The sequence below is a fragment of the Delphinus delphis genome, chromosome 10 (genome assembly GCF_949987515.2).
Source record: "Delphinus delphis chromosome 10, mDelDel1.2, whole genome shotgun sequence".
In the NCBI taxonomy this organism is placed as follows: Eukaryota; Metazoa; Chordata; class Mammalia; order Artiodactyla; family Delphinidae; genus Delphinus; species Delphinus delphis.
In genome coordinates, this window is record NC_082692.2 from 48,109,848 (window position 1) to 48,686,563 (window position 576,716).

Consider the following 576,716-nt stretch of genomic DNA (forward strand, 5'->3'; position numbering starts at 1 on the left):
GAAATGAAGGAAACGATCGCAGAGATCAATAAAACGAAAAGCTGGTTCTTTGAGAAGGTAAACACAATTGATAAACCATTAGCCAGACTCATCAAGAAAAAAAGGGAGAAGACTCAGTTCAATAGAATTAGAAATGAAAAAGGAGCAGTAACAACTGACACCGCAGAAATACAAAAGATCATGAGAGATTACTACAAGCAACTCTATGTCAATAAAATGGAGAACCTGGAAGAAATATGACAAATTCTTAGAAATGTACAACCTGCCGATACAGAACCAGGAAGAAATAGAAAATATGAACAGACCAATCACAAGCACTGAAATGGAAACTGTGATTAAAAATCTTCCAACAAACAAAAGCCCAGGACCAGATGGCTTCACAGGCGAATTCTATCAAACATTTAGAGAAGAGCTAACACCTATCCTTCTCAAACTCTTCCAAAATATAGCAGAGGGCGGAACACTCCCAAACTCTTTCTATGAGGCCACCATCAGCCTGATACCAAAACCAGACAAGGATGTCACAAAGAAAGAAAACTACAGGCCAATATCACTGATGAATACAGATGCAAAAATCCTCAACAAAATACTAGCAAACAGAATCCAACAGCACATTAAAAGGATCATACACCATGATCAAGTGGGGTTTATTCCAGGAATGCAAGGATTCTTTAATATATGCAAATCTATCAACGTGATACACCATATTAACAAATTGAAGGAGAAAAACCATATGATCATCTCAATAGATGCAGAGAAAGCTTTTGACAAAATTCAACACCCATTTATGATAACAACCCTGCAGAAAGTAGGCATAGAGGGAACTTTCCTTAACATAATAATGGCCATATATGACAAACCCACAGCCAACATCGTCCTCAATGGTGAAAAACTGAAACCATTTCCACTAAGATCAGGAAAAGACAGGTTGCCCACTCTCACCACTCTTATTCAACATAGTTTTGGAAGTTTTAGCCACAGCAATCAGAGAAGAAAAGGAAATAAAAGGAATCCAAATTGGAAAAGAAGAAGTAAAGCTGTCACTGTTTGCAGATGACATGATACTATACATAGAGAACCCTAAAGATGGTACCAGAAAACTGCTAGAGCTAATCAATGAATTTGGTAAAGTAGCAGGATACAAAATTAATGCACAGAAATCTATGGAATTCTTATATACTAATGATGAAAAATCTGAACGTGAAACTAAAAAAACACTCCCATTTACCATTGCAACAAAAAGAATAAAATACCTAGGAACAAACCTACAAAGGAAATTAAAAACCTGTATGCAGAAAATTATAAGACACTGATGAAAGTAGTTAAAGATGATACAAATAGATGGAGATATACACCAAGTTCTTGGATTGGAAGAATCAATATTGTGAAAATGACTCTACTACCCAAATCAATCTACAGATTCAATGCAATGCCTAAGAAATTAACACTGGCATTTTTCACAGAACTAGCACAAAAAATTTCACAATTTGTATGGAAACATAAAAGACCCCAAATAGCCAAAACAATCTTGAGAACAAAAAATGGAGCTGGAGGAATCAGGCTCCCTGACTTCAGACTATACTACAAAGCTACAGTAATCAAGACAGTATGGACTGCCCTAAAAACAGAAATATAGATCAATGGAACAGGATAGAAAGCCCAGAGGTAAACCCATGCACATATGGTCACCTTATCTTTGATAAAGGAGACAAGAATATACAGTGGAGAAAAGACAGCCTCTTCAATAAGTGTTGCTGGGAAAACTGGACAGGTACATATAAAAGTACGAAATTAGAACACTCCCTAACAAAATACAAAAAAATAAACTCAAAATGGAGTAAAGACCTAAATGTAAGGCCAGACACTATAAAACTCTTAGAGGAAAACATAGGCAGAACACTCTATGACATAAATCACAGCAAGATCCTTTTTGACCCACCTCCTAGAGAAATGGAAATAAAAATAAACAAATAGGACCTAATGAAACTTAAAAGCTTTTGCACAGCAAAGAAAACTATAAACAAGACCAAAAGACAACCCTCAGAATGGGAGAAAATATTTGCAAATGAAGCAACTGACAAAGGATTAATCTCCAATATTTACAAGCAGCTCATGCAGCTCAATAACAAAAAATCAAACACCCAATCCAAAAATGGGCAGAAGACTTAAATAGACAACTCTGCAAAGAAGATATACAGATTGCCAACAAACACATGAAAGAATGCTCAACCTCATTAATCATTAGAGAAATGTAAATCAAAACTACAATGAGATATCATCTCACACTGGTCAGAATGGCCATAATCTAAAAATCTAGAAACAATAAATGCTGGAGAGGGTGTGGAGAAAAGGGAACCATCTTGCACTGTTGGTGGGAATGTAAATTGATAAAGCCACTATAGAGAACAGTATGGAGGTTCCTTAAAAAACTCAAAATAGAACTACCATATGACCCAGCAATCCCACTACAGGGCATATACCCTAGAAAACCATAATTCAAAAAGAGTCATGTACCAAAATCTTCATTGCAGCTCTATTTACAATAGCCAGGACATGGAAGCAACCTAAATATCCATCAACAGTTGAATGGATAAAGAAGATTTGGCACATATATACAATGGAATATTACTCAGCCATAAAAAGAAACGAAATTGAATTATTTACAGTGAGGTGGATAGACCTAGAGTCTGTCATACAGAGTGAAGTAAGTCAGAAGGAGAAAAACTAATACCATATGCTAACACATATATATGGATTCTAAGAGAAAAAAAATGTCATGAAGAACCTGGGGTAAGACGGGGATAAAGGCACAGACCTACTAGAGCATGAACTTGAGGATATGGGGAGGGGGAAGGGTAAGCTGTGACAAAGTGAGAAAGTGCCACGGACATATATACACTACCAAATGTAAAACAGATAGCTAGTGGGAAGCAGCCGCATAGCACAGGGAGATCAGCTAGGTGGTTTGTGACCACCTAGAGGGATAGGATAGGGAGGGTGGCAGGGAGGGAGATGCAAGAGGGAAGAGATATGGGAACATATGTATATGTATAACTGATTCTCTTTGTTATAAAGCAGAAACTAACACACCGTCGTAAAGCAATTATACTCCAATAAACATGTTTAACAAAAAAAAAATTGCTTTGGCTATTCAGGGTTTATTGTGTTCCATACAAATTGTGAAATTTTTTGTTCTAGTTCTGCAAAAAATGCCATTGTTAGTTTGACAGGGATTGCATTGAATCTGTAGATTGCTTTGGATAGTACAGTCATTTTCACAATGTTGATTCTTTCAATCCAAAAACATGGTATCTGTTTGTATCATCTTTAATTTCTTTCATCAGCATCTTATAATTTTCTGCATATAGGTCTTTTACCTCCTTAGGTAGGTTTATTCCTAGGTATTTTATTCATTTTGTTGCAGTGGTAAATGGGAGTGTTTCCTTAATTTCTCTTTCAGATTTTTCGTTGTTAGTGTATAGGAATGCAAGAGACTTCTGTGCATTAATTTTGTATCCTGCTACTTTACCAAATTCATTGATTAGCTCTAGTAGTTTTCTAGTAGCATCTTTAGGGTTTTCTATGTATAGTATCATGTCATCTGCAAAGAGTGACAGCTTTACTTCTTCTTTTCCAATTTGGATTCCTTTTATTTCTTTTTCTTCTCTGATTGCTGTGGCTAAAACTTCCAAAACTATGTTGAATAATAGTGGTGAGAGTGGGCAATCTTGTCTTACTCCTCGTCTGAGAGGAAATGCTTTCAGTTTTTCACCATTGGGAACGTTGTTGGCTGTGGGTTTGTCATATATGGCCTTTATTATGTTAAGATAGGTTCCCTCTATGGCTACTTTCTGGAGAGTTTTTATCATAAATGGGTGTTGAATTTTGTCAAAAACCTTTTCTGCATCTATTGATATTATCATATAGTTTTATCATTTACTTTGTTAATATGGTGTATCGTATTGACTGACCTGCATATATTGAAGAATCCTTGCATTCTTGGGATAAAACCCACTTGATCACGGTGTATGATCCATTTAATATGCTGCTGGATTCTGTTTACTAGTATTTTGTTGAGGATTTTTGCATCTATGTTCATCAGTGACATTGGCCTGTAATTTTCTTTTTTTGTGACATCTTTGTCTAGTTTTGGTATCAGGGTGATGGTGGCCTCATAGAATGAGTTTGGGAGTGCTCCTCCCTCTGCTGTACTTTGGAAGAGTGTGAGAAGGATAGGTGTTAGCTCTTCTCTAAATGTTTGATAGAATTCGCCTGTGAAGCCATCTGGTCCTGGGCTTTTGTTTGTTGGAAGATTTTTAATCACACTTTCAGTGCTTGTGATTGGTCTGTTTATATTTTCTATTTCTTCCCGGTTCAGTCTTGGAAGGTTGTGCTTTCCTAAGAATTTGTCCATTTCTTTCAGGTTGTCTATCTTATTGACATATAGTTGCTTGTAGTAATATTTTATTGGCATTTTATTGGCATATAGTTGCTTGTAGTAATATCTCATGATCCTTTGTATTTCTGCAGTGTCAGTTGTAAATTCTCCTTTTTCATTTCTAATTCTATTGATTTGAGTCTTCTCCCTTTTTTTCTTGATGAGTCTGGCTAATGGTTTATCAATTTTGTTTATTCTCTCAAAGAACCAGCTTTTTGTTTTATTCATCTTTGCTACTGTTTCCTTCATTTCTTTTTCATTTATTTCTGATCTGATCTTTATGACTTCTTTCATTCTGCTAACATTGGGGGGGTTTTGTTCTTCTTTCTCTAACTGCTTTAGGTTAGGTTGTTTATTTGAGATTTTCCTTGTTTCTTGATGTAGGATTGTATTGCTATAAACTTCCCTCTTAGAACTACTTTTGCTGCATCCCACAGGTTTTGGGTCATTGTGTTTTCATTGTCATTTGTTTCTAGGTATTTTTTGATTTCCTCTTTGAGTTCTTCAGTTATCTCTTGATTATTTAGTAGCATATTGTTTAGCTTCCATGTGTTTGTATTTTTTACATTTTTTTCCTGTAATTGATATCTAGTCTCATAGCATTGTAGTCAGAACAGATACTTGATGAGATTTCAATTTTCTTAAATTTATCAAGGCTTGATTTGTGATCCAAGATATGATCTGTCCTGGAGAATGTTCCCTGAGCACTTGAGAATAAAGTGTATTCTGTTTTTTTGGATGGAATGTCCTGTAAATATCAATTAAGTCCATCTTGTTTAATGTATCATTTAAATTTTAAATTTATTTATTTATTTTATTTTTGGCTGCACTGGGTCTTTGTTGCTGCATGTGGGCTTTTCTCTAGTTGAGGTGAACAGGGGCTACTCTTCGTTGCAGTGCACGGGCTTCTCATTTTGGTGGCTTCCTTTGTTGCAGATCATGGGCTCTACGCATGTGGGCTCAGTAGTTGTGGCTCGTGGCCTCCAGAGCGCAGGCTTGGTAGTTGAGTGCACGGGCTTAGTCGCTCTGTGGCATGTGCGATCTTCCCAGACTAGAGCTTGAACCCTGCATTGGCAGGCAGACTCTTAACCACTGCACCACCAGGGATGCCCTAATGTATCATTTAAAGCTTGTGTTTCCTTATTTATTTTCATTTGGATGATCTGTCCATTGGTGAAAGTGGGGTGTTAAAGTCCCCTACTATGGTTGTGTTATTGTCAATTTCCCTTTTTATGGCTGTTAGCATTTGCCTTATGTATTGAGGTGCTCCTATGTTGGGTGCATAAATATTTACAATTGTTATATCTTCTTGGATTGATCATTATGTAGTGTCCTTCTTTGTCTGTTGTAATAGTCTTTATTTTAAAGTCTATCTTTTCTGATATGAGAATTGCTACTCCAGCTTTCTTTTGATTTCCATTTGCATGGAATATCTTTTTCCATCCCCTCACTTTCAGTTTGTATGTGTCCCTAGGTCTGAAGTGGGTCTCTTGTAGACAGCATATATATGGGTCTTATTTTTGTATCGATTCAGCCAGTCTATGTCTTTTGGTTGGACCATTTAATCCATTTACATTTAAGGTAATTTTCGATATGTATGTTCCTATTACCATTTTCTTAATTGTTTTGGGTTTGTCATTGTAGGTCTTTTCCTTCTCTTGTGTTTCCTGCCTAGAGAAGTTCCTTTAGCATTTGTTGTAAAGCTGATTTGGTGGTGCTGAATTCTCTTAACTTTTGCTTGTCTGTAAAGGTTTTAATTTCTCTGTCAAATCTGAATGAGATCCTTGCTGGGTAGAGTAATATTGGTTGTAGGTGTTTCCCTTTCATCACTTTAAATATGTCCTGCCACTCCCTTTTGGCTTGCAGAGTTTCTGCTGAAAGATCAGCTGTTAACCTTATGGGGATTCCCTTGTATGTTATTTTTTGCTTTTCCCTTGCTGCTTTTAATATTTTTTCTTTGTATTTAATTTTTGATAGTTTGATTAATATGTGTCTTGGCATGTTTCTCCTTGGATTTATCCTGTATGGGACTCTTTGTGCTTCCTGGACTTGATTGACTATTTCCCTTCCCCTGTTAGGGAAGTTTTCAATTATAATCTCTTCAAATATTTTTTCATATCCTTTCTTTTTCTCTTCTTCTTCTGGCCCTATAATTCGAATGTTGGTACATTTAATGTTGTCCTAGAGGTCTATGAGACTGTCCTCAATTCTTTGCTTTTTTTTTTTTTATTCTGCCCTGCAGTAGCTATTTCCACTATTTTATCTTCCAGGTCACCTATCCATTCTTCTGCCTCAGTTATTCTGCTATTGATTTCCTCTAGAGTATTTTTAATTTCATTTATTGTGTTTTTCATCATTGTTTGTTTGCTCTTTATTTCTTCTAGGTCCTTGTTAAATGTTTCTTGTATTTTCTCCATTCTATTTCCAAGATGTTGGATCATCTTTACTATCATTACTCTGAATTCTTTTTCAGGTAGACTGTCTATTTCCTCTTCATTTGTTTGGTCTGGTAGGTTTTTACCTTGCTTCCTCATGTGCTGTGTATTTCTCTGTCTTCTCATGTTGTTTAACTTACTTTGTTTGGGGTCTCCTTTTCACATGCTGCAGGTTTGTAGTTCCCATTGTTTTTGGTGTCTGCCCCCAGTGAGTGAGGTTGGTTCAGTGGGTTGTGTAGGCTTCCTGGTGGTGGGGACTCATGTCTATGTTCCGGTGGATGAGGCTGGATCTTGTCTTTCTGGTGGGCAAGGCCACATCCAGCAGTGTGTTTTCGTGTGTCTGTGAACTTATTGTGATTTTAGGCAGCCTCTCACCTAATGGGTGGGGTTGTGTTCCTGTCTTGCTAGTTGTTTGGTATGGCACATCCAGCACTGGAGCTTGATGGCCATTGGGTGGAGCAGGGTCTTAGCGTTGAGACAGAGATCTATGGGAGATCTCTCGCCAATTGATATTACGTGGGACCAGGAGGTCTCTGGTGGTCCAGTGTCCTGATCTCAGCTCTTCCACCTCAGAGGCTCAAGCCTGACACCAGGCCAGAGCACCAAGACCCTGTCAGCCACATGGCCAGGTACATGGAGATTTTCTTATCTTTTGGGAAGTCTGTGGTCTTCTGCCAGCGTTCAGTATGTGTTCTGTAGGAGTTGTTCCACACATATATGTATTTTTGATGTATTTGTGGGGTGGAAGGTGATCTCTACGTCTTACTCCTCTGCCATCTTGAAGGTCCCCCTGCAGCAGGAGACTCCACTGAAGATGCCAAGCTCCACAAGAGCTAGAGGTGCAGAGGCATATTTTTCAGAGTGTTTGCGGCTTGCTTTTTTTATGCTTTTCCTTTGTGCTTTGTCTAGTTTTACTTGTTCACAGGGTGCTTCATGCAGTGGCATCACACCCGGCACTTCAGATCAGAGTGCCTAGTGAGAAATTATGAGGTGAGAGCTTGAGATTCAGTGTAGAACCAGACAGATCTGTCCCTCATTTCATGGAGCACACTTTGTCTAAATCAGTCTGCTGGAATTTTCCTCAAACTTCATTTCCTTTGGAGGAAAATGTCCAGGTAATTCATGCAAAAAGTAGCTCTTCTTTTGTGCTTGGTTTGGTTTCACTTGCCTTTAGGGAGCCTGTGCAGAGGCCTTGCACCTTACACGTTCGATTAGGGTTCCCAGCACAGAGCCACTGCGCCTGATGCCTCGGCTTGGTGGGTCTGCATGGATACTGCAATTCAAGATGGCAGCCATGGGTTGTGTGCCTATTTCCTTTCTTTGAATGTAACCATGATGACTGGAGCTACAGTAGCTATCTTGTGACCATGAGGCACAAGCACCAAGACCAAACTAAAAAGAAATTCTGAGACTGAGATGCAGAAGGATGGAAAAGAATTTGGAGCTTTAAAGACATTTTTTAAACTGTTGCCCTAAAACTGGAATCTCTAGATTCCTTGCTATGTGAAATAACTAAATGTCATAGTGCTTAAGCCACTGTTAGTTGAGGAATCTTTTACTTGCAGCTAAAAGCTTTCTAATTGATATAGAGGTCTTGTATTCCACCACAGAGAATAAAACCTCCCAATTTCATTCCTTCCACTTTAACATTTTAATCATGTGACATCTTTGTGTTTGCAGTATATCAAAAATGTGTCTGTTCCTTGTAGAAGTCCTTAATAGGGAAACATATCAAAGGTTAGCTTTTCTTGCCTGGTCAGATTTTTGGAGTAATATCTCTCCTTTGGCCTCTGTGAGACCTCTACAAAAAGTTCCCCAGTCAATATTTCGGTGTTTTCTCCTCTAGCTTTAAATCAAGCAGGAGTTCTCTTGTCCACTAGAATGCAGTTTTCCCATGAGAAAGTGAACACTTGTTTGGTGTTTGTCCATGGATGAGCCAATCAGATCATTCCCTGATGTTTGGGAAAAGACAATAAAGAGGCTGAGGACATAGGCTGATTAGGTGGACAGGCTGAGGTCCATGATGAAAAAAGAAAGATGAGGCTGAGGCTGCCACCAGCAACCTCTGCCAGCCCCATTAGTGCTCCTGGAAAGATCTTGAGTCCCTACTACTCACATATGCCAGCCATAGAATTGTCTGCAAAGGTGGCCAATTCTGCCACTTACACTGACAGACTGCATATAAAAATACCCACCTACATGCTTTTCACAAGCGATATTTCTAGGGAATAAAGACACAGAAAAATTGAAAACGAAAGAATGTAAAGAGATAGACCACACAAATACTAAGCATAAGAAAGTGGAAGTCACTGTAGGAGACAGGATGTTAAATTATAAATTCAGCTGGGGTGCTCAGATATGGTAAGTCTGAGCACTCCAGCTGAATACTCTGTAAGTGTCCAGGAGGTGCCTGCACTTGCTCCAATGACTGGAGCAAAGGGCAGTGTGTGCTCTGGGACGACCCTTCCCCGGCCTTGGCCCTGGAGGAGGTTGACGCTCCATCAGCCAGTTGAGAAGGAAGCAGAGAAGCAGCCATTCTTTCCTCCCTAAAGATAGCTGGCCTGTCTGCTACTGTCCTAGCTGTTGGTTGAGAGGGTGAGGGAACAAGGAAAACTCTTGTTTTTGATGAAAATTGAGAGGAAGTTTAAAGTATTGATTAATACTATAAAATAAAATACAACACAATAACACAAAAATCCACCAGGTCACTATAAATAGACCCCCAAACATTCAATGGTGTCAAATATAAAGTTGCATCACCGGAATGTTAATAATATGGTGAGAGTGAGTCTGCACAGCTAAACTGTTGACAGTTCCGTGGGCTTGTGTCACGCCTGAATTTGTGCTACTGCGTGGTATTCGTTGGGTGTCACGGTTGGGATTCTTTAGAACAGCAGATGCTAAGGTGGAATGTGGGGTACAAGGTATTTATTAGAGTCATGATAAACACATACCAAAAGGAGGGGGAGGAAACAGGATTGGGCAGAGAGAGAGATGGCAAACTGGGAAGCAGGCCTGACGGAGCCTCACCAACCTCCTGGGTCTCTGGCTGTCAGCACTGTCCAGTGTTGGGCTGGGATGCTGAGGCCTGCACAGCCTTGCCTGGAGCAGTCCCTGGGTGCGGTTGGCCCCAGAGGGTGTGACCTCAGTCAGGGCAGCTCTCTGCAGCTGAAGCCTGCCCTAGGCAAATCTGTCAGTGTAAACTCTTCTTGACTGTGTTGTCTGGCCACACTTCTAGCACACTGAAAGCTATATGATAAACAAATGTTGAAGATTCCATCAACAATATATCCAAGAACCAGAATTCTAGAGAATCAATCTGTACATTTAAAACAGCAAATTTTAATTAATTAATTAGTTCATTCAAAGTTTCTGATAAGGAAAACTTCTGTTTAGAGGAGCAAACTAAAACATCTTTATTTTTACAGCAATAAAACAACATCATGAAATTTTGTTTGGATTCTTGCACTTTTGTTGCAACTTTACCCCACTCCACATCTATATGAAATAAAAGTTACCAAATAAGAGTTATAAAAAGAGAAATGCTTATCTGACTCTTTTCTTGTTTCTGAAACAGTATTATTGACAGAATCAGCAACTTAATTAAAAAGTCTGTCAATGCTGGTGTTAATAAACCTGGCATATTTTCAGTTTAGATTGACACTATTCAAACCAATTCTTCTGGGTAATAAGATATGTCACAGAATCTGGGAACATTGGCTATCTAAATTAAGCATGTATTACTTGAAAATATTGGAAGCTATTACAGATGTTCTGTAATCAAATTATATTTTTTCATAAAAAATATCCTCCTTAGGAAGCCAAGATGAATCATGGGTTGTGTGCTATTTACCCTCTGGCTACAGAAAAATACATAATTATCCATGATATTAAAGTTTCAAATAAATAAACAAATTTCCTTTTTTAAGGATGGGTATGTGTACTGTTTGGATTTCAAATTTGAATGATTTATTACTTTCACTCCATTAGCAAGTACTTATTGATTTCCTGTTATGTGCCAGGCACTTCCCTAGGAGCTGAGAAGTATGGAACAAGACAAAGATGCTCTTTTGTTTAGTTTACATCCTAGTGATTTTATTACCAGAATTTAATGTCTTATTAAACAGTAGTGACACAATGGCTTCTTGAAAACTATGATGACCTAAAATTAAAATTTTGATAAAGGTTCAAGTATTTCTAAAGTGCTACATCAGAGGAAACCATAGTGTCTCCTTGTCCCTCCAAAATGAAACCATAATGTCTTCAGCCCTCACCAGTCCCTTTTTTTCAGAAGTCCAAATTAGCATCTAAGTTTTCTAGCGTGGTGTAAGCAGATGATGGCTTATACTCTCAAAACCGGCACAACTTTCAGGCCCCTGGGTTCTGGAAGTTTCTTCTGTTCCACTCATTTCACTACACAGAACTTAGTCCTTTCTTATCTTCCATAACAATCATGCACATCATTTCCTAAAACTCTCCTTGTTTCTCACAGGTCTCAAAGCACACGAGGCTATTTTATATTAAACATGACGAGCTGACTTCTTCCTCAAAGACATTTACACCTGCTGTTCCCTCTGCCTGGAACACTGTCCTTCCAGACTTCATCCTCACTTCATTCAGGAATGAATGTCACCTCCTCCATGCCCCACCTAAAATAACACACTACCTCAATACCCCTGCTTTAATGTTTTTCATAATATTTGAGAGTTTGAGAGTTTGTTGACATGTTGTGCATTTATTAATCTGTTTATTGTCTGTCTACCCAAGTAGAATGTAAGCTCCAAGAGATCATGGACTCAGACATGTTCACTACTGTAACTTCAAAGCCCGGAATATACTGAGAACATAAAAGTTTCTCAATTAAAATTTGTTGAATGAATGGATGAATACATGAACACGTGAAAAACACGAATGAACATGAGTTTAACAGACTTCACTGAAGAGTTTTGGGTGAAGATAAAAGAGGGGCTCAAACTATAGCAATATAAATAATCTTAGGAGGAATCATAAGCATTCACCTCCTCAAGAATGTCCTGTAGCCACTCACATCCCTTTCCCTCTGAGATGAAAACAACGAACTCCTGCTCTTATTTCAGGTAGAGGAACGCCCTTCTTCAGGCATTCTGTATCAACTCACACTCACTCTTGGAGGACTCACATTCTGACCCAGTACTTCCCAATGTATTTTTCCAAAAGCAGTTCTTTCCTTTAGAGAAAATTACTTAGTATATACTTTTCAAAGGTAAAAATTTCTCCACTTCATTAGATCATTAATTAAAAGTGGTATAAAATCAAAATCTTGAATTAGAAAACTTAATTCTTAATTCTTCTATCCCGGATAGATAGAAGCTATTTATTTAGTAACAGATATAAGTCAAAGACTACCCTAACCTCAACAAGTAGGAGCTTCCTTTATTTTTACTGAAGTATAGTTAACTTACAATATTAGTTCCAGGTATACAATATTCGGTATTTTTAGGGATTACACTCCATACAAAGTTATTATAAAATATTGGCTACATTCCCTGTACTGTATTTTATACTTACTAGTTTGTATCTCTTAATTCCCTTCACTTACTTTTCCCCTCCCCTAACCTCTCTCCTTACTGGTAACCGCTAGTTTTTTCTCTGTATCTGTGAGTCTGTTTCTGTTTTATTATATTTGTTTGTTTTATTTTTAGATTTCACATATAAGTGAAAACATATAGTATTTGTCTTTCTCTTTCTGACTTATTTCTTTAAGCCTAATACCCTCCAGCTCCATCCATGTTGTCACAAATGGCAGAATTTCACTCTTTTTTATGGCTGAGTAATATTCCATTGTATATATATGTACTACATCTTCTTTATCCATTCATCTGTTGATGGACACTTAGGTTGTTTCCTTATCTTGGCTATTGTGAATAGTGCTGCTATGAACATTGGGGTGCAATGTTCACCCCAGGGCTGGGGTGCCCAATGTGGGGCTTGAATACCTCACTCCCCAGGGAAGATTCCTGAGCTCATGATATCCCCCTTCCTCTTCTGGGTCACTTGTCAGGAGTGTGGGTCCCAACTAGATGGCTTCTCCCCCACTCCTACCAGACTCCATGTGGTTCTTTCTTAGTAAGAAGAAGAGCCATTGGAAGAGCCATTCTGCTAGTCTTCAGGTCTTTCTCAGAAAGAAAAAGACCAATGTTTTACAGAGAGGTCTCAGCCCACCTTTCTGGGAGTATGATGACTATGACAACGTGGGCTCACAAACATCTTGTGATACTGTGCAATGAAATGGGATGCTTCATTTTTGTTAATTCTAAGTTAGGAAATTGTCACCTGTAAACTAGAAATGCATCAGGAATAAGAGAAAGAAAGAGATTGTGGTAGAAAAGAATTGAAAGAAAGGAGGAAAAAAATCAACCAGTGAATTCAAGTAAGTTCTATAGTTGAGTTCATAGTTGGTACCAATGTCAATTTCCTGGTTTAGACAAATACAGTGTTGATAAGATATTATCTTTGGGTGAAGCAGGGTGAAGGATACATGGGAACTAATTGTACAAATTCTTGTGAGTCTTAAACAATTTCAAAAATATTTAAATATTCTTTTTAAAAAGGCATCAGAAAGCAGAAGAATCGAAAATACAGGGCAGATCCTCACACATACAGATTAATATGATGAAAAAAGCTTTATACACTGCCCTTAGCTGCACATAGGCAGTAGCTTTAAAGCAGATTTTATAGTAATAATAACAACTATTGTCATTTACTGAACTCCTATTATGTGCCAAACACTATGCTAAATGTTTTGTACATATCATCTTGTTTAATCTCCTCCAAGGGGCTGTTATTGTCATCTTTGTTTGACCAGTGAGGAATCCAAGAGTCAGACAAGTTAATTTTCCAAAACCATGAAGCCAATAAGTGATGGGGGTAGGAATTGGAGTCAGTCTCTTTGATTTCAAACTCAATGAGTTTCATGGCACAAATGCCCATGCTTTCTTATACCTGTGCTGTAGCACAGATAAAGTACATTTGGTTTCCATGAGGGGTAGGTAGATTTACTCAGATAGGCACTAGCCAATCTTCATTTCCCCTGACAGGTCTGAGTGAGGGGGAAAGGAATGTCCCCTTTGAAGAAAGTGACACGAGTTGTTCTACTCTCATAGGTTTCTTTTCTTTGCGTTCTATGATCCACTAGCCATAACCTGAATTCATGCTATAACATGGAATACCATCTCTGCTATGAATTTATAGTTGGGTTGATTCTGATATACATCAAACTGGAATCCTAAGCTTGACATGGGGAGTCCAGCTGCCTTTGAGATGCACTGGACTCCACCCAATGGCATTGCTCAATATTAGATGCTGACTAAGTAACCCAACCAAACCTTCCTCTGAAAAATTTTGAAGACAAGATACACAAGGAGAAACAGATATAGTAGAGGAAATCAGCAGTAGAAAAAAGCTAAGTCCTGAGAATAGCAATAGCATAATCTTTAGGCAAGAGACTAGTGGTCACCAGCTGCTAAGGGGAAGTAAAGAGAGCTGGATTTCCAGAGATGCTTTTTTTTTTTTTTGAATCATTAATTGCAATGATTGATATTCCAGGCTCCCAAAGGCTTGATTGTGTCAGTATTTCTAGTGTCCTTTGCTTACTATACAGTCTCATCTATCTTGTTTTTGTAATTAGGGGTTTCTCTACAATTGGAGAATACATATACAGATAAGTTTCTTGCAGGTAAGAAGTATAAACCAAAAGGAGAACAGACTTCTAAGATAGTATTTAAAAAAGATTTTTCATATTCAAAAACAACAATAAATGTCCAAGATCATAGACTCATATTTTTTTATGCAGAGCAAGAGTTGAATTTTTAAAATAATTTCAAACTTAAAAGAAAAATTGCAAGAGTAGTACAACGAGTTCTCATGAACCCTTTATCTAGATTCACCCACTGTTAACACTTTGCCACACTACTCTTATCATTCTTGCTGTAATTGAATATATATGTGTACTATTTTTTCTGAACCATGAGAGTAAGTTACCTACATCATCCCCTATTACTCCTTAGCACCAATTATATATTTATTAAACAATGATATTCTCCTCACATAACCACAGTGCATTACCATATTTGTGAAATTTAACACTGATACAATATGATTGTCTAATCCACAGTCAACACCCAGTTTCAACAGTTGTCCCAATAATGCCCTTACGGTGAATTGTTCTGGTTCAGTACCCAATCCATTTAAATACCACATAGCATTTAAATGTTATGTCTCTTAGGGCTCCTTTGATCTGTAATAGTTCCTCGGCCTTTCTTTTTCCTCCATGACATGGACATTTTTAAGATTACATGCCATTTCTTTTGTAGAATATACTCAATTTTGGCTTGTCTTATTTCTTTCATGATCAGATTCAAGTTATACATTTTGGGTAGGAACACCACATATGTGATGTTTTGTCATTCCTAATGCATTACATAAAGGACACATGATGTGAGTTTGAAAATCATCACTTTTGGAGCTCATCGTAGTAATAACTGACCCAGGCAACAATTATCAACAGAGACTAAGTTAGTGAATAAAAGCTTGATGAGGAACAAAATATTTACATCGTCTTGAAGCATCTCCATATAAATACTGATTAATTTAAAAAGGATAAATAGCAGCTTTACAGTGGAGAAAGCTGGTGAATACCACCTTAATAAAGTGATCAGAATCATGTATTCTTAAAGATAATTGAGTACATAGGGGATTCCTTGAATGTGTTTCTTGTTTTACTTTCTAGAATCTACATAGAAAACTACATACAAAAATGAAAACTAACAAGAAGGGGTAGTGAGACAAAATACAGCAGCAAAGAAATAACACCTTCCTTTCACTTAAATTCTAAGTAAATGGATCTTATAAGGTGAGATATTTCTACCCTCAGTTTCTGGACTAACTAAAAAATCAGTACCCAGAAGCCTGCCTAATAGATTTATCAACAAGAAATAGTATGAATATGACTCCTGAATTATTCACATATAATAATTCTAGCCACAGTGGGGGTGTGGGGGAGAGGGGAAGATAAGATGTGACAGTAAGAAACTATTAGGTTTCTGAGCAAAGGACTTAAGGAGAAAACGAAAAATTGAATTATTATCTGATCCAGCAATTCCACTCCTAGGCATATATCCAGACAAAACCATAATTCAAAAAGATGCATACACCCCTATGTTCATAGCAGCACTATCACAATAGCCAAGACATGGAAACAAACTAAATGTCCATCAACAGATGAGGAAGATGTGGGGCATCTATCTATAGAGTGGAATACCACTCAGTCATAAAAAGGAAGGAAATAATGCCATTTGCAGCAACATGGATGCAACTAGAGATTTTCATACAAATTTTTCAGACAAAGATTTCATACAAAGATTTTCAGACAAATACCATATAATATCACTTATACGTGGAATCTAAAATATGACATGAATGAACATATCTATGAAACAGAAACTGAATCACAGACATAGAGAACAGACTGGTGGTTTCCAAGGGGGAGGGGGTTGGCAAAGGGATGGAGTGAGATGTTGGGGTTAGCAGATGTAAGCTTTTATATATCAGATGGATAAACAGCAAGGTCCTACTGTATAGCACAGGGAGCTATATTCAATATCCTATGATAAGCCATAACGGAAAAGAATTTTTTTTTTTTTTTTTTTTTTTGCGCTACGTGGGCCTCTCACTAGTGTGGCCTCTCCCATTGTGGAGCACAGGCTCCAGACACGCAGGTTCAGCGGCCATGGCTCACGGGCCCAGGCGCTCCGCGGCATGTGAGATCTTCCCGGACCGGGGCACGAACCCGTATCCCCTGCATTGGCAGGCGGAGTCTCAACCACTGCGCCACCAGGGAAGCCCGGAAAAGAATATTTTTTAAAAGAATGTATATATATATATATATATATATATATATATGCATATATATAACTGAATCACTTTGCTGTACAGCAGACATTAACACATTGTAAATCAACTATACTTCAATAAAAAAGTATTAAAACTGAAAACAAGTAGAACAAAAACCTCCAGAAGACCTGTAAGTAAAGGCTACAGCTACAAAACCTAATGACTTGAAAGGAACAGGAGGGCTTCCCTGGTGGCGCAGTGGTTGAGAGGCCGCCTGCCGATGCAGGGGACACGGGTTCGTGCCCCAGTCCGGGAAGATCCCACATGCCGCGGAGCGGCTGGGCCCGTGAGCCATGGCCGCTGAGCCTGCACGTCCGGAGCCTGTGCTCCGCAACGGGAGAGGCCACAACAGTGAGAGGCCCGCGTACCGCAAAAAAAGAAAGGAACATGGAAAGATCTGCTGGTAGTATTCCATTTGTATCCATAAATGCAGAAACAGCATACCACTGTTCATCAAATATTTATTAAGTGCTTTTTATGTGACAGACAATGGGATGGCCTTAGGAATCCAAATATGGGTAAAACATAAACCTGCCTTTTGGATTTTACTCTGCAGTGAGGAGAGTGGACTGTAAGCACTTTTTTTTAAGATAATATTTTATTATAGGCTCTGTAATGAGAAAAAGTAGTGCCCAAGATAACAGAGTATCCAAGAAGTCCTCAGGGAGTTGATTATGGCTCATCTAGCCTATTGGATAAATTGATAGTTTGATGTGGCTAGTGAATTACTCTTCTCATGACTCCCCTTGAGCGACTATTTTGAGCCATTGTCTTGATCAATTAACATGTATTAACACCTATAATTCTCATAGCAACCTAGGTGGCAGATACTATTATTACCACTATTTTGCCAGTGAAAGTGCTAGAGGCAGAAGACAGGATAAAATGAGTATTGTGCATAAAGTTTTTATCAGAAGCCAAATTACAGGAAGATCCATGTTCCATGCTAAGAAGCTGACATTTATCCTGCAGTCTGTGAGGTACTGTAGATTTTTCAGAAGTGTCATGTTGAGAGTTGCGTTTTAGAAGTTTATTCTGGCAGCTATGTGAGTGGCAGAGTGGAGTTGGATAAGACTGGGGAGAGAGGAGGCAATCGGGAGGGAAAGGAGCCAGTGAGGAGACAATACAGCAGGTCTAGCAGGGCAGGGAGAGGACATGGACCATGCAGGAGAGCGCTGGAGAGGGCAGTCTGGTCCAAGTGTGTCAACGGGATTGGTGATTGACTGGGTATGGGTTAGGGTTAGGGTTAGGTGGCAGGCACGATTGCTCCCAGTGTCTGGCTGAATCTAATAGATGGTTTCTAGCTCAGCTGTAGTAGTAGTAGTTGCAGTAGTTGGTACCATTGCAGTAGCTGGTTCAGTGCCCACATGTGGCCATTAGCTTGGATTCCTCTCTGACCACCAACCACATTACTAAACCAGACTTCAATTTCAAGGGGCAATAGGTGAGAATCTAAACCCTTCTAGACAAATCACTGTCTCTGATAGGAAGGAACACTCAAAACACATATTAAAAGAGGGTGTGCACCTAAAACTAACACAACACTGTAAGTCAACTATACTCCAATATAAAATTTCAAAATAAAATAAAAATAAATTAAAGAGTGGTGTGGATTTGTCAGATCAGTCAGATTATCTTATTATAGGGAGTACAGCATATATCAGAAACTTCAAGGAAAGATGAGGAGATGGTTCTCCTTGGGTCACATGTTTCTGCATGCCTTATAAGATTTTCTCCCAGAATATTCTTTCGAAGATGTTTCTATAGTGAAAATCCTTGAAAGATAGAGATAATGCCTCCCTCCAGAGCAAGAGTAGATGTGCTTACAGCCTTGAGGCTAATTTTCCTCAGAGGAAAGGCCTGATCTGTTTATCGGCCACTGTAAAAGATGTGAGTTTCCTAAGTTGAATTAAGTCTGATCTCCTGCAACGCAGTCTCCTGCACCACCCAGGTCCTCCTGTGTTGCCCTGTGGAACTTAGGGACAAGGATAACTGACACACATACATGTGCTCACTCCCTGCTGCTCACTGTGTCGTGTAACAAAGCCTCCATCTCTGACCCAGGAGTCTTCAGCTTTCCACCAGCACCCATGAAATCGTGACAGACTTCTTAGCATATAAGTGGGATAAAATCCCAGACGGTTCTTCACAGTTCTTGACAGAAAGTTATAGAGATTCCTAATTGTGGTGTGCTCAATACAAAAGAATAACCAAATTGAGCAGTTTTGCATTAATTGTAATTTTTTGACCTCCTCTAAGAGTCTCAGCCCAGAATCTTGCCTAAGATTTTTTTAAAATTTTATTTATTTAATTAATTTATTTTTGGCTCTGTTAGGTCTTCATTGCTGTGCGTGGGCCCTCCCCAGTTGCGGCAAGTGGGGGCCACTCTCTGCCGAGGTGCGCAGGCCTCCCGCTGCGGAGCACGGGCTCCAGGAACACAGGCTTCAGTAGTTGTGGTGCGCAGGCTTCAGTAGTTGTGGCGTGCAGGCTCAGTAGTTGTGGCACAAGGGCTCTAGAGTGCAGGCTCAGTAGATTCAGAGCACGGGCTTAGTTGCTCCACGGCACATGAGATCTTACCAGACCAGGGATCGAACCCGTGTCCCCTGCATTGGCAGGCAGATTCCCAACCACTGCACCATCAGGGAAACCCTTGCCTAAGATTTAAATAAACTCACTCTCTTAGTGATTGACTTGCATTTTCATAATTTTTGAAGAGAACTGTTAATGATGAGTGAGTTGGACTTGCTAGAAATCCTCACAGAGGAGAGGAAATGGTGGCAGCGCTCAGATGTCTATTTCAGTACTCACTGGGGGAGACTTTTTCCTTTTCTAAAGGAGTAAACCCGGGGAGGTCTGAGGATGACTTGAAAAGTGCAAAAATAGCTTACTTTGAGATTAAATGTACAGTGGCTGCCATCTGAGATGAAATTCCTCTGAATTTCAGCTAATATAAATAGCTACTGAGCTTAGAGACCCATTCTTGGATTTCTTAACTGTGTTACAGGTGCAACAAGGTGATGGTGACTGAGATGGGCCTTATGAATGTCTGAAACTTTAGTGAGCTGATTCTGTAAAAACTGTTGTTTAGAAGTTTTGTCTTTTATCAGCTAAGGGCTACAATTTATTTTTAAATCCAACTGACCTTTTGTTTGGGGTAAACCACACTGATAGGCTTTTAATTGTACACATGAGAGAAAGATTTCTGAAATCCAGACATTTGAGAAGGGTAGATCTAAGGACCTACACTTTTCTGAGAAATAATGTGAAACCTTACTTTTATAGTGGTCAGAGTATATCTCTGTAGTTTGAATTTTTAAATAATTAATACAATTTATTTTTTAGAGCAGTTTTACGTTCATATAAAAATTGAGGGGCTTCCCTGGTGGCGCAGTGGTTGAGAGTCCGCCTGCCGATGCAGGGGACGTGGGTTCATGCCCCGGTCCGGGAGGATCCCACGTGCCGCGGGGCGGCTGGGCCCGTGGGCCATGGCCGCTGGGCCTGCGCGTCCGGAGCCTGCGTGTCCGGAGCCTGTGCTCTGCAATGAGAGAGGCCGCAGCGGTGAGAGGCCCGCGTACCGCAAAAAAAAAAAAAATTGAGAAGAAAGTACAGAGTTCTCATATAACCCCTCAACCCTCCACACACAGTTTCCCCTATTATTAATATCTCACATTAGTGTGGCACATGTGTTACAATTGATGAGCAAACATTGGTACATTATTAACTAAAGTCCACAGTTTACATTAGGTTCACTCTTCCTGTTGTACATTCTAGGGGTTTTGACAAATATGTAAACATGTTTCTACCATCACAGTGTCATAGAGAGTAGTTTAACTACCCTCAATATCCCCTGTGCCCTATTTGTCCCTCAGTCTTTTCCTTCAAACTCTTGGGAGTTTGATCTGATCTTTTTACCATCTCCATATTTTTGCCTTTTCCAGAATGTCATATAGTTGGTATCATACACTAAGTAGCTTTTTCAGATTAGCTTTTTTCACTCATCAATATGCATTTAAATTTCCTCTGTATCTTTAATTTTTTTCTTAATAACACTTTTTTTATCACTGAATACTACTCCATCGTCTGCATGTTCCATAGTTTGTTTACTCATGCACCTACTGAAGGATGTCTCAGTTACTTCCAAGTTTTGGCAGTTCTGAATAAGGTTACAAGTTTGTGTGTGGTCATAAGTTTTCAACTCATTTGTGTAAATATCAAGGAGCATGATTACTGAAGCATATGGTAAAAGTATGCTTAGTTTTGAAAGAAATTGCTACATTATCTTCCAAGGTGGCTGAACATTTTGCATTCCCACCATATAGATTTTTTTTTCAGGTATTGTCTTGAGTCTGTAGTTTATTGCTTTTCCTTAGTGTGTGTGTGTATGTGTATTCAAACAGTTGTTTCAGAGGATTAGGAGCAGAGACTCTAAGCCAGTTAAAGAGGTATTGTGGTAGGCAGAATAATGCCCCCCCAAAGTGTCTGTGCCAGAATCTGGGAATGGTAAGGAGGAACTAAGGTTGCTAATCAGCTGACTTTAAAATAAGAAGATTATCCTAAATTATCCAGGTGGGCCCAGCATAACCACAGGAGACCTCTAAATGAGGAAGGAGGCAGAAGAGACAGAGTCACCGTGACGTAGTGTGAGAAAGACTGCTGGCTTTGCAAACAGAAGAGGACCAAGAGCAAGGACTGCAGGCAGCTTGTAGAAGCCAGAAAAGGAAACTGCCAACACCTAGAGTTCAGCCCAAGGATCCAATTAGACGTCTGACCTGAGAACTTTAAGATGATAAATTTGTGTTGTTTTAAGCCCAAAGTCTGGTCATTTGCTACAGCAGTTACAGGAAACTACTACAGATGTGTAACTTCACCATCTCAGAGCAGAAGAAAGATTCTGAAAAAGGACAAGGCTGTCTGTGGTCCACATGTAATTCCAAGATTGAATGACCCAGAATTGAAAACATATGTCTATACAAAAACTTGTACATAGACATTCACAGCAGCATCATTCTTGATAGCTGAAGAGTAGAAACAACCTAAATGTCCATTATCTGTTTTGCTTAATGAATAAATAAACAAAATATGGTACATCTATACAATAGAATATTATTCATCCACAAAAAGGAAGTACTGATACCTGGTACAACATGGATGAACCCAAAGACATTATGTTAAAGAGGCCAGCTACAAAAGACCACATAGTGTGGAATCTCATTCATATGAAATGTCCAGAATAGGCAAGTCCGTAGAGACAACTAGAAAGTAGATTAGTTGTTACCAGATGCTGAGGGAAGAGGACAGAAATGGGGAATAACTGCTAATGGGAACAGGATTTCTTTGGAGGAGAGTAAAAATGTTCTAAAATTAGTGACAATAGTTGCACAACTCTGAATATACTAAAACCCACTAAATTATATATGTTAAAAGAGTGAATGTTATGGTATGTGAATTACATCCAAGTCTATCTCAATAAAGCTGTCATTAATAAAAATATGGAATGACCCATATTTTGGGAAATGTACTGATAATCAGTTATTGAGTTTTGATGTGAGTTTTGTAGATATAGTTTTCCCTGGGAGAAATGAACAATGGAATTCCCTTCTTTCAATCATTTGGGAGGCAAGATTTAGACTTTTCCTGGTGAAAGGAAAACTGTCTTCTTTCACTGGCCTTGAGCTTGGTGGGAACTTAGATTCTGGGTGTATCAGTCAAGATTGGTAAAGTTATGATGCTAGGTAAATTTAGGTTTAAAGACCCAAATATAAGACGTGATACTATAAAACCCCTAGAAGAGAACATAGAGCAAAATATTTTCTGCTATTTTATTTTCTACAATAAATTGTAGCAATATTTTCTTAGGTCAGTCTCCCAAGGCAAAAGAAAAAAAGCAAAATTAAACAAATGCGACCTAATCAAACTTAAAAGCTTTTGCACAGCAAAGGAAACCATCAACGAAATGAAAAGACAACTTACAGAATGGGAGAAAATATTTGCAAATGCTGAAACCAACAAGGGGTTAATATCCAAAATACACAAACAGTTCATACAACTCAATATTAAAAAAACAAACAACTCAATCAAAACAATGGGCAGAAGACCTAAATAGACAATTCTCTAAAGAAGACATACAAATGGCCAACAGGTACATGAAAAGATACTTAACATTGTTAATTATTAGAGAAATGAAAATCAAAACCAAAATGAGGTATCACCTCACACAGGTCAGATGGCCATCATCAAAAAGTCTACAAAGAATAAATATTGGAGAGAGTGTGGAGAAAAGAGAACACTCCTACATTTACATTCCATGGTGGGAATGTAAATTGGTGTGGCCACTATGGAAAACAGTATGTAGGTTCCTCAAAAAAACTAAAAATAGAGTTACCATATGATCCTGTAATCCTGTTACCAAAAGTTGGGTCTAGCTGCTCACTGCTCAAAAGCCAACAAAAAGGCAAGGTTTGTGGAAAGGAAAGTTTCCTTTATTATGGAGGCCGGCAACCCAGGTTGAGGGGTGTTGAGGGAGTAGGGCAGACTCCTGTCCAAAGGCCTACTCCCCCGCACTTACAATCAGTGGGAAAGAGCTTTTATAGACGGAGGGAGTGGGCTACATGCAGAAACAGCACACTCAGCTCTGACAGTCATCTTGAAACTGGTCATGCGAGGTCTGATCAGCATCATCTTGATGGTTTTAAGTACAGTTAGTCTTTAGTTCCTGGGTCAGTTTGTTCCCATTTCTTTGAGACCAATTCTCAGAATTGTGGTAGCTTATGTCATGGCTACAGTCTGGTCATCATGTAGTTAACTTCTTCCACCTGGTGAGGGTTTCAGTATCTATAAGACAGCTCACAGGATATGGCTCAGAATATTATCTACAGCCCTTGAGGAGGAACTAAAGTTCCTTGACTATGCATAGTGACTAAACTATTATTATTTAGTCTTGTTGGACTGTTTTTCTTTGCTTCTGCATTTTCTCACTTCTTGATTAAACTTATTCTTTGGACAAAGTTTTTCCACAGACAAAAAGGCAGGCTGAGAACGTGGAGTGGGCATGGGGGGGGACCGTAGGGTCCTGCTCCATTTCAATCTCCCCTTTTCTTTGATACTCTTCAATCTTGAGGAGGGACAGTTACAGAACAAAATAGGGAATAAAGTTTGGGATAGAGAGGTTAATCATAGACTTGGCAGAGGAATTTTTTTTAGTTTACATTTCTGTTCCAATTTTCCCCAACTCTTTGAGGGATTGGGGCGACAACTGCTCTTGGCTACTTCCTGCTAAAGTGGGGTGTAGTCCTGCCTAGTTTGGGGAATGGACAGAGAATTGGAAGTAATCTCAAGTTCCAAGCTTAGCATCAATATTTTGTATTATGAAAACATTATCTCTCTTTTTGATTACTTTGTCATAGTACCTGGACAAACATTTGAAAATTAGTAGATGTATTACAATGAGGATAATAATCAAAATGCAACTTTGTATTATTCTCTAAATGTGTTCTTTTTTTCCTTAATGGGTAAAGTGGATGTACAGTGTATGCTTAATAGGCCACAAACAGGCTGTTTTGGTTAGCTTAAAGATTAAATCATGTATAAGCCAGAATGACTTCCCCATACCTCAATATGTGAAAATTTCTTCCATCATTTTTCAGTTTTAATTGTAAATCTTTCCATAGAAAGCACTTAAAAATCAATATATTTTTCCAACATTGCCAGAGTGGCTCAGTTACCTGCTCTGGGTGCATTCATGTCCCTCAGTGCTAGGCCAACTTTTTGTTTATATATTTGTCTAGTCATCCACATTGGGGGACAACTAATTACACATAACAAACAACTACAGAAAGGTATGTTGATGGGGAAATATTTTATAGGCTATACATCACTTATACCCAATTGTCACACAAGCATTGTACATGTACTTTTAGTGTTAAACTTAAAGCCAGCAATGATACACATAATAAGTAGTTATACTCTGTGTTAACTTCACTAGACAATTTTTTCCATCCTGAACACTAGGGTCAAAAATATGGTTTGAAGCAAAACAATAGCTTTCCATTAGAATTCTTTAAATTTCTTACCCAGTTCAGCAGTATGATCTGAAAGTTATCAAATGTTTTCAATATAATTTAACATACCAAATAACCCTAGTTACTTTAATATTTCTTCTGAGATGCCTAGAGGCCCCTTTGGAATACTCAAAGTTAGCTAGAGAAAGAAACTTACCATCTGTTATCAAAAGCAGCTCAATATTCCATGAAAATTTTGTTCTCTTAACAGGGAGAAAGAAAACCAGATTCCAGCCTTGTACCAGCTTACTATTAATAACAAAATTCATTTATCTAATTAAATTCAATCTAATCTTAATCAATCCTGACAACATACAAAATTGTTTTCTCCAAGTTCCTTTTTCATAAACCTTTTATCACTTTCTGGATCCATATTGTGTCCCTATTTTCCCCATACATAAATAACCAGCTCTAGGACAAAATTATTTTCCTTTTATTCCTCAAGAAAAATATCTCCACTCTTTGTACCTTCTCTCACCGACAACGCATATCTTACTTGGCTTTACATACTGAAATGCTTCCCTTATCATTTTTACATATTAAAATTTTTAACCCTTAAAATTCTTAACAAAACCAAGAAACAAGTAATTGAACAGTTATACCAGCATTTACAGATTGACAAACTTAAGAACATATTCCATAACTTCTAAAAACTTACATTTTTCTCATAGTATAATTTCTCTTTAATGTAGTATAAGATGTGTGTTTAGTAAACCTATCTTTTGAAGTTCTACTAATTAACACAAGGCTGAAGTCTCAGGCAAAGTGGGCTGTTTTTGTATTTCAAGGACATGATAAGAGTTAATTTCAAGCTTTCTCCTAGGCATATTTTTGTTCTCTCAGGGTCGGAATTCTGAAAACAGTATTTTATCAAGCTTTCTCTAACCGCATATGCAAAAAGAACCAGTTTGTGAGTTTCAAAAGAGTTTTATCTTAACCAGGTTTCTCTGGAGTCTGAAGAATGCTGTTGCCATACATTGTTAAAAAAAATTATCTTTCTTTCTCTTTAGTCATAATCTCATAGCTAAAATTTTTCTAATGAATTGAACCTGAATTTCCCATTTTACAAAAGACAACAAAGATACCAATCGCACAAGTGGAATGTACTTTCACACACAAGAAGACAGAACTGTCACAAATCCTCCAAGAAGGACGACCCATATGGAGTGCCAAACAAACACTCCCCAACACAAACAGTCCTCAATGTCAGACACACATCAGAACCAATTGGCAAAATGCCCAAATAGCATTTTGTACTCAAAAGAGAAGTTTGCTGGGTGCACACCGGTGGACTTACTTGGTCTTGGAGCTCATCAGCTCATCCAGAGGTATCTTTCTCTTCTACCAAGGAAAAGCATAATTTGGCAGCCAGTGAAGAGCAGAGGAGAAACAGGGAGGAACCCTGAAACAACTGGTTTCGGCAGCTGCTAGGAATGTCCTCCCAAATCCCCTCTTGGTGGCCAGCAAGCCACAAGCAGTGGACTCCTTGCAGCCAACCCGGCGTGGTGTCATGGAGACTGCTCTGCTTGGGAAAATCCCGGGAGCCAGATATCGCGAGAGGGCAGCCTTATGTTGGGAGCCAAACACTTAACCTAAATTGGGTCCAGCTGCTTCCTGCTCAAAAACAAGTAAAGAAGCAAGGTTGGTTGAAAGGAAATCTTGCTTTATTTCAGAGACCAGAAACCTGGAGGGGTGGGGGTTGGGGGTGGACTCTTGTCCAAAGGCCGACTCCCCCCCACCCCAATCAGTGGGCAAGAGCTTTTATAGACGGAGGGAGGGGGCTACATGCAGAAACAGCACAGTCAGCTCTGGCAGTCATCTTGAAACTGGTCATGTGGGGGTCTGATCAGCATCTTCTTGATTGTTTTAAGTACAGTTAGTCTTCAGTTCCAGTGTCAGTTTGTTCTCATTTATTTGAGGCCAATTCTCAGAATTGTGGCAGCTTATGTCATGGCTACAGTCTGGCTATCATGTAGTTAACTTCTTCCACCTGGTGGGGATTTCAGTATCTATAATATAGATAGTTCACAGGATATGGCTCAGAATATTATCTCTAGCACTTGAGGAGGGACTAAAGGTCCTTGACTTTGCTTAATGACTAAACTATTATTATTTGGTCTCGTTTGACTCTTTTCCTTTGTGTCTGCGTTTTCTCACTTCTCTGATTAAACTTATTGTTTGACTAAAGTTTTTTCACAGACAAAAGGCAGGCTGAGGACATGGGGGTCAAGGACCACAGGGTCCTGCTCCGTTTCACTTATATGTTCGTTAGGTAAAAACTCTTACAGAGTAGAGTTATTTATTGACCTAAAGGTAAATGCCTTTCAGACTGAGTGACCCACAGAAGAAGGATTGAAACTTTCTCTTCTTAACTCTGGAGATACTTTCAGTTACAATATAGGACATTTTACAGTGATACTGTGACACTACAAATTGTAATTGACTTTCAGAGAACAGACTTCAGCTTTTTAATGCCCCCCAGGTATGTGATCTTACACTAATACGCACTTTGTTGACTCTGATTGCTTAATTAGGACCCAGAGGTCTATGATAGATGGAACTTTCTAGATTTTTTCCCTGGCAAAAACTTCATAATACAACATGAGCCAGATAATTTCATGATGAACGGTTCAGAACTGTGAATGTCATTAATGCATTTTTTTATGGTTGCTGTTAACTATAATTAAATACCATGACAGATGCTCATCAAGTAAATTTCCAACAAAGATTGATTGATTGATTGATTGATGCAGCCTCTGAGATTATAGTAGCAAATTCGAGAAGAAAAACATTTGAGAAAACAATGGAATGATCTAATAAAAGTGGTAAAATAAAGTTACACTGAAAAAGAAAAAACCTCTGCATTAATTTTTGTTTTGTGTGTATCTATCTTTTACTGCTTTTGGTGTGAAAGCACCCTATGGGTTTCATTCAGAGAGTCTGATACAGCTTACTAAAATTTCCCAGTAAGCCCTTTTGTGGCGAAAAATGTGAACTTCTATTCCCCTCTTAGCAATTCCCCTCTTAGGATTTCAGAACTGGAATCCTGCTCAAATATTTACATGTAATTGTTAATGGTGTCTCACTTTTATAGGAAAGGGTGGCAGCATGGTCAGCTGGCAAAAGTTTATGCCCCCCTTTAACAACGTAGAATTGTTGCAAGGAAGGGGTTTCTAGCCATTGACAACCATTGCTTAGCATGTCCTGCATCTATATGGGACCTCACGACTGAGTTATGGCCAAAGAAAGGTGCATGGAATTGAGGTGTATCTCTTCCAGACTTGACCCATCCTCCATGCTCTCTTAGCCCTCATCTGCTAACTCAGGACATTTTAGAAGCCGTGGACAGAAGACAGCAGAGCCTCCAGCATCCCAGTCCCTGAATCACTCTATGGAGCAGAGTGTCCTCTCCCTCTTTCTGCATAGTGGACCTTACAGAGGCCAGAAATACATATTTGTTGGCTTAACCCACTGAGATTTGGAGTTTATCATTATAGCAGCAAGTATTCCCTTAAGAAGTACTAAGGTTCACTACTGTGCTTTCAAGTCCGAGAACATCTAGCACAAGGGAGGCCCTGAATGAACAAATAAAAGCACACTCCCTCTAGAAGGGCAAAGAAAAATGCCATGTAAGCACAATTTCTTTGTCTTCTGGGCAAGTCATTGTCAAACACGCCAGGTCAGAAATGGTCTTACATGAAGAGTAGGAAAGACTGTGGAGCAGGTAATGCTACCTGCTTGTCTAATCCCACAGGGGCAGGATTTTCTTATGTGACTTTGGGATCAGGGGAAAATCTGATAGTAATTCCAGGTCATCAAAGGTCCCCATATAAACATGTATATGTACTTTTACTGTCAGAAAAAGCACTATTATTTATGGAGAGCTTATTCTGCCAATATCCATGATGATGACAAAATCCTTGGTGGTAGATTGCAGTGTCCCATTCAGCCTAGCCAAGGATACATTTATTTGATTATGCCAGATAATTTTATACACATTTTCTTATTTAAGCATTTATACATGATTGCCCCCCATCTCATATGTGGGGTGATGGAGGCCCATGGTTTTTGGTGAACTCATTGCCAAGGGCACCCATCTGTCTGCTCCTTGTATCCTGTGTCCCTGGGTCTCATACTCTACTCCAACCGTGGCTCTGAGCACCAACCTTCATATCACCCAGAAGCCACTTGTTTAACACAAAAAACAAACTCTCAGATAATTAATTCAGGAGCACACACCCAGCTATGATGTGGGTTTGGAACCATTTCCTTTGGATACTTGCTTCGCGAGTTCACACAAACCGCCAACAGAGCATTCCCGTTGGTACTGCTGTTTCTCTAGTAATAGACGATTTTCCTTCAGGCTTTTATCTTGACCTTGTGACACTACACCTTTTTATTGGGAGGTTCCCTGCACATTGCCAAAAGTCCATTGTGTAGCTCAAACTGTGTTACCTGGAGAAGTCTTTCCTCTCAATTAGCCAGAACTCAAATCCTTCCTACATCATCCCCTAAAAAAAACCAATCTTTTATACCAGGAGTCCTCAAACATTTTCTGTAAAGGGCAGATAGTAAATAGTTTAGGTGTGTGGGCCACACAGTCTCTGTCACAGCTATTCAACTCTGTCCTTGTAACACAAAAGGGTCATAAACAGTACGTGAATGAATGAGTGTGGCTGGGTTCCAATAAAACATCATTTTCAAAGACAGTCTGTAGGCTGGATTTGGCCCATGGCTGCAGTGCACCAAGACTGATTTTATACATTCATCGTTTTCTATGATTAGGCTGAACTTTTCCCCAAACATTTGTTTATTCTTCAATTTCCCTATTTTAGAGCCCTGATATGGGTATGTAAGGACAATGTAAGGAGTTTATGCATATGCTAAAAAAAATTGGTGTAAGGGAATTTTGGATTTAGGAAATGTTTTCTAAAAGGAAAGGAAAGAAAAAATGATTCTTGACATAGAGTGAAGGATGCACTAATATAAGGAGAAAACAAAGTTAATATTGGCTGATTAATAGGGAATAAAACAAAGAGACTTGCTGCATTCATTCATTCACTGAAAATATTTGTTTTCTCTCTTTGCTGCAGGCCTTGGGATTACAATGTGAAAAAGACAAATGTGGAGAAATACATCTGCACATGGAACAACTTCTACAGAACACTTACTGAACGCTGGCAGAAGACCTCAGACCTCCCAAAAGGCAAGAAACTCCCCACGTACCTGGGTAGGGCAAAAGAAAAAAGAATAAACAGAGACAAAAAATTAGGGACGGGACCTGCACCAGTGGGAGGGAGCTGTGAAGGAGGAAAAGTTTCCACACACTAGGAAGCCCCTTCGCGGGCGGAGACTGTGGGTGGCGGAGGGGGAAGCTTCGGAACCGCGGAGGAGAGCACGGCGGAAGGGGTGCGAAGGGCAAAGCAGAGAGATTCCCACACAGAGGATCGGTGCCAACCGGCACTCACCAGCCCGAGAGGCTTGTCTGCTCACTGGCTGGGGCGGGTGGGGCTGGGAGCTGAGGCTCGGGTTTCGGTCAGTGCACAGGGAGAGGACTGGGGTTGGCGGCGTGAACACAGCCTACAGGGGGTTAGTGCACCACGACTAGCCGGGAGGGAGTCCGGGAGAAGTCTGGACCTGCCGAAGAGGCAAGAGGCTTTTTCTTCCCTCTTTGTTTCCTGGTGTACGAGGAGAGGGGATTAAGAACGCTGCTTAAAGGAGCTCCAGAGACGGGCGCGAGCCGCGGATAACAGCGTGGACCCCAGAGACGGGCATGAGACCCTAAGGCTGCTGCTGCCGCCACCAAGAAGCCTGTGTGCGAGCACAGGTCACTATCCACACCTCCCTTCTGGGGAGCCTGTGCAGCCCGCCACTGCCAGGGTCCCAGGATCCAGGGACAACTTTCCCGGTAGAATGCACAGCGCGCCTCAGGCTGGTGCAACGTCACACCGGCCTCTGCCACCGCAGGCTCGCCCCACATCCGCACCCCTCCCTCCCCCCAGCCTGAGTGGGCCAAGGTCCCCGAAACAGCTGCTGCTTTAACCCCGTCCTGTCTGAGCGAAGAACAGACGCCCTCCGGCGACCTACACGCAGAAGCAGGGCCAAATCCAAAGCTGAGCCCTAGGAGCTGTGCGAACAAGGAAAAGAAAGGGAAGTCTCTCCCAGCAGCCTCAGAAGCAGCGGATTAAAGCTCCACAATCAACTTCATGTACCCTGCATCTGTGGAATACAGGAATAGACAACGAATCATCCCAAATTGAGGAGGTGGACTTTGAGAACAAGATTTATTATTTTTTCCCCTTTTCCTCTTTTTGTGAGTGTGTATGCGTATGCTTCTGTGTGAGATTTTGTCTGTATAGCTTTGCTGTCACCATTTGTCCTAGGGTTCTATCTGTCCGTTTTTTTTTTTTCTTTTTTAAAAAAATTTTTTCTTCATAATTATTTTTTATTTTAATAACTTTATTTTATCTTACTTTATTTTATTTTATCCTCTTTCTTTCTTATCTTCCTTCCTTCCTTCCTTTCTTTCTTTCTAATTTTTCTCCCTTTTATTCTGAGCCATGTGGATGAAAGGCTCTTGGTGCTGCAGCCAGGAGTCAGTGCTGTGCCTCAGGTGGGAGAGCCAACTTCAGGACACTGGTCCACAAGAGACCTCCCAGCTCCACGTAATATCAAATGGTGAAAATCTCCAAGAGATCTCCATCTCAACACCAAGACCCAGCTTAGCTCAACGACCAGCAAGCTACACTGCTGGACATCCTATGCCAAACAACTAGCAAGACAGGAACACAGCCCCATCCATTAGCAGAGAGGCTGCCTAAAATTATAATAAGGCTACAGACACCCCAAAACACACCACCAGATGTGGACCTGCCCATCAGAAACACAAGATCCAGCCTCATCCACCAGAACACAGACACTAGTACCCTCCACCAGGAAACCTACACAACCCACTGAACTAACCTTAGCCACTGGGGACAGACACCAAAAACAACAGGAACTATGACCCGGCAGCCTGCGAAAAGGAGACCCCAAACACAGTAAGGTAAGCAAAATGAAAAGACAGAAAAACACACAGCAGATGAAGGAGCAAGGTAAAAACCCACCAGACCTAAGAAATGAAGAGGAAACAGGCAGTCTACCTGAAAAAGAATTCAGAATAATGATAGTAAAGATGATCCAAAATCTTGGAAATAGAATATAGAATGTGCAAGAAACATTTAACAAGGACCTAGAAGAACTAAAGATGAAAGAAGCAACGATGAACAACACAATAAATGAAATTAAAAATACTCTAGATGGGATCAATAGCAGAATAACTGAGGCAGAAGAACAGATAAGTGACCTTGAAGATAAAATAGTGGAAATAACTACTGCAGAGCAAAATAAAGAAAAAAGAATGAAAAGAACTGAGGACAGTCTCAGAGACTTCTGGGAGAACATTAAATGCCCCAACATTCGAATTATAGGGTTTCCAGAAGAAGAAGAGAAAAAGAAAGAGACTGAGAAAATATTTGAAGAGACTATAGTTGAAAACTACACTAATATGGGAAAGGAAATAGTTAATCAAGTCCAGGAAGAACAGAGAGTCCCATACAGGATAAATCCAAGGAGAAACACGCCAAGACACATATTAATCAAACTGTCAAAAATTAAATACAGGGCTTCCCTGGTGGCGCAGTGGTTGAGAATTCGCCTGCCGATGCGGGAGACAAGGGTTCATGCCCCGGTCCAGGAAGATCCCACATGCTGCGGAGCGGTTGGGCCCGTGAGCCATGGCCGCTGAGCCTGCACGTCCGGAGGCTGTGCTCTGCAGCGGAAGAGGCCACAACAGTGAGAGGCCCGTGTACCGCAAAAAAAAATAATAATAATAATTACCAAGAAAACATATTAAAAGCAGCAAAGGAAAACAACAAATAACACACAAGGGAATCCCCATAAGGTTAAAAGCTGATCTTTCAGCAGAAACTCTGCAAGCCAGAAGGGACGGGCAGGACATATTTAAAGTGATGAAGGAGAAAAACCTACAACCAAGATTACTCAACCCAGCAAGGATCTCATTCAGATTTGATGGAGAAATTAAAAACCTTACAGACAAGCAAAAGTAGAGAGAGTTCAGCACCACCAAACCAGCTTTACAACAAATGCTAAAGGACCTTCTCTAGGCAAGAAACACAAGAGAAGGAAAAGACCTACAATAACAAACCCAAAACAATTAAGAAAAAGGGAGTAGGAACATACATATCAATAATTACCTTAAATGTAAATGGATTAAATGCTCCCACCAAAAGACACAGACTGGCTGAATGGATACAGAAAAAAACCCCATATATATGCTGTCTACAAGAGACCCACTTCAGACCTAGAGACACATACAGACTGAAAGTGAGGAGATGGAAAAAGATATTCCATGCAAATGGAAACCAAAAGAAAGCTGGAGTAGCAATTCTCATATCAGACAAAATAGATTTTAAAATAAGGACTATTAGAAGAGACAAAGAAGGACACTACATAATGACCAAGGGATCAATCCAAGAAGAAGATATAACAATTGTAAATATTTTTGCACCCAACATAGAAGCACCTCAATACATAAGGCAAATACTAACAGCCATAAAAGGGGAAATTGACAGTAACACATTCATAGTAGGGGACTTTAACACCCCACTTTCACCAATGGACAGATCATCCAAAATGAAAATATACAAGGAAACACAAGCTTTAAAACATACATTAAACAAGATGGACTTAATTGATATTTATAGGACACTCCATCCAAAAACAACAGAATACACATTTTTCTCAAGTGCTCATGGAACGTTCTACAGGATAGATCATATCTTGGGCCATAAATCAAGACTTGGTAAGCTTAAGACAATTGAAATTGTATCAAGTATCTTTTCCGACCACAACGCTATGAGACTAGATATCAATTACAGGAAAAGATCAGTAAAAAATGCAAACACATGGAGGCTAAACAATACACTACTTAATAATGAAGTGATCACTGAAGAAATCAAAGAGGAAATCAAAAAATACCTAGAAGCAAGACAACGGAGACATGATGACCCAAAGCCTATGGGATGCAGCAAAAGCAGTTGTAAGAGGGAAGTTTATAGTAATACAATCCTACCTTAAGAAACAGGAAACGTCTCGAATAAAAAACCTAAACTTGCACCTAGAGCAATTAGAGAAAGAGGAACCAAAAAAAACCAAAGTTAGCAGAAGGAAAGAAATCATAAATATCAGATCAGAAATAAATGAAAAAGAAATGAAGGAAATGATAGCAAAGATCAATAAAACTAAAAGCTGGTTCTTTGAGAAGATAAACAAAATTGATAAACCATTAGCCAGACTCATCAAGAAAAAAAGGGAGAACACCCAAATCAATAGAATTAGAAATGAAAAAGGAGAAGTAACAACTGACACTGCATTAATACAAAAGATCATGAGAGATTACTACAAGCAACTCTATGCCAAAAAATGGAGAACCTGGAAGAAATGGACAAATTCTTAGAAAAGCAGAACTTGCCAAGACTGAATCAGGAAGAAATAGAAAATATGAACAGACCAATCACAAGCACTGAAATGGAAACTGTGATTAACAATCTTCCAACAAACAAAAGCCCAGGACCAGATGGCTTCACAGGCGAATTCTATCAAATAGTTAGAGAAGAGCTAACACCTATCCTTCTCAAACTCTTCCAAAATATAGCAGAGGGAGGAACACTCCCAAACTCATTCTACGGGCCATCATCACCCTGATACCAAAACCAGACAAGGATGTCACAAAGAAAGAAAACTACAGGCCAATATCACTGATGAACATAGATGCAAAAATCCTCAACAAATACTAGCAAACAGAATCCAACAGCACATTCAAAGGATCATACACCATGATCAAGTGGGGTTTATTCCAGGAATGCAAGGATTCTTCAATATACGCAAATCAATCAACGTGATACACCACATTAACAAATTAAAGGAGAAACCGATATGATCATCTCAATAGATACAGAGAAAGCTTTCGACAAAATTCAACACCCATTTATGATAAAAACCCTGCAGAAAGTAGGCATAGAGGGAACTTTCCTCAACATAATAAAGGCCATATATGACAAACCCACAGCCAACATCGTCCTCAATGGTGAAAAACTGAAAGCATTTCCACTAAGATCAGGAACAAGACAAGGTTGCCCACTCTCACAACTCTTATTCAACATAGTTTTGGAAGTTTTAGCCACAGCAATTAGAGAAGAAAAGGAAATAAAAGGAATCCAAACCGGAAAAGAAGAAGTAAAACTGTCATTGTTTGCAGATGACATGATACTATACATAGAGAATCCTAAAGATGGTACCAGAAAACTACTAGAGCTAATCAATGAATTTGGTAAAGTAGCAGGATACAAAATTAATGCACAGAAATCTCTGGCATTCCTATACACTTATGATGAAAAATTTGAAAATGAAATCAAGAAAACACTCCCATTTACCACTGCAACAAAAAGAATAAAATATCTAGGAATAAACCTACCTAAGGAGACAAAAGACCTGTATGCAGAAAATTATGACACTGATGAAAGAAATGAAAGATGATACAAATAGATGGAGAGATATACCATGTTCTTGGATTGGAAGAATCAACATTGTGAAAATGACTCTACTATCCAAAGCAATCTACAGATTCAATGTAATCCCTATCAAACTACCACTGGCATTTTTCACAGAACTAGAACAAAAAATTTCACAATTTGTATGGAAACACAAAAGACCCCGAATAGCCAAAGCAATCTTGAGAACAAAAAACGGAGCGGGAGGAATCAGGCTCCCTGACTTCAGACTATAATACAAAGCTACAGTAATCAAGACAGTATGGTACTTGCACAAAATCAGAAATATAGATCAGTGGAACAGGATAGAAAGCCCCTCTGGGCTTTCTATCTGGGCTTAAACCCACGCACATATGGCCACCTTATCTTTGATAAAGGAGGCAAGAATATACAGTGGAGAAAGGACAGCCTCTTCAATGAGTGTTGCTGGGAAAACTGGATAGGTACATGTAAAAGTATGAGATTAGATCACTCCCTAACACCATACACAAAAATAAGCTCAAAATGGATTAAAGAGCTAAATGTAAGGCCAGACACTATAAATCTCTTAGAGGAAAACATAGGCAGAACACTCTATGACATAAATCACAGCAAGATCCTTTTTGACCCACCTCCCAGAGAAATGGAAATAAAAACCAAAATAAACAAATGGGGCCTAATGAAACTTCAAAGCTTTTGCACAACAAAGGAAACCATAAACAAGACCAGAAGACAACCCTCAGAATGGGAGAAAATATTTGCAAATGAAGCAACTGACAAAGGATTAATCTCCAAAATTTACAAGCAGCTCATGCAGCTCAATACAAAAAAATCAAACAACCCAATCCAAAAATGGGCAGAAGACTAAATAGACATTTCTCCAAAGAAGATATACGGACTGCCAACAAACACATGAAAGAATGCTCAACATCATTAATCATTAGAGAAATGCAAATCAAAAGTACAATGAGATATCATCTCACACCAGTCAGAATGGCTATCATCAAAAAATCTAGAAACAATAATTGCTGGAGAGGGTGTGGAGAAAAGGGAACACTCTTGAACTGCTGTTGGGAATGTGAATTGGTACAACCACTATGGAGAACAGTATGCAGGTTCCTTCAGAAACTACAAATAGAAGTACCATATGACCCAGCAATCCCACTACTGGGCATATACCCTGAGAAAACCATAATTCAAAGAGTCATGTACCAGAATGTTCATTGCAGCTCTATTTACAATAGGCTGGAGATGGAAACAACCTAAGTGTCCATCATCGGTTGAATGGTTAAAGAAGATGTTGCACATATATCCAATGGAATATTACTCAGCCATAAAAAGAAACGAAATTGAGCTATTTGTAGTGAGGTGGATATACCTACAGTCTGTCATACAAAGTGAAGTAAGTCAGAAAGAGAAAGACAAATACTGTATGCTAACACATATATATGGAATTTAAGGGAAAAAAATGTCATGAAGAACCTAGGGGTAAGACAGGAATAAAGACACAGACCTACTAGAGAATGGACTTGAGGATATGGGGAGGGGGAAGGGTAAGCTATGACAAAGTGAGAGAGAGGCATGGACATATATACACTACCAAATGTAAAATAGATAGCTAGTGGGAAGCAGCCGCATAGCACAGGGAGATCAGCTTGGTGCTTTGTGACCACCTAGAGGGGTGGGATAGGGAGGCAGGGAAGGAGGGAGATGTAAGAAGGAAGACATATGGGAACATATGTATATGTATAACTGATTCACTTTGTTATAAAGCAGAAACTAGCACACCATTGTAAAGCAATTATACTCCAATAAAGATGTAAAAAAAAAAAAAAGAAAAAGACAAATGTGGTTGCTGCCATACAAAATTCTTGGTTTAGTTGGGGAGATACACATTTAACAAGTAATTTTATCACAAAGGGTGAAGAATGTAGGGACCTGGTGGGTACAGGGTAAAAAACGTGAGCCTGACTAGGAAGAAGGAAACTGGGGGAGTGAAAGGATGTAGGAAAGTGATGTAAGTGGGAGGAAACTGACAAATTGCTTTGGAATCTGGAGAAGACAGTTGAATGCATATGTATATGACTTTGAAAGTCCAATGGCGGACATTGAGGTAGGGAATGACAATCAAAGGATTGGGAGTTTTTTTTAATATTTTAAATGTTTTAATGACCTTTCAGGTTAACTGCACTGGTGTAGTGGTGAGGTGGGGGGTGGGGGTGGAGGGCAGTAAAAGGTGGAAGTTGGCTGTAACTAGGTGGCAATTTTAAATGAGGAGTTTTTTTGTGTTAAGGAAACAATAAGGAATTACCTTGCCTGGGGCACAGAATGTTGGAGAGAGTGGCCAGAGCCAGGGCCAGAAACAAAGCTTGGAGCCAGATGGCGGCAGGCTTTGAATGCCAGGATCAGGGGCAAGATCAACTTAAGCAGACTGTGGGGTCCTGAGCAGCCAGAGCAGGATCTGAACCGACAAGTTTTAGGAAACTAAGGATTAGAGAGGGAAAGCCTGGAGGCAAGGAAAACAGGTAAGAGACTCTAAGAAGAGTCCAGGTAATAAAGGGCAGGAGATGAGATGAATGGGGTTACATTGTTTTGTGAAATTGCTTCCCTTCTCTATAAACTCCTTTGAGTTAAATGCAGCATCTGTTCAGCTGCCTGTGACAGTTTTTTACCAGATGAAAAACAGCACTGTATTCAGGAGCTGCTGACAATGTCTCTCCTTGTGCTCTGCTATGTTTTAATTATGTTTGACATTCATCGCACACTATTATCCAGTGGCAGCAAAATGAAGAAATGCTGCTTCATTGGAAGTCAAACAAAAGTAAGGACACATGTAATTATGTAGTATTAATAATAGATTATTCCTTAAAAGCCAGATTTTTAGGTTTAATATACCGGTGGCTTCCCACCTACCACCCACTCTGCATATCTTGTTTTGATTCAATTGTAAGAAGCCTCAGCCCACAATTTAATTACAGACATCCACCATAAAACAGTAACAGTGTGAAAAGAACAAAGAATCCAAAAACTACATTAGGAATCAGGAGAAGGTGGTACCTTTTTATTTTGGAAATTTTCAAGCATATACCAAAGTAGAGAGACTAGTATAATAAACCCATGAATATATCAGTTTCTACAATTATCAGCACATTGTGTAACTTGTTTCACTTATAGCCCCACCTACTTTAACCCTTCATCCCCAATCTGGATTATTTTAAAGCAAATCTTAAGCATCCTTTTATTTTACCTGTAGATACTTCAAAATGTATTTTTAAAAGAAATTTTTAAAAAATACAGACATATTACCATTATAATGCCTAAAATAGAAACAACAATTATTCTTCAATATAATCAAATATGTAATCATGGCTTAAATTTCTCCAGTTGTCTTATAATTTTTATTTGATATTCTTTCTTTGTTGTTCAAATGAAGATACAACAAGAGACACATGTGGCGTAGGTCCATATATCTCTTAAGTCTCATTTAATTTATAGAATCTCCACTTTTTTTGTTTGCTATTTATTAAAGAAACCAGGTCATTTGTCATGTTCAATTTCCCACTTTCTGGATTTACTGATTAGTCATATGTATCGTTAATCTAGTCCCTGGTTTTTCAATAAACTGATAATTAGACCCAGAGGCTTGATCAGATTTGGTTTTACTTTTTTTGTAAGAATATTTCATGGGTGATCCTGAATTCTTCCATATCAGATCAGAAGGCATTTAATGTATTGTCTCTTCATTTGGTGCTATTAAAAGAAATAAATGGGTTAATGTGTTTTCAACATGATCCAACTATTATAAAGTTCTTTACTAGTTACCCTGAAGCAAAAGTTTTTATGAAATAAAAGTAGAAGAAATACTTGATGTTTTTTAAAAAATGGCCTATTATTAGGAACTCATGGATTTTTTAAAAAAGTTTGATGTGTTTTAATACATTAAAATCATATATTTTGAATGGAAAAATTATTTCACCTTTCCCAAAGTCAGACCCCTCAAGTTGTCTTCTCTTTCCTTTAGTTTCTTTGATAGCTTCCTTGATTTTTGGCAGAAGAGGCTCTTTTTGTACTTACCCGAGTCTGGATTCAGCCATTTCTGCAACAACTCTGTTTCCTTTTAGTGGGAAATGGTATTTAGAAACCACAGTCTGAGCATAAGGGTGCTTATTGCCACAGGGTTGGTCATTGTTTCCAGGCCTTTCAAAAGACAGAACTAGGAACTTTTTTTTTTAAGAAAAAATATTTCATGAGTATGAACTAATATTAGAATAACTTTACAATTTTTATTTAACTTATTTGCTTTTATAGTTGTATCTCCTTTCTCATATGCTGAGAATTTTGGTTTCTAATGATATTCAATTAATATAATTATGTCTTTGCTTGATCCTAACAATATACAATTTCAAAATAATTATTATGAACAATATTATTATTAAACATAGCTTGCTTTCCTTGTACTTCTTTTTGTCTTTGAGGTATATCCCACTAATTCTGCATAATTGTATATATATACATATATATATAATAAAGTTATGTATCTGGTTAAGCCCACAATTATGTTTCATTTTGCTTTTATTTTTTAGGGATTTAAAAATTTGGATGTATTCATCAGGGTTCTCCAGAGAAACAAAGCCATTAAGATATATATAGATACATATAAGAGGAGATTTATTATAGGAATTGGTTCACATGGTTAGGGAGGGTGAGAAGTTCCATGATTTGTCATCTGCAAGCTGGAGACCCTAGGGTGTAGTTCAGTCTGAGTCCAAAGGCCTGAAGGTAGAGAGACAGATGGTGAAAATCCCAATCTGAGTCTGAAGGTCTGTGAACCAGGATCACTGTTTGAGGGCAGAAGAAGATGAATGTCCAGCTCAGACTGAGAGAGCAAATTCACACTTCCTCCACATTTTTGTTCTCTCCAGGCCCTCAGTGCCCACCTGCATGGGGTGGGGCTGCAGGGGGGATCTGGTTTATTCAGGTCACCAATTCAAATGCTAATCTCTTCCACAAACACCCTCACAGACACACCCAGAAATAATGTTTTACTGTCTATCTGGCCATCACTTAGCCCAGACAAATTGACACATAAAATTAGCTATCGTTTTTGGGTTAATTTTTTTTTAAATAAAACATTTACATGGAAACAAAGACAAAACTATGAAACTAATTACATTCAGAGAAGTGTGGCTTCCATTTCTTTCATCTCCACCTTGTGCCTTCCTTCCCTTTATAGATAGCCATTTATATTTATTTTTAGTTTATTGTTCCATTAAAAAAATCACATGGACTTTTATATACCTTCTCTTTTAAAAAGGTAGCATAGTATACACACTATTATAAAGAGGATTGCTTAGAAGGCTATAGAAGAAAGTTCTACAGGTCTTAAGTTACAACTCTTATGAAAATAATTTGTTATGTTTATCATCAAAATTCAGTATATTTGTTATAAAATCACTGTGTCAACATGGACCTAGAAAAAAGATAACATCAAAATGGACAATTGCTAGGCTTGAACTCTGGTAATCTGAAGAGAAACACTTTGTTCAGTTAATGATTATATATTCAGCACTTGTTATGTGCCAAGCACTGTCTTATTTAATCCTCATGACAATGCTATGAGGTAAGTATTATTCTTAACCTCATTTTGGAAATAGAGAAGCTAAGGCAAGAGAGGTTAAGAAACTTTCCTGAAATCTCCAGCTATTAACCAGCAGAACTGGGCTCTGAACTAACATTCTGGCCATCCCACAAGGCCAAACATTTACCTTGTGTCCTTCTGTTTCCTATTATAAGCAACTTTGCAGTGAACATCCTAAAGATTAATTTTAGTTCTCATCAATTAATATTTCCTTACAAGGATCATTTATCTAAATGAATTTGTGAGTTGAGAGGTAAGCATATTTTGAATTAAGTGTTTGGGAATTTTTGATTATCTTTAGCTCAAAAAATTGAGACAGAATCCTTTTGAGTAAACTAACAATGTGTCAACATGAGGTTTTTTTTTTTATTCAACTCTATTGAATTTGAATACAATAAAATGTATCCAATTTAATTGTATGGTTCAATGTTTTGAAAAATGTATACACCCATGTAACCACAACCACAAACCACAGTCAAGAAATAGAACATATCCAGCAACACCAAAAGTTTCCTTGTGCCCACTTGCACATCCCACAAGCTTTGAGAACTGATTCCTTTTACTTGTAGTGCTCTTCTTAGAGAGATAAATAAACTTTTCGGTTATAGGCCATCTCATTCCCAAATGAACTATCTCCAGGCAGAAATTAATTTTTGTACTTCTCTGTTTTCTTTTCTACTAGAATCCATGTCAGAAAGCGTGGACTTGAAGCTACCAATATTAAAACTTCTTTCACTATGTGAGCTGAAAGCAGGCATCCACCTGGCTCTTGACACCAAGCCTAAAATTCCCATGTCCCATGGACCACTCCCACCAGCCAGCCCTGACTTTTTGGATATTTGACTTTCATTTGGATAAAGAAACATTTAAATAGCTATAATGCCTACTTCCCTGAGGGAGTGTTATACATCTGTCCAAAAGATGGGAAATTTCAGTTGCTGAATGATCAGGAAATTTCACTTTTAATCCCAAGTATAAAAGTAAGTTCTATAGACATGACCAACTATACTAGCATGTAATAATGGAATGTTATAATTTTTAAATGGCTATCTATGTACAAGAAAACTAACTGCCAAAAGGGTGAAATGGTTGGTACAAGGTCACACCATTTAAGATACACTTGGGATACTCCTGGGCATATATCTGGGAAAAAAACATAATTCAAAAAGATACATGCACCCCAGTGTTCCTTGCAGCACTATTTACAATAGCCAAGAAGACATGGAAGCAACCTAAATGTCCATCAACAGAGGAATTGATAAAGAAGACGTATATACAATGGAATATTACTCAGCCATAAAAAAGAATGAAATAATGCCATTTGCAGTAACATGGATGGACCTAGAGATTATCATACTAAGTGAAGAAAGTCAGACAAAGAAAGACAAATATCATATGATATCACTCATATGTGAAATCTAATTTTAAAATTATATAAATTAACTTATTTACAAAACAGAAACAGATTCACAGATTTCGAAAACAAACTTATGGTTACCAAAGGGGAAACATTGTGGGGGAGAGATAAATCAGGAGCTTGGGATTCACATACACACACTACTATATATGAGAGAGAGAACCAAAAATGACCTACCGTATAGCATACATATATACTCAATATTCTGTGATAACCTATATGAGAAAAGAATCTGAAAAAGAATGGATATATGTATATGTATAACTGAATCACTTTGCTGTACACTTGAAACTAACACAACATTGTAAATCAACTATACTCCAATAAAATTTTTTTAAAAAAAGATTCAGTTGGGATAAAAAAACTTTTCTAATGGGATAAACCACCTCTTCTTCCCAAATCTCAGCCTGCTAGCTCAATCTCATGTTCTTTTCACAGTATTATGCTGCCATTCCATATTGGTGTCCCTTAGGCATGACTGTTCCCAGACAGAAATAACAGATATTGTATTCACTGCACCATGAGAAAATTCTCATGGCCCTCATTTTGCAGTATCATTCAGATATCACTTGCAAATCAACCTTATTATACCCATCCTCATACTGAGTTGGTGTAACACAGACACAAGATTACCTGGTTACCATCTAGGATCTGCCAATTATCAGTCATGTGACCTTGAGTAAGTTAATATTCCTGTGCCTCAGTTTCCTCATCTCTAACATAGTGATAATTTTAGTGCTTGCTTCCTAGGGTTGTTGCTAGAAGGAAATGGATTAATATATGTATTTAGTAGAGAACTTGACACATTACCATCACAATATCATCATGACTATAAAATACTTTAACCAGTGTAGATTCACTGAATGTCCCTCTTGCTCACTGTCTCTCTCTCCAGTTCCAATCTGCTCTGCAGGGATAACTCACATTAGACACATAGCAAAGACCCTGAACATCCCAGTGATCTCTAAGGATAAATTTATGAGAGCTTTCTGGCTTCCACTAGAGTTAAGAGGATTAAGAGAAGGCAGCACTTTGGGCATTCTGAAGAGGCTTTCTGAATGGAGTGGACCTGGGGAGGGGCAGGAATTGTTGGGCCGGAGCTAAATGGTTTCCCTTATTGTGGAGAAAGTGACTGACTGTGAAACAGCCCTGCTTATTTTGCAAGTTTAGATCAGAAGAAGCAAATGGTCTAGGTGTTGCCCTGGCCAGTCTTGACCAGTGTGGTTGGGTACCACAGTCTTTACATGTTCCGACCATGGCCTGTAAAGTTTACACCTTTACCTGCATGATTAGGGACAGTTAGATCTGACTCCATGTGTCTTCCATTTCAGAGATTTTGTCCTCTGAAACCCACCCTCAAGTATCTTCCATCCTTGTTTCTCACGTCGTGTTGTATTATTTGTCATTCTCCCTGACCATAGGCTAGTTTCCTCCTCATGGCTGGAGACGTCACTACTGACAGCTCACAGCTTCTCAACTTGTGCTTCTCATCACCATTGGAGAAGGAAGACCTCTTTTTTCTTAGTTCAAATTCTAGGCAAAATGGGTCTGCACTGGGTCAGGTGCTAAGGTGAGGGAGGTTGGGATCCTATAAAAACATGACAGCCCTTGCTGGAAGCACATGCTGGGAACGGTGGGAGAGCATTTCCCCAGAGAGGGGGTTGGAGCGGGTGGGGCTGCTGCTCTCGCAGTGATGGTGGGGGTAACCACCTCCACCATGACCCTTTCTTAATTTCCTTCTGCTTTCTGCCTTGCGTCCCCTCACTTTCATTACTCAGCAGCATGCTGTGGGTGTGACTTTTGCTCTTGTGTGCCATTGGTGCCATCTGCTCCTGCCTTGTCTCCTTTGATGTCATGATACAGATGGCAAGGACACAATGGGAAGTGGCACTTAGTTCAATATGGTAGCTCTGGCTACATCCAGCCTGCCCTTGAATCAGTGCTGCTTATAAGTAATTCCAGCTCATATGAAAGTCTAATAACACAATCATTATTACATTATGGTTTAGCCTCTGAAATCCCATTATAAATTATTGAAACTAGATGCACCCTTTCCAAAATATGCATTTTTTACAATAGAGGAGCTAATATCTAGGATTGCTTTAAAGGTAATCTGATCGATTTTTAAAAAATGATGACAACTTGCCATTAACAAGCTACCAAAGTTCAGGAGTATTGTTGCTATTATACACAATGGAAAATATCTTCCAAATATGCTTGTTAATTTGACCATGTAGGTGTCAGAGCTAATCAGTCAACAGCTACAGCTAATGCAGGAAAGAAGAAAAATTAATATTCATTAGACTCTTGTTTACACTTCTGTTGTCAAGGTTAATCAGTTTGCTTTAAGCACAACATTTCACTCTTATTAAAGTCATTAGTACCCTTCAGTACACGGAGAACACTGGGGTTCACAAGTGTTTGATTTATACATCACACACATTGCACAGGGACCCATGCTTAAGCGATATTTTGCTGGAATTTAGACATAAACCTTTATTGAGACCAACCAATTAATCTTCTTCACAGTAGAATGATAGGTAAAAAATGTAACCCAAATTTAGGTGTTTAGTCATATTCTCAATTGCAGAAACTAACAAGTATTCAGCCTTTCAGCTTTAACACAAACATTACATAGACTCATACCAAAACAGTCCCTACTGGGCACTGGCAATGCAAAAAGGAATTTTGGCATTTTGTTTACCTTTGTGTCAAAATTATCATTATAAACAACTGAACTGTGATCAAAAATTTTCTACCGAAGAATAGTTAATGTATCTAGCTAGTCCATGACTGTAATCTTATCAGAGGATTTGCTTTTCCTATTACAAATAGGAAATGACTCTTTTAGTAATTTTTCACCCCCCTCCAAGTGTGGAGCTGGCAATTTGATGGAAATTCCAGCCTGACATTATTCTAGTTTACTCCTCAACAACAGTTTACACAGGGAAGTGAGCCTGGGAACGGTTCTCTCCCCATCACTCTTCATCTCACGAAGAAAGCTGATAGACATCATGTAACGTGGATCTCAGCTTTCACCTGAGTTTCCTTGGTGTTTAGTTCCAGAAACAGGAATTATGATGGGTTACTCAGCAAAGACTCATCCTGACACCCAGTTACTACAACATCTGAAGCCTGCTCCAGACACACCAGTACGAGTCTCAGACTCCACAGAAACAGTCTGTTTCTTCGAGCTGCAATGGAGCTGTGTTGTTTTTCCTTCTTTTCATCCTGTGACCCAATGACCAGGATGCTCTGGATAAATGCCCCTTGGCTATAACAAATAGAACAAACAATATTCCTTCTGTATGCAAGTTACATGTTTTTGTGACAGTGAATATGGAGGGGCCTCAGAGGACAAAGATTTTTTTCAATAACTGCCATAAGAGGACTGAATATTAATTATTCTCAAACTAAAATGTTATTTTTAGCAAATTTCTTCTAAAACTTAATTAACACATAGCTAATACATTCATACAGTAGGAGATTTCATTTGTACTTTGGTGGAGCTATTTGTAATTGATTCTGCTAGTTTTTTTCCTGAAAGCTCTTAAAAATAATTGGACATTCCATTGGAGTACTCTTGACATTTACTGTAGATAGATGACATATAGAACTTTCAGCAAAAAATAATCTCCACAATACCATAAAAATATAGAATATAGTATTTGGGAATTGCATTAATTATTTATGAGTGAGAAAGGACTAAATCTACTGCCATATTGGAAATGGCCGTCTATCTGGCCTGGAGTCTTAGTTTGGCTCCTCAAGTTTTTTACCATGTAAAATTGCACTGTCCAATACAATAGCCACTAGCCACTTGGAGACATTAAAATTTAAATTAATTTAAACTAAACAAAATGAAAAATTCAGTTCCTCAGCCACATTTCAGTATTCAGTATCCACGTGAGCTGGTAATCGCCCTATTGAATGGTGCCAGAAGAGAATATTCCTGGTCATCTCAAAAACTTTTATTGGACAGTGTTAATATAAAATTTATGCAGTCCTCGCCAATCACAAAAATGATCTATTCTTCAATCACTTTCCAGGAGATTTTCATTTCAAGGTTAACCTAATAAAGATGTATTTTGACCTCTTGTCTCCAAAGATCATTCCCATACAATAACAGCAACAAGACACAAAAAACCAAATTCCACTGCCAATGAGACTGGAAGATGTTTAATTCAAATAAAATGTACATACAGAAAATGATGGACAAATCATAAATGATGTAGAAGGTAGAAGGAAGGTCCTATCTAAGCAACTGAGTGTGTGTGTGTGAAGAGTGGCCACAGAAGCAAGCAGATATGTCTACAGAACCTGCAAAAGGCTCAGAAATGGGAGGTCAGTTCTAGAGATGGGGACTTCTACTTCTCACTTCTGTTCTGCACTGTCAGAGTGCTTCTTTTACTCTAGTAAGAAACTACATGTTTTATCCTCTATATTAACCACAGGTTCAGGACTAGGGATACCAGGTACAAGGACAGACAGTAGAAGGGGTGGCGCACTGAAAACAATGTCACCCAGTGAATACCGACACCCTGACTGCTGAGAAACCTTCTGGCTTCTTTCCCCATCCAGTTCCAGAGCACCCATCAGCTGGGTTTTTTATCTTCCTCTGTCATCACCTCACCTTCTAAACAGGAGATTGGAAACTCCTTCTGTGGAGAAAACAAACAGCTCTAGAGGGAAGACACTAGTATTGATAAGAGGGGTCCCTTTAAAAAGCCAGACGGCCTCTCTATTGCCTGCAATGCAGCCACCAGCCCACACCCCCTCCCCTTGCACAAACAGATGTCAGGCAATTTTTTAGTGCCTCACTCTTCAACATAAAAGAACAGCCAATGATAACCATGTATTTGAGGATTATCTCCAACAAGAAATAGAGAGGCTGAAATAAGCAAAGTGGAAAAGCAGAAACAGGAAAAAAAAGGGAAAATGCAAGAAGAGGAAAACGTTGGAGAAAACATTAGAGAGATAAGGGAATATTACACAAATAAAACAAGAACAGCATAGCACTAAAGGAAATGGAAAGGCAATTTAAAATATGTGAGTAAATATATAAACTCTGTGGAAACTTTGGAAGACAAAGGTGAGGAACTCTACCAAAACTGAACAAGGAAAAAGAGATGATGATAGAAGAAGAGAAAATTAAAGTTCCAATATTCTAAGTTCCAGGGGAAAAAGAAGAATAGAGAAAATGATGCAGAAGAAATACAAGAATATTTCCCCAAACTGAATAATATGAGTGCCAGCACAATGCATGAAAAAGAACCTACAGTCTGGCACAGGACTGCGAAATGTCCAAACAATAGGGACAAAACAGACCTTAAGAAAGATGGGTCATATCAAAAAGGATGAGAATTAAAATGACAATGATTTGGGCAACAGTAATTTTGTCTAGTTCTTAGCCAGAATCAAGAGAAAAAGGCTGTATACATTATATTAAAATACTGATGTAAATGTCAGAGGAGACAACAAAAAAAGCTGAAAATGATTTACTCTGGGCCCCGTTGTGAGGAACTGTGAAAGAGGAATCAAGAGACTGGTGGATTTTTGTTCTGCTGAACAAAAAAATCTTTGATAACTAAAATTATTTGTAGGTACTATGGGATAAAAATAAATTTAAAACAAAACAAAACCCTATCCAAGAAAATAATCGCAAATTATTTAACATCCAATTCTTATCAAAATCCTAGTTTAAAGAATAAACAAGCAAACATACAAACAATTAAACTTTTGGATTCAAATCTGGGAAATATCAGATTATAAACTGTATGACGTGAATGAAGTAGTAAATAAGTATATGGGCCCCTTTTTATGTGAGGATTTGAAGACATAAAATACGTAGACATCATAGATACAACACAACAGCACCTTGTTAAAAAAAACTTCTAACCACACTTCTAATCTTACCCTCAGAATTCACAATAAGGATTCCTGAAATCATTAATAAGCACAGAAAATAACCTAACTGACTAAGAATACTTTTTCATGTTCAGTTTGTCAAAAATACTAGTTATCCTAACATCTTGACCACGACATTTATTGTGTCAATGATTATATAAAAATCCTAAGAGCACTCTTTTTCAGGATGACTTTTCTGGAAACTGAAATTTGCTAAGAAGGACTACAAAATCCCAAATACATTATCATGAAACCCTGAAACTCCTGTTTCCCACCATGTCATCCATCGGAGCATTGGTGATGCCTCCAGACTTTAACAGCACAGAAGATGTTATTAATGAGGGCAGATTTAAATAGGAAGTCTGTGAATGTGATTTGATGTGTATTTTACAAACTCCTACATATCAGTGTAGTACAATGGATATCTGTCAATTGCCTGCTTAAGTATCTCTGGTGGCTACCTTCAGCCTAGTATGTAAAACTCCTTAATCTTTTATTCAATAACCTACATCAATTTTCTGTCCTTTCCTCATGCTTCTAAACACTTTCTCAGCTCAAGCCAGATGAATCCGCTTGCTTCTTCCAAGTCTGGGTTTTCTGTCCAGAAAACATATTGTGCCTTGATGCATATTGTCTGTCTGCCTTGAATGTCCTCACTTCCCCTCTACCAAACCTTATTTTTGTCCATCTTAAAGCTTTGGTTCAAAGCTCTGCTCCAAGAGGCCCTTCCTGACTGATACTAACTGTGGTTGTTGCTGTTGTTTGGTTGGTTGCTTACTTGGTTTTTATGACTCTGGGCCCTCATAAGAATTACTAGTAACTTTATCAATATTTCAGTTTTCATCATGGACTTACAGCAAATTACTGACCAACTTGTCACTGTTGACAGTGGGCAAGATTTCTTCTACTTACTGGGACTTCAACTCTACATATCCTATGTCAGATTTCTGTGGATTTCAGTCTCACTTTAAAGTATGGATCCATTGGTCCATAAATCTGCCTCACACACACAGTGTGTGTTTCTATAGTGACTGCACTCCTCAAGTGTCTATGCATTTCGGGCTATGAAGGCTGTTCCCCTGGGGGTTTGGCAACATGCTGGCATTGTGCGGGGTGTAGGTCACATCATGGCTGGTACACTTTCTGGTGAATTTAGGCAGAGGGGAGGGAGGAGCCCCAGAGCACAGCCCTCCAGGCATCACCACTGACCCCAATGGGTCTGGGGCTGTAACCCACTGGTCTGCTGCTTTGGAGCAGGAGAAAATGGTGAGTCCACACTCTGGTTCTGAGTCCATCCACACTTCAGCAATTTTTTGATACCTTGGCATTAGGGCCAAGCCAGCCATCTGGGCTTCTTTTGTGGCTGCTAATCTCAAAATGGCCCTCAGGCTTGCAATGACTCTTCTGAGGCTGTGTGGTGAGAAGTAGGAGCAGTGATGACACACCTCTCCCAAGGCTGAACTGCAGGCCACCCTCCACCTGGTCCCCATTCGCATGTCCTTTCAGTGTCCCGGTTTCCTCCAGGGTTTTTTTGGGGGTGGAGGAGGAAGGAAGGAGAGACCTATGTCAGTCACACATCTTTCAGGAAATGCCCATCACTCTAGACTTTCTTAATCTTTCTGTCCCCTCGAACTTTTGGAAATCTGGTCAAGCCTGTAGACTTCTCAGAATAACACTTCTAAAGGAATAAAATAAAGGCATAAAAAGAAAATATTTATATTAACATACAGTTAACCAAATGTTATTAAAATACAATTTATGGTAGTTATCTATGTTTATTAGCACACAAATAACAAGATCTAGTATCTAATTTAATAACAACTCTAATTTCTAATGCTGTTGAACTTCGCAATTTCCAGGTAGCTGAAACAACTGTGATATAATAAGCAATGGGATTTCCATTGATGATAAAAGTCACAGATACTGTGAATATAGCAATGCATCCGTTTTAAAAATTAATTTTTAAAATTAGCAATACATAAACATGTTAAAAATCTAAACTCTTGTGTGGTAGGATGAAATTCTTCCTCCTTGCCCTGTTCCCCACCCTTTCAGTTTCCCTTTCTAGAAGCACTGTCATCTGTCTGTGTGTCACCTTCCAGAGAAATTCAATGTAAATATATACCAGGAAGGGGGAGAAAGTTATGTATTTTATTTGTTCACTTAAAACATCTTGAAGATTGTTTCATTGCAGCTCACACTTTTTAAGGACAGATAGCCTTCCACTGTGTGAATGTACCATAATTGAGTGAACCTCCACTGACATATTTATACTGCTTTCAATCTGTTCTTATGAATGTCATACACAATTTTGAAAACATGTGGATTATATATGTTGCACAGACTACTAAAAATGAAATTCTCAAAGGCAATTGTCCTCCAAAGAAGTTGCATCAATTTCCACTCCATTCAAGAATACATAAGAGTTGTATCTGGCAAATGTACAGGTCTTCCCTGGAACTTGGCACTATTTGGAAGAGGACTGGAGTGAATTCACTGTACTGTTACCAATACTTTCCTCACCTTTTATTCTCTAATGCCTCGTGCTAAAATTTAGTAGAACTTGGTCATTCTTCCTACTCACTGGCAATTGTTTTCACTTTTGTGGCAATGCCTGATTTTGATTTTATATTCTTGGGGTGGCACAGAGTCCTGGCAGCCTAGATCAAGATGTTAGAGATTGTTTTAATAAATAATGTCCAGCAAATAGTTCATCTGAGTGCCTATCGGAAGGAAGTGGGTGGTGGGTCTTGTGACAAGTCTCTTCAACTATGGCCCATTGGAAACTGAACACCAACTTCAAAGCATGTAACACTTGTCTTTTCTAAGAGGTTTAACTCATAAAATTTGTTAAGATAAATGATGCCAGTAATATTCTAACAATGATGGGCTATCATTTTGTTTCCATAGTTACCTGTGTTTCTATTAGCTTAAGGCTTCAGATGAGTAGTTTCAAACTCTGGTTTCTTCTTCAACTAGGTCAATAGTAACAATTTTTCCTTCTACTGGGGAGGCAAACTAAGTTGTAAATCTCATTAATGAAGAAGACATTTCTACAATGTCCAAATTCTACAGTGCTCAATTAGATTAAATTCAGAACAATAAAACATTTCTGAATATGTTCTCAGAGAAACTCATATCATAGTTTTCCTTATTTGACATCATCTTTACCAGTTAAGAGAACACACTTCAGATAATAGTAACGCTCTTTACAAAGCATAATTTCCTGAATTTCTTCCTGGTTTTAGCTATGACAAGTTCTTTTGGTAACGCTGAACTCTAGACATGCTTATCTCAGACTTGTTTAGAATTTTAGGCTAAAGGGCTTTTCTAATCTTGCAGTGAGTGAGCCAAAATCTAGAATAGGCTCTTCATGGGAGAAGAAGTAGGATAATTAAACAAAAGTCGTTAGAGTTGATTAAAGTGATGATAAAGAGTAAATGGATTCACACTTACAGGTTCCGAAATCCAATGTAAAGAATTGACCCCATAGCTAATCTCAGGGCAATTAGGTACTCATGAAGACCTAGTGAAATTCTTTAAGTTTAGATTTTAAAAAGTAATGTGTTATCAGGGGAAACAGAAAATCCAGACCTTAGAGACTAATTTTGATTCCTATGAAAATAGTAGGAATCAGGATAACATATTAAAGAGAACTCAGTATTGGGAAAAACCTAAAAGGTGTGGCTAGAAATATATCCTTCTATGCTCTCCTCCTGTGAAAGGAGGAAAGACTGAGTGATCAAAGGAAATTGTAACTGCAACAGATCTTGGCTTTACTCCTTCCTTCCTTCTGCTTGGTCACTGGCTCCAACATAGCTCTCAATTCTAACCCGTGTGACATATTCATATGTCATATGTGTTCTGGGCATATCAGCAGTTAAGGGTCCAAAAATAACTGGTTAGACGGAGTGTCATGGTAAATAGTGCATTTTTGACTTACTATATTTTAAACTTATGATGGGTTTATTGGGACATAACCCTATTGTAAGTCAAGGGAGATCTGTATATATAATGGAATATTATTCAGACATAAAAGAGAAGGAAATCTTGCCTTTTGTGACAACATGGATGAACCTTGAGGGCACTGTGCTAAGTGAAAAAAGTCAGAGAAAGACAGATACTAAATATTCTCATTTATATGTGGAAACTGAAAAACTTGGATCATGCAGGGAACTCTACTCAATATTCTGTAATAACCTATATGGGAAAAAAATCTGAAAAAGAGTGGAGATATATATATATATATATAACTGAATCACTTTGCTGTACACCTGAAAGCAATACAACATCGATATAAAATAAAAATGAAATTTAAAAACTCTTTTAAAAAAGCTGAATCATAGAAAAAAAGAGCAGAATGGTGGTTGCCAGGGGTTGAGTGTGGGGGAAATGGGAGATGCTGGTCAAATGGTGTACACTTCCAGCTATAAGATGAATGAGTTTTGGGCACCTAATGTACTGCCTGACGGCTATAGTTCATACTGTATTATATACTTCAAATTTGCTTAGAGCATAATCTTAAATGCTCTCACTTCGAAAAAGAAACAGTAATTATGTGAGGTGATGGAGGTGTTAACAACCCTTATTGCTGTAATCATTTTGCATTATATATGTGTATGAAACCTATACAATGTTATATGTCAACTGTATCTCAATAAAGCTGGAAAAAAAAGAATTCTACATTAGCCCGTGTGTATGTATGAAGGCAAATGATGAAAGGAGATGCTTCTTACACGACTCCTTTTAATTCTCTAAAAGTATTTCCATTATATAGATATTGGAAGGTCAGAGGGAAGTTGCAGAAATAATAAACCTTAACATGAATCAGTATGAGGGTGAGTAGAAGCTTGTGAAATTCCAGCCCATGTTTATGGGCATGTTCCAAATGTGATGGCTGGCGTCTACACTAGTCACATTATGGAGGGACTCTGCCTGCTCCAAGAATTTCAAAGGACAAATAAGGAATTTTTTTTCTTTTTTTGGCTGCGCTGCAGGGCATGTGGGATCTTAGCTCCCCGACCAGGGATTGAACCTGTGCCCCCTGCAGTGGAAGCACAGAGTCTTAACCACTGAACCGCCAGGAAATTCCCAAGAATCTCAAAGGAGAGATACAGTACTGAGAGAACAAATTATGACAGTATGAGGCTGCATAAAGCAGGACCTGAAAATTTTGATTCAGGGAACTGGAGGAGATGATGTTTTTGTTCTGAGTCTATGTGATTGAGTCAGGGTTCTGCACTCTGCCCTCGGGGCAGCCTCAGGATATTCATCTTCCTGTGTGTTTCAAGTCATTTGTGAAATGAGGATATTAACCCTGCCCACTGAATCAGTCAGGGTGAAAGTGGCTTCAGGTGACTGAAGAGCAAGCTAACCTTGGCTCAGTCCATAAAGGCATGAGCAGTTCTCGGGCTGCCCCAGCAGCTTCCTGATGGGAGGCTTGCAGGTCCTCTGTGCCTTCCTTGATTTTCCTACCCCTGTTGAAATGGCAGCAGTGCCTCAGACAGCTCATTCTCACACTTTCAAGTCCAAGTTTCAAGTTGGAAGCAGTGAGAGCGGGCAGGGGAATGAGGAAGAGAAACACCCCCCAAAATGACCCTCTCCCTTCAAGAAAGAGGAAATGTCTTCCCAGGATCCCCTTGGCAGATTTTCCTCTGTGTCTCCTTGACCAAAACAATTCTCTCGTTGCAAGAGAGGTTATGAGAAAGAGCATTTGATTTGCTATCCTCTGCGTCAGGAGGGCAGGCAAGAGAGATGGAGACAGATAGAGCTGGCCACAACCACCTCAGGCCAGAACTGTGAATGTTAAATGGGATAAAACATGTAAAACAATTTGCACAGGCACACGTTGTAAATATTCAACAAGAAGGTAACACTTATTTGCTATTGTTATTTGCCTTGAAGAGAGAATATTTTAATGGAGACTTTGTCATGTGCTTTAAATATTTGAGTGTTGTGATACCTGTGATGAGAATAGAGTTGAAATCATAGTAATTTTCTGTGAGATCTGTTTCAAAATGATATTGGCTCTGATGGTAAGCACACCATCGACACAATTTTCAAGCAGGATTTGAAAGACCCCTGTTATTTAGGTGGACACTTTCATTAAGGGTAAATTTGGGATTCCTTCTAGTGGAAGCTTCTATGATTCTACACTATAATCATCAGAGGCTCAAGACACAAGATCCCTCCCTTAGCTTAAAATGGACTTAATTTGTGTTTGGGGCTAAATTGCGATGTTCTGGCTGGATCCAGAATTTCTAAAATGAGGACATAAAAGACTATTACAGCTCTGCAATTGCAATGAGATATGCAACTCCTTCATGATTAACAGAGAAGAGAATTGTTGCTTAGATACTGACAAGTACAAAATAATAGTAATTTTTTTCCCTGTGTAGAGGTACAGAATTCATTTTAGTTTTAGATATTGAAATTCTAAATACTGATATCTCCTCAAGTTAAAAATGAACATTGGGGTCAGTAACTTACCCACAACTTCCTTATTGGATCATCTATTCTTAAAATGACTGTATATTTCCCATGTTATGACCTTCCCTGTCACATGTGCATTCTCCATCCCTTTGTTAGGATTTTGTGAACATGCTATGAACATGTTAGAATGGTATAAATGATATTTGCTGTGTATGATTTGTTTCCCATCCCCAATCCTGCCAGGGGGAGGGAGGTGTTATATCTCAAGAGACTCTCTTACCAAGTCCAAGTTTTAAATCAATTAAACTTGTACAGACTCCAACATACCATCTTGATATGACCTTGAGCCCTGAAGTACATGGACGAGTGGAATGATCACAGTCAAGTTGGAAAACTGTCTCTGAAAAGAGTAGTTGGTTGACAAACATCAGTAGTGACTCAACCAAGGGAAGGGGTGACTTCCTCAAATTGAAAGGGGCCCTGAAAGTAAGACAAACGCTGAAACCATATTCCCCAAATTCATATTTTCATGCTGCTTTAAGCTATCCAAGGAACTCACAGCAGAGATGCAGAGCTACTTACTGAGAAGCTCAGGTACTCCCTTTTTATACCATCAGCACTTTCTTCTCCTCACACTTTCTCTTCAACCTCTTTCCAACTGTCTTCCACTCCACCAGTCACCAAAACTGTTCTGTTCAGGTCACCAAGGACCCACACTTGGTGATGCCCTACGGCTGTTTTTCATCCTCACCTTCCTTGTCTTCTGAGTATCATTCAACAGTGTGACGACGTCTTCTCCCTGTGTGGCTTTGGTGACGTTACACTCTCCCTGTGCTCTTTCTTCCTGTCCAGCTGTTCCTCCTCAGGACTTTTTCCTGGTTCCTCTTGCTTTACTCCAACTCCTATTATTGGAGGATCACTGACCTTCAGTTGGGTTCCTCCTCTTTTCTGTCTACACTCTGACTAAGGCTTGAAGTTCCAACTTTAGCCAGTGCTGATCTGTCTCCAGTGAGGAGCTTCTCCTCCGAATCCCATTTCAGTGCATGGCTAATAGGTTTCAAACTGGACATGCACAGAAGGAGTCAGGCCTTCCCTTCTCCCACTCACCACCACATGACCTCATTCATCCCCTGCCTTCCCATACCATCGCCCACTCAGTTAATAATGCCTGAAACCTGGGAATCATCCTTGAATACTACTTCTCCAGTGCCTTCACCACCAGCCAACCAGCAATTCCTGTGAATTCATCCTCCAAACGTGTTTCACGCACATCCACCCACTTTCTCCACCTCCACCACCGCACCTGGTCTAACTACCAGCATCCCTCACCTCGTGTGCGGCAGTGGCCTCCTAGCAGGGTTCTCAGCTTCTTTCCTTGGCTCCCCTATGATTCATTCTTGCCCAGTGGTCAAAACTACAATCATACTACAACACCCCCTACTCAAAACTCTTAAAAGGGTTCTTACCACTGCTTAACTAACACCCAGACTCCTTACTGTGGTCTAGAGGTGTTTCACATTCCAACCCCTGGCAATGTTTTTAACATCACAGCCATTCTCGTTCTTTCTGACTGAGCCTCTGTCACACTGACCTAACACACCAGCCTCTTTCTTGCTGCAGGCCCTTTGCACTTGCTGTTTCTTCTCTTAGAATTTTCTTTGCCTGGCTCTTTGCATAGCTCACCCCTCCTGCTTCAGTCTCACCACCTGATCAGTGATGCTGTGCTCACTACATTACCTAAGGTTTTATTTGTTTGTTTGTTTACTTATTTATTTAGACTGGTAGGAAGACAGTTCTTTCCTCTGGGATTTCAGGCACATTTAGAATAAAACATGGACGGAATATGAGAAGGAGAAGCAACACCAGTATTTGGGAGACAAACTAGATTATGATGAGAAGGACCCCATTTGATCACCTCTCCTTGATCTTTTAACTTTCTATCAAGAATGATAAATTCTAAAGCCATTGGGGTCTTGCAGGTCACTGAAATGAATGTGATGGGCTATGAGTAGGGCAGTCAGGAGTGGTACAGCAGTCAGCACACGTCTATGTGAAGGTATTCAAGGGGCAAATTTTAAAATGCTGAACATGAGAAGCTAAGCCTGGCTGAGGGCTGAATTTGGCCTATGAGCCACCAGTTTAAGATCCATACCTAGATGTCTCTCATTTGTTGAGTAAGTCAGATCATTCCTAGTTCTATAAGCATCAACTTTATGTGCTTCTATATGTACATTACTAAAAAAAATAATATATAGTCATAAATAAAACAGTCTAGAACCACATATTCTTTGCTTGCCCTTTAGACATTTTTCTCTTTTTCTATCTATACTTTTGAAGTACTACAAATTATAATGTTATATAAGTATATTTACCTAACTTAGTTTCCAGTCAAAGCACGTGGAGGTGACCCTGAAGGGCACCATGGAAACATGTGAAGCATGGGGGAGGTCATTTTGTGTTTTAGATCAGCACATCTGTGTTTTGCAAAAATCACTCCAGAACAGTGTGGAGTAGGATAAGAAGTAGAGGAAGTAGGGACAGTGGTTAGTAACTATTGCGGTAATTTAGATGAGAACTGATAATGGCAAAGACAGTGAGTTTGGAGAGATGGAGAAGAAATAATCAAACTAGAAAATCCAGGTTAAGAAAAGCTACAGCAGACGTGTATTAAAGTTTTAAGTTTCCTAACGGTCATGGAAAAACAGGAAATGAAAGATGTTATTCCATAATAATCACATAGTAAAATACTGTATACCAGTCACGACCAAAATTTTCTTGAACTCCAAGAGGAACACATCAAGAATACAACCCTGCAAAGAACACTGTGCATGAATATGGCTGTATCTTATCTCAGCCTTTGATGAAAGACAAGGGTAAAATATTAATTCATAATTCAATTTTAGCATCTCTATAAGGAGTTAAAATAATATCACATAGACGTTATTTTCTTATGACCACTACCATGGAGAGAGAACTTTAAAAATCTAGGAGATAAATTGACAGCATGTCTCCCTTTTTTTTTAATATTTTGATTTTATTGGAGTATAGTTGATTTATAGTGTTGTGTTAGTAAAGGTGTACAGCAAAGTGATTCAGTTATATATATACATATATTCATTCTTTTTTAGATTCTTTTCTCATATAGGTCATCACAGAATATTGAGTAGAGTTCCCTGTGCTATATAGCAGGTCCTTGTTGGTTATCTATCTTATATATAGTAGTGTGTGTGTATGTGAATCCCAAGCTCCTGATTTATCCCTCCCCATAACGTTTCCCCTTTGGTAACCATAAGTTTGTTTTTGATATCTGTAAGTCTGCTTCTGTTTGTAAATAAGTTCATTTGTATCTTTTTTTAAATTAGATTCCACATATGAGTGATATCATATATTTGTCTTTCTCTGTCTGCCTTATTTCACTTAAGTATGATAATTTCTAGGTCCATCCATGTTGCTGCAAATGGCATTATTTCATTCTTTTTTATGGCTGAGTAATATTCCGTTGTATATATGTACCACATCGTCATTATCCATTCAACTGTCTATGGACATTTAGGTTGCTTCCATGTCTTGGCTATTGTAAATAGTTAACAGGATGTCTCTTAAACCATGTTTTTCAAACTTCAGATTATGACCTACTAAGGACTGTGAAATCAGTACACTAGGTCAGAAACAGCACTTTTAAAAATGAAACAATAAATTTGAATACAAAATAGGATATTTTTACTTAGCAAGGGCAAGTGCTAGAACACAAAACTTGTGTGCATGTGAGTTTGTGTGTACATGTGGCCCAATACATTCTGTACTGCAGGTCATGGTACAAACAGGTTGGAAAAGCTCTTCTTTACCAAACCTTCCTGTATTGACCCATCTCAGTTGTGATTCTGAGATCACTGTAGGGTGGAGAAGGGAGGAAGATGTCTGGGCTGTTAGACAAAAGCAGAGTTGCAATCAGTCATCCTTTGGTATGTGATAGGAAACTGATGTCCTCCTGATTCTACCTGAAGTTAACCCAGGTAGTGCCAGCCTCTCTTCACAAAATGCTACCAAGGACATAAGGCTGCCAAACCCCCAATCTGTCTGAAGCTGAACCACGCCCTGGTGGAAGCTGCTGCGTTCTGTCCCTTAAAGACTCAATTTGTCTAAGTCACAAAGCTTGAGTTTGAGCAGGCATGCATCTTGGGCAACACACCAGAGGGTAGAGAGCTGTGTGCTGTCTGGTACGGTCAGGACACATCCTCTATTGTTTCTTTCACTATACTCTCAGAACACTCTAATTACAGAATACTTCACTCTGGTCAACAGATGTGTGGGGACCTGGTGAACTGGAGGGTGTGTGACTTTCTAAAGGGGGTTACCCAGACCCAGTTATCTGTGGGAATGGGATCCCAGTGTTTTCAGACCTCCCCAGTTGTCAAGAGATCCAGATTTTTGTGTAAAATGACTTGTCTTTAAATATTGGCAACATGGTTTTAAAAATTTAATGACGGGCCAAAAAACTCCATGGGCAAGATCTGCTCTCATGGCTCCTGGTTTGCCTCTTTCCACCTAGATCAGGCTTTTGTGTTTGTTTTCCATTCTTTTTTGTTTTTTGGTCAAGAAATGGGAAAAGAATTTGAAAAAGAATGGATACATATATGTGTATAACTGAATCACTTTGCTGTACACCTGAAACTAAGACAACATTGTAAATCAACTATACTCCAATATAAAATAAGAATTTAAAAAGAAATCCTTTTCTTTAATTGAATTTTATGTAGAAGTCCAATAAATAAAACCACCACCAATGAAAGTGCTGCTCTTTGAGGGGTGGGCTGGAGCTGTTTCCATTTGCCTCAGTCTTTCTAGCTCTGCTCTCATGAGCCCACGGCTCTAGAAAACAGGGAAACCACAGATCTAAATGCTAAAATATTGTCTTTTTTGAGACAGAATTCTTTTTTCTTTTTACTTAAATTGGGAATTTGCCAGCAGGTGTCATTACTCTTGAGGCCATTCTTATATTGTAATACTAAGATTATATCATTAACATGTGGAAGGATGTTTGTCTTTTTTTAATTTTTATATACGTTGGGGCAGAAGGGAATACATAGATCATTTAAGTGAGCAGGATTAAATTATTTAGGTACAAAAAAAAATTATTTAGGTACAAGCTATAAATGAAGATTTCTAGACACAATCCTGTTTTAAGCCATTTTAAATCAGAGCTGACACTTTCAAAATCCATTCTGATATTGCTGTATAGATTCAGAAAAACATTTAAAATCTGAAAGCTATATCAAAGTCCTATAAGCTGGCCCATAGAGCAACTTGGGATTTCTGTTGGAATAAGGTGAGGTATAAATAAAAGTTCCAGAGATAGCACCTGACTATGCGATCAGAAGCTGTTAATAGAACACTTGATATTGAGAAAAGTAGAATTTTTCATAATTAAGTTCCCATTAAAGTGAAGGGAACAGGATGCTGTGCCCCATAGTTATAGGACACTCTGAAAATATTGTTACTTGGCTGTGAGGTAGGGCTGGAATCCAGCCTTTTCTATTCTGAGGCTGTGTTTTGGATTTTTCCCCTCCACTATGCAAATAACACAAGATTTAAAAGGTATTCATAAAAAACATTTTCTGGTGTCTGATTTAAGATAGCTTTGACAAAAGCAATAAAAAGACCACATATTTTGCTACTAAACAGATTTTGTGTTAAACAGATTTTACATATAACTTTTGTATAAAATCAGTTGACAGCCTTTGATAGAGGCAGACCAGACTGCTGGATATAAGTGTAGTAAAGAAAGCATCCTGAAATGTGGGTTATTTATTTACTAAATTTCAAATGCTTAACCTCCTTACCATCCACTCAGTAGGGTGGCAGGAGTAGAAATCAACATACATAGAAATATTATTTGTGTTCATTCTCCTACTGTATATTACACCCTACTTATTGCAGAACTATCTTTTATCTACCTTCCTGAGCACAAACTCCCTCGAAAAGAAAGCAGCTTTTGAACCAAGGTAATCTATCCATATTTTCTCTTTGTTTTCTTGCCCTCTGCCTCCCATTCCTTTTTTTTCTTTTTGCTAACTTCTATTGAACTCCTGACCTTGGGTAAAGATGCAGCTTTGCATGAATATTTGAAAGCGACTTTTGGTGATTTAGCTGCTAAATGTGTATGATAGAAGTCCAGCTAAACTTGGAGGCTCTGGGGGGTTTTTAACTCACCGGTGCCAGAAAGCAGACCAGTCTGGGGAAATCCAGCTAATGTCTCCCAGCTGTGCAGGGAAAGTGTGAACAGCTCTGTCACAAGCGCTGCCTTTCTCTTCTTTTCCAGACAGTACCTTCTACTCAAACCATCACTTCTCATTTGCCATTTGGACATCGGTGATGGAACTTGCTGCTTTATTGCCCACGGAGAAGCCAAGTGAGGAGTGTGGGGCTGATCTGGAAGTTTCCCTGGTACAAAAGAAGTTTCAGGCTCAGGCCTGGTCCTGGAGCAGACAGACAGAAGGCTGACAGATTTGGCCTAAAGGTGGCTGGTGGACCAATAGATAATACAAGGAGAAATGGCCTTTTCTAGAGTCGTTCTTTCCAGATGAGAAAGTGACATGCCATCTCTCGGCCCTGGGAGCAAGCTAGCATTTCTTGGCCAGTTTCCAAAGCAGGTTTGTCAGAAGGCTGGGGCTGTTGTACAATCAAGAAAGAAGTGACAGAAACACAGGCAGCAAAAGCCTCAGAAACAAATAGTAAATTTTAGCTGTGTGGCAAATATTCCCAACCTTAATATTTTATCAGAAAGCAGGCTGATACTCAGCACAATTTGCAGCAAACACTTGGCTGCCCTCCAGCAGCCATTCCCTCCACCACTTAGAATTACTTAAGAAGATCTTGTCCACCTTTCCTACTTTAAAGACAGGGAAACTGAGACTCTGATGATTCCTGTGAGCCTCAGCTCCTTTGTTAGTATAATAAGGCATTGTGCTGCATGTTTTTCCAAGCTTTATAAGGACTATGATTTAAAAATTTCAGTTTGTTTTCGTGTCACACTTCCTTTAAATGCCAAATCACAGCAGTTTGAGTCTCACTCTGTTTGATCTCAGGAAATCCAGATACTGACTCTATTTCTTTCCCCCAGGAACCTGAGAAGTGCTCAGACCTTCCTAGATCTTCCCTGGTTGTCATTTGCCATTTCAGCCCCCAACTTGCTCTGGACCACAGACCAAGGACTATTCATTGCTGTGCTCTTCTTGCCAATTTTGAGCCAGCTTCTTGCAGGCATCTGTGCTCCCCGGGACCACGGTATTTTTAACAAAGTCAGCATTATAACTTTTAATGAGAATTTTCTAAGGTCTTGAAGATAGTGCAGTGCAAACCCAGTGCAGAATGTCTTCGTGATTCTCTCAGTCCTGTGAGTCCCCAGGTCCAGTCTCTCCCTTGGTGCCTCTTTGTTTAGAAGATTAGCATCTTTGCTTGGCTTTCATGTAGTCATAGTCATGTGACTATGCAAAACGGACCAGTTTAGTTGTCCCAAAGTGAGAACCTGAAACACATTTACCATAACTAATATGTTAGTTTTACTTGTTTCCCACAGCTGCTGTAACAAATTACTACAAACTTCGTGGTGCAGGACAACAGGAATTTATTCCCTCACTTTCTGGAGGCCAGAAGTCCAAAATCAGTATCACTGGGCAGAAATCAAGGCGTCAACGTGGCAGTGCTCCCTCTGGAGGCTCAAGGGGAGAATTGCTTCTGGCGGCTGCCTGCATCCTTGGCTTGTGGCCTCATCCCTCCACTCTCTGCCTCCAAGGTCACATTGACACCTCCTCTTCTGTGTGCGTCAAATCTCCCTCAGCCTCTAAGATTTCCACACCAATTCCAACATGTGTGTTTTTATTCCACACCACCAAGTACCTCTCTAATACCAGGGTGTCCTACAATTCAACTCACCTCTAACACAATCTACCTGGAGGGAGTGTCAGATCCCACAAGTCAAGGGCTCAGTCCTGCAGGACGGCCATCCTTACCCTTCCCCCAACATCAGACACTAAAAGCAAGTCCAGGCCCCGCCCATCCTTGGGTCTGATTAATTTTTCAGAGCAGCTCAGAAAACTCAGAGAAACATCTTACTTACTAGGTCACCCGTTTATTGTGAAAAGATACAACTCAGGAAGAGCCAGATGGAAGAGACACACAGGCAAAGTCTGTGGGAAGGAGCTCGGAGCTTCCCTGCCCTCTGCGAGTGCACCACCCTCCCCAGACCCCCACATGTTCACAAATAGGGAAGCTCTCTTGGTTTTTTATGGAGGCCTCAATACACAGGTACAACTGATTAAATTATTGGCCACAGGTAATGATTCACCCGTGATTAAATCACCTCCAGCTCCTCTCCCCTCCCCAGAGCTCAGGGGGTGGGACTGAAAGCTCCAAACCTCTCATCACTGCGTTGGCTCCACCAGCAACCATCTCCCATCCTTAGGTGGGAGGGCTTTCCAAAAGTCACTCGTTAACATACCAAAGACACCTTTAAAGCTCTCATCACAGGAAATTCCAAGAATTTTATTTAGGAGCTCTGTGCCAGGGAGGGGACTAAAGTGAAATATATATTTCCTTTAATAAATTACAATATCACAACCTCTCTATCTTAAACACCTGTTGTTAATTTTAAGAATTAAAACATAAGGGCTTACCTGGTGGCGCAGTGGTTGAGAGTCCGCCTGCCGATGCAGCGGACACGGGTTCGTGCCCCGGTACGGGAAGATCCCACATGCCGCGGAGCAGCTAGGCCCGTGAGCCATGGCCGCTGAGCCTGCGCGTCCGGAGCCTGTGCTCTGCAACGGGAGAAGCCACAACAGTGAGAGGCCCGCGTACCGCAAAAAAAAAAAAAAAGAGAAATGCAGAAACAAAGGAAAACAGTCCAACAAAACTAAATAATAATAGTTTAGTCATTAAGCAAAGTGAAGGACTTTAGTTCCTTTTCAAGGGCTATAGATAATATTCTGAGCTGTGAGCTCAGATAGAGACTGTGAGCTGTCTTATAGAGACTAAAACCAGGTGGAAGAAGTTAACTACATCATGACCATGACATAAGCTGCCACAATTCCAAAAGCTGGCCTCAAAGAAACGGGAACAAACCAACCCTGGAACTAAAGACTAACTGTACTTAAAGCAATCAAGATGATGGTAGTCTGACCACTGGTGGATGACCAATTTCAAGATGAGCGTCAGAGCTGACTGCTGTTTCTGCATGTAGCCCCCTCCCTCCGCCTATAAAAGCTCTTGCCCACTGATTGTCAGTGGGGGGAGTCGGCCTTTGGACAGGAGTCTGCCCCCCCACCCTCATTTGCCGACCTCCAAAATAAAGCAAACTTTCCTTTCCACCAACCTTGCCTCTTTATTGGCTTTTGAGCAGGAGCAGCTGGATCCACTTTCACTAACAGCTTTTGGCGCCAAAAGTGAGGCTGGGATCTCGCGATATCTGGCTCCCAGGTTTTCCTAAGCAGAGCGGCCGCCATGATGATGTGGCAGGAAGGCGGTGAGGAGTCCTCTGCTCATGGCTCACTGGCCCTGCCCTGAGAGGGGTTAGGTGGGGACGTTCCTAGCAGCTGCTGAAACCATTTGTTTCAGGGTTCCTCCCTGTTTCTCCCCTGCTCGGCACTGGCTGCCAACGTACGCTTTTCCTTGGTGGAACGGAAAGATGCCTCTGGACGAGCTGACGAGCTCCAAGACTGAGTAAGTGCACTGGTGTGCGTCTGGAAAACTTCTCTTTTGAGCATGAGGTGCTATTTGGGCATTTTGCCAATTGGTCTGACGTGTTTCTGATGTTGAGGACCCTTTGCGAGCACTGAGTGTCATTTGGGTGTATTCCTAATTGGTTCTGACTTGTGTCTGACGTCAAGGCCCATTTGTGTTGGGAAGTGTTTGTCTGGGACTCTGTATCAGTCATCCTCTGGAGGGTTTGTGACAGTTCTGTCTTCGGGTGTGTGAGTGTGTATTGCATTTGTGTGACTGGTATTCTTGTTGCCTTTTGTAAAATGGGAAATTCAGGTTCAATTCATTAAGAAAAATTTTAGCTATAAAACTATGACTAAAGAAAAAGATTTTTTTTTTTTTTTTAACCAATGTATGGCAACAGTACTCTTTAGACTCTGGAGAAAATTGGTTAAGATGAAACTCTTTTGAAACTCCAAAACTGGTTCTTTTTGCATATGCAGTTAGAGAAAGCTAGCTTGATAAAATACTGTTTTCAGAATTCTGACCCTGAGAGAACAAAAATATGCCTAGGATAAAGCTTGAAGTTAACTTTTATCGTGTCTTTAAAATACAAACACAGCCCACTTTGCCTGAGACTTCAGCCTTGGGTAAATTAGTAAAACTTCAAGCCAAGAAAAAAGAAAAAAGAGAGAGGAAAGAGGGCTTAGGTTTATTAAACAAACATCTTGTACCATTAAAGAGAAATTGTGCTATGAAAAAAATATATGTTTTTAGAGGCTATGAAATATGTTCTTAAGTTTGCCAATCAAAAAATGCTGGTATAACAGTTCAATTACTTGTTTCTTGGTTTTGTTAAGGTTTTCAAGGTTAAAAACTGTAATATGTAAAAATGGTAAGGGAAGCATTTCAGTATATAAAGCAAGTACGATATGTGTTGTCAGCAAGAGAAGGTATAAAGGTGAGATATTTTTGTTGGGAAAAAAAGGAGAATAATTTTGTCGTAGGGCTGGTGGCTTCTGTATGGGAAAACAAGGGAAAAATTAATATGGATCCAGAAAGTGCTAAAAGGTTTGTGAAAAAGGAACTTTGAAAAAAGAATTTTGTACATTGTCAGGATTGAAATTAGATTGAGTTTAATTAGGTAAATGAATTTTGTTATTAACAGTAAACTGATGCAAGACTGAATTTGGTTTTCTCTCTGTGTTAAGAGAACAAAGTTCTCCTGGAATATTGAGCTGTTTTTGATAACAGATTGTAAGTTTCTTTCTCTAGCTAACTTTGAGTTGTCCAGAGCACCCCTGAGACATCTCAGATAGAAATATTAGTAAAAAGAAAATTTTTTTTAATCTAATGGAAAGCTATTATTTTACTTCTAACCATACTTTTGACTCCAGTGTTCATGATGGAAAAGAATTGTCTAATGAAGTTGTCACAGAGTATAACTACTTACGAGATGTATCACTGCTGGCTTGAAGTACATGTCAGAGCTGACTGTGCTGTTTCTGCATGTAGCCCCCTCTCTCCGTCTATAAAAGCTCTACCCACTGATTGTCAGTCGAGGGAGTTGGCCTTTGGACAGGAGTCTGCCCTCCCCTCCCCCAGTTGCTGGCCTCTGAAATAAAGCAAACTTTCCTTTCCACTAACCCTGCCTCTTTATTGGCTTTTGAGTGGTGAGCAGCCGGACCCACTCTCGGTAACACAAGTGTGTAGTTATTTCTTGGATGTCCTGTCTTAGGTTGCATTACACTCAGTTATGTTACTTGTCAGCTATAATGATGAAAGCTAAAATGATGAAAAAATAACTTTGTTTTTCATATTAACACCAAGTATATTTAGCACAATTTTTAGATTCACCGACTTTTCCAGAAATCTAACTATCATGTAAATCCATGGAAGATTGTCCTTTGTTTTATTCAGAATTTTACAGAGAGATGTTCACTATTTTGAAATATCATGCTCCTAACTGCAGTGTTGGTTCTGGTATTTCAATACCAGACAGTCTGCTTCGTAGCTTTCCAACTGGTGGGGATTCTGATTTAGGTAAACATGTGACTCTTTCATTATACTACTTTCTTTTTCTCTCTCTTTTATTTATAGGTAGGGTTTTTTGGTTGCTTTTTTGGGGGTGGGGGTTGTAGCTTATGAATATCTGGAGGCTGATATTCATCTTTGTGGCACTGAGTCTGGAAGGGTTGTGAACCACACTGTTTAGCACAGTGCAGGTTCTCAGCATAGCAATGAGATCATAAGTATAATGATAGTTACCATTTACTGATTGTTTTCCATGCACCAAAGCAGTGCGATAATCACTTTACAAATATCGTCTCATTTGATTCTCACAATAAATCTTTCAGATAGGCATATTTTTTTATCTCCATCTTTACAAGTGAGACAAGTTTGGCCAATACAGTTAGTACGTGTAGTTGGCACTCCATACCCACGAATGCAGAATCCGGGGGTGCAGGATGCATGGATATGGAGAGCCGACTTCACTAAGCCATTTTATATAAGGGACTTGAGCAGCCCCAGATCTTGGTTTCCGCAGGGGTCCTGGAACCACTCCCCTGTGGGCACAGAGGGAGGACTGTAATAGAGCATCATTTGAATCCAAATCTGCTTGACCTCAGAGCCAGGGTGTTTACCTGCCCAGTTAAACCACCAGTCTAGAAAAGATTGCTGCACCAGCTGAGGAAACAACCAAAAGCAGGCAGGTCGTAACTCTATGTCTGAACCATCATTGCTTCCAGTACAGCAATACCAGTCTCCTAGTTTCAGAACAGGAGGCAAGGCTCAAACGTATCAGGAAAGACAGAAAGAAGAGCTATATAGAGTTAACAAACTTCAAATATATCTGCTACTTCTTCCATTTGAAAAGTGAAAATGCCACAGTAGTCTCCAAGGTCAGAATCTCCTCTTTTCAGTTTTTCTTCGTGAACAACTTCATATGTTCATGCAAAACCTTTGACCTCTAAGAAGCCGGCAGCATTGATAATTATCTCAAAAACAACCCTTTATGTGGTACCCACTCTATAATGGATTCAGAGACATGAATAAAACATTTTAATTTTCAAGTATTTCTTTTTAAATTAATATTTGAAAGAAAAATATCTTGTAAAGAAAGGAGATTTCTGTAAGGCGTGTAGCTCTTGCATAGAGGGATAGAGTTTTCATGGCCTGTCTTGTTAAAACTGTTCTAGTACCCATCTGATGCACACTTATTTATGGATTTTAGACTAAAAGCTCTTTTTTGTCAGTTTTCTTCACAACCACTTATCTCGACATCCTCATTAGGTGATTTTTCTCTTTTCTTTTTGTTGAGGCCTAGCCATGCCCTTGGTACTCTCTTTTGTTCCTTGCTGCAAAAGGAATGGTTTTAAAGCCTCCCTTTCCACCAGTCCCACCTTTTTTTTCTTTGTAATTAGCCTTATTTGAGGACCAGAGAAGCAAAAGATTGGAAGGAAATACAAAAACTGTTGAACAAAAGACGATGTTCTTTACCCCAACCATACGCTGTATAGCTCGTGTGCAACCTGGGTCAGATGACTCGCATATATGCCTTTAAAATGAAAAGAGAATGAAAAAAGAAAGAACAAGAAAAAGCACTGACTTTCACAGCAGCTGCATTGGTATAAACAGGCTGGGAGTAAATGTCACAGCAAAGGAGAATAATACATCTTGCCTTCATTGCAAAAGTAACTCACTTTAAAACCAAAGAACATGATGAAACTGCATACCTGGTCACAATGCTTTTAGATAGTCATTTGAAATACCTTAATATTAATTTTCTTTAATTGGAAGGAGAGAAACACTTTTCTTTTTTAAAACTCTAAGTGTGTTTTCTCATTTGAGCCTCACGAAAATGGAATTGTTCAGCTATTTCCTTTAAAATCAGTTCATTAAAACAGTTTCGATGCAGTGGTGATTAATGAAATGCTTTTTTCTGCCTCTTATTTCATTAGTTAAGAGGACCAATGGATTTATGCTTTCCTTGTCTCTAGAAATAAAACTGTAGCTTTCAAAATATTAAAATTCATGAATACTGACTGGCTGTTGGGCCTGGAATAATGTTGTTTCTTAAAAAAAAAAGTTTTTTGTACCAATACATTTCATGAGAATAACCATCAAAGGCAGTTTTTTGTTTTTTTGTGGGTTTTTTTGCGGTACGCGGGCCTCTCACTGTTGTGGCCTCTCCCGTTGCGGAGCACAGGCTCCAGATGTGCAGGCTCAGCGGCCATGGCTCACGGGCCTAGCCACTCCGCGGCATGTGGGATCTTCCCGGACCGGGGCATGAACCCGTGTCCCCTGCATCGGCAGGCGGACCCTCAACCACTGTGCCACCAGGGAAGCCCCAAAGGCAGTTTTAATGGGGCAAATATTACAAAGTATGAAGACTCAGGTTTCCAAAGATAGAGCTGCCAAAAACCAACTTGTCTTTCTCCCCACTCTACCCCCTGAAATAAACATTTTAAGTTTATCAGAATATAGGCTTTGTTTGCTGTTTTCCATTTTGATTGGGCAAGTATCAATGACCCAACAGGAAATGCAGAGAACACTCCACCTGGCAATTTAAGGAGAGTTCAGTAAACAGACTACAGTTGACCCTCCAACACAGGGGTTGGGGCGCTGACCCACCACACAGTCAAAATCGGAGTATAACTCACTCTTCATGGTTCCTCGGTATCCGTGGTTCCAAATCCTCAGAGTCAACCCACTGCAGACCCCTAACACTGTAGTATTTACTATTGAAAACAATCTATGTTTAAGTGGGCCCATGCAGTTCAAACTATGTTATGTGTTATTCAAGGGTTAACAGTGTTTGTAGAGGTGTGAAAGGGGTTTAGGAAAACCATCAATATGCAGTGTTGGTAGCCCCTGTCATCCACAGGCCTGAAGTGGCAAAAGGAAGGAACCATTATCAAAATCTATGAAACAAACTCTGGTTTCTTGTAGCCAACCCGCAATGACTGGCAATGCAGAAGTTAGAGGAACACACACCCCACCCTGCTCACTTCCTGCCCTTGATTTTTTGTTAGCTAAGCCAGCTGGGAACCAAAGGGCAAAGGAAGCTGTTGGTGCCATCCTGGCACAGAGCAAGGGGACAAGGAAGCAGGAAGGGTACGGGGAATCAATCTGAAGTTTTAGAGACCCAGATAAATACCTCTTTCTCTCCCCACTTTTTGGTACAAGATACAGGCATCTCTTTCCCTTAAGCTTTCTTTTCCCTTTACATAAAATCAGTTTCATGGAACTCTTTTAAGGAAACAATTCTAAACAGCAAAACTTGGTCCTCTTAATTCTGTTAACAGACCTCAAAGAGCTCAAAATACCTGAAGAAAGGTTACTGCCCCCTCTTCACCTGCTACTGGGTGGAAAGTAATTAAAGGATGTGGTCATTTCACTCAGCAAATATTTGAGTACTGAGCAAGTGCACACCAAGGCACCATCTAAGAATCATGGAGGACCCAAGGGTGAGTCAGATGAGGACCTGGTCACCAGCATGTCTCTGGATTCCCAGCATCCATTTCTGATTTCTTCTCCTGCACGTACTCAGGCCTAAGACAGTGCTCACAACCCAGGCCGGTCACTCAACACATTCCTGTCTTCGACCTGGTGTGACAGGCTTACAGTTACCTAAGATAGACCAATAAGAGTCTTGTTTGGGAGGCTTCCCTGGTGGCTCAGTGGTTAAGAATCCGCCTGCCAATGCAGGGGACTTGGGTTCGAGCCCTGATCCGAGAAGATCCCACATGCCGTGGAGCAACTAAGTCCATGTGCCACAATTACTGAGCCTGCGTTCTAGAGCCCGTGAGCCACAACTGCTGAGCCCACGTGCCACAACTACTGAAGCCCATGTGCCTAGATCCCATGCTCCGTCCGCAACAAGAGAAGCCACCGCAAGGAGAAGCATGCACACTGCAACCAAGAGTAGCCCCCACTCGCCGCAACTAGAGAAAGCCCCCGTGCAGCAACAAAGACCCAACGCAGCCAAAAATAAATTAATTAATTAATTTAAAAAAAAAAAGTCCTATTTGGAACTGTTTTGCCAGATTTATGAGCAAAGAGGTGCTCTTTCAAAAGGAATTGTTCAGTGAAAATGATGTGAAAAAAAGCCTGTGAGAAGGATGAGGCCAAGGTGAGAAAAGCAAAGTTCAGGAGGGAGCAAGATGGAGGCTCTGGACCAGCCACGCCTGAAGCCTGTTGGACTCAGTGTCCTGAGTTAATACATTATCTTGTTTTGCTTAAGCTGTGATTTTATCTCTTACAACAGGATGAATCTTGACTCATATATTATCCTCAAGAAGTTTGTGTGTAGCAGGGAAGATCAGTGTGTAAACAAAACACAAAATATAAAGTTAGAAATAGCATTTTTAAAAGATAGATATAAAGACTTCAGGGAGCCTAGGTTTACTTACAGAAGTAATTATCTGAACAATCAAGGAAATTAAGATGCCATTTGAACTGGGCCCTGAGTCACAGATAAAATGTGACGTGTTGATTTTTAGGGGTGAGCACACAGAGAGACAGAGACAGAGACAGACAGATATAAAAGGATATATTCAAATATCCATGGTAATTTCTGGGAATTAGGATTGTAATGGAAAAGGGTTTTTTTTTTAATTGTTGTTTTGTTTAGGCTACAATTTTTATTCTGTTATATTCTTTAAATTTGTTACAACTAGTATGGGTTACTTCTGTAGTTTTCTTAAAAAGAAAAAGTATTCAGAAACCTCCTTTAGTTCAGACCTCCTTTTGTACAGACCTATAAGCAGTTGCAATAAACCACGAGTTGATGATGATCTGCCAAAACAGTGTGTGGAGGAAGGGTGACAGGTAAGCAAAAATAGAACACGGACAGGAATTATAGCAGGACAATGTATTGTAATGACTTTTTAAACAGCTTTAAAATGTGAAGAGATACTTTCATCATTTCTTCCTCCACCGAATGTAATTTGTCCTAGGCCAAATACAGGTGTGATGTTGGTAGTAATTAAAATTTAATTTGTTTTGCCACAAAAAAGATCTACCAGATGGATGTTTCTCTGCTTTTGTTGACTGGGTAGAGACTAGAATGTAATGATGATGATGAAGAAGAGGAGTCGGATGATATAAGCCGTAGTACAGGGGAAGCACATCACATATACAGCAGCCCTATAAATTGTTTACTCCTATAATCTGCACTTTGCAATCGAGGAAACTGACACTTACCCTGGGCCACATAACAAGCATGTGGGGACTGAGATCTGACCTCATGAAGTCCTGGTCCAGGGCTCCTATTATACGGCGTCTCCACAGGAACGATGATGGATGGTCTCTGTGCATATACAAACATCCTTAAAGAATTAGAAGCCCTATCCTTAATACAAATAAGAAAGAGTGATGACAAAGTTTTCACTGTTTCACACGCATCCTCCACTATCATTTGGTGTACAGCTAGCTGAGGTTAAGGGTACATTAATGCCCATAATCTTGATTTCAGCATCTTACTAATTCAGAGGTAGTTGGGGCATCTAACTTGCTTCTGGAACCACATATCTGCTGCCCTGTGCCAAGCAGAATGCGATCTACCAGTATTCTAATGCTGAAATTAGACAGCTCAAACAACAGCTGATTGCACACCATGAGATCCACTAAAATCTGACAGCAGGTGTACTCACCAATTTTGACCATAATGATGGCAATAAGGAGACTTTCTGTTAAAGGGACAAGAGAGCAGATATTTGGCACCAGGCAATGGAAAAAAGCAAGACAGTTTTAAACAAGTACCACATGTGGTGACTCATTAGATGTTGAGAGCTAATAAGAGGCTGAAGATTTTTAGCTTAGCACTGATGCTGTGGGCAGCAGGATCTCCTAACATCTAGAAATTGAGGATGAATCAGGAGGTGGTGATAAATCTGGTGCTGATGCCTGGAGTGTGGAACTGTTATATTTTTAGGATAAAGGCAAAGATGTAAAAGTCTAAGAGAGTGCCAGAGTGAAGCAGATATGTTGAGAGATCTGCATGTTTTTGTATTCATTCATTCACTAAGCAAGTACAATGCCATGGACAACACCCCAGATTTCAGAATACAGAAAATGACCCCTTCTGGGTGGAGCTGATAGTCTAACAGAGAAGAGACAATTAACCAGATAAAGATTATAAAGTGCAATGGCTGTTGGGATAATAGAAATGTAGGATACCATGAGGGCATGGTCTAGAGAAGTGAAGAAATTCCAGTGGAGGTGCAGGCCCAGGACAAGAAGAAGAAATAATGAAAGAGGGAGGAAAGTCCCTCCAGGCGGGATTGTAAGAAGGCCAGAGCTGGCAGGAGCTAGGTGGTTAGCGAGGATGGAGAGGTGGACAGGCCCAGATCCTTATGCTCTATACAAAAGCATCTCTACTCTTACAGACAGGAAAGATATCTTAATAGCTGCCATTCTTTTAAAGGCAGCCAGATAACCAACATGTGTATTTTGAGAAACTGCTACATTCTGTGCAGTGAACAAGATGAAGTCCCCGCCCTGGAGAAGCTTGTCTGTTGGTGGAGGGATTCAGACAATGAATCTGCAGAAGAATACACGTGCTGAGTGCTAGGAAGAAGATGAAAGAGGCTGCGATGGGAGAGAATGAGTGGGGGGCAGGGACATGGAACCCTGGTTGCGCACGGTGACCACTCTTGTGGAGGAAATATTTGAATTGAGGCCTCAACAGTGAGATAGGAGGAGGCCTGTGAGTGTCTGGGGAAAGCATTCCAAGCAGAAGGACAGCCAGCTCCTTGAGACAGAAACAAGCAGTCTTGTGTTCACCACCCAGAAATTGGGCCCGTGCAGCCAAGACGGGGGATGCAGGGAGGTTTAAGGGCCACGAAGTGGGAGAGGTGAGGACAGAACAGGTAGAAACTTGAGGGAAAATGACCAGACGTTCAGGTTGGCCCCAAGTAACCCCAGTTACCACTCTTTAGCCCAATTTAATTATTAATAACGCCCTCCCTCCTTCTCTAAGGCTCATGGAATAGGGCAAGGAGACTAGATTTTGCAGTTCAGGTGAAAGCCATGGGGGACTTTTAAGTAAGGGAACCACGTGATCCTCGGATTCATGCCTTAGAAAAGTTGCTCTGGCTGCAATTGGCAGGCGTTCTGTAAGGGGAAGGACTTCCATTCATTCTGTTTAAGGCCCTGATACCCAAAGAATTTCTTAGGTTTCTCACAGTACTGCAGAATCTTGGAATTTGGAAAGAATCTAGAGCTTACTTTGTTTATAGTCCTACACCATGTAAGAATGCCTCCTACCATAATTGGTGCTTACAACTGGCTTTAATGAAACTCAAATAAAAGACTATGATCAAATAAAGAGGCGAGAGACTTAGAATAAGAACAGAGTCTTTGGAGCAAGACAGAGCCAGATATGAGTCCTTGACCCTGTATGAGCTTTGTGATCTGAGGCAAATTACTTAACCTCTCTAAGCCTTTGATTTGCCACCTGCAAAACAGAAACAATAATAACCACCTGAGTGCCTTTAAAGTATTAAAAATAAGCTATGTAAAGCACTGGCTGGTGCAGGGTATTTCAATATTATAAAAATAAAATAAACAATAAAGATTCTTTAATGTAATTTCAAAAAGCCAATCCTACTTGACAAAGTGATTTTTCAAATTATTGTCGACATCACTTTTTATAGTTTGCTTTGAACCTCTGCTGAAAACAATGCATTCTCTATCCAGAGTAATGCACTTGATATGCACATGAAATTTTGCAAAAACATTTATTGAATGGCAGCTTGGAATAATGTTTGCAAAACTGTTGAAGGGCTCCTTTTAAAACAGAAACTGAGCTGAATCACAGAGTTGTAATTCCATCTACCGCACTCCCCATTCAGTATCCCAGTTTTCCCAACAAGGTGACTAAGTCTTTCCCCTCTGTCACTCACACCCCTTCTCTAACCCTAGTCTAACTGACCTCACTAAACAAACAGGTTATAAGTGACTATCAGACACACAAAGGAAAGGGTTATACGGCTTTACAATACAAAATTATTGAAGAAAATTATTGAAAGTCTCCAGCAATCACTACAGCAATTTTTTTTTTTTTTTTTTTTTTGCGGTATGCGAGCCTCTCACTGTTGTGGCCTCTCCCATTGCGGAGCACAGGCTCCAGACATGCAGGCTCAGTGGCCATGGCTCACAGGCCTAGCCGCTCCGCGGCATGTGGGATCTTCCCGGACTGGGGCACGAACCCGTGTCCCCTGCATCGGCAGGCGGACTCTCAACCACTGCGCCACCAGGGAAGCCCACTACAGCAGTTTTTTCCTGTAGTGATTTTTGTCCTGAAAAATCTGGATAAGTCTGACTAATTCCTGAAATATACATTTACATGGTCTCCTTCATGCCTGCAACTAGGATGAGGTGACCCAAATCTTTGTGATTTACCACTGGTGCTAAGAGACCAGGACCACAAACATTCATTCACATCTAACAGAACAACCTTTCTCAGAAATCTTGAGTAGCAATTACACTCGCTCTTAAAGGAAATCATCGTAAACATTTCACAGTTATTGTATTACTTTTCTAGGCCTGCCATAACAAAGCGCTATAAATAACAGAAGTGTATTGTCTCACAGTTCTGGAGGCTAGAAGTTCAAGATCAAGGTATGGGCAGGTTGGTTCTTTCTGAAGGCTCTGAGGGAGAATTTGCTTCCTGCCTCTCTCCTGGCTCCTGGCAGTTTGCTGGCATTTCTTGGCTTATAGATGCAGGCTTAACTCCTGCATCGTTGTCTTCATGTTTACATGGCCTTCTCGCTGTGTGTGTCTGTCCCTTCACACATATATTCATTTTATAAGGACATTTATTCTTTTTATAAGGTCACCAGTCATACTGGAGTAGGAGCTCACCCATTCATTCCAGAATGACCTCATTTTACCCTACCAAATCACACCTGCAACAGCCCTATTTCCAAATGAGGGTACACTCTGAGGTACTAAGGTTAGGACACCAACATGAATTTGGGGTGGACACAATTCAGTCCATCACAATACTGAAATGAATCCTCTTTATTTCACATTTATTTATGCCTTCCCCACAGAGACATTCCATTTGAACTTTTCTAGTTTAAAAAAATGCAAAAGGATAGCTTCCTCAACTCGATAAAGAATATCTATAAACACTCTATAGCTAATACTTAATCCATAACTATATTTCATGGTGAAAAACTCTTAAGTTTTCCCACTAAGATCTGGTACAAGACAAGGATGTTTCCTCTCACCACTCCTTTTCAACATTATACTAGATGTTCTAACCAATGCAATAAGACAATAAAAGGAAATATATATATATATATATATGTATACACACACACATATAGAGAGAGAAGGAAAAAATAAAACTGTTTGCAGATGATATGATTGTCAGTGTAAAAAATCCAAAAGAATCAACAAAAACCTATTGGAACTAATAAGTGATAATAGCAAGGTTGAAGGATACAAGATTAATATACAAAAGCCAATCACTTTCCTATATACCAGCAATAAACAAGTGGAATTTGAAATTAAAAACACAACACCATTACACTAGCACCCCCCAAAATGAAAAACTTTGGTATAAATCTAACAAAATATGTACATGAGCTATATGAGAAAAACTATAAAACTCTGATGAACAAAATCAAGGAAAAACTAAATAAATGGAGAGATATTCCACTTTTATGGGTAAGAAGATTCAATATTGTCAAGAAGTCACTTCTTTCCAACTTGATCTATACATTCAGTGCAATCCTGGTCAAAATCCCAGCATGTTTTTTTGTGGATATTGACAAATTGGTTCTAAAGTTTATATTGAGAGGCAAAAGATCCAGAATAACCAACATAATATTGAAAGAGAACAAAGTTGGAATATCAAACCCACCCAACTTCAAGTCTTACTTTAAAGCTACAGTGGTAAAAACAGTGTGGTATTGAGCAAAGAGTAGACAACTAGATCAATGGAACAGAGTAGAGAGCCCAGAAATACACCCACATAAATGTAGTCAACTGATGTTTGACAAAGGAGCAAAGGCAATACAATGGAGTAAAGATAGTCTTTCAACAAATGGTGGTGGAACAACAAGACATACAAAAAAAAAAAAAAGGATCTAAACACAGACCTTACACCCTTCACAAAAATTAATTTAAAACTGATTGTAGGCCTAAATGTAAAATCCAAAACTGTAAAACTCTAGAAGATAATACAAGAGAAAACCTAGATGACCTTGGGTATGAAAATGACTTTTTAGATATAACAGCAAAGGTACAATCCAGAAAGAAAGAATTGATAAGTTAGACTTCATTAAAATTAAAAACTTTTGCTCTGTGAAAGATGTTGTCAAGAGAATAAGGAAACAAGCCACAGACTGGGAGAATATATCTGCAAAAGGCACATCAGATAAAGGACTGTTATCCAAAATATACAAACAACCCTTAAACATCAACAATAAGAAACAAACTGATTTTAAAAATGGACCCATAGACCTTAACAGTCCCCTCACCAAAGAAGATATATAGATGACAAATTAGCATATGAGAAGATGCTCCATATCATATGTTATCAGGGAAATGCTAGTTAAAACTATGAGCTACCACTATACAGCTATTAGAATAGCAAAATCCAGACTACTGACAACACCAAATGCTGGTGAAGACGTGGAGCAACAGGAACTCTCATTCACAGCTGGTGGCATGAAAAATGGAACAGCCACTTTAGAAGACACTTGGACAGTTTCTTACAAGAATAAGTATACTCTGAAAGAATTAAGCAATCATGCTTCTTGGTATTTACCCAAAGGAGCTGAAATAAAAACCTGTACGTGGATATTTATAGTAGCTTAATTCATAATTGTTAAAAATGGGAAGCAACCAAGATGTCCTTCAGGAGGTGAATGGATAAATAAACTGTGGTTCATCCATACAATGGAACATCATTCAGGAGTAAAAAGGAATGAGCTACCAAGCCATGAAAAGGCCATAGAGGAACCATAAATGCATATTACTAAGTGAAAGAAATTTGAGAAGGATATATATTATATGATTCCAACTGTATGGCATTGTGGAAAAGGCAAAGCTATGGAAATAGTCAAAAGATCAGTGGTTGCCAGGGGTTAGCTAGGGGTAAGGAGGTGAACAGAGCAGTAAAAATACTCTGTGTACCATAATGATGGATACATCATTGTCCAAACCCATAGAATGTATAACACCAAGAGTGAGTGGTAATGTGAACTATGGACTTGGGGTGACTATGATGTGTCAGTGTAAGTCATCAATTGTGACAAATGTACCACTCGGTGTGGGGGGCTTCTTAATGGGAGAGGCTATGTATGCGTGGGGTCAGAGGTATGTGGGAAATCTCTACCTTCCCCTAAATTTTGCTGTGAACCTTAAACTGCTCTAACAATATCATCTTAATTTTTTAAAAGTGATTCTTTTAAAAAGTTCTTAGAGCTACTTGTCATTCCTGTTTAAAAAGATATTTCCTTTGAAAACGTTATGCCTTGTTAAAAAATATACAGCGTTATAAAAAAGAATTAAAAATGAAAAAGCATCTGATGCGGGCCTCCCCACAGGCCCACCCCTGCCACCACTTGTTCTTGAAGTTGACATCTGAGTCTCAAGGGTAATCAGGAACACAGAATTCATTCCAAAAATCTCTGCGGCTCAGTTGGAACAACTGTTCATGTTTATAAGGCACATGGTTTGATGAAGATTGCATTTATTTTAGATTAGTCTGGGGGCTGGCCCTGTTGTTCTAAAAGTCTAAGGATGAAATTACAAATTTAAACAGTTGGTGTCGGTGGCAAACCCTGCTGTTTGCTGGAGCAGATGCTGTCAGCGCTCCTACCACATTCTGTAGGCACTTTTTTTACTGGAAGCACCTACAGCTCCCTGCCAGAGGGCTTTCTTTAAGCCTCATGGGGCACAGACAGGAGGTGCCGGGTGTAAGTACCCCTGGAGGAAACCCCAGCACAACCTGGTGGGGTAACTCTGAGAAATAGCCACACTGACCCCAGCCTGATGAATTTCACTGACCATTCTTGTAACTTGATCTACAGTGTGCCCTCCCTTCTTTCTCTCACTTCCCTTCTTCCCTGGTGTTTCCTGGTTTCATCTCCTAAATAAACTAGTTACACATTGTTTTAGGATCTGCTTCTGGGGTAACCAAAACTAAGACGCTTCTCTCCCAATACTTATTCCTTTCTTCCTTGTTAACGTGACTTCAATTTTCTTGGAGTTCCCAGCTTCAAGTTCAGGTTCATGGGCTTCCCCCACCCCAGGAAAGAGGTGCTGATTGGTCTAGACCCAGCACAGGGTTCGGGTTCTTCTACATGAGCAGGTGGCTCCGTTATGACCAGTGAAGACACTGGGAGGGCAGAGCCAACATGGAGGAGGCAGAACCATGAGAACGGCAAGAGCAGAGGCAGAGCCCTAATCAGATCACACCCGGAGCTGCTCTGCCTCTGGAATTCTTGTTACATGAGATATTGGCCATTCCTGTTGTTTAAAGCAGTTGAGCCAGGGTTTGTTGTTACTCCAGGCAAAAAGCATCTAATTAATGCATTTTTATGTCTAGAGAAAAAAAACCCCACAATCCTTAGAGTGTCAAGAGACAGTATATGGCCACTAGAGCAGGAATCAAGAGCCAGAAGGGGACAAACAGACGTCAGGACAAGCAAGGGGAAGCGGACAGGGGATGGAATTATGTTCACTGAATAATAATGGCAAAGGAATCCAGAATGTCCAAACCAGAGAAACAGGGCACCAAGAGTGGATAATCAGCTAGCCAACCTTTCTTCTTTCCTTCCTCCCTCTCTCCCTCCCTCTCTCCCTCCCTCCCTCCCTCCCTCCCTCCCTCCCTCTCTCTCTCCCTCCCTCCCTCTCTCCCTCTCTCCCTCTCTCCCTCTCTCCCTCTCTCCCTCTCTCCCTCTCTCCCTCTCTCCCTCTCTCCCTCCCTCCCTCCCTCCCTCCCTCCCTCTCTTCCTTCCTTCTGTCCTTCCTCTGTCATTCATGAGCACACTATTCCAGGCACTTCTAGGAACTGAGCATTCAGTGGTGAGCATGACTGACATGGCCATAGCCTTTGGGAAGCTTGCACCCAAGAGAATCACTAGCAAGTTGAAGCCCAGGAGTGCATTGTAGAGCAAGAAGCAGGAAGGTGGACCCATGTATGGGCCCAGATAAAACTGTGTCGCCGCAGCTGGGTGCTCTTTCTGCTGCTCTCTCCCCCGACAGGTGGACATCTTGACTCTGGGCCTCAGTGGAGCCAGGAATGACTCCTGACATCAGGCAGTGTCAGTAACTAAACTAACCCCAAATAAAGAAAACTCTTCCGAAGACCTCACTGGAACCCTGTGAACTGGGCAATGTTTGGTAAAATGGCCGTCTAGAAGAGAAAAGTCACTTTTATTAAAAAATATATATATATGGCAATGAGATGGAGGCTGCTATTTGGCAAATGAGATTTTTTCTGAAGTAAGAAATGACCTAAGTTGAAGATGTCAGGTAAGCTCAGCCAAAGAGCTACCTGGAAATCTGTATTGATAAGTCCATGCTCAGTAGGGGAAAAAGTACTGTGATGTCTTCCAAGGCACAGAAAGGATGTTAGCCACTCAGATACCCATTTGCTATAGCCAGGAAAACTTGAAAGAAGGGAAGTCTTGATGTCTCGCTATCCCTTTGGAAGAAATTATTTTATAACTAAAAAGAGAACAGAGACAAAATATAAAATTATACTTGTTTCTCTTGGAATTCATGCCATAAAAACTGAATCTTGAAGATGGCAGGTACCCATTTCTGAGTGCCAAGCTATAAATTGACCCAAACATCTCTTAAATATAACGTACAATATTACTTGTACAATTTAAATGTACATTATGCTTTATTATTAACATGTTTTACTGAAAATGTTTATCATTTGTACATTTCGTCTGCTAACACTTTTTTTTTGCACTGACCTGCAGATGTCTGTGTCACCTTCTATTCTGCTTTGTATATATTCTGCTTTGCATATTATTTTCAAACATATCAAAAATATCCACACATACATGTTTATGCTCTCTTTTCAAGCTAATATGGCTGATAATTATGTTATAAAAATGTATGAGTATTGCTAAAAATGTGTGGTTTTGTGCATGTTATGGAAGCTTAAAGGCTATTTTTGATTCATTTATTCATTCATTCAACAAATATTTGTGGAATGCCTGTGACAAGCTAGATGCTAGAATCTTGAGCTAGAAGCTAGATTTGTCGCTATAAGTCTCTGTAGAAACTACTTTTCTACTGTTGCCTTATAGTTAACCGTGAGTTATTAATACCAAGATCCAAATAATGAATCAATATGAGATGGCAAAAAAAAGTCCAAAAACAGAAGAACAGGAGCAAGGTCAGATTCAGATACAAAGATTCATAGAATGGAATATACAAGATAAAAATAATCAAGAGAGAGTGTGAAGACCATGAGAAAACCTGTGAGACTGATACCCACAGAAGTTTACAAATAACAAGGAAAGCACCATCTAGTCAGTGCTTGGTTGGTATCAGCAAGTTCTCATTGACAGAGAGCTGTGGTGAAAGGCTTGAGCCCCATTCTTTGGTCCTAGTTGATCCTCTAGGCCTACAAAGCACTATTTTCAACCATCTGAGTCTTCACCACTTCATCACAGAGAGCCAATCAGTCCCTCTACAATCTCTGCTTTATGTTTCTTTTCCACCAAGTTCCAGTTGCTCTCTAATTCTGAAAGCAGAAGTCCAACATTGTATCATAAGAGGCAAGATTTGGATTCATTCTGGCACATCACCTGTGGTGCACCATCTTTGGTTCATGACAGAGCAGTCACTTATGCCACCTGAATATCCTTCTCTTCTAAGATGCAGAGAACAGAACATCACGTCATCAAAGTCAACAAGTTAGAAAAAAGAGAGACTTAAGACAGCAAGGTACAAACTAAGATAAGCCACCATATGTGTGCAAACCTTCATGGGAGAGGGAGGAAGTTGGCAGGCCAATACTGAGAGCCCTGAGACCTAAAGGGAAAACTCTGATCAGTGGTGTAGATTCAGAAATTCTGCCTCATCATTTTTCTCAGAACAAATCAGGCCCTGTACACTGACTTAAATCAACTATCTATGAGGAGACAAATATATATCAGTAGGTCAATTATTTATGTGTGGTCAAAATCCCTCTAACCTTTCCCAATCTCAAGGGACTTATAAAAGCTATCAGGAATTTTCTTGAAGACCATGGACTAAAAATAACTGAGAACTATACTCAGTATCCTATGATAAACCATAATGGAAAAGAATATTTAAAAAATATGTATATATACACACAAACATATATAACTGAATCACTTTGCTGTACAGCAGAAATTAATACAACATTGTAAATCAACCATACTTCCATTCAAAAAATGAAAAACAATTAACCGAAGTGGAAGAGTCTTGAAAGGTTTTTAATACAGACAGGGGCAAAGCCTGGTCATCTGACTTTATCCCATGTCATCCAAGTGTTCATGCTGGGCAGATGGAGCTGTGGGGTCTGAATAAGATATTTTTTTCCAGGACCTGCAGTTCTGACTCAGAACAAGCACTAGAGTGGATCAGAGCTGGCCCAGAGCCAAGCTGTATGAAGTGAGGAGGGAGATAAGGATGGGAGTTACTCAAGACCCAAAGAGTGGATCACTAGAGTGGATCAGAGCTGGCCCAGAGCCAAGCTGTATGAAGTGAGGAGGGAGATAAGGATGGGAGTTACTCAAGACCCAAAGAGTCAAAAGGAAGTCTGACTTTTGTGACTACATCCACCAAGCTGATGGCTTCTCTCCTGGCTTCCACTTTCGTTCATCCAATGGGAACCACCCTCAGGACAGCAGAAAGTGGAGGAAGGATGGGATTTTGGCAACGGGCCTCAAACATTTTGGTCTTAGGACTCACTGAAACTCTTAAAAGATAAAAATTATATCTATTGATATTAGAAATTAACACAAAAATTGTATCTATTGATTTTACCATATTAGATATTAAAACTGGAAAACTTGTATCTGTTGACATAGGTATATGATAAAATAGATTGATATAGAAAATGATATAGAGAAAAATTACATCTGTTGGAAATTTTTACATTAACTTATTAATGTAGTTGAAAAATAACAATAATTCCATAGTACATTAAAGTAATTAAAATGTTTTATGAAAAATATATTTTTCCAAACAAACAATAATTAGTGATAAAACTGACAGGTTTACATTTTTGCAAATCTCCTTAATATCTGGCTTAATAGAGGGCAGCTGGATTCTCATATCTGCTTCTGCATTCAGTCTGTTGCCATATCACATCATGTAGTCCCTGAAAAATTCTACTGTATACTCAAGAGAAAATTAGGGAAAACAACACAAATATCTCAGTATTTTTATGAAAATACTTTTGAAAATAGCTATGAAAGGGCTTGGGGACACCAAGGAATCCCCACACCACTCTTTGAAAATTGCTGGTTGGACTATATATGCCCCTGCCCTCTCCTTTCTAGGCTACAAGTTGGCAGTGGTTGTGCCCCCTGGTCAGAGCTGCACCCGCTGTTGGGCATCCAGCCCTCTCTGTCCATTGTATTCCCAGCCCCTAGCCCTCCCCTGAGCCTGGGAGTAGTAAAGTCTACCTGGTATTGGTAGCCCTGGAGTGCTTCAGATCCCCTGTTGCCAACTCTTAATCTTGCCCATACCTTTCTTGGTAAATAGACCCTTCATTAAACTCTAATCAATCATCTTTTTTCATGTGTGCGTGCAGTGGGAAGACTCTGAGGTGGCCCCCCACGATCCCCCCTCCTGGTGTTCTTGCCTGTGTGCAATCTTCTCCTCTTGAGAATGTGGCAAAAGTGTTGGGATGTCACTCCTGTGGTTGCATTATGTTGTGTAAGACTCTTCTCGCTAAAACAGGTGCATTCTAGAGCCTCTCCTTGATGAAGGAAGTGGCCACGTAGGAGAAGTGACCATGTGACCAGAACTGCAAGCAGCCTCTAGGTGTGCACACAGCCTCCAGCTAACAACCAGCAAGAGCTAAACCCCAACCCCACAGCCATGGGGAAATGAACTCTGAGCTTCAAAGGGATTCTCACCAGTTGAGTCCCCAAATGAAAACACAGCCCAGTCCACACCTTGATTCCAGCCCTGTGAGACCCTAAGCAGAGGATCTAAGGTTTGGCAAAATTCCTGATCCATAGAAACTGAAATAATACAGGCATGTTATCTTAAGCTGCTAAGTGTTTGGTAACTTGTTACACAGTAATAGGTAACTAAAACAGTGCCATTTTCCTCCCCAAACCCTGACTTATAAACGATCTGCACACTAACTATAAAAAAAAATTTTTTTACCACTGCTGTCCCATTTTTAAATGCCTTCCCTGTATTCATTTCCAAGTCCCATGATAGCTACAAAGGAAGTAACAACTAATACGTGCAGAAGTGTGTCGTGATATTGGGTTTTTGTTGTTTAAAACTCACCAGTTGACTTTTCTCTGGGTTAGAAGGATGCAGTATTAACGTTACGGAAGATGTTACAGAAAAACCCGAACAAACGTTTTGGCTAACCCAATATATAAGGGTTATACATGCAAGACTCTTTTGCTTTTAATTCCATAGAAGTTGATACTAGTACAATGTACAAAAAATATTTGCATGTGGCACACTATACAATATGTGTATAGTTTAAAAAATTATAATATCATGAGGATCTGCCACCCAGCTCAAAAAACTGAATATTACAAAAAACTTTGATGTTAACTCCCTGGGTGTTCATCTAAAAGCCTATTTTCTTGCCTCCCCAACCAGGTAACCAGTATCCAGTATTTTGTGTTGTTCACTCTCTTACCTTTTGTTATCAGTTATCAACTATATCTGTTGATATATATATATATTGTTTAGTTTTTAAGTGCCTTTGCACTTTACTCACATATACTTCATGTATATATGTATGTGTGTATATATATAAATTCATCTGCAACTTGCTTTTGTTTGTCAGTATTATTTTGAGATTCATCAATGTTGCAGATATAGCTGGAATTCATTCATGTTCTATTGTACTTGAACTTGGTTATCCACTCTCCTATCTATGTATATTTAGCTTGTCTTCAGTTTTTGTTATGAGCAACTTGCTGTACACAAGAGCAGGAATTTCTCAACTCCAGGTGTATACCTAGGAGTGAAATTGCTGGACTGTAGGATGTGTTAATTTACACCTTCACCAGATAATGTCTAGTGATTTTCCAAAGTGGCTCTGCCATTCGATGCTCTTAGAAACTGTGTGCAAGTCTTCTGCTCCATGTTTTGCCGATGAGCCTAATGTACCTTTAATTAATTTGAAAGGATGTTGACTTTTACTCTAAGTGATACCAGAGGTTATTGGAAGACGTTGAGCAGAAATGTGACCTGACTCCACATGCATTTTAAGTAGACCACTGTCTTTCAGGTTGCAGATAGACTACAGGAGACCTGAGAAGGGGGTGGAATATTTGGAAATGCAGGCAATAGTTCAGGTAGTAGATGGGTCTGAACTTGGGTAATAGCATAAAGGTAAGGAGATTTCAAGACTGAGCCATAGAGCTTGCTGATGGACTGGCTATGGGCTGGGAGAGTTGCCAAGGATGACTCCAACTTTTTCTGCTTGAGCAATTCTAAAGGTAGAGATGCCTTTAATTGAACTGGGGAAGGATGCATTGGTCAGAGCTGAGTCTTGGAGCTGTTAAGTTTGAGATGTTGGTTAGACATCCCATGGGCATGGGATATATGAATGAAAATGGAGCAGGTCCTCTCCATCAGCACTGTGGATCTCTGAGTCTGGATTACTCTTTGTTGTGGGGCGTCCTGTGCATTGTTAGATGTTTAGCAGCATCCCTGTCCTCTACCCACTGGGTGCAAGTAGCACCCATCCCCCCAGTGGTGACAACCAAAAACGTCTGCAGTCATTGCTAAATATCTTTCAAAGTGGGAGTGGGGGGCATAACCGTCCTGAGGTAAGAACTACTTGAACGGAAACGAGTTATGAAGGCAATCCTGAGCTGATAAATTTGGGAGTCATTAGCATAAAGATGGTATTTGAAGTCATTAAACCAATAAATATCACCAAAGAGTAGATGGAAAAGAGAAGATGTCAAAGGGCTGAGATTAAGGGTGGGGATGCACCAGTATTTTGAGGTCAGAGAGATAAGGAGGAACCAGCAAAGTTTCAGCAAAAGAAACAAGTCAGGTGGGAGGAACCAAGAGAATGTGATGTCCAAGTGGAAAAAAATTTTATCAAAAAAGAGAATATAAAACTGTGTCAAACAAGCCTAGTAAAATAGGATTGAGAATTGATCGTTTGGTTTGCTGTCATGAAAGGTACTGATGACCTTGACTTATCTATCTATAAGTTGCTAAATACAGTATAAACTTAACAGCAAGAGACTGATTTTATGTGTATTACCAGCACCATTACTTTCTCTGTTAAAACAACCAAAACTAAACAAACCAAATACAATGTTACTTATTTTTGTTGATTTTCACAGGTGATCTTTTGAAAATCTATTTTTGGGGCAAAAAAGTTTCTAATTGATTCCAGAAGTAAAGGAAAATAATTATAGACATAGAGTACAAAAATTTTTTTCAATGAGATTTCTGCAAATGGAAAGAGAGGAATCTGGCATCAACTAGAGGGAGAAGGGGATCATGATGGAAAAATGGCAGGGCATGTTTTTATAATTATGCAAAACCATATCCAGCTGAGAGGGAAATTTTGATGATGCAGAGGAGAGAGGAGAAAATTGTTAGAGTGATATCCATGGGTAGGCAAGAGAGGTCTGAGTCATGCTGGGTACATTTCAACATATTTCATAGATGCCAAGAATGTTAAGTTTGAGATCCACACAGCAGGGGCCGTATCCTCTTGGCACTTTCTGTCCGGTAGGTAGGTTCTTACAGCTTCTACCTCAAGCACAGCAGGAGGCCTTTCTCGGACTGGAAGAGAAGGTTTGGCCCCCAAATGTTGGCCTCCCCTCCCCCAAGCAGTCCTCAGCCAACGACAGATGGGAGTGTACGTACCCTGGGGAGAGAGCAGCCCTAAGGAGGTTTCTGTGCCATGCTGAGAGCTCCAGGGGGTGGGTCCCAGTGCCCACAGCAGAAATCTGCTCTTTAGCTCCCCCCCACCCCGCCCCATCCCCAACCCCATACTGGCTGGTTTCCCTTCCCTGCCTCACTTCAGTTCCTGGGATCTCCTCGCAAATAAGCTACTTACACTCAAATCCTTGTCCCAATGTCTGTTCTGGAGAAACCCAACCCAAGACAGTATAAAGTCAAACAACATTAAGCCCTACCTACTAGTCAGCAGTACAGTACTTCTTACAAGTTGTGTAGAAAATTTGTCATTCTGGACTAACTTAAAAACAATGTCTGTATGCCTTAGCAGATTTCAACCCAGAATATACTACAACACAGAGGAATATTTATCTTGACTAAAATGGCCCCGTGTCTGTGCTTGAGTGCCACTCTCTGTCACATCAGTGTGACAGCACTAAGTGTCTAGCTTGAATAAGTGGTCCCTGTCCTTTGATAATACACTGTGGGTCCAGCATTCTGCTCACTACAATTTTCAACTCCATCAGGGGAAGCCTAAGACGTCTCAGAATTCCCAGAGATTTTCAAACTGTGCTTCATTTGTTCTATTATGCACTCAGTCTGTCTTGTCCCTTTGAACTGGATTCACCAGGGACACAATTAGATAGCCACTTTATTTGGGTTTTTTGTTGTTGTTTCATACTCCCTAGCTTGCCATTTCTTTTTCAGTCTGAATTGTGTTGCTTCCTCATCCTCCACCCACCCCAACTCACTCATCTTTCATTTAAAAATCCCACAAAGACAGGTAACTATAATATAGATCCTTATAGATCCATAAGACTTCATTTTGCATAGTTAGGGAATAATTGCTAATATTAATATAGTGCTGCTTATGTGCCCGACACTTATAAATGCTTTACATGAGGTTCTTTTTCTGTCTTCACATCAACTCTGTGTTGCAGATACTAATATTATCTGCATTTTACAAGATTGAATTATTATGAATTTTAATTGGTACATTTTGGATTCCACAGCACTTCAGGGCTAGAAACAGTCTTGAAAGTGCATTTAGCTGATCTCTTCTTGGTAAACAGAGATATTTCCAAGTGTTCTAGGATAATCATAGACCCAAACCTTTGAAGTAGTTTACAGATGCTATGAAGGGAATTGGGTCCCTCCCAGAATTCATATGTTGAAGCCCTAACCCCTGGTGTGATGGTATTTAGAGGTGATTAGGTTTAGGTGAGCTCGTGAGGGTGGGACCCTCATGGTGGGATTAGTGTCACTATAGGAAGAGACCAGAGAGCTTGCTCTTGTTCTCTCTACCACATGAGGACACAGAAAGAAGATAGTCATCTGGGAAAGCCAGGAAGAGGCCTCACCATGAACCAAATAGGGCAGCACCTTGATCTTGACTCCCCACCTCCAGGACTGTGAGAAATAACTGTCTGTGGTTTAAGCCACCTAGTCCATGGCATTTTGTTACAGCAGCCTGAGCTGGCTAAGGTGCCAAGTTTCTGCAGGACCCAGCCTGGCATCTCTTTCCAGGCCAATCTCAGATCAGTGTCCCCCCCTCACTGTGACACTCTGGTCACAGTACTTCATTCTGTTTCTGCAATGAGACAAGCTCCCTATACTTCTGGGTTTTCATAAATGCTGTTCCCTCTGTCTCACACACTCTGGTAGACAAAATAATGGCCCCCAATGATGTCCATGTCATAATCCCCTAAACCTATTGATATGTTACTTGATAGGACAAAGGGGACTTTATAAGTGTAACTAAGTTCAGGATCCTGAACTTAGGATCAGGATGGGAAGATTATCTGGATTATCTAGATGGCCCAATGTGATCACAGGGTCATTATAAGAGGAAGGCAGGAGGTTCTGAGTCAACACCACAAAAGCAGAGCAGTAGAGGGCCAGGAGCCAAGGCACATGGTGGGCACTAGAACCTGGAAAAGGCAATCCTCCCTTAAACAGGTTCTGCCCTGAAGCCTCCAGAAGGAATGAAGCCTTGCTGACCCCATTTTAGAGTTCTGAACCCCAGAACTGTAAGATAATAAATTATGTTCGTGTATGTCACTGTTTGGGGTAATTTGTTACAGCAGCCATAAGAAACTAATACTCTCTTCCCACTTCTCTCTTTATTTTCATTCTTATTGATCCTTCATATTTCCATTCAAATATCACTTCCTCAGGGAAAGGAATGTTATTTGTCTTACCACTTCAACCACTAACTCATCAAAGAAATGCCCCTGTTACATTTTCGCAGCATCCCATGCTTTTCCTTCAAAGCTCTTAAAACTGTTAGATTAAAAAAAAAACAAAAAACAAACAAACAAAACAAACTGTTAGATTATTTGATTAACTTCTGAGTAACCCCCCAGATTCCAGCTTCTATGAGAGCAGAGTCTATGCTGTTTTTTTCTCACCATTATATTCCCAACATCTCATACCAGAATATCATAAACATTCAATAAATAGTTGTTTAATGAATAAATAAATGAATGAAGTAACTAATTCATATAGGATATGAAAATGATTTGATAGCTCTAAAAGAGGCATATAAACATTATTGTTATAATTTAAATTGGTTAGGCCTCCAAATAAAAATTAATGCTATAGGAACTTCCCCGTTGGCGCAGTGGTTAAGAATCCGCCTGCCAATGCCTGGGACACGGGTTTGATCCCTGGTCCCGGAAGACCCCACGTGCTGTGGAGCAACTAAGCCCATGTGCCACAACTGCTGAAACCTGCATGCCTAGTGCCTGTGCTCTGCAACAAGAGAAACCACTGCAATGAGAAGCCCCTGCTCGCTGCAACTAGAGAAAGCCCGTGCGCAGCAATGAAGGCCCAACACAGCCAAATATAAATAAAATAATTTACTAAAAAATAAATAAAAATTCTATTAAAAAATTAATGTTATATATAAAAGGCTTCCTAATAGTCTGTGAGCCTTATTCCCATATTAAAAAGCATCAGAAACAGTTGCTGGTTAATAGGAAACTGGAGGCTCATTTTTATCTCATTTTCATTCTTCTGTTTCTAAGTCATGTCGTTGTCTTGTTTCCACCAGTTCAAATATATGAAAAGTACCTTGAAAAGGAAGTTAGCTTTCAAGTTGATTTTATAACTTTATTAGTCAAGATAATCCTTGCTGTGGTGTCGTAACAAACCCCCAAATCTCAATGGCTTTAGACACATAAAATTTTTTCTTGTTCTTGCAAAGTCTGAAGAGGGTCAGCAGTGTTGTCTTCCATTTATTGATTCAAGAATTCAGGCTGCCTTCATTCTGTGATGCCGCCACTTCAGCCTCTGGCCTCCAGGCTTTGTGCAGGACAGAGAAGTCACAGCCCTTGACTACCTTGGTCCAGAGGTTACACACATCAATTCATAAGCCATTGGTCTAAACTTGTCACATGGGTCTGACCCAGTGGCAAGGGAGGCTGGGAAACGTGAGGAGCATGGGGAATATTTGGTGAGTATTGTCCACAAGGGCTATCAATGTTTTTGGCAGTGATTCATTACTTATATGCTATAAGTAAATTGAAATATTGTTCCCCCAATAATATTTAAATGTACTTAAAAGTTCCAGCTCTTCAAAGAAGCAATACAGTGACTCATTTTTTAAAGAGTCTTTTGTGAGTAATCACTTCAGATATGTCTCTTTCAAATTAAGACAGGCGTGTTTATGTTGACTTTTCCTGAAGTGGTGTCCTCCTTGGCGTGCTGGGCCAGCTCGCCCCTGTATGTCTCTACCCAACTCCCAAGTTCATGTCAGGTAACCTTGCAATGGTAGCTTGAATTTGGCCACAGTGGGATCACCTACACCATAGCATTTAGCAAATCCTACAAATTAGGACTTCTTTTGTCTTCAGAGAAGCAGGTGTTAAACATTTGCTAGCATACTACTGTATACACTGGTGGTTAAAATGATTGTTTGGTCCTAGAAATCAGCTTGTAACATAGTTTTTAAATTAATGAGTTATACAATTTTAAGACCAAATAATCTTTTTGCGCCCAGTGGGTCTGTGCACACGTGGCCACACACGTGCTTGGGGCTGGCAATGCAGTACAGCAAAAAGCTCCAGAAGGGTCAGGAATCCAAAGTCTGTTCTAGGTTCTGCCACTAATCCCTATAAGTCCTTAGCCAGGTCACTCAGTCTCTCTCAGGCACAGTTTGTCAAGTGTAAAATAAGAAAATGGTGCCTGCTGATCCCCCATCCTCTTCTGTCCTGATACTTACAATGCAGATCCCACACTGAATCAAGCCACAGTGCTCATACTTTGCACTAGACTGACAGTACCAAAAACACCTAATTGTTTCAAGGGCAGACATTGGAATTTATTTCTAGATGATTCCGTTAGGGTTTGTGTTTGCTCTGTGAGAAGTCTGTGGTTATACGGATCAGGAGTTCAGGCACATGGGATCAAAAGGGATGCTGGGTGATGTTCAAGGTTGCTAAACATATCTGGAAGCTCCAAGATGGCTTTACTTATGTCCTAGTGCCTTGGCAAGAGCAGCGGGAGGGCTGGGCTCACCTTGGCTCCTCTCTTGCTAACCCAAGGCCGTCATGGCGACTGAGGGTGCCCAGAAACCAAAGCGGAAGCTGCCTGTAGTCCTCTGAAAAGGTTGGTCCAGACGTGGCCGGGTGTCACTAGTGGCAGTCTCTGCTTATGAAAGCAGTCACAGGCCAGTCCACATTCAATGGGAACAGTGTCAGATAATTTGTGGCCACTTGTAATCTTGCATAAAATCAAGAAATATCTTAAATACCACTAGACCCTCTGTAATCCTGCATAAAATCAAGAAATATCTTAAATACCACTAGACCCTCTGTAATCCTGCTCTTCCCCAAATACACCATTGCCACCACCAACAGCAGAGAGATCAAATCTCTCTCTTAAACTCCCATGACATTACACCTTGCCCCTGTATGTAAATCTTGCGACCTTTAGCACAGTCTTGGTATAGAATGGTTATACCGAAATATGTTAATTTTATCAGTATGTTAAAAAAGTCTGTCTACAAAATATATAATTTGTATATGTAAACCTCTTCATTTATTCTCCAAAGAATGAATCTCTTCCCTGATAAATCTTCCAATATTTATATATAAATTATATATATTATATATTATATTTATATATACTGTTGTTATATATATAACATATAAAATTATATATATTAAAATTTTGTTTTATATATTATAATTTTCTGTTTTTTGTGTGTGTGTGTGTGAGTATATATATATATATATATATATATATATATATATATATACACATATATATAAAGAGAGAGAGAGAGAGAGAGGTTAATTACAATATATTGGCTCATGCAATTATGGATGCTGAGAAGCCCCACTATCTGCTATCTGCAAGCTGGAGGCCCAGGAAAGCTGGTGGTGTAGCTCAAAGACTTGAGAGTCAGAGAGCTAATGGTGTAGACTCCAATCCGGGTCTGAAGACCTGGAAACAGGAGCACCAATGGCAAGAGAGATCGATGTTGCAGCCCAAGCAGTCAAGCCCAGTTAATTGAATCTTCTTCCACATTTTTGTGCTATTCAGGCTCATAGTGGATTGGATGATGCCCACCCATATTGGGAAGGGCTTTCTGCTTTACTCAGTTCACCAATTCAACTGCTAATCTCTTCCAAAAACACCCTCACAGACACACCCAGAGATAATGTTTAACCAGCTATCTGGGCATGTCATGGCACAGTCAAGTTCACAAATAAAATTACCCATCAAAGCTAGTAACCCTGATACTTTATTTAAGTGCTAGTAAAGAAAATTTAGAAGAATATGCCCACAACCTTGCCAATAAATTTGACAATATCAAAATTTAAATAAATCTCTTACAAAATACCATGAACAAAGTTCAAAGAGAAGTGACAAATTTGGAAAAAGATATTTGTATCATATGTAAATACAACATGGATCAATATCCAAATTATACAAAGTATTTCTATAAATCAATAAAGTTAAAACACATGAGAGCAAAATAGATAAGAGATATAAACAAGTCATTTACAGAAATAAAAACACAAATGACTAGGAAAAGATGCTAAACCTCACTAATAATCAGGGCATTGCAAATTACAGTCCATTCTTTACCTATCAGATTGATAAAAATTTTAAAACCTGACAATATCAAGTGTTAGTGATAGTGTGAAGGAAGGGGAACTGAAATTGGTACAGACAGTTCTGAGGCCAATTCAGTGGTATTTATTGAAACAAACAAAAATACATACCTCTGTGACCCAGTAATTCCACTTCACACTAACTTCCTTTGTTCCTGTGCAAAAGGAGGCATTTTGATATTGTCAAAATTATTGACAAAGTCACATATTTTACTGCATTTTTTATTATCAGTTAAATAAAATTTATTAGTTAAATAAAATTAAATATTATCAGTTAAATAAAATTATTATCAGTTAAATAAAATTTTACCAGTTAAATAAAATTCTAGTCATAAACTACAAATTTTGGTAGGTGGGTATTGCTTTTAATGCATTAATAAATGTATATGTTTTGTATAATTATGATATAAGGAACTACATTTAACTACATTTTACTCAATTGCTGAGTAAAAAAAAAAACAAGGTAGAACATTACATACAGTGGAAAACTATTTAAGTTAAACACATATACAAAACACTACTATAAATTGTTATGAATTTGTAAATAATGGTATGTAAATGCGAATAAGGTCTGGAAGGACATTTACAAAGCTGCTCACAGTGGTGACCCAGAGAGTGTTGAGGGTGGGACAGAAATCAAAGAAGGGATTCAAAGGAACTTCAGCCCCATCTGTAATATTTTAATTTCTATCAAGACAATATATTATTTGTAAAAAGTAAGAATAATTTTAAAAATTAACCACAAAATTTTTTATTTCAAAATGTTTGAAGAGATAAATTGCTCTTAGTAAGAAGATGAGATATCCACATTATATTTTTAAGTGAACAAACTAAATTTTGAGTCATTCTGTCTAGTACAACTTCACTTAGGTAAAGAGAGAGAAAAAAACAGTTACATAGATACATGAGGTATTTAAGTGGAAATGCATGGAAAGGGAAAGATCTCTGCAGACTGGTGATGACGGTTACTTTGTGGGGAAGGGAGTGAAGGTGGGAGGCAGAGGGCAGGGGAGACTTTTACTTTTTTAGAAAATATGCTTCTGCACAGTTTCATGGTCATAATGAGCCCGTACTAACCTTATGATTGAAAGCCTAATTTAAAAAGTTAATCCAAGGTTGGCCTACATGGTTAGTTATGAAACATCCTGAATTTCACACCTAAACCATGGCCTATTTCCAGTATCACTTTTGTTTAGAAGATGGAAGCCTATTATCTAAGAGATTGGCTTGAAGTTCATGCACTGAGTCAGCAGAGGACAGCCTCCATTCATGAGGAATGAAGGAAATAGGAACACACAATTACTCTTCTCTAAGGGTTAGGGAAAATGCCCCAAAAGGGACACATTACATTTTATTATCATTATTGGTTTGTAACTCTTCAGGCAAAGGGTGTTGAGCTAAATAATCTAGACCAAATCTTAGGCAAGAATTTGTTGATCCAGACCAAATTACATAGCGAGAACAGGAAGAGACTGTACTAATTGTACAATCACTTTTTTATTATTAACATAGGCACAAAGGGATAAGTGTATAAACTGATGCTATTACTGTCCCACTCCTTTGTGCCCAAACAAAAGAAAAAGATTTTACAAACAGTGTCTGTTTGATGGTATCAAACATGGTAGGAAGAGCCTCTTCCTTCAGTCATTTCCTGTTTGTCAGTTTTCTATCTAGGTGTCAGGTTTAAATTTGGAACATGCCAAGAAGCAGTGAATTTATCTCAAGCAAAGGAATAAAAAAGGGAAGAACAAAACCAGATTACCCATCATAAAACAAAATATAAGTTCATATGCAAAGTAGTGTTCCTTCTCCTAGTTATAAAAACTATCGGGGAGGTGATTTGCACAATACCAATGAGAGTTATGAACAAATACTGCTCTAATGGCTTATGAATTGTTAGCCTGTGATTTGAAGACTGATTTAGGAACTACTGACATTGAAAGACATTAAATTAAAGTGATGATGAAAAGTAATGGATTCCAATATCGGTATAAGTCAAAAGTGAAATACCAAGGGCAAAATTAATGCAAGAACCTCCAAAGAGAATGATTCAAAATGAAAGAATATTCTAACAGAAAACAAGAAGTACAATAGCAGTGATTAAATCATAATTGGTATAAGGATTCACTGATACTAAAATTTAGTTCCTTGTCAGCTAATATTTGGAGAAAAGGAAGAAAGGGATGCCCTATTAAACCCTACTAATGACTGACTCAGAGAGCAGTGCAGTGCTAGGAAAATTCTCTCGGTGCATGTGTGTTTACTACATCTGGATCTCCCAGGACAATGCCAATTTACTTAGTTTTAATTGTGATATAATTGACACAGTAAAAATGCACAAACCTTAATTGTATAGCACAATTAATTTCACATATGTATCCAGCCATGTAGCCATCACCCAGACCAAGCTTTGCAATATTCCATCACCTTAGAAGATTTCCTTATGACATTTTCCAGTCAGTTCCTCTTCCCCGAGAGGTAGCCAGCCTCTCCTGCAACTCTTATCATCATAGCTTAATTCATATGTTCTTGAGCTTAATATAAACAGGATCATACAATATGTAGTCTTTTGTGTCTGGCTTCTTTCATTGTTGAATGATATTTGCATTGTTTCAATTTTGAGATCATAATGATTGAAGCTACTGTGAGCATTCTTTAGAAGGGTCCATATATTTTCATCTGTTCATATGTTTTATATGTCATCAAGTTCCTGTTGATCATAAGACCTGTGAATTAAACAGAAATGTTTCTCAACCCGAAATGGTGAGAGATTGGATTACCATAACAGACGGTCTCCTCCAAAAAGAGAAGGAACAGAAGGTACAGAGCAGTCATAGGTCTGTAGCAAATCTGAAATCCACCAGGCTTATGCCACCTCCCCTTGATTGAAGCCCAATTCTCACCCTGCAAGTGCGTTATTCTTGGCTCTTGGCTTTGACCTGTGGGCTCTTGGCTCCTACTTCTGAATCATGATTTCTCTTCCATAAAAAAAGTCTGTGTTTGCAGCAAGGTAGCTTTCTTAGCCTGCTTCCTGCATATAGAAATTAATTTTTTATACTATCTCTGTCCCTTTCATTCCAAGCTGTTTTGATTCCCTTACCAATTTTGTGGTTTTCTTGTATCAATTTATAATATCCTCAATAAACAAAGCCACACCCACATTTCTTTCAGAGACAAGTCCTTCCATATCTGGGCCACATGTATGGATGCTATGGGACAAAACCCTTAAAATTCTTAAAAGCCTCATTGTTACTGAGAGAGTTTATAAAAGTCTGCCCGTAAATCTTTCTGAGATCCTAACAAAGTATCTTACAACTGCATACTTGAGATATTTACCTTAAAGTCATGTTCCAGTGATAGTTCTGGATTTGGTCTTGCCATTTATTATTTTGAAAATCTTTTACTGGGAGACACTGGGGATGGAAAACAGTTTTATTTTCAAGCCCAATGAATCCTGAATATATTGTGATTCCTCTAAATTTGACTGAAAAAGTTAACAGTTCCTTCCTTATTTCATCCCTCTTTCTTCTTGTAAGTTATTATAATCAGTAGAAGAAGCCAGTTGGCACTTTCTGCATTCTGCCTGGAAATCTCCACAGTCAAGCCCATAAGTATTTCAAGTACCCATTCTATTTTCCAAGTCTCCATAGGCAACAAAATTGCCAAACTGTGTGCGGGTTCATGACAAGGATTCCTGCTTCCCCATCTTCAAATAACACTTCCCTCACTGTCATATGAGTCCTCATCAATGGCCTCTTGAGGTGTTTGAATTTACACCCACCCACTGCCCATCCCAAAGCCACTGTCACATGTTTAAGATTTGGGTTATGGAGCACCCTCTTTCCAGGTACCATTTACACCAAAATGTAATGGCTTCAACAATAGCCGTGTATTTATACTCATTATTTTGTGGGTTAGGCATCTGGCAGGGATCTCCAGAGTGATTCTTCTGCTCCCTGTGACACTGACTGAGGTCACTTAGTGGTATTCAGCTGTGGCATGTGGGTTGGTTTGGAGGGTCCAAGACAACCTCGCTGCATGTCTGAAGCACTCTGGTGGGATGGCTGGAAGTCTGGGCTTAACTGCAGTGCCCACACATTGCTTCTCTAGCATGATGGTCTCAGGATATCAAACTCTGAGAAAGCATATCAGCAGTCCCAGAGAGTGTGTTCCATGGGACCAAAGCAGAAGATACTAAGCTTCTTCTGACCTAATCTTGGAAGTCACACAATGTGCCACTTCTACCACATTCTAATAGCTCTGAGTAAGTCACAGGTCATGGGAGGGAGCCAAGAGGTGTGGTTCACTGCAGGATCATCTTTGGAGACTTGATAGCATATATGGAACAAAAGTAGGATGTCACTTGAAGACTAAGAAGAATCATTGTAATGTCACTGTTCCTTATCCAGTTAGCAAATAGCATGCTCTACTTTTTAGCTATTATGAATCTTCTCTGTGTTTGTAGTCTTAAGTACATTATTTAACATTTCTGTATTTTATTTGCCTTATTTGTTATACTTTGTAAATTTGTTGTGATGATTTAATTGAGATCATAAAGTGCTTAGCTGAGGGTCTAGCACATAGTAAATATTAGGCATAATAATATAAATATTTAATATTTTTAGTTCCTATAATAATCCTATTGCAAAGGAATTATTTGTAACAACTAATAAAGAAAAAAACAAACACACAGAAAGTACTATGACCTGTTAATTGAAATGATTTTATTTTATTGTTGAACCTTAGATATCTATAAAACTTATTTCTAAATGCCAAGCAGAAAACTGGAAGGGCATTGACACATGTCAATACTGACATACTCCTAAATCTCTTTGTGACTCTGGTATGTCTCAAGATGATTCTGGAGCATGTCCCCAAAGCCAGGAATGATGAGGAGTTTATTGTCATCCACAAGACCCTCTCTGGCTTAGACTACTCCAAAGAATGGGGGAGGTCACCTGCTTCACGTCCCAGAGAATCATTCTGTTTCAGAACCAACTCTGAATTCAAGAGAAACTTCAGTTATTTTATTTTTTGCCCCAAATTAGAGGGCATATAGACAATAAGGCTGGCCAATGTATGGCTCTAATGAGCACATTTGGAGCTGGTCAAAACATTCAAAATCTTAAACCTTAAGATCTGAGGTTTCCCACATCCCAAACTCCCTTCTCTTTCAACCCACTGTGTTTTCTCTCTGTTAGGTCGGTCTGCAGATGGGCAAAAGCAGTAAGGTTGGAATACGCCCCTGAGGGCATAGCGCTCTCCTTCTTTGGAAGGCATGCCCAATGAAGATGAAGCTTACTATTCTGGAATCTCATTTACAAGAACAAGTCTCCGGCCTTGGTCACATGTCACTTTCTTCTTTTCTACCAATTTTCTCCCAAATGTTACTGTTGGAAGGTTGCCAAATTGTCAGTGATGCTGCCAGGGCTCAGCTTTCTCAGGTGTTGCCTGGTTAACTTAGGCCTTCCAGAAAGTCAGAATAAGTCTGAGAACAAAAGTGTTCTAAATCTAAGTGGGGCCATGGTGATAAATGATGGCCATTCTGATTCACTCAGTGGAAAGTACATTAGTGTAGAGCTGGGACTTTATTAAGGAAGAGGAACTAAATATGAATTGACCATCCCACTTGCAGTGATGCAACATGGTATGATGCTATTCGACTGGTTAGAAATATTGGAATATTATGCTACTTGGTCCAAAACAAACCAATGTTATTTGGTTTTTAACTCATTTTCCTGCTACCCAAAACCCTAATTTAGGTTTGGCATTTCCTTGCTTGCTGTTATAAACAAACCAAGAAAGAAGAAGCAATTTGGAACTGTGTATTTAAGCTGGAGGCACTTAAAGAACAAGGTTGCTGCTCTGAGGTCTGCAGTTTTGTCTGAATGTCCACACAGAACAGGCCTGGGAGCTGGTTTCACCCACACTTTGGAAGAAAGAAGACAGCATATGAGATGGAAGAGACATCTTCTGAATGAGGAAAGTAAATTCGTGTTCATTTTCAGTACTTGGGTTCCAGCCTAAAGAAGGCTATTAGGATATTAATGATCAATTGTACCACTTTAGTGTAGGGCCAAAGCTAATATTGCTTTAGTACTGAGGGAGTATGATCTCTCATAATGGGTTAAAATTTGAACATATATTTACTTCCAAAAAGAAGGGGGCTACAGATAAACTTCTGTCCCTTAGTCCCTCTTCTCAGTCATGATATCTACACATCAAAACTAATGAGTCACAGAGATAGAAAAATCAAGACCCTAAAGAGATGGGGAACCAGACTCTAAATTAACAGATCTCATCATTTGGGTCAGAGAGCAGCGGCAAAATCGACTATTATAATTATAATCATAGTTATTGTTATTGTTTTGAGTTACCAGAGGGCTCAGAAGGCTCAATTTCAGAGGACACGTTTAAACTTTCTAGTTTTGTCTTACTGAAGTTACAACCATTGTTAAATCTGATAAAGAGTTCTGTTCCCTTATCTAATTCCATGAAAGACTAATTCATGTATAAAAAGCCTCTACTTCATTCACTCCGTTGTAAAGGAAGAGATGCATCAATCCACTCAGGAAACAAATCTTGTTACACGTGGGAGATCAGTTGTTTTATGAAATAAAATTAAAAGTGTAAATGCGGTTAACATTTTAAAGATATGGCAATTGAAAGTACACCTTGAACTCATTTGAGTTCATATTTTTTTTCCATTTTTTGAAATCACACCTGTATTGACATGCACTCTCTTCCTCTATCTGGTAAGCACAAGGTGTGGGAACTTGTGCAATAGATAATTAATCTCTATTGCTATCTATAGTTTCATAGTTAACACTGTCTTAGCAGACGTGTGAAAACACATTCACACCTTTGAAAATGGATGATTAACTAATCAAATGACAATATGAATGTTAGACAGAATTACAGAAATGACTGCAAGGCAGAGCTATTTATGATTACAACATTCTATTTCATTTTAAAGGGTAGATTGTTCAGTATAATCTGTGCTCCTCAAACATCTAAGCAGATTCTCAACTTTTTAATTGCATGACACCTCAAAAAAGAAGGAAGAAAATTTCAGATCCTTCCCTAATTAAGCATTTTTCCAGTTTTATGAATAATTGACATACATCACTTCAGACATACAGCAGAATGGTTTGATTTACATATATTGTGATTACCACAATAGGCTCATTTAACATCCATCCATATAGATACAATAAAAGAAAAGAAAGGAAAAAAAATTCTCCTTGTGATGTGAATTGTTAGGATTTACTCTCTAAACAGTTTTCCTATATGTCATACAGCAGTGTAGCTATAGTCATCAAGTTATACATTACATCCCTAGTACTTATTCATCTTATAACTGGAGGTTTGCTCCTTTTGACTACCTTCCTCCAATTCTCTTTCCTCTCACCCTCCACCTATGATAACCACAAGTCTGATTCCTTTTTCTATAATTTTGTTTTCTTGTTTTTTTTTAGATTCCTCATATAAGTGAGATCATACAGTACTTGTCTTTCTCTGAGTTATTTCACTTAGCATGATGCCTTCAAGGTCCATCCATGTTGTTGTGAATGGTAAGATTTCTTCATTTTTTATGGCTGAATAATATTCCATTGCAAACATATGCCACGACTTCTTTTTTTTTGAAGAAAAAAATGTTTATTAAGACCAATGTGCAGCGTGTGGCAAACACAAAGTTGATCCCTATCTACTGTCATTTTACAGCCTAGAGGGGCGGATAAGATACAAAATATGTCTCAGAGATGTTTAAACTTAAGACATATCATTATATAGTTATCAGTGGAGTTTGTATCTTTTTTTTAACATCTTTATTGGAGTATAATTGCTTTACAATGGTGTGTTAGTTTCTGCTTTATAACAAAGTGAATCAGTTATACATATACATATGTTCCCATATCTCTTCCCTCTTGCATCTCCCTCCCTCCCACCCTCCCTATCCCACCCCTCTAGGTGGTCACAAAGCACCAAGCTGATCTCCCTGTGCTATGTGGCTGCTTCCCACTAGCTATCTATTTTACGTTTGGTAGTGTGTATATGTCCATGCCACTCTCTCACTTTGTCACAGCTTACCCTTCCCCCTCCCCATATCCTCAAGTCCATTCTCTAGTAGGTCTGTGTCTTTATTCCCATCTTACCCCTAGGTTCTTCATGACCTTTTTTTTTTTTCTTAGATTCCATATATATGTGTTAGGATATGGTATTTGTTTTTCTCTTTCTGACTTACTTCACTCTGTCTGACAGACTCTAGGTCCATCCACCTCACTACAAATATCTCAATTTCATTTCTTTTTATGGCTGAGTAATATTCCATTGTATGCCACAACTGCTTTATCTATTCATCCATCGATGAATACTTGGGTTGCTTCCATGTCTTGGCTATTGTAAATAATGCTGCTATGAACATGGGGATGCAGATATCTTTTTGAGTTAGTGCTTGCTTTTCTTTTGGTTATATGCCCAAAATGGAATTGCTGGATCATATGGTAGTTCTATTTTTAATTTTTAACAACTAATGGATCAAAGAAGAAATTAAAGGAGAAATTAAAAATTTCTGACATAAATGAAAATGGAAACACAACATACCAGAACTTGTAGGATGCAGCAAAAGCAGTTCTAAGAGGGAAGTTCACAGCAATAAACACTTACATTAAGAAGCAAGAAATATCCCTGACAAACAACCTAACACTATGCCTTAAGGTGCTAAAAAAAGAAGAGTCCAAAGTTACCAGAAGAAAGGAAATGATAAAGATTAGAGCAGAAATAAATGAAATAGAGAACAGAAAAACAATAGAAAAGGTTAACCAAACTAAGAGTTGGTTCTCTGAAAAGATGGACGAAATTGACAAATACTTAGCTAGACTAACCGAGGGAAAAAGAAAAAGAACCCAAATCAATCAAATTATAAAGGACAAAGGAGACATTACAATGGATACCATAGAATTCAAAGGATCATAAGAGGCTATTATGATCAACTGTATGCTAACAAACAAGACAACCTAAAAGAAATGAAAAATTCTTAGAAACATACAACTTAACCAAGACTGAATCTGGAAGAAATAGAAAATCTGAATAGACTAATTACTAGGAGTTGAACTGGTAATCAAAAATCTCCCAACAAAGAAAAGCCCAGGACCAGATGGCTTCACTGGTGAATTTTACCAAACATTTAAAGAAGAATTAATACCAATCCTTCTCAAGGACTGAAAAAATGAAAGAGGAGGAACACTCCGAAACTCATTTTACAAGACTAGCATTATTCTGATACCAAAACTAGAAACAAATACTACTAGAAAAGAAAGCTACAGGACAATGTTCCTGATAAGCAAAGATACAAAAAACTCAGTAAAATGCTAGCAAACAAAATTCAGCAGCACATTAAAAAGGTCATTTACCATAATCAAGTGGGATTTATCCTTGCAATGCATGGATTATTCAACATATACAAATCAATCACTGGGATACATCACATTAACAGAATGAAAGAAAAGAATCCTATAATCATCTCAATAGATGCAGGAAAAGCATTTGACAAAATTCAACATCCATTCAAGATAAAAATGTGTTAAGAAATTAGACATAGAAGGAACATATCTCAACATCATAAAGGCCATATATGACAGGCCCACAGCTAATATCATACTCAGTGGTGACACGTTGAAACCTCTTCCTTTAAAATCAGGAACAAGACAAGGATGCTCACTCTCACCACTCCTATTCAACATAGTAGTAGAAGTCCTAGCTAGAGCAGTCAGGCAAGAAAGAGAAATAAAAGGTATCAGAATTGGAAAGGAAAAAGTGAAGTTGTCTTTATTTGCAGATGACATTATTTTATATATAGAAATTCTAACAACTCAACCAAAAAACTGTTAGATCAATGAATTTAGTAAAGTTGCTGTAAACAAAAAAATTTAGTGAAGTTGCTGTATACAAAAAATGATTTTTAACATGCAAAAATCAGTAACATTTTTATACACTAACAACAAATTTTCTGAAAGCGAAATAATCAATCCCATTTACAACAGCATCAAAAACAATAAAAAACTTAGGAATAAACTCAACCAAGGAAGTGAAAGATCTCTACTCTGAAAACTACAAGACATTGATGAGAGAAATTGAAGACACAAATAAATGGAAAGGTATCCTGTGTTCATGGATTGGAAGAATTAATATTGTTAAAATGTCAACACTACCAAAAGCCATCTATAGATTCAGTCCAATCCCTATCAAGATTGCAAAGGCAATTTTTTAAAGAAGTAGAAAAAACACTCCTAAAATTTATATGGAACCACAAAAGACCCCAAATAGACAAATCCTGAGAAAGAAGAGCAGAGCAGGAGGCATCACACTTCCTGATTTCAAGCTATCCTATGAAGATAATAGTCTTTGAAATAGTATGGTACTGGCATAAAAACAGACAAATAGACCAATGGGACAGAATCGAGAGTTCAGAAATAAACCCAAGCATATACAGTCAACTAGTATTTGACAAGGGACCCAAGAATACTCAATGGAGAAAAGATAATCTTTTCAGTAAATGATACTGGGGATATTTGAAAAAGTCCATGTAAAAGAATAAAACTAGATCCATATCTTACACCACTCACAAAAATTAGCTTGAAATGGATTAAAGACTTGAATGTAAGACCTGAAACCATAAAATTCCTAGAAGAAAACATAAGAATAAAGCCCCTTGACTTAGGTCTTAGCTATGATTTTTGGATATGACACCTAAAGCACAATCAACAAAATCAAAAATAAAGAAGTGCGACTACATCAAAGTAAAAAGCTTCTGTACAGCAAAAGAAACTATCAACAAAGTGAAAAGACAACCTATGGAATGGGAAAAAATGTTTGCAAACCATATATCTGATAAAGGGTTAATATCCAAAATATTTAAAGATGCATACAACTCAATAGCAAAAAAAACAAATGACCCAGTTTAAAATATGGGCAAAGAACCTGAACAGCCATTTCTCCAAAGAAGATACACAGAAGGTCATCAGGTACATGAAAAGATGTTTAACATCACTAGTCATCAGAGAAAAGCAAATTAAAACCATAATGAGATATTACCTCATACCTATAAGAATGGCCATCATCAAAAAGAAAAGTGATAACAAATGCTGATGTGAATGTGGAGAAAACCTAGTGCACTGTTGGTGGGAATGTAAATTGGTACAGCCAATTTGGAAAACAGTATGGAGGAGCCTCAAAAAATTAAAAGTAGAGCTACCATAAGCATTTTTAAATACATGAGGTTAAAAAGGGAAAGAGAGGTATAGTTCAGGACCATAAACTGGGAAGAACCAAGAAAAGAGAATCATATTTGAGTGAATAGTCAGTTATTTTTTTCCTCTGGACTTTGTCATTTCCATTTAAAATGCAGACTAATCTGAATAGGCAATTAAACATCTATCACAGCAAGTTCTTTTTTGATAGATGCATAAAAACCAAATTGAGAGATAAGCTTCATCTTCATTGTTTTGTTAATTTTCTAAGTGTATCTGTGTGTTCTCTTTAAGAAATAATAATTGGGAAAAGGCAGTGATACTTTAGGAGGAATGTAGATCTAATAATTGGAGGTTTAAGACCAGTATTCCATGTTCATTGTAGTAAAGTCTTTAGATAAAAATATTTATCTATATTTATATTTTAAAGCCAAAGTGCATATTTGTGGCACTATCACTTGTTGCCTCATAGTGTGGCATTTGAAAGACGTATTAACCCTCCTGTTAATGCCTTGAAATCCAGCTACATAGCTGATTCATTACCCCATCCCAAATTAGCCCAGTGCTTTATACTAAGTATACATCCTTTTCTACAGAATCAGTGCTAAACAGTAAATGATGAGACAAGCAGGGCTGAATAAGGCAGCCCTCCTGTGCACATACAACCCAGTCCCCATAAGGCCTCACTACTTCTCGAGATCATTATGATCATTAAAAACTTACTTGTAGACATAAGCCTCTTGAGGGCCACAAGCACTGTTTTATTCACCACTGAATCAACACCTATGTCAATGCCCAGTATATTAATGAGAGATTCAACAGTGGACATAGCTATTCAACAGACCTGAGAGAATTTACACAGTCAAATAAATCCTGACCTTTAACAGTGGTTACTTTAGCCAACATAGGCTTATAATACTGTTGCTGAAAACAGGAATGCCTCAACATGAAACATTACACAAACCAGGTTTAATGATCCCAGGTATGCCTGTCAGGAAAGCTGGGTTCTAGACTGGACATTTTTTCCATTGGGCAATCATTTAAGATCTACTGATCCCTCTCCTTGAAGTCCTGTAGCTTCTTCCCATTGCTTTGCTTCAATGAATACAGTGGCCAGACTGATCTGTGGACCATGAACAGAGACTGAGATGCCTCACTTTTACAATGAGGGACTTTAGTGGGCAACATAGTTCTCCATTTGTAAATAATTCAGTGATCTTATTTCTCTTTCCATTTTTTAAAATTTCAATTTGAGTCCTTGACTATGTTATCAAAATGGCAAGAAAAGTTGATACATCTTCATCAATTCTTTTGCTACTAGCTTGGGTAAAAAGTTTGGTGTTTAAGAGAAAGTGGATGGTAAAATGAAATTAAAGCTTTTAGATTACTGTGGATTTCATGAAAATTAGGCTTTGTTATTATTCTCTTTTAAAACAAGTAACTATCAATGTCATCTCTATAAGAAACTTGATTAAATTTGAGGTGAAAAATTGTATCTTGGAATTCTCTGATTTTCATCAGTATGTCACATTAGTATGTTTCTGTGTTTTTTTAAAAATACCCACATGTTCAATAAATGATTAAATTCATTTTTTAAAGCATGTAAATAAGACAATTAAGAATTAAAAGTACAAAAACCTGTTAAAAAAGAGGAGAATAACAGATGTATCAGGGACCTGGGATGAGTTAATTTATGAAACTTAGCAATTAAAATACTGCAAGTTTCCTGGTAGCTAAGACATGATGGGAAACTCACTGGATAACTTAGTTCTGAGTCTAATAAAAGAATACCTACAGATTTGTTCTTTCCTAGACGGACTCTTTTTCCATTCCCATCAAGCCATAGACAACATTTAACACAAACATTACAGAAATTTCACTATATTTTGTATCTTCTGGGTCATTGCCACAGTATTAATTTATAGAGCTTCAGGTAAACTAGAAGTTTGGGTCACAGGACTCATTCTTGTGATCCCTGAGACACTGCCAAAGAAATCAATGCAAGTTTATTTGCTTCTTAATCAACAGATTAAAATTATAATATCCAATCATTAATAGCTGTCAATGAGCAAACATTCACTAGTAGAATGTACCAAAGTGAAAAACATTTTCTAAAGTGACCTGCAGTAAATATGTCGTTTGACCTTTCCCATCTAATAAATCTGGTGATGGTACAGGACTACCTATTATACTTTTTACTTAAAATATTTTATAATAAAAATAAACCTAAAGTGATGAAAATACAAACATTGAAGCCTCTATTTCTTTTTATGATCTTTGTATGAATGAAGAAAAAACTTGGCAAAATTACATGTTCTCAATGTTCAGATTATAAGGGGAGTGTCAAAAGGTGCTTATTGGGGTGACTTCTAGAACACTAGTGCTACTTTGAATTTGTGGAATCAAAGTGGATCTCTAAAGAATGGGTTTGTAATCATAAGGAGGTGTCCTGGACAGAATACAAAGTATCTCAGAAAGGTTTTAGGGCTCTGTTTCACCCTTTCTTTAAAGAGTAACTGCGTTTCTGAAACTTACTATAAATGGAATGAACTGGGGCTCCAGATTGATGGAGATAAGGGGGAAGGAGTGGGATTATAAACTCAAATCAGGCCAGAGGTAGGCCTGGTAATTTGGAAATTAGCCTGTGGAAAATCTGGGGTCATTAAAGGGCTTGCAGGAAACAATGACATGATGAGACAGAAAATGGTTTTACAAGGCATCATGTAGTTGTGCACAGAATGAATGGGAGAGAAGAAAACCTGCAGGTCTGAAGCAGTTGGGAGGCTACAGAAATAGTCTGGCTAGGAAAGGGGTATGGGTCTGCACAGATACACTGACTGTGAGGAAAGAAAGATGCATGGTTTTACAGGAAGTTACACAACATAGTTTGGATTTAGGGAGTGAAATACAGAACTTCCCATTCAAAGATGACTCAGATGTTAAGTACTAGCTGAGCTCTGACAATATTGATTGAAATAGGGATGACAGAAGGTAAGTCTTTCCTAATGTGCCGAGTTTGAGGTTATCAGTAAGACATCAGAACTATTCAGTGGAGAGCTGGGGATGCAAGCCTGTAACTTGAGAAATTAGAACTCAAGTAACATTTGGGAACCCTCCACATAGAATGCAACAGTTGCATCCCTGAGAATGGATCACTTTTCTAAGAGAAAGGCCACAGAGAAGGCCAGAGCTCTCAAAATTGAATGTAATGGGAAAGCCAAAAATTTTTAAATGAAAGAGGGTTAGTCAAAGAACAAAAAAAAGAGCAGAATTCGTGGGAGAAGTAGGTGAGTATAGTATCAATCTTATTGAGATAAAAGGTTTTCTAAAAGGACAGATGGGGGTAGGCAACAGTGTTGGATGTCTCAGAGGAGCTGAGAATGCTTCTGCACCCATTTATGGAAGCAGCACCTTTAATGATTTCCTACTTCTGTCATCCCTTGACAGTAAACGTCCTCTTAGGGAATGTGATTCTATTCTGCATAGTGGAAAATGTACCTCCCCCAAGGAGCAGAGCTACTCCTTCTCTCCTCCAATAGCCTTTCTAGAACACCAGGTGTCTAATTGGGTACTCATGTGTTTCAACAGTCTTCTCAGGACCACTACAAGAGCAACTCACTCTCTTGACCAGAAAATGTGATCACTTATGGCCATTTCTATTTCCTAAGGGTAAGCTCATCGATATGCCTAAGGTATTTCTGGGATTCACAGATTGCATAAGTACTACTATAGGACATCTAACATTTATTGACTACCAATTGCATGTCATACATTGGCTAGCATTTCCAACATTGTTTCTTTATTTAATATTGACAGTACTGCACACTGGACATAATTGGGAATTATTGTTCCCCATTTTTTGGAGTGGCCTCTCAAGGTGGTTTTATTTGCCTTGTAGTGGAAGGGAATATCTCTATACTTTCGAAACTGAGAAAATGGGCCACTCTTGGACCAAGAGATCAAAGAATCAAAATCAGAAAAGCGTCAGCACTAGAGAATAATGCTTATCAGGCCATACATCGCCCATTGTTCTTGTTTGTTACCAATAATAATTTGAAATTACAAATTCTAGGGAATTTCATCTAGTTGTGATAAAATTGAGCTTTTTATATAATACCATAATTTCTGTAAGGATTTTTTGCTGTCAATTTCTTTGTCCCAGTTAAAACTTTTCATTTTAAATTTGACATAGTGGCTTAGCTGTTATCTCTTGTATCTGGTTTAGAGAAGTTGACAGTTTCTTCTTTGTTTTTAACCTATTTAGTTTATGGGAGAAATATACTATCATTTATACTTAAACCCAACCTACAAAGCAAAACCAATCTACAAATTCAGGAAGGTGTTTTTTACCCTGAAAGTAAACAGGGCATGCAATTTTTCATGGTTAATACTTTTTATAATTGGGATACTATATACTTCCAGTATAATTAACTAAGAGTTGGGTTATTCATACCTTCTGAAAATGCAGCTTATGTTGCCCTCTTAATGGTAAATTGAAGAGGCTGTCATTAGCAGTATTTCACAGGTGGCCCCTTTTGCGTTACCTATCCAGAGCTTGAGTCAGTTGAAAAATGAAAAGACTGTGACAGTAACAGCAGTCACAGAAATAGGCAGAGAAATGGACAGGATGAATAGCCTAGAAATAGATCCTAGATAAGATAGAACTGAAAAGGAAAAGAGAGGTTATTCAGTAACTACTTCTGGGAAAATAGTGTTAGGAAAGTGGGTTTGTTATTTGGAAAAAGTGGTCAAGTTAGATATTCAATTCCTACTGTAATAAGAAGAAATAAAGAGGAAGAAAAGAAATAGATGTAAAATAGAAATCTATTATTTAACCAACAGAAAACAGAAGAAACATAGAGGAGAGAATGAGTTATCTCTCGCTAAGAATTAAATAATGGGATAAACAACACAGAAAAATACTCCATATGTAAGTCTGTCAAATTAAGTAAAAGGAAAACAACAATTACAATAAATAAATGCCACAAACAGGACAGAAAAAAGCTTTATATAGAAAGATAATGTATAAATCAGTAAGGAAAATAGTGACAGCCTAATTTTAAATGGGAAATAATATGCACAATTCATAGGAGGACAATAAAAGCATACAAAATATTTATCACTGCTAATGAGACTCAATAAGCTTTAACAACATGCCTGTTTGTATCAATTTAGCCAATATATTTAAATGACTTTACCTATTGTTGACAATTTATCCACAGTAATTGGCACAGTAATTCTACTTCTAGGAATTATCCTTCAGAGATAAACAGAGCTAGAGATGAAAGCTTTATTTTTAGAATATTTATCTCAGTGTTAATTTTAAACGAAAAATGAGAAACAACCTAAAACTTCAACACTAAACAGTGAAATAAAGTGTGGAATGTAGACTCAGGTCACAATAGGAAAAGAGCAGGCAAATAGTGGGCTGGGGACAGTAGTCTGTTCTTTTGTGCCTGGATTTTTATGTATTTCCAATGGCATTTTGCATAGTTAGAATTTGATGGTTGCGGAAAGGGTGACAGACATTCACACGGCAGCAGAGAAGTCAAGAATGTAAACTCTGGGGCTTCCCTGGTGGCGCAGTGGTTGGGAGTCCGCCTGCCGATGCAGGGAACACCGGTTCGCGCCCTGGTCTGGGAGGATCCCGCGTGCCGCGGAGCAGCTGGGCCCCTGAGCCGTGGCCACTGGGCCTGCGCGTCCGGAGCCTGTGCTCCGCAACGGGAGAGGCCACAGCAGTGAGAGGCCCGCGACGCAAAAAAAAAAAAAAAGAATGTAAATTCTGGGTCGGATTTCCACGGGTTCCCATTCAGTTCTGCTGCTTTATGACCTTATTCTGTGGGCAGTGAGGGAACCATTGCAGGTGTTTGTATTTATTAGGACAACCAATTTGAATTAGCTTAAACGAAAAGTGGTAAGCAATCAGCAAGTGCTTTTGTAGCCTAGATCATGTACAAGTGGATTGTCTTGGAGTACAATCCCAGGAGCAGGAGTGAGAGGGAAGAATGAATCAGGGGAGGAGGGAAGGATAATAACGTGGACCCATGTTACAGGTCACTGGGGCTGGATACCACAGGGCCTTCGAGGTGTCGTATAAAGTGTGCTTCAGAACTGTCTGCCCAGGGAATAGAAAGCAGGACATATTTATCCACTGGATCCCACCCACCTTGATCAAGGTGGGCCCCTGGGCACTAACTCCCTCTGCAAGTCGTTGTGTGTATGACAGCTGAGAGAGCCTGTGGATGCTCCACTCCAAGGTGTCAGAGGAGCGAGTGAGACACACGAGGTGCCGCCAGGTTGCACCTGACGATGGTTGAAACCTACAAAGCGCTGGTGGCCACAGCAAGAGCTGGGGCTGAGAGGGTGTACCAGACATGTCCCATACACAAGCCTTTGTGGCTCAAAGAAGAGTGAAGACACAGAAAGGCAGGAATAGAGCTGAACCTCAGTGAAAATAACCAGAGGTTCCAGTTCATCTGGATTTTCTCAGTCTCAAATGTCTGTATCTCTTTGGCTGAAAAGAGGCATCACCTTTTCTTTACATGATAGAAAACTTGTCTCTTAATGGCTTCTACATTTTGCATCTTACAATTTCATCCTCAGGAAATAAACTGATGTAATTAGACCCGTATCTAATATGTCCTGAGGCAAAGCTTCATTGACTTATTTAAGGTCAGGCACCTTAAAGAGAGGTGTCATGTCAGGACATGAGGACACTGGTATTCAAGTATAAGCATTTATATAAAGTCCTTGGTATTCAAATTAATTTCTCCCTCCTCCAGGCTACCACATCACCTTCTCTCATGTTGGGCTGTAATTATTTGTTGATGTGTTTGTCTCTCTCCCTCTAGACTCTGAGTTCCTTGAGGGTAGGGACTTCATCTTACTTCTCTTTGTTTCCCCAGGACTAGCATGGTGCATGGTACATAGTAGGTTCTCCAGTTTGGAGGAGAAATAGATAATGAATTCAGCAAGTTTGTCCTTGTCAGGTTAACAATGCAGAGCTAGTTGGTGTATGTCACTAAAGTTCTCACTGCTTATTCCCTCTAAATAAGCAAAAGAACCTTGAGATGTTTTCAGTGCAGCTAACTAGGATGTCACTGATATTTCAGACTCAGTGTACAACAAAAAGCACTACTGTTGTTTGTCAAGTTTGTCAGCTCCTGTAAAAAAGTTTCCAAAGATCATAGCATCTGCAGGAGACCAACGTAAGAGATATCCAGTGTAAGTCATGTTGTATATTATCATGATCTTTATTATTATAAGAGTCTCTGACCCCAGAGAAAATTGTGGTCTCTCTCATAGGAGGCCACCCCAAAAACGATACACAGTAAAAATAAAACATAAAACACAGAAAGCCTTCTGCAGAGGTGAGAGGTGATTTTTTCACACTTTTCTTTTCTCACCTGATAAGTGATAGGGCACACTGTTAAATCTCCTTTGAAGGGTGCTTCACATAATCTTGATTTAAACATGTTGTTACCTAGATTTCAGTCCTGAAGGCAAAGTAGCTCTGAACTACTCTGTTAAAAAAACAAGAACAAAAACAAAAAAACTGAATATAGTGCAATAATAGTTCAAAAGATCCATTTTCTAAAAGTAAAAGATACTCATCACAGTAACAATAGCTAGAATTCAGGAACAGCCTGCTTTGTGGCAGAAAGCATCAGTAAGATTTGATATAGGTCATCTAACGCTCACATCAGTCATGCAGGGATAGTCTTATTGAGAAAACTGAGGCTCAGGTGGAGAATGACTTATCAAATGGAAATTAGATGTACGAGAGGAGATGGGTAGGTCCATTCAACATGTGAATGAGTCTCTTAGCTTTCAAGTTGAACAAGAGCCAGATATGAAAGACTGCACACTGTATTATTACATTTATTAAAGTTCAAAAGCAGGCAAAACTAATAAATCCTCATAGAAGTCAAGAGAGTAGTTACTTTTGTGGGGTGGGGTTTGGATATGATGGGGTATCAGGGAACCTTCTAGATGATGAGAAATGTTTTATATCTTGACATGGATGGTGGTTCAAAAGTATGGGCATATGTTAAAAACTCAGCTGCACAAATATTTGTGCCCTTTTCTGTATATAAGTTATATCTCAATAAAAAAAGTTAAAAAGAAGGGGAAATGGAATTAGAATTCAGCTCTGTTTAGTTCTAAAGGCCCTCTCCTTCCACTACATACTCTTTCTGCAATGTTTCAAATGTTTATGTTCAACACAGAATCTGACCCATTTTCCTGGGATAGTTCACAGAATAGTCTCACAGATACTTTAATAAACAATTGCAAGTAAGTTTATATAGCAGAAATTGCAGAGTACAGGAATGATTATGAAAGAATGATATAGTAGCTGGGACTAGTTTATAAAGAGTTTTGTGAGCTCGTTAAAGGAAATGGTTTTATTTGCACAGGGAACCACTGAAGGATTTGATATGACAAGTTTTATGATCATATTTGACTTTGAGGGTGAAATGGATTAGAGAGGATGGATGGGTGGGTGGAGGAAAGGCCTGAGGACAGAAAGTGAGGTAGAAAGCTGTTGTCATCATCTCTGCAAATGTGATCTTGGACTAAGAGTGATGACAGTGTGGTTGTAAAAGAAATAAAGGTTGAGTGGAAGTTGTGATCAGTTGGATATAGGCAATGAGGGGCGGACAGGAGCTCTGAAGTGGCTCAGAGGGCTGATCCTGAGTGAAAGGGGTCCTATTTAACCACCAGCGAAACAGGGACAAAGTATATTCCTCTGGGGAGAGGCTAACACTAGGCAGGTTGTCAGGGCTCCAGCCAAGTAATTTGGGATTCAGGGAAGAGCTGTTATGGGCTGAATTGTATCCCCACCAAATTAATATGTTGAATTCCTGAGTCCCAGTACCTCAGAATGTGACTTTATTTGGAGATATGGTCTTTCAAGAGGTAATTAAGTTAAAGGAAGTTCATTAGGGTGGGCCCTAATCCAATACGACTGGTCTCCTGATGAGAAAAGGAAATTTGGACACAGACATAGATTGAGGGAAGACCATGTGAAGACACAGGGAGAAGATAGCATCTACAGCCAGGAAGAGAGGCCTCAGCAGAAGCCAACCCTGCCAGCACCTTGATCTTGGGCTTCTAGCCTCCAACTGTAAGAATATAAATGTCTGTTGTTTAAGCCACCCAGCCTGTGGTACTTTGTAATGGCAGCCCTAGTGAATAGTACAAGTACCAACCTGGACTTCAGGCCATTCAAATCGGAGAGGGCACAGGCTGTGGTGTTCTGGGAGCTAAATCACAGCTCAGAAAGCAGACAGGGCCACCAGCGACCCTCAGATAGAGATCCTCTAACCAAGAACTAGTTCCAAAGTCTGTCTACTGGTAGGAACAGGGCTTCTAATATTCTTCCAAATTTAATTCTCAATGGCTCAAAGATCGGGCAGAGCAGAGCTATAGGTGGATTAAAAAGTATGGTCTTTCATGGAAACAACCTAAATGTCCATCAACAGATTAATGGATAAAGAAGATGTGGTACATATATACAATGGAATACCACTCAGCCATAAAAAAGGAAATAATGCCATTTGCAGCAACATAGATGAAACTAGAGATTGTCATACTAAGTGAAGTAAGTCAGAAAGAGAAAGACAAATACCGTATGATACCACTTATATGTAGGATCTAAAATATGACACAAATGAACCTACGTGCAAAACAGAAACAGAATCACAGACATAGAGAACAGACTGGTGGTTGCCAAGGGGGAGTGTGTTGGGGGAGGGATGGAGTAGGAGTTTGGGGTTAGCAGATGTATGCTACTATATATGGAATGGATAAACAACAAGGTCCTACTGATAGCACAGAGAACTGTATTCAGTATCCTATGATAAACCATAATGGAGAAGAATATTAAAAGAGAATGTATAACTGAATCACTTTGCTGTATAGCAGAAATTAAAACAATGTTGTAAATCAACTGTACTTCAATTAAAAAAAATCACACACACAAAAAGGTATCGTCTTTGATTCAGAAGCTAGGCGGAGTTAGAAGCAAGCCAGGGCTGACTAACCATTTCAATTTCAAAACAATAACTGGATTTCAACTTAGAGCAAAAAGGAATGCTAGGGCTTCCCTGGTGGCGCAGTGGTTGAGAGTCCGCCTGCCGATGCAGGGGATGCGGGTTCGTGCCCAGGTCCGGGAAGACCCCACATGCTACGGAGCGGCTGGGCCCGTGAGCCATGGCCGCTGAGCCTGCGCGTCTGGAGCCTGTGGTCCGCAACGGGAGAGGCCACAACAGTGAGAGGCCCGCGTACCGGGGGAAAAAAAAAAAAAAAAGGAATGCTAGATCCAGTCAGAATTGACTTGATAAACAAGATATTTGTTTGTACTTGCACATTCCTTGGCTATTAGACTAAAAAATAAATATATATGTATACATAAATATATGCACGTACACAGACGTTTAGTCTACACACCTCACATGCTCTGCCATGGTTCAGCTGCTGTCCTCGCTCCCTTGTGTCCTGCATCTTCTCCCTGACTTCCCCTTGGTCTCAGTATTGCTCCCCAGTAATGAGGGTCAAGGGCAGATTGACCCTCAGGAATAAATCACCATGACTTTCTCATTGGTCTGTACACATTTGTCAAGGAATGGAATCACCTGGAAATCCTTCTCGACTCCTTTTCTACTAAGTACAATTAGGAAGTATAGATTCTCCCTTTGCAATTACTCTCACACTCACCCTTTCTTTGTACATTTCACACACCTCAGTTCAGGTTATCATCTGATTCTGCCTCAACGACTGCAATAGGCTCCTTACTGTTCTGCTCAACTCCTAGCTCTCTCCACACCCCTGAAATCTGTCCTACAGAAAAATCTTTGAAAAACATCACTTTGACTACAATGCCATTTTTCTACTTGTTAGCGTTCAGCTGCTTATAACAACACATTCAAATCCTCTGCAACCTAATGTTTAAGGCTTTGGGAATCTGGGTTTTCTAACATTTTCAGTCTTATTTATAACCATCCTCGCTTCCCCATGTTCATCAATATGGTTTCGGGCGTCGCCCACCCCTGAGCCGCAGCGCAGCCTTGAGCTCCCCCTGCGCTCCTGCTCCTGTGTCCTTCTCTCTCTTCCCTCCCTCCTTTTCCACGCCCCTTCAAGAACAGCTCGAACCCCAGACACTTCTGCTCATTCTTCTAGCATGGCAAGCCTTCTTCTCTGCCTACCCTTGCCACCCATCTTTCAAGGCCAACCTTAATTTCTCCTTATCTTTGACGTCTTTTCTAACCGTCCTGGCACTCAATCTTCTGTGACAGCAACTGTGGGGCCGTTAGGGTCTCAATGCCTGAATCCCAGGATTGTGGCTGGATAACAATTGCTGCTCATTCCCAGGACTACGGACCCTCCTCCCTCTTCTGCTCCTATGGCAGTAAGCACCCCCAAATTGTCTATTCATAGTGTGATCCCTTAGGAAATTTCTTCTGTTTTGAATTGCCAATTGCCTTTTTATGATTTAACTTAAAAGAAAATGACTTCTCTTTCCCATGCAGATTGTAAAGACTGCCCCCACACGACCTAGTTTCATATGAGGGAGGAGAGGAATGCGCTATTGTGTACCAGGCAGTGATGTGCTGTTTTTGCCAGTGCTCCTAGTGTGATGGTCTAGCAGTCTGTTGCAGGAAGAGCTTCAAGACCCAAGAAAGGAGTCTGCCTGGAGTCGGCAACAGAGACATCAATGGTTTAATGGATGAGAGAGCTTACGTGTCTGAAGCAAGGTACTGGACCAACATCCCACCGTGTATGGCAGACAGTGGGCAGGACCTGGGGCCTGGGGCAAGTACATAGGAAGGTCAGTCATATGAGTAGGGTGTAGGTGAGGCAGGCACTGGCTGGGCAGGGGATGTACAGAGAGCAAGAGAACAGCCATTCTGAGTGGCCTGACCATACACTGATTTATGGGGCACACACCACCCATGATTTTACAGATATTCTTGCTTAGGATAAGGCTAAAGTAGAGAGTATTCATTTAGGTTTTTTCTTTTTTTAAGTGAGTTGATTTAAATAAAAAAACATTAAATAATAATGGTTCAAGTGATACTCAGTGATGGCAAAAACTGTGGAAGTGGTCCTTGAATGACTGAAAGAGTGTTAATGGTATTACATTTATTTCTCACAACAACCTTGCAAATTAGAAACTAAAGTCAAGAGAAGCGTTGGGACTTAGCCAACCTAGAAAGCTAACGGGTCATGAAGCAGGATTCAGGTGGAGGCATTTAGGTCTCTGATGCTTTCCAAGGATCCGCCTTTACCATGACACCCGTTTGTATAAGGAAGATTTTGTTTAACTACTTAAGTGTGTCTGACTTGTGTTTTTATACCTCACCTCATCTCCTCAAAGAGAGTTACTTTCTACATTAAATTCTTCACCTCCAGAATGAATTTGGTGTGCTTCTAAACACATTTATAAACATACCCAGTTTCCTGCCTGGCTGAGTGAAACATTAATTCTCCAGCTTGGCACCTCATTCTACAGCTGTAATAAGGGCCGTTATGCCCAAATAGGCCCTTAAACGGAAGACCTGCTGAGCAGAGACCCACTTTCCCAGCCCTGCTCCACCTCGTCAGCTTCTCTGCCAACTGACCAGGCGGAAGCAGCAGCAGGGGAGAAGGGCCTGCATGTAGGTGGGGAGGGGATCGTTTTGAAAGCTTTAAATCCCTCACAGGGAAGCAGCTGCTCCTTGTTTTTCTAACATCTGTCCCATCTGTCCCCATCCGCATCTGTCCCCATCCGCACCTCACCCTTCACCTCACCCTTCGGGGGCTGGAGCTAGCTACACCTAGATACGACAAGGGAGCCTTTCTGAAGGCTGGTTGGTGAGTGGGTATGAGCATCATTGCTACTCAGAGTTTCTTCTACTGAGAAGGGGACAGTTGGGGTTCTTGAGGACGATGGCTATCACCTTCCTTCATTTTTTTCTCACAAACATGCAGCTTTAATTGCCAGAGTGGGGATTTGTAGCATCACCCAAGTCGGTCTGTGCGCCCTGAGGGTATCATTTCACGAGACAGAGGTACCCCTAACGCCCACTTCCTAATTGTAACCTCCAGGGGTGGCACAGGCTTCCGATCGGGGGGGGGGGGGGGCGCGGAATCAGGATGCTACACACAGTGCAAGGATGCTGCACCACCTTTAAGTGCCGCTCGCCGCATTTAGCAGCGTGCTGCCCATACCCGGGTTCCCCGCCAACACTGTGCGCCTCGGGACTTAAGGACCTTATTTTTATCCAGTTATTTCCTTCTAGTATTCAGAACCGTGGCTGGAACCTAGCAGGCATGAAATAGACACTTATGAATGAATGAACGTTAACGAAGAAAAAACAAAGGAGCAGTCTGTTTCCTTTGGTTCGAAGGCGGGAGTGCAGGGAGAGGCTTGGACTTGAACCGACTCGCCCCGGGACGCGCATCCCCCGGGCACGCTACTTACAGGATGGGCCAGCAGGCACTCCCTTTGGTCCCCAGCGCGCCTGCGCGGTCCAGGCGGCCCCCCCCCCCCCGACCCCAGGCGCGCAGCGACGCGCGCTCCCCGGCCCTTCCCTCCAACAAGTCCTCTCTCACTCGGGTCGGGGTTGAGCGCGGGGTTAGGAGTGCGCAGGCGCAGTGGGCGGCGGAAGTCGCGACCAGGAAATCAGAGGGGTAGGGGCCGCCCAGTTTTGCGTAGGGCCCCGCGCTCCTCCTCCTGATCCCGCGTGCCGCCCACCGCATCTCACGTGGGGCCCAGCCCCGCCCCACCTGTGCGGGCGGCCACGCGGCTGCCACCTCCCGCGCGCGGACATGGCCCTCGACCCCACAGGTACGGGGCGGGAGGCGGGGGTTACGGATCCTCGGGGGCGTGCGGCGGGCGTGGGGCAGGGGGCGGGCTGGAGGTGGCGCGGCGCAGAGGCCGCCCCGCCCTCCCGCGTCCCCGGCGCCCGGCCCGCCGGCCCTCGGCGGGAGGGTTCGGGGATGGTGGTCCGACTGTGGCTTGCAGACGTTTCCCCTCTAGCGCCTGCTTCCTTGTCATCATGCTCTTTGCACAGTTTGGGGCACAGGCTCCTTTAAATATCTGTGGTCCGACTTGAACACACCGGTCAGGACGAGGGCCCGTTTCTCTGGAAAGTGTCCCCGGACTCCCGGTCCCGTCCCCTTGACTTCGGCGCGCCCTCCTGGTGCTGCGCGGCGTCAGTGCTCGCCTCCGACGCCGTCCTCAGGGGTCTCCTGCGGTATCCGGCGCGAAGGTTGCTCGCAGAGTTGCGGGTCTGGGGGGAGTGCTGATTGGCTTTAGGACATTCCCTTCGTTTTATGGATGTGAAAACTCAAGGCGGTGGGAGGAGGAATGGCTTCCGACCTTTGGAGAGCAAGAAGTGAAACAGCCCCTTTGGTGACTCAGGGACAAGGAAATAGACGTGTAGCTGACGAGTCTTGTGGCTGGGGAAGCCGAGTCCGGGTGGGACTCAGAATCCCACGTCCAGCCCGGGCTGCAGGCCGTGCTGCCGGCCGTGCCGCCGTTTGAGTCCTTATGGAGTAAACAGATACTTGTTGCCACCTCACTGTGTGTCGTGTCATGTTCTAGGCCCTAGGAAACTAGTGTATAGGACAGAAAGTCCCTGCTCTGTCTAGATCTTGTGTTCTAGTGGTGGAAGAAAGAAGGCAGCACCCCTCTCTCCCCGTTACACACTTTTACAGATTGTGGTAAACGTGAAGAAAATAAGCGGTGACAGAGGTAGATGGTAAAGCGAGGACCACTTTAGGTGGAAGGGTCAGTGAAGAGCACTAGGAGGAAGTGTCATGTGAATTGGCATCTGAAGGACCAGAGAAAGCAGTCCTGTAAAGAGGTAAGGAACCAGTATGCTAAGGCGCTCCAAGGTGCAAGTGCTTAAATGATTTGATTGCAGTGAGGGCCAGAGTGTGGAGGAGATCTGTCAGGAAAGATGCTGGGAAGGTAGGCAGAACCTGGATGCTGCAGGGCTTGAGCGGTGATAAGAAAGCATTTGGACTTTTCCTGATGTTATCAAAAACGTGTGGAAGGTTTTAAAGAGGGCAGTGACATAATATGATACTTTATGCCTTTACTACCCTGATAGCAGTGGTAGCATTGTAGAGGGGCCCTGAGAGGAAGGTTAAGATGTTAGCAGCAGTCCAGGCCAGATATGTTGGTATGTATTGGCCTGGGCTGGTATTAGGAAGACATGGAAAGAAAGACAAAGCTTCGGAAGATGTTTTGGAGGAGAAATTGACAGGACTTGCTGTTGAATAGAATAAGAGTGGTGAGCGAAAGGGAGGCATGAAGAGTAATTCCTAGGCTCTTGACTTCAGCTGGGTGGCTGGTGATGGTCCAGTCTAACAACATGATGCTCATTGGAAATTCAGATGAAAGCAGACATGGAAACAAAACTGGAATGGAAAGTAAGAAAGTGGACTCAGCAAGTAGGACGATTTTTTAAATATTTCTTTGTTTAAATATCAGGATACAAATGTATTGAAGTCAGCTTTTTTCTTTTTAAACTTAATTTTTGTTTAGTTCATAGGTTGAAACATAGGTTCATATTTTGATATTCCTCTTGCTTCTTACAGTACACAGTGGTATGTTTCTGAGATGAGTAGATATGCCAAATGAAGCTTATATAGCAAAATCTGTTTTCTCATTGGTTTATGTTAGGTTTTAAAAAATCTTCATACAAGTTTGATTTTCATTTGGCAGCGGCTTTTAACTAACTGCCATTTTAACAAACTGTCCATTTTTCTCAAGAAATTCTGAACCCAACAATGAAATGCAGGTTGCATACTTATATGTAGTTTTATTTAAGCAATTTTCCTTTCTGTGAATGTAGAGGCAATACCAGCACTCTTTGGAAGCTTATCAGCCATAATTACGTTCCCTATTTTCTCTTACTATTTGAGTGCAAAGAAGAAAAGCTGGAGGAGAGTCCAAAACACCCAGGGAAAGTGTGAGGGAGAGAGAAATTTAAAAAAAATACTAGTTGCTGTTTGCACTTGCAGATGTTCAGAATTACTTTGCCCAAGCCTCTGGCGGTTTAAAATAGTCCATGGGCAGTTCTAACATGCAGAGGAGAAACACAGCTCTGAAATCTCCCAGGTTTATTGACTTGATCTTCAGCTTTGTTTTCTTATCAGCCTAATCTCCCTGCTCCTAGGGAAGTTCTCCCTACATCTGTAGCTGTAAACAGGACCTTTGATCACATAGTAATGATTCAAGAAATATACAGTATAGTTCATTCTCCTATAAAAGGACTTAAGCAGTTAGTCTTATTCCAAGTTATAACTTTACCAATTTATAACTCTTTCTGCAAGTATTGTATTTATTTTAAAACTCCAGTCAAGCTTAGGTGATTGAAATTTTAGAGGTTGTTTATTGATCACCTATAGAAAGGGTGTTACAAGTGGTGCTTGTTGAAGCAGAATTTCCAGAAAGGTAGAATGATTACTTATGCTAATACAAAGTGAATATGTGTTGAAGATTTTCTTCAACTCAGTAATTAGTAAGGGAACCAGTAAAATGTAAAAAACACTCCAGAAAGCATTGAGAAGGTAGATGCTAGAATATGTCATAGATTGTTGGCTTAGATAAAAGCTGGTTAATTTAAATAGGACCATAAACTGTCATTTTGGGCATTATCTTTCCCACTGGTCAGATATTATTTCTATCTCTGTTGGATAAAGTTCTAGAATTTAACCTCTGCCCCTAACGAGTTGTAAAATAGCCCAGTCATGGGAAGTCCAGCCCAGTGCTGTCCTGAAAGGACACCCAGTTAAGCCTTTGCTGCTTCCAGAGTCCAGAGAAATCATCTGACATGATTATATTCCCAGATGACAACTCACAGGAACCTGGGCCTGAGAAGTTTGATTTCTTACTTTTTCTAACAACTGGAAGAGATTTCCTTCTCCTCTGTTTTTCTTCTACCTTTTCCTCTTTGAGCAGGGTAGGAAGTTTCCCTGCCCCGTCTATTAGGGTGGATTCACAGTGGGGGCAGCAGGAGAGAATTTCCCTTAAGTGTGTGCGTGTGTCTCCCTTCATGGGTGTTTTCTTCCAGAGGTCTAATAAGGGGAAGAACGTGGGGAAGAATAAGGGGAATCCGTGAGTAAGATGTGTGTATCTTGGGAGGATGGCATTATGGCGGCTCTTGGAATACTTAGGTTGCATGGGTTCTTTTAGTGGTTCCCAAGGAGATGGAGGTAGATGAGCTTTAGGTATACCAGCACACTCAGTCACTGGAAGATTCTGCTTTTCAAGTTAGACATCTAAACGGTTGGGAGAATCTTTTTTTTTTCTTTTTCTGAGCATTGTGTGATTAATATGGAAAAATACTATAATGTAGTTGATTAGAAAATTTTTTATTTTATTGCTTCTGTGTTTTCACAGTATCTGGTTACACACAAATTATATTCAAGTTGAGAGCTAAAAATCTGACTTCCACGTTTTATGTATTGCTAAGCTCAAATCATGTTTGCACTAGAAAATATATTGCTTTTGTCTCATTAGATTAACAACCTGAAACTGTTCTCTGAAATTTATTTATTTCGGCACGTGGGATCTTCGTTGCGGCATGCGGGCTCTTTCATTGCGGCGAGCAGGCTCTAGAGCACATGGGCTCAGTAGTTGTGGCCCACGAGCTTAGTTGCCTGACCAGGGATCTAACCCAAGTCCCCTGCATTGGAAGGCGGATTCTTAACCACTGGACTGCCAGGGAAGTCCTCTGTTCTCCGAAATTTAAAAACGCTGGCATTAGCAGAGAGCACAGGAAAGAGAGAAGCATTGAAGTCAAAGAGGGATGTTTTTGGAGGCCCTGTGGGGTTTGGACTGGGATCATGCAATGTCTCCTAAACCCATTGGTGGAGTTTGAATTTTATCCAAGAATAACAGGAAGACACTGCAAGTGCAAGAGTGACAGGTAGAACTTTCCTTCATTGTGTGTTGATCTGACTTTTTTTCAGAGCCCAAGCGAGATCTCAGCTGAACCATCTGCATTGGGGCATCACACCTGGAGGCATGGGAGGTCCGTCCTTCGTGGGTGGTTGTAATTTTGACCACGCGGCCAAGGTCTTGTCCCATTTCTTTGCTATGTTTTTTCCTCTCTTGTAATTAATAAGTAATTGAGCCTCCATTGATTTTTGCCTGATTCAGTCTTTCCTATGATGGTTACAGAATGATGGTTTTCTACCTCCAGTGCTCTCTCCACGTTTATTAGATGGTTGTTGACATTTTGCTGTAGACAAGAAACTTACAGATTTGTTACTGGTGTGGACTCATGAATTTCTATCTTCTCCATGGTTCATCATTTGTTACCATGTGTAATTATTTTGGTACTCACGTTTTCTCAGATTTGGCCAGTGAGAGTTCGTTCAAACCAGCTTCTGGGTCCTTGGGATGTGCTCCCATCATTTTTTGAGCATTTCCTTTTTTTTTTCTCACACAAGATATCTCTGGCTTCTGTAGGGCCTCCCCTGGCCCAGCCATAGAATTACTCATTTCTCAGACAAGCTGTGGTTCCTTTACTTGGGCACGGTATTGAGGAACGAGATTCGGGCACTTGGGCACCACTTGGGTGTTTAATGTGCAGATCATTTATTCATGGAGTGTTCTTAGGAAAAACCTGCCAGGGAGGGAGGGGAACAGGAGCAGGAGGGGAGGAGGCTGAGTAAGGGTGTGCTGCAGGGCTTGTCCTGCTTTGGAGGCAAGGGAACTGGGCTTTGTGATGCCTGTCAGCCCAGGCCTGCTGCAGGGGTAGGGGGAGGGGACCCCGAGAAGGAAAACTGCCAAGTGCTCCCATGCCCCAGGGCGGTGCTGGGAAGGTTGCAGGTGTGATGCTTCAGGTTCTCTCCTTCAGGAGGCACCTGTGTTCCCCGCCACGGGAGGGACACCAGCTCCATCCTAAAAATAACTTATGTGAGTGTTAGGAACCTTAGTTTGGGTAGTGAGAGCTTGGATCAGGTAGGCAGGTCCGGTAGGAAGGGATACCCTTGCACACATACATAAATACACATAGATGTGTGTACTGCGTCCAGGTGTAAAGTGTCTCGGGGTTGTGGTAAAAAAGTTTAAATATACCTAACATGCCAAATTGTTTTTGTTTTTCATCTAGGCCATTTGACATGCTGTTCCTTCTTTTTGGAATTTTTCCCTTTCTGCCCCACCCCCACACTTATCTAAGTCTTGTTCATTTTTTAAAAAAATTAATTTCAGAGGATGCTTTCCCTGATGGTCACCACCCTCCAGTGTTTTGCAAATTTTTTTTTAATATTTGGAATTTTAAAAACCACCAAAATATCAAATAACCTGGGTATGGAGTTTCTTTCATTCTAATCTAGAGTTTTTTCCTTGAGAAATGGAATGAAACCTATAGACGGGGTATGTCTATATGTATCACATAACTTGAGAGATGAAGAAAAATCTGATGTGAAAATGGGAATATTTCCTTGCGTGGTGACCAGTAAATGTCTTTCATATGGTTCCATACCTTTATATTAGCGAAAGGATGATTAGAAAGGATAGGCCAGTTAATTACACCTAGACTGCAAGACATTCTCCACCAGCCCCAGGAGGCACTGTACTGTTACGCATTTAGCACCGAATTGAATTTGGGAATGAGTAGGACTGACTTGTTTCAGACTTTGCCAGTAACCTCAGGTCCTTTAAGAATTCTGAATGGCATAATCTGAGATTTGAGGATGAGGGGCAGGGAGAGTAAGATGTATCAGAAGTTGAGGCTGCTTCAAGCCTTAAACTTGTATGTTTTTAAATACTTCCAGCTGGTCTCAAGGGGTTCTTGACTCAGCACGGAAAGTTCATGTTTCATTGACTTGATTAGTATGGTTATTTATCTCTAGGGGTGTTAATGCTATATTTTTAGGAAAGTCTAGGTGTATAGATGTCAAAAACGCAAGTACCTTAGACTTGATAGAAGTGGGCCACACAAAATGTGCCCAAATTTGATTCCCAAATTAACCTTCTCCCCCCACCAGCCCCCATTATACTTTTACATTCGTAAGTAAAGAGATTGCGGGAAAACATTTTTAAGAACGTGGTGTTTACTATCCTGCATTGTGATTTTGCTAAAGCACTGTTACTGGGAGGTTTTCCAGATTAAAGGATTTGTTAATTAACTAAATATGATTAATTGAAAGACAGAGTTTTAAATGTTTATGCTGCAGAATAAGGTACATCAGTGTATAAACAGTCCTTAGCATGTTGCTTGGTACATAGTAGGTGCCTGATAAGTGTTTAACAGAATGAATATCAAATGAATGAATATATTTTTTCAACTATTTGTTAGTATAATGATTATCAAATATAGAAAATTTAAATACATGTGTCATTTATTAAATAGTTTTATTGCATGTTTACTATATGCTAGGAGTTGGAGTTATGGAGGTTAATGAGACATGGTCTCTGACCTCATTATACTTAAGTTTCGTGCAATGTTTTTTTTAAATTTTTTTAATGTCTTCCAGTCACTTAGGCTGGACAGCCAGGTGAGGGAAGGGGTCTTGGGCTATGCCCCTTAACCCTTGGGTGTCTGGCATGATACGCCTGTTTTCTTTCTTTTTAAAAATGTATTTATTTTATTTATTTTTAAAATTTTTGGCTGCGTTGGGTCTTCATTGCTGCGCGCGGGCCTTTGCTAGTTGTGGTGAGCGGGGGCTACTCTTTGTTGCGGTGCGGTGGCTTCTAGAGCACGGGCTCTAGGCGCACGGGCTCAGTAGTGGTGGCTCGCAGGCTCTAGAGTGCAGCCTCAGTAGTTGTGGTGCATGGGCTTAGTTGCTCCGTGGCATGTGGGATCTTCCCAGACCAGGGCTCGAACCCACGTCCCCTGAATTGGCAGGTGGATTCCCAACCACTGTGCTACCAGGGAAGTCCCGTGCAGTGGTTCTTAATCTAGAATCTGATATTGGAATTATTTGGGGAGCTTTTAAAAATACCAATGCCTGGGTGTTACCCCAGCATCTCTGTTTTAACTGGTCTAGGGTGGGACCCAGACATCACAATTTTTAAAAGCCCTCTCAGGTGTGGTTGTTAGATGCAGCCAGAATCAAAAACTTCTGGTACCAAACCCTGTCTTAGTCTGCTTGAGCTGCCATAATAACATTCCATAGACTTGGTGGCTTAAACAGTGAACATTTATTTTCTCGCAGTTTGGGAGGCTGGGAGTTCGAAGTCAAGGTGCAGACCGATTTGGCTACTGGTTCTTCCCCTTCTTTACAAGGCCACCTATCAGATTAGGGCTATACCCATATGAGCTCATTTAACTTTAATCACCTCTCCAGCTACAGTCATTTTGGGTTTAGGGCTTCGACATGAAAATGGTGGTGGTGGGGACACAGTTCAGTCTGTAGCAACCATTGATCTAGCAGGAGAAGATTTCGTAGGTAGTGTGCTGTGCTGTGTTCTAAGTCCACGTGTGATTAGAGCCATAGCATTTGTGCATGAAACACCGTGGGGTTAGAGGGTGGAGAATTCGCTTTCAGGTGCTGGGGTCAGGGAGCACTTTGGGTAGAACAAGAGTTGAGTGTGATGTTAAATAAGTAAACTTTGATAAGGAAATAAGAGGTAGGAGATGGAAAATAAAGACAGAAGATTGAGCTTGAGTTTGACTTGACTAGTGATTTGCTGGGTGATGATGCAAGATTGCTTTGAGCTTTGTAAGCCTCAGGTTCATAACGCCTGCTCCTGCCTGTGATGGCGTTTGTAAAATGATCCCTTCTGCCACCACTTTTTCCTTTCTTCTGAAAATATTTATTGTGCTTTTTCTGTGTACTATATAAATCTAAGCTGGCTTTTTTTTTTAAGCTAAGAAGGAGAATATAACCACTGGGGTGGCAGAATAAAGATTTAAACTATACATTTTTTTTTTTTTTTTTTTTTTTTTTGCCGGACGCGGGCCTTTCACTGTTGTGGCCTCTCCCGTTGCTGAGCACAGGATCCGAACGCGCAGGCTCAGCGGCCATGGCTCACGGGCCCAGCCTCTCTGTGGCATGTGGAATCTTCCCGGACTGGGGCACCAACCCGTGTCCCCTGCATCGGCAGGTGGACTCTCAACCACTGCGCCACCAGGGAAGCCCTAAACTATAGAAATTTTAAGTTGAAATTCTGATGCTGGTGGGACTTGGGAATTACTAACAGGTACTTGAAAATGTGGGCCGAGTAGATTTGGAGATGTAGGCAAGCACTGAGAGCACAGCATAAAAAGTACCATTTTTAAGGTGGAGCCTTGTGGGATTGCCGCGGGAGGAGTAGGAGCAGAGCTTACCTAGGGAGTGTTTATACTTTTTTCAGTGTTACCATAGTTCAGAACATTTTTGAGACTCCTTTAGAGTTTGCTTTCAGCCTCTACAGTACACATATCTTAATTATTTATCTTAATATCCTCATTTTGATAAATTTTTGTTCTAAAGGTGAACTTGAATTTCAGCCAAGGTTAGCCAGAGGCAGTCTGGTGAAGGTGGTAGGAAGAAAGTTGTATTGTGGAACTGGTTTTAACTCAGAACTCAGACTGGCTCTGTAGGCTATCCTGAGAAAGATGTGAGTGATTTAAGCAAGGATTGAATCTTTGAAATAAGTAAATAAGGTCTCAATATAAAAATAATTCCCTTGCTGTGTTATCAAAGTGGTCCATGTGTTTTGTTAAATTTTATGAACTATTACAAGGTGGAGGGGAAGAACTGGTAGAGCTAGTGTGGCCAGAGGCATTGAGGAGCATTCGTAAGGATGCAAGTAGCCCACTGTGTTCCAGACGGACACCGGAGGGAAAATAAATCAGGGGTGTGTTGCTGGGAGGCCCAGGCATGCTGTCATTTATTCCTTCTGTTTCCTGTAATAACACGGCTGATTTTCTATTAGGTATCAATGGGAGATTGTGCTTGTAGCAAAAGGCAGTCTTGAAGTTTTACCAAATAAAGTAAATGTGAAGCCTTTTCATTTAAGACATTACGGCCACAATGGAGATGGCAGTGCTTTTCTAAAATTGGCATGTCTTCTTGCATAAGTCGATTTCCTGCTTTGGTATACTTTTAGTCTTGTCCCTTTCTGGCCTCATCTTGGTTAAAGTAATGTGGGTGGAAGAGGAAGTTTTCACACCTAGCAATCTGCAGAATCTGAGGTCCAAGAAATAGGTGCTTTGGGGAAATGGGCACATGTGGTGTGAACGAGGTGGTTACTACCAGTGGAAGCTGATAGGACAGAGGAGTACAAATGTAGCACAATGATTGTGGGAAGTCCGTGGTGTGTGACCCAGAAGCAGAGCAGAAATAGGCACATCTGCTTCATTGATGTGCTTTCTGGGTTTTGTAAGTTTGAGCTTATAAAAAGATTCTGTTGTTACTGACTGACCTGATATTTGATGTTTATTCTCTGTGAAGGTACTTTTCAGCCAACTGACAAATCAGTCCTTTTGCTTTTTTTTAAAAAAAATAATTTTCTCCATGGTCAGAATCATTTAGCTTTACTTTCTGATCAAGAAATGTGAAGTTTTGAATTTTGCTTGTTCAAAACGATGCTTCTGAAACCAACAATCTTCTTGTCCAAGGGTTCTTTCAGGCTTCACCGTGACTTTGGAAGCTCACGGGACCTTGTTTGCTGAAGTCCTCTGAAATAGGCCACTGCCCCAGGTGAGGGGTCGGGTTGTGGAAGAAGATTTGGGGCCTGCCCTTTTATCAGAGGCCTGGGTTATATCCCCTCTGTGAGTCTCCATTTTATGTGCAAAACAGAATCCAGATACTTAACCTGAGGGGCCTTTAAGAAGACTAAAGGGTGTTCCTGGCCTTCATCTTGAGGTTTCATAGCCAGAGGCTGCTGGACTGTTAGGGGGAAAATCTTTCCTGCTATGGATTTTCTTTGTTTTGTCAATTCAAGTGTGGCTTGAAGGGAAGACGGTGGGAAAGGGACACTGATCTTCCCTGTTTTTGTTTTCCCAGTCTCCATACCCCTGCCCACCCACCCCTTTTTCATATTACACTGTCGCTGTAGAAGTGGGTATGACCGAGCTGGCAGACACAGGGAAGTCTGGTTGGGGCATCAGTGTCTTTGAGCACAGAGACCGGAGTCCTCCCGGGCTCCTGGTGTGAAGCACGCAGTGCAAAGCTACCAGTGGAGAGCTCTGGTCCTGCTGTATTGTACACAATGCTATCTGCCTGGGCCCTTCATTTGGAGACTCTTGGTAGCTGGTATAGAAGAGGGACTTAAAGTAGAAACCATTGCTAATAAGAACAGTTTTGCACATTTACTACAAACATTTTTCTTATTTTTCCTCCAGTAAACAGTAGCATGGAAATGTCTGCGGGAACAAGTAAGTGCAGCTAGGAGGTTCCAAAAAAGACAAAAAAAGTGGCATTATCTAAATAACAATTAAATTAATTAAATTAGAACATTTTCAGTGTTGAAAAGGCATTCCTTGCCCTTCCGGTGGTGTCACTTCTTCCCAGTGGAAGATTCTGTGATGCTCTGAGTTGCGTCACTGTTATTTTTGTGGATTCATGACAAGTGCTGCTGTCATTTGCCTTGTAATTGAGGATGTCATGTTGCAGGAACACGTGAGCCCCAGAGCAAAGTCTGAACTAACAATGTCAGCTAGTGAAAAAGGTGAAAATTGACTTTCAGATGATGATAGAATGTTGAGAAGTTAGAGCTTTGGAAATTTTCCCTGGTGGTGTTATCCTGATTCTTCATCTCAGTATAAATTCATGTGACTATAGAGTAGCAAATTCTCAAAATTTGATTTTTTTGTAGGCTTTGGTGCAAATGTATAACATATGCATCATATTGACATTGAGGGAATCACCCTGTAATTTTGTGAATAAAAAGTGCCATATCTATAATATTTGTAGTGTTGAGGGAAACTTTGAAATATGTATAAAATCATAATTAATTAAAAATGGACATTTAATGATAAGTGTGCTACCAAGTGGTATCAGAATTAATTATATATTTTTAAGTCTGTTTTTTTTTGGGGGGGGCGCTGCATGGCATGCAGGATCTTAGTTCTTTGATCAGGGATAGAACCTGTGCCCCCTGCAGTGGAAGCGCAGAGTCCTAACCACTGGACCTCCAGGGAACTCTCAAGTCTGTTATTTCTGATTTAACACCAAGAGTATAGAAAATCTAAAGCAATATTTATATGATTCTAGAATTTTCTTTGTCATATGTTTTAGAAGAATGATCAGAAGGAGTTCTTGCAAGCCATTTAAAAAATGTTTCTGGAGGAATATTATAACCTAGAATTTATAATATAGGTAAATTTAGGTAATCAGTATTATAATTTACTTATGGAAAAAATGGTTCAGTATCACAAAGCTATGTCTTTATTCAGGGAGCTAATTTAAAAAATTAGTGCTTTATCTAAGACCACTGCAAGATGTGTAGAGAAAGAGTGGGTTCATCAGGACACATTATAGGTGAGTTGTATAGATTAAAACTGTATGAGTGAAAGGAAGAGATCACATTCTGAAATTGATTATATACAGTAGATCAGCGTATCACAGTATTTCTTCTAATCTGTTCAGTAATAATACTGTCAATTACTGATGCCTAAATATGGTTTTCACTGTAGACAAGGAGAAAAGAAGTGTGTGGAGACTGCCCCAGTTTTATTGTCTTCCCTCCAAATAGATACCAGCTTTCCACTCACAGGATGTGTCACAGGCTCTTCAAATTCAGCTTGTCTACCCTGAACCACCTGGGGTTTCTTTTGTCTCCCTGTCTCAGTGAGTGGTTACATCATTTCATTTGGAGCCAGAAAACTGGGAAGCTCGCCTTGACTCATCCTGGTTCCTTAGTCCCCTCAGGTCCCACCACTCCTCCAGAGCCTCCCTCTCAATCTGTCCTTTTCTCTCCACCCATACTTGCAGTTCCTTCTGTATGCTAGTGTTCTTTTTCTCATCTTATAGCAGCTCTGGCAAAGCTAAGGAAAAGGAGAAGGCATAAATCAATAATGTAGGCCAGAGTTCAGCAATCTATACCCTGGGCAGAATCTGGTAAGGCCTGTAGGCTGTGAATGGTTAGTAACATTTTCAAAGGGTTGTTAAAAATAAATAAATAAATAAAAGGAGTATACATGACTGAGGTGAGTTGTAGCCTACAAAGCTTGAAGTATTTACACTCTGGTCCTTAACAGAAAAAGTTTGTTGACCCCCTGGCATAGGCAGTGAAAATTGGGATACAGTTATAGGTGTAGTAAAGAGCAAGAAGTCATGTGAACGTCTTCATATCATTATTTTGAAATTTTAGATGAAATGGATAGTTTCCTTGAGAAATACAAACTTACTAAAAACTGCAACTGACTCAAGAATAAATAGAAAGCCCTTAGAAAATTGTATCAGTAGTTAAAACTCTCTTTGCGTCTATCTCCCACACACATACATACTCCCAAACCCTGACTAAACCAGGTACACACACACATGTACACATATACGTGGCAGGATATTGGCTTATGTGATTGACTGTTGGGCAGGTCTGAAATGTGTAGGGCAGGGTGTCAGGAAGGGCAGCTCTGGAACTCTTGGTCATGAGCCAAAGCTATGGTCTGCAGGTGAAATTCTTTAGGAGAATCTCAAGTGCGCTCTGAAGGCTTTTCAACTGATTGAATCAGGCCTACTCAGATTTTCTAGGATGATCTTCCTAAAGTCAACTGATTAAAGATGTTGATCACATCTGCAAAATACCCTCCCAGCAACAGTTTGTGTGAATACCTGGGGACTAGCACCTCACCAAATTGACCCATAAAGCTGACCATCACAGGTGGTTTCTACCAAACTTTCAAAGGACTGGTAATAATCTTGATTTTTATACAAAGGGGTCCAGAGAATACAAAAAGAAGTCCCTAATGTATTGTTTAAATAATGTGACTTTGATACCAAAACAACACAAAGACAGGAGAGTAAAGTCACAGGCAGATCTCAACATGAGGATAACTTCAAAAATTCTAAGCAGAATTTGAGCACTCAAGACAGGTGCTGCTGGTTACTACTCACTGTTCTTCTAAAAGACATAGACAGAATTGAAAAAGAAAGGTACAGAGCTTTCCTGATGATTGTCTATATAGAAATTGGAGGACTTCCCTGGTGGCGCAGTGGTTAAGAATCCGCCTGCCAATGCAGGGGAAACAGGTTTGAGCCCTGGTCCGGGAAGATCCCACATGCTGCAGAGCAACTAAGCCCGTGCACCACAACTACTGAGCCTATGTGCCACAACTGCTGAAGCTTGTGTGCCTAGAAACCACGCACCACAACGAAGAGTAGCCCCTGCTTGCCGCAACTAGATAAAGCCCGTGCGCAGCAATGAAGACCCAACGAAGCCAAAAATAAATAAATATATTTATTTAAAAAAAAAGAAATTGGAAGAGAATCTATTGGCAGAGTATTACAATTAATGAGAATTAAGTAAGGTTGTATTGGTTACAAGGGCAATATAAAAAATTTTGTTGAACCTACCTACCAGCAATAAATAATTACATATTATTTATGAAAAGATACCTTTCCTGATAGAAATAAATCTAATAAAAGATGAATAGTCTCTCGAAGGAGAAAGTTATAAAACTTCTTGTCTACTTAATTATTTAATTTCTGATAGTTAACTTGTTAAAATCACCCACTGTGAGTATAGATTCGTATCATGTTTTAATGTTAACATATTGTCAATTGAAGTAAAATATATATATATATATATACATATATATATATATACACAGTGAAATTTACAGATTGTGAGGTTTTTTTTAAAATTTATTTATGGCTGCTTTGGGTCTTCATTGCTGCATGAGGGCTTTCTCTAATTGCGGTGAGTGGGGCTACTCTTCATTGCGGTGCGCAGGCTTCTCGCTGTGGTGGAGTACGGGCTCTAGGCACGCGGGCTTCAGTAGTTGCGCACGTGGGCTTAGTTGCTGCGCGGCAGGTGGGATCTTCCCGGACCAGGGCTCGAACCCAAGTCCCCTGGGTTAGCAGGCAGATTCTTAACCACTGCGCCACCAGGGAAGCCCAGATTGTGAGTTTTGATAAATGCATATACCCCAAACAGGACATCCCTCAGAGAATATCCGTCTCAATGTCCATGGATAACTACTGTTCTGATTTTTATCATTGTAGATTAGTTTTGCATGTTCTTTTTTTTTTTCCCAACTAACTTTTGGTGTGTTTTTTAAAATTTTTATTTATTTATTTATTTATTTTGCGGTACATGGGCCTCTCACTGTTGTGCCTCTCCCGTTGCGGAGCACAGGCTCCAGACGTGCAGGCTCAGCGGCCATGGCTCACGGGCCCAGCCACTCCACGGCATGTGGGATCCTCCCGGACCGGGGCACGAACCCGTGTCCCCTGCATCGGCAGGCGGACTCCCAACCACTACGCCACCAGGGAAGCCCAGTTTTGCATGTTCTTGAATCCTATGGTATGTACTCTTGTGCCTGGCTTCTTTTTCTCAACATAATTTTTGAGATTCACCCAAGTTGAGTAAACCAGTAGTTCATCCTTTTGTAGTGCTAAATAGTATTCAGTGGACATTTAGGTTGTTTCCAGTTTGGGGCTATCATGAATAATGCTTCTATAAACTGATTTGTACAGGTTGTTTTCTGGACATATATTTTAGTTTATCTTGGGTAAATGAACACCTAGGGAGTGGAAAATAGGCTGGGTGTATATTTAACTTTATAACTTAACAAGCAGGTTTCCAAAGAAGTTTATCATCTCACACTCCCGCCTGCATGTATGAAAGTTCCAGTTGCTCCATGTTTCTTCCTTACATTTGGTGTCATTACTGTTTTTCATTTTAGTCATTCTGGTGGGTGTGAAATGACATCATAGGTTTCATTTGCATTTTCTTAATGACTAATGATTTTGAGCACCTTTTCATGTATATATTTACAGTTTTGTGTATCTTCTTTTTGAAGTGTCCACTATAGCCTTTTGCCTCTTTTTTATTGGGTTGTTTCTATTTTTGTTATTGATAATTAGGAGTTTTTTAATATATTCTAGAGTCAAGTCCTTTGTTAGATACATATATTTTGCCCGTTTCTAATTGGATTGTTTTCTTATGGTCGAGGGTAAGCAAGTCTAAATATTCTGCAAATACATAAAGATCTTCTCCTGTGATTTCTTCTAGCAGTTTTTTTCCCTTAACTTTTTATTTTGAAATAATTACAGACTCACAGAAGTTATAAAAAATACTAATGTGTAGAGTCTCTTGTGCCCTTCACCTTGCTTCCTCCAACAGTGAAATCTTACGTAACTGTAGTACAAATATCAAAAGCAGGAAACTTGACGTTGGTACAATACTGTTAACTAGACAGTAGACCTTTTCGGTTTTCACCAGTTTTTATATACATGCATATGTTTGTGTGTATGGTTCTATGCAGTTTTACTCCATGTTCCTGTTCTTAAAGGGAAAGCATTCAGTCTTTTACCATTAAGTATAATGTTAGCTATAGATTATTTGCAGATTCTTTGTTAGTTTGAAGAAGTTCCTTTCTAGTCCTAGTTTACTGAGTTTTGTTTGTTCATTTTTAATGAATAGCGTTGAATTTTATGTTTTTTTCTGCGTCAATTGATGTGATCTTATGGCTTTCCTTTTTTACACTGTTAATATGATAGATCACATTGGTTGTTTTTCAAATAGTGAACCAACCTTGCATCCTTGGAATAAAGCTCACTTGGTGTGGTGTATTTTTCTTTTTATACATTGCCAGATTTGATTTGCTAATATTTTGTTGAGGATTTTTGCATCTGTATTCATGAAGGATATTAGGGCTTTTTTTAAAAAAAATATTGATTTGCTTTTGGTATCTGAGTAATGCTGTCCTAATAAAATGTGGTGGATTCAACCAACTGCCATTGTGTAATATTGTAGTACCCATGTATTGGAAAAAGTCTGCGTATAAGTGGACCCTCACAGTTCAAACCCGTATTGTTCAAGGGTCAACTGTATTGGTTTGAGACTTTAAATATGAGCATTTATTGCTATAAATTTCCCTGTAAGCACTGCTTCAGCTTTGTCTTACAAATTTTGATATGTTATGCTTTCATTTTTATTCAGGTCAGTGTATTCTTTTACTTCCTCTTTCGACTTATGAATTATTTAGAAGTGTGTCATTTAATTTCCAGGTGTCAGGAGGTTTTCCTGCTATCTTTCTGTTACTACTGTCTGGTTAACTCCATTCCACTTGATTTATCTGTATGGTTTCTGAATTTATTTCTTAGTTTTTTTAAGTGGTTGTTCTAAAGATTACATTATGCATACATAGCTTATCACAGTCTACTAGCATCAACATTTTATCTTTCAAATAAAATGTAGATATCTTACTACCACCGAAGTTGCTTTATCCTCTTTCCTTTATCCGGAAGTCATCTTTAATATTATCTCTATATACATTGAGAATGCTATAATTTTTGCTTCTGTCAAAAATAATTTTTAAAATTCAAGAAAAGAATAGTTTATTACATTTATTCTTTGTGTTGTCCTTTCTTCATTCCTGTTGTTCTGAGTTTCCTTTTGTTAATATTTCCTTCCTGTCTGAATAACTTCCTCTAGCCATTCTTTTACAACAGGTCTGCTGGCAAGAAATTACCTTAGCTTCCTTTCCTCTGAGTTATCTTTATTCTGTCTTCAATCCTGAAAAACATTTTTTCTGGTTATAGAATTTTTGATTGACAGGTCTTTTCTTTTAGTACTCAAAAATACTGTGACACTTCCTTCTGGCCTCTGGTTTCTGAAGAGAAAGCCTTTGTCTTTTGAATTTTTGTTCTGCTATATTTCTCTCTGATGCCTTGAAGATTTTTTTTTTGCATTTTATTTTTTTATACAGCAGTTTCTTATTAGTCATCAATTTTATACACATCAGTGTATAAATGTCAGTCCCAATCGTCCAATTCAGCACACCACCATCCCCTCCCCACCGTGGCTTTCCTCCCTTGGTGTCCATACCTTTGTTCTCTACATCTGTGTCTCAACTTCTGCCCTGCACCTTGAAGATTTTTCTTTCTCATTTTCTGAAGTATGATTATGATTTGTCTGGGTGTGTATTTCTTGAGGTTTTTAACTGTTTTCTTGAATTAATAGGTTTTTGTCTTTTGACTAGTTCGTAAAAGTGTCAGTCATTTCTTCAAATATTTTTTCAGCCCTGCATTCTTTTTACCTCTTTTTCTGAGACTGTGGTAAAATCAATGTTAGATCTTTTCTTCTTGTCTTGCAGGTTCCTGAGCCCCAGTTCATTTTTTAAAAAGCCATTTTCTATTTTATAGATTGGAAGGTTATTATTGAATTATTTTCTAGTCCTCTGACTTTTTATTATGTCATTTCCATTTGATTTTTGTATATTAATCTTGTATCTGGAAGCCTTGCTGAACTCATATACTAGTTCTAGTAACTTTTTGTAGATTCTATTGGATTTTCTATATAGACAATTATATGATCTTTGAGTAACTATGGTTTTATTTTTTCCTTTTCAATCTGGAAGCCTTTTATTTTTCTTGCCTTATTGCACTGGCTAGAACATCCAGTATAATGCTGAATAGAAATGGTAAGAGCAGACTTCTTTATCTTTTGTTCCCTGTTTTAGGAGGAAAACATTCAGTGTTTCACCATTAAATATGATATCAGCAGTGGGTTTTTCTTTAGATGCCGTTTATCCTGTTGAGGAAGTTTCCTTCTGTTCCTACTTTACTGAGGGTTTTAATTAGGAATGGATATTAGGTTTTTGTCAAATGTATTTTCTGTGGCTTGTTGTCATAACCACGTGTCTTACCTTCTTTAGTTTTTTAATATGATGAATTACATTTCTTGACTTTTGAATATTAAGTGAAGCTTGCAATCCTGGGGTAGACCCCACCTAGTCATGAGGTATTATCCTTTTTTGTATTGCTGAATTCAATTTGCTCATCTTTTGTAAAGAGTTTTACATCTGTATTCATGATGGGATATTGGACTGTAGTTTTCTTTTCTTGTAATGTCTTATCAGGTTTTGGTATCAGGGTAATGCTGGCTTCAGAGCAGTTTTCTGAAAGAGTTCGTATGGAATTGATATTATTTCTTTCTTAAATGTTTGGCCACATTCACCAGTGAGGCTCTCTGGGTCTGGAATTTTTTTGTGAGAAAGCTTTTAACTACAGATTCAATTTTCTTAATAGATACAGGGCTCTGCTGGTTATATGTCCTTTTGAGTTAGGTTTGGTTATTTGTGTTTTTCAAGGAATTTGTCCACTTCATCTTCGTTGTCAAATTTATTGACCTACATTTAAAGATCACTTAAATACATTATTATTATATAAAAATGTGTATCATTTCTGATCTTTGTGACCTCCCTTTTTTACTGGCAAGGTGGTTTATCAGTTTTAATAATGTTTTCAAAGAACCAGTTTTGGTTTCATTGCTTTTCTTTATCATTTTGCTTGTTTATTTTGGTTTCTATTTCATTGATTTATGCTTAGGTTTTATTATTTCTTTCCTTTGCTTTGTGTTTCTTTATTCTTTTTCTAATTTCTCAAGGTGGAAGATTAAGTCATTGATTTAAGACTATCCGTTTTTTCCAATGTAAACTTTTAGTGCTATAAATTTTTCTATCAGTACTGTTTTAGCTGCCTTACACAAATTTTGATATATTTTCTTTCATTTCAAAATACTTTCTAATTTCCCTTTTCATTTCTTCCTAGACCCATGGGTTATTTTAAAGTGTGTTATTTAGTGTCCAAATGTTTGAAGATTATCAAGAGATCCTTTTGTTACTGATTTCTACTTTAAATACACCGGTGTCAGGGAACGTACTTTGTATGATTTGAATTCTTTTATACTTATTAAGATTTGTTTCCTAGCCCAGACTATAGTTTATCTTGGTAAATATTCAGCTGTTATTGAGTGGAGTATTCTATAAATGTTAGGTCAAGTTAGTTGATGATGTTGTTCAAGTACTCTACAGTTTTAACATGTAAATTTAAATGTATGTTTTCTAATATGCCTTATATATTTACACTTGTACATCATGGATTCATTTTATTTGATCAGAATACATTCTCTATTACTTCTTGTGGCAGATTTTATTTTACAAAGAAGGTTACAACAGTATCTTCCCTCTCTCAGGCTCTGTGTGATGTGGCCCTCCCTCCACTGGAGTGTAGGCTGAGCCCAGTGACTTGAAATCAACATATAAGGTAGCAGGAACAAGGCTGCATGGCTTCCACAACAGGCTCAGAAAAGGCCACCTACCCACTGTACCCTGTGTAGGTGATTTGGCCTTTCCAGTCCACACATCAGATAAATATGTGAAGAAAGAAGTCTTCTTGGCAGTAAATCCTCCAGCCCCAGCTTTTGTGGCTATTGAAGTCAGGGCCTGTGGCTGGAGTCTTCCCAGATGAGCCCCAGACACAGAAGCAGAGAAGAGTCACTTCTGCTCTACCTGCCTGAACTCCGGCCCATGAGCTCCCTGTGCATACAGAAGGATTCTTGTTTTCCATCACCACATTGGATTAGTGGCTTGGTTTGTCACACTATGATAAAGATCATTTCTTTTTCGGTGGGGTTGAAAGAGAGAAACTTTTCAGTTCTTACATATCTGAAAATATCTTTAATTTCACTCTTAATTGGCTCTGGAATTCTTGGATATAAAGTAATTCTTTCTGAGAACTTTGATGTTATTTCATCATTATCTTCTTGCATCCACATCTTGCCTGTGAAACACGATGTAAATCTGGTCCTGTTCCTCTGTGTGGTGATTTTTTTTTTCCCTTTAGAAGCTTTTAGGATTTTTGAGCTTCAGATATTTCATCAAAGTGCATTTAGGTGACCTATGATTTGTTTCTTTCTGAGAACTCATGTCTTTTTATTTGCTTCAGTATATTATATTTATTTGAAAATCTTATTTTCTTTACTCTTTTCACCCTCTTAGGAGTTGTTTACTTCTTGATTAATTACAGTTGGGTTCTCCTTTTCACTGTGTTGTCCTTCAACAAATTTAGGTGATTCTTGGCTGTTTGGTTGTCGCTGATTTTGTTTACTTTTTGAGATGCCCTCTTACCCTCTCTACAAATACTATATCACTTCATAGCTGCATCCAGAGGATGTTGGGAACCAGGAAAAGTTTAGGGGTTCCTGGTCTTAAGTGTCACTAGATAGATACTGAGAGACTTTCTGATCTTATGGAGATAAGTGCCTGTATTTACTTATTTTACCTGTGGTCTGAAGGCAGCAGAAGAGTGACCTCCTTTGGCTCCTGCTGTGGTATTTCGACCACTAATGCTTTGGTTTCCTCTAGGGATGTCTCCTTCTCCCCGTTTCTGCTGCTTCAGAGCGTGGAGCATGCTTCCTACCTTTTTTTTTTTTTTTTTTCTTTTATGCGTTACGCGGGCCTCTCACTGCTGTGGCCTCTCCTGTTGCGGAGAACAGGCTCCGGACGCGCAGGCTTAGCGGCCATGGCTCACGGGCCCAGCCACTCCGTGGCATGTGGGATCTTCCCGGACCGGGGCACGAACCCGTGTCCCCTGCATCGGCAGGCGGACTCTCAAGCATTGCGCCGTCAGGGAAGCCCGCTTCCTACTTTTGGTATCAGTTTTTTCCTGGGAAAAAACTCTGGGGATAAGATTGCCTCCTTTAATCTGATCTCATCTGCCTTTTGCCTTTCAGAATTCCTGATCATTTGGAGGATACTTACCCCTTTGGATTTCAGGGTTCTCTAGGAATTTGAGGAGCTGGTGGGAGTTTGGGGCAGGTGCTTTGGCTGCTGTGTTAGTCTAACTGAGGTAGTTCTATTTAAAGTGCACAGAAACCTCCTGTAGTTTGTTTTTCTATGCACACGAGTTCCACTTTTTCTTCTTCTGCCAGCTCTTTCTTAAGCTACCCTTGTTACTGGGTGGAGAAACTACTCACATGTCTCTTAATCTTGGATCTCTTCATCTATCCTTGGATCTCAGTACTGTATTGCTAAAAATCCTCTTTTTGTGGATTATATGAATTAAAAAATTATAACACTTTATGACTTTAATTTTGCCAAGACTACATGGAATGTGTTATCAAATAAAAGTGTTGCAACATAGTTTGCAGAATGTTTTAGAAAGATGTTGCCTACACCCTTACATTTTTTCTTTCATATATAAAACAATATTTAGAATGATTTTCAGCGACTAAAGAGTCACAATTTCATGAGGTCATAGAAGAGTCACTTTTTAATATATTTGCCTAGGCTTTTATTTTAAGTAGACCAGAGTGCTTATTTTTCCCCTAAACTGGTGATTTACCTGAGACTTTACTATATTAAAGGAAGATCTTTTTTTTTTTTTTTCAGAGCAGCATCTCAGACATGTCGAAAAAGATGTTTTGATCCCCAAAATAATGAGAGAAAAGGCCCGAGAGAGATGTTCTGAACAAGTTCAAGGTAAGATTCAAATATTCATATGAAGATCAAATACGTTTTTTATAACATGATCTGAATTTAATTCTTAGCCTTGGAATCAAGTAGTCAATGAATTAATATGTATGAATTGCTTCTTACCCTTTCACTCAGATACCAGTATTTCAGCTTTCAGAACTTCCAGGCAGTGTTCAATTCATTTACAATTTAAAAATATTCTCCCAGATTCCTAGTAAAAAGCATTTTTTCCCAGATATACAGTTATATAGAGAGAAAAACTTGTATTCATATTTTGGAGAAACAAGTTATTCTGGTGATTCTGATAGGGAAAGAAGAAACATCAAATGTAATGTGTGCCTGTTTTTCCTCTATCAACATATTCATATAGGAATATAGTCTAAGATGATTTTCTTTGGCGTTGTTGTCTATTATTGAATTGTTAATGGAATCTCAGTAGTACTTACAAGTCTTTTAAAAAACTTTTCTATATTCTACATTTCTGAGCAGAAGATATTTATGTAAATGCATGCACTAGACACCCACATATGCATGTATTCTTTGAAAAATGTTTTAATATAAAATATGCCTGTATTCTATAAATCTAGAGATATGTTGATTAATATGTAATATTATAGTGAAAAATACAAAGGCGTAGAAGATGAAAAATGAGGCCATAAATGGTGGGTAATTAGGAAAGCAGATAGCAGTATTATTGTAGAAATGTTTTTTTAATAAAAATCTTCCTCTTGGGGGCGTCCCTGGTGGCGCAGTGGTTGAGAATCTGCCTGCTAATGCAGGGGACACGGGTTCGAGCCCTGGGCTGGGAAGATCCCACATGCCGCGGAGCAACTAGGCCCGTGAGCCACAACTACTGAGCCTGCTCATCTGGAGCCTGTGCTCCGCAACAAGAGAGGCCGCGATAGTGAGAGGCCCGCGCATCGCGATGAAGAGTGGCCCCCGCTTGCCACAACTAGAGAAAGCCCTCGCACAGAAATGAAGACTCAACACAGCCAAAAATAAATAAGTAAATAAATAAATTAAAAAAAAAATCTTCCTCTTGGAATGTCCATGGCAAAGAAACAGTGGTAAAATTGTGCTGACGTGGACTGTTTTCCCAGCATCCCTTGTAGCCTTTGTTGAGGGACCACAGTAATGCTTAGTGGGGCTGATGGGCTGCAGTGCCCGGCAAGTTTCTCTGCGGGAAGCCAGGCTGTGTCAGCTGTAGTTTGGGGACTGTGTCAATAACATTTGGGTGCTAGGCACATTTCTGTCCCTTAGATGCTATCTCCTTAGAGAATGACCTCTGGGACTGATGGACAAAGGCAATAAAAGAATAGTTCCTCAGAATTGACATTGTGTGATGGTCATTTCTTTTTCTTAAATGATTTATCATGAGCTATTCCCATTTTAAATCCACCTATAAATCAGGTTTGAATTAAATCCATCTGTAAATAAATTTATTAACAAGTTATCAGTAATTTATTAGTATCATTTGATGGTCTTGGTTTCATTATGAATTAGTTGTATAATCAGAGCACCTTCCTTTCCCCCACCCCCAGATGGCAGGAGAAGTTACTCCGTTGGCACCTGCGGGTAGGGTTCAGTGCACACCTGGCGTCAGCGGGTGTCATGCTGATGGTCTCAAGAGGTAACCCTCCACCTGCCTCATAGGACTTTAAAAAAATATACTGATTCAGGTGAGGGAGGATAAAACTTAAAAATGGATAATAAAATTATAGGGTTTTGTAACATGTTACTCTGATACCTAGAATGAAAGAAAGCTAGATAACTCAATTACAGATTTCTTACATGATTCAGATGAAAATGTGAAATGGTCGAGTTTGGGTTTCAGAACTACCTTTGCTTTGCTCTTAGGCAATGAAACTTTGGTCTTTGAAATGAAAGAAATAGAGTATAACTTTAAAATATTTGTGTTACACACCTATTACTTTGTAATGGTACAGAAAAGAAAATGTTTAGTTTTTGCTTCTTTATCAAAACTTAAGTTGCTTAGGATGTTGATCTTTTTTTTTTTTAACCATATTTAAAATCTTCTGAAGACTGAAAGCATCTTAAAATTTGAGATCCATTTGAGTTATTTCAATGCATTTGTCCCTACTAGAACACGTTATAACAAATGATCTTTGAGTATTTGAATTTTTATAGATATCATATATCGATTTTTTGTCAGGCCATATGGTCCAAAACAGTGTTTTAGAATCTAAAATTGATTATTTTATAAAAGAATGATCTTCCTGTTTAACCATGTGAACTAGGAGAGAACATAAACTGGCATTGCTCAAGTGGGAGCAGAACAGCTACGTTTAAACTGAACAATAAGACGGAATTTAGAATAAGAACACTTCCATTGTGGTTTATTTACTGTTTATAGCCTTTGTTTTATTAAATAATTACAGGATTTTACATAAAAGCATTATGCATCCTAATTGTACAGTTCTTGAGTAAAGATATAGGAATTCTAATAAGTGATCTGATTTTCTGTTAAATTCCTGAAACATGATTATGTAGGAAAGCTTTTCTGTTTGATTTTATTTTATTTTTTCATGTCATTTCAACCTGGCTGATCATAAGAATTGGGTCAGGCTGCCAGCAACTTAGGTTTGTGAAGGGAATGGAACAGCTTCTCCAGTGACAAAGAGAAATGAAATCACTTTCAATGAAAAAAAGGATGCCTCATTATAGTCACCAACAGCAGTTATTGACAGCTACACTTCCTATTAACAAGGAGCATTTAACTAAGAGTTTGGCTGTTGGATCTTTGGACTTGATCTAATTTGCTAGCATTAATTAGTTTCTTTTGAGCACAGACACTTGGTGCTCACAGCTATAGATTTGGAGGGCTAATTAGGATAGAAAATTGAACAGAATGGGGTAAGGCATTAACCTTCAGCCATTACCAGCTGGGACACTGATAAAGACCACAGCATCCAAATGCTCCCTATTGATGTGAGAGTACCCTAATGAATATCAATTTCAGCCAGGTTGCTATATTCTTACTAGTTCTCTCTTCATTATAAGTTTTAACCAGCTTCTCTGATCCCTTCATTATCTATATGTACACTATTGGGTTTTTACTCTACACTGATTTAGTCTGCATTGCACATTTCACCTTATGTTTAAACACACTTAAAATTTGTCTTAAGTAGTGGATAATGTTTAGAATGTTTCATTGTTATAGCCCCTGATACTTCTAAAATTTAACTTTTATCTATAATTACAAGATTCTAATTCTACAGTTAATTTTTATGAAGTCATGGTAACCTTGCCATTTCCATATAATGAAAATTATAACCTGAAACAAGAAAGTCTCAGCTTTTGGGTGACAGTTAAGCAGTGTTTGTAGTAAACTGGTGTCAACTTGAGAATCTTTGTCTTTATAAAATAGATTTTTTTTGTTTCCTTTTGAAGAGAAAAAGAATGCTCATCACTTTTTCCTTTATAGCTTAGTTTTGATTTGATGAATAAAGATGGCTTGACTTGGGGATTAGATACAGAATTGAGAATCTGGATCTCACTACTACATAAACTTTCACAAGATTATAAACTCTGTTGGTAAAGCATACATCAAAAGAAAGGCAGTTGAACAATGGATTTAAATAGAAAACTTCATAATGTTCTTTTGCCAGTGGTATTAGTGGCAGTGAGTAGAGCCACTAAAATAAACGACCAAAGTAACACAATGAATGCTGAATACGCTGGGAATGGTACAGAAGAAAAATTCTAGAATGGCCACCACCTCCCAAAAGCCAAAACAGAAGTCCCCTTCCATCAAGTGTGATGGTGGAATCATTGCTTTTTCTTGAATCGGGGACTTACCAATGTGTAGTGTTTTAGGAGGATGGTTTGATGACCTCTGGAGGCTACTTCCCGCTCTGTGACTTTTCCCATGTGTTTGACTCTTCACTAATTTAATGATTTATATTTTCTATGTTAGTAATATTTTAAAAAATATTGTTTGTTCATACATAATGGTAAAGTATGCATTCTAGTGCTATAAATTTTTTTTTCTGGAAATAGAGACTTCATAAGAAAAAGAGTCACCGAATTGCTGTGTTTTGTAAAAATTCATTGTATTTCTTTGCTTTTTTGAAATGCATAATTGGCATTTGATATAACATCTCTATGCTGAGTAAAGAAGTTTGCCTTAAAAATAGTAAGAACCTTTTTTTCTTTTTGTTATGACAGATCAAGACCAGAAAAGTACTTTGACATCAGGGGTGGCCTGGAACTTTCTTTAACCTGGATATATTCTCCAACTCATTCCTTTCATCCCTTGGGCCTTCTTTTATCATATTTCAATGTTTCTTTTGTATCATTGTTTTCTGTGGCAGTCTTTTTGATCTACTGGCCAATAGGTAGGATTGGTTCTAAAGGAATTGTATAAAGTATAAGGAAGCATGGATTGTTTATTTGACACATCATAGAACTGTCGTTAAATAACACAGAAGCTTGATAAAATGCCTGCCGTCTTTATCAGTCACACACAACTGAAATATGTTATATTTTGCTAAATTCCAAAGATGGATGAATTAACACAAAAAGAAATTCAAATTAAGAATGCTTAGGATATTCTTTTTTTTTTTTGCGGTTCGCAGGCCTCTCACTGTTGTGGCTTCTCCCATTGCAGAGCACAGGCTCTGGATGCGCAGGCTCAGCGGCCATGGCTCACGGGCCCAGCCACTCCGCAGCATGTGGAATCTTCCTGGACCAGGGCACGAACCCGTGTCCCCTGCATCGGCAGGCGGACTCTCAACCACTGTGCCACCGGGGAAGCCCCAGGATCTTCTTTAGTATATTTGCAGGCAGAGAACTATCAAGACATCATTAAAACAAATTGGAGGGCTGCAGACTGTAAATGGTCAAAGTAATCAATCTTCTATCCAACTCTGTTACTTGAACCTGCCCAGAGCTTTTCATTTGTTGTTTGAATTGTACGTGTATTATCACATGTATTTTTGCCATTTAACCGGTTCACCAATGTTAAGTTACACTGATGTAGAGATTCAACACATCTTTAGACTGGTTTGGATATGTTAGGAGGATAATATATAAAATCACAAAATATGAGTATCTTTTATGTATAAGAGTATGTTATATATTCTAAGAAATATAAAGAGATTTAAGGCACAAGTCCTCTTCTTTGGACCTACACTGGTCTGTGTCAGGGTCCGCAAGACCACCCCTGAGTTCGGTGATTTCCTACAAAGACTCAGTACTAAGCATATAGTCATACTGATGGCTAAGATTTATTAGAGCAAAACCAGCAAAGGGAAGAGGCACATGGGACGAAGTCCAGGTGCAAGCTTCCTAGAGTTCTCTCCTGGTAGAGCCACTCAGCGTGAGTTTAATTCCACCATGGTTGAATTGTGACAACGTGTGAAATGTCTCCGGGGGAACTTGTTAGAGACTCGGTCCTCAGACTTTTAACTGGGAGTCAGTCAATGTGGCAGCCTCTGCATAATATGTACCAAAATTCCAGACTCCCAGAAGGAAAGCATGTGTTGAACTCAAACCACGTGGTTTACCCAGACAGTTTAGGCGCAGTGAGCAGCTCTCATCAATTAGGGAATGGTGGGAATGCTTCCCAAATCCAGGTTCTGACACCAGCTAAGGGCCAGCCTTGTAAGCAGGCCTGTCTAAGGAGAGCGGTGTCAGGCCTGCCATGGTAACTCTTTTCTGCACATGGACACAGTAAAAGTTATTATGTATTTAATAACTTTATAATACTTAATTAAATAATTGTGTTCAGTCAAAGTTATTATGTATGTCTGTTGGGCTGATGTCATGCCAGTGGCATCACAGACCTCTGTCACAAGTACAGCTGAATGATTTTTAAAACTGAACAAAGTATATGATATGGTCATTGCTCATTGACTTAGTAGTTCTCAGTTACATTTATTAATTCACACTTCTGTTGTAGGACTTAATGATTGTCTTGACTTATTGGTATTGTTTCTGAATAATGGCAATTTTGTAATAAAATTATCTGTAATTGGACATTAGTACTCCTCTTGAATAAAATGGCTAGTTCTTCTTTCACAAAGAAAGGTGCAGTATGTTTTAGTTTTAGAAGTTAAGTTAAATTTTTTTTTGAATTTTATTTATTTTTTTTATACAGCAGGTTCTTATTTGTTATCCATTTTATACATATTAGTGTATATATGTCAATCCCAATTTCCCAGTTCATCACCCACCCACCCCACTTTCAGCTAAATCTTTAATTGACTAAATTAGCAGGGAATATTGTCAGAGCAGATGAATCTAGTGTTTTTAACAACTGATTTATGCAACTCATCTCTGAAGGTATAAGAGTGAAAAGTCTACATTTGAACACAAAACCAAAAAATTACATGGCTTGAAACTTAGAAGTATTTGTTAAAATGAGTAAATATTATTAATAAAAATGTGAGTTATAACTTCTATCAGTATTAACAAGTTTGTATTATTTTCCTAGTTTCCTAGCTATTCGACTTTCAATTATTTTGCTACTGTAATAGACTTAAATCCTTTCATCTTATGAGCAATTAATCCAAAACTAAGTGTCATCTTTAAACAGTACCATGCCCTTGTATGTAAAATCTGAGTACGAGATCACACTTCATTTAAGCTATCTGATGATCCTTGAGTTGTGATTGGGATTCTAATCAGAGTCTGTAACTGGTAAACTTCTTGCAAATACACACAAATAGTTATATTTTTACTAAATACATTCTTAGAGAAATCTTGTATGTCTGCGGAAAATAAAGGGGAAGTTTGGTTTGTACAGAACCCTGGAATGCACTAGATTGGTAGGTTTAGAACTATTTAAAAAATAATCAGTTCTTTTTGGGATGGGGCTAGAATTTGTTTCAAACTGTAATGTCTAAAACAGATAAAAGCAGTATTTTTGTGTGTATTATTACAAGTTACTGATTTTGTTACATTTACAGAGTCAGTATATGAAAACAATTATTTTCAGGAAGCAAATTTGAAATCAGATGTTATAACAGTTGTTGCCTAGTATGTATCTCCCAGTTAATTTTTGTGGTTCAGTTTTTTGAGGGATGCAAAATATAGAGTAAATCCTAAATCACATAAGGAAGTAGTTCTAAATAGTAATGATTTCTTATGATTTACTCAGATTTTCAGAGTATTGTTCAATTAAATAGATATAATAGAAAAATTTCGTTCTGAGGCCCATAAACAAGTTTTTCTGGCATCATATTTTACTATATTGGCTGTCTCCAAAGTGTTAGCATTTGATAATACTATTTGCATATGTTTTAGTGTTGGTCAATTATTACATGACTAAAAATATATTTTTACAAAGCCAAAACGGAATTTTCAGATTCTCTTAGGCACTTGAATGGACCCTTAGGGTTATATGGAATGTGGTCATTCAAAAACATTTACTGAGTATTTCCCACTTAGTAGTCACCATTATATGAACAGTAAATAAAACAGACAAAGACATTTGCCATGATAGCCCTTAGGTTTCAGGGAAGGAGGGAGATAAATATTGTAAGTAAATATAAGTGACCTGCAGAATAATAAAGTTGGGTAAGGCAGTGGGGAGGGTGCTGGTGTTAGAAGGGGCTGCAGTTTTTTGTTTGTTGTTTTTTGTGGTACGCGGGCCTCTCACTGTTGTGGCCTCTCCCGCTGCGGAGCACAGGCTCCGGACGTGTAGGCTCAGCGGCCGTGGCTCACGGGCCCAGCCTCTCCGCGGCATGTGGGATCTTCCCGGACCGGGGCACGAACCTGCGTCCCCTGCATCGGCAGGCGGCCTCTCAACCACTGCACCACCAGGGAATCCCCGGGGCTGCAGTTTTTAGTAGGTGGTCAGCATGGGTCTCACTAAGATGGTGACATTTGAACAGAATTCTTGTAGGAGGTGAAGGAGTGAGATGTGCAGTATCTCTGGGAGGAATGATGTGAACAGGAGTAGCACGTGAAAAGATGCTGAGGCACTGGATGCGGCTGGCATGTTTGAGGAGCACCAGAAAGGTCCCTGTGGTTAGGGTGGGATGAGTGAGGAGGAGAGCGGGAAGTGAGTGTTCAGGAGGGTGACAGTGGATAGAATCAGGGTCTTGTGGGCACTGAGGAGCCAAATGAAAGGTAGTAATGGCTTAGAGCAGTGGAAGGAGACGGGGTCTGATCTGCAATGTGCTAGCATCACTCGCCACTGCGTTAAGAGTAGATGGGATGGGGCAAGGGCAGACCAGGGACGCCAGTTTAGGGATGTTACTGTGATGGTCCACCTGATAGAGGGTGGTGAAGTGGAGGGGTGGTAATGGTGGAGATGGTGAGACTGAGCACACCCAGGGTGTATTTTGAAGACAGAGTTAAGAGAGAAAAAGACGACTCCCTGTTTCTTGTCCTGAGCAAGTAATGGATGGAGTTGTGCTTAACAGAGACGGAGAAGGCTGTGTGTGGAGAAATTTTATTCTTTTATTTTAGTTTTTGGCGATCGATAGATCAGGAGTCTAGTTCTGGACGTGAACTTTGAGGTGTCTGGTAGACGTCTAAGTTTGAAGCCACTGTATTGGACGGTAATAAAAATTTGTCATTGTTTTCAAGGGAAACAAAGGAAGCGAATGTTTATCCAATTGTGGTGGTTCTGGTATTTTTCTAATATTTTTGTGTAAGTGTCAATTCTCTTGGTGTGTGTTTGATGCACGTCGATTTGGACAGTGATAAAGACTGACATTTTTGTTCCTTGGTTTTAAGGTTCTACCTGGACCACTTTCATTCCAGAATTAATTCATGATTACATTGATTTGTTAATTCATCAAACTGTCCTTCAGTACTGCTGGCTGTAGTATCTGGTGCTGGGTACCTGGTCTCACACCACAGTGAAGAGGCTAAATTAGCCATTTGTGTCAAAATGATGTGTGGTCAAAGGCAGCAAATACCATTTCTCTGTGCCGACTCTGATGAGTTGGAAGTGGCTGCCCAGCACACCGGTGCTGTGTCAGACATGAGTGGTGGATTTGGTAGGTGATGATATGCTTTGTCTAGTACTTGTCCTTTTGGCCTACGTGCTAGTTTATTTGTAGTTAACTGCTTTTTAGTTACGGATCTTGTTTGCTGTGTATTATTTATCCCTGCCTTCACCTAGATTAAAAAGTTACTTTCTTCCAATAACTTAAGCAGTTTTTATTATTCACTTCGTTTTCTGGGAACACCTCTAATGCTGTTTTCTGTAACACTCTTTTTGGGGGCTGTAGCCCTAACATATATACACTGTAGACCATTCACTCATTAAAAATGTGGTCATACTCACATAGCATAATAATTTGAGGTACATGTTGAACTTAAATGTTTATTTTTATAATTTACAAAACGACAATGAGGTATCACCTCACACCGGTCGGAATGGCCATTATCAAAAAATCTACAAACAATAAATGCTGGAGAGGGTGTGGAGAGAAGGGAACCCTCTTGCACTGTTGGTGGGAATGTAAATTGATACAGCCACTATGGAGAACAGTATGGAGGTTCCTAGAAAAACTAAAACTAGAATTACCATATAACCCAGCAGTCCCACTACTGGTTACATACCCAGAGAAAACCATAATTCAAAAAGACACATGCACCCCAACGTTCATTGCAGCATTATTTATGATAGCCAGGTCATGGAAGCAACCTAAATGCCCATCGACAGATGAATGGATAAAGATGTGGTACATATATACAATGGAATATTACTCAGCCGTAAAAAGGAATGAAATTGGGTCATGTGTAGAGATGTGGATGGACGTAGAGACTGTCATACAGAGTGAAGTAAGTCAGAGAGAGAAAAACAAATATCGTATATTAACACGTACATGTGGAATCTAGAAAAATGGTACAGATGAACCTGTTTGTGAGGCAGAAGTAGAGAACAAACATATGGACACCAAGTGGGTAAGGGGGGGCAGGATGAATTGGGAGATTGGGATTGACATATATACACTAATATGTATAAAATAGATAACTAATAAGAACCTGCTGTATAACACAGGGAGCTCTACTCAATGCTCTGTGGTAACCTAAATGGGAAGGAAATCTGAAAAAGAGGGGATATATGTATACATACAGCTGATTCACTTCGCTGTACAGTAGAAACTAACACAACATTGTGAAACAACTATACCCCAATTAAAAAAAAAAACAGTACTTTTTGATGTTTAGTTTTTAGTGAAATTGAAAGTCTTCTTGATTTTTATTAACCTTGTTAATCATATGAAAAATACACTCAAAATATTATGTGGTAATTACTAGTTGATTTTATGAAGGATCATTAACAAATCTGAACACGTTCATAATGCTGAGTTTAAAAAAGCATGATATAAAATTGTATACCTAGTATTATACTAATTATAACAAAATGATAGATTCATATAGAAAAAAAATACATTCAAAATTTAATAATAAGGGGCTTCCCTGGTGGCGCAGTGGTTGAGAGTCCTCCTGCTGATGCAGAGGACACGGGATCGTGCCCTGATCCAGGGAGATCCCACATGCTGTGGAGCGGCTGGGCCCGTGAGCCATGGCCGCTGAGCCTGCGCGTCTGGAGCCTGTGCTCTGTGATGGGAGAAACCACAACAGTGAGAGGCCCGCGTACCGCAAAAAAAAAAAAAAAAAAATTAATACTTGGAAATGTGGGAAGGAAAAAGGTGGATCATAGGTTATTTGTTTTCCTACGTGTAGTTTTTTTTCATATTCTCCAAAATGAAAACATTACTTTTTTTTTTTTAAAGGGATATGGGAGGAAGAGTGTGGATTGTGGGTGATTTTTTTTATTTTTATAGATTGTTCTTCATAATGAACATATAAGAATCATGTTATATTTTATACAACAAAACTATAAATATAGAAAAAGTAAATTTTTCTGTATGTTATATTCTATAAACATAATAGAAAGAAAGATCACAAACTAGGAAAATATTTCTAACATGTGACAAAGATTTGATATCCTTAGTATATAAATATTTACTATCTGTAAGGAATCAGTGAATATCCAGTTTAAAAAATGAGCAAAGGACACAAAGTTTCTTCCTGATAAATTACATATTATTAAGTATATTATTAAACATGCTCTCACTTTCAGTGGGTTAATTGCAAACCACACCCAGTATTACTATATGTAACCTGTAAACTTGATATGATTTAAAAATTCATAATGGAGACTTTCTGCTTCTGACCTGGCCTACTAGCTCTTATCACACACATCCTTCTGTAGAAAAATAAATATTAAAGACAACTACCTGAAGGCATTGGAGGGTAAGCAAAAGCAGATGGAAATCAGAGGAGAGTCAAACATTGAAGGAAGGGAGTAGGACTGGGTGACTCTCTGCCCTGTAGGGTGGCTGAGACTCTGACCAAAACAAAAACAAAAACATGTTGGTCTTGATGGTTTGAAGAACCAAGCACAGGGTTTGGTGTAACTGCAGGCCCTGGCAAGTTTGTATTTATACATGGAGGGAAGGGGAAGAGCATAAATCCCAACAAGGATCAAGCCAGAGAAGAGGAGCATCAAATTCTGTGCATAAACCCTGGCTCAGTCCATGTATGTGGCACACGACAGGTAGCTTAGTTAAGGCTAAAAGAACTGAACCAAAATTTGAGCTGCTATCCACTATACATTGCCAGGGAGACAGGCTTCTGCATTTGAGTTCAGCAAAGAAAATTGACTGCCTAAGGGAAAAAGGAAAAAAAATTCTTGAGAAACAACAGAATCCAGACTTTTTACATGATATCATTCACAATATTCATGATCAATGCCAAATTATTCAGTGTACACAGAAACAGGAAAATATGACCCATTCTTAAAATAAAATTATCAGAGGCTAACTTCAAGATTACTAAGATGTTGGAATTAGCAGGCAAGGATTTTATCTCAGACATTGTAATTGTTTAAGAATGTAAAGGAAAATATGATTGCAATGAATACAAAGACAAGAAATCGTAAGAGAATCTGAAACAATAAAAAAGACCCAAATCAAACTTCTAGAACTGAAAATATACAATATCTGGTGTAAAAACTTTAGAATAAAAATGGCAGAAGGAGTCATGAATCTAGAGATAGATCAATAGAAATAGTCAATCTAAAGAACAGAGAAGAAAAGATTGAAAATGAACAGAATTGCAGGGACCTGTAGGAAAATATCATAAAGATAGTAACCTTTACGTAATTGGAATTGCATACCTACCAGAATGGCTACCATGAAAACACTGATAGCATTCACTAAACATACACCTGCCTGCTGACCCGGCAACTCTACCCAGAAGAAATGAAACTGATGTTTCATTTCTGTACAATTAATACTTATAGTAGCTTATTCAAATAGCCAAAAATTAAAAATAACCTAGGTATCTTTCCAAAGGAGAAGGGATAGACTGTGGTATACTCATGCAGTGGATACTAGTCAGCAGTAAAATGGAATAAACTAGTGTTATAGTGTTAATAGCAGAGATGAATCTCAAAACTGTCTCTCTGGGTGGAATGTAAATATGAAAGAAATAGAGTACATACTTATAAAAAATATTATATTTTAGAACAGGCAACATTTACATGGTGCTCTAGAATAGGCTGCACTAATCCAAACGATGGTGGCACTGTTGGGGTGCTAGTGGGACAGGTAGTGATTGGAAAGGGACTTTAAAGGAACTTTCTGGAATGATTTTAATGTTCTGTATTTTGATTTGTGTTGCACAGGTGTATGCTTTTGTTGAGTGCTTATTTAAGATTTGTTTATTTCACTGTATATAAATGTCATCTAATAAGAAAAAGTAAATATAGAACTCTAATCATGTGCATAATAAAGTATTTGTGGGTAAGAAAACGTATATGATGTATAATGTTGATGAGGCTTTGGAGAACCAGGTATTTACACTGCTGGCTTGGAATATAGATGAGCATGATGTCAGGAAAGGGGTTTGTGAGTATTTTAAATAATTAACAAAAATTCATAAATGTGGCTATTGCTTCACCTAGCAACTCTATTGGTAGGAATGTGTCGTAAGGAAATTATCAGAGATGTGACATAGCATTGTATATAATATAAAATATTGTCAAAAACTTAGATGTCAACAGAATCTGGTTTTAAAAATTATGGTACTAGAAATGATGATATACACAAATTTGTGATAATAATGATGCATTACTGATATGAGAGACTAGCATAATGTATCATTTTCACCCAGGGTTGTTGGTCTTCAGTGGTCAAATCCTTCCCTCTGCTTGTCTCTCTTTTATTGGAGCACAGCCATGGCCATTTACCTAGGTGTTGCCTGTGGCTGCTCTCATGCTGCTATAGTAGATGTGAGTAGTTGCAGCAGAGACAACATAGCTCACAAAGCCTAAAATATTCACCATATACCTCTTTACTGAAAAAATTTCCTGATCCCTAGTTTAATTAAATTAAGTTTTTAAAAAACACAGAAGAGCTTACCAAAATTAACTAATTCCATAAATTCTTATGGGCACTTACTGTGTACCTAGCACTGTTCTGTGTACATAAGCATGACTGAAACCAAGTCAGTCTGCATCCTTATGGAGTTTAAGTATGGTAGGGGGAAAGTTACGAAATAAATGTTTAAACCAAAATTATGACTAATAGTATGGAGAGAGAGAGCTATGAAGAAATGTTAACAGAAGTTGTTTCTGAGTGTTGGGTATATTGGTGATTTAAAATATCAAATGTAACAAATATCCATACCTTTGGATATACTACTGTGAAAAATTTGAACTGTTTGTTTTTCTCTTATTTTGGCCTCAACAGACCATATTGTTGAATGTATTAAGGAACTCTCTGTTAGTACCCTGTGATTTTCAGAGTGGGCCTATTTGTCCAGTGCCTCAGTGATAAAGGCTTCATGCGAGTTCTTCTGTGTTATCTTTTCCTTCCATATCTTCCCTGGTCAGATCTATTTAGATGATGAAATTCAACTCATCACATTCTTACAGTGGAGCCTCTGCTCTGCCCTGCTGATTGAAGTGCATTTGATCTTCATCTGTCACATAGGCCAGATCAGTGGTCCTCAACCCCTGCTGTACATCAGAATTATCTGGGAATCTTTTTTAAAATACCAATGCACAGGTTTCTCTCTTCACAGAAAGGTGTTAGTATTTTTTTTTTTTTAAGCTCCCAAGGTGATTTCAATGTGCAGCCAAGGTTGAGAAACAGGGATTAGCCAAAGGCACAGACTTGTCCCTTAAAGCAGCGTATAGTAATTAGCCATATGGGTTTTACTCCATTCTCAGGTCATTTTGAATATACTAAAATTACCTACTTCACTGCCTGGGGTACTCTTTTTCGTATTAACTATATATGTTTTGGTTGTTCTGTTGTTGTAGCTATTCTTAGTTTTTGTGTGTATGTTTTCTATTTCCTGAATCTTTATTTCCCTTACTTCCATCATGGAGGTCGAGCCCCAAATTATGTAGGCCAGCATTCAAATTCTTTTCCAGAGTGCCAAAGATTCTTAGCAAACTCATCTTAGGAAGTGATAAACCCAAGTATACTTTTGCAGTCTTCAACCCCTATCCCCTTTTATCCTGTAAATTACATGGCTACCCCCTTTCCCTCTTTCCTGTTAAGAAAGTCGCTAACCTCATGGCACACAAACTTCACCCTACGTAATGGTCCCTCCTCTGTGTTTCATCAGCATAGTCTTTGGTTTGTCAAATTGCAAATCTAGATTCTAATCTACGTGAGCAGAGATTTGATTTGTGGTTGTCTCAGATCCCTGAATTCATAGGATATCATGTGAGTAATTAGTTTACAACTTCAGTTAAGACACTTATTGTGACTTGGAGATGTGGTCCTTAACCAACCTGTGCCTGTCCTCTGCCCTCCCCACTGTGGTGGTCCTGGCCCTGAGCACAGCAGGTGAGGAGCCCCCAGTGATGCCCTGCTGCCTTGTGTGACGACACATTTACACTCAAAAACGTCTACAGGAGGAGCTTCAAGATGGCGGAGGAGTAAGACGTGGAGATCACCTTCCTCCCCACAGTTACATCAGAAATACATCTACACGTGGAACACCTCCTACAGAACACCTGCTGAACGCTGGCAGAAGACCTCAGACCTCCCAAAAGGCAAGAAACTCCCCACGTACCTGGGTAGGGCAAAAGAAAAAAGAAAAAACAGACAAAAGAATAGGGACGGGACCTGCGCCAGTGGGAGGGAGCTGTGAAGGAGGAAAGTTTCTGCACACTACGAAGCCCCTTCACTGGTGGAGACAGGGTGGTGGTGGGGAAACTTGGGAGCCACGGAGGAGAGCTCAGCAACAGGGGGGCAAAGGGCAAAGCAGAGAGATTCCTGCACAGAGGATCAGTGCCGACCAGCACTCAGCAGCCCGAGAGGCTTGTCTGCTCACCTGCTGGGACGGGTGGGGGCTGGGAGCTGAGGCTCTCGCTTTGGTCAGATCCCAGGGAGAGGACTGGGGTTGGCTGTGTGAACACAGCCTGATGGGGGCTAGTGCGCCACAGGTAGCCGGAAGGGAGTCCGGGTAAAGGTCTGGGACTGCCAAAGAGGCGAGAGACTTCTTCTTGCCTCTTTGTTTCCTGGTGCGCGAGGAGAGGAGATTAAGAGCACTGCTTAAAGGAGCTCCAGACACTGGAGTGAGCCGCGGCTATCAACGTGGACCCCAGGGACGGGCATGAGACGCTAAGGCTGCTGCTGCAGCCACCAAGAAGCCTGTGTGCGAGCACAGGTCACTATCCACACCTCCCCTCCCAGGAGCCTGTGCAGCTTGCCACAGCCAGGGTCCTGTGATCCAGGGACAACTTCCCTGGGAGAACACACGGCATGCCTCAGGCTGGTGCAATGTCATGGTGACCTCTGCTGCCGCAGGCTCGCCCCGCACTCTGTACCCTCCCTCCCCACAGCCTGAGTGAGCCAGAGCCCCCGAAGCAGCTGCTCCTTTCACCCTGTCCTGTGAGCAAAGAACAGACGCCCTCAGGTGACCTAAGTGCAGAGGCAGGGCCAAATCCAAAGCTGAATCCCAGGAGCTGTGCGAACAAAGAAGAGGAAGGGAAATTTCTCCCAGCAGCCTCAGGAGCAGCGGATTAAATCTCCACAGTCAACTTGATGTACCTAGCATCTGTGGAATACCTGAATAGACAACGAATCATCCCAAATTGAGGAGGTGGACTTTGGGAGCAATGATATATGTGTGTGTGTATATATATATATATATATATTTTTTCCCCCTTTTTCTGTTTTTGTGAATGTGTATGCATATGCTTCTGTGTATGATTTTGTCTGTATAACTTTGCTTTCACCATTTGTTCTAGTGTTCTGTCTGTCCTTTTTTTTTTTTCAGTATACTTTTCAGCGCTTGTTACCATTGGTGGATTTGTTTTTTAGTTTGGTTGTTCTTTCTTACTTTGTTTTTTATTAATTACTTAAAAAATTTTTTTAAATAATTATTTTGTGTTTTATTTTAATAACTTATTTTATTTTACCTCTTTTCTTTCTTTCTTTTTCTTCCTTTCTTTGTTTCTTTTCTCTTTCTCTTTCCTTCCTTTCTTTCTCTTTCTTTTCTTTCTTTCTTTCTTCGTTTCTTTCTTCCTTCCTTCCTTTCTTCCTTTCTTCCTTCCTTCCTTTCTTCCTTCCTTCCTTTCTTCCTTCCTTTCTTTTCTTTCTTCCTTCCTTCCTTCCTCTCTTTTTCTTTCTTTCTTTGTTTCTTTGTTCGTTTCTTCCTTCCGTTCTTCCTTCCTTCCTTTCTTTCTTTCTTTCTCCCTCCTTTGTTTGTTTGTTTGTTTTGTTTGTTTGTTTCTTTCTTTCCCTTCCTCCCTCCCTCCCTTCCTTCCTTTCTCTCCTTTGCCGTGTGGATGAAAGGCTCTTGGTGCTCCAGCTAGGCGCCAGGGCTGTGCCTCTGAGGTGGGAGAGCCAAGTTCAGAACATTGGTCCCCCAGAGACCTACCAGCTCCACGTAATATCAAGTGGCGAAAATCTCCCAGAGATCTCCATCCCAACGCCAAAACTCAGCTCCACTCAATGACCAGCAAGCTATACTGCTGGACACCGTATGCCAAACAACTAGCAAGACAGGAACATAACCCCACCCATTAGCAGAGAGTCTGCCTAAAATCATAATAAGGTCACAGACACCCCAAAAATCACCACCAGACATGAACCAGCCCACCAGAGAGACAAGATCCAGCCTCATCCACCAGAACACAGACACTAGTCCCCTACACCAGGAAGCCTACACAACCCACTGAACCAACTTTACCCACTGGGGGCAGACACAAAAAACAACGGGAACTACGAACCTGCAGCCTGTGAAAACAAGACCCCAAACACAGTAAGTTAAGCAAAATGAGAAGACAGAGAAACATACAGCAGATGAAGGAGCAAGGAAAAAACCCACCAGACCTAACAAATGAAGAGGAAATAGGCAGTCTACCTGAAAAAGAATTCAGAATAATGATAGTAAAGATGATCCAATATCTTGGAAATAGAATGGAAAAAATACAAGAAACGTTTTAATAAGGACCTAGAAGAACTAAAGAGAAAACAAACATTCATGAACAGCACAATAACTGAAATCAAAAATTCTCTAGAAGGAATGCATAGCAGAATAGCTGAGGCAGAAGAACGGATAAGTGACCTGGAAGGTAAAATAGTGGAAATAACTACTGCAGAGCAGAATAAAGAAAAAAGAATGAAAAGAATTGAGGACAGTCTCAGAGACCTCTGGGACAATATTCAATGCACCAACATTCGAATTATAGGGGTCCCAGAAGAAGAAGAGAAAAAGAAAGGGACTGAGGAAATATTTGAAGAGATTATAGTTGAAAACTTCCCTAATATGGGAAAGGAAATAGTCAAGTCCAGGAAGTACAGAGAGTCCCATATAGGATAAATCCAAGAAGAAACACGCCAAGACACGTATTAATCAAACTACCAAAAATTAAATACAAAGAAAGCATATTAAAAGCAGCAAGGGAAAAACAACAAATAACATGCAAGGGAATCCCCATAAAGTTAACAGCTGATCTTTCAGCAGAAACTCTGCAAGCCAGGAGGGACGGGCAGGACATATTTAAAGTGATGAAGTAGAAAAACCTGCAACCAAGATAACTCTACCAAGCAAGGATCTCATTCAGATTTGATGGAGAAATTAAAACCTTTACAGACAAGCAAAAGCTGAGAAAATTCAGCACAACCAAACCAGCTTGTATTACAACAAATGCTAAAGGAGCTTCTCTAGGCAGGAAACAAAAGAGAAGGTAAAGACCTAATGTAACAAACCCAAAACAATTAAGAAAATGATAATAGGAACATACATATCAATAATTAGCTTAAATGTAAATGGATTACATGCTCCAACCAAAAGACATAGACTGGCTGAACGGATAGAAAGACAAGACCCATATGTATGGTGTCTTCAAGAGACCAATTTCAGACCCAGGAACATGTACAGACTGAAAGTGAGGGGATGGAAAAAGATATTCTGTGCAAATGAAATCAAAAGAAAGCTGGAGTAGCAATTCTCATTTCAGACAAAATATACTTTAAAACAAAGACTATTACAAGAGACAAAGAAGGACACTACATAATGATCTAGGGATCAGTCCAAGAAGAAAATAAAACAGTTGTAAATATTTATGCACCCAGCATAGGAGCACCTCAGCACATAAGGCAGATTCTAATAGCAATAAAAGCACAATCGACAGTAACACAATAATAGTAGGGGACTTTAACACCCCACTTTCACCAATGGACAGATTATCCAAAATGAAGATAAATAAGGAAACACAAGCTTTACATGATACATTAAACAAGATGGACTTAATTGATATTTATAGGACACACCATCCAAAATCAACAGAATACACTTTATTCTCAAGTGCTCATGGAACATTCTCCAGGGTAGATCATATATTGGGTCACAGATTAAGCCTCGGTAAATTTAAGAAGATTGAAATCATATCAAGGATCTTTTCTGACCACAATGCTATGAGACTAGATAACAATTACAGGAAAAAATCTGTTAAAAATACAAACACATGGATGCTAAACAGTACACTACTTAATAACCAAGAGATCACTGAAAAAATAAAAGAGGAAATCAAAAAATACCTAAACACAAATGACAATGAATACACAATGACCCAAAACCTATGGGATGCAACAAAAGCAGTTCTAAGAGGGAAGTTTATAGCAATACAATCCTACCTTAACAAACAAGAAATGTCTCAAATAAACAACCTAACCTTACACCTAAAGCAATTAGAGAAAGAAGAAAAAAACCCCAAAGTTAGCAGAAGGAAAGAAATCATAAAGATCAGATCAGAAATAAATGAAAAAGAAATGAAGGAAACGACAGCAAGGATCAGTAAAACTAAAAACTGGTTGTTTGAGAAGATAAACAAAATTGATAAACCATTAGCCAGACTCATCAAGAAAAAAAGGGAGAAGACTCAAATCAATAGAATTAGAAATGAAAAATGAGAAGTAACAACTGACACTGCAGAAATACAAAGGATCATGAGAGATTACTACAAGCAACTCTGTGCCAATAAAATGGACAACCTGGAAGAAATGGACAAATTCTTAGAAAAGCACAAACTTCCAAGACTGACTCAGGAAGAAATAGAAAATATGAACAGACCAATCATGACAGATTACTACAAGCAACTCTATGCCAATAAAATGGACAACCTGGACGAAATGGACAAATTCTTAGAAAAGAACAACCTTCCAAGACTGAACCAGGAAGAAATAGAAGATATGAACAGACCAATCACAAGCACTGAAATGGAAACTGTGATTAAAAATCTTCCAACAAACAAAAGCCCAGGACCAGAGGGCTTCACAGGTGAATTCTATCAAACACTTAGAGAAGAGCTAACACCTATCCTTCTCAAACTCTTCCAAAATATCACAGAGGGAGGAATACTCCAAAACTCATTCTTCGAGGCCACCATCACCCTGATACCAAAACCAGACAAAGATGTCACAAAGAAAGAAAACTACAGGTCAATATCACTGATGAACATAGATGCAAAAATCCTCAACAAAATACTAGCAAACAGAATCCAACAGCACATTAAAAGGATCATACAATATGATCAGGTGGGGTTTATCCCAGGAATGCAAGGATTCTTCAATATACACAAATCAATCTATGTGATACACCATACTAACAAATTGAAGGAGAAAAACCATATGATCATCTCAATAGATGCAAAGAAAGCTTTCGAAAAAATTCAGCACCCATTTATGATAAAAGCTCTCCAGAAAGTAGGCATAGAGGGGACTTACCTCAACCTAATGAAGGCCATGTATGCCAAACCCACAGCCAACATCATCCTCAGTGGTGAAAAACTGAAACCATTTCCACTAAGATCAGGAACAAGACAAGGTTGCCCACTCTCACCACTCTTATTCAACACAGTTTTGGAAGATTTAGCCACAGCAATCAGAGAAGAAAAAGAAATAAAAGGAATCCAAATCGGAAAAGAAGTAAAGCTGTCACTGTTTGCAGGTGATATGATAGTATACATAGAGAATCCTAAAGATGCTACCAGAAAACTACTAAAGCTAATCAATGAATTTGGTAAAGTAGCACGATACAAAATTAACGCAGAGAAATCTCTGGCGTTCCTCTACACTAATGATGAAAAGTCTGAAAGTGCAATTAAGAAAACACTCCCATTTACCATTGCAACAAAAAGAATAAAATACCTAGGAATAAACCTACCTAAGGAGACAAAAGACCTGTATGCAGAAAATTATAAGACACTGATGAAAGAAATTAAAGATGATACAAATAGATGGAGAGATATACCATGTTCTTGGATTGGAAGAATCAACATTGTGAAAATGACTGTACTACCCAAAGCAATCTACAGATTCAATACAATCCCTGTCAAACTACCACTGGCATTTTTCACAGAACTAGAACAAAAAATTTCACAATTTGTATGGAAACACAAAAGACCCTGAAAGCCAAAGCCATCTTGCGAAAGAAAAGTGGAGCTGGAGGAATCAGGCTCCCTGCCTTCAGACTAGACTACAAAGCTACAGTAGTCAAGACTGTATGGTACCGGCACAAAAACAGAAATATAGATAAATAGAACAGGATAGAAAGCTCAGAGATAAACCCACGCACATATGGTCACCTTGTCTTTGATAAAGGAGGCAAGAATATACAATGGAGAAAAGACAGCCTCTTCAATAAGTGGTGCTGGGAAAACTGGACAGCTACATGTAAAAGAATGAAAATAGAACAGTCCCTAACACCATATACAAAAATAAACTCAAAATGGATTAAAGACCTAAATGTGAGGCCAGACACTATCAAACTCTTAGAGGAAAACATAGGCAGAACACTCTATTTTTGACCCAACTCCTAGAGAAATGGAAATAAAAACAGAAATAAACAAATGGAACCTAATGAAACTTCAAAGCTTTTGCACAGCAAAGGCAACCGTAAACAAGTCGAAAAGACAACCCTCAGAATGGGAGAAAATATTTGCAAATGAAGCAAGTGACAGAGGATTAATCTCCAAAATTTACAAGCAGCTCATGCAGCTCAATAGCAAAAAAACAAACAACGCAATACAAAAATGGGCAGAAGATTTAAATAGATATTTCTCCAAAGAATATATACAGATTACCAACAAACACATGAAACAATGCTGAACGTCATTAATCATTAGAGAAATGCAAATCAAAACTACAATGCAATATCACCTCACACCTGTTAGTATGGGCATCATCAAAAAATCTAGAAACAATAAATGCTGGAGAGGGTGTGGAAATAAGGGAACCCTTTTGCACTGTTGGTGGGAATGTAAATTGATACAGCCACTATGGAGAACAGTATGGAGGTTCCTTAAAAAACTAAAAGTAGAACTACCATATGACCCAGGAATCCCACTACTGGGCATATACCATGAGCAAAACATAATTCAAAAAGAGTCATGTACCACAGTGTTCATTGCAGCTCTATTTACAATAGCCAGGACATGGAAGCAACCTAAGTGTCCTGGCGACAGATGAATGGTTACAGAAGATGTGGCACATATATACAATGGAATGTTACTTAGCCATAAAAAGAAATGAAACTGAGTTATTTGTAGTGAGGTGGATGGACCTAGAGTCTGTCATACAGAGTGAAGTAAGTCAGAAAGAGAAAAACACATACCATGTGCTAAACACATATATATGGAATCTAAAAACAAAAGGTCATGAAGAACCCACGGGCAAGGCGGGAATAAAGACACAGACCTACTAGAGAGTGGACTTGAGGTTACGGGGAAGGGGAAGGGTAAGCTGGGACAAAGAGAGTGGGAGTGTATATATGGACATATATACAGTACCAAATGTAAAATAGATAGCTAGTGGGAAGCAGTCACATAGCACAGGGAGATCAGCTTGGTGCTTTGTGACCAGATAGAAAGGTGGGATAGGGAGGGTGGGAGGGAGACACAAGATGGAGAGGAGATATGGGGATATATGTATATGTATAACTGATTCACTTTGTTATAAAACAGAAACTAACACACCATTGTGAAGCAATTATACTTCAATAAAAATATTTAAAAAAAACCCTGCAAATTGAGTTAAAATTTTGTTCTAGTTAGTATGTATTATAGAGTATATATACAAGCATGAGAGTTGGTCCTTTAAAAATCTTATTTGTATTAAAAAACACACATATATGACTTATCAAGTTATTACGTTATTATTGTAATCCTGTATATTGTCCAGTGAAACTCTCAGCTCATTCTGTTAACTCTGGTCATATATGTATATTAGACTTGTATATGCCCAGTTTCTGAGTTTCACTAAAACGAGGCTGAGTCCAATATACCGTTGTTGAGTTTTATAGGTTAGTTAGTGTCCATGGTAGGTAATATTCTTTTCACATTGATACAATGACTCTTTCTTTGGCTATGTCAGTATTTTGAGTGGGCCTATTTGAATATAAACACTTCTGCCTCACAATGCAGAGTCAGTTTAGATGGGCAGCTGGCAAACCTCTTCATGTTTTTGACCTTGAAGGAACGCTGGTTTTCCTATACACAGTGGTTTATACTGGGTAATTTATAGGATTAATTGTTATTGAGATTGGATTCTTCACCTTTTTCCCTACACATTTTAACGTGCGATTTTAATGAATGTAAAGTTATGCAAAGCATTCATGTTAAATAGACTTGTTAAGTATGTCTTTCCTATCTGCTATATGGTTCCTACTGAGAGTGTTAATATTCAAATATTCATTTATGATGGGGGTTATTCGGGAATATGCCTAATAAAAATATACCATATTCTTCATCTTCAAATTATCACTGTTAAAGAATACATTCCGTAATGATATTTTTCAGTAGTAGATGGAATATCTCAGTTTTCTTCTATTTCCCTTTCGTTTTAAAGGAAAAGTTCCAAGGTCATGGCATCTATAAACTGGTTAGGAACTGACGTATACTATGGAGTAAAAATTGAAGCTGAGTTGCCCTCTAGGGGTTCAGTTTTAACACAACACATTTTGAAATAAGTAATGAGATCTTTGGGGGAGGGGTCCGTCTGCTGAATGGGGTGTCTATTCATTTTCTGTGTCCTGTGACTAGTCAGAGTAAGCTGACTTCGCTAGTGAAAATGAGAATGTCCCCATTTTGTAACCTACAGGCAGTTTAATCAAACATCCTTTTTGGGATTTTTTGGTTTGCTTTTAAAGTCAGAGCATGTGTGCCAGACTAATCCAGCCATCAACGTACTTTCAAGAATTATTTGGTGATTGATCCACGAATTCTTTTCTGATACTCCTTTGCCTCCTCAGTGTCACCTCTTAAGCACTTTTAGGTCAGCTGCCTTCCCTCTTCTGCCCAGACCCAGTGCAGACCCTAGTGAAGTGGTTTAATTGTGAATCTTAATTCTCTCAGGATGTGATAATGAGATTTGAGTGGCATCTTTGTGGACTGGGTCTCCAGCCTAAATGGTGCCCAGCTTTATATTGCTTGAGGTCCAGTTCTCTTCGGACTCTGTCTCTGGCACAAAGTGCTCTACTGTGTAATTGTAGAGTTAGGCTCTTTACTGTTCAGAAAGAGGGAGCAGTTTTTTTTTCCATTTTTGAAAGTGTTAACTGAACTTGGACTTGAGTAAATGGTAAATATGGAGTTTATTTTGTGTGTAGATATTTAAATGTTCTGTATATTTCAGCACATTTGTATATCAAATATAAAAATTCACATGGTTATTGATATATTTTTAAAACGTTAGTGTGTATTGTGTGTGTGTGTGCATGTATGTTTTAATAATGCTCTTTGATTCCCTTTGGGAAGGGTGCTATAAAACTTTACTTCTTTAAATATATATTTTTCACCTCGTAGTTATATTGAGATTTGCCATTCTTTTTCTCATGGTTATGGAAAAACCTTGATTACTAACTGTCAGAACCTATATTTTATCATTAATTTGTAATTATTTTTAAAGTTCGGGTTTTATCTCTTTATTTAATACCTGAAAACTCATTGGATTTTGATATATATTAAAATATTAAATTGGCTGTGGTGTAGATTTGTGCTGTCCAGTTTAGTAGTCACTAGTCACAGGAGCTACTTCATTTTTCTTAGTGACACTACCCACACTTCACATGCTCACTAGCCACATGTGGACTGTGGCTGCCATACTGTATAATCCAGACACTAATCATCACCACCACTGCAGAAAGTTTTATGGGACAACAGCGGTATAGATATATGAATCATCTTCTTCAGTGTATTTTTTAAAACATCTTAATATTGGTAGTTCCCTGTGTAAAATGAACTGAAACATATAAACATTATATGCCTTTATATTTTCTTCTCTTTAATCAAAAGAATATTTTGGAAATAACTAATTGAAACGGATCACACATGAAATACTTTTACCTTTCTATTTATCTTAAAGATCAGCCTTTATTACAAGCTAAGTGATATCAAATGCTGTAATAAAAATTATGTATTTTTGAAATATGTAAATATATCTACTTTATCTCCATCTTGTGGTAGAAATATATGGAAATCCTGTTCTTAAGAATATAGTTAAACTGTATACATCTTTACACTGACTTACCCTGCTCTTTCTCATTACTGTAAATGAATTAAGTGTTTATTAACAAAGTTTTAGGTCTTATTCAAGGAGCCAGTTAAAAATAATTTTAGATTTTATAATTACTATTAAGGGGGAAATCCAGAACTACAGCTGCTATTCGAATATGTTGGAATATTAAAACAAAGAATACAAACATTTTAGTCATGGTTGAGAGAAAAACAAATACGAGAGCTTTAGCTGCTTATGTGCAGATGTAGTTTTTTTGTTGTTAAAGAGGATTATGGTAAATATGTTTCTGTGATAAATCTGTGAAGTTCCATGAATTGTTTCTTACTGCCACATAGTTTTTTTAAAAATACTTTTGATTTTTAAAGTTTCTAGTTTTTGAATGTACTCAGCGGTTTTGTGGATAATTATCATTGTAAAATTATTTTTGGAAGTAAATTTAAAAATGAGCATTAAAACAATTTGTAAACTATAGCATTCCATATAAATGCATAAAATTATCTTTTTAAATCCTAGTATGAAATATCAAAGGTTTAAGAACATACTTTTTTTTTTGCGGTACGCGGGCCTCTCACTGTTGTGGCCTCTCCCGTTGCGGAGCACAGGCTCCGGACGCGCAGGCTCAGTGGCCATGGCTCACGGGCCCAGCTGCTCCGCGGCATGTGGAATCTTCCCGGACCGGGGCACGAACCTGTGTCCCTGCATCGGCAGGCGGACTCTCAACCACTGTGCCACCAGGGAAGCCCTAGAACATACTTTTAAATCAGATTTATTTGAATCAGATTTATTTAAAATATTTTAAATTAAATAATTAAAAATATTTCTAAAAAAATTTTTTAACATTATATTTAACCTAATATTCTTAATTTTTATATTCTTTTAGCTTAAGTGTTTTTTTTTAGTTAACTAATATAATTTACAAAGCAACATTAATTTAGAGTTAAGTTTTTATATGGGAAAGTATGAATGCTCTAGGAATTCTGAAAGAAAATTTTAGTTAAATTCCAAGAATTTAGGAAGAATCTTATGCAACAAATAGACTTTGAAGCTAGGTTAGATTTAGATAGTTTTTTTTTTTTTTCTTTCTAAACTCCGTTTGTTTATCTTATTAACTATTAGGGAAGAAATAGCCTATAAACGGGTAACATCTAAATAACCTATTTAGAAGGTATCCCGAATAGGAGTTAAAACATGAAAGCTGAATACAATGTAGCATTTTTGGGGACAGTGACCAGAGATTAGCCTAATTATAAGACTAGCTTAGGACTCTGTTTTGGTGCTCCTTGAAAGCCTAGCAAAAAAGTCTAGACCTAATATAATAGAAAACAGGGATTTCCATGTAGCAAAGCTTTTTATTTAGGGAAATTCTGTGATCTTAGAAACTTAGCATTAGATGGAGCTTTTGAGGTTAACTAGTCCCAGTTCAGGAATCTTTCCAACAATATATGAGACTTTCCATTTTCAATAGCTCTGCCCCAATTCAGACTTCTATTATTTACCTCCTCCTGCATCTGATTGTTAGTTTTTTAGAAAACATCATTCTTTTAATAAAAATTATAAATTCTCAATTTATATAATGTAAGGAATATAGAAAGTATGAAACCCCCTCCACAAAATTACCCTAAATGTCAACATTCACAAATACAGGTATCTCTCTGTGAACATATATGGAAGGGATAACATAAAATACATGATTTTTAAAAGTTGAATTTAGCAAAACAAAACTAAACTGAAAGATTTGCTGAAGTTCAGGTAAAATTTTCTGGATTAAAAAATGTATTACTTCCAAATTTGCCTCAGATCTTAAGAAAAGATTATATAAAAACCATTCATAAACTTGAGTCATTGTGTTTTTTAAATTTCATATTCTAATTATGAACAGTATTGAAAATATTATTATACTCCCTCCACATCCTGACTTTTAGGGTCCTGGTTTTTGTAAGTTGTATTTTTACATGGTCTCAATTTATAATACTTCTTTTCTATAACTATGAATTCATTGTTCACCACATCTTCTCCTAGTTGTATTTCTTTGTTTTGATCCATTGCTTGATGGGCTGGATTTCATTGTCACATAGTTTATTTAAGAAGAATCTTTGGGTTCTAGAATCCTTACTATCATGTTTGGAAATGACTACTTGTTGCCTTATACGTGTGTGACATGTAGGGTGGGTGTAAAATTGTCGGGTCATGTTTTTCCCCTCAGAACTTTGCACATGTTGCATTCATGTTTTATGACATTGGATGTTGCTCTGGGAAGTCAGAGGCCAGCCTGACTTTGGTCCCCGCCCCACCTTGCAACCATCTTGCCATGGATGATTTGACTTTTTGTGTTTGGATAGTAGAAAAATTCTTTCTTTACCCCTGAGTTTGGCATCTCGGGTGTTTATTGCTCTGTATCAGTTCTTTCTGGAATATACTGTGTCCTTCTGCTTTGTAGATTCAATTCTTCATGTCAGAGAACTTTTCTTAAATTGTTATTTAAAATATCTTTTTTTCTTTTCCTTTTTTGAATTTTCTGCCTCTAAGATGCCAGTCATCCTTTGACATGAACTTTGACATGGGATTAACACTTGATGTTATTTGCTGCATCACAAATTACACCAAACTCAGTGGCCTCAAACAGCACACATTTATCATCTCTCAGTTTCTGTGGGTCAGGACTCAAACAGGGCGTGGGTGCCAGGAGTCTGGGGTCTTTCCAGGCCACCTTAGAAGCTGCCTACAGTAATTGCCTACCACACCTTGGTTTTCTCTACCTTTACATGACCTTTTTAAATTTTCCTCTGTATTTATGGTGATTATCCTAAGTCATTCTTGTAAAATCTCTCACTTGAATTTTAGCTGTGTCTACTCTATTCCCTATTATTTATTACCACTATTATGGGTTTGTTTTGGTCTTCAGTCTATATTTTTATCTCTTCTTTCATCTCACTCTGTTTTATCAGCCATTCCTTGAAGTCTAGCTTTCTTGAATTTATGTTTTATGAAGTTCCTATGTAGTGTGACATCTGAGATGAATCTTCTTTTCCTTAGGGTGTGTTTGCAGAGTTGCCCTGCTGTTTCTCTGAAAAGTTGTGGGCTAATTCTCTCTAACACTCCTGCCACCTTTTTCTGATGTTTCTCGACCCTAGTGGGAGCCTGGAGGGAGGGGAGAAGGAGCTCGCAGGCCAGTGCAGTGTTTCTGTTAAATAGCCCTTGGGGCTGTGTCCTCTTTTCTATGGGGTTGCCTCTGGGTGCCCATCTCTGTTAACTGGGGAGCCTGGGGAATGGCAGCCCTGGGGGCTCTTCTTCCCCTGCTGGGTCCTCTGAGGGGCTGAAGGCTTTTATTCTAGAAGTTTTGTTTTGTTTTTTTCCTTTTCTCTAGGATTCCCGTTTATGCCCTTAGTCTGCTTCTCTCAAGGATGAGGGGTGCTAGTAGTGTGAATTCTCAGGACTTTCTTAGCTCATTTTCTCTTCCCAGTGTGTTCTGGGGGTAAAGTGGGGGTGGAAGCTGGGCTGAGCCTTGCCAGAATCTTTTCTTTCTTTCTCAACTATTCCCTTTTAAATTATGGTATAAGACCATAGCTATACCTTTTTACTTTATTGTGGAAGCTAGCCAGTGTTTCCTTTTTTAAAACAACTTTTGTTTACTTTTTTTGAGGAAGGGTTTATGAGCTTGAAATATCCTGCAATTTGTAGCCAGAACTATCCCCAGTATCTGTTGCGTGAATTGTTTTCTTAGTGTATAGACTAGATTTCTCTATCTAGAAAATTTCCTTTCCTTCCCCAACTTTACCCTAACTAAGTATTGCTGCTGGGTAGAGCTTGCTGAAGTGTACTGTTTGGTCCATGTCATTCTCCACTGCCTGTAGGGTCCAGTCTAAACTCTTACATTTAAGGTCTTCCAGTATGTTACTTAAGCCTGCTCTACTAGTTACAGTCTTGCTTTTTTTCTTGAGCTTCGGCTCTGGCTAAATTTAAGTATTTCCAGTTTCCCACACCCTGGGTTGGTTTCCAAGACATGGCCAGTCCATAACGTGGCCTGTGTACCCCTGCGGTTTTTAGACCTCCCAGTCTTCTGATCCCTTTCTCTAGGAACATGCTCATTTGTCCAGATCCATCTCAATGTGTGGTCCCCAGAGAAGAGCACAGATAGGCTGTGAGCTGCCACTGCGATTGTGACACTGATTTTAATACGAGTGGTCCAGGTGTCCTGTTGTTTTTCATATCATGGGATCACATTGACTTTATCTGTCATTCTCTTCTAAAATTTGAATGTTGTTTTAAAATGTAAATGCAGGAATTTGTATTTATTCCTGAGAAATTTCACCTTTTTCTTTTACAAGATTTCTGTAACTGTAGATTGATTATTTATTTATTTATTTATTTATTTATTTATTTATTTATTTATTTATGGCTGTGTTGGGTCTTCGTTTCTGTGCGAGGGCTTTCTCTAGTTGCGGTGAGTGGGGCTACTCTTCATTGCGGTGTGCGGGCCTCTCACTATGGCAGCCTCTCTTGTTGTGGAGCACAGGCTCCAGATGCGCAGGCTCAGTAGTTGTGGCTCTCGGGCCTAGTTGCTCCGCGGCTTGTGGGATCTTCCCAGACCAGGGCTCGAACCCGTGTCCCCTGCATTGGCAGGCAGATTCTCAACCACTGTGCCACCAGGGAAGCCCAGAAATTTCACCTTTAATCAGAGGAGACATTAGCAGGAATTGGTGATTGAAGAGGCCCCTGAAGAGAGGTCTGATGACACTTAACGAAAGTTTGGTTTCAGATGATTCTCCAGAAGCAGTGAACTTGGACGCCTTAGGTCTGAGGTAGATGGTTGTGACATATCGAGCAAGATACCCAGCTTTTAGCAGAAATTTGCTTTAGTCTTAGATTTCTAATGTAAGGCATTACAATAAGGTTTTAAACCAAAACATACACCTTTTCAAAGTATTCTTTTTCTTAACTCAAAACCTTGTTTTGAGTCCTGTAAAAAATCTGTGTTCATTTTTTCCCTAAGACCTTTTATATTTTGTACGTATGATTAAATTTGAACTGTGTGGATTTCAACTAAGGGAAGAGAATAATTTTTTTTTAAGAACTCATTTTGATTGGGTAAAATAATTCTACGTATTTATAAGCTGAAATAAAATATTGTCCACATCTTAAAAAAATTGGGTAAAATAAATGTAAAGTTAGTAATTTTTTTTAAAAAAAAAGTCTTTACGGGCTTCCCTGGTGGCGCAGTGGTTGAGAGTCCGCCTGCTGATGCAGGGGACACGGGTTCATGCCCCGGTCCGGGAAGAGCCCACGTGCCGCGGAGCGGCTGGGCCCGTGAGCCATGGCCGCTGAGCCTGCGCGTCCAGAGCCTGTGCTCCGCAAAGGGAGAGGCCACAACAGTGGGAGGCCCACATACCGCAAAAAAAAAAAAGGTCTTTACGATAGTAATGCCCAGTTATGTAGAAAGGGCTGCACCAGGATCTTCTGTTTACCATAGCACGATGTATGCCCATTAGTGATTATGCCAGTGCCGGCTGTGGGGCAATGACAATAAATGAATTCCATCAAAAAAATTATAGATAGAACGAGCATTACAGTTTTGAGAGCCTTACTCGAGTGTTATGATTGCAAAAAGAGACATGCTTGTTTCCCACTGATATACAAAAATTTCTGTAATTGCTTTATTTTCTTACTGAACAGCTTTCTAGTGTTGCACATATGGAGTTATATAGCAAAATTGGGAGAAAGTATTTTCTTTCTTTTTCTTTTTTAGCATTAAAAAAAATATTTGTTTGTTTGTTTGGCCATGCCAGGTTTTAGTTGTGGCATGCGGGATCTTATAGTTGCGGCATGCTGGATCTTTAGTTGTGGCACGCAAACTCTTAGGTGTGGCATGTGGGATCTAGTTCCCTGACCAGGGATCAGGCCCAGGCCCCCTGCATTGGGAGTGCAGAGTCTTAGCCACTGGACCACCAGGGAAGTCCCAGTATTTTCTTTTTCTTATATGAAATAAATTTCTTCCATCTACAATATATGACAAGTAAACTTTTATTAACCATTTCAGATGTCAGATGGATTTAGGAGAGTTTTTCATAGGCTTTTGCAAAGTAAGTAAGATAAAGAACTTGTATGGCTGCATGGACAGTAGTGAATAGCAGAAGTTAACTACTAAACTGCTTGTGTTTCATAAATAAAAAGAAAGAAAACTCTGTATTTACAAGTTAAAAACTCATTTTAACCTGACATCCTTTCATCTTATTTTTCCCATCGTCTCTTCAGGAAATCTGTCTGTGTTCATTGACTTACACAAAATAGAGGACTTAAGTTCTTAGTGGATGCTAGTAGGGTAACGTCTAGATTTATCATTCCAAAACATCAGCCAGTACTCACATTCCCTGTTATTCAGGGCACTAGTTATATTAGAAATCAGGCTTGGGTTAATTAGCCAAACTTATTTCTTCGTTGTTTTGTTACCATGGTAGAAGTTGCAGAGATGTTTACTGTATGTTACTGATTTTTTAGAAAAACAAAGATAAAGAATCTAACTCTGGAAGGCATAGAGAATGCCGTTTTCACACTTTGCTGCCCTAGAAATACTGTTACTGAATGTTTCTTCAATAGATGTGTTTTAATCTGAGCTCAGTTTGCTTTAAGATTTTAAATCAGTTTTTATGTATTTCTTTTGTCTTAAGTCTTTACTTTCATTTTCGTGGCATCTTAAAATTAAGCCCTGCCTGATTTCCACAAGAGCCATGTAGTTGGCATTAGCAGCTATGCCTTCTCTTTGGTGGTTGGTGGAGGGGGCACCTGCCTTGTGTTTAGGAATCCAGTTCTGGAAATTTAGTCTTATCTACAGTTATTCTTTCCTCATGTCCATTTTCCTTATAAATATTTTTTGAGCTCTCATATGTGGAATTAGAAACTACAGTATTTGTATTATGCTATCATTGGGTATACAAATGTTATTGATTGCTTTACTCGCTTTAAGTTTTCCCCCCGAAATTGTCAGAGGGTCCTACTTCAACGATCCTACATAAAATGGATCCTCTCTCTCCTTTTTTTCCCATAACTTTGTCTACATTCTAGCCTGCTGTACAATATTGTATTTCTTGCCTGTCTTGTTCTTTTGAGTAAGCTTCACAAGGACAGAGAGTCTGGTTTGTTTTACTCATTTATTCCAAGTACCTAGAATAGGTACATATAGAAATGGTAAATATTTAACAAAAGAATGAAGTTAGAATATGTTGTCTGAGTTCTTTTTCTACTGTTGTAGAAGATAAGAATTAGCGTGGACTAGGCCAGTAGCTTTCAAAATATTTTTTCACCCGGCTGATGGTAAGAAATACATTTTAAAGTACAACCCAGTGTATACAGACATATGCACTTTTGTGTTTATGTATGTGTTTATATAGATGAAATGCACGGTGTACATTATTTCCTCTTCTCTTTCATTTTTAAAAACAAATATTGTTTGCAATCTGCTAAATTTTCATGATCCACTAAAGGGGTACAGACTTCAGTTTGCGTTAGGCAATAGATAAACCTAAAAAATTTTCATGTAAGTAGAACCTGGTTTTCCCTTTGTCTTACGTGACTGTTTGGAAGTGTTTTTTTTTCATTTCAAATTGGTCCTTAAGAGTATTTTTCATGTTTCTGTATTACTGCTGTTTTGAGAAACTGATTCTTAAAAAACCATGGATAAATTATTTAGTAAAAATGAACTTAATTTGTAATATATGCAGTTCCTCTAAAGTGTGTTTGTTTTTTTACGTTTGGGTTCTTTTCTTTTTGAAGGAGGAAGAGTTCCTTCCCCATAAACGGAGCCAGTAGTTCAGAGACAGAAATGAAACTGCAGTGGGGTGAAAAGCAACGATAGATTCATTTTGAGATCTGAACAGAATCCAGGACCAAGTGGGTTAGGAGCAGACTGTTAGAAATCTAAATTCCTATCTCCCCCAGCTGTCCCAAGACTCAACAGGCCAGGAATAATGCATATATTCAGTTAACTAGAATGTGACAGATATGCCCCATGAAAAATGTAATGGGGAGACTCCTTAAATGGTTGGTCGATTACCATTGTAACCGTGTAATATTTTACACTAAAACCAGAAGACCCAGGAAATAACTCTTTCTATTTGACACTAAAAAATATGATGATTCTCTAGTTTTAAAGTTTGTACATTTTGCCAAAGCTTTTTTTAGCTTAATGTCAGCAAAGCAGCTGCTGTTTGAATTTACTTTGCAAAACACTGAATTATTCATTTCCATAAACAAAACTTCCTTAGTAATTATTTAGCATTAATTTATTTCTCTTTATTTCAATCAACCCTGTTGACATTCTATTTTAAAATTATTCTTTGTGGAATTTAACGAATAAAACTCTGTGACAGCCACTTTCTCTACTTTCTTCTGTTCTTATGACAGAAAATTACCAAATCCTTTATTTTTATACTTTGAATATTTTATGTTTTAATTTAATTTTTACTGTTTATTTTTATTATTTTAATGAAAGTTACTAATAAGATATAGACCAAAAGTAAAAGTCTTATTTAGCAGTATCTTATGTAAAGTAGCTTCTTAAGACCAAGCCCCATGTATTTGACCTGTTAGATTTCACCATAATGCATGAATATAATGAACAGCTATTATATTGGATTCTGACAATGTAAAATTATTAGAAATATTTAAAATAATTATTCATTTCATGATTTGTACTCACAGACTGTTTAATAGACTATTTAGTAGGAGAAGAAAGGTAAAGATTGTAGTTTTGCATTTCTTGGGACTCTTCCATCCATCTTTGCAAACATGGGGACAGCCCTTTAAATTTCCTGCTTCCTCTCTGCAGTCTGGTGACGGCTCCCCCCACCGCCCTTCAGACTGTTACTATAGTCAGTGCACTTGCCCTCCTGGGCGATCACCACTGCCATGTGATGTTTGTTGTATTTTTCCATAATTGCTGTTTAGTTTTACATGTCATTGCTCTGCTGCTCCATTGGAAACTTCTGGAGGACAGCAAACAAACTACTTGTTAGCTTACTAAATGTCTGGTAATATAATAGAGGATGAAAAGAATCCCCATATTTATTTTATAAAGTAGTGTCCATCCAAATGAAGCACCCTTCTTAGCTCAGGTGCTTCTTGGAGCTCACAGTCAGAGAGGTTCAGCAACCCACACGGAATCCCTCCAGCCCAGGCTTGGAGGGAATGTAGACTTTCAGTGAAGGGCCCATTTCGATGCCCTGTTTTTGGTTCCCAAAAGGAATGTTCTCCATCCATCATGGCCTTGCGGGACCGTAGAAAGGCTGAGGTCTGTAGAATAGGAGGTGGGGGAGTTAGTTAATTCCTCTGTTTCTAGGGCTGCGATGCTATTTAGCATTATTAGGAGACTTCTGCTTTAGTGGTTGTTGAATGAGTGATGGTAGGATTTGAGGGGATTACCACGTGTGCGTATTTATTCTGGAGTTGAAGTGTTCATGAGAGTCTTTCAAGCTGGTGACACAGACCATCAGCCTTCACCAGGAGCCACTATGCAGACATACGTGTTTTGTATTTTGTGTTTCCTGTGCATGGTGTCTTAGAAAACAAAGTTAACCGAGCTACTTAAAATTGTGAGATTTTACATAAAACAAAAATTCTAGCTTTAAAAAAACATGAATCCTCAGATCTGGGATTCTGTTGCCATTCCTGCAAGGCAGACAGTATCTGGAATAAAGCAACAGCTGCCCCTTTAAACTTGGGGTATGTACACTGGTTTAGTAGTCTTTGTGCTTGCACTGTGATTTTATATACATATGAATTATTTTATATTATAAATATACTGTTTGATATTATACATATATAATACATTATACGTATATGTTTATATTAGAAAAATATTTCTCTGAAAATATGCTTCAGTTGTAAGAAAATCCAACTGACATGTCTGTGTGGTTCAAGAAAAATAGGACAGAGTCTTTCATGAAAGTCAAGAATATTCTTTTGTGTCTGACATGCAGATGGTCCACCTCCCATGCTGCACAGGCAGCCCCAGCCTCAAATTCTACAAGTCTTTGGAGAGTGTCATATCTTAACAAATTTTGATTTTCATGCCCCTAGTTAGGGTCTATAAGTAACTTGTTTGGCTGTTTCTCATGGGATATGAGTTTTGGAAATATAAATTTCCAGGTTAATTTACATAGTTCTTTGGTTCCTCAAATTCTTTCCTATGACACGGTATCTAAGACACGAGAAAAGGTACACCTAAGGTAAGTAATACCTATGAATTATTTAGTACGTAGTAATGACCTACTTTGTGAGGTTTAAATATAATAGATAATATATACTTCATATATTTTATATAAAATCTTTCTAATATTTTACATATTATATATAACATAATATATATAATGAGCAATGTTTGACATGCCTTAAGTACTCTAAATCATATTGTTTTCAGTTCTAATAAATAGTACAGTTAGCTGTGATTTTGCTTTGTTAAATGTATTGTTTAAAATTTGCAATTTTTCTGTCATTTTCATCTGAATTGTTGAGTTTGCTAACAAACAAAACAATACTTTCTGTTCAGTTAACCCAACAAATGGGCTTTCCTCTTCTCCCGTCTTGGATTTGAAGAGTGTTCAAGAGTGAAAGGGGAGGAGGATCTATCTCATGTTCTCTTTAGTTGTGTAAGTTACAGATGTGCCAGCCTTTTGTCATTTTAGGATTCACTCATTTTTACCCTGCTCAGTACATCCTGCTTTTTCTAGAAAAGTCATAAAAGTAATCTGGTTGTTTTTAGGTGTGTGCATGCTTTTTGGAGGTGGCTGTCATGGAAGGAGGATGACCTGAAAAGAACTGTTTCTTTTCTTTGCCCACCTTGTAAATATCTGTGCCCGAAACAAGACTCCCCTCCGAGAGCAATCAGTCTGTAATAAAAGCACATTCCTAACTATTTGAGATGATAAATAGTGAAGTTTGTTTTAAAGAAGTCAAGTTTACTTTATGTCAATTTTCTATTTGCCCTGTATAAGATATATTTAATTACTTTATTCCATCTCTGTGTTCAAATTAATCAGATTCTGACTACATATTGGTGCTCAAATTAGAATAATTCTTTAATCAACTGTGTCATCCATGCCATGGTAGACTAGAATAGAAAAGCTACTCTTGGCATATTGAAGACGTGCACATTTTATTTCTATTGTAATTTAAAAGTAAAATCAGAAATATTGATTTCTACTTGACTGGAGAGATGATTTAGTTTGAATATCAGTCTGATCTTAATCAGGTGAGAATTAATTGAGTTGGAGGTATTAGATATTCAGTGATGTTAAGCGAACCATGGTCAATCTAGAGAGAAGCTTTCTTTTGTACTGTGTTAGAATTATCAAATAGCTCATGCACTACCATGTTAAATCATCTTTCCATGTTCATCCTCTACTTGCTTGTCTCATTAAATGCACCACTAAATTCATTCTGTACCCAGTCTAATGTTTAAAGTAGCAAGCTAATAAATCACAATTTAATAGAAAATTAAAAGCATAATAATTTTGTCATAAGATGCTATTGTTGTCAGAATTTTCTAATGATATATTTTCTAGTACCTAATTTAAAAATCCAAGTGATAAAACCTCTGCTTTTCAAGTAATACCTGGGACTTAAAAAAAGAAATCTTAGCTTTACTCTTTTTTTTTTTAATATTCAACATTGCAAGAATCAAGTGAGCAATACAGAAAAATTTTAATGTTTATTTCCAGAAATAAAAAGAGTATGTAACATTATATTGGTCTACGACATGGCATGGGCTTTTTATTTATTTTAAGAGTGTGATAGCAATATCATAAGTGTTGTGAAAATATAAATGGTGAGATAACACCTCCATAGGACTCTCCCTTAAGTAGTAAAATTGTAAAGTCTTTAAATAAACTGCAGCCAGAACGGAAAGGATGGATTTGCCTTGTTAAGCAGGGATACTACACTTATTAAATGCCTAATTAAATTTAGCATCACATGTCTTCTATTCTTTTTTTCCTCTTTAAAACTGAGAATTGGGACCGATTTATTAGCAAGGGAGCACGTGTTATCAGTGTCAGATTTCTTCCATTTTGGCGGTTGGTGTGACTGTGTTAAATTAAAATAAAACCAGGAGTGTGACTTTTGATGGTGTCATTTTACCTTGGACGACTGCTTCACTTGGCATTTGTGGGATGGAAATAGTTGGATCTCTGCAGCTCTATATTTTGCAAAAAGGAATGACCACATTTGTATTTGCGAACAGTTAGCATCTAATGAAATTAAGCCATCCAGGTAGAAGTATCCCTCGAGTGTGATGAACGGGGTGTTCTTGGTGAGAGAAAGAGGGGTCCCCACCCTGTTGTCGCTAAGCAGCAATTCCGGGAAAAGGGAAAAGGGTTGTTTAAGAAAAAAAATCAAGAGATGACCTTTCACTCTGCGCATCAAAGTCCAAGCTCCTTTCTCCCCTCTCCTCTACCCAAAGGTATTACTTTCTTCTCTTTCTTTTTTTTAAATTACATTTTGTAAGGTTGACACATGGACAAACTACCAAAATACAGTAGGAACGTGTTTCTGAAGTTCTCCCCACAGGCCCCAGGTTTCCTCCTAAGACCACCACCACCACCAGTCTCATATCCTCCCCCACAACCCACCCAGCCGTTCTGTGTTACACAAGCATCTGTCTGTATAGGTGCACATATGTACACATATGTGTGTGTGTGTGTGTCCTTGCTGTTTTCACTTTGAGTCTTGGACATCATCCCCGATCAGTGCACTTTCTTTAGCAGCCAGATAGTGCTTTGTGGTTTAGTATTTCTACTCTGGCTGTTGGTGTGACTGTTAGATTAAAAGAAAGCTGATAAGTGGCTTTGAGTGGTGCCAAGTGCTATTTTTTACTTATGTGAAGGTATTTTTTGCCTCAGCTAAGAGAACACAGGATGAGGAATGGCTAGTGATATGCCATTCTTTTAATGATTCTCTGCAAATGATTTTTGCTATGTATTTATTTATGTATTTATTTTCATTAAGAAAGACATAGCCTGGTGTGATGAATTGGGAGATTGGGACTGACATATATACACTTATATGTATAAAATGGATAACTAATAAGAATCTGCTGTATAAAAAAATAAAATTCAAAAATTCAAAAAAAAAGGCATAGCCATAGTAATTTTTATATTTTAGTTGTCTCCTGTGTTTGGATATGAAGAACTTACTGTCTTTTCAAATGCTGTGTCTTAAGGGAAATGTCAGGCTGTTTCAAATCCTTTTTTGGAGCAAAGCAAAGGTGTTAGATACATCAGTAAACTTGACAAACCAGCAGACTAGGAAGAGGGTGAGCAGGTTTTGTCAATAGTGTGGAAACTACATCCAACAAGGAGGGAACAGTGTTCACATTGGTTCTGAGCCAGGAAAAGGAAGAGATAGGAATGCTATTGTCTGTAGTATTTGGTAGGAAGGCAGCAGCAGGAGACTTAACTCTAGTTTTCCAGGCTATAAATCCCCCTCTCCATGCACACACACACCCCAATGAAACTGGCTACCTTGTGAGATAAGGAGTTTTCTGTTCCCACAGTGTTTACACAGTGAGATGATTAGAAAGGACTTTCTGAATTGAGGAAGGGTTTATGGTTTCTAAGTCCTTCCTCCTCTGGCCATTTCTACCCCAGAACTCTAGAACAGGGTCCTTTCCTGGACCCTCCATGAGTGGTGGTGAATGGTCCCCATTGACCCATGCTTATCCCCAGAATAGTCTGTAAAGCCATCTCCTAGAATGGGAAGGTACAACAGGCTGGTTTATTGCTTGCATTATTTGTGTTACTTATAGCATTGATACTGCTTCTGTGTAATCCTGCTTCTTATTAGGGGATGGCAAGGAAGCCCGGAAACCTCCATGTTCAGAAAGGGGCTGGCTTCCTTGTTGGTTGCTCTGATGGGTGTGTATTCATGAATAGGTCTTTTAACTTTGGAGGCTGGGGGCAGGCAAAGAGGGAACATGTAGCAAAAATGTGTGGTGTAAACCAGACTCATTCATTTAATTTCTCTTGCTTTGTCACTTTCTAAATCCTCCCCCTCTGTCATTGTCAGTAATATGCATGGATTTTCTTATCAGGGGAGACTGAAAGCCTTTCTCACATGCAGGTTTTTTTAGGAGATGGGGTGATTTGGTGCTTTCCTTGGGCACACTAGGCTGTGCTAACGTCTGCCTTTCCAATTCTGATAGCACTTAGAATCCCAAGCACAGAATTTAGCATTTCATTGTCTACTGTTTGGAGAAGCCACTTTCTAATGTGTAAAATCCTTATTTGAAATATTTAAATATGTTTTATTTTATATATTTAAAAGTTTTATTTTAAATATTTAAAAGTTTTATTTTAAGTATTTACAAGTTTTATTTTAAATATTTAAATATCTTTTATAGGCATTCTGGAAAAGGAGGTGTGGAGCCAGAGGGTGAGGTATCTGGTGTTATTTTATTTTAGGTGATTGCTCAGGAGCAAGAAATCAGAGCCATAAGCTGTATCTTTTTTTTTTCTTTTTTTTTTTCGCGGTACGCGGGCCCCTCACTGTTGTAGCCTCTCCCGTTGCGGAGCACAGGCTCCGGACGTGCAGGCTCAGCGGCCGTGGCTCACGGGCCCAGCCGCTCCGTGGCATGAGGGATCCTCCCGGACCGGGGCACGAACCCGTGTCCCCTGCATCGGTAGGCGGACTCTCAACCACTGCGCCACCAGGGAAGCCCTGTAGCTTTTTTTTTTTTCCCTGTGGTGGTGACTGGAGGGGCTGAGCCATCCCCACTCACTTCCCGGTCCCAGTTGTGACCTCATGTGAGGTGACTGGTGGGGCTTACAGCTCTCCTGTGACCCTGGGGATTTCTGCTGGGTGTGGAGGATTTTCCTGTGTTCTGATTGTGGAAAGGAGTAAGTGGGATTCTATAGTCGTTACAAGTATTTTTCAGGAATTAAAGAGGCCTAGCTCCAGGCCAGTCCTTGCCACACTGTGTGTCTTGGAAATGTGTGACGTCACCTACTCAAAGCTCAGGTTTCCTTGTCTGGTAAATGAAGATAATAATAGTGCTTATCTGTTATTTGTAAAAATTCACGTGAGCTAATAAACATAAAGTACTCGTGTCTGGTGTATAATAAATAGTATATTTCAGTGGCCATTATTATTTTGATTTTATTCCTATTACTATTAACATCTTTAAATACCTTGCAAGAAAAAATCATGAAATCACATAGGAAATGGAAAAACAAAAAAAGGCCACCTGAAATAAGACAGTTTATTCTAATGGAGATATAGACCCGGCTCAGCATTAATGTATTATTGCCCTTTGTTCTCCATAAACAGAGATCATCTCGTTCCAAGTGCTACATACTAAGGGCTCCTGGTCGGAATCACATTTTATTCCCATTGAACTTCCATTCCAGTAAATGGAGATAAAGAATCTGAGCAGCTCATCACCAGCTGCCTGTCTGCGACTCACCTGAAGTACAGGGAACTAAACATGTCCAGGGCTGCCTTGTTCAAAATGGCAGCCACTATGCACATGTCACTTTAACTAACTTAATTAGAAAGAAAAATTCAGTTCCTCAGTTGCATCAGCCACATTTCAAGTGCTCAGTAGTCCCATGTGGCTAGTGGCTACACTATTGGAAAGTGCAGAGAACATTTGCATCATTGCAGGAAGTTTTACTGGACCATAGAAATATAACGTGAACTATATTTATAATTTTAAACTTATAGTAGCCACATTTTTTAAATGTGACATTACTTTTAAAAGGCAAAAGTAATTTAAATATTTTATTTAATCTATATAGTAAATAAATATTATCTACTTAACATGCAATCGATATAAAAACTATGAACAAGGTAGTTTATGTTACTTTTTCCATCCTAAGCTCCCACAATCCAGTATGTCTTTTATACCAACAGAACGCCAAAATTAGGAGTAGGCACATTTCAAACCTTGTTTGGTAGCCACGTGTGCAGGGTTTAGAGGGTTACAAACCCAAGTTTACCCAGTGAAGACACAACTGTTTGGTATTATTGAATTGCTTTGTGTATCTATCACTGTATTATAAACACATTGAAGTTAGGAACCCTATTTTGTAATTAATGAACACTTGATTAAAGAAATAACTGTCCTGGAAGTAAAAGTTGGAAATAAAAGCTATGTTTAATGCATCAGTGATAAGGAGCAATGATTTTTATTTGTTCTAATCCTCTCTCTGACCTTATGTGAATCAAAGATATTTCTGGACAGCAGAATTTCATAAGATGTTAACATAAAAACCAATAGGTGATTTTCACTCCTCATCTTAGCATTCAGCAATAATGACCATGCCTTCTTTTTTTTTTTGCGGTATGCGGGCCTCTCACTGTTGTGGCCTCTCCCGTTGCGGAGCACAGGCTCCGGACGCGCAGGCTCAGCGGCCATGGCTCACGGGCCCAGCCGCTCCGCGGCATGTGGGATCTTCCCAGACCGGGGCACGAACCCGTGTCCCCTGCATTGGCAGGTGGACTCTCAACCACTGCGCCACCAGGGAAGCCTGACCATGCCTTTTTTAACCCAAACTGTCCCAGAAAAGATAGTCATTTGTGGATACATTTTATTTATTTTTATATTTAAAAATCATATTCAAAAAAATTTACGGAAGAACAAAGGGAGAGTGACCTTAGAAATTTTAATAATAATTAAACATAGCAAGTCCCAATTTTTATTCTGTTTCCCTGTTATGCAAGTTTAATACTTGAAATTCATATTCATAAAACTCGAAGTTTTATATACAATGTGTTTGAATGAAACTAATTCATTGTGGACCTGGAACACACCTATCTTGTCAGTATTGTTCCAGATTCCAACACACCTCTAGTCAGTCCCCCTGCACCAGCAATCCTTGTTCTTATACTTGCATCCATAAAATACGTTTTTGAAAACTTTGATTTTTTGGCTACTAATTTTTTTTGACGCGAGGATAGTCATGCTTTTTGCTCCATAATTTCAAATTTTTTTAGTTTTTTGACTTATACATCCCATAAATACTATTTCCTTCTAGTCATCTTTGTTCATAAGCCAGCCTTAGGCATTTGGGTCACATATACTTCAGCATAAAAGATGAGGGAGAACACTGCCGTGTGTCCCTAGCACGTGGGATGTACAGGTTCTTGTTACAGGACGCCATGTGCATGAGATGTCGCTCTTGTCAAATGACTGATGGGGTGAGTATGCCATATTTCCTTTTTGTCCTTCAAAGTATGTTATTTACTCATCAGGTCCTGATTTTGAGAAAGTTCACCTGGGATACTGTCATCTGAAGGTACTAGTCTGTGGTTGTGTTTATAGATCCATTTCACCACCATCATCAGAGTCTGGAGTGCTGCTTTCAGTTCTTCACATTCATCTTCTGATTCATCTAATACGTGGGAATCATCTTTTTGTCAGTTTTCTTTCTTCTACTATAGGCAGTGTATTAGTTTACTATCACTGCTGTAACAAATTAAAAACATTCAGTAACCTAAAACAGCACAGATTTGTCACATTACCGTCTGTAGTTCAGAAGTGTGACACAGGTCTTCCTGGGTTAACATCAAGATGTTGGCAGAGGGACTTCCCTGGTTGTCCAGTGGTGAAGAATCCGCCTTCCAATGCAGGGGACACAGGTTCAATCCCTAGTTGGGGAACTAAGATCCCACGTGCCGCGGTGCAACTAAGCCCGTGCCACACAACTACTGAGCTCGTGCGCCTCAACTAGAGAGCCCATGTGCTGCAAACTACAGAGCTCACGCACCCTGGAGCCTGCCTACCACAACTAGAGAAGAGAAAACCCGCATGCCACAACTAGAGAGAAGCCCGAGTGCCATGACGAAGAGCCCGCACGCTGCAGCTAAGACCCAATGCAGCCAAAAACACAAAAAAAATAGAAAGTAAAATTAATTAAATAAATAAATAATTTAAAAAAAAGATGTTGGCAGAGCTGCATTCCCTTCTGGAGGCTCTATGGGAACATCCATTTCTTTGCCTTTTTCAGTTTCTAGAGGCCTGTCTTAGCAGAGCTGCTCTAACAAAAATAACAAATGGAGGACTCATGAACAACAAAACTTCATTTCTCCCAGCTTTAGAGGCTGGAAGTCCTAGAGTAGAGTGCCAGCACAGTTGGGTTCCTCTTCCGGGCTGCAGACCTTTGTGTCCTCACATGGTGGAGAGCAGAGAGCAAGCCAGCTCTCTCCCTTGACTCTTATCAGGACATTAACCCCATTTATAAGGATACCACCCTCCTGACCGTATCTCATCCTAACTACCTCCCAAAGGCCCCACCTCCTAATATCATCATGTGGCAGGGTAGTGGGGGTGCAGTGGGGTTTCAACATATGGATTTTGTGGGGACACCAACATTCAGTCTGTTACAAGGCACCCAGTTTTTTGACTGGTGTTCCTCTTTTTCCATTGTTACAGCCAGCAGGATAACCTCCCTCTGACCCTGCCTCCATCATCACGTCTCTTCCTCTTCATCTGTGCCTCCCTCTTCAACTTTCCAGGACCCTTGTGATTACTTGGGCCCCACCTGGATAATCCAGGATAATCTCCTTATTTGAAGGTCAGCTGCTTAGTAACCTTAATTCCCCTTTGCCATGTAACCTAACATATTCACCAGTTCCAGGGATTAGGATTTGGACATTTTTGGGGGCTATTCTATCTAACATAATCAGAAAGTGAAAAAAAAAAATCTCAAATCTCAACTGTGTTCAAGGAAAGCAAAAACCAAAAGACTACTTTTATGTATTCATGAGTGATGATGTAATACATCAAGCAGTACAATAAGAAAACTGATAAAATAATGAAGGTTTATTTCACTGTGGCATCATTTTTCTAGGTGATTCCATCATTTTGTTTTCATATTATTTTAGCCTTTTTTAGCATAGTTGGGAATAATTGCTGAGTCATGATGAAATAAGTTCTAGGATAATATAGTAAAATGTTTCATTAAGATCATGATAATATAGTAAAATGTTTCATTAAGATCATTAAGAGTCTATATTGTGTCTTAGCCTTATACAAAGATGCAATGAACCTATATGATAATTGCAAGATAGAAATGAGTTTTATTGTATTGCAAAATATGTTTTCTGTGATTTTATGGAAGGCCTCTAAGAAAAAATGAAAATCATGAAATATCTTTACAATATTGGTTAGAGCTCCTCATGAAAGAAACTCAGAAATTAAAATTGGGTCCAGTGGACCCTGATCTCTATACAGAGGGTCAGTGTCTTGGTTCCTTCGCCTTCTGTGATGCCCCGAGGTCCTTCTGCCTTCCAGTCTCCTCTCTTTCTCTGCTTGACCCTTAAATATGGGCAGCCCAGTGGTTACCCAGGGCCTCTTTACTTTTCATTATTTTTAATAAGTGACTACTGTCAAAACAGTCTCTTCCAACTTGCCTCAGCCCTGTAGAGCTGAGTGCCTTCTGGAGAGTCCACTTGGATATTTCAAAGGTCCCCCAGCTGTTTGTGTCTGAAACTCGTCCTCGTCTGTTCCCCATCTCCCTCCACGGGCTGCAGCCAAAACAGAACAATGTCATATGTGTTTCTTTTCTGGTGTTTTTGAGTCATCAGACTGAGCCGTCTGCTCCCAGTGAAAAGTGCAGGCCAGTGGTCCCCAACCTTTTTTGGCACGAGGGACCGGTTTTGTGGAAGACAATTTTTCCATGGACTGGGGGGCAGTGGGGGGGTGGGGGTGGGGATGTGATGGTTCAGGTGGTGATGCGAGCAATGGGGAGCAGCAGATGAAGCTTTGCTCACCCGCCCGCTGCTCGCCTGCTGCTCACCTCCTGCTGTGAGGCCGGGTTTCTAACAGGCACGGGCCCGGGGGTTGGGGACTCCTGGTGTAGGCATTATCCCTGACTCCTTGTCTGTTACCCCCTGAACTGATGCTTCTACTCCTCTGCCTTTTACCCCCTTGCCATCTCTTGCTCAGATTATTATACTCACATCTTAACCAGTTTCCCTGTTATTCCCACTCCTGCCTCCCTGCCAGCTCTTCTAGTTCTCTGCAGAAGAAAATCTGATGGTGCCATTTCACTGTGTAAAACCCTTCTAAGGATTTCCATTCCCCTCAGGACAAAGCCTAAACATTGAGCACTGCCTGCTGGTCATAGTGGTACATGCCTGTCCTCCTCTACCTCCATCCACCAGCTGACTCAGTGTAGATCATAGCTTACAAGGATGGTAAGCCCCTCTTGGATGGGTTTGGAGTCCCAATTCTGTGCTTCCACAGCACCCTCCCTGCCTTCCCCTGTCTGTGTGGGTACCACACTCGCCCGGTAGCACTTTTTAATTGTCTATCTTCCTCAGGGACTGTTGGTTCCCTCTGTCTTGTTCAGCGTGGAAACCACAGAACCTAGCATAGTGCTGGGCGTGTAGTAAGTACTTGGAAAATGTTTGTTGAATGAATGAATGACTGATATTTTATGAGCCTATGGGATAAGTACTGAAAGAATATTTGAAAAAAATTAAAATTTTAATGTATTGAATCAGTTAATAACTGTGAAAGCCTGAATTAACTCATTGGATAGTGCCTGGGTTGTAATGAGTACGATGTTAGCTATTATTGTTGTTGTTACTATTATAAGGCAGGAATGTAAGTGACTTTTTTCTTTTTCATTCTACTCTGAAAATTTAAGAAAAAAATAAATGATTTGGGATTAACATATATACACTACTATATTTAAGGTAGGTAACCAACAAGGACCTGTATAGCTACTGTACAGCACAGGGAACTCTACTCAGTACTCTGTAATAACCTGTATGGGAAAAGAATCTGAAAAGGAACGAATACATGTATATATATAACTGATTCACTTTGCTGTACACCTGAAACTAACACAACATTGTAAATCAACTATATTCCAATATAAAATAAAAAAGAAAAAAATAAATATTTGCAGTTGGATCTCTTCTTAAACATTAAGGTGATGGCATGATTTGGTGATTTCCCACCTGCAGTATTTTTTTTTTTTTTTTGCGGTACGCGGGCCTCTCCCTGTTGTGGCCTCTCCTGTTGCGGAGCACAGGCTCCGGACGCGCAGGCTCAGCAGCCATGGCTCACAGGCCCAGCCGCTCCGCAGCATGTGGGATCTTCCTGGACCGGGGCACAAACCCATGTCCCCTGCATCAGCAGGCGGACTCTCAACCGCTGTGCCACCAGGGAAGCCCCAGTAGTTTTGATTTACCTTTGGAAACAAACATTTTGAGGTGTGAGTGCAGTGAAGAAACCAGTGTTTCAGTGAATGTGTCTCATAAAAGATGAGGTGGCTTCTGCGTGTTATGTTTTCCATTGAAGGGTTAGTTTTATGGATCTCTTGAAAAATTGTCTATGGAATTTTGTTGTTGTTACAGTGTTTGCTGGCAGATACTCACTAATACACTTCTTGCAACTAAATTGAGCTTGTCCTAAGTAGCTTCTCACCCATTCTAGAATTATTTATAATATTTGGCTTTTTTGTAGGTGGATTGGATTGAATTCTTTCCAGAAGCCATACTATTGGTATCATGGACTCAAAGGTTGTGAAGAGCTCTTACAGTTTCATTACTAAATTTTATAAACAAATGTATTCATAAAGTCAGAGCTGTTTACAAACTATTTCCCATGAGCTTCATGAAATACGTTCATTATATAGATAATGTGCTTTGTGGCCTGTGGCCATGGCTGCCCTCTCTGAGCAGCCATTAGGAGGGAGAGGACACATGCCTTGGTTCAGGTCTTCACCCCTGCATGAGACGCTGGTGAGCTCAGCACCCAGGGCCCTCTGCCTCCACAGCTTGAGGAGGCTCTGCACACAGGTCTTCACTTAGAAGATAGCTTCTCCTGGGAAAATTAGCTTTAGATTTCAATTTCTATTATAAATCTAAAACTCACAGACACCTTTGTCTGAAGTGAAATCTTAAGAAAAGTTGACACCTATCTAGACTGTCCCCAAGTTGTATCATTTAAAAACCTCTTCTGATTCAGTAACTGGTCAACAGATCATTTATACATTGTATCAAGTACATCTCTGTTTTTATTATCTAGCTCACTATAAGGAAGCCGTTTTATGTGTAAGATTTCCAGTTGTAGAGTTGATTATATGTTTTGAATTTAGGGTGATTTAAAAATCTGCCTACTACATTTCTTTAATAAGCAAGACCTCCTAAATGTCTTTCCTTTAGATTAAATTGAAGTTCCAGATTTAAAAGTGAAACCATCAAGATGGTGGTGTAGTCATGGAAATATTACACAGAGCTTATATGTTAAAATTCTAAATTACGTTGGTACCCAAATAGAGCTCTGCTTTTTGTAATGCTGGAAACAAAATAGGTACTCTATAAGTACTTCACTGATTGAGGAAATAAAAGTACTAGAAAGTTAGAAGTAAGTGCTATGTCTAAAGATGCTTGTGTAAAAAATTCATAAGCTCAGGATTTTTTAGAAAATATAAGTTAGTGGAATCATAAAAGGAGTGGTTCTGGTCAGAGATATGAAACATTGGAATTACTTCTTTTAATATTGTATGTTTTTAAATTGTCATTTCTCATTGAATGCTTTAGTTCTACCTGTATGACTGCATTTGCAAAATAATACGTTGCTTGAAACTGACTAAATGAAACGTGTGGAAGGTAAGCGTTTCTGCTCCCACGCACAGCCTTGCCCTTCATCCTTGGCTTAATCAGGAAACCGTATTTTTGGCGGTTATTTAAATATTAAAATACATTCAGAAGTTCCATAAATTAAATGTGTGAAAAGCAATGAATTCCAAACCATTTCTTTCTCTTACTGCTTTTATATGGAGGTTCCCCAAGTTTTTTCTTATATAAACTGGAAATTATATGGACTTCTTGTATTTAATCACAGTATGATTATTTTGCCCATTATCCTAGACTAATAGGAGACTTTATGTCTTTCTGTTTTCCCTAGCTTCACTTGATCCAAATTTTATCATGCCCACAGAATATTTTTACCCATAGTTTATTTGTTAAGTGGTTTCTTTCAGAGAAATGAGTGTTTACAGAAGAAGGATAGAATTTCATGTTCTTGATATTTTGAAGAAAGAAGTCTTGAGTGCTATCTTTAAGCACATTTCTTTAAAGTTTGGAATAACTTTTAATCATCTCTCGCACTGTTTATTGATATTTATTTGCATTACCTTAAGATATACGTAAGTGAATGAAAGTTCATTTTCATAGTCTTTAATGGTGAATAATTTATTTATATACAGGTATACAAGCTCTTTAACACTTAATATTGAGAGACAGAAGAGATTTAAATTGGGCTTGTTTCAGAATACCATCCTAGGAATCTGGCAACATCACTGATATATGAATGTTTGCTAATGTGGTTTGAAAGAAGGATCCTCATTAAAATCTTGTTGCTAAACAAGTGACAGAAACCTTACAAACAGCTTGAGGCTTCAGGCCAGTCACAGTTACTCCTGAAGAGATCTGGACAAGTGTGAAAATACAGAGACTGTGCCTTTATTGTAATCAGAACACATAAATGCTATCTGGAGTCAGGTCCCTACTTGAGGACATTTTTAGTCATATTAGGGAAAACAAATTTTAGCATATTTCAATGCCTAAGCCTTCTGTTGTGAATTTGTCAAGTGTAAAAGTATTGGGTGTGTTAAATTCAGAAAGTGTACTTTTGGTAATAGCCCTTGTATTCATGTTTTCCTGCAAGGGATTGGGGTTTGGTCAACTAGCATATGTTCATGAGGTAAAGTTCATGATGCTCATGACCTTTCTGTAGATGATACTTGAGTGTGCTGGTTGATCCAGGTCTCTGAGTGATGGTGAGGCTGCGAAGAGTCAGCCCACGGTTTGTCACCACCATCTAACAGTCACTTCTGGATTAACTTTACGTTCACATTCCCTTTGAGGGTTGCTCCTGTCTTAATTCTTATTTAGGATCATAACCCTTGCCTCTAGAAAGGCAGGTCTTAACATCAGGCTGTACGAAGAGCAGTTCATATGTAGGGATGCTAATGGCTTTCCAGAGTGGAAGTTAGTGGACTTTTCAATAACCTTGTGGCCCCCCATTCAGGACCTTTGATGAGAACGAGCTGATTGTAAGTCTGCTCTGCCTTTTTGAGTCATAGGGGATCCTCATCAAAGGACACAGGAAGTCCCCTTGCTCTGATTTGGCCCACGTGCCCAGCTCATCAGTGAAGAGATGACAAGAACATGTGTAGTTGAGTGAAAAAGATGCCTGATTCGGTTCAGGACTCAGTAAACAGTGGCAGTTCTGAGACTGGTGAACAGCAAGCTGAAGGAGCCCATGCTCTGAGCTGGAGCATCCCTGCCCCGCTGTGTGTGACCAGACACGCACACCGTTTGAAGTCAGGTCCTCTCCCACATCGGCTGTCCTCACTCCCATCGCCCCTCATCCTGCAGACTGTGCAGTGGACTTGGACGTCCGTGCCATAGGCCTCTTGGTCTGGCATAGCCCCTCGAAGGAGTTTCTTGTGCATTTACAAATCTCAATCATTTTCAGTTTGCTTGTGGTTTAAAATTTCACTTTTGTTACATATTTTGTGTCTTCATGGAGACTCCTGAAATTACCTGCTTGCTTTAAGATGATTATAAATTTTATTTCTTAGTAGCTGAAAGGGTAATTCAGAGCTCAAGAAAAGAGGGGAATCCTGATAATTTTGTACTAAAAGAGTTATAAAAGCTATTCTCCAGCTTCTCTGTGAGGATGATGTCATATTTTAAGGTCTGACATGGACATGGTTGGTTACAGACTGGAGGCGGCTGGGGCTGGGACTAGAGCCCCCAGTGGGTAGGAGAAGGACCAGAAGAGCTCAGGAGAGTTGCTGCCCAAGCAGGGGAACCCCATACACTGTCCTGAGGAAGGACCTGGTCTGACCCAAAGCAGACCCAGTAGAGAAGCAGAGGGCCCCACTGTGGCTGGCCTCTGGCACCTGGGTTTTCTGGGTTGGTGGTCCTGAGAAGGCAGGATGCCAAGGGGCCAGTACAATTTAAAAGGGAAACTACCAGAATGGAAATGTGATAGAAAGCCGTTTGGATTTTCTGGGGCATTTCAGAGTTGACTCAGGAATGGGATGGGAGCCCTATTATCAGAAGTGAAGGACCATGGCAGGTTGTGTGAAAGAAAGAGGGTAAATTGATGCCATCAGAAGACACACAGAAACTGGCCCCCAGAGGCCTGTGTCTGGGCACAACTCCCCTTTTACTCTTCTTATTCATTTCTTCTAGAATATACTCTTTTTTTTTTTTAAATTGAAGTATAGTTGATTTACAATGTGTTAACTTCTGCTGTACAGCAAAGTGATTCAGTTATACATATATATACATTCTTTTTTTAATATTCTTTTCCATTATGGTTTATCACAGGATTTTGAATATAGTTCTCTGTGTTATACAGTAGAACCTTGTTGTTCATCCATAGAATATACTCTTTTTCTCTGTAGGGAGACCTTGGAGATGCTGCAGGTTTGGTTTCAGACCACTACAATACAGTAAATATCATAATAGAGCGAGTCACACGAATTCTTTGGTCTCCTGGTGCATTTAAAAGTTATGTTCACACTATATTAAAGTGTGCCTTATGTCCAAAAAAAGAATGTACATGCCTTAACTAAACAATAGTTTATTGCTAAAAAATGCTAACCATCATTTGAGCCTTCAGCGAGTCGTAATCTTTTTGCTGATGGAGGATCTGGCTTTGATGTTGGTGGCTGCTGACTGATCAGGGTGGGGTTGCTGAAGGTTGGGGTGAATTTCTTAAAATAAGACAACAATGAAGTTTGTTGCATCGAAGGACTCTTCCTTTCATGAATGATTGCTCTGCAGCCTGCAGTGCTGTGTGATAGCATTTTGCCCACAGTAGAACTGCTTTCAAAACTGGAGTTAGTCCCCTCAAACCCTGCTGCTGCCTTATCAACTAAGTTTATATAATATTCTAAGTCCTTTGTTGTCATTTCAACAAGTTTTATAGCATCCTCACCAGGAGTAGATTCCATCTCAAGACCACTGTCTTTGCTCATCCATAAGAAGCGACTTCCCCTCTGTTCAAGTCTTATCAGGAGATGCAGCAATTCAGTCCCATCTTCAGGCTCCACTTCCAATTCCAGTTCTCTCGCTATCTTCTCTGTGTTGGCAGTTACAATAGTAACATCAAAGATCACTGATCACAGGTCACCGTAACAATTATATTAATACTGAAAAAGTTTGAAATATTTCAAGAATTATCAAAATATGACACAGAGACATGAAGTGAGGAAATGCTGTTGGAAAAATGGTGCCGATAGACTTGCTCAAAGGAGTGTTGCCACAAACCTTCAATTTGTAAAAAAAAAATGCAGTGTCTGCACAGTAGTAAAATGCAGTACAATGAAGTATGTCTGAATTAGAAATCCTACTTACTCTCTACATTCTGCCTCTGTGAAGTCCCTTCACTCTTCACCTCAGAGGTCTCCTCTCCCCCTTTCAAATCTACAGAGTAAAGGACTTTTATTCTGCCTTTTATCCATGTACACGTCTTTCATGGAGCATGTCCTGTGAGCCAAGTACAGTCTAGGTAATAGATGTTAAATGAGTGAATATTTTAGAGCTGTTAACAATTACAGTGATGTAATTACAGGTCATTTTTTTCTTCCAAATTTTTTATTTCAGATTTCACTAAATGTTGCAAGGACTCTGGAATCCTTATGGTAGTAAAATGCCGCAAAGAAAATTCTGCATTGAAAGAATGTCTAACTGCTTAGTAAGTAGTTACCTCAGCGTTTGTGCTCCTGTGTATATGTGTGTGTGTAGTCTGTGTAGTAGATAAAAGTATGTTATTTAACTCATTATATGTAATCTCTACTTCTCCCCACCAAATTTGTCATATAGTTGGCTGAGTCTAAAATTTTAATTTGTTAAAGATTCTTCTAAGAAAAACGATACAACATATTTATGAAGGGTCTTTTCAAGTTTTGTGTGTTTGTCAGCATTTTATCTGATTAAAATACAAGATTTTTCATATGATTTAATAAATTCCTTTTCATGAACAGAAAATAGAATATATTATGTTTATCTCTTCTAATGAAAAGGTGCTTTTGCCAGCCTTGGGATCTTTTGGACTAATGTAATTTAACTTCTAGGAGAGTTGCAATAAATCAAATGAAGGCTACAAAGGTAAATTTAGATTTTTGAAGTTAAATTACTTTGAAAAATAATTCTTAAATATCATGTTCACTGATATTCTGTTGTAGTTCCTTGAATCTTAAAGTAAAAATATGCAGAGGCCTTTGAATGCAGCTGCTTTCTGCTCATCTCCCCACATGTTTTATCACCCACATTATTGACAGGCAGTGTTGTGGATACAGTGCTTTAGTGAGTAGGGAGTTGGTAGTTGTCCGTGAGATCTTAGTTTTGGCGAACCCTTACTTCCTTCTGTACTCTGCTCCCCTAGCCTGTGAAGCATCTGTGTCAGGATTGTTTGATACTTCTTAGGCAATTACATAAAATGTGGTGATTATCTGAATCTTAAATTGTTTTCTTTTTTGATAACAAATAATGTACACATGAGTTTATAGACTCTTTTAGAATACTGAACCTCTACATTTATAGATGAGGAAACATACTCCAAGTCCGCATGTCTTTGCTCAAGTCAATAAACAATTCTAATAGCTGCTCTTTTTTATGAGCCCAGACCTGCACTAAGTGTTTAACTGTGGAGAAGTAAGAGTTCTGGTCCCTAGAGCTGCCAAGAGATGTTGAATGAATAGATGAACCTCTTTCACATTTGTGTGACTGAATTTGTTAAATTCCCTTTTGTACATTGATTGAAAGATTTTGACACCTTGGTTTCAGTCATCATATCATAGGGACTCATTATTCTTAGTTGGGACAGGGCAGCACTGGAGCCAGGAGCAGGGACCATGGGGAAGGCAGCGAGCTGGTGTCTCCTGGGTCCCCCGGGGCATAGCTCCCCCTGCAACCCATGCAGGGTCCTCACTGTCAGGTGGGGTGATTCTTCCTCACGTGGAAACACGTCACCCCAGCGCTGGCACATAGGAGATACTATGTACTCAGTAATTGTTAGCTCTTTTTAAAAGTTTGTCTGTGTTATTTGTTAGCTTTTGTTATCTGGATATTAATCATTGGCATATCCTGCCATCTGTCGCCCCCTAGAGATGGAGAAGATAACAGGTCCCAGTCCATCCTGGGGTGCAGGGGGAGGCTGTAACTGCTTAGAAGAGAGGGGAGCAAACCAAGAGGAGTGACTGACATTTGTGGGAAAGAAATGAGAGCTATTAGGAAGAATTCTACTTGACCTCAAGTCTCAACATACTCTAAGAAATACTGCTTTTTTGTCTTTGCTTGAGTGGGGGCTCTGCTTTACTTACTGTCAACATTCCATGGGTGGAGCCACTACCCTCTCTCATCTCTGCCTGGTGACACCCTGAGTCAGTTTTGTGTTCTATTATTTCTCCCCGTCTCTTCTCACTCATCCTTCAGTAAACTGCAGTCTGGCTTCTGCCCTCACGACACTGGAACTGCTCTTCTGGGAGGTTCCATCTTTTCTCTGATACTTGACCCCTCTCTGGAAGCCCCTGGAAGTCCCTTCCATCTGGCTTCCCTCTTTAAGCTCTTTCCTGTCTCCTCGGCATCTCTACCTATTTCTTCTCCACCTTTTCTTCCTTAACCTCTTCCTTAAAGCTGGTTCCCCAGGTTCTCTTCTCCGTTTTAAATCTGAGAAGGCTCAGTTTGCACCTGTGGAATTCAGCTGCTTCCTATGGGTCATGGCATGTCTCCACTTCCCTCTGCTGGTCCGAAACCGAACAGAGCTCCTTTGACTCCTGCCTCGTGTCTTTGTGAATTATAGTTGTCTTGGATCTAGAATCTTCCTGATCTCCTGTTGATTTCATCTCATTCTCCCCCAGATCCACTTCATCCTTTTCATCAGAACTGTGCTTCCTTTGGCTTAGGTCCTCCTCATTTCTTGTCTGGATTATTGTAATAGCTTATTTATTGGACACCCTTGCTGCCCACCTTTAGCCTATCTGCCACATGCTGTCAGACTCATCTAAGGCAGTGGTCCCAACCTTTTTGGCACGAGGGACCAGTTTCGTGGAAGAGTTTTTCCACGGTGGGGGCGGGGAGGGGATGGTTCAGGCGGTAATGCGAGCGATGGGGAGCGGCAGATGAAGCTTTGCTCCTTGCCCGTCGCTTACCTCCTGCTGTGCAGCCCAGTTCCTAACAGGCCGCAGACCAGTACCGGTCCGTGGCCCAGGGGTTGGGGGCCCCCAATCTAAGGCACAGAACTGATCTTACAGTTGCTTTGTGAACAGTGCCCGTTCAGGGTAGATTTGACTTCTCAGTGGGGCATGAATGGATCGCCATGATTTGGCCCTCCCCATTCCAGCATCTCATGCCCTTTCTCCTGCACGTGATCTGCTATGGTGGTACTAATCTACTTGTCCTTCTTCATGCATCACAGTTTTTCCTCATCTGTGGGATTTTCCACATGTGCCTTCTATGTGGGTTTCTGTTGGTCCTTCAAAATGCAACTCAAACGTCTCCCCCTGACAGCTCCCCTTTTTCCACTCTGCCCCATGTTTCGGGCCACAACTGCCGTAGTACTTTGTGTACATAATTGTGATGCAGTCTTGTCTGCTCTCATGGATCCCTGAGGATGGGTGCCCTGACTTCCCATTGTCCTATCCTGGGACATTGGTATTCAAAAAAGAACCATTAGGTCTTTTTTTTCTTTAATTTGGTAGCCTAATGTTTACAATGAATTTATGACCATTACTAAAAACCTGCTTCTAAAGATTGTGCCTGATGAACCGGATGTCTGAATTTATTGTTAAAATAAGCTTATATGCTTACAAAGTGATTCCCTTTAAAAGATTTTCATTTTTTCATAGCTATAATGATCCAGCCTTTTATGAAGAATGCAAAATGGAATACCTGAAGGAAAGGGAAGAATTCAGAAAAACTGGAATTCCTACCAAGAAAAGGCTGCAGAAGCTTCCCACAAGCATGTAGGCAAATATTCAAATGATACTCAGTAACGCCAATGTTCATGGAAATCACAGTCACCTGAAATGATGGACTCAAAGAAGTGTCTGCTTTATCCTTAATTATGGAAATAATTTTATCTGAAATAAAGGTTTTTCTTAAACTTCAAAGTTGAGTTTATTGAATGGGATAGGAGTAAGTGGGGAATTGGCACATGGTTTACCTGGGCATAATGGGTTTATCCTTAATTATGGAAATAATTTTATCTAAAATATATTTTTTTAAACTTCAAAGTTGAGTTTATTGAATGGCATAGGAATAAGCAGGGAAATGGGACATGGTTTGCCTGGGTTGTAATGGGGTTTTTCATATAGAGAACAGCTATAGTTCTCTAACAGTGATACCAGTCTTTAGGTTTCCACATGAATCTTACTCATCAATCTATAGACTAATCATGGGACCAGAAGTAACTAAAGGAAAGCAGGAATGGAAGCCTTCAAAGGAGTTAATAACTTGGCAGTATAGCAGGATGGTCATGAACCTGGCTCCACCACTGAGGATTAACTGAGTAGGGAAATAGAGTATGTACTTGGACATACTTGGAGTCTTGGACATGGTAAATGCGCTTTAATGGTTATTAGTAGAAGTAAAGGCTTATTTGGAAACATAGATGAGGAGATAAGTGCTTGTACATGAATTAGTTTTACTTACATCTTTAATAGAAAATTTCCTAAAATGTAGTGGCATTCCTTGACCTGTTAATTCTGCTACTGAAAATATTTTAATCTTTTAAAAAGTCTTCTTGGGCTTCCCTGGTGGTGCAGTGGTTGGGAGTCCGCCTGCCGATGCAGGGGACGCGTGTTCATGCCCCGGTCCGGGAGGATCCCGCATGCCGCGGAGCGGCTGGGCCCGTGGGCCATGGCCGCTGAGCCTGCGCGTCCGGAGCCTGTGCTCCGCAACGGGAGAGGCCACAGCGGTGAGAGGCCCGCGTACCGCAAAAAAAAAAAAAAAAAAAAAAAAGTCTTCTTTATAAGGATGAATGACCATTTTGTAACATAGTAGTGGTTTCAGGAACTAGTGTAAAAAATTTCTGTCCTGATGTAATAATTTGATCCCAGATTCAGCTTTTATATTAAAAGTTGCTTTTTTTCCTATGAGCTGTTAACTCTTCACCATAGCCATTGCAACTAGTTTCCAGGTAAGTAAAATTTTTATGTATTTACATAGTTTTTATTAAAATCACAAATAGAAATTCCTGCCTACTAGGACAAGATTTAACTGAGGCCATCGAGTTAAAAGTAAATAGGACCCTAAAGAACCATGCGATGTTCAAGTTCCACACTTTGCTCTTGAGTAGACCACTCAAAGGAACTACTTGACTCTTATTTGAAACCCAGAGAGACCACATTTTCCAGGTATACAGATCAAAAGGAGGGAGACAACAGGAGCAGACAAGCAAAGCAGATACAGCCACAGAGACCACATGGCATGGGGGTAAACAAGCCCATGCTCCTCTGGGGGCCTTTTGATTTCCTAGAGCACAGGAATTAGTTTGTTTTCAATGACTTAAGTGAGGAAAGGGCAAAATGGTTACTTTAAAAAGCTACTAAAAATATACAACTTGTGGTTATTTTATAATTATTTTAATTAGAATTAGAGGGGCCAGCTTCATTTTTATGTGGAAAATTCATCTATGTAGATGTTGCTTCCCCACAAGTGCTAGACAGACTAGGTTATAAAGTATAAAAATGTCCACTGCATGCATGGTACTCTGGGGAATCCGTCCCCGTCCACTCGGCTCTTCCTCTGGCTGGCACCCCTGCACCTCTGCTGACCCTCTCCTGTTCAGTTACAGGCCACAGATCTTCTACCCGTATGATCTGCCTTCTCCAGACAGCGTTTCTGCATGAGACCATGACTGTTTTCACAGGATTCAGTCCTTTAGTGCTTGAAGCCTGAACTCTCCCCTCTAGTTTGGTTCTTGTGTTCCACAGAGGTACATCCCTGCTCTAGTTATGAATTAGGTTCCACTTTAGCAGAACCTCAGTTTCCTTTTAGAGAAGATGTAACTTGTATTTTAGCTAATGGGGAGGATTGAGAGGCTTTTGTTGTTGTTATCCGTGTTCTTTTCACTCTGTTGAGTTATGGATGTGCTGAATTGGGTTATCCTTAACGAAAATCTGGAGGTTAAAGAAATTTTCAAGGGAAGTCCTTTGGAGCAAGCTTCAACTAGTATGAAACAAGTCAACAAAATTTTCCATTTTAAATAAGCTACAGATGGGCCATTCTCTCACTTCTCTTTGAATCTTACCAATAACAGAAATGATCATAAAATACATTTAAAAATTTATGACTGGGAAAATTTCTTTTGGTTACCCTTTCCTAAATAGTTTTACATCATTTGTTTAGCACTCTAAACTGTCAAGAACATCTAGCATACCTGTTTGATAGCTACCCTATTGTTTAGATGCAAAAGCATTGTCTCCATTCAGAAGTTGGTTTAACAAGACAAATGTCTGTTACATGAATCAGATTAACAACCTATAATTAGTACATGACCCTGGAATATTTAGGCAAGGACAATATTTCCACTTAAATTTCAAACAAAAATAATTTATTTTAAGTAATGTCTTGGCATTGTTCAAAACATTAATCAAGCCATTATGTCATATGACTTATTTTCTTTACAAAGGAAAATGCTCCATCTTGGTTTTAAAAAAGGCAAACCAGTAAGCTACATTAGAGATTAGATATAATGTACAGCCTATGCAGCCACATGACAAATAGTTTCTGCTGCTTTGTTATTACACAGGTAGTTGCTTCCTTCCGCTAAAGCCTGGGGTCTTGTATTTGTTTTATGCATACTGGGTTTTGTTCTATTACTTGGCAGGAGATTGTACTCCCTCGAGTCAGCTGTGTTCATTGGTCAGAATAAATTCCAGCATCTGACACCAACTCCATTAATCACAGACAAGCTTGAATAAGTGAGTAAGATAATAGAAAGACAAATATCTGGTGAATGGTGAACACTGTTTATATATGTATGCTATTCAGTTAATGTAGAAGAGATTTGAAATATTCTTTTGAGTCCAAGGTGTTTGCAACTGTCTATCAAAAAGGATAAAGGCCTTCTACATGAAACGCTTTATCTCAGGCAAAAGATGTAGGAACGGAGACATATATTACTAATATTCTTAATACCACCACCCTGAAAGAATACAGAGAAATTTCCATATGAAGCTATCCTTGTTACTTGTTTATAAATGATAGGCTCTTAGAATCAAAGCGTTGGGGGACATTTCATGATTATACTATTATCATATATCAATACAGCACAGAATTTGGTTTCTAGGATTCTAATTAATTAAAAACCACTTTCTCAATAAGTAAAATCATTACATTTCAAAACAAAGTTTAACCAGTTAATAAGCTGCTCTACGTAACAAGCAGGTGTAGACCCTTTGAAGAAAACGGCTTTATACAGTTACACACCCATTGGGATTTTCACTATAGCACTGAAGGACAGATTAGACTGAAGCCTTTGTGATACTATTCCTACTTCTAACTGGATAATGTATATGACTGTAATAGTTTATTCACACACCACATAGTTTTTCAACTATTTCATCACTTTTTTTCAATTAAGACTTGAGGGATGTACCAGGACAGAGTTGGCTTCAACGAGCAGATTTCAAGTCTTAAAATCCAAATTGTACTTTAAATTTTATCAACATCGTGATCATAAAATGACTTTAAATCTTATACTTTGAGACACAATACCACATATAGATGCAATAACCCAGATAATATTGTTCCACTGTAATTTCCTTATCCTTACGCATTATAAGGTCAGCAGAAATATAACCTAAGTCACATTGCCATTTCACTCCTTTATGCAACTTAAAGCAACTTAACATGCTTTTTCTCTGATACAATGGTCTCCTTTATTTTTATGAGTTAGGCATTTCACATGCTTTGTAAAACCGTGTCTGAAAACTTTCAATTCCATTCTTCATGTGATGGGCAGAAATGTACAATTATCATCAAAGGTAGAGTTGTCATTGTGAAACACCTTAGGTTTATTAATTAGTAACACATATCTGATTCTTAGCCGGAGGGTGTTCTTTCACACTGAAAAATCAACTACATAATAGGGTACATTATGTGCAAATGTAAATACTGAAGAACTCTGCAAAAGTTTAATCAAAATCTGCTTTCAGTTTGTTAATGATTTCCCAAGAAAACCACTGAGGGAGATACAGCAACCTCGTGAGAACGTCATAAATCTCTTCATAATTAATTTTTATAATGGCAGTTTTGATTATGTTGATCCAAGTAATGCAGTGGTGGCAGGTTGGGTAAAGGCAAAGGTTTATTTTTAGTTTCCCCAAATGTTGTCTCACTTGATTTAGGAGGGCTTGGGAATACCCAAGAATTATCTTCCAGAGAATTTCTGCCATAAGAATTGTGTTCCTGAAAGTTTGTGCCATCGTGAGGAATGGATCGCTCATGATCTGTCCATGACTGGAGAGCTGCTTTCTCTGATAAAACCTTTGCATCTCCTGGTAAAGGGGAAGACGTGGCATGACAAAGAGTTTTGCTGTTTGGTGAGAGAGGGGCCTGTCTTTTGTATGTTGCAGTAAAATTCATCAAGTGCAGCTTTGTGCTGTCTTTCCCAAGGTCTTCCATGCATCCTGCTGGGGCACAAGCTGAAAAGAAAGCACAGGCTAAGCATCAGCTGTCCTGGTATTTATGATCATAAAACAGTAAACAAACACTTTGTTAATTTGGTTGATTCTAGAACTGGAAATGGACATTTCCAAGTTAGTGCGATCACTGTGGCAGTGTGACTTGAAGTTGACAGATGAACTCTGTTCTAATCCTGGATCTGCTATTTACTGACAGGGTGACACTTGACTGCTCCAAGTGTCACTTCTCTCATCTGCAAAATGGACACAGGAATCTTGTCTCGCCCATATCATAGTGAACATGAGGAAATTCCTATTTTAAAAAGCTGGAAACCAATTCACTTAAAATACAAGTAAAGACCCTGTTCCTGGCTCTTAATATGGCTGGAGAAGGCTTGCAGAATGTTTGTGTGTCAGTGGAGACTAAGAAAGCTGTTCTTAAGTTTTAATAATTTTGTTAGATGTAATATTCCTTAGCTTAGTCAAATCTGTTTTCCATAGGTGGTCCAAAAGTAAATTTTTCCAGAAATAACTACATTGTGAATTGGTGAGACCCAACTGAAATTTGATATATATTAAAGGCTTTAATGGATAAAACAATTTAAATTAAAAGCTATAAAATCATCTCATTTCTTGTCAAATATATATAATGGTAAATGTAAGTTCTGCTATGGTCACAATATAGGTCAAAAAAAAGCAAAAAAAATGAGTTTAGTAACATGTAATGGCTTAGAAGACAGACCGCTCTCCAGCTGCTGTTCAGCCACAGACAACACAAAGCAAGGGCGTGCCTCCCTCCCTCTGTACGGATACCAAGTGCCACCAAGGCCTGACTCTAGTTTTAAAGGAGAAAGAAACTGAACCACATTAAAAAATAAGCTCACTGCCCCTTTTCTTGGGAGGAGGTGACAGTGCTCAGCTTCTGGACAGGGTGACATGTGGGTCTAGAGAAAAGGTGACCTGGGCTTATCTCTGTCCACTCCGCAAAGCACTCAATTCTTTGTGGAGAGTGGTGGCCCCAGGCCTGGCACTGTCGTAGGAAACGTGCTAGAAACTTGCGGTTAAAATCCTTCACCAGCTCAGAAACGACACGACAATAAGCGTTTCCAAATGAGTAGAGAGCATTTCTCCTTAATTATTTTTTGGAAGTTCTATTTAGTATATAAGAGGCTCACTGAAAAATTACTCCATGAGTCTCATTTAAGAGAGGTCTTATTTCTACCATCAACTTAAAGTTGTCTCATATGTAACCCTGGCCACTGGAAAACCTGAGGACAAAATGAACCGTAAACTAAGTTGGGGCATGCCAAAGTACCTTATTGTTTTGCCTGGTTCGTAAGTAACTAACCCTAGAAACGGAAAGGCAATTCTGAATTTAGCTTTCTGTCCCAACATGCAACGTCCCCCACCCCACAAGAAACATTTCTGAGGAGAACTATTTATAAAATCTCTCGTGCCCTCTTTAGGGACAATTTGAGGTGCAAATGACAATTTTAAATTAATGATTTTTTAAAAAATAAAAAGTCACATCTCATTCCTTTAAAAATAAAGTTTACAGCATTCAAATTTACATTACACAACTTTACAGGAATACAATCATTACGTAATAAAAGGTACAAATGCACTGATTTTTCTCAGTATAGAAACAGCTTTGGCAAAGTAGCCACTACTAGTTAACACAAAACTCAGGAAAAGGTTTAATCAGCCAAGCAGTTAAATATGCAAAGCAATGAAAATTTTTGTTTGGTTGAAAGGGCTAAGTGAATATAGCATCTAGTCTCTATTCAAAACAATCTGTTCTTTAAGGAAAGAAAAATTAAGTTTACAAAAATGAAAATAACCAAGTAACGAATCAGAGTTCTCTCTTTAAAAACAATTTAAAGAGCTACGTCTTTGGTATATTCTGTAGCACTGGAATGAAAGTAGCTTTTGGTGTCTTTTTTTTTTTTAATATATGAAGTAGTTGTGGTAAAAGGTCAACTAGAGCAAACTTAACACCTCAGCCTTGAACACATAAGCAACACTTGGCTGAGAAAAAAGCCACAAGGGGAAAAGAATACAGTACTGAAGAAACACACATCAGCAACACCTTTATGTGTGAAGTTGACCAGTATGAGGCTGAAGCCAGAGCAGAGAATGGGTGGCTGTGAATAGACTACATATACTTTGGCTTATCAAACTCATTTGATGAGATTTCGATAAGATACGATAACGAGTTGCTCTTTGAGCAGTTTGGCTGGAATCAGTGGTTTCCGGCAAACCCTGACTTGCCTTTCTTGATTGCAGTTGGGGTTTTCAGCTTTCTTAGCAGTTCAGCTTGTACTTGAGTCACCAGATGTAAATTAGACATTTCTCTCTTCAGTTCCCAGTATGCACTTTGCATATTATCACTGAAATACAGGGTTGTTTTTTTTAAAAAAAAAAGTTAACGGTTATTATTCTCTGTGGAGAGAAGGGAATAACTTTAAAATAGAAATGAGCTTATCTTCATTTCTGCTCAAATTGTTGTGAAATAATACAAATTAAACAAAACATCCTCATTAAATAATTAAAATATTTAAATAGAGCATTATAACAAGTGAAAAAATCTTATTCACAATAACACTGACCTAATTTTTATCAATTAACTGAACTATATTAAACAGAAGGGTATTATAAAAAGTATTCTAACCAACGAGTTTAATAGTGCTCTCCTCAGGACTGAGATTTTATGATAGCCTATGATGTGCAGTGGCGTTAATATATTTAATAGTAAGGAATATGGTCTTCACTTGCAAATCTGATCAAGAATAGGGCTTCCCTGGTGGTGCAGTGGTTGAGAGTCCACCTGCCGATGCAGGGGACACGGGTTCGTGCCCCGGTCCAGGAAGATCCCACATGCCGCTGAGCAGCTGGGCCCGTGAGCCATGGCCGCTGAGCCTGCGTGTCCGGAGCCTGTGCTCCGCAGCGGGAGAGGCCACAGCAGTGAGAGGCCCATGTACCGCAAAAAAATAAATAAATAAAGTGACATTCATTCATGGATGGATTTTGAATTTGTATTTATCTTTTGATTATTCTGTTCTGATGTTGTGAATTGAAATGCTGTTATCAATTCTGAATGTACACCGAAGCCCACATTAAAATTTAGGTTTCATGCATTCCAGTCTTTTATGTTTGACTGGGCTGTCTCATATTGTTGGTTCTAAACCAATGTGACATGACAGCACAAGACATGAAGAGCCAGCTGATTTCCTGGTAAGGGAAAAGGAGCTGGAGAGAGGATTATATGAAACAGAAATAAAAACTTCACAAATACCTCTCATTTTACCTCAATTATCTGAAAAGTTATAAATCAGTTATTTTAAACCTAATTTTATTGAGTTTCATCTTCCATTAAGCATTCTTATTTGCATATTCATGATTTTTTTTAGGTTCTTAGTTGCCAACTAAATAAATCAAAATCTTCAACACATACGTAAGAACAACTGATCTCATAGTGTTCAAACAACCCTACTGCCTCTTAAAGATATTATTCAAATTTACATTACACAACTTTACAGGAATACAACAACTGATCTCATAGTGTTCAAACAACCCCTACTGCATCTTAAAGATATTAGTATAATTTTAGTAATAATGAAATCAAATTAAACAAACATGTCACGTCATGCTTCAATTTCTGTCTAGCTATAAACAAAAACCTTTAAACTACAAGGATAACACTCTTCATATCTAAATCTAATATCTTATTCTAATTATGGAAACAACAGATATATTCAAAAACAGTTATTTTGAATTATGACATTCCTTTTTTGTCAAAATATTCCCATTCCACTCAGACTATAATTCTTTCAATAGGAGCAGGAGAATAAACTTTATACTGCTTTTGAGAAAAATCTACTTGTTTTAATCTGTTGTAACGTCATTTGTTAACCAGTTGTCTATTAAAAAACACAGGGATTTTTGCAGGTTTTTGATAGGTGTGAAATAATTACTTCACAAAAATTAGTTAACCACCTCTGCTTCGGCAGTCAACATCTGAGCCGTGCGCTACAATGAGTGTCTCACATAGGAACTGTCTGAAGTGTGAAGAGTCAGTGGTTCCTTGGTGCAATTCTGGGCATTCAGCATGCTTCCCAAAAAGAGTTACTCACATTACGTAGCAGCTAAGTGTAAACACTGTACATGTGCTAATTCATGCAGACAGTCATGATATGAATCATACAGATTAAAAACAGTGGCTTGAGATTGTAAATCAGTACCTGACTTGGAGAAAAGCAAGTACAGTACTCAAGACAGTGTTTGGATACTGGAATATCAAACATTGCATCATTCAAAATAGCTACCCATATAAAATAAGAGAAGATTATAATAGAGGTGTTAATGCAGCACTAATACACATTTTCCAATTCAATTTAATGAAGACTGCTTATAAATTAGGTGACACCAAAAACTAGGTCACCTAGTTTAACATATGTCTAATCTTTTTCTTTGGCCCTTAATGTCACCTGAATAGAAAACTACAGATATAAAAAACTAAAATTATTACTAAGTATAAGCTCTCCCTCTTGTGGATAACAAAGTAATGGCAGTTACTTTACACTTCATTTATATTAAAGTGCTATAGTCTTCAAAGTGTGTTAAAATTTTTTAAATTCTACTTGAACAAATCATTGCTTAAGTAAGACTGGACAATTGTCATCCACAGATCTTTAGCAGAGCTCCAGCTAACCTTTACTTATCCAGGTATTTTTGAGCCTATAAACTGTTCCCCTTCTACCTCCCACCAGCTGGGAATATAAATTAATTTTGCTTTAAATACCATACAAGCAAAATCCTAATGATATATATAGTTGTGTACAAAGAACTCATAAAGCTACTTGAACACTGAGATGCAACACCAAAGCACCCCAAATGAAAACCCTAAGAAATAAGACAGATGAGACAAAAAGTTAACAGTGGTTGAGCATGTACTATGTGCTAGACAGGCACCTCACCCGGTTCTCACACAAACGCGGCAACCTGGGAGCTCACTTCACACACAAGAAAGCAGGTGCCGGAGAACTTCCTGACTCTAACAAGCTGCTGTTCAAAGCTGCCTTTCAGCTATCCAGTCCTGTGACTGACTGCTGCCCTTTGTGGGTAACATTTTTCAAATCATCATAACCTTCAGCTTCATCACATTTGCCAACTACTGACTTCTAACACAACCTTCTTCGTCCCAGTATAAAATTCCACACCTCTAAATTTTAAACGTAATGAAACCTGCTTATCCACATCTCAACAAGGGGGCACGTGTCCAGCTTACATAGTAAAAACTGTGTAAAAGCTCAGTTTTCTTAATTGACACTGTACGTTCAACTCTTTAATACTGAATGTTCCTTGTATAAGAAAAATCTACTTGATTTTGTTTTTTTTACGTCAGCCCTATTTTTCTTTAGCTTTTGAAAATTTATTGAACTATTACATTCCCCAGAGGAATTAAAATGAAAGTATGGGATAGTCTTAGCCAAGAACTAGAGACTTTGAAATGTATATCTTGACAACTGTGATTTCTTCAAACAAGCATCTTTCAAATATTTTTAATTGTAAGGCACAGCAAGCAATCATTTTACACTACAACCCATATTCTGTTATGTTCTATTCTGTTTTCTTATTTTTAAAATGCTTAACTCACAAAATTTCATGATCAACTAAGGCAACACAGCACAGTGTGAAAAACACTAACCTAATCCCTATTTTCTAAACCAAGAATTTGCATCTGAAGAAGTTACCTCATACCTAGATCTGGCTTAAGAACTGAAGGCAACAACATAAAGGTAACCCCAACTAGTACACTGGCAGGACATTGGCCAAGTTTCTGATGGGCAGGGCTGTTATTGTTAAATGATACTGTATACAATGAGGAACATATAAAAGGCCTCCAGTAATTAACATGTTCACTCAGGAAACAATATGGTACCACCTTGTTCCCCTGGCAATATGATGGAGGAAATGCAAAAAAGGAGGTGTTCCAAAAAGGGGAGTTTTCCAAATAACTGGAAAATAATCCTTAAAAATACCTGAACTTTTAGTTAATGGTTTTATGGAAACATTCCTACGTGCTTTTCTAATATAGTAAACTTAATTTATCATCTGAATTGTTCCATTTAGAAGTGGATGACGTAACTTAAAGACTAATAAAACATAGGACTATAAACTGTGAATAGGTATAAATGATAAGGTAAAGGAAAAACAAGATAAAATGCAGTCAGGAATGAGGCTAACATAAAAATGCATGATATAAAGTTTACCAAGGGTAAGCTACAGTTTGGTTATTAGTTTTCTAGTTGCTAACCAGAAGAGGGAGAGCTAATCAGTTCTGCAATCCACACTGCTATGGGTCTGCAAACACAGAAATGTACTTGAGCACTGGGGAGCCATTAGGACCCGCTTTAATTACACAGTTCTTTAACATACAGAAACTCTTAGACTGAACTTAATTCATTCTAAAAGCTTTTTCTCAGTTGATACCCTGAATTGATACTGAGCTTTAGAGAATTCAAAACTGTACTTCAAAGCCACAATTACATAGTTCTCAGCTTCAGAAACCAGACTCATCTCTTGGGGCCTTCCTCCTCCTCCAAATCCTGGCCTAGAGATCCTTCACTGTCTTTTTAGTTATATGATGCCTTCAAACACACATCTTTTTGGTGGGTGGCGGACAACTTTTCAAGTTATTCTCAAAAGAAGTGATCCAAATTATGTAACACTGCCCATGAATGGAAGCAGAAGCCCTGTTCTATACCATGTACTTCTAATAAACTATATAAGCCCTTTTATTTGACCTACTGATTCTAACATGCTTCTTTCCAAAAATGGTTTAAGAAGGCTTATAAAAATGACAAATACAACAAAATTAATAAGGGGAAACCTAGGTTGACAGGAAGAAAGAAGGTAACTGACATAGAAGACACCTTGGAAAAATAATTCACATGGACGCTATACTAGACACATGTTTTAAAAAAAGGAAAAACTTCCTTGCTGTATATTTAGATGAAAGTTGAAGGTATAAGTGAACTACTGTTTGAATGGCAGGGCTGAGAAGCTGCAGTAGAGACTCTGGCCCATGACGCCTATAATACTTACTGCTGGCCCTTCACACAGGAAGAGGGGCTGCACCATGTTTCCTCATACTGTTTTCCCCAACTGAGCATTTCTCTCCATTAGATTTTTAATAGGAAGAATAGGTATGAGATAATTCAGTAAATTTTGGAAGCCAAACGAGCAAACCATGAAGTCAAATGAGTATGTTTCATTGGGTGGAAGCATCCAAGGAGAGAGGGGATGTTAACATAGCAGAACAAAAATTATCAGATAAAACAATGCACTTATGTTACTTAAATAAAAATGATATATATATTTGAGGAAAAAAAGGGCCGAAGTAGCATACATGAACTCTGATAGCTACTTTTATTCTTACCCCAAGAGGACAGTTCTCTTAAAATTCATGTCATTATCAAAGAGTAAGGCTGTCCAAGTTTGCCCTTAAGACAAAGTGATATTGCTGTGTATGAAAATGCATAATTCTTCATGTAAAAATCAGAATTACAGAATACTTCTGCACAACTAGCTCCCTAAAATCCTATCTAAAATATTACTGAATGTTCAAAAATTTTATCTAAGGCATCACAATATGCACCTTTCTACTGCCCAAGTTCAAGCCTGTTGTTAAGGAACAGTTAAATATTTTTTATAAATACATTGTGATCAGAAATTACATGCAGTACCCAAATAGTGTCAACCTGTTTTTAAGGTTAAATCATAACAGAAATCTATGTACCTATACAAAGTGGCCTACAGAATAATAATTATTATTATATAATGTATTATTATTGAATGCTGAAGGATGTTCATACCTTGAAATGCTTAGTCTTTGGAGATCTCTGCTCTTCAGATTGTCTTCCTGAGATGGATACTGTCATTGTTTAAAAAACAGTTTAAAAGTTGTAATTGTTACCTTCTATTTATTCTCAATACTTTATTACCCTACACGTGCTTCAGCTTTTACAGAATACATCTGTAACTGTACAGCATAAAACTAGTATCTTATATTCAATTTTAATGACATAACTCCAAATTTATACAGGTATTTCTAAATCATTTCCAATTATTTAAAGTCATTAATGCTTTAATTTTCTTTAAAAAATACACTTGCTCTCACATAAAAGACCTTGGAGTCTTACAAAATGTATTTCTGATGATACCAATCTGAAATCTATATTCAAAAAAGGGTAACAAATTGATCAAATTACTGTTTCTTCAGGTATAGCTGAGTGAATTCCACCAGAAAATGGAAGTTTATTGGTATTTCACTTTTTGATATTATTACAAAGAAGTACCAAAATTTAACAGGTTGTTTAAAAAGATTAACATAAATTTCTTCTTTCCACAAGAAAATGACAGGGAAAGGACTTCATAAAGTCCTTATATACTTCCAAGTTTTAGTAGTTTAGGTTATAGATGACAAAAAGAACCTATAAAAGATATTTAAAAGTGGACTTAATACATTTAAGATAACTCTGTAACACACTTGTGTGCAATGCATTCAATTCAGGGTCTATAACAAATAAAAATGACTACCACAGGCACTAATTCTATTAGCAGAAATGGCCAGTATAAACTAAGAAAACAAAATTTAACTTTACCATTTCTTATTTATATAATCTAAATGATATTTTTTAAAGTGGAACACTAAAAAGCCACAAAAGGACTTCATAAGTCCTCTGAGTTTGGGAGTGTAAAATATCAAAATGTACTACAGAGGGCTTCCCTGGTGGCGCAGTGGTTGGGAGTCCGCCTGCCGATGCAGGGTACGCGGGTTCGTGCCCCGGTCCAGGAGGATCCCACGTGCGCGCGGAGCGGCTGCGCCCGTGAGCCATGGCCGCTGAGCCTGCGCGCCCGGAGCCTGTGCTCCGCAGCGGGAGGGGCCGCAGCAGTGAGAGGCCGGCGTACCGCAAAAAAAAAAAAAAAAATGTACTACAGAAGTTAAAGTGTCTTTGGATCTGATTGTTCAGAAAATACCAACTAAATACTGTAAATGATTTAGTTGCATCTCAGGGAGCCCTGTGGAGAGGGAAAACAGAACTGGCCCACAAGTCAGAGGAAGTCTGACCACTAACAAAGCACATAACCTTGGACATTTTCCTTTCCTGTTCCTCATAGGAAATGAAGGAATCAGATCAAGTCACTTTTCGTTTCTCTGTATAATTAATTAAAAATACACATTTTAATTAGTGTATACTTATACATATACGCACAATGGAAACCTTCTTTGTTTTTTGTTTTTTTTTGGTGGTACGTGGGCCTCTCACTGTTGCGGCCCCTCCCGCTGCGGAGCACAGGCTCCGGACGCGCAGGCCCAGCGGCCATGGTTCACAGGTCCAGCCGCTCCGCAGCATGAGGGATCCTCCCGGACCGGGGCACGAACCTGCGTCCCCTGCATTGGCAGGCGGACTCTCAACCTCTGTGCCACCAGGGAAGCCCAATCTTACTTGTTTTTAAAGCCAATGATAGTAAACAAAACAAAACAAAAAACCTAACAGTTTTGCTTGGTGAAGTATTTCTCCAGCTACCACCTAACAATTCAGAAAATTTAACGTAAATTAGTAAAAAGCACAAAGGAATTGTCTCTAATACTCAAAGACCCTGTCCCTGGCCAGTCATCAGTTTGCCATGTTCTAAAGGCAGTAATGGATATGTTTCCCAACTTGTGCCATCTGATGTTGGAGTTTCACATAAATGGGCCCATAGCTACAAAATCCTCGGAAACACTGTTCAAGTTAAATAGGTTCCTGTACTTCAGGACTGCTCAGAACCTTTAGTACACACAGCACACTGTGCATCTCCAAAGAGGCTGTCATTGTCTACCTTAGGCATCTACACCAACTCCATTTACTGAGCCAGTGTTTCCTACGCTTCAGTCCTAGTGGTCTGTTTTTCTAAAAGGATCCACTGTTCTGAATATAAGTGGCTGGAAAACTGGAGGATACAGAAAGTAAAGAAGGCCCATAGTGGAAATGACCCTGGAACCTTGACCTCATTTAATACCAAACAATCAACTGAGCTCACTAAGTACTTTAAAAAAAAGCAAAGCCCCCAAAACACCACTATTCTGTCCATGTAGGATGCTATTTCACACTTCAGAAGGTATTATAAAATATGTTTCACAGAAAGTACCATCTTAAAAATATTTGTAAGTATGGCTACAGTAGATATAAGATTATTAATGTGAAAATAAATTTTCTCTCCATAGCTTGCCCTTTGACTCTCATATCCAAGAGGACTCTGACCAGTAACACCTTTGAAACAAGACTGAAATGTACACATCCCACAATACCAAGATTTAAACTTGGAACCCTTGATAAATTGATAAATTTCCACTCCATCTTTCCTTGGTTCATATCTCTATATTAGTTGTGAGCATTTTTGACTTTAAATCTCCCCTCCTCCAGCCAAATAAATTCCTATGAAGAAGGGACCGTGTCTTAAATCCCCTTTTCAAAAAACAAATTCCTCCCTTCCCTCACCTTCAACTCTTAAAGTTTCTTAGTCTCAGCAACAAAGACTCAGCAATAAAGCAACATCATCAGCAATAAAACAAGTGATTTCTAAAGTTTCTTCTACCTTCAAGTCTGTTTCTGTGATTTGTGAAAGATCAATTAAACTAAAAGCAAATTTATCCTCTAGCACCACCTAGTGGAAAACAAATAATAAGAACTGAACTGTATTAACACATATACACATATACACCCCTAAAGCGCTTTTCTGGATTACCCTAATTAAAATTTTTGAAACACATTTACTTATTGAATACCCTATGTACTAGGCACCACGCTGCTTAGATATTTAATGTTTATATATATAATGTTCTATATATATTATTATATATAATATTTATATATATATTATATATAATTATATATATATTATATATAATATATATATAATGTTCTATAAAGTTTATAGAAAAAAGTTCAGTTAAATGAGTTTGCTAATGTCACAATAAGCAACACAATCATGAACCAAGTTTTTATGATTCCATGGTTCTGCTTCTTACTCTATAAGGAGATATCCATTATTTATAAAAGCTATCAAATCATTTCAAGTAGAAAGTATATACTGACAATTGTAATTCAGAGCTTCAAGATGCAGATCTTTTCCTGCAAGCACATCTTTTTAAAAGAAGCCTCTCAAGGGCTACGGGCAACTGGGCTTGCAGGACAGGATGCTGGAAGCTGCTAAAGGAATTGTGCATGTGATCACGGGTGCAAAGCTAGGAAAATCAACTTCAGATGTCAAGTAGGAAAAACAATTTTTTTTTCTCTAATGGGAGGTGATAGTAATTTTTATAGTGGGTGTTTCCCCTTTATCAGGCCTGGGGGCTCCAAATCAAGTTCTCACTGTCCAGTTCAGAGGAGTTCACTGGGTAAAGGCCAAAGTAGGATGCTATATTATTCTTAATGCCTGTCTCATTCTTAACCAGTGGTCACCTTCAGTAAAGACCACATTACAGACGAGAGACCTGTTGGCTCATCTAAGGATACTTGGGACTCAGGGCAGAGTGCTGGCTGGCAGTCAGGAAGCGTGGGCGGAGCTCCTCTTTCAGATGGTGGCTGCTCAGAAGAACCTAGGGTGGGGACATAGCTCCTTAGTAGTGCTGGATAATCTGATGGGCAAAATGTTGACCTGAGAAATAATTATCTACGTGGCTACCTTAGTTTGAAATACATAAGTGTATAGAATGTATATAATGGCTATTGAACTCCAGACTATTAAACTTTTCAATTTCTTGTAATAATTATTTTAAACTTTGTGTTTGGAGCATTGCTCCCACACTGCTCTGCTTCTCTATCATTCCTTCTTTTTATTCTCAGCATTGTCATGACATTGAAAACATTTATCCAAGCTTTTCTGAACCCAATGTAAAGTTGTCCCTCAGTATCCTATCCACGGGACACTGGTTCTAGGATCCGCAGTGGGTACCAAAATCTGCGTATGTTCAAGTCCCACAGTCGTCCCTCTGTATCCTCGGGTCAGCATCCGTGGATTCAACCAACAATGGATAGCGTAGTCTACAACCTGTGGTGGCCTCGATCCACAGATGTGGAACCCATAGATACCAAAGACCGACTGTATACTTACTGAAAACAATCCTTGTATAAGCTTGTATAAGCAGACCTCCACGGGTCACAACCCCATTGTCCAGGGATCACTGTATTAGTAGACAGACTCTGGGTGAGGACCCGAGAGGCAACTTGTGTTTCAGTGGATGACTTCAGGCTAACCACACTTTAGCAGCTCAAGCAGGGTTTTTGTTTTGCTCCCCACCCCCACCCCCCCGCTCCGCCAACCCCAATTCTTGCATTCTCAGCTATTAGCTGAAAATTAAAGTTGCTCCAAAAGTATTAGACTTCTGAGAATTAGTGGATGCTGTAAAGTTTTGTTTTAGTAATTCTAAAAGCAAGTCTCCTGTCATGTCTAAATTAATCAAATTATTACGTTAAATGAAGTGGGAAACTTAAAACCTGAGTTCTCTTTAAACTTTACAGAGAAAAAAATGACTTAAGGAAACTGAAGGAAAGGAAGTCTGAAAGAACAGCTTTAATAAATTAATAAACTAATAAGGTTTTTAAAAATTAGCTTTTAAACAACAAAATCATAATATAATTCTGGGATTATGCTAAAAGTATAGTTATCATATTTTAGCAAAAATGATTAAAGGGGAAGATAAAGGTGAATTTTCAGATAATGTGACTCTCTAAGTAGTTATAATTTATGTCAACTCTATGATTTAACACTTAGTAATAAATCCTACATATGATGCACACATATGCATGCTGAATTTCTCAATTTAATAATTCTGTAATACCGTTTGTTTGGCTTTTTGTAGCTCTATTTTGAGATCTCTACATTCCTTCCTCATCAGTTCCAGTTCTTGTTCCAAACCATGGATCTTCAGGTCACAGCTCAACTTTTCCACCTCCCAGTTGGATGAAGGTGGATTTAAATTTCTTATCACTACAAAAAGGATGGACATTAAAATTGTTATTTCTGACTTCTACATTGGTTGCAATTCGAAAAAGATTATGCCAATAAAATGCAGGTTAAAAGAAAAACCAATATAAATAATGAACAATTACTAAGTTTCTGAAAAACAGTAATTACTTTCACGTATCTATGCTAATAAGAAATCTAGCAATCTTATTTTAGAATGTATTAATTACCCCTATCCCTGATTTTTGGTTTAGGTTAAAGAGCAAATTTGTCAGCCTGAAACTTTAAAATATACAACACATATCAAGCATATGCTGAAATTATATATGGATGAATAATCTATATACGTCAAGGTTGAGAGTGATAAGAATTAAATGAAGTGAGTGAACTGATGCTCACTCAGCTCATCACTCCATCTAGTCCCTTTAGAAAGTATAAAGTTTGACCATCAGGCCTAGAACATAACTTCCGAACAATTTTATTCATAAACATTCCACTGTACAAACTCAATACCACTGGATATGGACTAACCCTTGACTTGGTTCCTTAGGCTCTGTACATAGAAAAAGACCCAATCAGCTGCCATGAGAGATCTCACCTCAACCTCCCATCAAAAGGTCTCTCAGAGGCCTACTCCTCAGCTTGTCTCATCAGAATGAATGTGCATGGGAGCAGGCTAATACCCATATCTCCCACTCTTAACTTTTCAACATAGCATCTCATCTGCACATTGGTAACAACCTTTAGAAATTGGGGCGGGGGGAAGCAACTGTAACTACTCAATGACAGGGCGTCTAGCAGTGGGCAAGAGGCTTTGGAGAGGATGGGGTTCTACTCCTTTCTTCATCTACTTCACTGCAAACTAGCCCTGAATAAAAACCATCAAATTTTCTCTAGGAAAAGTACAATTTATATCCAAGGAAAAGTTAAAAGTTGATACTTTGTAAAAGCAGAGCAATTAATATAAGCCTAAAAATTAAAAAATAAGTCCTTAGGATACAGATATAGCAAACTGATCATGGATATAACACAGGAATGGAAAAAATGTATTAATTGCGTTAGAATAATTATAACACGTTTAAGTGGCCTACCCTGCTGAGTTTCCACCTCTGTCCTCAGCTGGAGGAGTTCTACTTCTTTAGATTGTAGCTGCTCATTCAATACTTTCAAAGATTCAGAGTTGTCTTTATTCTAGTTAAGTAGAGAAAATGCCAAATTACATTCAATAAAATCTATAGGTTGGTATTATATATTAATTTTCAGGTAGATGTTGAAAAAACTGATTCTATCCTTTGAAAAGCAAGGTGGGAAATGAACTCAGTTTTTCACTAATCTTTTTCTAACTTAGGACATATTATTCACTGGCTTTTTAAAAAAAACACAGTGATAAACTCTACTAAGTCATGATTTTTCAAAAGAAGTTAGTGGTGTTAGATGTACTTCAGACCTAAACATCAAAAAAAAAAAAAAAACAAAAGGACCTAAACATCATTACATATTGAGTACATATTTTGTATAGAAATAACTTACAAATATTCCTATCAAAATTTTCTATTTTTGCCTTGACCATGCAAATTTTTTATCTAATAAGTGTAAATATCTCATTTCTAATTTTAACCTCTTGAAGGAGAAAACTCATTTACAACATACAGATACCATCCTTTTCAAACCAACTTACCATTTTATCCAATTTGCTCTTCAAATTATCTCTGTCAATGCAAACCTCTCGATATGCATGGTAGGCCTTATTTACTTGTTCTCGTCCCACAGAACTTGTTTCTTCATCCTTTCGAGCTCCTATAAGCTAATGGTATAAAATTAGAAGACAAGGCTTAAGAGGATGTTCTACATAAGAAAATAAGTCAGTCTTCTATGGCTGCACGACTTACCTTAATTACTCTAATGCAGGGAATAAAGCCTGGACCTTAATTACTCTAATGCAGGAATAAAGCCTGGACTACAATTAAGTGAACATTTCACTTCCACACAATTAAGCTTTACTGATTAAGAAAGTAAAAAGTACAGAACAGATACTTTTAAAACTCTTCTTTCAGGCTTTTACTTAATCAGTATCTTATACTTTGTAGTAACTATTTATAATATTAATTCGTCACACTAAACACAGTACAGCATTCTTTCATAGTGCTTATGTGTTTCCAAGCCAGCACACAGTATTTAATTTCCATCATCAGAAAAATATCAAGTTAGTGTGTACTTGACATTTTAAGGAATAGACGTGTTAGTTCAATTCCTATATTATTCCAGAAGAGAAATTATTAGGATTGTTGGTCACAAAGTACAGAAATATTTCCAATGTTACTTATACCAAATCACATTTTTCTATTGACTTTTAGAATAAACCTAACTACAAGCTCCAAAATGTTACCTTTTGTCACTCTATCCAGTATGTCACAATTTTATTTAATAGTCATTAAGAAAATTCATACGAATACAAAGAAATTGATTATTTTTACAACTGAGTCTTTTCTTACTTCCTCCAAATGAGTGAAACTCTACCAAACCCTGTCCTTAAGTTTTTATAACTAGATCATTTCCTTCCCCCTTTGTGCAAGCTCCTGTCTGTAATGTACCACTACACTGAAGATCTAAGGATCATAAACTATGATCTGAAGAAAAATGAACTAAGTTAAACTTTAAAAATAAATGGATGCGTGAGGAAGATTTCCCAATAAATGGATGCGTGAGGAAGATTTCCCAATAAGCTAAGTAGATCTGATGATTTATAACTGAATCAGCTACCTTGCTTATGTATTCTATAACAGTTTCTGCATTAAAAGGTGTAAACAGAAGACATTACTTCATCAGTTAAATGCATTCTTATTACGTGTGTTCAAGAACCAAGGAGAATGTTGAGGTAAAGATGTCAGTCGTGGTAAAATTTTAGTACTGACGAAAACGTTATTAAACATATCAGAACAATGTTCCAGGAACTTCTTCCTTTGACACTTCATTTCCTTTGTTGGTATATAATTTTTTGCACATATTAAAAAATCCTGAATAAAATACATACAGCTATGAAGGTAAGGCAATCTGATAAAAAGAGGTAAGAAAAATATTTGAACTTTAATCCCTTCATGTTGTTAATCCTATTCTGCAAATATTCACCAAGCACTATGATAAGTGAAACACAGTAGGCTAAGTAAAATGCCCAGGGTTTTGAGATTAGCAGTGAGTTATCCTTAGAAATTTGGTACTCATGGAAGACAGAGCAGAAAAATATTTAAAATTTCAAATGCTTTGAATTATTAAGTCACAAACATAATGAAGGTAAACAGATAAATTACCTTTTCTTCCAAAACTCTTATTCTTTTTTTTAAGAAAGAGTTCTCTTTCTCTGAATCCTTAAGTCGTTTTTTGATGTCTTCATATGCAGTGACAAGGGCAAAATGTGAAGCAACAGATTCATCTCCTGAATATATTGAGACTGGAGTCACTGTATCTCTCCTATGGGCTTTTTCATGATTCAGAATGCAGATATCATCTTCTACCAGTGCATCCATGACAGCTATTTAAAAACATAAAATAGAATGTCTCATTGAATAAATGAGCAGAAAAAAGAGGGTATATTTGGAATAATGTGAATATTGGGGAAATGTTTTAAAACTCCTATTTCTTTTTCATTTTTTTATTGAGATACAGTTGATGTATAATACTATGTAAGTTTCAGGTGTACAACACAGTGATTCACAATTTTAAAGGTTATATTCCATTTATAATTATTATAAAGTATTAGCTATATTCCCTGTGCTATACAATATATCCTTGTAGATTATTTATTTTATACATAGTAGTTTGTACCTCTTAACCTCCTACCCCTATCTTGCCCCTCCCCCATTCCCTCTCCTCACTGGTAACCACTAGTTTGTTCTCTATACCTGTCTCTTTGTTATATTCACTAGTTTATTTTTTAGATTTCACATATAAGTGATACCATACAGTATTTGTCTTTCTCTGTCTGACCTGTTTCACTAAGCATAATACCCTCCAAATCCATCCATGTTGTTGCAAATGGCAAAATTTCATTCTTTTTTATGGCTGAGTAGTATTCATTCCATTGTACATATATACCACATCTTTTTTTCTCCATTCATCTGTCAATGGATACTTAGGTTGCTTCCACATCTTGACTATTGTAAATAGTGCTATGAACACTGGGGTGCATGTATCTTTCTGAATTAGTGTTTTTACTTTTTTTGGATATATACCCAGGAGTGAACTTGCTGGGTCATATGGTAACTCTATTTTTAGTTTTTTTGAGAAACCTTCATACTCTTTTCCATAGTAGCTGCACCAATGGCTTCTTGATGATAGCCATTCTGACAGATGTGAGATGATATCTCATTGTAGTCTGAATTTGCATTTCTCTGACGATTAATGATGCTGAGCATCTTTTCTTGTGTCTGTTGGCCATCTGTATTTGGAAAAATGTCTATTCAGGTCTTCTGTCCATTTTTTAATCAGGTTGTTTGTTTTTTTGATGTTGAGTTGTATGAGGTATTTACATATTTTGGATATTAACCCCTTATCGGTCATAACATTTGGAAATATTTTCTCCCATTCAGTAGGTTGTCTTTTCATTTTGTGGATTATTTCCTTTGCTGTGAAAAAGTTTTTAAGTTTATTTAGGTCCCATTTGTGAATTTCTGCTTTTGTTTCCTTTGCTTTAGGAGATAGATCCAAAAAAAAATACTGCTATGAATTATGTCAAAGAGCGTTCCGGCTGTTCTCTTCTTTATGGTTTCAGGTCTTACATTTAAGTCTTTAATCCATTTTGAGTTTATTTTTGTATATCTTGTTAGAGAATGTTCTAATTTCATTCTTTTACATGAACTGTCCAGTTTTCCCAGCACCAGTTATTGAAGAGACTGTCTTTTCTCCATTGTATATTTTATTTAAAAAAAGTTTGTTTTTTACTTAAGTATAGTTGATTTGCAATGTTCTCTTAGCTTCAGGTATACAGCACAGTGATTCAGTTTATGTATATATAATATGCGCGCGCACACACACACACACGCCTGTTACGTTTGTTTTGCTTTATTTCAGACAACATGAATACTAAGGGAAGGTTTTGTTTGTTGTTTTCAGGGTCTGGTCTTCCATCATTGTCTATTTGCTTTTCTGATTTTATAACTGAAAGCTTCCAATTGCTCTCAACTAAAGTCAGAGTTTGGCATGTCCAGTGATTTGTTTATATCTAGGATTATAGGAAAGTTAGGCAAAAATAAATGTGTTTACTACAAATCTGAGTAGTTGAAACCTATGATTCAGTCATTCTTCACCAACACCAATTTAACAATTTCTAACCATGTAGGACAACTCCTTAAGTTAGATTCTTTGCCAGTTTATCAAGAAAGTTGAAAAATACCCCAATATGCCCCCCAAATGGCAGATCCTCATAACCATAATTAACTCCTGCTGCTTCCAGTACAAAACTGCACTTTCTCCTAATGATGGATAAAGAGTAAAGTTTTCTTCCTCTGAACGGTTTACTTTTTCCTCTCTGGATTCAACTCTGTTCCAAAATAACAGTAAACATCATTCGAATCACATTGCTAGTAGCTGAAATCCTCATATTTCCTTTCCAAAAGGAAAGTATGGGTTATTCCCATACTGCAAACCTCAAGTAGGCATATGTGTCTCTATCTAACACTCTTTCACACACACATTATATCTTAAAAGAGGAACCAGCAGAATAAGAGCACATGGCTAGTTAAGTGATAGGATACAGTCTAGCTTAAGGAGAAGTAAAATTGTGCCTATCTTAGACATCTGACTTAAATCAAAATATCTTACTATCCAACCAAATGGACAGGATTTATTCAACTGGAATCATTCTTTTTTTCCCTAAAGACAGCTGAAAAACAAACTGCTCTACAGAGTTGAAACAGATGGTGTCCCACAGTTTGTGCACTTTGAGGATCCAAGCCTATATGCTTTTGCTTTACGCGAAGTTCTAACTAGGTCAGCAGTGTGACTTCCTACTCATTCATTTTTATCATGAAACAATCATTTACTCAGCAAGGAAAACCCAATGTGGGAGACGGCTGTGCAGTAAAATAATTGTTATGCCATAAAGGGAAGTAATATATTTGAGATAATACAGAATGCTAAAAGGATTGAGGAGTGGGGAGGAGGAGGAGTTTTTAAAGAAGGTACAGGGAAAGATCAAATGACTCTTAACCCTGCATTCTTAGGTGAAGAGCGTGGTTATTTTTATTGTACTTTCTGTACTTAAACGTTAACACTTTGCTAAGTTTCAGCAGGGGTAACAAGTTCAAGGGCCTGAAAGAGTATGCGGAAAAAGAATGAGGAGGGGAATGACAAGAGATGAGATTGGAAAAACAGAATGGAGACCAATGGAGATCGTCCTTTACGATAAAGAGACTATAGGATTTGGTCCCTATTCTGTGGAATTTAAGAAAAACCTGGACATGATTCAAGAATGTGAGGAATACTTATACAGCAACTATAAAATATATTCATAATCAAATGTAGTATTGTGCTAAGTGTTTTACAAATGTTATCCCCATTAACTCTCATGATTACCCTATGAGGTAGGAAAATCTTATTACACCCATTTCACAGACGGAAAAACTGGGACCCATAAAGGTTATGAAGTTTAACCAAGATCAGCACAAAAACTTGGATTTCAGAGCCTGAACTATTAGTACTTTTCCCTCCCCAATGAATCTTTTTTTTTTTTTTTGCGGTACGCGGGGCCTCTTGCTGTTGTGGACTCTCCCGTTGTGGAGCACAGGCTCCGGACGCGCAGGCTCAGTGGCCATGGCTCATGGGCCCAGCCGCTCCGCGGCATGTGGGATCTTCCCAGACTGGGGCACGAACCTGTGTCCCCTGCATCAGCAGGCAGACTCTCAAACACTGCACCACCAGAGAAGCCCACCCAATGAATCTTTTACACACTAAATTCATCAAGAACTACAAAAGTGGGAACCTTTTGGAAGGTTTTTAAGTACCTTATATGGAAGGGAGTATAATGATTTAACGATGTTACATTTTATAAAGTATGATAACTGGTCATTTTTAGGATAAAATGCATAGTCAGATTGCTTATTTTATATACTTATATCTGTTGCCTATTTTATTTATAAATCACCCAAATTTGCATATGGTCTCTCTCTAAATACAAGAAAACATTATTTGCCTAAAAAATCTTTTTTCAAGTTTTATATCATTATTCTATATATTTATTCTATATACTATAAACATGACTTGGAATGCACTGTCCTAAAAAATTGCTTATCTGTCTTAAGAAGTATATGAGAAATAGCCAAGCACACCAAAGAGAAAATCCACTTGCATCACAGATATGCATCAAATTTTGTTTTAATAGTTGTCATTTAAATTTGTTATGAAATGAAAATGAAAAATTTAATTTCTATCCTTGCAAAAATAAATATAAAATCACATAAGTATCAGAAATATTAATGCTTATCATATTACTCCATACACACCCAACTTCTGGAGATTAAAAGCTGCAGGGCCAGGGAAAATGAGATCTCAGAAAGGTACCAAATAATAGAAGGCAGATATCCCATTGTATTTATTACTATACTGAAAGGAAAACTGCTAGCAAAGTAACAAAATAGGCTATGTGTAACCTTTGGCTTTATTGCTTATGCAAGCATCCTTCCTCAACCTTATTTCTACAGAGAAGTAAAGGGAGCTGCAGTAGCCTAACTCACAGTAAAGTAAGATTCAGTTTTATATACTTTGTGATGAAATGCCTCTTCATGGGTATCCAAAGTATCTGGCCCGGAAAATTTGATTTTCTGCATAAATGGTAAAAGCCTAATTGGCAATTATTAGACTTAAACTAGACAAAGCTAGCTTTAACATTCCGAAAATTTATACTGTATCTAACCTTATTTACCATAACTTAAATTATCTTAGAATAACAAACCTGTGTTTACTTTAATCTTTAAAAAGTGAGTACAATGAGCAGATTATTATCAAAGATTAGAATGATCAAAAGATTAGATAGTATTTTAAATAGCCTAGCAGGAATTGATAATATTAATTTTTAAAACTTAACAAATGTCAAAAATATTATCCCAAGACAAGATTAAGTGGGCCTCTCTCTATCATGAAAGTCAATGATAAATGTATCCTACAGGAACATGAAACACAAAAAATGGTCTTTTACAAGAATATTCTAAGAAACTGGAGCTGACCTAGAGCAGTGTTTGCAAAGTGAGGAATGGACAACTGCCTTAGAATCATTTAGAGTTCTCTTCAAAACTACTGACTGCTAGGCTCCAGTGCAGATCTATGCAAATCAGAATGTTGGGGTGAAAATCATCAAACTGAACTGTCAGTAATCAGTCCATGTGACTTTAAGTCCCATTCCAATTTAGGGACCGCTACTGTAGTGGAAACAGAGCTAAGTGGATACTACATGATTTACAGAATCCCGATGATAACTAGTACTCTTAAACATTTGTGGGCATGGTTAGTTCTATGTTATCAGTTGGTAAACATCACCTAACTTTTGTTTTTTTTGAACATCTTTATTGGAGTATAACTGCTTTACAATAGTGTCATCACCTAACTTTTGCATGGAGATTTTGTTCTTATTACAGAAAGTTACTTCATATTCATCATTTCATCTAACCACAATAATATAGGAGGATGAGATATATTTATCTATAGACAAATAAATTTATATATAATTATGAAAACATTTTATATATTTGGCAATTAGATTTTGTTTCTTTTCAGAGGTTTACATAAGAGAAGTACAAATTAAGAGAATTAGAAAGGACTGAGGTGAAAGATGTTGACAATTGCTGAGAACAATGAAATTCCCAAGAACAATGAACAGTTGTTGTGATCACCCAATTCCAGTGTCGGGGAGGAGGCATTTCCACACCATCAGCAAGCAATGATCTGGACACCAGCTGGGTGCCCTACAATTCAACTCAATTCTGACACTATCTACCTAGAGATGGCATGGGATTCCACACGTAAAGGTCTCAGTCCCACAAGACTTCCCTCTACTTCAGAAGCCAAAGGCAAGCCCAAGTTGCTACCTGTACTTCTGAGGGACCAGCTGCAAAATGGAGGTTCCAATGATTCCCTCCAATTCAGGATGCCGATCAGCAAGTCCAGGTTGTTACCTGTACTTCTGATCAACTGGCTGTAAATCTGAGGTTCCCACAACCTTCTTGAATTTGATTAATTTGCTAGAGCAGCTTAGAGAACCAAAGAAACCCATTTACTTACTTGATTACTGTTTATTACGAAGGATATTAAAGGGTATGAATCAACAGCCACATGTAGAGATACACAGGGCCAGGTGCTAACAAAGGAGCTTCTGGCCTCCTGGAGTTTGGGGCCAGCATAGTGGCATGTGGAAATGTTCTGGTTCACCAACCTGGAAGCTCTCTAAACCCTCCCCTCTTTGGGTTTTTATGGAGGCCTCATTACATAGGCATGACTGATTAAATCACTGGCAACTGATTCAACATATCTCACCCCCCCACCCTCCATCCCCCTGGTCAATGGGACTGAAAGTTCTAATTCTCTAATCACCTGGTGAGTTCCCCTGGCAACCAGCCCTCATCCTGCCGTGCTTTCCAAAAGTCACCTCATTAACATAAATCCAGTCAAGGTGGAAAGTCTCTTGTTATAAGTAACAAGATATCCATTTATGTCACCTTGATGGCTCTGAAAAGGTTTCAGAAACTGAGGAAAAGAGACCAAATATTATGGCAAAAGATGCTCCCATGGCTCTTTTCCCTCAGGTAATTCCAAGGGTTTGGGGAGCTGTGATCCAAGGAACCATGGATGAAGACCAAATGTATATGAGAAATATATTTTGGTCAGCTGAGTGACCACATATGTTTTTCTTACAAATCACAATATCACAATATTAATGGAGAAAGATGGGCACAATCTGCCAGATGAGGTGGGTAGAAAAGAGAATAGTAGTTGCTGAAGGCTAGGGAAGAGATGTAAAAAGAAGAAGAAAAAAATTCAAACATTATTAATCAGAATTCATCTTAGGAGACCTTAAATTTCACTCTTTTCTACAATCAACATTGAGAGGACTTCAGCTGAGGTATGCTATACATACTGGGGTGTGAGAGACTAGAAAACATAGAATTATTTTCTGACACCAGATTAGTCTTTTTTCTAGGAAAAAAATGATTATCCTGTCGTATTTAATCATCTTAATATTTCCTATTTATTGCTCACTAACCATATGACAGGTACTAGTGCTTCTGCATAGTAGGGGAGAATTCACCCCCCCCCAAAATATGTCTCTTTGGTTATGTTCTAAGAAACAAGAGAGGTGGGGAAAAACTGTGAAGACCAAGTAGGAGTTACCGTTTTGTAAGAAACATTCATATTTTTAAGGGAAATATCCATTTGTAAGGGTGTTTCCCTCTCTCTTCCAGAAAGCGAGGATGACCAAATGTCTAGAAACTCTTATAACAACCTTATCCTTGTTTACTGTGCTTATTCTAGGAACCTCCCATAACTGACTCTTCCTCACCCTTAACATCCCCTTTTGTCTTTAGCTGAGAATGGTAATATTTAAGACGAGGGCTTTGACCATTTCGGCAAGTTACTCAGTTCTCCTGGGTCTCTCCCATGTATACTTATTAGTAAACTTTTGTTTCATTTTCTCCCGTTAACCTACCCTCATGTCAATTTAATTCTTAGACCAGCCAAAGGAACGTGGAAGGTGATAAGATAAACTTCGTATTTTATGGCAAGACAAGAAAAATTTAAACATAAAAGTTTTCTCTGCCCCTTTGGACCTCCTCCCTCCCCTTTAGTGTGTGTTGTGCATCAGCATTAACCAGACCTCCTTAGGAGATAACTTCCTTCTTAATCTTTAAGGGGCCACGATGACCCCATGACCCACTGCTCACTTTTTGTACTTGGCAGATCTGGATTGTATAAACTGTCAATAACACATCATTTAGAGTATAACCCTTTGTCTCAAAAACATGTAACTGTGCTTTGACCTCTAATGGGTGGAGCAGCCCTCAGAGCATTCTAAAAGACTGTCTCCCAGTACAATCACCAGGTTGGCTCAAATAATATTTCCCATTTCTTTCTTAGATAGACTATTGATTAATCTTTTTGTTGACATCCATGTCTTACCACCAGAGGACACCTGGCGTCTACTGTGAACCAGTGCTCAGTACCAGCATGGGCTCATTAAGCCCCACCAGCTCAGATGTTCTGATGAGTTCTGATATTCAGATCTCATTACTTTTAAGCGATGATCCTACAAATTTTATTCAGGCTGGAGTCTTAAGGGTAACCGGTGCATTTCCCAGGCAGGAGACCTAAGGGGATCTGGGCTGGGCAGGAGGCCCAGGGAAACATAGGTGGCTGGGTTTTTGTTATAGTTAAATTTTAAAAAACAAATTAATATATGGTCTGAACAAAACTTCTGCTAGTGAAATGAGAAACTGAATTAATTCAGGTCTGAAGAACAAGGGACATCTGCTCCTTCCAGCCACAAGGTATTCTCAAGTGACTGAGAACCTAGTGTAAGTATCTGAGGATCAACTCTCGTGATGTTGCAGTCCTACAGGGGAAGGGGAACCCACTACAACCATTAAATACTGCTCTTCCAGAGGTGCACACTAGAAAGACTGATTGTCTTGTGCTCTTGATGCTGAAAACTCAGCTTCTTGTGCACCAGTGCCAAATCGAATCTCGGAGACAGTGTTCTGAGTGAAGTAGAAGAGAATAGCTTTATTGCTTTGCCAGGCAAAGGGGGACAAAGCAGGCTCCTGCCCCAAAAAAACTGTGTGTCCCCACCTGGGAGGATGTGATGAGTTTATAGCAATGGTTCAAGGGTGAGGTTGCTGATAAGATTAGGGTGTGCCTCCTTTCATCTGATCTCAGGTAATCTGCTTAATGAGCTTCTCTGGTTCCTTTAATGTAGTCTCAGGTGGTCTTTCTCTGGTATGAAGAATGCTGACATTTTAAAGAGCTTAAAGACATTGTTATGTGTATCCCTTGAGGGGGAACCAGGACCCTGCCCCAAGGCTGCACAATTGTTTCTTGGCTGCTCCTCCCTCCTCTCTGCATCCCCTCCCTTCCTGCATTAGTAACTGTTTGAATCTGCCCTCTGGAACTCAGGGAGAGTCATGGAGGCCGGAGTTAAGAAACAGGGTACAGGAAGGCTTCTGTGCCCAGGAGCCCCACAGTGTCCTACTCAGTTTCACTCTGAGCACTCTCAGAGGCTTTACTGGGGGAGGGAGAAACCGAGACACGTAGAAGAGTAGAACTAATCCAAGAGTAACTCCTCAGGGAGCGAGAGAGAAGCAGCACACATCCCATCCACCTTTCTATCCTCAGAAAGTTGTTCAGAGCATATCTCATATCTTAATTAGACTACCAAATTCATAATGGGAAACTGTGCCTTAAAAGCCAAACAGCTCCTAGACAGACTGCCACCTATGGGGATGCCAGCTGGGTTTACGTATGCTTGCAAGTGCTTACTTAATTGAGAATTAAAGGATATCCTGCCCTAAAACAGCCAAGATGGGGCTCTTTTTTTGGCTTTCCAAAACTGATTTTTGCATGCACAGTTAAAGAAAGCCAGCAGAAGCTAAGTTCTTATCCTGTCAGTCAGTCTCCTGGAACACTGCCTACAGGGTCTACTGGAAACAAGAGTGGTAAGAGTTTTTCCCATTTCTAAAATTAGATTAGCATGAGAAAATATTTGTAGGGCTAGCTCCTCAGTTCCTTTGAATTAGAAAGACTTGTAAATTTGAAGTTTTAGAGAGCTCTCATCTTAAATTATTTTATCTATTTTAATTGGTATGCAGAAGCCCCAGAAGGCTTCAAAATGCCAAAACAGCTTCATTGAAAGATTTGTTGTAGAAAGCTAATGCAATATTAATGTTATAACAAGTACCTAAAATAAACAAAAAAAATCCTTTAAAGACTGATGATCCCTGGTCGGGAACTAAGATCCCGCATGCTGTGCAGCATGGCCAAAAAAAAAAAAAAAAAAAGACTGACATAACTACTGCTCTCCTCTAACCTCCCTTCAAGTACTCATTCTAGTAATTCTCTGTCTGAATTGCCTTCCACTCTGAAGACACTATTAAGTGGTTACCATTAGAAATGGAATCACCCGAGGCTATAAGTAAGCCTGTTCAGATCAGAGGCCAACTGAGGGCCACAGTTAAAGAATTTCTTAAACCCAGGGAGGATCCTCAAAAGTTTCTGTAAATAGATTACCAAGATGCAAGTCCACTGGTTTGACTAAACTGACCAGAGCTGATATTCAGAGCCTGATAGGAATTTTTTTTTGGCATTCTCCTCTAAGCTCAGTGAGGGAAAGAACATTCCAACATAGGTGGATGGGTAGGTCTTGATATCATTGCTGTGGCAATCCAATTCTTTGAGTAATTAAAAACAGGTGTCTGGGCTTCCCTGGTGGCGCAGTGGTTGAGAGTCCACCTGCTGATGCAGGGGACACGGGTTCGTGCCCTGGTCCGGGAAGATCCCACATGCTGCGGAGCAGCTGGGCCCGTGAGCCGTGGCCGCTGAGCCTGCGCGTCCGGAGCCTCCGCAATGGGAGAGGCCACACAGTGAGAGGCTCGCGTAAAAAACAAAAAACAGGTGTCTTTTTTTTTTAAATTACAAATCCAGTCTTTACAGAACCAGAGGTGTGGCTCCACAAACAATTTAAAGCCCACCAGTCCTTTTACCACTCCCAAAACCTCCCTTTGGTTTTTGGCTAAAACACCACTGGTTTTTAATCTGTGCTTTCGGGATACAAGGAAACCTTTCCCCTCGAGCTAATTATGATTTACAGCAATTTGGTAAACTACACCTTTGTAAGTAGAATTGAAACATTTATCTTTTCTCGCTATCCAACCATTCCCTCCAGAAATTGGAAACTCTTAGGTTCCTAGCACCTTTATCAGGTAAATAAGGAAGGCCACCTCCTGATAGGTACAGGAATCTCAAGGTATTTTGGGGATCTCAAAAAGAGAGAACTTCACCCAAATCTACAGATATTGCAGGCAGAATCTGTGGCAAGCCTTTGGTGTAATTTATCTGGCCTTGAGAGGTCTTTTAAAGGTTTAATCTAAGATTCCTTATGAAAAGTTCCAACACAGCCAATTTATGAGTCTATGTGGTCAATTACAGACTTATTTCGCAAACAAATTAATATGGCTATATTTGGTAGAAATAAGGGTAATTTTAGAGAAAAAGATTATGCTTCAGTGGATATTAAATTCTAGTTTTGCTAAATGAGGCTTTTTTTAAATATTTACCGCCTAAGACTCACTTCTTAGATGGCTCCTTGCTGTTATGCTTTATTACTGTAAAGTTTAATTGAATTACTAAAACAATACTCTAGTTTGTTTCTAAAGCTGATCACAATAATCTATTTTTGGATGAAGATCAGATTCACCATGACCTGCAACCAGGAGATTATGCACACTGGAAAAGACATAAGATAAAAGACCCTGTACAGCCATGTGGGACGGGGCCATATCAGGCTTCCTCTCCTGAATGAACTGTAACTCTTGTCTCTGACACCCGACTTTGACTAACTAGGACCAGCACTACCAGACCAGAACAAGAAGACAATGACATCTGAAGTAGACAGCTGACACAAGATGACCCAGGCCTGCACACTATTACTTTGACAATTGCTCACACTTTTGCTTATGAATCCAATGTATTTCTTCCCTGGGCTCAATCATTTGCAAGTTTCAAAAAATTAATCCAAACAAACCATAGGTTTGTGGACCTAAGTCCAGTACTCCTAGGTTTCCTTGGAGGATTTCTCCTCTCCAAGGCTCTAACTGGATGGCCCTATTTTATTTTAGAAGAAACTCTAGTATTGTGCAAGCTACACATTACCTTCAACATCACTAAGTGGGACCCTCTTACCTGGCCAATTAATGACACCTGTTCTGAACGTGCCCATAAACACTCCTTTTCACGAGATGAAAAGATATTGGGTAGCTCCTAATGGGACCTAATGGACTCATGGAACAAGTTTATGGCCTTGGCTGTCTCCAGGATGGTTAGAAAGATGTGCAACTGGTTTCCCTTGGGCTAAAGGTCACCTATGGGTAGCCTTGGAAACAGCCATTGCCAATTTGCCTTTAATGCTAGTGTGCTGGGTTTCTATCACTTTTCCAATAGTATGACCATTTGGCCGAGATATTTGTTAACTCATAACACATATGAAGAGTCAAATTTCCACTCTGAATACTCCTCTCTCCAGTTTAGAAAAAATACTAGGAAAATGTTATGATTTAGGAGGATCTTGGCTTAAACGTTTACTACTGACACTGTTACTCCTATTGTCAATCCTATATAGCTCTCTATAAATTAATGAACACGCACAACGCACCTGTAAGGTAGAATTGGCATAAGTCCTACTGGACAACTGGAATTGACCATTAGTCCTTGACAGACATCTCACTAGTACCACTCCGTAAAACAAGCTATTAAGACCCAACACCAAAGGACATGATGGACCCAGGGCACATAAGCAACCACCCTGGTGGCATAAGGCAACCAAATATTTGATCACCTAATGCTATCAAAAGATTAAAGATCAAAAGGGGGAACTGATGAGATAAAATTTATATTTTATAGAAAATAAGAAAAATTTAAACATAAAATTTTTCTCTACCCTTTTGGGCCTCCTCCCTCCCTTTGGTGTGTGTTGTACATCTGCATTAACCAGACCTCCTTAGGAGATAACCTCCTTCTTAATCTCGTAAGAGGCCACAATGACCCATGACTCATTACTCACTTTGTACATTTAGATCTGGATTGTGTAAACTGTCAAAAATATGTCACTTGACATATAATCCTTTGTCTCAAAAACTTATATATAACTATGCTTTGACCTCTAAGGGGCAGAACAGTCCTTAGAGCTTTCTTAAAGACTGTCTCCTGATTATAATCCTCAGGTTGGCTCCAATAATATTAAGGTAGAGGAAAATTTCTTCTGGACAGCATGCATTTTCCTACTTCTCAGGTAGGTATTATTTTCCTAATTTATAAACAAATCTTAGAAAAATTAAAATACCTTACCTACACCTACATAAAGAATCAGCAGCAAAGGTGGGAATGTGAACCCAGATAAGCCATCTTCCAAATTTATGCTTTTAATACCACATTCTGAGAGGCAACACAAAATTGATTCTTATTTTCCCAATAAGAATCTGGACAAGGCAGAACTCAGTGGTAGAAAGAACAATGGCCTGAGATTCAGAAACCCAGACTCTAGTCTAAGATCTGCCACCTTTATTATTGATTAGTTTACCTCTCCAGATCTAAGTTTTCCCACTAATAAAATGCCAGGGTTGAACTACATCACTGAGATGCTGCCCTTCCTATATTGTGAAGGCAAACTTTTAATGCAAATACAGTATGGCAACCTAAACAGATAGAAGGGAATTCACTTTTACCAGGAACGGAGTAAAAGATATAGTACACATATTACGCCAACACCAAACTTGACTAGAAAGGTATTGTCACCACAGGTGAGCAAACAGAGGCTCAAAGAAGTGAGGCAAATTTGTCTATACTCACACTGGCAGTATGTGACAGAGCTAGGGTCTGAATCAAGGCCTATTTAGTAGGCTCTTTCCTCGACTTTACATTGCCTCCTGAATTGAATCTTATCTAGAATTTTCATCATCTTTCTACCCCTCAAAAGCCAGACTATCCCTGTGCCCACTTCTATGGAATAAGGATTAAGTCTTACAGAGAGAAACCAACACCTTTCCCTTTTTTTAATGAAATAATTAAGGGCAGGAATGAGCTAACTGGTTTATAAAGAAGGGACTGTCAAGTGCCATTTTTCAAGATACTATGTACCTCAGCAGTCAAATGCCCTATAATTCAGTGAGTGCCCAAAAATGTACTCAGCACCAGATATAGAGTATGAAAAACCCCACTTTCATTTTTATAACCCTCACCGAGTTATCTCACTAACTGCCTACCCACTAACTGCCTCCATCTAAACAACGAAACATAATATTCCGACCCTTTAGCCAACTCTTATTCTGAGTACTAGTCGCAGATCTCCTAACTCTAACATGAATTGGAGGCCAACCCGTAGAACACCCATACATAATTGTAGGCCAATCAGCATCCATCTTATATTTTCTCTTAATCCCTAGTGTTAATACCAGTAACTAGTCTTATCAAAAATAAACTCCTAAAATGAAGAGTCTTTGTAGTATAACAAAATACCCCGGCCTTGAAACCGGAAAAGGAGAAACTCACACCTCCCTAAGACTCAAGGAAGAAGCATTAAACCTCACCACCAGCACCCAAAGCTGAAATTCTACATAAACTATTCCTTGAAAAGGTTTATTGTAGAATAACCACCAGGCTACAGTACTATGTCAGTATTGAAAATAATTTATTTTATAATACTTTTGTTGTGTAAGTCATATACACATGCATGTCCACATATCAATAATAGCGTCTTCCTGTAAATGTATACATATACATGCTATGTATTACTGTGCATTCATTTATTTTCCCCACGAGCAGTTAAAGGTCATATTAAATTTTATTAATTTTACATATTACATAATATTATTGATCGTACATAGGACATGTCATTAACGGTGATCTTTATAAGACATCTGGTTCTTACTTCAGGAACATTTTAACTTAAAATCGCCCACTCGTTCCCCTTAAATAAGACATCTCGATGGGTTAATGACTAATCAGCCCATGCTCACACATAACTGAGATTCCATACATTTGGTATTTTTTATTTTTTTGGGGGGGCCTGCACAGACTCAGCTATGACCTTAAAAGGTCTCGTCACAGTCAAGCAAATTGTAGCTGGACTTGTATGTATTTTTTATTTGACTAGCACAACCAACATGTGCAATTAAATTAATGGTTACAGGACACAGTACTCCATTATTCCCCCCAGGCTCAAAAAACTGTATCTCGTAGTGGATCAAACCCCCCTTACCCCCTACAAAACTAATCTGCTTAGATATTCACCACCCCGCTAGACAGCTTCGTCCCTAGATCTACGAACAATTTTTTTCATAAATCAATACTAAATCTGATACAAGCCCCATAATGAAATTATACGAACATCTTTTACACCCCATGGGTTAATGTAGCTTAAATTTTTTCATAAAGCAAGACACTGAAAATGTCTAGATGGGTGGGCTTCGCCAGCCCCATCAACATAAAGGTTTGGTCCCAGCCTTACTATTAATTCTTAACAGACTTACACATGCAAGCATCCACATCCCGGTGAGAATGCCCTCCAAATCACAAAGATCAAAAGGAGCGGGTATCAAGCACGCTACACTAGCAGCTCACAACACCTTGCTTAGCCACACCCCCACGGGACACAGCAGTGATAAAAAGTAAGCCATGAACTAAAGTTTGACTAAGTCATGTTAACTAGGGTTGGTAAACTTCGTGCCAGCCACCGTGGTCATACGACTGACCCAAATTAATAGAGACACGGCGTAAAGAGTGTTAAGGAATCATACAAAATAAAGTCAAATCCTAATTAAGCTGTAAAAAGCCATAATTAAAACTAAGCTAAACCACGAAAGTGACTTTAGTACAATCTGAGTACACGACAACTAAGACCCAAACTGGGATTAGATACCCCACTATGCTTAGTCGTAAACTAAATAGTCACAAAACAAGACTATTCGCCAGAGTACTACTGGCAACAGCCTAAAACTCAAAGGACTTGGCGGTGCTTCATATCCCTCTAGAGGAGCCTGTTCTGTAACCGATAAACCCCAATTAACCTCACCAACCCTTGCTACTTCAGTCTATATACCGCCATCTTCAGCAAACCCTAAAAGGGAGCGAAAGTAAGCATAACTACCATACATAAAAACGTTAGGTCAAGGTGTAACCTATGGGATGGGAAGAAATGGGCTACATTTTCTATATTAAGAACACCCCTTATATCCACACGAAAGTTTTTATGAAATCTAAAAACTAAAGGAGGATTTAGTAGTAAATTAAGAGCAGAGTGCTTAATTGAATAAGGCCATGAAGCACGCACACACCGCCCGTCACCCTCCTCAAGTATCACAGCAAAGCCCCAGCTCACTAACCCATGCTAAGCAACTATACGAGAGGAGACAAGTTGTAACAAGGTAAGCATACTGGAAAGTGTGCTTGGACAAAACAAGATATAGCTTAAACAAAGCATCTAGTTTACACCTAGAAGATTCCACGATCCGTGTACATCTTGAACCATACCTAGCCCATAGCCCCTCCCACCGCTACTACCATAAACTAATCAAATAAAACATTCACCATACATCTAAAGTATAGTAGATAGAAATTTAATCACCAATGGCGCTATAGAGAAAGTACCGTAAGGGAAAGATGAAAGAAATATTAAAATTAAAAAAAAAGCAAAGCTTACCCTGGTTACGGAATCGTAAGACTCTTTCTGGGTTAGCACAGGTATGAAAGGCAGTCTACTTCTTTTCATTCCTTTCATAAATAATACATCTCAATGCAACTGAGCATCTTCACACACTAAATGTTACTAGTATTAGTGTTATTTATTCTCTAATAGTGATATGACAACTGTATTTTAATCCAAAATATAGGTACCAAAAGAAAGAAAAAAATTAAATGACACTGGTTTCATTACTTCAAGAATTATGAAGTACTTCCATCAAATCACCTTATTTAATAATCATGACAATGCTTTATGCTGGCATGTCAGGCAGTGTGCTTTGACTTTTAGGGGAACTAGCTCATTTGTTCTCCATAACAATTCATTAAATCTGCATAAGACCTACGAGGTGAGCACGAATTTCCTTATATCACAGATGGAGCAATTAAAACAGTGGAAGCGGGCTTCCCAGGTGGCGCAGTGGTTGAGAGTCCGCCTGCCGATTCAGGGGACAGGGGTTCGTGCCCCGGTCCGGGAAGATCCCACATGCCGCGGAGCGGCTGGGCCCGTGAGCCATGGCCGCTGAGCCTGCGCATCCAGAGCCTGTGCTCCGTAACGGGAAAGGCCACAACAGTGAGAGGCCCGCGTAAAGCAAAAAAAAAAAAAAAAAAAAAAAGTGGCAGCCAGTAATGAAAAAATGGCTAGCTGACTCTAGAGCTGCAAACTCTTGGAAACTATGCTTTGATGCCTTGTAGAGAAAGATTATTCCCATTTTAGAGATAGGGAAAATGAATTTTGGTTTCTTAGGCAGCGTCAAGTGAGTGGTAAATTCAGCACTCAGATTCTGAGTTAATGTTCTGACTTAATCCAGTGCATTTCCCATTTCACTACAATGTCTCTTTAACATTAAAACCTTACATTTGTGTACAACTTTCCATCTTAGAAAAACATAGCATTAAAATTTAACAACCCTGTGAAGGATGTACCATTCGTAACTTACAGACGATGTAAGGAGTGATCACAACAGGTTGGTAAATTAGACACGGTAAGTTTAGATAACTGTAATGTAAACCATGTCTTGAGATCTTATTCAGTCAAACTTAAAGCTCTAAAAGTAAGAAAGCAAGCGTCTTCTATGTTTAAGAGGCAAGGATCAATTTCAATCCTAGTAGGTTGTCTTTGATCATCTCAGCACATCTCCAATATATCCTGGAGCAGTTTGTTTTCATCTGTATTACAGTTTCTGTATTTTCTCTCACTTATAAGTATCTGAGTTCCTTGTTTGTAGAGACGAGGGACTCAGCCTACCTGGCATGTAGTAGCCACTCAACAAATGATGGAAAACCATCCTGAAAAAACCTAACATTACTGTTAGCCCTCGGTGATGTACAGGGGTCGATTTACATCACCCCAAGCAGGACCGTCCTAACCATACGCCCCTCTTTGGTATCCGATTTAAATGCAGCCCCAATGAATGAAATAAAACTGCAGGCGCCACGGTAAACCAGAGCACGGTAAGAAAACAAGCACTAGGGAGAACCGAGGACCAAGCGGGGCCCGACCCGGCTCGCGCGAGTAGACGCGGTCGAGGATGCCGGGCGGGCCGCTCCCTGGTCCAAGGTCTGGAGAAATGACGCGTCTCTCCGCACCGGCGACGGCAGCAGAGGGTGGTCCCGGCACCGCCCGCGCCCCCGGGCCGGCCAGAGCGGGTCACTCACCCCGAACACAGGCTCCGTGGGGCCGCCCCCAGGGCCGCCGAGTTTCGATTCCCCAGCGTTTGGAAACGGACCAAAAACAAACCGGGTCGCTAGGGGTCACCGCGGGCTTCCTGTTTCCTCAAAGACAGCGCCGCTTCCCCGGCAAAGGCAGCCGCTCCGGGAACGCCGCGGAGGGACTCCCATTTCTCCCGCCTCGGTGGCGCCAGGGCCGGCGCCGCCGGCCAGTCGGCTACAGCCCGGGAGGCTCTGGAAGGAGGGCCGAGCCAAGGCCGAAGGCCGAGCCACCGCCGGAGAAGGCCGGTTACCCGGCCCCGTCAGCGCCCGCCCTAGCCCCGCGCCGCACAGGGGGAGCGCAGCGACGGGGCTGGCCAGGAGGGCGTCCTACTCACGACCGGAAACGGGGCCTCCAGTAATCCACGGCTCGGAGCCTGGGCCGCGCAAGCAAACCGGAAGTCAGGCCGGAGGAAGATGGGAGGGCGTTCGCCAAGCCAGTGCTGGGGCTGGGTGGGGGAAAAGTGCGCAGAAAAGGAGGGCGCAGCGTACTACGCGCCCCGTGAGCCTCCGCCGCCGGGTGGGCGGGGCCGGGGCGTGCTACGTGTCGTGAGCATACGCAGCAGGGTGGGCGGGGCCGCGGCGTACTACGTGTATAGTGAGCTCCCGCGACTGGACTGGCGCGGCCCCGGCGACGCGGGAGGCGGAGGCGGTGCGCCAGTGTGGTAAGAAGTTATCCGCCTTGGCGGAGGTTGAGTCGCTGGCCTCCTACAGCGCCGTCTTTTTCCCTCAGCGTCCGCTTGGGGGTCCCCGAACGCTGTAGCGCGTGTTGGCTCCGCATAGTAGCGCTCTTGTGGGTTTCTAGTTCTCGCCTAGCTGTGGCCGGGAACTGGGGACCCGTGACGATTCGCGCCTGCGGGGGAGCTGTTAACAGCCCGACTAGTTTCGGGGCGTTGCTCCGGGTCCCCTAGTTATTCCGCACACAGCTCTTGTTAACATTGTGGAAGCTGTTGACTTCGGAGGGTGGTACCGGCTGCGCCAGGTAGAGGATGGACAGGCCTGAGCTGTGGCGTCACGAGTAGTTGAGTTGGGGGCCGTCCTTGGAGGTCGCAGGCAGACGGAACCCCTCCAGCTGTAGGCCTATTTTTGATTAAACGAATAAAGGAGAAAATGGTTAATTATAGGGCATTTATCCTTACTGACTGCCAGTTAGCAACAGTGATACTCCTCCCCAGCCCTTTCGACTAAGGACTTAAATATTGTTGGAGTCAGTGTTATGTTGGAAGATGTTTCTGCATCAATTTTTTTAAAAAATTAATTTTATTTATTTATTTTTGGCTACGTTGGGTCTTCGTTGTTGCATCTGGGCTTTCTCTAGTTGCGGCGAGCGGGGGCAACTCTTCGTTGCGGTGCGCGGGCTTCTTTCTCATTTCGGTGGCTTCTCTTGTTGTGGAGCACGGGCTCTAGGTGCGTGGGCTTCAGTAGTTGTGGCACTCAGGCTCAGTAGCTGTGGCTCTTGGGCTCTAGAGTGCAGGCTCGGTAGTTGTGGTGCCCAGGCTTAGTTGCTCCGCGGCATATGGGATCTTCCCAGACCAGGGCTTGAGCCCGTGTCCCCTGCATTGGCAGGTGGATTCTTAACCACTGTGCCACCAGCGAAGCCCCGCATCGCAGTTCTAATTCATCAACCAACAGTCAGCTCATCAAGAATGGATTCGGCTCTAGGGTTTACTTTAAAATATTTTTCTGTTGTTGTTGAGCCTCTCATTTTGCTTTAGATTTAAGTGAAAATTCACAGCTGTTATGAGCAAAGAGCACAACTTAAAGTTGACATGACATTTAAAAAATACTTTAAAATCTGTATTAATGTAATCATTTAGAAAGATCCATTCACTTCAGTTTATCAGGCTGGGACGTAAGAGCAGTGTTTTTAATATTTTGGACAAGAATCTTTTTTCGATTGGCTTGGTAATGCGCTTTACAGAATAAAAGCAAACCACCAAGAGGTATATTTTGCCTAGTTTTTGAAGAATGCTAACAAAATCGGTTGAGGCACCCCAAAATCATCAAAAGTAAAACGATAATCTGGTTTCTGATTTGTAGATCTAGAAATGTTGAATCTTTACTCACAATTTAGAATAATTTGAGACTTGTTGAAAAAGAAGGAAAATTCATTTTTATCTTTTCTCTCTGAGTAAATAAGATGACTTAGCTCAGTATTTTACTATATGTGATCAGTCTGTTTTCGTTTTAATAATACACACTTCCCTATTATAATAATGAAAAAAAGTGGGTCTTATTAACAATACTATTTGCTTATTCAGAATGCATAAGCCTATCAATTTAGTCAAGTAAAACATCCTAATTTTTTTTTGCCAGGGAATGGGGGCAGGGAGAGTCATACCCACGGTAGGTTATGACAAAATGTAATACAGATATTTGTTAAATTGAGCTGAAATGGTCACTTTCTATCCACTTATGCATCCGCTTTAATTAAGTTTAGCAAATAAATTATTAAAGAAAACTTGCCACACTTATGCTTTGTTATAAGCAGAAGTTGAAGTTTTATTACAATCTTGCTGTAAGGAAAAAGACCTCCGATAAGTCAAATAAAAGATACAGTCTTGGTAGGGACATTTTATGGGAAAAGAAAATGGTTAGATAATTATCATTAAAGTAGATAACAGAAAGAAAGGAATTTGGGGGACATTAGACTCTTAACTAATAGTCAATTGCTTAGGTGAGTGGATGGTTTTCCAGAGCAAATCTTAATTCTATTAAAGTTTATTGGAAGGTTGCTTAGGCTTTTTTTTCAGGAATGTTCATTTCACCGCAAGAGAGGAGTTGTGAATTACAGTCATCCAAAAAAGCATCTGTACCGGCCAGGTTTGGGACAATTTTTTTTAAACCATTATTACATCTTCTATAACTACAAATGAAGTCTGAAATTTTCAAAACGATTCAGGTCTTTATAAACATATACTTGACACAAGGCACTTTTTAAAAGGTCCTGTTTTACAGGTTGTGGTAAACAAAAAAATAGGTAACACAAGATATTCTCCCCCACCCTGTCCCGCCTTCTCCCATCCTCTCACCAAGGTCCTGATATTTTCCATCAGGAGCTGCTCCTGAAGGATAGAGTGAGGACTGGCTTCAGTGAGATTCCCTTTACCCTGGGGTAGGTTGGATTCCAAAACAATATCTGAACAAAGAATATAGGCCCTGGCACAACTCTTGACTGTGGCTCAGCCTCCTTCTGTTTTTAGGCAACTGTGCATCATTAGAGCTGCTTCAAACCTTATTTTTTGTTTAATTAGGCACTATGTTAAAACAATGAAAAAAAGTGCTGTTGTGTTTTGTTTTTTTAGTGGGAGCTATATATTTCTAAGCTGTGACGAATATTTACTGTTAGAGGAAAGAGAATACATCTTTTGAGGAAAATTTGTAAAGCGAATTTTGGGTTAGTGATTTAAATTTTATATTAGTTTAATTTGATTAAATCATACCATCCTAGAGATCATGTTTTCTGTGTCTCTACCCTGTGTTTTGTGAGTACTGTGTACGTGTGGCTCTGCAGTGTCAGCAGGACAGAATTAAGATGTCAAAACCTTTAAGTTGAAATAGCAATGTCACTTTTCATATTAAAATCAGCTTCAATGTCATTTTGTCCATTAATGTCTTAAAAGCATTCTTCCTCTCTTCTCCCCCACCTATCACATGTCCAGGTTAAAAGCCTTAGGGTAAGGGAATGGTTTCAGTGGCAGAGATACAAAACAGATTCAAAAATACTACCAATAATGAAAAATCTGGTATCTGAGCCTACATAGTCTGTTTTCCTTCTTTCCTCCCATACCTGGTTGCTCATACTGCTACCCCCCCCAACCAAAACACATACACACACACACACAGAATGTCGTGAATTGCAGAATCAAAGTTCATGATTTCTGTTACACTGTGTATCTGAATCTGTGAATATGCCTGAAGCAGCAGGCAAACTGGGCGTCATGGATCCCTAACCCTTAACCTTGGAAAGTACATGAAGGCTTTCCAGGGGTTTATGTAAATGATAGTTTAAGGGTATTAATTTTCACGCTGTTTACTTGCATGTTTCTTTCCTAAAATTGATCTGCCTCAGAGTGTGCCTAAACCAGGGCAGCTTTCCCCTTTCCTCTTTTGTAATTGTCTCTCTCCCACTCTACAATTAAAGCAATACATTTAATCTGACCTAAGTCTTGTTAGAAAGTAAATGATTCTAATAACTGGGTAGCTAATTGTTTCACAAGAGTAGTAATTTCCAATGGCTTTTGAAAATGCTTCAGAAAAACTCAATTGAGTTGTCAGCTGATCATTAAAAATAATTTTATGACATACCCCATGTGATTTTTGATACATAATTTAGTAGTTCAGAAGAATGATTATTGATATAACCAGAAATCCTTCTGCTCCCAAATATTTGGAATGGAAGAACACAAAATGTAAGAATAGGATCAGCTTGAACCCTGTTTCTTCCTAACAACAAATAGTATTCATTCTGATACATGACCTAAATGGGGGGAGAAGGTGCTATCCATTTCTGTATGAGATGCATTTCCAATAAAACTGACTTACAATATTTTATAATGATCATAATTTATATTGAGTTTCTCATTTGATCAGTAGTGCTCTAGTAAATTAATGATAACACAATACTGATGACAATTTTTAAAATTTATGTTCTCAGGAATTTTAAAATATACTCTTTTGTGTAGAGAAATATGATCAATTTAAAGTATTTTCAAGTACTAAAATATGTTGCGATAAGCTTGTGTGGGGGAAGTGAGATAATATGAATTCAAGGAGAAAAGGAATAATATCAGTTTCCTAACTGTGGAAGCAGATCTTGTTCATGTGCTTTTCAAATGCATGGGTTGATAGTAGATATCAAATTACTATGGCATTTACATTCCATTTATAAAAGGAATATATCTTACTGTCTCTAGCAGCTAGCCTTATCCTGGACAGGCAATCTGTGCTTCATAATAACTTTGTGACTTGAAATGTTTGCAGTCAGTAGGAATTAGCTTCTGACAGCTTTCATTTTTTAAAAAATAAACATGAATGTCATAACTGTATGCATAGAAACTAAATGCAGTGACTTTCTTTTGGAAACATATGTAGGTGAAGAAAAATTTAATAGTCTTAGAAAGCCTTTGATGTAAGGAGTAGGGAGAAGAAATATGAGAAGAGCTAACAGAAGACCAGCAGCAGAGACCCCAGGATGGTGTTGGAAGATTGTACAGAGAAGGAAAAAAGATCCAGTAAGGGGAATTCTACACTTCTTCCTAAATGAAATAAGAGCAACCCTTCTCTGAGGCTTGATACTTACACTCTTACTATCTGAGATATGAATTAATTAGTTTATTCAATACTTAACAAATATTCATTCAGAACGTACCATGTGTCATTGTTTTAGGCACTGAGATGAAACGGGCAAAATAGCTTTTTAATGTATAAAGAAGTAAAATCTATCACAGAGAAGTCAGTCACATAGACAAGACCTATGTGAAATTTAACATGATGAGAAATTACTTCCCATTAATTTTTTTTCATGACAGTTTCTATATATGCCTATGAAGAAAATAAACTTTTTCCCCTGTTTAAAATGGGAAGAGAGGAAGAAATAATTTTATTTTGTGACTGTCACATATACACTATAAAAACCAAGAAGATAAAGTCAGCTTTTCAGAGGAAAGACATTTTTATAAAGCTACCAAATAAACAACAATGAAAGGATGACATTAAACTTCAGTAAGATGTATAGAAAGAAGTTAAATTAGATTTTTCAAGTAGACTATGTAGCAAAAGAGAGGGAAAATTTCCAAACCCATTTCACAGCTCACATGATATAAAAGTGAAATCATTGACTTTGTAACAGTTGCAAAATTACAGACATAATTTCCAACTGTAGGTTTTTCAGTTGTCTGTGAATAGTTGATTCTTAAAATTCCAAAAACAAAAAGATGTGTGTTTTTCTTTAATTCACTTATATTTTGTTAATCATTTTCTCTTGACAGTCATTTTATGTCATTCCCTTTTGGCTTTAATAACCCCCTCCCTCTCATCCCATAGCCAGTCTGATCACCTGATTTTGTAGATTTTACCGTTTAGCTAATCTTTTGGATCTTTTTCATAGTCTCTACTATGCCACAGTTTCCTATCCAACTATTATAATAGTTTCCTTTAATTAGTTCTAACTTTTTGTTTTTTAGTTTCCAAGTCATTCTTTATATGGATAGCTAAATGGTCTTTTAAAGATGTAAATCTTACCATTACGTTTCTCCTCTTAAACTCCTGGAATGACTCCTTAGCTTGTTTTAAAAGTCTATTCTTAGTCTAGCCTAGCCTGTTTTACCACCAGCTTCTAGAAACACTGCCAGCTCAGACATTGAAATTGGATATCTTTACTCCTTTATAAGTTTTCATTCAGTTAACCCTGATTATGATTTAGAATATTTACTTTCTTAGATTATCATTTGACATCTTTTCTAAATTTAAAAATTCTCAGAGAATTGGGGAACTCCAGAAAAATTTTCAATATTAGTGTGAGAATTATGGCTCTACTTCTTACTTGTCCTAAAATGATATCACATTTAAAAGAGGATCCTATATCTTCAGATAATGGATATCAGCTTCAGAACATATGAAGCAAAACTAGGCAGAACTAGGAGACATGCCCACAATACTGGAAGATTTTAACAGGTTTCCCTCACTAACTCATAGAATAAAAAAAAATACATTAATGAAATAGATGATTGAATAAAATTATTAGCATCACACTCATTAGGATGGCTATTATCAGAAATAAAACCAAAATTGAAAATATTCATCTTAAAATTAATATGGAATCTCAAGGGAACTCAAATAGCCAAAACAATCTTGAGAAAGACGAACAAAGCTGGAGGCTTCCCATTTGCTGACCTCAAAACATATTACAAAGCTGCAGAATCAAAACATTGTACTGGTGTAAAGACATACATATAGACCAATGGAATAGAATGGAGAGCACAAAAAGATCCTCACATATATGATTTTCAACAGATGTGCCAAGACCATCCCATGGGGAAATGTGGTTGGAAAAACTGAATATTGGTATGCAAAACAATGAAGTTTGACCCTTACCTCACACTGGAAAAATTAAATCAAAATGGATCAAAGACCTAAATGTAACAACTAAAACTATGACACACTTAGAAGAAAAATAGGGAGAGGACTTCATGACATTAGATTTGACAATTTCTTGGATGTGACACCAAAAGCATAGGCAACAAAAGAAAAAATAGGTAACTAAAGGTCTCTAAATCAATCACTAATAAAATGTTAAAAAATCATTATCGGGGCTTCCCTGGTGGCGCAGTGGTTGGGAGTCCACCTGCCGATGCAGGGGACACGGGTTTGTGCCCCGGTCCGGGAAGATTCCACATGCCGCAGAGCGGCTGGGCCCATGAGCCATGGCCACTGGGCCTGTGCGTCTGGAGCCTGTGCTCCGCAACGGGAGAGGCCACAACAGTGAGAGGCCCTCGTACCGTATCTGCAGTATTAGTGGAAGAAATTTTACCTTTAAGCAAATCAGCTGTGTGATTTACATGACAATATAGCTTAGATAAAGGTCAATTGAGAATGGGCACATGTAGGGAGAAATAACTAAGCTGCTCTGAAATTAATACTCTCCTTGTTCAACCTACTGATATAATTCTAATCTTTTTATAACAGTATTGCATTTGGTAGCCAGCCTGAAGAACTTAATTATTCTTGTTTGATCTGTTGTTTTATTCTCACAAGTCTTAATATACTGAATAATAGAAAATACTAGGATTCTTGCAGCCATCCAATATAGACATAAAGCATATAAACTGATTACTAAGGTTTAAAGTTGGCATTTAGCACAATTTATCAGATTTCTACTTATTTGTTAACTTTTTCCTGGAAACAATTTAAAGCTGCAAAAGATACCATCCTTTAAATATGCCAGTAAGCTGTTTCTTTCCATTCTATCAATATTTTGATTTCTTATTTTGGATGAAATCCATCAGTTATACTCATTATTAAAACAAAAAAAGAAAAGAAAATATTAAGCATCTTGGAGCATTTATTGAGCTAGAAGCTACCCAGCAGTGTCTGCATAAAGTAGTCCCTGAATGATAAAGATAAATTACAACTTTGCACTGATAATAGGCTCTTAAATTCCTGTTGAATTGTTAAATATAATCTAAGGTTGACATACAGGCACAAATTGGTTAATTAGGTATGAATGAACAGCAAATTTTAAATTTACATTATAGAGAAGATTAAGGATAAATGCATTTTAAGTTTAGAAGCAAACTACCTAATCATTTGTTAAGTTGAGCACTTGAGAAAAATCATGAAGGAAAGACTAAATAGAGTGCTCTCATTCTGCATTGGTTTCTGCATATTTTAATTTTCTTATCTAACTATAAATATAGCTCATTTAAAAGCAGTCTAGAAAGGAAGTCAAACACTTATTATATGTATTTAGTGTAGCAGCACTGAAATGGGTTTTTTCATATGCTTTTTCATTTCATCATTAAAACCATCCTATGAATTATAATATTATTACCATCAACATGAACAGATGATAAAATGATAGATTATTTAACTGATTTGCCTTAATTTTAAAATCGCATAGGAAATGAAGCCAAAATTTAAATCCAGAGCTACGATTGATATTCAACTGATACACAAACAGCCATACTAGTTTTTAAATAATTTGAATATTGTTACTATCTAGGACAGCTTTAACGCTGAAGTTCATATTATTTTCATTATCTCGTAATATAAATATTCACTCAGTGCTTCTCTTTGGCAAGTATTCTTTTAAGTGCTAGGGATACAGTGGTTAACAAGATAGACTGACTTGCCAGTGGATTTTCCTTGTCTTGTAGAGGAACTCATTAAATAAACTACAATACAGTGTGTTGAGTGGCATGGAGAGGGGGTAGAGATTGCTGGGGGCACACGGTAGGGGCATTGACTCTTACTCAGTAATTTTTCAGATTGGCTTAGACATCACCTCTTCTCAGTAGCCTGACACACCCCCTACCTGGAAGTCTCAGGTGTGCCCCATACACTTCCAAATCATTCTGCATTGGTCTCATAATAGCACTTAATGTTATTTGAGGAGAGGAATTTTGTCTTTCCTTTAGCATTATCTGGCTTATAGCAAACCCTCAAGAAGTATTTTAGAACAAAGAAAATAGAATTGAGGTCTGAAACAGCAGCAAGCAAGTGAGAGAACAGTTTTACATAAGCTTTTAGGTATTGAGGTGGGAAATGACAGAGATAATCCTTGTAATGTAGGAGGAAAGTTTATCTTTTGAGACTGAGGAGAATGGTCTGAGATTTAAAAAGGTTTAGAATAATCACTGAAGAATTGCAAGAGGAAAAAGAGAATACATAAAAAGGATAGCCTTAAAGATGTGCTGAGGCCTCATCTGAGGTTGAAGTCTCTGAATTTGTAGTGGTACCAATAGGCGTGACTACATAATATCCTCCAAGAATCAGCAGCTCAGATTCAAGACCTCGACGACCAAGGGTGTATTCCTTTGTTTTTAAATTAAATTAAATTAATTTTTTATATAGCAGGTTCTTATTAGTTATCTGTTTTATACATATTAGCATATATATGTCAATCCCAATCTCCCAATTCACCCCCCCCATCACCAACCCCCTGCTTTCCCACCTTGGTGTCCGTATGTTTGTTCCCTACACCTATGTCTCTATTTCTGCCTTGCATACCGGTTCATCTGTACCATTTTTCTAAATTCCACATATATGTGTTAATATACGATATTTGCTTTAATCTTTCTGACTTACTTCACTCTGTATGACAGTCTCTAGGTCCATCCATGTCTCTACAAATGTCCCAATTTGGTTCCTTTTTTTGGCTGAGTAATATTCCATTCTATATATGTACCACATCTTATTTATCCATTCGTCTGTCAGTGGGCATTTAGGTTGCTTCCATGACCTGGTTATTGTAAATAGTGCTGCAATGAATTGGGGTGCATGTGTGTTTTTTTCTTTTTCTCTTTGTTATCTTTACTTTTTTAAAATATCTTTTTTGGAGTGTAATTGCTTTACAATGTTGTGTTAGTTTCTGCTGAATAACAAACTGAATCAGCTATACATATACATATATCCCCATATCCCCTCCCTCTTGTGTCTCCCTCCCTACTCCCTATCCCACCCCTCCAGGTGGTCACAGAGCACCGAGCTGATCTCCCTGTGCTATGCAGCTGCTTCCCACTAGCTATCTATTTTACATTTGGTAGTGTATATATGTCAGTGCTACTCTTTCACTTTGTCCCAGCTTACCTTTCCCCCTCCCCATGTCCTCAAGTCCATTCTCTATGCCTGCATCTTTATTCCTGCCATACCCCTAGGTTCATCAGAAAAAAGTTTGGTTTTTTTTTTTCAGATTCCATATATATGTGTTAGCATACAGTATTTGTTTTTCTCTTTCTGACTTACTTCACTCGGTATGACAAACTCTAGGTCCATCCACCTCACTACAAATAACTCAGTTTTGTTTCTTTTTATGGCTGAGTAATATTCAATTGTATATATGTGCCAAATCTTCTTTTTCGTTCATCTGCCCATGGACACTTAGGTTGCTTCCATGTCCTGGCTATTATAAACAGTGTTGCAATGAACATTGTGGTACTTGACTACTTTTGAATTATGGTTTTCTCAGGGAATATGCCCAGTAGTGGGATTGCTGGGTTGTATGGTAGTTCTATTTTTAGTTTTTTAAGGAGCCTCCATACTGTTCTCCACAGTGGCTATATCAATTTACATTCCCACCAGTAGTGCAGGAGGGTTCCCTTTTCTCCACATCTTCTCCAGCATTTATTGTTTGTAGATTTTTTGGTGATGGCCATTCTGACTGGTGTGAGGTAATACCTCATTGTGGTTTTGGTTTGCATTTCTCTGATGATTAGTGATGTTGAACATACTTTCATGTGTTTGTTGGCAATCTGTATATCTTCTTTGGAGAAATGTCTCTTTAGGTCTTCTGCCCATTTTTGGATTGGGTTGTTTGTTTTTTTGATATTGAGCTGCATGAGCTGCTTGAATATTTTGACGATTAATCCTTTGTCAGTTGCTTCATTTGCAAATATTTTCTCCCATTCTGAGGGTTGTCTTTTCGTCTTGTTTATGGTTTCCTTGCTGTGCAAAAGCTTTTAAGTTTCATTCGGTTCCATTTGTTTATTTTTGTTTTTATTTCCATTTCTCTAGGAGGTGGGTCAAAAAGGATATTTCTGTGATTTATGTCAAAGAGTGTTCTTCGTATGTTTTCCTCTAAGAGGTTGATAGTGTCTGGCCTTACATTTAGGTTTTCTATCCATTTAGAGTTTATTTTTATGCATGGTGTTAGGGAGTGTTCTAATTTCATTCTTTTACATGTAGCTGTCCAGTTTTCCCAGCACCACTTACTGAATAGGCTGTCTTTTCTCCATTGTATATTCTTGCCTCCTTTATCAAAGATAAGATGACCGTATATGTGTGGGTTTTTCTCTGGACTTTCTATCCTGTTCCATTGATCTCTGTTTCTGTTCTTGTGCCAGTACCATGCTGTCTTGATTATTGTAGCTTTGTAGTATAGTCTGAAGTCAGGAAGCATAATTCCTCCAACTCCGTTTTTCTTTCTCAATATTGCTTTGACTATTCGGGGTCTTTTGTGTTTCCATACAGATTGTGAAATTTTTTTGTTCTAGTTCTGTGAAAAATGCCATTGGTAGTTTACTAGGGATTGCATTGAACCTGTAGATTGCTTTGGGTAGTATAGTCATTTTCACAATGTTGATTCTTCCAATCTAAGAATATGGTATATCTCTCCATCTGTTTGTATCATCTTTAATTTCTTTCATCAGTGTCTTATAGTTTTCTGCATACAGGTCTTTTGTCTCCCTAGGTAGGTTTATTCCTAGGTAGTTTATTCTTTTTGTTGCAGTGGTAAATGGGAGTGTTTCCTTAATTTCTCTTCCAGATTTTTCACCATTAGTGTATAGGAATGTGATAGATTTCTGTGCATTAATTTTGTATCCTGCTACTTTACCAAATTCGTTGATTACCTCTAGTAGTTTTCTGGTAACATCTTTAGGATTTTCTATGTATAGTATCATGGCATCTGCAGACAGTGACAGTTTTACTTCTTCTTTTCCAATTTGGATGCCCTTTATTTCCTTTGCTTCTCTGATTGCTGTGGCTAAAACTTCCAAAACTAGGTTGAATAACAGTGGTGAGAGTGAGCATCCTTGTTTTGTTTCTGATTTTAGAGGAAATGGTTTCAGTTCTTCACCATTGAGAACAGTGTTGGCTGTGGGTTTGTCATATATGGCCCTTATTATGTTGAGGTAAGTTCCCTCTATGCCTACTTTCTGGGGAGTTTTTATCATAAAATAGCTGTTGAATTTTGTCAGAAGCTTTTTCTGCATCTGTTGAGATGATCATATGGTCTTTATCCTTCAGTTTGTTAATATGGTTTATCACATTTATTGATTTGCGAATACTGAAGAATCCTTGCATGTCTGGGGTAAGCCCCACTTGATCATGGTGAATTATCCTTTCAATGTGCTGTTGGATTCTGTTTGCTAGTATTTTGTTAAGTATTTTTGCATCTATGTTCATCAGTGATATTGGCCTATAGTTTTCTTTTTTTGTGACATCTTTGTCTGCTTTTGGTATTAAGGTGTGGTGCCCTTGTAGAATAAAACTAAGAGTGTTCCTCCCTCTGCTATATTTTGGAAGAGTTTGAGAAGTATACGTGTTAGCTCTTCTCTAATGTTTGATAGAATTCACCTGGGAAGCCTTTGGTCCTGGGCTTTTGTTTGTTGGAAGATTTTTAATCACAGTTTCAATTTCAGTGCTTGGAATTGGTCTCTTTATATTTTCTATTTCTTCATGATTCAGTCTTGGAAGATTGTGCTTTTCTAAGAATTTGTCCCTTTCTTCCAGGTTGTCCATTTTATTGGAATATAGTTTCTTGCAGTAATCCCTCATGAATCTTTGTGTTTCTGCAGTGTCAGTTGTTACTTCTCCTTTTTCATTTCTAATTCTGTTGATTTGAGTCTTCTCCCTTTTTTTCTTGATGAGTCTGGCTAGTGGTTTATCAATTTTGTTTATCTTCTCAAAGAACCAGCTTTTATTTTTAGTTTTATTGACTTTGCTATCGTTCCCTTCATTTCTTTTTCATTTATTTCTGATCTGATCTTTATGATTTCTTTCCTTCTGCTAACTTTGGGGTTTTTTTGTTCCTCTCTCTAATTGCTTTAGGTGTAAGGTTAGGTTGTTTATTTGAGATTTCTTTTGTTTCCTGAGGTAGGATTTTATTACTATAAACTTCCCTCTTAGAACTGCTTTTGCTGCATCCCATAGGTTTTGGGTCATTGTGTTTTCACTGTCATTTGTTTCTCTGTATTTTTGATTTCCTCTTTAATTTCTTCAGTGATCTCTTGATTATTTAGTAGCATATTATTTAGCCTCCATGTGTTTGTATATTTTACATTTTTTCCCTGTAATTGATATCTAGTCATATAGCGCTAAGTTCAGAAAAGAAACTTGATACAATTTCAATTTTTTAAAATTTACCAAGGGTTGATTTGTGACTCAAGATACGATCTATCCTGAAGAATATTCCTTGAGCACTTGAGAAAAAAGATTATTCTGTTGTTTTTGGATGGAATGCACTATAAACATCAATTAAATCCATCTTGTTTAATGTATCATTTAAACTTCTGTTTTCTTACTTATTTTCATTTTGGATGATCTGTCCATTGGTGAAAGTGGGGTGTTAAAGTTCCCTACTATTATTGTGTTATTGTCGATTTCCCTTTTTATGGCTATTAGCATTTGCCTTACGTATTGAGGTGCTCCTATGTTGGGTGCATAAATATTTACAATTGTTATATCTTCTTCTTGGATTGATCCCTTGATCATTATTTAGTGTCCTTCTTTGTCTCTTGTAATAGTCTTTATTTTAAAGTCTGTTTTTTCTGATATGAGATTTGCTACTCCAGCTTTCTTTTGATTTCCATTTGCATAGAATATCTTTTTCCATCCCCTCACTTTCAGTCTATATTTGTCCCTAGGTCTGAAGTGGGTCTCTTGTAGACAGCATATATATTGGTCTTGTTTTTATATCCATTTAGCCAGTATTTGTTGGAGCATTTAATCCATTTATGTTTAAGATAATTATCAATATGTCTGTTCCTATTACCATTTTCTTAATTGTTTTGTGTTTGTTTTTGTAGGTCTTTTCCTTCTCTTGTGTTTCCTGCCTAGAGAAGTTCCTTTAGCATTTGTTGTAAAGCTGGTTTGGTGGTGCTGAATCCTCTCAGCTTTTGCTTGTCTGTAAAGGTTTTAATTTCTCCATCGAATCTGAATGAGATCCTTGCTGGGTAGAGTAATCTTGGTTGTAGGTTTTTCCCTTTCATCTCTTTAAATATATCCTTCCACTCCTTTCTGGCTTGCAGAGTTTCTGCTGAGAGATCAGCTGTCAACCTTATGGGGATTCCCTTATATGTTATTTGTTGTTTTTTCCTTGCTGCTTTTAATATTTTTTGTTTATATTTAATTTTTGATAGTTTGATTAATATGTGTCTTGGTGTGTTTCTCCTTGGATTTATCCTGTATGGGGCTCTCTGGACTTCCTGGACTTCCTTTTCCATGTTAGGGAAGTTTTCAACTATAATCTCCTCAAATATTTTCTCAGACCCTTTCTTTTTCTCTTCTTCTTCTGGGACTCTTAATTTGAATGTTGGTGTGTTTAATGTCCCAGAAGTCTCTGAGACTGTCTTCAATTCTTTTCATTTTTTTTCTTTATTCTGCTCTGTGGCAGTTATTTCCACTATTTTATTTTCCAGGTCACTTACCCGTTCTTCTGCCTCAGTTATTCTGCTATTGTTTCCTTTTAGAGAATTTTTAATTTCATTTATTGTGTTCATCATTGTTTGTTTGCTCTTTAGTTCTTTGAGGTCTTTGTTAAACGTTTCTTGTATTTTCTCTATTTGCAAGATTTTATATCATCTTTACTATCATTACTCTGAATTCTTTTTCCAGTAGACTGCCTATTTCCTCTTCATTTGTTTGGTCTGGTGGGTTTTTACCTTGCTCCTTCATCTGCTGCATATTTCTCTGTCTTTCCATTTTGCTTAACTTACTGTGTTTGGGGTCTACTTTTTGCAGCCTGCAGGTTCGTCGTTCCCTTTGTTTTTGGTGTCTGCCCACAGTGGGTACGGTTGGTTCAGTGGGTTGTGTAGGCTTCCTGGCGGAGGGGACTGGTGCCTGTGTTCTAGTAGGTGGGGCTGGATCCTGTCTTTCTGGTGGACAGGGCCGCGTCCAGTGGTGTGTTCCGGGATGTCTGTGAATTTAGTATGATTTTAGGTAGCCTCTCTGCTAATGGGTAGAGTTGTGTTCCTATGTTGCTAGTTGTTTGGCATGGGGTGTACAGCACTGGAGCTTGCTGGTCCTTGTGTGGAACTGGGTCTTAGCGTTGAGATGGAGATCTCTGGCAGAGCTCTCGTTGATTCATATTACATGGGGCTGGGAGGTCTCTGGTGGTCCAATATTCTGAACTAGGCTCTCCCACCTCAGAGGCTCAGGCGCGACAGCAGGCCAGAGAACCAGGACCGTGTCAGTCACACAGCTCAGAAGAAAAGGGAGAAAAAAATTTTTTTAATTAAAAAATATTAAAAAAAATATAGAGCAACCCAACTGATAAACAAATTCACCAGTGACAACAAGCAGTAAAAACTATACTAAGATAAACATAAAAATCAGAAACAAATCAGTCGCAGACAGCAAACCCCACGTCTACCATTGCTCCCCAAATCCACCACCTCAATTTTGGGTTGATTCGTTGTCTATTCTGGTATTCCACAGATGCAGGGTAATTCACGTTTATTGTGGGGATTTAATCTGCTGCTCCTGAGGCTGCACAGAGAAATTGCCCTTTCTCTTCTTTGTTCTCACAGCTCCTGGGGCACAGCTTTGGTTTTGGCTGTGCCTCTGCATATAGGTTGCCCTCAGGCTTCTTTTCCTGCCTGGACAGGACGGGGTTAAAGCAGTGGCTGATTAGGGGCTCTGGGTCACTCCTGCCAGGGCAAAGGGAGGGATACGGTAGTTACAATTGGAATGCCGGGCGAGTCTGTGGTGGCAGAGGCTGGCGTTGACATTGCAACAGCCTGAGGCACCCCGTGCGTTCTCCCAGGGAAGTTGTCCCTGGATCACAGGATCCTGACTGTGGCGTGTTGTACAGGCTCCCAGGGTGGGGCCTGTGGATAGTGACCTGTGCTTGCACACAGGATTCTCTGTGGCTGCAGCAGCAGCATTAGTGTTTCATGCCTGTCTCTGGGGTCTGAGCTGATAGCTACAGCTCACTCCGATCTCTGGAGCTTGTTTAGGCAGTGCTCTGCCTTCTGTGGGCAGACAGGGAAGGAATCCCCTCTCCTCTTGCACCCTGAAACAGTGATCTCTTGCCTTAGGCAGGTCCAAAGTTTTTCCTGGACTCTCTCTCAGCCAGCTGTGGCACACTAGCCCCCTTCAGGCTGTGTTCATGCAGCCCACCCCAGTCCTCTCCCTGGGATCTCACCTCCTCCGCCATCTTGAAGGTCCCCCACATGTGTCTTTTTGAATTATGGTTTTCTCTGGGTATATGCCCAGTAGTAGGATTGCTGGGTCATATGGTAATTCTATTTCTAGTGTTTTAAGGAACCTCCATACTGTTCTCCATAGCAGCTGTATCAATTTACATTCCCACCAACAGTGCAAGAGGGTTCCCTTTTCTCTACACCCTCTCCAGCATTTGTTGTTTTGTAGATTTTCTGATGATGCCCATTCTAACCGGTGTGAGGTGATACCTCACTGTAGTTTTGATTTGCATTTCTCTAATCATTATTGATATTGAGCAGCTTTTCATGTGCCTCTTGGTCATCTGTATGTCTTCTTTGGAGAAATGTCTATTTAGGTCTTCTGCCCATTTTTAGATTGGGTTTTTTGTTTTTTAAATATTGAGCTGCATGAGATGTTTATATATTTTGGAGATTAATCCTTAAGCCTGTATTCTCTAAGAATGCTTCTGGCCTCAACTAATTGGGAAGACAAATAGTGGTTTAAAAGGTAAAGGTTTATTTCCTCACATATCCAGAAGAGCAGGTATATAGAATGAGGGTAAGATTCCTAAAGTTAAAAACTGCAGCAACAACAACAAAAATAGCAGTTCCAGAATGTTTCTATGAGTTCTTTCCTGAATATCAACAATTGGAAATGGGTTTTCTGTTTGTCTGAAATCTTGTTTTGTACAATAAATGCTTTTTATATTAAAATTGATTGTTGAAATAAAAGTTTAGAAGGAAAATATCTCTCTGTTGTTTCCAAAACCTTTTTTTGTTTTACGCTGAATGTTACTGACACAAATAATACTTGAACATCATTAAGGAACCCAGGACATCAAAAGAAATGATAGTATACTTTAAATGGGTGAATTCTGTAGTATGTGAATTATATCTCAAAGCTGTTAAAGCAAAAGAAACGAAGAGAAAAATGGAAACTCCCCCCCCCGCCCCCAAACATAGCAAAACTTTAAGAATAGAAAAATTTGACCATTTGCTGTAAAGAAGATTCTTAGGAAGTAGCTTTCTGGTATTGGGGTAGAGGATAAGGTGAATTGTATTGGATCCTAATCTTCCACCAAAATTATTAGGTAAGTCAAGTTCATTTCTTTATACCAGGCTCCATCTCTCAACCACCTGCTTAATATACATGTCATAACTTGCTCTGATCCCCCAGTGCTTTCAAGCTTTCTCTTCTGTTTACATATCTCTCAGCCCCATTCACAGGAAAGCAAAAACAACTACTCAAAGAGTTACCTAAAATTTCTTCTTCACTTCCTTACTTAATAGTTACAGTTCGGCATGCTCCAATCAGGACTTCATTCCCAGCACTAACCTAACATTGCTCTCAGATCATCAATGACTTCCATGTTTAAATCCAGTGGCAACTTCTCTGTCCTCATGACTGAAATTCTAAACAACATCTAATGCGATCAACCATTCTGTCTTTCTGGAAACATAAATGTCACTAACTTTGATCTAATTACTTAAGCTGAAAACTTAGTAGTCAATCTTGATCCCTGTCTTTCCCTTATTCACTATAGGCAATACAGCAATGAGTCTTACCTGTTCTATCTCTAAAACATGCATGGAATAAGTCCATTTGTCTTCAGAGCCGTATTTCTACCCAGGGCCAAAACATCATCTCCCTACTCAAATATATTCTTTATACTGTCATATATTTTAAAAATATATACTTTGTTGAACTATACCATATATACAAACATTATAGATGAAAAGCTCAAAAATTATTACAAAGTAAATACACTCGTATAACCACATTCAGGTTAAGGATGAATCTCTTCCCCTCACATATTACCTGTCATAGTTGTCTGGACCCTAGAAGAGCATTGCCAGCCCCACAGAAGCTACCTCATGGCCCCTTGACCCAAAGCTAACTGCCATTCTAACTTTTAACACCACGAATGAGCTCCACTTGTTTTAAATATATGTATGTATAGGTGTATATACACATACATGGTATCATGTAGTGTGTATTCTTATATCTGGCTTCTTTTAATCAGTATGTTTCTGAGATTCACTCAAGTTTTGTGTCTCAAGAGTTTGTTCATTCTTCTTGCTATGTAGTATTCCACTGTATGAGTATACCACATTTCATTTTTGTTCTACAGATTATAAATATTTGAATTGTTTACAGGTTTTGGGTATGAATGTTCTTGTACATATCTTGAGATAGATATAGATATTAGATATAGATATTTGGTATGTATGTACTTAGAAGTATGTTCAAATTTAGTAGATAATGAAAAGCAAATTTGCAAATGATCATACTAATTGGCAACTCAATCAACTGTGTATGAGAGTTCCAGTCTGTTTATATCTTTGCCAGCACTTGGCATTGTCAGTCTTTCTAACACTGGCATTGCTGGTGTGTTGTGGTATCTCATTGTAGGTTTAATTTGCATTTCCTTTACAATTCTTAAGTTTGAGGACCTTTTCATATTTGTTGGTCATTTAGATTGCCTCTTTTGTGAAGTACCTGTTCAAGTCTGTTGGCTGTTTTTCTATTTGGTTCTCTGATTTTTTCCTAATTGATAGTAGATCTGGACAGGAAATCTTCCCTGCACTTACTACCTGTCACACTGGCTTCATTTTTGCCCTTCAAGTAGGCCAGAAATTTCCTCTTTTCAAGGCTCTTTATGGGCTGTGTCTTCAATTTTCAAGTCTCGGCCCAAATGTCATACATCCATATAAACCTTCCTTGACCAAACCTCCTGCAACACACACACCTTCCTATCGTATCACCCTATATTTCCCTTTAGTATTTATCAATATCTGACATTATTTATTGGTTTGCTTATATATACTGTCTGTTTCCCCTCTTACTGGAATTTTAACTCATGCCTGCTGTGTCTGTTTTTATTCACTGGTGTTTCCCTAGTACCTAGAACTTTTGTGCAACATGTGAGAGGTACACAGTAATTATCTGTTTAAAAAAATGAATGAGGGGCTTCCCTGGTGGCGCAGTAGTTGAGAGTCCGCCTGCCGATGCAGGGGATGCGGGTTCGTGACCCGGTCCAGGAGGATCCCACTTGCCGCGGAGCGGCTGGGCCCATGAGCCATGGCCGCTGAGCCTGCGCATCCAGAGCCTGTGCTCCACAACGGGAAAGGCCACCACAGTGAGAGGCCCGCATACCGCCAAAAATAAAAAATAAAAAAAAAAAGAATGAGCAAAGGAACAAATTAATATCTAGTTTGAGGTATTGTCCATGTTGTTATATTTAAAGAAAACCAGATTTTTATTCCAAAGGAATATATGTTTTTGTAGGTTAAGGTCAATTTTCTTGAACTAGGAATATTGCTTGACCCTTTTTATATACATTATAATTACATTCCTAGAGACTAAGATTATTGAACCCTTAATTATCTTCATTTTCCAAGGTAACTGTAAAATTAGCCATTATTGGCATATTACCTGATGCAGCTTTACAATTCTAAAATTTACAAGTGTATAAAACATTTTTACAATTTAACTTTTGCAACAAGAAGTTACAATTTATCAGAAACTAAGATTTTGGGTACACAAGTGTTTACAGAGCCAATGGAGATTGAAACCATTTTTATTGAAAATTTATAGTTTGGTGGTTTATTTGGAAACCTGTTTTCATATTTTAAAAGTTCTCTAGAATTTTCAATAACTGATTTTAATTGAAAGTCTGATATATAAGCTGTAATTATGAACAAAATGTATAGAAAAATAATACTAAATCTGATAAATTAATTTTCTGCAGCAAATTTTTCTGCAGGTCGTCACCATTTTCATATATGTAGGTCTAATACTAAATACGTTTTTTCACAATGTTTATTTCGAAGATAGATAATGTTATGTTGCTAAAATATCTTTAGAAATAACTTTTAAATGTTAATTTTGTAATTTTACATTTATATTATTCCTGAATAGACCATGGAATGGACACTTGTTTACAGTATGAGAGCTGAAGCAAGAAGGCAGAGTGTTACCTTGCAAACATGCAGCAAATATTGATATTGGAGGTTACAAATAATTTATAGTGAGTAGGCAAAATTGCAAATATGGAATCTGCAAGTAATGAGGATTGATTGTATAATTATATGAAATAATACAATATTTAAATTTCCATTTAAAAACTTTGGAAGATAGAGGAGAAAACAATTCATAATTTTATCACCATAAGATTTTTATTTTCTATATTTTCTTCTACTTTTTGTCTCTGATATATATATATATTTTCAAATATTGCATAGATACCTACTCTTTTTGTCTTCCTCCCCAATTTACCTCTGGAAAATCTTCCTCCTCCACTGTATTTTGGGTGGGGTGGTCTCTACATCTTTCTCCAGAGATGGATATGTGACCTATGCCTAAAAATTAGCACATGATATTCACCAGCTATAGTCACTGACACTGGGATAGACATATGCCCACTTAGAACCAGTGTGATGCCCTGAGTTTTTTGTGGACTCCTGGAGAAGAGACACTCCTGGAGAAGAGACACTCCTTTCACACTGGACTTGAACTTGCTGCCATCTTCTTTCACATGGAACCTAAGACTGAACCTAATGCAGAAGGAGGCAAAGTAGAGAGACTAAGGGAAACCAAGTCCTGATGAAATCAATCCTGAATTAATCAGTTTATTTTTATAAGAATTGTCTATATTTAAGATGTATAACAAGATGTTTTGATGTACATATACATTATGAAATGGTTACTACAGTCAAGCTTATCAACATATCCATCACCTCTCATAGTTGCCTTTTGTGTGTGTGTGTGTGTCTGTGGTGAGAACACTTAAGATTTACTATATTAAAAGACAAATACTGTATGTTACCACTTATGTGGAATGTGAAGAGTAAAACAAATGAATTAATATAACAAAACAGAAAGAAACTCACAGATACAGAGAACAAATTAGTGGTTACCAGTGGGGAGAAGAATGGGGGAGGGGCAAGATGGGGTAGGTGATTAAGAGGAGCAAACTACTATGTATAAAATAAGTAAGCTATAAGGATATAATGGGACTTCCCTGGCGGTCCAGTGGTTAAGACTCCTCACTCTCAATGCAGGGGGCACGGGTTTGATCCCTGGTCGGGGAACTAAGAGCCCACATGCTGCACAGTGTGGCAAAAAAAAAAAAAAAAAAATTAAGGATATATTGTAGAGCACTGGGAATATAGCCAATATTTTATAATAACTTTAAAAGGAGTATAAGCTATAAAAATACTGAGTCACTATGTTATACATCTGAAACTAATGTAATATTGTAAATCAACTATAATAAAATAAAAATTAAATATAGAAGGATTAAATAGACAAAAATAAAAAGAATTGAATGTAAATTTAAAAAAAATATTTACCTTCTATCTAATATTTGGAGATTGCAAACAATGTTTCTATCGTTGTTTAAAAAACTTTACTCTCAGCAGATTTCAAGTATACAATACAGTATTACCAACTATAGTCAGAGTGTACATTAGGTCTCTAGAACTTAGTCATCCCACATAACTGAAACTTTGTGCCCTTTGACGAAAATATCCCCATTTTCCTCTCCCTACCCCACCTGTGATAACCACCATTCTCTCTGCTTCTATGATTCTGACTTTTTTCAAATTAAGCAAGATCATACAGTATTTTTCTTTCTGCACCTGACTTATTTCATTCAGCACAATGGCTTTCTAGGTTCATCCATGTTGTCACTAATGACAGGATTTCCTTGTTTAAGGCTGAATAATAATTCTTCTTTTTTTAAATAAATTCATTTCTTTCTTTATCTCATTTTGGCAGCATTGGGTCTTCATTGCTGTGCGCGGGCTTTCTCTAGGGGCAAGTGGGAGCTACTCTTTGTTGCGGTGCGCAGGCTTCTCATTGTGGTAGCTTCTCTTGTTGCAGAGTACGGGCTCTAGGCGCACGGGCTTCAGTAGTTGTGGCATGCGGGCTCAGTAGTTGTGTTTCACGGGCTCTAGAGTGCAGGGTCAGTAGTTGCGGTGTACGGGCTTAGTTGCTCCGTGGCATGTGGGATCTCCCGGACCAGGGCTCGAACCCATGTCCCCTGCATTGGCAGGCAGATTCCTAACCACTGGGCCACCAAGGAAGTCCAGTAATTCTTTTATATATATGTCACTATTTCTTTATATATAAATATATATATCAGTATATATATACACTGATATATACAAATATATATCAGTGTATATATATACACATATATATTAGTAAATATATATATTAGTATTTCTTTATCCATTCATCCATCAGTGTTTGTTTCTGTTTCTTGGCTATTGTGATAATGCTGCAGTGGACGTGGGAGTGTAGATACCTCTTTGAGATAAGGCTTTTATTTCCTTTGGATATATATCCAGAAGTGGGATTGTTGGATTATATGGTACTTCTATTTTTAATTTTTGGAGGAACCTTCATATTGTTTTCCATAATGGCTGGACCAATATACATTCCCACCAACAGTGTACAAGGATGTCCTTTTCCTCCACATCCTTGTCAACACTTGTCATCCTTTAACTTTTTGATAATAACCATCCTAACAGGTGTGAAATGATATCTCATTGTGGTTTTGATTTGCATTTCCCTGATGGTTGGTGACACTGAGCATTTTTTCATATACTTGCTGGCCATTTGTATGTCTTCTTTGGAAAAATGTCTGTTCTGGTCCTTTGCCCATTTCTTGATCAGGTTATTTGTTTGCCCATTTCTTGATCAGGTTATTTGTTTCTTTGCTATTGAGCTGTAGAAACTCCTTATATATCTTGGATATTAATCCCTTATCGGATGTATGGTTTGTATATATTTTCTCCCATTCCACAGGTTGCCTTTTCACTTTATTGTTTCCTTTGCTGTGCAAAGTTTTTTAGTTTGATACAGTCCTACTTGTCTATTTTTGCTTTTATTGCCTGTGCTTTTGGTATCATATCTGTGAAATCATTGCCAAGACCAATGTCATAAGCTTTTCCCCTATTGTCTTCTAGAAGTTCTAGTTTCAGGTGTTATGTTTAAGGCTTTAATCCATTTTGAGTTAATTTTTGTCTATGGCGTAAGATAATGGCCCAATGCCATTCTTTTACATGTGCATATTCAGTTTCCCAACCCCACTTATTGGAGGGACTGTCCTTTCCTCATTATCTATTCTTGATGCCCTTGTTGAAGATTAGTTGACCATCTATGTGTGGATTTATCTCTGTTCTGTTCAGTTGATCTGTATATCTTTCTTTGTTCAAGCAGCATAATGTTTTGATTACTGTAGCTTTGTAATGTATTTTTGAAATCAGGAAGTGTGAGGCCTTTAACTTGTTCTTCTTAAGATTGCTTTGGCTATTTGGGGTCTTTTGTAGTTCTCTATGAATTTTAGAATTTTTTTTTCTATTTTTGTAAAAATGTTACAGGGGTTTAATAGTGATTGCATTGAATCTGTAGCTCACTTTGCATAATATGGACAGTTTAACAGTGTTCTTCCAGTCCATGAACACTGAATATCTTTCCATTTATTTGTGTCATCTTCCATTTCTTTCATCAGTGTTTTATAGTTTTCATTTTACAGGTCTTTTACTTACTTGGTTAAATTTATTTCTAAGTATTTTATTATGTTTGATGCAATTGTAAATGAAATCGTTTCCTTGGTTTCCTTTTTGGATAGTTTGTTGTTGGTGTAAAGAAATGCTACTGATTTTTCTGTGTTGATTTAGTCCTGAATTTAGCTCTGCCTCATGTCAGCCATACTTCTCACTTTTGGTATATGAGCCAATAGTTTTTTTTCTTTCCTTTTTAATTTTTAATTTTTTGGCTTAAGCTGTCAGTTGCAACGAAATGAATCCTAGCTGATACAATGTAGTTTCAGTCATAGCATCATATGCATTTATAATCTTGCTTTCGCCCTCATAATATTTTATCTGGATATATAAATATAAGATTGATACTTTTTAATTAACATCTGTTAATAATTTGCAGTTTTTAAAAATATAAATATCAACTTTATACTCTCATTATTATAAATCTCTAGATCCTTTGGAGTCTTGTTGCAATATAAATTGTTTTATAACTTTTCTATTTTGTTTTTGAGAGTTCATTTGCCTATCAGATTGTTCAATGTTTGAAAATGCAAGAAAACTGTCTCAAAAATTTTTTTCTTCAATAATGTATCTAGTCAAACTACAAGTAAATGCTTTTGTTGACATTTTTTGTGCTTTCTTTTATGGAATTCAGCCACTTTTACTTTAGTCATGTCAAGTTAAAAGCTGCAAGCCTTTTTTGTGTGTCACATTTTCTTTTGACTTACCAGAAATAACTTATATTAAAAATATTAGTTCTCAATTGTTGCAGTTCATTATACAGTAGTAGATTATTGTTGCTGTAGACTTTGAAATAACACCTGTCTTGTTTTGTTTTAAGAAAAAGTTATAGTTTTGAACATAGAGACTATTCAATTCTTATAGAACAATATTTAGAATAGTTATAAACTTATATAACACTAATTATGGCCATTAGTAATTATAAGAATGCCAGTTAAATCATATCTAAAATTGTAAAGAGGTATTAAAAATTGCATATTGTATTATTATTTTATATATTAATCTTCCTATTTCTGTTAACTTGCCATATTATGAACATATTAACAGGATACATATTCTAATAATACATTACCTATGATGTTAAGTATTTAAAGTTAAGACTCACAAACATTAAATAGTCACAATACTAGTAAACTTTAGTCTAATTAATTTTTTTATTAATCAAACTATTTTAAAATTTGTATCTTTAATGCCGGGTTCAGATAATTGTATAGTATACATGATAAATATATTTCAAGTATATTCTGCATGTAATAGCAGAAGACTCCCTGATAGCTTGGCATTGTGATGGCATTATACAGAATATTGGAAACTACAGCACAGGAAGTATAATAAAAGGAAGACGAACAGTTCTGTTTTCACCACAAGAGGCTTAAATTTGTATATGTTAGCATTGACCTAGCCTGTGAGCTAAGCTCAAATCTTTGTGTTTGTGTGCTTATGATTGATCCTAGATGAAAACAGTAATTGAATGCATGGAAATATTTCCTATCTGGGGTCATTTGCTAAGGTGGGGAGGCAGAAGAGTGTGTTTTCAAGACAGAAATTGTCTGGGTGAGTGGGAAAGTAAACTTAAAGGGAACTGTGGTAGGATTATGGAGAAGTGTTGAGTATCCTTTTGAGGTTTGTCATCATAGAATTTAAAATCAAATCAGTCTGCCTTGATACCAAAACCAGACATAAAAAGAAAAAATAATAGACCATTATCTTTTATAAATATAGACACAAAAACCCTCCACAAAATACTAGCAAACCGAATCCAGCAGCATATAAAAAACATTATACATAATGACTAAAGAAATTTGTCCTAGGAATTTAAAGTTAAACATCTGAAAATTAATTAATGTAGTATATCAATACAATAAAGAAAACCACATGATCATTTCAATAGATGCAGAAAAAGCATTTGACAAAATCCAACACATTTTCCTGATTTAAAAAGAAATTCAACAAACTAGGAATAGAAGGGAACTTCCTCAGTCTGAAAGGACACCTACACGAAACTCACAGATAATACCATACTTAATGATGAAAGAATGAGAGTGTTTCCCTTAAAATAAGAAACAAAACAAGAATGTCCACTCTTCCCAGTTGTATTCAACATTGTACTGAAGGTTCTAACAAGGGCAGTTAGGCAAGAAAGTGAAATTGAAAGTATTTAGATTGGAAATGGAAAAGTAAAAATATCTCTTGTTTGCAGATGACATGATTTTGTAAATAGAAAATCCTAAGGAATCCAGTAAAAAACTATTAGATGAAGATGAAGCCATACGTTTAATCTTTATTTCCTTATCCTATACATCCCACCAAGTGTCCAGAATGCATTTAGATACTAAACATTCTTCAGCGCCTTGTAATGCCAGAATCCACAACCATGGATTCTGCCCCTTCCTCGCTTTTGAAGCTCTGCTGTGTGCTACTTCTTTGTTAGAAGCAAAACCAAAAACTCTCATGGAGAACCAGCTGCAGAAGACAGTCTCCCTAGATAAGACAGTTGAGGAGGGAGGGCCTGGATGTGCGGTCGGGAATGTCATGGTGTACACGCCACACCTCAGGAATGTTAACTGAGGATGGAATGGCGGCTTTTGGAAGACTATTTCTAGAAGAAAAGATGTTGACTTTTACAAGCCAAAGATGTACTGAAGTATAGAAGGCTGCCGTATTTGCAGAGCTAGGTTCTTCGGTTCTCACTTTAATGACGGTAAATGCTGAAAGGACTTCTAGAGCTACTTGCAGTTCCAGGAGACTCCTTCAGAGCACTTCTGCAATGGGTGAGTGCTACTTGTGAAAAGACAGGAAAAGCTGCCAGCAGGATAGAAAACAAACAAACTAGAGTCACGTGGTAGGTGAAAGGGCATTCCCCAGTCTAGACTCTATCTTGAAGCCAAAGAAAGTGGAAACTGTATTGGAAAGGGATAAAGAAGCCACCAGCTCAGTAAACTGCAGGAAGAACCTCAGTCTCTCGACTCCGATGCCCACAGCCCCACATCAAGCACTTCTCCAGCCCTTCCTTTTCGTGCGGTTACCACTCAAGATGACAGCTCTGATATGGATATGGCTTCTGGTTTTGACAAGACAGCTGTCTTTCCCATTCAATCTCACGTGTGGGAAAAGGCAGAAAATATGTTGTGGATTTATCTCTAAAGGCATTTGGGGGAAGTCCTCCTTAACGCCCATCTGTTTAAGCCTTACTGCAACAATAAGAAAGCAGCATCTGAGAAGCTGGAGGAGCAGGGCCAGAGCCTCCACCCATTTCCACTGAGGGGTGATGACTGAGGCTTATAGAGAAGGGGAACAAAAATCTATTTAAATTTTGGAAAGACAGAAGGGACTGTATTCGTTTTCTAGAGCTGCCATAACAAAGTACTACAGACTAAGTGCCTTAAACAACAGAAACTTATTTTCTCACAGTTCTGGAAGCTAGAAGTCTGAAATCAAGGTGTTGGCAGGGTTGGTTCCTTCTTGAGATCCTGAAGGTCAGGTTCTGTTCCTTGGTTTCTAAGTGTTTGTCTTCTCCCTCTGTCTTCACATTGTCTTCCCTCTGTGCTTGTCTGTGTCCAAATTTCCTCTTGTGATAAGGACAGCATTCCGACTGGATGAAGACCCACCCTAATGACTTCATTTTAATTTAATTACCTCGTTAAAGACCCTGTCTCTAAATACAGTTTTATTCTGAGGTACTGGAGTTTAGGACTTCAACATGTAAATTGGGGGTCGGGGGAGACAATTTAGCCCCTAACAGTTCCAATCCTGTTTTTGATTTGGATATTTGCTATTCTGCCAAAAGACAATTTCTAGGATGGTACTGAATTGGTTCTTTTCTCCATTTCCACAAGCTCTAAAGCCAGTATCGAGTTTACTAAAAGAGAAAAAAGTATACATAATATTTAAGATAATGAGTATTTCATAGGAAGCTGAATGCTGCTATAAAGTGCTCTTAAAAGTCTTTAAATCCGCTTCTAATGAATGAAATTAGGGAAATTTCAGGGGACAGAGATAGGGTTAATTATGTCGTTTTATCTTTCTATATTGAGAAGCAGTGGTTGAGGCATCTTTCAAAGATGATTGTTTTCCCTCATAATAATAAACTTGTAATAATTTCTTAGGCTTGTCACTAGAAGTATTTGTTAACAATTTTGAATTCAGGTTTTGCCAAGGTTCTGATCACTCAGACTTTTACCACTGAAATATTAATCAAGCCACAGTAAGCTTTCTAGTGTAAATACCTTGAATGAGAATGTAATAAATATACAGAGAGGAGACTTGCGTCCTGTGTCACCTCCCTCTGTGTTACTATTTGATAGGGTGTTTAATTTATATGAGACTTCCAAAGCAGGAAGAAGAAAGAGGAGAAGAGAAGAAAGCTCTAAAGAGGAGAAGAAAGCTCCTCTTTTGGGAAAACCCACATCTTTTAAGATAAGGGATCCTGTATGAATAGTACCAAAGCATTATCACCTAGTAGCTAAGAAATTCTATTGAAATGTTACACTATATGAAAAAATAAAATGTGCATGTCTTCAAGATGGCACAAAATACAGGTTACTGCCTCTTGGGGTACATTTCTTAGAGGGCTTACTAAATATGTAATTAGTTGACTTTTGTTAGTATTGTATGACTGATGACTTCACTGAGAACCTGCACAATTCAGGCATAGCTCTGGATTCAGTTGACTTTGTGAAGTATTTACCCATGCAGAGTGGGCATTTGGCTTGTTTTAACCTATTAGGATTTTATTTTCATTTTATATTAAAGAAATTCTATTAGAAGAAAAGAGGTATGTATTAATCCTGAGTGGGCTGGTTTGGGGATGGCTTCTTTTAGTGAGGCTTTCTAAACATTGAGATTAGAAATTAGGTAATTAGTGAATCCTGAAAGTCTAGCTCTTCAATTCTAAAATCTTCATTTAAAGCCTCTCATTTCAGCTTTTCTAAAAGTACAAGGAAAAAAGGTCTCCAGACTTCTTCTGATGAGGGAAGAACATTTTGCCTACCTTATAAAAATGTGACTCAGTGCTTAAATTTAAAACTAGATTTAAAAATTAGTACAAATAACAAGCAGTGAGCCATTTTTATGGGTATACTATAATTTTATAATTATTAATCTAAAATTAAAATTCTATACTTCGTCCTTTTGAAAAAACCTACATACTACAGTACACACAAACTACATGGTGAAGTTGGGTGGGTGCTCCCGTAACCTTGAGATATAATATAGGAATCTTAGCCATTATCTACTCTCTCTTGAGTAATATTTGAGTTTTATTTTGTATATTTTGGCTGGTCTTGGTATTGGTAGAATATACTCTAATGTGGATCATCTCTGTTTCTGTATTTGTTTGTTACTAGACCCAACCACGGTCTTCTTTTCCCCTTTCTACCTCTCTTGACTTGTGGAATGTACTATATATGGTCATACAATTTGTAATCATATATTAGAAATCACAAATCTGTTTTGTGCTTTTTATGTTGTTAGATACTGATACTCAGACTTTTACTAGGATATTAAATGCATTTAGTCTTATTATAAAATTTTAAAAACAATATAAACAGAAAAGCACCCTTGAGGCTTCCCAGTTTTCATGAAGCTCTTCTACCAGGTACATTCACTTCATACTGTATGTATTCTGAATATTAATCCCTATGTCTATGTATTGAAAATATTTCATCCTTGTCTTTTTCTTGCCTTTCAACTTATTTTATGGTTTTAACTTTTTTTTAGTTTTAGTTACACAGAACATTTAATTTCAACATGTTCAAGATTATCAATCTTTTATGACTTTTTTGTATTTTATATACAAATGCATTTTTACTTCAATGCTATATATGTTGTTTGATACTTTTTTACCTTAGTGTTTAGTCAGTCTGGAATTTATTTTTATAAATGGTGCTGGGTGGAGATTGAACTTTATTTTTTGTTGTAAAAATCATGAGTGACTTAAATTTCTCACATGCTTTTGGGATCATCTTAAATATTAAGATGATCATAATGGTTTTCCTTCTCTAATCTGTAATGTGACATGTCATTGCAAACAATGCAAGTGGCCAAGCAGCCCACATATCAGACTTGCTGGAGCAATGTTTACTAGAGAACGCTCACATGGATAGAGTCAGTAACTTAATGGTGAACCTCCATTGCCTCATTCCACTCTGAAGCAGAGCATAGCACAATCTATTCAGGCCATCGGGCAAATGCCATTAGAGGGCCCTTGACCATTCAACTATGGAGCTTTTAATGAATAATTAGAGAAGCACCATGATTTCCCCTGGCATGATCAGGGACCAGACTATAGTAGTAATAAGATGTGGCAGAACTTTGATTCTAGCACTGTCCTGACAGCATGGCATTCAAGGTTGAAGGGAAATCTAAGACTGTTGGTTACAGTTGTAAGATGCTGCAAGTTAGCCGTAGGATTGCCATGCCTAACTCACAGTGGGCCACACCAGTGTATACGACTGGGTTAGCACCATCCCCTTCCCTGGCATGAAGGGGGTTAGGGGTGGCACTGGGGTCCACATACTGTGGTTTACCAGTATTGATTGCCTTAGGCTCTGGGCCATTGCCAGTTTCATGGAGCTTTGAAAGATGCCACATTTTGGGGACGCCAGCTTGGAGGGGACCAGTGTTAGACTAATTAACTCTGACTTCTCATTGTCTGTTTGGCCATGATCCATTTTTCTCTTAATATTCCAGCACATCTGATTTACTTTACAGATCTGATCTGCTTTAGCTAGGATTTTAAAAATCTACTTTCCTAAATGAGATTAAGATAGACTTTTCTTTTATTATACTCCCCCTATCTGACTTTAAAATTTCCTTTTATGTTAAATATGTACAAGGTATCCTCTAGGAACTTTTAAATTTTTCTATAGTTCTACAGTTGTGTTTCTAATATGATTTATTTCTGAATTTTCTCCTTTTAAAGACCCAGCTTTGGTTTTATTGATTGTTATGGAGTGAATGTTTGTGTGCCCCCCAAACTCATATGTTGAAGCCCCAGTCTCCAGTGTGGCTATATTTGGAGATGGGGTCTCTAAGGAAATAGTTAAGGTTAAATGAGGTCATAAAAGTAGGGACCTAATCTGATAGGATTAGTGACTTTATAGAAGAGCCACTAGAAAGCTCTTTCTCTTTCTCTCACTCTCTCTAGTTCTCTGCTCATGCACCAAGGAAAGGCTATGTGAGAGAGAACATAGTGAGAAGATAGCCGGCTACAATCCAGAAAGAGGGCTCTCACCAGGTCAGCCAGAACCTTGATCTTGGACTTCCAACCTCCAAAACCATGAGAAAATAAATTTTTGTTCTGCTCTTTGAGACTGTTGTTTAAGCCACCCAGTTTATCGGTTGTTTGTTTGTTTATTTTAATGGCAGTCCACGATGATCAACTCGATTGCTTATTTATGTGTTAGATTTCCACTTGCTTGTTTCCTAGCTTATTTGTTTCTCTTACACATCATTTTTATTTGTTTATTTATTTATTTTATTTGTGGCTGTGTTGGGTCTTCATTGCTGCCCGCGGGCTTTCTCTAGTTGCGGCAAGCGGGGGCTACTCTTCATTGCGGTGCGCGGGCTTCTCATTGTGGTGGCTTCTCTCATTGCGGAGCATGGGCTCTAGACGCGTGGGCTTCAGTAGTTGTGGGTCTAGAGCGCAGGCTGAGTAGTTGTGGCTTAGTTCTCCGCAGCATGTGGGATCTTCCCAGACCAGGGCTCAAGCCTGTGTCCCTTGCACTGGCATGCGGATTCTTAACTGCTGTGCCACCAGGGAAGTCCCTTACACATCATTTTTAAAGAATGGGCTGCATTCTTTGAAAAACCCTTGGCTCAATCTTATAGTTCATTTATTTTTATTTTGACCATTTTGATAGTGTATCAATTGATTTTTTAAAATTTCAGTGGTCAAAATTTAAATTTCCATGATATTCTGTTGATTCTTTTAAGAAATGAATATCCTTTCATATCTTTCTGAAGTTAGTGGATATTCTAAAATGCCATCCTATTTAATTTATTAAACTTGTGTTTTATAGGTAATGAATTTTTCCTTTTATTAGGTTTGTTTCCTCTCTCTCATTATTGGATTTTGTCTTTGATTATTGTGATTGAGTGCTCACCTGTGTACTTGAGATTGTTTATGAATTCTGTTTGCTTTAGCTTTTCTCCAAATATGGAAGGAAGAGTGGTTAAGACAAAGCTCCTGGATGGGGTGAGCCAGTGGCTTCTTCTGGGTAGTGAGAACTCTCTATTTTTCCTGGGTGTTGCTAGCCTCCTGAAGCTTCTGTTTTACCCCTTCTCCCCAGGATTAGCTATCTCCGCTCTACCTGACGATAGACATGTCTGTTGCTTAAAGCCTGGCCCAAAGAGAGGTGACCCTGTATGCTTTACTTTAGTACTCCAGCCAGTCACTCTCTTAGTTTTCCGAGACCCCTCATGCATTCATTATCTTAGAACAGCCTTGGACCAGCTACCATCTTTGTGGGAGTTTTTTTTCTGTGGGTGTTTGGGGCTGTGGCTTCCTTCTCTTCATTCCCATATATTTTCTTTCATGAAAGGCTTCCTCATAGTTTCTGGAGGCCTGGGGGTACTGCTTGCTTTTTTTTTTTTAATTACATCTTTTAGGATATATACTCTTCTGTAATTTCCTGACACCTGGGGTGGCACGAGAAGACTCTGGCATGTATTCAGTCTTCCATCTTGAACCAGTCTCCAAGATAGCTACATTTTAAAAACCATTTTATTTTTATTTAATTTCAGACTCATAGAAAATTTTCAAGAATATAAGAAAGAATTTCCAGTTGTGTTACACCCAGATTTCCCAAATATTCTCAATGTTAACATTTGAAAATAATGATTTGGGAATATGTATTCAATATATATTTGGAAATATATATTGAATCATTTAAGAGTAAGTTGTGGTGATATTACTGAAAATGGCACTAAAGCAGTGATTAAACTGGAAAAAACTGTTAGAAATAACTTTTTTGGATCTCTGGAATCTAATTTTGGAGTCTGATAAAAACTTGACAACACCCAGAAGAGTGCTTACTAAAGAAAGCAGCTGCTAAATTTCAGTAAGTGAGTTATGTGATGTTTTTACTTTCCCACATGTTAGGGTAATTCTGGAGGAACAGAACCAACAGGATGTGTGTGTGTGTGTACAGAGAGAGAGAGAAAGGAGATTTATTTTAAGGAGCTGGCTCATATGATTGTTGTATCTTAATAAGTCCAAAATCTGATGGGGTAGGCCAGCAGGCTGGAGACTCAGGGGAGAGTTGCATTTCAAGTCCAAAGGCAGTTCTGCTGGCAAAATTCCTTCTTCCTTGGGGGAGGTCAGTTTTTTTCTATTAAGGTCTTTGATTAGATGAGACTCATCCACATTGTGAAGGATAATCTGCTTTACTCAAAGCCCATCAATTTAAATGTTAATCTCATTTAAAAAACACTCCTTAACAGCAACATCCAGAATAATATTTGACCAAATATCTAGGTACCCTGACCCAGCCAAGCTGACACATAAAGCTAACGATGGTTAGTTTTAACACCCAGCTACTATCCCCCGTTCCCAGATCACAGATGCCATAGGAATGGCAGCTTGCATGTGCAGTGTGTTGGTGCCAGAGGGGCTGACCACACACAGCAAAGAATACAATCTTTACAAAGAGTAAGTTGCAGACTCGATCTCTCTCTACCACTTCATACTTCAGTATACCAGTTGATACTTCAGTATGCTATTTCCAAAAACAAGGAATTATTTTTATTATTACATGACTATAATGTAATTATCCAGATCAGCAATTTACTTTGATGAAATACTGTTACTATATGGATGCATTTTAAAGGCTCTCGTTACATATTTCAAAATTTCCTTCCCAAAGTTTCTACCAGTTTACACTTTTGTCAGTAGTATATGAGAATTTCAAATAATTCTTTACCATCTTAAAATTGTAGACTTAAATAGTTTTCAACTTTGCTAGATTGATATATAGTGTCTTCAGATTCATCCCAGTAGAACTCCTATCTTTTTTTGCTATTATAGATCTTAACTTCCTTCTCTGTATTTTGGGTTTTCTTCATGTAATCTTCCTAAGAATGAAAAAAAAAATTTACAACTCTGGAAGTATTGGGGGCACTTGCAAACTTGACTGTCCCTAGCACAGAAGCCCTTTTGTTACTATCACTGTTCTTTATTACATATGCTAATTTAAAAAATTTATCTTTGTAACCTCCCTATAAAATAATAATTTTACAGATAAAATTATAAGAGATTAAATGTCTTTCCCAAAGTTATACAAGTAGTAATTGGTAGATTCTGGACTCCTTTTAGACTGCCTGACTTCAGAGCTGATAACATTATATTGGGCTGCTTAGGTGGGAAGGACAGTGAAACACTCTATGCACATTTGCCAAAGGGAATTCATATCTGTCATATTTAATTGTCTTAAAGATAGTGATCAAAGCATCTTTCATGAAAGATGATGGAAGATATCAGACTGAAGACTCCAGATGGGAATTGAAAGTGATGAAGAGTGTTGGATGTTAATGATGGACAAGAAATACAGCTTTTAGACTAATATGATTGCTAAGTTAAGGGAGATTGTATGTGATCTGAAGACAGAATAAACACTGAAAACCAGCACATACTGCAAAGCTAATAAGGTTTAACCAATCTTCAGAGCTGACAAGACGTAACACAAATGTGATGAAAGTGTGGCTGGTGAAATTTGGACTCTGATACATGGCTAAAAAGAATATAGCAGAGGAGCTGATAATCCAGTAAAGAGGAGTAGAGGACTTCCGACGAAGAACAGTCAGAATGGAAAAATCAAGAAATATGAAAGCAGGACAAATTTTTGGAGATCATCTAGCCCTACTCTCTTTACCTTAAAGATAAGAACACTGAGGCCCTCTTGAAATTGTAGAGCTAGGAAGTTGCATAGTCAAGATTAGAAACTACATTTTTGACTCTTAAGTCCTGATCTTTTTCTACTGTCTCTTGAATATTATGAAATTTTAATCCATAATATTAAAATTATCTTATTTTCACTTCAAATTCTTTTTGGAAGTAGGCAGGTTCAGTGTTGTAGTCATTCAATTATTGGTTACAAGTGAGATATTTTCTAGAAATGGGAATGATGAAAATTGAAATTTTAATGGTGAAACACCCCAACTCTGAAGATAGTGATGCAGATACTATTACTTTTCACAAACCAAAAAGAGCTGCATCGTCTGGGTTAGTCTATGGTTAAAAATATATGCACTTCCTGTAACAACAATGTTGGAGAACAAAAGAAAAATGGCAAGTTTTTTTGTTTGAAGGAACAGTCATTATTTTTCTCATTCACATACAATAAAAACAATTTCTTTTATAAGTAGCCATTTGTCTTCATTCCTATTCTGTATTTATTTATTCACACTGTCTTATTAAATTCTGAGATTATTCAGAACTCCTTGGATATGTTGTAATTTTACCATCTGGGATACATCAGTCATAAAGTACATATACATTGTAATAAGTGATGCTTCATAAGAATTCACATTGGCTATACTCCATCTTTAAGACCTTTGTTCTGTTGAACAATGGAACTGTGTAATATTTCAGTTCAAGAAGAATTTATCTTATTTTCTAAGTTTTTTCAGACTGCTATAACATTCTAAAATAACATTCATGAAATACAGAAATCTTTGGAGAATTTATGTAAAATCCATATTTTCTTTAGCTCATGAATTTCACTTTAATGCTACAAATATCTATAATAATTATACTATATTAAGTTATTTAGAACTGTTTAGTGGGATTCTACAGACCTTGGTGTTCTCTTTAATAAATTCCATTTAAGTAGTAATGCATTGTAATGTATTGTTATAGATAAAAAATGGCTCACTAACCCCTTTCCCATCCGTTAGTATATTTAACCAGTTCCAGATGCTCCACAGACACATAGAAATAATTGAGGAAAATTAGGGAAGTGATATGAATGATTCCTGCATGTAAAGTACTATTTAGGCATTTGGGGATCAACAGAGAACCATGTTTCCATCATCAACTCATTTATTGCTGGAGATTCAAAAAAAGTATCTCTGTCCTCAGAGAGGTTACAGTCTAGTGGTGGGAATTAGGCAGTAAAATTCATTATATTATGTCACAATGTTGTAAATACCAGAAGTTGAGAGGACATGAACGTCAAGCAGGGAGAAATTGCAGCTGGTTGAGGATATCCAGGAAGACTTCTTGAAAGACATGATATCTGAAGTGGGTCTTGAAAGTAGGTAATTTATAGGTTATGATAGAGTAAGGAGAATAACAGCAGCAAAGGTATAGAGACAGAATACATTGGATATGTTTGGGAAATATCAAATGACGTAAGTTGATGCTGTTTGGAAGATGAAGAGAAGAAAGTAATGCTAGCAACCATTTAATGAGCACCTACTACATGCTGTGCTTCTTGCCACATACCCTGCATGCATTATTTTATTGAGCCTTCAGAACACTCTGAGATGGTGCTAGTATTATTCCTACTTTCCAGATGAAAAGATATTAAATGATTTGCCCAAGATGATACAGCTATTAAGTTGATGTTCTTAGATCTTAATCTAGGTCTGACTGGTAATAAAATCTGTACTCTTAACTACTTCACTATAGAGTTACATTGTGGAGAATTCAAAAACAAAGTGGGGAATTTATTTCCAATTATGTTAGCAATGTCAAACTATTTTTTTAGCAAGAGGACCAATTATTGGGAGTTTATAAGATTAATCTGTTATCAATGAGTTGAAAGAATATGGGGAGAGAGAAAGTAGACAGACTGGTTAGTAGGCTGTTTATAGCAGTCTAAATGAACTGATGAGGAACTGAGCTGGGTTGGTAGCAATAAGATTGGAAAGGTGGGAACACAACACAGAAACCTTTTTAGTTTTGTAACTTGTAACAAAATGACAACCATTTAAATGGAGGGGATGAGGAAGTAGGCAGTGTCAAAGTTGACCCTGGGTGAAATTTGAGTCTAGGTAACAGTATTGGGGAAGAGAAACTGTTTTGAAGGAAAAGAGAACCCAATTTGGCCCAAGTTCACTGTGCTTGAGTAAATCCAGGTGTCAAAATTATTTGAAATGTAGGTGATTGTGAGACTTGAGATGGAGTTCAAGGATGAGAGATGGAGATTTGGCAGCTATTTGCATGGAAGAGAGGGTCGCAGCTATTTGAAGTCCCCAAGGAAGAGAATGTAAAAAGAGAAGTTTGAAGACAGAACCTTGGAAAGGCCTACATTCAGGGACCAGGGAGAGAAAGAGCAACCAGTAAAGGAATCAGTAGTGGTTAGATGTTTAAGAATAAGCCTTTGGATTAGGTGATTAGAAAATCTTTGGTCTCCTTTAAGAGAAACATTTGGTAAAATCCAGATGGTCAGGCATTTAAGAATTGAATAGATGCCTAGGGTTTCTTGTACCCAGTTTATACTCTGACTTTCTATTTCTAAAACTCTAGAATTTTTGTCTAGAGGAATAGACCCATATTTCATATTGCCTATTTAGCAGACTCGCAAGTATTTTAAACTCAAGACCAAAAAGAACATATTATTTCTGTTCCCCAAACCCCAAGCTTGCTCTGTATTTATGTCCCCTACTTGGTTATTAACTCCACTGTTCTCTCATTTGCCCAGAATGGAAATCTGCCACCATCTCCCCTTACCACTAAGAACCTTCCCCTCTCTTTCAAAACCAACATGTGTTTGATTGATTATTGCTATAGACTGAATGTTTATGTCCCCCTAAATATGATGGTATTAGGAGGTGGAGCCTTTGGGAGATGATTATGTAGTGAGGGCAGAGCTCTCATGAATGGAATTAATACACTTATAAGAGAGAGCCCAGAAAGTACCTTGCCCCTTCCTCCAAATGAGGTTACCACAAAAAGGCGGCCGTCTGTGAACGAGCACGTGGGTTCTTACCAGACACCAAATATGTCAGTGTCTTGATCTTGGACTTCCCAGCCTCCAGACCTGTGAGAAATAAATTTCTGTTGTTTATAAGTCACCTTGTTTATATGTCACCTGGTCTGGTATTTTTGTTATAGCAGCCCAAACAGACAAAGATAGAAATTGGTACTGGGAAGTGAGGATTCTGCTGTAATAAATATCTAAAAATGTGGAAGTGGCTTTGGAACTGGGTGATGGGTAGAGGCTGGAAGAGTCTTGAGCTTCATGCTAGAAAAAGCCTACATTGCCACGAATGGATGGACCTTTAAGGGCAATTCTGATGAGAGGCTAGAAAGAAAAGGCGAGAACTGTAGAAAAGCTTCAGTTTTCTTGGAGAATAGCTAAGTAATCTTGAACAGAATTTTGGTAGAAATGTGGATGCAAAGGGGGCATTCTGATAAGGTCTCATATGGAAATGAGGAACATGTTATTGAACAATGGAGAAAAGGTGATCCTTGTTATAAAGTGACAAAAACTTGGCTGATTTGTGTTCATGTCTAATGTTTCGTGGAAGGTAGAACTTGTAATGAAAGTGGATATTTGGCTGAGGAAATATCTAAGCAAAGTTTTGAAGGTACAGCTTAGCCTCTCTTGCCTAAGTAAAGTAAGTTTTCTTGACTTATCTCCATTGCCCAGTGGAGCTGTGGGTTGGAGCCGCCCTCATGACCCCAGGCCAGTAAAGCCCAGCTGAGCCACAGGCACCTGACTCTAACCTGTGAGAGCTACTGTGTGGGCTGCTCAAAGCCAAGGGGTAAGGCCACCTATAGCCTAGGAGACCCAACCCCTACCTGGCAAAACTGGGGGGGTGGAACCCAAGCCCCAGTGGGTCTGGAAGGGGTCCACAGCCCATTGTGCCTAGAGGGCAGAGCACAGAGCCAAAGAAGGTTATTATCCAGCATTAATGTTTAGACTTGCTCGGGACCTGTCACTCCTTTCTTTCTTATTTCTCGCTTTGGAGGGGGAATGAGTATCCTATGCCTGTCCCACCATTGTAGTTTGGAAGCACAGAACACATTTGATTTCAGAGGTTCACAGCTGGAGAGGAATTTGCCTCAGGATAAATCCTGCCTTCAGTCTCACTCATATCTGATTTAGGTGATATTTAGATGAGACTTTGGACTTCAGCTTTTTGAGTTGATATTGGAAGGAGTTAAGACATTTGGGAGTTGTTGGGAATGGAATAAATATATTTTTCATGTGAGAGGAACATGAATTGTGGGAGGCCAGAGATGGAATGCTGTAGACTGAATCTTTGTGTCCCCTCAAATTCTTACTGAAACCTAACACCCGGTGTGATGGCAGTAAGAGGTAGAGCCGTTGGGTGGTGATGAAATCATAAAGTCAGAGCCTTTATGAATGGGATTAGTATCCTTATAAAAGAGGTTCTAGAGTGGTAGTACTCTTATTATCTCCAGAGAAGTGGTTAACTAATTTGTGAAGTAAAAAGTGGTAGTGCTGTCTGAAAATTGAGTGTCTATAACCATTCATAATTATTGCATTAAATGAATGAATAAATAAACTAATGTGTAGCCTGAACTTTTGGCTGTATGATTTTGAATAAACATTCAATGTTTTCTATTTTCCAAATGTAATTTTTAAATTTTCTTCTGAATTCTCTAGTTTAATATGTTAGCTAAGTTATGAAATAAAAAATTAAAAACAGATGTTGAGTAAAGCAAGTTTACTTAGCACAGCTTTGCTTTTGTCAATATCTTTATAAACTGAAGTGTGGACTACTTAGGCATGATTTTATAGGGACCCCCCCTTAAAGATTCTAGCACTCTCCTGACCACATTCTCTTTCTCCTCTTCATTTGCACCTTTTGGATGTGGCAGTAATTTTGAAAACCAACCAAGTGTTGGAGAAAAGGTAAAAGAAATAATGAGAATCTGGTTTGAAAAGAATAAGTATTTTATAATCTGTATTATAAATTCTATTAGCCTGGATAAACTGTGTCAAATCTAAAATACCAAGAGGTTTAAGTTCGATACAATTGAAAATGAGTATCACTATTTAAGTAATAATGACATTTTCTTGGTGTTAATTTATCTTCTCAGTATTATCCACTGTGAGACCTAACTTCCTAAGAAAATCTGAAAACTTTATCTACCATTTAAAAGTAATCTTTTAATTCCCTTAACATTTTATAATAGACTATCATAATGGATTTTCCTAAGCTTTCCATTGATGCAGGTGCCAGTGAACTTAGAGTGCTTTCTCTGATGGTTCCAAGATGGACAGAATCCTAGGCAGTTGAGTAACAGATAGTAATGCTTTGCTTTCTTTTATATCTCTTCTACTTTATTTGTATTATTAGTATTCTCTTCAATATGATGTTTCTTCGTAGAAATATTTTAAAGTGACTTCATTTTGTGAGGAATAGTTAATCTATATAATATAATCCATAAACTTAACTAGTTAAATATAACTTCAATATGGTAAAAATAAATGGATAAATGAAGGGCACCTCTGTGAAACCCTCTGCATTGTTGTACCTCCCACCTTTTGCGCAGGAGGCCTCATGTCCCATTTAGGACATATGACCTACTTATATGTGGTCTGAGTGAGGATTCTTGTGTCATTTGATATTAAATACTAATAAGGCCTATTTTTCTTATTAAATAATAAATATAAATAGAAGGTTCTTGAATGAGCATGTAATGGATAATTTCACTATTTGTAGAACTGTACCCCAACTCCTTACCCTCAGCTTAGTTGTCCCCAATACCTGCCTTGGACTTTAAATCTCCCTCATCTCTCTTTATATTTGAGTTTTGGCCAGTGGCCAACATATCTCCTCCTACTACTACATTGTTTGCAGCTCACAGTGGGGGCTCATGGAGGATGGATGATGGTGTGATAGTGTTCTGGAACATAAAACTAGAGGAAAGCCTTTACAAAGATAACTTTAATTTCTTCCATTTTTGGTGACCAGATCTATGTTTCAGTTTTGTGAAAGTCAGAAGATAAAGATGTCTGCTATTAGTACTGTTGTTTTTCAGTTTTGTCAGAGTCACAAGATAAAGATGTTTGCTATTAGTACTATTGTTTAATATTTTCCTGGAGCTAATTAAAAGTAAAGAAAACAAGATACAGAGGACATCAGCAAGATAGCAGAATATGAGGCTTCTGACTTTTCTGCCTCCCACAGATGCACTGAATGAACAGCTACACGCAAATCAATTCCTTTGGAGAGAAATACAGAAACTAATTGAGGGACTTCCCTGGTGGCACAGTGGTTAAGAATCTGCCTGCCAATGCAGGGGACAGAGGTTTGAGCTCTGGTCCGGGAAGATCCCACAGGTTGCGGAGCAACTAAGCCCACACGCCACCACTACTGAGTCTGTGCTCTAGAGCCCACGAACCACAACTACCAAGCCCGCGTGCCACAACTACTGAAGCCTGCATGCCTAGAGCCTGTGCTCCACAACAAGAGAAGCCACCGCAATGAGAAACCCGCACACTGCAACGAAGAGTAGCCTCCACTTGACGCAACTAGAGAAAGCATGTGCGCAGCAACAAAGACCCAATGCAGCCAAAAATAAATAAATAAATAAAATAAATTTTTTAAAAAAAGAAACTAATTGAGTTACTCTACACATTGGGTGACAGAGAAAATACCTACATTGAAACGAGTAGGAAAACTAAGATACATTCATGCTGTAAACCTTCTTGCAATCAGGAGGGAACCCTCAACTACCAGCTTCTCCCTGAGGAGTAGAGGGTTTGGACCACATGGCTAGCTCCTCAACTTTTGTGGCTGCTACCTAAGGAACTGGCTCCCAAATTACCTAGCTCTGAGAGTCAGTGGGGATCAGCATTTGTGAGTCCCCCAGGACCACATTAAACAAACAGATGGTTTTAAACAGAAGTGTAAGTACTCACCATGGCTATACCCCTGGGCTCAACAGAGGCAACAGGATAAAGCACAAGGTTATTAGTTTCTCCCTGATACTCTCAGTGTGAGTTTGACTGCATACTTTTCTAGTTGCTGCCCAAGGATTGAGAGTTTCTAATCAGCTTGTGTCTGGAAGCTGATTGTGCTCCTCCAGGAGCCTGAAAGTGCTGTGGGCACTTCCCTCCCCGTCTCTGCCCTCACTCACTCCAATGATAAAAGTGAGTGTCCAGCTTCTTCCTGGAAGGAGCTTGTCCATGCATCTAGCACCCCAACTTTTATGACTGCCACTCAAAGGACTGGCTTCCAAATCACCTAGCTTAGAGAGCCAAAAGGGCTTGGCACTCACAAGTCCCCATTCACTACAGAAAACTAGTAGGCAATTTCCAACAGATGTGTGAGCACTTCCTGCCATTGTCTCCCCAGGCTTATCACAGAGGGAGCAGGCAAAAACACAAGTCTCAGTTTTTACCTGGAAGGGATTTAAATATACACTTTTTTAGCTGCTGCCTAATGGTTCTGATTAGCCTGCATCTGGGAGCTGTTGGAGCACGTAATTAAAAGTTCTGTGGGACCCTGAATGGATGTGTGGAGACTTCCTGTGGTCTGAATTACCTGTCAGGTAATTCAAAATGCTTGTCATCAGGATGCTCACTGAGGTCAAGAGAGCAATGCATGAGCAAAGTGAGAATTTTAACTGAAAGAAGAAGTATAAAAATACTAAAAAGAAATTGTAGAGCTGAAGAATAAGTGAAGTGAAAAACTCAAAAGAGCGATTCAACAATAGACTCGATCAAACAGAAGAAAGGATCAATGAGCTTGAAGATAACTCACTGGAAGTCATCCAGTCAGAGGAGCAAAAAGCAAAAAGAACAAAAAAGAGTGAAAATATGGAGTGGGATGATATATTCAAAATTCTAAAAGAACTTATGAAAGAAAGAAAACTACCAACCAAGAATACTGTTTCTGGCAAAGTTGTCCTTCAGAATTGAAGGGGAAATAAAGATATTCTTAAACAAACAAAAGCTGAAGGAATTCATCCCCAGTAAACCTGCATTACAAGAAATGCTAAAGGAGTTCTTTAAGCTGAAGTGAAAGGATGCTGATTAGGAATATGAAAACATAAAAGTATAAAGCTCTCTGGTAAAGGTTAATATAAAGTTGTATTCAAAATACTCTCATAATGATGGTGGTGTGTAAATCACATGTAAATCTGGTGTAAAGTTTAAAAGAAAAAAGTATTAAAAATCTCTATAGCTCCAATACTTTTTTAATGGACACATAATAGAAAAAGATGGAATTGTGACATCAAAAACATAAAATGTGGGAACAGAGAGTAAATGTATGGAGATTTTGTATGTTATTGAAGTTATCAGCTTAAAATGGACTGTTATAACTATAGGATGTTTTAGGCAAGCCTCAAAGCAAAAATGTATAGTAGATATACAAAAGCTAATGAGAAAAGAAGCAAAGTGTACCACAGAAAATCATCAAATCATAAAAGATGAGAGAAAGAGAAGAAAATAGGAACAAAGGATCTACAAAACACCCAGAAAAGAATTAACAAAAGGGCAATAGTAAGTCTTTACTTGTCAAAAATTACTTTAGTTGGAAATGGACTAATTCTTTAGTTGTAGACTGAAAGTGAAGGGATGGGAAAAGATATTCCACACAAGTGGAAAGCAAAAGAGAGCAGCAATAGTTATTCTTGTATCAGACAAAATAGAATTTAAGTAAAAAAACTGTAAAAAGAGTCAAGGTTGTTATATAATGATAAAGAGGTCAGTTCATCAAGAGAATTTAACAGTTGAAAATATTTATGCACTCAATATTGGAGCGTCTAAATTTATAAAGCAAATATTAACAGATTTGAAGGGAGAAATAGACAACTATACAATAATAATAAGGGATCTCGGTAGTCCACTTTGAACAATGAATAGATCATCCAGACAGAAAATAAGGAAACACTGGACTTAAAGTATACTTTAGATGAAAAGAATCTCACAGACATATACAGAACATCCATCTAACAGCAGCAGAGTGCACAGTTCTTCTCAAATGTACATGGAACATCTTCCAGGATAGATCATATGTTAGACCACAAAACTAGTCTTAACAAATATAAGAAGATTGAAATCATATCAAGCATCTTTTCTGACAGTAATGGTATGAAACTGGAAATCAATTACAGGAGAAAAACTGGAAAATTCACAAATATGTGGAGATTAAACAACATGCTCCTGAGCAAATAGTTGGTCAAAGAAGAAATCAAAAGAGAATTCAAAAAATATCTTGAGAGAAATGAAAATGAAATGCAACATAATAAAATTATGGGATACAGCAAAAGTGATTCTAAGAGGGAAGTTTATAGTGATAAATGTCTACATTAAGAGGAAAGATCTCAAACAAATTAACTTTACCCCAGAAAAAACTAGAAAAAGGAGAACTACTAAGCCTAAATTTAGTAGAAGGAGGAAATAACACAGATCAGAGCAGAAATAAATGAGAGACTAGAAAGATAATAGAAAAGATCAATGAAACTAAGAGGTTTTTTTTTTGAAAAGGTAAACAAAATTGACAAACCTTTAACTAGACTAACAGAAAAAAAGAAAGAAGACTCAAAATCAGAAATGAAAGAGGAAATTTACACCTGATTACAACTGATGCCTCAGAAATACAAAGGATCATAAGAGACTACTGTGAACAATTATATGCCAAAAAATTGGATAACATAGAAGGTTGGAGAAATTGCTAGAAACATAAAACCTTCCAAGACTGAATTGTGAAGAAATAGAAAATTTGAACAGACCAATAACAAGTAAGGTGATTGAATCAGTAATCAAAAATTCTCCCAACAAAGAAAAGTCTAGGACCAGATGGCTTTACTGATGAATTCTACCAAGCATTTAAAGAATAATTAGTGGTAATTCCTTCTCAAACTCTTTCAAAAAGCTGAAGAGGAGAGAACAATTCCAAACTCATTTTACAAGCCCAGGATTACCTGATACCAAGATCAGAAAAGAACATTACTAGAAAAGAAAACTACAGACCAATATCCCTGATGAACATATATGCAAAAATCCTCAACAAAAATACTAGCAAACAGAATCAACAGCACATTAAAAAGGATCATATACCAGGATCAAGTGGAAGTTATTCACAAGATGCATGGATGGTGTAATATAAACCATCCATTGATTTGACATTTATAGTCAAAGCAGTAAACATGATACACCATAATGAAGGGGAAAATAATCATGTTATCATCTCAATAGATGCAAGAGAAAGAATTTGACAAAAGGCAGTACACTTTGATGACAAAAGCTCTTGACAAATTGGGTATGGAAGGAATGTGGGTCAACAAAATGATAGCCATATATAACAAGCTTACAGTTAACATGCTCACTAGTGAAAACTGAAAGCTTTTCATCTAGGATCAGGAATAAGAAAACAGTAGCTTCTATCGCCACTTTTATTCAACATAGAACTGGAAGTTCTAGCCAGGGCAATTAGGCAAGGAATATAAATAAAAGCATCCATATCAGAAACGAAGAAGTAAAATTGTCTCTGCAGAATACATGATCTCATATATAGAAAACCCTGAGAATGCTATCAAAAAATTGTTAAAACTAATAAATGAACTCAGTAAAGTTGCAAGATACAAAATCAACAAACAGAAATGAGTTGCATTTCTATACATTGACTACAAACTCTCTGGAAAAGAAATTAAGAAAACAATCTAATTTACAGTTGTGTTAAAAGGAATAAAATCCTATGTAATAAATTTAACCTAGGAGGTGAAAGATCTGTAAACTTAAAACTATAAAACATTGATGGAAGGAACTGAAGAAGATGTAAGTAAGTGGAAAGATATTCTATGTTCATGGATTAGAATTAATATTGTTAAAATATCCATACAAACCAAAATAATATGTAGATTCAATGCAATCCCTATGAAAATTCCAATGGCATTTTTCACAGAAATAGAAAAAATAATCCTAAAATTTGTGCAGAATCATGTGAAACTCCAAATAGCTAAGCAGTCTTGAGCAAAAAGAGCAAAGTTGGAGGCATTCTACTTCCTGATTTCAAACTATCTTACAAAACTTTAGTGATCAAAATGGTATGGTATTGACATAAAAACAGACACAGATCAATGGAACAGAATAAGGAGACCAGAAATGAACCTACATATATATGGGTCAACTAATCTTAAACAAAGGAATCAAGAATACACAATGTGGAAAGGATAGTATCTTCAGTAAATTGTCTTGGAGAACTAGATGTCCACATGCGAAAGAATGAAATTGGATCGTTAACTCACACCATACACAAAAATCAACTCAAAATGGGTTAAAGACTTAAATGTAAGACCTGAAACTGTAAAACTTCTGGAAGAAAGCATAGAGGAAAAGTTCCTTAAGACTGATCTTGTTAATGATTTTTTTTGGATCTGACACCAAAAGCAGAGGCAACAAAAGTAAAAATAAAGAAGTAGGGCTACATCAAACTAAATTGTTTCTGTATAGCAAGGGAGACAATCAATAAAATGAAAGGCAGCCTACAGAATGGGAGAAAATATTTTTAAACATAGATCCAATAAGGGGTTAATGTCCAAAATATGTAAGGAACTCTTACAAGTAACAGCCAAAGAAAAGGTTTAGGGTAAAAATGTGAAGTTTTTCTAAAGAAAATATGTGGCCATCAGATATATGAAAAGATCCTTCACCTCACTAATCATCAGGGAAATGTAAATCAAAACCACAGTTAACTATGTATCACTTCACACCTGTTAGGATGGCTCTTATCAAAAAGTCAAAAGATAATAGATGTTGGTGAGGATGTAGATACACTGGAAACTTGTGCACTGTAGGTGGGAATGCAAAATGATGCAGCTGCTATGGGAAACAGTATGGAGGTTCTTCAAAAAATAAAAATAGAACCACCATATGATTCAGCCATCCCACTTCTGGGTATTTATCCAAGAGAACTGAAATCAGGATCTCAAAGACACATTAGTACTCCCAGGTTTATAGCAGCACTATTCACAATACCCAAGATACGGAAACAACATGTGTCCATTGATGGATGAATAGATAAAGAAAATGTATAATGGAATACTATTCAGCCTTAAATAAGAAGGAAGTTCTGCAGTATGCAACAACATGGATGAACCTGGGGGACATTATGCTAAGTGAAAGAAGCCAGTCACAAAAAGACAAATACTATGTGATTCCACTTACATGTGGTATCTACAGTAGTCAAATTCATAGCAACAAAGAATGGAATGGTTTCCAGGGGCAAGGGAAATGGTGAAGTGGGGAGTTATAAATTAGCAGGCATAAAGTTTTAATGAAGAAAGATAAGTAAATAATAGAGATCTGCTCTACAACATTGTACGTATAGTCAACAATACTCTATTATGCACTTCAAAAAATTGTCAAGAGGGTAGATCTCATGTTAAGTATTCTTACCACAATATAAAAAAATTAATAAAGTTTTTTCTAAAAAAAGAGTGAAAATGAACTTCCCTGGTGGTGCAATGGTTAAGAATCCACCTGCCAACACAGGGGACATGGGTTCAAGCCCTGGTTTGGGAAGATCCCACATGCTGTGGAGCAACTAAACCCATGCACCACAACTACTGAGCCTGTGCTCTAGGACCTGTGAGCCACAACTACTGAGCCCTTGTGCCACAACTACTGAAGCCCACACGCCTAGAGCCTGTGCTCCACAACAAGAGACGCCACCGTTATGAGAAGCCCGTGCACTGCAACAAAGAGTAGCCCCCACTCTCTGCAACTAGAGAAAGCCTGCACACAGCAATGGAGACCCAACGCAGCCAAAAAAAAAAAAAAAAGAATGAAAATGAATTAACTAAGCATCAACTCAAGAAGAGAAAGATTAGCTCAACAAAGAATGCCCTAAGAAAGTAGAAGAAAGGAAAGATTAAAGTGCAGCTATCAATTATACAGAATTCAAAAGAATAAAAGAGAAGACTCGAGCTCTGGTTGTTTAAAAAGCCCTGACAAGATAAATGAGGGGGAAAAGGTATGAGCAAATTAAGAGTGAAAGAAACATAATGAGAAATATAGTAGATGCACTAGAATTCTTTTTTTTTGTATTCTCTTTTATTATTTACAAATTTGAAATTTATTACAAGAAAAATTCTAAGTTTGTTTCATGATGAATTGTAGAAAATAAGCAACAAATTTGTATTTGTGCAAAACTTATATAGAATGCTTCTACATGATTCATAATTTTCTATCAATTTTACTACTCATTTATGTTTTTGTTAAATAATATTTTCAATTTTTTGTTTTTTAATTATGAGAAATTTAGAGAAAAAATGAAATACCTATATACTCATTGCCTGGACTTAGCGGACATTAACATTTTATTCTATTTGCTTCTGGTTGCTTAATTTTATTAAGAACTATAGTTGATTTACAGTATTTTATTAATTTTAGGTATACAACATAGTGATTCAGTATTTTTATAGATAACAGTCCTTTTAAATTACTATAAAATATTAGCTATATTCCATGTGCTGTATAATATATCCTTGTGGCTTATTTACTTTACACATAGTAGTTTGTGCCTCTTTAGAATTCTTAAATATTTGACAAAATTGGAAAATCCTCCCTTAAGCAAACTTTCCAAAAAAAGAGAACATTCTATATTTCGCTTTATGAGGCTGTTTTAATCTTAATGTCAAAAACAGACAAAGACAAACGTAGAAATGAAAGTTGTAGAGCAATCTCATCTGTAAACACATATATGAACCAATCTTAACTAATTATTAATAAACTGAATGCAACAACATATGTTAAAGAAAAGAATGTTATGATGTGAACCCAGAATGCAAATATGGTTTATCATTAATTAAATCCATTAATACAACCTATTCAATTCACATATTTAAAAAGAAAAACCTTATGTTCACCTCAGTATACAGAAAGGCCTTCGATAAAATTCAACACCACTTCAGGTTTAAAAACAACAAAAATTCTCTTCATTAACTGGTAACTAAAGGAAAACAATTTTTTGTTCCCTTTCAATGGTCTCTACCAAAAACATGCGTATATGTTTGACTTTATAGTCAAATAGTAGAATCATTCTCTTTAAAATTAGAAAAAAAATCAGGATAGTGGCTTCTATTCAATATTATACCTGTCCTAGCCAGTGTAATAAAAGAAGACATAAGGATTGGAAATAGAAAAAGAAAAAGAAAGCTATCATACACACACAAACATGAGGAAGTACACCAAATGTGAAGTGAAATGCAAAACAATGCCTTGCCCAAGGATATAGAGCTGGTGAGGAGCAGAGCCTCAGAGGAATTCACATTTCATTTGGTTCCAAAGTCTGGAGTCAACAACTTCTAATCTACTGTCTAGTGACCCACTTCAACTGCAATATAAAATGCAGTATTATTCCTCATAAATTTCCTTGCAAAAGTATTAGCCAAATTCATATATATGTGTGTGTGTGTGTGTGTGTGTGTGTGTATATATATATATATATATATATATATATATCTCAGCAACATTTCATAATCTTCCTTTAGATTTTGTTCTTCCTGTTTTTAGATTTTTTCCACTCTTTCAATATGATAAGCAGTGCACAGTGAATATTGTTGGTCTTTGTATGTATAAGTTAGTCACTTTTAAAAAATTTTTTTAGTTTTTGTATTTTATAATTAATTTTTATTGGAGTACAGATGCTTTACAACGTTGTATTAGTTTCTACTGTATAGCAAAGTGAATCAGCTATACATATACATATATCCTCTCTTTTTTTGATTTCCTTCCCATTTAGGTCACCACAGAGCACTGAGTAGAGTTCCCTGAGCTATACAGTGTGTTCTCATCAGTTATCTATTTTATACATGGTATCAATAGTGTATATATGTCAATCCCAATCTCCCAATTCATTCCACCCCCACTTCCTCCCTTGGTGTCCATACGTTTGTTCTCTATGTCCGTGTCTCTATTTCTGTTCTGCAAATAAGATCATATATACCATTTTTCTAGATTCCATATATATGCGTTAATATACGATATTTGTTTTTCTCTTTCTGACTTAGTTCACTCTGTATGACACTCTCTAGGTCCATCCATATCTCTACAAATGACCCAATTTCATTCCTTTTTGTGGCTGAGTAATATTCCATTTTATATATGTACCACATTTTCTTTATCTATTCCTCTGTTGATGGACATTTAGGTTGCTTGCATGTCCTAGCTATTGTAAATAGTGCTGCAGTGAACACTGTGGTACATGACTTTTTGAATTATGGTTTTCTCTGGGTATATACCAATTAGTGGGATTGCTGAGTTGTATGGTAGTTCTATTTTTAGTTTTTTAAGGAACCTCCATACTGTTCTCCATAGTGGCTGTATCAATTTACATTCCCACCAGCAGCATAGGAGGGTTCTCTTTTCTCCACACCCTCTCCAGCATTTATTGTTTGTAGACTTTTTAATGATGGCCATTCTGACTGCTGCGAGATGATACCTGGTTGTAGTTTTGATTTTCATTTCTCTAATAATTAGTAATGTTGAACATTTTTTCATGTATTTGTTGGCCATCTGTATGTCTTCTTTGGAGAAATGTCTATTAAGGTCTTCCGCCCATTATTTGATTGAGCTGCTTGTATATTTTGGAGATAATTCTTTGTCAGTTGCTTCGTTTGCAAATATTTTCTCCCATTCTGAGGGTAGTCTTTTTGTCTTGCTTATGGTTTCCTTTGCTGTGCAAAACTTAATTAGGTTACATTTGTTTATTTTTGGTTTTGTTTCATTATTCCAGGAGGTGAATCGAAGAAGATCTTGCTGCAATTTATGTCAAAGAGTGTTGTGCCTATGTTTTCCTCTAAGAGTTTTATAGTGTCTGGCCTTACATTTAGGTCTTTAATCCATTTTGAGTTTATTTTTGTGTATGGTGTTAGGGAGTGTTCTAATTTCATTCTTTAACGTGTAGCTGTCCAGTTTTCTGAGCACCACTTATTGAAGAGGCTGTTTTTTCTCCATTGTATATTCTTGCCTCCTTTGTCATAGCTTAGGTGACCATAGGTGCCTGGGTTTATCTCTGGGCTTTCTATCCTGTTCCATTGATCTATATTTCTGTTTTTGTGTCAGTACCATGCCATCTTGATTACTGTAGCTTTGTAGTATAGTCTGAAGTCAGGGAGCCTAATTCCTCCGGCTCTGTTTTTCTTTCTCAAGATTGCTTTGGCTATTCAGGGTCTTTTGCGTTTCCATAAATATCATAAAATTTTCTGTTCTAATTCTGTGGAAAATGCCGTTGGTAATTTGATAGGGATTGCATTGAATCTGTAGATTGCTTTGGGTAGTATGGTCATTTTCACAATATTGATTCTTCCAATCTAAGAACATGGTATATCTCTCCATCTGTTTCTGTCATCTTTGATTTCTTTCATCAGCATCTTATAATTTTCTGAGTACAGGTCTTTTGCCTCCTCAGTTAGGTTTATTCCTAGGTATTTTATTCTTTTTGTTGCAGTCGTAAATAGGATTGTTTTCTTAATTTCTCTTTCTGATCTTTCATTGTTAGTGTATAGGAATGCAATAGATTTTTGTGGATTAATTTTGTATCCTGCAACTTTACTAAATTTATTGATTAGCTCTCATAGTTTTCTGGTAGCATCTTTAGGGTTTTCTATGTATAGTATCATGTCATCTGCAAACAGTGACAGTTGTACTTCTTCTTTTCCAATTTGGGGTCCTTTTATTTCTTTTTCTTTTCTGATTGCCATGGCTAGCACTTCCAAGACTGTTGAATAATAGTCATGAAAGTGGACACCCTTGTCTTGTTCCTGATTTTAGAGGAAATGCTTTCAGTTTTTCACCATTGAGAATAACGTTTGCTGTGGGTTTTCCATATGTGTCCTTTATTATGTTGATCTAGGTTCCCTCTCTGCCTACTTTCTGGAGAGTTATCATATATCAATGTTGAATTTTGTCAAAAGCTTTTTTTGCATCTATTGAGATGATCATGTGGTGTTTATTCTTCAGTTTGTTAATATGGTGTATCACATTGATTGATTTGCATATATTGAAGCATCCTTGCATCCCTGGGATAAATCCCACTTGATCGTGGTGTATAATCCTTTTAATGTGTTGTTGGATTCTGTTTGCTAGTATTTTGTTGAGGGTTTTTACGTCTATGTTTATCAGTGATATTGGCCTGCAGTTTTCCTTTTTGTGATATCTTTGTCTGGTTTTGGTAACAGGATGACGCTGGCCTCATAGAATGCGTTTGAGAGTGTTGCACCCTCTGCAATTGTTTGGAAGAGTTTGAACAGGATAGGCATTAGCTCTTCTCTAAATGATTGATAGAATTCGCCTGGAAAGCCATCTGGTCCTGGACTTTGTTTGTTGGAAGATTTTTAATTACAGTTTCAACTTCATTACTTCTGATTGGTCAGTTCATATTTTCTGTTTCTTCTTGATTCAGTGTTCAAGGTTATACTTTTCTGAGAATTTGTCCATTTCTTCCAGGTTGTCCATTTTACTGGCATATAGTTGCTTGTAGAAGTCTCTTATAATTCCTTGTGTTTCTGTGATTTCAGTTGTAACTTCTCCTTTTCCATTTCTATTTTTTTTGATTTGAGTCCTCTCCCTTCTTTTCTTGAGGAGTCTGGCTAGTGGTTTATCAATTTTTTTTATCTTCTCAAAGAACCAGCTTTTAGTTTTATTCATCTTTGCTATTGTTTTCCTCATTAGGTTAGTCTCTTTTAAGTTTATTTTCTTTGTATACATTCAAATGAGTGGGATTAATAGGTCAAAAATTGTGGCTATGGCTATTGAAATATATTGGCAAATTTTATTCTAAAGCGATTTGTAGTGATCATGGAAAGTGTGATTATAAGTGTGTTTCTAATTATACAATTAACTCATGGATTAAGAGCTTCTTTAAATGGTGCTTATATTGGATAGTGGTTGTTCTACTAATTTATTAATATGGTATATGTAAGTCTTTTTTTAAAAAAGACTTTAAATACTTTAATACTTTATTGTTAAGTTGCTGAGGGCTTCCCTGGTGGCGCAATGGTTGAGAGTCTGCCTGCCGATGCAGGGGACACGGGTTCGTGCCCCTGTCTGGGAAGATCCCACATGCCGCAGAGAGGCTGGGCCCGTGAGCCATGGCTGCTGAGCCTGCACTTCCGGAGCCTGTGCTCCGCAATGGGAGAGGCCCACATACCGCAAAAAAAAAAAAAAGTTGCTGATAGTTTTTCTTGTATTTCAGCTATATTACTTATTTTTTAGTATACACGTAACTATTATTATTTTTGCTAGAAGTCAGGGGCTAACTCATATAATTCTAACGTTTTATATGTTTAAAATTTTCATAATAAAAAACCTCTGAGAAATTTTTTTCAAATCACTTGAATTAATAATGGATAAAAGGCAAAGCTATATAAGCAAAAGAATCCTTTAATTTTTTTAAAATAAATTTCAAATTTTCACATGGTGAAATATTTTGCTACCTTTGATTTTCCTCAGAATTAGAAGAGGGGATCAAGTCACACTATGTCCACCATATACCCAAGAGGCAGTACTGCCCAGTGGATAAGACCACACAATTAGGGAGAAAACTGCCTGCATTTAAATCCCAACTCTGTCACATAGTACCTCTGGGACTTTAAATAAATTACTATACTTTTCTAAGCTTTTTTTTTTCTCTCTAAAAGTGCTCATACTGAGGTTGTTGGGAAGACTATAAGCTGTGTGCATAAGGCACTTAGAATAGTATTTGGCTCATAGTCAGCACTGAATAAGGCTTAGCTGTTATTATGGCAAAAGTACTGGATATGTACTAACTGGTAATAGAATAGATATTAGAGTAAACCTCTACTCCACTTCTGCTCCATCATACTTTTCTTATTTTTAATTTTGGAGCATTTTATGACCAGAGTGATTGATGCTTCTGTTTTGTTCCTTTGTTTCTGGGTAGGTGGAAACGTAACATGTTCAGCATGTACAGAGAGGAGGTGGGCAAAAAAGTTATAAAAGAGCCACTTCTCGGATTTTGGCTTTAACTTTCTCTCCTTATACCCTGAAATCTTATTCTTTTATTTTCCTGTTATTTATTTTCCAGATTAAATGCATTTATGGAAAAAGGAAAATTGAATAGTAAGATGATAGCAGAATATTGTAATACGGCAATGGATTCCTCAGTGGAAAACAACATTTATGTAAACAAAGTGTGGGTTCAGTGTGAGAATGAAAGTTGTTTGAAATGGAGATTGTTGTCAAGTGAGGATGCAGCCAAAGTTGATCACAATGAATCATGGTACTGCTTCATGAACACTGACTTAAGGTACAATAAGTGCTCTGTTTCTGAAGAAGACTTTCCTGAAGAGTCTCAGCTTCATCAAAGTGGATTTAAGATCGTCTATTCACAGCTCCCTCTTGGAAGCCTGGTTTTGGTAAAATTACAGAATTGGCCAAGGTAAGATTTTTGTTGCTGTTTTATAGTAAACTATTGAGGTATAGTCTTGCTAAGTTTATTGACTTTCAAAACTTTTCAAAGAATCAACTTCTTCCCTATTGTTGTCTAACTTCTTATTTATTGTATTTTGATCTCATTGTTATTCTTTCCCTGACTTCTTGGGGTTTAAGTCTTCTTTTTCTAGTTTCTTAAACTGGAAACTTAGATAACTGACTCATATCTGTTTCCCTCCTTATATGAGTGATTAAAGCTATAAATTTCTCTTATTAAGTACTACTTCAGTTATATCTCACAAATTTTAATATGTTGTATTTTATTACTATTCAGTTTGTGATTTCTTCTTTGAAATGAGTTATTAGAAATGTGTTTTTAAATTATAAAATATGCAGGATTCTAAAAATGTCTTATTTGTTTTGATTCCTAATTTAACTGTTGTAGTCTGTTTCATTGAATCTTGATTTATGGCACAGCATGACCTATCCTGAAAAACATTTATATTCTGTAACTGTTGCCTAGATGCCTAAAAGATTTTTTTCTTTTTCTTTAGGTATTTGTATATTTACTGCTGTATGGCTTAGGTTTTCCTGTTCTGAGTTTATTTCCCAAGTATGCAATCTGCCTTTTCAGTGTATGGTTTCAAATCTTTTTATTTCAATAAGGTTTTTTTAAAATTTTAAGCAGTTTATTCAGTTGCATTGCTTTGATTTTATTTTGGGACTTCTGTAGTACTGATAGTGAATCTTCTGTGGTTAGATTTGGTATTACTTTTTTCTTCCAATGTTATCATCTTTTCATTTTTTTAATTTAAATATTTTTCCCTTTCTATCTTTTATTTTTCTGAAGGAGTTACAAATTGAACTTATTTTTTCTTTGTTCCTTCCAGTTTAGTCTTTATTGAAAACTTTATAATTTCTTTCATGAGTTTTGCTGCCTCTCTTTTTATTTTTTTTAATTTTGCAATTTTTTAAAACATCTTTACTGGAGTATAATTGCTTTACAATGTTGTGTTAGTTTTTGCTATATAACAAAGTAAATCAGCTCTATGTATACATATATCCCCATATGCGCTCCCTCTCGCGTCTCCCTCGCACCCTCCATATCCCACCCCTCTAGCTGCTAACAAAGCACCAGGGTGATCTCCCTGTGCTGTGTGGCTGCTTCCCACTAGCTATCTATTTTATATTTGGTAGTGTATATATGTCAGTGCCACTCTCTCACTTCTTCTTAGCTTACCCTTTCCCCTCCCCATGTCCTCAAGTCCGTTCTCTATGTCTGCATCTTTATTCCTGTCCTGCCCTTAGATTGTTCAGAACCATTTTTTTTTTAGATTCCGTATATATGTGTTAGCATGTGATATTTGTTTTTCTCTTTCTGACTTACTTCACTCTGTATGACAGGCTCTAGGTCCATCCACCTCACTACAGATAACTCAATTTTGTTTCTTTTTATGGCTGAGTAATATTCCATTGTATATATGTGCCACATCTTCTTTATCCATTCATCTGTCAGTAGACACTTAGGTTTCTTCCATGTCTTGCCTATTGTAAATAGTGCTTCAGTGAACATCATATATGACTCTTTTTGAATTATGGTTTCCTCGGTATATGCCCAGTACTGGGATTGCTGGGTCGTATGGTACTTCTATTTTTAGTTTTTGAAGGAACCTCCATAGTGGCTGGATCAATTTACATTCCTACCAACAGTGCAAGAGGGTTCCCTTTTCTCCACACCCTCTCCAGCTATTGTTGTTTGTAGATTTTCTGATGATGCCCATTTTAACTGCTGTGAGGTGATACATCATTGTAGTTTTGCTTTGCATTTCTCTAATAATTAGTGATGTTGAGCAGCTTTTCATGTGCTTCTTGGCCATCTGTATGTCTTCTTCAGAGAAATGTCTATTTAGGTCTTCTGCCCATTTTTGTATTGGGTTGTTTGTTTTTTTGGTATTGAGCTGGATGAGCTGCTTGTAAATTTTGGAGATTAATCCTTTGTCAGTTGCTTCGTTTGCAAATATTTTCTCCCATTCTGAGGATTGTCTTTTCATCTTGTTTATGGTTTCCTTTGCAGTGCAAAAGCTTTTAAGTCTCATAAGGTCCCCTTTGTTTTTGTTTTTATTTCCATTTCTTTAGGAGGTGGGTCAAAACTGATGTTGCTGTGATTTATGTCAAAGTGTGTTCTTCCTATGTTTTCCTCTAAGAGTTTTATAGTGTTTAACCTTACATTTATGTCTTTAATCCATTTAGAGTTTATTTTTGTGTATGGTGTTAGGGAGTGTTCTATTTTCATTCTTTTACATGTAGCTGTCCAGTTTTTCCAGCACCATTATTGAAAGCACTGTCTTTTCTCCATTGTATATTCTTGCCTCCTTTCTCAAACACAAGGTGACCATATGTGCATGGGTTTATCTCTGGGCTTTCTATCCTGTTCCATGGATCTATATTTCTGTTTTTGTGCTAGTACCATACTGTCTTGATTACTGTAGCTTTGTAGTATAGTCTGAAGTTAGGAAGCTTGATTCCTCCAGCTCTGTTTTTCTTTCTCAATATTGCTTTGGCTATTTGGGGTTTTATCTGTTTCCATATAAATTGTGAAATTTTCTGTTCTAGTTCTGTGAAAAATGCCATTGGTAGGTTGATAGGAATTGCATTGAATCTGTAGATTGCTTTGGGTAGTATAGTCGTTTTCACAGTATGGATTCTTCCAATCCAAGAACATGGTATATCTCTGCATCTGTTTGTATCATCTTTAATTTCTTTCATCAGTGCCTTATAATTTTCTGTATACAGGTCTTTTGTCTCCTTAGGTAGGTTTATTCCTAGGTATTTTATTCTTTCTGTTACAGTGGTAAAAAGTAGTGTTTCCTTAATTTTTCTTTCAGATTTTTCATCATTAGTGTACAGGAATGTAAGAGATCTCTGTGCATCAGTTTGTATCCTGCTACTTTACCAGATTCATTGATTAGCTCTAGTAGTTTTCTGCTAGCATCTTTAGGATTATCTATGTATAGTATCATGTCATTTGCACACAGTGACAGCTTTACTTCTTCTTTTCTCTTTTGGATTCCTTTTATTTCTTTTTCTTCTCTGATTGCTGTGGCTAAAACTTCCAAAACTATGTTGAATAAGAGTGGTGAGAGTGGGCCACCTTGTACTGTTCCTTATCGTAGTGGATATGGTTTCTGTTTTTCACCATTGAGAACAATGTTGGCTGTGGGTTTGTCATATATGGCCTTTATTAGGTTGAGGTAAGTCCCCTATATTCCTACTTTCTGGAGGGTTTTTATCATAAATAGGTGTAAGCTTTTGTTGAAGCTTTTTCAGCATCTATTGAGTGTTTCATATGGTTTTTGTTCTTCAGTTTGTTAACATGGTGTATCACATTGATTGGTTTGCGTATATTGAAGAATCCTTGCATTCCTGTGATAAACCCCACTTGATCATGGTGTATGATCCTTTTAATGTGCTGTTGGAATCTGTTTGCTAGTATTGTGTTGAGAATTTTTGCATGTATGCTCATCAGTGATATTGGCCTGTGTTTTCTTTTTTAGTGACACCTTTGTCTGGTTTTGGTATCAGGGTGATGGTGGCCTCAGAGAATGAGTTTGGGAGTGTTCCTCCCTCTGCTATATTTTGGAAGAGTTTGAGAAGGATCGGTGTTAGCGCTTCTCTAAATGTTTGAAAGATTTCACCTGGGAAGCCATCTGGTCCTGGGCTTTTGTTTGTTGGACGATTTTTAATCACAGTCTCAATTTTAGTGCTTTTGATTGGTCTGTTTATATTTTCTGTTTCTTCCTGGTTCAGTCTCAGAAGGTTGTGCTTTTCTAAGAATTTGTCCCTTGCTTCCCGGTTGTCTATTTTTGGCATATTGTTGCTTGTAGTAATCTCTTACGATCCTTTGTATTTCTGCAGTGTCAGTTGTTACTTCTCCTTTTTCATTTCTAATTCTGTTGATTTCAGTCTTCTCCCTTTTTTTCTTGATGAGTCTGGCTAATGGTTTATCAATTTTGTTTATCTTCTTAAAGAACCAGCTTTTAGTTTTATTGATCTTTGCTATTGTTTCCTTCATTTCTTTTTCATTTATTTCTGATCTGATCTTTATGATTTTTCTCCTTCTGCTAACTTTGGGGGTTTTCTGTTCTTTTTCCTCTAACTGCTTTAGGTGTAAAGTTAAGTTGTTTATTTGAGATGTTTTTTGTTTCTTGAGGCAGGATTCTGTTGCTAAAACTTGCTTCTTAGAACTGCTTTTGCTGCATCCCATAGGTTTTAGGTCATCTTGTTTTCATTGTCATTTGTTTCTGGGTATTTTTTGCTTTCCTCTTTGATTTCTTCAGTGATCTCTTAGTTATTTAATAGCATATTGTTTAGCTTCCATGTGTTTGTATGTTTTACTTTTTTTTTTTTCCGTAATTGACTTCTAGTCTCATAGCATTTTGGTCAGAAGAGATACTTGATACAATTTCAATTTTCTTAAATTTACCAAGGCTTGATTTGTGGCCCAAGATATGATCTGTCCTGCAGAATGTTCCATGAGCACTTGAAAAGAAAGATTATTTTGTTGTTTTGGATTGACTGTCCAATTAAGTCCATCTTTTTTAATGTATCACTTAAAGCTTGTGTTTCCTTATTTATTTTCATTTTGGATGATCTGTCCATTGGTGAAAGTGAGGTGTTAAAGTCCCCTACTATCATTGTCTTACTGTCAATTTCCCCTTTTATGGCTATTAGGATTTGCCTTCGGTATTGAGGTGCTCCTATTTTCAGTTCATAAATATTTACACTTGTTACATCTTCTTCTTGGATTGATCCCTTGATCATTATTTAGTGTCCTTCTTTGTCTCTTGTAATAGTCTTTATTTTAAAGTCTGTTTTTTCTGATATGAGAGTTGCTCCTCCAGCTTTAATTTGATTTCCATTTGCGTGGAATATCTTTTTCCATCCTCTCACTTTCAGTCTGTATGTGTCCCTAGGTCTGAAGTGGATCTCTTGTAGACAGCTATATACGGGTCTTTTTTTTGTATCCATTCAGCCAGTCTGTTCCTTTTGGTTGGAACATTTCATCTATTTACATTTAAGGTAATTATCAATATGCATGTTCCTATAACCATATTCTTAATTGTTTTGGGCTTGTTATTGTAGGTGTTTTCCTTCTCTTTTCTTTCCTGCCTAGAGAAGTTCCTTTAGCATTTGTTGTAAAGCTGGTTTGGTGGTGCTGAATTCTCTTAGCTTTTGCTTGTTTGTATAGTTTTTAATTTCTCCGTCGAATCTGAATGACATCCATGCTGAGTAGAGTAATCTTTGTTGTAGGTTTTTCCCTTTCATCACTTTAGATATGTCATGCCACTCCCTTCTGGCTTGCAGAGTTTCTGCTGAAAGATCAGCTGTTAACCTTATGGCGATTCCCTTGTATGTTATTTGTTGCTTTTCCCTTGCTGCTTTTAATATTTTTTCTTTGTATTTAATTTTTGATGGTTTGATTAATATGTGTCTTGGCATGTTCCTCCTTGGATTTATCCTGTATGGGACTCTTGGCGCTTCCTGGACTTTATTGACTATATTCTTTCCCATACTAGGGAAATTTTCAACGATAACCTCTTCAAATATTTTCTCAGTCCCTTCCTTTTTTCTTCTTCTTCCTGGAGCCCTGTAATTTGAATGTTGATGTGTTTAATGTTGTCCCAGATGTCTCTGAGACTGTCCTCAATTCTTCTCATTCTTTTTTCTTTAGCCTGCTCTGCAAGTTATTTCCACTATTTTATCTTCCAGGTCACGTATCAGTTATGCTGCTATTGATTCATTGTAAAGAATTTTTAATTTCATTTATTGTGTTCTTCATCATTGTTTATTTGCTTTTTAGTGCTTCTAGGTCTTTGTTAAACGTTTCATGTATTTTCTCCATTCTATTTCCAAGATTTTGGATCATCTTTACCATCATTACTCTGAATTCTTTTTTTTTTTTTTTTTTTTTTTGCGGTACGTGGGCCTCTCACTGTTGTGGCCTCTCCCGTTGCAGAGCACAGGCTCTGGATGCGCAGTCTCAGCGGCCATGGCTCATGGGCCTAGCCACTCCGCGGCATGTGGGATCTGCCCAGACCGGGGCACTGCGCCACCAGGGAAGCCCTGAATTCTTTTTTATGTAGCTATTTCCTTTCCATTTCTTTGGTCTGATGGGATTTTACTTTGCTTCTTCATCTGCTGCGTATTTCTCTGTCTTCTCATTTTGCTTAACTTACTGTGTTTGGTGTCTCCTTTTCGCAGCCTGCAGGTTCATAGTTCCCATTGTTTTTGGTGTCTGCCCCCAGTGGGTAAAGCTGGTTCAGTGGGTCGTGTAGGCTTCCTGGTTGAGGGGACTGGTGCCTGTGTTCTGGTGGATGAGGCTGGATCTTTTCTTTCTGGAGGGCAGGTTCGCATCCGATTGTGTGTTTTGGGGTGTCTGTGGACTTAGTATGATTTTAGGCAGCCTCTCTGCTAATGAGTGGGGTTGTGTTCCTGTCTTGTTAGTTGTTTGGCATGGGCCGTCCAGCACTGGAGCTTGCTGGTCGTTGAGTGGAGCTGGGTCTTAGCATTGAGACTGAGATCTCTGGGAGAGCTCTCACCGATTGATATTACATGGAACCAGGAGGTCTCCAGTGGTCCAGTGTACTGAACTCAGCTTTCCCACCTCAGAGGCTCAGTACTGACACCCAGCTGGAGCACCAAGACCCTGTCAGCCACACGGCTCAGAAGAAAAGGGAGAAAAAAAAGAAAGAAAGAAAAAAGTAAAGTAAAATATAATAAATAAGTTATTAAAGTAAAAAATAAAAACAATATTATTAAAATAAAAACATAAAAATGTAATAAATAAAAAAGAGAAGGGCAACCAAAGCCATAAACAAATCCACCAATGATAACAAGTGCTAAAAACTATACTAAGATATACATAAATTTCAGAAACTTATCAGTCACATACAGCAAACCCCAAGTCCACAGTTGCTCCCAAAGTCCACAGCCTCAATTTTGGGATGACTTGCTGTCTATTCAGGTATTCCACAGATGCAGGGTTCATCAAGTTGATTTTGGAAATTTAATCTGCTGCTCCTGTGACTGCATGGAGAAATTTCCCTTTCTCTTCTTTGTTCGCACAGCTCCTGGTATTCAGCTTTGGATTTGGCCCCGCCTCTGTGTGTAGGTCGCCCTCTGGCATATGTTCTTCGCCCAGACAGGATGGGGTTAGAGGAGTGGCTGTTTAAGGGGCACTGGCTCACTCAGGCCAGGGGGAGGGAGGGTATGGAATGCGGGGTGAGCCTGCACTGGCAGAGGCTGGGGTAACGTTGTAACAGCCTGAGGTGTGCCGTGTGTTCCCCTGGGGAAGCTGTCCCTGGATCACAGGACCCTGGCAGTGGCGGGCTGCACATGCTCCTGGGAGGGGAGGTGTGGATAGTGACCTGTGCTTGCACACAGGCTTCTTGGTGGCTGCAGCAGCAGTGTTAGCGTTTCATTTCCGTCTCTGGTGTCTGCGCTGATAGCTGCGGCAGGCGCCCTTCTCTGAAGCTCGTTTAGGCGGTGTTCTGTATCCCCTCTCCTCGCGCACCCCGAAACAGTAGTCTCTTGCCTCTTAGGAAGGCCCAGACTTTTTCCAGCACTACCTCCTGGCTAGCTGTGGCACTCTAGTCCCCTTCAGGCTGTGTTCACGCCACCAACCCCAGTCTTCTCTCTGCAATCCCACCGAAACCCAAGCCTCAGCTCCCAGCCCCCACCCGCCTCGGGGGGTGAGCAGACAACCTCTCGGGCTGGTGAGTGCCGGTCCCCTGTGCAGGAATCTCTCCGCTTTGCCCTCTGCACCCCTGTTGCTGTGCTTTCCTGTTTGGCTCTGAAGCTTCCCCGCCGCCCCCCCGCCCCCAGCCCCTGTCTCCACCAGTGAAGGAGCTTCCTAGTGTGTAGAAACTTTTCCTTCTTCACAGCTCCCTCCCACTGGTGCAGGTCCCGTCCCATTTCTTTTGTCTTTGTTTTTTCTTTTGCCCTACCCAGGTACGTGGGGATTTTCTTGCCTTTTGGGAGGTCTGAGGTCTTCTGCCAGCGTCAGTAGGTGTTCTGTAGGAGTTGTTCCACGTGTAGATGTATTTCTGATGTATTTGTGGGGAGGAAGTTGATCTCCACGTCTTACTCCTCTGCCATCTTGAAGGGCCTCTCCCTCCTCTTCCTTTTCTCCTGTCATCTTGTTTTCATTTATATTCAACTATTCTCCATGAAAAATATCAGACGTTTGCTTTCATTGGGAGACTGTGATGGGCTCATGTAACACACACACAGAACACACATGAGAGGCCTTCAAGTCAGTACCTAGATTCGTGCTCTTGCTGTGTCACTTACCGTTGCGGGCTGAATTGTGTTCCCCCAAAGGTCATAAGTTAAAACTCTAACCTCAGAATGTGACTGTATTTGGACTAAGGGCCTTTAAAGAGGTGATTAAGTTAAAAGAGGCCATTAGAGTGAGCCCTAATCCAATCTGACTGGTGTTCTTATAAGAAAAGAAAATTTGGATACACAGAGAGACACCAGAGGTGCATGTGCACAGAGTAAAGACCATGCGAAGACAGAGCACGAGGGCAGCAGTCTGCTGGCCAGGGAGAGACCTCAAGAGAAACCAGACCTGCTGACCTTGATCTTGGACTTCTAGCCTTTAAAACTGTGAGAAAATAAGTTCCTGTTGTTTAAGCCACCCAGTCTCTGGTATTTTCCTGTGGCAACCTTAGCAAACCAATACACTTAATATCTTTGCAGAGAGATTCAACCAATACACTTAATATCTACGTCAGAGAGATTTCCACATCTCAGAGAGATTTGGAATGTTACACATCAGCTCTGAGTAACCTTTTGTTACTGAGAGTTTTTCTAAGGATCAAATATGAAATGTTGTAAAAAGATATATATATTAACTGACTTCTGTGTAACTAGGATGGGCATGAAGAGGAACTAGATGGTTATGTATATGAACACTCATTTTTGAAGTTACTTATGAAGGTATTTGTAGTCTCATTGTCATTTTTCATATCTCTAACATTTTGAAAGCAGAGCATTTGTATTTTCTGCTGGAAATTCTGAAGTTTCAATAACCCTCATTCAAGAAATGGTTTTGAGTCTTGTCACTATGTCTGAAATATTATGTTAGAAATTTGATTAGGAATTTCTTTTGCAGTTTTGTACTTGTAGCTGAGGGTTAGGATTTGAAATACGAATGAAGCATGTTTTACTCTAGTCCCTAAGTTACCTCCAATCTATGATTAGGACCGTCAAAATGCTGCAGAATACAGCTGTAACTACCTTCTTGTTGTTTGGAAAGAGTAGATTGCATTTGGCATGTAGTCACATGTATTTCTTTTTATAAACTAGGTACACATGAGCACAGACTTAAAATTTAGGTTAAGAAACTCAAATCTGTTGCTGTATTGCTTATTCAGTTCCACAAATACAATAGAAAGATGATAACAAGATAAATTGCAGTAGTAGAATATAAAGCTGAATTAGCCTACTAAAAGCAGCCAAACATCAGTTCTTAATTAAGAAATGTTATAGACCCTGAAATTTCAAGTGGGAAGATCAGTCAGCTGGCTACAGAGAGGCTTAACAGTGTAGCATTATCTGGGTCAATGCTTATTAGCCCATGTCCTTATACGTAGCTTTTGAAGGCTCAGAAGTTCAATCTTATCAACATCTCAGAGTTATTCTTTCTCAGAAGAGTTCATACTTTCCAATAAAGCTGAAAAGCTAAAGAGAGACCGATACAGAGTCAAGAAATGCCTGCTTAATCTTTATATAATAAAAATAAATAATAGTTAAGAGACTATCATTTTCTTTGTCTATGGTCAAGCTCCATGGAAAATCAAATTAAAATAGTTATATTTATCACCACATTATAAGATAGCACACACCTACATACTTATAAAATACTTATGCAGCCTCTTGCCTTTGAGTAGTGCCTATGAGAGCTTGAGGGTGGGGCTGTCTGCATTACTAGGAAGAGAAAAACTATCTCTATAATGTTTAAGAAGTCTTGATTTTTAAAGATTGATCAAATACATTGTATTTAGCTAGAAAGAGCAAAGAAATTAAAAGTAAAAATTAGCAGTGCATCTCTCACTTAGTATAGGAAAATACAGTATCAAGCAGAAACTAGGCATATTTACCAGACATTTTACAATGATTTCTCATAAGTATGAAAATTAATTTATAGAAAATATATTTGCATTCTAAATACTGTAGTCTAAACAGTTTAGTAATCAAATATTCCTTTAAGTTAACGAACCAATCCAGTGATACTTTTTAGATATAGTATATACATTTATAAATTGTGGTTTCTACTAGATCCTTTCAGTATTATAAAATAGTATTTGATTATTTCTCATTTGCATACTTTTGCTTATGGATTTATATGTGTGAGGATGAGAAATTTCCTCTTCCCAACGGTCCCTGCAGTTAGGTATAACAAAGAGATTTCTTGGAAAGTATGACATTAAGTTAGTGATGATTCCAACTCATCCATTTTGTTTCCCACAGATTAAGAATGAGGCCCAAGTAAATCTGCTATCTTCTTAAACATCCAGACCGCAGTTTGAAAATAAAAGTTATATATTTCTTCTCATTCGGTATAAATACATGGCAGCTGTTATCATGCTTAAGCTTCAACTTATTGAAGGCAGTAGCCAACTCATTAAAGATCATTTCCGCTGGATAAGGAATGTGTAAGACATCAGTTTCTTTGTAATGTATTTTCACTTTCCTTTGAAGTTTCTTGTCCTGCCAAAATTTCCATTTCCTCCTGCAAGTGGATTTCAACACCTGATGTCTATTTGACCTTGTTGTGTTTGTACATTTTACCTTCCACCACCCACAGGTTCTGAGATTGACCATACACTTTCCTTGTAATTCTGACACCCTTCCATTGGGTGGCCTATTCTTACTGTCCCTCTCCACCTTTAAGCCCCCACACAACACTCAGAATTTCTCCTCAATATGAAAGTGAAAAATCAGGAAGTAGAAATGCACAATGCACTATCATTATTGACAGTTTGGGAACTCAAATTGAGGTCAGAGTGAGGGCAAAAAATGGACATCAACTTCTTTCTTCAATCACAGGAAGTCAGAGATGATGATGGATGGAGCAGCTGGAGAGAAGTAATCATGTTTTCTACATGATGTATTGCTTCTGCTCAGCTTTTCCTGTAGTTTGGTACATTCTGTTTTAGCTGATATGTATAGACTAGGAGTCAGACAATTCCTTTGCACCACCTGAAAGTACCCCAGTTATTTGGACATTTCATAATACTTTTCATAGTTCATCTTTAAATCAGTATGCAATACTTCCTGTAATAAAATATGTTTTAAATAATGAACCGAAGCTGTTTTCTTTTTTTGGTATCTAATTCTTTTTAGGAGTCATCTCTTTTTGTTTATATTTTATTGAGTAATAATTTAAATTGAATACTCTGGGACCCAATAGGTTCCACTTAAAAAATAGTTGTATCAGAATTTGTGTCAGAAAAGTAGCAGCTCATCTTACACATAATAACTGCAGAATCTTTCTTTCATGTGTTAAATATCAGAAATCCATTTTGTGAGACTGTTTTACACTGAATGGAGTAGGTACTGCTCATAAATTGGTATTGGGTTGACAGTAATCCATATTAAAATTGCTGTGAAGTGCAAATCACCTAGTATTAAACATGAGCCCCTTACCTTTTATAAAGAGTTTAAACAAATATAATGTAACAATCATAGTTTGGTTGTTTTTAAAATAGCTATTGATCATATTGAAGGACCCACTTGTTCCTTGACTTCTGATAAGTTGAGGGTCTCCATTGCAGCTACCACTCATTCTTAGTCATTCGTTTGCCTGTTGAAGCCCCTTCTTTTGAGTGTGTTCCCTCAGCAATGTAGATTTCCATTGTAGATTTAAAAGATAAACTGCACTCAAGTTTAACTCTTAAGCACAGCCCAGTTAGAGTCACCAAATAGCAGTAAGATACTGTGGCGTGAGCCTGATAACAACCAGATGGTCCTCTTCATTTAGGTCCTGAACTTTCACTTGACTTTCCATTATCATTTCCAATTCTTCTTTGGCTTAAAGCTTGTCTGACTCAATTTTTAATTTCTCTAGCCCTTATTTTCCCACGGTTCTGGGGGCTAAAATTCTGAGGTCAGGGTGTCAGAGGGTTGATTTCTTCTCAGGCCTCTCCTTGGCTTGTAGGTGGGTCTCTCTTTTTGTGTCTTCTCATGGTCTTCCCTCTGTGTGTGTCTGGGTCCTAATCTTCTCTTTTTATAAGGAAACTAATCATGTTGGATTGGGGCTCACCTTTTAACTTAGTTACTTCCTTAAAGATCCCCTCTCCAAATACAGTCACATTCTGAGGTACTTGCGGTCAGGACTTCGACATATGAATGCGGGTTGGTGGGATCACATAATTCAGTCCATAATGATGGCGCTTTATACCATTTTAATTTGCCAGAAACCAAAAATGTGTAAAGCACATGTTTGTTTGAACTTTGAAACAGCGCAGTGAGGAACCAGAGTTATAGTGAGGCCTAGTTACCTGCTTGAGGCCTCCTGTCTGGTAGAAGGCAGAACTAGAGCCTGGATCTTCTCATTTGAACTTCTCTACCTTTTTCACTCTGTGGTACTGCAAACTGAACTCGTTAATTGTACAGATAATTGAACTTGATAATTGTACAGATAATTATAATATTATAAATGATACAACTTGATAATTGTACAGATTTTTGAATGCTTGGGTATATTAGATATGCATATTTTGGATCTTGATCTGTAAAATTCAGTCAGATTTCTGCTGTACATTCCCCTAAGATTTATTTTTAGTAAAGAATAAACCTTATTTGCAGTACTGAGGATTTTTAGCCATTTGGTCACTGCCAGTGGAACAGATGTGGTGGGGGAGGGATAACACAGAACTGCTGACTCTATTTCTACTTTTCTCACAGTTGTTACAAAGTTCAGTGTCAGAACAGCCCAAACCACTTTGGCAGTCCTGGCTCATGAATCGCTAGCTCTCTCCTACCCCATCAGAAGCCCTGTCAGTGGGTTAACATTTTAGTAGTTAATCATTCTGATTGGTGAGAGTTGATTCAAGCCTGCCATGAATCTGATGACTCTTTTTTCTCTTATCTTTCCTATTAGCAGTGCCTAAATGTCTCTTATAGACCCTGGAAATCATTCTTTTGTCTTATGATTCTTTCTCCTCATATCTTATGAATGTCTTGAGTATGTGACTGTTTCAAAGCTTTCTATATCTACAAAGATACAAATGATCACTTGCATCAATTGAATATCCTACTTTTAAAAGATACAAATATGACTATGTTTAAAATTTGTAAAGAAGTTATTAAAATTCAAAGGGCAAAGTTTGACAGGTGATTGTGACAGATATATTAATGTCTACCTTTTTTAAAGCATCAAAATAATAAAAATATTTTCTTTTGAAAGTTGGCCAGGGATACTTTGCCCTGATCCTTTTAAAGGGAAATATGTGACCTATGACCTCGATGGAGATGTTGAACAGTATCACGTAGAATTCCTGGGTGATCCCCATTCAAGATCATGGATAGATGCAGCGTTTGTTGGACATTATAGTATCACATTAAAGGTAGGTACAGTAACATCAAAACTTTGTTCCTCTTGCACTTGTTTTTAATTATGGTCATTTTGTCTCAGATCCTAAAAGAGATATAATTTTTTACTTTTATATTTATATAAACAAAATAGTATGTACTATTTGTTTAAACTCAAATATTTGTATTTTTAAAGCAGCTTTTTCAGAGGAAGTATGGATATAAAAATAGCCACGAGGTAGTTTTAAATTTTATTTCTGTAATGGCAATTGTAAATCAACTGAGGACTCTCCATAATTGCCTTTTGAAACAGATTTACGATTCCATCATTCGGTAATTTTTTAATTCTCTTGAGAAGATTCTAAGTTATAGCCCTATCTCACAGGGAAGATTAATTATGGAATGCAACCAGATTTTTCAAATTTCAAACAGTATTTCATTATACTAACTCCTTCAGTATTTTTTGATTCTTTTTAAACTTTAAATCACATACTACAATTAATGAATAGACTCAATTCTCAAGTTGATGAGAGTAAGTGAATTGGACCTGTTCTCATGGGTTTGGTTTAATTGTTATAAATTAATTCAGTTATCCGTATCTGTATTCTAATATTGAAACTTTTCATCTGCAAACCATGCTTTCATTAGAAATCTGATTAAAAAGTAGATGTCAGAAATGTGAATGCCTTTGACTCAATTTGGATGGTTCCTATTTTAGAGTGAGAAGTATATATATATTCAAATATACATATACATGTATGTACATTTAAGGCATGCCATTTAATCCACAGTATAAGGAAATCTGTGGAAATCTGAGGTACTTGCAGATGGACTTCTACTTTTTCTCTGGCATAAACAGTACCTTTGTTCCATTCAGCTTGAAAGCAGCTGGAAGGGAAGGCTGTTTCAGTAGAAATATTTAAGTATGGAATAACATCACATACATTCATTTCATGGTAGTTGTGAGCCAGTCATTTTAGTATGAGGCACCTTCTCTGCTCGGACATTTCAGATGTGTCCCTGGGCACTTCTGATGGCAACCACAGAAGATAGGAAGGAGTGTTCTTCCTTATGTGCCCCTCCCCTTTTCTAAAAGATAGGGAAACCTAGCTTCTCATGAGGCAGAAATTAGAATCTTAAATATTTGACAGTGTGATAAAGAGCAGGGCATTCTTAAGAAATTGTATTTAAACATACATAAAAAATCAAAGTGTATTTTTGTCTGAAGTAATGTTACTCTCAGGATTTGAGTTCTGTCAGGATAAATTTGAATAGTCTCATTCCACTGAGCATACCATTAATCCCTGGGACAAGGAAAAAATCTGATGCAAAACAAAACTAAACTCAAGAATCAGGAGCCATAAGGTTTTAACCTTCTGAAAGCATTGAAACAAGCAAAGACCATGAATTCAGGGCTGCTTAAATTAAATAGGCTCCTAAAGCAAGAATGAAAACAGAGAAAAATAAAGCATTTGTTCCACCTCTTCTGTCCCCTACTCCCCCAGCTGGCTGGGTGCTCTGGGTGGATAACTCACTGGGTGACCACAGGCTCTGGGACAGGCTCTCTCCTCTACTGTCATTCATGGTGTCTACCTACAGGCTCGTGTCTCTTACTCTCTTCTTGTTTGTATCTTTTTCTTCACTTCCTCTCTTGGAGCTAATATAATAGGGATGCCGCCTTCTGTGGGTCTCTTCATTCAAGGCTGAAATTTTAGTTCCCCTTTACCTCAGATTCAGCTGGCACATGCCCAGCTGCCCTGCTATGCTCCAATTCCCTACTCCTGGCTATCTAAGAATCTCCGCTTGCCAAGAAGGAAACTCACAGATGATTAAAGACTGATTGCCCCAATGAGAAGTCAAGAAACAGAAAGCGAAGAGGTCAACTGACAACCAAGATAGAAAAATGGTACCTATGAGAAATTGTTTGAAAATGAATAATATCAAACTATATCCCCTGGAGATGGAGATAGTATTGACTCCAACATGCAGTTCAATTGCCTAGGCATCCCAGGAATTTAATCTGTTATGGTCCTCTCTGCACTGGAGCTCCTACTTCCTCAAATACTGTCTCTACACTGTGCCAGGTTGATCCAGATATTAAATTCACACCCCTGCCCCCATAAAAATATCACTTACACAAAAATAAATAATGTGTATTAGACAATGTAGACCTTCTTAAAGATTTTTGTAGAAGAGATGGAGAATGGTTGCACATTGCACCTGTTGTCTGAGCTCCTTTTCTAAAAGTAGACACAGAATGATAGGCATATACAGCTCTCACTGTTTAAGCTGACTATATCTTACTTCATATATATTATTTCAACATTACTTTCTCCTAATTTGTGTAAGCTTAGTTTAACAAATGATTAAATAATATTTCAGAGTTTTCACTGACTGTGGACTATATTTTGCAGTGTGTGTTTTACTGTGAGAGAGAAATAAGCTCTTCTAGAAAGACATTATATGCATTTATGAAAAAATAAAATATTTTTTAGTTTTAGATTCTGAAAATGTTAAGTCTTCTCTTTTAGTTCATGTTTGTCTAGTTTGTCTTCTTTCTTTTATTTTTTTTAGTAGTCACTGAAAAATTGATATGTTTATGGGACCAGTGACTTATTAATTTTCTTGTTGACAGCACAACAGAGCTCTGTCACTGTGGATGAATATGTATATGAATATACAGATGATAAGCTTTTCCCCAGTAAATAAAATTACTCATCAATATATTGGGATATACTTCAGAAAAAAGTTGAAGGCAATATTTAGATTTTGTATTTGTAATTTATATTAGTTTACTCATACATTTTATTTTTTCATTTACTATAAAATCAGTAGTATAAAGATAGCTGAAATTCCCTTCCCCTTTTAAAGAAACCTTGATTCTCTTATGGTATATATTCAAAATACATGTCACTCTGGTAAACACTTAGAGAAAATAGATGTGAACATGTGCTAGATAGCTATTTAAGAGTTGATGCGTGGACTACAGTTCTTTCCCCAGTTAGCACAAATGTTGTTTCTTTTATATTTAGTAGGTACATGTCTGCAGAATCCATTATTTGCAAGTTTATTTCTTTGCTTGATAGACTACATGACTTAGTTTAGTATTTCTTAAGCCTGGCTTTGCATTAGAAGGCTTTGTAAAGCAACGACAGCAACCAAAACACAGCAATGCCTGGGCTGTACTCTACTGGATCAATTAAATCAGAAGCTCTTGGAGTAGGGCCAGGCCTCAGCATTTCTAAGTCCCTCAAATGAATCTGTATCCCAGAGAGAGAGAACCACTGACTAAGTTTTCTCAACTTGAGGCATCAGACTTTTGTTGGTTTATCTCTACTAGTGCAGTAATGTAACTGTGGTCATGGCTCACTGTTTCACGACACCTTTCTCCTATTTCCTTTGTTAATCTTTCACTCTGGTTTGCCTGGAGATGATGCTGACTGCCATAGGTTCACATGTCTAACCCAGAAGTAAGAGTTTCCCTGAACACAGCTTTAAAGTCAATCTTGTCATTGAACATTGTACATAATTTATAGATATTGCTGATAAAGCTGATGTATAATTTAAATGTAATATGTATAGCATGTTTTAGTTGATCATCTATAAGTTATATAGAGTCATTATAATTTTTATTGGACATAAATTATGTACTCCAACCAGTGATCGCTTGGCCTACAATTTTCTAGTTCTTTATACTGCCAAGAAAATGTAAGTAGTTCACCCCTGATGCTAGGAGGCTCCTGTGGTAAAATTTAGGTTTCTTTTGGTCCATGATGTGAGTGGATTTTTTTTGTCTATGTATTTTAACAGTCTGCTCACTACTGTATGGAGGATATACCTGGAGATGTGTAAGTATTTCTTTGGGTACCAGATGTCATTTGGGTATTTACCCGTTGTATTATGGAGCTGCCTCTGTTTTCCAGGGATATGAAAAAGGAGCAGTGCTGTATTGCTAAACTTGAGCTCTGCAATTCCTAGAATTCTGCTTCCTAATTGGGGTGGTCATTAATACTGTTCACCAAAATGTTGCAGGTTACTGCCTTCCTGTTATAAAGTAGAGATGCACATTTGATACTCTTGAGGTGGGGTGAGACCAATGAGTTGTGAGTGAGTGATGAATATCTGAGCATATGATTGTGTCCAGTGCAACATCATCCAGAGTTCTCTCTTTCTCTGTGGCTCTGTGACTGATAATTGAAATTTTGGTTTGCTACTCTCTCAGCCCAGATCCCTTGATCACTCTTAGCAAAAGCCTCCACTGCCAACAAATAACAGATCTGCAACATGAAGAAGATATAGGCCTCACTTTAAGCCCCTAGGATTATCCTAACAGATACACTAATGATAGTATAGAGGATGTTACAGTTCTTTGTAACCTGTATCTTTAGCAGGACCATTCCTGAAGCTTCAGTACTCTTCAGAATACAGCCAAACGACTGAAATCACATTACTCTTAATTTTTCCAGTCTGTAAGTAGAACTAACACAACCTGTAGTAATTTATCAAATAAGTTGATTTCTTTTCTGTATTATGATAAACATATGATAGAAATTACCAGCATTGATGATACATTGAATCTAAATTTGGTCCAGTAAATATCCTCCAGCAAAGGGCTCTGATTGTCAGTATGCACTGCAGTGACTCCAGTAACTAAACAAGCCTATAAATAGCAATCATGTAATTGAACCCCCTGCTACAGGCCAAGGATTGGGTAGATCCTTTTATAATAATATAGCACAATAATATATAATATGTATATATAATATAATAAATATAATATTTAAAGTCTCATAGCAACCCCATGAAGATAGGCATCACCACTATTGACATATGGAAGAGACTGTGATTCAGGCTTCATGTCTAGCCCAAGGTCAATCAGCTGCTAAGGGATGGGGCAATGATTAGAATCAGGATGTCTAACCCCGAGGTCCAATTTTTCTCTCCTATACCTTGCCAATTTACGTATACATAAGCAATAGTCTAATTTATTGTTGAATGTTTTTCCACATTGAAATGAGGAACATTTTCACCTTTTAATTCTAATATACATGTTGAATGATGGCAGTTTCTGGTAGACTTGTTTTTTATTTACTGCTTGATGTTCCCCTTTGGAGGAGGACTAGTGACCAAGCAGAATTCTTGATGTTTTCAAATTACATTTGCAGTAGTCGTTTGACAAGTGTGTCTGGATTAACATCTATCTGAGCAAGTGTTTTTCTTCTAAGATTTATTAGGATCCAAATTCTAAGAATGTAGTCTATAATAAGGATTAGCAAATTAGCTTATAACTAGATTATCAGGCAACATTTCACTCTTAGAGTAATGAAGTGAAACTGGATACAAATCTATTGAGCCAGCTCTCAGTGGAAAATCACATTTGCCAAAAAAAAAAATGTACATATGTATATATGTGTGTTTTTGTACCATGTTCCTGCTGGCAAATAATCTGTATAGCTACCAACCTCTCAGCAAATTTTTATCATACCAATTCCATATTTGGTATAAAATTTGCTATAATTTTGGTATTATTGGATTAAGATTTTTTTGTTTGCTTGTTTTCTAAGCATCCTTTAGTTTTGGCCTGGAGAAAGTTTAAGGGAATTAGAACATGTTTTTATAACTGTGAACTATTTGTGGATAATCTGCCAAGAAAACTTGTAGTAATGTATTAGGAAAAGAGTGAAGTTGTCATAGTGATTTAAAAAGGTAGGCTTTAGAGCCAGGTTTTTTGGGTTTGAAGGTTGGCTGTACTACTTACTAGACATTTGACCTGAGGGAAGTCACTTACCTGTTACAAATCCCACACACCTCATCTTAAAATGGAGGTTATGATAGTATATGCCTCATAGAGTTGTTACAGGTTTAACTGAGATTATACATGTAAAGCACTTAGCACAGTGCTTGTCATATAGTAGGCTCTTAATAATAATAGTAATAGTTCATACTGTCATTGGAAGTACAGGAGAAATATATAGTTACATTACTTATTTCCTCTTCCTAGAAACCCACATCTACAGGAGAGAGTACAAAAAAAAAAAAATAACAATCAGGTGGATAATAATATATTTTCTTTTGACTAAGATTATATGTGAAAAATGACATGATTTTAGTGTTTTTTTAATCAGCCAATACATTGCTCCCAGAAATTGAGTGGCCATTGCTGCTGTGCTTTTCTAGTTTAGTGTAAGCAGAAGTTCTAAGACCTTTTGAAAGTAGGAGATAGGTTAGAGCCTTCTTAATCTGACTACTTGGTGAATGAATAGTCCCTAATATCAGCAATGCCTCAAGATACTTTAAATTTCTTTGATGGAATTTGGAAGAGACTAGGAAATATTATCTTTCAAGTTCTTTGCAACTGAATAAAACCAGTTTTTTTCCATATCTCTCCTCTGTCTTTTCGATTTACTTACGATTTCGATTTATATATGCTGACTTTGCTGCTCCAAATAAATTCTTGAATTTACCTCTGTCATCTCTCGACTTAATCTCTTATGAATTTAGATATCTGAACTTGTATTGAAGTTAAAAGTCCAAATCCAAATAATATGACCAACTTTACTCAGTTGATAAAGGAAGGAACGGGTGGCTACCTTTCCCATCATCAAATGCATGAAAAATGTATTAAGTCAGCTAGATTTCTCATATTGACTCCTCAGTGGAACAACAATAATCTTTCCTAGAAACATTTAGCCTTATATAGCCTTCTCAACTTTCTAGAAGTGCTTATTTTCTGTTAAAGAAACCAGAGTCAGATCATTTAAGCCAAAATACAAGGCTCACTAAATTGCCTTCAGGGTCATATCCCTTATGAGTAAGGCTTCCTTATATAATGAGTCTTCTATGTTGAGGTTCTTAAATTAGTAAACAGTTGCAGAGTAACTTTTTGGTACATTCTTCCATTAGGGAACGATGAAGTCCAAAACTCAGAGCCATATAACTGAAAGTGTACAATTGATATATTAACTGTTCTTTTCATTAATTTCTCCACTTTAAAAAAAAAATTTCTTCTAACCAATTACCAGGAACAGTCTGTGATTCAGGCAAAACCCTAAACAATGCAGATTGAACTGACTTTGAAAATAAATTCCAGAATTACCACTTCCTCACCATTTTGTTCAGCTCACAGGATATGAACTGATTACGTCATATATTTAACCATCCTCTTCTCCTGGCTCTCCCACCTGCTTGTATGATTCTATTTTTAAACAGAATCCGAGCATCTGTCTGTAATAAATACGACATTTGTTTTCCCGTAAACACATATTCCCTAATAAACAAGCAAATGTGGAGTAGAAAATAGCAGCCAAGTATGTTAACTCTCATTTAGGCTCAGGTCTTGATATCCGTTCATACTGTTACTTAAAATCCTTTAAGCCAATCCTGACTTTTTTAAGGCTCAGAGCAAATGAGCACATGGCTGATTTAAACCCATCTCCCACTTCTATTTAACATCCGCAGGTGGAGCAGGCAGCCTGGCCAGAGCTGTGGGAGACAGCAGCCCTGGAGATAAGCACGGGCCTTAAAAATTATCTATTGACCCAGTGCTCACTTGCTTCCTGTGCTTTATTTCATCAATATATTACTAATACTTTTACAGAACAATGAAATAATTTCTTGTTGCAGACTTAATGATATATTGAGTTTTGCAAAATAAAAATTCTACAGCTTGAAATCAAAATATGTAAAATACTTTAAACTGTACACAATAAATAAAATGAAGGTTTTTTATTTTTTTAATTGTGCTAAAATATATGTAACATAAAATTTACCATTTTAACCGTATATCCAGTGGTGATTTAAGTTTTTAACGGCTAATTAATAATCCTAGAAAAAATTTTCCTAAGCAATGTAACTATGACCTGATACAGAAAATGCCAGATGGTAGTTTCCGATCATTTTCAACACAATTTATTTCTTATGATAATGACCTACAATCTCTTCATAACACCATCTTGGAGATTTTTGCAACAGAATGCCTTTTTGTGAAATATCATTTTATAGTCATTGAGCCTGTGAATTCTGGAGCCAGGTTGCCTGTGTATGAATCCCAGCTCTATCACTTACTGGCTGTATGAACTTGGGCAATGTCTAAACTCAGTGCCTCAGTTTCTTTATGTGTAAAATGAGGATAATAATAGTACCTACCTTGTAAGCTTGTTGGGAAGTAAAAAAAGTTGTAAAGTGTTTCAGACTGTGCCTGACACTTAGTACTATATAAGCATTGGATAAATTAGTAAATAAAAATAACAATGGACTCCTTAATAGTAGAATTCCTTTGGACATAAAGTACACACTCAGTCAACTCCTCCCTATTATAGGTAGAGTTTCTGTCTCATTTTCTTGGACGGCAGAGACTAAATGATAAATGTTTATATTCTGATCATTTATGACATTGATAACCAACATTTGAAAATGCTTTACATTTTATAAAGTACCTCTTACATATGCTATCTCATGTGATCTTCATTTATTGTTAAGAAAGTTAGGGCTCAGGTTAAGTGACTTGCCTGAGGTCACATAGCAGCAGAACTGGGACTGAAGCCCAGCTCTTCTGAGTGCAAGCCCCAGGCTTTTACATTATATGTCAGCCTGTTTGAGGCTTACATTGGACCATCTGTTTCTAATCTTCATAAGCATACCAAATTCATAATAAGCTCTCATCTATAAACTGGAAAATCACAAAGCCCTTCTTATTGGTCTCCTGTTGTTAATTCAGCCAGCTTGATTAATTAACTTAACCTTTAACCAGGGCTTTTCAAAGTTGGACAAAGATGTGAAAGCTCTCTTCACGTTTAGTGCATTGATTCCCACCCATAGATTTTGGGCCTCTTCGTGGCTGTCATTAAAAGCTAGTATTTATTATTTCATTCCCTTGTAATTCTCTTAGAAATAATTGGTTATTATTAACGTTAGTATCCTGATGCCAGGGTTTGTTTTGTTTTACTCTGTTTTTGGTTCCCAAACTGGCTCATCATCACATTCTCCCATAGAGCTCTTTAAAAATATATATTCCTGAACCTGCATACTGGGGAGCGTGCTGAGAATCTCTACAGTTCCTCAGTGAAGCTCAAGAACCACTGTATAGCGGATTTTCTCACCATAATACCTATTTTCTGGTTTACTAGAATTAGCTAAAAAAGAGATATATGAAACATACATTATTTTATTATGTTTACTTTGTGAAATTTATTAACATATTTATGAGTTTGTGGTGCTAAAGAAGCCACGCAAATCTTTAGCAAAATTGTGATGTTAGATTCCCCTGTCCCTTTAATTAGTGTCTCTCTTTGGTGGTGACTCATTGTCTCCCTGCTGTGATATCTGGAGCCCTCTTTCTTTCTCTCCTTCTCTCAAAATCTGGTTTCAGGTCCACACACTAAATGACAAATGTATTGGTTGTATAAAAATTGTTTTCTAGGGGCTTCCCTGGTGGTGCGGTGGTTGAGTATCCGCCTGCCGATGCAGAGGACGCGGGTTCGTGCCCCAGTCCTGGAAGATCCCACATGCCACGGAGCGGCTAGGCCTGTGAGCCATGGCCGCTGGGCCTGTGCGTCCGGAGCCTGTGCTCCGCAACGGGAGAGGCTACAACAGTGAGAGGCCCGCGTACTGCAAAAAAAAAATTGTTTTCTAAATGATGTCAGTCGAGATAACAGACCAGCCTAAAATGTTAGACTGGGTCTTCTTTAAAATCAACATGCAGTGGTTGTTTATCCATCTTGGTAGGAAAAGAACTTAGATATTCAAAATACTTAGAAAACATATGTTAAGGTCTAGGTTAATAAGGAGCTTATCTAGTAGCCTGTGATTTTTCTGATTTGTCCATTGGGGCTGTTTTACCTAAAACTGCTTGGCTTCCTTCCACTTCCCCACATCAAGGTTCAGGGTATGCTCAGGCCCTGGCATTGGTAATTCCCAGTGTTTCAAGCCAAGTAATGGAATCACACTGTAAAGATTTGACTCTCACATTTTCTTATTCTTTCTTTTCTGCCTAATTTCTCTCCTAGTACTCATTGCATTGGTATTATCTTTCAAATTGATGTAAAGGATCAGACTAAACAGAGCTAGAACATTTTTGGGGGATTGGAGGGTGTCAGCTTAACTGGTTCACACTTTCTAGTGGTATAGGAAGTGGGGGACCTAAGTTATTTTTATCTTAAAATCCTGCTGAGTTAGAGTAAGCAAATTCCTATTTATGATTTTGAAAGCATTATTGCTTCAAGTGTTCAATAATTTGAATGAGCTGTCTAAATAATCCAGAACCTATGTGAAAGACGGCAGGTGAGAAGGGAGACAGGTGTTAGGAAGCCCAGGCATGTGTGGTTCACAGGGATGGCTGTGACTATCTTCTAGTTGGCATCAAAGGAATGGGAATGTTCTTACTGTCGAGATTACTGGTTGCTGTTGGAGAAATCCAATTTAAGGAAGATAAGATAGCCTTGTGATTAACTTTCTGTTGGATTGCTTTAAGTGAAAACGATAGCTTTGGCCCGATAGTAAATATTTAGAAGGGCGCATCATAGAGCCAGCGAGGTGCACTGGAAGCTTGAATGTATAAATAGCAGCAGTCAACATGAATCCCCAGGCAGAGGACTTTATAATAGGTGGTGGTGATGATCCTCAAACATTTAGCAGAGATGTATTATGAAGGAAAATTATTTTGTATTTCTTTAGGTTATGAAATCTCCCCATGTTTCTAAAGGCATATTATAACTTAAAGTAATGAAATAACTTAAAGTAATTGTCAATATTTGAAGCCATTTCAATGAATTTATGAAGCCCAATAAAGCAATCTAGGTACTTATGATTCCAGTTTTCCAGATTTTTAATAGATGCTCAACATTATGTCTGAAGATAAATTTTCTAAATTGTAAATACTTTTATTTGCAGCTAACTTTTATGTCTATATAATCAAAATTTGAATTGATAATTTTGGATAGTAAATGCTATATTGTACCTACAGGATTTTAGTGAGGCTTTACTGTCCCCCCAAATAGGTTATATTAAGCATTTGATTGAATTTAATTTTAAAATTAAATACTATTTTTTACATAACATTCAAAGTACTTGAAATTAGGCCCACTTTTTTTTTCAAGAAAAAAAATGCCACTAATATCATAGGATAAATCAGTGGCTCATGAAGTACTTTAAAGATCTGCATCCTTATAAAAAATGAAGTTTAATATCATCTTAGTAGTAATATCACCATATTATAATGCTAGATAGTCATTATGCTTATACATTTTTCTTTTACCTTTCTAGGGATAATAACATAATTCAGGATTGTAGCCCCGCCTTTTAGTTTCATCCCCAATTTCCTGTCTGGGCTTTCCCCATGCCACCCTGAATAAAAAATGTCTATTTATAATACCCAAAATATTTACTGAGCTCCTATTATTTCTACCAATTCTAGGCTCTGAAGTGATCAAAACAGACAAAATTTAAATGCTGTCACGAGACTTAAATTAGTGGGATGAGACACATAGTCAACAAGTAAATTTTTTTTTAGTTGTTGACGAGTGCCATGGGGAGAAATGAAGGGAGAGACATAGGCAGGTAGAGTGAAGGAGCAGGGGTGGGGAAGAAAGATTCCACCTGCAGAGTCCGTGCGCTAGGAAATCCTTCCCCACAGCCAGCCAGATACCAGTGGTTGGTTGATAATAATTCTTGTTTTGATTATATTTTTCCCTTTCACTTATTCCAAAAAGTGGTCAGGCCCCTCATGTTCTCATGTCTCAGGGGCATTTTCTGTTGGGATCTAAAGCAGAGCTTACCTGTCTTGACCTGAGTTCCCTGAGGGTGGGCAGTAATGGGAACAGGGCAGGCAGGAGCAGCTAGGCAAGGAAGAGATTCCCTCAGACATGGAAGAGGACAGAGGTCTGCCGGTGCCCTGGGGAGTGGAACACTTTGGAGAAGAAGAGCACGAGGTGCACCAGGAGGTTGAAGCCACGCTGGCAAGGTTCCCAGCCTTGGAAAGGATCCTTTGGACCAGGCATGGCAAGGAAGCTGTTCGATTACCTGACTTCAAGGGACTTGAACAAAGATGTTACTCGTGAAAGCCTTATGCGTTGAGGAGTAATGATCTGTCCTCGCTGTTCGGGCACCATGTATTCCCTTCCAATTTACAGGAACCTAGAGAAAGTAAGGGGTGGCCCAAAAATGAGCAAGATCAAAATTCGTATCCTTGTTGGACAACGGCTGTCACATTCAATTTTATTTAGCGAAAAGAAGGTAATGTGACATTGCTCACACATTTGAGTTTGAGAAGTGAAACTTATCCTGCTACAGCTCCAGATGATTATATCTTGATTAATTTTTATGTGGAGAAGCAATCTTAAAATAGAAAGCAACAGATGATATGAATTTCTGCCAGATTGCAGATTTCTTTTTACTGGCCTTACTGGGTGGACAAATACATAGGTATTCTTCTCTTTGAATGTGCCACTTCGTATTAGTATATGGTGATAACACACAACATGCTCAGTGAGTTGGAAGTTACTGAGAAGGGACATTCAGCCTCCTCCTCAGACCCTAAGAAATATGAAAATGGTACTGAGGCTCTCAGTCAGCCAGTGATGCTTGATTGGAACAAGATCACGTAGGAAAGTAGTTTACAAACTTCAATTTTGGATACAGCTAGGAATTTTCTCAGACATAGGGTACTATCTTTCCCTGCCTAACCATCTGTTTAGTCTCAAACCTCGTCCTTACTCCAAATATTTACATGCTTATTCATCTATCAAGAACACATCTATCAAGAATTATCTTATTTATGCTCATAAATTCACACAAATTTTTAGACTATATGTCTTCCTTCTCTTTCTATGATGATTATTTTCCCCCTCCACCCTAAATTTAATAAAACTGATTGAGAAAACTCCAGTTGCCAAAGCAATATAAACATAATGAAAGATATGATATTCCCTCTTTTTTAAAAAAAATTTGTTTATTTTATTATTTTTTTGGCTGTGTCAGGTCTTAGTTGCGGCATGCGGGATCTTTGCAGCACGCAGGCTCTTCATTGCAGAGCAGGGGCTCCTTTCTAGTTGTGGTGCGTGGGGTTCTCTGTAGTCGTGAACGCGGGCTCCAGAGTGCACGGGCTCATTACTTGGGGCACGCAGGCTCTCTAGTTGTGGCGCGCAGGGTCCAGAGCACGTGGGCTCTCTAGTTGTGGCATGCAGGCGCCAGAGCACGTGGGCTCTGTAGTTGCCGCACGCAGGCTTAGTTGCTCTGCAGCCTGTGGGATCTTAGTTCCCTGACCAGGGATAGAACAGCGTCACCTGCATTGCAAGATGGATTCTTAACCACTGGACCACCAGTGAAGTCCCTGATATTCTCTCTTGGGATCAAAGAATTTACTGGAATTTGAAGAATGCCCAGCCCTTCCTGTAGTCTCATCTGAAGTCATTGATCTGAATCCTTGACTTCATAAGCTTTTAGCTCCTTGGAAATCTGTTACAGAGCTGCCTTGAAGATTTCCTTCTTAAGACATTTAAAAGCTTGTCTCTGTTTTGTTTTGTTACTATTGTTTACCTGGAAAACCTGTAGAACTCAAATGGAAAAACTATTATAAATAAAACTATTATAAACAACAGAAGAACTGTTACAAACAATAGGGAGATTCAGTTATGTGGCAGTTGTAAAATTACTCTAAAGCAGTAACAAATGTGAAAATATGAAGGGATAAATAGCATTTATAATAGCAACAAAGCATATATAATGTACTGGAGTAAGTTTAAGGAGCACCACATACAAGATCTATATGAATAAAACTTTAAAATGCTACCAAAAGACAGAAAATAAAACTTAAGGAAATGGAAAAATATAATCCTCTTCTTGGTTTGGAAGATTTAATATGGAAGGATGTCCATTCTCCCTAAATTAATTTTAATGCAATCTCAATTTTTATTTATTTTTATTTTTTTAATTTTATTTTATATTGGAGTATAGTTGATTAATGTTGTGTTGTTTCAGGTGTACAGCAGAGTGATTCAGTTATACATATACATGTATCTATTCTTTTTCAAATTCTTTTCCTATTTAAGTTATTACAGAGTATTGAGCAGAGTTCTCTGTGCTATACAGTAGGTCCTTGTTGGTTATTTTATATATAGCAGTGTACACATGTCAATCCCAAACTCCCAATCTGTCATCCCCCGCTTTCCCCAACCGGTAGCCATAAGTTTGTTCTCTGAGTCTGTGAGTCTGTTTCTGTTTTGTAAATAAATTCGTTTGTATCATTTTTTAAGTTTCCGCATATAAGCAATATCATATGATATTTGTCTTTCTCTGTCTGACTTACTTCACTTAATATGATAATCTCTAGGTGCATCCATGTTGCTGCGAACGGCATTATGTCATTCTTTTTAATGGCTGAGTAATATTCTATTGTATATATGTACCACATCCATTAAAAAGGACTTAAAAACCCCCCTACAGTTGACCCCATGAACAACCTGGGGGTTAGGGACTCCAACCCCCTTTGCAGTTGAAAATCCACCTGTAACTTTGCAGTAATTTAACAGTGGCCATCAAAGTTCACCTGTTCTGCACCCACAGATTTAACCAACCGTGGATTGTGTAGTACAGCAGTACCTATTTAGTGAAAAACTCCACATATAAAAGGAGCTGCAGAGTTCAAGCCTGTGTTGTTCAAGGGTCAAATTCTAACATTTGTAAGAAAATAAAACATAGAAGAGGGAGTTAGACCTATAAAATATAAAATTATAGTAATACTCTAGTAGTTAAAGCAGTTTGATATTAACAGTTATTTGATAGATTAATAGAACAATATACAGTCCAAAAGTACTTGAAAATAGTTAGTGATAAGGTTATATTCAAATAATTAAAGAAAAGTTGTATTGTTTAATAAATTATGTATGTACAACTGGCTAGCTACTTAGGAAAAAATAAAGCAGAAGCTATACCTCACATCCAAATTAGTTCTAGAAGGATGAAAAATTTAAATGAACAGAAAAGAAAATACAAACATACTAAAAGATAAACTTAACAGGAGAAGATGTTCTCAATACATATAGCAAAGGGCAATTTTTTAATATACAAAAATCTCTTACAAATCAATGAGAAAACAACCAATATAAATATTAACACAGGATTTGAACAGTCATTCCATAGAAAAGAAAATATAAATGACTTTTTAAAATATGAAAGATTGATGAATAAGTTCTAGGGAATCTAATATATAGCATGGTGACTATAGTTAACATTAATTACTGTGTTATATACGTGAAAGTTGCTAAGAGAGTAGATCTTAAATGTTCTCACTACACACACAAATAAAGGTTTTAATGTGAGCTAATGGATATGTTAACTAACCCTATATGGTAATCATTTCCCAATGTGTATGTGTATCAAGTCATTGTGTAGTACTCCTTAAGTTTACACAGTTATTTGTCAATTATATCTCAGTAAAGCTGGAAAAAATATGAAAAATTGCTCATATTACAGAATTCAAAAAATGAAAATGATAATAAAAAGGAAATACCAATCTTTTCCTTAAAACTATTGGCAGAGATCTAAGTTTGGTAATGGAAGTGTTCTCCAGAGTGTGAGGAAGCATTTGTTCATGGCATGGTAAATTTTGACCACCTCACTCAAGAGTGATTTCACAAAAGCTTCCAAAATTTAAAATATGTATAAACCTGTTATTCAACATCTGAGGAATTTATGCTTCAATACACTTTCACATGGGTAAAGAGACATACAGACAAAAAATTTTTTATTGCAGCATTGTTTCATATTGCAAAATATTTGAAAAAACTTAAATCCATCACAAGGGTGTTTGTAAAATAAATAATGGTACATGCCATACTACGTATTTGGATATACATACATCTATATCCTCATTCCCTTGGTTTTCTCATCTAATTTCTTGCCTTTAAATATGGTGTGCGTGTGTGTGTGTGTGTGTGTGTGTGTGTCTATGTTTCCTACATTTTATCTGCAGTTCAGTTCTCTCTCCTGAATTCCCTTACCAAACTGCTACTTGGTACCTTCGCTTGGGTGTCATAATGCGTACTCAGCATGTCTGAACTCTTGATCTCCACCACCACCACCCATTTCACTTCCTTGACAGCCTTCCCCATCTCAGTGGATGGCAAATCACATCCTCCTCTCGCTCAGTCCCAAAGCCTGAGAGTCATCCTTTCTTTCTCTCTTAACCAATCTTCAGTTGGTCAAGAAATTATTTTTGCTCTACCTTCAGAGTATATCCAGAATCCTACCACTTTTCACCACAGTGGCTGCTATGACCTGATCTATACCACCATTATTTCTTGCCTGGATGATTGCAGTAGCCAGTCATCCACATCTACACTTGCCTTTGTATAATCTGTTCTCATCAAAGCAAGCAGAGTGATTGTTGTAAAATGTTAAATCAAGTCAAATGTTATTCTTCTGCTCAGAACTCTGTAATGGCTCCTGTTTAACTCAGAGTAAAAGCCCAAATCCCTACAATGGCCTGCAAGGACCTCCATGACCTGGCCCCTGTTAATTTATTAGACATCATTCCCTATTACTCACTCGCTTCCTCATTCACCCACAACCACCTTCCCTTCTTTGATACCTCTTGAATAAACTTGTATTCTCCTATCTTAAAGCCTTTTTTCTCTGCCTGCAGTGCTCTTTCCTTGGACATCTACAGGGCTAACTCCTTGACCTCCTTTAGGTCTTCGCTCAGTTGTCACTTTTTCAGTGACAGTTACCCTGACCACTTTATTGCCTCATCTTTTCTTTATTACATAGTATTTATAACCTCTTAAACTGTAGCCTTAACTTATTTGTTATGCTTATTGTGGATTGTCTGTTTCACTGGTTAGAATGTAAGCTTTGTCTGTTTTCTGCAGTGATTGATCCCAAGGGTCTAGAATATGTTGAATAAATCCATAAATGAAGCAATCTGAAAGACAAATAGAAAAACTCAAAGTATATAGAAATTCATAGCAGTCTGTAAAAGCAGATATTTAAATGATGTAAATGCCTGTAGGTACATACGATGTCTCTGGAAGACTGTGAAAAAAACTGGTAATATTGGGTGTCTTTGGGAGAAACACTCAGTACTAGGGATGGATAGGGAGTCACATTCTACACTTTTAGAATCACTTCAATTAAAGAACAAACTAGTTGGAAAAAATACAATGCATAGCTGAGCCTTATTCTGGAATTCAGAATTCTTTATAAAGTAAGAGTCTTTAACTTTTTGAGTTCTTTAGAAGATGTTTAATTGTATTACTACCACTAGGTGGCACATACTTACTGATAAATTCTTAAAGATTCAGAGACACAGGTTTAAAAAATGCTTTTTAGTTCCCCAAACTTGCCAGTTTATATTAGCAATGTATCACATTGGTTTTCCTCAAGAAATTTCCTTAACTTCAGTTGTTTAGTGCTATAACAGCTTACAGGTGATTTTTCACTACCCATTAATTCTTAGCATCATTACAACATTTGAGTTGCAGAAATGTCTTAAATCTGTAAATGTTAACTTAGATATTCTTAAATTAGTTTAAATTTTCTAATGTTCATTGAATTGTATCCGCCTATGTTTTCTTTTTCCTAAGAAATAACTTAATGAATGAAATTTAAATATTCTGTATACAAAACTAGGTTTTTGTTTGATACGTTTTCTTCATTGCTTTTATACCAAATAAATTGGTGTCCAGGACCACCACATGCAGTGTAACACCTGTATTCTTTTTGATGGTGAAGTTTTCAAAAAGAAAATGGTGGCATGTATTTTATAAATCGTAACATTTATAAACATTATAAAAACCTTTTTGGGGCAAGCTCTAAAATAACATTGGCAAAATTACTGGGCCAGATAATTTTTATAGTCATTTTTAACCTAGAGATTCTTTGACTCTGTTTTTCTTTTCAAATTATATATTTTTAAAAAAATGATAAAAATGATCTTATTTACAAAACAGAAACAAATTCACAGACTTAGGGAACGAACTTATGGTTACCGGGGGGAAGGCTGGGGGGAGGGATAGTTAGGGAGTTTGGAATTGACATGTACACACTGCTATATTTAAAGTGGATAACCAACAGGGACCAACTGTATAGCACAGGGAACTCTGCTCAATATTCTGTAACAACCTAATTGGGAAAAGAATTTGAAAAAGAATAGATTCATGTATAGGTATAACTGAATCACTTTGTTGTACAGCTGAAACTAACACAACATTGTTAATCAACTGTACTCCAATATAAAACAAAAAGTTTAAAAAATAAAAATAGAGAACTAAAAGAAAAAAACTAAATAAACATTTGGAAAAAGTACCGTATTCAAGTAGAATAACATTTATTGAGCGCTTACTATGCCTGAAAACAGTCATTTATTAGATGTGAATGGAATTAATTTTATTTACTACAATAAGAAACTAGGCTTTTCAGTTTTTATCACTTGATTATCATTGCTATGTTACTTAAAAGGGAATCAACATTATTCTGATAAAATAGATTAATATTCACTACTTTGTTACACTGGTGGTCTTAAGTTTTTGTAACTTTCTAAATATGAGATAAAAATTAGTGAATTAAGACTCTGACCCTTTTGGTTATTAACATGCAAAATTTCTACAACTTTGCTATATTCTAAAATACTAATAAAATAATAATTAGATAACAAAATCTAAGGAATATATTGTACAATGCTTAGATTTAGTTCCAGCTCAACAGCTAAATCAAGTCGATGTTAAAACAAAATTATATGCTTAAACATTTTATTATTATATTATTATTCTCTCTATATTATTTTTCTCTCTTTCTTTAGCCAGGAAAATGTACAAATAAAAAGAAGTGGTATAAAAGTGCACTACAAGAAGCATACCTCCTCTATGGATACTCTCACGAGCAAAGACTGGAAAGGTGCTGCCTATCGAAACAGGGTACATGTGATTTTTTATTCTTTACCACCTCAAAATAAGAATTTATTCAGGTTCATGCTTTCCAAAATATATTTGCACATTTAAAAATTTCGCTCTCCTTTTCATAGGAAAATAGTATATCTTTGTCCAATGAAAAATCATTCTTATATTGGTTAATAGTATGCATTTTTGCCCTCTGAAACTATTTTCCATGACTAAACATGCAGTCTATTTAAATGTAGGTGTTTTAATTAGCGCTTTGTCATCTTTGTTCTTAACGTTTCTACATAGGTCCTCTTGTGTATTTCAAAGCATGTATTTCAAAATTAGAAGCCATGGCTTTAAAATATATTCCTGGAGTGAAACTTTTACTTGGATGTGCTATATTATTTCAGAACAAAGTATTTTTCAAAATGTTTTATTTTTAAATAAATTCAAGGCAGAGATAGAAAAATAATCTTCAACGTTTTTAATTAGGTGAAAAAATATTATAATATTTCAAGTCATTTTCAAGGAAAGTTCTCTTGAATCATAAATATTATGGTTTATGGATAGCTTTTTTAATGAACTGATCATAAGCCATATAGCAGGTAGAACACATTTTTAACTCTAAAAAGAATGTAATAGTTGCATGGAAATGATTTTTCAATAAACAAATATATTAAAAAAATTTTCTGCTTAGTGATCATAAGAATTTTTTTTATCTTACAAGGCCCCTTCTCATTTTATCCACCTAAAGTTCTAAAACAGATTATTCTATGGGAGGATCTGGTCTTTGGTGCTAACTGAATTTTAAAGTAAGAGTGATATTTTTTATCCTGTGGAAAAGTTTAATATATATATTTTAAAAACTTACATGTAAAAACATTTTACTTGAAAAAAAGTTTAACTGTTAACCTAGCCACCTAAGTTTAGATTTTAAAGCATATAAATAGGTTTAAAAAGAGTGGAAAAAGAATGACAAGCAACTACTCTGGTCAAAAGACATTTATTACCACAAATGTGATTTTATTCCTTGTGCTGAAAATATAATGTCTCTGTTTATTAGCCATAAAGGTTGAACTCACTTTACTGTCACAAATACAATTTTATACTTTGCATGGGCTGTACATTTCTCTTGTGTAACCAGAATAAACTTTGAAATATTTAGTTTTTTTAAACATTAATATTTTGAAGTAATATAATCTGTTACCTTTAAAAGTTACATTACAACCATTCTACACTAGCAATATCCTGCTTTCTCACTAAGTTATGGAACTATGCCGTTGCCGTTGTTGTGTGTGCCAGGGCGTTTATGTCTGGGTCCTTTGGCATTCTTACTTGTCCAGAGACTCTTGAGCCGGGTTATATCTGATCGGTTTTGCAGGAACAGACCATTTTCTAGCTGAAAGTCTGATGATTTTTGCATGCAGAATTTGTGTAAGAGCCATATGCCTAAGAGAGAGCCATATGCCTAAGGACTGTCATTTTGTGCCTGAAGTAGCCCAAATTGACAGGCACGAACAGACTTCCAGGAGCTCAGTCTTTGCCATCATGGGCTCACTCATTGCATACTCACTCTTCACCGTCTCCAAAATAAGCAGTTTAGTCCCGTGCCTGCTTAGCTTCCAGGGTGGATTCTAGGACGTATTCAGCTTCTTACTGTATTCAAAGTAGTTTTGAGAGGTAATTAACCATTATTCAGATATTTTACAAAAGGTTAGTTGCTTAGAGGCAAACCACTTATTTCATTCCAGCAACTTTGAGGATTTCTTTACCCCCAAAATTCATTCTTTCAACCTAGAAATAATTACTACAAATTTTTTTGGCCTAAATTCTTCCTACCCTGCAGAAATTGACCCACTATTATGTTTGATGCAATTGTTTCATTGTTGAAATCTACAGGGTCAGTCAATGATACATAAATATAGACCCAGTCATAGTATAACAAAATTCCATGTCCTATACACATGATTTGGTTACCGTGTTTTTGTTGTATTAACTATTACTCCAAATCAGTGATTCTTCTGTTAGGTCTAGAAAACTTCTTCTTATATAGGAAATTCATTATTTTTTATTTTCAATTGTATTTTTTAAATGAATAGGGTGTTACTCATATAGTTTCTTTATAACTCAGCATGAGGATTTTGTATTATTTGTAGGATGAATATTTTTTATATATTCTACATTTTAGAGTAGATGTCCTTATCTCTACCCTTGTTTCTCAGAATTATTTATTTTTAAATATACTAATTTTTTAGAGCACTTTTAGGTTCATAATGAAATTAAGCAGAAAGTACAGAGTTCCCATATACCCCCTGCCCTACACACGCACAGCATCACTCACTGTCAACATCCTGCACCACAGTGGTTCAGTTGTTACAACCTATGGACCAACACTGACACATCATTATAACCCAAAGTCCATAGTTTACATTAGGGTTCACTCTTGGTGTTGGACATTCTATGGGTTTTGACAAATATATACAGTGACATGTATCTACCACTTTAGTATCATACAGAATTGTTTCATTGTTCTAAAAATCCCCTGTGTTCCACCTATTCATTCCTCTCCTAGCCCAATCCCTACCCCTCTGATTGGCAACTACTGTCCTTTTTTTTTTTTCAAATTTATTTTTATTGGAGTATAGTTGCTTTACAATGTTGTGTTAGTTTTTACTATACAGCAAAATGAATCAGCTATGCGTATACATGTATCCCTTCTTTTTGGATTTCTTTCCCATTTAGGTCACCACAGAGCATAAAGTAGAGTTCCCTGTGCTATACATTACGTTCTCATTTGTTGTCTGTTTTATACATGGTGTCAGTCGTGTATATGATCAATCGCAATCTACCCATTCCTCCCACACACACCACCCTTTCCCCCTCAGTATCCATACATTTGTTCTCTACTTCTGTATCTCTATTTCTGCTTTGCAAATAAGATCATCTATACCATTTTTCTAGATTCCACATATATGTGCTAATACACGATATTTGTTTTTCTCTTTCTGACTTCACTCTGTATGATACTCTCTAGATCTATCCACATCTCTACAAATGACCCAATTTCATTCCTTTTTATGGCTGAGTAATATTCTATTTTATATATGTACCACATCTTCTTTATCCATTCCTCTGTTGATGGGCATTTAGGTTGCTTCCATGTCCTGACTATGATAGATAGTGCTGCAGTGAACATTGGGGTGCATGTGCCTTTTGAATTATGGTTTTCTCTGGGTATATGCCCAGTGGTGGGATTGATGGATTGTATGGTAGTTCCATTTTTAGTTTTTTAAGGAACCTCCATAATGTTCACCATAGTGGCTGTATTACATTCCCACCAACAGCACAGGAGGATTCCACTTTCTCCACACCCTCTCCAGCATTTACTGTTTGTAGATTTTTTGATGCTGGCCATTCTGACCGGTGTGAGATGATACCTCATTGTAGTTTTGATTGCATTTCTCTTATAATTAGTGATGCTGTGCATCTTTTCATGTGCTTCTTGGCCATCTGTATGTCTTCTTTGGAGAAATGTCTATTTAGGTCTTCTGCCCATTTTTGGATTGGGTTGTTTTTTTGATATTGAGCTCTATGTGCTGCTTGTATACGTTAGACATTAATCCTTTGTCAGTTGCTTCATTTGCAAATACTTTCTCCCATTCTGAGGGTTGTCTTTTTGTCTTGTTCATGGTTTCCTTTGCTGCACAAAAGCTTTTAAGTTTCATTAGGTCCCATTTGTTTATTTTTGTTTTTATTTTCATTTTTTATTGTCATTAATCTAGGAGGTGTTTCAAAGAAGATCTTGCTGCAATTTATGTCAAAGAATGTTCTGTCTACATTTTCCTCTAAGAGTTTTATAGTGTCTGGCCTTACATTTAGGTCTTTAATCCATTTTGAGTTTATTTTTGTGTGTGGTGTTAGGGAGTGTTCTATTTCATTCTTGTACATGTAGCTGTCCAGTTTTCCCATCATCACTTATTGAAGAGGCTGTCTTTTCTCTGTTCTTGCCTCATTTGTCATACCTTAGGTGACCATAGGTGCATGGGTTTATCTCTGGGCTTTCTATCCTGTTCCATTGATCTTCTGTTTTTGTGCCAGTACCATACTGTCTTGATTACTGTAGCTTTGTAGTATAGTCTAAAGTCAGGGAGCCTGATTCCTCCAGCTCCGTTTTTCTTTCTCAAGATTGCTTTGACTATTTAGGGCCTTTTGTGTTTCCATACAAATCTTAAAATTTTCTGTTCTAGTTCTGTGAAAAATGCCATGGGTAATTTGGTAAGGATTGCATTGAATTTTGAGATTGCTTTGGGAAGTATAGTCATTTTCACAATATTGATTCTTCTAATTCAAGAACATGGTATAGCTCTCCATCTGTTTGTGTTGCCTTTGAATTCTTTCATCAGTTTCTTGTAGTTTTCTGCATACAGGTTTTTGCTTCCTTAGCTAGGTTTATTCCTAGGTATTTTATTCTTTTTGGTGCAGTGGTAAATAGGATTGTTTCCTTAATTTCTCTTTCTGATCTTTTGCTGTTAGTGTATAAGAATGTAAGAAATTTATGTGTATTAATTTTGTATCCTGCGACTTTACTAAATTCATTGATTAGCTCTAGTACTTTTCTGGTGGTATCTTTAGGATTTTCTGTGTATAGTATCATGTCATCTGCAAACAGTGACAGTTGTACTTCTTCTTTTCCAATTTGGATTCCTTTTATTTCTTTTTCTTTCCTGATTGCTGTGGCTAGGACTTCCAAAACTATGTTGAATAATAATGGCGAGAGTGGACACCCTTGTCTTGTTCCTGATCTTAGAGGAAATACTTTCAGTTTTTCACCATTGAGAATAATGTTTGCTGTGGGTTTGTCATATATGGCCTTTATTATGTTGAGCTAGGTTCCCTTTATGCACACTTTCTGGAGAGTTTTTATCATAAATGTGTGTTGGATTATCTATTGAGATGATCATATATTTTTATTCTTCAATTTGTTAATATGGAGTATCAGATTGATTGATATGCATATATTGAAGAATCCTTGCATCGCTGGGATAAATCCTACTTGATCATGGTGTATGATCCTTTTAATGTGTTGTTGGATTCTGTTTGCTAGTATTTTGTTGAGGATTTGTTCATCAGTGATACTGGCTTGTTGTTGTCTTTTTTTGTAGTGTCTTTGTCTGGTTTTGGTATCAGGGTGATGGTGGCCTCGTAGAATGAGTTTGGGAATGTTCCATCCTCTGTAAATTTTTGGAAGAGTTTGAGAAGGATAGGTGTTAGCTCTTCTCTAAATGTTTGATAGAATTCACCTGGGAAGCCATCTGGTCCTGGACTTTTATTCACTGGAAGATTTTAATCACAGTTTCAATTTCATTACTTCTGATTGGTCAGTTCGTATTTTCTATTTCTTCCTGTTTCAGCCTTGGAAGTTTGTACTTTTCTAAGAATTTGTCCATTTCTTACAGGTTGTCCATTTTATTGGCATATGGTTGCTTGTAGTAGTCTCTTATGATCCTTTGTATTTCTGTGATGTCAGTTGTAACTTCTTTTTCATTTCTAATTTTATTGATTTGAGTCCTCTCTCTTTTTTCTTGTTGAGTCTGCTAAAGGTTTATCAATTTTGTTTATCTTCTCAGAGAACCAGCTTTTAGTTTTATTGATCTTTGCTATTATTGTCTTCATTTCTATTTCATTTATTTCTGCTCTGACCTCTATGATTTCTTTCCTTCTACTATCTTTGGGTTTTGTTTGATCTTCTTTGTTTAGTTGCTTTAGGTGTAAGGTTAGGTTGTTTATTTGAAATTTTTCTTATTTTTTGAGGTAGGAGTATATTGCTATACACTTCCTTCTTAGAACTGCTTTTGCTGCATCCCAAAGGTTTTGGGTCATTGTGTTTTCATTGTCATTTGTTTCTAGGTATTTTTTTATTTCCTCTTTGATTTCTTCAGTGATCTCTTGGTTATTTAGTAGCGTATTGTTTAGCCTCCATGTTTTTATATTTTTCACAGTTTTTTTCCTGTAATTTATTTCTAATCTCATGACATTATGGTTGGAAAAGGTGCTTGATACAATTTCAATTTTCTAAAACTTACTGAGGCTTGATTTGTGACCCAAGATATCCATCTATCCTGGAGAATGTTCCATAAGCACTTGAGAAGAAAGTGTATTCTTCTGCTTTCTGGTGGAATGTCCTATAAATATCAATTAAGCCTATTTGTTCTATTGTGTCATTTACAGCTTGTGTTACCTTATTTATTTTCTGCCTGGATGACCTGTCCATTGGTGTAAGTGGGGTGTTAAAGTCCCCGACTCTTATTGTGTTACTGTTGATTTCCTCTTTTAAGGCTGTTTGCATTTGTCTTATGTATTCAAGTGCTCCTATGTTAAGGTGCATAAATATTTACAATTGTGATATCTTCTTCTTGGATTGATCTCTTGATTCTTATGATTGTAATAGTCATATGATCGTTGTCTCTTGTAATAGTCTTTATTTTAAAGTCTATTTTGTCTGATATGAGTATTGCTATTCCAGCTTTCTTTTGATTCCCATTTGCATGGAATATCTTTTTCCATCCCCTCACTTTCAGTCTGTATGTGTCCCTAGGTCTGAAGTGGGTCTCTTGTAGACAGCATATATATATTGGTCTTGTTTTTGTATCCATTGAGCTAGTCTGTGTCTTTTGGTTGGAGCATTTAATCCATTTACATTTAAGGTTATTATCAATATGTATGTTCCTGTTATCATTTTCTTAGTTATTTTGGGTTTGTTCTTGTAGGTCTTTTTCTTCTCTTCTGTTTCCCAGCTAGAGAAGTTCCTTTAGCATTTTTTGTAAAGCTGGTTTGGTGGTGCTGAATTCTTTTAGTTTTTGCTTGTCTGTAAAGCTTTTGATTTCTCTGTCAAATCTGAATGAGATCCTTGCTGGGTAGTGTAACCTTGGTTGTAGGTTTTTCCCTTTCATCACTTTAAATATGTCCTCCTGCCACTCCTTTCTGGCCTGCAGAGTTTCTGCTGAAAAATCAAGCTGATAACCTTATGGGGATCCCCTTGTTGGTTATTTGTTGATTTTCCCTTGCTGCTTTTAGTAATTTTTTCTGTGTATTTAATTTTTGTTAGTTTGATTAATATATGTCTCGGCATGTTTCTACTTGGGTTTATCCTGTATAGGGCTGTCTGCACCTCCTGGGTTTGATTGACTGTTTCCTTTCCCATGTTAGGGAAGTTTTCAACTATAATCTCTTGAAATATTTTCCCAGGCCCTTTCCCTTTCTCTTCTTCTGGACCCCTATAATTTGAATGTTGGTGTGTTTAATGTTGTCCCAGAGGTCTCTGAGACTGTCCTCGTTGCTTTTCATTCTTTTTTCTTTATTCTGCTCCTCGGCAGTTATTTCCACCATTCTATCTTCCAGCTCACTTAGCCATTCTTCTGCCTCAGTTATTCTGCTCTTGATTCCTTCTATTGTATTTTTCATTTCAGTTATTGTATTGTATATCACTGATTGTTTGTTCTTTAGTTCTTCTGAGTCCTTGTTAAACATTTCTTATATTTTCTGGTTCCATGCCTCCATTCTGTTTCCAAGATCTTGGATCATCTTTACTTTCATTACGCTGAATTCTTTTTCAGGTAGATTGCCTATTTCCTCTTCATTTATTTGATCTTGTGGGATTTCACTTTGCTCCTTCATCTGCAACATATTTCTCTGTCATCTCATTTTGTCTAACCTACTGTGTTTATGGTCCCCTTTCTGCAGGCTGCAAGGTTGTGGTTCCTTTTGCATCTGCTGTCTACCCCCTGATGAGTGAGGTTGGTCTGGGGGCTCGCGTAGGCTTCCTGGTGGAAGGGACTGGTGCCTGCACTCTGGTGGGTGAAGCTGAATCTTTCCCCTCTGACGGGCAGGGTATGTTTGGGGTGTTTGTGAGCTTACTACAACTTTAGGCAGCCTGTCTGCTGATGGGTGGGGCTGTGTTCCTGTTTTGCTGGTTGTTTGTTGTGAGGTGTCCAGCACTGGATCCTGCAGGCAGTTGTGTGGGGCCAGCTCTTGGTGTTGATATGGATACCTCCAGTAGTGCACATGCCGATTAATCTTCCCTGGGCCCGGGAATTCTCTGGTGGTCCAGCGTCCTGGACTTGTCACGCCCCCCCACCAAAAGGCCCAGGCCCAACCCCTGGCCAGGAAACCAAGAGCCTGCAAGCTGCACATTGCAGCCTGAGAGAAAATAAAAGAAAAAGAAAGCAAACAGACAAACAAAACCCAAGACAAATACCAAAAACAGCAGCAAACAAACAGCGGCAACACACAGACACAGAATAAATAAATAAATAAAACAAAACAAAAGAATTCAAAAATGAGAACAGTCAATAAGGACTAAACTAACAAAAAATGAAAATGAAACAAAAACAGAAAGCATAAAAACAATCAAAAATAAAGAAAACCCACAAAACAGCAAAAAAGTGAAGTAAAAGTAGAAAAGTAAAAAATATATATATTAAAAAAAGAAAAATAAAAGCAACAATACCAACAACTGAACAAAACGAAACAAAGAAGAAAAGAATAACAGTAATAATAATATTTTCCTGGGGCCTCCTCTGTCAGTGTCCTTGCTCCCACCGTGAGCCAGAGCCATCCCCCACCTCCCCAGGAGGCCTTCCAGTACTTCTAGGTAGGTCTGGACCTGCTTTGGGCACTGTGGGGCCAGCTCAGACTCTGACCTGGCTCAACTCCCACGTGTACTTGCCCCCAAAGTCCACTGCTGCAAAGGCTAGATTGGTCTCAATTGTGGGAACACTCGTCTATTCAGGTATTCCACAGACACAGGATTTACCAAGCCATTCTCAGGGATTTAATCCACAGCTTGTATAGCTGCACAGAGAGATTCTCATTCCTCTTCCTTAGTCACACTACTCCTGGGGCTCAGCTTTGGTTTTGGCCCCACCTCTGCATGTGGGCCACCCTCAGGCATCTGTTCCTTGCCCAGGCAAGAGGGAGCAAAAGCAGCAGCTGCTTGGGGCACACTTACTCACTCAGGCTGGGGAGGGGTACGGCGGCTACAATTGGGTTGTGCGTGAGTTGTTTTCAGTGGCATGAACCAGCAGGCAGTTGCAACAGACTGTGGTGCACTCGTTCTGGTGGGAATCCCTCCCAGTGCCCACGGAGGCAGGCACTGATGTGTGGGCGCAGTGGTGGCCCTGCCCCCCATGTGCCTCTCAACTACGGCGCCTCGCTTTCCAGGCAGGCCACACTTCTTCTAGGGGCATTCCTGGCCATGCATCCCCTCACTCCTGTCCTCTCTGCTGTATCTGCACAGCCAACAGTGCTCCTCTCCCCATATCCATTCTACCAACCCCTCACTTTAGCACTCAGCGCCCGCCAGCATCGGCAGACTGTTGTCCCAGGCATGGGTGCCCAGGGCTGATTCCCAAGGAGACTTTGGGATGGGCAGCGCTCAGGCCCCCAGAACCTACACAGGCAAAGGAGACCCTGGCCTGAGGGGCAGGCAGGCCCACTTAGATGGGAGCCCCTCCCAGTGTCCCCGGAAGCTGAAGAAGCCAGTGGGTGGGGAAAGGGGTTGTAATGGTGGCTCTGCCCCTTGCGCACTACTCAACAATACGCCTTGCTTCTGTGGTGTCCCAGGCTTTTTCCACAGACTTTCCTGGTTGTGGATCTCCTTACTCCTGTCCCTTCTGGCTATCTTTTCACAGCTAACAGCTGTCCCTTCCCTGGGTCCACGCTCCAAATCCCACTTTCCAGCACCCAGCCCCCCTTTGCAACTGGCCACTCATGACTCAGACTGGAATGCGCAGAGCTGTGGTGTAGATCATGCATGCAGTTCTTACTTTGTCCTGTCTTCCACAAACCATCCACTGCATTCTCCTTTGATTCCCCCGAAGTTCCTTTTCTGTCCCAGCTGATTTCCCCACCATGAGGGAGTTTTTCTGAGTGTGGAAACCTCCCCTCACCTTCATCTTTCTGCCAGGGCTGCTGGTCCCTTTTTTGATTCCTCTTTTCTTTTTTTCTTCTTTCTTTCATCCTACCCAGTTGTTGAGGGGATTTTTCTTGTCCTTTTAGGTGTCTGAAGTTTTCCACTCATGTTCAGCAAGTGCTCTGTGAGAATTGTTCCATTTGTAGGTGTATTCTTGATGTACTTGTGAGGAGCAATGAATTCCATGTCCTCCTATTCTACCATCTTGACTCCTCTACTGTTCTTTTTACTGTCACCATAGTTTTGCCTTTTCTGGAATGTGATATAGCTGGAATCATATGGTATGTAGCTTTTCAAATTGGCTTCTTTCACTTAGTAATATGCATTTATGTTTCCCCATGTCTTTATAGCTCTTTTTTAAGCACTGAATTATATTCCATTGTTTGTATGTACCACAGTTCATTTATCCATTCACCCACTGAAGGATATCCTGGTTGCTTCCATGTTTTGGCGATTATTAATAAAGCTGCTGTAAACATCCGTGTGCAGGATTTTGTGTGGGCATAAGTTTTCAGCTCACTTGAGTAAATGAGCAAATACTAGGGAGTGCAGTTGCTGGATTACATAGTAAGAATATGTTTAGTGTTGTAAGAAACTGTCAAAGTATCTTCCAAAGTGGCTGTACCATTTTACATTCCCACCAGCAATAAATGAGAATTCCTGTTGCTACACATCCTTGGTGTGGGTCATTCTAATAGGTCTGTAGAGGTATCTTATTGTTTTAATTGCAGTTCTCTAATGACATATGATGATGAATATCCTTTCATATACTTATTTGCCATCTTTGAATCTTCTTTTGTAAGTTGTCTGTTTATTGCTCATTTTGTAATCCAGTTGTTCATTTTCTTATTGTTGAGTTTTAAGATTTTTTGTATATTTTGAATAGCAGTCCTTTATCAGATACGTATTTTGTAAATATTTTCTCTCACTCTGTGGATTGTCTTATTCTCTTGAGAGTGTTCTTTGTAGAATAGAAGTTTTTAATTTTAATGAAATCCAGCTTATCAGTTATTTCTTTCATGCATCTTGCCTTTGGTATTATATCTAAAAAGTTATCAGTCTGGGAATCTGGGTACTTCTGTTGAGGGTTTTTCCTGACTGTAAAGCAAAGGTGTGAGAAAGGAGAAATGGATAGAAAGTGTCTTCCTATCTTCTTCTGTTCTTTGTGCCTCAGCTAAAGATGCAGAAGGTTTCTGTGGGCTGCTCTTCCTTTGCAGCAACTCCTCCTCTGAATGTAAATCATGATGAACTGAGTGTTTGGAAATCCTTCTCCTAAGCTGAGATTTGGGGCGTATCTGCACTTCTGGACTATCTGAATATCAAGGGCTGAGATTATTTGGAACTGTGAATACTTGTTGTTTTAGAAGCATGTGGTCTGGGAATGGTATTCAAAGTTCCTATAACATTTCCTTATAAGTGCCTTGAGTATATTTTTTTTCTGAGTTTTTGCTTTTTTGCTCCTCTTCTTAAATGTTTTTAATCACTACATTAATAAATAAAGTCTACCCCTCTCTGTACCATTTAAAAAAAAAAGTTATCAGCATTTCCAAAATCATCTAGATTTTCTCCTATGTTACTCTCTGGGAGTTTTATAGTTTTGCATTTTACATTTAGATGTGTGGTCTATTTTGAGTTAATTTTTGTGAAAGGTGTAAGGTCTGTGTCTAGATTCTTTTGTGTGTGTATGTGTGTGTGTGCACGCCATGTGGATATTTAGTTGTTCCGACAGCATTTGTTGAAAACATTAGCTTTTCTCCATTATATTGTCTTTGCTCCTTTGTCAAAGATCAGTTGACTATATTTGTTGGGTCTGTTTCTGGGCTCTGTATTCTGTTCCATTGATCTGTTTTTATTATTTTCCCAATATTATACTGTTGATCATTGTAGCTTTTTAGTAAGTCTTGAAGTCAGGTAGGATCAGTTCTTCAACTTTGCCCTTCTTCAATATTGTGTTAGCTTTTCTGGGTCTTTGTTGCTCCATAAAAACTTTAGAATCAGCTTGATATCTGCAAAATAACTTGTTGAGATTTTGATTGAGATTGCATTGAATCTATAGATCAAGTTTGGAAGAACAGAGATCTTGACAGTATTGAGTTTTCCTATCCATGAACATGGAATATCTCTCCATTTATTTAGATCTTCTTTCATTTTTCATCAGAGTTTTATAGCTTCCCTAGTATAAATCTTGTCCATATTTTAGATTTATGGCTAAGTATTTCATTTTGGGGGGTGTCTATATAAATGGTAATGTGTTTTCAATTTCAAATTCCACTTGTTCATTGCTGGTAAATAGGAAAACAATTGATTCTTGTGTTAATATTAACTTTGTATCCTGCAACTTTGCTCTAATCACTTATTTCTTCCAGGAGTATTTTCCTTGATTCTTTTGGATTTTCTACTTAGATGACCATGTTATGTGCAAACAAAGATAGTTTTATTTATTTCTTCTCAATTTGTATCTTTTATTTCTTTTATTGTCCTCTTGCATTAGTTAGGAGTTCCAGTACAATATTGAAAGGAGTGGTGAGGAGGGAATGTCTTTGACTTGCTCCTGATCTTAGTGGGAAAGCTTTGCATTTCTCACCATTAAGGATGATGTTAGCTGTAGATTTTTTGTAGATTCTCCTCAAATTGAGGAAGTTTCCCTCTATTCCTAGTTTGCTGTGAGTTTTTATCATGAATGGGTGTTGGATTTTGTCAAGTGCTTTATCTGCTTCTATTGATATGATCATGTGACTTTTCTTCTTTAGCCTATTGATGTAATGGATTACATTAATTGATTTTGAATGTTGAACCAGCCTCAAATACAATAAATCTTACTTGATTGTGGTGTGTAATTGTTTTTTATACATTGGTGGATTTGGTTTGCTAATATTTTGTTGAGGATTTTTGCATCTGTGTTCATGAGAAATATTGATTGCTCTGTGGTTTTCATGTAATATCTTTATTTGGTTTGGGTATTTCAGGTAATACTGGCTTCATTGAATGAATTAGGAAGTATTCTGTTCGCTTCTATCTTCTGAAAGAGTTTATAGAGAATGAGTATAGTTTCTTCCTTAAATGTTTGGTAGAATTCACCAGAGAACTCACCTGGGCTTGATGCTTTCTGTTTTGGAAGTTTATTATATTGATTCAATTTTTAAACAGATACAGGCTCTTCAGATTGTCTATTTCTCCTGTGTGACTTTTGGCAGATTGTGTTTTTCAAGGAATTTGTCCATTTCATCTAGGTTATCAAATTTGTGGGCATGGAGTTATTCATAACATTTATTTATTATCCTTTTAAAGTCCATGGGATCTGTAGTGATGCCCTCTCTTTCATTTTTCGACACTAGTATTTCTGTTTTCTCTTTTATTTTCTTAGTTAGCCTGGCTAGAGGCTTACTGATTTTATTGATTTTTCAAAGAAACAGCTTTTGGTTTTATTAATATTCTCTATTGATTTCCTGTTTCCAATTTCATTTGTTTCTCCTCTAATTTTTATTTCTTTTCTCATGTTTACTTTAGATTTAACTGGCTCTTCTTTTTCTAGCTTCCTAAGGTGGAAGCTTGGCATACTGGTTTTAGATCTCTGGTCTTTCATAATATATGCATTTAATGCTATAAATTCCCCTCTAAACACTGCTTTCACTGTATCTCACAAATTTTGATAAGCCATATTTATTTTTTCATCTCATTCAAAATATTTTAAAATTTCTTGTGAGATTTTTTTTGACCCATATGTTATTTAGAAATGTGTTGTTAAAGCTCCAAGTATTTGGGGATCTTCCAGTTATCCTTCTGTTTTTGATTTCTACTTTTATTCCGTTGTGATATGAGAGCAGATTATTGGATTGGATTGGTCAAAAAGTTTGTTCAGGTTTTTCCCAAACATCTTACGGAAAAACCCGAGCGAACTTTTTGGCCAACCCTATATGATATCTATTTCTTTAACTTTTTAAGGTATGTTTTACGGCCCAGAATGTAGTCTATCATGGTGAATGTTCCAAGCAAGCTTGAGAAGAATGTGTATCTGCTGTTGTTAAATGAAGTAGTTTATAGTCTGTTCTGCCTTTTGTAGTGTTAATTGAGTACTTCATATAATTCTGTTTTCTCTCCTTTCTTAGCATATCAATTATTCTTTCTTTCTAATTTTTCTAGTGGTTTTCCTACAGTTTGCAATATTCATTTACAGTTATCCAAGTCCACTTTCAAGTAACACTTTATAACTTCATGAGTAATGAATGTACCTTATATTAACAAAAATTTCCTGATTCCTCTTCTGTCCGTTGTATTATTGTTGTCATTCATTTCATATACACACACACACACACTATATATTATTGAATATATTGTTGCTATCATTTTGAACAAAGTATTTTCTGTTAGATACATTAAGAATGAGAAAAATAAAAGTTTTTACTTTTACTTAGTCATTCTCTGCTGCTTTTCCTTTATGTAGATCCAAATTTCTGGTTTATACCATTTTCTATCTCTTTTATAATTTTTAATAGATTTATTTATTTTTATTTATTTATTTTTGGCTGTGTTGGGTCTTCATTTCTGCTCGTGGGCTTTCTCTAGTTGCGGTGAGCGGGAGCTACTCTTCGTTGCGGTGCATGGGCTTCTCGTTGCAGTGACTTCTCTTGTTGCAGAGCACGGGCTCTAGGCACACAGGCTCTAGAGTGCAGGCTCAGTAGTTGTGGTGGACGGGCTTAGTTGCTCTGCAGCATGTGAGATCTTCCCAGATCAGGGCTCGAATCCGTGTCCCCTGCATTGGCAGGCAGATTCTTAACCACTGCACCACCAGGGAAGTCCCTCTATCTCTCTTTTAACATTTCTTGTAAGGCAGGACTTCTAGCAATAAATTCCCCCAATTTTTCTTTGTCTCACAATTTGTATATTCCTTTACTTTTGAAGAATAACTTTACAGGGTACAGAGTTCTAATTTCGTGGGTTTTTTCTCTCAACACTTTAAATATTTCACTCCACTCTCCTCTCGCTTGCACGGTTTCTGAGAGGAACTGGATGAAATTCTTATATTCCCTCCTTTATAGGTAAGGAGCAAAGATAAGAATTTCCCCTCTCTGGCTTCTTTCAAGAATTTTCTTTATTTTTGATTTTTCTGCAGTTTAAGTAGGACGTGCCTAAGTGTAGTTTTTATTGGCATTTGTCCTGCTTGGTGTTCTCTGAGCTTCCTGGGGCTATGGTTTGGTGTCTGACATTAATTTGGGGAAATTGTCAGTCATTGTTAATTAAAATATTTCTTCTGTCCCTTTCTCTCTCTCTTTTCCTTCTGGAATTCCCATTACACGTGTGTTACACTTTTGTAGTTGTCCCATATATCTTGGGTATTCTGTTCAGTTTTTTTTTCAGTCTTTTTTCTTTTTTCTTTATAGGTTTTAGAAGTTTCTATTGATGTATCCTCAAGGTCAGAGAGTCTTTTCTCAGCTGTGTCCAGTCTACTGATGAGCCCATCAAAGGCATTCTTCATTTCTGTTACAGTGTTTTGATCTCTAGTATTTCTTTTTTATTATTTCTTAGAATTTCTCTATCTCTGCTTACATTGCACACCTGTTCTTGCAAGTTGTCTACTTTTAACGTTAGAGCCCTTGGTATATTAACTGTAGTTGCTTTAAATTCACAGTCTGATAATTCCAACATCTATGCCATATCTGTGTCTGCTTCCAGCGCTTGCTCTGTCACTTCAAACTGTGATTTCCCTTTTAGTATGCCTTGTAATTTTTTGTGGAAAGGTGAATATGATGTACCAGGTAAAAAGAACTGTGTTAAAGAGGCCTTTACTAGTGCAGTGGTAAGGTGTGAGGTAGGGGAGGCATTTTGGAGTCCTGTGATTAGGCCTCAGTCCTGGGCTTTGAGTTTAATGAGTGCTTCTCATTTTTTTTTTACCACTTAGGTGGTCCATGATAGCTAAAGGGGGCTGGAGTTGGAATTCCCTTCCCCCACATGGAAGGCTACAACAGGCTGGATTTGGGCATTTCCCTTCTTCCAGGCTGGTTAGGCTCTGAAAAAACCCCAGTAGGTTAGGTTCTGGTAAAATAGTTTCTCTTGAGGACAGGCCTTGTTAGAAGAATTGAAAGCTCTGGCATATTTCAGAACCCTTACTTTTTTCCTCCCACTGCCTGAAGCACAGGGAATTATTTTCCCAGTTGGCACTGTGAGAACTTGATGGAGCTTCTGGAGGTAAATTCACCAAAGTACATCTCCCTCCCCCAGGACTGGATCCCTCTGGGGTTTTTCTCTCTCAGGCTTGTTCACACTGAGCCTCCAGCACTTTGTGGATTTCAGTTCCTATTTCCCTCCCAGGCATTGGCTCTTGGCAAGGTTTCAACTCCAGTAAATTGTGGTTCTTTTAATTTGCCAGTAAGCAATTTGTCTCTCCAAATTTGGGGGCAGTGGTTTGCCCTGTGAACTCACTCCCTGAGGGATCTAAGAAGAGTTATTGATTTTCAGTCTGTTCATCCTTTTACTTGTTGTTAGGTCGGAGTGGTGACTTCCAAGCTCTTTACTGACGGACAGAAAACTGGACTGTCCTTTTTGTATTTAAGAAAATGCTCTCAGCTGTCATGTTTAAAGAACATACTGACAGTTTTTCTGAGGCCATGAATGGACAAGCTTTAGAAAAATTATTTAAAGAAGAGAAGCCATTGATTTATATTAATATTTGTACCTCTCTCTAATATGGTTGTAAATAAAAATTTTAACATATGTTATGGGTCATGAGGCATAACCATCACTACTCATTTGGAACATTTTCATTTTCTACCTGCAGCTTCTCTTTTATACTTTAAAAATATGATTTGGATGTAGCTCAGAAGAGGCCCTTTTAATTATCCAAATCTACATTTCCGGTTAACTGCTTTTCACTCTGTATGTGAGGGTCCTTACATGCAGAGATTTCTGAAGGGAGGAAATTAAACCTTTCTCACTAGGGAGAATGTAGCTCTTAGAAAGTAGTTAATGCTGCTGAAGTTGAACATGGACCTACTGTTACTATCAGAGAAACCGCTAGTGATTGTTTTGTTTTTAAGTATTACATTAGAATTTCCCTTTGGCATTTGAAATTAGAGTGGTTCTCTTGCATTGGAAGACGATTCCGCAACTTTTGAGCATAAAATGTTCCTTGAACAACAGTTTGGATATTTCTGTTCCCAATTCATCTCCCTACTGGAAATTTTACATAAGAATGACTTACATTTTGAGGAGAAACATAAATTTCTATTCTGTTATCATTAACTCTCAATATATGATCAGGGTCCTTTGGATCCAATTTTAGTTTCTGTGTTTCTTTTTGTGCAGTTTTAGCCATTTGTACAGATTAATATTTCATTGTGATTTTTTATTGTTATCAGAGGTCTTCAAAAGAACGGAGGAAAAAAATTTTTAGATACAACAAAACTTATTCTATCTTGTAACTGCTATCAGGTTTCGCTGGACCACGATCTTATTTTTTCCTCTCTTTTGAAACATTTTGCTATTTTATCATTACTCATCAATTATTTCCAACTATGTTTGAAAGACAAATAATTATTTAAATGGAATAATGATGGAATCACTTAAAAAGAGACAATAGTGAAATATATCATCAATGAACTATTTTTCCTAGTACTACAAGGAGGTCTCTCTCTTTCTCTAACACACATACCAATTAGCTAAAATGGAAGAGAACATTTCTGATTATCTAAAATCCACCAGACATTGTTTTAGGAGCTTTATTTATGTAGATTATATTATTTAAATCTCACAGTATACCAATATATTACTCCTGGGTTATCAGTAAAGAAACTGAAGGTCTGAGAATATACAGTGTTTTATATTTTACACTGTCTAGTATAGTAACTTATGCCGTGTAAATATTCTCTGTATTTCAATTAATACATTATACTAATTTGTTCAGGTACAATGTATATTTCAGATCCATATAATATTTTGAATAAAATACATATATATTTAATTAACTATAAAAAAATTGAGCACCTGTACATATGAAAAATGGTCCCTGCCTTGAGGCACATCTTAGCCTTGCAGAGTGTTTACACATATATAGAAGTAACCATAATATCAGTACAAGTTAGAAAGTTCTATAGACTAAGGTGACTATGGATTTGCAAAAGAGGTGGGAATTTCTCCTAGTTGAAGGATGTGTTGGTAGATGGTCTTGTACGTTCATCAGTAGGGAAAAAGTGTACTCCAGAAGAAGGGATTATTTCAAGCACACAGCTGAGCACAGGAAAAAGGGCAGTTTACATGTGGCCAAACAGTTGTAGGTATAAATATAATAACCTGCTCCTCTAGATTTCTATGTTTTATGCAAATAGCTTTTTAACTACAAAATTTGCTTTTAGATAGCAAGCATTTATTTTCTCTTATATTCATGGGTATTTATCCTTTTTGTTTGTTTTACATGTTCATTGTGAATTAAAATTCTATATTGATAAATTAAATTTCTATACATTTTTCTTTAATGTTAAATGTAACCCTAAAACTTTACAATTAATGTCCATAGCTCTTTGCATTTTTCATTACCACAATATTAAGGTTTCTAAAACATATCTATGAATAAATATTTACATATAATTATTCAATTATGGAATTCCAGATTGAACATTTTTTAAAAATCCAACAGTTGTGCCAATGATTTTTACTAATACACACACATGTATACTTCTGCTCATATCAAAATGATATCTTGAAGTAATTTTCTATACAGTTGACCCTTGAACAACGTGGGTTGGAACTGCGTGAGTCCACTTACATGCAGATTTCAACGAATTCACTTAATAAGTATATGGAAAGTTTTGGGGAGATTTGTGACAACTTGAAAAAATTCACAGATGAACTGCATAGCCTAGAAATATTGAAAAAATTAAGAAAAAGGTATGTCATGAATGATTAAAATATATGTAGATACTAGTCTATTTTATCATTTACTGCCATGAAATATGCACAAATCTATTATAAAAAGTTAAAATTTATCAAAATGTATGCAAACACAGATCGTATGTGGAACCATTCATAGTCGAGAGAAATGTAAACAAGCATAAAGATGCAGTATTAAGCCATGATTGCATAAAGATAACTGTGATACATACTGTACTATGGTAATACTTTCCTAGCCATCTCCTGCTGCTGTAGCAGTGAGCCCAAACGTAGTGCACATCTGCTTAAAACGCTGTGACACCAGTCACCTCTACATGAGCACTTCGTCTTTCCACTAAGTTGCATATCACAGTAGAAAGTTCTTTCTCGTGGTTCTCATGTATTTGGTTGGCCAAAAAGTTCATTCGGTTTTAAGTAAAAATAAAAGACGCGTTTTTCATTTTTACCAAGAATTTTATTGAACAATGTATTCACTAACTGAACGAATTTTTTGGCCAGCCCAATATTTTCCATAATATTTACTGCAATACCATAAACCCTGAATAACACCATGGGACCCACAAAGTGCCACTCGTGATGTTGGAAGTGCTCCCAAGAAATAAGTCATGCTTGGTATGTACCATAGATTGAGGTCTGCAGCTGAAGTTGCCACCATTTCAAGATGGGTGAATCCAACCATTGTTTAAAAATAAAAAAGAGAAGGAAAGGAAATTTGTGAAGCTGTCACTGTGGTTACACCAGCATGTGAAAAACCTTGCACTTTTTGTGCAGTACCTTTTTATCTTGAAGATGTGGCCTTAATGTGGGTGCAGGTTTGCTATCAGAAGGACATACCTTAGACTCTAATATGATTCAAGAAAAAGTGAGGTCATTATTTGCCAACTTAAAGCAAATGGAAGGTGAAGGATCTAAAGTTGGAGAATTTAATGCCTGCAAAGGATGGTTGGATAATTTTAGAAAGAGGTTTGGCTTAAAAGTCAAGATAACAGGAGAAGCAGCTTCTGCTGACCAAGAGGCAAGAGACAAGTTCCCAGACACCATTAAATCACTGAGGAGAAAGGATGTCTGCCTGAACAGATTTTTAATGCAAACGAAAGTGCATTCTGGAAAAAAATGCCACAAAGGATATTTGTTAGTAAGCAAAAGAAGCGAGTATCAGGATTTAAAGCAGGAAAGAATAGGCTAACTGTATAATTTTGTGCAAAGGCAGTTGGGTTTATGATCAGGACTGCCCTTATCCATAAAGCTGCAAACCCATAAAACTTGAAGGGAAAAGATAAACAGCAGCTGCCAGTCTTTTGGTTGTACTACAAGAAGAAGGCCTGGATGACAAGAAGCCTTTTTCTGGATTGGTTTCATCTGTGTTTTGTCCCTGAAGTCAGGAAGTACTTTGCCAGGAAGGGACTGCCTTTTAAAGTTCTTCTGATATTAGACAATGCCCCTGGCCACCCAAAACCCCATGAGTTCAACACTGAAGGCGTCAAAGTGGCCTACTTGCCCCCCAAACACAACGTCTCTAATTCAGAGGGTCATAAGGACCTTGTAAGGCTCATTACTCACAGTGCTCTATGGAAAGGATTGTCAACGCTGTGGAAGAGAATCCTGATAGAACGTTGTGAAAGTCTGGAAGGATTATACCATTGAAGATGCCATTGTTGTTATAGAAAAAGTCGTGAAAGCCATCAAGCCTGAAACAATAAATCACTGCTGGAGAAGACTGTGACCAGATGTTGGGCATACTTCACGGGATTTACGATGGAGCCAATCAAGGAAATCATGAAAGAGATTGTGGATAAGGCAAAAAGGGTGGGGGGCAAAGAGTTTCAAGATATGGATCTTGGAGAAATTCAAGAGCTAAGAGACACCACACGAGAGGAATTAACAGATGAGTGCTTCTGAACCAGGGCTAGATGAGGAAGAGGATGTAGAAGAAGCAGTGCCAGAAAACAAATTGACATCAGACAAGCTGGCAGAAGGTTTCCGAATATTCAAGACGGGTTTTGACTTTTTACGACATGGACTCTTCTATGATATGGGCTAAAGCAAAACAACAGAAACCCTTCTACGATACAGGCACTGAAACTAAAGCAAACGGTGGAAGAAGGGTTGGTACCATATAGAAACATTTTTGGAGAAATGAAAAAGCAAAAAAGTCAGACAGAAATTAAGATGTACTTCTGTAAAGCTACACCAAATATGCCTGCCTCTCCTGTCTCCCCTTCCATCTCCTCCACTTTGTCTGCCTCTGCCACCCCTGAGACAGCAAGTCCAACCCCTCCTCCTCTTCCTTCTCCTCGGCCTAGTCAGCATGAAGTTGATGAGGATGAAGATCTTTATGATGATCCACTTCTACTCAATGAATAGTAAATAATCATCTTGCCATACAGTTAATAAACTTATCTGTTGTGTATTATGAGAGTATCTTCATGTGAAAATCGAATACTTGTGTGGCAAGTACTGTATGAGACTTTTTGTGTCCTCATCATCATCAACGCCCAAGTATTCATCATGTAGAACATTGTGTGCAAGGTGTGTTTTGAGGTGGATAGCCTAACCTTATATAGGCATAAGGTGAGTGATGTTTAACATAAAAGTAATAACATGTTAGTTTTCTTACTGTCTTATAACTTTGCTTTCAAAGAATTATATTACCATACAGTATGTCTCTCTTCCTCTCTCTCATAATTGGAGATACTGCATATTAACCTATCATCACAGGTAAGGGTTTTTAAACAAAATGTAACAGTGTTTCCCATCCTATCTTATGAGTATGACTGTACTACTCTATGCCATAAAAATGTGATAACCATTCATTCATTAGTGTATAGGAAAGGCTACTGTGAAACAATCATATCAATTACACTAGGCAACCATAAAGCAGTCATGTTGCTGTTTCTTTGTTAAACATGAATTTCATTTTCACATTATCTTTTAATTTTTGATGTCTAGTGTTAGTAATACATATGACATCTACAGTGTTTTGTATCATAGAAGACATTATTGCTGTAGGTACTGACAGGCAGATGATTAATCTTGTAAACAGATAACTTACAGCACTGATATATACAGTACAGTACTGTAAATGTTTTTTCTCTTACTATTTGCTTAATAACATTTTCTTTTCTCTGGCTTACTTTATTGTAAGAATATAGTGTATAATACATATAACATATAAAATATGTGTTACTCGACTGTTTATGTTATCACTAAGGCTTCCAGTCAACAGTAGGCTATTAGTTGTTAAGTTTTAGGGTAGTCAAAAATTATACGTGGATTTTTCACTGTGCAAGGGGTCTGCACTTTAAATCCACATGTTGTTCAAAGGTCATCTGTTCTCTATTTGATTAGACTCTTCATTATTGCTGAGTCTTTCTCTGATGCACTGTTGGCAGCTCAGGGACCCCAGATGGAGGCAGCAGGCATAAAACTTAGGGATTTGTAGTCAAATGGATCTGCCCCCACTGCATGACCTCATGCAGTGAAGTGCAGATGGAGTACGCCCCTTTTAAAACTATCATGAAGATTAAATAAGATATTGTCTCTATAAAGTCTTTATTACATGTCTGGCTGGTAGTATGGGGTTGGCCAAAAAGTTCGTTAGAGTTTTTCCAAACTTTTTGGCCAGCCCAATAGATGTACACATAGAGGTAGCTGGGATTTAATTCCAGATCCTACATACTCTAGAGCACATAGGCTGACCATAAGCTGTCTAGAAATGAGATACACTAGATGCTAGCTGGTGGACATCCAACCAGCCATCAGATTTAAGGGAGGAGGTTTGTCAAATAAGTATACCAATCCCTGATGTTATTACTTTTGGATTACTTTGTTTTACTCAACTCTGGGAGCTGAGTTTGTTAGCATTTTGATCAAAAGAACCACTGAAAACACATATCATGGTATGAGAAAGTAGAAAATTCTAACTGTGTAATGTTGCATTTATTTGAATAGGAGTGTAGTTCACTTTTTTGAAGCAGCCATACCTTATTATCTTACAGACAAATCCAAAGCAGATGGCAAAGTTGCTGTGGTGGCCAAGAAAGGGGTAAGATCATGTTTTATTAAATCAAATATACAGACTTCAAATTCAATCTGATTAACACTATTTTTAAAAGAAAATTAAATTAATATTTTAAATCAAAATGACATATAATCAAATTTTTCTTCTAAATGTTAGTTGACACTAAAAATTTAATATTTATAGTTACTTTTATCAATGTTATAGAATTATCAAATATTAGAATAATAGAAAATTGTAAGTTAACAAGTAAACAATTGCTTTTATTTGTACATGCTCTCATATACTAAAATATTTTTAATATGTCATGTTATTATAATGTATGGAAAATTCAAATAATTAAAATTCACAGCTTAATATGGACTTTACCTTAAAGTTAAGTAGAGAACAGTATCAGACATTTGTATGAATCTTTTTAATGAAAATTTATAAAGTTAATAGCATTTTAAAAGAATTTTTAAAATTTAACATGTCATTCTATACATTGTGTGTGGAGATATGTTTAACTCTAGTTACTGTCAAAACTGTGATTGGGATAGGTTGAGCCTTGACAGTCTCCTTAAGTGACAATATTCTCGAATAGTAGTTTCTCTCCTTGTGTCCACCACTATCAATGCTTTTCCCACTCCCTTGCCAGCTTTAGATATCACCAATTTTTACATATTTGCCAATATTTGAAAGGAGAAAAATATGCCATTTTTATTTCAATCTGCTGTTATTTATTCTTTTATTTTAGTGAGGTTGAGCATTTTTCATATATTTATTGGACATATTTCTTCTGAAAACTGCCTGTGCATATCCTTGCCCATTTCTTCCATGAGCTTTTTTTACTTTGATTGATTGATTTATAGGTTGAACTGCTTCTTTGGATCTTCATTTCCTTATGAAGGCTCCCCTGTCACATAAAACTTACCTTAGATAAATTTGTATGCTTTTCTCTTTTTAATCTATCTTTTGTTACAGGGGCCCCAACTGAGAGCTTAGAAGAATAGAGGAAAAAGACATTTTTCCTCCCCTACACTAAAACCAGTTATCCGAATACCATTTATTGACTAATAAATAATCTTTCCCTTCTTTACTTTACTGTTTTTCTTTTGTTATCTTCTTTATAGTATATAGTATACCTTCTTCATAATATAACATACGGCATTTAACATGTCAAAATATCTGTTTCTATATCACGTATCTAGTCTTAAAAGAATTCTAAATTGCTGTAATTATTGTTTCTCTATCTTTTCTTTAATGTGTGGATTGGTGATCCTTCATTACCCTACTTTTTCAAAAATTGTTTTCATAGTTCTTGCCTGTTTAGTTTTTCAGATTGTATGTATATTATGATGAATTGACATTTTAAAAACCCTTTCTGTTTGGGGAGAGACTGTCCCTCCCAAGACTAGCACAGGGTACATCTTTCATATGGACCAACTAATTCCAAACCCACATCACCCAACTACCTTCTTATCAAATACCAAGCCAGTATTGCCCCTGCCCTAAATTATCCCAGGCCCAGGTTCCAGCCAATGGAGACCACCCCTCTAGACCAAAGCCTTCCAGAATTATTCAAAGTAGCCAGTCCTAAACTGTTTACCCTACCCTACATTTCCTTTCCCATGGAAACCTCAATAAAGGCACAATTTAAATAGTTTTAACAACATACGGATGAACTTTAGAAATATTTAGTTAATTCTCCCAGGAAAAATTCTGTTGAGGTGATGATTGGTATTGTAGAAAATCTATGTATTCATTTGGAGAGAAATTACATGTTTATAAAGTGAATGCACACACGTAGAAATATGTCTCTTTATCATTTTTTCTTTAGTTTTTTTCAATGTAGAATTTTACATATTTCTAACTAAGGCCTTCCCACATTATTTGTTACTAATTGGAAAAGGATCTCTTTTTTCTAATGAAAAAGAAAATCATTTTTATTTATTTATTTTTGGTTGCATTGGGTCTTCGTTGCTGTATGTGGGCTTTCTCTAGTTGTGGCAAGTGGGGGCTACACTTTGTTGCGGTGTGTGGGCTTCTCATTACAGTGGCTTCTCGTTGCAGAGCTTGGGTTCCAGCTGTGCAGGCTTCAGTAGTTGCAGCACGCAGGCTGCTTCTACTTAGTAGTTGCGGCACGTGGCCCCTAGAGTGCAGGCTCAGTAGTTGTGGTGCACAGGCTTAGTTGCTCCATGGCATGTGGGATCTTCCCGGACCAGGGATCGAACCCTTGTCCCCTGCGTTGGCAGGTGGATTCTTAACCACTCTGCCACCAGGAAGCCCCCTCTAAACTTTTTTAGCTTATATATAGAAAGTATGTATGTATGCATATCTTTTTTTCTAACACTTTATTTTTATTAATGCCAAGAGTTTAACTTATACCTCTTGAAAGGCAAAATTAATGACCACTTTTCTTGATTTATACATTTATGTATAAGGAATTCAAGCTATTATATTTTCGGATAAAAAAAATTTTCCCCCAAATTATTGCAAAAATTCTTCATAATAAGCAGGAAAATTTCATTAGCCCAATTGCAGAAGTCGCTTACATTTTATGAGTAGATGTCTGGATATTTGTGCTAATTAATAAGCTTGCTTATTAACATAGAATTCATGTACTGCAGCTCACTTGATTCACTTAGCTTTATATGCATCTTTCCACAAAGATAAATATTATAATAGATCTCTACGGCTGGCTTCTAGCACCAGGCAGAGAGATACCTCAGGAAAGAATAGTAAGTAGAAGAACCCCTTGGGAAGAGTCACAGTCACGTTTCAAAACTCATTTAATTTCCTTTTGGATTTTACTTTTCTTCACCTTTCCATAGACCAGTGTTCCCAAAACTTGAATCATTCAGGTATTCCATCATCATTTTGCCATTTTCTGTGCTGTTAGTTACTGTAGTTTTCTTTCATTTGATTAACCTTTTTAGTAATTTAATTTTTTTATTGAGGTAAAATTTAAACACCGTGAAATGCACAGACCTTAAGGGTGGAGTTTGATGAGTTTTTCTTAAGTGTATATACCCATGTAACTACCATTCCAGATTAAAATAGAGAACATTTTCATTACCCCAAAAAGTGTCCTAACCAAAATTTTAAGATGTAAATGTACTCTTTTGATGTGAGTTGCATTTTCAAATATATAAATAAATATATATTAATATAGAAAATTGTCCATTTATCACTTTAAATCATCAGCGGAAACCTTCACATAGAAAGTTCTTTTTGTACTAATTTCAGTTTCTCTGTTCTCAAACTCTGTGCCACTCTATGGCAGTATTATGAAACAGCCTTCCAGGGGAGTGATTTTTAACAAGATATTCTTTAGTAACTTAAAAACTAAACCTGCCTAATTAGGTTGCAAGCTTATCTTGAATTAAAATCTATAGGAATTCTGTAGGATAACTATTAGTAGGAAAGTAGTAAAATTAGACAAAATGGATTAATTGTTGATATCCAGAAACTTTTATATACCATTTATGAGAACAAGCAAAGACCCCTTGATTTAGAGTAACTCTTTTCTGGTGTGGATGATTATATTTGTTTCTTAAATAGAAAAGTCTACTATGGGACTTATATATTGGCTTAACCCTGTTTTTGACTTGACTTTCAGTTTATGGATCTGACTTCAATCAAACTGACCTCCTTGTAGGCGCCTCTTGTTTTCAGGGGTTTCAGGTCTGAAAGGGAGTGTTTTGAGAGGTGGAAGTGGTGGGGGGTATCCTAATCCGATGACTTGTCCCAGTGCACTGATTTATCTGAGAAAATTCAAAGTTTAGTTATGCAGACCTGGTACTTGGTAAACAGAAATTCATCTTTATCAGTAATATCCTCTCTTAACTTTTAAGAATTGTTTTCATCCTAATTACTAAAAAACAAAATATCATTTTTAAAATGTCACCATGTATAATAATAGAAGATTGTATTAATTTTTGTTTCTCTGCACATTATGCCCATTTGAAAATTCACTCAAGGTATTAATTCACTTGGAATTCAAGTTTAGTAATACTTAAAATCTAGTGTCACAGATTCCAGAAATTCAAAACTTTTCAACCATAACTCTCCACGTTTTCTATTCTATATTTTAACTTTGAGCCAGAAGGCAATAAAAAGAATTCTACAAAATGTGATTGCTCTTTTGTTAAGATACAAAAACCTTTTCAACTTGAATCCTACTAATCACATGAAGAGCAGGTGTTGTCCTTTGTTATTTGGGACTAAAGGTTGTATTATGCAGCTTTCTTCAGTTTTGTTGATTATATTCATTACAAGTATAGTCCTTTCTCTCATCCAGACACACAAATTATGACTCCAACATCAAGCTACACACACGATGAATCTGTGTTTCTTCCAAAGTTTGGGATATTTCTCATTCACCGTCACCTTCCTCATCCCATTCCATTATAACCAAAACCAATCTTACTAATCCATAGAAAAGTGGATATAACATACAAAAGGAATTTGAATGTAGCTATTGCACTAGATATTAAAAATGATCTTTCTATGTCTAATAGAAATAGCTATTGTTTTCCTGTTTGCAGAGGGAAGTTGTTATCATTGGAAAAAGTATGCTAGTGAAAATTAGTAGAATTTACATATAACTTATTAGAATGAATCTATAATTTTAAATTTATAAACATTTGGCTTCTGCCCATAATAGCTTCTTCAAACTTTTTATTTAGATTAGACAACACAAGCCTATTTCTTTTCTTTGAAGACACATAAATTATTACTTTAAATTCTTTAAAATTGTAATGACTTTGGGGTGATATTTTTTATGTACTAATACCTTTACTTTGCTTCAAAAATAATTTGCTCTGTTATGAAATATGTATATTAGGTACACATCTTAAATCTGTACTCCCCCACATACTGGGAACACAGTCACCCAGATCAAACAAAGGGAGGTGTATCTTGCATATCCTTCCATGAATCTAGGCTCAAGAATGTCTTTCATTTCAACCTCTGGGATCCTCAGCTGATGTAAAGACTTGGATCCAAATAAAATATTTTAAAGAATAGTCTTTTTTTAAAAAAAAAAGTGTGCTGTTGTGCAGAGTCTGTCTATTCCTGTGTAGGGGAGATCATCTTCTTTTGCATGTTGCTGAGGATTAATGTTCAGAATTTGACAGTGATTGTGGGTTAAAGAATCAGGCCAATTATCCTTACTACTCAAGTTGATGGAGAGAAAAGTGGTAAAATAGATAATGAAGGTCTCAAAATTTGTTCTTTAGTCCAGAAAGAATAGTGTAATATGGGTACTATAATCATTGAATGTTCTCTATACATCGGCTTTTTAGGATTTAATTGAAATACGTAGATTCTAGACAGTCTTCCTGAGAAATCTTACCTTTTCCCAACATTCCTCTTGCTAAAATATCCAGTGACTTAGGAAAAACTATACACAAATAGGAATTGTTTTCAACAGACTTGGATTTTTAGACAGTGTCCAATTGCAAGTCAAATAATCTAACTTACCAGCTTCATTCAATCGGATAAACAACTGATATAAGTTCTGCTTTTTTCTGATTTCCATGGAACTCTTTCCTCTCTGGACACTCTGTTCCTATTAGTCCTTAGTATTCTGAAGCTCTATATAAATGTGAGTACAATCTGTGCTATTTAAAAAATAATAAACTTCCTGAATTTCTGTGTTCTATCACTGGTATAGCTAGATGGTCAAAGACTGTTTAAAAAAAAAAATCAAGTGCAAGACTTCAAAATTTATCAGTGAAGTACATAGTCATATAGTTCCTTGAGGTGTCCTGTTACTTCTGTCCTCAGCCAAGATTGGGAGGTGTTAATAGAAGGCCTTTTCATGCCTTCTGTTTAAGGTGGTCTAGTGGTCAATTTCTATTTTAGGGGAAAATATTCTCCTGTGTCTCAGCTCACTGCTTGACCACACACTCCAGTATTTTTTCTAGTAAGCTCCTCAAAGCAGAGAAATCCACAGTGCTTTAGTGTGAACTTATACGTGGCTGAAGAGAGTGCAAGGGACAACTAGATGTTTATAAGTCATGTTGCCAGGGACTGGTCTCTGATATTGTCCAAATCTCACAGGAATACCCCTCTACTGATGATTGACCAGAGTGAAACATTGGTCATTAGCAGATATCTATGTAAGAAACACTGGATTTGTAGGTGATCTGTTGAAATCATGTTTAAATAGGGCTAGAAAATGATCATTTCAACCTTCCTTCGTTTTCAAAGAAGTGTTAAAAACAAATATTATCTGAACCCGAAGACTTAACTTTATTATTGGTACTCTCCAGATACTCAGATTAAGTAATAACCATCTTTTACAATGTTGCATGAAGCCAGTTTTCTTCCTTTTCCAAGCATATATTTCCCAGCAGATTTACTAAAGGGGAATGAGAATATTGGCTTTTCCTTCTATATGATGACTTTTGACAAGGAGTTTATGTACATTATTCAAGATACAGATTCCTTCTTTTGTCAAAGTAGGCAGCTCTTTACTGATTACTGACTGACAATTATTCTCAAAAGGTTACAAAACATATTTATGTCTTCTATGAGCATAAATTGCTAATCAAAATTTTACAACCTCAGATTTAGCACAGCTAACAAACTTGTTCTTCTTGCTTAAAGAGATTTTTAATTTTGGGACTTCCCTGGAGGTCCAGTGGTTAACAATCCATGCCTCCACTGCAGGGGGCTTGGGTTCCATCCCTGGTTGGGGAACTAAGATCCTGCATGCCACATGGCCAAAAGAAAAAAAAAAAAGGTTTTCTTTGTTGTTGTTGTTGTTTTGTGTGTGTGTGTGTGTGTTTTGTTTTACATCTTTACTGGAGTATAATTGCTTTACAATGGTGTGTTAGTTTCTGCTTTATAACAAAGTGAATCAGTTATACATATACATATGTTCCCATATCTCTTCCCTCTTGCGTCTCCCTCCCTCCCACCCTCCCTATCCCACCCCTTTAGGTGGTCACAAAGCACCAAGCTGATCTCCCTGTGCTATGCAGCTGCTTCCCACTAGCTATCTATTTTACGTTTGGTAGTGTATATATGTCCATGCCACTCTCTCGCTTTGTCACAGCTTACCCTTCCCCCTCCCCATATCCTCAAGTCCATTCTCTAGTAGGTCTGTGTCTTTATTCCTGTCTTACCCCTAGGTTCTTCATGACATTTTTTTATTCTTAAATTGCATATATATGTGTTAGCATATGGTATTTGTCTTTCTCTTTCTGACTTACTTCACTCTGTGTGACAGACTCTAGGTCCATCCACCTCATTACAAATAGCTCAATTTCGTTTCTTTTTATGGCTGAGTAATATTCCATTGTAATATGTGCCACATCTTCTTTATCCATTCATCCGATGACGGGCACTTAGGTTGTTTCCATCTCCAGGCTATTGTAAATAGAGCTGCAATGAACATTTTGCTACATGACTCTTTTTGAATTATGGTTTCCTCAGGGTATATGCCCAGTAGTGGGATTGCTGGGTCATATGGTAGTTCTATTTGTAGTTTTTTAAGGAACTTCCATACTGTTCTCCATAGTGGCTGTACCAATTCACATCCCCACCAGCAGTGCAAGAGTGTTCCCTTTTCTCCACACACTCTCCAGCATTTATTGTTTCTAGATTTTTTGATGATGGCCATTCTGACTGGTGTGAGATGATATCTCATTGTACTTTTGATTTGCATTTCTCTAATGATTAATGATGTTGAGCATTCTTTCATGTGTTTGTTGGCAGTCTGTATATCTTCTTTGGAGAACTGTCTATTTAGGTCATCTGCCCATTTTTGGATTGGGGTGTTTGTTTTTTTGTTATTGAGCTGCATGAGCTGCTTGTAAATTTTGGAAATTAATCCTTTGTCAGTTGCTTCATTTGCAAATATTTTCTCCCATTCTGAGGGTTGTCTTTTGGTCTTGTTTCTGGTTTCCTTTGCTGTGCAAAAGCTTTGAAGTTTCATTAGGTCCCATTTGTTTATTTTTGTTTTTATTTCCATTTCTCTAGGAGGTGGGTCAAAAAGGATCTTGCTGTGATTTATGTCATAGAGTCTTCTGCCTATGTTTTCCTCTAAGAGTTTGACAGTTTCTGGCCTTACATTTAGGTCTTCAATCCATTTTGAGCTTATCTTTGTGTATGGTGTTAGGGAGTGATTAATCTCATATTTTTACATGTACCTGTTCAGTTTTTCCAGCACCACTTATTTAAGAGGCTCTCCTTTCTCCATGGTACATTCCTGCCTCCTTTATCAAAGATAAGGTGACCATATGTGCATGGGTTTACCTCTGGGCTTTCTATCCTGTTCCACTGATCTATTTCTGTTTTTGTGCCAGTACCAAACTGTCTAGATTACTGTAGCTTTGCAGTGTAGTCCGAAGTCAGGGAGCCTGATTCCTCCAGGTCCGTTTTTCACTCTCAAGATTGCTTTGGCTGTTCGGGGTCTTTTGTGTTTCCATACAAATTGTGAAATTTTTTGTTCTAGTTCTGTGAAAAATGCCAGTGGTAGTTTGATAGGGATTGCACTGAATCTGTAGATGGCTTTGGGCAGTAGAGTCATTTTCACAATGTTGATTCTTCCAATCCAAGAACATGGTATATCTCTCCTTCTATTTGTATCATCTTTCTTTTATCAGTGTCTTATAATTTTCTGCATAGAGGTCTTTTGTCTCCTTACATAGGTTTATTCCTAGATATTTTATTCTTTTTGTTGCAGTGGTAAATGGGAGTGTTTTCTTGATTTCACTTTCAGATTTTTCATCATTACTGTATAGGAATGCCAGAGATTTCTGTGCATTACTTTTGTATCCTGCTACCTTACCAAATTCATTGATTATTCTAGTAGTTTTCTGGTAGCATCTTTAGGATTCTCTATGTATAGTATCATGTCATCTGCAAACAACGACAGTTTTACTTCTTCTTTTCCGATTTGGATTCCTTTTATTTCCTTTTCTTCTCTGATTGCTGTGGCTAAAACTTCCAAAACTATGTTGAATAAGAGTTGTGAGAGTGGGCAACCTTGTCTTGTTCCTGATCTTAGTGGAAATGCTTTCAGTTTTTCACCACTGAGGACGATGTTGGCTGTGGGTTTGTCATATATGGCCTTTATTATGTTGAGGAAAGTTCCCTCTATGCCTACTTTCTGCAGGGTTTTTATCATAAATGGGTGTTGAATTTTGTCGAAAGCTTTTTCTGCATCTATTGAGATGATCATATCGTTTTTCTCCTTCAATTTGTTAATATGGTGTATCACGTTGATAGATTTGCGTATATTAAAGAATCCTTGCATTCCTGGAATAAACTCCACTTGATCATGGTGTATGATCCTTTTAATGTGCTGTTGGATTCTGTTTGCTAGGATTTTGTTGAGGATTTTTGCATCTATGTTCATCAGTGATATTGGCCTGTAGTTTTCTTTCTTTGTGACATCCTTGTCTGGTTTTGGTCAGAGGGATGGTGGCCTTGTAGAATGAGTTTGGGAGTGTTCCTCCCTCTGCTATATTTTGGAAGAGTTTGAGAAGGATAGGTGTTAGCTCTTCTCTAAATGTTTGATAGAATTCGCCTGTGAAGCCATCTGGTCCTGGGCTTTTGTTTGTTGGAAGATTTTTAATCACAGTTTCAATTTCAGTGCTTGTGATTGATCTGTTCATATTTTCTATTTCTTCTTGATTCAGTCTTGGCAGTTGTGCATTTCTAAGAATTTGTCCATTTCTTCCAGGTTGTCCGTTTTATTGGCATAGAGTTGCTTGTAGTAATCTCTCATGATCTTTTGTATTTCTGCAGTGTCAGTTGTTACTTCTCCTTTTTCATTTCTAATTCTATTGATTTGAGTCTTCTCCCTTTTTTTCTTGATGAGTCTGGCTAATGGTTTATCAATTTACTTTATCTTCTCAAAGAACCAGCTTTTAGTTTTATTGATCTTTGCTGTTGATTCCTTCATTTCTTTTTCATTTATTTCTGATCTGATCTTTATGATTTCTTTCCTTCTGCTAACTTTGGGGTTCTTTTGTTCTTCTTTCTCTAATTGCTTTAGGTGCAAGGTTAGGTTGTTTATTTGAGATGTTTCCTGTTTCTGAAGGTAGGATTGTATTGCAGTTCTAAGAGCAGTTCCCTCTTAGAACTGCTTTTGCTGCATCCCATAGGTTTTGGGTTGTCGTGTCTCCATTGTCATTTGTTTCTAGGTATTTTTTGATTTCCTCTTTGATTTCTTCAGTGATCACTTCGTTATTAAGTAGTGTATTGTTTAGCCTCCATGTGTTTGTATTTTTTACAGATCTTTTCCTGTAATTGATATCTAGTCTCATAGCATTGTGGTCGGAAAAGATACTTGATACAATTTCAATTTTCTTAAATTTACCAAGGCTTGATCTGTAACCCAAGATATGATCTATCCTGTAGAATGTTCCATGAGCACTTGAGAAAAATGTGTATTCTATTGTTTTTGGATGGAATGTCCTATATATATCAATTAAGTTCATCTTGTTTAATGTATCATTTAAAGCTTGTGTTCCCTTATTTATTTTCATTTTGGTTGATCTGTCCATGGGTGAAAGTGGGGTGTTAAAGCCTCCTACCATGAACGTGTTACTGTCGATTTCCCCTTTTATGGCTGTTAGTATTTGCCTTATGTATTGAGGTGCTCCTGTGTTGGGTGCATAAATATTTACAATTGTTATATCTTCTTCTTGGATCAATCCCTTGATCATTATGTAGTGTCCTTCTTTGTCTCTTTTAATAGTCTTTATTTTAAAGTTTATTTTGTCTGATATGAGAATTGCTCCTCCAGCTTTCTTTTGGTTTCCATTTACATGGAATATCTTTTTCCATCCCCTTACTTTCAGTCTGTATGTGTCTCTAGGTCTGAAGTGGGTCTCTTGTAGACAGCACATACATGGGTCTTGTTTTTGTATCCATTCAGCCAGTCTGTGTCTTTTGGTGGGAGCATTTAATCCATTTACATTTAAGGTAATTATTGATATGTATGGTCCTTTTCCTATTTTCTTAATTGTTTTGGGTTTGTTATTGTAGGTCTTTTCCTTCTCTTGTGTTTCTTGCCTAGAGAAGATCCTTTAGCATTTGTTGTAAAGGTGGTTTGGTGGTGCTGAACTCTCTCAGCTTTTGCTTGCCTATAAAGGTTTTAATTTCTCCATCAAATCTGAATGAGATCCTTGTTGGGTAGAGTAATCTTGGTTGTAGGTTTTTCTCCTTCATCACTTTAAATATGTCCTGCCAGTCCCTTCTGGATTGCAGAGTTTCTGCTGAAAGATCAGCTGTTAACCTTATGGGGATTCCTTTGTGTGTTATTTGTTGTTTTTCCCTTGGTGCTTTTTTTTTTCTTTTTTAAGAGGTATGGGGGCCTCCCACCGCTGTGGCCTCTCCTGCCATGGAGCACAGGCTCCAGACGCGCAGGCCCAGTGGCCATGGCCCACAGGCCCAGCCGCTCCATGGCATGTGGGATCCTCCTGGACTGGGGCACGAACCCATGTCCCCTGCATCGGCAGGCAGACTCCCAACCACTGTGCCACCGGGGAACCCCCCTTGCTGCTTTTAAAATGTTTTCTTTGTATTTAATTTTTGAGAGTTTGATTAATATGTGTCTTGGCGTGTTTCTTCTTGGATTTATCCTGTATGGGACTCTCTGTGCTTCCTGGACTTGATTAACTCTTTCCTTTCCCATTAGGGAAGTTTGCAACTATAATCTCTTCAAGTATTTTCTCAGTCCCTTTCTTTTTCTCTTCTTCTTCTGGAACCCCTATAATTCGAATGTTGGTGCATTTAATGTTGTCCCAGAGGTCTCTGAGACTGTCCTCAGTTCTTTTCATTCTTTTTTCTTTATTCTGCTCTGCAGTAGTTATTTCCACTATTTTATCTTCCAGGTCACTTATCCGTTCTTCTGCCTCAGTTATTCTGCTATTGATCCCATCTAGAGTATTTTTAATTTCACTTATTGTGTTGTTCATCATTGCTTGTTTTGTCTTTAGTTCTTCTAGGTCCTTGTTAAATGTTTCTTGCATTTTGTCTATTCTATTTCCAAGATTTTGGATCATCTTTACTATCATTATTCTGAATTGTTTTTCAGGTAGGCTGCCTATTTCCTCTTCATTTGTTAGGTCTGGTGGGTTTTTATCTTGCTCCTTCATCTGCTATGTGTTTTTCTGTCTTTTCATTTTGCTTATCTTACTGTGTTTGGGGTCTCCTTTTGCAGGCTGTTCATGGTTCCCGTTGTTTTGGGTGCCTGTCCCTGGTGGAGGGGACTAGTGCCTGTGTTCTGGTGGAAGAGGCTGGATCTTGTCTTTCTGGTGGGAAGGTCCACGTCTGGTGGTGTGTTTTGGGGTGTCTGTGGACTTATTTTGGTTTTAGACAGCATCTCTGCTACTAGGTGGGGTTGTGTTCCTGTCTTGCTAGTTTGGCATAGGGTGTCCAGCACTGTAGCTTGCTGGTCATTGAGTGAAGCTGGGTCTTGGTGTTGAGATGGAGATCTCTGGGAGATTTTTGCCGTTTGATATTATGTGTAGCTGGGAGGTCTCTTGTGGACCAGTGTCCTGAAGTTGGGTCTCCCACCTTAGAGGCACAGCACTGGCTCTTGGCTGCAGCACCAAGAGCCTTTCATCCAGATGGCTCAGAATAAAAGGGAGAAAAAGTAGAAAGAAAGAAAGAAGGAAAGAAAGAAGATAAGATAAAATAAAGTTATTAAAGTAAAAATAATTATTAAGAAAAAAAAATTTTTTAAAGAAAAAAACGGGTGCTTCCCTGGTGGCGCAGTGGTTGAGAGTCCGCCTGCCGATGCAGGGGACACGGGTTCATGCCCCGGTCCTGGAAGATCCCACATGCCGCGGAGTGGCTGGGCCGGTGAGCCATGGCCACTGAGCCTGCGCGTCCGGAGCCTGTGCTCCGCAAGGGGAGAGGCCACGACAGTGAGAGGCCCACGTACAGCAAAACAAACAAACAAACAACAACAAAAAACAGACTGAAGGAACCATAGGACAAATGGTGAAAGCAAAGCTCTAGGGACAAAATCTCACAGAGAAGCATACACATACTCACAAAAAGAGGAAAAGGGGAAAAAATAATAAATCTTGCTCTCAAAGCCCACCTCCTCAATTTGGGATGATTCGTTGTCTATTCATGTATTCCACAGCTGCAGGGTACATCAAGTTGATTGTGGAGCTTCAATCCGCTGCTTCTGAGGCTGCTGGGAGAAATTTCCCTTTCTCTTCTTTGTTCGCACAGCTCCCGGGGCTCAGCTTTGGATTTGGCTACGCCTCTGTTTGTAGGTCGCCGGAGGGCGTCTGTTCTTCGCTCAGGCAGGACGTGGTTAAAGGAGCAGCTGCTTCGGGGACTCTGGCTCACTCAGGCCATGGGGTGGGAGGGGTGCGGATGCGGGGCGAGTCTGCGGCGGCAGAGGCCAGTGGGACGTTGCACCAGCCTGAGGCACGCCGTGCGTTCTCCCGGGGAAGTTGTCCCTGGATCCTGGGACCCTGGCATTGGCGGGCTGCACAGGCTCCCCGGAAGGGAGGTGTGGATAGTGACCTGTGCTCGCACACAGGCTTCTTGGTGGCGCCAGCAGCAGCCTTGGCGTCTCATGCCGGTCTCTCGGGTCCGCGCTGTTAGCCGCGGCTCGCGTCCGTCTCTGCAGCTCCTTTAAGCAGCGCTCTTAATCCCCTCTCCTCGCGCACCAGGAAACAAAAGAGGGAATAAAAAGTCTTGCTTCTTCCTTCTTCGTCAGGTCCAGACTTTTTCCCCCGGACTCCCTCCCGGCTAGCCGTGGTGCACTAACCCCCTGCAGGCTGTGTTCACGCTGCCAACCCCAGTCCTCTCCCTGCACTCCGACCAAAGCCCCGTCCACCCCAGCGGGTGAGCAGACAAGCCTCTCAGGCTGGTGAGTGCCGGTCGGCACTGATCCTCTGTGCAGGAATCTCTCTGCTTTGCCCTCCGCACCCCTGTTGCTGTGCTCTTCTTCGCGGCTCCGATGCTTTTCCCCTCCGCCACCCGCAGTCTCCGCCCGTGAAGGGGCTTCCTAATGTGTGGAAACTTTTCCTCCTTCACAGCTCCCTCCCACTGGTGCAGGTCCTGTCCCTATTCTTTTGTCTCTGTTTATTCTTTTTTCTTTTGCCCTACCCAGGTACGTGGGGACTTTCTTGCCTTTTGGGAGGTCTCAGGTTTTCTCCAGCGTTCAGTAGGTGTTCTGTAGGAGTTGTTCCACGTGTAGATGTATTTCTGGTGTATCTGTGGGGAGGAAGGTGATGTTCGCGTCTTACTCTTACGCCATCTTCCCCCAAAGCTCTGGTTGGCACTTTAATCTTGGACTTCCTAGTCTCCAGAACTTGTCTTCGTGTGGTCACCATCAGTGACTGGTCTGGGACCTCAACTGCTTCCCAACATCAGGGGTCTCTGCTAGTGTTGGAGGGTCTCCTGCAGAGGCGGGGGGTGGCTGTGGCTCAGTGTGGGGACAAGGACACTGGCAGCAGAAGTTCTGGGAAGTACTCCTTGGTGTGAGCCAAAAAAAGGTTTTTAATTTAGATGAATAGTGGCTTAAGGAAATGGGCAATATCAAGTCAGTTTATGCAGATTATATTAATCTGATATAAACACAATTCTTACACATTTTCTATCCTTTGCAGTAAAAGGCAGTTCTCTCATTTGCCATTCTAGTCCACAATGCTAATTATTTTTTTTCAGTAAATGGCATATGCTGTCTATACATACACCTCTTTGTTTTTATGTCCAAGGAAAGAATTAATACTTGTTTTGTTTTCTTTAAAATCAGTGACACTTGTATAGCAATATATTTGTGTGGACGGGTGTGGGCTAGATCAGTGCCTGGAAAACTGTAGAGTCACCTGAAGAGCTTATTTAAGTACAGATTCCAGGCCCCACCCACAGAGTTTCTGATTTGGTATGCATGGGATGGGCATGAGTATTTGCATTTCTAACAAGCTCTCAGATGTTGCTGATTCTGTCATGTTGTGGCTCTTGTTCTGAATAGCATTGGACTGGACAACATAGGAGAATCAGCTGTGCAACACAGGAAGAGAAGGGGAAGAGATAGATTAGATAAAGTAATCTTCAGTGTCTACTTGTACTGGGTTGGATAGTAGCCTCTGAAAGATACGTCCACCAGGAACCTCAGAATGTGACCTTATTTGAAATAAGGATCTTTGCAAATCCTTTGGATGAGGATTTTGAGATGAGCTCATCCTGGATAATATGGGCCCTCAATCCAACGATAAGTGTTCTTATGAGACAGACATCTATCCTTCAGAACTGTAAGACAATAATTTTCTGATGCTTTACCAAATCTGTGGTAATTTGTTATGGCAGATTTGGGAAACTAATACACTACCAAAGTCCAGCCATATCAAAGTGCCAAGTTCCCTCTGTCGTATGGTCTAAGAAAAAAGGGTAGAGTTCTGACACTGACCTGGTGGACTAGTATAACAATGAAACAGTGACTGAACATCAACTAATTGCCAAACACTGTTGGATACTTCCTGGCATGTTGTGTAATTAATCTTCCCTCAAATGCCTTGAGGTAGTTATTTTTTTAGCATTATTTAACTAAAGAAGACCCTGAAATGCAGAATGGTCATTTAGTCAGAAAATATTTATTACGTGTCTACCTTACGCCAGGCTCTTGCTGGATGTTACAGTAGTCAGTGACTTACCAAAGGTGATCCCACTTGTAGGTACCAGAGTCAGCATCCAGATCCAGACCCTCTCCTTCCAGATGCAGTGCCCTTCTCCATCCATCATACGTTGTCAAAGCCTGGAGCAGGAAAGCACAGGGCGTTTGGCAAATACTGACTAGTCCATTTTGGCTGCTATGCAGTATTTAACAAAGGAGAAAAGGAATTTATTATGACCAGCACAACTCACTGTAATTTATGGTAGTCGTCTAGCAGTATTTCTTTCTATTAGTACCTATAAAGCAGTTTTCACTTTGTTACCTGAATTTCATTTCCACTTGTGACCAGCCTTTCAATTCATACTCAAATATGCATGTAATATAAGCTGATCCTTAATAACAAGATAGAAATAATAGCATTACATTGTCTTTGGAGATATAGTTCAATGATTTAGACAACAGTATTTCTATACGTATTTTTTACCATATAGATATATAACAGTCCTGGAAAAACTATTTGAATATTACCTTGAGGTTGAAGATCACAAAAAGAAGATCACTTACTCTTTAGCATCATAATAATATGAATTCCCTGAATGTTTCATACAAACTTCCCCTGAGTGATTATTAGGATATAATTTTTTATGAGAAGTAAATTAAAATATCCCCTTGTAACTGTAAATTCATCAGTTTCTACTTGTAATTCTGTTTCTCTGTATATTTTAAGGCTAAGATTTTGGTATATACAGGTTCAGGGCTATTATATTTTGGGGGTAGATTGTTTCTTTTAGCATTAAGTAATAACCTTTTTATCTCTTGATTATGCTTTTTGCCTTAATATCTGCTTTTTTCTACCAGTAATACTGTAGCAGTATTCCCTTTGTTAATAATCATTGATATATTGTATCTCCTTACTTTCAATTTTTCCATGTCACTGCATTAAAAGAATTTTTTACCTTCATTGAGATATAACTTAGTCAGTCCTTTAAATTGTAAAATCCAGTGTTTCTTAGTATATTCACAGTTGTCAACCAATACCACTATCTAATTTCAGAACACTTTTTCATACCACCAAAAGAGAACCTGATATTCATTAGGAATCGCTGCCCATTTCTACATCCCCTCAGTCCCTGGCAATCACTAATCTACTTCTGTCTCTATGGATTTGCCTTTTCTGGACATTTCAGATAAATGAAATCATACAACGTGGCGTTTTGTGTCTGACTTTTTTTCAACTTTTCACTTACCGTAATGATTTCAAGATTCATCCACGTTGTAGTATGTGTCAGTACTTCACTATTTTTAAAGGCTGAGTAATATTTCATTACATGGATATATCACATATCTATCCATTGATGGATATTTGGGTTGTTTCTACTTTTTTGGCTATTATGAATAATGCTGTTATGCACATTCATAGTTTCATAATTATGACCAAATATAATTTTTTACATGGACGTATGTTTTCATTTCTCTTGGACATATACCTAGAAGTGGAATTGCTGCATCATGGGGTAACTCTACATTTAACATATTGAGGAACTGTCAAACAGTATTCCAAAATGGCTCCACCATTTCACATTCCCACCAGCAATGTACGAGTGTTCCAGTTCCTCCACATCCTTCATCTTGTCCTTGCTTAGACATTAAAACCCCAGTCCCAAGCCCTTTTGGCCCTTTTCTGGTATAAATTCTCTGTGGGTCTTCACCATGTCAGTTCCCACCTGTATAGCTTTGCATTCCACATGTTTCTGGCATCTGAATATTTCTTTTTCTTTCTTTAAAGATCATATATGAATGAAAATATAAAAGTAGTTTTACTTAGTATTTTTGTGTATTTGTGGAAGGTGAGGAAGGGAGAGTGGATATAGGGGGTAGGCATTTGTACTGGATGAGTCGACCATTCCTAGAAGTTGAGCAGGTCAGTGGAATTGCAGTGATGATGAAGTGGCTGACTTAGAATTACATATGTTGTTTAGGGCTGGGGACCAGAGTTTTTCTTCTGGGCTAACTTACTCAGACCATATAGGATCCATTATTATGCTGAACTCATCGTATCCCATATGAACTAACTGATCTTTTTGTGTTGTTACTTTACAGATGCAAGTTTCCAAAAATAATACTCAAAAGAAAAAGCCTAAATTTAGGAAAAGGTATGCTTTTTTAAATTAAAAACTATTATGATAAAATTGAAATATATATATATTGGGTTTAATTTTTATATGACATTTCCCCCTGGTTCTTAATTTTGTTTCTCTAGGGAAATACGTTTTAAATTTTCTAAAAGAATTAATAAAATGATAAGTAGTAGGCTTAGAATTATGGAGAAAGTTTTATGTTAGTACAAATGTGTTGAACTATAAGTTTCAAAGATTAATATCATGTGAGCAACCAGATAAGAAGCAGGTTTTTAGTTTAAAAATAGGTAATGCAAACCAGAAATAAGCCTTTATAATAAGTCACTGATGACAAGTTTTAGTGTTTATCACTGAACCAGCCATACAGGTTATTTATTTTTTTAATGAATAGTAATCAGTGTTATGTGAAAAGGAGTCCTACTCAAAGACAAAGACTGGCCTAATATGACAGTCCTTCTCTTCTTTGTCCTTTTTTAGAAGATGAATAATTAAATTTTTAAAAAGGACTTTCACTTCCTAATCTTGACACTTCACAGTAACCTCATCAAATAGATAGGGGTATATCATAATTATCTCCACCTAAAAGATGAAGAATTTGTGCCTTAAAGAATTTAAGTGACTTTCTCAAGATCTGGTTAGAGAAAATGCGTTTGAACAGATGTTTTCTGACTCTAAATCAGCAACATGGTGTAGTGGGAAAAGCATGGATTTTGCAGTCTGACAGAATTTAGTACTGTCACGTTCAACCATTTTCCTATGTTGTCAAATTTCTTAGTTCCTCTGAGTAACAATTGGTAGGTTTTTGGAGGGAGGATTACACGAAAAAGGCTGTGTAAGGTGCTGGGTAGATTACTAGTGGTTTTCACCTAGTGAGAGCTCAGATCAGTATTATTTTGTTTTTCACTGCCTTACTTACTGTGTACAACAACAAAGAAAAAGTACCCCAAGTTAGGAAATATATACTCATAATTTACAGTTACCAATGAATATGCATGAACAGTTATTTAAATATACATGCCTGATCTTTTGAAAATAAATCTGTCAAATTCTTTTTCTAGGAAAGCTATTTTAAAATCATCTTTTGAAAATGTTTGTTCAGATGATGCCTTATCAAAGGAAAACATGGGTATGTGAAGGCCTGTCCTGCTTTTAGTTCTTTTACCTGTATTTAATTTCACCACATATAATTGTATTCCTTTGAAGAAAAAAAAATGTACATGTATACATATATGAGAAACATTAGTGGGTTTTTGGTATTGATTTACATACTAGGGATTTTCAATTGTCTTCAGGTTTCTATTCCCTCGAATTAAATTTTCTCTGGCTTTGTCATATATTTAATTTTTTAAAATAAAGCATCAGCAGTTGTGGAAGGAAATACCAGCATCAATACGCTTCGATCCAGACTTATCTATTCCACATTTATTGGGGTCCTAGGGGTGCCAAAGGGGGAGAAGGAAGAAAAGCAGCAGCCTAGGGCTTCCAGCTGAATTAATTGCCATTGGAGTTAGACCACAGTAGGGAGAATGTCGCCTGCAGGGAGAAGGTCTTCACTTTCAAAAGCACTTTACTTTTCCTACATTTTCGTTGGTCTTGAAAAGCAGGCACATGCTTGTTTGCTAGGTGGAACTTTGGCAGCCATACAAAGAGGTTTCAAAGCCAGTTAAACCCAGAGAAGTCATTGTGCCACACTCCCTCTCCTTGAAGCCACTCCAAGACCCTACGGGGCTCTCATTTCCATTGGCTAAATACGCCATTTGTTTTCAGTCTCAGTAAAAGAAAGGAAAGCAGGCAGAGGAAGGACGAGGTAGGTTTTTTTTTTTTTTTGCGCGGTACGGCGGGGCTCTCACTTATTGTGGCCTCTCCTGTTGCGGAACACAGGCTCCGGACGCGCAGGCTCAGTGGCCATGGCTCACGGGCCTAGCTGCTCCGCGGCATGTGGGATCTTCCCGGACCGGGGCACGAACCCGTGTCCCCCACATCGGCAGGCGGACTCTCAACCACTGCACCACCAGGGAAGCCCGAGGTAGTTATTTTTTAAAAAGAAATTTCTTTGGCTCCTCTCCTAAACCACTACAAAATTCTGTTGTTTCTATCTCTTCTTAAACTTATTCTGCTACTGCTTTCCCGCTATTTAAGGTGCTTTTTTTCTTTTTTGGTTATTTTGTTCCTTTGCCTCACATGATCAGTTCAGATATTCCTGTAGAAATATCAAAAGTCATTTTAGACCTAGGCTGAGTTACCACCAGGTGACCCTGATAGTACAGCTGGATCCTTCTCCTCTCCAACTAGCACAGGATCCTACAGAAGAAATTCATGCCTGCCAGGAATCCACTGACTGGAAATGACTCTTCCATGTAAATGAGTGAACACATCTCAGTAGTCTTCCACTAAAGGGAAGCCCTGTCAGTAGTCTCATGTTCTGTATGGCTCTGAAAGTCTCAGTAGTTAATTGTTAAAATAGTTTACCTGATCAGTGTTCCACTCCTCAATCCCATTTGAACTAAAGAACAGAAACATCTAGTCTTCTGTGTTCTTTGTAAGAGCTGACTACTTCCTGAAAGAGTAGTTCTTTTTCAGTAGTTTGTACCCTCCTCAAATTTTTTACCCACTACCCATATTTCTGTGGATCCCTTGATGCAGGCCTCTGAGATCTCTCATTTCTTCTTAGCTTAAGGTAGGATCAGTCCTAGATCGAGCAACAGAGGAAAATTATACCATCAGATTCTTGAGTCTCCACCCCACTTTTGGACCCTCTTTCCTTATGCTCCCAGGTGCTAATGTGTCTCCTGTTAGTCTACTGCCCCAGCTGTGATATTCCATTATGGGTTTTATGCTCTACAGTTGCTTCTCTCTTTCCCTTAGTTAGAGATCCCAGGGAGAGTCAATTAAGTGGATCTACTTTACCTTTCCAAGTATCAGTTTCTTCATCTGTAATAAAGAGATGCAGTAGAAGCCCTCTTATCCGACAAAGAGAGGACTATTTCTGGAAAATAATAGAAAAAATTGAGGAATCATTAAATAAATTAAACTGTATATTCATGGCTGTATAAAGATTTAATCTAATGTTGGGAGGGAGAGATAAATTAGGAATTTGGGATTAACATATACACACTACTATATATGTAAAATAGGTAACCAACAAGGGCCTACTGTATAGCATAGGAAACTATATTTAATATCTTGTAATAACCTATAATGGAAAAGAATCTGGGAAAGAATATATATACACATATATATATATCATTTTGCTGTACACCTGAAACTAACACAACATTGTAAATTAACTATACTTCAATTTTAAAAAGTGGTTATAAAAAGAGATTTAATCTAAGAAATAGCTATTTGTGGAGCATGTCTGTATTTTTTTGGAGAATTGCCACCCGAAATATCTTGTATTATATTTTTTTTTCAGTGTTTAGGGACCAAAAAAAAAATAATCCATTGATGATGAAATAATAATACAATAATGATAACACCTGTAGCAGTTAGTATGTGTCCTCACTTTTCTAAACATTTCATATATATCAATTTATTTAACCCTCACAAGATCTATATGAGATAGATAAGGTAGATATTATTTTAACGCCCATTCTGTCAGTGGAGAAACTGAGGTACTTAATAGGTTACGTGACTTTTCTAAGGTCACATAGTGTCTTAAAATTAATCAAAGTTTGCAACAATTTCCTTGGTTGCTTTGAGTACCAGAAGCTTAAAGCTAAACTTATGGTTTTTCTTTACAGCACTGGTAGTTGGTCTAAGCATTTTTTAAATGTAATGCCTTTCGTATCTTCCTTAATGAATTGATTTTGACTTCTTTTATTTTCAGTCTTTCAGTTTTTGTCATTTGTTTTATTGTATCAGTGTTTTCTGTTGGTAAATACCTCATTTCTTTTTGGGAAGTAGACAGTGTATTAAACTTTTTATAGATAAAAGATTGACATAGTACCCTGGATTAACTAATAATCTACTAACATTAATTAATAAGTTAGCAAAGGATGTGTTCATTAGCTGTCTGAGATAGGTGAGCATGGCAGAGAATGGCTAATATAGGAAAGGTCTGGATGGTGGCTGAGCCCGAGTAGGAGATGAAAGCTTGAGGCCTGGGTCTGGGGTGTAAAAGGCTAACGGGGAGAAGGGTGCTATCTCGCTATTCAAGGCAAACTTTGCCCACCTGCTCTTGGTTTGGAGTCACCTTTAACCTCTCGGCCTTTGTGCCTCCTGTTTCTGTTTGTGTCCCAGAAAGGTGTCCTCTTCTTCATTCCACTTCAGCCTATATTTCACTCATCTCTACGTTTAAATCATGAACACGCAGAGGAGGGTTTGTGGTTACTTGAAAATAAAACAAAACCAAGTGCTTTTTCCTCCTCTTCACCCTCCTTTTCTGTAAGAATGACTTCAAAATTTCAACATTGAAATGGCCCTGAAAGTTTATTTAAGATGCTATTTTTCAGTGCCAGGTTTGAAATAACCCAGCCAGTGGCCTCGTTATATAAGGGAGGAAACAGCTTCTTTAGACATTTAATAGAGAAATAGAGAGTAAAGAAAACTTCATAAATATACATTTGAAGGCTTTTAAAATAGTGACTGATTGGACTTCCCTGGTGGCGCAGTGGTTAAGAATCCTCCTGCCAACGCAGGGGACACCGGTTCGATCCCTGGTCTGGGAAGATCCCACATGCTGCGGAGCAAGTAACCCTGTGCACCACAACTACTGAACCTGTGCTCTAGAGGCCGCGAGCCACAACTGCTGAGCCCACGTGCCACAACTACTGAAGCCCGTGGCCCTAGAGCCTGTGCTCCGCAACAAGAGAAGCCACGACAATGAGAAGCATGCACACTGTGGGATAGGGAGGGTGGGAGGGAGACTCAAGAGGGAGATATGGGGATATATATATATATGTATAGCTGATTCACTTTGTTATAAAGCAGAAACTAACACACCATTGTAAAGCAATTATACTCCAATAGAGATGTTTAAAAAAAAAGAAGCATGCACACCACAACAAAGAGTAGCCCCCGCTCTCCGCAACTAGAGAAAGCCCACGTGTGGCAACGAAGACCCAACACAGTGAAAAATAAATAAAATATAAATAAATTTATTTTAAAAAATAGTGACTGATTTATTGAGGTAAACAGTAAGTTATTTCTTATCAGGAATGGAAAAAAACACTGATTTATTTTATAAAAAGTCATTTTTAAAAGCCAGATATGGACTTCAGTATGAGAGATACTTTTTTCTTTCCTTTCCTTTTCTTTTTTTTTTTTCCACTTTCTCTGCATGATAGAGCAGCTATCACTCAACAAATTGAAGCAAGTTAGGAAAACTACAGGATAATGAGGATTGATAGAAGTTGATTGGTCATGCAGTTAGCACAGGCGTGCATTCTCTCTCTATCTTTGGAGGAGATCATTGACCAATTTTGATAACCTAGTTTGTAGATTACAGTAACTGCAATTTCTGAGAATTATTTTTGCACTCTCTGCGTTTACAGTATAGGAATACCCATTTAGAAAAGCAAGCCTCCTGTTGCTCTGGAAGCAGAATTTGACATCAGTCAAGTTGGTGTTATGAACCCTGGTTGATTCATGAAGTCATCCATTACTTTGTCTTCCCTTTGATCGAAAGGCAGTGTACATACTTTTCCAGATCACTTGAAAACAGAGAGCCTGCAATGGCGCTTGGCAATGACATTCATTATCATAAATTGATTGTATTTTAGTCTAGCCTTAGAAATAAAAAGAAGTTTGTGTGCCATTTTTCCTTTACAGCAGAGCTCAAAATACACCTTCTCAGCAGTGCACTGAATGTCAGTTATCAATTTCCATAGACTCAGAATGTAAAGTAGGAAAACCCAACATCTGTGAGTGGGACTGGGGAATTGGTGTGAAGATAGCCACACAGTTGTTATTACAAGTGACAGGTTACTAAGTAAGAAATCTGTCATAAAGAGAGGTTAATCTCATTAACAAAACTGATTCAGTGAAAATGTACTTTCCTACAGAAAATTCTGATTCAGTAGATATGGTGTTGCATTCATATTTTTTAATAAAGTCTCCAGGTGATCCTTGTGCCCCTAGATTTTGAATATCATTGTTCTAGAATGTAATAGCTTATCCTCTGTGTTCTTAGGCTTTGGCAGTTAACACAGATCTGTGTGCTTACAACTAACATGTCAGTTACGGTTTTTGTTTGTTTGTCTTTAAACATAGGAACTGGTTCTGAGGTATGGAATGGCTTATCAGAAAGCTTCTTTCAAACTGTTTGTGAGAGTTTTCCACAAAGAAAACCTAAGACTGGCTAGATGGAGATGATGACCAGGAAGGGTCGTTGGTCTGTGGCTCTTCTCTGGGGCCCCTGACCCTTAGTAGGCACACAATAAACATTTGTTGATTAAATAAAAGAAGATGGTAATAAAATATGAATTCTTTTGAGCTGGAACGTCTCACGTTAATAATCTGTTTTTACCTTATAGCATGCTTAGTTTACAAGGATACCTGTGTGTGTAAACACACACACACACAAATGGATGTGTATATCATGCACAATTAAATTAATATGATTGCTGGGAACACCTTGATATATTCATTGATAATATTTTAGCGCTGAAGGGTGTGTCCTGCTTGGGTTCCATGAACTTTCAGCTGCTCTACCTCGTGTGATTTTTGGTTACTTGCCAATGAGCAGTCCATAATAGGGGTGGTGTGTCAGATTTGTATAACCAGAGTGGAAGGTGATGGGGTGTGTGTTCGTGGCCTTTCTCTTTCAATCATGCTGCCCTTGGAAGACTTCTCAGGGGCCCCATCAGTCTGTTTTGCAGAAGCAGGCCATCCGGGTCTCCTTCCCCTTATCTTTACTTCAACAAGACTTGGTATCAAATGAAAATGTTTGTTTTATTTAAATCGGGAATTCAGTTGATATTGTTAATCAGTGATTGAGTCTGTAGAGTTATAATAGGTGTTTATTTCTTTGATGGGGATATTATTTTATCTCAGCAAGTTCAATCAATTACCAGATTTTTTACATACTTACATATTTCTGTCACAGTAGCACCAAAAAACCACAATTTTTATAAGTGTGTGGGTTTTTTTTTTAATCAGATTAGGCAGTTAAGATGCATTGATATTTTGATTAGGAATAGACTAGTCTGGACTTAGCCTTGCCACTTAATTACATGGCTTCCCCTTTTAAACAGTAGCTTTAATAGTTTATTGCAGGAATTGACAAGTTGTGGCCCACGGTCCACGAGTTGCTGCCTGTTATTGTAAATAAAGTTTTATTGGGACACAGCCACTCTCATTTGGTTTAAGTGTATGTGTATGGTTTGCATCCAACAGCAGTATTGAGTAGCTGTGACAGAGACCATCTGGCCCACAAAGGCTGAAATATTTACTCTCTGGTCCTTCACAGAAAAAAAGTTGCTGACCCTCGGTCTATAAATAACAATTTAGTTTGGTGCCCTTGGCTCCTTATTTTAAAAATGCAAACTTCTAGTGAGCTTTTGATGTTTCAGGGATACTTTATAGTCTACACATAGCAAGAATGTAACCTACATTTTTCAAGGAATAATTATTCAATATAAAAGATTCACCTGGAAATCCATAGTAATTTCACATCAAGCAGAGGCCTATCTGAAAATTATACAAAGTATTTATTTTTTAATCTCATAACTTTAGAAAATGTCCTCTTTGGGGGTGGTTAATAGTATGAATTAGATTGAATTAATTAAGATATAACATTTTTGACTATATTAACATTGTTTCTTTAGTTGTCTCTGAGACAGAACTTTTACTAAAAGAGCTGGAGCAAATGCTAGAGCAAGCGCGGGAGCCCACAGCCGCCCCTGATGAGTCCGAAGGGGAGCGCAGAGAGGAGACAGATACAGGAGAAAAGGTAGGGTCCATAGTGACCATCAGGCCTAAACAGCAACTCCAGACTCCTTAAACAGCAGAAATTGTTCCTGGATCTTCATTTTCACTATATGGGAAATGCTTTTCACTTCTGAAACTTGAGCCCTTGATTATCATGAGGTGAATAATAAACTAGTAGCCTGTTGAGAAATCAAGATGCATCTATCAGTCTTTGAAAAAAGTATATTTGAGCCAAGGAGCTCTTTTATTTTAGATATTTAAGGCTGGAATGAAGAGAGATGGAGGGGCTCACCGTCATCGAGGGGGTGCCCATCTTTACAGTCAGGAGAAGGGCCAGGACAAGAACCGCTCAGGAAACCTGCTCTACCTGGTTCATGCACAGGGTTGACCTCCATGGGGACAAACCTCATTAGTAACATCCTGGAGGTGGGGTTTTTCACTGGACTCTATTTCACCATTCTTAACCAAATTGTCTTTTTCTTTTGGTCAGCTATATTGGACTGAGAAAGGCCATGTGTGCTTACTGTATTCAATATTTATATATGAAAACAGAAATTTTGAGTTGGTTGACACACTGCTCAGCACATCAGCTCCATGTCTGTGCAAATAAAATGAGGTACAAGCCCAGCTCATTAACACAGAGCAGCAGTGTGGCAGGTGTGAGAAAAATAAGTCATGGGGCAGACGCTTCCACAAGGTGGTACAGCTGTTCCCTATGTAGTTAGGAAGAAAAACAGCAGTGGGGAGCCCTGGAACCTTAAGGTTTCATTCCTTCTCTCATTCCCTCATTTGGGTATATAGTGTGCCTGGAGTCAGGAGGGCAGTGGATAGGAGACAGGCTCAGGATACAGTGCCTACGTGCCCATCCTGGTCCTGCCAGTGAGGATTTGGGGGACTTGGCAAGGTTGCCTAGCCAAGGGTGAAACAAGGCAAACCAGGAAAAGTGCTTTGCAGAGTAATTGACACCTAAGGTTGGCTGTTATTACAGATGAGAATTGTCAGTGGCAGCCGCTGGAGAGAGTATGAGCTAAGAATTTGTCACTTTGTCTCTTTTCCCATATTCTCACTTTGCGGAACTACCCATCCCCAAGTCTGTCTATTCTGAGATGCAGAAAAGGTGGATTTGTAAGTGGACAAGGTTGTTTACCCACTTTGGCTGATTTCATTCAGAACTTCAAGAAGAATAAAGATGATTCTTAAATACCTTCTTGACTGAGTTAGAAATCAAGAAATATACAGAATTTACAGTTGAGATCAAAATGTCAAGGAAAATAAAATTAATGATAAAAACACTTGCTGAGCTGAAAAACATAAATGTTTTCTTGGTCAGCGATACCAACTTGTACTTGAATTTCCATGGGTTGTGAATGCCATTTTTCCAATTAGAGTTCCTTTTTTAAAAAAAAAAAAACAAAAAACAAAAAACTTGTTGTCTCTATATAGATCCTACCCTTTGTAAAACAAGAGCTATAGATTGGTGATATATATGTTGTATACATGTAGTTAATATACAAATTATTCTTTTCTAGCAAATGTGTGTTCTGTTTGAGCACCATATGGATTTTTGCAGTGGTTTTTCTTTTTTTTCAGTCTTATCAGTTTGTCTTTTCAAAAATACAGCCAGGGGCTTCCCTGGTGGCACAGTGGTTGAGAGTCCGCCTGCCGATGCAGGGGACATGGGTTCGTGACCCGGTCTGGGAAGATCCCACATGCCGCGGAGCGGCTGGGCCCGTGAGCCATGGTCGCTGAGCCTGCGCGTCTTGAGCCTGTGCTCTGCAACGGGAGAGGCCACAACAGTAAGAGCCCCGCGCACCGCAAAAAAAAAAAAAAAATACAGCCAGGTTGATTTTTATAGAAATGTCCTGGAGCTTTTACAGCCACAGAATTGGCTTCTATTTTGCCATTATAACTAGTAACTTCATAGAACAGAAAATTACTTCTGATTTTTATTTCTTAAGGTAAAATACATAGTTTTTATACATCACCAGCCAGGAGCTTGCTCTTTGTTTTAGATTCTTGTAATATTTTATGCTTTCAAAGTCATTTAGAAATTATAAAATTTAACCATTTTAACTTGCTGGTAGTAGGCAGGTGAGTGCCACCTGCTGACTGGTTCATAAGCTTCTCTCCACACTGAGCTTTACAAGTCTGGAATTCATGGCAGGTTCAGGGTACTTAGGGCCTTGTTCACTTTTAAATAAGGAGAATAGCAATGAGACCAACTGTCAAAGCTGGAGCAATTTACAGCTTAAAAATAAAAAAATGATCACCTAAGGGATTTCTTTTTTTTGTTAGTAGGAAAAATTAATATATCTTCCAAAGGTAATACCACTTAACACTGAAGATGTGTTTTGTTTTTAGGAGAAAATGGCCTTTACAAACTAACACATCAAAAGGAGCCATCTGATAATTTTAAAGTTCTGAGCATGTTTATTCTCTGGGCAGATAGTGTTTGAGCTATTTTCAAAGTTGTACATTTGATGATGTTTTCATCATTCATTTCATGTATGAGGTTTCAGGTGGATTACTCTCAAGCATTTATACCAATGAATTGAGAGTAGCAACATGAACAAAAAGCATACACACATGGCTAATCAAAATCCATTTCTATTTGTCGTTGAGATTATTTTCCTCAGTAGAGTCACCTTTCTAATTAATTTATGTTCTTAGCTAATATTAACACTAGTTGACATGACCTGACGTGGAAAAAAATGGGAAGGAATTAATTTCAGATTATTATAAGAATCCACCTGAATAATTCACAAATTAGATAGTCCATATACAGATAAGACAGAGTTTACTGAATAATAATTATTTTAATAATTATTGTAATGAAAGGTACATTTTTGATACATGGAAGCACTTGTCTAAACTGCATGTATTCTTTTTTAATTTATTTATTTATTTATTTTTGGCTGTGTCAGGGCTTTGTTGCTGCACGTGGGCTTTCTCTGGTTGCAGCGAGCTCTTCGTTGCAGTGCAGAGGCTTCTCATTGCAGTGGCTTCTCTTGTTGCGGAGCACAGGCCCTAGGTGTACAGGCTTCAGTAGTTGCGGCACATGGGCTCAGTAGTTGTGGCTCATGGGCTCTAGAGTGCAGGCTGAGTAGTTGTGGCGCATGGGCTTAGTTGCCCTGCGGCATGTGGGATCTTCCCAGAGCAGAGCTCGAACCTGTGTCCCCTGCATTGGCAGACGGATTCTTAACCACTGCACCACCAGGGAAGTCCCATAAACTGCATGTATTTTTTTTCTTTCATTGTGTGGGAAGTTACCTCTGCCTTTAATGACCCTTGAAGTTGTAAATCTCGTGTGTGTGTGTGTGTTTGCATTGTTTTTACCTGTGTTCTTTCCCACTAAGCTAGCACACACTCTCACTGTTCATAAGGAATGCAGATGCTTATGAGAAAATGAGAACAGAAAAGTGTGACTAAAACAGTTTTAACTTGTATTCCCCATAGTAATCATTTTTAAAATAAACAAATATAGAAAACTCTCAGAAGTTTAATTTTAATGACCACATTTTGCCAAAGCATAAAATTAAAACTAACTAAAAATGTGTGATGTTGGAGAGTAGAGACAGGACCAAATACTGTGTTATTTTTACACTCACACACTTACTGTACGTTATACTTTATGTGGGGATCATTATTTGACCACCAGCAAATGGAACACCTTCTTAAGGAGTTACTGACAACTTTATGTTTTGTTCAAATAATTAAGCCTGGTCTTCAAGTAAATTTGATGACTTGTATGATTATTTTTACAGTTATCGAAATGTGGCCCTGAAGCTCCTGTTGGCAGCTCGCTTGAGAACCACTGTGACGAGGACTATCTTGTAATTGATGGGCTAAGATTAAAAGCTGGAGAATGTATTGAAAATATAACTAACAAGTTTAAAGAAATAGATGCGTTGATGTCTGCATTTTAGGGCATTACAGATATTTTCAAAAGTTAATTATAAAAACATTTACATCTTTACATTTTCCCAAAGTCAAAACTTAAAAATGTTTAGTGAAATAGGTATACATTATACTGAAGTTGTTATTTCTAATAACTTTCTACTTCGTGTTTTGAAAATATCCATTGTTTTGAGAGTCAATCAAATGGTAATTAAGTTAGTGTTATAAATTTAGAATCTGAGAAACCCTGATATTTGTATTTGTAGGGTTTTTTTCTTGTTTGCCTTAATTTTAAAATGGCTTATGAAACCTACTTCACAAATACATGCTTTACAATGATTATTTAGGCCCTTTGTTCAAATGTGGCTAACTGTTAAAATGACTGCCAATGCTATTATAATTCTTACAGATATTTCAAATCTAATATACTTAGAGAATGTGAATTTGTAGTAGAAAGAAGCTACTGTAAAATAAAAGGAAATAATAAAAAATGGTTGTGTAATAGAGTTGGAGCTTTTCTTAAAAAACAAAAATGTCAATTGCCTTATTATACTGGAAACAATCTTTTCAGCTACAGTTCCCTAACTGAGTAACAGAGTCTATGAAGGGTCTTTGGAAGATTAGAATCCTGGACCCTTCCCCACTGAATCAGTATCTCTGGAGGTGAGGATGGGAAAATGTAATTTAAAATATATAGAGGTAAGTTAAACGTATTCACTCTAGAAAAATCTAAACAATATACAAAAGTAAAAGGTACATCCTGCAGTACCACTTCCTTAACATCCCGCCTGGAGCCCCATTCCTTAGAGGTCCCCATGAATGGTTTCGGTGGGTGTCCTTCTCACTCATGTTCTGTGCTCATCAACTTGTGTGTCTGCACATCCATCTCCAGTTCTAGCTCTGGCTCCCTCTCTATACCTCCCTCTCCCTGGGGGCAGGGGTAGGGGAAAGGGCATTCCACGCACATAAAAACAAAAACCAAAGCTTAAGCAGAGAAGAAAAGAGAGCATCTGGGCCCTGGTGTTGGTTGAAGTAGCTGGAGTGGAGTGTGATGGGGGGAAGTTGAGCCACAGCAGATGAGGAGGCTGTGTACCCAGGCTAAGCAACCTGGGGAAGAGGTTCAAACATTTGAGGAAACTCAAAGCAGTGCAGTGTGGGTGAGTGAGCAGGAGAGACTGTGGAGTCAAGAGCGTCAGCGGGCAGGCTACTTGGTAATTTGGTTGTGAGAGCATGGGGGCCTGTATTATGGTGGTACCTTGATGGAGAGAGGCAGGTAGAGTCAGGCTCGATTAACATGAGTGGATGATCAGGACTTGGAGATTGGATATAGGCATGGGACCAGGTTTCTGGTGTTCACAGTGCTGTTCACTGAGGTAGGAGCACATGCATATTAGAAACGTAGGACACATGTCAACTTTGGGCCAAACTGTGTAAGTTCAGCTGAGAGTCTAGGCTGTTAATGCTTTAACAAAATCTATGTTTCAGCACCACACTACGAACCAGAGTGACTAGGAACAGTCTCTCCACACATCGTATTTCAATTCTAAGTGGTTTAAAACAGTGAAGGCTAAGGCTTCCTTTTTCTTCCAGCTGAATTTACTCCAGAGTATTTTAGAAAAACTCTTTCACTTTTCCTTAGCAGTATGATTTTATATTCACAGCCTACGAAATATCTCAAAAGTAATTGATCCCATTGTGTGTTACTCCTTAGAATCAACTATAAAAATGACTTCAACTGTATTTGCAAGACTTTATCCACAATTCAGGTGTTTAATCTAAACCCCAACTAGTAGGTCGGTTAGATCACTTATAGCTAATTCCTCTTGGTGGAGCAGCCGGTGCTTATCAAAGTGAGAGTCTGTACGTAAGATACTGAAATTTCCAGACTGAATTCGACTCTGCAGTGGTCTAAGTGATAGAGTCTGGAATGTCCACTGGAGTCTTTGTGAGCTTGGGCAGCTCAAAATGCTGCTGCGAACAAACATTTGAGTTGGCTCTTCGGCAGAGGAAACTGCAGTCTCCTTCCAAGAAGAGGCTGGGGGAGCCTCTGTTCATGTGAAGATACAGGCTTTCAAATTTCCAGATGCCATGTGCCCAGGAAGAGGATGAAGGTGCAGTCAACTAACATCTCTGTCCTCAGGGCTGAGAATCACACGTGGCTGAAGACCCTCCCCGCAGATAACATCCCATGTGGAAACAGAATGCCTGCCTTCAGATCCCGGTGCTGCCATCTACTAGCTGGGAGACCCGAGACAAGTTATTGAACTTCTTCGAGCCTAGGCTTCTTTCCATCTGTAGAGTGGAGGTTACTGTGAAAGGAAACATAATAAGCTACATAAAGTGTGTGTAACAATTGGAACACATGGAAAAGATGCAAGTTATGACTATGAATGTCATTGGCTCAGAGCCTTTCTCTTCTGACTGCCGCTGCCACGCTTCTCTGGGTCCTAATAGACTAACATCTTCCTTTCAGCACAGCCAGAGGTGACACCTACTTCTGCGGGTCTGGGACCAAGGATATGATTAGCTGCCTTCTAGGGCAGGCGTAGAGGTGAGCAGTACCCTACGTTTATAGCCAGAGCATCTAGTTGTGCCCCAAGGAAAACATTGTAAGGAAATTGCATCTGCCTTCCAAGGGAAGTTAAACTCTATGTACACTAGTTACACCAGGTTTGATATGTGAGGTGTAAGGCAATATGTCAGGGCCTTCTGCCCAAGCATTTGGATTCGAGTAAGAGCCCCTCTTTGTCCAGTTTGAGGAGGCTACCTGATCCTTTTTGGAATGATTTGGGCCAAGTCATCCCAGTCTACAGCCTCCATGAACTTAGGGAGGGTCAGCACCCATTGGAAGCTGAGTCCCCAGTTAGACCTGCAGACGCTGTAGAGTTGAGCACTGAAGCCAGCTCCGTTACCCTATATTCTAGGAAGACCTGGTCCATCTGCCCCATGCTAGAAGCCGAATTCATTCAGGGATTTCCATTGGTAAGAGGCTTAGCTCTATCTTTACTGGAGACAAACTGTGTACATTGAATGGATTAGTCTCTTTTTGCCTCCAGTGGGACAAAGTCTTGCAAGAGTCTGTAATGTCTATAGCCTTGACCTTACTGGCTCTGCAGTGGAGGCCAATGGGCCACAGTTAGTTAACCCATCTACTATAGACCTAGGCGCTACAAAGTCATAAACTTTGCAGATCAGTCTAGAGTCTTTGTGGAAAAAAATGGTGGTTTGCTCGTATGGACACCAGGGGGGGAAGTGGCAGGGGGGGCGGGGTGGTGGTGGTGGAATGAACTGGGAGATTGGGATTGACATATATACACTAATATGTATAAAATGGATAACTAATAACCTGTTGTATAAAAAATATATATACAAAAAAAATGGTTGTTTGCTCTTTCTAGAAGAACCTTGCATTCATGAATCTGAGGTGACCTGTGTAGTGCTTTAGGTCAGGGGTCCCCAACCTCCGGGCCACGGACCAGTACCCATTAGGAACTGGGCCGCACAGCAGGAGGTGAGCAGCAGGCGATCTAGCGAAGCTTGTCTGTACTTATAGCTGCTCCCCATAGCTTGCATTACCGCCTGAGCTCTGCCTCCTGTCAGCATTATGGTGAGTTGCATAATTATTTCATTATATATTATAATGTAATAATAAGAGAAATAAAGTGCACAATAAATGTAATGTGCTTGAGTCATCCTGAAACCATCCCCCTCCCTGGGTCCGTGGAAAAACTATCTTCCACGAGACCGGTCCCTGGTGCCAAAAAGGTTGGGGACTGCTGCTTTAAGTAGAACCAGATCATTCTGCCATCTACTGCCTTTACCAAATAGCAGGTAATCTATGACTCCACCGTATTGGGGCTGACAAATGGTAGCATTTTGTTCCAGATACTTCCAGACCAGTAGAATTTGCTGTGGCCCTTCCAAAGGATGAAGGTAAGATTTTGAAAATTTTTGAAATGATCAAGTCCTATTCTATCATTTTTCTCTCTGTTGGGTCCCAACAGGAGAAATAGTACAATTTAAAAATTCTAATATTTCTTTAGGGCTGAACCAGTTCTTGATACCTCTCAGTAGAGTTCTAGAAGAGTTGGTTAGTACAGATAAATTTGGTCTTAAGGTCCAAGTGCAACATTCTCTGTGAACAAATCTAAATATTAGGATTTTTCCATCCACTTATTTGTTGCATGGTAAAATCACTCAAAGAAGTGAGCAACATAACCAAAGGAAAGGGCAGACAGAGAAAATTTTTGAAAGAATGAGTTGTTTGCTTTTAAATGCATACAGTAAGTTACTACAAGGAAGAGATGCGCTCAAAACAGAAACCAAACAAAAGAAAAGAACAGTTTGCAAGCAGCCCAGAAGTTGCTACTTAGAAAATAAAACTGTTATCTTCAGCCAGTCTAGGCAGGAAAAGATTCTTAAATTAAGATACAGCCTGGGGACAAAGATTAAGTCCAGGGAATGGTTGTTGAATTATATAACAGGAAAGACAAAGACCAAATTCAGGTGACTTGCAAGAAAACATGGCTTCAGGGCAAAGACCCAATCAGGGGTGTGGCTGTAACACTGCAAAATATGACAAAATGACTTTTTGTAGCTCTTTCAGCTGGACAGAGGCATGGGTCCACAGCCACTGGATGTGCCCGAAGTGTGCTAGTAATTCAAATCTGGAGAGAAACGTGTCTTGAAAAACATTGTGATTTTAACACATGGAATGAACTGCAATCAAATCCATAGAAAGCCCACTAAGTTGTAGAGAGAGTGATATTACCAAAGTCCTACCAGCCTGAACTAAAAAGACTGAAACACTTTTTGAGTGTGTCCAATTTTCTTCAGGTGGGAAGCAGGCTGGGAAAACGTAGCCACCAATGAAAGGTATAATTTTCAGTGTCCTCTTCAGAAGCAATGAGGAACATGATGGCAAGGGTATCTTGGGACAGAGCCGGGAGCTGTAGAGAGCATGGACTGTGGGTCCCAACCCTTACCCCCTCCCCCATCCACTCCTCCCTTTCCCATGGGAACAGAACCAAGATCCAATCAAGAAACACTTCCTATAATGGCCTATATGGGAAAAGAATCTAAAAATTGGATATATGTATAACTGGTTCACTTTGTTGTATACCTGAAACTAATACAGCATTGTAAATCAACTGTACTCCAATAAAATTTTTAAAAAAAGAATTAAAAAATATATATATTAAATTTTTTTTAAAAAGAGAGAAAGAAACACTTCCTACTCCCATGGCAGGGGAACTCTTCTAATTTGCCTAGAGGGACTTCAGATTTGCTGAAGATCAAGTTTCCTTGTTTTGAATAGGGGTGCCTATTGTGATTATCCTGTCTCTGTTACAGTGTTGCTTGTTGTGTGGGTGTGGGAGGGGGTGGGCCAGTAGCTTGTGCTTTTAGTTCCCAGGTCCATTTCACATCTGGACCATATGTAATCATGGAGTCCTAAATGTTTCCTGATGCCACAATTGGGTGAGACTTCTGGGTGCCCTTTGATGGAGGTGGGGATGTTTTTTGTACTGGAGGGATATAATGATGTGGCCGTGGAGGTGGGCAGAGTTAATTGGATTACTGGCTCGGGTTAGTTCTTTGAGTCTCCTGCGTAATTACCACGGCCCTGTCATGGGCAGAGTGTCCTTCTCTGCCTTGTGACATTGGGCTTGGCCTTTTGCTTTGCTCCATGAAATAGGGCTGAAGTGATAGTGCCAATTTTTAGTCAAGGCCTTACAAGACTTGGCATGTTTCTTCTTTTTCTCTTGTGCCTTTGCCATCACCTTGAGAGGAATGTGCCCCCACAAGCCCTCTGGGAGAGGGAGAGGGAGAGACCGAGACCGTGGCAAGAACTCAGAACTGTAGACCTGCAGAGTGAAGCAGAGCTGCCCCAGGTGACCTCTAGAGCCATAGGATAAAGGAGTGTTGCTTTTAGCCACTCGATTTTGGGGTCATTTATTACACGGCATTATTGTGGCCCTAGTTAACCGACACACTTAGCTTCTTGGTCCCAGCAACAATCTCACAGACCAGCTGTGGTGTCAGCTTCCCAGCTGTACCTGCAACATTTTCTCCTTAGGTTAGAACTACTGTCACAATAGTCCTGCCTCCTGGGTAGACCCAGAGTGCTAGCCTGAGGCCTTCTGCCTGGACCTTCCCAGCTTTGCCTGGTTCTGGCCCAGACTGGCCCCTCAGACTGGCTCAGCCCACCCCTGCACCGCCCACAGTGGTAAGTTTTATTGGAAACTTTATTGCTTTATCAAGGAGGCAGCATATGTATAGATATTACAAATAAATAGTATACCAACACAACCAACATATCACTAAGGGCTTGTAAGAGTGAGTCACTTGTTCCTTGTAAGTAGTTTTAGACACTACAGTAATCACATAGAGTGGAGATATGCCCATGATGGTGGGACGTCTCATTTGACAAAGAAAAGTAGGCATGTTTTTCCCTCCCCCTTGTGTTGCCTGTGTCTTCCTTAGCACTTTGATATTGTGTCATAGGATTATGAGTTGCAAAATGTAAGTTTGGGTCCAGATTTTAACTATTAACTTGTCTAAGTCATATGACCAGTAAATGGAAGGGCCAGAATTTGAGTACATTTCTGTCTGGCTCTGGATCCCATGCCCTTAATTACTGTCTATATTGTTTAATAACCTGGTTACTAGCTGGGTGGTAGAATGCTCATCTGGTTTCCTCTTATGTAAAATGGGGGTGGAACTTTCTAAAGCAAAGCATTGTGAGGAAAAAATGAGAAATGTTATGTGAAAGTGCTTTGTAAACCAACTTTATCTACTATTCTTTTAGAAGGAAACCAAGTGTGTGTTTAAGGACATTGCAGTTATAGTTATTGAGATTAAATGTAACTATGCATTTGACATGATCACTTGTCTTAGTTTTGTATTACTCCATCTGCTAGTCATCAATATCAGATTTCCTTTTTTCTCTTTTTGAAATTAATCTTTGGAAATCGTCACTAGCAGCATCACCATTTTCTCTCTAATGGGTATGTGAACAGCAACGTCTGTCTTCTAAGGGACATCTCACTGTTGAACTTTAGCTGTGGGTTTAAATCACCTTGCCTTCCTCACAGACTTTCAGTTCAAGACAGTGGAGGGGGAGGGTCTTAATACTGATGGGCAGTGTCAGGATTCTTTGTCTCTTTGGATGCATTCCAGTAAATATGTGAATGCCTTTCACAGGGAGCCCATGTGTGTTTAAGCACACCCTCAACCAGCAAGGTGGAATTTGGACCCTGGCTCCAAAGACCTTTTGAAAGCCAGGAAGCTGACCAAAATATTTGATCAGAATTAGTCTGTTTTAGCAGTGACACTTGCTTATTATGACAGGCAATTAAATTGCATACATTTAAATTTTATAAAATAACCCTCTTGCAATTTGCAGAGGGAAAGGAGCTGGCAGGAGAGAAATGTGTGTGGCTGTACCCCTTTCTTCTGGAATTTTCTATCTAGTGATGGAGCAACGGAAAAATATAAGGGGTCCTCCAAGCAGAAAGTACATTTGAAAACTGGATGTCTCAAAGCAGAGGGAGCTCTCTTTCCAGATAGCTACAAAATCCCTTCATACAATTCCTTCCCTCTTAGGTGTCCCCTGCCAGAGGTGAGATGCCATACCTCACAGACTCTGAGGTCAACAGACAGCTTTAGACCTGGGCTGTCAATAGCTATTCAACAGATGTTCATTCAGCTATTCATTTGGAGCGGGTTAAGCAAAAACTAGGACTCCCCCCTTAAATCCCTTTTTTGGTTCCTCTTGAATTGCAGAGAAGGCCAATGACAGCAACACCTGATGTTTAAACCCCACTAGGTCTTGGCCTGAGGGGACTCAATGCTTCCACTACACAATTGGCTCAGACTCTAGGTGCTCCCATGACCACCGTTTCCTCTCTCCACTTCCTGCTGAGCTGTCTGCCTGCAGCCCATTGCTCCTGTTCCTCCATAACCACCACAACCTCACCTACTGCTGTGGTTGAAGCTAAGATGTGGGAGGCATAGGAGGGGAGGCTGGCAGGGGACCTGCATCTTAGATGGTGGTTCTAAGTGAACCAGCAAGCTCTTGGAGCCCCTTCATCAGAGGGGGAAAGGCTGTGCTTCTTCATGGTGAGGGCTGCCCACAGCCCTTCTGCCCACTTCTCCTGTGGTCTCCTGGGCCTGTCTCAGGAGCAGCTGCCGTCCGGCAGTGCCAGAGCTGGAGGTCACCTGATCTATGCAAGCCTGACTTCTTTCCGGCAAAGGAGGTCTAGGGTATGAATGCACAGCAATGCATGACAGTGCAGATTATTTGGAAACTGGGCTCCAGTTTTATGAGGTAGACTGTGTTAAGGTGGAGATTTGAAAGCAAAGGAGAGTGCGATTAATTCTGCCTGCAGGAACACCCTCAAGGAGAAGTTTCATTCGTTCCTTCATTCAGTGCGATGGGCACTGGTAATATTGTAGTGAACATGTGACCTCCAGACCCACTGGTACTGGTGCTCTGGGCAAGTTGCTTCAGCCTCTTCATGCCTCACTTTCCTTATCTGAAAACTAGGATACATGGTGATGATAATAATAGTAATGATGCTAATCTCCTAGAGTTGTAGAACAGGATGAAATGAGCTAAGACAGGCAAAGCACCTAACAAAGTGCCTGGCTTGTTGCATATTATGTGATGATCGTTTTTATTATTTTTTTAAAATTTATTCATAATATTTTTTTTGGCTGTGTTGGGTCTTCATTGCTGCGCACAGGCTTTTTCTAGTTGCGGCGAGCAGGGGCTACTCTTCGTTGCGGTGAGCGGGCTTCTCGTTGTGGTGGCTTCTCATTGCAGAGCACGGGCTCTAGGCGCGTGGGCTTCAGTAGTTGTGGCACGCAAGCTCAGTTGTTGTGGCACACGGGCTTCAGTAGTTGTGGCTCGTGGGCTCTAGAGTGCAGGCTCAGTAGTTGTGGCACACGGGCTTAGTTGCTCCATGGCATGTGGGATCTTCCTGGTCCAGGGCTCGAACCCATGTCCCCTGCATTGGCAGGTGGATTCTTAACCACTGCACCACCAGGGAAGTCCTTTAATGATCGTTTTTACAGTCTAGTTGGGAAGCGAGTCCTAGGAAGCAAAGCCCAAATTGGAAGATAGAAGAGGGGGAGGCTGGAGGGGATGAGAGTCACAGGCTGAACGAGCACAGAGCACAGAGGTGAGAAAAGCAGGAAGAGCAGATACTTAACCTGGGTAAGCGGAGTGCAGCGGGTGGAGGGAAAGGATCTTGGGAGTTAGGGCTGGCCAGGCAGGCTGGACTCTGCTCGAGGAAAGATTTGTCCATCACACCAAAGGCAGCACTTCGTTCCACAGGGCAGCAGGGCTTGGCAACACCCCCAGCATCTCCAGGATGAACACATAAGCGTGCTGGGTGCTGGACAAGTTTGGGATGTCATACCATTCTGTAATCTTCAGGCACCGGGGGGAGGGAGGGACCAGTGGGCGGACATCCCTGTGCCAGTCTGTGCCCCATGTCTGAGCATCTCCATTCCCTGATGTTAGCTCAGATTGTCAGCTTCCAAAGTGAGCGCCTTGGGGCTGCCAGCAGGCGGCCTCGGACTGGAAGGTTTGGTGTCTCTGCGATGTCTTAATAAACTCTCAGCTGGCTGGGAATGATGCACCCCAGCCGCAGAATTTTCAATGGCAGTGGGTCTCTGGCTGTCAGAAAGGTTACAGGTAGATACGTTCATTTGTCCTCCTTGAAAACGTAATATCATTTTCTTCTGTTCGAGTCAACTTAGAGACCTCGTTACTTTAAGTTCATCCAGTTGTTGGAGCAACCTTTTTGATTTCATGATGCTCTCAGCATCAGGTTGGGGAAGAGCTGATGCATTTTTAACTACCTTCAAGTTTAAAGCTCTTGAGTGCGGTGGCACGTGCATCCAGTCATTGGTGACTGTCTGAGAGCCGGGTCTGTGCCAGGAGGGTCCCCGACTGCAGTGTGTGTTCCAGGAGGGGAGCAGGGTGTGTCCTTGCCCTTGGTGACCCACCCAGACCGTGGCCCAGTGCCTTGCACATGTTAGAACATCAGTTCCATTTTTATATTGATTTTAAACTTTCTTCCAGTCTAGCCTGTTCAGAAATGTCTTCTGGCAAGTTCTATACTACAACTTTGGTTTGAACCTGAGCTGGTTGTTGATTTTTCTTCCAACTCCCATCGTGCTCTCCTGGTTGCCTGTGGCTACATGAATGCAGGGCAGCCAGCAAACACAAAATGCCAGCAGCAGAGAACAAAGCATGTGATTGAGTTAGGGACCCTGCAAGGCTGGGGGGTGTGGCTACCTTCCTCTGGTCTCACGCTCTGGGCCAGTGGTTGGCAGGTCTGCCTGAGCAGGACTCTGCTGATCTTCTGGGCTCACTCAGGATCTGGGGACTGGCCGGCCCTTGGGGAGCTGGGGCAGTCTCAGGGGGAAAACGGGCAGCTCAGCTCTGCCTCACTCACCCACCACCTTTCATCTGCCCAATGGGCATGTCCTTGTGGAGACAGCAGAGGGGCAAGAGCAAGAGTAAGTCCATCGTGCCAGTGCTTTCCAAGCCTCTGCCTGCACCATGCCTGCTAACATCCTGCTGGCCAAACAAGTCACACAGCCTACCCCAGAGCCAAAGTCGTTGAGAGTAGGGATGAGCGTTTGATGTGATGCATCCACTAAGTGTGCTTGTGGAAAAAGAAGAGAAAATCTCAATAAGAAAATGCAAATCGGGATTTCTCTGGCTGTCCAGTGGTTAGGGCTCCGCACTTCCACTGCTGAGGGCTCCTGGGCGGGAAACTAAGATCCTGCAAGCTGAGGAGCATGGCCAAAAAAAAAAAGGAAAAAGAAAATGCAAATCACCTACAATCCTACCAACTACAGATAAATCATTGCTGCATTGTAAAAATCCTTCCAACCTCATTTCCAAGTAAATATGTACTCTTAAAAGCACATATGTAATATCGATCACACGATTGTTTCCATTGCTTTTTTGTGTACTTAGATAATTATATCCACACAATGAAACACTCTCTTGATGAGCATTTAATTTGTTTCTGTTTTCACAAATATACATCACTCTGCCATGAACATCCTTATCATTCCATCTTTGGGTCCATTCACATTTTTGTCCTTCCTAGAAGAGGAATTAGTAAGTCAGTGTGTCTGTACAGTTGTCAGGCTCTTACGTCTGTCCTTGGCTCCACCACAGGTGTAGAGGGTCTATTTCTCTGCTATGCTGGAGTTTTTTTTTTTTTTTTTCATGTTCTTAAATTTATTTTATTTTTTTGATCCTTCAATCCTATAACTGTTCGGGGTTTGGTTTCTGCTTGAATTTTATGTTACCTGTAACCGTGCATTGGGTTAATCTCTGTATTAAAGAACATTGACCAAATGACTGAGATGGTAGTTGTTCTCTAATTCCTTAGAGAGGGAGGAAAATTAGCATTAACATAGGCCATAAACTTGGGCCTGAAAGTGAGATAAGAATAATAAATCAGGCAATGGATAGGGAGAAAAGAAAATGTTAAAAGAATCAATGGTCACTTAATTTAGATGCTAAATGTCCTTTTGGTCAGTCACTGTTGTGACAAATACTAATGGAGAGTCGTTGGTCTTGAACATGATTTGGTGGCCTGATAAATTAAAAACCCATAAAAATCGGTTGCATTCCCATTTGGGCATGGGAGGGGAAGTAGAGGTGCTTTAGAGAATAAGATCAGTTTCTACTGATTCCTTTTGTTAAGGTGGGCATGTGGCTTCCCTTCACATGTGGCTTCCCTTCACATTTTGTAATCATGATTGGTGAATTTTTTGATGTTAGATTACTTAGCTGATTATTTCCAAAATCCACCTTTCTGCTATTAAATTGAAATTGCTTATACTGAGAGTATGATGACAATTTTATTTTCCATTCACATAATGTGAATATGAAATGGAGCAGGACCATATGGTCCTTGCCCCCCATGTCCTCAGCCTGCCTTTTGTCTGTGGGAAAACTTTAGCCAAAGAATTAGTTTAATTAGAAAAGTGAGAAACTGCAGAAACAAAGGAAAACAGTCCAACAAGACTAAATAATAATAGTTTAATCATGAAGCAAAGAGGAACCTTTAGTTCTTCTTCATGGGCTAGAGATAATATTCTGAGCCATATCCTGCGAGCTGTCTTATAGATACTGAAACCCCCACCAGGTGGAAGACATTAACTGCATGATGACCAGACTGTAGCCATGACATAAGCTGACACAATTCCAAGAACTGGCCTCAGAGAAATGGGAGCAAACCAGCCCTGGAACTGAAGATTAATTGTACTTAAAACAATCAAGATGATGATGGTCAGACCATTGGTGGATGACCAGTTTCAAGATGACTGTCAGAGCTGACTGTGCTGTTTCTGCATGTAGTCCCCTCCCTCCGCCTATAAAAGCTCTTGCCCACTGATTGTCAGTGTGGGGGGTGGCCTTTGGACATGAGTCTGCCCCCCCGACCCCCACCCTTGTTGCCAGCATCTGAAATAAAGCAAATTTTCCTTTCTACCAACTTTGGCTCTTTATTGGCTTTTGAGCAGTGAGCAGCCAGACCCCACTTTCAGTAACAGATATTTTGTGTATGTGTAATTTCTGTTTTTAGTGTCCAGAGAAAAACTGGCTTTAGATGATGGTCCTTGTCCCACTGCACAAAGTATTTAAATTCACTCAAAACCATTATGGCTCTAAAGTTTGGACCTTACACACCCTGGACTGTGAGTTCCCCCTTCCCAGGATCTGAGCTTTATTCTAAACACTGGACCTAGCACAGCAAGCAGTGGCTTAATAAATATTATGTATAAATATTTATTTAATGAATAATTATTTAATAAATATTTACTGAATAAATGAATGGGGTTTATGTTGTGAAAATATCTGGAACCTTTGTGCAGATGAGGTTTAAATTTGCCATCTAACTAAGCCTTTCCAACTATGTAAATCCAAGTTCTAAAAACAGATTGAATCTAGAATGTTTTCACAGTATAGCACTTAATTATACATGGACACATATGCTTCGTTATTTATTCCATGTGTGTGATAGCCAGTCTCCAAGGTGATTCTCACCTCCTGGTATTCACACTCTTTTGCAGATAGGGCTCACCTGTATGACCATAAGGGAGTTACAAACATGGCAGGCAGAGGGCGACCTCCAAGGCAGGTCAGAAGAGACATTGAGGCTTTCACTTGGCTCTCTTCTGGGTCACTCACCTGGAAGAATCCCGCTGCAGGTCATGAGGACACTCAAGCAGCCTTCTGGAGAGGTCCATGTGGTGAGCAACTGAAGCCTGCAACCAAAAACCAGCTCTAACTTGACAGCATGTGGCTGAGCTCGCTTGGAAGTGGCCCTTCAGCCCCAGGCAACCTTCAGATGACCAGCTCCAGCCGATGTCTTGGCTGTGGCCCCATGAGACACCCTGAGCCAGGACCACCCAGCCAAGCCACTCCTAGATTCTGATCCACAGAAACTGTGTGTTATAATAAACATTTATTGTTTTAAGCTACTGATGTTTGGGGTAATTTGTTACACAGTAATAGATAGCTAAGATAATATATGACAGGCTTGTCTCACCAAATAGATTATAAGCATCTCGAAGAAAAGGACCATGTCTTTCATTTGTCACAGTGACTTGCATGGTATTGAGATGATATTAGTCAAGGTAAATGATGTTAATGCTTCACAGTTACCTTCTAGTCAATTCAACAATTATTTTTTTAATGCCCTTCAGACACCCTTCTAGGAGCTAAGAAAAGCAGTAAACAAAAAGGAATAAATTCTAGTGGATAAAATATATAGTAATAAAACTAAAGTTATGGGCCAGACCAATGAAGATAGGAAGCTAAGAACAAAATAAAACGAAGATGAAGGATGCTATTTTGTATATTTGACTTAGGGTGTCAGGAAAGCTTTCTCCATAGACATTTGGGCCGAGAGCCATGCATACATCTGGGAAGAGCCATGCATGCATCTGCCAGCCCAGGCAGAGGGAACCACAAGTTCAAAGACCATCGAAGTAGAAAGTGGGGTGCAGCCAGTGTGGCTGAGGCTGCAGTTACTGTTGCAGATTTCACTAGTCAGTTGCCTGAGTGTCTCACGGGTCCAAGTTCACATTTAAATCTCTCTCTTGGGAGCTTGGACCCCTCTTTCCTTGTTTCCTGATCTTGTACAGGGCACTGGATATTGGTCTACTTTACACAGACCTGCTTATGTAAATAAATCACTATGTAAACATATAAACATGGCTAATGAATCAAAATAGGTTAATAGTTTTAGCCAGAATGAAAAATTAGAAAATTCATAGATTGCAGTCTGCCTTACATTACGTCTGCTACTCGAAACTTTCTGACTTCATTAAAGCCATCAGTGCCCTCCAATAAATTATATAGGTAGTAACACAAATATGTCTGAATGTTTCTGAACCAGCAAGAAGTAACCTGTTCAATCAATATAAGTTTATCAAGACATAAGGTCACAAATCGACATGTAATTAGCTCTCCCAACAAAAGAACAAATACAATTCTGTTTCTGAAATGTTCTGTCATTCTCTGCCGTGGATTTCACCCCTTCTCCCTCTCGCTGAAAGAAACACAGTGACTGGAAGGATCTCTGGACGGTGAGTCCTGTCTGGATTGCAGGGTGATGGTGATGTCTGTGGTTCAAAGACAGCTGAATCTGTCACTCTTGCATCTCACCTCGGAGAGACAGGCTTGTCCTTATTGAATAAACTAACGCCTCTCAGAGAGGCATAACGCAGAACTGCAACTCACATTTAACATGTTAAATGATCGAGCTCCTGTATTGTTCTGTGGCAGCAGCTGGTGTTCACTCTTTATAAAACTGATTGATTTGCTTGCTTTTATCACTTGCTATCATCATTTATTATTTGCTCCTTTTTATCAGCATAATCTTGGCAAATTAATTATTTTATTTGTGCTTTAATTCTGAAGAGTAAGTTTCTTTGAGAGGTTTACATAGGGAAGTAGGGAACAGAGAAAGAATCAAGAGAGGAAGCCAGAGAGACACACACACACAGACAGAAGAATCCCTGGCGGGGGTGTGATGTTTGTGGTATGTGTGTGTGGTATGTGTGTGTGTGGTGTGTTTATGTGTGTGGTTTGGTGTGTATGTGTATGTGTGGTGTGGTATGTGGTGTGTGTGTGATGTATGTGGTATGTATGTGGGGGGTGTGTGTGTGTGTATGTGTGATATATGTGGTATGTGTGGGGTGTGTAGGGGCAAGAGACAGGAGAGGTCACCATTGAGATGTAACCAGAAGGGAAAAAAGGACAACTAGACTAGGATTTGTTTGTGAAAAGGAAGAAGAGTACTTTTTAAAAATACATATATATATCTATAAATTGAAAAAGTAATTACTGTCTGTGTTTTTCTTCTTAAAAGTAATAGACCATTCAAACTATAAGAGGCAATATATTAGAAATACCTAAGAGAAAATGCACTTAGTGAATAGGTTACCCAGAAACCCACTATTGTACATTTTTGTCAAAGCAAGTTAATTTAAAATATTTGAGGACCAGGCATGTGTTGTATCATTTATAATTAATTTTTCTCAGGTCTAACTGCATCTACTCTATAGCACAGGTTATGAAAACAATGAGTTTTTTAAATCTCGTTTAATGTTTTTACATGTTAGCCTAGTCATGCATAGGCAAAAGTATTTTTTTTTAAATCTTTCTTTGGTGCATATTTAATTACAATGAGGTGTTTAAAACATGGAGATATTTGGATATGATAATAATTTACCAAAAAAAAATTTTTAGCTTTGATGGAAGTCAAGCAAATGAATTTGCAAAATGTAAAGGAATTTCAGTCTTTCTTACAAATTGTTTTTCATGAGCTGTAATGCTGATGACTTTATAAATTTGGCATAAATGTAAACATATGCTGAAGTCTATTCATGTTAGATTGCCCAGTCCTTAAAGATGTTTCATTTTAGGATATTAAAACAATTTTGGGGGGATTGATAGAACCTCTAGAAATTTGTTCTCTAAGTAACAAGAACTTTAAATATTTATTGCCCATAGAAATGATTGTCTCTTAACAGCAATTTTAAGAGAATTCAGGGGTATTTTTATTGAAGAGAAAAATTTCAACAGTCTTTCAAATGTTTAACAAAATGAAACAACCAGCAAACAAAACAAAGCAGTAAATCCTTATAACTATTTTCTTCCAAGGATTCCTTTCTTTTGAAAACTCTATTTCAAGGGAAACTTAATCTGTGTGTTCCTGATTCATTTATACACCTTAGACTCATTTCAAACACCAACACATATTATGAACCCTTTAATGAGCCTTTTCAAAGATATTTTTATTTGAAATATAAAGTCATGTTTTGTTGGCACTAAATGGAGCTTGGGGTGCGGGAGAGAAAGCTTGGAGCCCAAGGATGCAAGGTGTCTCTAAACAAGGTCAAAGTCACTCTTCCAGTCTCAAATGAGATCGAAGTAAAGAACAGAATGTTCACTGTGTGATAGCATTTGTGAGCCAAAGATTTTAAAAAGAAGTAAAGTTCTCCTGAAACCATTAAATATCTAAAGCCCCAAACAAATTCTACATAAAGTAGAATTATTACATGTACTTATTACATGAGTAATAATAGCTGACATTTATTAAACCCTTAGTATGTGCCTGGCACTGTGCTAGGTGCCTTAGCTCATAATAGAATATGTAATCCTCAAGACCACTCTGTGGGGTGCATTTTTAAAGGTTGTGATAAGGCTTTCTGATGAATAAGTTGGAGTTTCTTGAATTCGATTGGTGTGTGTCTTAGTAGTTTTTAAATTTGGAGACAAATATGTTTAAAGCCCAATTTTTTTAGCTTGTGTATTTATGTTGCTGACTGTCTGAGTTGGGGTTTTCCCCAGAATCAGACAAGATTAGGGCTCAAGTGGTTTATTTGGATGGTGATTCCAGACAACACATTCTGGTGGTCATGGAAGGGTGCACTAACAGTGTGTTGTTGGCAGGTCTCCACCATGGGCACCTGGAGCTCAGTTTTGCTGGGAGCTCTGGGAGCTGCTGCCCCCCACCAGGGGTTAGGAGACTGAGGGATTTCTATACCAGTTGCCACTGGTCATTGGTTGAGGGCCACTCCTGGAGACGGTATCCCCAAGCCCCTGTCCCATCCTGCACACCAGAATGGACTGAGATGGTGGGGACCATGGAGATGTGGGCTGTGCAGATAACATCTGCTCCTCTGCCACACCTTCTGTTTATTTCAGAGTGAAAAGCATAGGAGGTTCATGGTGGGAAATTGAGAAAGCTTTATCTAAGCCATTTTTCAAGCAAAAGACAGTTTGTGATTGATGCAAGTAATTTGAGGGCCTTAATTACTCAGAGTTTAAAAACCAAGCTCAATGTGTATTTGCTTAGACACTCCACTTTCCTTTACATGAGTAATAATAGCTAACATTTATTAAACCCTTAGTATGTGCCTGGCACTGTGCTAGGTGTCTAAGCTCATAATAGAACATGTGATCCTCAAGACCACTCTGTGGGGTGCATTTTTAAAGGTTGTGATAAGGCTTTCTGATGAACCTGTGAAGGGGTGCAGAGCCCCTGGGATGGGGCTCAAGCCCAGAGGGCACAGAGCAACTGCCTTTCCTGGTAGAAGGACCAGGTCCCAGCTTGTCCGCAGAAGCCACCTTTTATAAGAGGATGTAAGTGTGCAGTGATCACAGTTTGCCATGATAAATGGGTGATAAACATCTATGCAGAGGGGAAAAATTGGTTAATAGAAATTCCAGGAATGGGTCAGCAGGCAGCAGAGATGATGACAGATTTTGGTCTCATTGTCATTTACTTTTCTTGATGCCGACAGTGTATTTGGAACCAAGTGAGATGTTTACTAATAGGCAGTACAAGGAGGTATAGGTTGAAGGAGGAATCACTCACAGTGTATGACCTGGCGGGGGGGGGCCTGGCACTGGCAGCCGCCTTTGGGGAGGCTTTCTGGCTCCTGAACACAGATTTATGTCTCCTGAGACTCTGCTGCCTGCTCCACTGGCTAGGGCTGATTTGATCTGCCCAGAGGAATGGGGACTTTCTCTAATTCACACACAGGTATCACATAAGTCAATAGTAGCCCTGACTTTTCTCCTCTGGCCATAATCCTAGTGTTGTGTGATTTTCTTCAAAGTTGGGACAAACCGGAGATGCTTTCGTGGTGCAAATCATTCAAAGAAACAACTTTACTGTCTAGTATAACTTGTAGTCACCGGTTGATCTTAAACTGACCTATTTTTTTCTGACTCTCCTTGTGTTTTGGTGCAACCCTATTTTCCCTTAGAATGTTACCTCTACTTAGTTCTCAAGTACTTGAGAAATACACTTGAACTTGAGTATACTAATATATGTTATCTTCAGTTTTACTGTCACTCTCTCGCTGTGACTGACTCTGGTTGCTTGTAGCAAAAGGACCTTAACTAATACATTAGCCTAAGAAGTTGTGCAAAGAAACACCAGGATTGCTTAATCAACATGGCAGCTCTAGCTGCAAAAGTATTTTAAAAAATGCCAAAGTAGTCTTGGCAGTATTAGCAGCATCAGGCAATTACGGAATCTACTGCAATAAATGGCCAAGGTTGTGGCACCCATAAAGTTTAATTTGCATTCTGAATATTACGATGTGTTCACCGAGAAGGCAAAGCAGGCTCCACAGGACATGAGCAGCTAAATTACAGAGCATTTCAGGATGTCTTGATTCATGCAAAGTCAGGAGGGTGGCTTGCTGGTGTGTGGTCGGCCTCACCTTTGCCTCCTTCACCAGGACATAAGGAGCATTGGAGCAGATGGCCCTTCTGGGCTGCTCTTGGAGGAGACCCTGCCACCAGATGGTCTATTGTAAATTGGGACTGGGCTGCACTGCAGCTAATCGGATTATCCGGGTCATTTTGGGGATTTATGTAGATGGCCAGGAGATTGATCAGGTTGCCATGACTGGAACCTGCTGGTAAGAGGATGTAAATGATTTAGCCACTTGTGCCAAGTGTGTGTTATTCCAAGTCACCCCCTGAGAGACTGAGTGGGTGTCTTGCAGAGGCTCTGAAATTGGATGAGGGTCTCATTGGCATAGAAGTAAAACATATAGCATATTGTATTCCCAGATCAACAAGATGTACAGGAATCACACTCCTACAGGGGAGGCTGGTCTAAGCCCATCGCGATTCCATACGCCTCCCCACACGTACCTGGCACGTTTGCATCATTGGGGGTTGGGTGGGGGGGGCGGTGGGTGGAGGCCAGGGCCTGACTGATGCTGAGAAGCTTCTCTGCTTGACCACGTAGTGGCTCCCTGTTCTCTCCTCCCCGATCCTGGGCACCCTCCATATGTCAGGGTCCACAGACAGCATCTCCCAGTTTGTACAACGAGGGGCATCCTTCCAGGATGTCTGTCTGTTCCACGTCTCTGCTTTATCATAGCCACGAGCATAGTGGACGTCAGACTGAGAAAATCAGCCAGAATTATTTTCTGGTGAAACAAGGTGGAATCTGGGGACATCAGGAGAGAGCAAGTGTGAGAGAGAGTGGCCAGAAGTATCGCACCATCCTTTCCTCCCTGGAGATGTGACCCCGAGAGCAGGTGAGGGTCCTCAGTTGGTAAGGATCCAGAGTGTGGTCCCCTCATCCTTGCGTATGAGGGGGAGGGCAGGGGAGGATGGAGGGCAGGGCTTCCGACCCGAGTCTGTGGCTCTGAGCAGCATGGCTAACCATTCACTCCGGAGGGGACTGTCCTGGCCCCTTTTATTGATCGCATCACTGAAGGTGAGACCAGGGGACCAGCTGTGGTCTCCTAACAGTTCCTCTATCTCACTGAGATTAAAAATGTCCCCTTGACGCAAGAGGGAGGGCGTATGGGGATATATGTGTACATATAACTGATTCACTTTGTTATACAGCAGAAACTAACACAACATTGTAAAGCAATTATACTCCAATAAAGATGTTAAAAAAATAAAATAAAAATGTCCCCTCACGTCTTTAATAAGTGCGTTGGCATAATATTTTTTAAAAAGAGGATATTTTTTAACAAAAAAGAAGCAGACTCACAGATATAAAGAACAGACTAGTGGTTACCAATGGGGCAAGGGAATGGAGAAGGGGCAAATGGGCGTGGGGACTGGGAGGTACAAACTCTTAGGTATAGAACGGGCTGCAGGGATGTGTCCTGCAGCATGGGGAATAGAACCAATACTTTGCAATGGCTGTGGATGGAGTGTCACCTTTGGGAACTGTGGATTCCCGTGTTGTGTACCTGTAACTTGTATGGTATTGTGCGGCACCTATACATCAGTAATAAATAAATAAATAAATTTTTATAAAGAGGATTTTTTGGCAGGAATTTAAATTGTAGATATCTTCTATAATAAGTCAGAACACATGCACACACATCAGCAAACAAACAAAAAAGCCTATGTAAATGAGTGTATGAATCACACTAGACAATTTAAAATTATTACTATATAATCACTTGGAGAGAAATATAGAAAGAATAAAAATCACCCATAACCCCCCACTTGGGTTGTGGTATATTTCCTTCTAGCCATTTTTCTGCATGTGTATGAAAATAATTTTATAAAAGTTGCATCACTGGCGCACACACACACACACACACACACACACACCCCTCTCACACAAGCTCTTCCGCTTAATTGTATGTGATAATCTTTCCCCCATATCATTAAATAGTTTTAAAAACAACATAATTTGATGGCTACACTATAACTCATGTAACCTTTTCCTGTTTTAGTTGTTCATAATAGGGAACATGTTTTTCTGTTCATGAATAATATTGAATGAACATTTACTTATATCTATGTATGAATATCTATCTTTTGGTTGAATTTTTAGCTGTTTGATGAAAGGGTTCTGACTGAATTTTTACTGCACGGTAAAAGCCATCAGGGAGGCAGCAGTGGTGAGAGAGACTCAGCAGTGCCCGTGGGCGCTGGCTGGCCCCATTTCCCCTTCTCCACATTCCCATTCTTGGACCTCAGGTCACTGACCATCAGGGGGTCCAGGCTCACCACCAAGTCCATGGTTCCCACTGTGACCCCAGCCCAGCAGCAGGAGGTGCCTGCCAGTTCACAGAGTTTTGATTAGGAATGGCTAATGATTTACAGGTGCTGTAATGCCAGGCTTCCCTCGGGGTCCAGCCTCCATCTCTCCCACTCTCTTTTCACTTGGCACTGAATGTCACACCTGAGGACATCCCCGTCACATCAGCAGAAAGTGGTGGAACAGAAGCTCACACTTTTGTCATTATCCATTGAGCTGACTTTGAGATTCCTAGGAGAGCTTAAAGCAAGATCAGCTGTATCTAGTCAGAGCAGACATTCCAGGGGAAACATGCTCCTCTGAGATGGCTAAGACATCTACACCTGCCTCTGCTGCCCCGTCATTTTCTGTGTGTGTGTGTGCGTGTGTGTGTGCAGGCACACGTGTGCAGTGGAGGGTCCAAGTTCAGGGTTTTCAACAATGAGACTCCCGAGTTGTGGCCAGCATTTCTGCAGCGTGTATTTCCAACCCCTTGCTCTGGTTGCCATGCTCTTTATTTCACTTTCTTCACAGCCTGTCCAACACTCAATGCCCATTACTTTCTCCTCTTTTTCCCTGAGCACTTCCAGGAATACTACTCTGATTTGTTCCTGCCCTGCAAGTAAAAGGATGATAGAAACTTGCAGCTGGAAGGGATCTAAAGACCCCTCTAGCCTCAAACACTTCACAGCACTCAAGTCTGTGCCAACTAGTTGTTCAGCCTGTGCTTGAACAAACTATTGCATCACACACATTATCTTAGAGTTAATAAAATTGGTTCTAATTATCTTATAACTTAGTTTTCACTCCTCAGTGAAACAGTAGTCATGGGTTGTTCCTTGTTGATCTCTTTCAACTCATAACACAATGCTAGGTATTTGTATTGGTTAGGACTGCTTTGGGCTGCATGTAACAGAAAATGGAATGAAGTTGACGTAAATAGGGCTCTCCCTTCCCCTCTTGTGGGATAGGCCATTGCTCTTTCTGGTGGTGGGTGGGCAGGGGTGCTGGGGCAGCACATTCTTTTCCATGAAGCTCTTTGTTGCAGAAAATGTCAAATGGTACCACAGTTATCAATACTTTCGAGGCAGGAAGAGGGCGGTTGCATCTATAATGTTTTATCAGGAGAACAGGAGCTTCTTCAGAAGATTTCCACCCGCTTTATGCTTATATCTCACTGGCTAAGGTGGTCATACCCTTGCGGTTGCAAGATTGGTTGGAAAAGCTGAAAATGAAATTGTGATGTTTGGTGTATCCCAGTAACAGTCCATCTCCTGGGGCTAGGCTTACTGCCCCGCCCCCAAATATTAGGGTTCTCATTTTCAGGAAGACAGAAAAAATGGCTGTTAGAAGGGCTACGTCATATGCTGTGTTCCTCCAGAAGGTGATCATGACACAAAGTCACAAACAAAAAGGGCTTATTTAGTAGGTTATCCCAGGAAGCGTTGGCAGGAGAGCAGGAAAATGAGAAAATGAAGGCAAGGAAGCCCATGTATATTAATGAGCAGGTTAGTGCTGCAGGCAACTGGTCTCAGGCCAACTCAACACATATGTGAGACAGCATAGGACACACCTCAGAGCTGCCCCACCTGGGAGGCAAAGAACCTGGGGCACTTCTGCCCCCGTCCCCATACATCATTGGTGGAGAGCTGCTGGCAGGGACAGTGACCGCCCAGCACTTCCAGCCTCCCCACGTGCAGACCAAGCGCCTCCCTTGAGCACAGTCTCGGATGCTTGTAATCCAAGCAAAAGCCATCCCTGTACTCAGGAATGGTGGGTGCCCAGGAGTACATACAGGGTCTGCTAAATGACCACCAGTGCCTGTCACAGTGCTTATGAGGTGCTCAGTAAATGCTTTAATTCAATGAACATTTACTGAGTACCTACTACTTACCAAGTACTCTGCAAGGTTTTTACTTTTTTTTTTTTTTTTTTTTGTGGCACACGGGCCTCTCACTGCTGTGGCCTCTCCCACTGCGGAGCACAGGCTCCGGATGTGCAGGCTCAGCGGCCATGGCTCATGGGCCCAGCCGCTCCGCGGCATGTGGGATCCTCCCGGACCGGGGCACAAACCCACGTCCCCTGCAACAGCAGGCGGACTCTCAACCACTGCGCCACCAGGGAAGCCCTCTGCAAGGTTTTTAAATACGAATTGACTTATTCTTAGATGGACTTCCTTGATACAAACAAAAACAAAACAAATGGTATTTGTACTCAGATCTTTTTATTTTATACTGAAGTATAGATGATTAACAATGTTGTGTTAGTTTCAGGTGTACAGCAAAGTGATTCAGTTATCGCTTATACGTGGAATCTAAAACAAATGATACAAATGAACTTATTTATAAAAAAGAAACAGACTCATGGACTTGGAAAACCAACTTGTGGTTACGGAGGATGTGGGGGGAAGGGTTGGGGGGAGGACTGGATTGGGATTTGGGGATCGACATGTACACACTGCTATATATAAAATAGACAATCAACAAGGACCTACTGTATAGCACAGGGAACGCTGCTCACTACTCTGTACTCAGATCTTGATATACTGTAAAATGCACTTTCCTGGTGGTGGTGACGCTGACCCTTCCCTATAGGACACTACCATGTACACTTCATGTTCCTATCGAAGGATCAGTCCTGGAACATCCTGTCAGTGCTCACAGTGCAGTTCTTAGGAAACAAGCTGTTTTATTTAATGAAATGTTTAGCATTTCAGAGTTCTACTTTGTCCGAAGAGCAGACAAAGTATTTTCTAAATAGTCCACTAGATGCTTGCAAGGATGAATGCCTCTTTTCTTATTCTAGAGCAATGATTTACTGCTGTGAGCTTTCTGGCATTATAGTTGTCATTGTTCTTTTCTGTTCCTTTTGTAATAATTAAAATGTGGAAGTGACTGTAGTGAATGTAGGTCTTAGCTGCAATCCTCCCTCAGGAGTTATTTTTAGGCACCTGTTACAGCTGGAAGGATGCAATCAACCTACCATTCCCTGCTGGCTTTGCTCTAGGACGAGGGCCTCTGGTGTTTAGTGGGTTGAGTCTGATGCCAGTGCCGTGGCTGCTGTGCCTTCAGGTTCTTTTGCTTCCCTCCTCCCTGGCTTCACCCTCCTGCTCTCAGTGACCACTGACTCCTCTCCAGCATCCATCCCATCCCTTTTCTGTTGTGGCAGGCGTGTGGTTGGGTGGGATGGACCCCCACCCCAGATCCAGGGCAGGATGTGATTGGCTTACATCGATCAGATTATCATACTTTGTTGGCCGTGGTGATTAGTTCCTGGGAGGGTGAGTCTAATAATTGTGGAGCCAGCATGAGGGCTAAGATGATACAACAGATAAAGATGCGTCCAAGAGAATGGTCGTGAAATAAAGCAGAGCCCAGTTCAATCTGTGCCAGAAACTATATTATTTCCAGACATTCTAGTTCCAAGGACCAATAAATTCCCTTAGTTGTTAAAACAGTTTGAGTTCGTTTTTTGTTACTTGCAGCCCAAAAACATCTCTACTGAAACTGATAGCTAATATTCCTTTCTGGTTTCAGCCCTGAATTGACTCCACCTTTCACTCCTGATCTCCTTTGTTGTTTCACTGGGTTCCAACTCTGGATCCTGGCCACCTGATACCTACGGCCCAACTTGCCAAATACCTTCTCAAAATGTGGCTAGTGCTTGACCATGGAAAGGGCCAGTCATCCACTCACTAAGACCTTCTTAGACCTGGCAAATTAAAACATATGATAATTGTGTCCTGTCGTAGTGTCTTTCAATCATATAATCCAAAACGGTTGCCTTATCCTAATTATATATACAAACTGTGAGGCCAGAGAATGCTGAAGATAAGCCTCTTGTTCTGGAATTGGTGTTCAGGGTCATTACTTCTCCCACTGCAAACCAAAATTCTTTTATTTGTGAAAAGTGAATGATTAGCTTTGGAACCTGGGGAGTGCAATATTTTAGCAAATTATATTTAGTGTAGTTCGCCTTGCTTTGACCTCTGAGGGAAAAGTCATTTCCATTCATACAATCTGGTCCAATGCAAGTCTACACATTTGGTACGAGAGCTATTCTGCAGTGCACTCCACATAACGTGAGAGGGGAGACTCACCTGGTCATGGGAGGGAGTTACCACAGCTGTGAGCACAGTTTGCATCATGTGAAAGGTTTTAAGAACTGGTCTGGGTTATTCAGGGAGGTTAGGGAACATTCGCATTTGGTAATACTTAAGAATAGAACCAGTGGATTCTCATTGTTTGAACATGGTTAAGTGAAGAGTTGCTTAAGGACAGTGGAAAATAGAGTCTTTGGAGGTTTGAGATTTGACACAGAAAAGCATATACTTAGTTTCATGGCAAAGGACTCAAAGGAAACTTCAGAATGAGTAACACTATAAACATAGAAGCAAAAGTGTGCCACATGTTGAAGGTATGGATTTTTCCTTTTTTCTCCTCAACAATAAATTTGTTGACCTCTGATATTCCAATGCATAGCTGATGGTACAGTAGGTCAGCTTTTGTTGAAATCTGATAACCGCATGGCCCATAGATTTTGCTCTTACTTTAACCAGCTTTGGAAACCTTGCTTGGTGTCCTCACACGTGACCCAAGGATATTTATAGTTTGCTCAGTGACCTTGGAACTCTTCATTTATTTTTTTTAATATTTATTTATTTATTTAGGCTGCCCCGGGTCTTAGTTGCAGCATGCGGGATCTTTTAGTTGCAGCATGCTTGCGGGATCTAGTTCCCTGACCAGGGATTGAACCTGGGGCCTCTGCATTAGGAGCTCAGAGCCTTACCCAGTGGGCCACCAGGGAAGTCCTAGAACTCTTAACTTAGAAGCAAACAAGTACATCTAATGACTCACCCAGTACTGTTGATCATACTTGCTAATTCTAATTTAGAATCCAATGCTTTCTCTTCCTTTCTGTGGCCACTTGACTTATTAAAAATCTTATTTCTTGCTTCCGTTACTGCTATGGTATCTTAGTTGGTTTCCCTGCCTCCTAGTCTTATCTTCTCCATAGAGTTGTCATAGAATTTCCTACCTCTTCTTAGTTGCAACTTAAAACACCACCACATCCCCCCTAGCCCCGGCATGCGTAGTGTAATGTCTGGACCCCTTACATGACATGGAAGTGCCTTCATGGTCTGGATGCAGCCAACCTTTGTCATCCCCCTCTCATTTCTCCTGTACATGCGTGGGTGCCTGCAATGTGCCCTGTCACTCTCAACCTCCACGCCCTGTCCCGTTGTTCCCTCTACCTTGAAAATTACACTCTCTCCCTTTTATTCTTCCTTGTTAAGGCCTCTTCAATCTTCCAGATTCAGCCCTGCCATCACCTCCTCCCTGACCCCTGGGTTCCCCCAGCACCTTGGGCTGGATATCAGTCTCCCGAGCTCCTGGAAGGCTAGAGCTGTGTTTTGCATTTCTGTATCTCTGGTATCTTTATTTAGTTCCTGGACAGGCCTCAGAAAGGCTTGTGGAATGAATGGATGAACGCATGAGGTAGATATTTTGTTCTCTCTCTCAAAGAAGAAATGAATGGGTAAGTCTCACTATACACTCCTGAGAGTTTTGGACTGTGGTTGAGCAAAAGTTTTGCCCTTGTAAGAAGACCACGGTTGGCCCTGTTTTGGGTTTTAGTCAAAAGCTAGACTTCTGACTACACAAAAAGTATAGCACCATGGAGTCCCACCATTCAAGCATATCGAGGGCAGATCAGGCCCCTGCAGCTGGTCCAACCCACACAGACAGGCGACCTAACTTGATATTACATGCACCCTGGAGTTTGGGAAAGGCAGGTGAGGGCTGCAAATTGGGGCAGAAGTATCCTTTATCAGTGTGTCCTAATATACCCACACTAGAATCCTCTCTATGGGATGAAAAGTTTCAAGGGATCTTTCAAGGCTGGATCCATTAAGATTTTAAATTTGCAATTAAAATGGAGTCTAATAATCCCTAATGTATATTTATAAATGTGATAAGTAAAGGCTTGAGGTAATTTTGTCATTTAATCCCCACAACAACCCAAAGGTATAGGAACTATTATTATACCCATATTACAGATGGGGAAATTGAGGCCCAGAGAAATTTAATAATTTAGGTAACTTTCCAAAGTCACACATTTACTGATGGTGGAGTTAGGATTTGAAATTATATTGTCAGACATCAGAAGCTTCTACTCTTAATTAATCACCTCTCTGAACTTTGCCACCAGGGAAAGAAATGTGCACATTTTCAGTTCTTTTTATTGATACTGTGTCAACAAAGGCATATGAAGTTTTAACTATATAAACAAGCTAGCAAGATATGAAGCATCAAATATTTAAAACTAAGAATATGGAATAAAAGTAAATATGCAGGAAAAATATAATTCTTCTAGCTGTGCAAGGCAGGGTTTATGATTCAAAGAGTAATGGTGACAAAACTGAGATCAGAGAGAGACCAGGCTGATTTGTCCAAGGTCACAGAGTGGCCGACGTGGGATAGGAAGAAGAGCCGTCTTATGCTGAAATCCTCCTGGGGCCTCAATTGCTGGACCCTGGCAAGTCTCTTACTTAAACTTGTAATGGAAACATAGAGGATCAGTAGGCTTAATGCCAGAAATCCTACTTATTACTCAGCATAGGATTAGAAGACAAGGTTGAGTCAATGATTTCTGTCACTGAAAGCCAACTGCTCTGGTATTAAAATGAGCTACATGCTACAACATGGATGAGTCTTGAGGACATTATGTTAAGTGAAATAAACCAGTCACAAAAGGACAAGTACTGTATGGTTCCCCTTACATGAGGTACCCAGAGTAGTCAGATTCATACAGAGAGTAGAGTGGTGGCTGCAGGGGCTGGGGGAGAGGAAATGAGGGGTCAGTGTTTAGTGGGGACAGAGTTTCAGTTTTACAAATGAGAAGAGTTCTGGAGATGGATGGGGTGAAGGTTGTACAACCACATGAATGTACTCAGTGTCACTGAACTACATACTTAAATATGATTAAGATGGTCACTTTTGTGTTATGTGCATTGTGCCACAATTAAAAATAAGTTTTTGAAACGAGCTAGCTCGGTTCATCGGTCAGGGTCCAGTCAGGAAAGCTGACACCACCCCAGTCTTTCAGATATAAGGGGTTGTGATAGAAGGTGTCAGCTATGGGGTGGCGGCCAGGGGATGCTGAAACTAGCCAGAGCAGGAGGCGGGTGCACCCCAGGGCTGCAGGTCCACAGGGGAGGGTGTGTTACCTAATCCCAGAATCGGGCTACATGGTGGGGGGCGGGGGTGGGTGCTGCCCCAGCCGATGGCTAGGGGTGGGGGCAAGAGGAAAGGGAGAAAGCCCCTAGCCCCCTCTTGCACCCTCTGCTTTCCACATCCTACCACAGACTTACATTAAGACAGTACGCAACGGTGTCCAGACGTGTCATCTCCTGTGACACATGCAAAGCAGGGCATGCAACAGACATGGTGAGGAATGGGTGTCAGAGGAAGCTGGCAAAGCTCAAGCGTACAGGCCATGAGAGACGTCTTTCCCCATCACTGAAAAAAGCTCTTCAAATTTCTGTGAAAAATTTTTAAAAATCTCCCTTCACTGACTTGCCAACAGGATGGTGCTCAGTGATGCTGGTTCATCTCAATTAGATTAACTTACCTTCTACAGGTTGGACACATTCAAATAGAGTCAGAGGTTCAGCTTTGGGTATCATTCAGTGCTTCAGAGACTGTCTCTCAGCGATCAACTCAAAGTCATCCTGAGCTGAACGGCATATATTTCATTTTGTTTGGATTTCTGTTTGTAATGTGTGAGCTCAGATGGACCACAACTCCTACTATTCCTTCAAACTTGGCTCAGAACTCACTTCCTTCTCCTTTCCCTCACCCAAATCTAGGTTAGTGTGCCTTTTCTTTGCAACCTCAGCATCCGAGTTTACTTGGAATCTAATACCTATAACAGTTGTGATTTGTTGACTTGTCTATTCGTTTTGCATAAGCCTCTAAATTACTTGACAGCAAAGACAGTATGTATATTTATATATATATTTTTCCCACACATATTTGTGTGTGTGTGCGTGTGTACTATTGAATCTCCATCACTAATTAACAATAACCAAGGCAGGGCCAATTACATAGTAGGTACTCAATACATGTTCTTGAATGAATGAATAAACTATTATATTTGATGAGTAGGAGGAATAGGTCTGAGCAGGCACCTGTCGGGACCTGGGAACCAAGGAGTCAAAGCTGCACATGAGCTGGTCAGCACTGGATGAGGAAGAACAGAGCTGCTCAGGTAAATCTTGAAGAATAAGTAAACCTTGGTTTTAACAAAGAGCTTTGTGAATCTGGGTTTTGAAAAATTCTAATAGACAATCAGAACTGTGAAACTGGCTTCAACAGAGATGTCAGGGCTTGGAGATAAAAGTTTGAAAGTCATCTTCACAGGTGGGCTTTTGAGAGGACTCATGATGCGGCAGCTTGTTTCTTCCACCGATGGCTGCAACAGGGTTTCCTCCTGCTCTACAGGTTTTTCTATCTAGTACCTTGCTACTTTCTTCCTCATTGACAGGTGGTGTCTATGCAGCCTCCTTTTGAACCTGGGCGGGACTTTGTGTTTGCCTCGACCAACAGCACAGCAGGAATGACACTGTGATTAAGTCATAAAAATGCCCTGTGCTACTGCCTCCTTCCATTAGGCTCTTTGCTCTTGGAATCCGGCCTCCATGCTGTGAGGAAGCCCAATTAACCTCTGGTGAGGCCCCGGAGTCCCAGCCAGTGGCCAGTGCCCAGAGTGAGCCCAGCTGAGCCGCTTGGATGACAGTGCCGGGAGCACATCACAGCCACCCAGCTCTGTGTGCACCACAGGTGTGCGAGCAACACAAATGACTATTGTGCTGTAGAGCATTGAGTTCACTGATAATTGATATGCATAGGTGTATGATCGTGAAATGAGTCAGGCAGGCCTGAGTTCAGGCTCTGATTCTGCCACTACCAGGGTGGTGGCTTTAGGCTTGTTATCCAGACTGTCAGAACCCTGGTTTCCTTGTGTATAACATGGGGCTTGTAATGGCTCTGCAGAGAGGTGTCATGATCATTAAAAGAGATGCTACCTGTTGATACCTAATGCTCTGCTGGATCTCTCTGGTGATTGACAGGGATGCTGTTTCCCCGAGATGAGGATGTTTTGTGAGCTCTCTGAAGAAAGGACACATGGAGAACAGGTTGCTTGAAGATGGGGAGGAAAAGAAGAGTGAAAAATATGGTTGGTAAGGGGGCAGTCAGAGGATGAGGAGGGAATCAAGACCGAGGAGCTTCCTGGGATGTTTGGAGTGAAATACAGGGCAGCTCAGATCAGGAGCCAGAAAGGCATTGATTTAGGCAGTAGAGTGGTGACCAGTGACATGTAACACAACCGTGCCCACAGAGCACAGGGCTGACAGCCTGTACACTGAGGGAGAAGTGAGAAGAAGTAATTTGTGTTCACTTAGGCCTTAATTTCCAAGCTTGTATGATATTCCTAAGAGACATGAGCACCATTATAAAGATATAAATCACCCAGTGAAATTTCCATTTCCTCACCACAAGTGGTCCTTCTCTTTTCTCTGGAGATACATCGAGGTGAATCTTGCTGGTCATCACCCACATGATACTGGTTTTCCTTACGTGCTCATTTGTTATGTTTATTGCTGTCTCTGTGGATTGTTTCCTGTGTGTTTTGTATTTACATTTAAATTCCTGGTTCCCCCAAATGTCTTACCTAATTATGACTGTAGTTTTACATGTTACTTATACTCTGGTTCCAAAGTGAAAAGCAAAGTTACAGATAAAGGACATGATGACCCAGACACCAATGGCCATGTCTAGAAATAGGGGAAGAGACTTGCTATTTGTTTAAACTTTTATTTTATATTGGAGTATAGTTGGTTTACAATGTTGTGTTAGTGTCAGGTGTACAGCAAAGTGATGTAGTTATATGAGATTTGATATTTAATACATGAAAATATATCATTCCAAACGAAAGAGGGTTTCCCCATCATTGGATTATTGGATGCTTTCATTGTTCAATTAACTGGTCAGAAAATATCTACTGTTGTTATCTCAGAGTCTTTGAGCTAAAAGGAATTATAGGTTCCTCGATTCATAAAAAAAGGAGATGGAGACTCAGACAAGGCCCTTGTGCAAAGTTACAGTTATTTACCCTCTTGCAATGGTTCAGTGACATTGATACAAACGTGATCACGGGAAGTCCATGGTAAAAGCCTAGTTTCCAAATTGCCTATTCTTGTTTTACTTTATTGAAGACTGAATTTTCCAAGATGAGATGCAGTCATTTCTAAGCCTTCACATACAAGGTTTTTAATATTCCTTCTCAAACATTATTTAGTGGCTACCTTGTGCAGGGCACTGCATTAGGTGGGTCTTCTAAAATGTACTATGCAAGAGAATGAAAGATAATTTCTGATTTAAAAAGCCAAATTATGAAAATGTAATATTTATTAGGCACCTGTAAGATAAAAGGCACTTGCTGGGGCTTCCCTGGTGGCGCAGTGGGTGAGAGTCCACCTGCCGATGCAGGGGACACGGGTTCGTGCCCCGGTCTGGGAAGATCCCACATGCCGCGGAGCGGCTGGGCCCGTGAGCCATGGTCGCTGAGCCTGCGCGTCTGGAGCCTGTGCTCCGCAACGGGAGAGGCCACAACAGTGAGAGGCCCGCGTACCGCAAAAAAAAAAAAAAAAAAAAAAAAAAAGGCACTTGCTGGAGCATCACCTCTGCCAGTTTTACCCCTCCATGAAATTTCTGGTTGGCTCAGTTGATGTCTGTCTGATGCTAATGGGAGCCAGGGGAGGAATGTGATTCCTGAGAGCTTTGTGTGACGAATGTTAATTCTGACCAATCACGTCTAAGACCCAGTAAGTTAGTTCTACAATTGAGGGGAGTGGGGCTGGCAGAGCTGATGATGGCCTGGGGACCCCTAGGACCAGTGAGGGATATAAGAGGCGGGAAGAGGAGCTGTCCAGGGTGGGCTCCCAGAATTCTCCCACCACTGGGGGCACCAAGCAGCAAGGGCAACTGGGACACAGGATGTGGGTCTGGGGCTGATAGTGAAGCAGAGGTCATTTGGGGGATTAACACTTCTCCACTTCTGAGGGTTCTTTCCAGGCATAGGGAGTTCAGGATGCACTCCTGGCGTCTCTCTACTCTCTTCCTCTCTCTGATCCAGGAGAGGTGTGTGACTGGGTGGATTTGTCTGTCTGATCCAGGTGTTCAGAAATAAGAAGCCCATTTGCTGACAGATAGCAGCTCCTTCCTTATCAGTAATAAAGGGGATATTTTGACACTGGTCACATCTAGAACCAACTCAGCGAAACTCTCATTCTGTACAAGAGTCAGGAAGACAAACAGACCCTCTTCCTAGGCAGACTTGGTCCCATGTTGCTGGGACCTCTGCTCTTAAAAGTGCAATCTCCTGGAATATTTTTAGGTGACCCAGAAGTTAAAGTTCAGAATCCCTGGAATTCTTTATGTTCATAAACTACACCTAAAAATTTAGCCAAGAAACGTGTGTGTTTGAACAAGTGAAGGGTAGAGGAATCCTCCAAACATTGCCTAGAGCAATGACTGGGGCTTGTGACCTGATCTTTATTAGCTGTGTCTTAGGCAGGGCATCCGTAAAGCTATGTAAACAGATAACTTCAGACCATTAATGACGGGAGTGAATATTTTCTTCTTTCATGTCAATCTTCCTGCTCCCTTCTGAGCTGGATTGGTGTGAATCAATCAGTGTGAAGAAACTTGCCCTCAGTTTCTGAAGGAAAGGAGAGCCTGGGTGATGGGGATCTTAGGTGCCTGAATGTCAGGACAGTTCTGAATGGCTTCTGAGCTCAGGGCCAACCTCCTGAAAGCTTATTGTCTGAAGTCCCCTGGAGTTTCTTTATTTATTGGTTTCAGTTGCTAAGAAGTGACCATCCTCAGAAGTGAGGCTGTTGCCCTTGGCTACACATTTCTTTATGGGCATAATCTTGCATCACACGGTAACAAACTGGCAGCTGAGCAAAGCACAGACCTTGATGAACTGTTTTCCTGATGTTGGCCTCCTGATATGAGGTAGGTTGTGCGAATTCACCTTTTCAATCAAAGGCAAGGGCTGACACTGTCCTCTTCCCTCTCAAGTAGGAATTTGCTTATTTTTGCTCTGAGATGTGTCAGTTAAAATCATGTCCCCTGGGGCTTCTCTGGTGGCTCAGTGGTTGAGAGTCCGCCTGCCGATGCAGGGGACACGGGTTCGTGCCCCGGTCCGGGAAGATCCCACATGCTGCGGAGCAGCTGGGCCCGTGAGCCATGGCCGCTGAGCCTGCGGGTCCGGAGCCTGTGCTCCGCAATGGGAGAGGCCGCAACAGTGAGAAGCCCGCGTACCGCAAAAAAAAAAAAAAAACCATATCCCCTGAATAATCTCTTTCCTGAACATATCCACCTCACGGGGTTCCTGGGAGCCTGCGTGGTGGAGGCAGTGTGTTGTGATTGTGGGCGGTGGTGCTGATTTTCTCACCTTGGAAAAGGGAAGGCACCAGGGGGCTGGTGCCTGTTTCAAATCACATGTATTTTTGTCCCCTCTCTGCCCTACCCCCCTCCCTGCCCATTGATTCCACAGATTAGATATTCACATTCAAGGTAACTGTTGAGTACATTTCTAGTTTGAATTTCATTTGCTATCTTCTGCCACCTTGACCTCTCCTTTGTTTGCATCTCATCTTCCATTTTGGGAGGAATGTTCGAATTTTGATATTTATTTTCAACACAGATACCCTCTGAATTTATGGAACTTTCTCTGGTGCACCAATAAGATGGTGGAGTTGAGGTGTCTTTTTGTGTCTTCTACCCCAAATCCATTTGCAGTCTTTTGTCTCTTTTTCTTAAGGCAGTTCCAAATGCGCCCCATGTCTGCTGCTGTTTGAAAAGGCTGTAAAATTCAAGCTACGTGATTATGAATACTATGAAAAAGGTTTTGACAACTTTCGGTGGCATTTAATTCAAGTTAAATTCCTCTTATTCAAAATAATAAGCATAATGTTACTTATTATGTAGATGAGGTGGTGAGGCAGATGTTTGTCGTCTCTGCATTCACTGGGGATTAATAAATACACAGGCTGAGCAGGAGACCTGGGTTCAACCTGGGAATTTGAAAAAGGGTTGAGGAACAGGAAGGATGATTACCCTGGAGCTGCTCTGTCCAGTACGGGGGCCAGCAACCACATGAGGCCGTTTACATTTAAAGTAATTACAATGAAATAGAATGAAAATGAAAAGTTTCTTGGTCACGTTGGCCATCATTCAGTCACTTACTGAAGAGCACAGACACAGCACATTTCTGTCATTGTAGGCAGTCCTATTGGGCAGCGCTGCTAACCACGGGATTGTTAAAACAGCCAGGGATGCTCGTAGATTTCTCTCATCAATGGGAACTTTATCTGTAAGGGTTCTGAAAGCTTCTCAGAATGGGTATAGATCTGTAAAGAGCCAAGAGGTGAAGTAGTTACCATCAGGTTGCAGCTATTTGAGTGCCACCCCTGTGTCCCATGGGCTACGCTAGAGCCGTGCTTCTCAAACTTGAAATGTGCAGACACAGCACTTGGAGAGCTTAGAGTGCAGATACTGACTCAGTAGGTCTGGGGTGTGGCCTGAAAGTCAGTGTTCATAAACCACTCCCCTAGAGATGCTGCTGCCTCGGTCTTGGAGAGGACACTTGGAGAAGCACAGGTTGACAGCACTGATTACCAATCTTGGCTATACATCGTTATCAGCTGGAATCTAAACATCACTGACACCTAGATCTCAACGTCAGAGGTTCTAATGTAACTTGTCTGGGTAGTAATCTGGGCACTGAAAATTTTAAAAAGCTCCCCAACTGATTAATATTTGAGAACCATTGATGGAGTTAAAACAAGTCTATTAAGTCTGAGGACCAGAAACATGGCCTCATCTGGAAGTTTGTTAGAAATGCAGATTCTCAGACTTGAACCCCATCCTGCCAAGTCCCAATCTGCCTTCCAGGGACATTCACCAGGGGATTTCATGTACTTTACAGGTGAGAACTACTGTTCCAAGTAGCCTTTATTTTTATTTTTTTGGCTGTGTTGGGTTTTCATTGCAGCGTGTGGGCTTTCTCTAGTTGCAGCGAGCAGGGGCTACTCTTAGTTGCGGTGCACGGGCTTCTCATTGCGGTGGCTTCTCATTATGGAGCACAGGCTCTAGGTGCGTGGGCTTCAGTAGTTGTGGCACATGGGCTCAGTAGTTGTGGTGCGCGAGCTCTAGAGCGCAGGCTTAGTAGTTCTGGCACACGGGCTTAGTTGCTCTGCAGCATGTGGGATCTTCCTGGACCAGGGCTCGAACCCATGTCCCCTGCATTAGCAGGTGCATTTCTAACCACTGTGCCACGAGGGAAGTCCCCAGGTAGGCTTTAAAAGTAACAACTTATTGATCTGTGTACATGTGCTTTAAATAAATTCTTTAAAGCAACAACTTCTGTTAGTTCCTAAAAATATTGGAGCATATAATTTAGTCCATTCTTATGCCTAATTATTGAAGCTTTAATAGACTGTCATGGCACAGACGCTAATGTGATGGTTTCTGCTTGCATTGTAACAGAAAGTATCAATAATCCCAGCAGTGTGGGCACTGGACTTTCACATCTTAACTAGAAGGTCAAGAATAACCAAGATTTTTAGGAATTAGTTCCACATGTTTGTATAAAATTTATTATTCAAGATAAAATGTAATTCCCCTTTTAGGTTAATTCCTTTTGATTTTAGAAAACTGTATACTTCTAATTCATTAGAAGAGATATATATACAACATAGGTAGATTCTTAATTGATGTAATTTTTCATCATACAACACTCAGATCTCAGATCCTCAGGGGTTGGGGGAGAGTGAGAAGGGATTATAATGTCTTGACCAAAACAAAAAAGGGTCTAACATTGTGTTTTCCTGATAGGTCTTTCTGAGTGGTATTTTAGAGGTACAGTGCCAAAGAATTATAATGGAGAAAGGCCAACTATGCTATGAGTTAGAGCAGCACTTCTCAGACTTAAACGTGGTAGGAAACACTTGAAGATCTTATTAAAAGGTAGACTCTGATGCAGTCAGTCTGGGGCAGGGGCCTGCGACTCTGTATTTCACACAATACAGGTATTGGGACACTACCTGTCCATCGACTACCTTTTGAGTAGCAAGGGGTTAGATGACTCTTCCAGGATACCTTCTCGTAAACTCTCATTTCAGTGACTCAAAAAATCAAGTGGCCTGGTATAAACAATAATAAGGGTGATTTTGTTGAAAGTGCTGATTTGCTCATTTGAATCATCCAAAAGAGAGACATCAAGAGGTCAGAATTGTTCATAGACCCATCATTACTGGAAAGCTCATGGGGAAATGAAGTCATTTAAGGCAAAAGGAAAATAGTAACATAAATACCTCAGATGACTACCAGGGCAAAATTTTCAAAATGTTGCAAGCTGTCTGCATGCTTGAAGTAGCAATTTACATGCATAATTAGGTGCAATCAACAGTTTTGAAATGTAATATATTTTCTGAGCCCATATTTACTTATGACAGATGCAAAAAGAAACTGTGTCCCCCCCAAAAATAGAAGGGCAGAGAAAGGAAAAATACTTGCCTTTGACAATGGGAATCTTTACAAGCTCTTGCCTAAATTTAGAACAAATTTAGTTGAAGTATTGGATCTTTGTTTTGATTTACTCTTCACTGAAGTTCACAAACACATTTTGGAAGTAACAAGCATGTAAGAATAGTAACTTTCCAGTCAGCTCTTCCAGCTCCTGTTGGAACTGACATGTACTTTTTATTTCTACACTGTAAAAGGAAAATCTGTCAAATTCAAAACTTTATTGCACAGAACACCATTGACTTTCTTCCTGCCTTCAGAAGGGGTTTCATTTTTTGAAGATGCCAAATATCTTTTAGAATAATTTATAGAAAGAGATTAATTAAACTAGCAATTTCTTCTCAGATGAGTGCTCATGGTGAATTTCTATCATCTTAACTATTTTCAGTAGAACAGGCACTGAGTGCTCCCTATGCCCTAAGGCACTCTCCTAAGCTCTTTACACAGATCATCGAATTTACCATTATAAAAATACTATAAGGATTGATTCATTACAATGTACCGGGGAGGAAAGGGAGAGCAAGTAACTGTTTTTAAACAAATATTATTTTTCTCTTTTTCTTATTTATTTATTTTTGGCTGCGTTGGGTCTTCTTTGCTGCGCGGGGGCTTTCTCTAGTTGCGGGGAGTGGGGGCTACTCTTTGTTGCGGTGCACGGGCTTCTCTTTGCGGTGGCTCCTCTTGTTGCGGAGCATGGGGTCTAGGCACGTGGGCTTCCGTAGTTGTGGCATGCGGGCTCAGTAGTTATGACACAGGGGTTAGTTGCTCCACAGCATGTGGGATCTTCCTGGACCAGGGATCCAACGGTGTCTCCTGTATTGGCAGGCAGATTCTTTTTTTTTTTTTTTTAACATCTTTATTGGAGTATAATTGCTTTACAATGGTGTGTTAGTTTCTGCTTTATAACAAAGTGAATCAGTTATACATATACACATGTTCCCATATCTCTTCCCTCTTGCGTCTCCCTCCCTCCCACCCCCCCATTCTACCCCTCTAGGTGGTCACAAACCACCTAGCTGATCTCCCTGTGCTATGCGGCTACTTCCCACTAGCTATCTATTTTACGTTTGGTAGTGTATATATGTCCATGCCACTCTCTCACTTTGTCACAGCTTACCCTTCCCCCTGGCCATGTCCTCAAGTCCATTCTCTAGTAGGTCTGTGTCTTTATTCCCGTCTTACCCCTAGGTATTTCATGACCTTTTTTTTTTTTTCCTTAGATTCCATATATATGTGTTAGCATACGGTATTTGTTTTTCTCTTTCTGACTTACTTCACTCTGCAGATTCTTAACCACTGCACCACCAGGGAAGTCCGCAAGTAACTTCTTTAAAGGTACAAAGCTCTGTATTTTCTTGGCTGGCACATTACTACATGAAAGGTCATAATGTCACTTTAAAAGTATAGTGAATGTCAGACTAAAGCAAGCTCATGTTATTTTGAACAAGTTCCCAATTTAGAAAATGAGCTTGAAATCTAATTTTTCATAATTTTGAAGGAAAAAAATGAGTAATTCCATCCCCAAACTTTTCTTTCCAAAAGCATGTTCACATTGCATTATCTAGATTGACTGTCTGCACTGATGAAATTAAAGTGGCAATTAATTCCTATCACAGAGTCAGAGATTAAAGCTATTGTATTGAAGGATAGGACTCATGCTGTGTTCTTGTGTAACTGCATCTATTGGGACAGTGTGTTTTGAAATAGTCCAAGTTGTCTTTAAGTTAATGCAAAGCAGTCAGGAGATAAACAACTTAACTTTCTAGTTTCAGGAGGCAATTGTTGCTGGAGGAAGAAAGCTAAGTAAGCTCTGCTAAGAAATGCACGGAGAGTTCATTTATCTGCTGATCCATTTGGGGGCATTATGGAACTCAAAGCCCAGAACAATGGGCTCTATTTAACATTAAACAGCTTCTTAATAATCTGTTATTTCTTTCCATGGCTGCCGGAAAGTCCCTCGGGAGTGCAGAGTCGCTGTAGCAGTCCCCGTGAAGTTGTAAGCTACTCCCCAGGACCAAGTAGTGTTAAATATAGAAGTCACCCTAATCACCTGACTGTCGGAGAGCCCCGTGTAAGAATTCCCAAGTCTACCCTTGTCATCTCCATCTGTCTCTCTAGATTTACCAAACGCAGCTCACCGCACCGCCTGGGGTCCCCGCCGGCACCTCCCGGAGCTCTGCCCGGCGGAGTACGCCCTTCCAGCGCAGAGGGCTGGCGGGGAGCTGGCGCCAACCGGGGCACCTGGCGGCCGATGCCTGGCCGCGACCCCTCGCTCTCCCTCCGCCTCCCCCTCTGCCCCTCTGCTGCCGACCTTTACGAGGAACTCTGCTGCGCTGCGAGACTCGCGTCCTCGCCCTGGGCGCGGGGCCCCACCCCTTGCGGGTGCCGCCCGCGACCGGGACGGAGGCGAGGGTAGGTGAACTGCTGGCCCGGCCTTGGCTACCGCTTGCTCGGTCCTAGTCCTCAGGCGCTGGCTGGGCGGCGCGGGGCCGCGGGAGCGCGGGGATGCACTCGCGCGCGCGGAAGGGGTGACCCCGGGGACACGTGCGGCCGCGGGAGGGAGCGCGGGAGGGGCCTGGGGCCAGCGTGCGGGTGGGGGTCGCCCGGGGTTGGAGTGGGCGCCCCGGACGCCAGCCCTCTGCCGGCTCCCCTCCTTCTAGGGCTCCGCCGCCGCCTGGCACAAATCGGAAAGCCTTGCCTTCCTCTGATGGAGCGGGCAGGGTGAGGGGTCGGTGCCTGGTCAGCTGGCGGGGATGGTAGATTTCACTTACACCTGACCCGCCCCACTCCTGTCAGTTTCGCCGGCAGGTCCCAGCGATGCGATTGTTCTTCCAGTAACTTTGTTCAGAGGCGGAGGGGAGGGGAGACGCCGAGAGGACCCCGGAGAGGCTGGAAAGCGACGAGGATCGGGAGGCCCAGCTGAGGCGGGAGTCCTCGGGCGGCCCCGGGGCTGGGCGCGTGGCTGGGAGGCGTCGCTGCCGCCGCCTCCGGGATGCGCTCGGCTTAGCGGGACTGCCGGGGGCTCCTGAAGGCCATTGCTCCGAGGACGCGCGGCCACCCGCTGCTCGCGCTCCCCGGGCCGGCGCCGCTGGTGCCGGAGCCGAGCGGCGAGCGGAGCTGCGGGGCGCGCGGGCGAAGGCTAGCGGGAGGGAGGGCGCGCGGGAGGCGTCTCCTCCTCGGCGAGCCATGCGTGCCACCGGCAGCTGAGCCGCCGCCGGCGCCGCTGTCAAATCTGCGCTCCGCTTTTGTCTTGTCCTCCAGTGAATGGGAAGATGGAGATGGATGTAGAGGGAGTTTCTCCGTGCCCAGAGCCCATCCCCCGCTCCCAGGGGGCTGGCGGAGCCTGCCAGGCGCCGCCACAGCCGCCGTCGCCGCCGCAGCATCCGGCTCCGGATGATCCGCCCGACAAGAGTGCCGGCGCCGAGGACAGCGACGATCCCGAAGCGAGAGCCAGCGGCGAGAAGGACGAGAGCAAGGTAGGTCCGCCGCGTTGGCGCTGTGACACCTTTTGAACAAAACCACGGAGCTCTGGCAGCGGCTGTCACTTTAACCCCTGCGCTCCCCCACCCCCTTCCCTCGTCCGGGAGGTGGTGAGGGTTGCAGATGTAGGGAAGGCGTAAGATGGAAGGGAATCGCTGGGCGACAGTGACTTTCTGAACGGGAAGGCGCGTGCAGAAGTCCCTCCTGGTTTCCGTATTCAGTGTTCGTGCAGAGAAAAGTCTTCTGGTCCAGGCAACGTGATGTTGGGTGGAGCGCAGCACCCCGGGAGAGCGAGATTGAGAGACTTTGCTCGCCCGCACCGTATAGCCACAGCTTATGTGGATGATCTAGGTCAAGGGGAAACATGTGTTCAGGAGCTGCCAAGTGGCTTCTGAGACTCCTTGAAGGGAGGTGGCATCAACCTAAAGATGACAACAGTGGGAGCAAAGTTTGGCTCTTTTGCAGAATGGAGAGCTCTGCCTAACCCAGCTCTAAGCTGGAACACCTGCTCCTGCCCTGGCATCCTCTTGCCCGGGAGGGCAGGGGCCAGGTGCCTGGCACCAGGTGAGCTCTGGAAACCTTTTGAAGCCCTGCTGTGTCATTGTAGCCCCGGGATAGCGGCTACTGACTGTGGAGAGAGGAGCTCCTCAGGTAATTGGGTTCCAGTAAGAAATAGCTCAAATGCCATTCTCTGGTGCTGATGTTTTTTCCTGTTGAGAAAATTGTAAGGTAGAGGAAGTGGCATAGAAAATAATGCCTTGGTGTGATATTCTTGGAGTGTATTTATTGCAGCTTGGTTTCTGAGCAGGGTTTTCTTTCTCCATATACACTTGGAGTTGAGTTTTGTGGATGCTAGTGCCGGCCAGTTGTATCTCTGTGAAGTGCATACATGTGTTTGTTAATGCATTTTGGAAGTGGCTGCAAGTGTTGGGGAAAAGCTGGTTCAACAAATCAGAACCAACCAAAGAGGAGTCAGCTGAGGTACTTTCTCACTGTGGCTCACTGGAGGAAGCGTGCAAGGAAACAGCCACCGTGCCTGGTTAGGAAAGCGAGTCATGACATGCTCCTCCTGGGAGGTTGCCTGGGTTTCTGCTGGACGTTCCTAGAGGTGCTAGTAGACTAAACAGTATCCCAAACATGTTGGGATCACACTGAGTGTTGCCTCTCTGTACTTGCAGACAGGCTTACCTTAACAAGATGGTATTTGCAAATCCTCAAAATTGTTTTGCATTTGGATACTGAGCTAAGGATTTAGATTGTGGTTTATCTACCAAGATCAATATTATAACTTATATGGCATTCTACCAAGGAACTGTCATTTGAACACTCTCTAGACTGGGCCGGGGTGATGCATACAAGATTTACATTGCCAAACTATGAGGAATCTTAATATTCTAACATCCTCAGCTTTTCAGTCGCATTTGATTTCATGAATATTTAATTCTGTCATGACTGCATATTTACTACTTTAAATGACTGCGCCCAGTTTAATGAAATAACCGTAACTGAGCATCGTATTACCTAATTGAACTTTAAGTCTCATTTGCAAAATAGGTGTGGGCAATCATTAAAATATACAGCAAGTGCTGCCATTTCCACGTTGTTTGTTCATATGCTCTGAGCATGAGAAATTCCTGCCATCAGCAAAAAATCTGTGCTTATTTGTTTCCCTTTGATACACCACGCAGACTCTCTGATGTTCTGTGGGTTGTGAGGAGTGAGGAAGCCAGTGCATGACAAATACTAGAGCAGGTGAAGAAAGGATGGACGGAAAGTGGGTTGATTATATTTCGTTAATTAGCATGTGCAGATAATTGAGTATTCCACCGATGTGATTGGCTTTCTGTATGTCTGCAGTTTCTTGCGGTGGAAACAAAATACTACTTTTTTTGCCTCCAGGTGTTTGCCTTAAAAAATTATGTTGCATCCTTCTCTCCACCCAGAAATCAGCTGTGTTAACCCTTTGCTCGTCTCTGCTACTCTCCTACCGGTTCTTCTAAGAGTCTGAGGATGGTGGCTGTGTCTCAGACTTTAATAACTCTTTTTGTCTTTGATGGATACTAAGGCAAGTTATACATTGATTTTTCTTAGCAAATCCTTGTTTCATTAGTGGGAAGGCCTTTGGGTATCTGATCAAATTATTCTACTAAGATATAAATGGAAGACAAACTGGGTTAAAGTGGAATGTGGTTTCACCAAGCTGTTTGGGGTGAAGTTAGGGAGATGATCATGATAGGATATAAACACAGTAATGTACAAATGTAATATTTTGGACTGTTATATTTGTTTCTTACTCACAAGTGTAATAAAAAATGAATTTTCAGTACTATATTATTTATCTTAAATCTCCTCTTCCCGCAAAAGTGTCAGGGCATTTTTTTCCAGATTCTGGTTTGGGGTCATGATTTTATTTTCTCTTGAGTTTACCCCAGTTATCTTCTTGGAAAAGAAATTGGAGCTTAGTGCCAGATCAGCTTGTCTCCTAAATTGCAGGTTCATGTTCATATGTCCTCAGAAAGTCTCTGAAATAGGAAGGAAGGTTAGAAAACTGGATCAGTCAAGGGATTTTTTATGCCACAGTTTCATGACGTGACTGGTGCTTTCTGTTCCTAGAATTGCAATGCCTGATTCCTCTCTAGCAACTGCTCTTCAGAGAGATGCTATAGCAGCTACATGCTGTGTATGCTTTGATTCCATGAATTGGAGAAGACCCTAAATCAACCAGTCCCCTGGGCTTTAAGGCAGGCTTACCTTAAACCCTGTGAAAGGCAGTCTCCTCTCCTTGCAATGACAGGCAAAGACAATGTGATGACCCCCTGTGGGGACCTAGTGAGATGTTTCCTCACCCATGAGCTCAAGAACTTCTTCCTCATATCTGAAAAGAGGTTCTCCCACCTGGACAAACTCCTTTCTTCCAGTCTTGCAGATGAAGATTAAATAGTCACTCACCTTGAATAAGAGACCTCCAAATCCTTGAAAGTGTTCTCAACCATGGATTGGACCATCCTCAAAACTTTCTTGCAGCGTTTCCTTAGGCCATCACATTCCATCCTTTTAGTGATGTTTAAAACCATTCTGAAATGTTTTGCTTGTGCTCAGTAAATCTAAGATGGGTATTTCTGAAACTTTGTTTGGAAAAGTTTGTTTTAAAGTTCCTTGTGTTGAGGACTAACACCCCAGTTTCTTACTCCATCTGTTATCAAGTTGCTTTCACAAATGTGTGGGTTCTTCCCCGACCCCAGGTGAGTGATGTATAAATGATTCTTTCTTGTCTGCTTCAGCTTCATGTATTCGCCCTTTTCCTGCCTCCCTCCCCCCATTTTCTCTCTCTTTCTCTCTTTCACACACACACACCACTTACTGTGATGTTTTTTATAGAAGTGTGTATTAATGGCACAGCTATGAGGTGTCATGACCAAACTCTCTTTTGTGTTCAGCTCTCATTAAAGCCTTGGTCTGCAAGATATGTTATTCTTGTGATTTGGACTAGAGAGAGCCTGTGCTGTTGTTCTCAGTGATATTTCACTGATGGACATGACCCAAGATGCTCACCTGCCTGCATCCCATCAGTGACACTGTCCTAAACCATCAGTCTCACAGAGGATGCTGTCGGGAGTCTCTCATCCAGTTCATTTTTGAAAGCCTTTTATTTTGAAATAACTTCAGATTTATAGAAAAGTTGGAAAGACAAGAGTTCCCATATATCCTTTACCCAACTTCCCCTAATATTCACATCCTACTTAATCATGGTCTGTATATTACAATGAAGAAATTAACATGGGTACAATACCATTAACTAACCTCTGTCCAGTTTTTGTTGAGTGAATGTGTAACATATCAATGTTTTTCATTCTGTCCTCCCAGGACTTAAGACTTTGTTTTTTTTTTACACCTGAAAGACTCTGTGAGAGGGTATTTAAGAGCCAAATTTAACTTCAGGTTAACTGTGCGCCCTGTTCCTGGCGGGTGGGCAGCTCCCGAAGTCAGAGGCTGAGGTCCTGGGGTCCTGTGCTGCGCTGCCCTGAGCCCTGTGGGAGTTACACCTTTGGCAAAACTCTTGAGTGCTGTGGGGAATGATAGTCTTCTTTTTTATTTTATCCTGAAAAACATTTCCCGCTCCAAGTAAGACAGGGTTTGTCAGTACACAGAGGACAGCAGAGTCTCAAGTGGCAAGTAGAGGAGAAAAGGCGATGGATAAAATCAAGACAGTTCACTTTGATGCCTAAACCCTTGGGTGTTTGTTCCTGGCATGAAAAGTAGCGGAAACCCTTTCCTTTCTGCATTGTACTCACCCGGGGAACTCTGATTTCGAGCACAGAAGCAGAAACTTGCCCATGTTAGGCAGGATGCCATTGTGATCAGTGTTGGCTTTTTGATGAAGAGTGAAATCATAAATCATTTGGTCTTGGCTCCGCCTTTCACTAGCTACTAACCTCAGAGAAGATCCTACCCTTTTTAAATCTCAGTCTCTTCATCTGTAAAATAGGATAATTATAGGGCCCACCACCTATTATTTTATGGCTTGAATGAGGTAAAATATATAAAGTTCTTGATTCAATGCTTCATAGCTATTGACCACTCAGTAATTGTTAGTAATAACTGTGATGATTATTATTGCTCTTGTGGTCCAGGGTTCTGAAGAGGAGAATGAGTTGGGGCCAAGTTCACCTAGAATTTTCAGTTTCCCAGAGAATTGTGGGGCTGGAAATGATGCAGACACACTGTTCTACAATCAAACCAGGTTGGTGCTCCTTGGTCTGACTTTGCCCTGTGGGCTTTGAGATGTTCCCAGTTCTTTTCCTGGTGGGCAGGACCTTAGGAAAGAATTATTCTTTATCTTGACTTGTCAATAGACTATTCCTTTCTCATCAGGAAAACCAAGGAAGACCGGGATGGAAGGCTCCTGCCTCCTGGCCCAGGTCCCAGGGGTACACACAGGACATTAATAAAACAAGTGGATTGCCCTACTTTTACACATTACATTTGTGACTTCTTAGAAGAAGTAGGTAGCAAATTTTAAGAGTTAAAAAAATGATTGAGATAAGAAGTTGTATCCTTTAGGGCTCTTTGGTTGCAAGCAACAGAAACTGACGTTAATTTGAGCAAAAAGGTATTTTATTATAAGGTAATCATGGAATCAAAGGAAAAGTGATAAAAGTGGTTTTGGGGAAATACTGAAGCCAGGGAATCTCAGAAGATCTGAGCAGTAGAAAGTGATGAATGGTCCCTTGAGGCCACTGACATAAGAAGAATAAATTCCAACCTTTTTTTTTTTTGCCTTTCTGTCACTCTGATGAGCAGAGTCCATGGAAGTTTATCTAACTGGTCTTGCTTGGGTCAGATGTCTGTTTCTTGGTCAGGGAAGAGTGGACATCCACATAGAAGGTTCTGGTAAATTGGTCCTTTGGAAGAGGTATAGTTCATGGGGGAGAAAATCAAGGTACTGTTACCAGACCAAGGAGAATGGATATTAGGGGCAAAATAGCCAGTATAACTTCTCTTCAGGGGAGGTTGGGGGGAGGGAGAGGGAGTGGGGAGAGAAGAAAAAAGGAGAGAAATAGAGGGAAAGAGAAAAGGAGAGAACCAAACAGACAGAAACAGACAATGAGCTTATCCAAGAAACTGGAATATTTTTTGGCACTAATTTCCTACCATTTGAAAAGAAAGAATCCAGAATAAATGATGACTTGCTCCTTATTCTGATTTGCCATGTGAGACCCCCAGAATTAGGAAACCATAATGGAATACATGGCCTACCGAGTCTGGACCCTGCCCCCCACATTTTTACATGGGAAAATTGAGGCACCATGACAAGTGATTTGCCCAAACACAGAGCTGGCACTTGAAGGCCCTTTAGCCTAAGACATGGAGTCTGCTTCTGAAATTCATTCTTAGTTTCCCCACTTATAAAGTGAAATGAATGATATAGTTCACATCTGCTGAGCAGATAATCTGAGGATGAATGTGATAGGGCGCTGATGTTTTAAAACATAGACCTTCTATGGGACTCTCATGTCATTAGAATGAATATATTAACATTTTTTTTTGTTTGCCCCTAAATTAAAGCAGGTTGGTTTCCTGCTCAAATCCCTACAGCTTTTTCTTTGACTTTGAATCTTCATGTCAAGGTATCTCTGTCCTCATATTTGGATCTTAGGTCCTACAGAAGGAGGCACCCCAGGCCGTGTGTTTCTCACTGTTGGGTGGCAGATATTCAACTCCTGGGCACACACACTGTTCCAGCACCAGGCCTGGCACACAGTGGGTACCTGGGGAATAGCAGGTCCACTGACTCCTGCCTGGCCGTGTCCATTCAGCACATCAAGCCCTTCCTTAGATGCTGGGATTACAACACTGAAAGAGGGAAGCCCACAGCTTCATGGAGGACACACACCTATACACAGACCCTGATGCTCTAAGGAGCTGAGGGCCACAGAGAAGTGAGAACAGGAGCTACTTGCATGGAGGCTGTGTGGAGTGGAGTCTTGGAGGAAAAGGAATGCTGGGAATGTAGGGAGGGCGTCCATGGTCATAAGGGCTGAGAAGTATTCAGAAGCTCGTTGTGGGGTCTACGGAGGTTTGACTGGAGGTGTATTTCTTGTGGAGGCCACATGACAGGGTGGCAGGAAGTTTGGACGCCCTCAGATAAAGAATAGGTTCAGAGTGGAGGTTTGAGACTGTTTCCACGGCCCAGAAAGGCTCCCTAATGGGGGAATTTCATGGATCCATACATGTCTCCTCTATTTCAAGGAGACAGAAATAGAATTAAATCCTATTTATTGCGTGACAAAGAGATGACATTACATCATTGCCTGAATAAAGGACATGTAAGCACAGAAAAAAGAACAAATAAATAGAATTTATTTCAGAATAGAGTAACCTTTCTTGAGAAGGAGTAGGTAGAGCCTTCACCCAGCACGGCCCCCAGCCCTGAACCCTTGGTTCTCAGGTACATCCCATCCAGTCCTGCCTGCTGGCCTTACTCTCTGCATCCTCTGTGCACCTCTGTGCACGGATGCTCCGTGTCTGGGCGCTGCTTGGGTGCCCGGACGGCAGCCTGTGCTCAAGGGAGAGGTGTTTTTACTGAGATGCTCTTCCTTTCCTCATGGTGCAGCCTTGGTGGAAGTGAATGAAATCAGTGGTGAGAGGGTCCATTTTCTCAGAGTAGAATGTTGTCTTGTGCATTTTTTTAAAGCCTTCTTGAGCTCAGCCAGAAAGGTACCTGGGGGCACAGCAGGTACAGCCTCTCTGCCTCTCGTTCTTTACAAGTGGGGCCATTTCACACGTTTTTAAGGTAAAGTGTTGGCCTAACAGGCACTGGAAGTAGCCAAGTGGAATGAGACTGTGGGACACCTAGGGACACTGGCCAGTGAGTGACTTCCTTTTTCTTGGTTTGCTCCCCCAATAACTGAAGGCCCACATCACATCCCCTTCACAAAAACTAATGGCTGGTCAGCCCCTCCATCCTTCCCAGGCTCCCATCTCCACCCCTTTCGCAGGCTTGCATTCCCCTCCCCAGGTTAGACCCCCTGTATTTTATAATCTATTTTCTTTCTAAAGAAAGATTTATTGGCATATCATTTATAGATGGTAAAATTCACCCTTTTAAAGTGTACAGTTCAATGAGTTTTGACAAATGTATACATCTGTGTAGCCATCACCCCAAACAGGATACAGAAGGTTTTCATTACCCCCAAAAGGTTCCTCTGTGTCCCTCTGCAGATAATCCCCTCACCCCACCTTTTCCATAATTTCACATAAATGGAATCAAATAGCATGTAGCCTTTTGCATCTGACTTCTTTTGCTTAACAAAATGTATTTGATATTCACTTACCTTGGTGTGTATCAGCGGTTGCTTTTGCTTACTGGGTCTTATCTCGTTGTTTGGATGTGTATTGTTTATCCATTCACCTGTTGATGGATATTTGGGTTCTTTACAGATTTTTGGCCTTTGTGAATAAAGCTTCTATAATTTTTTTCTTTCTTTTTTTTTTTTTTTTTGTGGACTGTATATTTTCATTTCTCTTGGGTGAATTCCCAGGAATGGGACTGCTGGGTCGTATGGTAAGGATGTTTAACTTTATAAGAAGCTGCCAATCTCCTTTCAAGAGCAGCCATTTAAAATGTGCTGAGACTGTGCATTTCCACCATCCATGCATGAGAATTCCAGTTGCTCCACGTCACTGTCAACACTTGCTATTGTCAGTATCTTTAATTTTTGTCATTCTAGTAGATGTGTAATAATGGCCCATTGTGGCTTTAGTTTGTTTTTCCCTGTTAACTAATGATGTTGAATATCTTCTGTGCCTATTTGTTATCTGTATGTTTCTTTGGGGAAAAGTCTGCTCCAATCTTTGGGCTATTTTAAAATAATTGGGTTGTTTGTATTCTTATTGTTTTGATACAATTTATTATTTTCACATAGGTTTAGGCTCCAGAAACCCTGGTAGAAGTTTGAACAGGTTACAAAGCAAGGGACATTTTTTGAGTTTCTTTTCTTGAGGGTTGTTGGTGAACTAACACTTACTGGGCGTTTATCCTGTGCCAGTCATGGAGGAAGGTAGATTCAGATGGGGTCATCTCATTCCAGACTCCATAGCGACCCTGCAAAATAACTTATTATTAGCCCCGAGGTCACACAGTTAGGATATGGCAGAGGAAGGCCTTACATTTAAGTCTGTCTTACTCTTACTTCTTCCACTTCACCAGGTGTGACTCAAGGCCTGTTCTCCACAATTTCCCCTTAGTTTCCCAGCCCAGTCTGCTTGCACTGCTCTGGGTGTTGTAAAAGCAGCCCTCAGGTGAAATGACACTGCTGCCACTGACGTGCAAATCAGGACATTGAGCTTAGGGCAAAAGAGTGCTCCCAGTTTTATTTCAGTCCTGAAAAAATCCTATCCACTTCATAAGGTGGAAAAGTGAGAATTCTCCAGAGACATGGAAGGTTTGAGGTATCATTTATCTGTCAGGACCCAAGGATGTCCATCTCTCTCAGGTAAATCTCGGTGCTGTGGGTACCCAGAGGGCCAGGGTGGGACTAAGCCCTGGGAATCAGAGCTCAGTTCAAACCCCTGTTTTGTTTCTACGGGCTGGAGGAATATGGGCAAACCCTGTGAAGGCTCTGGTTTGGATTCTCTTATCAGTAAAGATGATGGAGAAGGTCCCCCTTACCACACCTGAGCGTTGTGAGGATTGAATTAACCAGTAGGGGGACCAACTTGCTCCATCCCAGGAAATCCTGGGTCCCAGGTAAACCAGGACAGTTGGTCATCCCGATTACAGGACACCTGTAAAGTGTCTGGACCCTCACAGGCTCTCAGAGCTGTCACTGTTGAACGGGCTTCGGGGCATTCTCTCCATGAGTATGAAAATGACTTAAGGTGTTTCAGAACTAATGAGGCCCTGTGAAGGATTCCAGGTTCTCCACATTGGCTTAAAAAATAGTTCAAAAGCACGGCTATGGATTTGAATTGGATGAATAGCATCACCTTTCCAAGTAAGTGGCTGTAGGACTTTTCAAGGCAGCTCCCCAAGGCCTCCAGCCAGGAAGTAAGTGTGCTTTAGAAAGTGAGCCCAAAAAGTCTCCCTGGCTGGAGGACCAAGGGCTCTTTCAAGGACGGCCTGCACTGGCAGGACAAGAATCACCCCAACAAATAACTTTTTAGAAATCGCATAGTTGGTAGGGTTCGCGTCACAAAGAATCAGGCTCAGTGTTTCCCAGGAGGTTCTCAGGTAGGAAGAAACTGCTCTCGTTCGGAAGACAATGGGACTTGGGTGCTGTGACTGTGAATCTTGGCTCTGCCCCTTCTAATGGACCTCTCAAAGAGTCACATTTTCTTTGAGCCTCAGGGTCCTCAACTGTGAAATGGTTTTACTTTTCTAAGAACTGTCTGAACTAGAAACTCAAATTTGATAGTACTTGGGCAAAGCCTTTTGTAAACTCTTACACAAGTCTGAGTGTGAGTGTCTGTGTGTATGTATGTGTGTGTGTAAGTCTCTCTGGTTTTGTGGGATAAGTGAGTTTCCCCCATGATTTTCTGGGACCCTGTTTAAGAAATTGATCAAAAAAGTATCTCATTGGAGTTAAAGGTGCTGGGAGTTGGGGTCCATAGGAGCATGTGGTCTTTCTGGGAAGGGTGCCCTCAGATGGCACTGGGTGGGGTCAGGTGTTTGGAAGGCCCACGGGGCTGGGTTTGGGCTGTGATGTTCCTCTGGGGACATCGCTGGCTGACCCAGACAGCTTGTCCTCTTGCCACTCTGTCTTGCTTCTTCTTTGGATGACAGTAATACCAGCCTGTGGCCAAGACATTTCCCTTGACCACCTGCCCCCTACCCCTTCGCTTAATTCCTACTAAGCCTTCAAAATTCAGTTCAAGGAAGTGCTCCCTTATTAGAACCTTCCCCTGTCTACCCCATAGGTCAGGTCCATGCTGATAGGGTACTAAACATTCCTTTAAAATTAAAAAAAAAATTTTTAGTGAAGTATGGTTGATTTACAATGTTGTGTTAATTACTTCTGTACAGCAAAGTGACTCGGTTATACATACACACACATATATTCATTTTTATATTCTTTTCCATTATGGTTTATCACAAGGTATTGAATATAGTTCCCTGTGCTATACAGTAGGACCTTGTTGTTTATCCATTCTATATATAATAGTTTGCATCTGCTAATCCCAAACTGCCAGTACTTCCCTCTCCCACCCCCCTCCCCCTTGAAAACCACAAGTCTGTGCTGTATGTCTGTGAGTCTGCGTCTGTTTTGTAGATAAGTTCATTTGTGTTATATTTTAGATTCCACATATGAGTGATATCATATGGTATGTGTCTTCCTCTGTCTGATTTACTTCACTTAGTATGATAATCTCTAGGTCCATCCATATAGCTGCAAATGGCATTACTTTGTTCTTTTTTATGGCTGAGTAGTATTCCATTGTATATATATATACCACATCTTTATTCATTCATCTGTTGATGGACATTTAGGTTGTTTCCATGTTTTGGCTGTTGTGAATAGAGTTGCTATGAACACAGAGGTGCATGTATCTTTTTGAATTATAGTTTTGTCTGTATATATGCCCAGGAGTGAGATTGCTGGATCATATGGCAACTCTATTTTTAGTTTTTTGAGGAACCTCCATACTATTTTCCATAGTGGCTGTACCAATTTACATTCCCACCAACAGTGTAAGAGGGTTTCCTTTTCTCCATACCCTTTCCAACATTTGTTAAGTGTAGACTTTTTGATGATAGCCATTCTGACCTGCGTGAGGTGGTACCTCATTGTAGTTTTGATTTGCATTTCTCTAATAATTAGCAATGTTCAGCATACATTTTTAATTGTATCGTTAGCTGTTTAATGTAAGCTATGAGGATAGGGACCAGGCCTGTGTTTTCCATGGCTATTTCTCCAACCCTAACATAGTACATTCCATGGAGTAGGCCTTCAACTATATTTTGACCAATAATTGGGTATGAATACTAATTTCATACAACCTTTTACCCAATACCTACTTTCTGGCCCAGAATGATCTATGTCCTCATGCAGCACACATTCTAGTGGGAGTGACAGATACTAAATTAGTAAACAACTGAATAAACAAGATAGATAATGAATAAACAACTAAATAAATCCTGACACCAGTGGCCCCCTGGCTGTCAGGTTTCAGGCATGTTTTTAGAAGCCCTGATGAACCCTATTTATACAAGAGCATCAGCTCAGGGCAGTGAAGAAATAACCATCATCCAGTTTGTTTCCTAGAGTTGCCTTCTATCTTACGGCCTCAAAACCTGGCCTTCTCCTCTGCTTCTCTCTACTTCCTCTGCAGAGTATAAGTTCTCCTTGTCACATTGGCATCAGGAAATCACAGCATATATGCCCCCAGCCCTTTCTTGTGGTCAGGTCATGCCTCTCTGGTTAAACTAAGTACACTTTCCTAATGAGTTCAGCCTTAGTCTTGGGAGCAGACATTCAGTTGTGGGTGGCTGGCAAAGTGAAGCTGGTGCTGTCCTTGCCCTGGGCTTACAGCTTTCCTCCAAAAACCTTCTCACCTGCACTCACCAGACACTCAATCCTCAACACCCTCCTCTTCAGTTTCTAGACCTGCATTATCCAATATGGCAGTCATTAGACACATGTGGCTATTTAAATGTAAATGTAATTAAAATTAAAAATTCAGTTCTCCATTTGTCTAGGCATACTTCAAATGGTCAAAATCTCTAAGTCTAATGGCTACCATGCTGGGCAGTGCACGTAGAGGACATTTCTGTCATTGCAGAAAGTTCTACTGGAGAGCAGTGTGGTAGAGGGTGACTTCATCTCTCCTGGCCTACCCTATTTGACTGAAATCCCTCTGAGATGCTCTGAAACCAATCCTTTGACAAGGGTGAAGACTTTACAACTTCCTGGGGTTTGCTTTAGGTTCTTGGTGAATTACTTGCAAATTGTTTTTGAACTACCTGTATTGTCGTGTATAGAGGCTGCTTAGAGCAAGATCTCATTCATAACCTTTGAGTCATGGTGTTACTATTTTTATCTAGGTGTTCCAGTGAATCTTGGTATTTGTCCCCTGCCATTATAGAAAAAGTCTCTGGTAAAGTGGTTCCAAGAGATGGCTTTTCTATTATCCAAGTTCAGAGCCTTTATTAGGGGGGAGTTGAACCACACTGACACTTCCTCTTTGCCATTTACTGATGACAGTCGTCACACTGTGGGGTTATTGTGATGGTACTTATCAGATACACAGCCAGAGAAGTCCAGTGTCATTACAGAACCCCTATGTTTGCAACAACCATTCAGGGAATAATTTCCAAATTATATAATGGATTAAGAGTACTAAATTCCAAAGTTACACCCTTAAGGTGTTCTATCCTTCTATCTCACTCAGTAAAATTCCAAGTACATTACAATTAATAGTGGTTTCAGGGATGGATAAATAAGGAAAAGAGGATATGAATTTTAAAAGTCTGATAATAAAAGCTACCTTTTCAGTGCTTCTTGTATTACATTTTTTTCATTCGTGAGTGAGAAAAGTGATCTTTCTTGAGGTTGGAGGAAGGACTGGGGAGTTAGTCCTTAAAGATTCAACTATGGGGCTTGCTGCGCCTTTGTCTAGCACATTGCAGGAGTGTCTGCAGGAGAAGAGCTGGGAAATGGCCCCAGGGAGGATTTGGTGCTTCTACTCCCTTCGAGCAAGGATGAAAATTTGAACGACACCTGGAAGTAATTTAAAACTCTTTTATTTACACATGCGGTTAGCAGGGTGGCCCCTGGGCTCCACAGTCAGAACGTGGCAAAGCCTGGAAATGGGGTGAGGGTGTGAGTGCTCCCTCAGTCCAGCTGAGGCAGGTCATCTGGGCCTGCGCATGAGAGCACAGCTAATAGAACAGTAGTCCAGAAAGAAAAAGGGACAGGCCTATGTCAGTAATAACGACACCTCTTTGGTATTTTTAGGTAGTATTTAAACAAATACTAAAATCACAGAGGTATGGAAAGAACATATTTGCCAAAAGTTAGAGTTGTAGGCAAGGTAACGACAATCTCCTGTTAGCTGTTACCTTCTTCTTTCCTTCTTTCTGCACTGAGGACAGGAGTCCAGCTCACTCCGGAGTCCCGAACATCAGGCAGGCTTACGTGTCGCCCCCGGGATGCTGAGGGCCCATGTCTCACCCTTGGGATACTGAGGATGCAAAGATGGGATCATGGTGGCTGTGATATCAACAGTTTCAAGCCCCTTGGAACCTAACAAGGTGCACATACAAGGGAAAATCGAGTCACAACTAGGTTTTTAGTCCCTGGGGCCTCCCTGCTGTAACCACGGAGGCTTCTCATGCTCACCATTCGCAGGTGTGTAGTGAGCGACCTGTGCGTCGCTGTAACAAAGACACTCAGCTTGGAGTCATAGCCTAAGTGCTAGGCAGGCACCTGTCCATTTTTTCTCCTATTTCAGTTTTCAGACAATTTTGGAATTCCAAGAAACATCCTCATTCGCGGCACAGGCCCTGAATTCTACAGGGATTTTGTCTCTGCGTCACTGTAGACATGTCAGATGTTGCCTTCTTGGTGAGGATCCCTCTGGCGAGGGGAGTAGAGGAGAGAGAAAAGGAGCTTCTGGAGGGAAAAGCAATCCCAAGGACCTAGCATTCACAACTGCTGTGATGTTTGAAAATATACGAGAAGTTCTTATTCTGATACATCAATTTAACTGTGGCCTGGAGCTGAGATTTGCATCTCTGAGGCCATCAAATGTAGACACAACAGTCCAGTAACCACACACTTGGCTCCGTTATTTAGTTTCATTTTTCCCTTTTCATTTTCTCTTCAATTGTGTAAGAGACACTGCAAGTTCTCGAAAGGGTTAATTCCCCGCTGGGTTAAGTACTAAGGTTTAACCTTCTTCAGGGCCAGACTGAGAGTGTCTGTTTAGTGCCAAGTAGGTAAAATGGAGTCTTACAGAAGAGATGTTTCAGCTGAGGGTCACAGTTCTCTCTAAAAGACAGTCTGGTTTTCTGCTGATGATTCATCAGAAAAATGAGCCTGGTAATTGAATTGGGGATTTAAAGGGATCATAAGGAAAACAGCCACATCCAACTGTTGGCACTGTCATGAGAAATTCTGTTAATGTCAGCGTGCGAGCCAACACTCCATCGCGGGTGGACCCTTCAGTGGATGCAGCCTGCTTAGTTTCCGGTCCTGATCAGTTACAAGAGTCTGTCCTTCACTGCTGCGGAGTCAGGGCAGGCTGCGAAGACACCAAGTTGGAAGGGGGGTCTCTCTGTGGATGCCTGTGATGCAGATTTCCTCTGGGAGGAAACCTGGGCACCGCAGCAGAAGATGACAACCAGAGAAACTAACTCTGAGGAATTTTCTGAACAAAGTATTCTCCTTTTTAGTGGGGGAGCGATGAAAACTGGGACAAGACATGTAGCCACGTCCTCTCAGAAGGGAATAAATTTTGCTTCCACCTGTATGGATAAGTTGGTTTGTACAGTTTGAATGAAATAACCATCTTTTGACAAGGTAAAGGTCTGATCTTCTCTGGAGCAATGGTTCTCAAGCGGGGACAATTCTCTCCTCCCTTTGCCCCCCTGGAATATTTAGCAATACCTGCAGATATTTGGTTCTAGACCAGGGGTGGGGTCCTCCTGGCATCTTGTGGGTAGAAGCCATGGACACTGCTACATTTCCTGTGATGCACAAGACCCCACAGCAGTAAATCATCAGGTCCCAAACGTCAGCAGTGCCAAGGCTGGAAACCCTGATCTAGAGAATGTTCTAGATATTTGGATCGTGTCTTCATATATACTTCATGAGGATAGTATTGTGAGGGGAAGCTTTAAACAGAATGTCTAAGGCTTTTCCTTGTTACAGAGTTGTCAGGACTCCCAAATCTGTGAATTCATCCTTTTGTCAGATCTAATTCTAAGAGGCAAGTCTGAGGAGAAAGTTCTTTACACCAAGAATTCCAAGCATTGTCTTTGCTTTTAATAAAACTGATACCCATTGAGACTCTTTCTGTTGCCTTGAAGGTGGAAGATTGGAATCCTCCTCCCTAAAAATAATTTTCTTAGACTGTAACAAAGATTCTCTCTCTCAGTGCCAAAAAATACATGCTTCGTGTTTCCAAACCAGTGAATTCAAATCCTGTAGCAGTTATACTTGTATCAAATTTTGCTACAAGCATTTTCTATCTTGTACAATGTGGATTAATCCATGCTTATGACTTTTCAAATCAAGAAAAACATTGTATCCCAAATAGTTTACATGTTTTCATTTTAAAAACACACTGTAAGGCTAAGTAAGAACAGTTAGCTCTGTAAAGTAGTGGTGTCCAACTAAATAAGTCATGTTGGAAAAAAGACAGCTGCTTAAACTTGCCCAATGGATCTAAAAACTGTTAAAAGTATATGAGCAGTCCAGATTCCATTTTTAATTTTGATAAGCACGAGTAAGGAAACTCTTGGTTAACAAGGAAAATTCTGCTGACTCCACCCTAAATCTTAAATGATCTAATGTATAAAATTTATGTTAACTTTATTAAACCAAGAAATTAACTCTCAATCTGTGTGAGGCGCCAGGGAAGGGCTCCACATCAGATAACGCTTGCTGAGCCCAAGGTGAGAAGTGTGAGTGTGATGCTTTATTTCAGAGGTTGGCAAACTTTTTCTGCAAAGGGCCGGATAATAAGTATTTTTGGCTTTGTGAGCCATACAATTCTCCACCTCAGCTACCCAACTGTGCTGTTGTAGTATGAAGGCCATTACAGACAACCTACAAATAAATGGATGTGGTTGCACTTCAATAAAATTTTGTTCACAAAAACAGGTGCTGGGCCCCGTTTGGCCACCAGACCCTAGTGTGCCCACCCCTGCTTAACTCACCCCAGGCAGCTTTATCACGGGCAAGTACAGAGTTCCTGTTATGTTTTTTGCAATGATGAGGATTATTTATGGAACTGCAGGACCACCTTCAAAGACTCCAGGTGGGGAATCATTGCAGGATGTGCTTAAGTGCTGGTCTATAGACCATCAACAAGGTAAAAGGCAAAGGGTACCTTACACACACTTTTTATTAAAAAGTGATGCAGTGTTCATGGAAATGATCTCATAGGGTCTGTTAGGTTACTATAAAAATACCAAGTCATTTTTTAATATTTGCTAGATTTCAGATTTGGTGAAGATTTAGATTGGGAAAAAAAGAAATCAGCCATTTCAAATGAGGATCCCCTGACGACTGGAGCTGTGCAGTGGCCTGCTGGTCAGAGTGGTGGATCTCACACAATGGTCATCAGACATCCTGGCTTCTGACCCTGGTAGTAGTGTGGCACAGTCTTGTTCAGTAGGTTCTGGGCCTTCCTGACGTAGTTTTCCATTGTGGGGCTCTGTTGCTAGGCCTGGTCAGTGTCAGCTGATATGAGGTCAGAACGAGTGAGGGTTCCTAAAAATGTAAAGAGAGAAATGATTAGTGATCATGCCAGCGTAACCAGACACTGTGACGCTTCCAACCAGCTGGCCAGTTGCCCTGTGAGGCAAGGAGAGATTTCCCCCACTTTACCTTAAGTGCACTCAGTCAAGAAAGATAAAACTGCAGGAGTTTTGTGTGAGGGTTCTCAATCATGGGGTGGGAGACGTCCCGCATACCTTGCGGAGCACAAGCATAAGAATGCCCTGAGTCTTCACTTCATGTGACATGTGAGGCTCTTAAGACAGAGTCTCTGATTCCCTGAATGAAGTTTCTACTATGAATAATTAGCCCTGTTTTCTTCAGTTCTCACAACCAACACACATGTATACACACATTTCACACACACACAAAGAAACCTTTACATTTGCCTTTCATATGAGCAAGTTTTATATGAACAAGTTCAAGAGTAAAACCTCTGCTGCCGTGGAACTGATTTCATCGTGTGACTCGGTTGAAGAAAACTCAATATGATACATGATGTCTGGCACAGCCTATTCCCATATTTCCAGGAAGCATTAAAAAGAATTAAAGATGAGCAAAGCTTTTCAGCCGTAGTAGGACCACCTCTCTGTCTGTTTATTTATCTATAAAAGAGGCTAGTGAATTAGTTACCTATCACTGCATAAAAGATTACCCCAAAACGTAGCAGCTTAACAAACAATAAAAACTTTTCAATGCACACAATGTCTGTAGGTCAGGAATTCAGGCAACTCACCTGGGTGGTTCTGGATCAGGGTCCCTCATGAAGTTGCAGCACACAGATGTCAACCAGAACTGAAGGGATCTCAAGGCTTGACTGGGGCTGGGTCGTTAGCTGCCAGTATGGCCCAGTCATGTGGCTGGAAAGGCAGTGCTGGTTGTTGGTGGGAGCCTAAGTTCCTTACCAGTTAAATCTTTCCATATGGCTACTTGAGTATCCTTCCAACATGGTGGCTGACTTCTCCCAGAACAAGCGATCCAAGAGAGAGGAAGTTGGAAGCGACAGTGTCTTTCTGACAGACTTGGTCACACTTGGTCTTGTGTGCAGTACCCTACTGGTTACACAGGTCAGCCCTATTCAGTGTGGCAGGGGACAACACAGGAGTGTGAGTACCAAGAGGTCGGGATCTTGGAGGTGGGCTCCTCTAGCGAGTTACTAGATTGAAAGATTCTTCAATTAACTATCTGTTTTTAGTTTTCATTTGCATGAAGATAGAAACTTCAGCAAAGGTCCTTTCTGAACCTATGGAAGCCATACTAACCTAGGCTTTTCATACAGAGACGTAAAACTTAACATATATCTGATGGGTACAGAATTTTTTTCTGTGCCATTGATAGCCCCTGTCAGATACGCTAGCTGGACATCCTAGTGGATGCTGACTGTTCAGTTAAAAAAAATTCTCCTAGAGTGTTGCAATTATGTACCTAGATTTTTTTTGTCTCTTGTGTAAGTATCCCAGCTGGTCTTATTGACTCAAATCTTTCATGTAACTTTCCTCTCTGGAACCTTTATTAGTTAGGAGAGGCAGAATTGTTGTTAAAAAAGAAGACCTAAAGATGTATAATGTCTCAAACACTATAAAACTTTCTCACTAACGTCACAGTCCAAGATGTGTGTTTCCCGATCAGTGGTGGCTTTTCTTCCTGCAGTGAGTCAGGACACCAGACTCCTTGCATCTTGTGGTCGGGCATTCTTGAAGGGCAAATTGTCAGATGCATCCAGTCTGAGAAAGGGTGGGGAAGCCAAGGTCATTTACATTCTGCGGGAGAGCCCTTGCCAAGGCTCTGACTGGTCCACAAGGGCCAAGAAATGGAGCAGCTGAGTCCAAAGATGCACAGTATAGTGTCAGGAGACTGATAGATCCCCAGTAGTTATTGCTACATTAATTTGCTTATAAAAATATCAGTTAGGGATGCAGCAAGCAACAGACAATTTGAAAAATAGCTATAAAACCAGAGTTGACTTTTCTCACCTTATAAGTCTGCAGATTGGTGGCTGTAAGTATTGTTCAGGGGCTCCAAGATGTCAGGCTGTAACCTCTGTGATGCTCTGGGCTTTGCCCTCATGTGGGCAAGATATCTTCTGCAGTCCCAGTTGTCATATCCATGTGCCAGGTGAGAGCAAGAGGAAAGTGTCAGCTGTGCTTTTTTCTATTATCAGGGAAACAGAAAAATTATGCAGAGATTCCCCAGCAGTTTTGCACTGGTGTCTCCTCGGCCAGCTGTGTCACACAACTGTCCCTGGCTGCAAGAGAGGCTGGAGAAGGACTATTTAGCTTTCCCAGTTGCAACAGAAGACCTGGGCAAGGACCCTCTCATAGTCTCATTTGCGGATGGGGGCAGCGTGGGAATGAAGGTATAAGAAGCATAAAACAGGATGGTGCTGATGTGAAAGCAGAGTGGGAAAAAACGACTGCACAGGAGTGGGGCTGAGACTAGTGACCAGAGAGGAGACAGTGTCTGAGAAAGATGCTAAAGAACGGATGATAGGAGAGGAAAGGGGGGGGTGTTTCAGGCAGTAGAAATGGGATGCAGTGATGTGGACGTTGTATGCATTACATGTTTGGGACTTGGTGGGTACTTTGTGTGTGTGTGTGTAAGTTGGGGCATGATGTTGGTGGTGGTGGTCGAGGAGTGTTAATACTGGAAAGGCAAGTTGGAACTAGATTTTAAAGGGCCTTGTGCATAGCAGAAAGCAATTTGGACTTGATTTTGCAGGCGAGTGGGTGCCAGATGGCTTTGCACAGGGAAGAGATAATGAACTTCTGTTTTGAACTGGAAGGAGGAAGTATCGGATGCAGGTTAGGGATGATGGGGGATTGGGCTAAGGCTGGGAGGAAATTAAGAGGAGACAGCAGACACCAGAGGCATTTAGGTAGTGGGCATGGCATCACATGTCCTGAATTGCTTGAAGAATAAGAGAGAAGTAAGGGTTCAAAGTAACCCTGAGATGTCAGCTTGGGTGCTGATGATGCCCCTGAGTAGAGAAGGAATCCTGGGAAAGGGGATGGTTGTTGGGGTGGGGGGTGATGTGCGTGGTTTTGCGTACACAGAGCTGCGTGCATCCAGAGGACTTCTGGGGGTTGGAGTCTATTTCTACAGGCCAGGAGAGAGCGTGGTGGAAGGTCCAGGTACAGAGCAATAGCTGAGATAAGCCCAGGGCCACGGGAAGAGGAGTGGGTGCCAGAATGAAGGGGCAGTAGAGGGTGAGGACAGCCAGGAGGGTGGGGCATCCCCAGGAGCTTTAGAGACCCTGCAGGATGTGGGGAAACCGATGATTCTCACCTCATTTAACTTTTCATTTGCTGTTTCTCTGACATGTCCCCCATTTTGGAAGGTACCCTTGTCTACACCCTAATTTACTGATCTGACACTAATAAATTTATCGAATTTATTTATCTGAACTGTTCCACTTTTCTACTTAGTTTTGTACAAAGTAGCAAGTCACCTTCCCTAAGAGAGGTTTTCAAACATGAGAGAACTACTAGAATTTTTTTTGACTACAAAAGCTATATATGTTCATTTTGAGAAAAATCAGAACATATTCACAGGTAAGAACAAGAAGAGCAAAACTCTCATAATCCTACCACCCAGCAGTCACCACTGCCTGTATCCTGGTGTGTATTTTTCTAGACCCGTATTTTTAGATACACACACAAACGCATACACAATGAAACATAAACAGAATGCTCCGTGTATGTAGTATTGCAGCCTACTTTCTTAAATAACACAATATAAAATATTTCTGTGTTAATATGCATCTAGCAGCATTGCTTTTCATGGATGAATAATATCCTACTCAATGTCCATATAAGTATCAGCAGTTATTTCCTTAATGATGGACTTTGGATGACTTCTAGTTTTCCCCTGTTGTAAACAGGGCTGCAGTGAACATTGCCTGTAGATAAATGTTAGTAGGTAAATGTTAGTGTTAGGAATTGTCTTCAGGATGAAGGTTAGAAAGGAATCACTGGTCTCCCCACATCCTTTGGAAAGTTGTCCTGAGCTCCCGCCACAGCCCCAGCATCTCAGAGGCCCCACCGTGGCCATCTCCCGGCTCCTTACAATTCATAGGAAGGACCTGTTTGCTCTTCTCTTCACGTGACTTATTTTCATGAGTCAGAGGGTTTCCTCAGGAGCCCCCAATGTGTCTGGAGTGTTGTGAAGGGAGAACCAGAAGCAGGGGTCAAACAGCACAGCAACTCATCCCAAAGGACAAGCTGATGACCCGTTTCCAGTTAGGGACCAGCTCATCACCGGAGCACCATCAGCCTCTGAAATCAACAAGGGAAGAGACAGGTGAAGTCGCTGGGGTGGGAGATTTCAGTTAGTTCCCCACATGAGATCATTTCCTGTTAGTGGAGGCTTTTAAGCTTTGCATTGTGTTCCTGGCTGTGACTCGGCAGTGGGCAGTGTTATCTGGAGACCTTCAGCATTTTTTAGAATCTCCTTTGGCAGAAGTGGTTAAGTGAGCTCACGTTAGAATGAGACGTTCCTCCTGGTGACCTCTGGGCTGTTGGTAAGTGTACGAATTCAGTCTTCACCCCGGGAGAGGCGCCGCTACCCAGGTTTATTGTACTTTGTTCAGGTGATTACCATTTAAGCCTCTTTTCTGTGTATGTTCGTGTGAATCACTCCATAGAGTAGATTGAAATCTGAAGTTATTTTTCCACTTCAATTCCTTTGTCCATGAATAGCGCTTCTGTGAGAAAAGAGATCAGCGTTGTTGATTGTTGCTACTTTTGTTTTCTTAGAGTTGGGAGCTCTTTCTATCAATAGGAATTCCACTTCTTTATGAAAGATCAGAGTGGGTCACATGTCATCTGTGCATTCAGGCTTACTCCAAATGACACCATGGTCCACCTCCTGCAGAAATTGCTTCGATTCTAATCTGGTTCTTCATTTCTTATATTTTGGGCTTTCTTTAGAAATATTTTCCTGTTTCCTCTTTCTTTAGGGCTAAATGCCTTAAGGAGAAAGTATAGGCGGGCAGCTGAATAATTTTTTCCTCTAAATAAAAGATCACAGAAGGTGCCTGAGGAGATTTAGACCCCGGGAAAACTAAAATGAGCATTTTAATTCAGTCAGCTGGGACTATTTTACTTTTTTGGGAGGCAGTTTGAGCCTCTTCTTTCTTTCCTTTAAGTATTTGGTCAGTGAGAACTAATTTAATTTTATAATGCTACCACGATGGCAGAATGTGATTAATAAATGAAGAAAGTGGGGGTTTTCAGGGAAATATGACTGTATCATGTTGGATTTTTCAGCATGAAGCTTTTATTTGGTTGTGGGAAAATATTTAAAAGGTAACCAAGTTCTGCCTTTTTGGATTTCATATGAAAAGCATAAAAGGATGGAACTGCCAACCACCCTCAAAAGTCCCTGTTTTTTTGTGCCCTTGACTCTGTCTTTTTCCAACACTGGTATGTGTGTTTGTGGTCCTTTCCCCTTGACAGCAGTAGGCATCAGAGAGCTGCGTATCCTTCCTTAAAAAAAAGTATTGGTTTCACCAGAAAGGGAGCATTGTGAGCAACACCTAGTCATTTGGAATCAGTGAAGAGATGCACAACAAGGAGACAAAGCTCTTGGAACTGGGACTTTCGAGACCTGTGGTCTATACCTGACGGCCTGGAAGTAGCGCTGAGGCCTTAGGCAACGCTTGCCACCCTGGGCTTTACCCTGCGAGTAGAGGAGCTCGTCTGAGAGGCAGGGATCCTAACTTTTCACTTACAGCCTGATGCTAATTTACTAGGTTTATTTGTATAAGCAAGATTTTCTCATGTGTACAATAATAGGAATACATGCTTTCAGATTAGACACATTCAAGTAAGCATTTAGTATCAAGGATTATAAAAGTTTCTTAAGTGCCCCTAAATGCTCTGAGTGTAATGAAGTGTCACTTGTTTTTTAAATTAAAGTATAGTTGATTTACAGTGTTGTGTTAATCTCTGCTATACAACAAAGTGACTCAGTAATACATATATATATACATTCTTTTTAAAATATTCTTTTCCATTATGGTTTATCATAGGATACTGAATATAGTTCCCTGTGCTCTTCAGTAGGACCTTGTTGTTTGTCCATCCTACATATAAAAGTTTGCATCTGCTAACCCCAACCTCCCACTGCATCCCTCCCCCAGCCCCCTCCGCCTTGGTAACCACAAGTCTGTTCTCTATGTGTGTTTCTGTGTCTGCTTTGTAGATAAGTTCATTTGTGTCATATTTTAGATTCCACATATAAGTGATATCATATGATATTTGTCTATTTCTGACTTACTTCACTTAGTATGATAATCTCTAGGTCCATCCATGTTGCTGCAAATGGCATTATTTCCTTCTTTTTTATGGCTGAGTAGTATTCCATTGTATATATATACCACCCCTTTATCCATTCATCTGTTCATGGACATTTAGGTTGTTTCCCTGTCTTGGCTATTGTGAATAGTGCTGATATGGACATAAGGGTGGTTGTACTTTTATGAATTATAGTTTTGTCTGGGTATATACCTAGGAGTGGGATTGCAGGATCATATGGCAACTCTATTTTTAGTTTTCTGAGGAACCTCCATACTGTTTTCCATAATGTCACTTTTGAAATGACAAAACAAGTCAAAATTTGTGAAATGAATTAAGTGATTTATTAAAATTGACTCACTCAGTGGTGAACCAGCCCATGGGAGGCAAATGATTACGTGGCTGAGAACTCAACAGGTACACAAGGGGCGTCTGGGAAAAATTAAGAGGAAAAAGACAGACCTAGGCATAGGGTCCCTTTCTGTTGTGAGTTGGCAGATCCACAGCAGAAGAAGTTGGGTGAAATGTAGAGTCTTCTAGAGAGGGCTTGCATGGGTTTATTGTTCTTTCCCATGTAAAGCTTCTCTCTTATTCCTTGTTCATTTTTTACCTTTACCCCATGACACCCCCTGCCCTTTTCAGCTCTTCTCTTCCACATAGGCACCGACTTTAATGTGTTGTCCTTAAAGATACCCACAAAATCTGTTATCTTGTTTTGTGTTTTATACTATCGTTCACCTTTGGTTTTTTCTTTTACCCCAAGACAATGTCTTAATATCTGCCTATGCTTTGTGTACAGCCGATTTGCTTCTAACAGCTGCGTGATACTCCAAGTGTGCGTCACCATATTTTGCTGGTTCATCTCCCTAGTGGGAGGCATCCGGAGTACCTTGCACTCCCAGCTACAGCAGGTAGTGCTCCGCTGTGTCAGCATGGCTGTGGGGCGTGTACTGGGGGTTGGGTTGACACATGAGGTAGATACTGCCACGTTGCTTTCTGGAATGGTCATACCTCTTTATCTTCTATAAGTAGTGTAAGCAGGTTTATGAGACATATATATGAGAATCATTCGTAACATCACTTGAAATTTTCCCCCTTTCTAAATTGGCCACCCTACTGACATTTAGTTTCATTCCTCTTATTAATAATAAATTTGAACACCTCCTGTGTTTCTTAGCCATTTGGTTTTCCCCTTCTGTGGGGTGTGTGTGTGTGTGTGTGTGTGTGTGTGTGTGTGTGTGTTTAATTTGGGATGATTTTGGAAGCTGCCCTAATTCTTAATAGCTTCCTTGTCTACCTGAAGGAGTGAACTGTTAATCTCATTAGTAACTTAGTCTTAGTAAAAGCAAATGATTAGTAGGATCTCTCTTCCACCCTACCCCCACCCTCACGAGCTAGAGTTAAAGTCTTTGTAACCACCAGTTTCTAACAGCCAGAAAGAGTTCCGGGCATCCCACTGGAGGTAAGTTTGACCCTATTCTTCTCATGTGACCTGCTGCTAATTTATTGAATAAGTTTAAGATTTCGTCCTTCATTTTGTCATTAAAAAAATAAATAATATGATTTGGAGTAGACACTGCCAAATCACAGAGACATTTCAAGTAAGCATCCAGTATTAAGGGTTGTAAAATTTTCCCTTTTCTTGGTGTGGTGAATAAGAGCTTGGACGTCTTCTCCCCTGTCTGCCCAACAAGTAGAAACAGTAAACAAACGGAAAATCAACTCTTCTTAGATCCATCAGAGAACCAAGGTTGCAGGGCAAACTGCTGCCCCCAATTTGAAGAGACAAGTGAATACAGAGAATCACAACTTACCAGAGGAGAAACCCTGGAGCAAAAATATCTGCAGGAACCAACCCCAGAGTATGAATACCTGAAGCAGAACTGATGAATCTCTGGAGACCCAGTGTGGCCAAGTTTGAGAGTTAAGAACTCTAAGGGGGCCTCGTCTTTGGGGATCCCCACACTTGTGTTTTAGCTCCAGGAGCACCAGGTTCTCACAGTGAAGATAGAAGAAAAATCCCTGTGTGCTTCCGACATGGAGAGGGGAAAGGTAACCATTTTGAAATATGCCAGAGCATTCTGTTCTTCTTAACAGGACCTGCTTTCAAGATAAACTATTTCACTAGAGCACAATTGACTGGTGTTTTATCAAAACCCACCATGGGGAAGAGAAGCCCCCTCTTGCCTTCCTGTCTCACCTAAGAGGGGTGGGTTGGGGACTGAAAAGCATGTGTAAAGGTCACAGCCTGGGGCACAGGTTCACAGGAAGACTGAGACCTAATCACATGACCATGGACCGCTTCCCCTCCCCCACGTTCTCCACCACATTACTAAAGGCCTGTTTACTAAAGTTCCTTTTACCCAGTACATCATGTCCACCTTTCAACAAAAAATGACAAGGCATACTATAAGGCAAAAACTACAGTTTGAAGAGACAGAGCAAGCATCAGAATTAGACTCAGATATGGCAGGGATGTTGGAATGATCAGAGTGATTAATACGCTAAGGACTGTAATGGATAAAGTGGATGACATGCAAGAACAGGTGGGCAATGTAAGCAGAGAGATGCAAATTCTAAGAAAGAATAAAAAAGAAACTCTAGGGCTTCCCTGTGGCGCAGTGATTGAGAGTCCGCCTGCCGATGCAGGGGACGCAGGTTCGTGCCCCGGTCTGGGAGGATCCCACGTGCCGCGGAGTGGCTGGGCCCGTGGGCCATGGCTGATGAGCCTGCGCTCCGCAACGGGAAAGGCCACAGCAGTGAGAGGCCCACGTACCGCAAAAAAAAAAAGAAAAAAAAGGAAAAAAAGAAACTCTTTTTTCTGAATCAAAACTGCTGTGACAGAAATGGAGAATGACTTTGATGGGCTTATTAGTAAAACTTGCTTAAGTGCCTCTAGATGCAATGAGTGTATTCAAATGTCACTTTGAAATTGTAAAACAAGTCTAAGCTTTATTGTTTTGGTGAAAAACTTTGCTTTTCACCTAATAAATTCCAATCCTGGCTCTGCTATTCTTACTCTAAAATGTCCAAGAAAAGGGTAAAGAGAGCTTGTGGAGGAAGTGAAGGGAAAGAGAACAGTACACAGTGCCTTTCGCCACGTGATGTACAACTAGAAACTGACTCTTGGTGAAATCAGTAAGTTGTCACACAGATATTTGGTGAAAATATTTTGCCTTAATGAAGATGAATTCAGATTTTGGCATGAAGGATACTGACATTAGCTATAGAATTGGCATTCCTAAAATTTGGGAGGCGTGAATATGAAAATTTTAGGAAATAAAATGTTCTAGAATACTAAAATATTTTACTTATGATTTATAACACTTTTTTGGGGGTCTGTATATCATATCAGTACTTTCTATTTTTCCAGAGAAATCTTGCATTTCATGCATTGTTGTTGCTTGATTTTAATTGATAGCTACTAACTATGTCTGGTTTATACAGAGATTGCAAATTAAGAAAGAAAGAAGTAGGAAAGGCAAAAGAAATATATTAGAAGCATTTTATAATATGTCAGGATGTGCAAGGCACATCATTAATACATACTGTTTTATCTTATTATTTTAAAATAACATCATCATAAACATACTCTTGTGCAACTTGCTTTTGTCAATCATATATCATGGGCATCTTTCAAAGCCATCACAAATAGATTTACCTCATTCTTTACCCATCTTAGGGATACACAATCTTGTTCAATCATTGCCCTCTGTGTGCCTCCACCTTTTGGGTAGAGTGCTTTGGTAAACATAATTATATAATATATTGTTAATAGTCATGCGAGTGTTTCTGTACAGTAGATTATAAATGTGTGATTATAAAATCAGGGATTGTGGACATTTAATTTCTTGATGGTGACTGTCAAATTCCCTCCAAGAAGGATGTTCTAGACTCCTTTTCTCTACAGGCAAAGTGCTCATTTCTCACACATTTGCCATCTCCCAGTGTTACTAATCACTTAAGTTTTATCAATCCAGTAGGATTTAATTGGTACCCAGAGGCTTCTGGCTCAAAATGGTAGTCTGATGATATGCATCTAACTCTTTTCCCTTCCATTAAAATAACAGAAAAAAGTTTTTTAAAGAATTAAGGTATAAGAAGAACAAGTGAAGGTACTTTCTGTGGCCAGAACTTTTGAAGAGTGTGTGGAAGGTAGAAAATGGATGGGGTTGGCCTGGTGGGGAAAGCTCAGGTAGAAACCAGTCCAGGGCAGCTTCCAGGCCAAGGTCAACATCAACATAGGGGCTAGACTGGGCCATGGAGCAACCACTAGAGCTGTTCACTGTATAGACGGTGCTTCTGACAGCCCAGCCGTTATGCATATGAACAGCTTGTTGGAATGGGCTTTTCCCTTGAGCTAAGGCAAAAGGACTTTCCTAAAGAAAGTGATTTGTCTTGGGACACATCCCAGTGAGACTGTCGGAGTCTGTGAGTGAGGTGGTGGTATGTGTGCAGGAAATCCTGATCGCCGGGACAGACATGGTAAGGAAAACAGAAGACAAGGCAGCACCCAGGAAGGAAATGTAACAGACTAGTCTACCCCAATGGTGGTCGTGGCTGTTCCCTGTCCGTTGCAGGCCCCGTGCCCGGGCGTATCCAGGGTGTGTGCCCGCTGATACCCTTCCATGCTCCACTGTTCCACCTGGAACCTGCACTCAGCCTCTCCTCAAGGCCCAGATGCTGGTGTAACAAACTTTAAAGAAAATCCACGCTGCCTCTCCTAAACCATATGTGAATGAAAAATATTGCCTGTCATATCATTAAACAAAGGATATTGCAGCCATCAAGCCATCACATTACAGCTACTGGGACCGTGAGCATTGAGGGAACTCAGGCTGGAGGCAAACAGGCTGCCCACTGCCAAGCCTTCAGCCACTGCACACCCCCCCCAACCCCAACCAAACAGTGCACCCTGAGGGGACTCAAGATGGAGAAAAGCAGGATACTGGCCCCAGAGAGCTGAGGTGCATATCAAAGGAATGATTTCAACGAGCCCAGCTTCTTGTATCTTCCCATACATAGAATATCGTTAAATTCCTTAACTTGAGATGTCTGGTTTTCTTTAATTAATGGGAATCTTTTGATGTTCCAACTACCTGGTTGCAAAGACTCCTGTATATCCTGGCTCCTCCTTGTCTCTTTGGAGCTGTCCTCAGTTTTATCTGAGATGCTGTGTCCCGGGCTTAAGTCCTCAGAGTGTCTGCAAAATAAAACATAATTCTCAACTTTTAGGTTGTGCAGTTTTTTTTTTTTTTTCAGTCGACACACATCCAAAAATAGGAATGGTCAAACAAGGTTTAGCAGATATCTGATGAAAACCATCAGGAAAAGCACAAGAGGACAAAGACGAACAGAATGACTCATCTAAATTAAATAGAAATAATTCAAATGATGGGAAAAGTTCAAATTAGTGTTCTCAGAGTAGTTTTCATCCAGAAAACAGGCAAGAGTTTCTGAAAATCAAAACATAGATTGCTGATATTAAAACAGTCTTGGCTTGGTAATAAGATGAATGGGGCTGAAGACCATGTTGGTGTTTTAAAGACAGAGCCCAGGAAACCTCCCACACTGACTAGTAAAGAGGCAGAGTCAGGAAATTGGGAAAGAGCACTGAGACAGGAAGCAGAGGTCTGGACATCCAAGCTGATTCTAACAGGAGCTCCAGAAAGAGAATAAAAAGAAGAGAGGACCTAGCTAACAAATAATAGATGAAAATTTTCTTTAGCAGAAGAAATACAAGTACTTAGATTAAAAGGTTCCAGCAAGTGCCAAACAGAACGAAGGAAAAGAAAACCCACTGCCAATTTAGTGGACTTCTGTTGTCGGTTCAGCTTTTTTTTCCTTTTGGTAACTAAGAGCTCCTCTACCGTGTTCTAGAACTGCCCAATTAGTGCTTCTTAGGGAGTCATGCAGAAGCTGCGAGAAACTGGTTCCTACTCTTCCCGAGGTTTCCAGCACTTACAGATCCAGTGACTATGAAACCAAAAGGGGTCATTGTTAAGGACCATGTCAGGCTGAGAAAATCTCCACACAGGAGACCAGCTCTGAGAGATGGGAAGAAAAAGACCCAAGCTGATAGCACTGTTTAAAGCATCCCTGTGGCTGTAGCTGATTTTACACTACCCCTTGGGCTTCCCACTAAGAACAGAAGAGTTTGACATGGGTTTCTGTCTCAAAAGTCATGATAATATAGTTACTATATCCTGAGGGAATTCTAATACTCTGAGGATACAGAGAAGATCCCAAAAGCTTCTAGAGAGGAGAGGAAACAAATTATTTACCCAGGTATCCGAATTAGAGTGATATACTGCCTTTGTCAGTAGAAGACAAGGAAGCAGTGTCTTCACGATGCAGAGAGGGTGGGGGTATCACTGATGGAATGGTGATATCTCAGTTCTCGTCCTCCCAAAGGAAAGAATTCTGTCAAGAGACACAGAGCAGTTTCAAGCAGCAGGAGTTTTATTAAGCAAAGTGAAAGTATAGTCTCGAGAAAAGTAGGAGAGCGGGCTGTCTGGGAACCAGAAGTAACCCCGCAATGGGGGTAGGTTGGTATTTCAGAGTGACGGAAGGAAGGTCCCTTCCTGTGTCCTGCATCACTTACCACAAGTTGATTGACAACTTTAGGTTATACAACTTTTCTCCTTGTGCACAGGCACTTACCCATAAGCACCCAAGCGAAATCCAATGCGGGGGTGGGGGGGGCAAAAAACCGCAATGCTAATTTATTATAAATATGGCATAATGAACCCCAGGTTACTCTGAGTCACCTCTTAGGTCTTGGTGCGCCTGTGCCAGTGCTGGTGGTTTGGAAAGCCTGTTGGGTTTTTGATATCTCGTTTGGCCCTGATAAGGCTGGAAACTTAGCGGTCTTTAACCACAAAAGGGAGGATCTCTGGGCGTGTTCTGGTCACCAGTGTCCAGGTGGTGGAGGGAAACATGATGAGTGTCCAGGATGGGGTGGGACCTACTCATGTCTGACTAGCTACCTAACAAGGGAGGGTTTGTTTGTTTTGTTTTAATAATTTTCTGCTTTTATTGAGACAATCAAATGGTACTTCTTTTTTGGGGGCTGCACCACATGGCATACAGGATCTTAATTCCCTGACCAGGGATTGAACCCATGCCCCCTGAGGTGGAAGTGCAGAGTCTTAACCACTGGACCGCCAGGGAAGTCCCAAACAGGGGAGGTTTTGAAGCTAGAATTCTATTCTCAGTCACATTACCAATCAAGTAGGAAGGCAAAATAAGATATTTTTGGATGTGTAAAAATTTAGGCAGTTTATGAAAAGACTGTAATAGGAAGTATCTCAGCAGCATGAACAAGAGGTGAGTCAAGAGAACAGAAGTTGGACAGAAGGCAGAGGTCTGTTGGCATGGATGCCTGGAAACATCTCCAGCTGGAAGGGATTTATGTTACACATTCCTTACGTGTCACTCTTGATCTAAAGTGAGTGATACCTACATATTTATGAAAATGATAAATACTCTTTGTTGGTTTTCTGTTCTTGGAATCAAGCTAACGGGTCAAAGCCCAGAAGACTGACCTTATAGTCTAAAGACAAAATGTATTTGTTTTATAATGCAGTCATTGGAACTGGGGGCACAGCGATTGGCTTTAAATAATGATGAGATAGATATAACTCCTCTGAGTGAAACGTGGTGGAGTTGGCATCTGAATAGAACAACGACTATGTGTGCACATTACAAATAAGGTGAAGGTCTGTGTGGGAATGTAAATTGATGCAGCCACTTTGGAGGACAGTATGGAGGTACTTCAGAAAACTAAAAATAGAGCTACCATATGATCTGGCAGTGCCACTCCTGGGCATATACCCAGACAAAATTCTTATTTGAAAAGATACATGCCACCCTATGTTCATTGCAGCACTATTCACAGTAGCCAACACATGGAAACAACCTAAATGTCCATCAACAGATGAATGGATAAAGAAGATGTGGTGCATATATACAATGGAATACTACTCAGCCATTAAAAAGAACAAAATAATGCCATTTACAGCAACATGGATGCAACTAGAGATTATCATACTAAGTGAAGTCAGAAAGAGAAAGACAAATACCATATGATATAACCTATATGTGGAATCTAAAATATGGCACAAATGAACCTATCTACGAAACAGAAACAGAATCACAGACACAGAGAATAGACTTATGGTTGCCAAGGGGCAGGAGGGTTAGGGGAGGGATGGATGGGGAGTTTGGGGTTAGCAGATGCAAACTATTATATATAGAGTGGATAAACAACAAGGTCCTACTAACTCTGTTCAATATCGTGTGATAAACCGTAATGGAAAAGAATGTGAAAAAGAATGTGTGTGTACACACACACACACACACACACACACACACACACATATAAAACTGAGTCACCTTGCTGTACAGCAGAAATTAACACAACATTGTAAATCAACTCTACTTCAGTAAAATAAAAAAAAAAAAAGAAATAGGGGGAAGGGAAGATGGGGACAGGGCAGTTGGGAACTTGGTTGTGTAGGACCTGAGACAGCTCCCTTGGGAGAGAGGCTGAGCGGGGGCAAGTTGCCTGGCTGTGACCAATGTTTGCTCTCGAGGGAAACATTCGGACTGTTAGAGCATCCTCACTCCTGAGGACCCCCTGTTACCCAGAATTGATTATGTAGTCTTGTTGTTGAGGTGGTTTTGGCTAGAAGGTGCATGATATAGTCACTTTTCTGGGAAGGATTATATATTATAAAATGATGCATTTTTAAAGGACTGGCGCTTGTGTCTTAAATATTTAAAAAGAGAAAGGGAGGGAGAAAGCCGAAATGTTCCACTTTCGTTTTCCCCATTTAAAATCGGTGTGAGAGGGCTTAGCCTCATTTCAGAGAAATGAGTCTAACTCGCAAAGTGCATAAACAACAGAAAAGAGAAACCAAAAGATGCTAATCGGTGATTAAAGGAGAGACGTTCAGTATTTTTTGGCTGTATGGCAAAAGCTTACATTCTCAATAATCAACATTTCTAATGAGGTCCAAAGACTACAGGGCAAAAAGGAAATGGAATAGTAAAGACTTTTTAATAATCCAAAATAGCTGGGGAGAAATAAAGATGGTTTTAAGGCTTGATGTATGCCATACTGACTCCACTGGTTGAAAAATGAAAAAATTCAGCCTAAATGTTAGGTTGTTCTTTCTGCACCAGAACAAATAACTTTCTCTAAATGATGCCTTTCCCCTCAACATCCAGCACACAGCTGTAATTTGGTTTCTCTAACTTCAGATATTATCAGGTAGAGGAAATCTGCAGTCTCCAGGACATGAAATGGACTTCTTTGGAGGCCAGGGTTGGTCAGAGGAGGAGTGGGTCATGTTCATGTGTGGAACCAGAGATCCTGGAGCTGTGATGCTCAGAGCAGGTGCTTACTGCCCCCGAGCGCCATCGAGGGACCACCTGGTGCCACCTGCAGGTGTGACTGCAGCCTGGGGAGTTAGATTAGTACAGGAGGAGGCAGCACAGGGGATGTTCTAGAAATCAGTACATTAAAAAAAGAGAATGATCCAAGAACCTACTTCTAGAGGAGTTCATTAAAAAGAAAAAAATACTTGCTGAGAGGATATGGGAAGGAAAATGGGAAAACAGAAAAGCCTGTGTGGCTCCTGTGTGTATATGTTATCACTGCTGGAGCTGTGATGGTGAACAGTTGTAGGAGAGAAAACATCCTGGAGGTGGATGAGCGATACCTCCTAGGAGTGTTGGCCCCCAAATGAACAGACATATCAACAGGAATATTTGATTTTACAGACTTGGAGTCTATGAGAGAAGGGGGCCATACTGAAAGAAACAGCTGATATTTAGAGAGTCCTTACTCTCTGCCAGGCACCTGCTAAGTGCTTTTGTTGTATCATCTCATGTAATTCTCACTACAGTCTTATGAAGTAGGGGACCTTATATAGATGAGGCTCCAAGAGATTAAGGAACTTGCTCACAATCTCACCAGTAAGAAACAGACTTGGTGTTTTCATCAGCTCAGGCTGCACCTGAGCAAACACTACAGACTGGGTGGCTTAAACAACAGGTGTTTATGTCTCAATTCTGGAGCTGGGACGTCCAAGATCAAGGTGTTGGCAGGTGGTTTCCTAGTGAAGGCTCCCTTCCTGAATTGTAGACAACTGCCTTCTTGCTGTTTCCTCACACTGCCTTTCTCAGTGTGTGCACGAAGGGAGAGATCCCTCTCTTCCTCTTCTTTATGAGGACACTAATCTTATCACGAGGGCCCCACCCTCACAACCTCATCCAAACCTAATCACCTCCCAAAGGCCCACCACACTGGGGGTTAGGACTTCAACACACAGATTTGAGGAACACAAGCACTCAGTCCATGACACTGGATTTGGAATCCAGACCTTCTGAGCTTGGAGCCATGCCCTGAACTACTCTATGACTATTATGGCATTATTGCTTCTGCTATTATAGTAGTATAAGTAATATTTTCATTCCATAAACAGGCATTTACCCATGAAAGAATAAGGGTCTACATTTCTTTTTCACTTCAGCAAAATAAACTAATAATTAAAAATTAAAATAACACCTGTAAGTTCTGCATACTTAATGCATGCTGGATAACATGCTTTACATGTATCATCTCATTTAATTGTATTATCCACCCTGGGTGGTATTAAGTAAAATGATTAAGGAGGCAAGTCAGCATCAGACAGCCTGGGTCCCAAGCCCAGCTCTGCTATTGACTAGCTGTGTGTCCTTGGCAAGTCTTTTAATTTCACTGAACCTTGAGTCCCCCATCTGTAAAATGGCAACAATAAACCACCTTCATTATATAGTGGCAGGCTGAAATTGCTAATCAGCATAATGTCTGGAACTAGTAATTGCTTAAATGTTAGTTTTAAAAATTATTCCAGTCCATATGTGAGAAAACTGAGATTCAGAGGAGTTAGATAACTTGCCGAGGGCAATAGTTCTTCTGTAGCAGAGCTGGGATTCTCATCTCTGTATGTTCCCAACTTCAGTCTTTGATATTCATCCCTCTGCTGTAATGCCATTCCTTGGGGTTCGGCCTCACAGCTCTGTTTTCTAAAGATCATTCAGGGTGCTTTTCCCCCTAAGTTCAACTCCAGCTTGACCTGCAGTCAGACAGGTCAAGGTTAAGGCAATGAATAAATTAGAAAATCGACACAGTTGCAGTTGATCCATTTATAAAGATTGAATTCCAAAGCACTTCTTCTTCAAAGGGAATTGGATTAAGTGGAACTGCCCTGTTTTGCTAAAACACGGACCATCTATTTGAAGAAGCATTTAGAATATTTTCTTTCTAATGGTAGCTTGTTCGTAATAGCGTCACTTTAAAGAAGGGAGCAAAGCTTTTAGTTTTAGTGACTTTGAAGTTAAAATAGAATTACTGTATGATCCAGCAATCCCACTACTGGGCATATACCCAGAGAAAACCATTATTCAAAAAGACACATGCACCCCAATGTTCATTGCAGCACTATTTACAATAGCCAGGTCATGGAAGCAACCTAACTGCCCATTGACAGATGAATGGATAAAGAAGTTGTGGTACATATATACAATGCAATACTACTCAGCCATAAAAAGTAACAAAATTGGGTCATTTGTTGAGACGTGGATGGATCTAGAGACTGTCATACAGAGTGAAGTAAGTCAGAAAGAGAAAAACAAATATCGTATATTAGCGCGTGTTTGTGGAACCTAGAAAAATGGTACAGATGAACCGGTTTGCAGGGCAGAAGTTGAAACACAGATGTAGAGAACAAACGTATGGACACCAAGGGGGAAAAGCTGTGGGGGGTGGGGATGGTGGTGTGCTGAATTGGGCGATTGGGATTGACATGTATACACTGATGTGTATAAAATTGATGACTAATAAGAACCTGCTGTATAAAAAAAATAAATAAAATTCAAAAATTCAAAAACAAAAAAACAAACAACTAATACTAAACTTTCTTTGGGTTATTTGTATGGAAATATGTTAATATAAATGTTTCAGACATTACATGAAATTGCTAAAAATCTTATGTGTTCTGGTATAATGTTATAAGTTATAATTCTAGTTATTATTTTAAAATATATATCTCAGAAATAACTAAATTTCCTTGTCAATTGCATTACTATGAATTTTCATCAAATCTTTAACTGTGGTCATTTTTAAGTCTTTTGTCATTTACAGACAGTTCTGGGTGTACTCTGATGCTTTTGTAAAAATGTTCCTATAAAAGGGTTTCATCTTCAAGGAATTCATGGAAAAGACTCTGACAAGCACAGGTTTCTGGTAACTGACTATACTGCTGAACTGAATGAATAAGCATCTTCAGAACTCTAATGGAAAACTGATGAATTCATAAAAGTGCTAACAAAAGATCAAGATAAAAAAATTAATTACATGGGACTGAGTGAACTGATGAGGATGATTATAATTTTTGTGATTTTCTGTTTGAATAAAAAAAAAAAAGCAGCGTAGAAGATTCTATAATCCATATCCAAAGTGTAGAATAGCATGAAGAGGTATAAATAAGGCATGTCCTGACTTGGTAGATTCAGGGGAATCTTTCTGTAAGGTAGGATTAAAAGGTGATGTAATGAGCTCTTTGTAGGTTAACTGTATGACCTTAGGCTTTTATTTTCTGCACTTAAAACATGTTTTGGAAAACCATGGGATATCAGAGACCCTGAGTTGTATAATTGTGTGCAGTAAACTAAAAGAAGAGGGGTCTAATTTGTCTAATGACAGTGTTCTGATTTCCTGCCCCAAACCTGCTGGGGATCTCATTGCAGGATGCCATTAGTTTTGAGAATTTGTCACCTTCTGGGCCCAGTCCCAGTGGCTCAGCACACCCATTTGTCTGTGCACTGCTAGTGGTTTCTTCTCTGGGCTGTGGACTCATAAACTCACAAACTCAGATCCTAATACGTAAAACCAGAAAACCAACTGATGAACACACAGGGAACCCCACTTGCCAGAAGGGTTGATGTGTGTCACCCTCCAACTCACTAAGTCCTTGAAGGCATGGACAACAAACTGTAGTCAGCTGGTTGCCCAGTGAAGCTGCAGCCAGCCAAGATGACTGAGCTACGTGGTTTAAATATTCAGTGGCATGAGGCTGATCATTGATTACATCAGTTCCACAAAAGAGTGGGACCAGATCCCTTAAGTGGTGCTTGTGTGGGCACTGCCTACTGGGATTGCTCCCTATGACCTCGGGCAAGTTACTTGCCTCACTGTGCTCCAAGTTTCCTATAAATGAAAAAGGATGGGTAAATGGTTTAGCAAAGTACTTGACCTGAGAGAAACCATCATCATTGTATCATCCATGCTTCAATTGCCCAAGGAGCTCCCTTCTTCACATAGAAGTGATTCTGTACCTTTAAAGTGACTTTACACATCTCTGATTTTCAGTTTTACTTGCAGAGGAAACATTCTCCTTGATTTCTAAGTTCTCACAGATTCCAAGTATAGAAAGCAATGATAATGGGGCTTTTTTGGTTTGTTTTTAAGGATGTCCATGTAACCAAGTTAAAAATCATTTCAGCTCTTTTGAGGTTGATAAAACACATACATAGCATTTTGCCAAATGTCTGTGGACAGGGGCCCTGTGTATGTAAACTCTCCATTTAACTTCCAAAACACTACAGTAGCCTCTGATTTTGTGGGGTTTTTCTTTTCCTTAAATATTTGTATCGAGATAAAAGCCATCACCTTTTCCTGAGTTTTCCACAAATAGGTGTCACTTTCCTGTGGAACAGAGGGTGGGCACCAGCTGGCTGCTCCCCCAGCATAAAGAGCAGGGAACACAGGGTGGGGACAGCCGGCCTCAGTGATGCAGGGACATTGATGGATGAGAACCAACACTTGCCTGAGAAGGTCCCAGCACGGGCAGTATTTAATGTATTGTTAACTGCCTCTTGGCTTTAGCTTTTTATTAGAAAGCAACCTTTGCATCACTCTGTAAATCTTCTACCTCTTTTCCCTCTTGGCCTCCGCCTGGGTCCTTAGCATCTGTTATCGTGTCAGATGTTTGCTGGGGAAGCATATGATCCAGTCTCTTTCAGGAACAGGAAACCTATTACCTACCACGATGTGGAGTCAGACTCATAATTTAGGATTTTATTTTTTGAACGTTTGGTAGCCATTTACTTGCTTTCCTTCAAATCGAGACGTTAGTGTTTCAGAGGAAATCATTTTCCTGTTATGAGTCTAGATTTCCCAGTGTTTCCCCTGGACGTTTCTGGAAACGTGTTATCCTGGATTAGTACAAAATCAAGCACCAATGCCTCGGTATTAAATATCACACAGTTGTATTCACTTTTTATGAGCTGAAGCCGAGCTGCAATCATTATGTGTGGATTTGGAGAGAATTGTTTCTGACGGGTGGGTTCTGATGACTGGCTTTTTATCTATCCTACTAGAGTTGGGCTGATCGGATTAATGTATTTTAGGCCTATAAACCTGAATTATAAAGAAGAGAAATATGTTCTCATTGCCAGCAATTCTTTGTCGGTAATGGTGTATCTGTATGAGTTTTTTAAGCTATTGAAATATATTCCGGATGGTTGGAAGAGGCTTCTATTTCTTGAGTCCCTGGGATCTGATATGCATATCTCTAAAAGGAAATGGAATATAATGGCCTTGCCAGGGCTGTTTGTAGTTGATGGGACAGCCAGTGCCATCAGATCATGGGCTGCACTAAATGTGATTAGGAGTTGTCACAATACATTTAGCCCTCATCAGTTAGAGAGAGAATCCAGGCCAAAGGTCACTCTCTACAGCAAAGTGGGCATTTAGTGCTTTGATTTGCACTAATGGTAAATGATAGTTAATGGAAATCATTTATAAACCTTGTCCAAACCAGCGTTTCTCTACTGAAAACGGCGGCTGGCTGCCTCTTGGAAGGGCTGTAATTGCAATATGGTTGGTGCCATGTGGTAGTAATTGGGCTTACAGCTTAATGAACTCTCTGTCGGTAACTTATTTCCCCCTAGTGGGAAAACAGGCCAAGATGACAGTTCCCCCCTGATGGGAACACCCTCCTGCTTCCTCTGGTGCCCCTCCTCACCTTGCACTTAGAGGTGAAATATTACCACCTTGGAGATGCTGTGCCCAGTCTGAGCCCTTAGACTTTTGGATCGTGGTTGACACAGACCCTAATGATGAAGAATAACTTTTTCAAGCATACTAGTTGTTTTAAAGTTCATTTAATCTTTATGTAGCAGCTTAATTGAAATTTTATCCTTCTTATACACCTGGCATTCATTTCAAGGGGAAAATGTATAGTCACTGCGAGTTGATGAGATATAATTTATTTGGCATTTCTTCTCTTTCCTCAGATTTCCATTTGACTCTTAAAAGGAAAATTTCCATCTATATACATCTTTCTCAATTGTTATGGTACAGTTTCTTTTGGTGAAATCCAACGTTTGAAGTTTCTTGGGTTGATTCCATTTCATCAGTCAACTGTTGGGAAAGCATGCCTGGCCACTCACTCTTCCTTTCCTTTAAATCATGGTTGTCTGACTTAGAGAATTGTTACCTGCTCGAAGGACTGGTGTTAGAATCAAAATGTCTCTGTAGAAGACTCAAAATTTGGAATAATTTATATAGAACAGCCAATAGTAACTAACATTTATTGAGTACTTACTATGTACTAAACCAGGGGCTAGGCCTTGGACATTAACTTATTTACTCTTTGCTAGAGCCCTGTAAAGTCCAGGTTGCCCCATTTATTTGGAGGATGGAAATGAGAATGAGAGTGAAGTAACTTAAAGTAGGGCAGCTAATAAGCAGGGCTACGCCTAGCCCATGTAGCACTGTGTGCAAATTAGGAAAAGGCTTCCGTTCTGGTGATGGCTTGGCTGCCAGAGCAGAGGATGGATTTCAGCCTCTGCTTAGGTCCCCTGCCAGGTACCCTTGTGTTTCACACAGTCCACACAGCCTGTGTGGCAGCCCAGCTGGTGAATGACAGATCCCAAACCTTCTGCGGCAGTGGAGCAGTGCTTTCCAAAGGAAATAGAATGTAATTTTAACTTTCCTAGTAGCTATGTTGTAAAAAGTAAAAAGAAACAGGCAAAAATATTTTTAAGAATGCATTTTATTTAACCTCATATATCCAAAGAATTATTTCAATGTTATCGAGCTATTTTACATTCTTTTGATTTTTTGTTACCTAATCCTCAAGATCCATCGAGCGTTTGACACTCCTGCTAGTTCTCACTTGGACTGGGTACAGTTCAGGTGCTCAGCGGCCACACGTGGCTCGTGGTTTAAACAATGCAGTTCTAGTGTCTCAAGTCATAACCACCACCCCCTATACTGGTTCTGAAAGGATAAACTGAATTCACTCACCTCATTTTTGATTAAGAAAATCTCATTAGAAACAATCAGGTGGATCAGAAATTCCAAACATGGTTCCCTCTGGCTGCTCTCAGGGTAATTATGAAAGCTTTGTTTTTGCATACAAAGGGCATGTTAGCATTGTTACTAATATAGCAACATTTTGGTGATGCACAGTCTGAATGGCTATGTTAATAGATTGTCAGATTCTGTGGGTCATTTAGTCTTTTTACCATTCCTTCTGTCCTTTGCATTTCAGCCAAGGGTGGACAAAGAACTTGAGAGGCCATAAGACACAAACCAAAGAACGTTTAAACTTCTCAGCATTTCTGGGCAAGAGTCCTGCAGTCCAGAAGCTTAAAGACCTCCATGGGCGACTGGTTCAAGGACTTTGGATGATGTTTATGCTCTGCAGAGTTAGACACAAAAACACAGGCTGAGCCCAGCTCTCATCTTCTTGCAGTGCCTGCTAGCATGACTTAATGAATTCAATTTAATTTATAGAATTTTTTTCTTAAATAATCCACTTCATTCTTTTTGGTAATAAGGTATGAATCAGACTGAATGTCATCAGTCTATAAATGGTCGTATCTTTTTGGAGAATGTTCAAGATTCTTTTGAAACTCTCTGGGAAGTGATGACATCACTTGAAAGGGTTTTTAGAGCTTTAATTACTAGTTGATTATGACTATTGCAGCCTGGGCAGCCAACCTTGTGATGCTACTTGGGTGGTGTGGCCTGGTTTCCTTGGAGCAAAGGCAGCTGTGAGTGGTATAGTGTTTTGGGAAGAAGAAGACAGGCCTTAGGTTAGCTTTGACCTGTCTTGATTTCCTTATCAGTAACGTGGGAGCATGGTCCCTGCTCCCTGTGATTGTCATGGGAGACTACTGAGAACGTATGTAACGCATCCCACTTGGTGCCTGGCGGATGTAGATAATCTGTAAATTGCAGCCATCAGCATTACTAATACACCTGATAGGCATATCTTTTTGAGTTGGGTTTACTTTTTTTTCCCTCTGTCAAAATATAGCTATTAACATTTATGGTTTACTGTTAACAAAAACTGTCTTCTAGTACTGATGGTAATGATCCCACTATATAACTTGTGCTATTAGAAACACAGTAGTATCTTTACCAGAAAAATAATGAATTAAGTTACCAAGATAAATTAGGATAAAGGAGACACAAATTAGTAGAATTATATTGGATAAAAAGTAGAACTTTTTGATATCATAGGAGTGGAAAGATTGCTAAAAAATCAAGAACATGTATATATTTCCCCTGCAAAATAGTATTAAAAGATATTGTGATCCCTCATCTTTCCTTCTTTCTTTCTTTCTTTCCTCCCTCCCTCCCTCCCTGCCTTCCTTCCTTCCTTCCTTTCTTTCTCTCTCTCTTTCCATTCCTTCCTTCCTCCTTTGCCTTTTTAACTCTTTTATCCTTTCCTTCTTTCTCTTCCCTTCCTTCATTTCTCTTTCCTTCTTAGAAGGACATGGGTTAGGTTGGTTGGAGGTTTGGGCTTGAGGTTTTGTGGCTATAAAAGTAACCCACAGATCATGGTAATATGTGTGGATTATGGCTGTGGGGGTACTTTTAGTCAAGAAACAAATTACTCTGAGCCACCAACGTCTAGGTAATGGGTACCTATCCTGCAAATGCTCCTAATCTTAATTTGTATCTGTTATTGAGCTTTAAAAGAATGCCATGCATCTTAGAGTAAGAGTCAAAGAAATACAAACACTGAGGTGTGGTTGGATACTTCATCAGCTAAGAGCCTTTTCTGTAAGCAACAGATCCAATGCTGTCCAAGGTAAAAAATAAAAAGGGCATTTAGAGAAGGGATACTGAGTAGATGGCAGAATGGATAGTAGACTGAAGGATGATGCTTTGTGATAGTTGAGGAACAGGCAGCTCTGGGCATCCAGCGACAGGGGCTACCTAACTGTTTCATCATTTGTGACCTCGTGCCACTTTGCTGAAGACTGTAAGTTACACTAAAGTGTGCAATGGCTGAAGCTTGGATTACATGACTGGCTCTTGGGATGGGTTGGGGTGTGCCTGGCTTTGTTATTCTACCAAGACCAAAGAGTACTTTTGGACGCTCAGTAGCCAAGCGGTCAGTAAGTGTCCACCACAGATGCAGTTTTCACTTAGGAAAAACAGTTGCTAACAACTGCTTCCATTTGTCCTAATTTCCCTTGAACTCTCAATAATCCTGATGTCCTAATTCACCTTGCTTCCTTTCATGGGGTCACAGGTTTCTCTGTGGCATAGCCAACTGCTGTGTCTCTGGTGCTTTGGTGTGTTTCAAAACTTTGACCTTCTTGTGGCAGGCCACAATCTCAGCAGCTGTTGAAAATTTCTCAATGGAATGGTGCTGTTTTTCCTTACAGTTTTTCTGTTCTCTGTCTCTTATATGCTCCCAAAGCAAGAAGAGAGACAAGAAAGAACAAATCACAGTCATTCCTTGGTTTCTGCAGGAGGTTGGTACTAGGACCCTGGGCAGATACTAAAATCTGAGGATGCTCAAGTGTCATATAAAATGGCGTATTATTTGCATATAACCTATGCACATCCTCCTATATATGTTAAATCATCTCTAGATTACTTATTTTTTTATTAACAATAATTTTTTTAGTTTCTTCAGTTCTTTTTTAAAATATTTATTTGGCTGCATCGGGTCTTAGTTGCAGCACGCAGGATCTTTTGTTGTGGCACACGGGCTCTTTGATGCGGCATGTGGGCACTTTGTTGTGGCCTGCAGGCTCTTCGTTGTAGAGCTTGGACTTAGTTGCCCCATGGCATGTGGGATCTTAATTCCCCGACCAAGGATTGAACCCACGTCCCCTGCATTGGAAGGTGGCTTCTTAACCACTGGACCACCAGGGAAGTCCCTAGATTACTTATAATACCTAATAAAATGTAAATGCCACGTAAATAGTTGCCAGTGCACAGCATATTCAAATTTTGCTTTTTGGAACTTTCTGAATTGTTCTTTACAAATATTTTCAATCTGCAGTTGGTTGAATTCACAGTTGTGGAACCTAAGGATATGGAGAGCTGTCTGGATTCTGCAGTTTAAGTCTAAATCTGTAAAAATACAATAAAACACTACTCATAATGGTCTTTATACACTGTTAGTATCTTAGTCTTATCCCTCTTTTCTTATTTTCTGCATTTGACAATTACCTTTAACACACACACACACAGTGACATGATTATAAAACTGTCATCAAGGTGATTTTTTTTCTCTAGAAATGAAATCTGATCAGTCTTTGTAAGTTGGTGCCCATGGCCAGTGTCACACAGAACTGTGCGGTTGGTGGACACAGTGGAAAGGCCGGCATGGAGTTTCCCACATGTCACTTTAGGGGCTGCAAAAATAACTTTGACATTTTAATACAGTGTCAATACACATTCTGATTTAGAGGGCACTTTGCATGATGCTGGGCACATAATAGGAGGTCAGTAAATTCATGTTACTGGCTTCTGGGGCTGGCAGGTAGGGCTGCGAGAAGCCGTCCACCAGCAACACGTACAGTGTGATGCTGGCCAACAGTGGCAGCTCACCATTGTCCTTGACTAGCACCACCAGCCTATGCTTGGCCACGTCATACTCGCTGAGCAGCCAGGCCATGCACACCTCGCTGTTGAGCACCCACAAGCCTAACAGCCCGGGCTCCATGGCCTTGAACAGCTGCTACAACAGCCAGGCGTTCTGGCCTGAGTCACCCTCCACTTCCACCACCTTGGTCACCAGAGTGCAATTGGTCACCAGGGTGTAGTAACTCTCTACAGATGGCTTTAGTATGAAAAGGAGATTGTCTTGGGTGGAGCACACCATCTTTGCATTGTTCCCTGAATCCCTGTCTCGAATCCTAAAGCCAGCTATGACTGTCTCAGAGCCATGTGGCTGACAGGGTCTTGGTGCTCTGGCCGGGTGTCAGGCCTGTGCCTCTGAGGTGGGAGAGCCGAGTTCAGGACATCGGTCTACCAGATACCTCCCGGCTCCACGTAATATCAAACAGTGAAAACTCTACCAGAGATCTCCATCTCAGCGCTCCACTCAATGAACAGCAAGCTATGCCAAACAACTAGCAAGACAGGAACACAACCCCACCCATTAGCAGAGAGGTTGCATAAAATCATAATAAGGTCACAGACACCCCAAAACACACCACCGGACATGGTCCTGCCCACCAGAAAGACAAGATCTAGCCTCATCCACCAGAACACAGGGAGCCTACACAACCTGCAGGTTCAGCCTGACTGAACCAACCTTACCCACTGGGGGCAGACACTAAAAACAATGGGAACTACAAACCTGCAGGCTGTGAAATGGAGACCCCAAATACAGTAAGTTAAGCAAAATGAGAAGACAGAGAAACACACAGAAGATGAAGGAGCAAGGTAAAAACCTACCAGACCAAACAAATGAAGAGGAAACAGGAAGTCTACCTGAAAAAGAATTCAGAGTAATGATGATCCAAAGTCTTGGAAATAGAATGGAGAAAATACAAGAAACTTTTAACAAGGACCTAGAAGAACTAAAGAGCAAATAAACAATGATGAGCAACACAATAAATGAAATTAAAAATTCTCTAGAAGGGATCAATAGCAGAATAACTGAGGCAGAAGAACGGATAAGTGACCTGGAAGATAAAATAGTGGAAATAACTACCACAGAGCAGAATAAAGGAAAAAGAACGAAGAGACTTGAGGACGGTCTCAGAGACCTCTGGGACAACATTAAACACACCAACATTCAAATTATAGGGGTCCCAGAAGAAGAAGAGAAAAAGAAAGGGACTGAGAAACTATTTGAAGAGATTATAGTTGAAAACTTCCCTAATATGGGAAAGGAAACAGTTAATCAAGTCCAGGAAGCACAGAGAGTCCCATACAGGATAAATCCAAGGAGAAACATGCCAAGACACATATTAATCAAACTATCAAAAATTAAATACAAAGAAAAAATATAAAAAGCAGCAAGGAAAAAGCAACAGATAACATACAAGGTTAACGCTGATCTTTCAGCAGAAACTCTGCAAGCCAGAAGGGTGTGGCAGGACATATTTAAAGTGTTGAAAGGGAAAAACCTACAACCAAGATTACCCAGCAAGGATCTCGTTCAGATTCAATGGAGAAATTAAAACCTTTACAGACAAGCAATAGCTAAGAGAATTCAGCACCACCAAACCAGCTTTAGCTTTACAACAAATGCTAAAGGAACTTCTCTAGGCAGGAAACAAAACAGAAGAAAAGACTTACAATAACAAACCCAAAACAATTAAGAAAATGGTAATAAGAACATACATATCAATAATTGCCTTAAATGTAAATGGATTAAATGCTCCAACCAAAAGACATAGACTGGCTGAATGGATGCAAAAACAAGACCCGTATATATGCTGCCGACAAGAGACCCACTTCAGACCTAGGGACACATACAGACTGAAAGTGAGGGGATGGGAAAAGATATTCCATGCAAATGGAAATCAAAAGAAAGCTGGAGTAGCAATTCTCATATCAGACAAAATAGACTTAAAGACTGTTATGAGACAAAGAAGGACACTACATAATGATCAAGGGATCCATCAAAGAAGAAGATATAACAAATGTAAATATTTATGCACCCAACATAGGAGCACCTCAATACATAAGGCAAATGCTAACAGCCATGAAAGGGGAAATTGACAGTAACACAATCATAGTAGGGGACTTTAACACCCCACTTTCACCAATGGACAGATCATCCAAAATGAAAATAAATAAGGAAACACAAGCTTTAAATGATACATTAAACAAGATGGACTTAATTGATATTTATAGGACATTCCATCCAAAAACAACAGAATACACTTTCTTCTCAAGTGCTCATGGAACATTCTCCAGGATAGATCATATTTTGGGTCACAAATCAAACCTTGGTAAATTTAAGCAAATTGAAATCATATCAAGTATCTTTTCTGACCACAATGCTATGAGACTAGATATCAATTACAAAAAAAAATCTGTGAAATATACAAACCCATGGAGGCTAAACAATACACTACTAAATAACCAAGAAATCACTGAAGAAATCACATAGGAAATCAATAAATACCTAGAAACAAATGACAATGAAAACGCAATGACCCAAAACCTATGGGATGCAGCAAAAGCAGTTCTAAGAGGGAAGTTTATAGCAATACAATCCTACCTCAAGAAACAAGAAACATCTCACATAAACAACCTAACCTTACAGCTAAAGCAATTAGAGAAAGAAGAACAAAAAACCCGAAAGTTAGCAGAAGGAAAGAAATCATAAAGATCAGATCAGAAATAAATGAAATAGAGAAGAAGAAAACAATACCAAAGATCAATAAAACTAAAACTTGGTTCTTTGAGAAGATAAGCAAAATTGATAAACCACTAGCCGGACTCATCAAAAAAAAAAGGGAGAGGAGCCAAATCAATAGAATTAGAAATGAAAAAGGAGAAGTAATAACTGAGACTGCAGAAATACAGAGGATCATGAGAGATTACTACAAGCAACTCTATGCCAATGAAAAGGACAACCTGGAAGAAATGGACAAATTCTTAGAAGAGCACAGCCTTCTGAGAACCAGAAAGAAATAGAAAATGTAAACAGACCAATCACAAGCCCTGAAATTGAGATTCTGATTAAAAATCTTCCAACAAACAAAAGCCCAGGACCAGATGGCTTCACAGGTGAATTCTATCAAACATTTAGAGAAGAGCTAACACCCATCCTTCTCAAACTCTTCCAAAATATAGCAGAGGGAGGAACACTCCCAAACTCATTCTGTGAGACCACCATCACCCTGATGCCAAAACCAGACAAAGATGTCACAAAGAATGAAAACTACAGGCCAATATCACTGATGAACATAGATGCAAAAATCCTCAACAAAATCCTAGCAAACAGAATCCAACAGCACATTAAAAGGATCATACACCACAATCATTTGGGGTTTATCCCAGGAATGCAAAGATTTTTCAATATACGCAAATCAATCAATATGATACACCATATTAGCAAATTGAAGGAGAAAAACCATATGATCATCTCAATAGATGCAGAAAAAGCTTTTGACAAAATTTAACACCGATTTATTATAAACCCCCCCCCCCCAGAAAGTAGGCATAGAGGGAACTTACCTCAACATAATAAAGGCCATATATGCCAAACCCACAGCCAACATCGTCCTCAGTGGTGAAAAACTGAAACCATTTCCTCTAAGATCAGGAACAAGACAAGGTTGTCCACTCTCACCACTATTATTCAACATAGTTTTGGAAGTTTTAGCCACAGCAATCAGAGAAAAAAGGAAATAAAAGGAATCCAAATCAGAAAAGAAGAAGTAAAGCTGTCACTGTTTGCATATGACATGATACTATACATAGAGAATCCTAAATATGCTACCAGAAAACTACTAGAGCTCATCAATGAATTTGGTAAAGTAGCAGGATACAAAATTAATGCACAGAAATCTCTTGCATACCTATACACTAATGATGAAAAATCTGAAAGAGAAATTAAGGAAACACTCCCATTTACCATTGCAACAAACAGAATAAAATACCTAGGAATAAACCTACCTAAGGAGACAAACGACCTGTATGCACAAAATTATAAGACACTGATGAAAGAAATTAAAGATGATATTAACAGATGGAGAGATATACCATGTTCTTGGATTGGAAGAATCAACATTGTGAAAATGACTCTACTACCCAAAGCAATCTACAAATTCAGTGCAATCCCTATCAAACTACCAATGGCATTTGTCACAGAACCAGAACAAAAAATTTCACAATTTGTATGGAAACACAAAAGACCCTGAATAGCCAAAGCAATCTTGGGAAAGAAAAATGGAGCTGGAGGAATCAGGCTCCCAGACTTCAGACTATACTACAAAGCTGTAGTAATCAAGACAGTGTGGTACTGGCACAAAAACAGAAATATATATCAATGGAACAGGATAGAAAGCCCTGAGATAAACCCACACACATATGGTCACCTTATGTTTGATAAAGGAGGCAAGGATATACAATGGAGAAAATACAGCCTCTTCAATAAGTGGTGTTGGGAAAACTGGAAAGCTATATGTAAAAGAATGAAAATAGAACACTCCCTAATACCATACACAAAAATAATGTCAGAATGGATTAAAGACCTAAATGTAAAGCCAGACACTATCAAACTCTTAGAGGAAAATATAGGCAGAACACTCTATGACATAAATCACAGCAAGATCCTTTTTGACTCTCCTGCTAGAGAAGTGGAAATAAAAACAAAAATAAGCAAATGGGACCAAATGAAACTTAAAAGCTTTTGCACAGCAAAGGAAACCATAAACAAGAGGAAAAGACAACCCTCAGACTGGAAGAAGATATTTACAAATGAAGTAACTGACATAAGATTAATCTCTAAAATTTACATGCAGGTCATGCATCTCAATATCAAAAAAACAAACAACCCAATCCAAAAATGGGCAGAAGACCTAAATAGACATTTCTCCAAAGAAGATATACAAATTGCCAATAAACACATGAAAGGATGCTCAACATCACTAATCATTAGAGAAATGCAAATCAAAACTACAATGAGGTATCACTTCACAGCAGTCAGAATGGCCATCATCAAAAAATCTACAAACAAAAATGCTGGAGAGGGTGTGGAGAAAAGGGAACCCTCTTCCACTGTTGGTGGGAATGTAAATTGATACCGCCACTATGGAGAACAGTATGGAGGTTCCTTAAAAAACTAAAAATATAACCAGCATATGACCCAACAATCCCACTACTGGGCTTATACACTGAGAAAACCATAATTCAAAAAGAGTCATGTACCACAATGTTCACTGCAGCTCTATTTACAATAGCCAGAACATGGAAGCAACCTAAATGTCCATTGACAGATGAATGGATAAAGAAGATATGGCACATATATACAATGGAATATTATTCAGCCATAAAAAGAAACGAAATTGAGTTATTTGTAGTGAGGTTGATGGACCTAGTGTCTGTCATACAGAGTGAAGTAAGTCAGAAAGCAAAAAACAAATACCATATGCTAACACATATATATTGAATCTAAAAAAATAATTGGTTCTGATGAACCTAGGTGCAGGACAGGAATAAAGACGTAGACATAGAGAATGGACATGTCCTCAAGGACATGGGGAGTGGGAAAGGTAAGCTTGGACGAAGTGAGAGAGTGGCATGGACATATATACACTACCAAATGTAAAATAGCTAGCTAGTGGGAAGCAGCCACATAGCACAGGGAGATCAGCTCAGTGCTTTGTGACCACCTAGAGGGGTGGGATAGGGAGGGTGGGAGGGAGACGCAAGGGGGAGAAGATATGGGGATATATGTATATGTATAGCTGATTCACTTTGTTATACAGCAGGAACTAACACAACATTGTAAAGAAATTATACTCCAATAAAGATGTTAAAAAAATAAAATAAATTCATATTACTGATTGATGGGTGTGGCACTTTAGTGCATAATTATTCATCCTTCAAGGCAGTGATTGGCATCTAGCTGGTAACAGAAGCTGTGAAATACCTTAGTGTGGTTAGAGCTGCTGTTCCTTTGTTTCTTTCCTCTGGAAGAGATTACCATTTTTGGACTTCTTTAGCCAGAGCTGCGTGTATAGGAGAGTCTCAGAGTGAGAATATGAGGAAAACCGTAGAAGACACAGGTTCTGTTACAGTGACTGGTCCAAACAGTCCCATAATCCAAGGAAAACAGGCCAAATCCTTACCTGCCACAGAAATTCCTACGTATGTCCCCAGACTTTGCTTAGTAACTTTTATAGCATGGCTGCAGTTTTATGGTCCATCGTTTGTTTACCTTTCCTCATGGTTTTTCTTCAGGTAGCTCTTGTGCTAATTTTCAATTCTGTGTGAATCCGCATCTCCAGAAATGTATCCCTCATAGGTTTAAGCTAAGAAAATGGAAACTACTGGTGAAAAAGAGGTGTTGATTATTGGAAACCTAACTTCATGGAAGTTATTTTTCATTTTTTAAATTTATTTTTTTATTGAAGTATAGTTGATTTACAATGTGTTAGTTTCAGGTGTATAGCGAAGTGATTAAGTTATATATGTAACTTAATCACATAAGTTAAAACTTAAGTTTTTTATATATATATATATATATTTAAGATTTTTTTCCCATAATAGGTTATTAAAAGTTACTGAGTATAGTCTCCTGTGTTATACAGAAGGTCCTGTTTTTTACCTATTTTATATATAGTAGTGTGTATATGTTATCCCAAATTCCTAATTTATCCCTCCCTCCCTCATTTTCCCCTTTGGTAACCATAAGTTTGTTTTCTATGTCTGTGAGTCTGTTTCTGTTTTGTAAATAAGTTCATTTGTATCGTTTTTTTAGATTCCACATATAAGTGATATCATATGGTATTTGTCTTTCTCTGACTTATTCCACTTAGTATGATAATCTGTAGGTCCATCTGTGTTGCTGCAAATGGCATTATTTAATTCTCTTTTATGGCTGAGTAATATTCCATTGTACATATGTACTACATCTTCTTTATCCATTCCTCTGTTGATGGAAATTTAGGTTGTTTCTATGTCTTGGCTATTGTAAATAGTGCTGCTATGAACATAGGGGTGCATGTATCTTTTTGAATTATGGTTTTCTGTAGATATATGCCCAGGAGTGGGATTACTGGTTCATATGGTAACTCTATTTTTAGTTTTTTAAGGAACCTCCATAGTGTTCTCCATAGTGGCTGCACCAATTTACATTCCCACCAACAGTGTAGGAGGCTTCTCTTTTCTTCTTCATGGAGGTTATTTTTATCCCCTGCTCACAGATGAATGTGGGAGCATTTTCAGTTGCTAATGATGGAAAACTCAACATGATCAATTCAAGAGAAATTAAGTATATTGGCTCACATAATTCAGCAGTTCTGGGGTAGGGCTGGCTTTAGGCTCCGTTGGCTTCAGGGCTTAAATTAGAATTGAGTTTCCTTATTTCTTGGCTCTGCTTTTAGTGCCTCTGCTCTGTGCTCACACAGCAGCTCCCTTTCTGGTCACAGATGGCTGCCAAGCATGGCCCCAAGCCAGTTAGGAGGAGTGAGGTTCTTTTTTTGGAAGTCCCAGCAGTCTAACTGGCTCCGAATGGGTCATGTATCCTTCCCCGCGTGGTTCACTGTGGCCACGGTGCATATCAAGTCTTAACTGTCTTGGATCTGGGTTATGCGCCTCATGCCTGGAGTCTGGGGGTGTATTCCCTCTCAAACAACCTCAAAGCACAATCCCATTGGCCCAGTGTATATATATGGTATCCTTTTTTTTGAAAGACAGTTGCTTTAATTTAATTTATTTTTCATTGAAGTATAATTGATTTACAATATTGTGTTAGTTCAGGTGTACAGCATGGTGATTCAGTATTTTTGCAGCTTATATTCCATTAAAGGTTATTAGAAAATTATTGGTATAATTCCCTGTGCTATACAGTATATCCTTGCTGCTTATCTTTTTAATATATGGTAGTTTGTATCTCTTAATCCCATACCCCTAAGTTGTCCCTCCCTTTTTGATATAAAATATTAAATAATTAGATAAATAAAAGGACATAAGGAAACATGAATGGTGGCTATCTCTTGGAGTGGCATTGTAGGTGATTTAAGCATTTATTTGTTTTGTTTTTACTTTTTGTGGCTTCTAAATTTTCAAATGTGAGAGTGTAAAAGTTTTATAAGTAGAAAAATTATCTTAATTGTAGTTACACCTGAGTAGTAAAAGAACTTTATTATTGCATTCTTTAAGAAAATAATTTAAGATTTTTTCCTCCTACCTTTTCCTTTGCATATTTTCTTAGAAAATCTTTCTCCCAAATAAGTTAAATATTTGCCTATGCTCTATCATTTATACATTACTTCTTAAATTCATTTGGAATTTATTTGAGTGTGTGGTATAAGGTCAGACTCTAATTTGATTTTCTTTTACCAAATTAGCAAATTTTTAGGCAATATTGGTTGAAAATGTAATTTCTTCTTCATTGATTTGGAAGGTTTGCTTTCCTGTGCTTAAAAAAAAAGACATCCTTGCCAAATTTCTTCTAAGGAAATTCTCTATTGTTGATCTTCTGTCAGCTAACCCCACATGGGTAAAGGAGAGAGAAAGCAAATGTGAAGATTAAGAAAACAGGAAAGAAAGAATGAATGTTCTCAGATTGGAGAGCTGTATGGTTCTTGGAGTAGTACCACTTCTGAAAATGAAAGCTCTATCATCACATGACAGTCCCATTTTTTTTCCTTCCCCAAATCTCTCCTATTCTCACACCTGTGAATGTAGGAAAATTTGGCTGATCAAACACGGGAAGCTATTTGCAAGCACTCTGGAATAATTGGTAAACAGCCCAGCCAAATTCACATCTTGTCCCACGTGGCAAACTTTACAGATAGAGAACTCCGAGGAAAATATTCATTACTGTACAAAGTGGTCCATGTTTGTGCATAAACAAGACATTTATTGCAAATGTGTTTTAATTGTCCATATATTTACAGAGTACCTCTTTTAATTTTACCAATCAAGTTTTATATTTCAAAGCACAATCCTCACCACTTTGGAACAGTTTTTGATATAGTTTTAAAATGAAAGATTTTAGTATAATACAGATATGAAATCTTATGAATGATTAAAAACAAGCTTTCTTAGTATCTCCCATAATAATGATCCCTGAAAGAAAATTGCTGGCGTTCAGGGAAAATTTTTAAAGGCTTGACTGTCTTTCAGTGAGTTTGTTAAATTGTACCTGGAAGCAACCCTAAAGTTATTTCAAGTTTAGAAGTTCCATGGAGGTCAATACGAATCTTGCTTGGGAAAGATTGCATTTTTAAAGATAACATTGAATATTTTATACTCACATAAGTCAAGAATACTGTGATTTTTGCCAATAAAAGATTGTAGAATTTTGTTTATTTCAAAATCCTATTGCTGCACCCAATCCCAGGCCATGTTCTAACTCAACTTTCTTAAATCACTTCTCATACAAATATCAAATGTTATTCTTTTTAAAAGACCAATTGCATTCAATGGCATGTTCCCATCACTTTGCAGGAGATAAAATTTCCATGAATGGGCTCGAGTTTTCTCTCTTGAGATTTGTGGACTGAATGAGACCATCTGCATAGATATGTTTAGCATCGATTTAGATGTTTTTAGATTCTGTTTAATTGATAATCAAGACTCAGGCCTGTTGATTAACAAATTGGTTTCTCTTTTAGGGAATTGTGTTTCCCATGCTAAAAAGCAAAATTCCGTATGCCAAATCTCAGAACTCTTAGGAAATTGTATATTTAAAATCAGTTGTCATGTTAAGTTTGAGTCTCTGTGATAAAATCAGATGCTGACTCCCCATGGGAACTGGAAATGGAGAGGCCTTTTCACGTCTCGGACAGGATACTGGAGTGAATTCATAGTCATGGACCATGTGGGCTTCATGGTTATGAAACTGGAGATAAGTCCATGTATAGGGCTGTTGAAATTATTTTATAAATATTCCACTCTGCTTTGCTTTGGGGCTCAGTCATGCTGCCATGATTGTTGCCTCCATGTTGAATTTTCTTCTTGCTCTCCTGTTGTTTCAAGTGGGAACACTTAAAACACTTTGGATTCTGCTTACTCTTAAATTATTTTTTATTTGTTGTGAGGTGCTATATGCTTCTGAAAACAAGGTCACTGTGTTAATTGAAGATTGTTTGTTATAAATACTTAGTAAAAATACTAATGCCACAAAATGCATTGTTACTTGGGTCAAAAATTAATGCGTATATATTTCTGCTCCTCAATAAGGATATTCATTTGTTTGCTTTTTCCTTGTGAGCCAGAATTGTCATAATTTCTGTAACTCCAGTGCAGTACTCAGGACCTTTAAATCCTTGTTGCTGGATGCAGGAAGATGAATAGGAGAGCAGCTGAGAGTAGGGACAAAGCATGATGATGAAGGGGTCTATCTTTGGGTGGAGAAGAGAAGATGATGTGATCATTTGGGTGGGAAGATATCTCTCACTCTTAGGATATTTCATTGTTGACTTTGTGTTTAAAGCTGTCTAGTACATTTTAAAGGTTACATGGGGAGTCAGTCATCTGATTGAGTGCTTGATGGGAAAGAGTTGCCACAGACTTAGGGCTCTCAGGGGCCACTGTCATCAGAGACCCGTGAGAGCTGGGGCAAAGGGACTGCTATTTCAGGAAATTCATTGAGGCAGAGCACCCACGGAAGAAAGCTTTTTCTAGAATTTAGGCCTGACCTCAGTGTCAGGAAGCTTTCCAAAATAATCACACAAGTGAATTTTGCAGAAGTGGTATAAATAACAAATTCCTATTAATATGGAACTTCAGCTAGTTTTTTTTGTAAAAGTCTGAGCCTTGTCATGTTAAAAAGAAATATGATATATTCCTAGTACAAAAATGACTATTTATGCCACATTTATTTATATATTAAGCTAAATGAAAATCTGCTATTTTGTTAAAATAATTATGTATCCTCAAATCGGATCAAGATGGTGGAGTAGGAGGACACAGAACTCACCTCCCTACATAAACACACCAAAAATACATCTACATGTGAAACAGTTCTCACTGAAAACTAACTGAAAACTTGCAGAGGGACTCTTGCACAACCAAGGCTATAAGAAAGATATATATGTAATTAGGTAGGAAGAGAGCAAAAGCGATTGGGTCAGGACATGTGCCCCTGGGAGGGGACTCAGAGGAAACAGGAGATAATAGAGGTGGAGACCCTCCCTTGGGAATGAGCGGTTCAAGCCACATATTGGGCATCCCAGTCCTGGGGTCTGACACAGGGAAGATGAGCCCCCTTGGCTGGTGGGACTAACAGGAGGGCTGTGGGAAGCCTGGATTCTGCCATGAGGAGCACACAAATGTTTGCTTCCTCCTGAAGCAGGTTGGAGAGGGTGGACTGAAACCAGGAGGGTAGCTGATTGGTTTCCCTCGACTGCCCCGGTGTACACCCCAGCCTGAGTCAGGTGAATGCTCCTAACCCTAAAGTCTTGTTTCATCTCGCAGCTCCACACGGGAGCGAGGGCCGCCATGACTGAGGAAAAAGCTCGGCCGTGAGATGCTGTGGTGGCTCAAACTCTAAGTGGTGTCTGAGCAGGGAAGGGACAGCCGTTACTGGTGATTGTACAGACAGTGCATCAGAGGAAGATTGAATCTCTGACAGTGGCCACTTTGCCACACCCAGTGTCCTGGTCCTCACCAAATATCCATGCCAGCCCCTCTTACTTCAGCATGGCTCCCCTCTGGGGATGAGGGTGGGGGTGCTAGGATGGGGAAGAGCACACCCTTAAAAAGAACTGCACCAGCCTGGACCCTAACCCTCAGGGCTTCTGATCCAGCGGCTTAAGAACTGCCCCCGCCCCTGGTAGAGTGATGTTGGCCACTGAGCACAGGAGAAGCCCCAGCTCACACCCGGCTCTGGCTCTAGCCCATCCATCTCCAGCCCCATCTCCTACCAAGGTGAGAGCTGCCAGCCCACACTGGGGGAAGATGTGACTTGTGTTCACCAGCTCGCCCACCAAAGCAGCTGGCACACGCAGACTATATAGGGACGCTTCCACACAAGGACACCCCTTCACAACCAGAATAGGCCTGTTTCACCTAATTCTATAGAGATAGGGAAAGATAAGCAAAATGAGAAGACAGAAGAATTTGTGTCAATTGAAAGAACAAGAGAAAACCTCTGAGAAAAACTAATAAAACAAAAATAAACAATTTACTAGATAAAGAATTCAAAGAATTAGTAATAAGAATGCTAACTAAATGAGGAAAAGACTAGATGAACACAGTGAGAATTTTAACAAGGAACTAGAAAATATAAAAAAATATATAAAAAAGAACCAGTCAGAACTGAAGAATATAATAATTGAGATGAAAAACATCCTAGAAGGAGTGAACAGCAGATTAGGTGAAACAGAAGAATGCATAAGTGGTCTGGAGGATAGAATAATGGAAATCACCCAATCAGACCAGCAAAAAGGAAAACAAATTTTAAAAAAATTTAAGGAAACTCTAGGACAACATCATGCATACCAAAATTCACATTATAGGGGCTCCAGAAGGAGGAGAGAGAGAGAAAAGGGGGTGGAAAATGTATTTAATGAAATTATGGCTGAAAAATTCCCAAACCCAAAGAAGGAAATAGATATCCAGGTACTGGAAGTACAGAGAATCCCAAACAAGATGAACCCAAACAGACCCACACCAAGACATATCATAATTAAAATGGTGAAAGATAAAGAGAGGATTCTAAAGGCAGCAGGAGAAAAACAAAGAGTCATATACAAGGGAACCCTCATAAGGCTATCAGCTGACATTTTTGCAGAAACATTGCAGGCCAGATAGGAGTGGTATGATATATTTAAAGTGCTGAAAGGGAAACACTTTCAACCTAGGATACATGCCCAGCAAGATTATCATTAGAATTGAAGGAGAGATAAAGAACTCAGGTTAGCAAAAACTGAAAGAGTTCATCAGTACTAAACTAACCCTAAAAGAAATGTTAAAGGGTCTTTTCCAAGTGGAAAAGAAAAGATTATAACAAGAAGTCAGTATCTATAGGAAAGGAAAAAAATCACACTTGTAAAGGAAAATATATAGTAAAGGCTGAGGATCAACCACTTAAATAAGCTAGTATAAAGATTAAGAGACAAAAAAATTGTAAAATCAAGTATAACTACAATAATCAGTAAAAGGATAAACATGAAGGTGTATAACATCAAAAACACAAAGTGTGGGGGAAGGGAGTAAAAAAATGTGGATCTTTTAGAATGTGTTTGAACTTAAAGGATTAACTGTTTAAAACAAATACAGTTATAAGTCAACAGACAAACAAACAATAGAAAAGATCGATGAAACCAAGAGCTGTTTTTCGAAAAGAAAAAAATTGATAAGCCTTTAGCTAGGCTTATAAAGAAAAAAAGAGAGAGGACCCAAATAAACAAAATAAGAAATAAAAGAGGAGAAATTACAACCACTATCACAGAAATACAAACAATCATAAGAGAATACTGTCAACCATTATATGCCAACAAATTGTATAACCTCAAAGAAATGGAAAAATGTCTGGAAATAAACAACCTTCCAAGAGTGAATTAGGAAGAAATAGACAATCTGAAAAGACCAATCACTAGTAATGAACTTGTATTAGTAATTAAAAAAAAAAAACAAAAACCCTAGCAAACAAAAGTCCAGGACCAGACAGCTTCACAGGGAAATTTTACCAAATATATAAAGAAGAGCTAATACCTATTCTTCTCAAACTATTCCAAAAAATTGAAGAGGATGGAACAAATTCATTCTAGGTGGTCACCATTACCTGATACCAGAGCCAGACAAAGATACTACAAAAAAAGTAAATTACAGATCAATATCTCTGATAAATATAGATGTAAAAATCCTCAACAAAATATTAGCAAATCAAGTTCAACAATATATAGAAGGATCATGCATGATGATCAAGTGGGATTATTTCAGGGATGCAAGGATGGTTCAGTATTCTCAAATCAAACAATGTGAGACACCACATTAACAAATGGAAGGATAAATGTCACATGATCATCTCAAAAGATGCAGAAAAAGCATTTGACAAAATTAAGTACTCATTAATGACAAACCCACAGCTAGCATCATACTCAGTGGTGAAAAGCTGAAAGCTTTTTCTCTAAAATCCGGAATAAGACAAGGACGCCACACAAGCAGCATGGCATTGCATCATTAACTTAGGGTCTACAGCCCAGATTTTCCATCTGTACAGGACAGTGGTGTAACTCTGGCCAGTGCCATCAGAGGAAAAATCAGGACCTTGAGGGCAGTTTAGAGGAGGCTGTTAGAGGCTTCCTGGTTAGAAGGGCCTCTGGCATGGACCCCCTGAAATAGCCAGGCCCCCTGTGTGTCAAGTCCTCGTGGGTTCCCAGCAGCCAATTTGGATGGCTTTCATTTCTTTTTCTTGTCCAGGGCTTGACAAAGACTTCCAATACTATGTTAAATAGAAATGGAGGGAGTGGGAGTACTTTTTTTGTCTGTATGGGCTGTGAGTAAGAATGATTTGTGTAGTTTTGAATGCATGAAAAAAATCCAACGAAGAATATTGCGTGACACATGAAAATAACATGAGACTTGAGTTTCAGTGTCAGTATGTACAAGTCTCATCTGTTTACTGTTGGCCATGGCTGCTTTCTTCCCTGAGACAGCAGAACTGAGAGAGACCCTTTGGCCCAAAAAACCTGAAATATCTACTATCTGACCCATTATTGAAAAAAATTGCTGATCCCTGGCTTTCACTCAAAGATTCCTTGCCCTCTTGTTTTTGTTGAGCTTGGCCAATGGGGAGCAGGTGTTGGAGGTCAAGGGGCAGGGGAGGGTGGGCTTCAGGACGTTTACTCCCTGCCTGTCTCTCCTTGAGTCTGCAGGTTGGCTGAACCAGCTTCTGAAGGTCACAGCTCCTACCAGGTGGCCCTCGAAATGCAAAACCCTTTCCACCTCCATATACCAGATCTGCACCCACCCTTCCCCTCCAGGCCTCACATCCCTCCTGTCCCGTGGCCTGGGGACTGTGCTGTCCTGCAGTTTCCCACATTCTGCCTGTACTTCTGTAAGGAGCCCTTTCCGTTAAGTGACGCCTGATTTATTTGTGGCATCTATTTCCTGCTTGGATCTGAATGGATAAAACAATACTAAAGAAATCAACGAATCAGATCAAGATAACTTTAGATGGTGAAAATAAAATATTGAAAAGAAAACGGGGGCTTCCTTGGTGGTGCAGTGGTTAGGAATCCGCCGGCCAATGCAGGGGACACGGGTGGGAGCCCTGGTCCGGGAAGATCCCACATGCTGCAGAGCAACTAAACCCATGCGCCACAACTACTGAGCCTGCTCTCTAGAGCCTGCGAGCCACAACTACTGAGCCCACGTGCCACAACTACTGAAGCCCATGTGCCTAGAGCCTGTGCTCTGCAACATGGGAAGCCACTGCAAAGAGAAACCTGCGCACCGCAACAAAGAGTAGTCCCTGCTCGCTACAACTAGAGAAAGTCTATGCGCAGCAATGAAGACCCAATGCAGCCAAAAAAAAATAGATAAATAAATAAATATATAAAAATATTTAAAAAAATGGTAAGGTGATAACATATTGGAGGGGAAGTTTGAATGCTAAGAAGAAAAGAACAAGGAAATGATCTAGGGAAATGCCATTTTGTGAAGCAGAAGAAGCAGCTGGTGCAAACTTCTTACGAGTGTTTGAATCACAGAAGGGCCACTGCAGGCTGCTTGGCAGGGAGTAAGACAAGATGAGTGGGTTTACCCGTGGCCTTGTAGACACATGGTGTTTCATTATAGATGCAACGGAAATATTTAAACAAGGATGGTGTAATCTAATGTGTGATTAAAAAAATCACTCTGACCATTGTTTGGACAGGGAATATTTTGGTGGAGTTTATTGCAGTCATGGGCAGGTCCTCAACCTGAAGGCTGCGGCTGGGTGTTGTTCTCGTATCTTCCAGTGGAACTTTGGGGAAGTTACTGGGCTCGGGTCTGGTTTGAAGCCACGTTAGAGTTGGTAGGGGAGATGGTGATGATTGGAATTAGGTTTCGTGAAATCTTTGGTCCATTCCATTGGATTTTACACCAAGAGGACATTGCATTTCTTTACTTCTTTGGGAGATAGTGTCTCACTTTCTACATTTTAGCTCTTCTAAAGTTTTAAAAGCTATAATCTACCCTCTCTTTAGACAGTCAAGAGTAAAAGCTAGTTTCTGGGTATATTTTTCTATCTGGTTTCTGTGAAAGCAGAATATCTGGCATGAGCTTGTGATTATGCTTTGATTGTGCTGACTGGTGTTGATTGCATTCTCTGTGCAGCTCTGGATTGTTCCTTTGGGTTTCTTGGTCTGGGCACTGTGGTTAACTTTTGTATTCTATTTGCAATATTTCAGCCACATTCATTTACAGCCCACACCTTATAAAGGCTGGTATTCATTCTCCCTGCCCCCACTTCCCCACCCCTAAACACACACGCACGCAAACACACGCGCGCGCACACACACACACACACATGCAAACACTCACTCTTAACCTGGTTGTAAAGTCAGATCCTTGTCGGCCTCTTGCGATTATTCCCAGCATCCTGGACGATGCTCTTGAGCTGGGACTGCATTGCAGGCTGTCAGAAAATTTTGACAAAACTCTTCAACCACCTGCCTTTGTGTATTTAGGATTTTCTTTTCTCCCAGCTTCTGCCTGTTTCCTGTGGTATATGTGGTAAGTTCTTTTGGTAGGGCTACACAGAGCTTAAGACAGAACCATAAGCATATGTATGTGTCATTCATTTATTTAGCAAATATTTACTGGCTGCCTTATATGTAGCAGGCCCTGTGCTAGTGAGTGGTGAGTGGTGAGTCTTTGTCTTCAAGGAACACATGATGTCCTGGGGCACTTAAACATCTAAGCCAATCATTATAATTCAGTATGATAAGTGAAATAGAAAGATGATGACTGTCATAGAAGCAGTGAAGTGCAGTGGTTGACAGCCCAGATGCTGGAGCCAGACAGCCTTGGTTGACATCTCAGTCTCACTGCTAACTATTGCTGTGTTTCTGGGCAAATTACTTAAACAGTCTGTATCTTATTTTCCTTAGCAGGGAAAAGGAAATGCTGTAAAAGTGTTAAGATAGTTAATATAGCAAAACAGCCATAAGAATGCCTGGCATATAGAAAATGACTCAATAACCATTGTCTATTGTTATTAATATCCCTCAGAATATTCATGGGATTAAACTTTGAAAAGGAAGATAGAACTTAATATGGGTTGGTTACTACTTGGAATCTGGAGGATTTTTCAGAGCAGTTAATAAGAAGCCAGTTTCTGGTTCATGAGATTATTTTTAGTAACTAAAAATACAGTATTGGACCCTTAAAGGTACTTTCAATATATCTCTCCCCTTGCATTCATGCTTTAGACTCAAACCTTCTGTACCTGGCTTGCTATGTTGCAAAAAGAAATGAATCTTTTCTGTTTATTAATAGAGCCAGTTTTACTATTGTAGGGAACATTTTTCATCATGTAATTTTGCACTCTGATGCCTACCACTTTTAAAATTAGCTGTCTTTCTCTGACTTTCTAAGGAAATGGGTAAAAACTGGATATGTTGGTTTTAATTCCCATTTTTCAGCATTGCACCTTCTAAGCAGAATATGCAGGTAGAGCCTTCAGAAATGCCTGTGAGTATGAAGGCTAGAAAGCACTAGCCTAACCATCAGCAGCCTTCCCACCCACCAGTAATCCCAACCTTCCAATGTTCTTCTGAAATCATTACACCTGCTAAGCTCTTATTGACACATCCTTCTCCTTGGCATCTTGAAGGACCATGTCTAAGACACCTTTGAATCCTCCTTAACTGACACATATTAGCTGCTCAATCACTGTTGAATAAACAGATGAGTAAATGACTTTAGTGTCTGGGTCTGTCATAAAATATGTTTAGCTCCTACTCACTTAAAGAACTTACTTCTCTCTCCGACATAAATGGTACCAGTGTTTTCTTAGGTCAGTCTCCCAAGCCAATAGAAGCAAAATCAAAAATAAACAAATGGTACCTAATCAAACTTATAAGCTTTTGCACAGTAAAGGAAACCATAAACAAAATGAAAAGTCAACCTATGGACTGGGAGAAAATATTTGCAAATGATGTGACCAACAAGGACTTAATCTCCAAAATATACAAACAGCTCATACAACTCAGTAACAAAAAAACTAACAGTCCAATCAAAAAATGGGCAGAAGACCTAAATCGACATTTCTCCAAAGAAGACATACAGATGGCTAATAGGCACATGAAAAAGTGCTTATCATCGCTAATTATTAGAGAAATGCAAATGAAAACTACAATGAGGTATCACCCCGCACGGGTCAGAGTGGCCGTCTTTAAAAAATCTACAAACAATAAATGCTGGAGAGGGTGTGGAGAAAAGGGAACCTTCTTACACTGTTGGTGGGAATGTAAACTGGTGCAGCCACTATGGAGAACAGTATGGAGATTCCTCAAAAAACTAAAAATAGAGTTGCCATATGATCCAGCAATCCCACTCCTGGGCATATACCCAGACAAAACTATGATTCAAAAAGATACATGCATCCTTATGTTCTTGTAAATAGCAGCACTGTTTACAATAGCCAAGACATGGAAATGACCTAAATGTCCATCAGTGGATGAATGGATAAAGAAGATGTGCTATATATATACACACACATACACAAAGGAATATTACTCAGCCATAAAGAAGAATGAAATAATCCCATTTTCAGCAACATGGATAGACCTAGAGATTATCATACTAAGCAAAGTAAGTCAGAAAGAGAGACAAATACCATGTGATATCACATATATGTGGAATCTAAAATAGGACACAAATGAACATATCTACAAAACAGAAACAGACTCACAAACATAGAGAACAGATTTATGGTTGCCAAGGGGGAGGGGTGTGGGGGAAGGATGGATTGGGAGTTTGGGATTAGCAGACACAAACTATTGTATATAGGATGGATAAACAAGAAGGTCCTACTGTGTAGCACAGGGAACTGTATTCAATATCTTGTGACAAACCATAATGGAAAAGAACATAAAAAAGAATGTATGTATATATATATATATATATAACTGTCACTTTACTGTGCAGCAGAAATTAACACATTGTAAATCACTTCTACTTCAATAAAATTAATTTAAAAAAAAGAACCGACTTCTGTCTCTCCTTCCTTTTCCTGTATCTTACTTGTAGACAAGAAAGTATAATATTTTATCCCCCAGGTAGGACTGCTGAGGACAGCGGTGCTGTTTTAGTTTTGCATAGATGTGTCCAGACAGGAAGACAGCTTGGCACTGAAATTCAGCCTACGCTCTGCTCACCAGCCATGTGCCCTGGCAGGTAGCTCCATCTAATCAGAGGTGGAGCTGCCTTTTCTTCCCCTGGCACAACTGTCCTTTGGCCACTTCAAGTGTCCGTGGGGCTTTTCTCCCCCATGTATGACACCCCGCCCCCTCCCCGGTACCTTGTACTCACTGTTCTGCTCGGGGTGGGGGGAGAGCTGTATCTAATTTGTGTACAGGCACCATATAGTCTGCTAGTGGCAATGGTAGTAAATTCAGGATTTCATCATCCTGTTCCATGATTACCAACAGCTGAAGGAGAATATGAAGAGTAGATAAATTCCCTGTTTCATTAGGCCTGTTGCCCCAAATAAAGATCTGTCATAGTATGAATACCAGCTTCCTCTTGTCACCCACCCCATGATCTAGTCTACACTTCAGAGCAGTCAGCTGTTATTTTCAAGTGGTTTCATAATCATATAGATAACTCGTGACAGTCCTTTCCTCTCTACCAGAATATTAACTTTAAAAGCATCTCCTACTAATGATGATTTTTTTTAGCACCAACTGTACGTAGGTGAGCTGGAAGGAATTTAAAAGTAAAGGTCTCATGTAATCCTTAATTGCCCTCTCAACCAAGATTTTCCAATTCCTGCACCCACTGATTCTATTTTGAGAACTGCTGATTAGAAAACATGAATAACTTGTATTTTTTCCCCTGTGCATCTCCTGTTTGCTCTAATGACCAATAAATGGGCTGGAGTGCAGGAGGCTGCACATCAGCCAGGCCCTCAGGGAGTTCCTGCTGGGATGGGGGGTGGGTACAAAGATGCAGGGGAACTGGGTCCAGCCTTCCCGGGTGCCCGTCCAGCCCACAGCCAAAGGCTTCATGCAACTAACCTTACTTCTCTCTTGGCTGGTGGCAGGATTTCAAAGTCACTTTTAAATCCCCCCCTCAATGATGGATTATAGGGTTCAAGTGGGCAACCTTAATAAAAGAAGGAGGCTGGTGTGATAAAGGATGTGGTGGAGATGCGCATGGACAGGTGAGCGCTTTCTCCTAAAGGAAGCAGTAGCCAGCCCCACCCCCGTGGTGTTTCTAGGCATTGCAGTATTTTCAGAGGAAACTGGAAATGCTAGTTTTTGACATGAACTGTAATGAATTTTTAAATGTTGGCCTGAATTATTTTGAAACAATGTGGGACAAATGAAACACTTCTGGATGGGATTCAGCCCTCCTGCTGAGAGTTCATGACTTCTGAATAGTGGGGGTATGTGCAGGGCAAAGTCCTGGATTGTCCTATTTTAGAATGATTCCCACCTGGGTGGGTGTAGTCATGGTGTTGGGAGGTTGGGAAGCGTGAGGCTAAGAATTGATGGGAGGGACACTCTCCCATGAGGACAGGTGTGATGAGAAAGGGTCGGGGGGGGATGCTTATTCATGGAACAGAGTCCTGACATCTAGAAGAGGTGGCCCGGTGCTGTGCCGTGTATCACCCCGAGCTGCACACCCAGCGAAGAGCTGACCATACCCACCCCCTGAGCAGGAGGGGGCCTAGTGTTTCAGCCAGGGTTCTGCACAGAGATAGGAACAAGAGGAGATATGTAGATATACATGTGCATGTGTATGTGTGTGTATAATGTATATTTATGTAACATTTATAAGTACTGATATTTATAAATATAGAAAAGATATACGTGTGTGTGTGTGTGTGTACACAGATGATTTATTTTAAGGACCTGGGTCATGCAGTTGTGGGCTGGCAAGTGTGGAATCTGTAGGGCAGGCTCTCAGCTTGCGAACTCAGGCAGTATTCCTATGTTACACTTTTGAGGCAGAACTGATCTCTGGGGAGCCCCTGTTTTTGCTCTTAAGTCCTCAACTGATTGGGTGAGGCCCACCCACATTATCGGCAGTAATTTCCTTTAAGTTCACCACATCTACATAATACCTTCCCTGCAACACCAAGGTTAGAGCTTGATTCAATAATAGGGTACAGCAGCCCAGACAAGTTGATACATAAAACTGACCATCACACTCAGGGTTAGTGGTGTTGGGAGGTTGGGGAGCATGAGGGTGGGTGGGTGCTTCCAGAATTATGGTCAGTAAAGCACTGAGCATAGGCCCCACACACTCCGTAACATGGCCTTGAATGCAATAAATCACCTGTAATCCCAGCCAGAGGAGGAACTGTCTTGCAGTGAATAAAGTTAAAGCTTCAAGCCCACTCACGTGCAAGGGTCCTTCCAACGTGCTGTACCTCCTTTTGTGTTCATAACATTGAATTCTTTTTCTTGGTCATCGCTTATTGTATAAGCTCCAGATCCCTCAAAACCTGACCTGCTCCAGCTGGCTCTGCTACTAGTCCTGTGTGCCCTCCGGCCAGCCCTTCTGTGTTTCTGAGCCTCAGTTTCTTCATTTGTAAATTGAGGAAGAGAATTCTAACCATCCTTCTGGGGTACTTCTCAAGGATAAGAGACTGTGCAACTATGAACATTTAGGTTAAAAAACCTAAATGCTTTCTCCTAGTTTCTGATCCTCAGAAGTGTTCTAATATTAGTGTTTTATTAGCTAAGAACATAGCACCAACTTCTTGTACTCAATAAGAAAGGTAATTTAAAGTGTGAGAATGTATAATCCCCCATCTCCAAGGGGGTATAAAGAACTCTTTTCATTTTGAATAGCTGGCTTTCCAAATGCTTCGTATTGGAAATGCAGGTAACATCATATAGCTGGGTCTGTGGTACCTGGGGCCCCTCATTTTGTGTCGCTGGAGCCTGGGCTGTGCTGAGGGTCTTGCACACCTGCTTCTCAGCCTGCTCCTCACAGCAGCAGTGTGGCAGGTGTCAACCATCCCATTTTCCAGATGAGGAAACTGAGGCACAGACAGGTTAAGTTTAACTCACCCCCGGTCACATAGCAGCAGAGCTGAATTCAAACCCTGTGGGGTGCTGTCTGTTAGCTGAGGTCTAGAGGTAGAGAGGCAAATGAGAGCGGCCACCTGGAGCCTTGAGGAGAGGGTTTGCTGATGGCAGCAGCCACTTTACAAGCAGATTCAGGTCCTGCGCACCTGCTGGGAAAACGAAGTCCTCTGCTGCCTCTCAGGGAGCCAACCTCAGGGCCACTCTGGATGGTAGTGCAGGGCGCACACTGCCCAAGGCTCCTGATCCTTGGCTAGTGGCGGCTGATATCTGCAGTGGCCCAGAGAAGTGCCTTTTTCTCCCTCACACAGGTCATTCTGTAGAGCTGGGGCCCTGGCCAGCCTGCACAGAATTCTTTCCATTCTTTGTACAAGTTCCTCCCTCATGCCATTTAACACACTCTCCCTAGTCCTTTGTACACATTTGAATCTTGTCGATTTCATGGGCCGACCCCTTTGTGCAAATCCTCCTTCACCTTTGTGGTCCGTTCTGCAGCTCCACTTCATTTATTCACTCATCAACACACATGTATTAATCATTTACTAGGTGTCCAGTACTGTTCTAGGAGTTGGAGTTAGGGTAAGGGTAAACTCAGAGGTGAGTGACATAGAGGCTTAGACATCAGGAAGTTCAAATTCATGGAAGGAAATGAATATCAGAAATTAGTCATGACAATAATAAAGTTGTGCTGCGTGTTCACTATGGGCTGGGAATGTTCTAAGTGCTTTTTTGCATTAATTCATTTGAACCTTCCAATGATCCCAGGAGTGTTGGTACGATGAGTATTCCCATTTTATATTAGATTGAACCGTGTGAGATTGCTGTTGTGATTGATGTAGGTCAGAACAGTCCTAGACCGGCGGTTTAATATGGTTCAGCCTAAGAGATGTGGACCCTCGTGCAGTTACATGCCCGGTGCGCCTCACACTGTAGGTGATGGAGCTGAGGCCTGGACCAGGAGCCTGCGTGCCCCGCCTGGTGCTGAGCTGCCTGGACTTTTATGCTCAGAGGAGCAGCCCTGCTTGGAGGTGGGGGATGACTCGGCAAAGGGGCACCTGTGCTCTTATTTCCTGCCCTTTGACTCTGTGGCTGAACCTGTGTTCTAGAGTTATCCAGGGCGGAACCTCCGTATCTACTCATCTGCATCATAGCACCTGGTCCAGGGCTGGGCTCTTAGGAAACACTCTGTTGAGTGTTTTTGTTTGATTAGTACTTTTACTGTCAGTGTGTCTGAGTTTTCTGAGAGAGAAACATGTGGAGAAAGAAGAGAACAGGCTGAAGATAAGAATTCAGACTTCAGAAGGAGGGAGAGAAGAAAATTCGAGAAGGAACTTAAATAACTAAAAGTTTTCTGAGTCAATAGTAATTAATAATAAGTAATAAATATTATAATAATCTAAACTAAAAGGTCCTGGAGAGGTGAGGATTGGATGTTTAGAGTATGAAAAACAAGTGAATGTGATTTGTGAAGGAATACAATTTTTATGGCATCTTGAAAGATACCCCTGAATGATGCAAGTGTCATTCTCACAGAAAGAAGTCTCAGAAAGTGCTTGGTGTCTAAAGTGTATGTTAGAACTGAAAAAAGGATCTAAAGAAAAGAGATGGGTAGAGATTAGAGCAGAGTATCAAGATTTCAATATGTTTCCATAGATTTACTTTGCGGCAGAAACCCCTTTATTCACACTTAGTGACTGTTTTCACCAAATAGAACATTCTTGTGTGCATATAATGGAGAATCCATTGATGATATATACATATGCTCATTCTAACATAACCTGTATCTGCTAATTATGCAGTAGTTTGTGTTGGTAACAGGATGTTATACTTCTGCCTTCTAGCCTAGTCCTACTTTTCTTGCCAGCCATGGAAACATAAAGGAATGACTGAAACTTTCTGTAAAATTTATGAGATGGTCTTATTTTTATGATAAGAGATTCACCCTTCAACACACCCTCTGGTAAATTTTACATTTTCCTCAGATTAGGTTAAATCACAGCAGACAACTAAAAATCATGTTGTTATTCTCCTTAAATTCAATTTTAAGCAAGTGCACTGAGGTTTATAAAGTCCCCAATAACTGTCTATAATATACAGACTTTGAAATATCCCAGTGTGTGGTCAAAATGCTGCTAGGTATGTGGTTCTCAAATGGGGGGAGGGGAATTTTGCCCCTCCTCTGGGACATTTCTGGTTGTCACAACTGCAAGAGTGGAGGTTGCTGGTGGAATCTAGTGGGTAGAGGGGCCAGAGACTTGTTTTTAAGATTGAAAAATATATCTTATTTGAAAGCATGTTAGACTTTTGACCTCATTTTTTTGATCTAAAGAGTTTCACCTCTGTTCTTGGAACTCTATTCTTAGAACTCATGAACAAGGCATGAACCAGAACTAGGAAGTTTTAAAGTATACATATATTTTTGCTGAGTCAATAAATGTGTATTATGCTTTAAAATCTTCATGAAATTCTGAGGAGCCTTTCTGAACAACCCAATCTATTTTCTGGACAAGAGACATTTGGGGGCAGTTTCCACCTTTTATTTAAACCTCTTTCTTCGGGTTTGTCTCAGACTGCACTGTCTTGCCTCCAAGCACCCGCTTTCCTATGCATCTCCTCCGTGGCTGGAGTGCCTTGTTTTCTGTGCACAGAGAGATGTGTCTACTGGAAGCATCTTCATCTTCTTCCAGTAGGTGATGCCTATAATCTGTGGGGTTCTGTCTCATGATGTGCAGACGGTGAACTTTATCATGGACTTCCTTGCTTTGCTTTTTGAATTGTGATCATTCAGACACGCTCCTCTTCAGAGCCCCTGCCACTTGGTTTCTAGCTGTAGTTCTCCCAAGGCCTGCGGCCAGATGCACAGGTGCAAAAGACACCACCACTGCCCTGCATCTTGTACCCACCTCTGGTGATCTTTCCCTTCACCTTCTTGTGAAGTAGAATATGCTACAGCGTAGCCTGCCAGGCCATCCTTCACGCTGGTTTTTGGGCGTTGTTGAAACTGGGGTAACTATCACACCCTCTATTTTTAATTTAATTTTTTATTTTATATTGGCGTATAGTTGATTTACAGTGTTGTGTTACTTTCTGCTGTACAGCAAAGTGAATCAGTTATACATGTAGATTTATCCATTCTTTTTCAGATTCTTTCCCCATATAGGTTATTACAGAATATTGAGTAGAGTTTCATGTACTATACAGTAGGTCCTTGTTGATTATCTATTTTGTATATAGTAGTGTGTATATGTTAATCCCAAACTCCTAATTTATCGCTCCCCTGCCATGTTTCCCCTTTGGTAACCATAAGTTTGTTTTCTAAGTCTGTGAGTCTCTTTCTGTTTTGTAAATAAGTTCATTTGTATCACTATTTTTTTTTAGATTCCACATATAAGTGATATCATGTGGTGTTTGTCTTTCTTGGTCTGGCTTACTTCACTTTGTTTGATAATCTTTAGGTCCATCCATGTTGCTGCAAATGGCATTATTTCATTCTTTGTTATGGCTGAATAACATTCCATTGTGTATATGTACCACATCTTCTTTATCTATTCATCTGTTGATGGACGTTTAGGTTGCTTCACAGCCTCTTTTAAAAGGCATCTGACAAGGTCTTTCTTGGCTTTTAACATGATGATCTAGCCATTATCCTGTGTTTGTGTGTTTTCTAATTATTTCCTCCTGGGTTACCGAGAATTTCCAAGCATTCGGTACTCAGCATGGTCTTGTCTTTGCGTCTATTTCAGTCGTGTCACTTGGAGGAAGCCTTTTCTTTGGGACTTTACCAAATTCCAGCCTGCTGCCTGGCTTGGCACAGACCCTACTGTGATGCTTCAAAACCACTTCATATTTACTGCTCTTCCAGAATTTATGAGGAATATTTGTCTACTCTAGATAAAGGTTGGAAAATACTTAAATAGTACAAAGATTAGAAATTACTTATAATTTTGTACTGTTGACTGTTAAAAATTTAGGCACATTGTTCTATGTATGTCTGTGCATAGGTAGACGTGGGCATTGTTTTTTGTTTGTTTGTTTTTTTACAGAATGAAGAGCATACTGTTATTCAGCTTATTTTACAATACTTAAAATATAGTAATCATTTACCCATATCCTTATGTAGTTTGGGTAACATTTTTAATGACTGCATAGTATTAACAGTTAGCTGGACCACACACACACACACATACACACACACACACACACACACACACACGTTCCTTTGCAGTTACTTTTATTCGGTGTTTACATCTGTGTCACCTCCCATTGTGACAGGCCCTTAGGCATGTGTGCACACCCCTGGTGGCTTATCTCAAATGGTAAAGTCTTAGACGTGGAAGTGGTTAGTCAAAGGCCTTTTGATGCATGTTGCCAATAACCTCCAAAAAATGTTTGCCACTTACTTCATTTTCTTATTCTGAATTGGCTAAAACTTCCAGCCTTCATCCTTGATTTTTTGAAATCTTTCTTTCCATGAGGATTTTTTCAACTCTCACTATTAAGGATATTATGTTATAGAAGTGTCTGCTATTCCAATTTTTTAAAGTGTCTTAATTAGGAATGGATGCTGAATTTTATCAGCTGCCTTTGGGCATCTGTCTATGTTATCATATCATTTCTATCACTTGATTTATCAACTTGAGGGAGTATGTTCATGTGTCATCCTTGCCTTCCTTGCCCTTTGGGCTTTCAAGGCTTCTCCTTGCTCAGGGGGCATGGGCATCCTGTGAGAAGGGAGGTACAGTGATGCTGTGGGCTCAGGGCCTGTTAGAGGGGAGGGGGCATGTACTCCATCCCTGCACAGCTGACTTTTCTCGAAGTTCTTTGTCCCCAGTTTCAGTGATGGCGCCTGGAGTGTCTTTCCTGGTTAAGGACCTGTGGCCTGAGTGCTGTGGATAGGAGGGATGACTTGATTCCAAGTAGGGTTTCCTATCTTTCTTGACACACTCTTACCCACTTTCTCACTGGAACCTCACACTTGAGAGGTGCTGGTGAGACATTTTAGCATTTCCTGGTTACACTGCACTGCTTTCTCGGGAAGGGGAGTTAATGCCAAATTTTGCTATATTCTTTTAGCTCAAAGGAGATCATTTATGGCACCTATATTGCTGGAAATGTGGGACCATTGCCTCATGTCATTGTTGATGATAATGATGATGTATTATTCATTGCTGATTTGATTTTGTTCATTTTATTTTTTTTGTTATTTTATTTTATTTTAGTTTTTTTATTGAAGTGTAGTTGATTTACAATATTGTGTTAACTGATTTTGTTCATTTTTATCACTGATTAGGAGAATGATTTTTAAGCCTACACATATAGTGTGGAATACCCCAGGACAGTTGGATAAAGCTTTCTAATAAGGAAAAAAATGATAATGAATTTAATGTACAGCCTTAAACATGTGTTGGATAATGAAAAAAGCCTTATAAAAACATGCTAATGCTGCCTACTGGCACTATCTGAAAAATTTTGATTTTAGCCACTCCAATTATTTCAATTACTATCTGTGCCTGGAAATAATTTCCTGAAAACTATATTAAATATTACATGATTTACCTTCTTAAAAGTATAAAAAGAATAACATTTGATGATACCATTTTAGAACTTTCTGTATACTAGACCTTGTACAGTAGTGAATTTTAAGCTAAGCTCATGGTAGAAATTTGGTGTCCACAGTTGACATATGCCCAGAGATTTCAGTAGTTCTAGGCATCTTTATAAATCTGTGAAAATGTACATGGGAAATCTTGTGAGTACAGGCAATGAACTTCTAGACACATGTTCCTTTGAAGTGAAAAAAGATAATTTGAAACCTATGGTGTGTCAAACACAAGAAGCCAAAGTCACTATGATGTAATGAAAAACAAATTTAAGTTGAGTGTTTTGAACAACTCCAGAATATCCAGGGCTGTGGAAGTTATCAAACAAGGTGTGATCTGAGGGCAATCTTTGTGGACGAGGGGAAAACGGCTGAATGTTGACAGTGAATGCAGGTTTCAACAGTCAGCTTTACTAAAGCCCTATATTTGCCACAGTCCTCAGTGGGGTTGATCACACTTCTAATAATGCTTGTGAATCTGTGTTTCAGAGCTACTGTAAAGGTGAGAAAATCATTCACAGAGTACTCATTTTAACTCATAAGCTTTAAGCGATATCATAACGGATTGATCACCTCATTCAAAAAATTTTGAAAAGTGGGTATTTTGATTGAAATATAACCAGTGACTGTTTCAAGTTTTTTAAGGTAGTAATCTCACATAATCACATCATCTTCAGTGTGATAGTGTGGAAATTGCAGATTGAATACAGCCCTTCTTTTCTACATTCAATGAATATATTGCTGTAAAGCTATATGTAAGTCACATTTAAAAACCGATTGAGTCATTTTTGATATATTAGAGAACCTCACTGTGTGAAAGAATACATTTGGGAAAGACTTTATGGACTGATGTGTCATCTCCTAGTTTATAGTATTTCAGTGTGGATTTTCTCAGGCTTGTTTAAAGTGTCCACTTGTGGTTAATCACTCTGACATCCTGATGTGACTTACCCACGTTGGATGTGAAAGCAAAACTGAACACGGAGTTAGCAACTAGGAGAGGGAACAGATTACTGCATATGTATTTTATTTTGTCTGATTTTTATTTTTTCAAGGTTACATATAATTTTAAAATCACACAGTCCTGCAAAACTCACCATGAATGACAGTAGCCCTCTCAGCTCCTTTCCTAGTTTCCAGAGCCAACTGCTTCCAGCTTTTAGAGCTGTTTCTTCTGTTTAATCTCCATGTTTCCAAAAAACAAGCTTATACTCCTACTTCTTTTTCTTGTTATTGAAGTATAGTTGATTTACAATGTTGTGTTAACCTCTGCTGTACAGCAAAGTGATTCAGTTATACATATATATTCTTTTGTAAATATTCTTTTCCATTATGGTTTATCACAAGATATTGAATATAGTTTCCTGTGTTATACAGTAGCACCTTTTTTTTTTTTTTTTTTTTTTTGTGATACGCGGGCCTCTCACTGCCGTGGCCTCTCCCTTTGCAGAGCACCGGCTCCGGACGCGCAGGCTCAGCGGCCATGGCTCACGGGCCCAGCCGCTCCGCGGCATGTGGGATCTTCCCGGATCGGGGCACGAACCCGTGTCCCCTGCATCGGCAGGCGGACTCTCAACGACTGCGCCACCAGGGAAGCCCAGGACCTTGTTTTTTATCCATTTTATATATAATAGTTTGCACCTGCTAATCCCCAAACCCCAATCCTTCCCTTCTCCACCCTCCTCCCCCTTGGCAACCACAAGACTGTTCTCTATGTCTGTGAGGTTTTTTCTATTTTGTAGATATGTTTGTTTGTGTTGTATTTTAGATTCCACATATAAGTGATATTGTATGATACTTGTCTTTCTCTTCTGACTTACTTCACTTAGTATGGTAATCTCTAGGTCCATCCATGTTGCTGCAAATGACATTATTTCATTCGTTTTTATGGCTGATTAGTATTCCATTGCATATCTGTGTGTATGTGTATATATATATATATATATTCCATTGCATATATATATGGAATATATATATTCCACATCTTCTTTATCCATTCATCTGTCGATGTATACTCCCATTTCTTGATGTATTTTTCAGTTTTAGGTATTATCTATTAATGTTCTCCTTTGGCAAATAAGGATTTAGCTCTTCCCCTCACGACAAGGCAGACACCTCCCCTATTATAGGTGTGTCATGATGTTTTTAAAAAACAGTATTTCGGTTTATAATATTTGATTATGTAAGTGTGATAGGATATTAAATTCTGTTTCATCCAAGGTGCTAGGTAGCAAAATACAGAAAATTCCAAGTCAGCTGCAAGACTGAAATGTGTGTCTGAGGACAGGCTGTGCAGGGCAGTGAAGAATAAGTTGCTGTACAGGGCATGCTGCAGAGAGAAAGGAAAGATCCAGTTAAATGGGAGGATATAGCCTGAGTTTGGTGGGGCAAAGACTGCTCAGGTGTGTCCTGTGAACATTCGGGGCCCCAGGAAGGGGGCTGCCTGGAACCATTGTTACTCCTGCCAAGAAGATGCCCTTGGGTGTGTGATGTAGCTTGACAGCATAAGGGAGTTTGGTGGAGGGAGTCTAGGGGATCTGGTTGTTTTTTGACTTCCAACCATTCCCTTATTCTCTGCTTAACTTACATCTTTCATCCATATCCATTGCGCCCCATCCTGAGTCCTTTGGGGGCTGGCGGTACAGACCCTCTTGGAAAGGGGGTTCCTCATTGCTGAAACACTTCATCTGGTCTGCTAATTTCAATTCCTCTCCAGCTTTCAAAATTCAATCATTGTTTTTCTCCTCTTCTTCGTGTGGTTTTCTTTTTTGGCCTTAAAATTTTTTTCTACTGTTATGATTTGTGGGATTTTGAGCCGGAGTGGTAATAAACATATGTGCTCAACAGACAATATTAGCTAAAATGTCAAAATTTATTAAAACATAAAGATGTATGAAGGCAGTATATGTCCATAGAGTGAGAAGGCAAATATGTAATTACTTAACTCTTTTGAGGAAACAGAAATATTTGAATATTTGTACTTTTCTCTTTTTTTCTCTCCCTGACCTTGAGTCAGCTGTTTCATCCTTCCTGAAGGTGGAAGGGAAGTTAAATGATTGTATCCAGAGTGGGTAGCCATGCTATTCAATGAAGACTGTGCTCTCCTGAGTAGTGGTCACCATGAAGTCACACTATATATTCTACTGGCACAGATTCAGCTACACCAATTCAACAAAAAAAGAACTTACAAAAAGATGTCCCTTTGCCCCATGGGGCTCCATGTACTCCCTCCCTCAAAGATTTTTTAAAACCAAAAAAAGAGAAAAACTAAAAAAATAAATTCTTGGCGTTTGTGCTTTTAAGGACCCAAGTGCTAGAAATTTATAGATGAATTAAGAGATTTTGCAAGGGCCATTTTATCTGTACTTAATTTTTGCTTTAAAATATAATTTTAGACCCTATTAGTCTACTATAATTGTTCTACTTTACTACCCAGAACCAAAATATTGAATGTATTCTTATCCTGTAGCTGTATGGTTTTATGAGAAAAGTTGAGTCTTATAATTCATACAACCTTGGGTTCAAATTCTAGTTATGCCCTAGTGGACATACTATTTAAATTTCCTGAATCTTTGGTTTACTTGCCTCTAGAATGATTATACTTATAAGCTACTTAATAGGTTTATTTTAAGAATTAGTATCAGGCACTATTTTAAGCACTATGAAGTGCTACAAAAACAGTAGATTCTTAAAAGATTAATTTGTTGGACCCACGGCTGAAAGTTCATTTATTATCTTTCATGGATCACGTATCTCATTATTTTTAGGATTTTGAGGTAGGCCTAAGAATATTCACATTTATTGAGCCCTTATTACCTCACATTGTCCTAAGTTCTTTATATGTATTGATTTATTTAATTCTTAGAAACACTCTGAGTTAGTTACAGTTGTCATCCTTATTTTATAGATAAGTAAGCTGAGGCCCAGAGAGGTTAAATAACTTACCCAAGGTCACTAAAGTGCTAAGGATAGAGCTAGAATTTGAACCCAGAATAATAATAGTATTTCCCAGCCTGATTTAGGAGAAAAGATTAACTCTACCTTCTTCTTATACTTTGACCTTGTGGAAAATTCATACTTGCATCTCATATTAGTTTAAGGGAAAACACATAAGAAAGTTCTTCTGGGAAGAATATGAAATATTATATATAGTTTACATTTTGGGGGTTATAAATTAAGGAAAGCTAACTCAAAACTAATTTAGGCCAAAAGGCAGATTTATGAGAATTCAAAGAATGGTTGACCCAGCAAACTATAGAAAGGGCACCAATGCAGCTGGGCTCGGGAGCAGCCAGCACCAGAGAACTGAGTCCCACCAGGACTTTCTTTCGCGTTTCCTTTATGTGCACATTGACACTTACGTTTCTCACTGTAGACAGGCATTCTATTCAGTGCAAAAACCATTGCTGTTGTGACCCAAGTTTAACATTTTATAAGACTCTAGCCATGTGAGAGGACTGAGTTTCCTTCCTAGATTCAGTTTAAAAAATCCCAGGAAGGAACTTGTGTCAGGGCCTCATGGTTGAACAGTTAACTGTAGTTTGAGAGTAAAGGCATGAAGCATATAGCTTCTCCTGAGGCATCCTTGTAGACTTGGCATTATGGAGGATGAGGGCAGGTAAATTTGTTAGGAATGTTTTTGGCTGCAGACAACAAAGTAGTGTAAACTAATGGTGGCTTAATACTTATTTACTATTACAACAAAAAATCTGGAGTTAAGGTTGAACCATTATTTCAATTACAGCATGAGTGACCTTCTACCTTTTCACTCTGTCTTCCCTGGATGGACTTTTCATGTTCTTGCTTGTTATCTCTTCATTGTAAGATGGCTGCCAGAGAGGTCCAAGGTTCATGTACATATTCAAGGCAAGAAGAGAAGTGCTTGCATGGTTTAGCACAATTGCTTCTTCCTCCTATCTTTTTCACCTACTTTTTTTGGAAGCCCACACTAGACTTTCCTTTATGACTTGTCAGCCAAAATGGAGCCATGTGAATGTCTCTACCTGTGAGGGAGTCTGGGAAAACAAGCAACTAGCTTACCAGCCTCTGTTGTAAGAGGCAGCACTCTAGTACAGGTTAGGATGACTGTTACTTTAGCCAATCAACAATGTCTGCTCAACAGCACATTAAAGGATCATACACCATGATCGAGTGGGGTTTATCCCTGGGATGCAAGGTACACTTGGGTTCAACATATACGAATCAATAATTGTGATACAAAATTCATTAACAAAATGAAGGATAAAAATCATATAATCATATCAATGGGTGCAGAATTTGGCAAAATTCAATATCATTTTGTGATAAAAACTCTAAATGAATGATATAAAAAGAGAATGTACTTCAACATAATAAAGGCCGTAAATGATAGGCCCACACCTAACATCATACTCAATAGTGGAAAGCTGGAAGCTTTTCCTTTAAGATCAGGACTTGATCTTAGGGTGCCTGCTCTTATCACTTCTATTCAGTATGGTAGAGGAAGTCCTAGACAGAACAATTGGGCAAGAAAAAGAAATAAAAGGCATCCATTTCAGAAAGGAAAAAGTAAAATTGTCTCTGTTTGCAGAATATATGATCTGATTTATAGAAAACCCTGAAGACTCCACCAAAAAATTGTTAAAACTAATAAACTCAGTAAAGTTGCAGGATGCAAAATCAACATACAGAAATCAGTTGTGTTTCTATATACTAACAACAAGCTATCTGAAAAAGATATTAAAAGACACTATCTGGAAAAGAAATTAAGAAAAAAATCCCATTTATAGTAACATCAAAAAGAATAAAATATTTAGGAATAAATTTAACCAATGAGGTGAAAGATCTGTACACTGAAAAACGTAAAATGTTGATGGAAAGAAATGAAGAAGGCACAACTAAACAGAAAACTATCATATGCTCGTAGTTTGGAAGAATTAATATTGTTAAAATGTCCATACTACCCAAAGTGATTTGCAGATTCAATTCAACCTCTATCAAAATTCCAATTTCATTTTTTACAGAAATAGGAAAACATTTCTTAAAATTCATATAGAACCACAAAAGACCCCAAATAGCTAAAGCAATCTTGATTAAGAAGAACAAAGCTGGAAGCATCACATTTCCTGATTTTAAACTATATTAGAAAGCTATATTAATCAAAATAGTATGGTGCTGTCACAAAAACAGACACATAGATCAATGAAACAGAATCAAGAGCCCAGATATAAATCCATGCAGATGCAGTCAACTAATTTTCAACAAAGGTGTCAGGAATACACAATAGGAAAAGTAATAGTCTCTTCAATAAATAGTGTTGGAAAACTGAATGTCCACATGCAAAAGAATAAAATTGGACCTTTATCTCACACCATACACAAAAATCAACTCAAAATGGATTAAAGACTTAAATGTAGGATCTGAAACTGTAAAACTCTTGGAAGAAAACATAGGGTAAAAACTCCTTGACATTGGTCTTGGCAATGATCTTTTGGATTTGACACCCAAAACACAGGCAACAGAAACAAAAGTAGACAAGTGGGACTAAATGAAAAGTTTCTACATAGCAAAGGAATCAATCAAGATGGAAAGGCAACCTACGGAACAGGAGAAAATATTTGAAGCCATGTATCTGGTAAGATGTTAATATCCAAAATATGTAAGTTCACGCTTACACCTAAATAGCAAAAACAAAAAAACAAAAACAAAACCCAATTAAAAAATAGGCAAAGTATCTGATTAGACTTTTTCCAAAGAAGACATACAAATGGCCAACAAGTACATGAAAAGATGCTCAACATCACTAATCATCAGGGAAATGCAAATCAAAACCAGAATGAAATATCACCTCACACCTGTTAGGATGGCATTTATCAAAAAGACTAGAAATAACAAGTGTTGGCAAAGGTAGAAAAAAGAATCCCTTGTGCACTGTTGGTGGGAATGTGAATTAGTACAACCATTATGGGAAACAGTATGGAGTTTCCTCAAAAAATTAAAAATAGAACTACCATATGACCCAGCAATCTCACTTCTGGGTCTATATCCAGAAGAAATACAATCACTACCTCAAAGAAATGTCTGCACTCCCATGTCCATTGCAGCATTATTCACAATAGGAAACAATCTAAGTGTCAGTCGATGGATGAATAGATAAAGAAAATGTGGTGAGATGTATACAAACACAATGGAACATTGTTCAGCATTATAAAAGAAGGAAATTGTGCCATTAGTGACAGCATAGATGAACATGGAGGACATTATGCTAACTGAAATAAACCAGACACAGAAATACAAATACTGCATGATCTTACCAAAAAAAAAAAGAAAGCCAAACTCACAGTAACAGAGAGTAGGATGGTGATTACTGGAGGCTGGGGCACAGGAGAAAATAGGAGATTTTTTTTTTATATATAAAAGAAGAAAGAAAGTAGAATGGTAGTTGCCAGTGGCTGGGGGAAGCCGGGTGGGGAGTTATTGCTGAATGGGTACAGAGTTTCAGTTCTGCAAGCTAAAAAAGAATCTGGAGATGGATGGTAGTGATGTTTGCACAACAATGTGAATGTACCACTGAAGCATACACTTAAAAATGGTTAAGATGCTCAATCATAAGGAGAAAAAAGAAAGAAAGAAACAACAGGTGAAGAGGTAGGTAAACTTGTCCATTGCCATGAGCATGAGAAGAAGGGTGTTAGGCAGATAGTCACATAGATGTGTAGCCCCTAATATATAAAATGTCCTGAACTAGACCTGAGCAGCTGTGAACTGGCCTCAAGGGAGTTGCCAAGCCAGCTGCACTCTGTCTGCTTCCTAAAGTGGATTCAAGGCGTTCTGCCTTCAGGCTCTGTTCCTGTGATCCTTCCCCAACTCTTTTGTTCTTTCTTCTCCTGCAAAAGTGCCAGAACTTTTAACCTTATGTCAAGGTCCATCTCAGTCTGCCAAGTTCATGGTGCCATCCTGTTCCTTTGAATTTATACCGCTTCTGATCACACAACCATAAGTTATGTCATGTACTACCTGGAGACAACTTACATTTTGCTGTTTTGCCCTATAATTTAGCTTCTGACACCAAGGTGTCTGATGACCCTAGTTAGAACCAAACAACATTTCCTCTATTACTTTGTAAAGATGTAGTAGAAAGCAGAGCACATAGTTGGTACTCAATAAACTTATATTGGTTAATTCATCTTTATTTAATTAAAACCCAGATTTATCCATGAAGAATAATTTTAATCTCTGGCATGCCTCAACAATGCTTTAGAAGAGAGAGCAGCGGAAAAAATTCCTTTAATGTGCAGTTGTCTTGCCTAGCTCAAACTTGATTTAGGGCTTCTATTTAAATGACATCTTCCTCCTCCCAAACTCTCCTGGTTCATCATTGTGCAGGTAATAATCAATAAAGACTATTTCTTTTTCCATTCCACACTTTTGATAGGTTTATGTTATAGACCAAACGGTTGCTCTCCTTGTCCTCTGTGCTATTTTGGTCCTGCCTGTTTTTGAAGAATTTTCAGTAATGCCATGGGTTGTCAAATTTTCCTTTCTCTGGAGTCAAGTGACTATTATGCATGGGCAGAAAGGGAAAGAAAAGAATTTAATGTAAGCACTGCAGCTTTTCAAAAGAAGTCAAGTTCCGCTGCTCAGTGTGAAAGGTGAGATGCTGCTAACAGTGGGGCCAGCTATGGACTCTGTGTTTGCTTAGTATTTGATGAATGAAAATGCTATTTGTACTTGAGGATGATAGAATTTGAAATGGTCCTATTCTAGCTTCATAATTTTCTTGAGAGTGTGGCTGCATTTTTTGGTGTCATTTTTTCTTTTCATCTTTGATGTCCGGCTGGTATTTTGAGACAAGAGTGTGATTATGGAATTGGGTTTGAAGGGCAGCACTAAATCATTCTTACTTGGTACTTGACCTTCATCCTAAACAGAATAGATTTCATGGGAGAAATCAGGTTGGGAAGATATAATTTAATTCTCCCATGGGTCAAGCAGAAAGGTTAAGTCCTTTTAAGTTCTTCATTGTATGATACTGCTTGGTGAGGTTTTTGAGAAGGCAATTTTTAATACAAGAATCATTTTGTCCCTGCCCCATGTTTTTTATTCAATTACTTTAATATACAAACACATTGAAACTAAGTTTTTCTTGCTAGTATTTCTTGCTGTATCTTTTAGGAAATGCTCAATTTTTCTGTTTTGTGAAGTAAATTGAAAAATGGTATTGATTCTGTGTTGTCACGCTAGGGGGCAACTACTTAGCACTTCAAAATGTAAGGCTGTGATGTCACTGTTCAAAAATGTTATTGGAGGGGATTCCCTGGTGGCGCAGTGCTTAAGAATCCACCTGCCAATGCAGGGGACACGGGTTCGAGCCCTGGTCCAGGAATATTCCACATGCCACGGAGCAACTAAGCCCGTGCACACCACAACTACTGAGCCTGCGCTCTAGAGCCCTCAAGCCACAACTACTGAGCCCCTGTGCCACAACTACTGAAGCCTGCGCACCTAGAGCCCATGCTCCGCAACAAGAGAAGCCATCTTAATGAGAGGACTGCACACTGCAACGAAGAGTAGCCCACACTCACCGCAACTAGAGAAAGCCCGCACGCAGCAATGAAGACCCAACACAAACAAATATAAATAAATTTATTTTAAAAAATGTTATTGGAAATTGGATTTATTTGTTTCTTTCTCCCTCTGCATCTCAGAACAAGATGACAGGAGAGGGCTGTTGAGGGGTTGCTTTTGTACCACTCTGCCTAGGGGTTTATGTAACCTCGTGTTGACTGTCCCACCCAGGAGATCGCAGCTTCTCCTTTTTGCCAACGTCTTCCTTCAGGAGGAATCTCTGATCTCAGCACTCAGATTTGCCATGTCCACAATATGCTGCTGGTGTTTTTTTTCCCCTAGGAGGAGAAATCTTGTCTCTGGTGGGTGGACTTAGTAGCTGTTAGATGAAGGTACCAACCTCCCCAAGCTCTTGCTTTGGATTGTTTCTTTGCAGACATAGTCCTGACTATGTCTCATTTCTTTAATTAAGAAGTATTATTTTTAACCTCTTCTCTAGGTATCATAGCCAATTCTTATCCCTTTGCCTTCTTTTACCTCCCGTCTCTGGACATGTTCAAAATGGAGTGTGTAGCACTACACCATCTAAGGAGATTGCCATGTAAAGATCCCCTGACCTCTGAGCAGTACCTTCCATGTAAATGTCAGTGTGGTGCTGACCCATTACGGCTCCTGTGACTGTTTCTGGATGCTGGCCTTTGACTTGGCAGTCACTCTACAAGTTCAGATTTAGCCTGTTACCAGTCATTTTCCACCCACCCAACTCTTGTTCAAAATGGTTCTTAGTTTACATTCTCCCATCTTTTTTTGTGTATTGGTTTGAAAGGTTCTAGTAACCACTCCCTTCACATGTGACCTGATTTACTTGGTGGGTAGTCTTATTTTGGGGGTGATAGTGGTCACGGGGTGTTATGGCACCTTCCTATAAAACTGTAGATTCTCTTTTGGGCTCCTTGCCTTTGGGCGTAGTGAATATAATGATTCAGTCACATTTGGGAGTGCTTAACAACGTAATTGTATTAATTTTCTGGAAGGCCTGGGGTCACAAAAAGCCAGTAAGCCCTGCGCTGATTCTAGTACACAGCTTTCTTAAAACAAAATAATGATGAAATAGGCGTCTCTAGCATTCCTGGACATGCGAATATAGATAAAGATTTAAAAGGGACCAATGAAGGCAGATATGAAAGACACAGTTCTCTCGGCCCGGGTTTCACCATAGGTCCCCTGACCCAGATACAACTCAGAGGCTCATACAAGCCAGCAATCTCAGCGTTCCAAAGAATAACTCAGTTTTTGAGGGCAGGTACTTGATTCTCTGCTCTCTTCCCTATGGTACCTGGTACAATGCTTTGTACCTGGTAGGCATTCTCAAAAAATGCTTCAAATGAAGTGATGGGTTCAGAGATAGGGTGAGCAGTAAATGAACTACAGTATGTACCTTACTGAGCAAACGAGGCAACGTGGTCCATGGCATTGAGGTAGGAGATAGACCCCAGACTGAGCAGCTGTAGCTGACCTCCTGCTGTTGCTCTGAGATGGGATACCAGCGGGAGCATTGGGCCCTGATTGGGTGTACTCTTGTGGATTTCCCGGCCAGACACAGGCCCTCAGTCTAGGGCCTGTGCCAGCTGGAATCCATTTTGGCTGAGAGATGCATGCCCACACCAGGACCAAATGTGGAAATGATAGGCCAGGAAAAAAAAAAAACACCTGGAAAACTGCCCCTATATAAACAATCTAAGCCACCCCTATGGCGTGTAACTCACTCTGAGTCTGCCCATGTGTTTTTTTCACACGTGCTCTGCTTCTAATAAATGCTTTTATCTCTTTCACAGTATTGGTCCCTTTGCTGAATTCTTTCCTCAGAGGAGATGAGAGCTGAGGTCCTTCTTCCAGCTTTTCACTGCTGGAATCAGCGTGGCTGGGACTGGAAGCCAGACCAAGTCCATTCTGACCCTCACTTCACTGTATCACAGCACCACTCTGGCCCCATCGCCACCTGTGGGACTTGAGCCCTCCCTACTATTTCTCCAGGGCAGATAGTCTGATTTGCAAACCTTAAGCATTAGGTACTAACTTAGAGCTGGCTGCTGTCCCATGGTCGTAGGCTGTGAAGTGTGTTAAATCCATCTTGAAGAAGCAAACCATTCCGAATGGTATAGCTATTGCTCCCTCCCATCTTCTCCATTCTCTTGCCTTGTGTCACCATGACAACACACATCCCTTACGAAGCAGTTGATTCCATTATCAGGAGAGGTGTAGTGGGGGCTTCATTGCTGCTCTTAGGGTTCATTTTCATCTTGTGGACTTCTCAGCTTCTTGTGTTCTGTCATTCCTCCATTAGCAGCTGGAAGACCTGGATGGGGCCAGTCGCTCTTGACATCTCCCGGTCAAGGATGAAGTCTTTCATCCGACCCACAAGTAGTTGAGCATCTGCTCTGTGCCAGCTACCGTTCTGGGTGCTGAAGATAGAGCAGTAAAAAAAATGGACCGAATTTCTACCCTTACAAAGATTGTTTCCGAAAGGAAGGAGAGGCAGACACATAAATAACAGTTATATTAAGTCAGATGAGAAGAACTATGGAGAAGAGTAGAGCAGGGAAGGGGAATTGCTGGCAGAGGAGGTCAGGGAAGGTCTGCCTGAAAAGGGACATTTGAGCAAAGACCTGAAGCTGGCAAGGAAGAAGGAGACGTGGCAGCTGGAGTTCCCAGCTGGATGTTAGAATTCACTCTGCGCCTGCCCAGATAGAATATTCATAACACACTGGGCCAAGGGTGAACTTCAGGAATTCTATTATATAGCAAGTGCAGGGTATATTGCTGTGGGACAAAAGCCAAGACAAATGCCATCGGATAATGGAGGATGTTTCTAGATTGCACAGTGCCCTGTGCTGCGACCACCCAAGGCCCCTGACTCAGGATCCATCACTTATCTCCTGGGCCTCTGTAGTATTTGGATTCCTGACTTTGATTTACAATATCCATTATTTTGAAGAAATACCAAAATGTTTAGAAAGCTGTAGGGGGTGGGATCCAAGTAATGTTTCTAGCTTTCTGCTCCTTTATTGGAATTTAAACTACTTCCCCATCCCTTTTGCTTTCCCCTTACTCCTAAGCCTGATCTTGCACTAGGGCAGTTGGGCTGCCTGAGTTGAGTACATCTTGGTGTTCCAAGACATGAAATCAAATGACGCATTGAGCCAGATACAGTGGCTGGTGAAATCAAATGATGCATTGAGCCAGATACAGTGGCTGGTGTGTGTGTGTATGTGTGTGTGTAAAATATGGGAAGCTATGAACATTAAAAGCGCAAGCCAGAAATTGGAGCCATGTTTATGATTCAGATAGGAAAATAATCTTTCTTATAATTGGTTTATCTCTGTGGTTATAACCTTTTCTATTAGGAAGATACTTTCTAGACTTAGGTAAAAGAGAGTGTTTCCTGCCTCCTGTGTATCCTGTTGAATTAGATAATATTATTTCTTTTCTTTTTTTTCTTCCAGTTTTATTAAGATATCATTGACATTCAGCACTGTATAAGTTTTAGATGTACAGCATAATAATTTGACTTACAAACATCATAAAATGATTACCACAAGTTTAGTGAACATCCATCATCTCATATAGATACAAAATAAGAGGAAAAGAAAAAAATGTTTTCCTTGTGATGAGAACTCTTAGGATTTACTCTCTTAACTTCTTTCATGTATAACATACATCAGTGTTAATTATATTAATCATGTTGTACATTACATCCCTAGTACTTATTTATCTTACCTTTATACCTTTTGACCACCTGCATCCGATTCCCCCTCCCCTACATCCTGCCTCTGGTAGCAACAAATCTGATCTCTTTTTCTATAAATTTCTTTGTTTGTTTGTTTTGGAAGTATAATTGACTGACAACACTCTGTTAGTTCTTGTTATATAATATAGTGATTCAATATTTTGATATATTACAAATGATCACCACAGTAAGTCTAGTCACCATCTGTTACTATACAAATATATTACATTATTATTGACTATATTCCCCATGCTATACATTTCATCCTTATGACTCATTTATTTTGTTACCGAAAGTTTGTACCTCTTAATTTCCGTCACCTATTTCACTCATCTCCCTATCCCTGTCCCCTGTGTTTATTTTCTGTATGTATGATTCTATTTCTGTTGTTATGTTTGTTCATTTGTTTTGTTTTTTAGATTCCACATAAGTGAAATCGTATGGTATTTGTTTTTCTCTGAGTTATTTCACTTAGCATGATTCCCTCTAGGTCCATCCATGTTGTTGCAAGTAGCAAGCTTTCATTCTTCATATATATATATATATATATATATATACACACACACACACACACACACACACACACACACACACACACACACATATATATCACACATTCTTTTTTCATTCATCTTTTGATGGGCACTTAGGTTGCTTCCGTATCTTGGCTATTATAGATAATTCTTCAGTGAGCATAGGGGTGCATATTTCTTTTGAAATTAATGATTTTGAGGGGATTTTTTGGAACTATACACAGAATTGGAATTGCTGGATTGTATGGTAGTCCTATTTTTATTTTTATTTTTTTTGAGGAATCTCCATACTGTTTTCCACAGTGGCTGCAACAATTTACATTCCCACCAATGGTGCATGAGCGTTCCCTTTACTCCACATCCTTGACAGTATTTGTTATTTGTTGTCTTTTTAATAATGGCTGTTATGACAGGTGTGAGGTGATATCTCATGGTAGTTTTGATTTGGATTTCCTGATGATTAGTGATATTGAGCATGTGTCTGTTGGCCATCTGTATGTCTTCTTTGGAATCTGTCTATTCAAGTCCTTTGCCTATTTTTAAATCTTTTATTTTTTGATGTTGAGTTGTATGAGTTATTTGTGTTTTTTGGATATTAACCCCTTATCAGATATATAGTTCGCAGATGTATTCCCCCATTCAGTAGGCAGTCTTTTTGTTGTGTTGATATACAAAAGCTTTTCAGTCTGATGTAGTCCCTTTTGTTTATTTTTGCTTTTGTTTCCCTTGCCGGAGGAGACATAGCCAAAAAATGTATGGCTAAGACAGATGTCAAAGAGCCTATTGGCTATGTTTTCTTCTAGGAGTTCTACGTTTTCAGGTCTTACATTTAAGTCCTTAATCCATTTAGAATTTATTTTTGTACGTGGTGTGGAAAAGTAGTCCAGTGTGATTCTTCTGCATGTAGCTGTCCAGTTTCCTAACACCATTTATTAAAGAAGCTCTTTTCCCCATAGTATACTGTTGTCTCCTTTGTTGTAGGTTAATTGACCATATAAGTGTGGGTTTGTTTCTCAGCTTTTACTGTTGAGTATGATGTTAGCTGAAGGCTTATCAGATATGGCCTATATTATGTTGAGGTTTGATTCCTCTATACCCACTTTGTTGAGAGTTTTTATCATAAATGGATGTTGACTTTTGTCAAAAGCTTTTTCTTCATCTACTGAGATGATCACATGATTCTTATTCTTCACTTTGTTGATGTGGTGTATCACACTGACTGATTAGTGAACCATCCTTGCATCACTGGAATAAATCCCAGTGATGATCGTGGATCATGGTGTATGACCCTTTTAATGTCTTGTTGGATTCGGTTTGCTAATAATTTGTTGAGGATTTTTGCATTAATGTTCATCAGTGCTATTGGGCTATAATTTTTATTTTTCTGTAGTGTCTTTGTCTCATTTTGGTTATCAGGGTGATTCTGGCCTCACAGAATGAGCTTGGACCTTTCTTCCTCTATAGTTTTTTGGAACAGTTTGAGAAGGATAGGCATTAACTCTTCTTTAAATGTTTGGTAGAATTCACCTGTGAGACTCTCTGGTCCTGGACTTTCTTTGTTGGGAGTTTTTAAAATTAATGATTCAATTTCATTACTGGTAATTGGTCTATTCACGTTTTTCATTTGTTCCTGATTCAGTCATGTGGGATTGTGTGTTTCTAAGAATTTATCCATTTCTTCTAGGTTGTCCGTCTTTTTGGTGTATAATTGTACATAGTAGTTTCTTGTGATCCTTTGTATTTCTGCGGTGTTGCTTGTAACTTCTATTTCATTTCTGATTTTATTAATTTGGGCCCTCTCTCTTTTTTTCTTGATGAGTCTGGCTAAAGGTTTATCAGTTTTGTTTATCTTTTTAAAGAATCATCTCTTAGTTTTATTGATCTTTTCTGTTTTTTTTAAAATTTTTGTTTTTTGTTTTTTGCTGTACGTGGGCCTCTCACTGTTGTGGCCTCTCCCGTTGCGGAGCACAGGCTCCGGACGCACAGGCTCAGTGGCCATGGCTCACGGGCCCAGCTGCTCCGCAGCATGTGGGATCCTCCCGGACCGGGGCACGAACCCGTGTCCCCTGCATCGGCAGGTGGACTCTCAACCACTGCGCCACCAGGGAAGCCCTCTGTTTTTTTTTCTCTATTTCATTTATTTCTACTCTGATCTTTATTATTTCTTTCCTTCTATTGACTTTGGATTTAGTTTGTCCTTCTTTTTCTAGTTCCTTTAGGTGTAAAGATTTCTTTTTTCTTTTGAGATTTTTCTTGTTTCCTGAGGTATACTTGTATTGTTATAAACTTCCCTCTTAGAGCTGCTTTTTCTGTGACCCTAGATTTGGGATTATTTTGTTTCATTTTCATTTGTCTCCAGGTATTCTTTGCTTTCCTCTTGATTTCTTCACTGATTCATTGGTTGTTTAGTAGCATATTGTTTAGCCTCCACTTGTTTGTATTTTTTGCAGTTGTTTTCTTATACCATTGTCTCAACTAGTCTCATAGCATTGGGGTCAGAAAAGATGCTTGATATGATTTCCATCTTCTTAAATTTACTGAGACTTGTTTTGTGGCCTAGCATGTGATTGATTCTGAAAAATGTTCCATGTGTACTTGAAAAAAATGGGTATTTTGCTGCTTTTGAATGGAATATCATATATATATATATATATACACACACACACACACACACACACACACATCTGATTTAATGTGTTGTTTAAGGCCAGGCAAATATTAAAAAACATAAAGGAAGAAATTGAGAGTAATGCAATCATAGTACAGGACTATAACACCCCATTTACATTATGCACCTATGTTAGGTGCATAACTGTTTACAATTATTATATCTTCTTGTTGGATTAATTCCTTTATCATATGTAATATCCTCTTTGTCTCTGGTTACAGCCTTTGTTTTAAAGTCTATTTTGTCTGGTATAAGTATTTCTACCCCAGCTTTTTTTTGTTTCCATTTCATTGAATACATTTTTCTATCCCCTCATTTTATGGGGTCTAGCAGCACACTCCGCTCTGGTCCTCAGAGTGACATGATATAGGGGTGCCATCTGTGTGAGCTGCATGGGCCCTTCTGTGATGGTGGGGTTGACTACTGTGGGCATGGTGGTAGGTGGGGCTGGTCCCTGGCCAGTTGGCTGTCAGGTCCTGCCTCCTGTGGAGGCTGTTGGCTGCTGGCGAGCAGTGCTGGGTCCTGAGGCTACTTGATTGGGGACCTGGGGGAGCCTGCAACTGGTGCCATCCCCCTGGTGAGTGATGCTGGGACCCCATGCAGCTGGCTGCTTGGCCTGGGTGTCCTGGGACTGGGCTGACTGGCTGGTAGGTGAGTAAGCCCAGGGCACTAAAAAACTAGAGGGCAAAATGGCTCTTTCCAGCACCAGTCTCCTCGTGGTAGAACAAGCTGACAGAAATGGCTGCCACTAACATGTGTGTCCCTGGGGGAGTCCTGATGCCTCCTTCCTCTCAGGAGTCTCTCCAAGATCAGCTAGGGCATCTGACCCAGGCTCCTTTCAAATTCCTGTCTCTGTGCTGGGTCTCTGAGTGTGTGAGATTTTGTGTGTGCTCATGAGGGAGCATTTGTCCTATAGCTCTTGCAGTGTTCTGTACACAAGCCCTGCTGGTCTTCAAAGCCCAATGTTCTGGGGGCTCATCTTCCTGGTGCAGGATCCCCAGGCTGGGGAGCCTGTGGGGCTTGCTCCTTGGAGAGAATCTGCAGTTGTAATTTTCCTCTTGTTTGTGGGTTGCCCTCCTGGGGTCTTGCGGTATAGCATCTCTGCCCTTCCTACCCATCTTGTTGTGGTTCCTGCTTTTGTTGTGGGAACTCTTTTCTGCTAGTCTCCAGGTCATTCTCATCAATAGCTGCTCTGTAGGTAACTGTGATTTTGGTACCCAAGGGAGGAGGTGAGCTCAGGGTCTTCCTACTGCACCATCTTGGCTACTCCTCCTGCATCACTGATACTGTGTTTTCCATTTCAGTCATTCTTCATGTTGGGTGAGATGGGAGAGGGCTGGTACAGACCCCACAAGTGAGGGTGCAGGGGAAGGACCCCAACGAGACTGAGGCCTACATGTGGCATTGCATTGGCGTGAACACATTTTTAAGAATTAACCCCATCATAACATATATAGACTACTATATATAAAATAGATAATCAACAAGGACCTACTGTATAGCACAGGGAACTCTATTCAATAGTTTTAATAACCTCTATGGGAAAAGAATCTGAAAAAGAAAAGGTATATGTATGTGTATAACTGAATCACTTTGCTGTACACCTGAAACTAACCCAACGTTGTAGATCAACTATAAGATAAAATAAAAATTAAATAAAAAATAAAGTAGTAATAAGGACCCCCCCCCCAAAAAAAATGAATTAACCCCACCAAATGCTGAAGAGGTACAAGAAAGCTGCACACCAAACTAATCCAGTGAATTTAGTAGAAATTCCAAGAGAGAGGGCCCAGGACCTCTGAAATAAGCCCAGCCAAACGTGAAGGATGAAACCAGAGGGAAGAATGGCCAGGAAAGCACAGGGGAGAAGGGTGAGGGAGTGCTTCATGCCTGCACAACACTGGTGGTGTCTGGGAAGAGGCTGCTTTGGTTCCTCTGTGTGGTGGAATCAGGACCATCTCCCTCACCGCTTTTGATGCATCTCACTTCTGTGCAAAATCCATATCCGACAGGAGACTCTGTTGAAAATCAGTCTCCAGGAAATTCATCTGGGAATTCTGAGGAGAAAGGCAAAGCTTCTAGGGAGATGTTTTGAAATCCTCTGAGCTGCATATAATCAGCACGAACTTTCTGTGTAGACTGACTGTACATTAAGAGCACTCTAAGCAGTAAGACCTCAAAGGCTCGAGTCCATTATAAGAACAAACATCAATTAAAAGCAATATTTTCCCAGAGAAAAGAATCAGGAGGCATAAAGATGCCAGAGTTGCAGCTTTTTTCCCACTGTTCATTTGTGAAAAAGTGTGCTTTTGATTGATACCTACCAAAGACTGTGTTTAGCATATAGCATGTTTTTGATGCTCATGAATGTTCAGAATAGTAATTGAAAACATTTGGGGTGGTGCCTCGGGGCACTTTTCCCAGTACCCTTTTTATTCCTTCCAGTGTCTAGAATGTGAGGATGGAGAACGACCATTGTCCCCTTGCTCCCTTTCCTGTGAGCCTGAGTGCTCAGATTCTGCACACCAGCCTACACCCTTTCTTCCTGTGGATTCTTCATTTTCACTTTTAGTAACTGGGCTGGAACTTTTTCTCTGAAAAGGAGGAAGAATATGCCGTCCTGTAGAAGTCAGGACCTATGGTGTCATCAATGTACCTCTTTTTGCATCTTTTTCTTTGGTATTCTTCTACTAGAGGGCTGTGTTTATAGAAACGTGGGATTGCTTTAGCAAAAAAACTCAGTTTGTATTTCAGGTCAATGTACCGAAAGGAAAAGATTTCCCCCCACATTTGCACATGTTTGTCTTCTTCCTGTTTGTACTTGATTTTTGCAGTCACGCATTTTACATTGGAGGCATTTGGTAGCAAGGCACCACACAAAGGAGATGACACTGAGCGCTATCAGACCATGACAACTTAATAGCATCTTGGGAATGTGTCCAGCTTATAGCCACTCAGATTTGTATGCAGCATAAATTCACATGTAACTTAGGAAGTAAAAATAAAGAACAATACCACTATACAAGAGACCACCAATTTCGGGCTTTGTTTACACACAAGTAATGCTCTACTGTTAAATAAACATTAAAGGGCTTTCTGTTATACTCGATTGTGGTTAAAAAAACATTGGTCATGTAAAAACCCAGGCAGTTAATATATTTGTGTTAAATTAGATAAAGACATTTAATAAAAAGAAATGTGTGATAAAAGAGTCAGAATACATCATCGCTTAGCACTGAATTGTATTACCTCTTTAAGATGTCACAATAGTATTTCGGATCATGTACAATTTTTCATGGACATAGTTCCTAAACAGCATGACATTTAAAACATGTTTGAATCCTTGAAGGCTGCATAGCCTTCTCTTTTACAGTGATTTCTGTTTTACTGTCAGGAAACATGAAGACTAGTGAGTATGAAAAATAATAAGCTGCCCATTTTGGAGATGTACTGTTTGCCAGGGAGTATGCTGGGAATTTTGAGTATATTTTCTCTGATTCTCTCTGTAATACCATTCCCGTTGTCCAGATTAGAAGACTGAGGCAGAGAATTTCAGTGACTTACCCAAGGGTATATACTTCATAGTGATCGAGAAGGAGCTCAAATACAGGTCCATCCGACTCTATATTTAAGGCCCTTTCCATGCAACCAATTACATCAGAATCTCCAGGAGTGGGGCCCAGGTATAATATTCTTTAAAAGATCCTCTTGGAGGTTCTAACATAGAGCTATGGTTGGAAAATGCTATACTTGCACCATTTTGTCTTTCATGAGAGTAAGTAAAGAAACCAACTTTGTGATTTGGTTTATCTGTGGAGATGCAGAGATGCAGACTGGGAAGAGAAAAAGTCATCATTTCCCATTATCTTCAGCTTTTTGTTTAAAGTTGCTTCATTCCTCGTAAGGAGAAGAAGAGTTGTATATGCAAATATGCGTGTATATATGTGTATGTGGGACAGTTGCCATGTCTATCTCTCTTCTGTCCTTAAGGATAGAAAGCTATTTAAAATGGCAAATATGTTGATGGAATATTTATATGAAAAAATATGTGTAAAATGCTTAGCATAGTTGTGTGTCCACTGATAAAATGGGCTAAGGAAAAAGAATTGAAGAATATGAATATAGGACATACTGTTGACTACATTCACAAAGTATTTGTGTAATCCTCCAAATTCTTTCAGCTTTCTTTCATAGGTGGGTCTTTTCAATAATCCCAAGGGACCTTTTATAATTTTATTTTTGGTGTCAGAGGTATGGGCTCTTGGAAATAATTTTAACCATAATCCAATTGTGACTTTGACCCATGATGTCCTTGTATGATTTTTGGCGGGGCAGGGTGGGGGGCGGATATAAAGGAGAAAGTTCTTCTCTAAATTATTTAGGAAGAAATAAAGATAAAGCAGGTAGGATTCTTATACAAAGAATTTCCAGCAGGGTATTTGCAAACATTATTTCTTCTTTCTTAAAGCAAGCATGAAGATACATCGAAGAAAAGGCACCATGGCTTTTGGCCTTCCTTGCTTAGAATAATGGCTATAACATTACTCCCTTGTGTTCCCATAGGAAAGAAAAAGTAATACAAGAATAATGCTAATGGGATTTCAGGCCCCACGGGCACCAGAGAGGACAGGGCCATTGGTAGATGAGCTTTTTACCTTGGAAGAGATGAAGGAAAACGTAGTGTGATGGGAAGGGGGATGGATGGATCAGGACAGGTAGAAGCAGAAGCTGCAGCCAGAGTCTGAGAGACCCACTGGGCACCTTTTTATGCTTTGAGACTGTTTGCCCTCCTTTTCCAGTGTTTTACGTTCTCTCACAGGCATAGAATCCCAAGAAAGTTCATCAGAAACAGAACTTAAGAAGCCAGCTTTACCTTTGAGGTCCCTGTGTCTGCTTTCCACTGGCTTTCCTGTTTGCTTTCCACTTGGCCTACTTGACTCCCTTTATATTCTGGGCACGTAGAGACATGCGTACTTTTGTAGTGGGCCTGTTCTCTCTGTATTGGAGTTTTCAGGAGGGCATGCCATTTGCAAAAGTTTTCCTTAGTAATAGTGAAGGAAAAAAGATGACTTTGTGTTTGAAGTAGTAGCCTTATTTCAATGACATTTAAAAGATGGATTTTCACCGTCGTGCATCTTTCCAGGCTAAGAATTTGGCATATCTTGAGAAGATGAATGGATCGGAGAAGCTGGTCATACATTATCTTTGTTTTGCTGCTGGTCAGCAAGGGAGGAATGTTATGATGGCCAATAGGCTGTCCTGTGCTTGTTTTTATGTTCATATAAAGTATCCAATATGCTGAACACTAAAAATTTCCTGTGGTCCTTCAGTTCCTGGAGGAAACTAAAAATAGAAGGCAGGGAGCACACAAAACAGCACAGCCTGACATTTTCTAGCCCCTTTCCCTCATTCTAAATCAGAAATCTCTTTTCTGGTGCCCTAAGACATAAAGATTCCTAATATCTTATTTCTTGCCTTTGGATGGAGTTCTCTAGGGGTGGAAACCATGCTTTCACTCAGAGGTTCTCTGAGGTAGGAGCTTAGAGACTGGAAGACAGATTAGCAAGAGACAGTTCTCTCATGAGGACAAGGACTTTGAATTATGATCATTCTTTTCTGATTAGATGAAAGGGGAGGGGACTTCAAGCTAGTCTGTCTTTTGCTTTCACAAGCTGTGGAAGAAATGAGTTGCTGACCGGTTGTAACCACAGTGACAAGAAGGTGATCATTTGCCTATTGTGCTTGAAAAACAATGTAAAGTTTAGGAAAGTACTTTAAAAGTAGATAAAAGTGTTAGGATTGTTTTAAACATTCATCTCCTTGCCTAAAGAATGCTACAGATACAAATCAGGGAGAGAATATGTAACAGTTAGGGTGGAATCTTTGAAAGTAATAGTGAAACCAGCTCTGGCTCAGACAGCAGAGGGGACGTATCAGTGATGTAACTGTCCAAAGCCGAAAGTAGAGCAGTCTTCAAGTGACATTTGATCCAGAAGCCATGGTGTAACGGGGACCCTGACTTCACTGCTCGTGACTCTCCTGACTCCTGGCCTGCCTGCCCACCCTGGTGCTTCCCTGCCCTTCGGCCTGGCTTCCCTCAAACAGCTGCAGTGGTTCCAGGCCCCCTGTCTACACCTGGTCCTGTCCAGACAAGGTTCCTGTGCCCATGTTTCTTCATTTCTGAATCAGCCCGAGACTCCTGATCATCTTGCTTGACTGGCTTAGACCAGATTACAGTTCCCCTGGAGGGGGGGATGAAATCAGCTTGTCCCCATGTAAATGGGAGTGTCAGAAGGGACTGAATGGATACTTTGGATGTGACTAGGTGTCCGTGGTGGTGCACTGCAGTGAAGGGCCTTGTCGGTTTCATAGGCTGAGGAAAGAGGGCTCCAAGTTCACTTCCTTCTATCAGTTCCTGTTTGGACCTATTTCTGATGATTTAACAATCACATCATTATCTATTTAATTCTTGAAGATATACAGAGAAGCCAAATCCTCTACTTTAGAGGACAGCATGTTGTTTCATAGGCAATCATTCATTTTTTTTTTCTTTCTTTCTTAACTTAAATAACTCTTGGTGCAGTTTCATTCTATTTTTTCTTATTTATTACTGGAAAGGAAGAACATCTGGCCCTGCCATACTGTGTGATATCCCTAAGTCTGTTTCCATTGTTTTACTGACACTAAAGTTAGTAGCTTTGCCTCCTGTTTTCACCGAAGGTAAATGCCCTTGATTTTTTCCCCTCCTGTGGTCTGTAGCTTACTGATTTGAGGCAAGCTTGACTGACTTATCTGAAGTCATACTCTAAATAGAAGAGAGGTGGTATTAATGGCCACAGCTCCAAAGTCGTAAGAGTTAGCAAACTGCAGTTCATGGGCCAAATCCAGCTCACAGCCTGTTTTTGTGAATAAAGTTTTATTGGAACACAGCCACATTCATTCACTTATGTATTGTCCAAGACTGCTTTCTCTACTGTGATTACAGAGCTGAGTCATGGTGGCAGACACCATCTCGCTGGAAAGAGCTAAAATATTTACTCTCTGGCCCTTCACAGAGAAAGTTTACTAACCTCTGGGTTGAGTAGCCACAATTCTTCACTTTAAAAGCTATGAAAGATTTTGCAGCTAGGTGGTACACCTAGCCTTCCCATGTCTTTCGGGGGCTTTAAAAGTGATCAAGGAATGTTGGAGGTAGAAACAATCTGAAAAGATTCATCTAGTTCCAGCTGTTCATTCCACAGAGAGACTGAGTCTCAGAGATGACACGTGACTCACGCAGGCTCCACAGCACTTTAAAGGTGGACCAGAGTACCCTTTACTTCTCACACCCAGGGTTGTGGGCTGGGAGAAAATGTAAGCACACTGCTTGCCACCAAAAAGGGGACAAGGTCTGAAATATTCTGAGGAGAGTGTTGGGAGGAGCAGTGAAGTTCTGCCACTTAGCAGTTTGGGCAATTTATTTAACCTAGCTGAGTCCAGTGAAAGTAACAATAGTACATGCTTCCTGGGGTGATGCTATGAGTGAGACATCCAATACAGAGCACAAAGGAATAGCTCAATAAATGGAGCTGCAGCTATCATCACCATCATCACCACCATTACTATCATCATCATCAAAATCGTCACCGTCATTATCATTACCATCACCACCATCATCACCACCATCATCACCATCATGTTCATTACCATCACCATTACACCATTATCAAAATCATCATCATTACCATCACTATCATCATCATCAAAATCATCATCACCGTCATCATTACCATCACCACCATTGTCACCACCACCATCATCACAATCACCACCACCATCATCATCATCACCACCACCATCATCACCATTACCACCATTATTAAAATCATCATCACCATCATCACCACATCGTCATCAGCGTCATTACCACCATCACTACCATCATCATCAAAATCATCATCATCACCACCACCATCACACCATCATCATCATCTTACCACCATCATCACCACCACCACCATCATCATCATCACCATTATCAAAATCGGCAGCAGCAGGCCATATTAGTACTCATCCTTGCTTCTTTCTTGCCTGTCTTAGAGGAAGATGGGTTACCCTCCTCTCCAAGGCTAACGGCTTCAGTTGGGAACTGGATCATTTCCCTCACGCCCCCTCACAGACCTTACTCTGTTAGTTACACCATCTTTCCTGTATCTTCTATTGTTTTCTTTCCAAAGTGCTCATCTTAAATATTGCAAAAAGACACTGCCATTACCTACTGCATCTTGACACAGTGTCACATTTCTTCCCATACCTTCATTGCCCTAGTGGTTCATGTTTCACTGCCTTTACTCCTTTAAGTTGCATTCCCAGTTCAACTCTTCTAAAACAGTTCTAGCTGGGGTCACAGACAAGTCTATATATAGTTTTCATCTGTCCCAGTCTTATGTAGCATTAAAACTCTTGACACCATCCTTCCTGGGAGACTCTGTTTCCTTTGTTTCTGAACGATGATCCTATTTTGCTTCTCTTCCCACCTCCTAATAAGTCTCTTTTCCAAATTATTCCTTCTCTGTCTACCTTGTGTATAATATGTCTCCCAGGTTCTGTACTTAGAAGCTGACCTTAGCAATTGTATACTTTGCCATGATTTCAATAACTGTCTGTTGGCCTGATAACTGTCTCTCTCTGAATGTGGCAGAATTTATAACCCCCAACCTCCTCCCCCAACTGCTCTTATACTTAATTCTTCCTCCTCTTCTTCATCCACATGATGTTCTAATACCTAATATACAGAGAACACTTGTTACAAACCAGGTTCTGTGCTGAGAGCTTTAAAAGCAGGATATCATTATTTAAAAATTAATATAATTTCCTTAGCTTTTACCTTTTTCTGTTCCAAGATTTCATCTAAGGTACCATATTACATTTATTAGTCATGTCTACGTTGGCTCCTCTGGGCTGTGGGGTTTTTCAGCCCTTCCTTGGTTGGGATACCCTTGTGGAGTGCTGGTCAGATTTTGTAGAGTGCTCCTCAGCTGGGGTTTGTGTGACGTTTTCCTCATGATTAGACTGGCATTATGGGTTTTGGAGAGGAAGATGACAGAGGTAAATACCACTTTCCTCACATCATATCAAAGGTGCATATTATCAGCATGACATTTCATTGTTGATGTTAACTTTGATCGCCTGACTGAGGGGGTGTTTTTCAGGATTCTCCACCGTAAAGTTACTTTTTTCCCCCCTTCCATACTGTGCTGTTTGGAAGGAAGTCGCTACATGCAGCCCACACTTCATGAGTGGGGCGTTATGCTCCACCCACTGGAGGGCAGCATATCTACATATGTTATTTGGAATTCTTTTACAAAGGAGATTTAGGTCTTGTCTCCCATTTATTAGTCAATCAGTTAGATATATCATTATGGACTCATGGTTACTTATTTTCTGCTTTGGTTATAATCCAGTGCTACTTTGTTTTATGCTCACATTATTCCAGCTTTGGTCATTAGGAGCTTCCAGTTGGCTCCTGTTTCCCTTTGGCATACTCCCATTACCATGTATGTTTTTGAATATTCTTTTTGGAGCACCTTCTTACTTTCTAGCACTATAAAATGCTCCAAACTCATATATTTCCTACCTCAGTCCTAAAATCAGCTGTTTTGTGCAGGTTTTTGCACTTATGGACATAATTTGTCAAATCAGTTGGGTAAATACCTAGGAGCACAATTGGTGAATCACATAATAAGGTTATGTTTAACTTTGTAAGGAAATGACAAACTGTCTTTCAGTGTGACTGTACATTTTGCATCCCCACCAGCAATGAATAAGAGTTCCTGTTAGTCAGCATCCTCACCAGCTATTAATATCAACAGTTTTCTGGGTTTTAGTTATTCAAATAGGTATGCAGTGGTATCTCAATGTTGTTCTAGTTTGTAATTCCCTAATGACATATGATGTGGAACATCTTTTTATATGCTCATTTGCCAACTGTATATCTTCTTTCGTGAGGTGTCTGTTCAGATCTTTTGCCCACTTTTTAAATTGGGTTGTTTATTTTTAAATTGTTGAATTTTAAGAGTTCTTCACATATTTTAGATACAAGACCTTTCTCTGATATGTGTTTTACAAATATAATCTCCCAGCCTGTAGCTTGTCTTTTCAAACTCTTAGCATTGTCTTTTGCAGAGAAATTTTTGGTTTTAATAGAGTCCAACTTAGCAATTTTTTCTTTCATGGATCATGCTTTTAAGTTTTCTTCTAGAAGTTTTATAATTTTTCATTTTACATTCAGGTCTATAATCTATTTTGACTTTATTTTTGGAAAGGTGTAGGTATGTGTCTGTGTGCCTAGGCTTTTTTAAAATTTTATTTTATTCTTTTATACAGCAGGTTCTCATTAATTATCCATTTTATACATGTTAATGTATATATGTCAATCCCAATATCCCAATTCATCACACCACCCCCTCCCACCCCCCGCCGCTTTCCCCCCTTGGTGTCCATACGTTTGTTCTCTACATCGGTGTCTCTATTTCTGCCTTGTAAACTGGTTCATCTGTACCATTTTTCTAGGATCTACATATATGCATTAATATACAATATTTGTTTTTCTCTTTCTGACTTACTTCACTCTGTATGACAGTCTCTAGATCCATCCACGTCTCTACAAATGACCCAGTTTTGTTCCTTTTTATGGCTGAGTAATATTCCATTGTATATATGTACCACATCTTCTTTATCCATTCGTCTGTCGATGGGCATTTAGGTTGCTTCCATGACCATGCTATTGTAAATAGTCCTGCAATGAACATTGTGGTACATGACTCTTTTTGAATTATGGTGTTCTCCAGGTATATGCCCAGTAGTGGGATTGGTGGGTCATATGGTAATTCTATTTTTAGTTTTCTAAGGAACCTCCATACTGTTCTCCATAGTGGCTGTATCAATTTATATTCCCACCAACAGTGCAAGAGGGTTCCATTTTCTCCACACCCTCTCCAGCATTTGTTGTTTGTAGATTTTCTGATGATGCCCATTCTAACCGGTGTGAGGTGATACCTCATTGTAGTGTTGATTTGCATTTCTCTAATAATTATTGATGTTGAGCAGCTTTTCATGTGCTTCTTGGCCATCTGTATGTCTTCTTTGGAGAAGTGTCTGTTTAGGTCTTCTGCCCATTTTTTGATTGGGTTGTTTGTTTTTTTAATATTGAGCTGCATGAGCTGTTTATATATTTTGGAGATTAATCCTTTGTCAGTTGCTTCTTTTGCAAATATTTTCTCCCATTCTGAGGGTTGTCTTTTCGTCTTGTTTGTAGTTACCTTTGCTTGGCAAAAGCTTTAAGTTTCATTAGGTCCCATTTGTTTATTTTTGTTTTTATTTCCATTACTCTAGGAGGTGGATCAAAAAAGATCTTGCTGTGATTTATGTCAAAGAGTGTTCTTCCTATGTTTTTCTCTAGGAGTTTTATAGTGTCCAGTCTTACATTTAGGTCTCTAATCCATTTAGAGTTTATTTTTGTGTATGGTGTTCGGGAGTGTTCTAATTTCATTCTTTTACATGTAGCTGTCCGGTTTTCCCAGCAACACTTATTGAAGAGACTGCCTTTTCTCCATTGTATACGCTTGCCTCCTTTGTCATAGATTAGTTGACCATAAGTGCGTGGGTTTATCTCTGGGCTTTCTATCCTGTTCCATTGATCTATATTTCTGTTTTTGTGCCAGTACCATACTGTCTTGATTACTGTAGCTTTTAGTGTAGTCTGAAGTCCAGGAGCCTGATTCCTCCAGCTCCATTTTTTTCCCTCAAAACTGCTTTGGGTATTTGGGGTCTTTTGTGTCTCCATACAAATTTTAAGATTATTTTTGTTTCAGTTCTGTAAAAAATGCCATTGGTAATTTGATAGGGATTGCATTGAATCTGTAGATCGCTTTGGGTAGTATACTAATTTTCACAATATTGATTCTTCCAATCCAGGAACATGGTATGTCTCTCCATCTGTTTGTATTGTCTTTAATTTATTTCATCAGTGTCTTACAGTTTTCTGCATACAAGTCTTTTATCTCCCTAGGTAGGTTTATTCCTGGGTATTTTATTCTTTTTGTTGCAGTGGTAAATGAGAGTGTTTCCTTAATTTCTCTTTCAGATTTTTCATTGTTAGTGTATAAGAATGCAAGACATTTCTGTGTATTAATTTTGTGTCCTGCAGCTTTACCAGATTCATTGATGAGCTCTAGTAGTTTTCTGGTGGCATCTTTAGGATTCTCTATGTACAGTATCATGTCGTCTGCAAACAGTGACAGCTTTACTTCTTCTATTTGGATTTGTATTCCTTTCATTTCTTTTTCTTCTCTGATTGCCGTGACTAGGACTTCCAAAACTATGTTGAGTAACAGTGGTGAGAGTGAACATTCTTGTCTTGTTCCTGATCTTAGAGAAAATGCTTTCCGTTTTTCACCATTGAGAATGATGTTTGCTGTGGGTTTGTCATATATGGCCTTTATTATGTTGAGGTAGGTTCCCTCTATGGCCCACCTTCTGGAGAGTTATTATCATAAATGGGTGTTAAATTTTGTCAAAAACTTTTTCTGCATCTATTGAGATGATCATATGGTTTTTATTCTTCAATTTGTTAATATGGTGTATCACATTGTTTGATTTGCATATATTGAAAAATCCTTGCATCTCTGGGATAAATCCCACTTGCTCATGGTGTATAATCCTTTTAATATGTTGTTGGATTCTGTTTGCTAGTATTTTGTTGAGGATTTTTGCCTCTATATTTATCAGTGATATTCATCTGTAATTTTCTTTTTTTGTAGTATCTTTGTCTGGTTTTCATATCAGGGTGATGGTGGCCTCATAGAATGAGTTTGGGAGTGTTCCTTCCACTGCAGTTTTTTGGAAGAGTTTGAGAAGGATGGGTGTTAGCTCTTCTCTAAATGTTGGATAGAATTCACCTGTGAAGCCATCTGGTCCTGGACTTTTGTTTGTTGGAAGAATTTTAATCACAGTTTCAATTTCATTACTTGTGATTGGTCAGTTCATATTTTCTATTTCTTCCGGGTTCAGTCTTCGAAGGATATACCTTTCTAAGCATTTGTCCGTTTCTTCCAGATTGTCCATTTTATTGGCATAGAGTTACTTTAGTAGTCTCTTAGGATGCTTTGTATTTCTGTGGTGTCTGTTGTAACTCCTCGTTTTTCATTTCTAATTTTATTGAGTTGCGTCCTCTCCAGCCTTTTCCTGATGAGTCTGGCTAATGGTTTATCAATTTTGTTTATCTTCTCAAAGAACCAGCTTTTAGTTTTATTGATCTTGGCTATTGTTTTCTTTGTTTCTATTTCATTTATTTCTGCTCTGATCTTTATGATTTCTTTCTTTCTGCTAACTTTGGGTTTTGTTTGCTCTTCTCTCTCTAGTTCCTTTAAGTGTAAGGTTAGATTGTTTATTTGAGATTTTTCTTGTTTCTTGAAGTAGGCTTGTATTGCTATAAACTTCCCTCTTAGAAATGCTTTTGCTGCATCCCATAGGTTCTGGATCGTCATGTTTTCGTTGAAATTTGTCCCTAGGTATTTTCTGATTTCCTTTGATTTCTTCAGTGATCTCTTGGTTATTTAGTAATGTATTGTTTAGCCTCCATGTGTTTGTGTTTTTTACATTTTTTCACCCTCTAATTGATTTCTAATCTCATAGCGTTTTGGTCAGAAAAGATGCTTGATATGATTTCAATTTTCTTGAATTTACTGAGGCTTAATTTGTGACCCAAGTTGTGATCTATCCTGGAGAATGTTCTGTGTGCACTTGGGAAGAAAGTGTAATCTGCTGTTTTGGGATGGAATGTCCTATAAATATCAATTAAATCTGTCTGGTCTATTGTGTCATTTAAACTTGAGTTTCCTTATTAATTTTCTGTCTCGATGATCTGTCCATTGGTGTAAGTGAGGTGTTAAAGTCCCCCACTATTATTGTGTTACTTTCAATTTCCTCTTTTATGGCTGTTAGCAGTTGCCTTATGTATTGAGGTGCTCCTTTGTTGGGTGCATATATATTTATAATTGTTATATCTTCTTTTTGGATTGATCCCTTGATCATTATGTAGTGTCCTTCCTTGTCTCTTGTAACATTCTTTAAAGTCTATTTTATCTGATATGACTATTGCTACTCCAGCTTTTTTTTTTTATTTCCATTTTCATGGAATATCTTTTTCCATCCCCTCACTTTCAGTCTGTATGTGTCCCTAGGTCTGAAGTGGGTCTCTTGTAGACAGCATATATATGGGTCTTGTTTTTGTAACCATTCAGTGAGTCTGTGTCTTTTGGTTGGAGCATTTAATCCATTCACATTTAAGGTAATTATCGATATGTATGTTCCTATTACCATTTTCTTAATTGTTACTGTTTTGTTTTTGTAGGTCCTTTTCTTCTCTTGTGTTTCCCACTTAGAGAAGTTCCTTTAGCATTTGTTCTAGAGCTGGTTTGGTGGTGCTGAATTCTCTTAGCTTTGGCTTGTCTGTAAAGCTTTTGATTTCTCTGTTGAATCTGAATGAGATCCTTGCCAGGTAGAGTAATCTTGGTTGTAGGTTTTTCCCTTTCATCACTTTAAATATATCATGCCATTCCCTTTTGGCTTGTAGAGTTCTGCTGAGAAATCAACTGTTAACCTTATGGGAGTTCCCTTGTATGTTATTTGTCATTTTTCCCTTGTTGCTTTCAATAATTTTTATTTGTCTTTAATTTTTGTCAATTTGATTACTATGTGTCTTGGCATGTTTCTCCTTGAATTTATCTTGTCTGGGACTCTCTGCGCTTCATGGAGTTGGGTGCCTATTTTCTTTCCTATGTTAAGGAAGTTTTCGATTATAATCTCTTCAAATATTTTCTTGGATCCTTTCTCTCTCTCTTCTCCTTCTGGGACCTGTAGAATGCTAATGTTGTTATGTTTAATGTTGTCCCAGAGGTCTCTTAGGCTGTCTTCACTTCTTTTCATTTTCTTTATTCTGTTCTGCGGCAGTGAACTCCACCATTCTGTCCTCCAGGTCACTTATCCGTTCTTCTGCCTCAGTTATTCTGCTATTGATTCCTTCTAGTGTGTTTTTCATTTCAGTTATTGTATTGTTCATATCTGTTCATTTGTTCCTTAATTCTTCTAGGTGTTTGTTCTTTAATTCTTCTAGGTCTTTGTTAAACATTTCTTGCATCTTCTCGATCTTTGCCTCCATTCTTTTTCCGAGGTCCTGGATCATCTTCACTGTCATTATTCTGAATTCTTTTTCTGGAAGGTTGCCTATCTCCACTTCATTTAGTTGTTTTTCTGGGGGTTTATCTTGTTCCTTCATCTGGTACATAGCCCACTGCCTTTTCATCTTGTCTATCTTTCTGTGAATGTGGTTTTTGTTCCACAGGCTGCAGGATTGTACTTCTTGCTTCTGCTGTCTGCCCTTTCTCTTTTTTTTTCGTATGGACATGCAGTTATTCCAGAGCCATTTGTTGAAAAGACCACCCTTTTTCCATGGAATTGCCTTTGTCCTTTGCTAAAAATCAGATGACTGTACGTGTGTGGGTCTATTTCTCTATTCTGTTCCACGGGCCTATGTGTCTGTACTTTTGCTACCACACTGTCTCGATTATTGTAGCTTTGTACCAAGCCATGAAATTGTGTAGTGTGAGAGTTTTACAGGTAGAATATCACTTTAAAAAATGAATTTTAAGTGACATATAGCATAAATACTGAAAAATGCTCAAGTGATAATGTATAGCCATATAAATTTTTATAAAGTAAATACATTCAGGTTAGCAGCTTCCAAATAAGGTCAGAGTATCACCAGCATCTTCATAGCTTTCTTAGTGTTCCTTCCAGTTACTAATCCAAGGTTAATCATTATTCTTTTAACAACATTTATTAGTTTAGCATATTTCTGTAGGTAATTTAAGTGGAGTCATATAATAGGTACTGTTTGGCATCTTTCCTCAATATTATGTTTGTGAGATTCATTCATCTCTTTGTATGTTGTTATTACTTGTGCTATACTGTATAGTTTATCATCAGATGAACACCACAATTTATGCATTTTTCTGTGGCTGGAAATTTGTATTATTTTTAATTTTTTATTATTACATGTAGGAACACTATGTAATTCTCCTGTGTATCATTCAGAGCCCATGTGTACACACTTCTGTTGAGTGAATTCCTAAGAGTGAAGCTGCTGCAGCATAGAACGTATGTACAACACTAACGGATATTGACAGTCAATTTTCAAAAATAGTGCTGTCAGCTTATATTCCTTGAGCAGTGTGTGGGAGTCCTTGTTCATGCTGTGCATGTTATAATCCACAAAACAGCTCTATGATGTATTTACTATTTTATTTTTTCTTTTAGATTTGAATAAATCTGAGTCTTAGAGAAGACAAATGACCTGACCAAGGTCATGTACTATTGACTTACCCCCAAGACAGTCTGGTATTAGAGCTTATATCCTTTAAAATTTTTATTTCTTTTATTTTTTCTTTTATTGTGGTAAACATTGGTTTATAACATTATGTAAGGTTCATATGTACAACATTATATTTCTACTTCTGTATACACTGCAGAGTGCTTACCACCAAAAATTTAGTTTCCATCCATCATCACAGAGTTGACCCCCTTAACCCATTTCACCCTCCCCCCAGCTCCTTCCCCTCGTAACCACTACTCTGTTCTTGATATCTACATGTTTGTTTTTGTTTGGCTTTGTTTGTACATTTATTTGATTTTGTTTTGTTGGTTTTTATTATAGATTCCATGTATGACTGAAGTCATACAGTGTTTGTCTTTTTCTATCTGGCACCTCGTTTAGCATAATGCCCTCCAGTTCTGTCCATGTTGTTGCAAATGGCAAAGTTTCATCTTTCTTTATGGCTGAGTAATATTCCATTGTATGTATATATATATATATATATATATATACACACACACACACACCATGTATCTATATGTGTGTGTGTGTGTGTGTGTCTATATATATATATATATATATATATATATATATATATATATATATATATATGCCATGTATTTATCCATTCCATTGATGGGCACTTAGGTTGCTTCCACATCTTGGCTATTATGAATAATTCTGCTATGAACATAGGGGTACATATATCTTTTTGAATTAGTGTTTTAGTGTTCTTCAGATTAATACCCAGAAGTGGAATAGCTGGATCATATGGTGTTTCTAGTTATAATTTTTTGAGGAATCTCCACACTGTTTTCCACAATGGCTGCACTAATTTACATTCCCACCAACAGTGCACAAGGATTCCCTTTTCTCCACATCCTCTCTAACAATTGTTATTTCTTGCCTTTTTGATAATAGCCATTCCAACAGGTGAGGTGATATCTAATTTTGGTTTTGATTTTCATTTCCATGATTAGTGATGTTGAACATCCTTTCATGTGACTGTTGGCCATCATATGTATTCTTTGGAAAAATGTCTATTTAGTTCCTCTGCCCATTATTTTATTTAATTAATTATTTTTTTTTACAGCAGGTTCTTATTAGTTATCTATTTTATACCTATTAGTGTATACATCCTCTGCCCATTTTTTAATTGGTTTTTTTTGTTTTTGTTAAGTGCTGTTGTATGAGTTCTTTATATATTTTGGATGTTAATCTTTTATCAGATATATGATTTGCAGATATCTTCTCCCACTTGGTAGGTTTTTGTTTTGCTGATGATTTCCTTTGCTTGCAGAAGGTTTTTAGTTTGATATAGTCCCATTTGTTTATTTCTGCTCTTGTTTCCCTTGCCTGAGCAGACTGATTCAGAAAGATATCACTAAGACCAATGTCAAAGAATGTACTGCCTAGTTTTCTTTTAGGAATTTTATGGTTTCAGGTCTTACATTCAATACTTTGATCCATTTTGAGTTGATTTTTGTGTATGGTGTGAGATAGTGGCCTGGTTTCATTCTTTTGCATGTGAGTAAGTGTCCAGTTTTCTGAACACCATTTATTGAAGACTGTCCTTTCTCCATCATATGTTCTTTGCTCTTTTGTTGTAAATTAATTGTCCATATATGTTTGGGTTTATTTCTGGGCTCTTAATTCTGTTCCACTGATCTATGTATCTGTCTTTCTACCAATTCCATACTGTGTTGATTACTATAGCTTTGTAATGTATTTTAAAATAAATGAGGGTAAAACCTCCAGCTTTGCTCTTCTTTCTCAGGATTGTTTTGGCTATTCAGGGTCTTTTATGGTTCCATATAAATTTTGGAATTTTTTGTTCTAGTTCTGTGAAAAATATCCTTGGTGTTTTGATAGGGATTGCATTGAATCTGTAGATTGCTTTACGTAACATCACCTTTTTAACTATGTTAACTCTTCCTATCTGTGAGCACAGAGTATCTTTCCATTTATTTATGTCTTCTTCAATTGTTTTCAACAATGTCTTAATAGTTTTCTGTGTACAGGTCTTTCACCTCCTGGGTTAAATGTATTCCTAGGTATTTTATTCTTTTTGTTGTGATTATAAATGGGATTGTTTTCTTAATTTCTCTTTCTGTTAGCTCATTGTTAGCCTACAGAAATGCAACAGATTTTTGTATGTTGATTTTGTACCCTGTAACTTTACTGTATTCCTTTATTATTTTTAATAGTTTTTTTGGTGGAGTCTTTAGGGTTTTCTATTTATAAAATTATGTCATCTGCAACAGTGACAGGTTTACTTCTTCCTTTCCAATTTGGATGCCTTTTATTTCTTTTTATTGCCCATTTGATGAGTTCATATACTTTTATTTAATTATTTTTTATTGAAATATAGTTGATTTACAATGTTGTATTAATTTCAGCTGTACAGCAAAGTGATTCAGTTTTACATATGTATACATTCTTTTTAATATTCTTTTCCATTATGTTTTATTGACTATAGTTCGCTGTGCTATACAGTAGGACCTTGTCATTTACCCACCCTTTATGTAATAGTGTGCATCTGCTGAGCCCAAACTCCCAATCCTTCCCTCCCCCACCCCCTCCCCCTTGGCAACCGCAAGTCTGTTCTCTATGTCTGTGCAGAGCTCATATATTTTTAACCACTATCCTTTCCTCCACTTCTAGGTTAAGGATGTCATCATATTCAGAATGGTCTTTCACTTTGAAACTTCCAAAGTTTATTTAGATAAAGTTTAATGCCAACCCAATATATGCCAACTTCTACTGTGGCCAACAGGTTGTGCTAATAGTAGTTTAAAGCTTTGGACTTTTGAGCAAATGGACTCAGGTACAGCTTTTTAGAACTAGTCTCCTTATGTTAGTCTGAGCTGGTCTGGGAGCTAGAAATCTTGAAGCCATTTCTTTTTCTCTTCCACCTCATGTGGTTGGACCCCCAGTCCCATCCATCTTACTCAGAAATGATTCCTGAATATGCATCTCTTTCTGTTCTCTCCTTCCTCTGTGTTCCCATTACCTCTCTCCCTGTCTGTTTTATAGTACTCATCACAGGTGGAGATTTATGCTCTGGCCTTTCCCTGCTATGTTTTGAACTTCTCAGGGCAGAGACTGGGCCATCCTTATTCTGTGTTCTGGGGTTTGACTCAGTGCCTGGCACAGAGAAGGTGCTCGTGTTTGAGAAGTGAATGAAGCTTTCCTGGCAGTTGAAAATGACCATGCTTTCCTGTGGTCACATCAGCTCAAAAGACCTTTGACTTGCTCCATCCTCCCTGCATGGTAGGGTATCGTGCTCTGACCTGTAGGAGAACAGGGCTCATTATTACAGATTGCTGGCTGAAAGGTGTGGATCATTGATGCTTTCCAGCATTCTTTTTCTGAAAGATAGGAGATGATCCAAGCTACAGGATCACTTCCTTTTTCTAGGGTAGTTGCCATAGAAATTCTGGTAGCAGATTGAAGGCATGACCAAACTGTCCATTTACCCTGGTTCGAGTTGAATTGTTGGTCATTAAAGATTGGGAATGAGGTAGGTCAGTGTGAGATCAGGCAGAGAACCACCATGGACAAGTCTGTTCCTTTATAAAGGAGAAATAGATTGTTGTGGGCTAGGGGTTTGATTTTAATCACATAGTTTTATACACTTGAAAGAGGTAAAAACATTAAGCACGGTAACATTTTAAAAATACCTTCTTGCCCTGACCTTGCTTCCCACCCCGCTTCCCACAGTTATGACTTTTCAAGGTTAGTGTTGATATTCTCTGTCTCCTGGTGTGTCCCTGGGTTGGCTTAGGAGACAGACCACTGAGCTGCACCTCTCAGGATTTCCACTTCCTGTATCTGGGATTTGGGGTTAGACACTTAACTTCTTGGAGCCTCAGATTTCTCATCTGTAAAGTGGATGTAATAATAGTACCTTCCTCTGATGGTTGTAATGGGGTTCTTAAATGAGTTCATACATATAAAACCCTTAAAACAGTGTGAACCCATATTAAGTGTGCTTGGTAAATATTGACTTTTTTTTTTTATCACACCAGACACAGCTGTTTTGTAATGCTATTTAGAACATGGAAAGCATTTCTACGGTAACCATGAAGAAATTCATTTCTTACTATGTTTCATGTTGTGGTAGCTTTTATCACTAGGTTGAAAAATGGCCAGATGTAAATGAACTTATATCTAAAATATTTTTTCACCAATTTTACTGGAAATTTTCTATGTTCGTTCTGTAATAGGCTCCTATACTCTCTACATGTCATAATAATTACTTATGTTTGTTTTGCATTTTAAAATTTACAAATTACTTTCACTTACAAAATCTTTGAATCAGAAATCCTTGCAAGATGGACAGGGACTGTTTAATATTCATTCCTACATTATTTAAGACATGAGAAAGCTATGTCTTAAGAGGATTTTGCAAGATCTTGAGGCTAGTAAATGACGGAGCTGGGACCACCATCTTTCTTGTTAAGTTCCTTGAGTTTGTGGACATTGATAAGCTGCAATCGAACACATATGTGTCCATTAATAAAACGTGTGTAGATGCAATAGCTTCTCCCTAACCACAGAGATTAGGTATTAAAACCCCTCATAGTAGGAGAATTCACATTCTAGGGCATCATATTTGAAATAAGGGAAGGCAGTGGAAGGTCCAAATGAGTCTATGAAAGCTTATAAATTTTTATGTCCACTAAAATAATGTAAAACAGCACCATACATAAGGGCAATATTAGTGAGAGTTTATACATTTTTAGTGGGTAGTCAGGTAATTCCTCTGTTCCCAACAGTTGTGGCAAGTAGCTTGTGTTTGTTTATTTATTTTTGCAGATATTGTTCATAACCCAAGGTTTTTTTTTTCCCCCCCCATGAGTCTGCTTCACCATCCAAATGTTCAATGCCTTTCTGGTTTTATGACTCAGAATTATTGATTTCTACCTTCCTGGGGCCCACATCTGTCAGCCCCTCTTAGATGCCTTTCCAGTTTCTTCCTTGGCTCAGACACAGCCAGAATGCAGTAGAAGATTCCACTTATCTACTCCCTGCTTCCTATAAGACCCCCTTTCCTTTTCTGTTATTTCCTTTACCTCCTGTTTTCATCTCCAAACCCCAGGACATATTTATTAATTTACCTTTAAAAGACTGACTTAGCATATTTTAGAACTAAAACCTTCCCTATTTCAGAATAAAAGTCTGAGTGCCATAACTTTGTGTAAGATTTCATTCAATTTGGTTAAACAAATATACATCAAGTTTCTATCTATGCTCTTATAGGTCCTCAGGAAAATTCCCTTTGAGGGTCTGGATCTTCATGATTAATCTAGATTGATTCTGATTCTGTTCCCTTCTCTGGGGAAGCCTGTGGAAGGAATAATGCATAGCTACTGTTTCTTGTTCTTAATTGAGGTCCCCTAAAGTTTTCTGTGTTTCCTCAACCCCTCTTTACCCAAGCTACACATCTCTACTACCAAAGGTCTCTTGAGAGAACTGTATTTTCATATGAAAAGTGCTTTCTAGCTCTTTAGATTTATCCCTGGAAGAATGTTGGGAAGAAATCTGTCCCATCATCGTATTGTTAATCAGTTGAAGCCAAGTTGTAGTTGACGAGCATCCTGGACCCATGAGTTCTGGCCAATGGAAAGTGATGAACAATCAGAGCCTTTCTCTCCATCTTCCAAAATCCAGTGGTGGCTGCTGTGCTGTGCAGCCCAGGCCCCGTTCCCCAGCTGCAGTGAGTGAGGCCACAGACAGCTCCCAGACATCATTCTCCCTCCTAATTGCTCGCTGCCCAAGGTCGTGATCCATCCCAGCATCCAGTGACTTTTCCTCTAGAGCACAAATGCCTGGCCCCCTTGCCTCAATTCAGGACAATCTCTAAGAGGCCCTTCAAACACCCAAATTCCCCCAGGGACCCAGAGGGCCTTGTTGAGAGGACCTCACAGGTCAGCTCCTCCCTCTGCTTCATCCTGCTCCCTTCCTTTCCCTCCAGGAGTGATCCCAAGAGGACTCCCAGTAAACCTCCTGCACACAAATCTCAGACTCTGTTTCCCAGGGAACTCAAGCTCAGACAAATAGTCTGCTTATCTGTGCAGTGGGCTGGCTGAAAATTGAGGCAACATCCCTCAGCACCCACCCCCATTACCAGCAAACCACACTGGTCCAGGGCTGTGCTGCCTCTTAAAATCCCACATCTGGCGGCGAGCTAAAGCTGGGCCCATGACATCTGGGTGTTGCTTGACCTGGACCTTCATAAGGAATTCTGGGAGGATGCAATTCTTTTGCTGATGTCGCTTAGTGAAAATTCCTTTTTGTTATTCTCAAAGAAAATGAAGACTGGTTTAGCCCACAGAGACCCTAAATTTGCACTCTTTAAACACTGTCCTCAGTTTTGGGAGGTTGGGATATAGCAGTGAACATACAAAGTACAACCCAGTCCTGAAGGTGGAGAAAGAGTCCAGACTGCTGTGACTGGAACAGCCACACTGTCCTGTGGGGACACTTAGGAATCAGAGTTGAGGGGATTTAGAGAAGGCTGTTCTGTAAATGCTGAGAACCAGAGGTTGGACTGGCTAGTGAACCATGGGAAAAGGCAGTGTGAGGTCTTGTGGGGAGGGTGGAGGTCCTATGGAGAGGCCTGGAGAAGAGATGGGGCCTTGGTGGGTCTGGGTAACTGTCCATGGTTCTGAGCGGAGCACAGGATGCAAGGTGGGTGGTGAGGTGAAAGCAGGTTGGAGAAATTGGCCTGTGTCCTCAGAGCAGTGGAGAGCATCAGCAGATTTTAGGGAGAGAGTCATCTGACTGCATTTGCTTCCTTTGTGAGTTTAATATTTGTGAATTGAATTATGATTATTTATCATGTAGATTAGTGTAGTCATGTTGACTGAAAAAAAATGGAAGCCAGTGCCTCCAAAGTCATCAGAACCAGGGGTTATTCTCCACAGTGTGCTCTGGTTGTGAGAGGCCTGGCTTTAAGGACATGAGCAGATTTTTAGAATTCCAAGGACAGGAAATGGAGACCATGGCAGCTGAAGCAGCCACTCCTGGGTGTGTGTTCAATCTTTGTGTGTGTGTGTCTCTCTCTCGTTCCAACTCTGTGTGTCTGTTTCTTTAATTTCTCTCCCTCTGGGTTTCTCTGCCTCTCTGGGCAAAGCAGGCACTGAAAGCCTGTGTATTAAAGAGGTTCCCTTGAAGTCACATTCTGCTAGCCCCCTCAGAACCATAGCATAGCCCATCTGGGTCACCAGAAACACCTGGAATGACATAGTTGAGTGGCTGTGAGCTCCCCATCTTCATGGGAAGGAGTTTCCCGTCGTAGATTGTTTTAGGACTGAAGAGAAAGCATCATTCTTTTTTGTTATTTTATTCATGTCTAAGCTTCCTTAATTTAAAAGTAATTACATTTTCCCCTGAGTAAATATTTGATATTTAAACTCAGCTGAGGTGCTGACATCAATACTGAACAGTAAGGTTTTCCCAAATTGAAATCTGTGTGGATGCCCCAACCCAAACCCCCAAATGAGTCACAACTTTTCTGCAGAAACTCATTCTCTTCCACATTGCTAAATTGTGGGAGAGTGGGTGAAGGTAGCTATTGATCTGTTAAGAACAAATGAAGAAAACGACCAGAACAAATTATAGAAATCATTTGTCCCCATCAAAACTCCCACTCCATTCAGCTGTTCTTTATTTTGAGAAAATAATGTAAAAAAAGAACATTGACTGATATTAAGGTTTGGGGTTTGTTTTTGGATGAAGATATTATTGGAGCTGCTGCCTCTTTCTTGATGTTTGCCATGGATTTTTTTCCCCATCTCCATTCTATTTGGAGAGAGACGTTGCTTCACTGGGCAATTTGGAGCACCTAATCGGTGTTGCCAAGGAAGAGGCCTCTCCTGGTTGCTCGGTCCCTCTCCTGCACTTGGAAGTGTCTCTAATCCCTCTAATGAGTGTATTTGCAGCCTGCAAGCATATCTGCACCGAGAGGAGGATGGTGGCTAAGGACACGGAGTGGAGTCTTAGCTGGAACGTTCAGGAGCTATTTGAACAGGCTGCCTCTCACTTAGCTGGGATACTCCACTATGTGCTATTTCATAGTCATTAAATGAAGTTTACTTAAACGTTTTTTATATAAATGAACACCAGCCAGCATCATGAGTCTTTGGAAGGGGTGTTGGGAGAGAAAAGATGTGGGAGAGGTGGACGGCCCTAGTGTCAGGTCTGCTGTGGTTGATGTGACCTCAGACACACCTTGGACCCCTGGACATCCTCGGTAAAGGTCACACTAGGTGGCCACTAGTGCCCTCTCCACATTCTAATATTCTGCATGCACACGTCTGAGGACCTCATCTCACAAAGTTGTTCTCTCTTAAGCAGTTCAGTTCCCCTTCTAAAACTAGCAGTTAAAGAAGAAACTATATCTGTGAAATCGGTGCTTCTTATTGAATGGGGGGCTAATTGGTGTGTTTTGCTGATTTCAGCTGCACAGGTGTTCTGTTTACTCATCTCTGCCATATTGGTAAAGAACACCTCTTAATACCTAAGAATTGTTCGTGGATTAATGGTTTTCGTCTCTACCATCACCAGCCTGTTATGTCATCATAGTTTCTTGCCAGGACTACGTGGTAACCTCCTAAACTAGTGGTTACAGGCTTTGATGGAGGGCTTGTTAAAACACTGGGCCCCGTCACAGGGATCCTGATTCGGTTAGTCTGAATCTGCTTTCTCTAAGTTCCCAGGGGATGCTGATGACACTAGTCCTCAGACCTCATGCTGGGAATCTGTGCCGTTAATAGTCTCTTCACCTCCTGTCTCAGCCCTCAGGCTCATTGTCAAGGCAGAAGCTGGAGCAGTCTCTTAAAAACTAAGTCAGATGGCATCACTCCTCTCGTAACATTTCCCGAAGTCCTTGCCTGGCCTGGGGGGCCCTGCGTATTCTGGCTCATGAGGCCACAAGGTCTGAGTGGCCTGGCTTTCTGACTAATCAGCACCTCACTCCACTGTTCTACTGTCTCACCTGCCTCCCTCAGGACCTGACCACACCCTCTGCTCTCTCCTGCCTCCAGTTCTTCACATAGTCTCTGCCCACCTGCCCTGGAAAGCCTTCCTCGCTCCTTTTTCGCACCGAATAGTATCTGCACATCCTTTCCTTCTCAGCAATGTTGTCATTCCTTTAGAGAAGCCATACCTAACCACACAAAGGCTGTGTTCTTGCTTATTCTCTTGCAGAGACATTTTTTCCTTTATAGTCTTTAGCACAATATTTTATGATATTCATTTGTTTTTCTTTTTGAATAACTGTTATTTCCTCTTGGAGTGTAAAGTCCATGAAGGAAAGGGCTATATCTGTTTTGGGCTATGCTGAGTCCCTGATACACAGCAGTGCCTGCCACAGGGTAGGCTCTCGGTAAACATTTGTTCAATGAGCGGATGGATGGATGGACAGATGGATGGATGAAGGAGATTTTGAAGTGCATGGGGGTTGTTGGAAAAGCTCAGGAGAGCAGGAAAAAGAGTACCTGCCGTGTAGCATTTGTCTACAACTATGAGAACTAGTTTATCTGTCAGTGAAAATATTCAAGATCTGTTTTTGAGATTTTTGCTAAGGACCCCAACTGCCTGGTGCAATCAGTACCCCCACCCACTTTGCTTGGTCAGATAAGTTCAAAACATGTGTCTCTCTTAAAACCCCTTTCTCAGGCATTCTGATTCTGGAGTTAACGAAACCATGTCTGTGACATGGAGCGCTGAGAACTTTGGATTGTAGGTCTTTATCCACAATAAAGCCAAGGTTTTGAGAAACATGTATTTGGCTCAAAATACCAGGATCCTCTCCGAGATAATTCTGTGGGGTTTCAGATGCCTTCCTTCGTCCCTTAGCATGGCGTGTGGGGAAGGTGAGAAGCGTGGAACCTGAGAACACTTCGGACCTCCTGAGGCTGAACCCAAGTTAGGAAGTTAGGATTTGGCACTAGAGGTTATGCCTCTAAATCTGTCACTCAAAGCTGTTCTGTGGCACTGCAAAGAAATGACAACCAAGTCAAGGTTGGATGATCAGTAGAGTGTTGCTGTTATTCTTCAGTGGGACAGTTCACTAGGGTGACATAGCGAACCCTGGGAGGTGAAAAGATGGGCAGGCAGTTTCAGGACCAGCGTTGATTTTAAAGGGGAGAATCACTTTCTCTTTTCATGTCTTTTTGTTCTCTGTGTGTACAGATACACATGTCTATTCATGTGTATGCACGCGTTCACATGTAGGTGTGTGCAAGTGTGTGCATGCACATGTGTGAGAGCAGGTGAATGTGTGTATATGTGTGCCATGTGCATGCAGGTGTATGCATGAATGCCTGTATATATACATGTATCTAGGCGGTTATCTTTCTGTTCTGGGGTGCAGCATCAATCATCGTTTCAATATTTCATCACCAATTTCCTTAATCGGCGGTGTTTTTATTGCGTTTTTTTGTTTTGTTTTGTTTTGTTTTACCTTTCCAGCAATAGTTTCAAGCTGGAGAAGAGGCGTAAAGAGGGAGTGAAGAAAGCTTATCTGACACAGTTGTAGGAGGGGGTGCTATGAGATGGAGAGAGAGAATCAGAGGCAAGAAACAAAAAGTGAGCAAAGAACTAATTTAAATACCAAGCCTTTATGAAATGAGCCTATTTGAGGGTGGCTCCAATTTGTTCTCCAGAGTTTTTCTGACTTCTTGTCATACATACAGTGCTCACACCTTGCCAGGCCTGCTGCCCTCTGGTTCCTGTCTCCACGCTTATGTGCTCACTCAGCCTGGATGGCAGGCCCCCGCTCCTGGCCCTCCATGGCCAGATGCCAAGGGCCTGGATCCCAATCATCACCAAATCCACATAACCCCACCATCCTCCCTGTAGGTGCCGTGTCTTGCTTCTCTTTTGACCCCCAGGAAGAAAGCATGTTGACAGATGCTTCTCACTTTTGACGCACACGTGCACACTCTTCAAGTTAATTTCAAGATTAGTTTCTTGAGCCGCCCTGGGACGTGTCCCCAGGGGGAATGGAGATGCAGGAGGACTGCGCAGAAGTGGAGGCCCCCTTTTTTTTCTTTAGAGAAATTTTCACTTGAGAGTAAAATTTTAATTGGACGTCTACACTTCAAGATAAGCTTTTGTTCACCGTTTGTCATGAATTTACAAGGGGAAGGAAAAAAATCAATATTGTACAGTTCTTCTTTCATCCCAAGGAGGCTGAAAGATTTTAGCTGCAAAGTGAAGAGATCAGAAGAGAAACAGCTTTAGGAAAAAAACACCCGCATCTTAACAACGTCATTTGGAAGAACAGACCCCTTCTGCAGTGATTTCTGATCTCCCTTCCAAAGGCGATCACTTTTAATGGGCAACCACGAAGATGAGAAGCAAGAAGAAGGTACAAGGAAAACAGTGCAGACTGCAATTGTCTGTCCTCTGCAGTTTGGGGGAGAGAGATCCCAGCTGCAAATGAATAATTTGCAAATGGTACACCAGACTTTCTGTCGACTTTAAATGCCTTTTCCGATCAAGACCAGCAGCATCCGATCTCTGTTGTAATCCGAGCAGCTAAGAGGTAGCAAACAGGGCTGGCCTTCCCCGGACTGGCTGTAAGGGGACCCTTCTAGGAACACACCAGACTTCTCTGTAGTGCAGTGATGTAGTTTTGTCACCTTTTCACCAACTGTGACTTGAGGAATATGTTTTTTTTTTTTTTTTTTTTTTTTTAATTAACATCTTTATTGGGGTATAATTACTTTACAATGGTGTGTTAGTTTCTGCTTTATAACAAAGTGAATCAGTTATACATATACATATGTTCCCATATCTCTTCCCTCTTGCGTCTCCCTCCCTCCCACCCTCCCTATCCCACCCCTCCAGGCTGTCACAGAGCACCGAGCCAATATCCCCGTGCCATGCGGCTGCTTCCCTCTAGCTATCTACCTTACTATGTTTGTTAGTGTGTATATGTCCATGACTCTCTCTCGCCCCGTCACAGCTCACCCTTCCCCCTCCCCATAACCTCAAGTCCGTTCTCTAGGAGGTCTGCGTCTTTATTCCTGCCTTACCCCTAGGTTCTTCATGACATTTTTTTTTTTCTTAAATTCCATATATATGTGTTAGCATACTGTATTTGTCTTTTTCGTTCTGACTTACTTCACTGTGTATGACAGACTCTAGGTCTATCCACCTCATTACAAATAGCTCAATTTCGTTTCTTTTTATGGCTGAGTAATATTCCATTGTATATATGTGCCACATCTTCTTTATCCATTCATCCGATGATGGGCACTTAGGTTGTTTCCATCTCCGGGCTATTGTAAATAGAGCTGCGATGAACATTTTGGTACATGACTCTTTTTGAATTTCGGTTTTCTCAGGGTATATGCCCAGTAGTGGGATTGCTGGGTCATATGGTAGTTCTATTTGTAGTTTTTTAAGGAACCTCCATACTGTTCTCCATAGTGGCTGAACCAATTCACATTCCCACCAGCAGTGCAAGAGGGTTCCCTTTTCTCCACACCCTCTCCAGCATTTATTGTTTCTAGATTTATTGATGATGGCCATTCTGACTGGTGTGAGATGATATCTCATTGTAGTTTTGATTTGCATTTCTCTAATGATTAATGATGTTGAGCATTCTTTCATGTGTTTGTTGGCAGTCTGTATATCTTCTTTGGAGAAATGTCTATTTAGGTCTTCTGCCCATTTTTGGATTGGGTTGTTTGTTTTTTTGTTGTTGAGCTGCATGAGCTGCTTGTAAATTTTGGAGATTAATCCTTTGTCAGTTGCTTCATTTGCAAATATTTTCTCCCATTCTGTGGGTTGTCTTTTGGTCTTGTTTATGGTTTCCTTTTCTGTGCAAAAGCTTTGAAGTTTCATTAGGTCCCATTTGTTTATTTTTGTTTTTATTTCCATTACTCTAGGGGGTGGGTCAGAAAGAATCTTGCTGTGATTTATGTCATAGAGTGTTCTGCCTATGTTTTCCTCTAATAGTTTGATAGTTTCTGGCCTTATATTTAGGTCTTTAATCCATTTTGAGCTTATTTTTGTGTATGGTGTTAGGGAGTGTTCTAATTTCATTCTTTTACATGTACCTGTCCAGTTTTCCCAGCACCATTTATTGAAGAGGCTGTCCTTTTTCCACTGTACATTCCTGCCACCTTTATCAAAGATAAGGTGTCCATATGTGCATGGGTTTATCTCTGGGCTTTCTATCCTGTTCCATTGATCTATCTTTCTGTTTTTGTGCCAGTACCATACTGTCTTGATAACTGTAGCTTTGTAGTATAGTCTGAAGTCAGGGAGCCTGATTCCTCCAGTTCCTTTTTTTGTTCTCAAGATTGCTTTGGCTATTCGGGGTCTTTTGTGTTTCCATACAAATTGCGAAATTTTTTGTTCTAGTTCTGTGAAAAATGCCAGTGGTAGTTTGATAGGGATTGCATTGAATCTATAGATTGCTTTGGGTAGTAGAGTCATTTTCACAATGTTGATTCTTCCAATCCAAGAACATGGTATATGTCTCCATCTATTTGTATCATCTTTAATTTCTTTCATCAGTGTCTTATAGTTTTCTGCATACAGGTCTTTTGTCTCCTTAGGTAGGTTTATTCCTAGGTATTTTATTCTTTTTGTTGCAATGGTAAATGGGAGTGTTTTCTTGATTTCACTTTCAGATTTTTCATCATTAGTATATAGGAATGCCAGAGATTTCTGTGCATTAATTTTGTATCCTGCTACTTTACCAAATTCATTGATTAGCTCTAGTAGTTTTCTGGTAGCATCTTTAGGCTTCTCTATGTATAGGATCATGTCATCTGCAAACAGTGACAGCTTTACTTCTTCTTTTCCGATTTGTATTCCTTTTATTTCCTTCTCTTCTCTGATTGCTGTGGCTAAAACTTCCAAAACTATGTTGAATAAGAGTGGTGAGAGTGGGCACCCTTGTCTTGTTCCTGATCTTAGTGGAAATGCTTTCAGTTTTTCACCATTGAGGATGATGTTTGCTGTGGGCTTGTCGTATATGGCCTTTATTATGTTGAGGAAAGTTCCCTCTATGCCTACTTTCTGCAGGGTTTTTATCATAAATGGGTGTTGAATTTTGTCAAAAGCTTTCTCTGCATCTATTGAGATGATCATATGGTTTTTCTCCTTCAGTTTGTTAATATGGTTTATCACATTGATAGATTTGCGTATATTGAAGAATCCTTGCATTCCTGGGATAAACCCCACCTGATCATGGTGTATGATCCTTTTAATGTGCTGTTGGATTCTGTTTGCTAGTATTTTGTTGAGGATTTTTGCATCTATGTTCATCAGTGATATTGGTCTGTAGTTTTCTTTCTTTGTGACATCCTTGCCTGGTTTTGGTATCAAGGTGATGGTGGCCTCGTAGAATGAGTTTGGGAGTGTTCCTCCCTCTGCTATATTTTGGAAGAGTTTGAGAAGGATGGGTGTTAGCTCTTCTCTAAATGTTTGATAGAATTCGCCTGTGAAGCCATCTGGTCCTGGGCTTTTCTTTGTTGGAAGATTTTTAATCACAGTTTCAATTTCAGTACTTGTGATTGGTCTGTTCATATTTTCTACTTCTTCCTGATTCAGTCTTGGCAGGTTGTGCATTTCTAAGAATTTGTCCATTTCTTCCAGATTGTCCATTTTATTGGCATAGAGTTGCTTGTAGTAATCTCTCATGATCTCTTTTATTTCTGCAGTGTCAGTTGTTACTTCTCCTTTTTCATTTCTAATTCTATTGATTTGAGTCTTCTCCCTTTTTTTCTTGATAAGTCTGGCTAGTGGTTTATCTATTTTGTTTATCTTCTCAAAGAACCAGCTTTTAGTTTCATTGATCTTTGCTATTGTTTCCTTCATTTCTTTTTCATTTATTTCTGATCTGATTTTTATGATTTCTTTCCTTCTGCTAGCTTTGGGGTTTTTTTGTTCTTCTTTCTCTAATTGCTTGAGGTGCAAGGTTAGGTTGTTTATTCTAGATGTCTCCTGCTTCTTAAGGTGGGCTTGTATTGCTATAAACTTCCCCCTTAGAACTGCTTTTGCTGCATCCCACAGGTTTTGGGTCGTTGTGTCTCCATTGTCATTTGTTTCTAGGTATTTTTTGATTTCCTCTTTGATTTCTTCAGTGATCACTTCATTATTAAGTAGTGTATTGTTTAGCCTCCATGTGTTTGTATTTTTTACAGATCTTTTCCTGTAATTGATATCTAGTCTCATGGCGTTGTGGTCAGAAAAGATACTTGATACAATTTCAATTTTCTTAAATTTGCCAAGGCTTGATTTGTGACCCAAGATATGATCTATCCTGGAGAATGTTCCGTGAGCACTTGAGAAAAATGTGTATTCTTTTGTTTTTGGATGGAGTGTCCTATAAATATCAATTAAGTCCATCTTGTTTAATGTATCATTTAAAGCTTGTGTTTCCTTATTTATTTTCATTTTGGATGATCTGTCCATGGGTGAAAGTGGGGTGTTTAAGTCCCCTACTATGAATGTGTTACTGTCAATTTCCCCTTTTATGGCTGTTAGTATTTGCCTTATGTATTGAGGTGCTCCTATGTTGGGTGCATAAATATTTACAATTGTTATATCTTCTTCTTGGATCGATCCCTTGATCATTATGTAGTGTCCTTCTTTGTCTCTTTTAATAGTCCTTATTTTAAAGTCTATTTTGTCTGATATGAGAATTGCTACTCCAGCTTTCTTTTGGTTTCCATTTGCATGGAATATCTTTTTCCATCCCCTTACTTTTAGTCTGTATGTGTCTCTAGGTCTGAAGTGGGTCTCTTGTAGACAGCATATGTAAGGGTCTTGTTTTTGTATCCATTCAGCTAATCTGTGTCTTTTGGTGGGAGCATTTAGTCCATTTACATTTAAGGTAATTATCGATATGTATGTTCCTATTCCCATTTTCTATATTGTTTTGGGTTCGTTATTATAGGTCTTTTCCTTCTCTTGTGTTTCTTGCCTAGAGAAGATCCTTTAGCATTTGTTGTAAAGCTGGTTTGGTGGTGCTGAACTCTCTCAGCTTTTGCTTGTCTGTAAAGGTTTTTATTTCTCCATCAAATCTGAATGAGATCCTTGCTGGGTAGAGTAGTCTTGGTTGCAGGTTTTTCTCCTTCATCACTTTCAGTATGTCCTGCCACTCCCTTCTGGCTTGTAGGGTTTCTGCTGAAAGATCAGCTGTTAACCTTATGGGGATTCCCTTATGTGTTATTTGTTGTTTTTCCCTTGCTGCTTTTAATATGCTTTCTTTGTATTTAATTTTTGACAGTTTGATTAATATGTGTCTTGGCGTATTTCTCCTTGTATTTATCCTGTATGGGACTCTCTGTGCTTCCTGGACTTGATTAACTATTTCCTTTCCCATATTAGGGAAGTTTTCAACTATAATCTCTTCAAATATTTTCTCAGTCCCTTTCTTTTTCTCTTCTTCTTCTGGAACCCCTATAATTCGAATGTTGGTGCGTTTAATGTTGTCCCAGAGGTCTCTGAGACTGTCCTCAGTTCTTTTCATTCTTTTTTCTTTATTCTGCTCTGCAGTAGTTATTTCCACTATTTTATCTTCCAGGTCACTTATCCGTTCTTCTGCCTCAGTTATTCTGCTATTGATCCCATCTAGAGTATTTTTAATTTCATTTATTGTGTTGTTCATCATTGCTTGTTTCATCTTTAGTTCTTCTAGGTCCTTGTTAACTGATTCTTGCATTTTGTCCATTCTATTGTCCATTCTATCTCCAAGATTTCGGATCAACCTTACTATCATTATTCTGAATTCTTTTTCAGGTAGACTGCCTATTTCCTCTTCATTTGTTAGGTCTGGTGCATTTTTATCTTGCTCCTTTATCTGCTGTGTGTTTTTCTGTTTTCTCATTTTGCTTATCTTACTGTGTTTGGGGTCTCCTTTTTGCAGGCTGCAGGTTCGTAGTTCCTCCTGTTTTTGATGTCTGTCTCCAGTGGCTAAGGTTGGTTCAGTGGGTTGTGTAGGCTTCCTGGTGGAGGGGACTAGTGCCTGTGTTGTGGTGGAAGAGGCTGGATCTTGTCTCTCTAGTGGGCAGGTTCACGTCTGGTGGTGTGTTTTGGGGTGTCTGTGGCCTTATTATGATTTTAGGCAGCCTCTCTGCTAATGGGTGGGGTTGTGTTCCTGTTTTGCTAGTTGTTTGGCACAGGTTGTCCAGCACTGTGGCTTGCTGGTCGTTGAGTGAAGCTGGGTGCTGGTGTTAAGATGGAGGTCTCTGGGAGATTTTCGCCGTTTGATATTATCTTGAGCTGGGAGGTCTCTTGTGAACCAGTGTCTTGAAGTTGGCTCTCCTACCTCAGAGGGAGAGCCCTGCCTCCTGGCTGGAGCACCAAGAGCCTTTCATCCACACGGCTCAGAATAAAAGGGAGAAAAAGTAGAGGGAATTAGTAGATGTATGAGGAAAGAAAGAAGGAAAGGAGGGAAGGAAGGAGGGAAGGAAGGAAGGAAGAAAGAAAGAAAGAAGCAAAGAAGGAAAGAAGGCAAGAAGGAACGAAAGGAGGGAGGGAGGGAGGGAGGAAGGAAGGAGGGAAAGAAGTAAAAACAAAAAGAAAGAAGATACAGTAAAAATAAAATAAAGTATAATAAAGTTATTGAATTAAAAAATTCTTAATTAGAAAAAAAAAAAAAAAAGGACGGATAGAACCTTAGGACAAATGTTGGAAGCAAAGCTGTACAGACAAAGTCTTACACAGAAGCGTACACATACACCCTCACACAAAGAGGTAAAGGGGGAAAAATCATAAATCTTGCTGTCAGAGACCACCTCCTCAATTTGGGATAATTCGTTGTCTAAAGGAGGGAAGGAAGGAGGGAAGGAAGGAAGGAAGGAAGGAAGAAAGAAAGAAGCAAGGAAGGAAAGAAGGCAAGAAGGAACGAAAGGAGGGAGGGAGGAAGGAAGGAAGGAGGGAAAGAAGGGAAAACAGAAAGAAGATACAGTAAAAATAAAATAGAGTATAATAAAGTTATTGAATTAAAAAATTCTTAATTAGAAAAAAAAAAAAAAAAAAAAGGACGGATAGAACCTTAGGACAAATGTTGGAAGCAAAGCTGTACAGACAAAGTCTTACACAGAAGCGTACACATACACCCTCACAAAAAGAGGTAAAGGGGGAAAAATCATAAATCTTGCTGTCAGAGACCACCTCCTCAATTTGGGATAATTCGTTGTCTAAAGGAGGGAAGGAAGGAGGGAAGGAAGAAAGGAAGGAAGGAAGAAAGAAAGAAGCAAGGAAGGAAAGAAGCCAAGAAGGAACGAAAGGAGGGAGGGAGGAAGGAAGGAAGGAGGGAAAGAAGGGAAAACAGAAAGAAGATACAGTAAAAATAAAATAGAGTATAATAAAGTTATTGAATTAAAAAATTCTTAATTAGAAAAAAAAAAAAAAAGGGACGGATAGAACCTTAGGACAAATGTTGGAAGCAAAGCTATACAGACAAAGTCTTACACAGAAGCGTACACATACACCCTCACAAAAAGAGGTAAAGGGGGAAAAATCATAAATCTTGCTGTCAGAGACCACCTCCTCAATTTGGGATGATTCGTTGTCTAAAGGAGGGAAGGAAGGAAGGAAAGAAAGAAAGAAAGAAAGGACGAAGGTAAAGTATAATAACGTTCTTAAAATTAAAATTGATTATTAAGAAAAAAAAATTTTAAGAAAAAACCATGGACGGATAGAACCTAGGACAAATGGTGGAAGCAAGACTATACAGACAAGATCTCACACAGAAGCATACACATACACATTCACAAAAAGAGGAATAGGGAGAAAAATCATAGATCTTGCTCCCAAAGTCCACCTCCTTAATTTGGGATGATTGGCTGTCCATTCATGTATTCCACAGATGCAGGGTACATCAAGTTGATTGTGGAGCTTTAATCCGCTGCTTCTGAGGCTGCTGGGAGAGATTTCCCTTTCTCTTCTTTGTTCTCACAGCTCCCAGGGGCTCAGCTTTGGATTTGGCCCTGCCTCTGCGTGTAGGTCGCTGGAGGGCGTCTGTTTTTTGCTCAGACAGGACGGGGTTAAAGGAGCCGCTGATTCGGGGGTTCTGGCGTACGGAGGCCGGCGGCGGGGAGGGAGGGGCACGGAATGCGGGGCGGGCCTGCGGCGGCAAAGTCCGGCGTGACTCTGCACCAGCCCGAGGCCCGCCGTGCGCTCTCCCGGGGAAGTCGTCTCCGGATCCCGGGAACCCGGCAGTGGCGGGCTGCACAGGCTCCGCGGAAGAGGGGAGTGGAGAGCGACCTGCGCTCGCGCACAGGCCCCTTGGTGGCGGCAGCAGCAGCCCCAACGTCTCCCGCCCGCCTTGGGGTCCGCGCCTCCAGCCGCGGCTTGCGCCCGTCTCTGGAGTCAGCGCCCTCAGCCGCGGCTCGCGCCCGTCTCTGGGGTCCGCGCCCTCAGCCGCGGCTCGCGCCCGTCTCTGGGATCCGCGCCCTCAGCCGCGGCTCGCGCCCGTCTCTGGGGTCCGCGCCCTCAGCCGCGGCTCGCGCCCGTCTCTGGGGTCCGCGCTTTCAGCCGCGGCTCGCGCCCGTCTCTGGAGTCCGCGCTTTCAGCCGCGGCTCGCGCCCGTCACTGGGGTTCGCGCTTTTAGCCGCGGCTCGCGCCCGTCTCTGGAGTTCCTTTAAGCAGCGTTCTTAAACCCCTCTCCTCACACACCAGGAAACAAAGAGGGAAGAAAAAGTCTCTTGCCTCTTCCGCAGGTGCCGGCTTTTCCCCGGACTCCCTCCCGGCTAGCTGTGGTGCACTAACCCCTTCAGGCTATGTTCAAGCCGCCAACCCCAGTCCTCTCCCTGCGCTCCGTCCGAAACCGAAACCCTAGCCTCAGAGCCTCAGCTCGCAGCCCCGCCCGTCCCGGCGGGTGAGCAGACAAGCCTCTCGGGCTGGTGAGTGCCGGTCGGCACCGATCCTCTGTGCGGGAATCTCCCCGCTTTGCCCTCCGCACCCGTTGCTGTGCACTCCTCCGCGGCTTCGAAGCTCCCCCCTCCGCCTCCCGCAGTCTCCGCCCGCGAAGGGGCTTCCTAGTGTGTGGAAACTTTTCCTCCTTCACAGCTCCCTCCCACTGGTGCAGGTGCCGTCCCTATTCTTTTGTCTCTGTTTATTCTTTTTTCCTTTTGCCCTACCCAGGTACGTGGGGAGTTTCTTGCCTTTTGGGAGGTCTGAGGTCTTCTGCCAGCCTTCAGTAGGTGTTCTGCAGGAGTTGTTCCACGTGTAGATGTATTTCTGGTGTATCTGTGGAGAGGAAGGTGATCTCCGCGTCTTACTCTTCCGCCATCTTCCCCAGGACCTCCAGGAATATGTTTAAGAATTTCCTGGTTTCCTGTTGTCTCATCCTGAAATGCTTTTATTTTGTTTAGTATCTGCTACCAATTTGCTCTCTCAAAACCCACTTTCTTACTTCTAGTAAAACAATCCCACTTAAAGTTTTTACAAGTCTCAGTGTTATCCACTTAAAATGTCAATCTCCTATTTAATTTGTATTTCTTCACCTTATCCATCCTTCCTCCCTCTCAACATTCAGTATTCAGCAGGGCAGCTAAACACCCACTGTCCTGACTCCTAATACTGCTCGGGCCCCAGGGACACGCTTTCCCATGTCTCCAACAAAAGACGCCTGACCTGAATGCCATGAGGGTTTGTGGGCTGTGCCGTGTCAGCCAGGCACTGCTGAATTGTAACTATTTCTTAGCTTTATATATAACTTTAAAACATTAAACCTAGGGTACTTAGGCTTTAGTTTGTATTCTTGCCCCTGTAAACATTAGGGTTAGGCCTAATGTAACTGTCGGGTCGTACTAGTTGCCTCTTAAAAGTTAGCTTCCTTCCTCTTCCCTGATCTGTTTGTCTTTCATGGTGAAAAGACAGCTGTATCTCTGAAACTTGGTCAACATTTTATGGATATGGGACTAGAAAATGATGGATAAGATGTTTCCGACTTTCTAAGCATTTGGTCTTTTTTCATGGAGTTTAAAACAAACTTTGCATTAAAAAAAATAAGAATGTGATCCCTTAAATGTTCTGTTTTCACTAAGACTGTATGCCGGTGAGAATCAATAATAAAAAGGCCAGATTTTTAGCTTATTCTTATGTATGTAAATAGTCTTCTTTTCCTGGCGTGAATGCAAGCTTACTTGGTTAGGCAAAATAAGCATTTTGTGTAATCATTTAAGGATCATTTCTGTGTTTAACAACAGCAGTGACACCAACACTATTAACTGACTATGGAGTAGCACTTTATAATGTTCAACATGCCTATATATAAAAATGTATATATATATATACACACACACACATATACATATATACATACACACGTGTGTATATATATACACATGTATATATGTATTTTTTACCACCTGTTAATAAGTCAGGGAAGAAAACTGTGGCTTCTGACATTTTGATAGATCTAGCTGCAAAGTTAAACAGCAATGTGAAGGGTTTGCACTTCTACTTACTTTTATGTTCTGTTAACAAACCAAGCCCAGACATTATTTTACATATGGGTTATGAATTTCAGAACAGTTAAAATTTTGTTTTCTTTTCATGGAAATGAAAATATAGCTGTTAGTCTTCAGAGTATATTTATGCCATGATGGTTTATTTTTCATTCTGGCAAATCAGTAGCTGACTCCCTGGGGAAGGCATACTTTGGCGATTAGAGTGTTTGACCTTTCATTTTTCAGAAGTCTTTGGCACATTGCGCTAGTTGCTCATGTTGGTGGGTTTGGGGTCTATATCCATCCACATAAAGAAAGACAGTGGGAATGAGAGCATCAGGCATGGAGTTGGGACACTAGATTCCAGCCCCACTGGAACCTTCCCGAGCCTCCTGTCATCTGCCTGCAGCAATCATGTGTGTGCTCCACCCAGGGACCAGGGCTGTTGTGAAGAACAGACTGCATGATGGATATAAAAGGACTTTGAAAGCCACTGAGTAGGGCAAATGAAAGGCACCAAAAGTAAATTATATTATTATAGATCAGCGTAGGCGATTTACGGTCTGAGGGTGAATCAGGCCCTCCACTTGTTTTTGTAAACAAAGTTTTATCAGATGACAACCACATCCATTTACTTTTGGGTTGTCCATGGCTACTTTCATGAAATGGCAGAGTTGAATATTTGCAACAAAGACCATATGGCCTGTAAAGCCTAAAATATTTGCTGTTGGGCTCTTTGTAGAAACGTCTACCAATCCCTGCTTACAGACCATGCACTGTTTGGTTGGAATTCTCAAATAAAAGGAAGATATACACATCCAGTATGAATTTTTAGGAAGAATTGTAGTTTATCTGCAGTTGATGAAGGATGAATTCTTTCATGAAGAATGGCAGCTAATAAATAAATAAGTAATGACAGGGCTTCCCTTGTGACACAGTGGTTAAGAATCCGCCTGCCAATGCAGGGGACACGAGTTAGAACCCTGGTCTGGGAAGACCCCACATGCCTCGGAGCAACTAAGCCTGTGAGCCACAACTACTGAGCCCACGTGCCTAGAGCCTGTGCTCCGCAACAAGAGAAGACACCGCAATGAGAAGCTCACGCACCACAACAAAGAGTAGCCCCCGCTTGCCGCAACTAGAGAAAGCCTGTGCACAGCAAGGAAGACCCAATGCAGCAAAAAATAAATAATAAAAAAAAAAAGTAATGACAGAATTAGAAAATCTCCATTTTGACAGTCCCTGTGAAATAACTGACCCAGACAAGTATTGTCAATGGATATTAAAACCTTTATGAAAAGTGTTGTTGGGAAAAAAGTATACTCACATGGTGTGAAAACATGATACAACAGATTACTTGCTAACTGAAAAAGGAAACATATAGTATTCATAAGGGAGAGATCTTGTGATCACTACTTATCTGTGTAATCAGATTTATCACTAAAAGTGAGACAGATGGATGCAATGTGCCTCCTAAAATGATGCAAGGCTTTGGAAAACCATCCTCTGTGGGACCTTCTTGTCAGAAATGCACAAGGTGAAATTAATCAAGACATAGAGGTACCTTCCAGTTTATAGGAGATACTGAGAATACAGAAATCAGTTACATGACACCAAGAGTAAACAACCAGATGAATCTAAAACCAAAAACATGGCGAGATTCTTCTAGATTATTAGAGATATGATGACCACATGTAACATGGGAACCTTGGCCAGGTTCAGTGTGAAAAAGGAAAGTTATAAAAGATGTTATGAGCTGGCTGGGAAATTTGAATCTGGACTGGACATTGGATATTATTAGAGAATTGTTGCTAGTTGTCAGTGTGATAATGGCATGTGGTCATGCGATCTATGCTGAAGTGTTTTGAGTTACTTTCAAATGCTTGGGGTAAACACACACAAACACATACACAAAACATGGCAAAGGGTTAATAATTAAAATCTAGGTGATAAGCCTATGGGGGTTCATTGTAGTATTCTTTTAACTTTTCTATGTTTGAGCATTTTCAAAACAAAAACGTGGGAAGCAAATCCAACAAGCCATTCTTGTTTGCTTCCTGGATGGAGTAAAGAGACCAGGGAATTGACATCTGGAGGGGGGAAGGCCTGGCTCGTGGACATTTGGTCGATGATGCTGTGCTGCGTTCTCTCTGGTGTCCCTACCCAGCCCTTCAGGAGAAAGAATTAGAGATAAAACATTCTCTTTTCGTGATTTTTTTTACTGCAGATGTTCATTCCTCCTGGTGATTCATCTAGCCAGGGAACCCACCCAAGCAATCTTTTTTCCTTATTAAATTTCATCTTACTAGTTGTCACCCATCGTTCCAGCCTGTCAAAATCTTTAGAGCTCTGATTCACTCATTCAGTCTGCTAGTTATCTTTCCCAGTCTTGTAACATCTGAATGGTTATGAACTCGCTTTCTGTGTCTTCATTCAAGTAGGTAATAAAGATGCGCATGAGACCCCCCTCCAGGCTTCCTGGTGCTTAGGCTTCTTCAGGCTGCAGTGGACCTGCGCCTCAGCCCTCTTTGGGCCCCGTGATTCAGCCAGTGACAAGTATGCCCTGCCAGCCCTTCCTCAGAACGCCTTGTGTGCATCAGGCCCTCTGGGCTTCAGCATTTCCTTCAGCTGCTGCTGCTGTGACTTGCCCAACGTGGACTCTCCTCGACTCCATCTAGGTGCCCCCTGACTGTGCCTGCCCTCTGGCCTGTCCTGAGACCTTCCTGTTGACACAGAGGCATGAGATGCCCTGAGGACCACAGTCTTGCCTGTGCACGTTCAGCCTGGGAATGTGAGCGTTTCCTGCCACGCAGGACAAATCTTTGAGCAGAGGGAGACCAAAGCCTGAAGATGTGTTCTTTGCTCTCTGTCCCCTGGGCACAGTCTGAGTGGCATAGATTGGTGGCACTTGGTGGCTGCTGTGTTGGCCCTCCACCCTTTCTACCACACTCCCCAGGTCACTCGCTCCCATTTCCCTTTAACCCAGGCTCTGTTTTCCAGAAACTCAGGCAAAAACAGGCGTCTCTGTCATGAGTCTGCTCGTCTCCAGTGTGTCTCCAAGAATGTGGTAAAGGGAACGCCTGTCTCAAGTGCTCCTGGGTGGCGCTCTCCTGAGTCATCCACGCAGCAATCCTCCCTTGCACACTGTGCACATCAAGGACACGTGGTATATAATGGCATCAACTATTTTAACGTTTAAATTAATTTTGCCATTAATTATACGAGGTCAAAATTTTTTTATAACAATATTGTGGTGGTGATATCTTTTCCATGTTGAAGAGCAACAGAAAGTATTTCTTCTAAGTCATGATTCTTCTAGTTCATGATTGTATGTGTACAAAAGTGCTAGTTCAAGTTTCTGTCTGCTCCTGCCATTGATTTCTTCACTTTTAAAAATACATCCTTTTATTCTTTTTTTCTGTCTTTTTAAACATTTCCAGAAGTCAAGGGATGTAACTGAGGGACTTACGTATTGTTGGTTTTAAATTTTTTTAAAACATCATTATTTTTAATATATACGTGACTAATCCATTCATATTTAAAGTGTAGAATTACAACTCAGTAATGGCTTATTGGGAGGCAGCATGGGATAGTGGTTATGAGCACACATTTTAAGTAAAGATTTTTGGGGTTTACATCCTTTCTCTGCTAATTAACTAACTGTTTCACTCTGGCAATTTACTGTTTAACCTCTCTGTGCCTCAGTTTACTCATCTGTATAATTAGCAAGGTAATAGCAGTACTCACTTCATAAGATCACTATGAAGACCGAGTGAATTAAAATATATAAAGCGATTAGGAAATTCTCTGGCAACTAGTAAGGGCTCAGTAAATATGATTTGATATGATTATTAAATTTATTATTACTATTACTACCACTAGGCTTCTTTTCTAGAAGTTGTTTTCCCTTTAGCATGCCCTGTAGAGCATACCTATAAATGTGATGTAAGCAGGCATAGTGTCCTGAGCAGCTAGAACAGGTATAAAATTATAGGACCAAATACAAGCTCCTTACTTAGATCTTCATTCAAAGCATATATATGCTTACACTGCATCCAGTGCTAATAGGTTTTTGATCTATTCTTCTGGATCATAGGTAATTGGAAGTATCTTATTAGAAAGCTGGGGAGTGGAGTTGCTATTACTGTCCCTTGGTTTGAACAGCTGTGATGATGGTGGTACCCTTTCTGTGCTGAGGAAGACTGAGCAAGGGATGGACAGAGGGGGATGGAGAGGTTGTGCTTGGCTTGGAGGTGGGTGGTCAGCTGCAGAGGACAGTCAGGAAGGCCCTGGCCTTTGCAGTTCTGTGGAAGGAAAATGAAAGACAGACGTTTCACATATCTCAGGCCCCTCTGGGGGTGGATGCCCGGGAGAATGTAGGGACTGAATGAGGCTAACGCTTTTTGAGATGAGTATTGGTGAAAGTTGGTACTGGGGAGTAAATTTTGAAAACATCAACTACCTAATTAGGCAAAAGTTGATTTTAATATTTATAAAGGCCTGTTAAAGGTCTCCTTAATTGAGATGGACTTCTTTCATTAAGAAGATGGGGGAAAAATCTAATTTTTATTTTTCTATGAACAGTCTGGTTCACTCTAGGCTCCCTTATATTTATTAAAATATTTTTTAAAACTTTCCAAGAAGGAATTCCCTGGTGGTCCAGTGGTTAGGACTCCACACTTCCACTGCAGGGGCCCCAGGTTCATTCCCTGGTCAGGGAACTAAGATCCCGCAAGCTGTGTGGTTTGGCCAAAAAAAAAAAAAAATTTCCAAGAGCCCCCTAAGCAAGTCCTTTCCCATGCGTGCCTTCCTGTTTTCCTATCTGTAGAACAGAGGCAAATGAACTTGATCATCTCTGATGATAATTTTTCTTTTTTAGAAATCTGGGTCTAAGGGCCCCATTAAGTTAAAGCAACCACTCTTAAGAGGGGCTCAGAAGCTCTGAGTTTTATTATGTACACTTACCCTCTTGCGTAAGGCTGGCATGCCAAGGTCATTTGGCCCTGGCCCCGGGGGACTGAGTCCTGTGTGGGTTGGGAGGTGTGGGGATGCATCTCCCATCACAGCCAAGGCAGCAGAGGCCTCCTCAGCCAGCTTAACTAGCAAAGCTGCTCCAGAACCTTCTCTCAGACTGTGAAATCTTTGATCCTGAAGAGAGTTTTGTCTTGTTCTTTTTTCTTTTTTTTAGTTTAAGTTTTACACGATACTAGCTTCTCCATGAGCAAACTTCTCCTGAAACCCCCCTGGGAGGAATGCCTGCTGATTTATTTTGCTGGTGAGAGCAGTGATTTTATTTCCTTTCACTCTGTGTGGGATGGTTTCATGGCAGTGGTGTTGAAGCCACTTGGTGGGAGAGCCTGCCAAGTGTGTAAAGGTGTCATTATTTACTCTTTTAATATTCTCGAACAGTGGCAGTTGTGTTGCTTGCTTGAAATAAAGGCATTGAATTCAAGACCCAGTGAGCTTTCTGGAGGGCACATGCAGCAGGCAGCATTTGCTAATTTCATTCTCAATTTTGTCTTGACCATTTGAGTCGCATGTTAACCTTTTGCCAAATATTGACTGTTCCTATCAGATGGGACGTGTTGCCTTTTGCACTGATCATGGAAAACTCCTTGAACTGATCAGGTCAGAAATAAAGGGAAGAAAGCAATTTGCATGATTAAAATAAATTGAGAGATCTGTGTTCAAGCCCCTGAAGGCTGGAGAACAGATGATCTGAAGTCCGTTAGCCCAGCCAGGAGGTGACAAATATCCTTCTTCCACCAGACTGTTGATCTGGGAATGTGAGACCCGTTAAAAAAAAATAGCAAAGACTGAGGGCAAACTTGATTTGGGGGAAACCCATAGGTTACCATTTCCCTGGAGATGGTCTCCAGGGAAGATGGAGTTGATAGGCCTCTTGCAGGTCACCTGGCAGGTCACATTGTCTGGATCCTGAATCCTATTCACTCATATTTTCTCCCCTGCCCATCACCCAAGGCTGCCCCCAATTTTTTAAAAATGAAATAAATGCTGAGTCTTCTACTTTTAGTGTCTGCACACTTGTGTGCATTTTAGATGGAGGGAGACAGTGTGCCTGGGTTTTTATACTGTCTTTAACACTTACAAGTGTGGACCTTTCTGTATTTCTGGTTCCTCACCTGCCAAAAGGAGATGATGATTTCCACCCAAAGTCAGAATTAAATGTGAATAAGAGGTATTGCGCACTGAAAAGTGCAGGGGCTTTGAAGGTAAAGCAGACATGGTTTGCATCCTGGTTTTGTTTCTTTGCTGCGTGATTCAGGGCAAGTTATTTTACCTCGCTGGGCCTTAGCATCCCATCTGTATAACCGAGGCAATGGCTATGTTTTGTAGTGATTGTAAATGATATATGGAAGATAATGAACACAGGGCATGGTACCTAAAACATGCTCAGTGGACAGTAGCTGCTATCATTGCAGCCTATTATATACATATCCTGATTCTCAAACTTATGACATTTCAAAATCCAGTATAAATCAGGCTGGCCTTGAGCTTGTCTAGACAAGGGTGAATTGTCAACACCACATCATACCTGGTTTCTTAATGAAATTTCATAGCATTGGCACTGAAGGCAACATTTCAGTGGCCCAGGCAGCAGCACCATTAAGATTACCTCTCAGGCAGAACCCAGCTAGCTGGGGTGTCTTTCTGGACTTTGGTGTTTTGTGGCTGTCAGTTCGTAGGGCAAGATCTTGATTCAATGGCTTCCCAGTATCAGGATCTCCAAGGCCAAAGTCCACTGAGTGTCAGCCTCGGGTATTATTTCAGTCCTTTCCCAGGTGAGGAGGTGGTTATGGATGGTCCACTGACTTTGAGGTCCTGGGCTGTCACATCATGGAGGCAAGAGATATGGTTGTACCAGGGGCCCCTGGACTGGGCATAGTTTTCCAGTAGAGTAGCATCTATCCAAGTGGGCTCTGAGAGCAGGATGTTGACTGTTATTGCACAAAATAAGGATTCAGTAGACAAAAAATTCAGGAAATGAGAGGAATGTATCTTGAATACGAGTGTTCACTCCACATGTCCTACCTACTGCCTTTCCTAGTGTAATCATAGTGTAATCATGTAATCATAGTGTAATCCTAGTGTAATCATAACATTAGAACATTTAATCAAGCTCCTAGAAGATGCCCAGCACTATGCTTGGCACTTTATATATATTATTTTTAATCCTCCTAAAATCCTGCAAGAGTCCTTTGTCGTCTTTAGCATTGCAGGTGGAAAAACTGACGCTCAGGAACATGGCTGCACGATGGCCACTAAACTAGGGGAAGATCTGGTCTTTGTTTAAACCCAGGCTACTCTGATGCCAAGTCCAGGCTTCCTGCGCTCTTGAGGTGCTGTGTATTGCTCAGGAAGAAAACCAAGACACTCCCTAGAATGATGCTTTGAAAGCCATAGCTCCACTGGGCTGATCTGGGGATGGTGAGGTGGTGGTTTTGCCTGGGAAGAAGTAACTCTGTATGATCCTCTTACTCGTGAACCACAAGAAGAGGAAAAAGGATGGAGTGATGCTAATATTCACCAAGTGGTAAGGCATGGGGACCACTCAATCTAAAGATCCTGGCTGTAAGCCTGAAGCAGGGTCCTGGTGGCAGCTGAAGTGGCCGCTGTTATCATTTAGATGCTGAATCGTGGGGAGGTTCTAGAAAGTTCCCAAAGAGAGACCAAAGGCAGTCAGGGTGGGGGACATGCACAGGGATTCAGGACTGCAACCATTTTCCAACTAGCTTAGAAGTTTTGTTTTGATTTAAGTATTCTGGTGTCTAGTGCGCTGGGGCAGTTGCTGACAAGCTGAGCACCAGCCTCGTCAGAAGGGGTAAGGTGGGTCGGAGGCCCTCCTGACTTGCCAGGTGGTGAGCTGCACACCTGCCCTTATGACTGTACAGCCTTGCTTGGTTTTTAGTGGTAGGGGCAGGAAGACAAGTGGTTCTGTGGGGAGAATCTTTTGTCTGCCTCAGCCGTTCTCTTGTTTTAAAGCCAATATTGATAGAAAGAGTCCTTTGTTTTTTTAGCACTGTTTACTTTCCAGGACTTATATGGGGTTATCTATGCTGCCCTACCTTGGAGCACAGTTTTATAAAGGATAAGCAAGTTTAGTTTCTTCAGCTTCTCCTAAATTTTAGATATGAGAAGAATTCCATGTTTGTTTGTTTTTTTTTCTGTGGTGGTTGAAATTAGAGCCAAAAGACATCTCAGCTCCCCTTATTCTCTTCCCCATGAATGATCGTTCTTACAGATTCATCCTTTCCTGGAAAATGTTCTGCAAAACACATTGATTTTTATTTCAATTCAACAAGGCCCCAGTGCCCTAGCTGATATTAACTTAAATGCTAGGTTGATTTAAGATGCAGGAGGTTCTGGACTTGTTTGATTTGCTTCCCAGATGCTGCTTTTGTCCTGATTCCTTTGGGGACCTGGTCGTCCATTCTGCTGTTTTCTCTCCTCCACAGTCTGGCTGGGGACCTGGGGGCTTTTCTGGATGTGGGGACTTACTGGGGAGAGAGGGGACTTAATGGGGGTCTGGGGGCTTTTCTGGACATTTGGTGGGGAGTGTGTGTGAGTGGTGGGGGCCCTGGGAGTATAGAAGGAGAGGCGGTTAGGTTTAGGGTCAGGGTCTATTTTCTCTATCAATTCAATAACATTTACAACCAGAATGGTAAAGCACTCATTTTTTTCGGCATCCAGGACATTCTCTTTTGGCAGAAGGTACACTTCATGGCTCCTCTGCCCAAACTTTCAGAGTAAATCAGTGGCCAAACCAGGTCTTGGTCACTCACCTCAAAGACAATGAATTTTGTCGTATTATAATAAATTTCTCATTGAAGATTCCCCTGACCCTCAGCTTCCAGATTTTGTGGCTTCCCATCCCTTTTCCAATCCAATAGGAAGCTCATTATTTGGCAATTTCCTCTGCAACATCGTGGTTCTGAAAGGTGACCCGGGTTGATCCCCACTAATCCCATCAGCAGGGACCTTGGGACCAGCCTGTCTCCCATCACAATCCAGTCTTCATCTGAACAGATCTGAGGAAGCTGGACTGGGTAAGTGGACCACCCAGCGAGCAGGCAGCTGGTACCCATTCAGTTTCAGGAAATGCCTGGATTTCCTGTGGCACGTAGGCCAGAGACAACCAGAGCCAGAGGTGCCTCTAACCACTTGGTGACTTCATTTTCAAAACCAGACCTGAGAAAGTGGCTAGTCCATCGTGGGTGACTCAGTGGGACACTGAGTCTTGTGCTTAGAAGGCACAAGTGTCTTGTGCTTAGAAGGCACTGATGCTTGTTTGCCAACATTACTTGATAATGGTTTCATGCCGTGAATGTGCAAGTAGAGAGATCTTCCCGAATGCCACTGCTAAACTGGGTAAAGCTATTTGCTCTTAGAGATGCTATTGGCTTGAATAAAGATGAGAGTATATTTGCTGTCATCCTGCTCTGAAGGAGGAAGGAGACCTTGGTCTAGAGGATGATGGAATAGGAGCCAAGCCACTTGGGCCTTTGCGATGCTGGTGACCGCTCAGTGAGTCACTGCACTCCTTTGCGCCAAGGTCTCATGGCAAACATGACAGGGGTCGTTCTCGGGTTTGCAGAACCATAGGAGGATTTGAGTGAAGCTGAGATGCCTGTTGTTTGTATGGGCAAAATGGATGGGTTAAGTTGGGGCCCATAAGTCTAGGGGAAGGACTAACGCTAAAGGGCCATAAAGTGAGGGTGGGAAGATAAATCCCAGTGCAGAGGAGGAGCTGAGGCCCCCAGTTCTTAGGGGAGACACCACCCAGGAGGAGGGCCAAAAGAGGAGGAGACAGCATTTTGCAATCCAGGAGAAATGAATATCTGAGAAGGAAGGAGAATGAAATTATACTGCTGAGCTGAGGGAGCATAAATGGCAAGGGCCTTCTAATAAGGATGCTGCCTCCTTTCTTTCTGCTGAAGTGTCAGAGGCCAACAAAGGGCCATCCACGCAGAGTCTCTGTGGTGAAGAAAACGGTTCCCAGAGCAGCTCCAAGGGCTGCTTAGGGCAAGTTCAACTACAGCTCCGAATCAGGCCCAGGAGAAGTTGCTACCGCCCAGGAAGGGCACGGTGTTGTGTTAGCCTGGGTGAAGGTCCTGGGGGCTGAAACATTCTTCTGCGGTGACCAAGCTGCCAGAGGTGACATCAGGCTTGGGAGGGGAGCAATCCCAGACTTGTTTTGGAAGGAGGCATTTGAAGGAAAAAGTGCGAACTGCTGCTTGATATATATGGAAATGTCGTTAGGATGTTCCAGGCTGTTCTGTCCCTCAGGTAGGCAAGGCATCTTCTGTCAGCATCCTCCCTCCCCAGCCAGCGTGGGGTGTCTCCTTTCCTGGGTCTGCTCTGCTGTCCTGACATCCCCCCCCGCCAGCTTCTGTTCCTCTGGGTTTGGCTATTGATCACTCTTAGATGACACCCCCATCTCCTGGCCACCCCTAAATGGTCATCAGCTTAACCCAGCCCCGTATAAATCATATAAATGATCATATAAGATAGAAATTCTATAATATAGTAGAAACCCTTTGAAAATATTGAATACCATCTGAATATGAAGTGTAACAGAATATTTTTATCATCTACTCAAAATTACTTGGGTAAAGGTAGTAATTTCATCTTCACTCCACGATTCTTACCTGATTCCAGTTTCTTCATCCCGGTGGACGGCAGCATCTTGTATCTCCGAGATTTCAGGTTACAAATCTGAGAACAATTTTGATTCATTATTTGTTTGAAGGGACTGTCTGAAACCCCAGCTCCTTTACCCCAGCTTCTGATCAGTTACACAAGGAGTCAGATGCCTGGGTTTAAATTCTGCTCCACCTCTTACTAGCCGTGCAACTTTGGACAAGTATTTTTCTATCTCTCCATGTCTCTTTTTTGTCTTTTGTAAAATGATAATAATAATAATAATAGTACCTACCTCCTAGGGATATTTTAAAGATTTAAGAGGCAGAAAATATCTAGTTTTTGATAAGTGTTCAATATACGTTAGCTATTGTTAATATAAATATTAGATTCATAGAATTCCACTGGGACTAACTTTTTGTGGGGTAGGAGAAGTATGATGGGCTGGACACTGAGACAGATCTGGATTTTAATAATGATTTTTTTAAAAAAATCCCTCCCCCACCCATTTCCCCTTGGTAACCATAACTTTGTTTTCTATGTCTAGGACTCTTTTTCTGTTTTGTAAATAGGTTCATTTGTATCATTTTTTTAGATTCCACATATAAGGGATATCATATGATATTTGCCTTCCTCTGACTTTCTTCATCTCTAGGTCCATCCATGTTGCTTCAAATGACATTATTTCATTCTTTTTCATGGCTGAGTAATATTCCATCAGTACTGACTTTCACAGTTAGAGGTTACTCAGCTTTTCTGAGTTTCACTTGTGCTCATCTGCAAAATAGTACCATGATACTTGCATGCAGTGATGTAATATATGTCTGTGCCTGGTATATGTGTATAGGTGGTGTATGTGACACAGGTAGTGTATGTCTGTGGGTGGCATATGTGTATGCGTGGTATATGTGTATGCAGGTAGCATATGTGTATGGGTGGTCTGTGTGACACAGGTAGTATACATGTATATGAGTATTTTATATAAAACCAGTAGCACAGTGCCTGGCTGGAGGTTGCCTTCCCATAAACGGTAGCTACTATTATTATTATTGTTATTTGCTTTTTGTTTACAAATGTAGGCTTGGGATTACCCATGGGTAAGAAACATAATTGATATTCAAGGGGCAACCTTTCCTGTCTCAGAGTTAGTCTTGCTTTGAGTTTCTACTCATTCGCACTGTTGGTTCAAACTTCTCGTCCTTTCTTGACTTGGACTAGTGCCTCCTCTGACCTTTTCAACCTTCGTCTTTCCAGTGTCACCTGGTCCTCTGAATGTTTGGGCTTCTTGTTGTCACACTGCCAATCAGTCCTTGATGTCAACAGTGTAGCACCTGCCTGGGTTCACCTCCTGGCTATAGCACGTACCTTAAGCCTGTGTCTTAACTTGCCTGAGCCTCGGCCATCTTTCAAATGGTCATTGAAATAATAATCTCATTGAATGGTTGTGAGACCTAAAAAAAGTACCTAATGGTATCCACTGTTCAGATGGTGCTCTGTCTTAAATTGGTTTCCCTGGAAACAGACTCTGAGGTGGCGATTTACATGCAAAAGATTTTGGAGGGCAGTGGTCTTTGGAACAGCATCTTTAAGAAAGTGAGGGTGGCTGGATTGGGCAGAAGGAGGAATTGAATTGCAAGGCAATTGCAACTGAAGCCTCAACAAAACCCAAGGGGAGACTGGAGTCAGGATGATCCTTGGGAATCAGGGAAAAATCCCCAGGCTTTGTTCCTGTATCAACCAGTCATTGAGTGGGGGCTTCCCAGGGGAGGCGGTGTAGCCTTGAGTTACCAAGGGCTTCTGCTGGGGAGGGATGCAATTGGGTGCTACCAGCAGGGTCATTTCCGGTAGCCGAGGATTGGGTGCCTGGGTGTGAAGGAGCCAGGTGCAGCCATGATGCCCACTGCCTGCCCAGTGATGGGGAGCAGGCTCTGCCCTGCCCTCTGGCATCCACTTCCTTTCTCCTCTCATGATGCTACGTTTCACACTGATTAGCAGTCGCTTTTTCCTCTGGGGACCTGTAATTCTTATGTTGCGCCTTTTGAGCTGATATCTAAGGACTATATAGGTTATTATTTATCATTGGTCAACCTTTTTTTGGGTCGTTGGGCAGAGATCAGGGCAATGAGTTATTCATCTCTCAATGTCCAATGAATAAAGACTTAAAGTAGAGGTGATATCTTTCCTTTTTAAATGTAAAGGCTGCTTCTGATCATTTATCAGTATAAAGCCTGCTTAGAGTGCTGAGATAAAAAGGATTTTAAGGCCGTGTCTACGCCTGGCCAGCAAGAAGGCTGTGGTCAATTGGAGGTGCCTGCCGTGTGAGGTTAGAGACAGGGTTGGGGGGGCACTCATGCACCATGTTTGCTATCCCATGTGCAGAGCCTGGTCTTTCTTTCCAGTGTTGGATGTTAGAATGCTTTCAACTTTCCTTAGTCTTCCTGGGTGAATTTCTGTGCCCATGCTTACAGATAATTATCCCCTTTCAGTGTAATTAAGACATATGCCTAGGGACTTCCCTGGTGACGCAGTGGTTGAGAATCTGCCTGTCAATGCAGGGGACACAGGTTCAAGCCCTGGTCCGGGAAGATCCCACATGCCTCAGAGCAGCTAAGCCCGTGTGCCACAACTACAGAGCCTGCGCTCTAGAGCCTGCGAGCCACAACTACTGAGCCTGTGCTCTAGAGCCTGCGAGCCACAACTACTGAGCCCATGCGCCACAACTACTGAAGCCCACGCACCTAGAGCCCATGCTCCGCAACAAGAGAAGCCACTGCAGTGAGTCGCCCGCACACTGCAACGAAGAGTAGACCCCTCTCACCGCAGCTAGAGAAAGCCTGCACGCAGCAATGAAGACCCAACACAGCCATAAATAAATAAATTAATTAATTAATTAAAAATCATATGCCTAGAATTGTTTCTCAGGTCACCTTAATCACTCCGTCTACACCTTCATCTCCAGGAAAACTGCCATTAAATAATTAGTTTGTTAGAAGGCTTGGGTCACTTTCATGAACATTTATTTGCTTCCCTTTAAATCTGGACTCACCTTTTGTGAATATATCACACTAAGGCTTATTTGTTTGTTTTATGGATTTGTTTAGCATATCACTTGAGTAGCACTGTTTCTCTGCCATCCTTGTCTGTCTTAGATTGTGTAAGCTCCCAGAAGGCAAATACCATGTCTTTTTAGGTTGCATTATACAGTGTTATGCACAAATGAGCAATTAATTCTCAAAACACTGACAGTGGGAGAAAACACAAGGGAACTGGTAATATCTTAAATGATTAAAGTGATGTCTTTAATATATTGGTTATTCCCAACTTTTTTTCTAATAAAAACTGTCAGAAAAAAATGAGATAACATTCAAAGAATACTGAGTTTCTCTGAACGAAATCATTGGTTAAATCAAAATTATTATAAAAAAATTAGTCTTAGGCATTCTGTCTACATTCATGAACTGTTATTGTTGGACACTTCTACCAGGCTCTTTAAATTGTCCTCATGAAGTTAACAGACTGAAGAATAACTATGGTGGCTGGCAATGGGGAGAGTGAAGGACCCCCATACTTGATCTGAGTAGAAGTTGGCAAACTTCTTCTGTAAAGGGCCACACAATAAAAGCATCTTCAGCCCTGTGGGCCATATGGTCTCTGTCACAACTATTCAACTCAACTCAGCTGTTGTAGCAAGGAAGTAGCCATAGATAACATATAAGCAAATAATCATGGTGGTATTTCAATAAAACTTTATTTACAAAAACAGGAGTGGGCTGGATTTGGCCTGTGGGATGGATTTGGCCTGTGGGCTGTGGTTTGCTAACACCGGATCTAAGAGATAAGATGAAATTCCATTGATGGACTACTCATGAACTGAGTCGGGAGTACATTACTAAATTGAACCAATGGCAAGAGAGACACAATTTCAAAGTCAAGAATGTGAAAATGGTTTTCGTGACTTATGCTCATACCACTTGTTTCCTAGTTTGGTTATTCCTGGACATGGTGTGCAGGAATGCTCACTCAAGGCTGGGTTTCTAATTCCAAGGGTCCAAGGCACTTCGATTTTTGAGATCCTGGCCACCAAGTGGTCTCAGGATGGGCTCCTGACTTACTGACTCCCAGGTTGGAGAATTCACTGAATGGCTCTGCCCCTGTCTTCATATCTCTTTCCTTGATGGACTGAATTGTGATCTCTTTGTTACCAATTTACCTGGGTTGTTGTAATGGCCAAGCAAAACACTGCTCAGGAACTTACACATTCCTGTTAAAAATTAAGGAATATTAAACTTGCTTGTCCCCCTATTTCTCTTAAACTGAGCATGGAAGTTGGTTGATTTTTTTTTTCTGGTGAGGTGTGTGTGTGTGTCTGTGTGTGTGTGTGTGTGTGTGTGTGTGAGAGAGAGAGAGAGAGAGAGAGAGCGATAGGATATCCAAATCCTGTTGGATAATTGAATGATTCTTAAGCTTTGCTTCATATCTCACTCACCTTAAGCACTCTTAAAAATCCTAATGTCTTGGCGACATCCCAGATTAACTGTATCTGAATCTCTGGGGATGGGACTCAGCCATTAATACTTTTTCAACTACCCAGGTGGATTGTTTTCTATTGCTGTATAACAAATTACTGCAAATTTTGTGGCTTAAAATAACACATATTTATTATCTTACAATGTTGCAGGTTAAAAGTCTGACATAGGTCTCACTGGGCTAAAATCATGAGGTTAGTGGGGCTGTATTCCTTTCTGGGGTCTCTGGTAGAGAAGGTGCCCCCTACCTTGTCCAGGCTCTGGAGGCTGCCCACACTCCCTGGTTTGTGGCCTCCTCCTTTCTTTTCTAAAGCCAGCATCAGTGAGTCCCGTCCTCCTTACACTGCATCACTGTGACCTCCTTCTGTGGCTCATCTTTCTCTGACCCAACTCTTCTGCCTCCTCTTCCCCTTTTAAGGACCCCTTCCATTACATTGGACCCATCCAGATAATTCAGGATTATCTTCCTGTTTTAAGGTCAGCTGATTAGCAATGTTAATTCCATCCATAATTAATGGATTCTTCTGTGTGGTGTAACCTAACATATCATAGGTTCTGGGGATTATGAGGTGGACAGCTTTGAGGAGCCATTATTCAGCCTGTCCTGGCAGCTAATTCCAGTTCTGAAAGGCAACAGGGTATAAACCCTAACTAACTAGAACAAATCATGCCCGCATGATTCTATTGATGGCTAAGGAATAAGCATCCATTCCTTCATTCATTCACTCATTCATTCATTCTTTAAACATGGAGTGAGTTCCTATTGTGTTCTAGGCATTAATGCTTGAGATGCAGTGGTAAACAGGATATTCAAGGTCTAATGAGAGGAAAAAGATACATAAATTGAGAAAATTCAGGTGTCTTGAGTCCTCATAGGAAGGATCGTTTCCCAAATGTTGAGACCAGGTAAAGATTCATAGATGAAGCAACATAGGAATTAAGTAGGTATAGAATGCTGCCTTATAATAGCCTGAGTATCTTTTATAGATGACATGATGCTATACAAAGAAAATCCTAAAAGACGCTCCCAGAAGCCTACTAGAGCTCATCAATGAATTTGGTAAAGTTACAGGATACAAAATTAATACATAGAAATCTATTGCATTTCTATACACTAACAATGAAAGATCAGAAAGGGAAATTAAGGAAACAATCCCATTTACCATCACATCAAAAAGAAAAATACTTAGGAGTAAACCTACCTAAGAAGACAAAAGACCCGCACTCTGAAAACTATAAGATGCTGTTGAAAGAAATCGAAGATGACACAGATAGAAAGATATACCATGTTCTTGGATTGGAAGAATCAATATTATCAAAATGACTACACTATCCAAGGCAATCTACAGATTCGACACTTAATGCATTACTTTTGATACTCACCATAAACTTGCATGGTGGGTACTATTACTGTCATTTGGCAGATGTGGAAATGGAGTCTCATAAAGTTTAAGTAACAGTAAAAGCCCTCTGTTATTCCATGAAATAATGAGATTGGTTCTATACTGAGGCATTAGAATGGCCATCCTTTCTTTAAGCACTGGGCTAATTTACTGCTCTCTTCCAAGTCCAATGATCTTTCTGAAGGAAAACAAAAGAGCGGAAGCCTGATCAAACCATTTGGGTGTAGCCGTAGGGTTATAAGCTGCACATAGACTATTGTGTGCTTAGCTTAATCGTGTGTTTTCTGTCTGAACTGGGGGTGGGGGGCGGGGGGGGAGAGGGTGGCAGGGGGGGTCCTTGTGAAGGTGCCGGCAGTGCTAACTTTACTGGTTTAACAGGGCTCCCAGCATGCATTGCCATCACAGTCATTCATTGGTGATCTCAGGGCTTGCTGCCCTTCAGAGAGGTGAGCAAGAGGACCCAGGACAGTACTTAGACTCACTCAGCTCCTCCTGTCCACATGAGGCTGGAAGATTCACTCGGGGTACTTCCACCGTGAATCTGCTTTTAGCGGGTTACTTGACTGTCATAGGAAACCAGATTTACTTTCTGTGATGAGAATATAGACAATGGTTCCTGGATAACCAACAACTACAAGCCCTGAAGGAACCACCTACAGTGTGTGGTATACAGTAAGTCCCCGACATACGAACCTTCAAGTTGCGTACTTTCAAAGATGCGAACGTGCGTTCACATGTCCAATCACGTGCCTGGCGTACATTGTCACATGCGTGTATCCTCTACAAATGGTTGTCCTTTTGTGTACTTTACTTTACTACTGTACAGAGTACAGTAGTACAGTATCTTTATTTCAAGCCCAGGATGTCTGGAAGCAAGCGTAAAAGCAGTGGTGATGTAGCTGGTACTGTACTGTACTTTTCAGGTACTGTATTGTAAAATTAAAAATGTTTTCTTTATTTTTGTGTTTGTTTGTTTTTTATGTATTATTTGTGTGAAAAGTAATATAAACCTATTATAGTACAGTACTATCTAGCTGATTGTGTTAGTTGGGTACCTAGGCTAACTTTGTTGGACTTAATGAACAAATCGGATTTACAAATGGGATCTCGGAATAGAACTTGTTCGTATGCAGGGGCCTTACTGTATTGGGAATCTGCTGGAAGTTGGTAGAAGGGCCTTTTAATAGTTTATTTGAGTTGCAGTGTTCTAGGCACTGATGCTTGGAATATAGTGGTAAATTGGGAGCCCGAGGTCTAGTGAGGAAATACAGACAATTAGTAAAGGACCTCTTAGGAAGGGGCTTTAGGCTGAATTTTAAGACCAGGTAAGGATTCCTGGAGGAAGTGATGCTCAAAGGTGATGGAGGATTTAGGTTGGGAGAGAATCTTGGGTCATAATAGCCTGAGTGTCTCCTGCAGGTAGTTAATACATTATTTTTAATTCTCACCAGGACTTTACATGGTTTGATACTATTACCACCACTTGGCAGATGAGGCTCCTACAGATTAAGTAACTTTTAAGGTCCCACCAGGAGAATGGCAAAACTGGGTTTGGACTGGAAAAGAACTCGGAGGCTGCAGTGGCTAGCTAGTACAGTGGCCATTGACCACATATGGCTATTTGAGTTTCAATTAATTAAATTAAAAAATGCTAAGCTCCTCAGTCACACCAACCACATTTCAAATGCTCAGCATCTTAGAGGGTGATGTCTGTGAGATGGCAGAGTGGGAATTCCCAGCACTGGTCTCCTCACAGAGAAGAATTCAATTTGAACAATAACCATCCAGCTGGCCAGAGCAGAGAAATACGGAAACGTTCATTGAAGAGGATGGGAAGGTCAGCACGGCAGAGAGAGGCGACATCCTTGTGGGGAAGCGAGAGTGATGTAAAAGCAGCAGGGCCGTCCCCCATGAGGCCCAGGGCTAGGGCTGCCATGCTGCCGAGTTCAGGTTAAAGAATGTTTCCTCCGTCACAGGAAGTTTATTGAACAGCCCTGCTTTAGGGCATCTGGAAAGTATTGGAAGGAGCTCTCGAAGGTCCGTCAGGTTGAGGCAGGAGATAGGTGGGCTCCAGGATATTTACGATCAGTCTCCAGTTTACACTTCGAAATAGAAATAACAACAGAAACACGGTAAGTAGCCAGGCTTTGTCTCCTGAGGACACTCTAAGATAACAGTCATGGCAGGAACAGAGAGGCGCTAACCCCTGTTTGAGTAAAGATCAAGAGGTCACATGTTTCCCATCCTTGGGGCAAGGGAGACACTGCACATGCGCAGAAAGCCTCCTCGGGGGTCAAAAAGCAGGGGATGCCAGACTATACTAAGTCATGCCAAACCCCCTTTCAGAGGCCCTTGCGCTGAAATCCATCTTGGCTGAGGGGTGTGTGAGCACCTAGGGGAGGGTCCTAAGACAAATTAGCCATGGGGGCAAAGCAAGACTATTGGCCAGGGGGAGGACAAAGACCTGGAAAACTGCCCCCTTATAAACGATTTCAACTTCCCCAAAGCCGTGACTCTCTCAACTCTCTTACTGAGTTCGCCCGTGCGTCTTTCCCCATGTACTCCGCTTTTCCAATAAATGCTTTACTTTTCTCTTTACCTTCCACCTCCTCATCAGAATTTTCTATTCAAGGCAGGCAAGAACTGGGGATTTAGGCTCTAGCCGCTGGCCTTTGTGGTCTAACAGTTAGGACATCCAGGCAACGAGGGTTCGATTCCTGGTCAGGGAACTAAGGTCTCACTTATAGCTACTGTTCACTGCTGCCTGCATCCTAAATCAAGGTCAGCAGCAGGCTCGGTAGCACATGGGTACCTGGAATATCAGAACAGGAGGCAGACTCTGTATCTCTGCTTAGTTCTGTCCTTATTGGTCACGAGGTAGATGATGAAAGAGTCAGAGAGGCTTTCACTCACTGTGTTCTGCTACAGGCTCATGGAGAATGGGGGTAGAATTCTCGGAGTCATCCAGTTAGTGTTTTTGCAGGGGACTCCGTGCCCCTCTATTCAGGATCTATATCCACAGGGGATGCAGGAGGCCCTTGGCTAAGGCATGGCAGTGACCAGGGGCTATTTTAGCACAGTGAAGTCCTGTTACTTCCCATGTGATCTGGGTCTAGGGATTAATACTTATAATCATATATAGAGAGAACACATAATAAATCAGTCAAATGTGTAAAATTAGAAATGATTGCTTTGCTTGAAGATAATTTTCAAATGATAGCTAAGCCTTCGTTTATAGATAAACTAGTAATATGCTAGTAAATTATCCTTATCTGTTCATTAATACATATCTTTAGAGGACTCCAAATTTATTTCTCTTGTCTTAGTGGAAGTTTACCTTTGTCTTCATGATCCCAACTTTGCAAAGCTACTTTATAAGTATTATATCCTAGCATCTTCCAAACCATCCTCTGAAGGTGGGCAAGTATCGTGATCTGCAATGAACAGACGAGGGAAATAGGGTACTTAGGGCTTTATCTTTCCAACCAAAGCAGATGAGCTGGGGTTGATTCCATGTCTATTGGCTCCTAATTTTAGGGTATTTCTAACAGACCGTAAAAGGAAGGCAACCTCACTTATTTAAGCAAAATGCGTCTATAATGACTACTTTCCTCCATTGTTAAGAAGGTGTGCCCTCTACACTGTTCATATTAATGAGATTTTACTGCTCTCAGAAAAGATGTTGATTAATGAAGGAGCCATGAAGGAGGCTGTGGACTGTTTTATTGCATACACATCAATTGTTGTCTCAATACTGAGGTAATAGGAGACGATGATGTTAGTTGCTGTTTAATCACCTATTAGGGACTAAGTACTAAACAAGTGTAAGCGCCTCAAATGGATCTTAATTTGTTGATTACCAGAAAATGTGCATTGTGTCTCTGTTTCAGTCTGTTAGAGTGAAATGGTATTGTTATTGATGGTCTACGTAGCAATTCCACTGTGATAGATGCCAACAAACACACATGGCGTAAACGGTCTTGCTCTGGTCTTCAAATAGAGATCAATGACTATTTTATTTGTTCAGCCCTCCCTCCAGCTCGTGGCTGGGCCCCCATCCTGAGGGAGCTGGGATGATTAATGATCTCTTGGAGGTATTAATGCCTCATGTTTTGGTACTCTAATTATAGAAGCAGATTGGAGCCAAGCTCTAGAGTAGGTTTCAGATTGAAGGATATTTACAAAGTAGGTGATTGGTACAACACTTCTGCTTCTTTCCATTTCACCATAAATCAGTCATGAATGATTTTTCTACTGTAATTTTTCATAGGTTTTGAACTTGGGTAATGAGCATCCCTGTCTCGGGTGAAGCTGTGATTTTCCTGGATATTGTCGGAAAGAAGATGAAGATTTATGAAGGGGCTTAGAGGGAAATAGATTGCATTTCTTCTTCCCCTTTGCTTGTTTTTTCCCTCCTCTCCTATACCCCAGCCCTGATAAGTCTTAGCTTTCACATGTGGCATATACTATTGGGGAAACGGGAAAGCTCCAGTATGTCTTGACCTACTTTGCAGCGACTGTGCAATCACAAATAAGCAGCTGATACTGTATAAAGTAGTGCTGGATTCCACACTGAGGAGAACATCTGGAGAAGCAAAGAGTGTATTTGCCTGGGTAGCATGATTCTTATTTGCTGAATATGTTGACTTCAGATTTTTTTTTAAATATGGGGCAGCCCAAGGTGTTGCTACCACCAAAGAAGCTACCCTCAGGGCTATGAGCAAATGTCTTAGGAACCTGGGTGAAGGGAGGGGCTTCCTGTGGAATCTTTTGACAAATTTCCTCTCCCCACCCACGACAGCAGCTACCCTACTGTGGGCAATGCCCTGCACCTTTGCCTGGTGGAAACCTGGCTTGCAAGTCGTGGAAAAGCACAGGGTGTGTTTTTGTATAGGCGTAATTTTTGTTTTTTAAAGAATTTTCTTATCTGAGAAACAGAGTGGGTCAAATAGATACTTTACAGAAACCCAAATGGAACAGATGCTCAACTTTACCTTTATACCATAGCACATGGAAAGATCCACTGTGACTTTTGTGATGCTCAGTTTTTCTATCGCTGCAAGGCTGTTTGAAGCCCTGGGTGTCAGAGCCATATATTACATTTATAATCCATTTAAAATAGGAGGGTCATTTATTAACAGATTTGTATTCCTGTTCTATAAATGTTTGAAAGAATGTCTCTCTTCCTTTGATCCTTCCTTCCTTCCTTTCTACCTGCCTACTTGTCTGCCCTTCCTCCTAAAATATCAAAGCACTAACCTGGTCCTGGGTGGGAGAGAGAGGTGATTTTGAAAATAGATTGGACTCAGTTCTTGTCCTCTAAGACCTTATGCTCTGTGGGGCATGTGGGGAGGGAGTATAAGTTTATGTTGTTGTTCAGACAACAGAGTCTACTCTAACCAAAAAAAAAAAAAACCTGTTTATTTGAGGGTGTTAGGTAGCTGACAAAATCTTTGGAAAGCCTTGGGGACTGCATTCGGATGCCATGCAGCCAAGTGTGAGAGCTGCCAGGGCGGTACCCAACCACAGCCTTGCTTGTGACATCAGGCAAGACCCTCTGCCATCGCTGCCACAGGAGGGATCCCCCTACACCAGGCTTGGAAGAGCCCATCTCCCCAGGAGCATCAGCGGTCTTGCATTGCCTTCTTCTTTATTCCAAACCTCTGCAGGTTACATCTCCTTGGCAAAACCTAGGTCACAGCAGAGATCTCGACTGCAGAGTCATCTGGGCAATGTAGTTTTAAGCATTCCAGTCTCTGCCATGTAAGAAGTTAGACTAGAAAGGCTGGCATGTGTATGGAGAAAATGAATCCATGGTACCCACCACAGGGAGATGGACAGACTAGCATATAACCACAGTAAATTGTGTAAGTGTTGTGCTGGAACAGATAATAGTACTGTAGGAGCATCAAGTGAAAGCATCTGTCTCAGAGGGAGGAGGGGCTCAGGGTTTTACTTACTGAGGCTTGAAGTGTTTCACGATTGTGTTAGTCAGCATAGGAGAGGGATATGATATAAAAACCAACAGCTTCAAAATCTCAGTGCTCTCTCTATCTCTCACTCACATACACACAAACACACACACACACCCCTCATGCAAAGTCTGCTCCATGGGTGGGACTGAGTATCAATTTGTGAGGCCTGGTGCAAAATGAAAATATTGAACTCTCTTTCCAACAATTATTCAGAATTTCAGAACATTAACAGCGGGACACTCTGTGCTTGGTTTAGCACAGAGTGTAGGGTCCTGTGTGATTCCATAGGCGTGTCCCTGAGCCTGGCCCTGTTGGTCGGGGAGGGGTGCGTGCGGGGGCCAGGAGACTCTCCAGGGAAGCTTCCATCTACCAGGTAACTCAGTAATTCAAGCAGCTCTAGTCTGTGGCTCTGCCATCTCAACAGACCTGCTCCACATTTGCCAAGACTGGGCAACAAGACTGGAGGGCCGTGCTGGGGCTGTCACCACCTCAGCCCAGAGGTGACATGTCTTCTGCTCTTGTTTTGTCGGCCAGAACTGGTCACAGAGCCTTGACCGGCTACAGGGGGACTGGGAAGCAGAGTCTTCTGTGTGCCCAGGGAGTAGGGGAGATGCATCATAGTGAACCAACAATACATGCCTAGTGGCTCAAAGAGAAGGGAAAGACAAAAACAATAACTTTGCTCTTTGAAAATACTATCTGTATTTGAATTTTGATAAATCTAGTGTGGATTAAAAATTCAAGAAGTGTGTTTGCCTTTTGTCAATCAATTCACTCTGAACAGAACAATCTCAAAACAAATATTTTGCTAAATCCAAATGCAACTAGAATAATTAGTAGTGACTAATAAAAATTTGAGGGAGTTTGAGTCGAATGCTTTAGAGCAAGAAAAAATATTTCTGTTTTAGTACATATGTCTTGTCTGAAGACACAAATTACTTTATTGAAAACAAACGTATAGGACAACTGAATAAAAATATTCTCTTGAATTCGTTATCTTTAATGAAATATATGTGCTCAGACAACACAATAGCATCACTAAAATTATTCTGAATATTTTTACCTGCTTCTGTGAACTGTTCTGAATTATCTTTACCTGTTGTGGGCTCAGGTATACTCATGCATGAAGTCTACTGCTGAACATGGGAAATAGGTGCTTAAAAGAAGCTGACCTTTTTTGTCACTAATGTTCTATGTTTGTTACTCTGACACTTCTAATTATGAACTAAAACTCAAAATAGCCAAGTTAATGAGAGGTACAGCCAATAAAAGGAGCTCCAAAAAGAGATAAATGAATGTGGTTCACAGTAGACAGGTAAGAATTCCTATTGGCAGTCATGTTTCTTTCTTTCCAGTGAACACTATTATTGAGGTGCACAGTTAATTTGCACTCCTTTAATTTCACTCCTTTAAATTTAGTTTTGCCCCACCCTCTTTCTTTTGCCATTTCTTCTACGCTGGTACTGAACTACTGTTACTATTAGAATGTTTTATTTTTTTATTTTATTATTTTTCTAGTTGATTTTAGAATGTTTTATTTTTATGTTATATAAAAAATAAACTGTGCTCAACTGGAAAGAAAATTAGACTTGAGAACAGATCATCAGGGTCCCGTCCCAAACACTATAAACAACTTTGTAAGTGTATCTTTTGGCCTTTCCTCATCTATAAAATGGGAATGATGATTATGAGGATCATAATGATGAATATGGTACGTAGGATGATGAGTGATTAACTGACTGTTTTTCTGACCCAGTTTTACACCCCAGAATCTGAACTAGGGGTGGGCAAACTGTGGCCAACAGATCCAGTCTGGCCTTTCACCAGGTTCTGTAAATAGTGTTTTACTGGTGCACAGACATGCCCATTCACTTGTGTCTTGCCCGGGGCTGCTTTCATGTTGCAGTAGCTGAATTGAGTAGTAGCAGCAGAGACTCCGTAGCCTGCAAAGCCTAGAGTGTCTACTATCTACATGGTCACCAAATATCTGTTTTGATTTGAGAAAATTTAGGAATATTGCCTGAGGGAGATAGGAGGCTGCCTTTAGAAAATTCTGAACTGTCTACTGTACCCAGAAAGTCCCCAAGGAGAGCCTAACCCAGCTTTCAGCTGCTGAGAGAGATGTGTAACACTGATCTTTCAGTATTCTTTTAAATACTACCTACAGGGTTACTGTTGGCAGAGGTCATTATGCAAACACAGATTCATCTCAGATTCATCTCTCCATGGTAGTACATGCAAGGCATTTGCACACATGTACATTGCATTAAGGCCTGAGCATAATGTATATACTTTAGTCACTTTATGAAATTGCTCAGTCATCTGGATGTCTTCCACTGTGTTTACCAGGAAATGTGAAATAGAGAATTGAGCAATTTTCTCATCAATTTGGTCACTGGCAACCTGGATGCCTTTCATTAAAAAAAAACTGCTCCCCTCATTGCTGGAATTTATTTATTTCTTTTACTAAATTACCCAGTGAATTACTCCAATTTTCCAATCTATCTTACCATTGAAGGCTCAGTCTGTTTGAATTTTGCATGTGGTTGGTACACAATTGGGGTCTGTTCCCAAAGTGTAAGCATTTTCAGTCAGTGTAGCATTCGTGTTTATTTATCCATCTACTTGCTTGGTTCTTTTGATCTACAGCCTAAATTGTTCCAATGTCACCTTTAAATCAATCAAGAACTACTGTAGAAACACACAAAGGAGGAGAGACATTGGAATGGAAGACCAAGAACTGAAGAATTTGGAGAAATAGTGCTCTATTGACCAAGGTGTTAGGAGAAAAGGCCTTGGAGGCGGCAAGCAGGTAATAGAAGGCTGTAGATGGAAGCTTTGGGAGTAGTTTTGTAGGATGTGAGAGAAGCAGAAACAGCCAGTGCTTCAGAAGGGACCCTTAGTGGAAGAGCTGTGATCTTTCGGTTCCTAAAGATTGATGAGGGAGAGAGAATGTTTTAAGGAAGGTTAATGGCCAATACAGTTATATTCAAGAATAACCAATCTGGGAAAATAAAACTGGGTGTGAATTACAACATGGGCCTTGTTGAAAGAGAGGATCTTGAACTGGTTCCATCTGGTCCTACCTTGGTCAGATGTGGGAAATTCCTTATCATGCTCCCGCCACCTCCTTCTGGTGTTCAAGATCTCTCGAACCTCCAGGGGTTAACGAGCATCCTTATCATTAAGGATGTCTGTGTGGAGTGGTCCAAGGGGATCAGGAGCAAAGTCACAGGACCAGACAGATGTCATCGTTGAGGGACATCAGCAGGCATCGTGTGCCCTGCAGTGTCCTCAGTGGCATCACTGAAGAGACATCTGGATGCTGGCCCCTCACAGCCCCAGCTTCTGGCCACGGATGCTGCACTTTAGGGAGGATATTGGTTCTGAATCTCATGCCTTCCCGCTTACACAGCTCCTCTCCTTCCTCTTTTCCTGCTCATTTGTGCCAATGGTTTGTACATTTTGAAGCGTAGCTTTTGAACTTACAATGAAGTAGTTTTGTAGTCCGTTTCCTGATTTTGCCCAGAGTGACTCATTCACATTCTAGAAAGAGCCCTGGGAGTTCTGAGGAAGGAGTTTCTCAGGAAGAATAATGCCTTAAAATACTGTAGCCTGCCAAAAGCAGTTATTAGATTTGATGATTTAGAGTTTATTGGTGACCTCTGACACTGAACTGGAGGAAGCCATGTCTTAGGACCAAGATTCAGAGAGCATTCAGAAGGATTTTCTTATTGGTTGGTTGGTTAGCTGTTTCTAGATATGAAGTTTTAAGTGAATACAAAAAGGCACTGGAACTTTCCATAGTGATGGGGAAAGACCACAAGCTGGTCCAGGTCTCAGTCACTCAGAGCTCAGAAGACATCTGTCACAATTAAAGCCAAGAACCCAGGACTAACAGAGGAAGCAGTGGGTCAGGTCCAAAGGAATGAGATGGAGAGAGGTTATTGGCCAGCGGGTTGGAAAAGTTCCTGTAGAGAAGTTTTGCAGTGACTGACATCTTTTGAAAGCCCTTGCTTCCTGCAAGTGACCTTTCTCAGTTACAAGGGACTTTCCACAATTTGATGAGTGAATGCCTGAGGAAGTGGTAGTTAACTTGTGTCTGGAAGGAAATATAGGTTAGCTTGGTAACTTAGAGGGAATAAAGGTCATTCTAATTAAGAGGATTTATTGAATGAGGACAGAAGTGGTCTAAGTCTGGCATATCCTGAAGACTCTTAGCAAACTGCCATATTCAAATCAATGTTTTCCAGGAGTTGGCGTGTGTTCTGAGAGTCTCAGTGCAACTTTGATTTTGTGTCTTGTGCTTTTCTTTGAGTGTAAGTGCGTAAGCTATTTAAGTTAGGTTATAAACGTGAAGGCTCAGCCTACAACTTTTATTTCAAAGGGCAGACAACGCTGGTGGAATTATAGCCCTTTTGGTATAGTTTTAACAAAATGCTGTGATTCTTTGTTTTCCTTCCCTTACCTCACCAAAGAGCTTCTTGACCTAGATCGGTGCAGATTATGATGTACACACAAATCACTTGAGGATTGTCAAAAATGCAGATTCTACCACTTATATGTGGAACCTAAAAAATAGTACAAATGAACTTATTTACGAAACAGAAACAGAATCACAGACATAAAAATCAAACTTATGGTTACCAAGGGGGAAGAGGGGAGGGTTAAACTAGGAGTTTGGTATTAACAGGTGCACACTACCATATATAAAGTAGATAACCAACAAGGTCCTACCATATAGCAGAAGGAATTGTATTCAATATCTTGTAATAACCTATAGTGGAAAATAATTTTTAAAAGAATATAAAAATAGGATATAGATACATGCATATATATGTATAACTGAATCACTTTGCTATACACCTAAAACTAACACCATATTGTAAATCAACTATAGTTCAATGAAAAACAAATTGCAGCTTCTGTTTCCGTAGGTCTGGCGGGGGAGAGGCCTAAGAGTCACGCTGATGATCCTAGTCTGAGGACCATACTTTGAGTAGAAGTCACTCAGTGAAGGGGAATATGTTTTGTAGCAAAAAGGGGTTGAGCTTTATAACCAGGAAGACCTGGGTGGTTTGAATTCTGGCTCTGAGATTTATGATGACTTGAAACTTGTGTGACTTAGACAGGTTGTTTAAGCCCTTTGAGCCTTGTTTCCTTATCTGGAAAGTGGGGATAATGACTCCGCCTTTACAAGGACCATTCTAACCTATACATTTCCTCCTACATGTCTTGTTCACCCTTTCATCTCCAGTGCTAAGCACAGTACCTGACGTATAACAAATAATCCATAAACGTGCAGTGAATGAATGATTGAGTGAATTAACGAATTTCCAAAAATATAGGTTTGATTGTAAATTTTAGGATGTAAATGGAATATGCAGCAGTGTCTGGCCTTAAGAGACATTTTCATAAATGTTGGTTTCTTCCCTTCCCTTTCCCTCTGAAACCAAAGCTGAATTTGGGTGTGTCTCTCAAACTGTTGAAGCAACAACATATAAAATGGGTGCTCTCTTTAGGATCCTTCAGTGAAATAACAGTCACACTTCCAATGACAGACGCTTGATGGATTTTGAGGGAGCAGTTCCATAATGTTGTTGTTCCACAGAAATGGACCAGGGTAAATTCAACAATCCCTTCTCACAAATTGATCATCGGAATCTATGTACATGTCTTACCTGCTGCTGGAGCCCTGGTAGGGAAGCAATTGTGAGAAAACACAAAGCTTTTTAGAATTCTGTGCATTTAGAAAAAACTGGAACCAGATATACAGCTGAATTTGGAAATACGAATTTCACAAGAGTTAACATGAATTCATGTATTAGTATGACTTAGTTTAATCAGATTGCTTTCCTCACTTTCAGTCAGTCAACAGTATTTACTAAGTACCTGCTGTGTACCAGGGACTGAAGGAGAGGCTGATCAATCTCATCACATCTTAGGCAGGAAACCTTGGGCAGTTCCTGAATTAATGATGATGAGTGTGCCCATGAGCTGGCTGGATAGTTAGATAGATGGGACAACCATTGATTCTAAAAGCAGCCAACCACACTAGAGGTGACCAGTGGGGAGAAGGAAGGAGGCAGGGGCAAATTAGGGCCATGGGATTAAGAGATACAAACTACTATGTATAAAGTAGATAAGCTACAAGGATATATTATACAGCACAAGGAATTATAGCCATAATCTTGTAATAACTTTTAATGGAGGATAATCTGTAAAAATACTGAATCACAATGAATTGAAGCTAATCTAATGTTGTAAATCAACTATACTTCAACAAAAATAAGTGAAAAATAAAAACACTCAACCGTATTGAGATTAGGAGTACTTAGAAATGTAAATGGCATCAGTTGAAGTACTGTCACTGTGTTTTTTATAGCTGTGAGAGAAATATTGAAAAGTGGTAGAGGGGAAGAGGGCTATAAGCAAAAAACACTATCAAAACAAGTCTTCTTATTGTTCTGGAGATATTGTCTCAAGAAATCAGTCTTTTCTTATTAGAAAAAGTGAAGGTGAGAAATAACTGCTCTTATTATTTAATAAGTAAAGTGAGTCAGAGCAGAAAGACCGCTCAGAGTTATATTTTTCTGGGAGGATAAGGGTGGAGACTGAAGGGGCCAAGTATACTGAAACTCATTTCCAAATGGGAGAATGTGGTCTTGAGAGTAGGTGCAAAAAACAGACCAATAAGGGAACCATGTGTCAAGAAGGCAGTACACCGGGAGGAAATGAAACATGGCCCTAGGCAAATGGAATTCATCTTGAAGCAGAGGAAGAGGAGGGGGTAAAAGAAAAGGGGCGGGGTGGGGGGGAGACAGAGAGAAAGACAGAGAGAAAACCAGGAGAGAAATCTACACCTTAAATTAGCCATGTGTCCATCCTTCCTGTTAAGCAAAGTGGATGGACTATACTAAGTGGTTTTCAGATTGTCCTTTGTACATTTTAGGGGCATGGGAGGGGTCTTCTCAGGGTGTAGGTGTTCAAAAGTGGCTAGAAACTAATGACCCAGGGATGATCTCTAGATCTAACAAATTAGGATTTTCTGACTTTTATCATCCCCCTAATAGGGAAGGATTGATGATGAAAAGCAAAATAACACTTCTATTTTATGCTTCCAATTAACTGAGAAACTTATTGTACTTGCTAAGTAATCTGTATGTAATGTGATTTGATGATTAGCAATTAACACTAGTATTTCCAAAATCTTGTTAATTTCATGCATGCATCGTTTGGAAGAGGAATCCTGGATTCATTTTGACTCATTGAACCACCAAGTTCCACTAGTGGTGTCAGGATGGAATAGGAAATGGACTAAGGTCCTGGAAAGAATTGCTGTACAAGTGATGCCCCCGATAATCCACATGTTGTACACAAATGATCTTAATTCGGGCAGGTTATGAGCTTAGTGTTGGCATTAGATTTTGTTTGATTGGGTAATGTGGAGACTTGCCCTCCTTTAGCTCCAGCGAAGTAAAGAGTAAAGCACCCATGAAGAGGTACCAATGTTTTATAGGCTTTTTTGGTAAAATGAAATGACTCCTCCTAGTGGCAAATTAGGGGGTAGGGTGGACTCTAAGAGAAGGAGGGAAGAAAGCGCAGGGTGACGGTGAACAGCCAGTTAATTCCTCCTGAGCCAATCGTAGGGTGAGTTACTGACTATGCCGGGTTAGGAAAGGATGCACAGAGAGAGGATCTATAGGGCAGACAAAAAGAAGGTGTTGACCAGAATCTCTTTTCTGTAGTTCAGAATGCTGACCCCACAGTTCGGATCACAGGTTTTTTGGAAGGTGGATGGGTCTTCTAGGTAAAATGAAGGAAACAGCATAAGCTCCTCCCAACTCATTAATAATCAAGAGTGCCTTTTTAGAAAAACTTTCGGTGTGGTTAAGATTGACTAAAAGAATCTAATTCCTATAATTTTATCTTTGCCAATATTATTTTAATAGAAAACTGATTTTTAAAAATTCTTAGTTGTAGGAAACAGTTTATGTTTCATTGTTGGCAAGCAGTAGCTGGCTATGTTGGTAAACTGTCACACAGATGCTGTGGGACACCTTCTCCTTGAAAGAACTGACATTAGAGAAGGAACACAAAAGCCGCTGGAGTGTGTATTGACTTTGTAAATCGTGTTCGGATAAGTAGCTGCCACCACCAGAAAGACCCACGGTCAAGGCTCGGTTCACTCCCCTAGCCCTTCAGCCCCTTGAATTTGCAGAAGCTGCATCTCATCTGCCTGTTAGTTTCAGGGTAGGTTTGTGCTGATAGTATTCTGACAAAGGTCAATAACTATCTCAAATAATGTTGTGTTACATCCAACACATTAAAAATAAAAAGCCGAAAGCAGTTACTGAATTGTTTTCATCTGGCAGTTAATGGAAATTGGTTTTTGACCTGTCCTTATGTCCATAAATAGTTAATCCCATTATTGTAAAGAAAATGAAGCTATTAGCCTTATTTATAGAAGAATATTTTAGAAGAGTGAACAACTGGGGCCGGAGAATACTTTCTCAGGCTTTTAAACGCAGTTAGGAGATTTTCAACTAAGAAACCTAGAATGGAAATTACTCTTCTAAATGTAATTTGAACACAGTATTTTGTGTATCATTATCTGTACAGAAACAACTATAAGAACCATATATTTTGAAGCCAAATGATTTTCCCGAATCATATGCCTTTTCTAATCCATACAGCTAAACATTCTGATACCCCCAAGTCTTATTCTGGAGCCATTTGTCAGAATTATATCAAAAGCTTAGTGCTTATGCTGTCATATTATCACCAGGGGCAATACCTTCAAGCCCTAAATGAAATAAACATGTATAGTTGTAATTTACCTGCTCACCTCTTTATTTTGTTTTTTTTCCCCACCGTTATTTACTGTTGTCTGTAAACAAAGTCACACCTCTGTGACTTCCAGGACTTCGAACAGTTTACGAGAATGTTAGAATCACTTTTGACATTTCAGGGCTTGACACATATGACTAATGATGTCCTTGATAATGCAGGATGTGTTTTGCTGCTTGAAAGCTCTAATGTACTTAAAATTGATGGAAAGAACTAATTTCCTTGAGGTGACAAGTCAGTGTATAGTGAGTTAATTGCATGCACAAACTCTCTTTTCAAGACAAGCCAAGATTTTATTTTCCAGCACAGAATGGTGAGTGCATGATCAGATCCCCTAGGTAACTGAAGCCTTTCCTCCTGGCGTGCAAAGTATTTAGTGTCTGGGTGCATTTCACAGAGTAACCGTCTTCCGTTTAGCATCCTCACTCAGCGAGGATGAGGTCACCCATCATAACCGTGAATGGCCTGGCCGTGTGAATTAGAGATTTGTTGAAAGTCTGTGGCAACACTGATCCTTGGCTCTTTCCCCGCCCCCTGGTAGTGAATTTAATGTAAGGCTCCATACATGTTTTTTGGCCTTATCATTCAAGTCCTTTGTCACATTAACTGAGCCATAGCATCTGTCTCCTTGCTTTTCCTGTCCCACTTCAATCTCTAGAAAATTTGCAAATTTCTTTGCTGTGATTTTCCTGCTAACCCTGACCTCCTGGAATGCCTTCTCTCCTCCTGAATCCAATACACTTTTAAGTTCCACCCTTTCTCTGAAGGCTTCGCTGACCAGCTTAGGGACCACCTTGGCTGTGTTCTCAGTCCCCTGGACCGTCCGGTCCTGTAATTTCTCTGTGTGCATATCTCCCCACAATCCAGATTCTGGATTCTGAGCTTCTCAAAGGCAGGTTCACTACCATAATTGTGTATATCCCTTCCTTATCCAGTACATATGTGTATATGTAGTTGAAGCAGTTGGGCAAATTGAAAATTAATATCCTGAGTCCATCTCTTTGCCTTTATATTAGCCTGATCCCCTAAACTAGAAGATTATAAGCTTATTGAGGACAGGGACCATGGTTGACATAACTTTCAATCCCCAGCACCCAGAGGCTACCATGTTATAGGTGCTCTGCATTTTGTTGAACTGAACTGAATTACCTCTTGAACTGAATTAACAGGATATACATGCCTGTTTCAAAGATGTTCAGAGAAAAAGGATATTTCATAGCATTCCTTGATAACTGGGCTTCTGAACATTATTTGTGTTTAACTCAAGTTGTCCTAGTTGAGATGGCTTCTGCTTTGGCTTTGGCAAAACCTTTGGCTACTGATGACAGCTTGACTTAATCACCACTTCTAATGAGAGTTGCATTATTCATGTACACAGCCTCGCAATAGTTTAAATACTTTAAAATAAAATGACAAATATCCCAAGATACTTTAAATTATATGAATGGGGCACATCCAGCTGGGAACTGTAAGCATGGCTCTTATTATTAAAGCTTTACATGGAGATGTATAGCTGCATTTCCAAATTTCTGAGTCTGAATCTTGGCTTTATTTAGAGAATGCTAGAATCATTGGCTAAAAGTCAAGTCATTTGACTGATCAGCTGACAATATTTCTCTATATTGACTGGTGGATGTACAGCTTCCCACAGCACCCCCTGGTGACAGTCCCCATATTTACCACCCAAAGCCTGTTTGGAACATGATACGGTTGGTGGCTGATGAACAATGTTGAGACATGGCATTAAAACTCACAAAATGTGATTTTCATTTGCCCTGCCATTGTCATGGGCATTCCAACCATCTTTGAGAAAAATCCACCAAGAACAGACCCACCCTCAAATTTCCAGGTGACAAGATGTTCATTTCCATTGTCCTTTAAATGTAAATATAGATATAAATACTGAGAAAGATGTACTGTTATTAAAATTCTGTCAAAAGGAGAGCAGGGCTGGGGAACACATAGCCTCTTCCTCCCCCCAGGCGTATCCTCACTGTTCTCTATCACCTAAAGAGACCCTTCCCTGAACCTCAGACCCGAGAAATTTGTTGGACATAGTAGGTAGACAAGATTTTACACTCAAGTAAACACACTCTGTGTGCTCCCCAAAAGGCCAATATTTATATATCAAGCTCACCAGGTTAAATTTACTTTCCCACATTAAGCCTGCATGATGAATGGCTTTATGTTGCCTATTAAAGCCTGTTAAATCATAAATCCCCAGGAAGGAGAAAGAGAAAAAATGACTTCTATGAAGAAAACCACTGTGGGACAAACTATTACCATTTAAGATGGTTACACTGAACCACATTTGCTAACAATAATATGTAAAAGACCTTGGAAAACCCATTTACTCTTATTTTCCTTCCGTTTCAATTTCTTTTGCTAACAACAACCAAAAAGGAATGTTGATACAGGAATAGATATTCTAATGACTAACCCAGTATTTCTATTTCCCTATTTTATTACCTCCATAATACAGTATTCCTGGAACCAATTTTACTTATGTTCTTATTTGTTAGATGAGTAAAGAAATGACTGAATAAACATGAGTGTGAAAGTGCTGCCATGTTCTAGTAGGGAGGCCCTCCTGCTGACCGAGGCCCCACCTGCTCCTCAGTGTTTAGGACACTTGCTGCTTCTCAGAGGCTCTGCCTCCTGTGGTTGGTGGGGCTCTTGTCCTCCTGCACCACACTTATAGAGAGGTTTGTATTTTGTTTAGGTAACTATTTTAATCTGCTTTGTATTAAAGGCATTTAAGTAGTGCTGGTGGTCACCTAGAGAGCATGTTGTTTAATTTTAAATCTACCCAGATATGGAAACAACCTAAATGGCCATTGACAGATGAATGGATAAAGAAGATGTGGTACATATATACAATGGAATATTTTACTCAGCCATAAAAAGAATGAAATAATGCCATTAGCAGCAACATGGATGGACCTAGAGATTATCATACTAAGCAAAGTAAGTCAGACAAAGACAAATATGATATGATATCACTTATATGTGGAATCTAAAATATGACACAAATGAACTTATCTACGAAACCGAAACAGGCTCACAGACATAGAGAACAGACATGTGGTTGCCATAGTGGAGGGGGGTGGGGGAGGGATAGATTGGGGGTTTGGGATTAGCAGATGCAAACTGTTACCTATAGAATGGATAAACAACAAGGTCCTACTATATAGCACATGGAACTAGATTCAATATCCTGTGACAAACCATAATGGAAAAGAATATATATATGTATATGTATAACTGAGTCACTTTGCTGTACAGCAGAAATTAACACAACATTGTAAATCAACTATACTTCAATAAAATTTAAAAAAACTACCCAGATAGTGTTTTTTATTCTTCTTTCTTTGTATTCCACAAAATGGAGCATAGGGTATTTAGAAGATAGGTTAGCATCAGGTAACTGTATAATTTATAGTCCAAAATGGACACTCTTAAGAGTGAAGGAGGTGGTATTAGAAATATTCTGGGACAGCAGGACCCTCCAGGGCAAACCAGATGTGTGGGATCCCTAGGAAGCACGAATGATAATTCTGATTTAAATAAGATTGAACGTTAATGAGATTGTACAGAGGACACTATGTTTGTGTCTGTTTTCTGATACCTAAGAATAGACTTTAGGGAGTTATTGTGAATAAATTTGTTCTTCGTATTCCTACTGGGGTTACACATTGGAACACAAGAGAATAAACATGGATGGCAAATTTTTGGATGCTTCAGGCTCCAATCCTGCAGGTGAGAACATAAATAAGGTATGTGGTTTCTATTGTACAGGTTCTGTATACTGGGTGCATTCAGGAAATAATTGTTTGTAGCTTAACATGATGGCTGTGTACATGTCTGTCTTTGTTACTACACTATAACCAACTTCATGGCAGAAAATGTTTGTTATTTATGTTTGTGTCTCTCACAGCCTCTTGAATGTGCAAGTCAAAACACTGTGTGCTGTGAAATTGTGTGGAATCTTGGAAGAGCTTTGCTAGCTCAGCCTATGCTTAGTGAAGTCTCTTCTATAAAATTATTTAAAAAGAATTTTTTCTCCCTCTTATTATATTTTATTTTATTTTTTTTGTATGGGTATAATTGCTTTACAATCTTGTGTTAGTTTCTGCTGTACAGTGAAGTGAATCAGCTATATGTATACATATATCCCCTCCCTCTTGCACCTCTCTCTCACCCCCCACCCCCATTGCACCCATCCAGGTCGTCACAGAGCACCGAGCTGAGCTTCCTGTGCTTTATAGCATGTTCCCGATAACTATCTATTTTACACATGGTAGTGTATATATGTCAATCCTAATCTCCCAATTCGTCCCACCCTCCCCTTCCCGCTCTATGTCCATAAGTCCAGTCTCTATGTCTACATCTCTATTTCTGCTCTGCAAATATGTTCACCTGTACAATTTTTCTAGATTCCACATATATGTGTTAATATACGATATTTGTTTTTCTCTTTCTGGCTTACTGCACTCTGTATGACAGACTCTAGGTCCATCCACATCTTGACAAATGTCCCAGTTTCGTTCCTTTTTATGGCTGAGTAATATTGCATTGTATATATGTACCACACCTTCTTTATCCATTCATCAGTCATTGGACATTTAGGTTGTTTCCATGTCCTGGCTATTATAAATAGTGCTGCAATGAACATTGGGGTACATGTATCTTTTTGAATTATGGTTTTCTCAGGGTATATGCCCAGTAGTGGGATTGCTGGGTCATATGGTAGTTCTATTTTTAGTTTTTTTAAGGAACCTCCATACTGTTCTCCACAGTGGCTGTATCAATTTACATTCCCACCAACAGTGCAAGAGGGTCCCCTTTTCTCCACACCCTCTCCAGCATTTATAGTTTGTATTATTTTTTTGATGATGGCCATTCTGACCAGTATGAGGTGATACCTCATTGTAGTTTTGATTTGCATTTCTCTAATAATTAGTGATGTTGAGCATATTTTCATGTGCCCATTGGCCATCTGTATGTCCTCCTTGGAGAGATGTCTATTTAGGTCTTCTGCCCATTTATTGATTTTTTTTTTTTTTGCTGTACGTGGGCCTCTCACTGCTGTGGCCTCTCCCGTTGTGGAGCACTGGCTCCGGACGCGCAGGCTCAGTGGCCATGGCTCATGGGCCCAGCCGCTCCGCAGCATGTGGGATCTTCCTGGACCGGGGCACAAACCCATGTCCCCTGCATCGGCAGGCGGACTCTCAACCACTGCGCCACCAGGGAAGTGCCTGTTTTGTTTTTGTTTTTGATTGTGTTTTTGTTTTTGATATTAAACTGCATGAGCTGTTTGTGTATTTTGGAGATTAATCCTTTGTCTGTTGCTACCTTGGCATATATTTTCACCCATTCTGAGGGTTGTGTTTTCATCTTGTTTATGGTTTCCTTTGCTGTGCAAAAGCTTTTAAGTTTCATTAGGCCCCATTTGTTTATTTTTGGTTTTATTTTCATTACTCTAGGAGGTGGGTCAAAAACGATCCTGCTGTGATTTATGTCAAAGAGTGTTTTTCCTATGTTTTCCTCTAAGAGTTTTATAGTGTCCGGTCTTACATTTAGATCTTTAATTCATTTTGCGTTTATTTTTATGCATGGTGTTAGGGAGTGTTCTAATTTCATTCTTTTACATGTTGCTGTCCAGTTTTCCCAGCACTACTTATTGAAGAGGATGTCTTTTCTCCATTGTATGTACTTGCCTCCTTTGTCATAAATTAGGTGACCATAGGTGCGTGGGTTTATCTCTGGGCCTTCTATCCTATACCATTGATCTATATTTATTTTTTTGTGCCTGTACCATACTGTCTTGATTACTGTAGCTTTGTAGTATAGTTTGAAGTCGGGACACCTGATTGCTCCAGCTCTGTTTTTCTCTCTCAAGATTGCTTTGGCTATTTGGGGTCCTTTGTGTTTCCATAAAAATTGTAAAATTGTTTTGTTCTAATTCTGTGAAGAATGCCATTGGTTATGTGAAAGCGATTGCATTGAGTCTATAGATTGCTTTGGGTAGTATAGTCATTTTCAAAATATTGATTCTTCCAATCCAAGAACATGGTATATTTCTCCATCTGTTTGTGTTATCTTTGATTTCTTTCATCACTGTTTTATACTTTTCTGAGTACAGGTCTTTTGCCTCCGTAGGTAGGTTTATTCCTAGGTATTTTACTCTTTTTGATGCGATGGTAAATGGGATTGTTTCCTTAATTTCTTTTTCTGATCTTTCATTGTTAGTGTGTAGGAATGCAAGAGATTTCTATGCATTCATTTTGTATCCTGCAAACTTAACAAATTCATTGATTAGTTCTAGTAGTTTTCTGGTGGCATCTTTAGGATTTTCCTCTGTATGGTATCATGTCATCTGCAAACAGCAACAGTTTTACTTCTTCTTTTCCAATTTGTATTCCTTTTATTTCTTTTTCTTCTCTGATTGCCATGGCTAGGACTTCCAAAACTATGTTGAATAAGAGTGGTGAGAGTGGACATCCTTGTCTTGTTCCTGATTTTAGTGGAAATGCTTTCAGTTTTTCAACATTGAGTATGATACTTGCCGTGGGTTTGTCATATATGACCTTTATTATGTTGAGGTAGGTTCCCTCTATGCCCACTTTCTGGAGAGTTTTTTTATCATAAATGGTCTTGAATTTTGTCAAAAGCTTTTTCTGCATCTGTTGAGATGATCATATGGTATTTATTCCTTGATTTGTTAATATGGTGTATCACATTGATTGATTTGTGTATATTGAAGAATCCTTGCATTCCTGGGACAAATCCCACTTGGTCGTGGTGTATTATCCTTTTGGTGTGTTGCTGGATTCTGTTTGCTAGGATTTGGTTGAGGATTTTTGGGTCTATATTCATCAGTGATATTGGCCTGTAATTTTCTTTTTTTTGTGATATCTTTTTCTGCTTTTGGTATCAGAGTGATGGTGGCCTTGTAGAATGAGTTTGGGAGTGTTTCTTCCTCTGCAATTTTTTGGAAGAGTTTGAGAAGGATGGATGTTAGCTCTTCTCTAAATGTTTGATAGAA

At 39.4% G+C, this 576,716-nt stretch overlaps 4 protein-coding genes, 1 non-coding gene and 1 pseudogene across 13 annotated transcripts; 3 read left to right on the plus strand and 3 right to left on the minus strand.

The window, feature by feature from the left end:
• Nucleotides 1-117,681: 117,681 nt before the first annotated feature.
• On the plus strand, nt 117,682-194,533 carry CMC1 (C-X9-C motif containing 1). Of its 8 annotated transcripts, XM_060022071.1 has the most exons (7): nt 117,820-117,836; nt 121,976-122,081; nt 132,246-132,413; nt 139,288-139,377; nt 154,298-154,438; nt 191,034-191,124; nt 194,276-194,533. In XM_060022071.1, the coding sequence occupies exons 3-7, from the start codon at nt 132,272-132,274 to the stop codon at nt 194,394-194,396; spliced, it is 585 nt and encodes a 194-aa protein (XP_059878054.1). In that variant the 5' UTR covers nt 117,820-117,836; nt 121,976-122,081; nt 132,246-132,271; the 3' UTR covers nt 194,397-194,533. The 8 variants fall into 8 exon arrangements, with proteins under 8 accessions (XP_059878058.1, XP_059878062.1, XP_059878057.1 ...); XM_060022074.2 differs by lacking the exon at nt 132,246-132,413 and having other exon boundaries at nt 117,724-117,836; nt 139,293-139,377; XM_060022077.1 differs by lacking the exon at nt 132,246-132,413.
• Nucleotides 194,534-198,288: 3,755 nt separating this feature from the next.
• On the minus strand, nt 198,289-233,664 carry AZI2 (5-azacytidine induced 2). The gene is made up of 8 exons (XM_060022080.1): nt 233,210-233,664; nt 215,377-215,597; nt 213,750-213,875; nt 213,163-213,262; nt 211,947-212,095; nt 206,935-206,993; nt 201,329-201,447; nt 198,289-199,078 (listed from the first exon to the last, which is right to left on the minus strand). The coding sequence occupies exons 2-8, from the start codon at nt 215,590-215,592 to the stop codon at nt 198,666-198,668; spliced, it is 1,182 nt and encodes a 393-aa protein (XP_059878063.1). The 5' UTR covers nt 215,593-215,597; nt 233,210-233,664; the 3' UTR covers nt 198,289-198,665.
• Nucleotides 233,665-233,855: 191 nt separating this feature from the next.
• ZCWPW2 (zinc finger CW-type and PWWP domain containing 2) lies at nt 233,856-373,096 on the plus strand. 2 transcript variants are annotated; one of them, XM_060022082.1, is made up of 9 exons: nt 233,856-233,925; nt 287,422-287,775; nt 301,246-301,405; nt 320,161-320,275; nt 343,088-343,134; nt 360,797-360,849; nt 361,893-361,960; nt 368,604-368,728; nt 372,471-373,096. In XM_060022082.1, exons 2-9 carry the CDS (start codon nt 287,435-287,437, stop codon nt 372,630-372,632), a joined length of 1,071 nt encoding a protein of 356 aa, XP_059878065.1. In that variant the 5' UTR covers nt 233,856-233,925; nt 287,422-287,434; the 3' UTR covers nt 372,633-373,096. The 2 variants fall into 2 exon arrangements, with proteins under 2 accessions (XP_059878065.1, XP_059878064.1); XM_060022081.1 differs by lacking the exon at nt 233,856-233,925 and adding an exon at nt 285,674-285,743.
• Nucleotides 260,015-261,266, plus strand: LOC132431912 (SIN3-HDAC complex-associated factor pseudogene; annotated as a pseudogene).
• A 25,311-nt stretch (nt 373,097-398,407) lies between the features above and the next one.
• TRNAR-CCU (transfer RNA arginine (anticodon CCU)) lies at nt 398,408-398,480 on the minus strand. Its single transcript has one exon. It is a non-coding gene; the product is annotated as a tRNA-Arg (tRNA).
• A 13,645-nt stretch (nt 398,481-412,125) lies between these two features.
• On the minus strand, nt 412,126-412,802 carry LOC132431913 (uncharacterized). The gene is given in 5 exon segments (XM_060021646.1): nt 412,126-412,183; nt 412,185-412,243; nt 412,245-412,413; nt 412,415-412,553; nt 412,556-412,802. Coding segments are annotated over 5 exon segments (519 nt in total). The 5' UTR covers nt 412,650-412,802.
• Nucleotides 412,803-576,716: the final 163,914 nt, after the last annotated feature.

Coding starts and splice junctions, on each gene's coding strand:
- ZCWPW2 (XM_060022082.1), top strand. CDS start 287,435: ATGGAAAAAGGAAAATTGAATAGTAAGATGATAGCAGAATATTGTAAT. Junction 301,406..320,160: donor ATTATAGTATCACATTAAAG/GTAGGTACAGTA, acceptor CTCTTTCTTTAG/CCAGGAAAATGTACAAATAA. Junction 343,135..360,796: donor CTGTGGTGGCCAAGAAAGGG/GTAAGATCATGT, acceptor GTTACTTTACAG/ATGCAAGTTTCCAAAAATAA.
- AZI2 (XM_060022080.1), bottom strand. CDS start 215,592: ATGGATGCACTGGTAGAAGATGATATCTGCATTCTGAATCATGAAAAA. Junction 213,263..213,749: donor AGAGCAAATTGGATAAAATG/GTAAGTTGGTTT, acceptor CTACTTAACTAG/AATAAAGACAACTCTGAATC. Junction 206,994..211,946: donor TACAAAAAGCCAAACAAACG/GTATTACAGAAT, acceptor AAACAATGACAG/TATCCATCTCAGGAAGACAA.
- CMC1 (XM_060022071.1), top strand. CDS start 132,272: ATGGCTCACGGGCCCAGCCACTCCACGGCATGTGGGATCCTCCCGGAC. Junction 139,378..154,297: donor ATGTTCTGAACAAGTTCAAG/GTAAGATTCAAA, acceptor AAACGTCTACAG/GAGGAGCTTCAAGATGGCGG. Junction 191,125..194,275: donor AAAGAATGTCTAACTGCTTA/GTAAGTAGTTAC, acceptor ATTTTTTCATAG/CTATAATGATCCAGCCTTTT.